The following is a 411783-nucleotide window of genomic DNA, read 5'->3' as shown; positions in this document are numbered from 1 at the left end:
CACCGCCCCTTAAACTTCTGGACAAGTTTCGCGGCGGCGCCCGGGCGCCCAACCGAGCCGGGACCTGCCGGCGGTGACCGCGGAGCGGTGCGCGGCTGCCTTCCCCTGTCAGACACCCCGGGTGCCGGGCTGCTCCCGGCCCTTACGTCATGCTGCGGGCCGGTGCGGGGCTGATGCTCTGCTTCTGATGCCGTCGGGCCCGGGGTGGGGAGGGGGTGGGAGGGAGTGCTGACAAGGGCCCCGCTCTCCCTTTCCAGCCCCGCCGCTCCGCTCATCGCCCCCCTCCCCAGCTCCGCGCCCCCCGCCACTGTCCTCTCTTACAGGGGTCTCTCTCTCCCCAGCGAAGTTTTCAGGACGCTAAGAGCTTCTGGAGTGTAAGGGGAATACTTGCTAAACTCTGCCTCCTCTATTATTTATGTCCAAGCATGGTGAGTGATCCTTCATCTCCAGGGCTTAATATAAGCTTTACAGTCGGAAAGAGAGAGGTCGTTCAAAGATGGGGGTAGGAATAAAGGAAAATGAAATGTCCATATGGTTTGATTTTATTTATTTATTTATTTAAATCCAGAACGATATTAAGAGTATCTTAAGCAGCAAGATTAGAAGATTTCCATATATTACCAGTAAGAAACAGCGCTTAGCTGGATGAAATTAAAGCTTGAGCGGAAGCGTAATAATTGCCGCGCAGCACCTTGCTTGGGCTTTCCTTGAGACCGTGCAGTTTGCAGAGCGGTACCCGCTGCCTGCCACCAGCCTTTCCGTGTCTGTCCGCCTGGACAAGCAGCAGTGCATCAGGGAACAGTGGTGCAGGAAAACTTTCTTTCAAGAAAACTGTCATGCAGAAATAATCCAGAAACTGGAGTGAAAGAAAATTGAGGGGTGGAAGGTGACAGCCAAATGCAAAAATGTAGCGTAAATGGGGTGTGAGTGTGTGTGTGTGTGTGTGATGATTTTGCTGAAGGAGCTACACTTTCGGAAGGGGATGGTTTATTCTCAGTGTACGATGTTGGAAGTCCCCGCTAGGTATTTTGTAACTTTCATGTGGTGAATGAGGTTGTCGGTATCAAAAGCTTGAAATTCTTTATAAAAAATGGCTAAAATCCTTATTTGTGACTCCTTAATCCTAATGGGAGCTGTACAGGTCGCAAAGCACTAGGGAAAAGTGTGATTAATGATCAGTGATTAGTGATAAGTGATTAGTGGTTTTATTCAAACTGTTACCTCTGACCAGAAGCACACATCAGAGGATTAACAGGCTCTTTAGATAAATGCTCATTAGTGGAAGGGGGAAAGCAAAGATAATAGGCATGCACACAGGGACAACTTTCTAGGAAAATCATTCCTGTCTCTGGCATAATAAGCTCTATTAGCAGAAAGGCTCTTTAATTTAAAAGTTGCTTTTATCTTGTAAATCAAAGATAGATGCAGAACTTCGCTGCGCTATTATAACCTAAATTTTCCCATATCCACTAGATGTGGATTATCTCAGTAGTGATATTTTATTGAGAAAAACCCAATTGAATCTTTAAGAAACGGAACATTCCCAAGTGCTAAAGCCCTGCATCCCGAGGCATCCGCTCCCAACAGGCAGAGCAGAGCCCGCTGGCAGCGAACTAGATGGCGCAGTCCTGTTCTTTGTGAGTATATAGTCCTGGGTTATGAACTTAGCAAGTAGCAGCTTGCTAGGTGTCCTTCAACACTTACAACAAAGTTGATTCTGTGCTGGGTTGGAGGCTAGACAGTGCTATGAGTTTGTAGTCACATTTTCCACGTCAGTTCATCTACTGAGTTAAGGGCTACTGGAAAAAGGAGTCTCATTTGCTGAAAGAAACGGTGAGGGAGAGAAAGGAGGAGAGAATGAGATTGGGGCAAATAGCTACAACCTGGGATGAAACTCTTGATTGAACTGTTTTATACTGCTTTAATGAAGTGCAGTTCTGACAGCCTTAATTACTGAAGCCTAAAAGCTCTCGGGAGTTTTTCCCCCAGCGATCACTGGCAAGTGAGGTGCAGGGTTTTTTTGTTCGGTGGTTTGGGGTTTTTTTAATAATTTTTTTTAAAAGTCACTAAAAAGAAAGAACAGTTGTCGTGCTGGTTGAGCAAAACAAGGTGAACCTGACTGTCCTCTACAGAAAATGGTAAGGAGTCTTTTTTTTTTTATGATAACCGACCAAGGATTTCTTATTACTCTTTATTGTGAAGAACTGCTAGCTACTGCTGTCCATAGACTCTGTGATGTTTCTGCTGTCCTGTTAGCTTACATGAGATTTTTGTTTGTTTTTATCTGTGGAGATCACCAAAGTTTCAAAACTTTACATTAAAAACTTTGGTGAAACAGGAAATAGAAATCATGAACTTAATGCACGAAAAAGAAACTGCTGCCGTCTCCTATTGTTGCATCTCTAATTGGAGACTGCTAGGAGTAGTCAGGCTAACGCTTACAATCAAGAAGTTTTCTAACAGCATATGAAGCAGGCAATAAGCTCTGGCTGCCACTCTTGAATATTGGATGGCACTCTTCCAGGACTTAAAACTGCAGTATTAAAAAAAAAAAAAAGCTTTACACTTTTAGAACAATCAGAACCCTTTACCCCCTCACCAAAATGCCCAGCAATAGCTTAGCTTCAATTTATCAAACTCTACCTCTGCTAATTTACCCCCAGGGAATGTATATAGATGACAAGAACAGACAGAAGTGAGATTGTACCTGTCGTTTTATTTACATCGCCAGTTATCAGAATGACATTCACATATGAAGTGTAATAGGTACTTCTTAATTTGATGTTCACTTCCTCACTCTGAGAATCTCTAAGCACGCTGCCGTGGCTTACATCTATCCCATGTGCTGCAGAGGAGTCTCCTGTAACAGACTGTTTCGGTGAGAGCTGGAGTTCACTCTGCTGTTGATAAGAGAGAGGCTGTCTCAGGGTGCCTTCAGAAGGCAGCTTTAACGTACTAAACCTTTCAGCTTCGTGTGGGCAGAACCTCTTGCGAGCTCAGCAAGTCTTGCAGAGTGATTTGAAACTTGGTTATTAACTTGTCTGCTTTGTGGTCCCCTTTAAAAACCTATCTCTGTGCCCCTGATCAAGGCACGGGGATCTTAAATACTAGAAGAGTTCTTGCGAGGCTGTTGTTGCTTTTAAAACAATTTATTCAGTCAAAGAAATCTCCTATTATCCTTGTCATCCCGTGTCTCTAATTCCTGCCATCAGATAACTTTCTGGATTTTGCACAAACCTGTTGCTTTGAGGACTTATAACTATGTTCATGTATTCGTAGCAGTCTTTGAAAGCTTAATTTTAATTCCAGTGACCATCTTTCCTCTAAGTGCTTTATTATGAGAAAAATATTTCTGAGCAAGATATTGTGATAAAAAGGAGAGCAAAACTGTTTTTTCTTAAAGTGTTTTTTTTAATTATTAAGGATCATGTGATTTATTATTGGAACAAACCAGTGATTTTTCTCAAGGCCCTCAAATACTGATTTTTCTGGTAACTCATTACAGGAAAACTCTGCTCAGTAGACGCAGTTGCTGGAACCACAGAGACGTGCGTAAAGCAACAGGTCTCTCGGTTCTCCTTCATTATAGGTCCAGGTGATTCTGGCTTTGATTTGGTTTATGGTTATCTCATGCTAACTAAATTAATAGGTAGACATACATAATTAAGATAGCTTATTTGGCTTAATCTTTCCTGCATAAACTCTCGGTGCAAGGAGTGCGTGAGTCCCAGTGGACATACTTAAAATGCTTTGGGATTCTGTCAGTCCTGAGTCCTAATGGCAGGGCCGACCAGACAGCTTGGTAGGTCGCTGCCACTCCGCAGTATCTCAAAACAGTTCCTGTTGATTTGTCCTCTCCTTTTCTCCTTGCTGCATGCTATCTAACCCCTGAAAAAAAAAAACAAAACACCTTATTTCTGAGTAAATGATATCATGCTGCTCTGCAAATTCGAATGCTCTAGGGCTTCCAGGGCTCTAGCCCTGGAATAGTACTTTTAGGACTTCTGTGTTTTTTGTGTCTTGAGAAATGATCAAAGTTGATTGCGAATTTAAAGCAACAGTTTGGAGTAAGAGCTGTGAAAGCACTTTTTCCTCTTACCAAAGCGCATATTACTGTTCTGATTTACAGTTTTTAAGGTGTAGTATTCTCTGACACAGACAAAACAGTATCAGATAGTATCTTACCGTGCTGTGTTTGAACACCAGCCATATGACAGCAGCAAGTACCAAAATAAGCCGTTCTGGACTTGACATTGAAACCCAAAATGCTGCTATGGAATTTTTTTTTTTTGTTGTTGTTGTTGTTGTTGTTTGTTTTTTATTTGTTATACATATAGCCAAAGAGATTATTTAAGTTGCCTCAGGTGTGCATAGCAAGCACAACATAACACATATAAAGCAATTACTTTGGTGAACGTGGTGAAAAGACTTATTGAAGCTGATAAGCTGTTGTGTGTCTTCTTATATCCAAGGAGCTGTTCTCTTGGTTTGTGCACTAATTGTTTGCTCCCATTATGGCTCAGGTTAAAGGGGCAACCCGGACACTTTAAAATAATAGTATGTCTACTATTTTTCACTGAGGTGTTATTTTACTCTGTAATTAAAAATGTTGAGTGTCAGCTTTTTTTACTAGCCATCACATGGGAAATGCAGCTCTTATTTGCCCTTGGAGAGTTTAGAAAGAGTTGGTTGCCCTGGTTCATAGGTTTCTAGATGGTGATATCGAATGCTATTTTATAAACACAAAGAGATTTTCCAAGGATTTTGCTGAAGGCTGTAGGATTTTCGAAGTAAAACATTGAAAGCTTACGACAATTTCCTTAGCTTAAAAGATGTTTTGCTTTTGGTTCTTGTTACCATCTTAGATTTTTTTTGAGAATTTGTTCAAGAAGTCAGTCCCTCACACGACTTCACAGTAAACGTCTCGAAACGTTGTCGCCAGCAGTGCTTGTCTGGGTGTCCGGTTTTAATTATCTCAGCCTTTGAGACAGATCATGACACTACCGCGACTCCCTTCCGTATAGGGCGATGTGAAGGTGTGTGTTGCAGCCCTGCTTGGCCAAGGAGCTTCGCTCAGTCGGTGATAAAAACGACAATGTCTTTCAAGAAGCCAGGAGGAATGAGATTTGAATTTAATTGGGGGAAAATACTACAAATCCTCTATTACCTTTGCCAGCACCAGGAGCCAATTCTGCTTTTCTTTGGCTCTGACTGTTTTCATCACTATTACTAGGGTACTGAGACCTCTGTTAGCAGAGGAACTGGGCATGGTTTGATCTCACCCTCAACTCTCTACCCCACGCAAACTCTGTTACAAACAGTTTTTATCACCTTTTTGTCCTCTGCAGTATTTTCTCAAACGGCTGGCTTTGCTCTCCTTGCAGTTTCCTTCCTTGCTGAGGGCCTTGCTGTTGGGTGCCACCACGCAGTGAACATTTCGATGCTGTTGAAGTTCTTGGTCCCAATCTCAGCATATTTGTGTGTTTTGAAGTTTTTTCTGTCTGGGGATGTACTGAGCTTAAGCTGGTTATCCTTGAACACACTGCCTAAATTTAGTAGAGAAATTTATTTAATTAGGCTGATCTTCTAATTTAGAGGAAGAAGTGGCCTTTTTACCTGTTTACTTTGTGGGCTTGTGCCTTCACTTGCTCTTTCATTGCATGTAAGGCAGCGTTGTTCATAGCCAGTTGTTTTTTGGTTTGTTTTTTTTTTTTTTGAGCTGTTTGCAAGTACTCAGAAATTAATTTGGCTCATGTGAGAAATTAACCTGGACCACTGCTTCCTAGATTTAAAGTCTGAGGTTTTTTTCTTCTGGCCAAATGTGAGTAATGCCAGTTAATATGTAATGCTCAACACAGGGGGCTCTGTAGCACAATAAACAGTCTGAGATTGGGTTTAGGATGTGCTTGCATGGAGCAGCTACAACAGTAAGCACTAAATTGAGATGTTACTGTATTTCCCTCTATTTTTTTCCCCTTTATTGTGCTTTAAATCTTTCAGTTCTGGAGTGCTGAGTTGGTATGGTAATTACCTGTAAAGTAGTATTCTGGCTAAGTAAGCAGCAGAGCGTTCTAAGATGTGGATGATGATAATAGTAGGTCACTCTGTTGTGCACTGATGCTGCAAACCAACTGCCAGTAATTCAGTCATGTGTGAACTAGTTTACCATTATTCCCAGTCCAAGTATACCTCTCACTTAAATTTTTAGAAAAACCCTTATATTCAACAGCAACAGTCAGTCCCTAGGTGCAGAGCTTCAAAACATGAATAGTAAATCATAGCTCCATAGGTACTATCTGAATTAATTTTAGCTGGTTGGTTAAATATGGACCAGCTTTTGGCTCTGGTTAGGTCAGTGAATGAGTTTGTCACTAAATATTTTTAGGAGCCCAGCAGGAACTCCAAAGGTGACCTGAGTGTGTGATGGCAAAGAGCCTGGAATTGGGCTTGTCCAGAAATGAGCGCTGTCTGTCTTAGAAATCTGGGCATGCCAATAGCACACTTATAGAACCTTCCCTTCTTGGAATGGCAGTAAAAGGCAACCTAAAGAAACTAAAAGATGAGCAATGAAATAATAATAAAAAAAAAGATATTTTGTTGTTTTTTACTACCTACTGTTCAACTTCATTCCTGGGTGAATGTTTTAGGAAGAAGAAATAGTTGTTAAGGGTCTGAGAGGATTCAAACCACCACACCGACTTCCATGTATGTGACTTTAAAACCCAAAACTGTTCCTTTTGCTGGTGATGGGAGAGGGAGGGGACATACACACATTTGCACATTTTTGTTAAGGTGGAAGAGATCAGGATAAGCATCTGTAGAGACTTCCATGATTTCCCAGTGTGTACACAAAATAAAGGAAAAGAAGAGATTTTGTAGTTAAAAACAAGGAGTTTTCCTTCTTTCCTCATTTCCATGTTTTTAAGTGTGTATGTGTAGCACTTAAAGGTTGTCTTGTGCCAGTTACTTAATAAGGTAAGTGTATACTTCTTTTACTGGATATGCAATGGACAAGTATTTTAAAAAGAGAATGGGGGGGGGGGGGGGAGGAGAATGAACGATGTAAAAACTAAACCACTTTCTACCATTCCTGAACCGCTCTTTCATTCTCCAGCACTAATAAAGCAGCGCATGGACCCAAGCATGAAAATAGATTAAATTTGAGTAATTGCTGGTTTGTCACAAAAAAGTAAGAGAAAGCAGTAATTTAACTATTTTCATGTGAATCTTTAAAAGACAAGTTTCTCTAAGTAACTTGCTCTAACTAACTTGCTCTGGAAGTAGAAAGGATCAAAAGAGCTGTGGGTTTTATGACTGGGTAAGGAGAATTACATTCCTGTGGATTTAAAAAATATCATAGTAGAGCCTAATTCTCCACTCACCCTGATACAAATCTGGAGCAACTCTATTGAAATCTGTGGAGGTACCGACTGCAATAACACTCATTGAGAAGAAAATTAGATTCATGGGGTCTATTCTGAACGTAGCCTATCAGTTGTGTGCTGTGCAAATCCCATTATTAAAGTAATAGCCTGACATGTCACGTTAAGGACGGCTGTTTCCCCAAGATGAACATGTTTGTAGCTCTCCTCATCTTGTGACTACTTTTTAAGGGGGCAGGGGGATATTGAGAATACTTATTTTGTGCTCAATTAATATTCCTTCCGTGCACTCTCCTTCCTCTCACGCGCTTTATGTGTGGGTGCGCAGTCTGCACTCTCCATCATCTATCTGTCTGTGTCTCTTTGGCTGTGACAGTCACCACTCTGGCCTCAGGCTTGCACAACAGAAACGAAAAGCCCAACCAAGATTTTCAGTTAAACGTGGCAGGATATAATTCTGCTCCTAAATGTGATGTGCACTTTCACTCTTGACGACGCTGTTGTGAATTGGGAGTAACACCTTAGACTTCTGTTACGTTTTGGTTTTAAAGGCTTGGGGTAGGGTTTTTTTAAAATTATTATTAGAAAAAAAAAATGAGAGAGAGATGGAGGGGGAAAGAAGTGGGAAGGTGGTGTAGCCCTGCAGTTTTAACAAACTGAAGTATTTGTTTGCAGCCCTGGAAAGCCAGGCCCAAGCCTCTCAAGCATCCTGCACGGTTCCCAGGCTGACCTGCAAGTGAGAGCAGACAAAGTCTTTCAGAAATTGGGAAAAATCCCTTTGCTGCCTGAGCTATTCTGATTTTTTTTTTTAAACAGCAATCAACAGGGAATTTTGAATAAGAAAAACATTGTAAAGAGTGATAAATAGACAGCGTCCAGTGTAAAGCTCCCCCCACCCCTGCCACCTCCCCCAGCCCTATTCATGTACCCTCGCTTCCAATTCTCTTCATTTGATCCAGGATACATGCAGTCAGCTCTGTAACTTTTTGGTTTAACTCCACTGACTTCTCTGAAATCGTGTGGTGTATGGCCCATGGCTGTTTATGAACGGCACATGATAGGCAACTTCTCCATAAAATCTTTTGTGGGAAGAATGAATGAAAAGTTTTAGGCTTTATAACTGACCCCGGTGTGTAAAGGTTCTCCACATCCTTAACAATCCAGAGGTTAGTTTCTAAAAGAAAAATACACCCCCCCCCAACTATTATTTCATTGCCAAACATTTTTAAAAAGCACTATTTATGTAGGCCCTATATAAGCACACATTGTCTTATGTTCCTTCTGCTGGCTTTGCGTTTGACTGAACCATTATTCTCGGAGCACTGCTGTGCTGAGATCATCACTGATGATGGTGTGAAAACAAACAAGTTTTAGCACGAGAAGTCACTATATAATTTGACAGGGAGGTTGTCAGCACCAAAACATCCACATTAATTTCATCTCTGGTCTAAACAAAATAAAAATCAGGTGGCGAGTGGGAAAAATATGTTCTTAGGAGGAGGGGAAGGGGATTGGATCCAATTCTTCAAGGTGCTGTGTCAACTAAAAGGAGGACCTGTTGCAATCCCCATTGAAGTCAATGGGTGTTGAGGGCACTCGGGGACTGGTGGCATTGTGTCCTTTTTCCCAAAGTTTAGTAAAACTGCTGAGATGAAACTTAATTCCTCATTAATTCAAACTCCTAGCAAGTTCTCAGGAGAAAAGCTCTCTTTGTTAAAGATTGAGATACCCCCCCCCCCCCATCTCTTCAATAGAGAGCTAAAAAAAGTACATGTTCCAATTCGGTAGCCTTCAAGGCATCCTTCAACATGAAGAGTGACAATAAGAACCAATACTCTGCACATACCTTAAAGGTACAAAAGTTCTGCTTCGGAGGAGAGCGTTTCTGGCCCTGTCACTTTAAACAAAATAAGGACACAAAATGCTTTCTCTTTTATTCTGTTGAAAGGGATCTTTAATGTTATCAAGTATTATTTTATTTTCCCCAGCGTTAAATTAAAAACTTTTTGGACTAATGGACTACGTGTAGTCAAATACATGTTGTGAAAAACAATTTATCAAGTGATGTGCGTGCCACCTCCCCCTTCTTGTTTCTCATTCCCCGGTGCAAAATTACGACGGGCTTCTTTAACATAAACAGTTCAAGTCAATGAATCCCAGATGAGTCAATCAACTTAATAATATCCTAAAATGCAGGGGTTCCAGATAGTTTGTTTTACTGCTGTGCCGTGGCCTTACGCTTGAATCTCTTACCGGATTATCTAAATTGAGTGGAGTTTGCAGGATACACAAGGAAACACTTCGAAAACATTGCTCCCTCTGTAGCAGTTAGGATGCTACATCTTGTATTTTCTCTCTCGTGCTGACTGATTCTATACAATTTTTCTTGCCAAAAAGCTAGTATTCCAAAATATTAGGACAGCCTATTTCTAGACTGTCAGTCTTCCAGTTTTCATTTCAGAGTTTTTAGTCAGTGCACTGTCAGCCAAGTGCTTTTCAGCAGACTGAAAGTTTTTATGGACAGGGTAAGCTTAGGAAAAATAAATTTTGCGTGTTGTAATTAATGCTTAATTAATTTCTAATGAGGACAACAAGAGATACGATGATGACTGTCTTATCAATCTAGTTATGGTAATAGTTGACTTTTTTTTATTTTTAATTTGAATTTGCTATGTTGACTTCAGATAGCTTAAGTGTACTGAAGATGCCTTGAGCAAAGCATCAGTTTGGAGTGCTGTGGATGATGAGGTCCTTCCTGTATCTCTCCTTCCGAGGGAACATCCTTCTGTGAACAGGGGAAGATAGGGCATTGGGAGTGCTGCCACGCTGCGTGGCCACATCGCGCGGTGTGGGAGCATGCACTGCATGGTGGGTGTGAATGCGGCTGCAAAAGCCTTTCCCCACCAATAAAATTGCCAGCCGCTGGGGTTAAAGTGCCTTCAGAAACCTCAAGAAGAATTCCAAGCAAGAATAGGCTTAGCAAATACTGATCTATGAGAGGAAAATGCCTATGTCTATGTCTACAGAAGTTTTAGTGCTACGTAGCACCTGAAACGGGCAGGTATCACATGCAGAATGCATTTTGTGAAATACTGGTTGTTTGTAGCTCTGGCATTGCAGAATTTTAAGAACAAAACCAAGGATGGAGAGACTAAATGATAACATGGCAACAAGCTGTCCAGCTTATGCTGGGTGGAGAAAAAGGCAAAAGCAAGTGCTCCGTGCTATGGAAAAAACAGGTCTTTGTTAAGGGCTGGTTGTGAAAGAGTGAAACGAAAATGAAAAGCTGGTACTTTTTTAGCCTTTCATAATTCTGCAGATAGCACTTTCCTCATGTGCCCAGTGCCTCCCTAATAGCCATCTTCAAAATCTATGCTAAAACAGCATCACCCTATTGGAGCCCACACTAAAATGCCGGTTATTTCTCTGTCTAATGACCAACTCAGCTTAGTGCCATCTGTGTGCTTAAGTATGATGCATGTGAGATAGCCTCTAAAGTGGCAAGGGCCTGACCGAGCCTCTTCTCTCTTGCCAAGCCCCATATTTAGTACAGAGGGGATTTCCTTGCCGTTGTGCAGAGAAGACAGTTGGGCCACAGGGTTTCTCTACAGCCCCATCTGATCCTGAGTTAAATCAGGTAGCAGTTGCCAGGGGTAAGGTGGGCATCATTTAAGCAGCAGCAGCTTTGCAGGGGAGTTGTTCTGTCCTGTGTGGCCAGGCTGGTGATTTCTTTTTGAGGGGAAAAAAATATTCTCCCAAGACTTTCACATGAAGAAATTCACTGAAAGACATGGAGGCCTGAAAGTTACAGATCAGATTTTGTGACTAGCTTCAGCCAAAATGAAAGGGGAGGAAAATATGTGAAGAAGTCAAAATACTCAATTTCAACATTTTTTCTAAATGAGATACACCTCCTTTGACAATTGACTTATATTAAGACAGACACAAGGCACTAAATCATTCAGAGATAGTTTGGGTTGTTTTTTTTTTTGGTGCTCAATAAAGCCTTTCAGGTTGATGCAAACATTTTAACGTTTCTCTGTCTCTTCTTAGCATAGGGGACTGGAGTTTCTTTACCTTTCTTGTCTGCACAATGTAATGTTGTGCACATAAGATGGGATGAGCTGCTGGAAAACTTTGTTGGTGGAGAACTTCTAACAGCTGTGTAGAGGCCTTTTGTTGGCAGAAGTGCCAAATCTCCCAAACATTTCCTTAAGATTTGATCTAATTTGGTTTTGACAGAGAAGGTAACTGCCTTCCCTGGAGGGCTGTGCAGAACTGTCTTCATCAACTTACAGGGTGAGGAAAAGTTTGCTACAAGAAATCAAGTCTTTGTGCAACTTCACTGAGAGGAAATTCAGCTGAGGCTGTCCACTAAGAGCACTGTCAGAAATATCTTGGAATTTTTTTCAATGAAATCATTGCATAATTGTGAAATTCATGAACTGGAATAAATGGAGAAATAGTCTTTCTTTTAGGGTCTTTTAAATTTATTTCTTCTTTAGGGGAAATGGGGATGTCTTAAATTGAAACCTATTATTAGGAATTATCTGGTCAAAGTTCTGATAAAATGGTAGGTTAATTTGAATATTCAGAAATGGACTACGGGCAAGGGAGCTAAGGAACGAGTTCAGGTTTACAGTGACAGATTTTTTTGTTTGTTTGTTTGCCTTTGAGCATATCAGTTATGCTGTCTTTATCATGAGACATGATGGTTTTTGAGGGGGACAGAAATTCTTATTCTAGTTAAGTGCAGAACTGCATTTCTTGCAGGTTTGCTTAAATTGTGGGGAGTCTTTTAATCTCCACGTGATGGCTCTTTAACTTGTCTTTTCAAGTGTGTTTTTTGGTGGCTTGATGGTATGTAGAACATTTCCTTCCTGTACTTCAGCATTTCTAACCAAAATCTGGGTATGTTTGAAACCTTAGCTTATTCACACTTCCTAATCATAATCCCCTTGGTTTCCTTGTCAGCACCTTTTTGTGGTATTTCTCTGGACACCTCTATCTAATATCTCCAGAGGTTATTCTACAGAGTAACCTTTGACAAGATCTATTACTTACTACTTGCTGCTTTTAACAAGGTGAAAAGAGGTCAGGCTCTGTAAAAGGCAGGCATTATTAGAAGACTGCCGTAGAGTCTCTTGGTGGCTTGTCCATCTCTTCTGACAGCACCGTCTGTGAATTGGTTCAGAAGCCTCCTCTACAGCCCAAGAAAATACATTTATGACTTGATATGATCATAGGTAGACAACGTACGTGCTTGGGAAAGGGATTACTGTGTACATGATAAAGCTCCAGGCTGTTCCTCTGTCAAGGTCGTAGCCTACCGACGCACCCACTGGAATCTGTGGGATTTTTGCTGTCAGCTTCAAGCATACACGATTTTGGGCTGTCAGTTTTTGTACGATTCATTTAATCGACCTTTGCGACCAACCCTAATGACTTCTGCTGCTGCAAGAACCCAACCAGTAATTTGCTTACCCCTCCTGTCGCAGATTGGGATCTTCTAAATGAGACTTGGTGTCATCTATTTCTTTAACCAAATTAAGATGCGAAAGTCACCTCTTTCTGATGTGAGGAAACAGATTGCAAAATCTCACTTTGTCAAAAGACTAGCAGCAAAAGCCTTCTGGTTCACATGCAGTGTCTTAGAAATTAGACAAAGCATATTTTCTCCCAAATTAATTAAAAAGCTGAGAAATCGTACAGGAGATTTTAGACAGATCCCAGAGGTATCTAAAATGCAATTGAAAAAAAGAAGTCTAGTCACGTTGTCTGCATGCATCCTCTAAAAATGAATGAAAAGTCTTTCTAAGGAGCTTTGAAATACCTCAGTCTGGGGTTTTGTCAATGAAGGACGATGATTTTTTTTTAGTCTGGTTCTATCAGTGACTTGCCCCAGCTTGCTCCTTCATGATTTCTGTAAATGTAGAGCCTGCTGCTGGTATGCCTTTCAGATGTGAATAGCTATAGCACGGGGTAAAACAACCCCACGCTATCTGAGGCTTAACAGTAAATCCTGAGGATTTTCCCTCTCATCCCCAAACACTGAAAATCAGACCAACCTGTTGCTAACATAGCTTTCACTTTCTGTCCGGAGACTTTCAACTAACCAACACGTAGCCAGTAACTGAAGTGCTCCATCTTGGGATAGAAATTTAACTTGATTTACCTAATGGGAACCGACTGCCACATGACTACTGTATTTTGCACGGCATGGGCAGCCTGGGCTGAGCCCTTTGCAGAAATTAGGCATGCTGAGTGTCTTGAGAATATCTAAAGGTATATAGGGAGAGCAGGGTGTAAATGTGAAATGTATATTACTTATTTTTGCTTCAAAAAAAGAAAATAAAAAGTGAAATATTCTTTTTTTCCAGTACAATCAAAATAGAGGTTAAAATATATACTGCTAGGGCAAGGCAACTTTCCGCAAGAAAGCCAACAAGCGAGGTGAAATCTGCTTCTCTCTCAAAGCCTTTGGGGTTTGTGGAGGCTCTAAAAAAGCCTCTGCAGGTGAAGGCCATTCCTGCTAGAAACTGTTGACCTTTTACAGTAAACCTAGGTCTTGATACAAGCTTAGTATGATGATCCGAACATCAGGATCTGTGCATTTCAAATTCCAGCCACAAAAGTGAGGTGCTATCAGAACAGAAATGAATTACTTTCCTCTCCCTACCCTGTTTTGACTATGATACCATAACCCACAGTTGATGAATAACATCTGATTTACATTCTGTCAGAGATGCTTGTACATGCGCTTCTTTGTTTGTGTTATTTTTCCCCCAAACCAGCCGCAAAAGCCCTACTGCTCATTGGTGTAAAACTCTGACTTAAAGGGGAATTCCGCCTACAACTGAAAAAAAAAGAAAAAAGAAAAAAAGATGCAGAGCCTGTAGTGTGGGAGAAAAAAGGGTGTTTGCATCAAGGGGAGTAGAAACCCGGGAGCTGAGGCTCTTCATTAAGAGTTGGGGCTGCGTTAGCTCTTGCCGCTCGTTTGTCTTCTGCCCAGGGGGATGTGTCTGTGTTCCCTTTGCAGGTACCTGCTGGATAGGGGGAAGGCAGGTCCCCTGCCCTGCCTTTTCCTGTCGTGCTCTCAGTAAGTGGTCTGCCTGTGGGCTCCTGCGTGAGCGCAAGCTGGGGCACGTATATCAGGGAATTCCCCCAAATCTAGGGTCGACAAAATTATGTCTAAACATAGTGTGCTACGGTGTTTCTAACAGGAAGCACCGGATTACCAGAGCAGAAGGGGTGTTTGCAGGTTTCCGGAGGTATTCAGTGGTTAAGAGCTGTGGTAGCTGCGTGAACGTTCCTTCCCTGTGAGCTGGACCCAGTTGGGAAGATGGGATTTTCCTTTCTGGCAGGCCACGCTCAAAGGGGGAGAAAAGCTCTCTGCTCCTAGAGCTGTATCTCGTAGTGGGCTACCCTACTCTGACTCTTAAGGCTGCTGAAAGAAATTCGAAAGCAGCAGCCCCAGGTGAATTGGAAGAGGGGTGAAAGTGCGGAAATGTGGTATTTCCCAATCTGCGGTGAACTCAGCCCTTCCCACATCTCCAGGATAAAGTTCATTTGCCATAAGGTAGTGTAGGTTTTCTTATCGTGAGCAGAATACTCCAGAATAACATTGGCTTTCATTTCAAAGCAAAGGGGAAATGCTAGTTCAGAGGAACCTGTAAGTCAGTGAAAGTCTTTTGTGTCAAAAGACAAGTTCTCTTCTGGATGTAAACATTGTTACACTATTTACAGTATAATACTGTTGTTTATGCTTTAACTCTTCGCCTATTAGAACAAATTTTCTTTCAAGATGATTAAATGCTTTTCATTTTTTTAAACATTCTTTTTACCAGGCTGTGTAGTGATTATGACATTCTGTGATTTAGGTTAGGTGATTCTTCTGTGCCAGCTGGATAAAAAAAACCCCAAACCACCTCAAAACCCTTGCAGTAAGTTGGTATGGTATTAAATCAGATCGCTGCTGATCCTGTGGGTGTGCTGGGACTCTGCTCCTAGGTGCTTGTAACTTGTGCGCTTCCAGAGGCTTGGAAAAAAGTGCTCTCATGAAAAACTGAACATCGTGGGTAATGAAGGCTGAAATTGTTTATGCTAATCACATCAATTGGAAAATGATCTTCACTCAGCAACTCTTTTAGCAGCAAATTAAGACAGCAAGTGAGTATGTTGGTGTTAGGGATTGGGTTTACTTTCTAGCAACTTCTGGTGGGTTCTAGCACTATTTTCTGCCCCAAACCAGTACAAGTGCATCTTCCCGTCCTCTGTGTGAGGCAGGAAGTAAGCCTATGCTGTAATTCGTTGCAGTCTATCCAGTGAAAGTCCGGGGTTGCCTTTGCTACGCAGGCTTTTCAGGAGCAGCTGCAGGCTACGTGCATCGGCTCTCCCTTCAGCGGTGCCTCCACGCCACTGGCCAGCGGTTTCGGCTGCCTTGTGCAGGTTCCTTGGGATGAAAACCGCGGCTCTTCCAGGCAAAGCATTGCTCCTCGCCCCCGAGAGCGCGCGTTCCCCGGCGCTTAATGCTGGACAAACCCCTCTCTCCGCACCCTCCGACGTGCAGATGCTCCCTTACGGTTCGCGTAGCCGGGCTCCGGCGTGAAGTACGGGCAGGGCTGCGGGTGCAAGCGCAACCCTCGCCGCCGGGCCCAGCCGCACCGCGCCATCTCCCTGCGCGCACTCACCGCCAGAGGCTGCTGCCAGCCCGCGCCTGCCGGCGGGGCGGGGCGGGGCGGTGCCGGGGCCGCCTCACGATGCCGCTTGGCCCAGCGCGGCCCGGCCGGGGGCAGCGGTCGTGGCACCGCGGGTGGGGGGGGGGGTGACTTCCCCCGTCTCTGGGAGCGGGGAAAGGCTTCCCCCCACGGTGCCTGCGAGAGCCCGGGCCGCGCACTGGGAGGGTTTTTCTCCGATGTCGTTTTTACACCCGCCCCGTCTTCCTGCTTTTCCGCAGCGGTATTTGGTCTACAGCGAAGCCTTTCGCCTGTCAGCTGTCTGTGTGCCAGCCCAGAGTAACCCAGGGACTCAGAGTCAGACGCATATGAACCTGCGGCAGGGGGTCTGGAACTCTGTGATCCTTGGGGTCCCTTCCAACCCAGCCCATTCTGCGATTCTCTCCGAAGAGCCGCGGAGCTTCCCGGGGGAGTGGGTGTTCGCGAGGTCAGGAGGAGAAGGAGATGAATTAATGTGGTTCTGCCGCGGGGCGTTGAAACGCTGCGTGCGCTCACAGGCTTCCTCATGTTTCCGTGATAGCCTGTTACTCTCTAAAAGCCTCAGAAAGTCCTAGGTGTCGCCGATTAGTTTGTATAGGCAAACAAGAGGGTTGCTTTTTTCCCCCAGGAGTGTGTGGAGTTTAATCAGCAAGCCCGGGCTTGTTCGCTCGGTATAGTAGTAAATCAGTCCTAAATCTTAAGGAGATGCTCCACAAATTCTGTTGACTATCAGTAGAAGGTTTCGCATCCAACACCACTGATTTATTTAAGTATAGGCCATACACCATCTGCTTAAATCGTGTTTACTGTGTGGAAGGAGACAGCGTTTTACTGATGAATTACAGAAGAATGATAGCCTGACTTACTCTTCCAGTGACACCTGTTTAGGAATAATTTGTTAATTGCTGCTTTGAGGCTGATTCTTGTGTTCTTCAAATGAATAGGTTTAGCTAATATCACGTACTAATTTACTGAATAGCTACTCACTCTAATGCAACAATAATGACGTGTAATTACCTGCCACAGTTACTCCGGTCTGCTTGCGGGGCTCAGCTCAGGATGAGAGGGAGAAATACGTGGGAGAGAGGGGAGGTTGTATTCTTCACTGGTGTACAGTCACAGTGTTAATTCACGTCTAGAGATTGTAGTTTGTAAATCTGCCACCCACTTGCTCAGTGTTGGAAGCCTCTCTGTCGAAGGAGCTCTGGCTAGGTACGATCCCAGCTCTCTGCGGAGGGGCTCACTGCAGTGCTGGCGTTTGCGTAGCTGCCATTCTGAAGCATCTAACACCTAGATTTTACTCTAAATACAGCCCTAACAGCCAGCCCATGCTGAAAATCATTGAAAATTTTTATTAGTGAGACAGGAGGAGTTTAGCTGTTTTGGTAAAGTGGTTCTGTGTATTTTATTACTGTCCCCAGACCGAACACAAAATATCTATCTGACTTTCTAGCGGACTACGTATATGTGTGTATGTACTTTTGCTAATGTTATTTACTCGGTATAGGTGGAAATGAGTCAGCTCTGAATGTGAGACTTCAAAGTGAAGCCAGCCACATGAGTGAAAATAAAGGTACTCTGTTGGGCGTACTCACTCTCTGGTCACCGGGTGACTCACCCAGCGACTCTGGTCACTGAGCTCCATCTGTGAAAGGAGTTTGCTTCAGACTTATGCACTACTGCTGTAGGCCAGACCTTTGTCTCTGAGGAACTTTGTGCCATTTGCAGTGAGGGCTTTTACCTGTGGATATTTAGTGGCTCTGCACGGTGTGTACTACCATATACACCAGTAACACCAGGGACTGCTTAGTCCTTAGTGCCGGACCCTTAAATTAACACATATCAGAAGCTTTATACTCCAGCAATGCACAAGAAAAGGTATAGTTAGTCACTTTACAATAGGAAAGAGATTTGTGTACATATAGAAGTATGTCAACAAATGTATGCCAACAAGTACACAGAGTACAATACATACAGGAGAAGAATGATTGCAAGTATTTGTCATTCATTTCCCAGTTGCTTGTAAGTCGCATTTGGCTACAAGAAGGGTGAGTGTGAGAGAAAACATTTTGGTTTATAGCTCTCACCTTCTACACAAAATGTACTACTGGGAAACAGGAAAGAGACTCCTGCTGTGAAGGGGCCATGACAGAGCATCTGGGTTTTTCATGTAACAGCATTCTGGGTATTAACATGAGTGGGCACCATGTTGCTTTAAGTGAGATAACTATTTACAGGAGTACTGCAGCTCTGGTTATCACTGAATCCAGGTACCCATAAACTGCACGAGCTGTAGTCACTTGGGTAATCTCACAAGTGGGTTTGGAGTTTTTTTATTGTTTGTTTATCTGGGGGGGGGGGGTGTTTGTTGCTCTCTTATGACTGATGACCAGGTGACTGTTCACAGTTTGTGAGGGAACTGCTGGGATTGCTCTAGTCCGTCTTAGCCTCTAGATCCTTCTCAATTTTACATACTCTTTAAAAAAAATATGTTATTTATTTATTTTAAATGTGACTGCTAGGCATTACTAACTGAAGTCTGTGGGTGGTTAGCTTTGTTCTCGGGCTTCCCTGTTCATGTTTTCACTCTGGCTGCTCCTCATGCTTGTAGTGCCTTAGAGCTGGCATGTCACAGCCGCCTTTGCCTGTTTTCACTATCTGGGCTTCCAGGCTCCCCGCCACCCCCTGTGCATTGTTGGGTATTAACTGAGTACAAGCATCACATCGCTGATGCATATCAAATCTGGAACGATGGTCAAACACTCTACCCACTTGTGTCTGGGTGTTTCTTGGAGGTTTTGGATTTCTTAGGATTTAGCGCTGAGTCCCCATGTCCAAAGCAGGAAGTCATATTGCTTTTCCATTTCAGCTTACTGGTTTTCAGCCTCCGACTCCACTTGTGTTTAGGAATAACTGAAAGCAGTTCTTAACAGTCCTGAAATGCCTTTTCTTTAACATCTTCTTATATAATGCTAAGACATGAGTCTCTTCTCATGTCTGTTCCAGTTTACAGTAGGCCAGGCTGGTGCCCTTGGTGTTTATATTTGGTACAGACGTGGCAATGCGCCAGACCTACTTTTATCACCATAAACAAAGATGCTCTGGATATATCTTGGTAATATTGCCTCAGCTGGTGCTAATGGGTTTTGACCTTTTTGCTGTGCCTTTTTTCCTCAGCATTTTAAGTTTCATTTTAACCCTCTGATTACTTTTTTCCTCTTTTTTTTTTTTGCTAAGGTGGCTGATCAAGTCTTACTGGTTTCTACAGGTACAGTGCCTTTTTGCAGGGTTGCCAGAATCAGCAGCTCTCCTCTGCATTTTAACTTGCTTTTGCTTGGCTTTACATTGTTTTCTAGGTGTTCTTCTCTTTGAAACTTAACCTGTGTGTTCAGCCAGAGCACCCACAGTGACTATTCATCCTCAGCGTATTAGATGAAGGAGTCGTGGTGTTCTGTTGCATTCAAATCAGTGTCTTGCTCTGCCCTGTTGCCCAGCGGTGGGTGGTACTCCTGTGAGTCATCTACTATAAATGCCAAATGATGGCATCTTCTGCTTCATGATGTTCTTATTGGCAGTGTCGTGCACCGCCAGCAACTCGATCACATTTCTCCTGTCTAATATTGCTGCTCATCACAATTGCCGTGATCACGTTGCAGCTGGCTGCACAGCCAGGCTGGGATCTAGCTGGTTGTTTGATCCAGTGGCATGGTTGCAGATAGAGCTGATAGGTTTCTTGTATAGTATCTGTACACAGACTTTGCTTAAGTCACATGTCATATATTCTCTTCTTCCAGAGAATTTTTGTGTCCTCAATCACTGCCCGTACGACTATATGAACTACTCGCCCCCCTCCCCAGGATTACTGCAGCATTAGTATATAAAGCAGTTCTGTTTCCCACAGTTGTCCATAGTCTGTGCATTTTTTTCCTTTCAGCCTTTCCTGATGCTTTCCAGATCCTGTGCACAGGATCAGGGTGCCAGCAGTCTCAGCTAGTCTGTCTTTGTTCTGCCCTCTGAATTCTTCAAATGTGTCTCCATGTACTTAATCTTCACTAGGATTTATCATGGTAATTCAGCTGCCTATGTTGTTTGCAGATATTTACCTTGGGTTAAATTTGTTTCCTTCTATTGATTTTTTTTTTCTCTCAGAACTTCAAGTGGGTGGCTGCATTCTTAGTTCCCAAAGGCAAGTGTTTACTCCTTAAAGTCTCATGCCATTAGGTTGAATATTTTTTTTCCTATGGTATCATTTAATTTGAGGTCATAGAACTCGCTGCACACAGTTTATGATTGTTTCCAATGCTTCCAGCATTTTAAACATAATCTTCTCATTCACTTTTTGTCTATTTCGTCCCTATACTCTTTACCATTAGGCTGGGGGAATGATGGGAGAACAAAGTAATAAAGCTTTTAAAAATTTGTACAAATTCAGGTCCTGCTCCTATTACTGTGCAATGCATTTTGTTGGAAAATCTTAACATTTTTGATAGTCTGAACCACTTCATGCTGTCAGGGCTTTCTAAAAGCTACCTACATGTGTCCTTATTTTTAGCTCTCTCCCTTGCAACTGTCCCTCTAGGCTGGTTGCTGCTGTGTTTTTAGTATGCTGGGTGCTGGTTATTGATGCTAGAGGGTTCTGTGAAACTTTAAAAAGAAATAAAATAGCCTGCTACTTTTGTCAATGCAAAATGCTACATGATACCTCTTTAACTTTCTGAATTTGTTTGCAGTTTTAGTAAAAGTCAGTGGGAATCAACCATTCTTCATCTCCTGGCCTACAGGTACATAGAATTATAGAATCATTCTGGTTGGAAAAGACCCTTAAGGTCATCCGGTCCAACTGTTAACCCAGCACTGCCAAGTCCACCACTAAACCATGTCCCTAAGTGCCACATCTACAGGTCTTTTAAATGCCTCCAGGAATGGTGACTCCACCACTTCCCTGGGCAGCCTCTTCAGTGCTTGGCAACCCTTCTGGTGAAGGAAGTTTTCCTAATATCCAATGTAAACCTCCCCTGGCACAACTTGAGACCATTTCCTCTTGTCCCATCACTTGCTACTCGGGAGAAGAGACCGACCCCCACCTGGTTACAACCACCTTTCAGGTAGTTGTAGAGCATGATAAGGTCTCCCCTCAGCCTCCTTTTCTCCAGGTTAAACAACCCCAGTTCCTTCAGCTGCTCCTTATAAGACTTGTGCTCTAGACCCATACCCATGCAAGTGTTGGATGCAAAGGATGGCGTGTTGGCCCTGCATGCACTCACAGGCCTCAATGTCCCTGACCAGCCCAAGCTCCTTGCACTCAGCTTTGCTCTGGCTGTTCAGTCCCTGCCTGGGCTATGCTGTACCTATTTCCAGCTCAGCCACAGCCATACCTCTGCCTGGCCATGGATCCTGCTGGTCCTGACTCACCAGTTGACTTCCTGACTTGACCTTGGACTTTCTCCATTGTCACAAACACGTCTCATGATCTGCACTCTTGCTGGAGCTGGGATGCCATCTGTGGGGCAAGGGAACAGGGCCCTGGCTGCACGGGGGTGTCCTACATGCTGGGTATGCCCTGGATGGCCTGTGTATGGGTGCTACGGTGATTTAGTGCAGGGCAGTCCAGGTCAGCATGACCCATGGTGAACCATGCTGATGGAGATGTGGCTGTGACAGAGCTACTTGGGTGTCTCTGGGCTATGTTTCCTGGTGTTCTGAATCCTATGGGCATAAAGTGGATATGGTGCAAACCAGTCTGCATTGGCCTCATGATAACAGCTCAAGCAGGAGGGTGGTGTTTGAACCACAGTCTGACCTCAGAGCCTTGCCAGGGCTCCAAGTAGCATCAGGTACAGTGTTTCCCTCTCTGTATCATAGTTAATTCACTGAATCTGGTTAAACCACCCATGGATAATTGAGAATTGAAAGTGTTTGTGTGTGCTGAAACTTAAGCATGCAATTGAGTGCTTTGATGAATCTGGGCGCCAATGATTACCCATGGTGTAAACCAGTGGGGAACTGGAACTGGGATTCCTGGGACTTCAGTGGGAACGTGGAGAAAACAAAGCAAGTAACCAGCTTTAAAGCTGATTTACAGAAGCAGGTGTGCTAATCCTGCAACCCACTTACTTGTGTGGTTAGCTTGGGAAGACCAAAAATACTGATACTACTCCTGTCTTTTCTGCATACTTGTTCCTCCTTAAATTTTTAGCTTTGAAGTCTATCTCATTTTTATCTGATCTGAACCCACGACTTCATGACCCATCATCTCTTGTAATTTGTTCTGATGCTGATGCCATCTCATCTCTGAAATTCCTTTGCTCATGTGCCTCCATAGCTTCAGGTATTGAAAGTTTATTTATGTTAAGCTCTTTGTAACTGAAAAGTCATTATTATTATTGATTACTGCATTATTTTTCTGTGCATCTCCTAAAAGTTTTTAAGTTTTCCAAATTATTTCCAAACTTGCATTTCTCCTGCATTTGCCAAATCTTGAGATTCATTCCAGATTCAGAGCCAGTAACATTATCGCTGTTAGTCAGAACTTGCTTGGAAAGGGGATTTCTTCCATATTGGCTTAAGCTCCTTCATGGCACTGAACACTTGGAAGGTCTTGGCCCCTTTTCTGAGAAGTGGTTCAAACACATTCATGCCAAAGGAGGAAAAATAATTGGCTAAAAACAAGCGATCATAGTATCTTTCTTAAAAGTCATTATGTTAATTTTCCTTGAGGGACTTCTCTCTGGATTGTTCTGTAACTTAATTTAAAAAAAAAAAAAAGGTAATCTTGGTTCAGAAGCTCTCTTGCTGGTTATGGAGGGGTTGGTACTTCACTTATCATGTATTTATCTTTTTTTTTTTTTCCTTTTCTTTTCTTTTCTTTTTTGTGCACCGGAAGGCAATCAGTACTTTTATAAATTAAAGACAAATGAGGAAAATGCAAATATTCCCCTGTGCTGGAGGGATATATTTCCGGGGAGAAACCAAGCCAGGAGTGGCTTTCAAACTTCTAAATCTGTTTTATGTGGTGTATAAGAGATTGCTGTCATCACCCAGATGCAGGAAATACCAGTGCTGGGCTTAAGGGGGACAAAGTAAACTCGACAATGGACTGAAAAGAAAAATAAACAATCGACCAACCATTTTTATAGCTTGTTTTTTCTCTTGCTTTAAGAGTAACATTCACCTTCATTTACCAGAGTTCTGTGAAACATCTGTATCAAGCCTTAAACTTGCTTGACCTTAGTTTAGGTTCAAGGTTCAATATATTCCATGTGCACGGATGATTTTACAAATCCACGAGAGCTCTGACTCTACACAAACCTTTTTCCTTGTCCCAGATTTGGCCTCCTTCTCGCTAAATAAATCCAAGGACAACTTTCTCTCTCTGTCTTTCTTTCTCTGAAGATTGCTGCAGGGGTGCCCTTGGGGCTTGCAGGGTGTTACAAGGCTTAGGAATAAAGAGTGAAAGTTGCCTTAGAGGATGAAGTCAACCTACCATAACAACTGCCCTGGAAGGAGTCTTTTTTAACTTGAAGAATTTAATTTAAAGGCTTCATTTTGCTAAATCTTCTAAAACAAATGGTTCAGCGTTTGTATAATTTTGAAATCTGTACTTCCTATCTCATTTGTAAAATTGTGAGAGATCTCTAAGTGGCTCTGAGCAAAACTCTGAACTGAATAATTTCTCTCCTCCAGCTGCCTGGCTATATTTCTTCCCAGGGCTCCTGTGGGTAACTTTAAAACTACGTAACAAACAGTTGTATATATAGGGTACAAAATTTGGGTTTTAAAGAACCTGGTGGCAGTCAGACCATGAGCTTTGAAACAGAAATGAAATGTCAGGAATTAGTTACAGCTCCCCAACACAAGTCATAGTGATGCCATTATCATTTAAACCTATTTAAAAGTAACTTATGTGGACAATACTGTACAAGCTCAATTGATATCTAAAGTGATATCTAAATTAATATCTTTTACAGCTAATATCCGATGGAGTTTGGGGAAAGAAGGATGAGAAAACCTACTAATCTCTGTTTCCTTCCATGGATGGAAGTGCAGAGATTGGAGCCAGTTTTCTGCACTGGTGGCAGCAAAACATGATCTGGCTGCAAAAAAAAGTGACCTATTTTGGACCCTTTCTTAACCAATCACTTTCTAATCTGTGCTTTATGAATAGGAATAGCAATGCTGTCACACATTTTTTTTCTCAGTGCACAGGTTTAAAGGCAGCCAGCATTATCCTAGCTCAGACAGGTACAGCCGCTTAGCTCAAGAGCAATGTCATGGGCTGTTGTGGTTTAAGCCCCACACAGCTGCTCACTCAGTCCCTCTGTGGTGTGATGGAAGAGAAAATTGGAAGAGTTAAGATGAAAAAACTCGTGCATTGAGATAAAGACAGTTTAATAGGTAAAGCAAAAGCCACACGTGGAAGCAAAACAAACCAGGGAATTCATTCCCCACTTCTCCTGGGCGGGCAGGTGTTCAACCATCCCCAGGAAAGCAGGGCTCCTTCATGTCTAATGGTGACTTGAAAAGACAAGCGCCCTTACTTGGAATGTGCTCCCCCTCCTTCCTCTTCCCCCAGCTCTATATGCTGAGCACAACTTAATATGGTGTGGAGTATCTCTTTGGTCAGTTGGGGTCAGCTGTCCCGGCTGTGTCTCCTCCCAACAACTTGTGCACTCCCAGCCTACTTGCCGGTGGGGTGGTGTGAGAGGCAGAGAAGTCCTTGATGCTGTGTCAGTGCTGCTCAGCAGTAACAGAAACTATATTGTCAACACTGTTTTCAGCACAAATCCAAAACTCAGCCTCACACTAGCTATGAAGAAAATTAACTCTACCCCAGCCCAAACCAGCATGTGTGCTGATATTGCCTCCACAGTGTGGGTAGTACCTCTGCCCAGGTCTGCATCACGCTGTGCAAACAGGCATGTTCCCTCAGAAGCAGCTCAGACGTTTTGTGTGGCACAGCAGAGCTGTGTCATTAGCCCAGGCATAACCTTCTGAGACAACAGACTTATAAGTTAGTTTGTGATTTTACACACCTATAGGCATGTTGTTAACTTGAAGGTGTTTTGTTGAAAAAGCATGTAAGGCACGTTTGTGTTCTTGCCCCTGAATGGAAAATGCCTTCTTGCAGTCTGGCAGGAGACAGTTCTCCTTCTGTAATGATTTTGGTGTCATGAGATGCAGGCCCTATTTACCAACACACCTCTGGGAAGCTATAGATCCTTCCCTCCCTTTCATCCCCCCACAATCAGTTCCATTTTTGCCTTGAAGTAAATAAACTTTTAAAACAACTTGGGTTTATGGAAGAGAGTTCATGGAGCTGTGATAAAGCACTTCAGGCTGTAACTTACACTTGCTTCCGAGGCTTCATTTTTATTGCTTAAAAAAATTCTCATATGATCTCACTTTTGAATTGGGTACTTCAAAGGTTGTTCAGTCCATGTTCCTTCGAGGCTGCCTATGCAACCCTATAATATTTTTCCCATGTTCTGTTCTCTTCCTTCCCCCCTCCCCCCTTTCATCCTTATTAACTGGAAAACACCAAAGGGATTTTCACACACCAGAATGAGTAGTCTTGCAATATTCTAGCCACGCTTCTTTAAAAGTTACTCTGAAATCAGAATCCATGGTAGATACATGTTTTCAAGCTCTATCAGCCAGGGACAGAACTAGTTTTGGTACCCAGGCTCGGTCACTTACAGTAGATCTGCAGGCAGAACTGTTCTGGTAAAACCCTCCCAAAAGGGTTTGATTTAAATTAGAAATAATTGTTTTATGATTTATCACACAATTAAAGTCTTTTATCAAAAAGCACAAGCTATACAGGCTTTGTGAAAAGGAACGAAGGAAAGAAGGGATCTTTGCCAGCACATATGTAGTCTGATTTTCTTTATTTCCTCCTCCCTGCCCCCCTGGATATGAAGTCATATTCACTAGTTACATGGGCTTGACCTCTCTTGGAATTGGGACCTTCACCACTGTGAGGTTTGACTGCTTGAGTTGTATGCTCTCTGTCTGGAAGTTGTGATGATCTAACTGACAATGCCCTAACAACTCCTGCAAATTTGGTCTCTTTATCAGTTGCATCATATATGTGAACAGAAGAGATGGAATTGTAAAGTTCCCTAGAGGAGTTTTGCCTGCATTGAGGTTGAAGCCCAAATCATTCCATAACTCTCTCCTGAAGTCTTCACACAAACATCCTCCCCCAAGTATTTTTTCTGCTGTGATTTCAGTTTATTTTCCCTTTTTCACTTGGAAAGTAGGAGAAGGTGAACAAGGTTGCCAGAGAAAGCCATTAAGAAAAAAAGCTGAGAGAACTTTCTTGAGTTTCTTGGTAGTACAAGATGAGAACACATTCCTTGAGTTGCTTGGTAAAGGACTGCAATGACTTTTTTTTTTCCCCTTAAATTTTCCTTTCTCTTACACTTACCTACCATAATGATTCATTTCCTCTCATGTACACCTGAGATTGAAATCTATAAAAAAAAAATGTGGAGTCTACTTAAAGAGCTAAGTGCTGGTGCTAGAAGCAAGACAACCTGTGAAGACTTCTCTCAAACAATTAATTGAAATGAAACAAGCTTTCAGTGTATCGATCTTTGCTCTTTCATGTTTATTACAGCCTAGGTAATGCTCAGTAAAATTTTTCAAGGTTTACTTCAAACAGAAGATGCAGCCTGAATCTCCACATATGTGTTTTGTTATTCATGAAGTGACATCAGGAGAGATCCTTGTATTTTAGATCTGTTAGTTAGCCCAGATGTCCTTTCATGAGCAGGGATATTTTGCTGCTTCTTTTCTTGCCATTGCTTATATAAAGGAGCTCCCTTCCTAGGTCTACAGCCCAGCTCAGACAGTATCAAAGGTGTTGGTGTAGTATCAAGAGTGCCTTAGAGAAGTACCTCATTTTTTTTTTTTTTTACTGCCATAACAAAACATTCATAGCACATTGTGTACCACAGCCACACACATGCTATGTAGTAATAAAAAAAAACCATAAAATAAATTGTTAGGTATGTAAATGCAGAATGAAGGGCCCAAGATCAGAGACTTTTTCCTGTGGGACCAAGGCAGCACATGAGAAAGGAGAACGTGAGGGGAGGAGGAGGGAAGTGTAGCGTAGGAGTCTACCAGAGGAGATGGATGGTAGCCCTTGGAAGAAGACTCATGATAGTCCCATTTGTTCTCTGTGCTCTCCAATCATTTTTGGTCCTGCAGAACTATGCAAAGAATCACATTATTTGGATGATCCAACCAAAGAAGGTGTTAAGCATTTTCTTTGCCTGACACATGAGAAGATAACAGAACCTATTTGTAATTGCTGCTAACTGTCCTGAAAGAAATTCTAGTGGTATTAACATGCAAAAAGCTTTTTGTGGCATTGATGTATGCAAAAGCATTAGTCAGTATCTGAAACTGTTCATGTAAATGGCTCTCTCTGTGAAGAAAACCTATAGAAATATGGGATGGTATGTCATGCAAAATTATGACTGCTAGAGTACACAGACCTAATGGCCTTCATGCTGCTGATATAGACTTGGAAAGGGGTATTCTGCAGTAGTACGGCTTTCTGAGAAGAACTCCAGACCCTCCTCAGGTGCCTGATCGGAGGCAGACGGGGAGCTGAGACGATGCCAAGTGCTTAGAATGAAAATCTTTCAAAAAGCTGCCTGCAGTCCCAGACACTGAAGCCCACCCACACTTGTAACCCCTTTGTTGGATGCAGTAACTGATACTACTAACCTGCAAAATTGGCTTTTGCAGCAATTCTGCCACCTCAGCTCCGCTTTTATTTTGTGGTTATGTTACCTCTATAGCATAGGTACTGGGAAGCGTAGGCAGATCTGGTCAGGTCATACAAATTATCTGTAACATTTTTGTTCTCTAGGCCTATGGATAGCAATAAGGTTCTGTATGCAAAGATAAAGGCTTTTTGGTCTGGTTTTTTTTTTTGTGAGTGGGTTATAGTATCCATCTTATGTGAGTTTTTTGTGTAATGGCTTATAGTATCTACATTGTTATGGAATGTTAATGCTTACATTCTGATTACTTTCAAAATGAGGGTATTTTTTTCAATGTCCTGGTACAGATCTCAGTGATCTGTTCCTGCAAGGGGCAAAGGACCTATGTATTCATATGCTTGCTAGACCATCAAAACACCTTATATATTAAATCCTCTTTTTAGAGACTGAGGCAATTATATGTTGAGATAGCTTTTTAGGTTTTTTTTTTTTTAAATTCTATTTTAAGTTCTCATACAAAGAATTCGTTATTCATAACTCTCTGCACCCTAGTTCAAAATGAGATAAATTATATTAATTAAAAATGCAAAGAGCCAGATCAGTCTATGCAGTTCAGTCCCAAAATAATGATCGCGTAGTTAAGCAGTACACCATCTCTATAAATATATATGTATTTATTTCCTGACTTTGCCACCAACTTTGCATGACTTGGGATCGATCTCGTAAGGTACATTTTTTCAGATAAAACTACAGATATGAGATACTTAAAGCTCCTTGCAGTTAATTATGATTTGGGGTATCTTTAAGCTGTGTTAACAACACCCCCACCTCTCACACCCCAAAATCAGTCTTTAAATGTGTGTTCTTTAGCCTCTTGTCAATAATTTTGGCACAGTAGAACATCTTCATGTCAGAGAGAATACTGAGAGAAGAATGAAGAAAATAACGTGCATGTGTGTGTCTGACCTTTCCTTATTTGCTTGCTTTTACAGACAAATATTCCCTAAAGGGATATGATTGGAAGAGGGTGTGTGCAGCATGAGTTGAAAATTGAAGCCTTTTAAAGTATTTCTGATTGGACACCTCCGTATCACCACTCGCTCCTGAAAATCTCAGCCAAGTTTTGTTCTGTTTTTCCCAGAAGAGCGATGTCTGGGGTGGCTGAGGCTGGAGAGCCGTGTGTTTGCATAAGCACAAGTTAGGGCTCTGTGGTTTTTAGCCACGTTTGAATTTCACCGCTTTGCACTCACTCGCAGCATGTTGGAAGCTGCCGTGAGTTGTTCGCAGACTGTGCATGTACAGCCTAGGGAGAATTGCTCCTTACTTTGCCTCCCTTCTTTTAAGGAAAAGTAATATTTTTTCCATGTGTGGTGGTTTCTAATGTTCTTGTTTGTAGTAGTGGATTGGTCACTGCCAGAAGCGTGTGGCTAGTGACTGGCTGGGAGTTGTTTCATTTTTGATGTACTGCCTCCTCAGCAGAGACAATATCCATCAGCCAGAAAGGCTTCTTTACCGCAGCATAGCAGTCCTCAGAGAAGAATTCTGGGGAGCTTTGTATTGCTCAGGCATACTTGCAGCCCTTCAGGAGGGAAAGGAGCGTCCCTTTGCACGCTTCCACCTACCCTACAGATTTGTATGCATGTGCAGGCACAGACACACGCAGCGCAGAGCTCTACTCCTCCCCCCTACCTGCCGAGCAGATCTCTGCTCTGTGTGTGTGCTCCTGGGAGGGTTTCCCATGATTTGCATGTGCAGCTGCATTAGGAGCGAGCGGAGTGGCAACCCATGTCAGATGTGCCCTGCATGTCAAGTGGCAGTGGAGCAATGACTGTGTCTATGTCCCTGTACCTCTGCATCAAGTCACCATCTCTGGAGATACTCAAGACCTGTCTGGATGCCTATCTGTGCAATATGAGCTAGGTTGCTGCTTTGGCAGGGGGGTTGGACCCAATGATCTCTTGAGGTCCCTTCCAACCCCTATGATTCCGTGATTCTGTGATTCTGTGATCTCAGATTCCTTGAGGTAGGACTTGAGGTTTGTCTAGGCAGAAGCACTCAAGCCATACCTTTTTGGGTTTGCTGCAGAGTCCTGTGTCCAACCCTAGACTGTCATGGCTTGGAAATGCTCCCAAGGGGCCAGCAGCTCCCCACAAGTGCCTCAGACTTTCCACCCACACAGCCCTCTCCACTGGAAAAAGCTGGGGGGAGCTCCTTGGAGGTGTCAGGGCAGGACCCATCCCACTGCCCTGGCCAGGGCGCCCCAGACATCAGCACATCCCTGCCCACTCTGGGACTCCTCTGAGACAATGTTGTTTTAACTGGTGTTCCCAATCATTAGTGCTGGGGACTGGAGGGGCACCTCTGGCCCTCACAGATACCTCTGGGACACTCTCGCTTTCGCCAGAGTTGTGGGGAAGGCAGGGGTCACTGCTTTTGTGCTCAAAGCATGCACATATTTGCAAAAAAGTCTTTGAAGACCTGTGTTGGATTCTCATCAAAGTTAGCAACTCTCTTGGGTTCAGTCCTTTAATGGTGGAGAAGCCTGACCCCAAGGGTTGTACACGCATCCGGGGTGGAGGCTTGGGGGGAGCAGCACAAAATGGTTTGGGTTTTTTTGTTTTGTTTTAGATGTCTGCCAAGCAGATTGTGGGCTGTCTTGTGCTCTTTCTGAGTCAGATACCTGGATTGCCAGGGCAGACAGTCCTCAGCCTTTGCTCTGGTGCTAGCTGGAAGGAGACCTTTGGTGTTGCAGGGAACTCTGTATCACTGGGCTGTGTAATGGGGGGAGAAGAGGGGGCTTTGGTGCTGAGCCTGCCTGTTCTATGCATTACTCACCTCTCCTGGTGTTTTTGGCTTCAGTCCTTGTAGTTGTTCCTGATTTCAGAGCCCTGGGGAGGTCTCTGCTGGCTGCAGAGCATCACTTGTTGATGATACCTGCACTGGACAGGCTCTGTGTTTACTGATGTTGCTTCAGATACTCCAGGAAACTGAGGCTAAAATATCTGCACCCCCAAACCCCTCAAAAAAAAAAAAAAAAAAGACAAAAAAAAAAAAGACTTTAATTGACTGTTGTGAATTGTTCTTCTGGTCCATAGTTTTTAACTGTTCTGATAAGATGAAAGCCTCCAGTCTGACAAAAAAAAACCCTCCAGCTGGTTGGAACGTGTGAGTGAGCCACCAAAATACAGAAACTCTTGTTTTAATATCTGCAGCTTGTCTGAGTGAATCTCATTTTCTGTGTTACTGGTTGGTTCAAGCAAACCCTTGCTTACTGCTTTACGTGCTCCCTGCCCTTTTAAAGTCCATTCGCACTGTGCTATATTCAACACAAAGAGCAAGGATTTAACCTGCTTCCAAAACTCAAACCCTCTTATTTTAATGAAGCTATTTTAACAGTATACATCTTTGTATTCCTAAGAATGTATGGATAAGCTGAAATCCAAATGAAACTTAGCCAAAATAGGTTGTTGTGCTGCTGTTAGTAAAGCTTGGCATAGTACAGTGAGATGTATGTATTGGACTGCTGGTAGCTTTGTAGGTATGAAGTTTAGTGCTGCAGATCAGCCTGCCCTTGATTTGTTAGGGCGGAAAAGAATAGCTCTTAGTTTGTAATGTCTAAGACTCTCTAGTGCTGAGCACTGCCTGAGGGGACATGCAAGCTGCCAGTGTTCTCAGCAGAGATTTGTTACCCCAGAGGATTTTATCTTATACTAAGAACAGTGAATGTGGAAGGTTTGATTCGGGAGTTTTTGGGTCATTTCTAAGAGAGATAAGTTTCCAATAATAATAATTAAAAAAAATTAAAAAATGTAATTAAAAATTGGTGAAAGTTAATAATTAATGGCTTGTAGCTGGTTTATTAATGGCCTCATTTTTCTATGCAATGAAAGTCTTAAGCTGTGTTCTATGTTAAATATAAAGCAGGGGGAAAAAAGTAAAAAGCAAGATTGGCCTTAATTTATAATTATTTTAAATATATAGAATTGCAGAGTTTAATCCATAAAATATATAAAATTGGTTTGCAGAGTTCTGGTGTAGGGTTTATTTTATATAATAAACCAGAAGGAAAATTTGGGCTGGCAGAATTTTCAAAGCTTGTGTTAAAGCCCCTAACTGCTTCTGGTATGAAAGTCAGCTAAGCAGCCTTGTGTTGTTGTTTCCCCCAGGATATCTTTTATGCTTTCTTTCTTTTTTTTTTTTTCCTTCCTTCCCTTTGGAAACCCAAGTGTTTATTTGCATGCAAGGTAGGTGAATTCTTTTATCTATTTGTGTATCATAAACCAAAACAATTAGCATACTGCAGTTACAGTACACTTAAAAACAAAACAACCCTTCAAAACCTTCAGTCAATATTATTCCTGGCGGGAAAACTCCTAATTAAATTGTATGCAAACTACAACAATAGGCAAAGTTGTTTGGTGTTTAATAATAACTGTCGGGGGCGGGGGCAGAATGAAAAAAGTAAGTGGAGCAGAGAGCTTTGCATGCCATTAACCCAAGGATAGCAATGAGGTCAGCCTTTGAAGGGACGGACAACATGCTTATCTGCCAACATTGGAAAGTCCCAAAAGATTAGCTTATTTGCCAGATGTTACTGGGAGTTCATCATTGGCACCCTCTGCTTCATGGGCTTCGACTCTCACCACAGTTGCAGTTGCCTTTTCTGCCCTTTGCAGGCATCCTGGAGATCTCCTCCAGCATGTAACGCTTGATTTTTTTCCTTGAAGTAGGTTGTTGTTCTGTTGGGGTTTTTTTCTCTTTTCTGTTTCACAGCAATAGGCACGATGAACCATCTTAACTTGTGAAGATGATCTGAAGGCTCTTTGTTTTTCTTTCATACACCCACGACAATGCTCTTGGCATGGGAACCACTGACATGAAGCAATGAAGCATAGCGACTTCCACTGCTCCGGGAATGGGGCTGTGTTTGCGAAGGGGTTTACAGGAGGCAGAGGACCCACCTTACTTAGTACTATTAACCTTTGGGAGATGAGAGAAAATTGGGGCAGACAGGCTAAGCATCTTCTGTTCTTTTTTATCCCTTTGCCTGGAAAATAACTGTAGATATAATTTTAAGCAGACCGTTATCGTGTTACTAGCAACTTGGTAGGGCATCAAATATTAGACTGTAGTGCTGTTAAATGTAGTGCTAGGTGTTAAAAATTAGTAGTGGGGGAGTGTGGGTGCTATCAGATCCATGTTAATAATGACTGTAAGAACCTGGAATGGCATTCTCCGCATGTATCTTCTCCTTTAAATCTTTCAAGAGTTTGGTAGTAAATATTGATTTCAGCTAATGGTGGTTTTAACTTCTGTGTGTGCATTCTGTGCCCCAAGGGACTGTGTCCCAAGCAGGGAGAAGCCAAGACTTGCTCATAAAGAACAGAGAAAATATGTTTTTCCTTTAACATGCTGTTAGTGGTTGTTTCTTGAAGCAAGATTCCTGTCGTTTGTGTTACTGCAGTTGTTTTGCAGTTCCTCCACCTCCCTTTGTGCAGAACAACTTGTAGATGGACAGTGACTTAAGGGCAGATATTCTCCCCTCATACATGCATACGATCAAAGAAATCTGAGTGTTGAAGCTTTTTGAGATAGTTTGTGGAGAGTCCTTTTGACAGCAGACAATTTAAAGCACTTGTTTGGATCCTGCTTTGGCATAGTCCTGCCCTCCTTTCCCTTCCTTTGCTGGCTTGCTTTTCCTCCCTGCCAAGACCCTCAAGTCTTGCTTAGCTTTCTAACATGAGCACTTAGGCCGAAGGCCCAATGATACAGAGCAAGGACAGTGTTCATTCCTGTTGAGATAAATGTGAAATTCGGATGCTGGTTGGCTCCCCACAGACACTCAACGTTCTCCCCAACATTTGGCAGGTCAAGTCCACTGACCCAGACACTGGCTTTACCTCGGTAGCTCTGGGGTAGCTGTTGAATTTCCAGCACTGAAAAGCTAGCGGAAAAATTGCGTGTAGGGAAAAGGGAGCAGTGATACAGGTGTCGTTTCTGTCTGTCGGGTTGCGAAACGCGTGTTGTTGAGTGGTGCCACTTCCCTGCCTTGCTGGGCTCTGCGGTTGTGTTGCTGCAGCTGCTGTGGCTGCGTGTTCTGTTAGGCAAACCGCCGCGCTGCCGGCAAGGTTACAGCCTGGTCTCCCGTGTCACTTCAGGCTTGGAACTAGGGAGAGCAGGTATTAGGGTTGTTCTGCAAATGCCATCAGTGAGGGACACTTGCAGAGCTACAAACCTGGGACGCTTCCAGGTCAGGCCAGCCCTGTTTGGCCAATTGCAGAGTGCAAAATAACCACATTATTCCTCAAAGTGTTTTTCCAGAGTTGAAGTAATAGCCATCTTTCCCTATAAAGATCTGATTTCTCCTATAGAATATTTCTGTGCTGAGATAACTTTCATGAACTGTTTTCAAAAGTGCTGGGGTTTGAGGGTTTTTTGTTTGTTTTTAGTTTAAATTCACTTTTCACCTCTATTTTGTTTCTTTTTTTTTGTCTTCTGTTGCCTGTGCTTAATAACCCCATGGCCATTTCTATAAAACAGCAAATCCTGTAGCCATGTGCCATGTAAATCCACGAGGGCTTTCCATTTCAGGAAAGCCCATGAAGCAATCATTTAGACTTCTGCTTTTTCACTAGTCTTGAGATACAGCTTGTCCAGTGTAGAGGACAAATTGTGCCCTCTACCAAATACTCTATCTTGCTGGGATGATAAGCAGTGTCGGGCTCTCATGCTGCTGTTACGTGGGAAGGCAGTAGGTCATCTGCTTTCTATTTTGAGTTTCTTTTTCAGAGGTATCCTTTTACTCCCTCTTCCTCAGATCAGTCCTCAGTGGTTTACAGTCCTCACTTCCATTTTCTTATCCATTTCCACTGGTGGCTCCTTGCCCCCAGCCCCTTTGGGCTTCTTCCTTCCCCTATTTCTATGCCACACACTTGCCCCCTTTAAATCCAGCGTTTTTACAAAGTTCATTCATGTTCCTTTTTGAAATTTACTCTCTCCCTTATTTTTTTTTTAGTTATCCCCAGTTCAGCTTTGTTGAGAAGAAAGCAGAAGCAGAAGAAATGCAGGTGGCAGTTATTTGGTTTCCCAGAAACACTGTTTTTTGGCAGCCAAGTGCTGAGCTGGGGAGCAAAACACCCTTCTCCTTCCACTAATTTGGAGGCTAATAGGTTATACCTGGAAGAGAGAGATGGGACAAAACCTTCACAGCACTGGGCTTTGTTCAGGCAGGTAGTAAGCAAACCGAGGGGCCATTTAAAAAGAGCCAGCATGTTTGGCAGCATGAAACAAGAATCTTTTTGCTGCTCTGTTTGCAAATGATCCTGAAGCATGACAGTGGCCAGCGACTTTACAGGTGATAAAGGGCTAACTGATGGTGTGGCACCCCACCATGCCACACAGAAGGTGGTTGCTGCTGGGTGGCAGCGCTGCCTGCCATGGGGAAAGGACCAAAGGCTGCTTGCTGTTGAGGCAATTCACACATCAACCGCTTTTTGGGAACACTCGGCTCTGCCTAAAGATTTATGGGGCTCTCTTCTTTTAAAACAAACGAATAAAGGCCCAAGCTGAGTGTTTTTCCACATATAAATGTCAAAAACGCAATCACAGAAACTTCGCTGGGGTACCAGTGAGGGCTCGAGCCCCAGCTCCAATGTGCATCACATTAAAGGCCTTCTTGGGGACTCCAGACACAAATTGCTTTCCAGCATCCAGAACCATTTGGAAATGCTTTAATCCTGAAACAGGGGGGGTTTCTAATGGGAATGCTGACAGACCCTTCGTTGTAGCAGCAGAAGCGGGCAGGGCCGTGATAATGAGCCCTGTATGTGTGCATGTGGAAAGCGTGATGCTGGTTTCAGAAAACAAGCACTTCCACCGAACAGTCCACGCCGATGAAAAACACCACGCTGCCTTTCAGCACAATCATACTTAAAATTGGCTTTGCTTATGCAAGGACATATTGGGAACAACCGTAGGCATTAACCCTGCGTGTGCTACACTTCCAAAACCAACAAGTCCTAATAGCGCTTGTAATAACACCGTAATTATCCGTAAACAGCACTGTACCGACTAGCCACCAGTTTAAAATGCTGCCTAGGCCAATGGCGTTCTTCAACATCCACAAGCACACCATAACCACGTCTCCTCTCACTTCTTTATACATTGCGGCCGTGACCCTGAAAACCAGGCGATGCTTCATTTATTGCTCAAGTCTCCGCATACCTCTGCTAACCCCAGTGACTGTGTGTTTTGTATTTGGAGACCTTGGCCACACCAGGCTGAAGAAACCTGTCTCGCAAGCATGTGCCCAGGTGATTAATTTCAGCAAGCAGGTTGCTTATAAGAGTGTAATTACTTGATTGTGCAAATGGCGGGATGGTTGTGCTGACCTGTATTAAGACACGTTGTAGGATACACATCCCCATCGGTTCTTTTTTCACTGTTAATCAGAGGACTGAAAACCTTGCAACATTTAGACAGCTTGAGGTTGAAGGCTGAAATGTCACTTTTAAAAGAGGGTTAAAAAGGTCACGCAGCTGCAAATAATAATAGCCCAATGAAAATCAGATTCGTACTGCAGCCCACTTCAAGAATAACATTGAAACAGGAAACAAGCCTGCTTGATGTTTTTACCAGTAAGGCAATAAGATTACTGCTGAGTTTAAAAAAGGGGAGAGGGGGAGAGAAAGTGAGACAGAAAAGAGCATGCTTTCTTGGTGTTAGTTATTAGAGCTATTTTTCTGATTCAGAAAGGATGACTGTGGGGCTCTGCAAAATCTCCTGGAGGAGCCTGAGGACATGGGGTACTTCCCTCTGGATGCTGCTGAGAGGGGATGTAGTTTGTCGCTGAGTCCTGAGGATGGGTTTGCTTCTTTTGTTTGCTTTTTAGTTCTTTGTTATGTTCTTGCATTCCTCACCATGGGCTTCAGTTTTATTAATTATAATAAAAAATGTTTAGGAGTATCTTATGGAGAAGTTAAGGACTGGAAGAAAATCTTGGCTTGCTGCAGAACTTGTTTCTCTTCCATGTGACATGGCTTGGAGAAGTCTTTCTATGTTTCTTCTCTATTTTTTTTATTTATTTTTCTAATTAGAATACCTCAACTCCTCCCAAGCAGAGTGATATTTCAGGAGAATGGCAGGCTACAACAGCATAGCAGATTTCCTCGCTCATGTATTCTGCCAATAAGGCTCTTTACATGGTCACAATAGGGCAATAAATGCTGACAGATGTTGTTAACATGTCTATTAAAATTCAGCCCCCTTTTCTGCTGCATAACGCACTCATGCCTATTGTTAATAATATCAGAACTAATCCTGACATTTCAATATTAGTGCTCGCTTATATTTATAATCCTTGTTTATTTCTTTGAAGAGGTCAGAAAGTTGCAATAAATTAATCTATTGAAGTAAAAAAAAATCAGGCCTGAGTGATTTTTAAACCTTCAGTCATCGTAGATTTGCCTGATATTCTTCATGCCCATTAATCGTGGCAGTCACACGGAGTGCTCTGAGAGGTGCATGAGTGTAACCTGAATTTTTAAGATCCCAGAGGTTAATAAGCGCCTTATTTTAGATGGAAAGGTTGCTGTGATTTATTTTTATTAGGTGAAGTCGAAGTGTGGCCATTGGTTGCGTGATTTCCTTCATGTGTGCTGAACCACCTGCACACACTGTGGAAAAAAAGGAGATGTGAGTTGTGTGGCCCAGTGACACACGTGAGCTGCGTGAAGCGAGCTGTGTGCCAGGGGTTGTGTAAGGATGGGGGATGCACACCTGCATCTTGAGAAAGATGCCATGCAAACTGTTCCACGTGCAACCAAAAAACCCTCTGTGGTTGAGAACCCCCATCCTGCTGCAAAGCTGGGGTGAGATCCTGCGCTGCTTGTGCATCCGCAGCTCTTGTGGAGCTCAGTGGGAATGGGGGACGCAGGAAGGTCATGCTCACAGCCCAGGTTTTTTGGCTGCTTGTTTCTGGTCCACATTTGAGCATAAAGATTGAATTGCTGCTGTGATAGCCGAGCACCAGGCACCCTCTGAAAAACCTTAGGCAGCAGGCAGCTTCTTTCACTCATTTACTCTTGTAGCATGGTGCACAGTGCTACCGGCTGAGCTGGCGGTGATAGCATCGCATGTAAACATGGATCCTGCATGGTGCAGTTTGTCTTGAGGGCATTGTATTGTATCTGGGAACACGTTTCATGGGTCATGTTGTGCCAGGCAGTATCCCAGAGGGCATGAATGATACAACTATTCTGAATTATTACTTTTCTTTTTTCTTTCTTTTTAAGTTTGGTGTTGGCAAATAGTCCAGAAAGAGTGATTCTCCTGGGAGTCAGCAGTTGCTTGTACATTTGTGGCAAACGACTGGAGGTTGAATCTGACACCTTTTGAAAGTACTGAGAATAAAACCCGAGTCTGTGTTTTCCTGCAGTCAGTCCCCACACGCAAGATTCTGGTCCTCGTTGAGGATATTGTTTTGGTGTTTACTCCATGCTTATCCATCTAGTCACCTTGAGAATCATTTAATTGTATCAGAGCATGTACTGGTGGATTTAGGGACTAAAGCTTAAGCTCAGGGCAAGGAGGTCGGTTTTAGACTTGCAATACTTAATAAGAAAACAAACTCCGAATAATTCCTGGTAATGTTTTGAAATTCACTTGGACGCTTGGGACCAGAATTGTTACTCTCTTGTTTTCTTTAACTTAGTCTCATCCGTTGTTCTGCTATTGAAAATGCAGTTGTCACTCTCCCCCGAGGAGGGGAGAAAGGGGTAACAGAAACCTTTGGCAGTGCTTCAGTTGCGGGAGTAATTGAGATATCAGATAAAGCCTTTCATTATCCACACGTATCTCTTTTTTTTCCCTTCTTATTTTCCTTTTCTTTCTGTGAAAAGGTCTTTAGGAAAGGCAACATCCTGGGGTCACATCCCATAAATAGAGGTGGATTTAAAAATCAAACTTAGCTGGAGGTTTTGCATTTATTTTTGCGGGGGTTTGTTTGTTTAGCCAGTTATCTCTCTGCTGCTTGTTTCTTTCAGACAGGATAGCGTATTTCAGAGCATTTTTATTGCTTCACCTCCGAAGAGCTTGTCTACGCAGAGTCTGGAACTGAAATAACTGAAATTAGAAGTAATTTAACACCTTTAGTTATTTTAGTAGAAGCCTTTATGTGAACATACTCTTTCATTTCTGATTATGAGTATACTATTTCAGTTTAACATGGCTGTAAGTTAAATCAAAACAGGATATGAATAATCTTAAAGGAGTAAATTAGGTACAATTTTACTTATTTCAGTTCTAGCCGTGCGTGGATAGATAGGTAAGTCCTGAGTTCAGGTCTTTCTTGACACCTGATTGTATTTGGTGCAATAAATCACTTGTCTCAGGCCAGATGTTGGTAGGGATGTCCACATCAAGAAAATCAGTTAATGCTAATTATCACCTTTAGGGGGTAGTATCCTTGTGTGGGTTAAAGGGCAAATAAAAATTTAAATTTTTCACTTCTGGATGCTGCTTTCGGGAGACAGAGGAGTCAAGTAAAGGGTGCTCTGATGCCTTTTTAATTTTTTTTTTTCAGGTCATAAGTAGGAAAATATCCTGTCACGCTAATGAGTCCAGTAGGATGAGTTTTAATTAAAAAGTTATAATCCAAAAATTTGAGGATTTTCTTGAAAACTTAGGGCACTAAAAACAATTGCTGTAAGTACAAGCCAGGCTGATGTTCAGGTTAACAGTGTATTTATTGTTTGCAGGGGATGGTAACAGCTCTTCCGAAAATAAAGCTTTCCAAACAATGAGTGTTAAGGGTTGTAAAGATACTCTTGATAATAGGAAGCAATGATTTGTAAGTAGCTTAAAAGAAGACAACAGCCCTGAGTAATTTTAGCACTTGTCCTTCTGCGGATTTTTTGAGTTTTAAAATCACATTCTACTTCTCCACCAAGACATTTCTCTCTGTTTTATGAAAAAAATCACACAACCACAGCTCAGGTATTTGTCTAAGTGGGGCTCTGGCGAGGCTGAATTTTAAGGGAATTGAGACATGATGTGAGCAGAAGTCACATGCTGGGCTTTAAAGCGGGTCAGCTGCTAATGCCAGTTATACCAACAGGCTCAAAACATCTCTGAAAGAGGTGATTTCTTAATTTTACATCCTATAATGTTACTAAAAAATTGGTTTCGGTGATGCTGGTCAGGGACACTGCCATAATACTGACTCAAATTCAGCTGCGTTACAGCATTCTGAAGGCGAATGTTTCCTTCTCCCTCAGTTTTATCTGAGTCACAGGAGCTCTCCCCCACATTTCAGTTCAAGGTGACAGGACTGGAGTTGCTGTGGGGCAGCCGCAGTTTTAGGCAAAACTTCATTTCTCAGGCTCCTGAGGACCTCATTGACCTTTTAAAGGATGGGGACGCCCAATTATCTTGTGTGTATAGAGAGCGTGTATGTAATGTATTTAAAGTTATTAATATCGAACAGTATGGATGAAGAACTTCAAAAAGTGGGTTCCTTTCTCAGAAGTAACCTAGACGTCTGGTTTTAATGTTGTTCAGCAGGAACTGAAGAAGGAAAGGTAAAACCCCTTAATTCAAGATATTTCTGAGCAGACACGGTCTTATCTAATAACAACACCGAACATATGCTTTTTTCTGAGGCAGATTTCTGCTGTGAAAGCTTAATGTGGTTTTTCTTTTTTCTTTTCTTTTTTTTTTTTTTTCCTTCCTTCAAAGTAAATATGTGCTCAGGAAGGAGCAATAAGGACTTAGACTACAGGGAGCCTGCTGAATATTAGCAAATTTAGTGCTCTGAGGATGAAATCTTTGTTCTGGTCCGTTTTGGGAGCTTGAAATAAAAGCGCGAACCATGATGACTGTATGTTGCATGTATGTGTGAAGTTTAGACCATATATATTCATAGGTTCCCTTTCTTTCCCCCTCCCCCTTTTAACATGTAGATTTATGAGGAATCAAAGATGAACTTGGAGCAGGAGAGGCCTTTTGTCTGCAGTGCCCCAGGCTGCTCACAGGTGAGTGGAGTCAGCGGTGATATTAATTGAGTCCTCAGCACTAGCTCTGGCTTGTATAATGCCTCCTGATATATTAACACATGTCTAATAATAATAATGTGTGGGTTTTGGGGTTTTTTTAAAGCCCTCCCCCCCTCATTTCCCTCCTTACCCCACTAGAAACTATTACAAAATATTTAAAGCAAATATATCATCCAGTCAAAACTGAGATGGTAAAAGTGCTTCTCAAGCTGCTTCTGTGCCCCCTCTCATCTCCAAGCCTTATGTTTCAAGCCAGGTATTGCAAATTCTTTTATAGAGAAGACACGCTAGGCAGGACACATTTGTCTGTTTTGCTTAGAAGTACGATGTATTATATAATATATTGTGTTTCCTATTGGATGTGGTAACCCTCCTTGTTATTATTATTTTTAATACTTAAATACAATCATATTGTTAATTTTTTTAGAAAATCTTTGAGGTATCTTCCTGCTAAATATTCTCTATAGAAAGTGCAGCCTGTAGATAAATTCTGTCCGAGGATGTATGTTTGGGATTCCTGTTCACTGGCGATCTGCCATGTGTCTCTAAAGGTATAACCTGACCTGTAACATTAGATGTTTAATGTTCTTAAAAAACCCTGAAGTGACAAGGATTTTGAATTGGGATTTATGTGTTTTTTCAATGATTTTGCTGCGGTGAGGGAAGTTCCCCCTGCAGCAATGAGGGAAGCTCCGTGTGTGATGCTTCCAACCCTAATTTTGTTTAGTGACAAGAGTTTGTAAAATCTTCAGGCAAGGGCATCTTTTGGGCTTTGGCTGGAGGCCTCCTGTATGCATCTGTTTTAAGTGATTTAGCTTGCCCCTTTCCCAGAGCCCTCCTCTCCTAATGAGGGTAATATTTCCCTGCTTTAACTGTTGGGAGTTTGCAGCTGGCCAGTATTTTTACAACCCTTTAGGTCCTTCTGGTGGAATGATAGGTGACCCTTACTGGAGTGTAGGTGTTGATTTCGCCAAGATCTGGTATAAGGAAAGGGAGAAGTCTCTGATTAACAACTGGCTGAGTAGTTTTGCTGTTTCACTAGGTAGAAGCCTTTCTGTGGGTGTCAGAATGCATCTTTTGGATTGTCCCTTGGATCAAGAACTTGTCCCTTCAGCTCTCCACATGCAAACTTACATTTTCACCATTCTGTCACAGAGGTAGAATAAAAGAATCTGAGTTTTACAGTCAAGTTTTATTTACCTTTTTGTTGGGTCCTAAAACTAACTTCCACTCACATCAGTGGACTTGAGTGTTTTTATGTCAGCTATCCATTAATTTCCTCAGTGGAGGTGAAGCTGATCCAAGCAAGCTCATTTAGGTGTCCAGAGAGACGGTTTGGCTGTATGCTGTTGCAGTTTGGAAAGATGAGCAGTGCAGGTCTGACTTCATCTTAAAAACCATTTAACTTCCCATTTCAAAACATGACCTCTGTTTATTGTAAATGAGGACTTGAGAGGAGCAGAGCGCGCAGCGCTGCTATCCAGCTAAGCTGTCTGGGGAGTGGCTTCTCCGTCAGCTGGTGTGATGTGTATTGAGGGCTCAGGGAGTTGACCTTCTGTGCAAGGAAGAAAGTAGCCTTACAAAAAAGACAGAGAAGTCTGGGCTGGAGGAATAGCTTCTCCTCAGTTGTCCCATGCCCTCTGTATGATGGCTGGTTTCACCCTGAAGACAGAGTGTGGTGTCCGTAAAGGAAAATTAATTTTCACGAGAACAAAACATGGATTCCCCACCCCAATTTCATTAAGCAAGGTCTTTCACATATTTCCTTTGTTCTTAACATAAATTTCTAGCGCTGCATTTCTTCCAGATGAGTAAGCAATGAACCAGGATTTCACAGTGAGGAAAACGTCTTTGGGATTTTTTTTTTCCAGAGAATTCATTCCGGTTATTTATGCTGCTTTGTCTATGGGCTTAGAGAGGTTCTCAGAAGGTGTAACATACTGCAACTATTTATACTATAGCCACAAGCAAAGTCACTTAGCCAGGAATACACTGTGTTGAAAGCATTAAGTCACTTTAACTCTGTTATTGCCAGTTTTTCACAGTCTCCTATATTGCTTGAAAAAGCTGCTTTTAAAATTATTTTTTTATTCCTCAAGCCCTGGTGATACAACTTTTGGCCTTTGCTAGTCCTGAACTAACTCTGTTAAAACTATTACAGTAGGTTGTTGCAAAGGGCTGTGTATGTACCTTCTCATGAAGGAAACCGAACAGAACCAGTCTGCCCTTGGAGCCCAAGTGTGCAAGTGCTTGAACATTTTATTCAAGCTTGTCTCTTCTTTGTCTTGTTCAAAACAAGCTATTTGTTGCAGAAGTCTGTTACCAGACTGTAAAACGGCTGGTTAGTTTCTTACAAAGCACACCTCTCCACCTTCTCTGCTTGACAAGGCATTTAATTTGGTATCACAGAGGGTCATAAATAGTTACGCAGTGAGCACCGTTGCATCGCCACTTGGAATCCAGTCAAAGTATCAGAGGTTTCCAAAATTAAAGATGCATTTTGCCTGAATACTTTCAAATAAGCCTGGCTTATTTGATTATTTTTGATGCTGCTCAGCAGATACAGGTTGCAGAAAGATAGGAAAGCAGAAAAATGCAGTGAAGTGATTTAAGATATGCCATATTGCTTTGCGTTTGCTGCGGGCTAAGAACATACGCAACACAGTGGTTATTGCAGATCCTCAGGCACGTGGTGACTTGTGAGGCTGTGGTAGCTGGAGTGGGTGCCTGAGACCCTTAGAATCCAAAACTTGGTCTGCAACTTTTTCAAGCAAACTGCATGACACCTTGCGGTTTGCAACCCCAGTGAGCACTGCAGCGAATACATTTCTAAGCAGAGCACAGCTATTTGTTACTCATACTCGCATTTTCAAATATTCTGTTTGCTGTGCCATTTGGACGCATTTCTAGCTGGATACATTTCTTTCTCTCTCTCATTTTTTAAGTTCTGTCCAATGCCAAAAGTTTATTAGAGAATTAAATTCTTCTTTTTTTTTTTTCCCTCTCTTCCTCTCTCTCTCTCTCTCTCTCTCTCTCTCTCTCTGTTTGCCTGACAGCGTTTTCCAACAGAGGATCATCTGATGATTCACAGGCACAAACATGAAATGACTTTGAAGTTTCCTTCAATAAAAACAGATAATATGTTATCAGGTAAGAAGACACGAATTCAAGAGTCAAGATAACTATTCAGATGATGTTGAAAGCATGACTCCTACTGGAAAGCTATTGGCAAAATACCTCCAAGATTGGTTTTAAAAGGCTCATCTCCAATTAAATAACAAGTAGAGATGGAATAAACTAGAATGCATATCTTTGAACTGAAAGACAGCTGCCATTCTTATGCCTTCCCACAGGTTTGGCATGAGAGGGAGAGAAATTGTTGAACCTCAGCCATGCTGGCAGCTCTATCACTGACTCCCGTGTCAACATGCCGGTGAAATACAGGCACTTAAGCGCATGTCACCTGGGAGCCCAGCAGTGAGCGTGTTAATGAAGTGCATTTGTACTGCTTCTGTAAGACTCACTATTTTACATTTGACAGGCTCACTTCAGCAACTGTAACAGACCACGTGATATAAGCCACTTTTATGGTGGCTCAAGACCTGCCCACTGTAAATAACTGTAACCAGAAAGGTACAACAGTGGGTAATGTCAAGTAGTCTATCCTCCGAAAGGTAACCATCTCTTCTCTCTGCACTTGCCCCATCATACATAGAGTTTACCCGGTATTATGTGCAATTACATCCTTTAGTTTCTTAGGTAGCTTTTTTCTTACATAGATTTTTTGTACTCCTGTACACATTGGCTTCTTGCTGGCATTCAGTGAGTGCTGGGTAAGGTCACGCTAGACTTAATCTTACCCTTCTCTCCTCTCCTATTCCCTTTTGTAGTGTATATTCCTCGGGCAATGGTAATGGATTATTAATAATAATAATATCACTAGGATTTTTCAGGTTTTAAAGAACTGTAGAAAAAAGCTAAGATGCAGATGTGTGTGTGTGTATTAGCCACTGCTTGATATTTATCTTTTGAAATGGGCTTCTTCAAGGTAAACTGTGCTATTTTCGGTGCAAATACATCATGATTAAAGGGTCTCAAGCAAACTCTTTATAGATAAACTTTTTCCATTTTTATGAAAATCATAACTGTGTAGCAATTGTTTGCAAATATTTGATTTAGGCTTTGTGTGTGTGTGTGTACTTTAGGCACCGATGAGAAATCAGACAGACCTTGTCCCAGATAGAGTTTATTTTCCTCTTACACTTGAAAATACCTAAGTGGACTAAGTTTAGAAAGGAACAGCACACAGCACATTGAAGAGTAGGGCTTGTAAAGTGCCTGAATGTCAACCGTGCCTGAAAAATCCTGTGTTTGAGAGTGAGAAAACGCTGGTCTTACACTTGGCCGTGGGCTCGGGCAGTGTAAGTGCTCCAAGTCCTCTGTGCTCTGGGCACATCCACCCCGTGAAAGCACTGGCTTTTGTTACTACTTTCTGTTTGGCAAGACTTTTGCTCGAGGGCAGTTCCTAAGGAGGGTATTCTGCCATCAGGAGTCCTCTAAGCCGAATCATGGAGTCATAGAATGTGTTAGGTTGGAAGGGACCTTTAAAGGTCACCTAATTCAACCCCCCCTGCAGTAAGCAGAGATACCTTTAACTAGATCAGATTGCTCAGACCTTCATCAAGCCTGACCTTGAAAGTCTCCACGGATGGGGCCTCCACCACCTCCCCGGGCAGCCGGTTCCAGTGATCTACCACCCTCATCATGAAGAATTTCTTCCTAATGTCTAATCTAAACCTACCCATCTCTAGTTTTTAAAAAGTGCCCCTTGAGTAGCTCTATTTATGTTTGGTAACGGATTTAGTTGCCCTGCTCCTTCCACTGAGTTCCTTTCCCAGGCAAAAAGCTTTGATGGGTTCCGCCACTACCACAAGTAGTGGGACACTTAGACCTGCAGTAAGCCAACTAGGTATATAGAAACGCAGAATTTTGTGGCCAGAAAAGTTCCAAGATTGCTGCTGAGGGATGTATCCTTTGTGCTTCGTGTGTGATGATCCTCTGTAGTAATGAAGGAGTAAAAAGCTGCATGTGTTAGCGAAGACTGTTGCAAATGCACCTGACTGAAATGGCCTGGCGGCTTGGTGCTGCTGTGTTATTTTTCTTTTTGTGTTCCTGTAGTGGATTTGTTTGGCATTTTTCAGTCCTTAAGTTTGGAAGCATCATAGATCATCTACTCTCTGCAGAGAGACATTGAAATATAGTTGTTTCATTACCCACCTAAACCCCGGGGAAATCTAAATACCTTAAACTTTAAGATGTTTTATTCTTAGATTTCATAATGAAAAATTAATGATATATGGGGAAAAGAGACAGACTTTTCTCTTAGACATTTGTCTTCAGGTCTTCCTTAATTTTTTTTTTTTTTTTAATTCTTGCTTATTTAACTGTTTGGGGTTTTCTTGAAAAAACAGTTTCTGTCACCAGTAGGTTCAAAGAATTGCAGCAGCAACTGCCCTTTAACAAGCCAGATGCAGCGTTAGAGGATGGTGGGTTTTCTTCCCTTTTTATTACGTTGCCTTGAAGTCAGACTTCTTCCTTTTTCCCAGTGTATTTTATACTACCTTTTAATATGTTGTTTTTGAATCAGTGTTTAATAAACAAGGTGCCATAACCAGATTGAAACTATCAGAGCTATCCTGGTTTACTGGGTATGTCTAGCCAAGGGCTTCCTTGTCATCAACTAGCTCAACTATATTTCATGCTGACTGAAAAAGATCAAATTTTATTCAATCCGGTGACCCTTGAACTAATTCAGAAACTCCAGGCACATACATACACTAAATACCTTTGTGTTCTCTGACTGTATAGATGGAAGGGAAGTTTACAAGTGATTCTTTTGTTTGATATTTTGACATTACAATCCTTTTTCTATCTCTAACTTAATGCTGTTTGTTCCTTTTTGTGTAAGTATTTTAGTTTTGTTAATGAGAAAGTTTTGCTATGCGTATGGATAGAGAGTCATCGACAGTTTTAATTTCCATAATTCTCAGCCAAAACAGAGCTGTTTGAGATCACACAGAATATCTTGTCTAAGTTGTGTATGCTAGTCATCATTGCAGGAAGCTTTGTAGTTAGGTTGACTGAAATAGATGTCATCTCTGCTGTTGTGCTAACTAAATATTGCATTACTTTGAAATGCTGTAGTTTTGTGTGTCAAAGCTTTTGTTTAAACACCAAAATATTAACGTCCGTGGGACAGAGTGTTCCTTCCAGGTAAGTACTAAAAGCTGTGTGGAACGGAACTTTGGGGACACTGAGATTCCTTTTGCATCAACTTTTGAAAGACAAGAAGTGGCACCTTACCATCAGTATAGGGGAAGGAAGTCCTTTCAGAAGTGCTGCTGGCACAGGCAGGAGAGGCCTATACAGAATAGTAGAATGATTTTGGTTGGAAAGGACTTTTAAGATCATCAAGGCCAAACACAAACCCAGCACTGCCAAGTCCACCATTAAACTGTGTCCCAGAAAGCCACATCTAGTTGTCTATTAAATACCTCCAGGGATTGTGACTCTATTATTTCCTCAGGCAGCCTGTTCCAGTGCTTGATAACCCTTCTGGTAAATATTTTTTTCTGAATATCTGCTCTAAATCTCACCTGATGCAACTTGAGGAGTATTCCTTTTGTCCTGTTGTTATTTGGGAGAGGAGACTGACCTGACCACAGCCTCCTTTCAGGTAGTTGTAGAGAGTAATAAGGTCTCTACTCAGCCTCTTCTCCCAGTTCCTTCATCTGTTCCTCATAAGACTTGTGGTCTAGCCCCTTCACCAGCTTTATTGTTCTTTCTTCAAGGAAGAAAACATATTTCTTCCTGATTCCATTACTGAAATCCAATCTTCTAGATTTTTAGTGGTAAAGCCTACTGTAGAGACAGAAAGAGTCTTCTCCAGATGAAAAAGGCTATGTGCTATAAGCAGTGCAAGTGTATTACTTTTCCCAGGTAATGTCTGTGTCAGTGAGGTAACCTATGGCATCCTTGGTTAGCTTATTTTTTTTCTGCTTATGTTTCTGTTGTAATCCATATTTATCCAGGGAATTTTATCTAGGCATGACTTTTGTTGAGTGCAAAATTATTAGATATAAACAAAAATGATTTTGTTTGATTTCTTGTTTGCTTCTGTGTCCCTTGCTTTACCAAGCAATAAAATGAAAAGTCTTCTAAAATTCATCTGGTCAGGTTCTGAGAGTTTAAAGCTGTGCTGTACCCAGTATGTGTGCCCCCACAGAAAATCAAACCAGTGCTTTAAACAGGGTGTCTTTAAGCAGTAAAGTTCTTGGGATCCCTCAGCTGTGAGCCCCCAGGTGAGAGCAGTTCTACCAGGTACAGCTGGGTTTATCTCTTCCTACTCTTCTCTTCCATCATTTGCTTGCGGTGTTCTGACCTTGAATTTCTTGGTGCACTTGGGAAGTAACCTGCCAAATCAAGGAAGGAACCTTCTTGAATTGCTCAGGACAACATTCCTCTTTCCTTGTGGCTGCTTGATGGGCAGCCCTTCAGTGCTAGCCTCAGTACTTTGATTTTGTTATCATTGTGTGAAAGTATAACATGGGTAAGTATATAACCTCAACAGAGCCTGCAGCTGAACAAGCCAAATGCCTGTTATTACTGCACATCAGACTAAACATTTCTTTTTCTCCTTTTTCTTTTTTTAAAGAAGATGAAGGATCAAGTTACAGACTTTGGAGTTGTGCTGATAGTTATCTCTTACTGCATCTGATATTTCTCCCCCTCCCCCCATAAAAAGAAAGCTTGTTCCACATAACTGTCCTTTGGTTTTCCAGTTTTTTCTTAACCAGTATCCTGCTTGAAAGTTTTCTATTAGTTCTTTGAGAGATGAAGCTCTAGGATCCAAGATAGTTTTACAAAGTGTATTAAAATAAACTCTCTATACAGCAAGCTAATGTGATATTTCCTGGGCTGTTGTTTTGAGAGCTATATATTGAGACTGAGTGTCCTCTCTTAGACTGTTATTTCAGTAGTTACAAACACCCCCAAGTAAAACAAAACCAACAAAACTTGTGTAGTCAAACATAACGTATATGCAGTAGGATCTCTTTACTGAAGATTTCAGATTTCCTGTTACCTTATAGCATATATTTTTCAATTAGTCTGGAGAATCAAGCATCACTTCAGATGCTGAGGACAGGTATTCAAAACGGTCAGCAGCAAAAATACGTTCAGTATATCAAGTTCTGGTCAGAACCTGATTGCTGAGTGCTTATGAAATCCTCTCCTGTAAGATGCAGTAGGCTGACTTGGGATCTGCACATGTGAGACCATTTGATCTTGCTCTGGGGCCTTTATGTTGTCCACTTATATTTTTGAGGTTTATTTAAACTTAATGTTTCTTGCAGCCTTTCTGGCTATGGCTGTGTCATCAGAGAGGCTGATTATTCACCAGAGTAATAGGCTAAATGAAATATTCATTACCTGGTTTGAAGCTTGACATGTTCTGCATTCAACCTGGTGGTAAAGGTGAGAGAAATAACTTCCTAAGTATTTGTCAGGATGACACAAGTTCACCTGTGAAGTGACAGGTGTCTAGAGGTAGATGCCTCAAACCGTAGTAAACTAGTTCTGGCAGCAGTTAGGGATGGACAGATTTTTACATGCTGAACAACGTTTACTGGGTTGGGATGGCTGGTCAGTGTTAATAGGCAGATACCTCAGGTTAACCCAGACAGACCTCTGTCCCAAGCTGCCCAGTTCAAAACTCAGCTTGGGACATTAAAAGCTTGGGCTGAGTGGTGAACAGCATGTCTGCAGGACAGCTTCCTACAGTAGCGTGTGTCCTCAGGAAGAATGCCGAGAGTGGTGGTAGCTCTGTCTGAGTTTTGGTCCAAATGGGTCTGGCACATCCAGTTGCTGAAGTACAACAAATCAGAGCCCTGTTCTCAGTGAGCCTGCAATAGCTGTGGGCGCTGGTGATAGCAACAAAAGGTTTGTTTGTACCAACAAGGTCAGGCACAAGCTGTTGGAACTATTAACACATTTTTAAGTGCTGAGAATTAGGAATATTTTATTAATTCTCTGAGACCTGAATGTATAACTTACGCTAGGGTCTCTTCTGGGATATTGTTCCCAATTAAAACACAAAGGCTTGCCTAATCTAGGTAAAAGAATTGTTGTGGTGTTAAGAGGGAGAACTGGCATTTTGCAGAGGCAAAACTGTTGCCTCAGGAGCAAAGAAAGTGTACTGGACTTGATAGCCCTCAAGTCCTGAAACCAGTGAGTGCAGTGTATTTGCAATGTAACTACTGTACTATATGAAGTCTCAACATTTTAAAGTCTAGATCTTTATCAGATCTACTCTCATACAAACACAGAGATTTTGTGGACTTCTGGTTTCTGTGAATGTTGAAGGATGAAGTATTATAATGTAGAAAGGCAGCCCTCGATTTATATCTGGCTGGCTGGGTGGTTGGTAGTGTTCCTTCCCTGACTGGGAGGAAAGAGGGGCTGTCTGTTTTAACAAAATCTCATTGTGAATGAGTCTGATTTCTGGATCACAGAAACTACAGTAACCATATGGGCAGACTAAGGTAGTCATTTAAGATCACCTTGTCATTACATAGGTGGGGTAAATAGTGTCATTAAGCTATCAGTTTTGATGCTTTTAGATAACATGGTACTCAACTGGAAAGATAACTGTAGGCAACATACTTGATATCTCAGATCAGTTGTGGTGCAGGTTTCTGCACCACAACACTACACAGCCTGTGTAGAGAAACACCAATGAGACTTTTGCACATTTGAAGTCACATTTTTGCTCAGGGTTGCTTGTTTTCACTGTTAGAATGGATTTACTTCACTGAGATAACTTTTTGTGTGTATGTGTTGTGGGTGTGTCTAACATTCATGGAATAGATGCTGTTTGTGCGTGATCACCACCTTGTTGCCCATTAAGTTGCCTCTGACCTAATGTAGCCTGTTGTAGTAATGCCTGATTTCTGGATCAGCTGCATACCTTGATGGAAAATAACAAGACCTTATCTACATTAGTGTAGTGTCTTCTGCCCTGCCCCCAAATTTTGGACTCAAGATATTCTAAAAAAAATATAAATCTTTAAAGTTTCTGATTTTAGTGAAAGTGGTGCCATCAACTTCTGTAAGCAACCCTAATTTCTCACCTTGGTCAAGAAATTGATACTGTGTTTATTTGATACGGATATATCACTTTTGAAAATGAAGTGTTTCCTATATTTGCCTCACATTCAAATATTCACACGCCCTTTATGTCCATGAAGCCTTGGCAATTGTTATCTTGGTTTTTCTACAGAGCAATCATGTTGTTCACTAAGTACTAAATCCTTTTTGGAAATAAAATCTATTTCTCCCGCTTTTAAGTGCGCTTCATTTTCACTGCAAACTTCGGTCCAAGGGCCAAAGACAACTCTGGTGTAAATCTACTGAGCTCAGTGAGGTTATCCTAGAGATTAGTTTGGCACGACTTATTTAGGATATGGACCTGTAAAGTGCTGACTGTCCTCAGCTCCCATCAATGTCAGCACCTCATTGGCTCAGCTCCTTACCCTGAGTTCTTGCAAGATTCTTGGAAAGTCTTATGTTTCTGGCTCTGATAGTATGGTAGTTAGCTGTGAAAAGTAATAGATAAATATGAGTGCATTCCCAAACACTTGAGATTTTTTTCCTTTAAGCTCACAAGTAGAATGTTCGAGCCAAAACAATTAAAGCAGAATTTTAACATTAAGGGCTTACTTTTTATGTTGTATCAATATGTTCCATCAGCAAGCAAGTGTGTTTGCCCTTGGATTACTTGAGAAGGTCAAACCTGTAGGACCACACCTGATACAGGTGGAAATTGGCTTTGGCTGGCTTTACAATGGAGGTGGCTGATCATGCCAATCAGTTTCCAAGTGAAAACTGCATTTCCTTTTATACACATTGCTTCTGTGCTGCTGTACATTAAGGGATTGCTGTGTGTTTCTACGCTGACCGTGTAAAAGTCCACTGTGTCTGGTAACTGTTCCTTGTAAGGGGAAAATTGACCTATCTTAGCTAGGTGCAAGAAACCAAATGTTTCTTCCAGAACTCTGTGCTAAGTGGGAAGCTTCTTTCTGAGGTCAGAATTGGCCCAACATGGGCAACTGGGATTAGTATGACAGAGTTTTTATTCTTTAAAGAATGAATTGCAAACAATAGAGTGGTTGTCAATGACTATGCAGAAGATTATTTTTCAAGAGAATGAGTCCAGTCTTTCCACAGAATTAGGTACAAAGCAGCCTGAACTGGAATAGGGGCTTGGGAAGAAGAAACTAACATTCAAATGAGGATTTATTATTTTTTAAAATTTTTTAATGTGTGTAAAGCTGATAGGAGCATACAGGCTCTTCCACGCATTTGCTAATACAGTTCTGTATTGTAATTTTCAGGGGGAGATGGGGAAGCTGAGATGGAACAGTTAAGATCTCACTCCAGGGTGATTTTAGGTACCTTCGAGCTGACCCTTGCAGAGTCCTTGGTTCCAAGCTTCAGCTTGATTTTTTTTCAGTTCCTGAAGAAAGACAGCTGAGGACATCACTGAAAGTACAGCCCACAGCACATCTTAGCTTGTGTCTTGCAGGTTTTTGAAAAGTTTGAAAACTTTGTACCTTCTTGATGCCCTCCTGCCTTTGGCATTAAAGAGAATTCTGTCCTTCCCTTTACCATTTCTGAGAAGGCAAAAAATTCTTAGAGATGAAGGCATGTATTAAAAAACTTCTGAGTCTGAATCTCATGCTTTACATGCATTATCAACACTTTTAGGTATAAAACACACAAGGATGCTTCTTTGTGGTCAAAATATAACATTTCATACCTTTTCTAAATGTCGTTTTGCTCCTTCTTTAAAAATTGTGTTAGAAACAAAAATTGTGTTAGAAACAGAACTTCTTGTCACTGTGGTGAACCTTCTGTGTTTTCCAAAGTATGTGTATGTTTGAGGCGGTTTTCAAGCACTTGAAGGCATTAACTGGTGTGTGTCTGCAGCAGTTACCTGCATGCTGTAGTGTAAATGTGTGTTATGATGTGCACTGTGCATTGGTTTGCACGCACCTGCTGCAGGAGGTTTATTAGCAGTTATGATGACCATTTGCACGTCTTCAGGGAATGCACTTGTGTTATGTGCCCCATAAAACCTCTGGGCAACTGTCTTTCTGGTTGAATGATAACTGTTGCCTGTTTTTGGACACTGTTGGCCAGCACTGCCTGCCTGCGGTCCATAGTGCCAAAATTCAGTGCTGTATGGTTTGTTTTTAATGATGTAGGGGTGGGAAGGCATGGAGAAGTTAGCTAGAACTTCTCTTTTCCTGAAAGACTACTTCACTGCCTCCCTCTCCTTTTAATACTAAATATTAGTGATCGTTTCTTGTCGTATTCTCAGATCAGACTCCGACACCAACACGCTTTCTGAAGAACTGTGAGGAAGTGGGCCTCTTCAACGACATTGATTGCTCCCTAGAGCACGAATTTAGGAAGGCACAAGAAGAAGAGAACAACAAAAGGGTGAGTGTGAGCACCTCTAAGCCTTCCTGCCCCACTCTGGTTCCTTGAAACATTAAAGGACACTGTGTGATAGCAGACAGTACCTGGTAGTAACCTTTTGGTTAGAAACTAGATGGCACTCTAAGTTGTGACATGCTTTTTAAAGCATTGAAACAGCTGGCAAAAAAACCCCCAACCAAACCCAACCCCAAACCAACAAAAAAACAGAACTGAATTTTCAAAAGTGTGTAACTGTGTTTGCCAGCGTTTGATTCCAAGTCTCTGCTTCTAAGTAAACTATAATATAAACCACACACCTCTTGAGGGAGAGGCTTGGGAAAAGTATATCATCTTTGAAGTAAGGCTTGCTAACTCGCTCAGATACATTGCAGGGAAAACTGGATATGAGGAGACATTTACTTTACATGCACAAAAAAAAACCCCAAACCTACAACTGCCCTCCCCCATTTTGTTCTTTTCTCTGCAACACGTTGGGCCCCTGGATTTATTTGTCATCATTACCAGCTTTATCGTGTTTCTGTATTTCTCATAAAGTATTCATGTTGAAGAGGGAAACTTTAACTCATAATACCCAGTAGATAACATATCGTATTTCCAATTAGTATTCTTTTAGTCTCAGTATTTGAAGGTTTGGGTTGATTTATATAGGCCATATTGTATAGGGTTAAATGTACTTCTGATTGTTATGTCCAAAGATTGTTAGAGTGTTTTGAGGGATCCTAAAGAGCTGTTAAAATTTGCAAGAAATTTTAAAAGCACTTAATGTGCTACAGAGGCCAGCAAGAGGTAATGTGTGAAATGTTAACTTTTCAAATAAGCATCCGAAAGTTCTGGCTGTGTTTGAAAACTAAAACTCATGAGTAATGTGGGGCTTCCTATAGGAACATATTGCTCCCTGCAGCCCTCTAACAACCCGCCCAGTGCCTCCCCTTCATAATGTTCCCCTTTGTGCCTTTGGTTTCCCCTCTCCCATTTCTGCAGCTCTTGGACTTCGTAGGTAATGTGTCCCTTGCCAGAGGAGTTCCCCAGTTATTGAACACTCTGTTATTTGGCTTAGTTCTCATGGTAATCTCTGTGTGTCTGGTTTGAACATTCAACCGGCACCACAGACCAAAAGTAGGAAAAGGCAGCCAGGAAGGATCTGTGGTGCTAAAGCCAGAGGGCACTTCTCCTTAGCTTGCCTCACTGTTATTTTGCCTTTTGCAGTGTCTGTGCCTCCAAATGCAAGGGCTTCCTCTCTAGGCACTGTTTCTTAGAGCTGCTGTATTGTGTCATGTGCTTTGCCTGTTGGTGATCACTGCTCTGCTGAAAATTCGTACGTGCGAGGTCTGTGTGTTGCCTCTGGGTCTCGTGAAATCTGGGGGTATCAGCATTTAGGGATCTTGAGGTCTGCAAAGTAAAGAGCCAAGTGGGCTTATTGGAAAAAAGAGGTAAAGCTGACTGCTGAGGTGCAGAATGGGAGGCGAGGCATGTAGCACAAGTCCAGGAGTGGTTTGGGTTTGGCTTAAAGGAAAGGGAGTCTAGTGCTGGTTTATTTGCGGCTCGTAAGGAACAAGACTGCGACAAATAGAGAAGAGGAGAGAGGCTGTGGCATGGTATACTGAGCAAGGAAAAAGGATTTCCAAATGTGAGAGAGTCCAAGTTTTCACCAAGGATTGGGAAAATAGCCTAGACTGACCCCCCTCTGCCCCCCCAGCTTTGTGTGCAGGATGAATGCTAGGAAACAGCGACGTAATAAGATAAATGTGTCTAATTTTAGATTTAACTTGGTAGTACTTTTTCTTGTGTGCTGCAGAGGGAAGACTTGGCCAAAATCAAGGAGAACATTTCTGTACATTCCTACTTCTTTGCGAATTGGAGGATTCCTAAGTGGTTCTTTCTGCGTGGTGTTTGTTTTGCAGCAGTATTAGATGAGGAGAAATCTACTGATGTGGACTTCTGTGCAGTTACCCCACAGATTGCAACACTTGATGTTGCAGAGTCCATTTCAGCTCACAAGGGGTAGTCGCACAATCTGATTAAAACCTAGACAAGGGCATCAGGTTACCTGATAATACCATTTTTTGTAATGGCCTCTGGATGTCTTATTCTGCCCTCCTCCTCTCAAGCCCTGCAGCTGCCGTTGGTGATCTCCAGGGAGCAGTGATGGGGTGGGGGGGTGGGGGGTGGAGGGAGGAGGAAATAATTAAAAAAAAAGGGGGGGGGGGGAAGAAAAAGAAGGCAACAGTCCTGCTAGCTAGCTAACCTGTAACATTTGCTCTGTGTTTCCAATTAGTCTGCTGTATGTTCGTTCTTACATTACCGACTGACTGTCAGATAGGAATCTGAAGTGGGCCCCAGTAGGGCTTTACGCAAATGCAGGAGACAAAGGCCATGACAGAAAGGGACTTCTCTGGCTGCAGCTATCGCTAACGAAATGCTTCTAACAGCCTGCCCATGGAATATGAGCCCAATGTAGTGTTGTCCTAACAGACCTACCAACACTTAGAGGCTAAGACTAGCTGCATGGAAATCTTACTCACGGCTCAGAAAAGTCTTCCAAAAATTATTTTTGGTTGTGTTAATTTCTCTGGACTCTGAAAGAAATAGTTTTGTTTATTTTAGTATATTGCTGTGGCTTAGCACACAGCTTGACACTGAAATATTGTAAGAGAAAACCAGTTTTTAGGTTGTTTTTTTTTTTTCTTCTTCCCCTCCTTGAGAGTCATAGTTTGAAAACTCAAATAATAAAGTCCACTTATCTGCAGGGGTTTTTTTTTCTTCTTTCTTTTTCTTTCCCCCCCACCCCCTTTTCTGACCGGGAGTCCATGGATAATCCATGGGAATTTGTTGTGATTAAGCTGGTTATGTGGAATGGTAACATTCCAAATTATCTGTGAAGCACTAAATACATGGTTTCAGGAACACTGTGTGCACCCTTTTTGGAAAGATAGTATTGAGGTAAAGCACTTGCATTACTATCCTAGCAACAAATCTCTTACTATCTATCTGCCATAGTTGCCCGTGTGTAAAATGGGAGTAGTGTAACTTTTTGCTTTCCATGCTTGATAAATCTTATCCAGGACCGTCTCCTACAGTATACTTGGGCTAGCCTCTGTGTGGGCTCAAATAATGATGATGATGATGACTTCCAGAACCTGAACTAAGAAAAATTATAAATGGAAGTGAGATTGTCAGTTTATCTTGTTTTCTCTGCTGCTTATACCATCAAATAGTAGCTGCAAGTCTCTGCTTGAGAAAGTCCTACTCCTTAAATGTAGAGGATGCTCTAGATCAGCAATAAACAGGTTGATCAGCATATGAGAAAGATGGTCTCTGCATCCTCTTAATCGCACTTTTCCTGACACAAGCATCTTACCTTCCAAATTCATCAAGAAAATATGTGTAGGTAAAAGTGACCTGTATTGTATATCCACATGCAAAAGTGTAAATATTGAAGTTTTTAGGAGCTTGAGGCAGGCAGCAATTGACAGCTCTGCTCCAGACAAAATTTGCAACCCAATTCAGGAAGGCAGGCAGAGCTGGCAGATCAGATGGCCATCTTAGCCTACTAGCTGCAGGTTTTAGGTTTACACTGCTCAAAGCATTAGGTATCCAAAGCATTTGTAATGGGTTATGCTTGCAAACAGATTTATTCTCCCACTCAAATTGTGTATCTTATATGATGGGTATGTTATAGCAGCTGGAAAATAATACTAGGAATGTTTTCTACTATTTCTACTACAGGCCTGTCAGTCTGATCTCAATGCCAGGGAAGATCATGGAATGGGTCATCTTGAGTTCTATCACACAGCACATGCACAACAACCGTGTGATCAGGCCCAGTCAACATGGGTTTATTAAAGGCAGGCCCTTCCAAACTGACCTGATCGCCTTCTATGACAAGGTGACTTGCTTAATGGACGAGGGGAAGGCTGTGAATGTAGTATATCTTCACTCCAGCAAAGCCTTTGGCACCATTTCTCATAGCATTTTGCTAGAGAAACTGGCTGCCACTGGCCTGGACAGGCATACCCTCTGCTGGGTAAAAAACTGGCTGTGTGGCAGGGCCCAAAGAGTTGTGGTAAATGGAGCTAAATCCAGCGGGAAGCTGGTCACAAGTGGTGTTCCTCAGGCCTCAGTCCTGGGTCCAGTCCTGTTCAATACCTTTCAATACCTTTATCAATGGCCTGGATGGAGGGACTGAATGTTCCCTCAGTAAATTTGCGGATGACACTAAGTTGGGGGGAAGTGTTGATCTGCCTGAGGGTAGGGAGGCTCTTCAGAGGGATCTGGACAGGCTGGACCGATGGGCTGAGACCAAAAGGATGAGGTTCAACAAGGCCAAGTGTGGAGTCCTGCACTTGGGACATAACAACCCCGTGCAGCGCTACGGACTTGGGGAAGGGTGGCTAGAAAGCTGCCTGGCAGAGAAGGACCTGGGAGTGTTGGTTGATTGCAGGCTGAATAGGAGCCAGCAGTGTGCCCAGGTGGCCAAGAAGGCCAATGGCATCTTGGTATGTATCAGAATCAGCGTGGCCAGCAGGTCCAGGGAAGTGATTGTGCCCCTGTACTCAGCTTTGGTGAGGCTGCACCTTGAGTGCTGTGTTCAGTTTTGGGCCCCTTGCTACAAGGACATTGAGGTCCTTGAGCGAGTCCAGAGAAGGGCAACCAGGCTGGTGAAGGGGTTGGAAAGCAAACCTTACGAGGAGTGGCTGAGGGAACTGGGGTTGTTTAGCCTGGAGAAGAGGAGGCTGAGGGGAGACCTTATTGCTGCCTACAATTACCTGAAAAGTGGTTGTAGAGAGGTAAGTGTTGGTCTCTTCACCCAAGCCACAGGTGATAAGATGAAGGGGAATGGCCTCAATCTGTGCCAGGGCAGGTTCAGATTAAACATTAGAAAAAAATTCTTCACCAAAAGGGTTATTGGGCATTGGAACAAGCTGCCCAGGGAGGTGGCTGAGTCACCTTCCCTGGATGTGTTTAAAAAAAAGGGTAGATGAGGTACTTAGGGATATGATTTAGCATGGGATGGGAATGGCATGACTCAATGACCTCAAAGGTCTTTTCAAACCTACTGATTCTGTGATTTATGTTACTTTAGTGCTTAAGGGCCAAGGTATGATTGCAGGTATCATAATAACATCAAGCTGTGACTTTATCAGTCACTTAAGCTGTTGTCAAGGTGATAGTTCAGTAAGTTCAGACTTAAAAATATCACCCTACATTAAAATATAGTTCCTTTACTATAAAGAATAATAAACAAATGTGGGACGATGTGAGCATCTTCAGACCATAACATTTCTTCTGGATGACGTATTGAGGTACTGTAAAGTTGTATGATAACTTTGTATCAGAATTTTTCCAGCACATCATTCTGAGTTTTCAATTGTGTGAATTGCATCAGGTCACTGACCTGCTTTATTGTCTCACTCTTAGTTTATAAACCCTCCTTTTTCATAATAATTAACTTTTGCAGCATTCCTATGGAGAAGGAAAATGCTTTGTCTCTTTTTTTCTAAGGAAAACCAGGTTCCAGAGGATGTTGTTTTCCAAAACTCCTTTGTAGTGAGACACCAAGTACTTGTAGGAATTGCAAACAAGGAATAGGAATTGCAGGGAAGATGGGTCCTCTCTACCATTCTGCCAAGCAAGCGGCTTTCTGTCTCCTTTGGTTCCTAAATATCTTCAGCAGTGTGGCCCCAAAAGATTGACAGACATCTTCAAAGGCATTTTGGTGCCTTCCTCTCACTGAAATAAAGCAGGAGCAAATCAGTGAGCTACCATAAAGGATCTGGGCTCAAGTGATGTGCTAAAAATTGCACAGGAAGTCTGTGGCAGAGCCTCGGATTGATTCCATATCTCCTCGGTCTCAGCATAGGGCATCCCACAAACCATGTGTGTTAAAGATTTATCAGCTGTTGTTCAGTGTTGCTAAAGACAGGAAGAATGCTCTCCTCCTCTCTCCAGATGGGTAGGCTTGCTAGGTTTTAACCAGTTTTCTTAACTTGCAGAGCCTTCATGGTAGACATGGGGTTGTACATTATATTTTATGGGGCAATTCTGCAGTTGGCTCTTTAGTGCCCTTGACTTCGTGAGTCCTGTTTTGAGAATGTATCTATGTCCAAGTATTTATTCCAGGCACTTAGTTACCACACTGAACTATGTTACAAAAGGGACGCTTTCTGCAGAATGGTGCAGAAAAACTGTCAAGACATCAGAGTTCATAACATGACATTGCAAAAATATTCAGAGGAATGGGATTTAACTTGGGCTTGTTGCTGTGGGTACTTCTTATCTTCTGTCAGGCGGGTCTGTCTTACCTTCTGCTGTTGCAATGGACTCTATTTGAATGGATTTATGGATTTAGATCCCTCACACTCTCAGAGAAGACATGAATGTTTTTCCAGCAGTAAATGCCTATATAGTACAGAAAAGCAAATCTTGAGGGCATACGTTTTTGATAGAGCTAAACCTCCCTTACCATAATCCTTCCATGTTCTCCAGAATTCCAGCTGATGAATCATCCTGCAGAGCTCAGTCAGGACAGACCATTTTCCTTCTGCTTCTTATTGTCTCAGTCCCAAAGAAGTTGAGTCACCCTCTTGTAATGTTTGGGTTTTTGTTGTGTTTTGTATATTTTGGCTACCCCCAAAAAAGGAGGCCTGATTTCATTCTGACATTTATTTCACAACAACGTGGCACAGTTGTCCATTTTGCCTTGGTCTTCCTATGAATGCTTTTAAGGGCACAGTTTGCTTTTTACCAGTTTGGTTTTCTGCAGTATGGACTGATGGCACATGATGAAGGGATAAAGCTTCCCTGAAGTGGCATTTTTATAAGTCTATCTCCTAGGTAAAGCCCCTAAATCTTGGCAATCTCTTTAGAGCATATGCTCCACTATTAAACACGAGCTCTTTGCTCCCCAGAGTGGACTGCAGCCTATATGGTTGGGTAGGTAATAAGATACTGCTGATATATTTCAGAGCAAGGTGCACTTTTACTTTATTTATGAAGATAGACATGCTGGTCAAGGGCTTAATCACAGCTGATAAATCATTTTAAGAAAACCTATTAGAAACATATGCTGATGCTTTGTATTAATACAGTGTCTGTTTCTAGTCTAATAAGGCAGGGTCTCTTCCCCCTCTCCCTTTCCCCTGCCTGGCGTGCGAACTATTTATCTATTCAAGTGATATCGCTTGCCTGGGGGCATTACAGCGGGATCGTTAATAAAGCAAGGTGACCAGAGGAGAGAGGGATTCTCACTCTCCAGAGCGAGCGGAGCTGCACGTTTTCGGTCACCTTTGTTGAGATGGCATTGCAGAGCAAAGGTCCGAAAGCTGGGATGAGGTAACCTATCAGTTCAGGACTGGAGAACCACAGCGCAGCCTTCACAGCAGCATACGGTTGTCATTTTGGCCCAGGTGGTTACAATCCTGGAGCCTGAGAGCTGCGAGGGGGTGGGTACGCTGACATTTTGGTTACCTCACCTTTCCCTCACTCCGAGAGGGCTGCTGCGGGAACAGGTTCCACGGCCATCTAATGAGATCCACATTGGTGAAGTTATTCCGTGCCAAGCCCTATTTATCATTAATTGGTGGGTTCGCTTGCAGATCTTTCCTATTATTTGCTGATTATACCCCTACACGTTTTATTATCTTGCCAAAATTTGAATGCTAATAATTTCTTGATTTATTGTTTGTTTATAAATCTGTCTACTGCCTAAATGGATGTAGTTAGAAGATTTCAAAACAGCAACAGCTCTTATGCTGACTGGGTTTCTTTCACGTTCTTGCACATGGCAGTCGTCTATTTATAAATCTCCATAGGGACTCCTAAACCTTTACAGTTGGGTTCCTCCCACCACTTCAGCCCCTTTTCTCCCTTGCTCCCCCAAGGCAAGTCTTGGTTTTTTGGCATAAGGACAATGATGGTGATTGTTACGTGGAGAAAATATCCACAAGCCATGAACCGTGGGTAAGGATTTTTAATTTGTACCTCAAACAAAATAAATTGGAAATTAGAGACATCCAGGAGAATAAGACTATTTTCACCATAAGGTAGAAGATCCTGATCTGAGTTGCTGGTTTTCTTTAGTCTTACAAAACATGAAACTGAAAAACTGAAAACCAGTTGTGCGCACTCTGCAGCATGACCCATTTCCAGTAGTGTACAAAATTACTGTATTTGTAAAAGCCCCCTAACTTGACTGCTAAATCTGAAATACTTCAGAGAAACAAAAGGAATAGTGAAGGAAGGAAAGAAGCCAGAACAACTGAGCACATGCCGTGGCAGTTAATGAGTGCTACAGTTGGATGTATAGCCTCATACATCTCTGGGGTGGTTCCACTGACTTTAATGGAATTTAAATTTTTAGCCTATTACAACTAGGGAAAGATCTGAGGGGAGAAAAGCCTTTGCTCGGGGAATAAAAGATCCCCACAACTGTGGTCGTGAAGCGATGTGAAATATCTGGGTACTTGCTGATGTCTAATAATATGTAAAAATAGGGAGTTTTAAAAATTATAATAGGGGTCACCACCATGTACATTTTAATGGTTTCCTCCTCCTAGTTTCTCTCTCACATGCTTCTTTGCAGAAGTTGCCAAGTCCACTCTTATCAAATAAATACCAGCTTGCTTTCTTCCTTGAAATGTGAGTAAACTGTGTGTGGCTCGGTCTGATCCCTGGGAAGGGAACAGACATCGGTTCGCCATGTGAATGTACATGTCAAAGTGCAGCTCTGCCAGCCAGTCTGGGGCTGGGTGGGGAGAGACACGGGGAGAATGAACTCAGTGTTACAAACCGTCTCTTTTGAATTTCTACAACCTATTAGTCACAGCAAGCTGCCCTTATTGATTTTGGTAAGAGAGGTCACTTTTAATCCTCTAAAGTGGAGAGAGCTGCATGCACTCTCCATAGCATGACATTAAAATTGACACAGCTCTGCATCAGTTCTATGAAAATGCCCTAAACCTAGATGGATTATTGCCTTCCCTTTCAATGGATACAAGCTGCTAACCAGCACATGCTAACCTAGATTAGGTGTAAAAGCTTCAAAATACTTGATAAAGAAAGCGCAGCCCAAAAAAGGCTAGAAAATGAACTAGGTGAGCACACTAAAACAGCTGCCCTTGCAGAAGAAGGCTATTAGTCTTAAGAAACTTTATTTTCTCCTTTAGAGTAAAAAAAAATCAGAACAGAGGACTTGAGATTATCATATAAAAGAGCAAACAAAAGCTGACCATACTCTATGATTATGAGGAAAGCTTTACTCTGGCTGGTGGCCCTTGCTAGTTTTGTTTATGTTCTTTAGAAAACTAAATCTTTGAATACAATTAGAATAGTCTGACTCGAATCTGAAGTGTGCCTCAAAATAAACAGCAGAGGTGAACTCTCAGCAGTTTTCTTTTCATCTTTGTTATCCCTGCCCTGACCCGTTTTTCCTGCCTAATGATCATTTGTGGCGTAGTATTTTTAAGAGATGGAAAAATGTGCTTAATGGGGACAGGAAAATTGTTGTGAACCTGGAGAAGTTTGGTGGTTTTTTTTTTCCTTTGGAATTCCAGAAAATGACTACTTCCTATTTTGATTTTATGCTAGATTTTTATCTGGAAATTCAGTAAAAATGTGCAATGTAACATTCAGGGAAATTTATTGGCTCGTCACCTAAGCCTTGTGTTCTCCCTTTTCATTAGCTGTAGCTTGTTCCAGTATGTCTTATTAAAGGTTAGAAATCCCCTTTCTAAATAAAACATCTGCAAAAGGAACTGCAGTAAAAGAAGTATTAAGGCACAATGTTAAACTTGAAGCTGTGAAGCCTGTAAGTGCGATGCATGTGATGATGGAGGTGCTTGACTTTCATGCCACAGCGCCTTTCAGTAAGCTCCCAAGTACTCTACAGTTGTCAGTGGAGTAGACCTCACCTTCTTCTTCCTCAACAAGGATTAAAGTATGCGTGCCTGTGTGGGCAGCGTGGCATCTGCTTCCAGGTTAAGAGAGATTTGCTCTTCCTCGTCTTCCTCCCTCACCTGTTTGTGGATTTAGCAAGACACAGGGAAATTCAATAGGCACGCAAGGGGAGCTGGCTTTTAGCTTCGCCTCTCTCAGTAAGAAATGGTGCAGTAGTGGCACCTGGAAGAAAGGCTAAAAGATACCCCATCTGTGGATTGAGCGTGCTTCTACCTGGCTGTTTATTTTTGCCCTGGTACTACTTTTTTCTTTCCCTATCAAGGAAGAAAGCAAAATAAAATACGTTGCCAATCTCTCCTTTGTGTTGGAGGAGTCCTCCCTGATGTACGTGTACTGTATGAGATAGAGGGGAGACAAAGAGGACGATAGGAAAGTTATGGGCTGGTGAAGAGAAGACAGGAATGAAAGGAAGAAAAGTTCTTTTCACTTTTATCTCTCTAAAGAATTTGTCTATCCCAGGTCAGACTTGGTGGAGGAAATTGAAAGGGAACGTTCACATGGAAGAAGAGGAAAAACAGTGTTAATCAGACATGGAGAAAGCTGAAGGGTGCCATGAGGCTGTACAAGGGAAGGAGGAAGTCAGGCATGCAGGCAGGAAGGCATGAGGGAAGGAAGACAGCAAGGAAGGCAGGAAGGAAGGAAGGAAGGAAAGGAGAGAAACTCATATGAGGCAGATGTTAAAAATGCAGTTGTTTTCTGCCCATTAAAATGTTCTTGCAATGTTCTACTTAGCAGAATTGGATGAACAGAGATGCAGGAGTGTGAAACGTATAATTTTCTTTTGTCTCCTCCTACCGCCTCCAGAAAAAAACCCCAAAACCAAAACAAAACTTTGCTTCAAAGAAATTGAGTTCATTTCTCCACTTAATTTTGAACTGAGGTGTCAAAGGATGTGGCTGTACAAGAGAAGAAGAGAGATAGAGATGTTCACTTGATGTTTTGTATTAGAATAGTTTTTTCCTGGAAAAAAAGGAAGGGAGAGTTAGCCTGGATGCTGTTGTTTCTGCTTTCAGTAGTCTTTATAAAATATCCTTTCTTTCATCACACTCCCGTCTTATCCCTGAGATCTATGTGTATGTTCCTTGGGATGTATAGATCTATGTAAGGCCTGTTTCTTTAATGACAAGTAGTTACCATAGTTCTCTCCCATCTATGCTATTTTTTTCTTTTCCCCAATACAGTAAACTCGAGCAAGTGTAAATGCCAACATACATGTTTCAGAAAAAAACAGGAAAGCCATTAAGCATATTACACCTCGGCACATAAGTTCTTATTTTGGGGATTATTGTTTGGTTGGAATCTTTTTCAGGTACAGTTCTCTTATCCCAAGTTCTTTTCTTTGCTTCATCCATCTCAGCCAGTTATATGTCTATATAACTGATTTTTCTGAAATGGGGCCAAAGTCCATGTACTTCAATAGCTCTTAAACATGTGGTTAACTTCAAGCATGTGTGTAGGGGTTTGCTGAATAGAGATAGTTTGCTGAATCAGGACTTCCCAACACTAAGATTTTAAATTGCAAACAATCCTCCATTTTTAATGTATTTTAACTACTGCCTCCCATGGACTATAGGTAACTGTTGTTACTTGAGTCCTGCAGGTACAGAAAGTTGTAGTTGGTTGAACAGCAATTTAGGGGTAAAAACAATCTTCCTGATACCCTGCTGTGACAACTGTTTTTTCCTGCTCCTAATAAATAACTTAATTATACTACATGAAAGGGAATGATCATTGAAATTTCATGTTATGATTAAAAACTTTTTTTTTTTAGGAATAAAAAGACCTTCTACTTTAAAAAAAAGTTAATTTGCTATAGCTTTTTTTCATTTCCTTCTCCCAGGATTTCTGTACTTTCTAACAAAAAGTGGTACTGAGGTAATAGTGTATGTATGCCATTATGGACCAAATAAACATGAGACTCCTTTCCAGTCTTCTGGTTACATAAATTTGTGTGACTTGAGAAAGCACTTTAAAAGAACTATAAATGTGGAAGAAAAATAAGAACCCAAACAAGCAAAAAAAACCCCCCAAACACACCCCCCCCCCCCCCCATTCATACTCCTTCCCCCCAAAAAAGCCCAAACACAACCAACCCTCCATCCACAAACAAACAAAACCTCAAACCAAACCAATCCAGTTGCTTTTCTTGTTCAGTTGCATCGTTCTTTGTGCAGGGATAAATGGGGTAGGGTTGCCTGCCCCACGTTGTCTTGGTTTCCTCGATCCTGGATCACAGGTAGGCTGGAGTGGACAGCAGGTTCCACAGAGCAAATGCATCTGTTGGAAGGTGCAGGCAAAGGGAAAGTGGCAGTGAGGGAAATGTGCCTTTCAAAATACTACTTAATGTGCTATTAGTGATGGAGTGCTCAAATTGCCTTCTTGATGACAGTTGGGGACGAAAACCCCCGTATTACTATTGTAGTTGATACACTTAATACAGTGTTTCAAAACAAAGTGCTCTTCCCTTCTTTTTCTGTAAAGGTGGAAAGACTTAAAAATATAATTGGGCTTTCCCCTTCTTTTCTTACTACTTTTCAATATTCGCTTCCTCACATTCCATCTTCAGACCAGCTAATCTGTGTCCCCTTCGTCTTGAATTGCATTATCCTGACAACACAGCAGTGAAAAGAGCCGAGACTGCAGGACTTCTAACAATGCCGGAGGGCCCCAGGAATAGGAATGCCCTGAAAAAAATGTGCTCCCATCCAGCTGCCCTTCATATTGTTGTCTCCCTATCCAATTTACCAGAGAATTTCCCACTGGCTCTTGGCTCATTCCCAAATGAGAATGTAATCTTTTAAAGATTACACTGCATAATGGAGGGACAAGGAGCTCTTTATTAACTGGGATGGGGAGTCACTTGCTATTAGGCAAGGGAGAGGGATGGGCTGTAGTAGTGTTTTGTGAGCTCTGCTTTCTGCCCCTTCTTGTCTCCTCAGCGATAGGACGGCAGGTTGGGAGTGGGGAACCAGTGCAGCTGCACTGTAGCAAAAGAAATAATTGAATGTAGGTTATGATTATGGCAATTACTTTTATAACGTGAGGGATTATACCATAACTATTACATTGCCAACAAGATTAAATTACTAACCTAATACCACAGCGTGTTTTTCAAGAAAGTAAAAATAATGTCTGCTTGTTCCAGAGTTGATGCATTCAAAGACTTAACAGTGTGAAAGAGCTGAGAGGCTAAGGAACCTAACCTGCTGTCCATACAGATACTGTCTGGATCAGGTCCCTGTCGCTTTGACTTCCATGGGCTGTGCCAGCTAGGCACTCTCACCCCTTTTGGGATGTCAAGCAATGTGTCTCTGGAAATTCAAAATTCTTCTCTATCCTGGCAAGCAGATAAGCTCCTGCCAGTAATAGTTAATAAAGGCATAGCCAGGAGTTGTACTGGCAATGGAGAAATTTAAAAAACTTCGCAAAGGGACTCTCCTTTTATTGCATCTTTTGAAACTGTTGCATAATACAGCAGATGTATGGATGCAAAATGAGGTTATCGTAGGTAGCTTCTAGTATGAGGTGAGTTTTGCTGCAGTTGCTGGGAGTCTGCAGTATGATTTTATATTTTTTTTTTGTCTGCATGCATAGCAAGATCATAGATGAGACTTTGTCATATAGATAGTACAGATATAGCCTTGTATAGACTGTTCATGATAGGACTATAAGTTAATTATGCAGGAAGAGCAGTTTCCTTTTGTTCATCAGCTGGAAAATGAGTAGAAAATTAAATTTTGGAGACTTCAGAAATATATCATGTGTTGATCGTTACCAGCAAATTAACTAGCTTCATGGAAGAGCCAGTGTTCTGATTCTAAAGAGAAATATAAATGAACATATATAAATATTTTTATTATTTTCAATGTGCTATGTGCTCTATGATATCTTAAGCAGTTGATTTAATTTTTGTTGTATGTACATTTAAGTCTCACTCTGTTATGCCCTATGAAGATACATGTTATCACATGAAGCTATTTGATACATTTGGAAAGACTGGACAAGTATTTGTAAATCATGCTCTTCTTTCTCCTTTTCTAGGGAAGAACTGGAGTAATGGATAACAAATTGAAGTCAAATGAATATACTGTTGTTTTTGGCAGGATATGAAACCTGTGAATAGCAGGCTGTACCTTATTGTATTCTTCCCCTTCCCTTCCCTCAAAAGGAAGCAATTCTGAGTTTGTTGTGATCTTTTGCTGAATCTTGCAGCTCTGACCAGTGCCACATATGAACTCTTTGCCTCCGTGGCACAGACTCTTTGCTTTTTGGCCTCGCTATTCCTTTGAGCTTGAAAGAGTCTCCCCAGACAAAAGGTGTTCTCAGTTACCTTTTGGGATTGAGAACACTGAGTGCTGTTAAGGAGTTGGTTTCATAATTTTCTTGTGGTGTTTAACTAGGCGAACGAGGTTATACCTCTTTTTGCTAACTGCAAAGTGGGTGTTTTTTGTCCAGTAAGGGTATCTTTCCATTCCCTCCCTCAGCTTATATCACTTTCAGATGCAGTTTCTACATTCCAAGCAAAACATCCTGTATTAATCTCCTCTGAGGGCTTTTAAGGTTTGTCCCTAGTGCATTAGACCCGCAAGGAATCAACTTGTTTTCTTACAACTTCTATACCCAGATCATCTTTTTAAGTCTTTGGTTGCTAACTGCTTTTAAAAAGAATGTTGGTGGGGGTCTATTGCACATCTGCCAGTAAGCTGCCAAATGCTAGATCCTCATTGCAATGTATGTGGCCACCAGGCAAGTGTTACCTTTCACAGACTGCATGGAGGGAATCATAATCCATGGAAAAGGGCTAACCAGGTGCCGGAGGGCCAGACCTCAAGCAGTCACAGGAGTTTCACCAGTTCTTGCTGTTTGTTGGCTTTCCTGACCTCTGTGCATCATGTGCTTAAGCACCGTCTTAAAAGTCAGACTTTTAAGAAGGCTCAGAACATTAACTGCAGGCAGTAGCACAACATGATCTGCTGGAAATTGTCAAGTCAGTGATACAGATTTGTCTGGTGTGTGCCCTCCCAGTGTTAATAGGTAATAAACCACTAACATTTCAGTGTGACAGGGGGGTGAGAGTCGGGGGTGCGGGGCTCTGTGTGTGTGTGTGTGTGTGTTTGGTGTGACCCTGTGTTTAACTGCCATAAAGACACAGGTGTAAAATTTTTGAAGTTATACAAGAAGTACTGGAATACCACCTAGAGATGCTGCCATGTTCAGAACGTTTTGCAGTAAAGTTTGGGTGATTTTCTGGGTGATGTTGCTGCTAGAGCATAAAGTGGGTTGAATAATTTTTTCTTTCTTTTTTACAAACATCCCAGTGGAATTATTTTTAGAGCCAATAGGAAATTTCTGTAAGACCTTCTCATAAGCCACGCTTTTGCGGTTTTCTTGTTTTCCCGCTGACCTGTAACTTCCCTAGCTGTCTTTTTAACACTTTGGAAACTTTCTGCACTTTTATGTCAGCTTCTATGTCAGCTGATGTTGAAATCTGTTTTAAAACCACAGCTGGAACTTTTGTTTACCAAAATATTTAGCTTTCAGTTTAGCCTGGCCCTGGCCCTGGGACACAGCTGAATTAAAGTAGCCCAACAAATTAACTTCTTTTTTATCTCCTCTGACATGTGACTGGCCATGCGAATACTCTTAGCTTGCCCTAAATATTATGGAGGGAGGGGGAGAAGGATGCAAAGGTCATTACTGTGGCTTACTTGATGGACAGTAGTTTATTATAAACTGCTGTGACTCAACTGTTTTTGATACCCTGTTTATCATATCTTGACTGTAAGATGTTAGGGAAGCTTCTGATCTTTCCAGCAGTTAGAAGAGACACATCTCATGATGGGTTTTTTTCATGATACAGTACGGACTGTAAACTGCTTGCATGAAGCATGCTGTTTGCTACATGTCTGTAGAAGACTGATGTTTTGATCCCATCTTTAAGTAATATTGTAGTACATATTTCAGCTGGATGATTTTTGTTGCTTTAAAGCAATAGGTATTTTTGTAATACAGAAATATAACATAGAAAACGTATTGCAGCTCCTTTCGATGATTTTGTTGCTTGATATAGTGACATGGCACTAATGTCTAGCAAGCAAATGCATTCCTGTGGTGCTTTCAAAAGCATATGAGAAACCATATGTTTTCATAGGAAAACAGCTGTTACCAAGCATATGCTTTCTTAGATAGAGTGACAGTTATTAAAAGACCAAGGTAGGACCACGGCTCCTCTTTTAAGTTGAATAAAGCTGGTGGTAACTGTCTGTCTGAACGTGCAGTGGCGCTGCATGTAGATATTGCCACGTAGAGTTGTAACTGGAAAGAGGGAGAGAGAGAGATTAACGTCCATAGTCTGCAGCTTGGAAGAGACAATATAAATCTCTGTCCTGCTTTGAGCTGTGAATGCCTCTGTAGGAGTTATAGTAACAGACAAATTAGCATAATGTAATTGGCTGGCAAGGTCAGCCCCTCTCCAGGAGCATTAGCAATGTTTACTGTAAGAAGAGACAGACCAAGTATTGTAGGGTAGTACGTTGTCTGTCCTTTTCGAAGGAAGAATAATCATTTTGGACTCCCTACATTACAGACCCTTTACCGTATCTTATTAAAACTGAGACTATCGTATTTCTGCCTTAAAGCAAACCATCTAAAAGAACAACAAAGAATATTCTCTACTGTCACACAAATCTTTATTCATTGTTTGTGTTTTGCTTTGGTTTTTATTTTGCTTTGAACCTCACTGCGTTTCTTTCTTTCTTTTCTTTCTTTCTTTCTTTCTTTCTTTCTTTCTTTCTTTCTTTCTTTCTTTCTTTCTTTCTTTCCTTCTTTCCTTCTTTCCTTCTTTCCTTCTTTCCTTCTTTCCTTCTTTCCTTCTTTCCTTCTTTCCTTCTTTCCTTCTTTCCTTCTTTCCTTCTTTCTCTATCTCTCTCGCTTTCTCTCTCTCGCTTTCTCTGTTTCTCTCTTTCTTATCAGTTTGTGTCTTATGAAAGTGTAAAACTTTGAGCAAAATTCTGAGCCAGCTCTAGCAATCCAGACTCTGTGCATTCAGCTTTGCAAACACTTTTACAGCTGTACATCAGCAACATGAGGTGACACCCCACGTTTTGAAGGGGATCTTGTGCTGAGTCACAAACAGCACTGGCTTTTTACCCTTTGATCTCAAATCTGACAATTTGTGCCATGTATTTGAAATTCGTTCAAGCATTCAGTTACAAGATGTTTGGGAAATGGCTTTCAGAATTTCATATGGGGGTTGGATTGTCTTTTCTTATATAGTAATCACCAGGAATGCTGAAGGTTATGATATTTAGCAGCTGTCTTCAGTTTACATCTTTAAAATACTGTCTGTGACCAGGAGCTGCTAGTGTAATTTTCCTAGAGAACTGGCAGATGGGCTAAAACATGCCCAGAATCACCTTGAGAGCAGTATCTTACTGGAAAACCTAGTTCCTTGTGCTTAGACAGCATGTTCCAATGGATTTCCAAAGCACAGTCTTTTCCGTGGTCTGCTGATTATAAAAAACAGACAGCAATTGCTGGACTGTATTTTGAGTCTTGTGTAGTAATAACTTCCAACCTATAGGTGGGTTTAAAATGAGCAGTGTGGCAATTGTGTTCAAGGGTGATATGTTCTTCTTTAATGCCAATACTCTGTTAGCTGTTCGCTGTTGAGAATGGGATCGTGGTGCTATTTGTCCCAGTGCAGCGTTCCCAACCTTCTCCTCTGTCCCATACCTTTCAGGTATCAGGTTGCTTTGGTTGTAAACATCCCACCGACATCCACTTTGTAGGAAAAGCTGCTGAGTGGAGAAAGGGACTCAGTGAGAATGACAGTTCTCCATGTGCAGCTAGGCTGTTCCTCAAGCACACACTCCTGTCCTGGTTCATTCATGGCTTAGCTGAAAATGTTGCTTTCCACTGCCTGAATTATGTCTTGCCTCCTTGTATGAAGTTGTCTGTCTGTCTGGATCACACCATTCCAGCTCATTACTTAGGGAAATGTGTGTTGTGGTTGCTCAGGTGGAGCGAGGCCTCACCAAGGCATTTCAGAGCACGTGGTGCTGTAAAGGAACAGTATGTCATTTCCTCAGGATGGCTCCACACCGCATTTAATTAGTGCGACTGGAAGCGTGTACATCTGGATGATTGTCTGGTAGCATTATCAAATATACTGCAGCTTGTTTGTTCTCTCCATTTACTCCAGTCAGAAAAGAAGCTGAGCCAAATGTGTCCTGCTTTTACAATTGCGAATTCACCCCTGCCACCACCACCACTGCCATGTAACCTCAGTAACGTTTTTAGCCTGACTTTTCTAAAACGGCTCGTGATTTTTCATGCCCAGATATGGATGCACAGCTGAGAATGCTTTGATTGTATCCAATTTTCTGCAAATGATAAGCTCCCCTTCTCTGAAGAACAGATCCTGCAATGCTACCTGGACTTGAACATGCTATCATGTTTTGCTTTTGCTGATTTACATGTCCTTTTCAGCTCTCATGTTTCCAGTCACCACAGAACTGTTCTTTCATCTTGCTGTTCTTCTAATGGTATTAATAACTCATTCCTGTATTTGTTGGACTGTCTTGATGATGATCTCTTGTCATTTCTGTGGGGTTGGAGTTCAAATGCATGCTACTCTAAAGGCCTGTGGAGTTGTTCTCTTACCAAAGAGCACTGTCTTACCCTCCTGCTCCACTATTGCTACATTATATTGCTTTCTTAGGTATACTGTGCTGTCTCTAAAAGCTATTCACTTCCTGTTGCTTCCAAAACACTCAGTTTGAGTTGTTGAAGACTCATCGTATTTTAGATGTAAGGCAGAAGAATCTGAAGGAAGTTGCTCAAAGTCATGCAGTAAACCCGTAGCAGAGTGAGGAAAAAGAGGGCAATGCTGTTCTGGGTGTACTTGACCTCCAGAACCACTTTGGAGTTATTCTGTCCTAGTCCTGGGAAAGCTCTACGTCCCAACTCCATGCCAGCTTGTTTACCTAGTTTATTTCCTGTTAACTGTAGCTCTTCTTTCGCTGATCCCTGAGCAACCTGTGCTTTCAGATCAAAGCCACATGCTTTCATTAATGGATGGTCAACTGTTTACTAGCAGGAGGCCCACTACCAATTTCTCTTTGTTCTCCTAGTCTCATTAGTGGTTTTTTTCCTGCCTGTCCACCTCTGCTGAAGGTAACTGTTGAAACCAAGGCAGAGATGGACAAAGGCAGCGTGTCACTCCTTAACCAGACCGCAGAATGTCAGAAACATCTTTGGGATTCAGAGAACGCTTTCTTGTAATACCTGCTTGTCTGTAGCCCTTGCTGTACTCACAGGAAGCAAACCTTTCTGAGCTAGGAGAGCTTTTTGCCTTCTATATACACAGTCTGCTTGCCTTCCTAAACACTTGCATTTTAAACTTTGCTGACTACAAAGGTCACTAATTTTGTCTGAATGCTTCCAACTGATGAACGTAATTCTCTATGTTCTTTCAGTCCAAGATCTAGACTAAACTAGCTCTCCTCTCCCAGAACATCCACCTAAAGTTGAAACAATTGTGGATGCTGCAAGACTGCATGCTTGCCTTTGTGAATACTTCCCAGGAGGTCTGGTGAATTAACGTCATCCCAGCTTGATGTGTTGGTGTACCCTGTATGATTTTTCACTCTACGGGTCAGACCTGTGATGCCCTGTATGTAGAAAATGGTTTGTCTGGGTGCTTTTTGAGACCACCTTGGACTCCTGGACTTTTCCCAGCATTTTGTTTTAGCCCCCATGCAGTACTGGCCAGCCTGGCCCAACATAGCTGCTGCAGTGGATTAGGGCTAAAAGAATATTTAGGAGATGTGTTTTATTACCAGGGTAGCAGCATTTCCACTTGACTTCTTAGCAGAAAAGTTAAGCCTGCTGGTTTTCTGCTTGAAACTGCCTGAATGGAAAATCACTGGCTGTTTTGTTGCTACCATCCTTGCTCTCCTTTACCAACTGCTCCATCTAAAAAAAAGTTCTGGTCACTGAATGCAGTCAAGCAGCCATTGCTGTAACTCATGCATGATGCCAATAACTTATGCCAGTGAAATCAATGATGAGAATTTCAAAGAAGCTTTAAATAAAATATAACAAATTTAAATGCCAAAGTGCTGTCTCTGTGAATTTGCTATTAACAGATTATAAATGGTTTGCATAATGTTGAAAAGCCCAGTGCCTTCAGTTAGCGGTATCAAAGGCTTGTTTAAAGCAATTCCTGGAGGATTGCCGCCCTCCCCCCCCCCACACCCCCCCAGCTTTCTGTTTCACGATGGATAAAAACAAAACTCCTTACAATAAAGAAAGGAAAGCCAGGTTTTCAACTACCCTCTGACTGGCCTCCAGATCTGGCAGCTGCTTTTGGATGTCTAATTGCTTGTCCTGCAAAAGTTGACGTGCACCTACTTTGAGAAGGTTCTTTGAGTACCCACTTTGCACATGTATTCTGTCTGATTTTCAGAAATGGATTGATAGTGCTGGAAAAAACTCAGAGTAGAACTTACAATACTATTTTTTGTGGTTTGGATTTGGTTTTGGGGTTGGGGTTTTTTTTTGGGTTTTTAAAAAATTTTATTTATTGGAAGTTTCTTGGTTTTCTGAATTCATTAGACACAGAGAAACAGTGCCAAATAGTGGATAAGACACTGGACTTGGAGAATGGACCCCTTCTGCGGAGTCCTGATTTTTGACTACAGGAATCACTTTTTCTTTTAATTCATTCCCCTTTCCTTGCTTTGGCTCTCACCACTAAGGCTTGTAGGCAAGTGTAGTCTGTCTATACAGATTTTAGCACAATAAGGACTTGATTTCAACTGAGGCCTCTAGGAATTACACCTAGTAAGCGTACTGGCAAATCTCCTTTCTTCCTTTTCAAGTTTCTTTCTAGCCCTTCTCCATTTGAAATTCATGGCAAGCTCACTTGTTTACAGCAATCTAATGGGACCATAATCGGGTCCCCAAGATAGCATTTCAGAAGATATAAGCCAGTTTTTCCTTAGACAAAGTTCTATGGAGAATGTATTTTCTTATAAACATGCTTTTTATAAAAAGGTTTGTTGTTTTGTGTTTATTGGTGTTCCATCTGCTCTAGAGAATACATTTGAGAAAAACTAGCTCCAGCATGGCATATAATGTTTCATTAGCAGGCATAACCTTGTTTATTTGCTTTTTAAAATTGTATTTAGAAAAGGAAATCAGTTTGCACCATTGACATGCTGCCAGGTTCCTGTTTATAAATGTCACAATAGGCAACTTGGAAGAAACGAAATAGTCAGTTTATGGCTTTTGAATAAAGTATGACAGAACTGGGTAGAGCTGGGCAGCCAGTGGTGCTCCCCCTGTTTTGCAGCCTCCCAATTAGCAGGACTTGGTGTGGCGTTAGCAGTGCAAAATACCCTGAGTGACCCGAGCTGGGCTATGCACACTTGGTGTTACTGGCATTTGTTTGAACAGAAGCTGCTTTTTGTGCTATGTTGCTTAAATGGCTATCTTGGGCAAGTAATTGTGTATGAAACAAGCAACCCTGAGGAAAATGGGAGATATCTGTAGGAAACTTCAAGACATAAGCATGCAATCTGATGTCATCTTTTCCCATAGAGAAGCTATTTCCTTTCAAACTCTGGTGAGACCAGTTTTTCAAAATTTCCTTCTTCTTTAGAATAAGTTCATTGCATTTCCCTTATATAACTTTTCTTTTTTTCCTTTCCCCTAGTAAATGGTTTATCGTGCATACATCTGGTAAGCACCATATATTACTTGCTGTGTATGTAAAGAAGTCTTCATATGTCAAAAGCATAGTCTGGACAGACATGCTGAAAAGGGCATGAGGAGGGTAGTGGGGGAAGAGGGGAGGGAATCGTGGAAGACAAGGGTCATCTTTCAGTATTCATTTCTACTGGTAATTAGAGGGCACCACTGAATGTCTGTAATTAGATCATGTCACAAAAATTAAGATAAAAGACCAAAAATCCTAAATCTCCTGCATTTTGTTCATAATATCACAGGAGTCAGAGCATTTGCTTAAACCAGCAGCCGAAGTGGAGGGCGGGCAGGGAGGCTTAACGTGCCCGTGGAAGGAGTTTGCGTGCGTTCTCCCCGGAAGGTGGGAGGCAGGGACCCGAGGAGGTGACCGTGCACTCTGCATACCCACGGGGCACAGGCCAAGTGCAGCCATGTCAAAGGTTGGCCCACAGCATGAGCTGCACTGCAGAGATTTTGTGCAGGGCTCTCACCCTTCAGGCGGCAGCCTTAAGAGGATTATGAGCGCTTACACGGGCCCTTCGGACTTCAAGTTATGGTGGTGACTGCTGCAGCCCTGAGATGGCTTATGCCTGGCTTAGCACTTCCATGCCTGTCTTGTGTCTTGTGCCATGCTTCTTAACAGCACCATGTAGCTTCCTGGAGATTAGCAGACTGGAGGTTTCATTTGCATCACTCACTGTATTTCAAAGTCTTTCTGATAACATAGTAACAGCTATTGAAAGAAAACTGGATAAAAAAAGAAAAAAAGTTACTATTTACAAACTTTTTTTTCCTCTTTTTTTTTTTTTTAGTTGTGCCTCTTTAGTAGCACCCAGCACATCTATATTTAAGAATAATTCATCTTATCTTGAAACAAAAAGGAAATTTCCCTGCATGTTCCAACGTAGGTATTTAGGATAAAATTTTGCAAAGTTCCTGCCAGCTTCGGTACAGGAATCTGATGTAATAATTAACAGTAATTGTCCACTAAAACTCCAAAAGACTGAAGAAAGTTAAAAGAAAATAAAAAGGAACTTGGACTAGTAATGTCCATAGGTGCCTTTAGAAATGGTATCTTAATCGTCAAGAAATTCTAGTCACAGTGCTCAGAAACAGTATTTGGGCAGTGGTTAAACTCTGGTCTGTGAACTGCTGGTGGTCGCAAAGCTGTGGTAAGTCATCTGCAGCTGGTCTGTGGAACCATCTTGCCTTAATTACACAATTTATGATAAGAGCACAGAGTGCTCTGTGAGAAATTCAGAGGGTTGACAGAGGTCTGTGATCCAAAAAATTGGAAACCAGTGGCCGAGACTGATAAGTACAGATTCAAAGCTTTATGATTTCAGTGAGAGCAATGTTTCCCTTCTCCCCCCATCTGCCTATCATTACTTGTCATTTTTGAGTAAGTAGTTTAATTTTTCTTTGCATTTTTACCCCTAAGGAGATCAGGTTGATAATATTTGACTTCAATGAATATTTGAGCGTCGGTGCCTGGGGTTCAAGAAGTCAGGTATACTCATATTTAAGCCTCCAGCATCATGAGGATAACTAGCTGTGCCCAGTTCAGGGGTAGATGTTGGACAGAACCTGGAGGCAGGGAAGAGTCCTTCTGCATTCTGGGATATATCAGGCCTGCTGGGATATATCAGGGTTTTTTTTTTTAAGTGTCATTTTTATCAGGTAGCTGTTAAATCAGCTTTTGCTGTTCTTTGAGATGTTTTGAGGAATAGATCCTTTGGCATCAGTTCTGTGTTTTTATGTGTCAGCCTCCTTCAGTGACTTCATACCTCTCTCTAAGTAAGGGAGTTAAATGGATTTTAGCAGTCTGCAATAAGATCTTCCCAATGCTTTGTCCCTGTGCTTAATGTTACTACACATCATTTTCCAGCAGTTCTTTTCAGTGCCCTTTTTTTTTCTGCTTTAGTGCTTTTTCTCATTCAATCTGTACAGATGTTACAATTTTAAAACAAGAAAGAGTATTGCATTTCAGTCTCCAGCAAGTTTACACTCTCCCATCTCCTGCATAATGGGACGACATCTCTCTTTTCAAAAATGCAAATCTTCATAATAGACTTTTTTTTTTTTCTGTAATCCTGCAACTACATTAGTAATTGGATTTATTTTTTATGTCTCTTTTCTTCCCTAGTTCCTCTGCTGTTTGCTGGCCTTGGGAGGACACAAGCCTAGTGCTGTGCTTATGGCAGTGTAGACATTGCACACGTGCCAGATGAAATAGTTGTGACGGGCTGGTGTGAGGGTGTTTTCCTTGCACATTGATCTGAATAATGAGAAAATAAACGGATCAGTGCTGTTTCTGGGGAGATTCGGTAGCTTTGATTTTGAGATCATCTTTCTGTTAGGAGATAACTCATAGGTCAGTAGTTTTGATGGAGATTGTGTATGATTAACATGATTGTGCAGTGTGCCATTATTTGCCACATTTAGTCCATAATTTTCTTTACAAAAATGTCTTCCAAGTCTCTAAGTTGGTTGCTTTTTTTAGGGGGGGGAGATGTGTGTGTGGAGGGGAGGAGGATGGGCAGCATGTGCAATGAACGAACGTGTCACAGGTAGCTTCCACTCACGTGTGTATTGTATGTATTGTGGGATCATGATCTCCATAGTCAGGCAAGATGCTCCTGTACGCTCCTTGAAATTGCACACGGAGATGCCACTTAAATGTGTATCTTGGTTGGTCCAAATGCTGTGTGTCTACAGAGCCTTCTAGAAGACTTTAGGTTACAAATACACTTTTTCTTTCCCCATAAAATGTAAAATCCCTGAAAGTGAGACAGCTTAGAATATTTCTCCTTGTTATAATTAATTCAATTTCTCTTTGTTAAAATTAATTGAGAAGCCAAGCCATATAAACTCTAAAATATTACTGTGTATTTAATTTAATTTTTTTTTAAGTTGATGCTTTTTCTCTTGAATTATTTGAAAAATATTTCAAGTTGCTGTTTGGGACAATGCAAGTAAGTGATTTTTGCATAAAAAAACCCCAGGACACAAATACTAAAAAGCTGATTTTGTCTTTGTTTAGCCAAACTGGATTTTTGTCTCTTTTTTTTCGTGGCAAATACCTGCAGAATATGTACAATTGGTTGTAGGTGACAGCTCTATTGATCAAAAAAGCTTTCCTGGAACAACCCCAAATGAAACTTCAGTTTGTATAAAACAGGTATTTGCATTTTTCACTAAACCTCACAGTTACAAAATAACTAGAAAAATATAAGCTGGCTTTGGTTCAGAAACCAGCTCCAATAGTTCAAAACCGCAAATAAAAATTTTACTGAAATTCAGAATATTACAATGGATAGTGAATGATGGATCCATCTTCTTCATCCTTTGCCTTCAGTAGATGTATGATACAGGGGGTCCCGTGTGACATGGGTGGGTGTTTCTCTGGAAGAACTGGAGTTTAGTGGAAATGGTGACCGCCTGGAGTCATGGGGTGTATTTCACCCGTGTCTGCGAAGCTGTCATTTCTCTGCTGTGCTTGCCAACAGGGTGTGTGTTCTTGTGGAGTGATGTGTAATCGTCTCCACTAGAACATGGAAGCATGACTTCAAGAAGTTTTTAGCCTTTAGAAAAAAGAAGCGTGTTGCCTATCCAAAGTTAAATAGTTGCATGTGGGAGAAAAATGCTCAAAATTTTTCTTGAAAGTCTGAAGCTAAAATGGGGAATACAGATTAACTGGGGAGAAGTCAAGCTGATCTATTCCCTTTTCTTTCTTGCAGCTGGAAAGGTTGAGAGGAGCACATTGATTTAAAAGTGGTTTGTGGATATGCCTTGTTGGGTTTTTTCTTTTTATATATTTGAACATTAGATACTGATTGAGAATACAATATGAGCACATGGGTGAGGGGAGCATTTCTGTAGAAGTTTCACAGTGTTATAATCCTAGTTTCTGTGTCAGTGGGAATGACTGGGAACTTTGGTGAGGGTGAAACTTAATCCCAGTGGAAATAAAGTTATCTTAATTTATCGGATCTTTATTAAGGTCCATTAAATGATTCTTAAGGGCAGGGCCTGTCTTTCATGTCTTTGTAACTCCTGGCATGCGAGGGGCCTGTTCCCTGTGGGGGCATTAAGGTTCAATTTAATAAAATTAATAATACTAATAATAAGCTCATACACTGTATTCTAATGCTGAAAGACAGTTGTGAACATCTCTGAAAAGCTCTGTGTGTGTGTGTGTCTTACTCTGAGAGCATATGGGAGGGTCTTGGGAGCGTTAAAAGCAGAGGGAGAGCTCTGTCCATGTCATGACTCCTGTCAACTCCTTCTCAGAGCTGGTGTGCTGGGAGCTCCCAGCACATAGTAGCAATTGATTTTAACCATTGGCTTAAGAGCTGGAGGAGAATGAAAAGAGGAGTCAAAATGAGATGTTCTTCATGGATCCCTTGTGGGAGAACATGCAGAACTGCTTAAAATTAGAGCTGGAAGCAGCTCAGCTAAATAACAGTTCAGTGATGAAGTGGAGGTCTCAATTTCAGCCAACGTTGCTAAATTTGTCCTGTTTCTACGAGGGCCCAAAGTTGAGTCTTCAAGGAGCTCATTAATATCCTACCCACACCCACTCAGAATCAGGTGTGGAGCTCAACATAGCCAGGCCATGTTGGGAGTTCTGAAGACTGTCAACATCACACATGCAACAAGCCTAGTCTTGAGGTGGTGGTGATACAGAGTCATTCTGCGTGTCATGATGCATATGACTAGATCAGATAGGCTTAGTGTCAGATCTATTGTGCGTTGCTTTCCTGCCATCTTTCAAAGCATAGGCATTGTCATTTAAGCATGAGCTTGCTTGAACTTCTCTCTGTAAATTCACAAGTATCTCATGTAAATTATTCTGATGTTGCCAAATCCTTTTCTTATGAATGTGAGAGTCATGCTGAGCTTGACATATTTTTGGAAAATCTTAGCCTTTCTCTTGGCAGTGTAGTATAAAGGTACAGTTCCCGCCCAACAACAGCGGGAACATTTCTGAGCAGAACAGACATCTAGATGCATTGACAGGCTTTCGTTTTGTTTTTCCTTTCCATGCAGCACATATTCAGCCTACTCTCTGAAAAGATAGTTTATTGGGAATGGTTAAAATTTTGAAGCAGCATTACAAGTTTATGCATGTAAGCTAGCACGTGATGTGCGCAAACAGTTTTTCTCATACCACTTGTACCTTACAGAGGTCTTGAATTACAGGATAAAAAAGGAAAAGTAGGTGGCAATACTGAATCGAGGAGCACAGGAACCTGACACCAAATCTTTTAAGTCCTGCCCTGCCATGTTACAACAAAATCCAGTCAAAATTTGGGCAAGTGCTGGGGTGCCACTTGTCTAAAGCTCATGAGGGACTTCCATCCTGTCCCTTCCTGGGCCTCATGGACTCATGGCACCATCCGTGTTTACTTTAAAGATCTTTCCATGTAGCAGATCAGTGTTCTGTGGCTCTTGGAAAGCTGTGGTCTGGAGTCTGTAATCTAGAGAAAGGCTTTCTGAATCCTGGATAGCTTCATGACAATGCTCTGACTTGGTGCAGACAGCCTGCCCTCTTGGGAAGCAAGGCATGCATGTGCAGGCACAAGATCTGCGCTGGCAATGGCAGGCAGGAGGCAGTTGTGCAGCACAGCAGAGTAAACTCATTGTGGGTAACTGATGCTTTCCTTCTTTGTTGCTCCCCTATGTACACAAAGGTGCAAGTAGTGTATACTTCTCTTACATTTAACATTCACCCTGAAAAACATACTACTGAAAGCAAACAGACAAACCAGAAATAGCCAGAAGGATTCAGATTCTGTAGAGGCAGTGTAAAGGAGAAATTAAATGAGGGTGAACTTTGGAACATTCAATATCACATATTGATAGGTTTTACTTGCAAAACACACATTTAATAAAAAGGGAAAGCTGTAGGAAGTGATAGTGCTTAAAGATCTGCTTGCCGAAGAGTAGATTATTAGACCTGGTTTTTCAAAATCTTGTAGTGATCAAAAAGTCAGTCTGGTTTTGAATTCTGAACTAGATTTGGACACTCACACGCACATATATATAAAAATATTTTTTAAACAGAACATTTTTTCATCAGAAAACACTAATCTATTGAAGAAATGACATGTTTATAGGAATGTGGTAGGAGAGGGAGAACTTCTTTTGGAAAAGACTCCATATATCTAAAGTTACTTTCTCTTTTTGCCTGATGGTCATGCCATACTACTGGACTATGAAATATTACTGCTAAAGTCCTAGGTCTGGTTTCTTCTTGCAATCCAAGCTTTTAATGGCTGTTCTGATGCCAGCCCTGTTTCATACCGTATGAATTACTTACCAGAACAGGAACTCACAGCTGGGTCTTTACACTAGTGAATGGTCTAACCACTATTTCTGTAGGCAGGACCCCTGTCTCTTTGTATCTTTACAAAGACTACAGAAAATCCTGTAAAAGAAACAGAGAGATCCCTATGTCCACAAAAGCCTGGGAAATCACCTGAAATATTTAAGAATTGGGAGACAGGGGAATGACAGCTAAGGCCTTTAGTGTGGGCTCCTTTTCCATGAAGAATGTCATCTAAATGGCGTATTCTTGTTTTGGTTCAGAATGCAATCTTTCTTCTAGGTCTGGGATTCAATATGTTGTCTGCCTCTCTGTCCTCCACATTTGAGCAGAGCTCTAGTTTCCCTTCTTACCAGCTTTATCTGACATTATCTTGTGGGTTTTATGTGTTTCCTAGACAAATTGGCTCATATATTTGAATTCTGAATGAAATTTAACTTTAGGTTTAAACCCTGAGTATTGTAATAGTTGGAAAGATACTTTGCATGAGTCCTGGTGAGAGTGTGTGTGTAAAGGTGGGTTTTTTTCTCTGTTTTCCTGGGGGACAGGAATGGTGACAATGGAAAGTTTCTTTTTCTCTCACTGCTAACAGTCCACACATTGATGCCTGATAGGAAAATTAATGCTTTCAAGGTTACCATGTTTTCATATGTATATACACTGTGGGTTATCTCTGGCTTGAGAGTTTTGTTTGTTTTTAAATGTGGGCCAAGTCAAACGCTGCGGTTTAGCAGCAGTGTGTATTGTGTGTGTAGGGATAATAAGAGAGCAGTTTTATTCCAGGGTTCCTTCTGCAGTAGTAACCTGGTCTCATGGCTTTTTTTTCTGTGGGTATGAGTTATCTGTGAACTTTTTTTTTTTAAAAAGAACTTTTTAAGGGCTTCAAGTTACCTGAAGCAGAGGTTATATATGTGCAAATACAGTGCTATTATTCTAGGCCTCTGGGATATTATTGCTCTACAAAATATATGGAGGCTAATAGAAATGGCTGTTTCGTGATGTACCATGTACTGTTTGCTACTCTGGGACTATAAAACTTGATTTGCTTGTCAGTCTAAGCAGACCTAGTACACCGTAAACAACCCATGTAGTAAATCAAGGTGCCATGCATTCACCACAGAAGTAATTTTCAAACAAAATCTATCTTACCGTCAGTTAGGAGAATATGTGCTAAATATCCCCATTATAAATCACGAGTCAGGATCACAGAAGAGTGATTAGTCAACTTGTGGGTATTCTTCCATTTATATTGCCCTGTAAAAGTAAATAGTTATTTTTCATTTCTTTATCGTTGTTGTTTACAACAAGATCTATTGGCTTGGGATTTACCAGGAGCCAGTAACTTTTCATGTTGTTGATACTTTCAGATTGCTAATTGTATTCCTATAGAACGCAAAACCAAGATAAGACATTTGTTTCTTTTCCATTTTCCTCCACCATCCCCCATTTCCTTTCTTTTCACAGAATATCTCCATGCATAACACAGTTGGAGGAGCGATGGCAGGACCTGGATCTCACCAGCTGACGAATACGAGGATGCCAAACCACGATACCAGCGTCGTGATTCAACAAGCCATGCCGTCTCCACAGTCCAGTTCGGTCATTACTCAAGCACCTTCCACAAATCGACAGATTGGGTAAATCCATTTCCATTTTCTCATTTCTCCAGTTTTCTGGCTCCAGCAGCTGTGTGTAGCACCAGATGTTGCCCTCATGGTTCTTGAGGTTCAACTGTATGCAGGACCAGATGTTGTCCTTGTGGTTCTTGAGGTTTTGGAGCTCACACTTGATCCTACCAGCATGTGGCAAGGACCCCTACAACATGCATTGTAGGCTGTGGATGAAATGGCCAGGATGCTACAACTACTCCAGATCTGGCACTTGGTTCAAAAGGGGCAGAGTGCTGTATTTGCAGGGAAGTCCTGCTTTCTCCTTCCTTTTTTTTTTTTTTTTTTGTTCATGTTGTTTCTGTAACTGTTCTGGGAAGAAAGGAAGAGCATTTCTGAAGCTGATCCTTTAACTTCCTTCAACAGGAATTCTGTGTGCTCAGTGGGATTAGGCTATTTCCTAGGTACTCTGTTTAATTGCAGAATGATAGAAGACAAAATAAAAAGACCATCAAGATAAATGGAGTTTGGCACAGCTACCTCTGTGAGCAGTTGCTCAATTTGTGATGATGGATCGATATTTATTCTCATAGATTGACAATATGGATGCTTATTGTATTGGTTTCAATGCCAATTGTGTGCTCATGTTTGCAGAACTACATGTACAAACGCATAAGTGTACACTTAGTTACTTCCAGCAGACATAAGGACCTTCTAAATCACAGTAACTTCTTTTAGCTATACAGAAACCTCCCAGATGGCTTGAGGGATATAAGGGTTTTTTTTGTCAGAACTTTGAAAATTTGATGGGGGGGTTATGCATGAAAACATGTGGATAAAAAGATAAATCAGTGGACTGAGAATGAAGCAGCAGTCTAGATTCATTATTGGTCATTTATAATTTGGTCACATTCATTATATGATAAGTGCGAAAGCAGCCTCTGTCCCCAGTCAATGTCTAAATAATTGATGAGCAAATTGCAGCCTCTTCAGAGTAAAACAAAAAAGTGAAATCCTGGCATTGAAAACTCAAAATCCAGTTATTCTTGAGTTTCATTTCAATAATCCTGATGGCAGAATATAGACCACAAGCTTGCCACCTCCTAGTGCCATGGTAATGTACTGTAATGGTTCCCCAGCCATGCACAGGACATGGGCTCCATCCACTGCCCAAGTTTTGTGCTCCTGGCAAAGCTCCTTCAATTTCCTTTTTACCAGTACTTCAGGATTTGGTTCTTAATGTAGAAATCTGATAATATGGGTAAGGTAAAAACGTTTGATAGATGTGCCTTTGTGTATGCTACCTGTGGACAAAACAGAGTGTTCACTGAGATTTCATGTGCAATACCATTTGCCTGTAAATCCAAGAAAGTTGTTGTCTTATATATGTCCATTCTATTCAAAGATGGGGGCTGGGAGGGAGGGAGGGAGGAAGGAACAGTTTCTTTTTCAGTTTTAAAAAGAAAAACAGCTAATGCCATTATTTGGGTTAAGGATGATTAAGCTCCAGTTTAAATTGTGACTTAAAAGGTCTGGTGGTAATTATGATTCTAATTAAAAACAACAAAAAAAATCCAAACAACTTTTAATACTCAGTGGTGAGGTGTTTTATATGGGACTGTACGTGGCTTCCAAACAATTGTTTCTATATAATGAGAAAAAAACTGCATGTGGTTTTGCAAGACCCTGTCAGTCAGGTTTTAGGTTTGTGTTGGTTCAGGGCCATGGTGATTAGAATCTCCAAAGTTGGAGGGGTTGAGGATAAAGAGGCCTGTTTCCTAGTCAGTGGTGAGTGTCTCGTTTGGGAAACTTTGTCATGACATATCTTAATTCTCCCCTGTGACTGAATCACACAAATGTTTCCTAAGTCTGGGTCTAAAGCTGCTCTATTGGGAGGCAATTGTCAGCATTTTAGTCTCTGTGTGAGTTGGTATGTGAATGAGACTTATGGTGTGACCTCCAGCATACTCTGTTCCCCATTCTTCCCTCTTCCTAGGAGGTTTTGTTTTTTGTTCATGGTGTGTCCTAGGAGATAATTGCTGCATTTTGGACTTCATCTACTTGCCAAAGCGTTGAGCATCCTTGTTTGTCTTCTTTTCCTTCAGTCTTTTCCCTGTGGTGCCTGTTTTATTTATTCAAAGAACATATCTTGTCATTTCCATTTATCTTCATCTTATCCTTCTCAACGTGCAAAGAATTATATCCAAGACTCATTCACGAGGAACAGAGACTGGACAAGCGTTTCAGTATTAGCCAACTGAAGAAAAATCTAGAGGGATTCAGAGAATGTTTGAGTTCTGCAACGTTTGGTGGTTTTGGTTTGGCCTTAGAAAGATGGGATGGTTCAGCTTTTTAACAAGCCCACATTCTGTGCTGCTCAAATCAGTGGTTTTGGGTTAGATTCTCCCTTTTTAAAAAAAAAACAAACATCTGAAGCTGTCCCAAAGGGTGGATGAGTCCTTACCATGGAGAATTATGCCAGGGAATATGTCTTGTAATGAACAATAAAATCCGTGAAGAGCAACTGGTTAAAATTCTCATGGAGCTAGTTCTGTAAGAGCAGGATCAAGCCCTAAAGGTTATATAGAACCATCTTGTAGCAATATTCTGATTTTTATCACAACCACAAATATTTTAGTGTCAGACTATGGCCAAGCCACCTGCAAATGTTTGTGATGGCCTTACTCCAATGAAAACAGAGAACAGCAATGAAAGTCTTCATTTAGACCCTGTTCATAGGCTGTGCTCCAGTAACACAGAATGGGACCCACCTGTGCCCGCACACAGCTCATTTCATGGCGGGGAGAGGGTGAGTTCGCAGCAGCTGATGTTCCCAAGGGATGTAATTTTTCCCTACTTTCTTCTCTCCTTCTCTTTTCCCTCCCTCTCCCTCCCTTCCCCTCCCCCCCCCTTTTCCTGCCCCCTCCTCTGGCTCTGGGGGGTTGCACATAAAATGAGACATTGACTCAAGGCATGGGAAAACATGACAGAATGAGTGTTGTTGGGCAAGCCGAACTGGCACGGCGTGTGTACGTACATTGTTTCAGGTAATAAGCTTAGCTACTACTGAACAGGCATCCAGCCAGATTAATCAGAAAAAGGGAAGAGCAAGAAGGTTAATAACTTAAAAAATAAGACAGGGTGCAGCCCCTCTTTCCTCCCACCATGTACCTGGTTGGGAACAAACAGCAACATTATCGCTGCAGCAAGCTGGCGGGTTGGTATAAAGGTCCCAGATAGTATTTATGTGGTGAGGCAGTCTCTAACCTCCTTGCCGTCCCTCTTTCCTCCCCCACAAGCCTTTAGCATGTGGGAGGAATGCTGTAACTAGTAACTACTTGTGCTGATGAAAAATCAGTTGAGGAACACTTAGTAGTGAAGGGTGTCTTTGGCTGATTAATAGCACATCGTTTGGAGATAAGATACATGGAGGAAAAGCAGTAAGGCATATAGAGGAAGGGGAGAAAAAATTATATAAGACATACATTTGTCAAAGCTATAGAAAAGCAGATAAGCTGAATCAGCTCAAGATATGGGACTTTGAGCTAGGCTGTACAATAGCAGTGTTTGTCTTCTTTTTTTTTTTAATAACTCTCTTTTTTCAGTGACTGACTATTCAGCCACGTATGTGAAAATCATGGTCAGACAAATTGGTAATGACACAGTACACTGGTTGCTTTATCTGGGCATATCTTTCAGGTCTGAAAAAGACATCTTACCTATCAAAAGACTCTAGGTGGCTGCTGCCTAACAGCTCCACTTTCCTGCAGAATGTAACCCGCTGCTGTTTTTCAAGCTAGTAGCAGACGTGGCTAATAATTATTCCAGCTTGAAACTCACTGGTACAGCTCTATATCTGACAGGGAACACACGGGGATTCAGGGTTGTCACAGATCCAGCAAGTTGTTAACACTGTACTAAATGGAGAGGGAGATGTGAGTCCCATTTCAGTGAACTTGGTCTCTAAAGTGGACATAGAGCACTAACCATGTGATGTAGATTATCTGTTTTCAAAGTCTTGTAGAGCATTTTAATCAAGATAAGATGGTCTTCTGGCACAGCATCAGAAGGGAAAAATTGCAACCACATTTGATGAAATGCAAGCAGGTAGGAGAAGGCAACAGGGCTTTGGAAGATGCCTCTTGTGCTGAAGAATCATGGTACCAGTGGGAGGACAGCCTTTCAGTCCCCACGTGGAGCCTTCACTTTAACACCTATGTGATTCCTTCCTGTTTCCCTCTCTTCCCTCATATGATGCCATATGTCTCTCTCTGTTTGCAGTTTATCATCTTTTCATAGGGTTGAATGTTTTCCAAGCAGAGGGGCATGGGAAATGGAGTGGTCATGAAAATTGCATGTAATTGGACTAACTGAGGTTCAGTGACACAATGAAGAGCACACTCATTATGCCTTGGAGATTTGGAAAATGAAAAAACTTCTTAGCTGTAGTCTTAATCTGAGGGGCTTGGGGATGGCAGAAAGCTAAGGTTCCTCTCTGATAAATACAGGAGTTTTACTACAGCAGTGAGTTTTCTGAGACTGCAGCTGCTGGTCGAGTTCTCAGAGTATCCTGCTATCATCCTTTATAGCTTGAGGAAACAAAGACTCCTGTAAGAGACATTCATGGGCAGAAACCCTTCCATAATGCAACTAGTTCTGGAAGGTACTTGGAATAGTCTGGTAACTTAGACGGGTTTTTGAACATGCCAGAAGAAGTCTCTCTTTAAGCTCCTAGTAAGTTGGAGGAGTCGTGGCATCAAAGGGGCCATGGGATGATGTGCTTTGATTAAATTCAAAGACCAGCTCCCTTTCCAGGAAACCTGGGACAAAAGCCTCTGTTCCAACTGTATTTGAACTGAAGCACCACAGTATGTTGTGAGATGAGAAGAAATATGCAGTGAGAGATGAAGTATCAAACAATCTCTCAGTGACTTGATCAGGGCCATTCTGTAGCCTTGGTAGTGAAGGATGTAAGAACATCAGTTGCATCACTGGCAGAGGAGGAAAAGTGAGAGGTGGGAAGAAACAGCATCTGACAGTGTTGCTCTGTCCAAATACTATTTTTTTTTGTCTTTGCTCTCAAAGTTGAGCTTTATTCCGTGTTTAATGATCCTGCTTCTTGTTCACTTTACACTAAGACATATTTTCTGTAGTCCCTTCTACTACACTGACCTTGGCCCATCTTAACATGGAATCCCATCAAATCACATCTGAGCAGCAGCCACGAGTCTCTGGGAAGCTCAGGCGAATTACTTAGAAAATTGTTACAAGAAAGTTATTACAATTATTCACAGAAACAAGTTGTTTCATAGCTTAGGGCTAATAGACAGGGTGGTGTGGAAGAAAATGGAGTCTGATGGATCTCCTCAAGCTGTTTCATCCCTCTTCGCTAACTATCTGCTGTCCAGGTCCACACATTGACTTGCAGACCAAACTGTGATGCTTTGTGTGCAATGTTTGGAAGCTCTGCTCCCAGCCTCCCCTCTTGTCCTTTGCAGCGGCATGTTCAGGAGCTGCTGACTCAGTCTCTCCTGACACTGCTGAGTCAGGAAGAAAATGAGCAAACAGCATTGGTCTGCATGTGAGACACAGCACAGAGGGGGTGATTGTTCATGACATCTCTCTTCTGTCCCCAACCACATAATCCCAATCCCGTGCCTTCCCAAAACCCCGTTTTTATTTGCTGTAAGGCCTAGAGAGGGATTGGAAAGTACTGACATATATCAAGATGACTTTCAGGGGACTGAAAGGAGGATCATGAGCCAGGTAATAAATAGCCTGTCAAACAGGAATGAAGACGGTTTAGTGTGTTTCTTATCTGACTCAAAGTCAACTGTTATCCTGAAAGTTTCATGCTTGTTATGCAGTTAAATTTATTAAGGAAGGCAGTATCTTATGCCTATTACTTCATAAAAGTCCTGAGTTTAATACAAATGATGCTTGTTCACACTAACACACCAGAAAAAAAAGAAAAAAAAGGCATCAGGGACAATGTGTGGCTTGCTGGCCACTGACTCTTATTAGAATTGATGTCTTTTATTATGGAGAAAAAACAGCCTTCTGCCTCTCCCAATGGTTGTTTCAGATAGGCAGTGAAACCACACTCAAGCCAGTTCTTATATAAGTACTTTCTAAGAAACGGATCATGATGTTTCCATTCTGGAAAGCTCATCCCGCCCAAGAACTATAGGAAAGCAAGGTCAGAGTAGTGTACTGCACTCACAACTGTATTGTAACAGAAATAGCAAGCATTCATGACCATAGGTTGGCTCTCACATCTGAGTAAGTCACAAATAGGATTTAAATATGATATACAGAACTTGGAGAATACAGCACTGATTGCTTAATTTTAGTGGTTGGTATCTCTTATGTGCCTCTCATATATATATGTGTGTATATAATACACACTGTATAAATCTTCTTTAAAGGTGTCATCAAAATTTATAGTCAGAGCTTCTGATTTATATGACTCTCTGAACTAAAACAGATGTAAAATCATTTTTGGATGGAATTGGATCTCAGAGCTGCAGCAGGTTTGATTTGACAGTTCAAGCTTTCCTAGCCTAGAAGTGAGCAGTAGAGCTCTGCACAGCTGAATCACATAGCTCTGCTCTTCATCACAGGTTTGCACTTAACGTGCCCTGATGCGTGATTCCAGTGTGTGTTTTATCCAAGTGTCAGCCTGTTTGACAGGTAACTAAGCCGCAGTAAAACACTAACTCAAACAATATAGACTTTGTTTGGTGTAAGGCTTTTCTATTATTGCTATTTATTTCTTTTCTTTTTGCTTAAGAGAGCAATTTGTAGGTTTCAGAGAAGGAGCAAGCTTTGAGATGCTGCCTCACACCATGTCAGTTCAAAGAAGGGCTTTAAATGTTTGCTGGGGGTAGCACCACGGCTACAGTGATGGAGTAGGAAGGGAAGAGCTTTATGTACAAAGAACTCTTACAAAAATTCAGTTGCTCGCTGAGAAGTTATGTTTGTATCTGTTTCAATAAGGGAATTGTCATTGATGTGGTGAACAGAAACCATCTTGATTTTACATGGTTTGTCTTGCCAGTGTGTTTTTGAACACTTTCCAAGGGAGATAAAACAATACCGTAAGTTACTAAACTACTATAAGTTCTTAAAGTGTTAATTTAAAAAAAAAAAATAATAATCTGGTACCTGGCTGAAAACCAATGACAATAATTAAGAAAAAAAGTGCCAGGGGCAAAACACAGAAATTATAGTCTATGCATAAAGTGGGTGGATCCTATTTTATCACCTGTAAAAGTAGGCCTTCCTATTAGAATTGAGTTTTAGAAATCAGTCCTACAGTATGGTCCCACATAAGGCTTATTCATGGTTTTGTTTATACTTATGGACAGGCCAAATACGCATTTGTAAAAAACCAAACCCCACACCAAAATCCCAATGTAACTTAAATCAAAAGCATAGATAAATCTAAGATGACAACACCACCAAACTGACTTCTTTTAAACAAATGAAATTATGCTTGATTTAGAGGGAAAAAATATTTTAAATAAATCTGTCATTTTGGAAACCATCTGGCAAAGTTCCACATGGTAAATCATAATTTTAAATTGTCTTAGCAATGTTTAGTTACAAATTGCAAGGAGCTGGTGACTAGACAGAACCTGTAGGTAGATTAATAAGCGTTTAGTTGGATGAGTGCAGGAAGAGTATTCTTTGGAAGAAGGAACAAACTAGAGAGTGTGTTTTAGTAACGTTTACTGCTATGAGCATCTATATACTGCCAACAGAGACCTTTACTCTGAGCTCACATAAACGAAGTGGAATTTTGCCAGTAAAAGAAGGGGTTGTGTTGCTCCAGTTGTAGGATCCAGGTCCTAATTGGTTTATGAAATGAAGGGGGCAATCTTGGAGCTATTACCAGCTTCCTCTGCTGCAAGTGAAGTGAATCACAGCTGTTCTGATAGGGTCCATAAAAACTTGGAGAGGTAATAAAATGTTTTCAGTGGACAATTCTCCAAATGAGTGAAATCCAAATTCCTAGCTTATTTGACAGCCTTTAGAGAATTGTATATACTTCCTGGGGAATTCTGATTTAGATTATGTTACTTTTTATCTAATTCTTTAACTTTAGCATGCAGGCTGACTGATGCTGTAAATGGCTCAAAGTAACATTCCTAATTCTTTTTAACCCTACAAATTGAAATATATTGTGTACATATCAAACATTTGATATAAGAAAAAAGTTGTGCCTCTTGTTCATTTTCTACCTTTTCTTGCCTGTATCTCCAGACTTTTCCATGTCCCCCATCTCTTGCTGTTTTTTTGTGAGCTTAAAAAAAATAAATAACAGTTGGTGACAAATAACCCTAGACAAAATATTTTTTCCCGTGCTTTTTTTGATGAAAATGGTAGCTTTTGATCTTCATAAGTTTTCCTCAAGCAACTTAAAATTTTCTAGACCTGGTCAGAAGTAAGGATACATTAATCCTGCCTTCTTGGTAGAGCAGTTGTTCTGAACCATTTGTTCATTGGTTCATGGCGGTTCTGAGACTGACTGTGTCCATCTGATAGTCCCTATGGATCGTTGGCATGGGTTCAAGTAAACCTGACATTTTTGGTATCATTGTATATGTTGAGGAATTCACAACTTTCCATGAAGACCATTCAGTGTTTGGTTAGTATTATGTTGTTCTCAGCATTCCCAGTATTAAGCATTTTATTTAGGACATGGATGTCTTTCAACGTTCCCTCCCAAAATGTCTGTGACTTCCCAGGTAAAGGCAGAATGACCTCACCTTTGAAAGTAAGATGATCTAAAAAAAATAACACACATAGAGAACATAAACATAAAGTTTCTTAATGAATTGTGTTTCCAGTTGGTTAAATCTCAGCTGGTTGGGCTTGAAGCTCACACCACCATGCAAATCCATTTTCACACCTGTAGCCAAGCATTTATACCATGTGTCATTGAAGCTTATCCCTTTATATCACTCCTGTATGGCAGGTGTTGCTTGTCCTGTCTTAGACTGCTGCCTCTTGTGTCTAAAGAACAACCATCCCAACACACTTCATCTGTGGTGCTGTGTAGACAGCCTCTGGTCTGAAAGGAGTGTGACTGGGAAGCAAGTGCTACTAGCTACAGCTGAGTACCTGGCTTCCTTTTCTTGGCAGGTGGTTTCTCATGCTGCATGTCCCTGGCTTGTAACATGCGGTAGGGTTGTCCCGTGTATTGCATAGGATGACGTTTGAGATATGCACAGACCTGAATGGTGATGCTCTCCAGGAGCATCTGGGCAGAGCTGCACAGAGGAAAAAGCTTTCTTGGCATGCTAATGGGTAAACCTTGTCTTCTCAGCTAGTGTTTTTGCACTGTTACTGAAAACTGCTCCTGGAGAGATGAACTGCTGAATTAACGTGCCTGAAGGCATCTCCCTTTGGATATGCTGGACTTTCATTCATTCATTCATTCATTCATTCATTCATTCATTCATTCATTCATTCATTCTTGCTGTGAGTTGTTGATGTAACTTTTTTGGGCGGCATGTGTAAATGAGCATTATGAAAGTGGATAAAAGGCAGCAGTAGTTTTTAGATATTAGGTCAAACAAGAAGGTCTGTTAAACTCAACAGGCTGTTATGGATGTCTGATCCTGGCTGAAGCACTGATGCAACATTTGAAGACATGAACTGGACCTAGTATACACAGGAGGCCAAATTTGAATCAATTTCCTATTATTTCTCTCAATTTATGCTTGTTTTTAGTACTTTCATTTGCCTGAGGTTACGTGGTTTTAAACTAAGTCCATATTGAAGATACATGGTCAGTAGATTATAAAACCAGAGCTAGTTAATATGTACAAGTGGAAGACTCATGTGGAAAACTTCTTTACAATTAATTTCCTTTTTAGCCTGTCTTAACTTTTTTCCCCAGCAGTCCATTCCAGGCCCACAGAGGAAAGAGACCTAGAATGTCTTTGAATTGTTTCTGATCTGTGGGGAAATAAAATAGGAAGCAGAATAAGATTTCTACTGTAAAGTAGCAAAGAAAGCTAGAAGAAAGCAGTTAGTGAGTTCCTTTTGTGCCATCCTAAATGGATGTGAAGAAAGATATGGATTCTGGGCTGCACAACAGGGAAGAAAATCCATACTTGCTTCCAAATTTTCCTCTGGCTTCTATATAGTTCTATTGTTCCAATAAGAAGTTTGTGACTCAAAGGATTTATTCAAAATCTATATAAAACATAATAGGCAAAGTTCATTCCAGAAGCCATCAAGGGAAACTGTATTTCTCTGTAGGGAACGCTGGGGTCCCTTCCAGTCTGGTCTTTTTCTGTACACAGCCTAGTAGCATGAAGCTTTTTGTTGCAGATTAATGCAACATCAAGGGTTGTGGGGCCCTAACTCCTATAAAGCAAATGCTAGAAACAATATTGGACCCGAGAAGAATCCATAAATACAGAGGGAAGCAAAAAGCCCTGTATAAAAGAAAACAGGGGTTGAGTATAAAAGAAAAAAAGCCACATTTCAGAGCTCAAAGGAAAAAAAAAAAAAGTCTTTTTTTTTTTGAGAAAGGTCTTTGGAAATGTTCAATTTTCCTTATGACCAGGTTGGGAAGCTGTAAGATGTGTCCTTGAAGGCGGTGTAAATGACTCCAAGCCAAAAAAACCTTCTCCGTGTTGACAGTAAAAACCCACCACTGATGTATACATTTCCTTCTTACTCCTTCTGCTTGCCCATTACATGATCAGGAAAAGAGAGACACCCCTGCCATGTTTACAGGCCCCAACTTGTTATTTGTATGATGGACAGAGAGCTAAAAGCTGTATTGCCAACACTGCTTATTGGAAAAACCTGGAACTAATTAAGGGACCTCATTTGTTAGTGCTTGTATGTTCACCGGTGGAAATTATTTAGGAGAACAGTTCTCCCAATACAGAACAGTGCTCTGCAATAGAAATGTAGAAAAAAGACAAAGGCAACAACAGCTTTGGGGGGATAGAATGAAAAATACTGATCTAAAAAATTGGACTACATTGGCTTTGAAAGTAAATTTTTTTGTTTTCCAGTGGGGAAAAGAGAAAAGTAATTTGCCTGAAGTAGATGATGACTTGTAAAATTTTTACTTGTTAATGATTAACTTACTTGAATGAAACATAGGAATTGCAGTGGGAGATTCAATTGAGTAATTTTAAGCATTGGGTTATAATTTTATTACTGGGTCTGCTGAGTGTTCCTGTGTAGGTATCTTCTTCCAAGAGCCATGAGCACTGTGAATCTTTTTCAGGCTACTTTTTCAAAATCCAGGCTGTGCATTCCAAAACAAAGAAAACAAGCTACTAAAGCAAAGGGACTTCCAATATTTCAGTTGGGTCACAGGATACAAGGTGAGCATACCTGTTGTGGAGTGCCTTCCTTCTTGTTGCTGAGATCTGAGTACTTTTCTGGATGGGAAACATCAGTACTGTTGTTTCACTCCAGAAAGGCATATGGCACAACATGGTGCAACAGAGATGAGAGCTGATGAGTAAATGAGTCATTGTCAGTAAGGCAACACAATGTATTGTCAAAAGAAAAAAAAACATCCCAAACCAAACAACAATCTGAAATCAGTTGAAAATCAATCTGAAGATTTCAGGCTTTGTTGTAATTTCTGTTTGCAGTCGCTTCTGTGTTGTCTGTTGTGCACTGGATGCATTCTCTGTTTTGACATTTGCTGTGACAGTGCAAGGCATAAACATGTACATACTCTCCTGCCAATTTTTTAGGATACCTCATCACTTATGGTTGCACCTAGATGCTCTCTTTCCTTCTGGTTCTCTAGTTTTGTGAGTTGCAAGGGGGCACGATCTTACTACAAGTTGTGAGATTTCCACTCCCAGCTCAATGGTGGCTCCAGGGTTCAAACTTGCAGCCTAAAAATGAACCAGGCTGAAGGGTCATTACTGTCAAGAATAAAGCCATGTACTGTAACTGAGTGTAATCAGTTTGGATCACATTTGCAGATTCTTTGTATTAGCTTTATCAGGTCGGGCCATCAGAGAGCAGATAGACAGGTAAGACTGAAAGACCTCTGAACCCAATTAAAGTTGTACCACAAAGAAATCAAATTCATGTGGTTTACATTTCAGAAAGTTACATTTGGTGGGCTGTACTTACTTTTATTCTGTAACCTAATGCAGACCATGTGAACATTTGAAACGCTTTTAACAGTTAAACCAGCTCAAATAACACAGAACCAGAGCAGCAATAAAGAATGAATTAAGACTGATTGCAACTACAGCCAATTTTTTTCCTCTTAAAGAAATATAAATAAGTGATATATTTTTAAATGACCATGTATATATATATTAATTTCATCTTCACCTTTTAACACAACAATAGCCATTCTTTTATAATTTAAAATAAGTGTTTGATTTAAAAAGCAATCCTAAATGTACAGTCTTCTATTTACTGTGTTTTGGTGAGTTTGGATGTGCTGTGGAACCACTGATATTCCCATTGATGTGCATAGTTTGAGGATTGGTCATAAAGCTCTGAGAGAATTCTGAGGAGCTGACATTTAAAATACTTGGCACAGTAACAGCACGAGTGTGTGAGGATAAGAAAATAGGTGGCTTATTTGCAGTCCCTTTTCTTAAAACCAATAGATGTGTGTGCAGCCTTCTGTTCACAGATGCTCCTTGCTTGCTGACATTAGATAGGCCTTACATGTGGAGCAAACAGAGGTCCAACTGATGCAGGCTGGTATGTATTCAGTTTCTCTATTTGGTAAAAAAAGAGACTGAATGGAAGTCCCAAAGCCTCCAGAAGACCTGGCTGGAGGTGGACAGTACCAAAGATGTCTAATATATTGCATCTGTCTTAAGGAAGGTGATGCAGTTTGCATCCAAAGGGAACAAGATCACTGGCTTGCTTAGCACCAGGATCGTTCAGTGGATCAGTTTCCACATTTTTGCTCTGTAACAATGACTTTCTGGGAATTTGGGAGGTCTTTCTGGCATTGGGGAAGGAGATCAGGCCCGCAGCTCTTGTCTGTGTTACATTCTTTCCTGAAGGAAGAACTTCCCAGGGCCCCAAGCCTTTCCTTGTATCTCCCAGGCACCGAAATGCAAACCTCATGCCATTCTGCTTTTTGGCACAGGGCCACCCGGCTATCAGTGACTGAGCCCAGCTTCCTGGCTCTGGAGCACGACTGCTAGCCTGAGTGGATATAGCTCGTTTCCCCCAACATCTGTCCTGATGTGTCTGTGTGTGTAACAGCTTTCCTCACTGCTCCTTCTGCAGACCTGACCGCTCTCTTGTCTTTGACCACCCTCTTCCCTGTAAGCGTCTGGGGCAGAAAGCATGTTCAGGCCCAGGCCTCTCAAATTCGACCTGACTGAAACCTAGAGCTTGTATCACTGAGATTTTTAAATTTATTTATTTATTGTGACTGCTGTTCTTTCCACAGACAGCAGTTCTGAATCTCTCCTCCTTTCCCTTCTTCAGCTTGAAGATCTGCTCTTGTGCTTATTTTTCAGAAGCAGACAATTAGAGAGGAAAGATGTGTGTTGATTTTTTTGTTTTGTTTTAAATCTTAGTTAAAAACATGGCAAAACACTTGTTTTGTGTAAAGGAATGTCCTTTGTATTATACCTTTCCGGAGCACTGACTCATGAAATGCAAGCTGTTTCAAAGTGTTAATGCAGGGAGCTGAAGCTGCTGTTGTTAAGTCTCAGAGGTGGTGGGATGGGAAGAAAATGTCCATGTGCATCAATGCACAGAGACTTTTCTACTGTGTGGGGACAAGAACTGGTGGAGCGGGAGGTGACACACTCCCTCTTCTCTCTTGCTTTTGTTATGCTGGGCTTGGCAAGGTAGTTGAAGATGCTCGTATGGAACTAGGAAAAGAGGGGCATATCCCAGGAAGGTTAAAATGGGAAAATGGCTACTTCCAACGCTGCCTGCTATCACTCAGCAATGAAGAGAAACAGAAGGCTTTGTCAAGTTCTTTAGAGAGCAGACACTGTAAACAGAGAAAAAACTCAAGTTCTGTTTGTAAGAACAACAGAAAATCCATCAAAGAATAGATTGGATCAGCTGGATGCTGGATGTTGGACAGAAAGCAGTGTCAGAAATCATTAAAGTGCTAGCCTGCACCTAGGAAAGTTCACTTTGGTTTCTTTTTCACTACTGATTTCTTTATGATCTTTGAAAAATTTCTTGGCCTCTCTCAGCCCCAGTTCACCAACTGTAAAATATGGAAAGAAATACTCCCTTACTGTACCGGAATGTCAAAAGGAATTTAAGTATTGCAGAAGTGGAAAGTAAATAGGTTCCTCTGATGAAATGTCTTGAACATTTGATGTAATTAAACATCAGGGATTTTTCTGAATATATAGTTATTTGCAACAGAAATAGAGAAGAATGATTATGATTATGTAATCATGTCTATAATAATGTACTATTAATTTCCTGGAAGCTAAAATATACTGCAGAAGGTGCTTCAAACAGAGTGAGACAGATGAGAATGCTTATATTAGACTTTCTGCAGACATCATGACAAACTAGTCCCCCCCACCCATGGCAGAGGAGTTTGACTAGATGATCTTTAAATGTTTCTGGTCTATGATTTCCAGAAAATAAATTGGAATGGGAATTAATTTTATCAGACATATTTTGTCTGATAGGCAATAGAGTGCTAATACACACAAGGAATAGAACTAAAAGTAATTTCCTTTAGTTTTTCAAAGTCAAGATAAACCAAAAGCTAAGAAACGTTAAGATTTGTTTCAAAGGACCTCAACATTTTCAAGTGTAGGAGGACTTTAATTTTCTTTCTCTTTTTTCTTTCTCTATTATAATAATTTTTTTAATGTCCTGTTGAATCAGGCATTCACAAATCCTGCAAACACTAATTTTTCTTTTGTGAAGCACTATGCTTCAGTTATATTTTCTTTTCTCATTCTGGATAATTAATTCCATTATAGTAGCCCCCAAAGACTCTAAAACAGACTCCATTCTTTGCAAAATACTCAAAAAATTAATTTTATGTCGAGAGAAGTACAGGCCTACAATCCTCTCCCTTGTCTTCAGCCTCTCTATTACATTCTTTCTCCTATCACTTTAGAAGGTATCCATTCATTCATCATCTTTTGTGTATGTTTTCCTTGTTTTCCCTAGACTGGGCTACGCAAACTTAGCGGCAGACAGACTCTGAGGAAGCTTTCTATCCTAATTCCTTTCCATTCATGAAAGTTATGAAGCCCTGGTAGCGTGCATGCTGCCAGTAAGACAGAAGTAGCATGGAAGCAATACACTTCCCTAGCCCCCCTCCTGCCACGGGGTGAATTGGACACGCAACAGATAAAAGTGACACTGTGAGTCGGAGGCATATCCATGCGGATTGTTTTAATCAGATGAAGCATTTGAGAAAGGAAGAGAATTAAGTTTCCTGCGTGGCCTTCAGTGGATGGCCTGCACGGCCTCACAGGGCAGCGAGGAAGGTGACTAGAGGCTGTAGAAAAGTGCTGCCTGTGCTCTCAGACCAGCAAGCCTGAGCTCTTCATTCAGGTATGAGAATACCAAGTTTAGGAGAGGAAATCCACTGTGCCGGATGGGGGAAATATCCAGCTTCTATGAGCAGGGACACACCAAACACAAACACTAGATTGAAGAGCAGCCCTTCAAAGTGAAAACCTTTTAAAAATAACTTCCACCTGGTGTGCTTTCTAGGCTATTGGAACAGGCTACTGCAAGAATGCTTCATGCCTTCTTTTTTTTTTTTTTTCTCTCCTAACAAGCTACTAACAGCAAATGAAGAATAACACCCTCCAAACAATGCAGCCTGGGGCCTAACCAGAAAAATCATCATTTCCAAAAATTCCTATTGACAGAACTGCTGCAGCAACCTTTCAGAGCTGCACCCACATCCGACGACAACAACAATAAAACGCTGTGCTATTTTTCTTACCTCGTAAAGTTGTCATCTCAGCATAGCTAAACATCTTAGTTGCCACCCAGCCTGTAAACATCCTTCTGTGGAGAAGGTTATCAAATAGGTCATTGAGAAGCAGCTCTCACATTATCTAGAGTATTATCTAGAGCCCTCAGATTTCCTGGAGCCCTTTCAATCTGGTTTAAGACATGGTTATGTTACAAAGACACAGCTATTTCTTGGCCATTGCTAGTCTCCTTGATTTATTAGCTTCTGCTAATGGATAAAGACTAAGTGCTCAATCTAATCTGACCTTTCAGACATGCTGGCTGTCAGAGTGCCTTTGCTGGTCACCCTGTCTATTTTACTGATGTCCCTCTAGGAAAGTGTAGCGATCTAAGAAAGAGAGTACATTCCCTTCGGGTTACCAGCTTTAATTCTGTACCCTTCACAACTTCTAATATTAAATGTGAAATACCAGGCTGCTCCTTCTGGGAACAGGACCAAGCGCTCCACTGTCCTAATCCCCTTCTAGCAGGCACACGCTTAAAGATGTCCCCGTTCAGGCGGTCTGCACAGCATATGCACCGGTTTGAGAACCCTTTTTAGTACCTATTTGCTATGCCAGCCTCTAGCCTGTCACTCCCTTCCCTTTCTTCAAGACTATTAAAAGAAGGAGAATGCACTGTCCTCATCTGCAGATTCACTTTTAGATGTTCTGTAATCAAGTTTTGCTGACATGAAAATTGAGACTACATAAAATATGGATGCCTTGAAGTATTAAAGTATGAAGAAGCAAGGGAAACTATCTCTAAGGATCAGCTTTCCCCATTTAAAAGCAGTGTATTCCCAGATTCTGGTTTGCTTAAAGACTTCTCTCTCTGCACAGCCAAGCGCCTGCACCTCATCAGCAAACAATGGCAAAGAATCACGTAGCAGGATCCTGCCCAGTTCACATTTATTTAACCCTTTGCCACCAGTATATTCTTTTCGCCAGGCATCTCCTTTCTGACTAAAACAGATGCTTGGATTGCTGGTGCCAGAGAGTTAATCTTATTAATAGTTTCTCTGTTTATTGTCAGAGGGACTTGGTTGTACTCTCCTCTCTGGGCCAGTAGGTCAAGGGGTTCAAGTTCCCTACTGAGGCTTGGAGCAAATCTTGGTGCTGACTGTGCATGGATGGGGGGACATGTTGTACTGGTACAGACCCTGACTTTCCAGTAAGATGTTAAAGTGAGGTCTCTCCTGTCTTTTTCAAAGACACTCCAGGTAGAAATTACTGAACCCCTTCCTCATTTGTGTATTTGGGTGCTTTATTTTCTACCACAGGACCCCGTTCCCCATGCAGCCCTCCCTTCACACAGGATGCTAAACATATCTGCCTGGCTCTGAATGCTGCACGTATTATGACAGTGTAAGAGATTGTAGTGATGCTGTCTAGCACCTTGCTTTGTTAAGCACACTTTTTTATTTAAAATTTGGTGAAAGGAAAATGAAAAAACCCAAAAAAACCCCTTAAGAAAAAAGCAGAAAGAAAAGTTAAGTGAACACGTTACATGACAGCTTTGTTTGGACTCCGTGAACTTGTAACCTCTGTAGCAAGATGAATGTATTGGGTATAAAAGGCAAATGTTGGCAGCTGCACTTCAGTCCTTTCAAACAACGTCAAGATCTGAGTTTGTGTGCCCCACACTGAGTACCGGCTCTGGAGAAGGGAGGCAGAAGGGCTAACTCACCATGCTGCCACCCAGCAGCAAGTGCCCTCTTCTCTTACCCTTAGGAGGGATGGTGGGGAGGCAGAGTTTTAAGCGTCAGGGAGGTGAGCCCGTGCACTTGAGGTGCAGGGGAGTGATATGCTCACTTCAGACTAGCAGTAAGTAAACGGATTTATGTTGGAATCTGGAAAGAACAATGTGTCCAAACTCCTTTTCATAGGATGGAGTAATGACTGAGTTCACAACAGGGAAAGGAGAGGAAGGGGGGAAAAAAAGCTCAGAAAGGTGTTTTCTTTGGGCTTTCCCTGGAACTGTCCCTTTGTCTTCACTAAGTGGAATCTTCAGGAGTTCATCTCAGCCTTTCACCCAGGGACTCCTCTGCATGGAGAGAAAGCAGCAGAGGGGGTAAGAACGGAAAAGTGCTCGTGCTCAAGTGTTTCCAAATGTTTCACAGCCATACACATTTTTCAGTTCTCACCCTCCACCCTATCACCACTCCCTCCACATAAAATCAGAGACGGAGCTCAGGCATCTAGGCAAGAAGGAACCCTCCTTCCCCTTTCATAGAAACCTGTGTGTCCCTGTGCAATGCTTATAACACACTAGGACTCAGCTAGGACAGCTTGCCAAAAGGCAATGTCAGAGAGGTGCTGAAAGAAATGCTGCTCAAAGATTTCCTGGAGCGTCAGGTCATCCAGTGTGGGAAGCAGGCAATAGTCCTTTCTGGGATCATGGATACAGGGAGCTTCAGCTAGACTGCAATGAAGGATTAGCAAAACTATTCTCCCAGCGTAACCCCTGCCTTCGATAGGAAAACAGCAGTTACTTTCCACTCCACTCTGTGCGCAAAACAAGGCTGAAATATGATATTTAAATTATTCCCAAGGACGCATCTGCTGAAAAGGAAGGCACGAGCCAGATCCTCCCTTGTGCTTGCTCTTTGTCACAGTCTTGAATTTTGGATCATTATAAGGAGGGGGAGAACACACACTAATTCCTAACACTGCTAGTGTTTCAATGAGCACTGCTATCAATCATGTAGGTCCTCGCTCTTCCTTATTATATTTGGATAAGTAAAATTGCCAATAGTGCAACAAAATCAGCCAAAGTCAGCCCACAGGAAAACAACCCAACCCAACAATAGGATTGAATGTGGTCCATTGTCTATTTCTGTACGGTACAGAAATAGTAAAACCAGCATGAGCGTGTGAGATGAGCCCGTGGTTAGATGGAGCCATGGGACAATGGATGTGGAGCTGACAACCACAGGCTGCAGTACCACAGTACTGCGTTGCTGCTGGCTACGTGAACGGCTGGTTGTGTCACCTGGTCATTTAGATGCTCTGGGGCTGAATCCAGCCTCACTGCTGCAGTTCTGCCTGCTCTGTACGGACACTGCGAAGGGCTGTTTGTTTATATATCGATGAAAGCATAAAACAGACGTTGGAAACTTTCACTCGTGTCATTATTTTCAGAAAGAAAATGACTGCTGCAAACTGCTTGATAAAACATACATTTTCTTCTGTAAAAGTAAGCCTGCTGCTGTTCATCATATTACCAATAATGGGATCAATATCAGGATAGCCATTACATTTTATGCCGGATCTTCTTCTACATTTCTGCACCTGTAGAAGATGTTTATTTCTGATTTCTAAGACATTTCAAATCCTTACAATTGGAGACAGACCTTAAAAAACAACCCAACAATTCTCTAAGAGCAAAAAAGGTTTGCTTGGTTTTCATCTTTCTGGGTGATAAAAAGTAGTTGTTTCTTTTGTGTGGCATCTGCTTTTTCATCCTGGGTGGGGGTATGTTGAGATGTGCTTTCAAGTCACACTATCAAGGTTTTTGCTGTGTCCATAAGGGCTAGTAATGTAAACTTTCTTTTTAAATGGAGCATTACAGTCTTCCAGAGTCAGTGTTTGAAGAAAAGACAGACACGGTGAGGCTCACGGTAACAATGCTAAAGTTTGAACTGAAGAGATAGTAATGGAAGGCCAGAAAGGGTCTTTTATCATCTTGGCAGTACTCAGTTACCTCTGTCTCCTTGCTGTGGCTACTTCCCAGCTCTACTTGTGTAGCTTTTCACATCTTTTTTTGCAAGTGGCAGAACCAAATGAACTGTTATGGATGAATGATGGAAAAAAGTATATTGAATGGTTTGACCTAATTCTGAAATTTTGTGAGGCCACTCTACAGGTTTGGTGTGGATCTTCCAGTTAAGTTCACTTTGTATTGCCATCTCCACTACATGAGCTGTGCCTGGACAAAGGGCTGCTGCCTGGATGACTGTTTTCACCCACAATTACTTACGTATGGAGAAAATGATGGAGGCTTTTGTTTGTGTACGGATGTTGGTGCCTCAACTTCTGATATTTCTCTAAGTGCAGGGAGTGTATATATTTTCTTTGCATTTAACAGTGGTAAATTACAGTTGTGGGAAGGGGGACCTGTAAATGTTGTTAGCTCCTGTCAAGGTCTTTGGCACCCTCCTGGCAGTCTCTCCGCTGGCTGTCCGCATCATCATGAACGGTAGATTGCATTGAAACTGGCTGCTTGCTTTTTGTTGTTACTCTTTCCAACCCCAGTTAAGGAGCTTTCCACCCACAGGGGATGACAAAATGGAAAAGATGGTGACCCTGCTTTAATATGTTCTCTTTCAAAGAAAAAAGCAAAATAAAAGCTGGTAAATAATCCTTGCCTTGGCGCAGGGATGGATGGAGTGCTGCCACTGAGCACAGCCTGCCCCTTTGGGCAGGGAGGGACACAGTCTGGCTGACACGCTGGCACTGGCAAGCTGCTGAAGGACCTGTGTCCAGCCTCCCTTGGCTAGAGGGGAATTGACTGGGAGAGTCATCAGGTCTTTGGGGATGGGTGGGAGAGAGGAATAGCCTGCTAGCAAACACATGGTAAAAGGCTTCCACCTCTCAGCTTTGGAAAAGTCTTGGAAAGCCAAGTCCCATGTGTGTGGTGTTTGCATACTAATGCACTAAAAAAGTAAAAGTTTGGCTGGTGTATATATACATTTTATTTTTTTAAATGAACGTATGTGTTAATAAAACTCTTGTGGAGAGTTTGGAGGATAACTAATGTAGATCTAATAAATGTCTCAGTGTTTCATTGAAGAAATTATTTGGAAGTCAACTTTTTCAGCTGGTTCTTAGTCCCAGTGAAGCTATTGGCAAAACTTTTATTGGTTTCAGCATAGCTATGACTTCTCTGTTACACACTACATCACTACATCCTTTTTTGTGGAGCAAGTTGCCGTAATCAAATTTACCAAGACTATCCAGTTTTGTGAGAGCTGAGCACTGCCATCTGCATTTTAAAAGGCAGTGCACCTAGAAAGAATATTTTGTGCTGAATAAACAAATTTTTGTCCAGCAGCTTGGCTTAACAGAATTACCCCAACATTTTATTTTTTTCTGAACCTGTCTTTTTCTTCAGGATGTGCTCTGTGAAACACAAAATAGCACAGGACATGGGATTTTCTGGGCGGTTGAGAGAATTGTTTATCAGTTCTGACATAGGGGCGTAGATATTTTCTTATATTTCTTCATCTTGTCCCAGGCAGATTTCCCTGAACCCCCTCTGCTTTTCTTCTCCATTCATGCCTGCCCTTCCTCGCTAGCTGGAATCAGGATGTGGATTTCTTCCAGGTGCCTTTAAATGTGCTTTATTCCCTTTGTTTTCCTCTTGTTGTTTCTTAAAAGGTTGATAAGGCTGAAAGAAGAGATGAAAATATGGGAATTAAACCGTGTTATCTTGAGAAGAATGAAGCTAAATTGTTGGTTTAAATTTTGTAAAATGGAAGAGGAATTCTGGAAAACTTATTACATGGTGGCTTTGACAAATGCTGACTGATTTGGGAACAAAATCAGAATGTGTTTTAAAGAACCAAAGTTTGCCGCAGCTGACTTCTTCCTCTCAAATCAGACAGACCTACTCTTTCCCTTCCCCAAAGCCCAAGTCAAGCACTAGCACATATGGTGCTTATTGTAGCATCAGGACTTATGTCTGAAGATCGAGATGAAGCCGGTACAGCACTTTCCCTGTTCTCCACCACTACCCATTTAACACCTTTTCTCTAACCTTAACCCTGCCTACTGCTTTGCCTTGAAATCTTTAACTGAACACACTGGTTTTGGCTTGTGTCTTGTTCATCAAAAGTTTGGTGAAGGCTTTGAAAAAATTTTGTCACGGGCTGAACCTTGTCAGAAAAATGGGAGCAAGTGCAAAATGGTGTAAGATTTAAGTCAGAACTATTTTTGAGGCTGTAGCAAATTTATGTTTCACAGGGGCTTTCTCTCTCCAGACTTTCCAAGAGCTAGGTCCATGTCCAGGTTCGATACAGCTGGAATCAGCTGTTTCCAGTTTCAGGACATCCCATCAGGACACTGTAAATACTTTGGGATGTATTCAAACTTCACATGTTATGCTGACTTTGCAACACTACTTACCTACTTGCAGTGAAGTCCAAGCCGAAATAACTTACCGCCTCAGAGCTGTGTCTTACTGTTTTGCAAGAACTTAAGATGTACAAACTCACTTGTGAGTAGTCTCACTGCCTGAGGCTTTTCAGAGCACCAAATTGAAGGATATTCTTGAGACGTTTGATGATGCTTTAAAGGAGGTTTTTTTATTTCACAGAAAACTAATTTATTATATTCCTAAATAATTTCTGAAAATGAATTTACTTATGTCTGCTAAGCCATAACCCTAATCCTGCATTTACCTAATTTGAGGTTCATGTAGTCACTTCTATTTCCACCTGAACAAACTTAATGCAGTTGAAATCTCTGCCACTAGAGAACTGAATTTAACTCAGCCAGCTGCTTAACTACCATCCGTAAGCAGGGCTTTTGCAATAGAGATGAAGAAAGCAAAATCTTCTGCCTCCTGTTGCAAGGGAACTCCCTCTGACATGTCAGTGGGATTGGTATTTAAGCGTCCACGATGACAGCCAGCTGCTGCAGAGCACATCGCCTTGCGCCGGCAGTGCCTTCCTCCCTTTCTACTGTCCTTGCTTTCGTGATAGCTAAGCCAGGCTATCACTGTGCAGCATACCTTATCTTGCTCTATCCGTGCCAGCTCCATAGTGCTCTCTGACCTTTTCCAGTCCTGATGTTTCTGAGCTGACGGCAGCTTAGGTCTAGCTTGTGCCAAGCTGGTTTTTTTTGGTTTGTTCTGTGATGATGGACGAAACATGATGTAGCTCAGCCTCGTGTTGTGCTCCTCTGATCTGCACAGTGAATGACACTGGACTTGTCAGAGGCCTAAAAGTGTTGAATTGATTTGTAAATACTGGGAACAGTTACTAATAGCAATTGAATGCTTTATTTCCTGCAGTTCTGTCATTCTTCCCCCTCCCCCACTTTTTTTCTATGCTCAAAGGCTGAAACTAATAAACAAGTACAACTGCAGGTTTCTGCGACATGACTTGGGTCAAATTAAAATCCAGTGCCTGAATTTAACTGTCTTTAAGGGCTTGGTTGCCACTTGAGATATTTCAGTTACAATGTCTGCTGAATTTATTTAAACAGAACCTGTCTTAAAATGAGACTTTTCTCTGCTCACGCTGCCCTCTGCCAGGAGCCCGACTGCAGAGCATCGGTGGTGGTGTTTGGTCTCCCACGGGCAGCTATTACTGTTGCACTGTACTCTACCACGCACAGAGTCCCCAGCCTGCAGCCTGTTGTCAGGGAGTTAAATCTCATGGGGAGGGATAGGGGTGCCAGGTGGGGTGCCGGTGGGTGGTGGCTGTAGGCAGAGAGGAGCAGACCAGTGGGAGGACGCTGCTGCCAGTTGCAGAAGAGCTCCGTCATACAGCAGGAATCTCTGCCCTGGGTGACGGACAACGGTGATTAGAAAAAGGGTAAATGTCAACATTGTTCTGGATTGGTAATTGGAAATTTTCCAAGAGCATTTTAGACACAAGACTTTGGAGGGTTTCTCCTCCCAGCTTGCTTTCCCTCCTCCTCCTCCTCCTTCTCCTTCCCCCGCTAACTGCTGTAACTCATTCTGTCAAGTACTGAGTGCTGTCCCTTCAGACCTTCAGATAAATCCTGTACAGCAACAATTTTAAAAGCTGCCGTAGCGTCTCTTTCTGTCTGTCTGTCTTTCCATCTTGCCTTCCTCCTTCCTAATTTATATGGTGGTGAGGGGAAAGTGGCCATGCGTGGAAGGTGGGGGTGGCGCAGAGCAGAGGGATGAAAGCCGTGTTTTGACACATGTGGCTTTCCATTTTTGTAGAGGTCGTTAGCACTCTGCTTAGTGACCACGAGTTGATTACTAGCACCGTGCAGCAGTGATGCTTTGCCAAAACGCTTGGAGAGGAGACCCATGTTTTCACTCCCCTTGTCCGATTCATTTTAAAATATATTGTTACCATCAAGATTTAAAGAAAAATTTATTGCTTGCAAAGAGGGAACCAAATCCCCAGGGCAGAATAAATAAAATAAAAACACGAGAAGTGCATTTATAGTCCTCCTGAAAGTAAGAGTGCAGTCTTAAAAAGGTTTCCTTAAAATGAAAAATGGATGACTTAGTCGCCAACTGCTACTAATCTAAAAGTTAGTGCTTTTGATAGTGATGGCTGTGCTGCTAACTCTTCGTTAGCAAGGGTATTTAGTTGTAGGATAAGAGGGCTTTATAGAACATTTGCTCCCCTGTGGTTTAGAAATTAGCCTGTATATGGAATAAGTGAGCAAAGATGGAACATATTTTCCATTGCCCTAGTTATTCCTGTGCATATGTGTATGTCTTGGTGTGCTTTTTGCATGTGTGTGTGTGTGTGCACGTGCTAACAGCTTTGCGGTGATGATGGAGATGATCAAGATGATACAGAATGGAAATACTGTGTGATTTTCTGTAGTCAGCCTTTTAGGGCTCCCTTTAATTGTGAAAGGCAATGATTTCTGGAAAGCAGGTTTGCCAGCAGGCTACAGTTAAGATCCTCAGATGGTATTTACTACAGAAATGTACATTACTGTGATGTGTTTGAGTCTGGAAATACTTTTTCCCAGAAGGGAGAAAACACCTTGTGATAAAATGCATTGCATTTTACTTGTTTATTCCATGTTATGTCTTTCTAATGAATTGTGGATCTAGTCTTGCTTGCATTTAAGTTAGTGGAAGATTTTAACTTGAAATCAGCCTCGTAAAATCAACCGTATCTTGCTCTGATGCCCAGTGTGGGATTTGTCTTACAAAGCTCATACTAGCATTTCTGAGAGTCAGGAGCTGCAGCTGTTCCTCAGGCCATCAGCAATGACACGAGTCACAGCAGCAACCATCCAAAACTCCTTTTCCTATGTTAGTTGCTGCTTTTTCAGCCAGTGTCATACTTTGCCTGAAGACTATATCCACTCTCCAGTGGTCTCAGGGCAGCACGAACAGAGGCACTGGGGTAGGACTACACCAGAGTTTTCCTCCAAGTCTTGCAGAGAAGCACCTCTCACCAGTGGGGACAAGAACAGGGAGAACTACATGGTCTGGCCTTCCACTTCAGCTGCCAGATTTGCATTTCAAGAGTAGCCAGCAATGGGGAAATGAGGTGTTCAAACTGATGAGAGTCTTGCCTGTACTCCAGAAAATGGGACTATTTTCTTCTAAATATGCTCTGTTGAAGGTGGCATTGCTTTCTGCTCTTTCCTGGGAGAAGATACAGGAAAAAATTCCCCTTTTTCCAAATTGCTGGTTGAGTTGTCCTCTGCAGAAATCCTTCCCTGTGCCACTGTATGTCTAACTCGCCTCACTATCTTTTTGTCAATTGGTTACGGAGCGTTAAACCGATGAATGACTTGTGCCCTGGGGCTATTTCTTAATACTACTAATAATAATCCTTTATGCAAAATTTATATTTTTAATATTGAAAGTGCTGATAGTAATTAAGCAAACCTGTGATTAGGAACTGCAGTGGTGCAAAGCTTCGGGACCAACAGGAGAGACTGTACATACAGTATCGTGCCAACACCATTTGCTGATTTCAGTTATTTCGTCTCAGTAACGCTGGACATCCTTGGCAGAGTGACAACACAAGCCTGATTCGTTGAAACCCTTCCCAGCACCGCGGCCACGAGAACACCCCAAGTATTTTAAGTTAGCTACGTGGGTCCTATTCTTAACTTTTCATCTCATCAGATGCTTTTCTTATTAGAACTTGAGAGCCTTCCCTCTAAGGTAATGATGATGTACATTAAACCTCCGTGATCAAGTCCTAGCTTGTGTGTTCCTAATGTGTTATGACTGTGATCTGTGCAACGGCTCAGCTCGAGCCTTGCTGGGCCATGTGACATAATGGCGTTTTTAATTTCCTCCTCCCAGTCCCATCGTCTGTTCACATGTAGGAAATTACTTTGTTTTTCATGTTAATTGATAGCACGACCTGTTCCAGCAATTCACCATCTCAAAGGTATGCCTGAGATCTCCGAATGACTCACTGACATAAATGCAGATGAGCTAAAGTCACTTGCGTTACAGAAGGGCTGAAAGCCAAAGCAGAGGATCTTGATATCCGAGATAGCCTTTTAGCCTGTAGGACCGCCAGCCCGTGGCCCGCTTTGTTAATGACCGCATCGAAGTCTAGTGGCAAATGGTAGGTTGTAGGAGGCAGCCTGCAGGAATAGTCATGTTAAATTCATGGCCCCTAGCTCACTTGATCAATTGCAAGCTGGTAGACGTTTATTTAAAATTTATACCACATGAATGTCTGAGGTAATAGGTGAATACTGTAAAGGGTTTATTTAAAAAAAATATTTGACCAGTAGGGTCTTTAGAGATCAAATGTTTTATTTTCAAGGGTGTCCTGAGTATTCAAAGAGGAGGGGAGTAGGGGGGAAGTAAAGAGGGATTTGGATAATGCGAAATACCACAGAAAGCGAGATTTTCCAAGGAAAACACGAGGAAGCTTGGTATGAGCATTTAATGTATGCTGGAGTTTTTAAAAGGAAACATTAATGGTGAAACATGCCCTCAAAGGACAAGCCAGCAATAAATTTTGTGTCACAAAATTACCTGTCAGTGAGATTATGTTTAAATAACGTAGAATTGTTCCTGCTTCTTGAGGGGTTGGGAGAAACTTCACGGGCGAGTGTTCAAAGTATTCAGAATTATGTGCACAAATCCCATTAACAATAATGGGATTTGTGTGTTCAACCCTGCTCAAATGGCATTGAAAAATGTGGCTGTTGGTTGTTCTTCCCCAAAGCATAGACACAGCAAGGGAGCAATGAAATCCAAAATATTTTCTCTCAAGATTTTTTTTTTTTTTTAAATATTTTATTACCTTCCAGACACAGAGTATCTCACTAGCGGCCTGTGTGTGCTGCTTCATGATTGGCAGCACTCCTGTTCCCTTGCGCAGGGGTGGGGTGGGAAAAAACAGCCACCACAAAAAGAAAATCCCACCGAACGGATTTAACGTGGCAGCGTTTCCATTATCTGTGACAATAGGGAACATTATTGCTTGAAAATTCAGCAGGAGAGTGACCATCTTGAACGAGTGGAGGCCAGCAAAAGGGTTTTGGTGTGATGGTGGGGTTTTTTTCCCTTATGTCCTTGCATAAAAACAAAAATCTTGAGGTCTTGTGTTTTGACATAGTTTAGGGCAGAGAATGCTCTAAAGGTGGAAGGCAGAGGAAGAAAGAGGAAAAACATACAATTAAGACTTAAATATGACTGAACATGTTGCCATGGGATTTGATCTTATCCTATTTACAAGAGAAAACTTATGACTCATGGGTGCTAAATGATCGAGCCATTACTCATTTATGGAGTAAAGAAAAAAATGGATACCTTTTATGGGATTTTTGTAAATAATGATTACTTCCCCATATTTGTGAATACTGAGCAGAGACATGCTGTAGTCACAAGGTTCGCTGCATGCTCGGCTTCTGTGCAGACTTTTTGAGAAGCATTTAGTGTTAACGGATTGTTTCTTTCTTCAGAGTTTCATTCTCCCTGGTGTTCTGCTCATTGCCTGTGCTGACTGTAACCTTTATTATTTATTTTTTTCCCCCACAAAATCGCAGAGGGAAAGCAGGGTAGGTTTAGCCAAAATCCAGATAGATGACACACAAAGATCCCATAGTACAATTCAGGATGGACATGTAAAAGGTATTTTTAAAACTATTATTATGTTCTCATCTAAGTATGGGAGGGCTCTGCAGGATTCCAGCACTGACGGTTGCCTTTATGGTGGTAGTGATGCTGCTCTCCCTGTGAGCATGAGTTTTCCCTAGGGAAAACTTTCCAGCTATACCTACAGAGTTTAAAAGACATTATCCTGGCCTTGCAACCTTTCGGGACACTCTTTGGCTTGTGGGTTATCACCTGTGACTATCTGGTCCAGCCTTGGTACCGTTTCTTCTCCTGGTCAGTGTTCTGTAGTTAACACTTTCTTTTATCACTACCACTGCCCTCACTCACAGGCTGATTAAAGGGTAAACACTATAATCTGTTTTTGAACTCTGGCTTTTTACACTAGGAGGAGTCCATGCTTTTATCATGGTGTATGTACAGTGTTAACCTTTTGTAGTGTGAACCTTCCTACGTGGGTTTGAAGAAGTGCATGAAACCATTAATAGGAAAGAGATATCTGCATATCAAATTAGAATCTGATTCAGTGAGAGAGAAATCTGTCTAAGAGCTTGGATAACATAGACAGTCTGAGAAAAGCTAATCTTTTTAGGAGTTGTTTTGTGTGGCAGCTGGGCAGACATATTAGGAAGATTATGGATTTTTTGAGAGGAACAATTGTATTTTTGAATTTTATTGTTTGATGCAAAGGGCATGCAGTAACATTTCTCCTTGGGTGGGTAGTAATTTTATGATAGTCCACAACTGGCTTCTGACTGAGTTCAAGATCAAGAGATCTTACAGCTCATGCCAAATTATAAACTTTGCATTTGAAAGTTACGCATGTTTTCGTGGGGGAGCGTGTGTGAAGAGAAGAGGATGTGGGAGCAGTGAATGCTACATTCAAATCTTGGGTTACGGTCTACCTATAATGTCTTTCCAGTTGTGTTTGCTTATCCATTTACTTCATATCCATGAAAGTATTTCTAGCCTTGAAAACTGTACAGAAGCTCTACAAAGAATTCATGGATGTGCATTCTTGAAGCAGCTGGCCATAGTATGGAAATATGTTTCCAAGGCTTTACTTTATTCTCTGGAGAAAAGAAACAATTGGAAGAGATGTATAAAATTGGTATGCTTATACAACAAAGACATCATGTAGACATGAGAAAACCCTTGATCACATTAATTCCCACCACCCATCTGATTATACAAAGACACACAGGGTGTATTTTTAGGTAAATTGAAACTGGATGCCAGAACAAAGCGGCCTCTACTTTGTTGTTAATTCTGTTTCTGTGCCAAACTGCATATTTGTGGGAGATTATGACTTTTAACGTACTGGGCAATAAAACCTAGTATTTGACTTGGTATGATTCTAGCTGGCCTATGACATCCTAAGTGTTACAATAACATTCACACATTTTAGTGGTTGCTCCAAGTCCTACAACCAATCAAGGAGAGCTACATGATGCCCTTGACACAGTGAAACCGTCCCAGATAAAACTGAGATTTGGACAGTTATATTTTCCTCCCTTTTCTGTATATATACCTGTATCATTGAATTGAAAGCCACAGGAAATACTTTGATGTAAATGGAAATGACTACTTGCAGCAAACAATGTACAAAAAAAAGAAGGGAGTACTTGCAGGCATTCTTGAATGGCAGACATACAAAAGTCATGCAGATTTTGCTGTGGTTTTACTCTCAAAAGCTTGTCATAGGACATATTTATTACCAGCTCTGTGAGTTCTGCTGTGCTCAGTCAGAAAATGGCCACACTTCGCACTTGTAGCACTTACACAGTGCACTGTCCTTACACAATGCTCATGCTAAGCATTCCCTCTCAGAGGTGTCATCTTCTTCTGTCATCGTGATGGGTCTGACCCATTTATCTTACGGGCACCAGGCTTGGGCACGTCGCCTTTCTGAACACAGGAGTCCACCTAGGAGAGCTGTGTTAGCAGTTAGGTGACAGGGTTGTGTGGGATGGTTTTAAGGACAAATGTGAGAATCGGGAGCTGAGAGGGTCAGGCCTTTGCATGGAGGAGCTTTACATTGTGCAAGCTGTAGGATGTCTCCAGTAGTGTGATTTGGAGATGACATCCAGAATCTGTATGAGGTTTTATCAGGACAGAATATATTGAGGGAGGCCCTTGTTTGTTGTTGCCAGAACGTCACTATAACCATGTCATCTGTGAATGAGAAAGGATGAGAAATTATTCCTTGGAAAATGCTTTTTAGTTCCTGTCTTCTTTTATTGGCACCACCCCACACTCAAAGAGCCTTTTTGTAAGGAAAAGCCGCATTAAAACTTCACACATGCTTTGACTTGAGGATGTGGAGGAAGTTCTGGATGGCTGCATTGTTCCTGTGAGCAAAGCCAATAAACTATTACCCAAACCCTTCTTATGCTTTGGTGTCATACAAGGAAATAAGCCAAACTCTTGGACTTACCTGGCCTGTATTGGGTGTCAGATATGAACAAAATTTTGATGCCAGCTACCAGAACCATATCTCGAATCTGCTCTCAACAAGTCAGATCAAGAAAGCTGTTGTTTGGTTGGTTTGGAGTTTTTTTCTTTAATCATTCTGCTCTGTGCAAGTGAACTAATGTTAATTGCATTCTGGATGGCTGCTGGATGTCACAGCTGTAACAACAAAAAGTAAGATTTTCTTTTTAACATCATACTTCAAAAGTTAAATTAAAAATTCTCTTGAAAAAATAAGTCTGTAATAAATAGAGTGTGCATCAATAAATGTACTAAGGAAGGGCAGTCTGCACCTGATATAATAAAAGTATTTCTCACTAAACCTCAAGAAGTGTGTCATTTAATAGTGATTGGTGACTTTTCTACAGAATTTTTAAATTCACCATTGGGATGGAATTTCTGTTACATTAATATCCCATTTGCACCATTTTGGCTTATAAATATATATATATGAAGATCTGGCCTGTAGAATATTTTGTATTCTGAGCAGGACTCTTTATTAAATTTTACAGGTTACCATAGTTTTCAGGTCCCTTTCTGTAGAACTTAGAAGTTTTAGTAATCGTTATTGTTAATATGATAGGTACTTGTTGCCTTAATTTGCAATGAAGAATTCAGCACTTCCTATTGTATAATTATGCTTAAGTTTATGCTTAATTTATGCTTAGAACAGCACAGAAAGGTGCTGAATTGTCCTGGAAACATGACACAATTTGAAATTATATTAAGCCAAAATCCTGATGGTCTCTGCGACAGGTGATTCTTCTGGAAAACTTCTTTTGGGTTGTAAATACAGTAAAATCATTAACTACCTGATTGAGAATTGTACTTGAGCTAAAGGTATCTGACCTTGCACCAGGTTGGTGCTTTTTCCCCCCCGTTCCGCTCCTCCTTTCCCCCCCCCCCCCACCTTGTGCTTTTCTAAATACTTCAACTACATACAGTAATTTTCCAGTTTATAGCCTGAAAAACATTATGGATTTTAACTTACAGGTCATGTATGTGAACAAGTGGCTATTCTGTATGAAGTTTCCAATACCATAATTTATTGAGAAATGAGGGGTTTTTTCCTTGTACGTGAACACATTCAGTTATATTAAGATGCTAATATATTAGCTACTGTGCCACAGCCTGCTGTGAACAAGCTGCTGGTGTTCCTGTTATGTGATCTGAACAATGTCTTTCTGGAGTTAATGGGGTGTTTTGGATTTTGAAACGACACATGATTCTTCAAAATGAACACAAATGATCTAGCAGCTTCTAATCTAGAGTCACAGAGTAGTCAAATGTGATAATCACCCTTTTCTGATATTTTTCGGTAATAAATACCGTATCATGATAAGGATACAGTTTTGATGTGTTGTAGAAATGCCTTGATAACAGAAATGATTTATCAAGTGTCATGAGATTTGGTTTCTGTTTGTTAACCTAATATGCTGAAGAACGATTGCCTCACTACTGGTATTGCCTGTGTAAGTGCTAAAAATGGAAAAATGCCTGGGTTTTGCTCCTGTACCATAACCATTTCTCCAAGAAAGATGTAAAAAGGTTTGAGGTTCTTCAAGTGTGAACCAGGTTATGAATCTTCTGCTAACCTCTTCCTGTGTTTGGAATCTTGCTTACACACATTGCTGCCCATTTTGAACAGGGATTATTTAAGATGGTAGAGGAAAATCTTTCCTAGTCTCACAGCCAAGAAATGAAAGAAAGGATAATGAGGAGCCATAGGATAGCATAAAAACTAGGGAGATTGCCTGTCCTGTGTCTCCCATGATTCCTGCCTTACACATGTACCTCTATGCTTGTTATGTCCTGGCTCCTGCCACAGTATCCCTTCTTTTAATCCCTGTACCTTCAACTCTAACTGAATGTAAAGAACTTTTGATTTATTCATTGTTATGTTTATTTATCTTTATTGCTGTATTTTTCTCCTACATTTCTACTGCATTTTCATCACAGAAGAGCAAGACATCACTCAGAGATGCTGTTTTTCCTGCCCTCACTTAAGGATTTCTCTGTCCTTCCTCACTTCTCCTCTGTGCCCCCAAATTATTACACGGAGAAAGCTTGTCTCTTCTGTCTACAGAGATAGCCTTTAATTCAGGCTAAGGTTTACTTCATAGCCTAAAAATGGCTCTTACTCCTTGATCTGACTCATTGCCTTACAGTGCAGTCACTTATGGATCAATTTATTTTTAGAATCTCAAAGTAACTGATTCTATGGGGAGCATTTGTTTCTTATCAAGAGATGGCTCCAAACCGAAATATGCTGCTGGCGGGAATATCCTTTCAACTTGACCCTTAATATAAGGACCCTCTGGCAATTGTTTCGTGCCTTTTGAATGTCTGCTGCACCCTTCTGCAGACTTTTTGTGATCACTTTAAGCAAAAAAATGGGCAAACGTAGACACTCTCATGTCCTATGAGGCATGTGGTGTTTTGTTTGCTGCTTTTCTTCCTAAATACAAGGTAATTTCATTGAGGGTGGAAGATTTTGCTCCTATCTGTTCTCTGAACTTTCTTTTTCTAAGAGGAGAGATGGAGGGCGGGGGGGAAGAATATGGGCCAAAACCCACATTGTCATAGAGTCATCAGTCAGTGTTTAGAAGATGGCTTGCTTTGTTTTTCCACTCAGAAGTGGAAGGGTTGGGAGCACCACGGTGCACTTGGTCCTACCTGACAAAAGTGGTTAATTAAAGCTTTTCTGTCGGTTACCTGATGTTTCTTGTCTTTCGGAAGGACAGTAAATACTGCAGAGCGTTTGCATTGATGTGTCGTCACTAACTGGCATGTTAGCTTTATATTCCCCTTAATTTTATTTGTTTTCCTTTAATTTTTGTCTTTTGTATTATAAAAAGTTATTAATTAGAAGGTATTAGCATTCATGATAAAGTAACAGTAGGATGTTATTGTCAAAGAGAAGGGAGTCTCTAGGACTACTGCAGACCTCTGAATTTCAGCCAAACCCCATCCAGATGCTGATATGTGATGAGATGTTTCTGTCTGCTGAATCCCAAACAGGCAATGAAACTACAGTGCTGTGCTGCAGATCCATGGGGGAGAAAAGACATGTACAAGTCTGTTAGAAAAACCCTGAGCACATTCTCTTTTAGCAGAGGGTTTTGTGCTGTTAAACGCTGTGGGGAGTGCTGTAACAGTATTTTGCACTGTTGTTCTGGAAGGGCATCTATTGTTTGCTGTAGGTGAAGCTGTTGTTACCCTAGGCTGTAGTCACCACAATGAAAGTTACTGCAAAAGTAAAATGCAAGGATAACTTCTGGTATTCTGGTGGCATATCTAATTATTCTCAGAAGTTAATGTTAGATTTAAAAAGTTACTCCTGATATGCTAAGAGGATAACAGCAAGACAATCTAATTTTACCTCTTCTTGTGGAAACTCTTATTTTAGCCTGGACCTGTGAACACTTTTTTAATATCAGGAAGACAACACTCAAGGATTGACAGCCTGAGTTTGCTGTAACTGGTAGAGTTTTATTAATTTTTTTTTAAAGGAATGAAAAATTACAGCAGTTTGTCTTTTCTTTTTTGACAAAAGAGATAGAAAGGGAAGGAAAAGAAGGAAACAAAACCAGCCATGCGTTTTCCTCATGAGCAGAAGTACAGAGACACATTTGTCTGATAAATTTGACTTTTGAAAGCAATTATTTCCTTAGAAACGAAAGTGAAGAAAACGCTTACAAAGGGTTTTCTTACAGATTTTCCTTTAAGGATGTCAAGGAGAGCACATACGGATTTGCATTCTCATATACTTGCCTTTTGCAATCTCTCTGGCTCTTGCAGGAACTATTCCCATCCAGTTGTCCTGGCATTACATTTGGATTGAGGACCATGCTGGGGGCTGCTACATGCTGACAAGCAGTTGGTGAGGTTAGAATCAAGCACTTGGGCATCATGTAACACATGCTCCACAGATAACCCAGGAGGAATTTGGGCTGAGTTAGGGTTGTCCATAGGCTATCCCTATCACTTACTCCCTATGCTCTTTTCAGCTAATTGTAAGAGATAATGCTCTCACCAAGCTTCTTAGTCTTCTTGTGTATCCCCACAAGAGAATCTAATTAACGCCTATTATAGCATTGTCTCTGTGAGGTCATTTAAATGAGCCTATCAATCTGCTGTCCAGCTGTTACTGATCCAAACTGAATTTGAACAACAAATCTTGATAGGAACTGTTTATCTCTTTACCAGTTTCTGATACACTGCTTTAAAAGTGTGAGTGGGGATACCTAGGGTTCCCAAATCTGTATTTAGGGACTTCCAAAGGAAGGGAACACCTGCAGGTTTCATTGAGTTGTGTTGAAACTGCAGATGATGCCTGTGCAGATCAGGTCTGCTGGAATTCTTGAAATGGGATTTCAGATGCGTGCTCTGTAGGTAATTACATCCAGGGATCCTTGACCACCATGGCCTCTCACATACCCCAGCAGGCCTACCATAACCACCTCCTTCCCTCCACAAAATAAAAAATGAGAACTGATATCCCACAACAAGCAATTTGGCTTCCCCTGCAGATGACTAAACCCTCCTTGATGCAATGGTCGCCACTCCTAGAGTAGTGTGACCACCTTCCTTCTTGCCTGCACTTCATTGAGGCTTCCTATCATATACTATGCTCATTTTTGAGTTACAAGGAAAATCATAGAGGTTTAAGGAGGTCAGGGCTGTAAGTCAGCAACTATAGTACATTAAAGTCTTAAGTGCAATGGAAAGGAGATCCTCTTGGATGTGGAAATAACTGAACAGGGCAAAGCTCTTTGAGGTTTGAAAGAAGTTAATGTATATAAAGTTTGAAAGAAGTTAATGTATACACAAGGTTGCCTCTGTTTTGCGCTCTAGGCAGAGATGGAGGAGAGAGGAGTGTAGAAAGCTCATAAATTTTTAAAATAAGATTTTATTCTTTCTTGGACTGTGATATTTTTCAGTAGTCGAAATTTGGTTACCATTATTCATCCTTTTAACACCACCATTTATCCTTGTCTTTTGCCATGATCCATTTGATAATATTTGAGATCCCTTTTTGTCTGTGATGATCTTCTAGAGTATTGCTAATAAGCTTTGGGACTCACGTATCTTCAATCTATGGGCAGCTTTTAAGGTGGTGGTGGCAGTAGTTGAGTTTTGTTACTCCAGCTGTGATTGAAAGCCTGTCGAAGTGAATGTGTGTTTTTCCACTTCCTTCGGTAGGCTTTAGATCTGTATCCCTCCTTGTAAGTTGAGCTAAGTCTAAACCACTGAATATTTGGAAGAAGACAGCAACACAGCTTACATTTCCTGGCTCTGGAGTTTCCTTTATGTTGTCCTCAGGTCAGAACTTGTCTTCAAATTCTGTCTCTGAAATGTTTATTCCCACAAAAGGAGATAAAGGTCTTTGTTCTTCTAGAAGTCCCTAGATGACTAGATTGAACAAACACAGCAGTAATGTTCTCACTGTTTTCCATCACCTACTAAAGAGCAGAACCTTCTCCCTCCCCCAGCGTTTCCATTTCCTCTACTTCCTGTCTTTGCAGATTGGGTAACAAATGCTGAATATTTCCTGAAGTTGACTAATGACAGGACATTGATGCCTGCAGCTGAGCAGTCTGGCTAGTACTGGGTTGAATTCTTGACTGAAAGGAGGTTCTACAGCTGTGTTTATGGAGCTCCTCCACTCCCCGCCACCCCCCAGTATGCTTCCGTCTTCTTTTTAAATACTTTTAGGGTATTGTGTCAGCCTAGTCTAAGCACCCTTTGACAAGCACACTTCAAATGACTTTTAATTTATTGCAGTATTATTGTTGTCTTAACAAAAAGAAGATTATCATAGGCCAAGATGAGATACAGTGCTGTGATTATATGTCCTTTTTCATATGTTCTGCTCAACAAAGGCCATTAACAATTGGGAAAATCCGTTTTGGAAATGAATGGCCTGTCAAAATAAGAGGAAAAGAGGGTAAGATCTTCCACAGGTGGAAATTAGTTTGCATTTGGTTTACACAAAGTTACATTATGCAACCCCAAAATTAAGAATGTTTATAACTGGGTTTCTTGGGTCTCCCAGCTATCTTTTACACTGAGAATATAACTGCCATGAGGGAATGTGATGAATTTTATTTTATAGCTTAGGCTTTTTCTCTGAAATAGATAGACTGGCTGGGGGATTTCTTTCTCATTATGTCATTAAAACTTCATTTGTTCCATTCCTTTTGTGTTGACTGAGATGCATAGATCTGTGTTTCTGTACATATCAGATTATAGTTATGTTCTTTGACAAAAAAGTCAAATAACCATGTATCCTCCCTATTCATCCCTTGGCCTTGATTAGTAACGGTATTGATACCAGCAGAGTCCAGTAGCAAAGAAAAACAAGCTCACAGATTATTTCCTTAGCTGACATGCGATGGCTGTTGATTTCAGTGTCCCATATAATGCTTGCTTTGGAGCTAGAAGCACTCTTCAGAGTTGGACACAGATCAGCAACCGAAACAATGGGCAACAGATAAAATTAAGCTTCTAAACAAGGAAGGTGGAAAGATGGGACAGAAATGAGTTGTGGAGCAATAACAAGTCACTCTCATGTGGCAGCAGTGCTGCATGGATTTTGATCTAGAATCAGGTTATTCCTTTGTGTGTGAATCTGACATAATACACACCTACCCGGAGTACTTCATCCAGTTCTGGGGTCCCCAGTAGAGGAAAGACATAGACCTGTTGGAACAAGTCCAGAGGCGGGCCACAAAGATGATCAGTGGGCTGAAGCACCTCTGCTATGAAAACAGACTGAGAGAGTTGGGCTTGTTCAGTCTGGAGAAGGGGAGACTCTGGGTACACCTAGATATGGCCTAGTTAGGAAGAAATTCTTTACTCTGGGGTTGGTGAGGCACTGGAACAGGTTTCCCAGAGAGTTTGTGGAGGCCCCATCCTTGGAAGTGTTTAGGGCCAGGTTGGATGGGGATTTGGGCAACCTGGTCTAGTGGAGGGTGTCCCTGTCCATAGGAGGGGGCGTTGGAACTAGATGGTCCTTGAGGTCCCTTCCAACCCAAACCATTCTGTGATTCTATGATTCTAAATACCTGCTGGGAAATGCACATGTGGAAAAAAAAAATCTTAAAATAAGTGAACTGAACTCCTGAGATACTACAAAAAGCTATTTTGCTTACTTTGATGGCATTGGCTTGTTCTTGACTTTAGGATTTTAGCCTTGTTTGGTGAATTAAAGACGACTTCTGAGTTTTTTATATAAATAGTGAAAGATTAAAGCCCTCTATGTTTGAAATACACATAGAACCTTTATGACTACTTATGGGGCATGTTTTTGCTTGCAAAAACCACCCATTCTTTTAAAAATTGAATAATATCTCTGCTTTTTAAGAAATCAAATTTCTGTATGTTGCATATTGCAAAACTAGGAGAAATTAGCAGTTCAGTAAAAATACCACACACCACAAAGTCCACAATCCTTTTCCTCCTTTTCTCCATCTCTTTCATGACTTTCATTGTTTCTTTGGTTTTATTCTTTCACTGTGTTCTCATTCTCCAGCGTGGAGACTTTCAAATGAAAGTTAACAGATGCTGTTCCACACAGTCTGACTGCTCCTGAGGGGAGCTTGTTCCCACCAGACGTTTTACAACATCTGTTTGAAGCTGACTTCGCGCTCCTTCTGTTCCATCTCAAATTGGAAGTCTCGATGAGAAGAGATGAGAAGGTACATGTACCGAGGCAGGGCTTTGATCCGCGATGCCACACACTGACATTTCCACTTACATTGAAACATGCTGCTCTCAGATATATGGTAATAAACAGGACTGTTCAGCTGGCTAACAGAGATGCTCTTGAGACAGCGGGGGGAAAAAAAATCACCTTTGTTAGTAGAAAAGTATTTTTTTTTAAAATCTAAAACTCAGAAATATATCACATTGTTTATGCAGTCTGTTTAATCTTGTGTATTTTATTCACCTACAGAATGAAACTTTGTGATTTTACTGGTATGGCAGTATGCTTTTCCTGTTAGGCTTACTGGAGTTCCTCAGCAGAACTCCCTATACCCAATTTTATCGCTTCAAATTTATGCTGCTGTAGTGTGCAAATATGTTTTTTTTTCTTCATCAGAGAAATGCAAACCTTTCTGTTCATATTAATCTTTGTCATCCCAACAACTCTGTCTTTCTGTTCTTAATTAAAATCTCTTGCCTTTGAAATGATAGCATTGAATGCTGTCTCTTTAAAAAAAAAGAGGGAAACAAAGATACGCATTTTTCAGAGGGGGAGGATATTGCAAAATTGTTTTCACAATTGTTCAATACATCTAAAAATATAAGACTGCAGAAACAAAGAAATTATTTCATTTCAGTGTCATGCTACTAGCAGAACTGACAACTTTATCTGCTAATACTGATGAAGAAAGTTCTCTAGAGCTCTCTTTCTCTCTAATGTATTAACATTTGAATGCTGATATGGCAGAATAAAGACATTTTATTCAGCATTTAAAGAACTTTGATAAGATGTAAACTATTTTCCTTGTTTTTAAAAGTGTATGTTTTGTTACTGTAATCTATAAGGCATAGAAAAATGGTGAAAAGAAATTTATTCTAGGCATTTTAAGTAAAGGTGCTCTATTTTAAATTGTATCCCAAAAGGTCTGAACACATCCTCAAGGATTTCCAGTTGCTTATATACTACATTGCATGCATCATGGAACAGCGACTGACTATCTACTTGAAGATCATCACTTGTTCTCACTGTGATGGACACTGAGGGATGTGGGAAATCCAGTGAACTCTCTTACTTTATCCACAAACTAAATAGATTGACACAGCAGTATCTCACACAATCAGTAGCACCAAATCAGTGAGCCAGGCAGGGGAGATTGCTCCCAGTTGTGAGAACTTGGTGCAAGAATTTCTAAAATTTTAAGCTATTTACATGTGCTTTCCATCTCTTGGGAAAGAGTCTGATAACACCAAACACCTTAGTGGAAGTATCTGGTAGGATGTGGCCCAAGTGAATTTTCCTATCTTCTTCCAGACCTTTTGTGAATTACTGCTAGAAAGTGTGGTATTATTTTGACCATAAGATCCAGTCTCCAAATCCACAACTTCTTCCCTTCCTAGATGGTTGACTCCAAGAAAGACTGGAGGTTTAGACAGTCTGGTCACATCATTTCATGGTGGTAGGTCTAGCGTCAGTGACATGGATGAATGACTTCAATAAAGAAGCACAGTGGAATAGCATCTTCCACAAACCTATTTGTACCATATGTTATGCCCCAAAATGCTGCTTTAGTACAACCCCCAACCTTGGGGCCTTCTGTTTGTTATTAGTAACATTTGCTTTCAGTTCCTCACCATTTTTTTGCAGGGGGTGGTGGTGGGGAACATGGAATATCTGAAAACAATAACTCTTGTTCATTGACATAAACCGGCTGTCAGTTCCTTGTGGGACCTGGGCTGATAAAAAACAGGGAAAAACTATTTTATTTGCAATGTAAGGAATTTTAGCCTGTGGAGATTTTTAGTTCAATAGCAGTAAAGGTAGGGACAACAACCAGTGAGGCTGTTAAAGGTTACCTTCTCTCCCGCCCTCTCTTTTTCCCAGTCCCTTGAGTCATAATTAAAGCTCCAGAAAGTGAGAAGCTGTTGCTAATGCTAACTTACAGTTTGGCACAACAGAATCATGCATTTACTGACTTGTGGTTTTTATTTAATTTCAATTTTTATAGGCCAAGCTGAAATTTTACTTTACTATTTGGTTTACAAAGGGCTTTTTCTGAATCTGAAACTTCTAATTTGATTTGAGTTTCCCAGGTATAACAATTATGGAAACAAACACCTTGTTCAGCTGCCTGACAATAATTATCTCCTAATAGAACAATTAGGCATTTTAATCAGATACGACTTTAGTGCTCTCAAGTTGAAAATGCTGGAGATGGTCTCTTGTGCTTTGCACTTCTTAGGATTTCTCCCAACAGATTAGCTGGACACAGAGATGAGCTAATTACCCTTCACATCTTTTTGAGAGCTGTCCAGATTTGAAGGAGCAGTTACATAATAATGATATTTATATACCATCTTTCCTAGGACTGAAACACTATATAGGGTTACTTAGGAGACCCCTACTCAGACAAGACAGTGAATTTGGTGGATAAAGACTGAGAACGAGTTTAGGATTTTGTAATATGGCTCTCAGCCATTTCCTTAATGCTTAGAAATGTTTTGAGATTCATTTGAAAGAAAGACTATCAACAGACGACTTCTTTGAGTGCCTCTTCGGAGGTTTATTTAGAAGTCTTTATATCCAGTCATGTCTTAACTACTTGCAGGTCTTAGAAAGCCATTCCTCAGCAAAAGGTGATTATGCTTCTAAGACAGAGCTGGAAGGGTGTTGCTCAGCCCTGAGACTCTAGTGTCTGAGATTACACTTCCCATGTACAAATACCAGCCAGGCAATTTAAACTGGTCAGTGAGTTCCTTGGAAAATCTCTCAGGGAAGAAGAAAGAATTATTGGCACCTGTTGGATCACCATTGCCATTTCTTAAAATACATAGTCCCTTTTAAGGTCATCTGTTAAACTACTGGCCACCCCTGACCTTGTAGTCTGATGTGATTTCAGCCCAAGGTAATATGAACTGGTAGATAAAAAAAAAAAGTCTCCCTCCTGCTGCGGATACATTTCAGTCTTTAATAGCTATTTGTGTTGTCTTTTTTTTCCCTTTTCTTGCGGGGCAAGAGTTTTCTTGTGCTTACTGCAAGAGCCCTTACCTGTGCAAGAACCCAGACGTGTAAGTTAAAAAGAACAGCATCTCTTGAAATGCAGGTACTTGGACAGTTCTTCTTTACCTGCCAGTATTTCTTGATGCTGCTGTCTCTCCAGTATGACACCAGAAATGTAAATTGTGAAGAAAGCTTGCCTTGTTTTTGTGCAACGGATGGCACGCAAGGGCTTTTCCATAAATTGCAAGTAACCAAATATGAAGCTGCTTGTGGAGAACAAGATGTTGCAAATTGTGAAATCAAAGAGTACTTCCCCTCTGGTTGTCTACATAACACGCCAAAGTGTATCTGTTGCCATATTTAACAAGGTAGAACTGATATTTTGCATTCAATTATTAGACAGAAGCCTAAATATAAGTGCTTTTTGTAAGCTTAGCTGCTAAGACTGGAAAGGAGAATAGAATTACTTAAGAAATTTACCTGTGCTGTTGCTCCTTCAAATACTATCTTCTCATGCTTATTTTCTACAAACATCCACTCATCCATTTTTAATAAGAGTGAAACTCAAACCAGGATACCAACATCCAGATGCATTTTTGCTAACCTAGGAAATGTTTATTTTCATTTTGAAACAAAGTGAACTTTACTATCACATAATATTTTAAATTCAAACAAAAAATCTCAAATGGTGTATTGACACAGTGCACTTGTTTCTAAAACCTCAGAAGAAGCCAAATAAGTATCCATACTGACTAAACAGATTATTTACTTTTAAAGTATTTTTAGCTTCTGGTACTGCTCCCAGTTTGATCTCTGGTTTTTTGATTATTGAATCCTGGGGGTAGGGTCAGAGAGCCAGATGTTCTCTCTCCTGCTTTAGGTCAGGAGTTGAGAATACTTCTTTCATGTCTTCATGGTTTGTGACCTGTAGACACCACTGTAATATAAGTAATAATAAACACACTGATGTGCGCCTGGTGGATCTCCTCTGAAGCCAATGTTATATTTATGTTAGTATAAGGTAAAAATTAGGCTGATTATTTGCCTTAGAGGCATCCTACACTTCTGTATATCTGTAAAAACTATTAAAAATATTGAAAATTACAATCCGCGTAGTATTCCCAGCTATGGTACAGCTATGGTCCTATGGTGCAGTTGCATGAGCTTTTTCTGATGGTTTTCATCTTTGTCTGTGTCAAAATGATATTTAATGTATGCTGTCATGGAGGAGTGTCATGTCATAAGAAGGTGCTCGCTAATATTGCTCAGCACCTTCTTATTCTGTAATGCAGGAGTGTTACAGACGGCAGTCTCTGGTGCGATTTACAGTAGTGCAGCCCAAGCTCCCAGGGCTGTTCATCTACATGCCATGACAGGAGATGGTGCTTGGATTGACGTTCCAACACCTTTATTGCCCATACAGCGAAGCTCCAGTGTTACCAGCTGACACTTTCTTCACGCACTGGAATTTAGTAGTTATAGCTCAGTCTGTTTGCATGTCTCAGCTTCTATTTTTAAGCACCGTTAATCCTCAGTTAAGGGCCAGCCCTCCATCTGTCCTTACAAGGGTGCATGGTGGTGAGGGAGGCATAAGGAGCCTTCCCAGACTTTGTGCAGTCCTCCCGGGAGCCAGACGCAATTGCTACCTTAAAAGAGGGGCCAGGCAAGATGCTCTTGCCCTGTCTCCTCCTTGAATGCAAAGACAGCAGGCCAGAGGAGCTATGCTCCACCATGTCCCACATGCACTAGAGAGTAGAATGTTTCCTCTCTGAAGGACACTCCTCACATGGCAATGTGAATGTATCGCTCTCTTGTGTCTCAAGCATTCTCTGAAGCATGCAGCTGGATTTTGGGGTGGTGGGACACATTTTTTTAAAACCATGAAGGGTCCTCATTTTGCATGCTTTCCCTCCGGTCAACAGTTGTCAGTTCACTCAAGGAAGTCAGGGCTGTAGTCCATGCAGACCAAGCCTGGCATTTGTTGTGTGTTTCCCTGAACAACAGGAAAGTAGAGATAAGAGAGTGGAAGTTGTGGTGCAAGCTGAGCATGTGGCCTGCATACTCTGAAATGGGTAAGGAAATAGTCTGTTGTCTGTGAGAGGTACATAGTTTCTGCTGTAAAATTCCATCAGGAAAAAGCCAGGGCACCAAGATAGGGCACTTAAGCAGAGAATTGTTGGTTTGAGAAGACCCTACTCTTGTTCTTCTTCTGTTTGGTTTTGCAACCCGCTCCTCCACTGGCTCAGTTTGGACATGGAGTCTCTTCCCTCCACAGACTCCAAGGCTGCCCAGCTGCTGCATCCAAATAGACCGTGGAGACCGGAGGGCTGGTTTTATAGGCTTTTTAAATAGCTGCCTTATTGAAGCAAGGCAGGATCAAGCCTGCTTTCTGGTTGCTCCTGGGAACACTGAGCCCCGACAGATAGGGAATTATCTTACACTTACCAAAGAGAAAGAAGGTTACTACTTGCCATTGCTTCCTGATGAAGACTCTTGTTTGTTAAGCGAACAGCAGAAATCTAACTGCCATAGCTTGGAGAAGACATGATTTCAGCGTGCTTCTACAGTCAAAGTAGCTGAGAATGGTATAATCCTTTGGGAGTTTAATTCACCTTCTGTTTACTTCATATCCTTTAGTCAGGTGTTGAAATCTGTCTGCTGTTAGATCTTAAGCAGTACGTCTCAGTCTGGAGCAGCATTAGTTTAGCAGGGCAAAGCTTTGGCTAATGGCAGTTGCAATAAGGATGGTGCTTTTGAAGACGTGCACAAAGAAGTTCTAATCACTAGTGATACCAAAGGATGTTAGCCCAGCCAGTTTTGTAGGATGTATAGTGGTTGTAAGACATCTTGCTTCCTGCTCTGAAGAGGCCCAGACAGTTCCCATGCTGTTAGGTTTAAAAGCCTCTATCCATTAACACTAGGCTTTTGTGCCAACATAAAACACATTCAGTAAACTTTTTCTTTCAAGTTGGGATTCACAATTAAATGTTTTTTCATCTCTCTCTCTCCATTTGTATATATTAGGGCCCACTTTCCATCTTGTGCCTGGATCCCCAGTATCGTTTAAAACCAGCTGGGGAAATCTGCCACAATGCAAACTCATCTGCCACGTGTAATATGCAAAGCCTAAGAAAGAGGGGCAGTATGTCCCGTGCAAGTTAAATAAGTTTATTTTCCAGTAAGTATCTTTCCACATGCGCCAAGCAAATATCCTGAGAGACTCCAATTTTTCCATTACTCACTTGCACTGATACTTAGCAGAATGGTAGAGGTTGTGGTACTTGTGCACTTGTGTTGATGTTGTTTTGCTTTATTCGCTGATGTGTTATGGTATTGCTGTGATTTTTATTAATCATGTATGAAATTATCCAAGTTTGGGACTGAATGAAACATGCTCATTAGTATCTGCATGAAAACACATTTAGTGGTGAGTACTGTACAGTGTTCTGAAAGCACCAAGTAGCCTAACTTCATTTTTTAATTTTAATCATAGAAATGAGAAAAGGAAATAATTGGGACTCTGTGTATGAAGAGGCTATTAACATTTTTTGGTTGTTTATTATTTTACTTTATTATTAGAGAAACAAAATATACTATACATTTTGTTTTGCATGAAATTATATAGGCAGTAAAAGTTTGTGAACAAAGAAACACATTTTGCACTAATTCCACAGGACTTCTATTTCATTTTATGATATATTTTTATTTCACTTCTGAGAGTACTTGTACTAAATTCAGGGAACAGTAGGAAACCCACCCACTGGCTAATTTAACCTGTAAAAATTGTCTTTCTACATGTGAAAAAAAAAAAAGAAGGAGTCTGCTGGCTATTATATATAACTCATTCTGTTTCCAAGATTATTCATCCATATCCTGTTGAACTTTCTTTTTTGGGGAGGAGGGCTTTTTATTTCTCCATTAATTTTGTAATGTATTTCTGCTACTACTCTAATATAGGAAAAAAGAAAGCAATTTCTATGCATCGAAAATCAATCAACACATTTGAAAAAAAAAAAAGATAAAGCTATATCTGTAGATGTGGAATCTGATTTTAAAAATTAAGGAAAAGGGCCACTTTTTATATTAGTCAAACGAAATCTACAAAAGCAGACTGGGGAGAGATTCTGTAAAACAAAACTTTCTAAACTAAAGGCATACAGTCATTTAACCCTATTTTTGTATGGTTTGTCTCAAGGTTTATATAGCAAGCCTTTATGACGTGATTGCTTATCTAGGTAAGACATCTTTATGTGGCTTAATTGCCCTTTTGCCAGTTGTCTTTTAAACTCCCACGTGACAAATTTTTGATCTTCCTTTATAATCCTGCTTGATGCTTATCTGAAAGCATTTCTTCTTCTCATTAAGAAAGCCTAATTGGAAGGTGACCGCAATCTCGTATTGTACTTCACAAAGATTTTACTCAAATGTTTGGGTTACTTCTTCAGAGTGGAGTTTTGTTGTAGCTGTTTGCTTCATTCAGTCACTGGAGATTATGATAATCAGATAATCACAGCTATGGAGTTACAGAACAATGGGGTATTTTATTTGAATCCAGGAAAGAATAAGGATTTGAGTTTTGTATTTTGTTGATATCTTTATACATCCCTTTTCTATTACTGTACGTTAGACTGTGATTCCAATTAATTTATCACAAGGAAAAAAGAAAAACCCTCCCTTGTTCTGGTCCTCTTACAGACACATGCATTTATAAGACTTTGAGCCATCATGTCCCTTCACATTATTTATGACCTGAAGAAAACATGCTAATTTACAAAGTTATGCAACAAGCTGTTCAGTATCCAAAAATTAAGCTGTGGAGACAAAACTATTTTATTTAAGAAAGAACATATTTGACAGGATATTTCACTGAATTCCTGAAAAATTCTCATTGTGGAACTGAGCTAAAAATCACAGGTAAAATAATCTTTGTGAGAGCGCAGAAGTAATTTACATACACAGTTATCTCACCGCTGCCTGCGGGGCTCTATCTGTGCGCTCACTGAATCGGGAAATTCGCGAGCCCGCGTGTCTTGGTGCATGTGCAACAGGTGGAGGTTTCACCCAGTCAGTGACACATGTGATATTAATACAAGTTGGGCTGTGCACTGACCTCCTTACAGGACTAAGAGATTTATACTTCTGACAAAGATGTATTTCAGGGTGAGTTATGGCATGGTTCCCGCCTAGGTTTTATTCCTTGCTTTTATCGTGTGTCAGGCTCCGTCCTTTTGCACTCCAGGACAGCCGTGTAGCTGGCCCTGCTACTTTGTTCCTTTTTTCAAGACAACAGGTAAAAGTTGATGTTTTGGGATTGTTTGACAGTCTGACCTGGGGCATAAGGCAGAAAGGAATGGTATATTTAAGAGGGGATCTTATTAATGTTTATAAATATCTCAAGTGTGGGACACAAGGGGAAATGGCCAGCCTCTTTTCAGTTGTCTGTGGAGACAGGACAAGGGGCAATGGCCTCAAGTTGGAGCACAGGAAGTTCCACAACAATATATGAAGAACTTTTTCACGGTGAGGGTGACAGAGCACTGGGACAGGCTGCCCAGGGAGGTGATGGAGTCTCCATCTCTGGAGATATTCAAGAACCGTCTGGGATACCTACCTGTGTGATCTGCTTTGGAGGTCCCTTCCAATCCCTACAATTCTGTGATTCTGTGATCTCCTTTTTTCTCAGTACCCTGCCCTGGGTTTTTGTCAAGGTAAGCTTAGGGAAACAGCCAAGAAGGGTTGCAGAGAAGCAGTCTGCCACTCTGGTGTTCAGACACCAGAAAGCAGTGGGAGGCTTTTGCCTGTCTACTTCATCTGATATGCGGAACTTATCTGGTTCCCTACCTCTCACCTTCAGTCCTTCCAACCCTATACAGAGCAAGCCTATGTGTGACTACTCTGTGGCACAGCAGATCGCAGGCCACTCAAAATCAGCAGTTTAAAATCTGTGATAAAGTGCAATGTTGTGTCTGATTTATTTACAGAAGAGTTGTGTGAAGAGGAAAAGTTACCTAAACTGGTACTTACCATTGAGAATAAAGAGCTAATCATTAGTCTTATGAAAAATGATGGGGGAAGAGTGTAATTGCCACTCTAAGTGGTGTGGACTTCAAATGTAATCTTTCAGAGCTCTGCCAAAGAGCTCCTAATACCGATACAAGGATTTGACTTGTAGTCAATTGACATTCAGCCAGTTTTGACTCAGAGGGTAGAGTGCTACTGACTGAATTGTTAACACTGAGCAGTTGGGTTTTCCTAGGAGGCCACTAAGCCAAAAATGTGATCTTGCACAGCGATGCAGTACCTAATGAAACATGATGAAATAATAATTTCATATGCTGTGACTTCCTTGAGGCTGATAACTTTTAGGATTTAGTTGGCTATCAGATCAGGATTAATTAAGTAGACTTTCTAGGCTACAAATTGTGATAACTGCAAGATTTGCTTTTCCACTATTTGCAGCTGTTGTCCAACTATGACTTATCTGCAGGCCAGGAACATCCATTCTGCGGTTCATGTTACTTTCAACAGCCTGGCTGAGCTCCTGTCATCTCTGCAGGCTGTGCCACATGGAGGTTGAGCGAGTAGTCCATACTAACCTCTCTACTGTCATGACTGAATTGCTTACAGAGCCTGACCTACATAGCATTAAACCGACTCAGTGTACTCTGACAGCTACAGTCAGTGCAGTAGAAACTTAATCCAAGACTACGGTGAGAGCTGCTTGGATCAATCCCAGTCTCAAAATAATCCAAGTCTGGCATCAGCATAGCTTTTTACCTTGAAATATTTACTTTTAAACCTGAGCTTTTTGCCCTAAGATATTTCTCTACTGTCATTTCATGACAGCTATCAGTGAGTGTGAACCTCATGTTTGTGTTTTGTGTACTGACATATTCAATACCTCTTTCTTTATAAGGATTCCCCATCATTGCAGTGCAACCTGTTTGGCATCTTAGGCTTTTTTCCATATTCTGCAGAATAAATGACAAGTGGGAAGGATCAGCAGAATGCTGATCTTCAAATACAGCTTGCCAGATTAATAAGCAAATGAACTAAAGTAGAGGCTCAGTTCTTACCTCCTGTTTTACCCTTTGCACCTGGAGGTCTGGTTTGGACTGTGTGTCTGTCTCATGTTATGGTGATGGTGGGATAGTTTGTTTGAGGCTTTGATTTTTAGCTTGAATAATTCATTTTGCAAAATTCTATCTGGTCAGTCTCCTGTGTAATAGAGTGGAACCAATCAGCCATCTTAACCCGGCTGGTTAGATACATGCTGGCATAGCTGTTAAAGTCATCACACGCTCCTTCACTGTAATATTCTGTGAGATGCTTTTATGGCTTTATTATGTTTGTAAATCTCTTTGTTTGCGCACACTGAACCCCGGTTTAGCAGAATGATCAACTGCTAGTTATAATTTCCAGGCTGTTTACTGAGCAAGTATAATAGCCTGGCTTATGACTCTCTCGTGCTTTTAAATCAGCTACTGCTGACATCGTTCGCTCTGCACCTATCACCTCTCTAATGAGCAGGTACAACATAAGGTACGTGGACAGGAGTGTGCCATGTGCAGCTTGAGCCCTGCCAGTAGTTACTGCTAATGAAATAATACAGCTCAACGCCAATTTTCTGGTTCGCCACCATCTCTGTAGGCGCTTGTCCAACAGCATCCTTCCCTGTACTGAGATGTATTGATTATCTCATGAGCTAGGAGTCCAAAAGTAAGCCCGGTTTCAAAGACTGCATCAGACCATTTTGCAGCCGTGGATAACGGTGGCTGCCAATTTCTATACAGAACATTTCCAGAAATACTTCTCAAACGTGCCCCTTTGTCATCCCTGGCCCTGACAGCTTTTTGCTCTGCACTTAGTCTGTGTGCACGAGCCTGTAGCTTTTCGTGAATCTTTTCCATTTTACCCGCTCTGTATCTTCTTTATAAAAGGTCGTGCAGATCTCACAGCTGTGCTGGGGGGTTCTGGCACACACCAAAAAGAGCACGTCTGCACTGATTCACACAGAAATGTAGAAGACGGTATCAGATAGACGGCTAGATGAGGTCTAGCCCGCTGGCCCACAAGCAGCTCATAGTGCTCCCAGGAGGATGTAGGCTGGGTTTCTCAGGCTCCAAGCTGATTAAAACAAGAGGTAACGTTAAGGCCATATCAAGTCTCTATTCTGGGGCTTGGGGAAGAAGTTGACAGCTGTCCTGCAACTGGAGGTAAAAGGGGCACAGATAGCAGTCACAAGTCTGGGAAAGTCAACTTTAGGGAGAGATAGGAAAGAGCAACTTAAATTCTAGCACGGCTGTGTTTCTTTCATGTGTATATTCACAAAATAGCCATTAAATTTCTGAGTAGACTTAGTAGGTCAAAATTAAGCACAAGAGTGCTGAGCTTACCGTCTCTTAAAACCAAGCAGTTGCAGTAAGAGAATATTATGTATAAATGATATCAATGTACTGAACACCGTGAACGCTTGGTGTTGTAGATGACACGTGGTATAGGCAGCCCTTGTCCTAAAGACCCCGTAACAAACCAGACAGAACTCACTGGGAATAACTAGGATACATAGGTACATGTGGTGGTGTTTGTGGACTTTATAGTTGTGACTAGGATCATCACAGGAGATTATCTTGGGAAAAAAGTAATCTGTATGGATCACAGGGTGATTCCTGGGGTGTCATGTAAACATATCCCTTCCTTCTGAGGGGTATGGGCAAGAAAAAAGTACTGGTTTGGGAAACTAGAGACATGGTCATGGGGAAAGTAGGCTTAGATATGGGTGCTTTTGGCATATCATAAAAATAAAGATAACTACCATTGTAGAAACACAGACACATCACCTTACAATAAAATCTAGACCTCATCTCTTAATTCATTAATAAAATTAATATATGAGATTTGTTGATGTCTTTTTGCCTTAAAAACATAGAGGTGCTAGAAAAGTCAGATCTGAACATTTATTGTGTTGTGGGGTTTCTGTAATCCCATTTCTTCCCTACAGCTCTTCACCTAAAATGTCATTGTTACTCTGCAAAGTGCCTTACAGCAGTTACCAAAGCTTTGGACAGAATTTTAAAGCAAGTACTGAGGCCTGTTGAAAATGTATGAATGGAATTTTATGCTCAGTTTAGCTCACGTCAAGTCCTGTAAGGTGAGAGTCTTCTTGAGAATTTTTAATGTTGAATCTGAGAAATGTATGAAGTTCAGAGGACTTTCAGAAAGGATTTTGATTCCATAATGCCAAAGACATGAAGCTACCAAATCCTTTTTGTCAAATTTTGTAATTACATACTTTCTGAAAGTCTCACCATTGACTTCAGTCAATAGTACTTACACAGAAAGTTAAGCATCTCTAAATTTGATTCCTCATGTTTTGGTGGGTTTTTTTCTTGCTTTTGTTTTTGCTTTTAAAAGTTGGTGCCTTACTTTCTTCTGCTGGATATTATGATATAGCTCCCCAAAAGTACAATAAATTAACTCTAGCGATGGATGGCTTGCCAAAGACTCACTCATTTTCTGAAAGCATTTCTTCCTAACTGATTTGCTATTGTCCTTTAATTTTTCTGCTCTGAAGATTGCTTTTGTAGGCAAATTCAACATTGTGTGGCTTCAGTGATTATCGTACAGTTTATACTTAAGGATGGACCGAAGTCACTTGGGCTGTAGTCCTGGGCTTTATATATAGTCCATATAGTGCAGGTTTAACTGCTAGCAAATTAAGCAATTCATTGCATACCGTATCATATCCTTAATTATCTTACCTGATCCTTTAGCTGACTACATAATGGAAAAGAGGAAGAATATTGACAGCCACCTCTTGCCACTAACCTCTTGCTCCTTGGCTACTCACTCTTTATAAAATGAAGTGCCTTGAACTGCAGAAAATGAACACAACAGCTTGAATGTCTTTTCTAGCAGGCAGATCAGTAGTTGCTTTGTCAGGTAACAGGGACTTAGAAAGGTCCATGTAACACTTATTTTTCTATTCTATAGTTCACTGACATCATAGTGAAACCTAGAATCATTGCACTAGTAATTTAAGCAAGCTTCATGCCACCTTTTTAAAAAATACATGTTTTTTTTTAAAAATATGTCCACAAACATTGGCTCTGTGTGATTTAGTCTAGGTGATCCTGCTCTAGCAGGGGTATTGGGCTAGATGATCTTTTGAGGTCCCTTCCAATACCTAACGTTCTGTGATTCTGTGATGATTAGTTGCCAGTGTAATGGATTTAATGGTTTATTGATATTAAAAGAAAAAAACATATTATTTTGGCTGGTTTGAGTGCAAATTTCTGCTGTACTTTCCATGTACTTCTGTTAGGTAGTTCAGTTTCCAAAACACTTTTTGATCTGCAGCTGAGCTTTGTATGCTTAATTTAAGAACCCTTTGACATTGAAATATGAGTAATTTGGTGCTGCAAACCCTGTAATAGGGTCACTATTAGCATCACAAATGTTCCAAACTAGCACACACAACAGGTAATAGGTATCCAGGTAATAACTATTAGAAATTTTAGGAGAACTGTGGTATTAACTAGCCTGTCTCAGCAGAGTGGTATAGCCATGGGGTCTATTTCTATGAAAAGTTATTTTTTCTCAGGAATAAAATAAAGCCAAAAATTTCAGTGGGGAATATCTGACTTTTCATCCAACACCCACCAGCACTGCAGTGTCAATTTTCTGCTGGTCTGGGGAAATAAATCAGTACATTTCTGTGGAAAGCAAACTTTCTGAGAAAATCAGAAACTACAGAAGTTCTGGTTTTTCAAAGGTTCCTCCCTATCTCCAAATTTAGTAAAATAGTTTAAATGATGCCACACCCACACTGTTATTAATATTGGCGTGGGTTATTTAGAGATCGGAGACAGACTCTGTGGTGTCTATTGGATAATGCAGATAAAATGTGCTTTTTTTCTGGCTTAATACCTTTTCTGATAACTTAGTGTTTTTCCTGATACTTTCCTGTGCTCTGAAAGCACAACAAATGTTTTTGCCTAGTCTATGCATGTATAAGGCTGATTCATGTGGCTGGGATTTCTCTGAGAAGCAGATGTGAGGAATGGGAAACACTGCTGATGAGAACTGTTGCCCGCAGGGATGGGATGTACATATTCTGGGGATAAAGGAGTGGCTACGCTGCTTCCTTAAAAGGGAAAATGTATCCTAAAGTGATTTTCACAAGCTGTCACCCTGAAAGGAGTCATGCCTCATTTAGGAAATAGATCTTTAAAACCGAGGAAAGTGGGGGAAAGAATATACCTTGGGCTTTACAGAGCACTAAAGAAGCTGGAACACGGCTGAGAGACTGAATGTTGCTTTGAAGAGCCTGGGGCTGTTTGTCACCGGTGGAACTTTTCTGGAGGCTGAAACAAATCTTTCTCCCAGGAAAATGTACTGCTACAAATGTGGTGCTATTTAGTTAGCAAAGCTTTGAGAATTGGGAAGACCTTTCTCTTTTCCAAGTTGCACATTGACGTGGTGCGTGTTTGAGAGACAGTTAATTGCACTCGCGTCATGCTCTGGGTGTAGCTTCTCTGCAGAGTGCAGTGGGAAAGGGTGGTACCTGTTTCTTGAAAAACCAACAAGCTTAAGAACATTGGGATTTAAAAAAAAAATAGATGCTTCTTTTGACTGAGACGTATGTTGAAATGTGGAAGCCTAGTCATGGATTGGACATTATATAGTTGGTCTTGTACATCCATGGGAGGCATTTTGTATGTTAGGAGAATTTTAGCCATGCTGGCCCACTTGCTATTGCAGAAGGAGCAGGCAGTGGTGTTCCCATACATGGACTCCATCACTGCCTGCACAACACCACAGAAGCACCAGGGGCATGCACGCTTACCTGACTGCTTTGGTGTCTTTAAAAATATGTCCACAGAGGACTTAGTCTGACTTTCCACAAGGTGTTTTCCAAAGTGCAGGTTCTGATATTCTTGGTGCTTATTTTCCAGAACAATCCCTCCCCCCCTTTGCCCTCCCCCCCCCACTAGAAGGGTAAAGCTATTCTGCAGGACAAATTGCATACATGTTGGGAGGGAGATAATACATTCAAGGGCTTATAAACAACACAGTATTACTGAGGTGAGTGCTTTCCACCTTTCTGGTTTGGGTTTTTTTGGTTTTGTTTTTATTTTTAATATTAACAAGCAACTAGTTGATTTATATTCCAAATCACAATTTATCCTGCCTGGACTTTATTTTCTGTCTAACATGGCAGCGTGGGTCATGTTTTTCAGTTGCTGCCCATTTTGTGTTATGAGCTTTCCAAAGCACACTGTAAGATAAGCCATTTATATTAAAACCAAAGCAAGAATCCCACGTGCCTACACGTGCTTATAAAATACACCAAAAAAAGGAAAGTTGTGAGCAAATGATAGTTGCCCCTGAAACAACAGGCAAACCAGCCAGCTGTGAAGGAAACTAACATGATGTACTAAAGCAGAAACACAATATAATGGGGAAATGCGGTTCTTTGTTCAGATCCGTTTCCTATTAACACTTATAATGTTATGCTTGTGCATGCCATCCCCTGAGGACCACTTGGTCAGCCTTAAATGAATAACAGTGGAATATGTAAAAACTGCTAGATGCATAAAACTTCTGTACCCCCCTCATCTGTTGTGTGTATGTGTTCCTTTTAAAGGAAATCTGAGCTATTTATTGCATGGAAGTTTGAGTTAAAATGCTGTTGTGTTGCCAGGGGCCAACCACTAACAGTGGTTTTAAAAGGTGAGAGCAGAGTGAGATTAGGGCAATTTGAGCATGATACTTAAGGTCTCTCTGGCTTTTAGTGAAGGAGAAAACTTTTTAGTATCAAAGGAAGAGAAACAGGCTTCGTAATGCCACTTGGCTGGGCTGACAGCAGTCAGCAGTTTCTGTGAGGGGCTGCAAATTTGATGCCCTATTGAAGTCATCTGTTTCTTTGCTCTGTAGTGTACCGAAGCAGATGCTGGTCAGGTGTGTGATGGAAGTTCACAGGGAAGGTTGCTGTGGAGCACTCTTTCCTGCTGATTCAAAGCTGAGGTGGAAGATTTAAAATAACAGTCCATATGTCAGATCTTATATCTTTTGCCTAATTTGGCTATAGTTGTTAAAACCAGAGGAGCAAACATTTCTTGTTTACGAAAATATGTTCAGTTTAGGGAGTGTGGGCATGCACACAGAAACGAGATAATGTGGATCAATACAGGAAGAGTTGTTCCAGTGACTACTTTAGGCACAGAACTTCCCCCATCACCAATGCTGCTTGATCCAGAACAGTGGTCTTCCCTGAAGGGCTCTCTGATGAGCACAAGAGGATATAATATAGAATCATAGAAGCATACAATGTGTTAGGTTGGAAGGGACCTTTAGACGTCATCTGGTCCAACCACCCTGCAGTAAGCAGGGATATCTTCACAAGATCAGGTTGCTCAGAGTCCCATTAAGCCTGACCTTAAATGTCTACAGGGATGAGGCCTCCACTATGTCTCTGGGCAACCTATTACAGTGATCCACCATCCTCATATTGAGGAACATTTTACCAATATCCATTCTAAATCTCCCCTTTTCGAGTTTAAAACCATTACCCCTTGTCCTACTGCTACATGCCCTCATGAACAGTTCTTCCCCAGCCTCATGGCCTGGATGTAAATTGTTATTAAAAAGAGAGGATTAATCTGTGTTGGACAGCTGCATGGCTTACTTAAAACAATAATTGCTGGCCTTCCTCCTAGGGAAGAAATGAATTCATAATATATTCAAATAATAAAATCTAATTTTGCTGTTCAGTCCTATCCTAATGAGGGAGGGAGTTGGGAGAGGAAGCCAGGTATTAAAACTACAAACCCTTTTAAGTGTAACAAAATGGGGATCTCAGAGTCTATAAGGGCAAAAGAAATGCATTTTGTGTCTCGGCTTGTTAGCCACCTTATTTATATCCCTCCCAAAAGCACAGCTTCAATATGGCTGTAATTAAGCAGAACTACTCCCCTAAAACTCTCTCACCACAAGACAGTCTCTCAATGTCTCCCTGTGCAATATTTCTGAACACTCATCATGTCCATTTCTCCACCCTGAGGTCTGACTAGTTGAGACTGATGAAGTCTGAACACAGACTTCGAGGGATTTCTAATGGGATAATCAGGAGGTGGGTGTTGAGCTTCAGAACATAAGTCATTTCCAGGCTTCAGTGTTTGTTTTAAATCCTAAAGGGCACCTTAGGATTCCTAAAAGATTAGCGAACAGGGCCTCCCAAATCTGCGCTAATGCTCTTTTTTTGACAAAATTGACAGCACAGTCAAGAACCTGTCAGGTAAGGGAGATAAATACAACGAAGAGCAAACAGTGGGAGAAAAGAGAACTTGTGTGATAACATATTCTCCCTGGATGTCATAGACCATGTGCAAATAATGAGCACACTGAAAGAAAGGCAGAACCTGGTTAAGTATTGTGTCAGGAGAGCCTGTGATCTCAGGCTATTAAATACTACAGCACTCTTTCAGAGCATCATAATTCAAAAGGAAGGTGACAGTGTGGTAACCGTGAGCTGCCACCTAGCATCGGGCTGGATGGGGGTGGTGGTGGTGTGCAAGATCAGAGCCGGCTTTGGGATGAAAGGAGGTTATCTTATTTTCATAAGGAAGATCGCTCAAATACCTGCTTTGACCTCTTGCGTCGGAGCATGAATTTCAATGAAGGGATAAATGGTGACATCTCACCCGTTAGCTAGTTTTTGAGGATCGGGTTGTGTTATATTAAATCATGCTTGGAAATCTCTGGTTAATACATTTAGAGAAACAGCTCTCAGGAACATCTACCTCCCTTCCTTCCTCCTTAAAACAGTAATGAATCCAAATTGCTAATAAAACATAAGAGCTCAAAGATGTTGTACACAGACCATGTTTCTGGGCTGGGTATTTTTTTAATGTCAATTTTCCCACAGCTGTTAAAATGTTACAGTCATTAAGGTATCAAATCTGTCTAGCCAAGAAGAGGGGAGACTTTTCTTTCTTTAGGCTCTTGAATTGTTTGAATATTTTGCTTAGAAGGGCTCCATTCTTTGTTTCTTTCTGTGGAGAAAGTAAAGCTTGTAATCTGTCTGTACTGTAAATCTCAGTTAAGAGCCATTCATTGAAGAATAAACTATGCCTTCTCCTGTGAGGCTATTTTTCTAACAAATCTGATTACGTGCCTGCAAACTAACAAAGGCAATTAGCAAATACATGTTGGCCTATCTACATTTTGAAACTGTTTTCCTAAATCATAGGAAAAACCCATCCTAGGTTTTATAAGAAATTGAATTTACTGACATTCAGGGTTTTTTTTTTCTGTTTTGACACAGGTTGCCAAGCAAAACCAGAGGGGCTGTATTGTAGTTCTGAATTAGAAAAGGAATTGTGGAAGGGATCAGGAATATTTTGCAGTATATATATTTACTGCAGGAAATGAGGGCCGTTCCTCCCGAGCGTGGGGAGCAATCAAAGGACCAAGGGCGGTTTCCCCTCTGCAGCCCCAGACCCCTGTACTCGACATCACAACTCAAAAGCATGTTTTTTCTCAGGGCCACGTGCCAGCACTGCTCAGGCTGTGTTAAACCTTTCTCCTTCTTATATTTGTATTTTGCCTCTTCATCTCTCTCCAGCCTGACAGTGATCTACCCACACAGCCTTCCCCAAAAAATAGCTTGGCAACAACCTCTTCCACCAGGCCATCCAAATTACTGAGCACTTTGTAATTCTTTGGTTTTTTTCTCAAAAGAGAGAGAAAAAAAAAGAGAAGGAAGCTTTCGAGGATATATGAGCTGGACTTTAGCAGTGTGTTCTATGTGACTGTGTTCATCCTTAGATTTTTTAATGCAGGGTGGAAGAGGGACTATCAGCCAAAAGGGTTATCAGTTAATACCAGCACTGTAACTTTTGCCCCAGGGGGGGAAGACCTAAACAGCCCTGAACTCAGTGGCTAAACAGGTACCCAACTGATGATGAAGCCTTCGGGAAAAATTGGTGTGTTTGTTGAGATCATACTTACGCTTCAGGGAATGTCTTCCTTTTTCCCTTTTTCCCTATTTTCCCCCCTTTCTTCTTTAAGTAAAAAATGATCTGACACTTCTACAGGCTTTAGTAGATTCTTCATCGTTCATGGCATTTCTTGTTGACTCAGATGTGAAACTCAGCTCTTCCCTGTGACTTTTCAAGGAAAGAATGGCAGAAAGCTCTGGTTATGTCTATATAAAAGAATAACAAGAACACAAGACTCATATTGCATTAAAGTTAAGAATGTAATTTTTGCTGTCATCCCCCTAATATCATGGCACGGTTTTAAAGCTACCAAATGTGATGTGTTTGGGGATTTTTTTTTTTTGATGGGGTGGAAGTATTATTATTTTAAACTTAATATAAATAGGAAGAAATCTGTAATGCCAAAGCTATAAATCTTTTGCTTTCATAAAAATTATGGAATCATTGAGCTATATGGCTGGAGGGGACTTCAAATGTTCATCCAATCCTCTGCCCAAAGTAGGATTAAGTAACATCTACATCATTTCTGACAGAAATATCTCTAATGTGTTTTTGACAACCTCCAGAAATGCAGAGCACACATCCTATTGCTGTGCTTAACCATATTCACTTTGAGACAAGTTTTCCTTTCAGTCTAACTTGAACCCACCTTGATGCAAATTTAAGTTCGTTTTCTTTTTTGTTCTACTCAGTTTCAATAGGGAGAAAGACATTATTTCTTCTTTCTTTCTGTCTTCAGCAGCCTCTTGTGTATTTGAAAATGTATTATGTCCACCCTCTGTCTTGTCTCTTGTAGGCTAACTAACTTTCTCAATCTGTGCTTAGTCCTCTTCTAGACTTCAAAGTGTTTCTTTAGCTGTCCAAATGTTTCTCTCTGACTGGGCCACCTTCAGCTAGGGATACTACCTAACACGGATTTGGTACTTTGGATGGGATCTAGGAAGGGGAAGGATTTGCACACCTAACTGTGTAAGCATCATGTTTAAAAAATTTGCTTGGTGTTGGTGAGGACCGAGACGACCAGCAGCGCTTACAGATGGCTCTTATTTGAAACAAAATGTTTGCAACTGAAAAAGCTAGAAATAAATTCTTTCAACTTCTCCAAACTAAAAGAGCTCTGCAGAGAGAGAACTGCTCAGCAGCAATGACTTCTTTGTTTTTAATTGCAGAATCCATAGCTTCACTAATAAATCATGACAGTGTGACAAATGACCAGTCTCAGCTGGGGGATCCTGCCTGAAATCCCATTTGGTTAATTGTGTTGCACCTACCAACGTTTCCCTTGGAGTGGTTGGTTCAGTGCTGACTCCAGGGGAAGTGTGCCACCTACTGAATCACCAGCTCTGTTTCCTGAAGCACCCTGGGATTTCCTTGGAGAGCTCCCAAATGCATTTGGCCAAGACCAACCCTGTTTAGCTTATGAGAGCAGACCAGATCACAGCCTGAGGCTGTTATGGCTGCTAGCCATATTACTCATTGGGGATGTTTAGTCATGTATCTCTATGAAGGGAGACCATATTGCATTAAATGTCTCAAGTTAGCTCTGCGTATATTCTTTGTAAATTGCTTTGTGACCCTTTCTGAGTGGAAAGAGCTGCATATGTATAAAATATTAAGACTTAATGGGGTGTATATAACACGTATGGATACTTTCAGGTAATTTTTATAATAATCTTTCATGTTATAGGCATATGATTGAAAATGTAATAAAACAGACCAGGAAGACAGCCTGTTTTAAGTACTGCTGGTTTAGTACTGATTTCACTGTTGAAAGTCTACCTTTGATATTTAAATATTGGTAAATCTTCACCAACGCGGTGGTTTAAATCTAATAATAGTGAGTACTAAGATCAACACTATCCAGCTAACATTAACTGGAATACAATTGCACTTGACTGCAATAAGTCCTTATTGATATTTTATTGTTAATAAATTTACAAATGGTAGGTGCTTTTGCATAACATGCCTCATATTCTCATTCTAGGTAAGACCTACCTCCAGTAGGTAGCTTACAGTGGTATTGTGTAAGTCTCCCAATATTAGGAGGGGTTATAATCTGAAGAGAGCGGTTGCTGGATACTGTATAATGTATTCACTCACTCTCTCTAATTTTTGTAGTGGATAAGATCTAGGCAAAACAGAAGTTGTTAGCTGAGTATCCTTACTGTAGGCTGGACTAATATAGTTGGTCTGCTTTCAAAAGTACAAATAAACCCTAAACTACCACAGACTGACATATTTTTAACCTCCATACAAATTACTAAAACTGATCATCATCTTTTTCTCTTTTTTTTTCTTTTTTTTTTCTTTTCTTTTGAAGGTAATAGTATATGCCTGGGACCTCGTCTTTCTAAATGGTCTCTGATCCTGGCATTAATACCCGTTATGACTTCCCGGTCTGAAGTCTTTGCCTCATTGTACCCGTGGTTTGAGTGTATACAGCAGGAATTGAAAATAAAAAAGCATTAAAGAACTGCTGGCACCTTGTGGTAAATGTTTGAAAAAACATTTTTAGCAACCGTTTAGGCTGTAAAACATGAATTCTGAATTTTCCCAGTCATTAAGACTATTCTGATGCAAAAAGTTTCTTTACCATTTTATTCTATTTATATCCCTTCTATCAGACTTTATTCTATCAGTCCATTTTATACCTGTTGCCTACAATGTTACCTGGCAAATACTAAAAATATGTTTTTTAAAGCAGTTTATAAAGCTACAGTGTTTCCAAAATTTTTTTTGCAAGACTACTGAACAAGAGACAAGGCTACTGAGCAAGAGCAAATTCGTATGAAGCTCAATGAAAATATGATAACTCACATGGTCCCCTTTGCTGGTTTTCCTGCTTGCTAAATCCATGCAGGCTTAGGAGTGTAATGGTATAGATTTCTACATCTGAGGCAGATGTGCAGGAGGTGACTGGTGTTGGATTAGAAAAAAGAAGAGTAGTGGTTTGGTGAACAGAGTTGGTAGGTTTTGCTCTGGAAAATGAGGAATGAGACTTCAAGGGGCTGGTATTTTTATTGCAAGAGAAGAGATGGGGTTTAAGGGAACAGAAAGACTAGGGAGGTCACAGATGTATCCTGGAGTAGGCTGAGTAAGTGAGAACAGGAAGAATAAAATTGGTATCATAGACTAGAAGAGCCAACAGATTAGATCAAATGTATGTGTGAAGAAGACAAAACAGAAAGCTCTTACATGAAAACATTTCTTGTGAACGAGCTGAGCTGAGGTGCAGACGGTGTATCAGGCTGTCTCTCATCTGTGCCTCTTTCTAAATTCACTAGCACTCTGCACTTTACAGACCTTTTTCTTAGCCCCTATTCATTATTTTATGAAAGCCAGGTTAGCGTAAATGAAAAATAGAGTTGTTTTTCCTAGGTGCATGATCTAATGCTTAGCAAGATAACTTATGGAAAATATAATTGGCGTAAACAAAAGAAAACTCTCAAGCAAAATCTAATTTTTAACAATGCACTCTAAGGCTTTTTTTTTTTTTTTTTTGGTGGACTGTTTTCATGGCAAAGTTCAACTCTCAGTTCCCAGGGTTTTTGACTCAACGACTCTTTACACTTTTCGCTGTCCTTATAAAAGACAGACAAAATGGTTTAAGGAAATATTTTTTCAAATATTCATTATCTGGCAAAGACCCGGCCTGCAGTATTTCAGCCTAAAAAGGGAAAGTTTTGGAAAGTTTTAAAAGTATCTAAAAAAGGGAGATAGAATGAAAATGAAGATACAACTGTAAATATGTTTTTATGTCATTCATCCTGCAATACTCCTTTACATCAGCTTTGTCTTTTTACATAGTCACATTAAAAAATATATATAATGTTTTCTACACAATAATATCTTTTATCTAGGTGTGTGAGTGATATATGTCCCTATATATGTGTATTATGAGCACAGCAGTGAGGCAGGTGAAATCACATCAGTCACAGCCCAGAATTACTTCTGCGTTTGCTTTGTGTTTTCCTGATTAGCTCCTGTTAGACTAAATATCTTTAAGATTAGTTGCAAGTATTTGGAGAATCACAGAATCACTAAGGTTGGAAAAGATCTCTAAGATCACCAAGTCCAACCCATTGCCACGGTGCCCAGTAAACCATGTCCTGACGTGCCGTGTCTACACATTTTTTGAACACCTTCAGGGCTGGTGACTCCATTTCCCTAGGCAGCCTAGTTCCAATGCTTGACAACTCTTTCAGTAAAGAAATGTTTTGTAATATGCAGTCTATTTAATCTCTTTTTTATTTGGGCATGCTGAAAATTCTGACCAACTGAGGAATCAGATACAACTGAATATAGAGAGTTCATGAACTGTCCTCCAAAATATAGAGGAACAAGAATTGTATAAGCTGGTTAAGATTTAGATGATGACTGTGATGGCTGTCCATCCTCATGTCTCCTTAAGCTGGAGGCACAGGGACAACCAAAGTGAAATTAAAACATAGCAAAGTGAAAACATACTAAGCAACCAATAAAAATAATAACATTCATGATAATCAGGCAACCCTACTGTAGCTTGTGCTCTGAACCTTGCCAAATTTGGGGCTGCTGGCAGGCCACCAAGAATAGCAAATACAACAGACAAGGGCCCCTCATCTGAAAAAGCCTTGCTGCAGTCCCCGGAGAGCTTTGCCCTATGAACTGACGGCAAGAGCATCCCAGCCAGTCTGAACAGACAGCGTGGAAGTACACCATGAGGTTGCTGTGAAGGGAGATTAAGCCAAATCTGTGTTTTGTGTGAATTGAGATTAAATGAAGGGACTCAGTTGTTATTTAGTAAAAACAGTTTCCTAGGTTACCTTGGAGTAATTTTTACTGTGTTGGTATGATGTAATTGGCTGGTTAAACATTTAGAGCTAGTAAAACTTGTGTATAATTTTTTTTTAAAAGGATGTGCCTAATCACTTTCATTTTGCACTCACTTAGCTCAATATTAATAGTTTGCATTGGCTGAGGATTTACAAACAGGCTTAGGAGTGTAATGGTCTAGATTTCTACATCTGATGGCCTGAAAGTTAGGAGGAGTGAGGAGTTTTGTCAGACTCCTAGATCTTTCCTCCCACACATGCTGGCCACCAGATAAATCATGTGTATGAGTTTAGAGTGGAGTCGGTGCTGGATGTTAAGCAACACCCAGAAGTGAAGTTCTTGAAATAATTTCCTGTGAAAGCAACAGTAGACAGATTTGTAATCATAGATCACGGCATTAATCAAGTAAACAAACCATCCATTTTTTTCCTGTGGCATTCCTGAAATCCCTTTTAGGAACACTGAAAATTCTACATAATGACACTGCCTAATAACGAGCGCAATCAGAGCAGAACGGCACGCAGCGACACAGGGGGCTTCTCATGCCTGTGGGCCACAGATGCAAAATTCCTCTGATAAAATTGCTGAGTGTCAGCAGACCTCTGAAATATTGCTTAAATATTTCAGTAGCATTAATACTACTTACCCCCCCTCCCTTGTAATTAAAACATTCCCCTCTCTGAAATTGTCCAAAAGGTTGCTTATCCCAATATTTCAGGCAGGGTGAATCTGTAAATAGGGGGAAACTTTGTCCTGCACTCCCACTCATGCTGTCAAATTCCCACTCAGCAAAAGCTGCTGACAGCTGCAGGCTGCTCAACAGCTACAGTTAATGTGGGGGAATCTGCTCAAGGAAATAGGGCAGGTAGGTTTCATTCAGCACGCTTAAAACTGGGGTTTTCTGGAGGGAAAAGAACTGGGTGGTATTTGAAAAGGAAGGTGTCAGGTTCTGAGGAGGCTGCTGGTGGAGCTACACAATGTTCAGTACAGTCCCGACTGTGTTCAGCATTTTCATCAATGACAGTAATGCTAGTGTAACAAGTACTGCTGGTGACGCAGGGTTTGGAGACGTTGGCAATACAGAGAAGGGCCTGGATGTCATACAAAAAATAAATGAAAAAGAAAAACCAACGCAAAAAAAAGCCCTGGATGAGCTTTGAGTATTGAAGTAATGACAATGGAATGAAATTCAATATTAAAAAATGCAATGCTGTGCCCGGGGGGACTAATAAAAATTTCTAGAAGAAGAAGCTGGGAACTCATCATCTGGTAACTGCTGTGTAGGAGGAGGGCTCATGGATAGTGGTAAGTGGTCATGGAGTGGCAGGAAGTTTCTGTGGTGCTCTGCTCATTTCCTAGGTACCTCTTAAATAAGGATGCATCAGGAAGATGGCTTTCCAGAGGCACTGGGAACTATTAGACTGGCACAGTGGACTGATCTGGGGCTAACATGCTAGGGAGGGCGAGGGGGGAGGCTGGTTTCAAAGGGTCTTGAAAATGAAAGTAACTTCAGGAGGAAAGGGATTAAGGGACACACAGAGGGGGTTGGCATGTTCAATGCAAAGGGTTGGGAAAAAGCCTTTGCAGTAGAAGTCTGGACAGATATGAAAGAGGTAAAATTGCATTGGTAAAAGCCAGAGAAAACGATGTCGCAACTATTGACGTGCAGAGTGGCGAGACATATGTTCCAGTTATGAAGCAATTACAAGAATATATAAGCCCTGAAGTGGTTTCAAGCTGAATTCAGATTGGCATCTCCATGCAGTACAATTAACGCACAAAAGCTTGAACACCAGGGTCAAACACAGTAGAAGAGAAATTAAATTCACACTGCTTGGAAGGAGAAAACAAAGGGAAAGTTTTGGAGACACAAGAGAGAATCAGTAAAGACTCAGGGTTTGGGAGATTAAAAACCAAAGGGGCACATCCCAGTTAAGCAGAGAAACTGATCCAGGTGCTGCTGCTTTTGTATCAAAACTCCTCAACTATATTCACAAGTGTCTACTGACGTTAGAGAGACTTGGGCTGTACGTGAATTCCGCAGGTTCTCCGATGAGTTAGTCATCATTGTTTTAATTTGTTTATCCTGTTTCCATAATAATTTTTTTCATTTAAACAACTTAACAGCCTAGTTTGTTGGGGTTTTTAAAATTGAGCTGACTGTGGTTCATTTTTCAACAGAAAATTAATCTTCTGTCCTTATGTGAAAGTCACCAGGGATGCCAGAATGCCAGTGAGATTTTTCCAATGCAGAATTCACAGAAGTGCCTCACTGACATGGACTGTGGTCACTATGGACAAACAAAACCATTTGGGTTTTCACAGGGGCAGGAACAGACTAGTGTGAGAGGGTATCCAAGCAGACGACTGTTTCATGTATAAATCTGGTAGGCACAGTTTGTGTGGAGTATGTACTTACCCACTGGGTATACTGATGTACATGCATGTTTTCTAGCTGGATTTTTTTTTTTAATTTTGGGTTTGTTCTTTTGGTTTGTGTGTTGGGTTTTCTTTTTTCTTTTCTTTTTAATGCAATACTAGAAAAACTCCATGATTCATTAAAACCAGTGTTAAAAGTAAAGCAGCATCCTGCCCCAGAGAATGTGGAAGTTAAGAGAGAATTTCTCTTTCATTTATCATTACAGCAAAACTGGTGGTGTGACTCTGATGTCAGTAAAATGCAGATGCTTTCCTTTCAGAGTCCTGAAAGGATTTGTGTGAGTGTCTGTGAGAGATCTGTTTGTTTTTAATATGTTTAGAGATAATAGATAGCCATACTTTTCCAGAAGAAAAGTATTGGAGGACTAAACATAGTATGTAAATCCTAAAAATGTAAGTAAGTGGGTACAGATGGACCTCGCTTGATTTCAGATATGAGTCTGTGACTGGAGAAGTTACTATGAAAGAAACTGAACTAGGATTTCCTGTTTAACTCCCATTACAAAAAAAAAAAAAAAAAAAAAAAAGAAAAATTCAATAGTTTTCCCTTTTAAAATAAGATTCCTAATCGTGTAACAGCTTTATGTCATCAACAATAGAGTTTTAATTCTTATGGCTGACTTGTTATGCTGAAAACTTTGTATTACCTTCTGTTTCAATGGGAGTTACTGCAAATTAGAGAATTGCAGGCTGGCCCTTAGCTGCGTCTGCATTTCAGTCTCTCTGATGGAGACTCTTTGGTTTTAAGAAACCTTACTGAAAAATTCTAATCTGTACTTAAAGAGGCTGGCACTTAGACGTCGAGGTGCTGTAACTTTAAGGTGATATCAGTATAATTCAGATCCTTGGATACAGCCAAGTTAAAAATGGTACCCCTTAGATAATGAATTCTCGTCATCCTAGTAGTGATTGAACCTTGTTAATGATTGAATGGTGTAAACTCTGTGCCTGAGGATGAGCCTGGACCAGCAGAATAACCTGGCTACCCATAATTCAGGGGTAAACTCAAGTGAATTTGTGCAGCAAGAGTCCAGCAAACATTTCCTAGTGGTCAGTGTCAGTTACAGCTGTTTGTTTTCATGGAGGAAATGTATTATCAACTGGATTACTAGCCAAGGAAGACATAGCTTTAAAAACAAGTGATGGTTATGTTTTTATCAGGTAGCACTGTAAACCTATGCTGCTGTAATGAGGGTGATCTGAGTCCCAGTGTTCTTTTCCAACTGGAACCGAGTCCCAGAGTTCTGCCTATTTTTTTAAGCTTCATTAGAATATTAATTAATGCTGAAAAATAAAGATGAGGGCTAACAAAAATGTATGAAGAAGACCGTTTAGGAGAAGACTAAAATTTGTTTCAGTGCTAATTCATACTATTGAGTGCTTACCATACTGTGCTCTGCAGCACATATGTAATTACAGCATATGAGTGTGCTCTTTTAACACAGATTTTGTAATCACATCTTACTTTTCTGTCTGTTAGAAACACAATGGGGAAAGAACATAAAAACCAGATCCTTTTCCCTGTTATAAGAGTTATGATGTATGTGATACAAGTTTTCAGCTATAAACAGATAAAGCCTGCAGAGTTTCACCTTAAAGATTAAGATTTCTGAGATTTGGGGTCAATATGTTTAGGGTACAGATGGCAAAGCTTCTTCAAGCAACTCTAAAAAAAAAGCAGTGGCTCCACTTTTCAACCGACACATGCTAATTATCCATTAGAGGAATTAGAATCACACTGGAGGAAAGGAACCTCCTGTTCATTATGCATGAACATTAAAGATTACATGACATTTTTTTAAGTAATTGCAGCTATTTACTTCTGTCCTTAGTCAACATCTCCCCTCTGCACTCCTGTACCGCTTGCTGGCTGGCTGCCATCTCCCGTATCAAGGGTAATTGCACTGCAGGACTTTTTATGGCTGGCCTGCAAGGTGCTTTGGGATCTTTCAGGGTGAAAGGTTCTGCAGAAATGTAAAGCATTATTTATTATTTTGCATGAATTGCTGCATTATTTGTCTTAGGTATTTGTGGTTTACAGCTGTAATAAAATAGCTGGCTACTCGGACCGGATGACTCAGTGATATGTAATTGGATACAGAGCTCTTCACTTCCAGGTCAGCCGCTCATCACTGGCCCTCAGCTATTTGGCGAGTGTATAATCAGCAGGCAATTCCATTTCCTAGCAGTTGAGTGTCCCCAGCACAAAAACATGATCCCAAGTGTCATTAATGTGCTTAGGACTGTCACCAGGGAAGGGTTTCTTATCTTGAGATCGTTCTTGAAGATTTGTCTTAAGGTTCATTGCCAAAATGTTGTGGGGATGTCTCCTGGTGCACGTTGCACGTCTGTGTGGATTGCCACAGGACACCTGTCTCCAGAGCTGTTGAACCCAAACTCTTGCTAGTTCTTTTTCCTTAGATATTTCCAGTGGTGTGTTTCCAACTTAGCAGCATGTTTGTACATATGACTGTGAGAGGGAAATCTTTGTTCCAGGATTCATTTCAATGTAGTCCAATCCAGTTTCTTAGAGTACTTATGTACAAGAAATCCGGGGCAGTTCTCATGAAGGATTTTTCCTGATATTCTATTTCATAACAATTTGGAGAGCTCATAGAAAAAACCACCTCTACCTCTGATGCAGCACAATGCTGAGCTCTTTGACCCGAGTCTCTCTTACAGGACAACGTTTTTTTATCCCAAAGCATCCAAGTGACTTGGGAACATGAGTCCCTTTATCTCACAAGCAACTTGAAAAATCCACACGTGACTCTGCCTCACTTTAGTTCTGCTGGGATTGGTGGACCTATACATTCTTATGTCCTCGCTAGTGACAGCTGGTCTGCTCAGGCCTCACAGTCTCCCTGTGCAGGCACTTGTGCAGACAGTCCCTCTGTCCACTACAAAAACACGGGACACCCAAGTTGAACTGAACACTGAGTAACACCACATGGGTTTGCAGTGGTCTGTAACTGAAAAGGTTCACTGGAAGCAATTTGCAAAGAAATCCTTAGGAAACCACCTGGATGGTTATTTTAAATTAAAAAAGGAAGAGATGCCACTTTAAAAAAATAATTTTTAATACTGGGTTTAAGGTTCCATACATGTGATAGTCATTAAAGCTTATTTAACCCTGAAATTATCTGGCCTCTTTAATTCCACAGGGACCGTAAGGCTCTTGGGTTAGAAATGAAAAATAATGTCAGAATGAAAATGAGAATTTCCTGAGTATAGGACCATTATTACAGAATATTTTCTTAATCAAGCCTCTTTAAGGGCCAAGTAGCAGATTAAAAAATAATCAGGCTATACTGCTTTTATCCACAGATAGGGTCTTAGCTGATGCTTTGGGCCACTGATCGAAACAGGCACAAGTCAGCCTCAAAGGCCGTATGTGATACACTCACCTAAAATGCATGTAGCACTGATGATCTGTCCATTCACAATCCCAACTGCAGTACACCCAGTTCCTTGGTACAATGCGCTTTTGAGATAATCCCAGCAGCCTCTGACGTTTGGGCTCTCGAAATTCAGAGCTTTCTGGTCGTTCAGACTGGAAACTTTCAGCGGGAGCAGTGATTTTTGTCAAGTTTCTGTTACACTGAACATCTGTGGTGTGCCCCACCACCCTTTCCCCAAGGATGAAACATGCTGCAGGGAGGGTGTTGCAAGCATTCCTGAGCTAGACAGCTAAGCTGGAGTCATAACTGTGCTAGCCAGGGCGCTACTTTGAAAAAGGCTCCCATTAGAATTAAAACATCCCACAACTCTCATCACAACAGCCCTATTCTTGAGCGTGGCTGAACTTAGAAATTGAAGGATGGGGGTGGAGTGGGGGGAGAAAGAAAAGACAGACAAGTAAACAGATAAAGAGGGAGCTCTTGCATGCAAGTGGAATTTCCTCTGAGCACAGGACATTCTTTATCATTAACTGGTCTGTCACAGGAAGGAAAACGGGAAAACAGTGTTTCCTGTTAGGGGGAAGAAAAAATCAATAGGCCTTGCAAATACCTGCCTGGAAAGAAGCTTTTGTATTCTCACCAGCAAGTACAAATGCGTTTTTAACTCATTTGGAGCATGAGCTCTGTTTTAAAGCAGTTTGCTTCTGGAAATGAGACTTCAGTGTAAACACATCATGTAAAAATGATTGGCAGTTCAGGCTTCTTGGACCCTTCTTGTTTCTTTTCAGAAAATGCTCCAGCTCCTGTAAATATCTTCTATAAGACTGTTTTCAAGGCACACAAATTTTTCTGAGTTTGTGTCTATGAAGCTAATAATAATTAAAAGGGCCATTTGCCATACAAATGCAGTCACTGCCTGTAGTATTTTGATTAAGATGCTCACAGATGGACAATGGGTCTGCTTTTGAGGCTGCTTTTGCTTCTAGTAACCAAAGTTTTCTTCTGGAAAGAACAGAGTTGACGGGCAAGCACTTGAAGCCTTGGGAGAACAGTGAACTACGCTGCAGCACTTGCATTATCTTTTTTGATGCATTTTGCTCTGAATACAGCAGGGTGGTGGAAGCCTGGGTGTTTCATAGGAGAGAGAAGAGGGCAGTTCACTGAATGGCTGCGGGAATGGATGCACCAGCACAAGAAGCCTCAGGGTAACCTGGGTCCTTCAATGTAACCGTTTTCCTCTTTGGTGGCAAGTTCATTCCTTCCAGAGGTGGACTTGTGATTTTAGTTTGTGCCTCGATTGTGGCACCATTCCCCATCAGTTTGAAGCTGTTCTGAGCCGGGGATCTGTTGTTAGCCCATGGCAATGTTCATAGCAATGCCATTGGCATAACTAGATGAGCAGAAACGATGTAATCCAGCAGTGTAAATGTAAGAAAGCAAAATAAAAAGGAGAGAGGGAAGATGACCTCTTAGACATGCATGGAAAAGGGGTTGGAAGTCACTTTTTTTTCTTTAAATGTAGAGGGAGAAGTGGGTTGAGCTTAAAATGAAACTATCAGCAAGGCTGGAATTAAAAGAAAGGTTTAGGAATGATCTAACTTTTATTTTATTACATTACAGAAGACAAAAAATCAATAGCTGGTAATTCAGACATAAATGAGTTATACAGGCCATTGACACAATGGACCAAACTTTATAACAGCCACATCTGATGCTGTCAAGCCACTGGCTTCAGTGGCGCCAGTAATAATTATGGCCGATCACCTCTAATTCAGAGCTGCCTGGCTTGATAAAGGTGTCACTCTGAGTGGCTGCAGCATCAATATCAATTGAGGATGTCATCCAACAGGTCAGCCTGTTACAGAGAACTGTGTTTTTTTAATTGAATAGGGTAAACCCTTGGTTTTTCTCCTCTTCTTATTCTGTCTGTAAAAATCATGTCTACATTAAAGAAACATCCTTTCAATTCATGGCTGAAACTACTTGAATCCAAGACTGAACCACAACTGAGGCTAATGGTGTTGATGCATAGAAATATATTCAAAGGATAATTTACAGCCACAAGAGCATCCTCAGGAGGAGACTGGTACTTTACAGTAATCTCTGTTGCATTGTTACTTTGATCAAGTAATGAATCCATCTCCTCTCCCCCCCAACAAACCCTTTTGGTAAAATGCTCCTTGGCAATAGAAATTGTTTTTCCATAAACTCACATCATCATAAGGAATCAAACACATTGGCTTTGATGCTTTCCCATTGTTTTCTGAATTTGGGGGGATAGGTACTGTCTGAGTGTCAGAAAACTGAATTTCACTCTGAGAGATGGGGTGATGTGACTTTATAAAATACGCCAAAGTTCATCTACAGAGAAAGGAGTTCAGTGTTTCAGGTGTTTATGTCTCTGCAGTTTGACATTGAAACTGTTAGTCTGTGGATTGCCGAGGGATGATATGCGTGCTTAGACATTATTTGTTGTTATTGTTGTTGTTATTGTTATTGTTAGTGTTACTAATTAGGCTTTGCATTCTTTTGTGGAGCAACTGCTTTGTACCGTGTTTACTACACTTAATTTTGAGTGATGAAAAGTGAAAACAACTTCTGTGTGGGAGGACACGGGAGGCATTTCATCCACGGTTCCTGCAGGCATTTATTTAACATCAGGGGGACCTAAGAGGCTGCAACAGGATGCAGCCGAGAGCTTCGCACCACCATCGCTTGTGGCTGCGCACGCGAAAAATTATTGCAAGGTCCTCTTGGAAACACTCTCTGGCCTTAAAAAAAATTAAATAAAATAAAGAGCGAATGTCTGCCTTGGGAGGTAAGCGCCAGAAGGGCACTGCTTTACAGGCAGGGTGGGTGTAGCAGCAGCACCGCAGCTATCGAGCCGGCTCCTGAGCTGGCAGCGCTGTCCGGCTCGGGGCTTTTCGGGCACTTTTCGGTTCGCGGAGAAAGCAAGCGCCTCGCACCTGTACGTTTGCAGGCGTGCCGTGGAACCAGCCCCCTGTTTATCGCTCACAACCGCGGGGCTCGACTCCAGCCCCGCGGCGCTGAGGCGGAGAAACCCCGCTCCAGCGGTACGAGCGGCGAAAGCGGGCGCTCTTCATCCTCCCGCGCCCGCTCCTCGGCTCCCCCCGCTGCCCTCCTCGTCCCCGTCTCGATCTTCTTTCCCAGCAGCCCGGGCCGTGCTTTTGTGTAACGCCTTCTGTGATCAGCCCAGTCAATCATGTCAGCCCGGTGGCTGGGCTTTCCTGCGATCCGGCGGGCAGCTGCGCAGGCCCTTCAGAGGCGGCACTGTTTCTCTCTCTGTTTACTCGTTTCCAATGGCAATTGCACCACCGAGTCTCAGTACGTCTGGAACTTGGCCTGGGGCTGTTTTGGTTACATTGAAGTTTTTGCTTCAGCTCTGCCAGATTTAAATGGTGACTTCACCAGCACTGAGCTAAAAAGGAGAAAAGGGGAGGAGGGAGGTAGTGTAGGGAGCGGAGCAGAGTGAGCGAGGGAGAGGGCCAGAGCATTACATCATCATTTGGACGGGAATCAAATGGGAAGGATATGACTCACTCGGGCTAGTTAAGCTTTGGCTCAAGTTCTACATACACTCATTCCAGGGCTCTCATGTTCTGCACCTCAGCAGGGAATTCAGGCTCAGTGATGTCCATGAGGTTTGTTTTTAATTTTCTTTTCCTTTTCTGATTTCTCTATACTTTTTTCTCCCCCCTCGCCTTCCTCCTCCTCTCCTCCTCCCCTCCCTAGTCCCCCTTTCCCACTCTCTCTTCCACTTCGACAGAGTTTGTTTTCTGGTGCGCGTAACCTCGACTCTCAGCAGCAGAAGCGGGTTTCCGACCAAACCAAACCCAAACAAAGAGCACAGCAAACTTGACAGAAGTTTGGTGGTTTGTTGTGTTTTGGTTTTTTTTTTCTTTCCTCCCCCCATCATTGTGTTGCTCCTAATCGGAGGAGACAGGGAGAGAGTTAAAACGCAGGAACCAATCGCTTGGACGGTGATGTAATGCTGGAACTGCAGGGTTGTTAAGTAATGTGAGAGGAAGGGGGTCAGGGTTGCAAAGCATTTACCTGCTGTCAAGGGGCTTTAAGTTTATTATCAATTGCAGTGACTGTAACTGGCTTCAGACTGCACTCTCTAATTATTCACAGACTCCCCTTTTTTATCTTTTATTATTAAAAGTAAAACTATATTATGGTATTTAAAAAAATGTGATATTATCACAGCTGCAAATTATTTTCCACTGGGGTTTTTTTGATATTTTTTAAATGGTTTGAAACTGGGTGTCTCTTTCACAAAGAGCCTGGCAAAAGCAAAAAGAAAAGAGAAAGGCAAAAGCAAAAAGGGGTGGTTCAAGTGTAGCTGGTGAATTTGAAACTGTACGAAGAGAGTGGCTCAGCCTCTGCCTAGCAGAGTGAGTAAAAGCTCCTACTGTTGGGAATTCGCTGTAGAAAATAAAGTATTTAAGGGAGCCAGTGTGCAGCGCTCATCCTGCGGAGCCTTGGCGTTTCGTCCCTAACACTTGTCAGAAGCGTTTGGAGCCTTAGATTGCCCTGGGCTCGTTGCTTGTTTGATGGGCTGCTCTCTCACTGTCGCTGGGACCACTGAGGTCCTGACCCCGCATGGCAGATCCCTTCTTGTCATGGCTCAGGTTGGGAGTTGGAGCATCTGCCCACGTGGGTTTCCTTTGCAGGACAGAGTACTGTGCTTGTCTTACTAAATCCATCTGTCTCCTCACGGAACTTTTAGTCTTTTTTTTCCACCCACCTGACAGCCTCTAAATCGGGAGGGAGGGAAAAAGGTACCTTTTCCCCAAATTCGCTATTAGTACATTACTCTCAGGGTGGACCATGCGGAGTTTAACACTGACTGAGCCCCTGCTCAGATGCTGCTTGTGTTTAGATGTTGGATGAATGTGAGTTACCAGGTGTGTGTTGGTGTCCTCAGGATACCCATTCTTCTCAGGGGAGTTCTGCATCAGGTTTCTGTGTCAAGAACTGTCTGCTGTTACGATACTGGTTTTGGAAGTGCCCCATCCAGGGAATTTTTCTCTCAGAAGGAAGCACTGGTGTCCACTGTATCAGCAGTGGACCAAAAATTTGCTTGGCTAACTAAAGACAGACTTAAACACACTCTTGAGGCTTTGGTCATTTTTTTTTACAGCCTGCATGGGGGCTTGACTGAGCAAAATACCTAACAGCATTGTTTGGTGGTGGTGGCAAAACCTCCCTATCTCAGACTGAACAAAGCGAGTCTCTGACCAGCCACTGCCTTTCCTTCCCTCAGGTAGGGACGGAAAGCCATCTTGTGTCCAGCTGTTATGTCCCTGTACTTTACTCATAGGTTTTCCTAAATGCCCTGATTTCCAGGCTCCTCAGACGACTGCTCAAGCACAAACAATTGCTCATGTGCCAAACTTTTATCATTTGAGAGCCTAACGTAAGGCCGCACCCGGCTCTGGCCCACGTTGCAGTGCAGATATACCATATGGATTAGATTGCGCAGTGCTCTGTTGAGGATGTGTGGGTTGTGGAGGGAGCTGTGCTGCTGCAGGAGTTCCCGTAGGATTTCTGACTCATATTTTCTCCTAGAAATGTTGGGAAGTGCAGCTCCACGGACCATCACAGTAAGGCAGAATAGATTCTTCCTTTGCCTGCCTGCTTCAGATGCTGGGGTAGACTTGTCTTCACTCTTTCCCTTCCGGCCTTTTCTGGCTGGAGACTTTCTGTGGGAAAAGACTGTCAGTGTTGTCCTAGGATGGTGTCTAGCCATGTTGGCAAGATACTGGGCAGAGGATAACAGACTGTCACACTCCGTCTTTGCCTATGTAGAAATGCATCCTTGATGCTTCTCTTATAAAAACACATCCAAAATACGCTGTGCAGTGTGGCCTGGAGGTCTTTGGACATCGTGTTGCGTTCCACAGGGGATTAGAGTCTCCCCTGTCTGGTACTAGCTATTAACATTTCACCTGGCTGGGAGGGCAGCAAAAGAGAATATCACAGTGCTTTAGTCATTCCGGACTGACTGTTGACCCTGCCTTCTGCTCGTGACTTTCACAAAGCAACTACTTCTCCACCCTGTTGATCTGTGCTTGGTGAAGTTAGGTAGAGGGTGTAAAGATGTAAATCCTTCTTCATATCCAGAAGTGCGTTATAACTCTAAGATACAATGTACTTATGCTGCTTAAATTTATTTCAATGCAGCACCACTGAAAAAAATCTGCAACAGTTTTAAAGGCTTCTTTCACAAAGTTGCAATTTTAAATGCCTTATGTGTACGTATGTGTGTGTATGTATATCTCCTATTGAGGCAATAAAGCAAACAATTAATAAGGTATAACTGTCCTGATGAGAGCCAGTCAGCTCTGTTTATGCTTGTCAGGTGCTTTTGAAAATATACATTCATCTTGGATGACAAAAAACATGCAAGTAGCTGCCCATTTTGGATTCTTCCAGTGCTAGCTGTTCATCTTGCACCACCTTGGAGCCACTGTGCAGGTATGCCTGTGGACTTACAGTTCCATGGTCAGAGGTCAACAGCTCTGACAGTCGACTTCAACACATTTGAAGCCGGGCCTTCTGGCAAGAGGATTTTCGTACTAAAGGATGATATCTGTGGGGACCTAATTTTTAAACAGCAGCCAAGAGAAATGTTTAACAGCACTCTGAAAATGAGCATCAGAAGATATATTCAGAAGCACATGTAACCTGTCAAACAAACCAGAGGCCAAACACACCAGAGCTGGGAAGTGATGTTTGCACTGGAAAGCCGGCTGCGCGCAGTCGGCCTGTGAAGAGAAGCAAGCTGCCTAGAGCAGAGCCAGGCTGGAAGTGTCCCAGTAAATTTTCCCCACCAAGATCCCAAGTAACATTTCCGCCCGCATCATTGAATGTGTGCGTTGGCAGAATATCTGCTCTATAAGCTGTGTGATTTTAAGCCGTAATTTGGTGCTCCTTAGCTCGTCTCTGCATGCACAAAAGAATTGGCTCTGCAACTGTGGTATAAACGCAAGAGGTAAAAATCAAAGAGGTTATTTTTATTTCACTGAATGTGACCCCTCTGCCCCTAGATTCCTCAGTTTTTCTAGCTCTGTGGTGAAACTATTTTCCTTTAGCACTTCTGGAAGACTTGTCTGAATTTTGTGAAGCCTGATTAAGTATTCTGAGTTGGGGTGGAGAGTGCTGAGGTCAGAGCAGGCCAGTTGTTGGGCAGAGATGGTGACAGGACTGGCTTCGCAATACCTTTTGAACATGAAGGATATGAAGTTGTTTCCTACACTTGGGTGAGGGTATTGGTGCAGGAGCATGCCTCCTCTGCCCTTCCCTGTCTCTGCTCACCTTCCCACCCTTTTGCTCGCCCTGCACATGCCTGGGCCATGTTCAGCCCAAAATGTTGAGATCAGCTTTGTCGAAAATTATGCTTCAGATGAAAATGTGAGTTAGGTTCCTCCAGTGTGAAGTAAATGCTGGGTCTTTCTCTGCAGCTATAGATAAACCAGATATGAAGGTAATTACATCTCATTCCTATCTGACTCTCTTATTTGCCATAATCTCTTTTAATCCCTTTGATACTCATCATAATAATGTTAATCTTAATGAACTCATTTGGTATTAATGCGGATGTGATTTGTAAGTTCAGAGCGGGCTTGCCATCCTTGTTTAGCGTTCATTAATATCCACTTAACTGTGTTTATGCTCTCCTTCTCCTGTAAATGGACTTGCATATCTCCATCTTCCACCTAGATGATGTGGCAATTCCTGTAGTGGAGCTCTCTCTTTCCATGCTCCTGTTTGTATTTCCTTTCTATTGCCCTTCCTACTTATGTGATCCCAGAGAAAGGAGCTGATGGAAACACTGCATCCATCTGCTAGTGGCTTTCTGTACCCCATCGCTTACTCGTTTCTTCCATTTTCAATGGGAAAATTGAAGGAACCCTATATCCTCTTGCTCCTCGTTCCTGTGGCAATCCTCCTTTGATTGCCTCAGAGATACTACCTTACTGTAACCTTAATTTTATTGTCTCAGAGGGTGAACATGTAGGAGACACAACCCCTAATCTTCTCAAAGAGACAAACTATTTGTTTCTTACTAGTATGCTCTCCCTGAGTGTTCTGTTTATGGGTGGGGTACCTTGCCCAGTTTCCAACGTTACCAGCCAATTCTAGTGAGGGAGGACTACGTCTGGATGTTGAACCTGGTCCAAAGCTGTTACAGTGAATGTGAGTGCTGCCTTCACAGGCTCTGGATAAAGTCCGTAAATCTATCCTCTTTTCATTCCTTTGAGCACCCATGTATTTTTCAACATCTCTAGCTTTAGGATGTGCCCACCCCCGAAAAACTATTCAGCCACAGTAAACCCAGAGACTGATGAACCTTGGATATTTATTAACGGGTGGTTTCCTCTCTACGTGAGTGCTTCTGTTTGTTTTTAAACGTGGCATGGAATTTCTGTGTTGGGGTGCTTGCCATCTTCCATCTCCACTTCCTCCAAACATAATTTTAAAGCCTTGATTGTCAAATGGCATGAATTATTTTCAGCCCCAGTAACACACATTTTGCTTTTCAGGCCTTTTGTATCCTCACGGAGCCAGGAAAGTATCATTTGCTTAATAGAACACTGTTTCTTCCATCCCCACTGCCATTCTTCATTTCATGTCCTGATGTTTCCTTCTAGCATCAGCATTCTATGTTAAAATGAATAACTGTACTGAAAACATCTAACCTTAATTTACAGAAAGATTTCTGCACATTGTCATAAAGCCAACTATTGCTTTGCTAAAAACTACTAGTTGAGAGTGAGAATTGTAGTGTCTCAGATCCGCATGAGCTGTATTTTTGTGGTTGTCTTTATTTTAACATGATATCTTCCACTTGAGAGAATCACAGGATGTTTTGCAAATTGCAGCCACTAGTCAAACATATTAAAGCTCTTTATTAGTATGAATACAAGATGTATTCATATAAATAACAAGGTGGAGGGTTTTACTGCAGATCTCTACAGCTCTTGTGCTGCTCCATGACCATAAAGAATATGGGCAATGTGTTTCAGATGGGCACTGTTTTCTGGAGATCAATAAATCTGTGCCCATTAGCAGCAGCAAAAATAATAATAAAAGTTTGTTTTCTTTTCTGTAAAGGCCAACTAGTTATCACAAGCCCTGTCACAAATAACAGCAGCAGAATGTTTTACCATGCTGGAAAAGCCCATCAGCACCAGTAATTTTATATATCAGCTTTAACATGAGCTATTTTTTTTCCAAAGTGAGTCTTAAAAACAAGAACAGAAAAAAAAACTTACTAGACCAGATCCTCCCTTGACCTCAGTTTGAAGGCACTCAGTATCACGTAAAAACTTTCCAGTACTGTGTTCTTTGTTGTCATTTGGTTTACAGATCGAAGAGAACTTTTCTTTCACTGCAGCTAAGGACGTGAGCTGTGTTTCTCTTGCCCTGTCACTTACAGGACTGCAGGAATTCTCATTGCTCTGAGTATTTTTTACTTTTCTGACATACTTTGAATAAGTGAGTTGCTTTTGTATATCCATGTAGAAATAAGATTGCCTGAAAAATCAAAATAAAGACTAAATTAGGTTCAGTTTATGGATTGCCTGAACCAGCAGATTCCTTGCCATTAGAATCCAGTGTTGACAAGTACCTCTTGTAGCCATTCTCTTACATGTGTGTGTGTGTGTATATAGTGTATGCATGTGTGTGTCCCAGTATATTTGAGAATTTATCACATCAATGAGATCCCAAGTTGCATGACTTAGGGCAGTGATGTAGGTATACACATTTGAATGACAGTGTCTTTGAAATGGAGATTGTCATAGCACCCCTCAGCTCAACTTCAGATTTCACATTTTTTCAGAATGAGAAATAAAGTCCTGGGCAAAAAAATTTAAACAAGAGTTAAAAGGGGAATATTGTTCTACATCAATGAGTGTTTGGGTTGTTTTTTTTACTTGCTCATCTTGCGCAGTATGGAACTTTTTCCATTCAGAGCAAAACTTGATGAATCTACTACAGTTCAGTTGATATCTTAATGTGTTGAATAAACAAACAATATGGAACGTATTCCCTTTTAGTAATTCATTTTTAGTTTAAACTGTTTTGACAAGAATTTGTAGTTCCCTATGAAAGAGCTGCAGCATACTTCAGGAAAAGTACAAAACCTTACCAGCAACATTTATAAAAATATGGTGAGAAAATAAATCCATGTTACACACAAAAAAATTTACTATAGAGTTGGAAAATCATGGATTTATAAAGATCTGTTTAGAAAAGTGAAATGTGGCTGATTGAAAAGTTCCCAGCAAGGTTCAATAATGAGCTTTTGACAGGTAACAATTGTTTAGAGGGAAATTGGGAGTTGTTTCAAGAGAAAATGCTTTCCTTTCTAGATTGGTAATTGTTTTTTTTTATTGAGAAGTATTCTTGTTCTTGTTTTAAAAAGGTCTTGAAAAACAGTTTCTCACTTGCTGTACACTGAAAGATTAAGCTTTGTATATTTTATTTCCTGTGTGAGTGCCAGTGTCTCTTCTAAATAGTTCTATTTTCTGTGGGAAAATGCCCGGAAAGTGTGAAGAGTAGCAAACGATAAAGCAGGCAGCAACACTCTGGCAATTGCATATGTTACATTCCAGAGTTTTAAACTTTGGTCTCACCTGGTGCTGAGGGGTTTTTTCCTTTCTTTTTTTTTTTTTTTTTTCTTCATAAAAGATAGTTCTTCATCTCAGGGAGACTTCTTTTAAAGACGCGATGCTCCAATAAGAAAACTTTTTAGAGTGCAGATCAGATTGAACTGGATGTAGGAAAGGTATGAGTCCATGGCTTCCCCATGCAGCGCTGAGCACAAGGGCGCTGGGTTTTGGTGGCTTATCTGCATTGGCATGTGTCTCTTGCGCTCAGTAATTATCAAATAGGACAAACATTAGATATAATAATTAACTGATTGGCTCACGGTCACATATTTGGGTTCGCCCAAAAAATCCCCAGGGGACTTAGAAAGATCATCTCTGTTGTGGGGAGAATAAAAAAGTCTCTGCACCCAGCCAGAATTGTTGGCAGTCTAGGAAGAAATCTCTTTAGGCTATTGAATAGCTCCAAGCAAATGGGCACCCCAAAACTGCACGCATGTTCCTGGGTGAGCCTGCAAAAACTTATGGCACTGCAGCAGAAGGTAGGTGAGTTCCATGGAGGACAGATGTCATCACTGCTATCTTCCCTAGGACGAAGGGAGAGAGTATCAAGAGAAGCAGAGAACAGGAGAACTCAGTTTACTTAGCCTGGGAAGTGATGTCTAAGGGGGGAGATTCTAATTGCAGCCTTCTGCTACTTATAGGGTAGTTACAGGCAGCATCTGCCCACCTTTGCAGCACAAAGACATCAGTCACAAGTTTCAGTGAGAGAAATTCCTATGGGACCTAAAGAAAGAAAGGCTGCCGCAAGAGGAGCAAGGCACAGCATAGCAACAGGTTGCAGAGACGTGGTGCGGTCTGCATAGCTGGAGATTTTCACCCTCTGTCTAGAGAAGGCCCCCAGAAGCCTGCTCTGATATTGCATTTAGCCCTGCTTGGAGCAGGAGGTTGGACATGGTGACCTTCAGGAGTGCTTCTGACTGACACTGCTCTCTGGTCCCGCACCGGGTAGAGATGGCAGTGCCGGCTATCTGTACAGGCTAGGGAAGCAGGAAGAATTTTGATGAGGAAAAAGCAATAAGAAAAGCAAACGGTGAGATAAGAACATAATGTCATCTCAAGTATATCCTGTGCCTGCAAGTGTCCACCTTGTTTTCAGAACTAAAGAATGTATGCACTTCATGTAGGAGGTATTACTGCGGATTTTGAATTGCTGCTGCTGGGGAGTGCATGAATTACACTTCAAGGTGCTTTGTTTCCTATCTTTCCCACCATGCTGTCAGCCATGGTCACCTAAGTTTTAGGAAATGCCTGATAAACATGCAAAGATAGAATAAGAATCCTGGCAACCAGCCGGTTTTGGCTGAAATGTGAGGCAAAGCGAAGCCAAATATCTTCTCAGTTTATAAACAGCTGAATGAAGTCTTACTCCCTCCTCAACTAAGTATCTGTGTTCTCTGCTTATAGTCAAGAATTGCAAGACAATTCTAAAATGCAATTAGAAAATCAATCTCTGAGATATTTCCAGCCCAGTCAGCTGTTTAAAGCACCACTTTCTTTCTTCCCCTTTTTCTTTTACTAAAATAGGGGAAATAAACCAGAACAAACAAAACTTTTGGTCTTCGGTGGTAATTTTCAGCATGTTTTGCAAAACTAGTGGACAAATCTTGTGAGGGATCCATTTGCTAATATCCCTGTAAGCTCAAAGGTATGTTTTACAGGAACTTAGCTAGCAAAAGCTGTTCCCACTATAAAAGTAATGGCACATTAATGCCTTTTTGCAATGAACTCTCTGTATACCTTATCCTGCTTTCATATTTGTCCATTAACTAATGACTATCCAGTATGCTTTCACTAATAACACATGGAAAACCATGCTTTGCCCTTCTGCATGTTCAGTTATTTTATTATTGGAAAATAATAATAATATATTATTTAAAGACTGAGGAACAGTCACTGACTGTGGCTTCTCACTGACAAAAGCCTGTGCAGTGATGCCGACTCAATCTTCTATTTGTCTGGAGCTAAAAGGCTTAGAGCAGGATATTGTTCATGTTTATGAAGTTTCAAGAAGCTCAGTCCTAGACCATACAGCCTGGCTCTCGCTACGCCGCTGGCACATTCTTTACTGTCATGCATTCACCTTGTGTGCATCCTCTTTTCTTGTGATCAAGACAAGCTTTGCCCTTTTAAAGTGCTGTGCCTGACGCTTCGGTAAATGTCAAAGATGATTTTGTACCACTGTCGGACCGGGAGCAAATCACTGCATCTGGACATGTGGTAAAAACTTCCTGGCTGGAAGAGCTAATCCCCTTGGAAAACAAAGCGAAAAGACCAATACTTTCCTGAAGAATATGCTGTTTTCCCTTTGCCTTGAAAACAGCATTCCTACCCAGTTAATTTCTTAACGAATCTAATCAGTCTTGAAGTAAGATAGTTTTGAAAATAATCAGTGTTCATTCTGTTTTTCATTAATACATGGACATTGATGTTCAGTTTCCTAACTAGCTGTTAAAATCAGTTAGGAAAAATCTAGGAGAGAAAACATAGTCCTGGATTCGAAGAGGAGAGAGTTGGAGCATTGGGTCATTTTTAATAGAGCAGGAAATGAAGAAAGACTGACAGATTTAAGGTTTCTTTTGTGTCATTGGTGTATTTGTGGGAAATGAGAGATAACTAACTGATTGTGTGTCAGAGACAAAGCTGTTGACTTGGTGACTGAAATAAAGAATAGTAATTTAGGTAAACTCAGTATCACTTATTTTTTTCATTACTCTGCAAATGAAAAGAATTCAGATTTACAAAAGAATTAACTTTTTAAAATGAGCTAGGTAAATTTCCAAATTAGTATGACATTTCCAACTGGAACATTTAGAAATGCTAAAAACTCTACTTTTCTAAATGTCTGTTCTTCTCCACTTACAAGATTTATTAAATGTAACTTATTAGCAAAGTTAATAACTTCGGTAAACCTGGAAGTGCTGCTTCTGGTAAATTTTCTATTTGACTGGGGAAAAATAAATCCAGCTCTAGCTTTTGAGCCTGACTGCAGTTTTCTGCATAAATCATGACTGTTACGATGCAAGTGAATTCACTGTGATATGGGGTACACTTAATTTGAACATACTCTATAGATAATTGAAGTCTCTATCATACAACTTTGGAGTCTGAGTGATATCAGGAGACTCCAGAAAATGCTTTTCATCATTTTTCACATGAGCACAGCACCATTCATGCTATGAAAAGTAAGGGGCTTAGTGCAAAAAAGGCTTTTGCACCTTCATTTTTTCCCTAGTGTATCTTTGTCCTCTCCCAGTGAGCTCTGGAGGGCCGGCAGTGCCCTGTGCTATACCTTGGTTAACTCTGCCACTGGTCAAACTAGCTGAGTTACAGTGGCTGAAGAAATCTTGTCAGGTTTGTAAGGCTCACGAATATTAAAGGAGGGCATGTAAATTCATGTAGCGGGATGCTTGCAGGATCGGAGACTAGATGTCCATAGAAGAGGATTGAAAAAACCCTTGTTTTCTTGCCAGTGACAAGTTAAAAATAACTCTCTGCTTTAAGCTGCCTGTAACACCGCTTCTAGTCTTGCAAGACCTCTGGGAAAGGGCTTCTTTTCATTTCAGTGGAACCTTGTGTGTAGTGACCTAAAGAGTTAAATCTTCAGGTTGGTGCCTGCTTTCCCTGGGGTTTCAGTGACTTACTATTTTATCTGCCTGTTTTTTTGATGATTTGAACTACAAGAGGGAGCTGGAAGGATTTTCATTGTCACATAGTCCTGAGGACTGGTGGTCAGCAGGGCAGGTATGATTGGATGCCAAAAATGTTCACTGCATTTGAAAATCATGTTTCTGCTCTGATGGGAAAGTCCTCAATTTTTTTTTTCTTCTATTTTGTTCGGGGAAGAGTCTGAAGTTAATGAGGAAGCCTATAAAACTCCATTTTAAGGTTGCATTCTTTAAGCCATAAAATGAAGGTCCTTTGGTGTGTGTTAAATATTAAACACATCAATCAGGATGTCTTTTCTTTTTTTTTTAAATGAACATTATCCTCTGAAAATAACACAAATGGAAAATATGTAATCCTAAGTCTAAGAGGAAGCCTGTCAAAACCTGTCAAATTTGCAGGGCTTTTGTATTTGGTGAGTAGCAAGGTTCATTCTGGCTGTGATACACTTCCAGTTGGTATCATTTCTATCCAGTAATGTGGGGTTCTCGTTTGGTTATTTCTCTTTGTGCTGATCCTTGGTATCTTGCTTTAAAAAAAAACAACAAAAAAGTTTGGGCAGTTGAACCAAATGTTTGTATCATAGCTCCTAATGTCAGATTTTTAATTGATTTTTCCATATTCAGGGTTAGGAGGGGGCTGTATCGTATTCCACAACGTCATAAAAACAAAAATATTTAAAATATGTTTCAAATAAAATCAGGAGGGAGAAGAAAAAATGCTTAACTTAGAAAAGATGTGGGATTCATTAACAAAGGAAAATACTGGCCACGGACCAATGGCAAGCCAAATGTTTTGCCAGGAGTTTGCAGTTCACAGTCATCATTGCATGTCACTCTGCCTCCTGCACCAGCCCCTCCAACCATATAGGCCTTCCTTTTAAAGAGAAACCTGTCTGGTTTGAGTTGAATAAATTAATTTGGGTTTACTTAGTTTAAAAACAAAAATATAGAGGGCCCAATTTTATTTCATTATGCCCGTGGGTAAAGCAGTCCAAGGTAATTACAACCGCAGTGCTGGTTGCTCTATCTTAATTAAAGAGGGGGTTTTTTTGCACATAGGTTTTTGCACAACATAATAAAATAGTTTGTGGTCTGGCTAGCCTCAGTGTCACAAGAGTGTACTCACTTGAGAAATTGTCCAGCTTTTCCAAAAGCTGAGGCCCTTCCATGCAAGGGGAAGCGTGGTGCTGCTCGGCAGAGCACAGGTAGTTTACAGTCCTTCCTATGTAGCATAAGGGCACCATCGTAAATCACACAGCACACAGCCTTTCATACAGCCTCGTACCCTAAGTGGCACACTTGTCAGCAGCAATGAATGTGGGCTTCAGTAAGTCTTTAAAGCGATAATGTGCTCTAGAAATGTGCAATGTTGGTTACACACCTGTGAGCAAGCCTCTTATTTTTGCAAACTTTGCCAGTAATGATTGGGGTTGTTTGGCTTTTTGGGGGCATTTTTTTTTTCTCTTCTTTGAAAATAAATATGATTTATTGCTTAACAAATTCTTTTAAAGAAAAGGCATCAAAGACATTTAAATAATGCACATGGGATGATGATTAAAAACCACCAAACTCAAATCCCAACAAGCATGGCTAAGATGGCCTGTTATTAGAAAAGTCAAAGGAGGCATGTTTGCTAGTTGAATAAATCAAATAGCGTTGTAAAAACACTGTCTCAGGGATGATTAAGGGTAAGTGATTTTCATTACTACATTAAGTTCTCCTTTCTGTTGTGGTGCTTTTTATATCACATCAAGCTTAGCTATTTACTTACTCTGCTTTAAAAAGCCCCAGTGCCTCAATTACTTAAATCATGACCCGGTGCATTGATTCAGAAAGACAGCAACTCAAGCTAGCTTTACTTAATGCTCAGGAACCTGACACAGGTCCTTTCTGTGGGTGCTCTATCTCACGCAGGTGGTAAAGCTGACTGGATTCAGTTTTGCAAATACCGGTGGACCAGACCCCTGGGTGACTGAAGCTAGTAAAATTTCACTGCCTCCAAGAAGTTCCCCTCCCTGCCTGGTGCAGATGCTTTCCCTTAAGTCGCACAACTTTCCTTTTTCTTAGATTCAGTTTCTTAGAATTTTTAGGGGTACCAAACGTCCTCAGACTAGATCATGGTTGTGCAAGGGGAAGGTTCATAACTATTTCTGAACCTTGCAAGAAAGGTCTCAAGGTTGGAATGAGGAACACCCAAAGAGCCCTAGACGCTTTGCTCAGTGACTGGCAGTGGATTTTATTTCTTTCTTTTGAGGACATGGATTCTCCTCTGGAAGAGCAACCCAGTTTAGCTTCAGCTGCTTGAACTTACACAGTTTCACCTGAGCTTGCATTTATAAAGGAGAAAGTGCCAGTGGGCTGTGCGTTGTGCTCCGAGCCAGGACTCCAGCCAAGGGGAGGGCAGCCCTCAGCTGCATTTGGGCTGCTCTGAAGCTCTGCTAGCAGTGGCTGCCTGCGGGATGAGGGGAGCTGGAACAGGAGGTGTTTGACACAGCTGAAGTCTCTTCCAGCTGCTGTAGGCATGGCCCAGGTCCTTGGCAGCGTTGGCTGTGTAGGGTTGGGAGCGTGATTATAGACATCTGGGCTTCCTAGGGGTCTTCATGACTAGAATTAGTCATGTGTAAATGGGGAGACTTAGCCTAGAGGTGGACCAGAGACACTTCCACCCCCCACGCTGAAGTTGGGAACATGAAAATACTGATTTACATCCCACTCTGCATGGTGATACTGAAGCAACCAGCTGCCAAAGAGACATTTCACAACGTACACAGAGGGGTATCCCTGTGGCAGCATCAGCTGAGGTGCTAATGGTTTCATAACCTGTTCTTTTATTATGCAAGCTATAAAACCTGCTGAGACTGTTTGGCACAGGGGTGCCAGCATGCAAGGCAGGAGCCAGGGCACAATGGTGGACCAATAATGGTTTTCAATGTGGAACAGATCTGTACTGGGTGTTTTACATACATGGCTTCAAAACGACAAGAAAACAGCCACTTTCTATTTCCATTTGCGTTAGAGACTTCTCATGAATATCTGAAATAGACATTTATTGTGACCATAACCCTACCACAAATTAAAATCAGATCCCAAGTCCCCTGTGAAAAAGTAGCTCATTATAATGTATGGAGATGTCAGAAATGATACTAAATGACACTTAACTTTAAACCCCAAACACTATGCTTATCTGTGGCTTAGGGTTAAATCTACAGTGGAAATAAGACCAGGAGCTAAGCGAGGTTTCCAGGGGTGGGGGATGTCCCAGTAGATGTATAGCCACAAGCTAAAGAACAAACAGCTGGTTGTATGTGTCTGCCAAATACAAAGTGTCTTGTGTATCTGCTGCTGCATTTTCCCTCTTAAGCCACAGATTACCTTTGTTACATATCCTACGTGGACTGAGCCAGATTTATATGAGGTGTAATGATGTTGATTCAGATGGTTTGTTGCTATAGTGAAAGAGATAAAGACAGATTTCCGTGTTGGTCTAAAAGGTGCACATCTGAATCATTATTCCTAAACACTCAGTTTCTCATCATATTTTATGTACAAGCCATTTGAAGGACTTGTTATCTGGTAGGCTAATACCAGGGCTAAATCTGTGCTTTGCAAAATAGGGACCAGGGGGGAAAAACCCCAAAACTATGCTGACCTGCAACCTGACTTTGCCACTATTCTTTACATTCATCATATTTGCCTTTCCTGTTAAAAAAAAAGGAACAGAACGACAACAGAGAACATGGAGCAGGGTGAGTAAGCCATGGCTTCCGACCCCTGGAAATCGGCCATACACACTGCTGTGCAAATTCCTGCTGCTCTCTGAGCTGAGATCATACTGCTGGAGATGGCAAGTGTATAGAGCACAGATCTGTATCTTTCTTCCATTGCTAACCATTAATGGTGTAAAATAAATGCAGGTGATGCAACAGGCTTTGACTGGGCCTATTTATGTGTCTGTTGAGGTATTTTAAACAGACCAGTCAAATGTCTGTCTGGCTCCCCATGGGCCAAATCAAATAGATCTGATATTGGTGTAAAGTGAGTGGAGCTGCCACTTTGCTGTTTAGGTAAAGTTAACATTTTTTACACATTTACCAGCACTGTATCGGCATCTCCTAAGTGTATGTGTGAGAAGCACTTTGCTTGTTTTATAGGAGACATCAAGAAAAGGGCACATCTTCTCTCCATTCTCCCTCTTCTGCCTCTTCCCCTTCCTAAGCTGACAGTCCCTTTTTTCCACCCTCCCAACAGCTCCAAGCAAACAGTTAAAAAAAAAAATAAAAAAAAAGAAAAAGAAAAGAAAAAAAACCCCACCAACTAATGTTTCTTGAATGTCAGCGTGCTCTGACTTTGTCAGGCCAGCAGGAGAAACAAATTACATTCTCAGACGCCTTCCACTGACAACTCCAGGGTACCCGTTCCCACAGTTTAAATCTGGTACTTCTTAACGCCAGTGCCGCAGTCGGTCGCAGTGGCTTTAGTGGCACTTCACTGAAGGGTGGTACTCTGGAGTTGGGTTTCGCAGCATCGGGCAGTCAGTGCAAGGTGGAACGACGCTCGTGTTCCTGGAAGGGTTGTTTTCAGACCTGCATGTCTACGGGAGACTTGGGCCATGCCTAGGTAAGTGGCATTGCTACAACCGCACAGATGCAGCTAGAGAGGTCCTTCTAGCCCAGTCAGCCTGGTCTTTTTAAACTATTTTATGCAAAGATGATTCTTTCTTGCCAAATTGCAGTACTGAAAACTGTGAAGTGCAAAACCTTAGAAGTTATCCAGTACCCTCAGAGTTTCAAAATTCACCTGAATCAGTTTTTGACTCTGCCGATCATAATGCCGCTGTGTCACTTCTCCTGGCACTGCAGCTCTCTAGCTAAAGCACTGTTTCAGTGCTGGTCCTCATAGGGGAATTGAGAAGAAAGAAACAGTGCAAACCAAAACTGTTACTGGAGTAGGTATGAACACTTATGGTTTGTGTTAAAGACATGAAATAAATGATCAGATTTTTTTTAAAAAAAAAAATAACAGTATGTTGGTTCATTCTGCAAATGCCTGGAAGTTGACAGGATAAGCTGATCTTTTGTGTGACTGCCTACTGACCATTGAGCCTTCTACTCTAAATTGGTGCTGTGGATCCTGTCTTAATCTTCAACACAAAGTTCTGGTTTGGTAAAATGTTTCCTCTTTAAGACAATCTGCCTCTCAAGGCAAAAATAAAAGAAACCAAGCAGCTGTGAAATGCTAAACCAGAAATATCAGTAGAAATTAGAAGGTAAAGATGTAAAAGAAACTTCTTTTCTTAGTAGGACTAACCCACCTTAAGTCAGCATTTCAGGGTATAATTTAAGAAAATATCTTCATAGGTGTCATACATTTTTATGAGCCTGATTCTGGTCTAAATGACTGCATCAGCAGCAGTCCTGTGAACTTCAGAGGCAAGAACACCATGCCCTAAAGAACACCTACCACAGTAGGATGAACCTCTCCTCGTCTTTCTCAACCACACTGCATACGCTGCACAAGACAAATGGGATGAATGCAAAGAATAGTGGAAAGCTGGATTGTGGATCAGCACACTGCCTTCACCCACAGCATGGAGAAGAGCAGCAAGGGTAGAATTTGGCCCGCAGGAGGAATGCAGTGAATGTTAAGGTGATCCTCCTGGTTCACTCCATAAGCCAATCACCACCAGGGGTCAGGAGAAATTGCTCCCCAGTAGTCCCCAGATGTCAAGGTGTAAGGTGGGGATTTCTGTTTTCTTTTGAAGCATGAGACATAGATCACTGTCAAAGCTTGTTTTACAGCTAGAAGTAACGCATGCTGCGCACTGTGTGTTTATGGAGTGTGCGTGCATGTGTGCGTATGAGTGAGATTCCCAGTGGGTTTGAATCCATTGTCTTTGGCAAAGCTGCGCGCTGTGCACCATTGAGAATTGGCTCTATTGCTGTTGATACATCCATGCTTTTCTTATTGTTTTCTCAAATTATTGTGTTAACTGGGTTGCAGCTCGTGAGGTCTCTTTATTTGTCAAGTTTGTATTTCCTCAGTAATATGTTCCTCATAAACAAGTGCGTTTTGAAGGTCACCAGGTAGGCTAATGTGCAAAGCTCTTTAGGAGAAAAGTTCTGAATATGCTTCTGATTCTCTCATTCCAAAGAAAAATTCAAAGAAGGACAGCAAATTCCCAGGTAGAGATAGTTGCCCCTTGATAGTTTATCCCATTTCTACTTACTTACATTTAAAATATTTTTTTAATACTAAGTATCCTTTTTCTTTTAACCTGGGGAGCCTAAAAAAGATAAGCTTGGTGTCTGACATTACTGACCACTTAGACTTGCTGCTTTTTATTATAAGTATTGACTGGATATGCATATTTTTAAAACTAAATTTTAAGATTTACATGTTGTGTGGAATTTGGTCTGTGGCTTGAAAGGCTACTGTAGCCACAATCGGAATGAAAATAACCCTGAACTGTTGAAAATTCAAATCAGAGCACCCAAAGTGGTAACGACTGCAATACTAGTTTTGTCGATATTTATAAATCAATGCAAACCAGAAACTGGATGTTTTAATTTGCTACAGTTTCAATGTAACTGATACCCTCGAGTTTAGAGCTTTAAGCTTTGTGAAGTGCAATGTTATTGCAGGGCATGCATCCAATTTTTAAAACATTATATAGATTGGAGACAGATGAGCTTTTCAGAATTATTTTAGGCCTATTTTGATTGAATGCCTGAGATGCATTTTCCAGTGGAAATTAATTGCATTGATGTGAAAACAAATGAACTCCAACCTCAAAATTAGCTGCAGGTTCGTGCTAGAACCAGTACTTAAAAGGGAGGGAGTGGGCAGAGATACGGACTGGAAATTACTATAACAATATATACTTTGTTGCAAGAATAAAACAACCTTTTTTTCAGCGCCTGCTCTTTTTTGCTGTCCCTCTTGGTGTGCATGCGTGCATAGGAGGAGAAATTTTCCCATGTACCTGTGGCTGCACATGAGCAATGGCTTTTGCTAGCCATCACCTCTTCCCCTTGCACGCTGCTGGAAACCTATGCTGGCCTGTGTTGGCATCTGAGTGTCAGTGAAATCTCCAGCAGCCGCTACCTGTAGCGCTTCTGTCCTTGCCCTGGGGCACTCCTGGGGCAGGCTGTTTGGTAATGTACCCTGTTCTTGGGGACTCTATTAGCAAACGGCAGCTAACATGATTTCCACCCTCCAGTGAAATTTCCCTTAGCTATGTGAAAAATGCTGTGGATGAGTTTGGGTTTCCTGTTTGCTCGACTGATGCTCTCGATCAGTGGTAATTCCCATTGAGAAGCAGGCAGAGAAGGCAACGTGAGCTCTTTAAATAACGAGAGCAGACAGCGCTGGCTCGGAGCTGCTCTCTGTTGAAGTACAGCTGCAGCAGTCCCCCACAACTCTGTTCTTTCTGCCTTGAGATTCACCTCTTCCCTGTACTTCTCATCATTTGCACTAATACAGCTGTCAGTTGGGATTTTTGGCATGTTTAAGAGATGAAGCGTGTGCAAAGGTTCCTCCCAGGAAATGGCATATATTCATTTTGATCTTTATGAAAGTTTGAAATGAATCAGTGAAGTGGGTTGGGGGTTGGAAGAGGGTCACTGAAGATATATAGCTATTTGGCAGCTCTAAGATATTTTTACACCTGGAGGTGACTTGCTAAACAGATAATTGAGACTACACCCTTATGTATATACTCCTCTCTCTCCTCCCCCACTGCCACCCACTGAAACAACCAGCAGCTTTGAGAGTCTGGTTGCAGTTGGGGCTGTGACCATGGTTGGCCATGCACAAGTACTAACTTTTCTCTGGGCTGCAGAGAGAGCTTGGCACTGCAGGAGTATTTGCTGATGGCAGAAGTGCTAGGGAAGCAATGAGCGTTAAAAAGTACAGAGTATCTCTATGGTATTCTTGTTAAAGGATGGGATTTAGAGCCGGATTTTTATCTGCCGCTGATGTCATAAGTCATCTGAGGCTTTTTGAAGCTTCTGTTTTTCTGTTTTACTCATTTGCTATTTTGTTTAAGAATTCATGTTTGTATTTTCTTATATTATGCCCTTCTTAAAGATTTCTATGGAATGTGTTACTTTTATAGTACTTTTGGTGTTGAGGACAGAATTTAAATCTCAGTAAATAAATCATCTCACATTTATATACCTACTTTTTTTCCTCACTAGTGACTGTGGGCAAACTCTGCTTTCCATAGTGTGTACAGCACAGTTGTGTCTTCTTAGCGTTAGACAGATTTAATCTGCCAGGGGCAAATGCTGGAGTGTTTTTTCTCTCACTGAAACTGTTTTAATTAGTCAGTCTTTTTCTAGCAATATTGTGACCAAATCAATGCTCTGGGTCTATGAGTTGTATCTCCACTTGGTCTCAAGACCCAGCAGCATTTGGAGCAACTGTCTTTGGCGTTGTACAATGAATGAGAAACGGATGGAAAAAGTTTTCTTCACTTTCACAGATATGGAGATAAAGAAACGTGAAGATTCAGGTTCCTTCTGTTGACTACCCACAGCAACTGTGTTTCTGTGGGGACCTAAGTTTGGTGCCTGAAGCGAACTGGCCATGATCAGTAACTAGCCTGTCCCCAAAGCATCAGTTTGGTGTTTTAATTCAGGACCCTTTTCCCAGCATCTTTGGATACCTTCCCACTCTGACTTTTACAACATCGGATGAGTGGGCACATGGGGGGAGGTTGAGGAAGAAAAGGTCAAGATATGTTAAGCCATCCAAAGTGTAAGGTCTCCACAGCAGTCCTGCCTGCCTGCAGGCATATGAGAAGATCAGCAAGTACATCTTTCTTAGACACCCAGGCAGGCAAACATCTCTGAAACACAGGGGCGTGAAACTGCTGCCGCGGCATCCATCATCCTGTGGAGGACAGTAAAAACATGTGCTGTCATCTTTGACATTTTAATTGAAAAGAAAGCTTACACAGATTTCGACCTTAAGCAGTGTGTTTATACAAGTGTATACAGAGAAATAATCTGTCAGTTCAGAGCAGGCTCACTGCTATAGGAGTTGGTTTAGTAACTGAACAATCCAACATTAGCTCACACACCTTGCCTTGTTCCATGCCTCAATAATTTTTAGTAGAAATACTTTGCCTAGAGGCATGCAGTTATTAAAAAAGAGGCTCAGCTTGCTTAAAGTCTGGAATTATTAGCTCATGGTAACAAGCCTGCACTGGAGAAACTGTTGGTTCTTTGTTTTCATGACTTTGCTGTAATTCACCGTCTTATTTTCAGAGACAAACTTCTGCTTTGTTTGGGAAGTTAAAAAAAAAAAGAACAAAAAAAAAAGGAAAAATAAATCACTTCAAAAAGATTTTTTTTTCTTTTTTATTATAAAGCAGGGTTTATAAAGCTCTTTTATCTTAGCATTTCTATTAAATTGCACTGGTCCAAATAATAAGACTAAATAGAAGGAGAATTTTCAGAAATTTGTTTTACCCCATTTCCAGTTTAGGGATCTGTTGATACTGAGTACTCAGGGAGAGCTCTCCAAATACTCTCTCAGCCTTTTAAGAGTAAAAGGAGCAAATTTTTCTCCATCCTTTTTGCACCTACTATTCTTTTCAGATGCAAAGTTATGAAGGTCAAATAAAAGCCATTTGCAGTGCTGTAATGTGTTTGCAAATGGGATCACTTGCCCACATGAAGGCTCCAGGACCTTTAGGTAGGACAAACCTGGTGGAAGAGTTACATGTTGTTTGGTGGTCACTTTTGTCTGCATGCTGGGGTTAGGTTTCTTTCCATCTGTTTAACCTGTTGACATTTTCCGCAAAGAGTCTTAAATTTTCAAGTTTTCTTGAATTTGCTTGCCAGGCTGGAGTCTTAATCCCCACCCTTAAAAAAAAACTGACATGCTAGAAAGTGTTTGTGCAAGCTTTATTGCTGTTATTATTATTCCTGGTTTTAAGTCAGCTGCCATTTGGTATGTTTGTGTATTATCACTACCTTTTTTCTTCAGTGAAAACCAATACAAACCCATTTGTTTTCCTGAAGAATTAGGCTTGGTCCTGTCTGAGCTGGGAGACCGTGACAACAGTGGAATCAGTTTGACATCGTTGCTTGCTTTTATGATCAAATCACGTTTATGCTGCAGTTTTTTGGTTTTATCCCACTTTTTCGTTTTATTACAAGAATGTGTTTTTATATGAGCTAGTTCTTTATAATCCCTTGAACCTGCCTTTTGCAGTGTTTCCTTGTTTTACTTTAACTATGCCATTATCCTCCACGTATCATTTGTGAGTTCCAGCTGTGTGCATAACACTGTGCAGAACATAAACTTCTCCGAGGAGGTTATAGTCTAAGAAACCATTCTAGCTTTTCTTATTTTTCTTGTAATGGGTCAGGCAGTAAGACCCAGTGAAATATTTAGAGGGAAGGGAAGATTGAAACCAGCAGTTTCTAAGACCTGTAAGAGCCAAAAGGCAAATGTTAATGGGTTCTGTGAGGCTTCCAAGGACCTGCTGGTCCTTGTACTTATGCTGAATTTGCAGAGGTTCCTTGAACATGTGTTCAGGAAATATAGGTGGCATTAGCACAATTGGAGTTTCTAAAGGCAAGATATATCATTGACTTAATCTTTGAACAGAGTTTGGCCCACTAAATACATTACAGCAGTGGGGCTGCTGATTTGTGGGGCTTTTCTCCTACAAGCTCGGGTGAAAAGCAAAGAATTCTTAACAAATTTTGGAGGCATTTTCTCACAGGTTTCTTGTATTTTATGGAACATGTATCAATTCCCTATATTACCTTTATTTTTTCTTTTTTCTTAGTCTTTCCCTTTAGTTGGACATTAGAATGTATTTCTGATGGTGTTGCTTTGTTCTCACTGAACAGCTTCTCACCTGACATCAAGGGCTATGTGAACTGAGAAGTAACATCTCTTTGCTTGCTTTTGACTTTGTCCGTATCATTTCATATCAGTATGCTGCATCTTGCTCCTTCCGTGATGCTTGTTGATTAATTCCTTCTACCTCTGCACCAAAGTATGCTTTTTATCTTAATTGTGTCAGCTCTCCTTAAACACTTAGATGGGCTTTCCCTTCACTTCTGAGTCAAGCTACTTGTCTTTAAGACTCTTCACAGCTTAGCCTTATCTTATCACAGTCCTCCAGTTTCTCATTACAGTGTCAAGCATCACTTTCACTTTGCCAGTGTCTTTACCATCAGCTAGTTTCTCTTTCCCAGGCTGAAATACTGTCTTGTCCAACACTGGGAAAATACCTTAATGTAACACATATATGTGAAAATATATGCATGCTCTGTTTAAAATTCTCCACAGAAAGCATAGCTTTGTCTGGATGCTTCCCAAATCCTCCAAGTTATGAGCCACAGTTTTCTCTCTCTAGAGTATTGCCCTTCCTGTGTCTCAATCTTAGTTACTCCCTTCCTCTTCCAAACTTCCTCGGTCCTCTAATTTTTGAGCATGTGAGTTAAATAAAAAAACATATAAGGAACGAAAAAGCAACTGGAGGAGTGCCCCTAAACTGTCTCCAGTTCTTTAGTATATTTATTTGCTTGTGTGTTCTATCTCCCTCTTCTACTTTTCATCTGTTTTGTGTCTCTAGATTGTAAACACACTGTGTAAGAATTGTCTCTTATCTGTGTTTGTACAGTGCCAGGCTCAATGGGGTCCCGGTCCCGACTGGGACCTTTGGGCACCACCACAGTATAAATGTCTGCTACTGATAATAATAATCTACCCACATCATGCAGATGTCTGAATTGTCTGAGAAATACAAACAAGGATCTTTACTAGGTTGGCAGGGAGCCATTTATTTTAGGTGCCAGTTTTCTTTTCCCCTTAATATGGTTTGGCTCCCTGAAAAACCTGGTGACACAAACCTCCCACTTCTTGGAAAGCTTGACTCTCTGGTGATGCTGTGATTAAAACATCATTAACCGTGGGGTACGGCAGGTCAGGTGAGGTCCCTGCAACTATGTGAAGTATTCCAAGTACTTGTCTGATGCTTTGTTGTTGCTTTCCTTTGTGTTTATTTTTTCTTTCCTCCTTTGAATGATAAATGAATAAATTGAAACTAGACAGAACTGCCCTACTTGTGTGGGGGAGGGAACACCTCAAATAATGGGCCACAAACAAGAAAAGCTATGGTCGGATTTATAGGCTTAAATAATGGCACTGTAGATCAAACAACAGCAGAGCAGCAGTAAGTGAGGCAACCCCTCCAGACACACTTTACTCAGGTTAAAACACCCCTCCTATGTCTTTGCCTCTGACTAATTTTTTCAAATATTGAAGACCAAGTACGGCACTTGGGCCGGATACTCTGGTCTCACTAGCTGCTGTGGAAGTGGTTTGCTGCTCATCTGTAGAACCATGTGCTCTACTGAACTTACTTTTTAGCAATGAAAAGATTAATTGCAACAATACCTGGTTGTCCATGAGACTTTCAGAGGGTAGACCATAGCCAACTGTGCTTGTTCACAGCTTGGTAGGCCACTCAGGTACCTCAGTCTGAAAGCCAACCAAACCATATGCACCCACTGAAGTACCTTGAAAAGGTCCAGGCTGCTGGTAGGAAGAGTTCTCACCTCATTGCATTGATCATAATGGCGTCATTGCTACCTGTGTCTCCTTATTGCTTCCATGTGCTCTCCCTCATTTTAACCTTCATCTAAAAGCTTTTAGGGGCAGGACCTCGCCCGCAGTTTTTAAACCAAGGCTTCTAGGCATTGTTGTAATAAATATATGTATGTACATATGCATATACACACACACATACAAGTATATAAAAATGATGAAAGTCTGGGCAAATCTGTGTTGTGTAACAGGAGTGTGGTGCAGAAATCCCTGGGGCAATGCTGACCCAATGCAGCAAATTGCCGCAGCACGACCAGCCACCTCTGGGCTGCTCCTGTGTGAGCTGGCCGGGTCCTGAGGCTGTAGAAAGTCAAGAGATGAGTTCTTTTGCTCCAGTGCAACTCCATATATGTAACAGCTTTACTTTTTCCACAGCGGAGCTAACTAAAGTAGGACAAACTGGGTTGTGGTGGTGTAGGTATTCTTGCTGACTTTGCATGAATCCTACATTCAGGAGAGTAGGAAGCAGGAGAGAGGTCATGGTAAGACCCACGGAGCCAGAGTACTTTACTGTAATAGAAAACATACTGCAGTGATACTTTAAATAGCATCAGTCCTTCTGCACGTAGCCCCGAATGGCCTAGGTCAGAACTTAATCTCATGAGGCTGTAGCTGCAAATTTTCATCTGCAGAGACTGACCTTGAAGACTACAAGTTAAGGAAAGCCCAGTCTTTTCATAGATGAATGCAGTGTTTAGTTGTCGGACGATCTAGAAAACTGGGTCAGATAGGTGTTGCATCATAGCAGACAGAATATGTGGTATTAATCAAGAAGGCACATAGCAAAGTATATATCATAGCTATTTGATTACATTGCTGGAGTTATCTTTAATTGTTGGGTAGAGTCTTGTGATGGAACATGATCGAGTCACCATGGCTTAGCGGGGTACCGCCCATCTGTTTAAATGTTAGTAGGGATGACTCACGGTGTTAGCACAACGGTGCAGAGGGAGGGGAGCCAACATGGTCAGTTACAGCAGCTTGGCTAACACGTGGTATTTTACTAAGCCACCGTAACGCTATCCATCCAGGCCGTGTACACCCAAAAAGATAGTGTGCAAATGCTGACTGAGACTCCATTGTATCCAACAGCAGGCTCCTGCTGGAATACAAAGAAAATTCTTAAATTTGGGAAAAACCCCAGAGATGGCCAGATTTTCGTTGAGATTGAGCACTTGCCAGTTCTCTCTCTTATCTGTCCTTTATTTGTTGGCTGTTTGCCCAACAACCCTATTTACTCAGTGACACAGGTGCCAAGGAATTAAAATCCTTCGGTCAGCAATATTGACAGGCTGCAGGCAGCACCTCCTCAGCATTTACAAAGAGAGTAGCAGAGTCAACGTGTCCAACATTAAAAATAACAATTATAAACTCTCACTGACTTTCTTTGCTGCAGGATAGAAAGCAACAACAAAAAAAAGGCTGTGTTGTCCTTGGAAAGAGAAGAAATGTCTTAGGCAAACCGAGCATCTCAGCCTGCATAGTTCCGTGCCATACACGTTCCCGGAGCTCTGCACGAGTCAGCGCGCACGAGCAGGTCCTAATCAATGACCTGTGTTCAATGTGGAAGCAATATGAGCATCGCCCAGCACTGGCCAATGTCAGCTCCCCCGATGGGGAGCAGAATCTGGTGTGCATTACGTAGCACTTTTATTGGTGGCAGGAGTGGTGCAGACTTCTCGAAAGAGGGTCAGCCTTGAAGCACAAGGTTTCTCTGGCTGCTCTGCACCTCCTTGCAAAAGCACACTTGGGAACAGACTAGCCAGAGTGTAACAACAAAAATACACCTGAAGTGCTGAGGACTTCTCTTTCCTCTAGCTGAGTGTAGCTTATGCAGACCCCCAAAGTGAAGCAGGATTAAAGGTGAAACTGGGGACAACGAGGAAGCTTCTTTGCCATTTTAATAAATACCAGTAATTCCCTTTTGCCCAAGTCCCATATTCCCAAACTCATTAAAGCAATTTTGGAAATTTTTTTGGCTCTGGAACATATAAGCAAAACTCAAACCATGCAATCCCTTGAGAATCACTTGCAGAAATTGCCTAGGTCAGGCCAAAATAAGTTTCTGTCAAACAGCCTAACACCTAAGCTTATTATGAAACTGGTGAATTGGACAAAGGGTCTGTATGTGGGACAGTCTCAGAATGAATAAGGGGAGTGGGGCTGTTGTCATGGTACTTGTTTTACTTTGGTCCCACTGAAAACTCAAGTGATCCTTTTATTGAATCTGTTGCTCCTGATACCCAGTGCAGTTCCTGTAGGCTGCATCTAAGCTGGTGGACCCGAGGGGCTCCAGAGCTCCATCAGACAGGTGGATACACACCTCGTTGTCATCCCAGAACAGGTGTGAGTGTGCACCAGCGCCTTCTCCTTTCCTGCCCATTCTTCCCTGCTTGCTCTCCTGGAAGGAAACACAGGGTGCATTCCTGACAGAGGCTCCAGCACCCTCTGTTCTGCTCCTTGTCCCCCGCAGTGTTGGGGTCTCAACCCTTCTGTCTGGTGTTGTTGCCTGGACTTTTAGTATGAGATAGAGAAGACCTGTTTGAGCCTGTTGTCTGCTGCTCTGCAGGGCTGTCATTGTGGTGAGGCTGGGCTGGTGGGAAGTGGATTCTGTCTGTGGGGGTCACCACAGCCTTTGGAAACCAAACTGAGATCATTCTCCTCCTCATATTCAGCCTGGTAGCTCCTCACATTTTTGTTCAAAGGATCGCTGAATCTCTTTTCGTTCCATTTTGACCTCGCCCTCATGATTTGTCAGTCCTCTTGTGTGAACAAGTGCTGGTACATGCAGCAGCTGTGTTTTAAGTGGAGAGTAGGATGGGTCAGGGGCTGTGTACTTCAAGTAGATTTTCTGAGTTCATTTTTCTTGCACTACATCCATTCCACTTACACCACCTGCACAGCTCCCCAGGCTTAGCCTTGTGCTGATCTGACTCTGGTCCCCTATCCCAGAAACTGTTTCATGCTCCCTCACAGCACTTCTTGCAGCCTCTCAGGGGGTTACACCATATTTTGGAAACATTTTCTTCTTTGCTTGGGGGAGTATGAAGATATAAAGTAGATCATATTCCTGCATTAGCATAGGAAGAGCTTCTTGTCTGTATCTGAGCTGCATTTGTTGTTGGTTTGCTTTTTTTTTTTTCCCCTTCCTGAATAAGTACTGTATGTGTCTGGGAGGATTTTTAAGACATCTTTCAAAACACAGGCTTTTTCTCTCCATGGAGAATCAAGACAAAAGGATGGGTTCAGTCGTGCAGCTGCTGAAGAGAGGGCAGCTGAGGGCAGACAGAAGGGAAGAGCAGGGGTGTCTGGGTACAAGGGAGTGGACAGGGCAAGGCCTTGGAGGTGGCATTTGTTGGGACTGAAATGCATTTTTTGGGGGGGCTGGGCTTAAGGAGGGGAGGGTTGAAGGACTCACACTGGTGAGTTTTAGGGAAGAAGGGACAAGGCAGTCTGAGCTCTGGACAGAAGAAGATGGTGTTGCCATGAGACCGAGAGCTTCGCTTCGGGAGCCTGGATGTGGTGCCCCTCCATGTGGGAGGTCTGTGAATCCCATTGCTCCCAGCCTGTCACCTCTTTGCTTGTGACAAAAAAAAAAACAAACAAAAAAAAACAAACAAAAAAAAACAACAAAAGTTGTCACTTTCTTTGGAAGTGACTGCTGCTGACTGCTGAAGTTAGCCCCATCTTTTGGTGTGACACAGTTCAGACCAAGTTGGAGAAACAACTGTCTCCTCCCCTGCTGCTCTGAGGTTATGACTCTGCTTCCCTGACCAGCCCAGCCTGATTTTGAGGCTTTCATGGCTGGCTGTGGATTTGTCACTGAAGCAAAGAATGCTTCTGCCAAGGCTGAAAGGTTTAGACGCTCCAAATGTCTTTAGACTCTTTCCATGCTTCCCCTTGCAGAGGCTCTTCAAGCTCCTGGACTATGCCCCCTCCTCTCCAGTCCTTCTCAAACTGGTATCTCTTCTGTCCAATACACAGTTTACACCACAAACTATAGTGCTCTGTGAGAGTTTAACACGGTCACTGCACGAGGCACTGTATGTGAAAGCTTTCTTGTTTTCACACTTTCTGAGCTGTAACAAGTTATGTTTACCCGAAACTTGGAGCAACTCAGACCTACTCTGAAACTTAAAAAAAAAAAAAAAAAAAACCTGATTAATTTAACTAACTCCCAAGACCACATTCTTAAAAGCTATTTTCAAAGAGTAGTCCCAGCTTTGTTTAATCCACTGATTTTATGATTCTTCTTCTTTGTGAGTGGGCCTGCTTTCCCACACGCTCTCTTTTCCCTGTGCTGTACTTAGAAAAATCCTTCTAAATCTTTTGAACTCCTTTTGCCAAAATAACTCACTCCACGTTTTTATGGTCCATACTTTCTGCCTTTACAAGCTACTTAATCTGAATGTAATTTTGCTAATTTTCTTTCTTTTTCCTCCCCCCCCCCCTCCTTTTTCTGTACCCTGGTGACCTGCTAATGGGTAAAACCAGGAACCTTGCTTTGGACAGTTGGTAGCTTCACAAGACAGGAAAACCAAGAGCAAGATGAAAGTTTAAGAGTGTTTATTTTTCTGTCACAGACTGAAAAACTATCATCCAGGTACTTTTGTTTCCTGAGGGCTGAATTTGCACCAGTGCACTGAGGAAATTTTCCAGCTTTGACTGTTGAATACCTTTGGCTGGCCACCACCATAATATGCAGAGGTGCATCAACTGAGACTAGCTGTTGTCCTATCAGATGAACTGTACTGGTGCTTTAACTGATAAATAGTAGAGGGAAGGTGATTCATCTGTTTCTTGAAAACTTTCTGTTCTACTGAATTCTGCAGGAGAGGACAAACGCTGGATCGCCTTACCTGCGCCTACGTGTCTAGAGTTGCCTGTGCCTAGCAATCAATGGCTGGCAGGGTACGGCTTGTTTTGGTCTCTGAAGCCCATGACAGCTTTCTTTCCTTTTCTCCTAGGCCTGTCCCAGGTTCTCTGTCTTCACTACTGCACCTACACAACCGACAAAGACAGCCTATGCCTGCCTCTATGCCTGGCACCCTGCCCAACCCTACCATGCCCGGATCTTCTGCTGTACTCATGCCTGTAAGTTTTTTGGTTTGGGTTTTATTTTGGGGGGGGGGGGGGTGGGGTGGGGTGGGGTGGAAGGTTGGGTTTTCGCTTGATTCAGCCTGTGCAATTGAAAGTCTGCTGGGTTTTCTAAAAAATCAATGCGCACTGAGTTAAAGAAGCTGGAGGTTTTTCACTGCTTCATCTTACACAAGTGTATTTCTGGTGCAGTTAATGGCCTGTTAATTAGTGTGAGAGTGATTTGAAATGGTTTATATGAGACTACAATTTCTGGTTCTCACACTTGGTCATGTAGGTGAGATCAGTATGTCTGTGCTGGAACAAAGACTTTTCTGAAGCCAGACAAGACCAGAACAGCCATGTACATAAGTTAGGCCAATGAATTCTAAGTAATCCTCTCGTTTGTGGGAGATAACCAGTTAACCAGAAAGAAATGTGGCTTACTTTTCCAGCCTGGTAACTTGCACTTAATTAGAATTTGGTCATGATAGCTGCTCATTCCTGCAGAGATGGGAATATTTCCCATCTTCTGCGAGACAAAGGGATGCTTTGCAATTGTACCTTCAAATTAATAAATGATTTTAACAACCCTTTCAGTATGAGACATTTTGGCAGATTAGGGGTGGAAATGAGTAAGGATGGCATGGGGAAGAGGAAATTATTAAAGGCGAAGTTTCTGTGTGATTCCATGACGCTTAGTTGGGAAGACAACCTGAGAGTGATCGATCGTGGGAGGGAGGAAAGCACTGATTGTTCTGGCTTTGCTGGAGCAAGGGGGACATTCCACAGGACTACAGAAATTCAGGTCTGGCTGCTATTTGAGCATTCATTAATAAGTTATTAATTAGTAACTTGCCAATAATATCGACCAGGAAGTTCAAAAAACAAAATAAGATTGTGGGCAGTTTTTTCTGGCATGATTCCTATGGAACCTGAAGCAGAGCAAACATCCTGATGAGTGTAAGCGCAGGGCATCGCGGTGCTGCTGGGGAGCCTTTTGCACAGCTCTGCTTGCAGACTAGCAGGTGTGCTGGCTGATGTGAGCACAGAGATGTGAACATGGAAGCAAGACAGACCTTATCAGCACTGTCTTCCCCGGCTGCAGCTCCTGCCCCACAGCCCTCCTGGAAGGGCTGCAGAGAAGATGGCAATGGGAGCTGTTCCTGCCCTGTGAAGACAATGGGGGGCCCTGGCAGAAGCAGATTCTCCCCACCAGTGGGGCTACTGCCCTCTCCCTCAGGTCCAGAACCCATTCTTGCTAGGATCATGGTGGGTGGGAGTCAACAGCAGTTCCCTTGCTCAGGAGGCTCTTGTATGAGCCAAAGATTCAGAGGACTGGCCCAAAGCAAGGCAGGGTGCTCAGCTCCGGTTGAAAGCAGCACTGTAACCCTACTTATCACCCCTACCAATGGCTAGCAGTGTAACAGGGCTTGCCTCTTTTCTGGAATGACACTACAGGAAATTATTTTATCCAGGCCTTAGTGCCGTAAGGTTTTGTTTGAAAATAATAGCCCTCCATCCCAGCCTAGGGAGATTAGTTCACAGAAAGGGCTTTGAGTAGCCCTTCTGCTTTGTTTTTCGCTATCTCAGCAGTACATAAAATCTTCTCTCACAAGACATGTGGAAAACTCTTCTCAGCTGAGCAGGATGGGTGAAGAAAAAAAGAGCCAACTCATTTTCCGTATACTCAAGATTGTAGATTTTTATTTATGTTTTTAACAAGCTAAGTTGGGCTGCACTGACAGGGGAAGCCACAACTTTATACAGTGATGCTTTTAAAACCACTTAACTCCGAGTGTTGTTATACTGAAAGGGAGAAAATCATTACAAAAAAAGTGCAAATCTGGGTGGCTGCTAAGTTTGTTTAGTAAAGAACCCTTTTCTTTATAATTGGCTGTGAGTTTGCAGGGCTGATTCTGATGAAACACACGCCTGCGCTCATACACACATGCAATTCACAACACAGATTGTTATTTTTCCAGCCATGACTTGAAGAAATAAAGCTCAGTCCATTTAAATAGAAACCAAGCATAAATTCTTGCAAATGTCTCCAGACGTTTTCAAACCTTTTTTTTTTCTCCTCTTTCTCCTTTCTTTTCCTTTTAAAAGATGGAGCGACAAATGTCAATGAACTCCAACATCATGGGGATGCAGGGACCGAACCTCAATAATCCGTGTGCTTCACCTCAAGTCCCCCCAATGCATTCAGAAGCCAAAATGGTAAAAAGATTAAACATCAAAAAAATTATTTTCTTTTCTTATATTGTTCTTGTATACTGGTTACCCAGACAGTGGGGGATGTAGCCAGACACTGCTTACTTCATTCTTAGTCATACGTTATACTCTTTTTTAATACACTACAGTAAACTGCCTTTGGGTCTATGAACTTTCAAGATGTTCCTAGTCCTATCTGAACTCAGAGGGAACTGATGTTAAGGGTGGGTTATCTGGTCCCTACTGTGTTCAGTAGGATTTTAAGTGCAGATTAGTATAATTTAAGCAAATGATCTGGCTGGTTCCTTGAGGGTGTCAGAGCTCCATGACTTAAAGGAAAATGTCAGTTAATAAAGCGTGAATTAAAAAGTGTCTGATGTGGAGGGAGTGTACATAGTCTTTGTTTTTTCCGGCCAGGTGCATGGTGTGTCAGAGTAGTGTCAGTGTTAGAAAACCAGACTGAACAATGTATATAAAACTGGGATGTTTTCTTTTGCGTGAGTGCAACAAAGGAGTTGCCGTCAAAAAGAGGAGTCAGAATTTGGACAAAAATAGTTGATATCTAGGAGTCAAATGTCATAGTGTTTTTTAAAGCGGTTGTATGCCTCACAAGGTCAAGGCTGCTCAGGCATATGTAATGGTATAGGATTAATGTAGGTAAACTAAACTACAAGTGGGCATTTGTAAGTTTTTCCCCGCTTTATATGCACTCTCATAGAGGTACTCGGCACTAATATCCCTGGAACTGAGTTCATTAGTGTGGAAACACTTAGCCTTTTTCAGTTTCAGAACTGCCATTTGCTGGCTAGTGGAAATATGAGGACAGAAGTTTGCAGTTTAACTGTGTAAGGCTTTTATCCTCTCTCATCATAGTGGAAAACAGGAGTAACTTCACTGAACTTCTTTCAGTGGCGTTTTGCCAAGGTAAAATTGTCGTAAGTGAGAGAATGAAATCAAGCCGACAAAGATTCAGCAACCACATGTTTGTGTATATTTCTGCTTTGCATGACTGGTACGGCCTTTAAAGTTGTTGTCATCTATCCTGAGGCAAAGAAAAATACCTTCTTGTCTATAAATACGGTGCATGGAAGAGACTCTGGCTTAAGAGCAACAACGTATACGGGCTTATTTGCCCTCTGTTTTCTTAGATTGGACAGGTCATGCCTTCTCCTCACTGTTGGTCTGGCTTAGGCTGTTAACCCAACCTCTGTTAACACCCCGTCTAAAACCACACTCGGTAAACATGCAGCCAGTTGGCCAGAAGAAGAGCGATAGCCAAAAATCCTGGCTCCCCCAGCCAAGGAAAACCTGTGGTCAAGAGTTCTCTCTCTGCTGTACCACACAGTGACACTGACATGCCAAATGGCAACAGCATCTGTAGCAAAGCTTGTTAAAAACTTTTTGGACTAGGCAAGTGTTTTTTCAATGCAAGCATAGCTGAGCCAAGCTAAATACTCCTTGGTTGAATAAATCTAAAACTGGCATCTGTTTTGGGGACTAAAGGGTCTGTAGTTTACTCTCTCCCCACACCCACTGCCTTTTTTTATTTATTTATTTTTTTAACTGGAAATAGGTGGCTACTTAAGAAAAAAGATTAAATTATTGGTGCATGTGGTGAGAATTCTGTGCTTTAATAGCTGAAACTGCACGTTAATACAAATTACTTTTTAATCTGGTTAAGCAGGTTTTTGTCCCTAAACAAAACGTATGAATGTACGGTTCCTTCAGGCAGAAATTGCTATCGGTTCCAAAACACCATACAGGGAACCAGGAGTGCCTTTGCTTCTCAGGGGCTTTCTGCTGCTCTTCCAGAGGTGGAGAAAAATTGACACATGTTAACTCTTGAGAGTAAAAGGAGTAAAATTCAGAGCTCCGGGACCTTTCTTCTTTTCAAATGCGGGGTTTTAAAAAGATATTCTGCATCCTAGTTTTAGACTTCATTTCTGTTTGAGCGCACATGTAACGTAAAAAGCCTCTTTGTTTCACCACCACTTTGAGGAACATGAACCTATTAACACCAAGTGGGAAAAGTGTAGGAAATATTCAGAGCAAAATTATTTCTTACATGTAAGTTCATGAATTGCAAATCTGAATCATCTGTTAATTATTCTTATTAATTATTGCACTTTGATTTTTGCTGAAAGCATGAGACTTTGCATACTCTAGTGACTTTTTTTTTTTTAAGTCAAAACCGAGGGTGCTTAGTACCTTACTGGATTGCATCCTGTATTAGGAAGGAATTTCAGATTTCCCTTGATTCTGCTAATGCTATTACTGCTGGTGCATCCAGCGCTGCTGATGTTCTCTTTGGCTGGCCTCACTCAGCAACGAATATGTGTGTTGAAAACTAGGCAGAGTCATCTAAGCTGCTTGCAGCTGATGACTGCAGTAACTGGAGAAGTTTGGGGGACTTTGACTCTGATTCATCAGCTGCCCAAATCTATGGCAGATGGATCAGCATTTTTTTTGTAACTACATGAGAGAATGCAGGACAAGCTCCTCTAGATGATGTGAGACCAAATCCTTCTGGCCTCGTGAAAATATCTACCTGGGCAATGCAAGCGTGATTTGGTGTACAGCAGCCATAGAACTATTTGGTGATTTGTGTAGTTTGGTTTACTTTGGTTAAAATAAATATGAATAAATATTATCACTGTGGATGCTGTGTGATGCCAGGCTGTTTTTTTTAGAGGAAGCATATAGATGGCAATAGATTCACGCTCTTGATTGGTTGTGATCAGTTTGCAGTGGCATGTGGAAACCACTCTGAGAAATATGTACATTACCTGATATACAATATATGCATTGCATTAATGTTTTGTTTCTATAGTAAGCAAATTATTTATCAATATGTATTTTAATTATCTTGTACTACCTGGCAATTACAGAAAGCCACACTCTGCCACCCAAGATGCTCGTTTCCTGGTTCAATTTTTTAAGGAGACTGTTTCTTCAAAATATTGAAGTATTGTAAATGACATCCCAGAACTGATTTAATTTATCACAACAATCTCAGTTTCCCTCACAGTGTGCCTCTCAATTAGGTTATCACCTAATGCTTTAAAACTGTCCTAGTAAATGAACGAGTGAACATCTAAATCAATACTGCTTTCTTCTTAGATTCAGAGCTGAGTGGGTAAAACCTTTATGCTGCCCACCAAAAACACACATTGATTTTGTATTAAAATATATTTCATTGGAAAGAGAAGGAAACACATAGCTCAAAGTGTACACGGCAAAAATATGCAGAATAGCACGTGTGGCATATTAACATGTGGTTCACTAGGCTGAGAATATTATGAACGTAGAATTGTTGGTGGTGCCTTTGCCTTAATATATTGCTTACATACACTTTGCTTTGCAGTTTCAGAGTATTCAAGGTTTTATAACTCGGAAGTGCAATACCATGTGGATTACTGGAGTGAAAGACAAATAGTGTGCACTGAACCGCTGGAAGTCTGTGTGACAGCAGGTCTTTTTGGTGGAGCTGATGCCTCTCTATCTGAATTTTGCAAGGCATTGATCTTTACATGTAGAGATTTATGAGCTCTGAAAGGAGATATAAAAAGCAGGCTGGCGATAAAAATAATTGAACTTAAAAATACAGTTTTCAATTGAACCTGTTAATTTTTTCTTTTACCCTCTCTGCCTCTTGCTGGATACATAGTTTTATAAAATTTAAATTAAATGTAATATATGTGGCTTGGCTGTGTCTGTCAAGGAATCTGTATGGTTCTTTAAAATCGAAAGGAAATTATTTGCATATCAGAAGTCTGTTGGGTTGTGGGTTGTGCCTTGTACATATTACTAGGTTGAACAGTAATAACAAGAAAGTTAATTTCAGATGTAAGAGTGAAAACATAACCTGAAAAGTGATAAACCAGTAATGAGCACATTCCTAATTATAATGGTAAAATATCTGTATTAACTGAGTCTCATCATTTACCCATGAAAGCTACACAGCTTTGGCAGAGGAGGAGGACAGGTGAAAGAAATTGTGGTTAGCCAGTTGTCATAAGCACTAATTTTTGTTTGACTTAATGAGAGTTAAGGGTCTAGATCCTACTGGTGGCTGTGAAAATCCCAGTCCAAGCATCTCTCAGCTCTCCATCCCAGCAGAAAGGCAGGACTGGGTGTGTTTTGTATGGCTGTCAGATAGGCATTGCTCGTTTTCCCCAGAAACACGCCAGCCAAGCAGGAAAGGCTCAGCCCCAAAGGTGGCCAGCAGCTTGGAGTCTGCCTTTGAATGTAGTCTTCTGCTGCTTCTTGTTTTGCAAACAAGACGCATTTCTGTCCCTGTGAGTTGTGATGGTGCAACTGGTGCAAAGAGATGAACAGCTGGAGTAAGGCCTTACCCCCAGCCCCAGGTCAGTACTTGGCTCAGCCACTGCGGCAGCCACTGGATGCAGAAACAAGAGCACTGCCCTAACAGCAGCTGCATCCCGGGACAGCTGGTGGCCTTGTGGAGGACATCCCACTGGGAACCAGCCCTGGGCCCCGGGCTGAGAGGTTTCCATACTGCTTTCAGGCAGGATCAGCGCCACTGAAGCTCTAGGTTTAGCTACTCAACATTTCATGACTGAAAATACTTAGTTAAATATAATAAATGAGCTGAAGTCTATGCTTTCCTATCAAGATGGCCGGGAAAGGAGTCGCTTTAGTAGAGCAACACACTTTGCTTCAGGGCCAGGCGGCTTCTCTCTGTGCAGACTTTGGGCTACTGAGCAGAAAGAAAAATGTCACATCTCCGCAGAGCTTTCAACAGCAATTGCTCATCTTGTCCTCCACAATAAAGCAGTGAAAGCAGCGAAATAGAAAAAAAAAAAAGTGCAAAGTGAAGCCTTCCAATTTTAAAAAAAGAGTTATGACAAAATTTCCTGTATCAGTAAATGAGAAATGTTTTCAAGGAAGGGACTGTTAAATAGTTAAAAACACGGTGCTTCTGCAACTGTTGACAAAACTCCGTGTTCTGAAATTGTATCTCCTGTTACGTTTGCACTTTATGTTTTAAAGTTCCCCAAGCCAGCCTTTCAGTGTGCTCCTGCTCTACGTTTTAAAAGTCCTCCCCGGGCAATAGCTTTGCCCACAGACAATATGCCTGGCTGTGGATTAAGGTATTATCGTGATGGGTGAAGCTAATCATATTTTGTTTTGTTTACTGAAACAGGACCTTGTACCCGTCATGCCTAAATGCTGGATTATGAAGTAGACTGGGTAGGAACTAATTCTTCTTAAGCTGTCAGTGGCTCAGTAAGTGCATTAGAGAAGCAAGGCAGTTCGGTTACTCATAGCTGCTGCTGCGTGTACGTGTTGAGTATTTGATCTCCCTTCTCCCGAGTGCACACAAACTGCGTGGATTGTTGCAGACACAAGTTGTAACAATTCCTTGCATTTTTCTTTCTTTGTGTCACTTTACCCTGCAGTGATCTTATCAGCACTGTTTCCCTAGAAGAACTTGGATTTTTATTATTTTGTTTGCCTTTATTCAGCTGGGTGTTAAAGTGACCTCGCTTTCTCCCCCACCCATCAGCCCTGACCCTTTCTCTTTCCCTCTGTTTCTCCACCACCCTCTTTTTCCTCAGAGAGTTTACTGTCTTTCTAGATTTGTTTCTCTCTCTCCTTCTCACTCCAGTGTCCACCCTGATTTTGTAACCATAGTGATAATTGAAATAGTCTTAATATTTGCTCGCTGTAGCTATCATCTAGCCCAAGGCACGAACCGCTGGCTTTTGGGTGTTGGAAGGTTTTGAAACCTAAGTCAGATGCATCTGTGTATGTGAGGGCGACTTGTTTGCTGCTGAACTGTCCCTTCCAGAAAAGGTTTTGTTTGTGTAGACTTGTGTGTCAGTGGGAGCTGATGCAAGTAAAAGCAAGTGCTTTTGGTAGCAAAGCCAGGGAAAAGGGGAATTATAAAAATAAAAACAAGGTTGCTCTGCAGGGAAGTTCTTCTTTGCATAGATATATTTCAGTCTTTCGCTTGGAATATGTACAGCTTTCACTTTCCAAGATTTCTGCAAGAGCCATGAATAATGGAAGTTGTCTTACACTTCAGACCGTCTCACATTAAGCCTGGCATTTGCTTGGGATGTACGAGTGCATCTTGTGACAAGCGATGGGCTTTGGGGGCGGAGGGGATGGAGTTACACACTTTACCAGCTCCATATTTTAACCACCGAGGACACAAGAGCTGGAAGCAAAATTCTCATGGTGATAAATCTCTTCTTTATGGACAGGCTTAAAAAGCATTTTTAAAAAGCTATACAGTAGCTAATGAATCAGTTTATTAATTATGATAGCACTCCTGTGAGATAAATAATTTTAGATTGTTGGACTGAGAGAGAAAAGTGAAGTGACTCACAAGAGGCCACACAGTGTGTCAGTGGAAGAGGTGAACAAGCACAGAAGAATTTCTGGCTGCCAGCTCCAGAAAACACAACTTCTGTCTGAGTATAGTTTATGTATATGCATTTTCTTCAAGTTAATATTAATTATTAATATTGGTAATATCAACATAACTGTTGAAGTCCAGTGTTTTTTCAGGACTAGTGAAAGAACGGGGAGACTGAACTCCTCAAGCTTACAGGGGGTGCAGTTCAAATTTAGCATTCAAACGAAGGTGACGGTTTTTGTTTGGATTTAATGCCCCTGAAATTTCCTGAACTTTTCTGATGAGATTTTGGCTCAGAATGACAGAAATTAACTGATCTTCTGAGACTTCTGTCATCTGAGATGATGGAAGCCTTGTGAGATCAGCTTCCCTGGCATCGTGGCTTTCACTGAAATCTCAGGAGAGCACTTACTTTTCGCATAATGTCAACCATATCCAAACCAGGACTAACGAATACCCCTGTAGAGCTCCTTCTAAGATCACAGGCATGTTTGAAATACTGCTACAAGCTGTGTTCAGGCTGAGGAAAGGCTCACAGCATTTGTTGTTTCTTCTGTCAGATATGGCCGGCGACACTTTTCAGCGGTGGGAGGTTTATATACTGTCTTCCAGATGTTCATTAGTGCAACTTCTCATATTTATGTCCGGAGAGTTATCAAAGAGGTAATTTAAAAACTGGGACAGGCTGGGTCTCCCACCCTGGAAACACACACACAGCAAACTTTGCTCCGCTTGCAGTTTTTTATTTGCAAATTGCTGGCCAGTAGTGTTTGTCAGAGATTTTACTGTACAAAATGCTATGAATAATCTTCCCAGATGTGCTCTGTAGTCAGACTGCATGGGATGTAGTGTAGTCGGCCGTGTGCTCTGTGTCCTGCTTGCACCACAATGTCTGTGTAACCCACTGTACTGGACCCCTCCTAGGAGACCAGAGCAGTTTTCACTCACAGCTTGTTGTTCATATGCTGAGGACTGATTGCAATTTCTCTGACAGTGTGGGCACCTCCAAGTTGCTCTTTAGTAGTAGCAGTAGATAGTTTACCCCATTTTAAGTGACTTATGTTACAAAAAAGATGGCAAAGTACTTAATATAGCTGGAATCATTTCCCATTAGTATTGCAGAGGCAGGGGGAGCATGGACTTTGACCAGCTAAAGATGAACTTTAAAGAATTTACTAAAAGACTGTCAGTCTTTTAGGGACAGTATTTCATTTACACAAAACCTCCCTCTACTATTCATGGATGTGCTATTTTTAATCCTGTTTAATATATTAAAGTCACACTGAAACCAACTCATAACCATTTTGAAAAATGTTCTAAAAATCTTTTTAAAGATAGTACCGAATTTGTCATTTAGTAATAATATCAGTGTGGAAGTACTTTAATTTAGGATTGTTGTCTTTGTTATATTGCATTTTCATTCATTAAAGCTTGGTCAACAATTATGTTGTAAAAAAAAAAGGAAAACTTTTGTAAAATAGAAAAACAGCAGCCAGGGTTCCTGTAGCTTTGTTTTTCAGTCTGCTAGAAATTATTTAAACCAAAATAGCCACCTTTTCACTGCAGTTCCTCTTCTTTTCTCTTCTCTACATTTTAATTTTCCAAAATAAGTGTTCAGAAAGGAAAGAAGCCTCATAAGCAGCTTAAAAGAGAATTTCATACTCCTTTAGCTTTAAAAAATCAGAGGCAACATTTTTCTTATAGTCAAATATTACTTTTAAAATTTAACCCTGATCCTGAGCTGCTGTAAACTTGTATAAATTTATTGACTTCAAAGGAACTGTGTGGTTTTTGCATCAACTGAGGATCTAGTTTATACTTCTGAATCTCAGAATTTTCCTTTAGTCAAGCTCTGGCCCTTCTAGAGTTTGATACTGCCAGGTAAGCACTTTGCTGGGTTTGGCTTTTGGTTTTAATTCTTTTATTTAAAATACAGTACATATTCGCCTCTTAGCTTTGCACACTGGTGTTTTGCCAACTCTTCCAGCATCTTATATGGGCTTTTTCTGACAATTTTTAAACTCTGCTTCCTATGGGTGTTCATTACATTATATTTAAAGATAATTTGTTTTCTCTGAGCCCCAAAATAATATCAGGAGATTTTTATAATTGGTTCATCACACCAAGAAATCACTGTGGGTTTTTGACTCTCCTATATCAGTCAGTGACAGGTATTGGTACCTGTCCCTAATGAAAATTTCATAATGAAAATTTGCCAGATATTTCTTTGAAACTGATGGATGATTCACGTTCTTATATTTAGGCCACATTATTCTGGAATGTTTAAATTAGAATAAAACCCACCTCTCTGAATATATATGTGCAAACATAGAGTACATTTTTAGTTTCCCATCTGGAAATACGTATAAAGTCCAGGGCTGTTTTCAAGTTGCAAGAAATATTGTTATATTTTATTATGGTATTTCAGTTCACACTCATACTAATATGAAAGCTTTAGTAATGTCATATCCTCAATACTGCCCTCAAATGCCAAGGTTACGCACGAAGCCCAGTGGGATCTAGCAAATGTTTAAACTTTTATTAAAGCCCAAAGCCCAAAATAGACTTTACTAGACCTGTACAAATTATTTTAAATTATGTAAATATTTTTAATATGTCTGGCTTCTGACAGAACACCACTATACACCAAAGTATGACATTTGCCTTACTGTGCCAACATTTTGCTGCTTTTTTTTTTTTTTTGGATTCCCAAAATACCTAGCATCATTACTGGTTTTGACTAGAGTCTGCTTTATGTGCTGCTTGTGGTTCAGGAGAAATATATGTAAAGAGGATGGACTGTGTTCTCTGACTGTTAACAGAAGCTCTTTAGCATGAGGTTAAGCGTGAACTTTGTTTTGCCTGCCAACATAACAGGCAGGAGATACCCAGGATAAGGGTGGATGAAGTCCTGATCTGCTTTCCATCTGATGGACACATACAGATGCTTTGAAGGCTGGTGTTGGGGTGTAGTGTGTGTGTGTGTGTATATGTCACTAAGAATTATATATTTGGGGTTTTGTAACAGATATCGCTCTAACTTCATCTTCTAGGAATGCTCTTAAATTAAAAAATCCTGCCAAAGCATTAATATGTTTCTAAATGTGTACTAAATCTGGACTGTACTTCATTTAAACCAGAGGCAGTGACAGGCAATAGTAACAGCAAACAATCTGAAGAGCCCCAGCTTTGTTGGTCAAATGTCTGCAGGTGTATGAGTTTGCCCACATGTGCACGTGTGTCATTTTCTTACTCTTTTCTGTAGTTTTGGTGGTGAGTTTCTTCTTCATTCCATGCAATTTTACTGTACAAGCATAATCTTATTTCTGCATATTTAGCTAACTTTGTCCATCTATTTCTTTGTCCTTATCTTTTGTTAAGAAACCGCTTTTCCTAAAATACTCTAGAACGTGGAAGAACAACAAATAACTGAAAATCTGCCTGTGCTATCAAAAAATCACTTACTGGCATTTAGGGTGACTACCATTTGCATGAAGAATGGGAAATTTTTTCCACTACATCAATTTGTAGAGTTGTCAGTTTTCTAAATAATGTTAGCAGTGGATTAGTTTGATTGGGAACTTGATCCAAACAATGTTTGAATTAGTTGAATAAAGAGTTCCCAGAGGTAGTCTAGGGTTTATGCAAAAATTGGTATATAGATGCCTCACTGCTGAGAATTAAAATAGGAATCAACTTCCCTTGGTGAAATTTGAGGTTACTGAGATTGTCCGAGGATACCCAAATGCTTCACTTCAGAAAGCAAGGCAGTTTGATGCCACTTTAAAGATTTTAGAAAGTACAACTTCCCTGTCTTCTAAACTTAAAATTCAAGATGTGTTTCTGCTAGTCTTAGTAAAACTGGTGGTTACGAGTCTAGTTTAATACTGCCCACAAAAACCTAAATAACATAGTTGTGACTTGTAGCACCCATCCAGCATGTGTTTTCACCCTAGAGGAGGGGCTAGGTTGGCTCTAGGGCTCCTGGCCACCACAACCTGGGCAATGACCAGCCAGATGAAGTAGCTCTCAAGTTCCTCGATTTACAAGTTCCCGTCTTTGATCTGACCATGGATGTGCATTTCTCTGCTGCATGTAAGATCTTTCTGTAGTGGTTTTTAAGGTTCCAAGCAGAAGTGAAGCTCTCTTGAGTTGCACGTGTGAAGGAGATGATAAGCAGCCAGGATTAAGTCCCTTTAACCAGGGATGCTGTAGGTCATGCTGATAGCTACAGTTCCCAAAGCACCTGTCTTTCAGAAACACACTGCCAGCCTCCTAGCTGTTACAGGACAGGAAGGGTCATGATGTGCATGCGGTTGGGAAACAGCATTTTCCTGAAGTCATGGGCTAACGGTGGGTTGATCTCCAGCCTTTGTTTCTTGTGGGATGCTAGCATTATGAGTGATGGACCGATATCTATGCAAGGCTAACGGAGACAGCACGTATGCCAGGAGCCTTCCTGCAGGAGCCTTGGCAGAAGGAGAGGAACCCAGCTGGCTCCATCCAGGCTCCGAGCACTTCCAATGTTGATATGGGGCAGCCATGTCCAGTGAGAAGAGAGGGTCTGCAGTCCCAGTGCTTCTGAAGTGAAGGAGCGTTTGTACCTGTCTCTAAAGTAAAGTAAAACACCATAAGAACCCATACATTTCCTGGACTTTCCCAGACCTTGGTGAGGGGTAGGCACTAGCATTGGGCTGTGTAGGAAAGCTGGAAGTGCATCTGTGCCTCTGTGGTTGCTCTTCTTTTAAGGAAAAAACCACGAGACACACCCCCAAGCCCCTCTCCTCTTCATTTGCACCACTAGTAGGTAATGTTAGCATGATATCAGTGAACACTGTACCTGTCTGCTTGAATCTCCACGTGGCATTTGATGTATTTCCTGTAATAAATTATGTACTTCAAGGAGCCATAACAATAGCCGAGATTCTTGAGACGAGAGGAGTCACGTTACCAGAAGTACCAAAAAGGCTGATTAAAATTAAATCGTAGCAGACAACAGTTGTGTTACAAAGGAAGGCTCGATTACAGCCAAGTCACTTTCTTTGCTAACCTCTGACTTATTTATTTCTCCTGCATGCTGCAGTCTGCATACTCTTTCTGGTTGTAATGAGCATTAATTGATTAGCTGGATCTATGAAGAGCTTGAGCACTCGTAAGTACTATCCCAGTGGGTACACAACTAAATAGTTTATGAGGTAATTAGTATTTTAATGCCTTTTCTAATGAGCCTTTTCAGTAATGAAATCTCATGAGAACATTATTGGTTCATATATATTTCTTCAGACACAACAGAAGGTAAGCTAATGCTATTAAGAGATTTTAAAGCTAGTTTATAAAATGGTTTTTAGTAACTTATTTTTGAACACTCGCCTTTGTTCATTTGACTTTATTAAAAAAAAAAGCCATCTTAATTTTTCCCACTGCTCTGTCTCTTGCACTCCTCTCTCCTGACAGAGTTCTTACACTACGCTGCAATTTCAAATAATTGGGATAATTTCTGAGGCTGCTACTCGATCTCCCAAGCTCAGCTGTAAGTAAATAATACCATACTGTCTGAGCGTGTTGTTTCAGATGTGTTCTCATCCTGGAAAAAAAAACAACTCTGTGCCTGGCTGCACAGTGCCTTGAATTTATGACCGTGTCAACTTTGAGAGAATGACCAACCTCTACAAAGCTTTTCAATGTCAAGCTGAGCTCTATTCTGGAGGCTGGAAAGCAGCGCAGAGCTTGCAACCATACAGGCAGTCTTACTTCATCTCCTCCCTCAGGTTCAATGGATGTACCCCAGTTTAACCCACAGTGGGAAGGACAAGTCCTGTGCCTTGCAGTTATTTCTCTGGCACCTAAAAGAAGACATCTTTGGATAGCTTTTTTTTCTGGTGCGTGAATGGCTTGTTTTATTGTTGGGCATGGGGACAATACTTGCTTTTTGTTCCCTGGAGATTGCAAGGTATGTTCTCATCTCTTAGGGCTCACTTCTTCCAGCTGCAAAATGCGGTCTTGTCTTGAGAGGGACTTGGACTGCAATTTAACAGCAGATAGCGACAGCTGGCCCAAACTCCAAAGCATGTATGTTTTGGAAACCTGCTTCGTAAATGGGTTTTACGTAGTCTAGGTGATGTATGCCTTCAGATACTTCGGAAACTACATTTTAAGTTAGGGATGTACAAATCCTATTTAACAGTAGAAGCTGTAGCAATAAAACTGTAAGAAATTCCCCTATACAGATCTCATTATGTAATGTAAGATGTAATGAGTCTAATTCATCCTTGGGGTGTCTTTAATGGTGTCAGCACAGTTTCACGAAGGATGGATTTGGCCTAGGGACACCACCGCTATAAAAACTTACTGTCTTCCACTGGTATTTCTGTCTCCAAAGCTTTTCTGAGACATGTCACTGTGATATATTAATAGCCTAGTACTTTTGGATGACCTAGTTAGTAGTAGTATGTATATTGTTTTCTTCAAATGAGTATGAAAAGCCACATTTTCAGTTAGGGTAACTGTAAAAGCCCCCTCCAAAACATATAGAAACAGTGTCCTTTGACTTCACATATTTGGCCATCCTTGTAATACCATGCATTAGCAATGCTTAGGGATGAAGAACGCCCAGTGCTGACCACTGCTTTCCACACTGCCTGCCATCTCCACACCCTTTTGCAACGTGAGACCCAACCGCCCAGGAGATGCTGAAGCCTCCCATGTCAGCTCTGAGCAGCACCCGCAGAGTCTTGAGTTTTGAGCGCTCAGCTGCGTGGCCTGGTGGAGCCCTCTTGTTAAGGCACAGTTAAGATGCTCTTAGGTTGGAGGCTGAGCAGTCTAACCTGTTCTCTCAACTGAGATGAGGTGGTCTCTTGCATCCATTTAAAATGTGAAATAAATCAGATTTGGCTGAGTTGTCTTCAGAGGTGAGCCAGCCATCCCAGCTGCTGATACCCTCTGCAGGGTCCGTATCCTGAGGGGCTGCGCCCATGCCAGTACCCAGAGAAGAAAGCTCAAGTGAGAAGATGCACATCAGGTTACTAGCCCAAGAGTAGAGTAAAAGTATCCTCAGAGGAATATTTTTGGTTTCATTCTGGAAATTTTGTTGAGGGTGTTTCTGCTCTATATTCAGAAGCTTCTTCAGGGGAGGAATGATCCGTGAGCTGTCTGAGGGTAGGAGCTTTGAACCATCTGGCTTTGGTGGGCTTTGAACTTTGCTAAAGCCATCTCTGAACTCTAATGGACCACAGTCAGAGTAAAACTGGGGAGGTGGGGACACTAGCTCCCAGGCATTGCTTTTGATTTTGGTAACATTAATTCTAAACTTTTGCTTACGTTTTTCAGACTCTCTATTTTTGTTTGTGCACCCCGAGTCATCACCTGTCTTTGCCAAGACTTTATTATATCTAACAAAAGGTATATCACTGATGCACTGTGGCATGCACAATGCCTTTCTATGAACTTCACTGGGCTTGTGGTCCTTCCAGATCCATTCTGACCCTGTTCCTGCTCACACGCTGATCTGTGCTCTGTGTTCTGCTCTGACTGTGTGTAAATGCTGAGCAGGCTTTGACACCTCATTGGCTTAAAAGCTCAGCTTTCTTGACTTCTGATGCATTTAGATCTCCTCTTACCTTTCATTTTACAATAACATGTATGCTATAGCATGTACATCTAGTCTCTTTGGTGATTGCTAAAAGAAAAGTGGAGAAATAGGCACTGAAGAACTGTCCTTAGAAACAACTTGGAAAGTGCAAAAGGCACTTAAAAGATAAGTTTGGCACCTTGTGTTTCTTCTTGTGTGTACCATGAGGTCATGATTAATGGCTTTGGTGATGTTTGGAGGGCAGAAATCACTTGCATGTTCAATTCAGGAAGACCTCTGAATCGGCAGGGCCCAGGGGAACCGCCAGCTCTGGGTCTGGAAGGACCCATGATGTCATTTCATGTGGCCACAGGGGATGCAGCTATTACTTTTTTAGGCATTATTCTTGGATAGCACTAAGGTGTGTGGGTTTTCTTTTTTTGGCCTCCAAACCACATTAATTCTACCCTGAGCAATGGAAAGATTCCCCACCCTTGGGGAAGGCTGTTTAGGATGGGGGGAGTTTAATATGCAGGGGCAGGGTGTTGTGGGGGGTGTGCATGGACAACCAGAGAGGAGACGAGACTTTACAGATACACTTCTAGGGATGCAAATGGAATTCAAAGGAATGGGAACGTGTAAATGAAGTTTACTTGAAGTAAAGCTACTATGAGATAGAGAAACACACAGTAGAGAAATAGGATATTTTGACATTTATTCATGGCTTTCCTGGGGTGTCTTGGTGTTGTGTTAGTGAAACTCTAGATTCCCTGTGGCCGTAGCTGTGACTGGAATTTAACTTCTTTTGCTTTGAAGATAAGAAGAGAAAAAGTAATTTTATTACACTTGCGTAGCTCCTGTCAGTTCCACACATAAAGGGATGGTGAACAAACACATAACTTCAGAAATTATGGACAAACTCGTAATTTCCCGGCAACTTCCTTCCAAGTGATTAGCCTTTTGAAAAAATAGATTTTCTCTGTAGAAGGAGGCGTGGAGTTGAATGCCCTCTTTTTCTTCTGTCCTTTTGTTTCAGTAAAAGAAGATGCTATTGAAGACATGCTGAGTAGTCTGTCTGGTGTCATAGATGAGCCCTACAAGAGATACGCTATCTCTGTTTTGCTTTTAAGCTAAATGAATGCATTTAAAATGCATGGGTATTTCAAGCATCGTATTCTCAGGGTATCTTATTTTCTTGCAATCTCCTAAACTTTAATTCAGAGTAATTGTGCGTTGTATTTACAGTTTAATTTAGATAATGTTTACTTATGTTTGCATATTGTGCCTGGCTAATAGATGGCAGATATAGAGTGAAATTAAAACATAGAGAAGCCAGACAATAAACATCCCAGTTCCCAGTTAGACTATGAGCCTTTGTGCTTCTTCATAGTGTGATTTCAGCATCTAATTAAGCAGATGTTCAAGTAGTTTGGGGAATCAAGCCTTAAATTGCTCAATTAAATTACTTTTCCCTATCAGCATGAGCTTCAGTGTAAAAAAAATAAATTTGCAATCAGGAACAAATATTCGGAATGAAAAGTATTGCATAAATTAAACCAGCTCAGAAAGGCAGAAGTAAAACGTTAGCTAGCAACACAAAGTACAAACTGGAAATGTAGGAAAGTACAGTACGTCTTGCTGCAGGGGTGCCTATTTTAAATAAGACAGAGCAAAGAATACGTCTGAATTTCATCAGTTCTCAATTGTTTTCTTGGAATATGCTGCTATTTTGCATTTAGCTGTTATTCTCGTTACTAAGTTGGAACACTTCCTTTCCCACCCCTGTCACTCACATAGCAATGAAAAATTGGTCCAAGTGAATTTTTGGGGACAGGGGAAAGCTAGGGGCATAGAATTTGAGCTAAGTAGGATGCATATCCTAGTTTATGTGTAAATAATGTAAGAATCAGGGATGTCTGACATGGTTAAGTTTCTTTTCGAGTACCACCGCTTTAATTCACTAGCAGTTTTACTCCTGAGCAAAGTAAAAAAAAAGATTTCTGGATTTGTAGATGAAGCTGAAACGATGGGGTTCGCGCTATGAGGGCCACCCCGAGTACAATGTCCGCATTAATCTTTGCTCCTTGCACAGGAGGCTGGAGCTGCCTGCCAGAGCTAATGAATGGGTTCTGACTCCGCCACGTTAGGCTATTACCAAACACAAAGGCTGGTCACAAATTATAGTTTGTGTGATGGCATCAGATATAAACATTAGAAAATCATTTGCTTAGCAGTAATAATTAGTCAGTGATAGAGGCAAGTTTTACGGATTGCTGTTGCTTTGGAGCACTGAGGCAAATGTGGCTTTCTGTGGGAAAAAGCCTGTTGCCTGCCTAGTGATTCATCGAAAGAAAAAAAAGAAGAGAAAAGAAAAAAAAAAGTGCTTTGCTTACATCTCTTCTAAAGGTGAGACCAAACCACAGCGTTTCTACAAACCCCAAGTAACCTCAGTCTTTACTGCAAACACTGTAGTGTTTCAGGAACACTCCTTTTCCTCAATTAAAACAACAATAACAAAAAAACCTTACTGGAGAGTTGTTCCTAGGTTGGATTAGGATCGTGCTTACACAGATACAGCGCTTAACTGAGCGGCTTATTTTTAGCTTAAACCTCAACAGTTAAATTAGAAGAAAACTCACAACTGGCGCAGAGGAGCTCAGCAAATCACCAGGCAGCCTGGGCTGCTGAGATGCTTTCGTTCTTTAGCAATGAACTCATACCTTGGGCTTTTGTATTCTCGGGGAGAAGAATCCATAGTTCAGAGAACTGCTAGAAACAGGATGGTTAAATGAAGCCCAACAGTAAGCAATTCGTGTTACTGAAGCATGTCATTGAAACTTGGCACATGTGCTAGTGCTGGGCTTGTGCTGTGGAATGGTTTTAAGTGCTTGTCATCCCATAGATACCGCTGCAAATGTTCTGTAGTGTCTCTCCTTTCCTGCGCTGTCTGGGAGAGTGAGTACAAGAATTAGTCCGTGATTTTTCATTTGTTTGACTTTGAGTTTTCTGTGCTTCGGTTTCAGTAGCGTGGCTATCAGATGAATGGGGTTGTATCCGTGCCAGGAGAGATGCAAAACAGCCCATTACTTCATTGTGTGGTTGGTTTGCTTGTTTGTTTTAAAAGTTTGCATGTACTAGTGAATGCAAGGGGATGATAGCATCTAATAATTGTAGTGCTGGCAGGAGCAATGCAAGCTCACCCATGCAGCCTGCCAAGGTACCTCTAGTCTGGCTTGCAACACCTTTTTTTTTTCTTCTCCAGCGGTTGTCCTGCTGCCGCAGCGTAGAACCAGAGAGCAGCTTTAAAGTGCTCACAACTGGCGCGTGCAGGGAGACCACCAAATTAATTTTCCTTTTTGATGTGATTAGGTTTTGACTGCTACATTGGCATCTCTTGTGCCAAGGTATTTAACGGAGGGGGGGGGGGTGTCCTGCTGTGAAAGTCCTCCTTTCCATTTTTACGCTGGTGTAACTAAAGGGATATTACTCCCTTCCCAACCTCGTCATTCTGTGGAAGATTTTGAGAGGCATCTGCCAAGAGCAGAAAGTATGAATAGATGACAAACACTGGTAATCGCTGCGTTGCGGGTAGATGGGCTTGATTGCTCGGTGCTTGCAGGCTGGAGTCAATAGTGCAGAGAAATGTAAGAATATCCTACAAAGCCGGTAATACTTTCAGTGCAGATAGTCTGCTTCAGTCACTGACGTTCTGCAGCTCCAAGTATTAATTAAAGGTGTCGTGATGAGGGCTTCATCCGGCGCCCACATCCTCTTGGCATGGACTCAGGCATGGTAAGGGCTTCGGTGGGGCAGCCTGCCACTGTGACTTCTGTGATCTGGAGCAGCAGAGGGTGGTTGGTCGTTAAACAATCAATCTGTTTTAAGGACATCTTTACCAATGCTAATTAAAATACCTGTAATAACTACATTATCTCATCAGCTAAGGTGAACCCCCAGATTATTTTCAGTTTACTGGGTTTCTGGGGGTACCTAGTACATCAGTATGTGTAGAAGTGTTCGATGAGATTGCCAAATATTTTGAAAGATAAATAGTTTTACATGCTTCAGAAGTAGACTCCAATTGGCTAAGGAATTGGCCAAGGACTAGAAATGTGACATCATTCTTGGCAAGTGATAAAGATATATTTTTGTTAACAGACACTATATAAAAAGTGCACTATGCTGCTTCTAAGCAAAAATCTGCATCTAAGAATAATGAAATGGCTTTTAGTCGAGAATCTTTTTGAAAGAAATGCAATTTACTAGCCAGTCTTGTGCATGAGTCTGCTTCATGCAGTGTACTTGCTCTTCCATAACCTTTTAATTTTTAAAAATACAGTTAATATCTACAACATACGAATACTTTTAAATCAATACCATTATTTAGCAGCTAAATATTACTGCCTATTAATTCTTCCATCAAAGCCATGTTTGTGTAATAGACATATTGTAATTGTCTTATTGAGTCCAATCACATATTTCAACTTTCAGCAATTATGCTTTAACTTAATTCAAATGACTGATTAAAACCATGTGTATTCAGGTTTAGATAGATGTGCTTACTATGGAATTGTTAAACCTGCAGAAAATATGTTTTTAATAATCCATTAGTATTTAATTAGCATGCAATAACTGTCTTATTAAATCTAAATTAAAACCTTATTTGAGGCATGTAATTGAAAGTGCCACTGGGTAAAATCTAATCTGTCAGGGATGAATTTACATGGCATAACAATGCCAAATTTTTCTTTTCTGCAGTTTTCAGGGTCTTCCCAAATATTCACTTAATCATCACAATGGAATCTCTCAACAATCATTTTTCTGCAAGTGCAGCATTTGAAATGCTTTTTGGGTCAGAGTTGTCCTCTTCTGAGAGTTCATCTCGATTTGAAAGATGATTTTCTGGGTGGAAGAGGAGGAATTCTTAAACCTTTACCAGATGCCAAAATGTGTGTAGGGACACAGTGAATGTTTCCCACTAGCCAGTGAAGAGGGAGAGCTGGTTCACAACACACCCCACAGGTTAGGTGTTCCCCAGCGCCTCAGCGTGCACTGACACACCTGAAAGGAAGAGGGGGTTTTGTGAGTCTACCGCTTTATAATAGAAGAGTTATTAGCACGTGATGCTCTATGTACGAGCAGCGGTCACACACCACAGCTGGAGGGAGCAAATGGCAGCAAAATGGGACTAGTTACAGAAATTGTGGCACTTCTCACTGCTCCGGAATCAGAGTGATTCAGAATCCATCCAGAAATGTGACTTTATAAATGCTGCTGGTGGATACGCTTCGGCAAGACAGCTGAAGAGGTCTGTGTAAATTATCAGACCAAATTGCTTGTAAAATTCTAAACATCATTGGTGTGAGATTAATAGCTACTTGGATCCCAGTAAAGATGTGTTTAATTAACTGGCTAGCAAATTTATAGCAAATTTTTTCTCTTGGATCTATCTGCTTTGTAGAGTTCAACTCTACTGTTCCCCTTTCTCATCATACTCCCATCCCTCCTTGACAGTAAGTGGGAAAACTGCAAACATGGGAAGTGCAAGATGTAAGTGCTGTAATTTCCCAGGTGAATCACAGGAGATATTTTTCCCAGGATATTATATATTGGTGCTTAGCCATTGTCAGCTTCAGTCTGCTTTGGGTGCTAGTATCCATGGACAGCAAGGTCCCATTGGGAGCTAACCATTATCTGGGTTGTACTATTATTCTTATCTTATTATGGGCAATGTTCTCATGAACCTGAGGGGGTTCAGCAGATTGGAATTTGACTGCGAAGGATGGGGTAGCTTCCAGATGTTGATGTGGCTGTCTAGAAATACAAGATTGTGGTTAGGAAGGGAGTAAAAGATTACCATGGATGGAGGAGTGTCAAAATGTTTTGCTGACTCCCTAAGCAGTACTGGCCAGCAACATCTACAGTGTTGATAGCCCTCAGTTCCTAAGTTGTGGTGGACAGTTCTGCTGTGGACAGAACTGCTCACAGGGCAGAAATTCAACTCATTCCTCTGTTTCTATCAACAAGATGGGCAAAATGGAGGTAAAAGACCATCAAAGAAGGATGTAAACCAAAGAAACTTTCAAAGGGAACTTTCAAAAGGGAAGGAAGAAACCTGAGAGGAATCGCAGCTATGGGCAGAAATGTAACCTTTGAAGGAGGGTGGGAGTTTGCACACATGTACAGTGCAACAAGGTGAGGTGACCTCAGGAAGGCATCGGGTCTAACTTGAAGAGGCCCAAAGGAAATTATCTATCAGTGATGAGAACAACCCTTAGGACTACACAGGTCAAATTAAATGGTCCTGTTCCTTGTAATATGTTTGTGATGAGGCCACACATAAATGGAAATGCCATGGTGAATGCACTATGTGTGTAAATTGTGATCTGTTTGAACTTAGACTCTTAAGTGCTACTGGACACACATGAAAAACTGGAGTTCTCTTACTGTGGGGCAGCTAAAAGTGTCACAGTTTCTGTAGACAGTCCTATTTTGCTGCCATTTAGTCCCACCAGCTGTGGTGTGTGATTGCTTATACAGAGCAACAGATGATTGATAGAAACTTTTCTTACAAAGAGATAACATCAAAACCCCTGGGCAGCTGAGTTGAGCAAGACCACCTAAGCCCTTTATATGAAACACAGTCACCACAAATGACTACACCCCGTGGAGCTGTTCAGAACTGACACTGAGATGCTGATGTGGCAAGGAGGTAGCTAAGCCTGAGAACTGCTGAGCAGAGAACACAGGATGCAAAATTGTTTAATTGCTTCTTGAAATTGGTGGAGTGTCATGTCTATCTATGGAAACTATCCGGGGCTTATTTTCATAGCCCAGTTTGAGACACCTGTCTAAATCAGAAGTCAAGGGTCCTAATAGAGTTAATGGAGCATTTAGGTTAAGAGCTAATTACAGCCTAACTGTGAGGTTCTCTGAATGGTTCTCTGGTGGTGTCATGGGACCGAGGGCAGCCAGGGCTCCCCGGCCAGGTGACTGATAGCAAGTGGCAGGAGTAAGCAGTCATCCCCAGAGCTCCAGAAGGTTCAACTGTGGAATATTCAGTGCTTATCATTATGCATGGTTAAAAACACCACAAGTCACAGAAAGGGACACAGTAACTGCTGAGTGAAGTAGCACATACATTACTAGGGGTTAGAGCTTCAGCAAGGAATAAATCCAGTATCTGTGGAGCTACACTGACTTCAGCAACACTGGTTGACACTTGCTGAGAATCAGAATCAGGGCTGGCTTTTTTAACCACTCTTTCATCTTCTCCTGGTGCATGTTTGCAGATGCTCTCTTTCCCTCTCTTGTTAATATTTTTAAGCAAAAGAGGCTGCTGTGGGATCACTGAGGACAAGGCTATCAACACAGTTATCAGAGAAATTATTACATGTGGTTCGTTATATTGCTTTCGAATGCCACCCTATAAAATTGGGATTACTAAAAAATAATTAAAAAAAGTCTCTCCCAGATTGCAAAGAGCAGAAGCATTTGGCTTTCATTTCTAATCAAACAGGCTAAATATTCATGTTTATGTGCCTAAATGAAACTTTTGTATGCAGTCTTCCACCCCATCTGCATGAATAGTAGCATTGTAACAGGATGAGGTCACTGCAGAAGGGAAAGTGAGGTAAGAACACAGCTGAATCTACAGCCTCTCTGCTACATGGTGCACCAGCTTGTGCTTAAAGGAATACAGTGCTTTTGCCCAAGCCACAGTCACCGAAGGCACTGCCTGCAGAGCTGAATGCCTCTCACAGGGCTCTAGATGCATTCCTGGCTGTACTGTATGGTCTGATGCACAGTATACTGTTTCCTCTGCTTTTACAAACTGCTCTTCAGAGACCTCTTTACACATCTAATATAAGTGAAAATCCATATGGTTTATTTTAAAGCCTACATTTAAAAAAAAAAATAAACAGTTATCAGGCCTCATTCTGTTCTGACTTATGTGGCATAAACCCCGAGCAGCCCCTTTGTAACACTCGCCGATGTTCAGGATTTATGCCAGAGCCAGGGGGAGCAGCGTTCGGCTCATCAAAGGGCTTTTCCCCCCCTCATTCTTCTAAAAAAGAAACGACTTGACTTTTGTAAAGACTGTACTTCCTATTGGCCTTTGTACCCAGTGAGAACTCTTACAAACACAGAGTAAGGCCTACCCCGGTGCGCACGTCCGAGAGCTGGGCAGTGGAAGGGTGACATAGCCAAGCGGCGTTTGAAGCAGCGTGAGATTTGCTAAGTCCGCGTGTCAGTTCATATTTTACCTATTCCTTGTGTTAACTTTAAAGGCCGTATAAACAGGTTGCCAAGGGTACACTGGCAAATCGCCTCTCCTCACCCACCATCATAATTAGAGCTCTGAGAACTTGGAAAAAACCTGCCTAGTGAGCAAGCCCTTCTCGCCCTTTTTCCACAAGGCTCTCCAAGCTCACAAACCTGGGTAGACTTGGAGCAGCTTCTATTTCAAACAAGACTGTCCATCCCCGCCTCACCACCCAGCGCGGGAGCCAAAGGGGCTCTGTTTTCATCCCACGCCACCTCTTGCTGCTTCGGCTTTGCAGTGTGGCTCCATGAGTTCCCAACAAATTTGTCTGAAATAGAAAGACCTTCTTATTCATGACTGCCTTTGCCACGGCATTGAGCCCACCAGTCTTCCTCACCCAGACATAGCTGAGTAGCCTGTTTCCATCTCACAAATCAAACCCTTCCCCTCAGGCAGCCGCTGATAACATTGAGGCCAAGACCAATATACTGTCTGATGTTCCTGGAAGCAGGATACTCAGTGCTGTCTTCCTGCTTCAGAAGGCTTCTGATCAAGGCAACACCATGGATTATTCACCCATTTTGACTTTTTTAATCCTCTCCTTTCCCTCCCCCCCTTTTTTTCCCCTGTCACCTCACAGGCAGTGGGTTGAGCAACAAGTGTTATCAAAGTAAAATCATAAAAGCTTTGGACTCCGAGGCTCATTTGGCACCGGAAAACCAGACAGAAGCTGGTGAGGCAGAGAGAGAAATTCGGAGAGGGAAAACTAGACATTTTTGGTCACCTGAACCAAGACATTCACCCTGGATTGCCAGGCAGGGCAGCATGTGTGTCTTCCCTTTGACCCAGGAGCTCAGAAGCTCTTTAATCTCTCCTCAACTTATCCCCCAAACACCAAAATAATTTCTGATTTTCTTACCCCCGCAACATCTGACATAAGCGTTGGAGCGGGAAATGGCAGGCTGAGAGCTGCTGCTGGCCTGCCCTGTCCTGGCCATACTAACATCTGCACTTCTCCTTGCCAGAGTCTGGGACTGTGGCAGCACGAGGAGAGAGGGAGAGAAATGAGCCTGTGTGATAGAGAGTGTGATGGTGGGATGAAAAATGACATAGAAGTCAGGGAATGAATGAAGCAGAAACTAGAAAAGAAAAAAAGCATAATTGTATGAAAAGCCTGCAAATGGAAAAGGGTGCCTGGAGAAATGTGGGTTAAAAAAACCCTATCCAAGTAGCACTTTGAAGAGCTATATTCAGTCTCTGGTAGATGGACATGCTGCACGAGTTGCTTTAATTGTGAGAACACAATAAATGAGACACGAAAAAGTGAATGCTGCTTCTTTCCAGTTCTGTCCTTTGGTGTAACTTGCATCTGACTCTATTCTAGGAAAGGAAAGGTTATGGGGCAGGAGCAAGAGGAAACTTGCAGGGCTGCCGGATGGAGCGGGTGCTCTGCTTCCCCTCCCTCTCCTTCCTCCTCCTCCTCCTGCCCTTGGCCACCTGTCAGCATCCCCTTGCCTCCCCCATCATCCTCACTCCTGCCAAAACCTCTCTTTGTCTTAATGTGCGTTTTAAAGCCCAGTCTTGTTATGCTTTAATGATATTTTCTGGTAGCTATTGCTTCTTTCCCAAATGCCTGCGTCCTGTTTTTGTCTGACTTTGGAAAGGCCGAGAGTCGGGAAGGGGAAGGGGAGGAATTTGGGCTTTTGCAGCCTGAGTATAAATGAAGCTTTTGCTTCCAGGTCACTAGTTCAAATTCAGCCCACAGAAGTTGAGCTGGAGAGTGATAGCTGCTTTGGAACCTGTGTGTAAAGCATTAGTTGGTGGTCTCATGTGGGTTTGGAGCAGACAGGTGTCCAAATTGCTGCTGGCCCTAATTGGCATCTTTGCTGGCAGCTTCAGAAGTGGGGCCAAATACTGCGTGGGCACTGAGCCTGCGATACCCTCGCCTGGGTGGTCTGCCTAAGTCAGCGTTGAAGCAAGCTGGCAAGGTAGCCAGGGAGGGCTCAGACTGCTGTTGTCTGTGTTGTACCCACTCTGTAAATAAACAGGGATATTCAGCCCTGAGTGCTGTTCCTGCAGCTTTGATTTCACTTTTAAAGAAGGTTCTTTTTCTCCTCTTTGCATTGGTAATTTTTTTTACCCTTACAGTAATTAAACTTTGAAGAAATTAATGGAATAGGAATCTAGGACTAAATTCATAAGGAGGCAGTTCAGGGAGGGAACTCATTTTAGAGGTGGACTGGTAGAGATGGATACTGGTGTTACTGGGAATAGCCACTTGTCCAGGGCAATTTAAATTATTTTTATCTACCCACCTGTTCTGTGTAATCACCCTTGTGCTAGCACAGGGTCAGTGAATGCAATTTGGAGGAGGATTATGTCTTGGTCTGTGATGTTTCTGCACCATCTATCTGTTTCTACCTGCATGATAGCAGCTTCCAAAAAAATAAAGCTCTGTAAGATTTTTACATGCATCTCTGGAAGCCTCAAGGAGTTTTATATTAAATAGGTGTACTTGCATCCTTTGGCTCCCCTCTTTTAATTTGCTTTTGTACCTATGCAGACCCTGGAAGTTGGGTGCACAAGGCTGTGTTACGCTGCCTGTGATGAGAGTGGGCATGTGGGTGTGGAGTTGTGTGACAGCATGCGCCAAGGTCAGCTGCTGCTGAGGAATAGGGTTGGTTTTAGTGGTGCTTGGTTGTTGTGTAACATTCCTGTCCCTCTCCTGCTCCGACACGGTGCATGATCAGCAGCTCGGGTAGCTGCTGCAGGTGAGATTTCAGAGGGTGAGGGATGCGGTGGTGCTGGATGAAATTCCCTGAGATCCTGTTCCCCCCCCCACTGTGGAGCAGGAGCTGAGGCCAAAAGATTTGAGGCACATGGGAACTGGTGTCAGTGCTCACAGAGCTCCATTGCCTATCCCACCTCCAGGTGATCAGGAATCCCAGAGAACTCCTCATACCCGGCTTGTCTCAGGGGTGCTTGGAGAGCTGTCACCTTGTTCCTCCCGTGTGTCCGGGAAAAGCTGTGTGTGAGTGCTGCAGAAACGGGGAGCACTCAGAAACATCGCGCTTGATACACTCAACATCTTCAGTTGCTCTTGCAAATAATACTGGTTTTATATTCCCATGGCAAATGTAAACTGCCTCTGTTCGGTTGACTTCAGCGCGCGTTCGTCCACTCACTCCAGGTGCAGTTCTGCCCCATAATCTTCAAAACAGTAAAACCAAAAAATGTTCCCCCCACCTTTGCTTTATTTTTGTGGAGCTGCTAATCCAAATTCTGTCTGGGCCTCACTGGCTCCGGCTGCCGCTTTTGGATTATTTAACTCTTTCAGCGGTGCTGTCATTGCAGTGTAGGGTAAGATTTTCTTTTTGCCTTAGTCCAGGTTATTGTTGCTAATTGTATGTTTTCATCTACAAGTGCCAAGCGCCTGCTTTAAAAAAAAATAGCCCGATCTCCCCCCCCACCCCATATGCTAAATTCCTAGCTGTGTAGTAAAGATTGATTACATGTGTTTATGTGTAATTTAAAAACGGTTCATTCAGGAAGTGTATGGCCTCTTAAAGGCGAATTTTAAACCCTTCAGTTTTACATAAGTTTATTTATATTAAGAAAAAGGGCCTGGAATACTAAGCAAGACCCCAAGATATATAACGTTCAGCCTGAGAATTCTCAGAACTATTTTATATATTTTTGTTCTCTCAATATGCTCTTTCACAGCTACTAATTAGTTCTGTTAGTTGACTTACAGAAAAGCGTATATAGAATGAGGAGTAAATGACTCCCCAGCACTAACAGTATTAATGAAAAGCACAAAGTCTGGAGGCAATTGTAAAAACACCAGTTCAACCAAAAAGTAATTCTCATTTGAATTAGCATGATTAATTACATAGTTTTTCCTTGTCACAGCACACTGAAATTGAAGCAGTCAGGATGTTTTAAAGCTTTCAGTATATAATTCTAATATACACTAAAAAAAACCCCCACCCAGTAGATAGGCACCGTGTACTTGTGCATAAAAGAAAGCTATAAATAAGACTCCGGGTAAACTTCAGCTCTACTTTTAGCTGATTTTGTTACTTAAAAGGCCGTTTCATTTAATTGCACAGGAAAGCAAATGTGACTGTAAATTGGTGTTGGTTGCCTCTGTGTTGTGCAGGTCGGGGGGGGCGGTGGGGGGGTGGCATTCGGATGCTGCAGCAGCTTTTGCACTCCGTGCCTAATTGGTTTACACGCTGTACGCGCTCATGCGGCGTGAGCTATTTCGCCTGGAGGGGTGAAAGAGGAATCACCCTGTTTGTTTCTTTTGCTAACTATAGTATTTGCTTACTAAATACGCTGACTCTATAAATGTCAGGGTGGCTGCCGTTGCAGAACGTGGGCTGAAGCGCTTGCCGGTGCGTACAGAGGGTGTCATTGCTCCCGGCCTGTGCACGTGCGGCCGCGGAGGGTGAGTCGCTCGGCTCTCAAATACCTCGCATCCTCGCCGTGTTCCTGAGGTGCCCAGGTTCCCGTAGGCCTGCGGGATGCCATGCCTGTTTGTGATGTGGAAAAAAAGGGAGTCCTGCCAATCCACATCACTAATGCAAGTTTGTCAAATGACATCAGCAGCAGAAGAGAATTTAATTCCTGACCACATGCAAATAGGTCCCAGACTGTTGGTTATGCTGTGATGTCAGCTCTGATTTCTCATCCATTATTTGATGGCTTTCAATGCGTAAATGCTAGATATGCTCCCCCGCCCTTTTCCTCCCCTCCCACGCAGAACTTCTGGGTTTGTTTTGATTTTATGTGTGGAAAATGTGTTTTGAACAACAAACACACCTCCTCGGGAGAAGTTTATTTCAAGGGTGATTTCCTACGAAAGCCTTCCTAGTCTTTGTTATCATTTTGCATTATGCTGAGCTCTTAATTACTAAAACAGTTCAGATATTTTCCCAAGGGATTCAGCTAAGTATGGGTAATAGCTCCAACGTTCTTTGTCATGAATTGGCATTAACTTTGCTAATAAAAGCTACCGTATCGTTTTGGCAGTGTGAGGCATTAAGGCACGTCAGCCTGCAGGTATGTTGAGGCACAGCAGCAAATCAGTTCATGCCATGCCACCTAATGTCAGGTTTGGTTTTACTTCACCTGTGTCTGCTTAAAATGTCATGGACCCCAGACTGTGCAGTTTGGGGTACTGGGACATGGAACTTGTCGCTGGCGGGTCTACAGGCTGAAGCCAGCTGTGCAATGAAAAGTGTACCTCGTGTCACTTGGCATGAGCCATCTCGTTCAGCCTGGACCAAACTCCTCCTGTAATCACTTCCAGGGGGTAATCCATGCCAGAGACATGGGGTAGATCTCCCTGTGCAGAAATAACCTAGGTATGTGTTTTAGACTACTGACCCTAATTTTAGATTAATTCTGATCTCCGTGAGCAGAACACCTAACTGGTGCCATTTAAAAATCATTTAATTCCATTTTCCTTTTTGCCAGAGTCTCTCCCAGAGGCATGAGGGTGGCACTGTCACCTTCTGAGTGTGGGCTGCATCCCTCTGCCTGCCTCTGCACTGGCTTTTACCATAAGAGAGCACTGCATCAGTTGCTCTTCCAGTGTAGAGACCGAGACTTGCACTTGGGAGTTGTTCCTGATTGAGCCTAGGTCCGGCTTTTTCAGAGGAGAGCTTAGACAAGGTGGGAAGCAGAAATTTACGCAGATGTTGCCAGCAGTTGAGTATGTTTTTCAACCAGAGTTCTCTGGGTCTCTTTAACTTCACACAGTTCTGCATCCATCAGTTTCAACTCTTTCCTTATAAAGGCATTCTGTAAATAGTATTTTCAACACAAGGGAGTTTCAGTCTATTTGCAAAACTACTGAATAAATGTAAAATACCAGTGTAGAAGTCAAACTATGGAGGGTAATGTCTTTCTAATGATGCTTAGTTTAAGTAACAGAGGTATTACCGGCAAGCGAGAGATTCCCCCCCCAATCACACAGATGTAATTAATTAATGTCTACATTGCCAAAAAAAGGAAAGTATTTTGACAACAGTTATTTGGAACAATTATGAATTGTTCTTCTCACAGCCCCAAAAGGCAAAAGCAGGAATGTAACTGCAATACACTGCCCTTCTTTCCTCCTATTTTTTCTTCCTGATCAAGTTGTAGAGCTCACATATGGAGTAACTGGGAGAAAAGCCAAAACCATTCCCTTTACAAGTGACTTTAAACTATGCATGAGGTGTGGGTTTTTTTTCCTTTTGTTACATGGAAACATCTCTGTTGTTGGCAAAATGTTTAAGCTAGAAAAGTTGGTCTATAACTCATGTTGCCAAGGTTTCAAGACCAGGCCTAGATGGTCCATAAAACGATTTCCTCTTAAGCAAGAGTTCTGCCGTATTAAAAACACAGACCGTGGTCATCCCTTGCTTTTCCATGATTGCTGACTCTCCCTTTGGGGGATGCACAGGTGGTAAGAAGTTTGGCAGCCCCACGTCTGTCCCTTCCCTTCGCTGGAGCTCTGGGATGACTGCAAGGTTTGTGCTGGACACTGGTTTGAGGGCAGCAGTGGGGTGGTGTAGAGGTAGAGAGGGGTGTTTCTGTCCCTAAGACACCACTAGTGTTTTGGGGATACTTAGGGAGGCCTTGAAGCAGTGAGCGTCTCCTGTGTCTGCTGTTGTGTCGTCATGATGGGGATCATGCCAAGAGCAGCATGCCTTTTGGGGAGGGAGCTGCTAAAAGAGCCGATGGGGGCAAATCTATTGTGGCCGTTCCCTTCAAATCTGCTTGGGCAGAAGCATTCGTACCTAAAGCTGAAGCATCTCTCACTCCCCACCGCCTGACAGATGGTAGTGCCCCATCTCACAGCCACCTCACAGGCAACCAGCACCCACCTCATTACCTCTGCGCAGCTCGACAGAGGTATGAGTTTATGAAATCATGGTAAAGCTGCTTGGGTTGAGCCATCCCTCAGCAGAACAGTCAGTGCTGCCTAACCCAAGTCCCTACCAGGGGCTAGACCTCTGCTCTCCTTTACAATCTCAAATCTCCTTTTGAATGGAGAGAAGAACCCTGATATCTGTTTACATACTCAACCTCCCCTTTCTTTTCCTCTTCCCCAAACTTCTTTGCAAATTGATGAGTAATTGCCAGAGCTCAATAAACCTCTGCAGAGTATTGGTTTGACTAATTAAACCTAAACAATCCTCGTGATTAAATGAAGAGGTCTTTGTTTATGTAAGAGCCAGAATGGTAAATAGGGGGTTGGATGTTTGTTTCGCAAACTTTGTGTGATATAGATACAGATTGCTGGAGGCTAATCCAGGAGAATGCAATTAACCCAGGAAAGGAATTCAATTTAAGAATTACTCCCGTGTCTGTTTCAAAACTACCTGGAAGAGCTTGTTGGGCACTTTCATTGAAAGCAACTTTCTCATGGGTGTTTATCCTCATCTTGACAGATTGACTCGGTGGCACACAGGATGTAGGTTGAGGTTGTTGAGCGCATCTGTGAGACAGCTGTGCCTTGTGCTTTAACTCCTCAGGTATACAGAAGATGATTATGCCCCCGTTTGGTTCCACAGAGGCAAAACGTGGTCTCACTCGGGTTTTACATGCTGGCAGCTTTGTTGCAGTTCTTCTGGATTTGTTCTACCATACATAAAATTCAGATCATATCTGTGATCTGAACTGAGATGAAAATATCACTGCTTGCTTTATTTTTAGGGGGAGGAGGGGAGAGGCTGATGAGTATCAGGCTTGATACAGACTGAAGCCCAGTGATGTCATTCCTCTATAATTTGTACAAAAGAAATACAGACCCCATGTAAATTACCATCTTTTTATTGAGGAAAAAAAAAAAGAGACACATTTCCATTTTCTTTTAATTTGTCAACTTCAGGAGAACTTTTGATCCTTAAAAGAGTAGACAAAATCAATCAGGCCAGACAACAGCGTAGAGGACTGTACGAACTCGCATGCTCACAAGTGCAGGCAAATTACCACTGACCAAAGTATTGGCCAGTTCTTCCTACTTTGTCCTCTCTTTGCTGCAGAGCTGGGCACACCTTGTGACTTTCTGCATGTCAAGTAGAGATGTCACAAGCATGATGGGATGAAAGAAGTGTCAGAAATAGGTGGGATTAATCACTCTTGGGAAGTGCCTGTCCTTTGCATATCCTATGAAGGATGCTTAGGTGACAGGTTTGGACAAATTCTCTCATTGTGGAAGTCAAGGAAGATAAATCCTATTTTTATGGGACTGCTGCTGAATAAAACACGCCAAACTTTTCACATGACATTTTACATCTGTGCAGCTTGATGGTTCATATGGAAGATGTCTGTGCAGATGATTCCTGCCTGAGTGTGTTTTAGGGATACAGTGTGAGTGCACATGAATTTTCTTTGAAGTTCTGGGTGTTTTATCTGTCCCTTGTGTTTTCAGAGAGTGAATACTGTATGTTTATATTGAAATGTTTACCTGTTGGGGCTTTTTTTGTTGTCTCCACATACAGATGCATGCAGGAGCATATGTATCTTTATGAACCACTGTCACTATTAAGAGCCTTAGCACTAATTCTGCTGTTACTTACCAGCACCTCAGAAATGCAGTGTTAAAAAACAGTTGGTAAATATATATTTAGAGTAATTTGTTTTGTGTGTTGTTTTACTTAGTCCATTCCCATGAAGGCTCGGAGCAAAATTCCAGCTGATGTCAGTGGAAACAGTCAAGTTTATTATGTAGAGTTCAGACCCAGATTTCACTTTCTGTTAATATGAAAAGTAGCTCAGAGCAGTAGATTATAAAGACTTTATCTACCATATTACTCACTATTTTCTCTGATGCTTTGGTCATTTAATAAAAGAATCTTTCGTACTTTACCTAGAGTAATTGGAGACTGGAGATCTATAATGCTTCTGCTATTTCCACATTTCACTTGTCACCTAGAAATTTATATCTATACTTAGGATAATGAGATTTAGTGGGGTCATTTACACTTAGTGGGCATTATATAAATCACCATTACCCATTTCTGTATCATATGGCTTTTACCTTTTCTTTCATAGATAAATATTTTATACAGTATGTTGCCATCCATATTCTCTTTATAAAATTCAGCATATACTATTCATTTAGACAATGGCAACAACATGAGATAATGTCAGGTTTGGGCTATTCCAGTATTACTCACAGGAGTGCTTTTTGGGGTTGTTAAATAAAAAAGAGCTGAAAGCACAAGTTGCCTTCCAGTGCTCTATTTATTGTTTTCAGATGTCTGAAGGGCTCACGCTGTAATACAAGCAATGGTTATAAGCACTTGCTATCATTAGAGACAGATAAAGCAGTTGTATTGCCAAAATTAAATTTTAAAAATCAAACCACTATACTAAGTTACAGCACAATCATTCCCTCTGTGTCTTTGTTAAATTTCCATTGCAATACACTTGATCATGTTCTTCCTTTTTGTCCTGGTTTTGGCTGGGATAGAGTTAAATTTTCTTTCTAGTGCTGCATTTGGGATTTAAGGTGAGAGCAATGTTGGTAGTACATGGATGTTTCAGTTGTTGCCAAGCAGTCAGGGACTTTCAGTATCTCATATGGGCCTGCCAATGAGAAGGCCAGGAGTGCTGAAGTAGCTGGGAGGGGACACAGTCAGGGCAGCTGACCCAACTGGCCAAAGGGATGGTCCATACTATATGATGTCAAGTTCTGCATATAACTGGGGGGTTGGGTGGGATATGACTCTGCTTGGGAACTAGCTCAACATCAGCCCTGTGTGGTGAGCAACTGTGCTGTGCATCACTTGTTTTGTATAGTCTATTATTATTATTATCACCATCATCATGATCACTATCATCTTCTGTTCTTTTAAACTATCTTTATCTCAACCCATGAGTTTTACCTTTTCCTTTTTGATCCTCTCCCCCATCCTGCTGAGGGGGTGAAGGGGTGGGGTATGAGCAAATGGATGTGTGGTTGTTTTAGCTGCTTGCTGGGTTAAACCACAACACTTTTTTATTTCTCTTTTTTCCTTCAAGTGTAAGTGATAAAAAAACTCTCTTTACCTAACTTTTGCAATATACATAGATTAATTCAAAAAGTCCCTTTTAAACCCTTTATCTGTTCTTTTATAGCTCTGATCCTAGTAAAGCAAATATGTAAACACACCGGTTTCCATTTTATGCATTTGTCTTTGGCCTGGAAAACTTATGGATGAGCTGTGCTTCAGTACAGACACTGTACTGAAATTTTCCCCAGACACTATGGCAGAAATTTTGGTTGGGGTGATGTAGACACACGCACACGAAAAGACAGTTACTAGCAGGAGAGATGACAAAGCACCACCTCTTCACCCCGGTTCTGCAGTCTTCCCAGATTTGAGAGAAATTTGTCACTCTCTGCGTGTTCCCAACATGAGACTGAAGGGTTGACTTTGGAGGACCAGGCTGCACCAGGGGCAGCGGGGGGAAGCAGATGCACAAAGTACTGGCCAGCGTGGTAGCATCTGACCACAACACCTTGGTCTGACTTTCTGTCCTGGCCCTGTTCAAGCCCCCTGCTTTTCCCTTCCTACCCACCCTCCCCCCACCTCCCACCTACCCCCAAGGACCTGCAAAACCCAGCCTGGGATAAGGACCATTGCCCTTAACTCTGTGTGTTTGGTCACACGGTCTTTAGTTCTTGCTCTTACTTTGCCATCTGGTTTGCAGCAATAAATAGAGCAAATGGGGCAAACAGACATGCACTGACAGACATTCAAGGGATCCGAAACTCCTGCCTGCATTGTAATTTGACAATAGTCCTATTAAAGGTGAATCATTCTGTGAGTTACTCTTATTAGTCATTCACCTCATCTAGCAGGCTTGGTCCAAGCACTGCTGAAGTCTTCCCACTGACTCTACTGGGAGTGGGATCAGATCCTCAGCGCCACGTTAGCTGGGTGCTTTCATGGCCAGTTGCAAAGCTGTTGTTCCACACAAACTGGAACAAAAATACTGAAAACTCATCTCTTAATACTAGCTAAGTTCTTTTTACCTTCTTTAGCTTTGCTCTTTTGACCAATGGAGATACATTAATCTTACTAACAACAAAGAAATGCATCCTTATAATGATTTAATTGTTTTAAGTATTGTAAAGTACAAAAATAATGACCTTCAGAAGGGAAATGGGTACTTTGGATCTTTACCATGTCCTGCTTTGACCTTTCTAGCCAAAAATCAAAAAGGCTCTGGGTGAACTCTCTCACACTTTGAAAATGCTCTAAGTCTATTGGAATTACCTATTCAGAAATACTAGAAACTAGTCATTAAGTTGAAATGGTGCAAGTCTCTGCCCAGCAGAGTTAATACATTCAAGAACTAAACCATATAAACGAAAATTGATGTACACTTCAGCAGTATCTCTCTGAGACATCTCTGCATGTAATATCCTTCCCTGAATATGTGTCTTTCTTTTTGCAAAATAGGGCCAACGAATTGTACCCATTAAATGCTAAATTTACTAGCTGGTGTTTGCTGAATCTGGCCCTTATTAAATGTCCAGACAAACTTGTTGTAGTTTATTTTGTAGGACGTCTGGTTAGAACATTAAATACAACAAGGAAAAATAAACTTAGTAAAATAGTTCAACCCTTGCCCTACTGGGAATTTTTTTCCTTGATTGGATGAAAGCAGAAACAGGTCACTGTTTCCAGATGAATTAGCCCAAATTTAAAAATTGAATCAAATAATTTTTGCAAGGGTAAATCTTATGAAGAAATACTAGATTTTTCTTTTTTTTTGGTGGTTGGGATACAGGTAGAGTGATTAGATTAACTTACTACCTCCAATTTTATCCTTACTTTCTTCAGAAGGGAAGATTTTGCTATGACCAACAATATTTCCCAGCAAAAAGATTTTTTTAAAATAACCTTGCAGTATCACACAGTAAAACTTTTGTTTCTATGCATTTTTGCATGTTGTGACCAATGTTCCCCCCCCACTCCACCACCCCCAACTCCCACCTCCAACTGGGATTCAAACTATTCTAGTTCTTTTTAAAAGATCAAGTGAAAATTGTAGCCTTTAAAAGACGATATTGCATTTGAGAGTGTGCCAGCCCATGACAGGCTGGGCATGTGCCACTGAAACAAAACATTCTTTAATTATTTTTTTCCCCTCATTTTCTCATGGTCTGATGTCCTCAGCAAATTTTTAACTTATCATCAGAGTCAGCAGTGTTAGCAAGCAGCTTCTTTATTTCCTAAGCTGTCTAGCAGAAATTTCCACATTCATTTTAATTACTCACAGATTTTTAACAATCTGAGATCACTGAAAGTCAGTATTTTCCCGTTACTACACAGCAACAGTGATAATATCACTATAATTCCCAAGCTTAGTATCGTTCTCTATGGCGACCAGGGTGTCTTAGGTGCCCTGGCATATTAAATAAGTAGTTTATTGATGACAGGTCTGTAATACAAACAAGCCCAGCAGTCAAATTTTTTGAGAATTCCTCAGGAATATGGAGTTATAAACTTCATGTGTACTAGTATGCTCAGCAAGCTGTGATGTTTTCAATAACGAGGCTCTGGTACATTGTGTGCTAAGATTTGCTATATCCCAAAGCAAAAGCTGTCAGAGCAGTTGCAGGGAGGGGTTGCCTGCTCTGTCACCCCCTCCCCGTCCCAGTTTGGATTCTGATCCTCGGGACATGTTTGGTTTTGGTTGTTTTGAAGTGGCAGGTTTTGTTAACTTACTGCTCCATCCAGTCCTAATAAACATCAGCTGTCAGCCACCATCCTGCCAGGCTGTTCCCATCTTCCCCTTGCTAATCTTCATATTTTTAATGCTTTGCTTACAGTTGCAAACACTTTCACATGACGTTGAGCAAATTGGGTGAAATGTAGCTGTTCCATGGTTTTGATTAGACAAAAACAAAGTTTCTATGAAGAAATGAGCTTCTGGGTCACACTCTACTGAAAATGAAACATTTCCCGCTTCGATGGAAATGCATATGTATGTGGTGGTAACAGAATCACAGAATCACAGAATCACAAGGTTGGAAAAGACCTTTAAGATCATCAAGTCCAACACTTCCCATCCTAAGCTAAACCATATCCCTAAGTACCTCATCTAACCTTTTTTTAAACACATCCAGGGAAGGTGACTCAACCACCTCCCTGGGCAGCCTGTTCCAGGCCCTGACAACTCTTTCAGTAAAAATTTTTTTCCTAACACGTAATCTGAACCTGCCCTTGGCACAGTTTCATGACATTTCCCCTTGTCCTATCACCTGTCACCTGGCTGAAGAGACCATCACCCACCCCTTTACAACCTCCCTTCAGGTAGTTGTAGGCGGTGATAAGGTCTCCCCTCAGCCTCCTCTTCTCCAGGCTAAACATCCCCAGCTCCCTCAGCCACTCCTCATAGGATTTGCCCTCCAGCCCTTTCACCAGCCTGGTTGCCCTTCTCTGGACTCATTGAAGGACCTCAACGTCCTTCTTATGGCGAGGAGCCCAGAACTTGACACAGCACTCGAGGTGTGGCCTCACCAATGCCGAGTACAGGGGCACAATCATTTCACTAGACCTACTGGCCACACTATTTTTGATGCAAACCAGGATGCCATTGGCCTTCCTGGCTGCCTGGGCACACTGCTGACTCCTATTCAGCCTGCAGTGAACCAACACCCCCAGGTCTTTCTCTGCCCCACAGCTCTCCAGCCAGTGTCCCCCAAGCCTGTAGCTTGTGCTGGGCTTCTCCATACACGCACACTACCAGGACCAAAGGAGCATCCTCAGTTTGTCACAGCGCAGCTCTCTTAGTAACGCTCAATTTCGTTGCTGCCCCAGCTCATGCACTGCTGGAGGAAGCAGGGTTGGGTATGCAAATGGGTATTAATGTAATTGCTATGTATCAGTATTGTCATAGTGCCTGAAGAGCCCAATATATTTTTCAGAGAACCTGTGGGCGGGTGCTGAAGTAATAGGAAATTACAGCGGCTGTGGGTGGCAGAACAGAAACCTAGAGGTGCGAATCCCATCAAACAGGTGATATTCATACCAGCAGGATGAACCAGGAGCACAAACCTTTACTGAAGCATCCCCCAGTGGTGGCAGCGGTGTGATAGATGAGATATGCAGCATTTGTTGTAAAATAAATATTATTTTGAGAAATTATAATTTTGCTGCTCTAGTTATGGACACTAGTGCAAATTGGGCATTGAGTCCTAGCTAGAGCCTGCCTATGGACACTGACCTCCCAGCTGCACAGGAACATGAGTATGTGTTTCCAGGCACTTCAAGGACCACCTCCCGATGACCACAAGTTGAGTAACACTGCTCCAGGACATACTGGGTCTCATTCTACAGACATCTGGCATTGACTTTCTACACTTAATTGAAATGCAGTCTTCATTGCTCAGATGGTGGGGTGTTGCATGTTACATGGGTCCAAATGACTACATGAGATGCAAACGGAATGTGTGCTTCATGCCACAGCCTTCAGTGAGCTTGAATGGCTTTTTATCCTAAACCTCTTTGAGGTGAAATTTTGTAGCTGTTTATAGAAATCCACTCATTATCTTAAAATGAGAAAGGGATTGGTTTGGATTTGCAGCTAATTTTAAGGAGGTAGAATGCAAATCAGGTTAGATTTTCACCTGGATATCTCTTTTCATGTGACTGTTCTAGGTGAATTCTTACGGTCCTTCAGCGATTGTAAATTACCCAGGCATTAGTTTGAAAGAAGAAAGGAAAAAGTGCTTTCTGCCACCAAATTCCTGCCCTTTGCCCACCACGCAATGCTGGGTGACTGTTTTTTTGCTAAAAAAGAAAGCAGCACGCCAGCTGGATACCTTCCTGTGGTAGCTAGGTTTTCCTTGGAGGTTTCCCATCTCTATACTAACTAGGCTTGACTATGCTTGGCTTATGAGTTTTTGCAAACGCTCCTGCCAAGGTGGGATGACTTTAGGCAAAATGAGTGCAGCAGGGAGACAGAGGCAAATAAGTAGGAGTGATCAAAGTCTAAAGATTTGCTGGCAGACGCACCTCCTTCCTACGCTCTACAGCCAGTGGGTCCAGTGCTTTCCCTTTCTCCTACGTATGAATCAACACATCCAAGCAAGCGGTGCCAAAGCAGGGGGTGGGTAGGAGACAGCCTTAGCACTGTACAACAGCTGTTGTTTTGCCAATATATTCAGTAAGAAATTCAGAACGAAACTCGCCTTTTGGACCATGCATCTCATTAAAGTTCACCGATGGCAATGGAAAAGAGAAGACTTAGGTCTGCTAGGGTGGTTGGTTTGGGTTTTTTTTTAAACGCAGTTACAATAGAAGACACTCTGTAGGTGTTAGAAAAGGCTGGCTTTAAGGTTTGGTGAAGTTGTCTGCCGCCAGTCCTAGTGAGACGCTAGAGGTGGTAAAAAAGTGAATTTGCCAGCAAGAGACACTTATTACTGCATGACAGAATGTGCTTCCTGCTGGAATGACAGATTAGCAGAGGCACTGAACCTAATTCTCTTTGGATTCTTCACTGGGGTTTTACAGGATGGTAGTGGTGGGAGCTGATAGATGGTGGGGTAGTGTTGCTGCTTTCTTAGAGTTTCTTTATTCTTGTTCTCCTCTTATACACTCAGCTTTTCTTTTGTGGCAAAGCCCTTAAAAAATAAAGTTAACCCAAAACATGTAAGGAAGCCTTTAGCTGGCACTGCATGTAACGTTATAGTGCCAGCTGCCAATTTGCTGGGCGGTTAGTGTTTGATTTATAGCTTAACATATGTGTTTGAGTGGGTGGGTCACAGCTTTTTGGTGCCTTATTTCCCTCATTTTGTAACTCTGGCTAATCATTTCACTCGCCGCAGTCACTGTGTCCAACAGCAATGTCCGACCCTTGATGGGCGGCATGTTTGTAGCTCCTCAAGCGCTGAGCTCCTCCGCAGTGGTAGGTCCCCACCTTCTTTCCCCCGTTCCTGTAATGTCTTTTCCTTGCTAGGCTGGAGGAGGAGGAGATCCTGTGCCAACTCTTTGAGCTCTCACTCAGCTGCTGCCTTCACAACAACTATAAACGTTACCAAGCGCCCCCGTAGTTTTCATACTCCATCCGTATCCTCTATACTCGCTTGGAAGTGAACCTTATGGAAATTTCGGGCTTGTGAAGAACCTCGCAGATATTTCCACTTGAACTGCCATGATCTCAATAACACACTGTTCTTTCAGCCTGCAGTCCACCTAGTGACCTTGAACTGCTTCGCAGTGGCTGCAGAGCGAGATGCTGAGATGGTGGGGACCCTACCCCAGGACCTGCGAGGGGCTGAATGGGAGGGTTTTACAGGTGGGCAGGTCAGAGGGGGTACAGCAAGTAAGGCTCACACACATGGGTCTGTGCGCAGATGTACAAGCTTGAACCCAGTGAATAAAAGCATGAAGGGAAAGGTGGAAGAAGAGACTCCGTTCAACTGCAGTCAGACATATGGGGCAATTCACCTCTGTAACCCACGCAGGACACTGACAACACAAATCACCCCTTCTCCTTCCCTGTCCTAAATGCTGTGATCATCCTTTGCAATCTGATACTGTATCTCGCTGCCCTTCCAACACTAATGCACAACCACATCGGAGCAATGCCCAAGGTGACCCGTGTATAAACTCTGCATCACACCATTAATATGAACAGTTGAATTTCTGGGATGTTTTCAGGCCCTTTGGGCTGAACTTGGGCTTGCATCTGTATTGCTATCTGTATTAGAGAACCATAACCTAGCAAAAAAATTTGGGTTTGGTGGGAATGATACACACAGAGGCACACATACTTCTGTACAGTTTGCCGCACCTCTTGCATACCGTCAGTACAACGCAGTGTGACATACACCAACATAGCTCTTGTGAAATAAGCACAATCATGCTGGAATTCTGTGAACTACATAAAGCCTATTACCCAGATAGTTCATGTTATCTAGTTCATTCCTGTTTCTTGGTCCAGGATACTGCTTTACCACAGTATTTTGAGGAAGGGATTGAAAGAAGATAAAAGGTGTTCTGTGGTTTCTTTTTAATTGGAGACTGGAGGCAAAGTGCCTCCAGATAATTTCTCAAAGAAAAGTCATTGTCTTCTCCCACTCTTGTCATTAATCTCTAAAATTATTGCACAATTTCTGTTTAATGTGTTAAGATTTCTTAATATGTTAAGACAATGTGGAAAGACAAATTTGAACAGGAGGGAGCATGTTTCTTTGAATGCATAATTTTTAAATCTTTGTCTGAAGTCTTCATTCATCTTGCCAGGCCTTTTGCAGTGAAAAACTTAATCAAGCTCAGTATGATTAAAAATACGTATTTTTATAAGGGTAATTCATCAAAAAGAGTGGAAATTGTTACAAATATTGGGCGTGATGGTCATTCAGATTTTGCTGAAGCTCAGATTCCTTATGCTGTAGCTCAGTTAACCAACACTGAAATCGGGGATTCCCAACAGATGGCTCACATGGTATTTGCAGTTCCCTGTTTTTTTGTTACAAAGGACTTGATAATTCACAGTCACAAATGTCAACATATTGTAGTGCAACATGTGCTTAAATGTAATACCATGCCTAAATGTATTACAGCGCACGGATGTTTCGCTGCATCACACAATAACCATCATGGTGTTTACACAAACAAAAGTTTGGATTCCTCTGGTCTAAATTTCTGATGCTATAATTTAGTGCAATGTTACATTAGGGAAGCCTTTTTTCATCAAGCAGAGTCAACAGACCTACATATGATGTATGATGCGAATCTGTGGAGTCCTTGTGCAAGCTTTTTTTCTTGGTTTGATTAATGAAGCTTAAAAGGAAGAACAGAAATTAAACTGAAGGATAAAAAGACTACAAAGCTATCACTTTAATTTGGAAAATTACTCAGGCCACTCTTTGATAATTTCCAGGTATTTCTTTTGTACTTACACCCACTCCAGATTATTTCCATTGGCAGACTGACCTGTGTAACGGAGTTTCCTCCTCTCCTAGTGAAGGCTTTGGTCAGCTTTTTCTGTGCTCTGTGCACTACAGTCACCAGGCAGAGCTGCTGATAACTGATTTCTGGCCACATTTTGACCCTCATGTTAACGTGGAATAACTCACTCGGGTTAAGTCTCAGTGAGGGACTCTCAAATTTCCAGGAAAAGGGTCACCAGAAAGCTGTTATTTTCCATTCCAGTTCTGGTGTCACAGCCCAAGCAGTCTTCTGTTTTTTGTCAGCACATCACTTTGAAGTTTAGTAAGCCTGCACAGGTATCCACATAAGAAACTTGGGCTATTTGAACGTCACAATGGCATTATTCACAAAAGCAGATTTTTCCCCTCAGATCACTCTCTCATTCCCCAGATTGTTCTACGTCCAGCTCAGAAAGACATATTTATAAGACTTGTTATTCTGACTCACTTAGTCGAACAGTATTACACAACTATTTTTCTGTCAGTCATGGGATAATGTTGCCAAAACCTCTCTGTATCTTTTCCTATGCCTTTGCTGGTTTTGGTGAATACCCTACTAATCAGCAAGGTGGGATACATACTGAATATGTATCAAAAAACAGCCCCTGCTGCTGTGCAGGGTTATTCAAGCAACACTCTATAATTTAGATGTTCAGTAATCAACTCGGGGCATTGCGACAGTTTGAGTTGTTTTTGTTAATAGAGATGAAATTATGGGTGTAACTAGCTGGCAGTCTTCAAACAGACTTTTGCAAGCTGTTTACTCAGCTGTCTCAGGGCAACAACAGCATACGTGAAGAGAATTCTTCCAGTATCTCTACTATGGTATTTTTAATTTAGCCCATTTTGCCACAGTATAAGAGAAACAAATTTTGAAGAAAATGGGATTCATGTCAGTTCCTCCACTGCAAATAGGCTGTGACATTAGCTGCATAGTATGGCATCATGGATGAAGGTTTTGTTACTTCAAAGTATATTCTTATTTTCCAGTAATTTAAACCTCCAGAATCAAAAGGAAGAAAAGACACACACACACACACACACACACACACACACAAACAAATCACACTGTGTCTAGTATACAGACCAAGGTGAGTTTCATTTGTAAATCAACATGGCTAATAATGCTTTCTGGAAGCAGCTTCTGCAAGTAGTCTAAATCCAGTTTAAACTAGTATATGCCTAGTTTAAGGGGATGTAACTGGGGAGCTGGTACCAGTTTCCAAACATTTTTTTTTTTAAAATCATCATTATTCCTTTTGTAGGCAGATCCTGGCAGGTGGTGTTGCTCTTGATAACATTACCTCTTGCTTATTTATATTATAGTGGTTTTAAGGTCAAGAAGATGCATTCATCTGTCTCTTGGTGATTTTTAGTCAAAGGAAATAATGGGAAAAATAGCCTCTTGGAAGTGTGGACTTTGAAGCCTAATGAAGGGAATTGGGCCCTCCTTTAAAAAAAATGAAGATGATGCTGAACAACTGAGTGAGGTTTTCCCCAAATCTTATGAAAATATTACAGAATGCTACAGTAACATGAAAAATATGATGATAAAATTAGCAGGAAAGAATTATGGAAAATTTCAAACAACTCGCAGACAATTTTAGCTGCCTCTGAATCCTGTTACCTTTTCCCCTCTACCTCGAATGTAATCTGAAATAAAATAGCAATGCAGTTCATCAACCACCTGCAACAGAGGAGGACTTAAGATAGGGAATAATATTACGGCCTGATTCAGAGCTCTGTAGGGCAAAACTGGTTGTAGTACTCAAATACAGAGCAAAGACGAAGCCCTGCTTGCTGTCCTGTGAAGCTCCTCACTAAAACTGTGTATGTGACTTGATGGATGCTGTGACCTGAGCCATTTCTGGAGTGGGGAGGGAGGAGGGGAGTGGGAGCCAGGGGAAGGTTCTAAGGGGGGAGCCCAATCGATCACTCCTATCAGCTGCACAGAAAATTAACGGCTTTACAATTCACTGGTGTGTATAATATGACATATTCCTCAGCTCCAGAATAAAAAGGTGTAGCACTGCCACAGTCAGGGCCGAGACTAGCGTACTGTCTGGCTCATGACCAAGTTCATTTGAACACGTGGAGCTGTTTTTTTGAATTTAAAAAAAAAAAAAAAATCAGAAAAGTTTTAGTGGGCTGCTTTCAAAGTTGTTTTTTAAAAGTTGGTAATGTCTAGACTGATTTCTTACATTGCAAAACACATGGAGTGTCCTTCTCGCTGCAAAATGCTCCTTGTGATTCATAGGTCCCGGCCACCCCTTCCCCTTAAGAACTGAAGCAGTTGAGCTATAGATTTTCACTGTCATAAAGGTGATAAAATGTATTAACCTAAACAAAAAATGTCTCTGGCTGGCTTCTGAGAACTGAAACACAACCAGATGTGGTGCAAAACCAGCAGCGCTGGCATGGACTGGGATGGACGGGTCCAGGTTCTCAGCTGACATATGTGAGCAGAGCTCCCCTGCGGCTGGCCAGGCCACTGGGCCAGCCACCATCCAGCTGGGAGGGGAGGGCAGGGCAGGGCAGGGGGGCTGCCTGCCTGCCACAGTCCGTCTGCCAGCACTGGCTCTAGAGAAAAAAACAAATAAGCAGAAAATGAGATGGGTTCTGCGCTTAGCTTTACTGGTTTTTTTTTTTGAACAATTTATGAATTGCTTTTTGCCTGCTGAACAGTTATTTATAAATCAGAGAGGGAAGAGAGACAAACAAAATGAGAAGAGGAGGGGAAAAAAAAATCCAAATAGCCAACCTCTCAAATCCAGAAGAATTCTGTCCTGCCAGGTGATGTGAGGGTTGCTTCAGACTTTCTCTTTGAAGGTGTGTAGCTAGCTGTACTGGCCAGTGAAGGAGTGAATTTATTAGCTGCTGAGAACATAGGGGTACATCAGCTAGAAAAGATAAGTTGGCAATAAGAGGGAAAAGTTATGAGAAAAATCTTCTCTGTCCCAAAAAATAAACTCTGTATCAGGTCCATCTCTGCCAGAGGTTTGGGTTAAGCATGACTTACGAGCTAAGAAGGAAAAGATAGCAGAGATGGGAAATTCCTTCTTGAATTGTAGAGTGAAGCATATCCCTACATATAGCCCCACAGCCCTATCTACATGATCTACTTACCTGAGTAATATTTTTAGGTCTACAGTGGTTTTGTGGGAAGAATTATACATTCATGGATTTGTTTGATGAGTTGTATCATTAAATATTCATTTGCATGTCATTAACTGTCCAAACTAACCACATTGTTAAAATATATATTTAGTTTTTCTTTTGTCTGTTCATAGGAGTAAGTAGATTTATTGCCTCTGATAAGGCGTTCTGGAGACCTGCAACACTATTGTCAGGGAAGAGTTGAAGGGAATGGGGCCGTTCCCTGTTTGTAAGCAAGTCAGCTCTTGGACTGTGTTTCGGGCTCTGCCAGTGAGGGTTTCTATGATATTGGGGCAATCTCAGAGTTTCAGTTCACTGATCTGCAAACTGGATCTCCCTCCACATTTACTGACACTGGGTTTAAAACAATGTGTGTTAATGACAGCACGGACCCACACAGAGAGGCCAGGCCACTTCCACGGTCGGGCCCGATGTTTACAAAATGCTTTGGGATTCCTGGAAAGCGTGAAGGCTTGTTGTTTGCTCACAGCTGATTGTGTCACCGATTCCCAGGCCAGTTTCCTCATAGACCTGAATTAACCAACCGAGCACTCGGAATATAAAATATTTGAAGTCGTGTGAAATTGTGCCTGTGATTGAGGAAAGCTGATAAACCTTCCAGCTGAGCCAGGCTCTGCCGACTCCTGTCTGAAGATTGCCACCACCACCTCCCTCACCTAAGTAAGGTCTTTGCTAGGTGGGTCTTGGTGACTGCCTGATGTGTGAGTGAGCAATACGCGTGAGTGTCCTGAAAACTTAGGCTGCTGCTGGGCTAAATAAAATGATGGCAGGCCCAGAATTATCCACGGCAGCTTTGCATTTCAGTTTAATAGTTTAATTTCACATGATGCTGTCACACACAGTAGGTTTCCTGCGACGTGATTGTAAATGCTGGTTTCTCCTCTTTTTCTGCAATACCTGTTTGTAAACTTACAGTTTCTCCTTTGTGGGGGTTGCTTACATTTATGATGGTGAGGAGTAAAACATACTGAAACAGTCATGGTTACAATATTTATAGATTCTGAATGCATATTAAATTAGAAACAAAGGAGAAGCGGAATTACATTTGTTTTGTAACACTGTATGGTTAAGACCAGAGCCATTCCTGCCAACGCATCTGCAAATGTTTTAGCTCGTAGCTGAGAATGAGAGCAACATTGCTAAACATGGGTGGATGGTGTGGTACAGCCCAAGTGTCACCCATGGAACGAAGAACCCCACAGAGAATCTCACTGGAGTAATTAATGAATCCATTTGGAAAAGTCAGTGCCCTTCAATTAGCCTGAATGTAGCGAAGCAGATGGGATCCCATCCTCCAGGGAAAAAATTGAGAAACATCCTAAGAAATACGGCATTGGACTGATTTATCTGGGTAATTATGAGCCTCATTTGCACAAAACTGTTCAATATGGCTGCAGTGAGAAAATTAAGAATTTATAAAATGTTGATATGTGGCCTAAACTATCGGTGGTAGCGGAATCATCTGTCAAGCAGGATCTTGGTTCAGAATATTAAACTAATCATCAGCCAGGAGAGGCTGAAAGGGAAACTTGGCCATGGAGCTGGGGGGTGGAGGGGATGCATTTCTAGCGAACCTTTTAAAGGCTTTTAAAGGCTCCTGTGAGCTCATCTGCAATGGAAACATTTGCTGCTATCCTAATTTGATATGGTGTCCTGCCTTCAAACATCCTTCAAGATTTCAGAAAGCAAAAGAATGCCTCTAAGGAAACTTTAAAAAAAATTAAAAGCGCAAATTTTCTTTAAACATCTTCCAGTGGAGGAACAAAATGAGAAGAGTAACTATAGCAGCTTTTGAAATCATGTGTGTCCTAGCCTTATCCCAAGGAGACCCTTCTACCCCTGTTAACAGTCTCATTTTTAAGTCAAAGCATCACAGGACTTTCTTCTATGAATGGGAAGGCACACAGTGTCTTTTAAGGGCAAAACTGGAAGCCAGTACATCCATATTGTAGCTGTGTTTATGTGTGATAGAAAAGGAAGCCAGACAGTTTATAGAAGGAGCAAGAGAAAAATAAACACTGTTTATGAAAGTATTGAATTCATGTAGAAATTGTGCTCTGCACAATTGGGCTGAGGGGCTTTTTTCTGTCTATAGGGAAATTGCACTCCAGCATCATGGACTTTCCACGTATTTTGTGTTTTTAGAAACACCTCAGCTCAGATATCTCCAAGCAGGCTTTTTGCACATTTTCTGAGTTTGGAGCTTCAGGTCTCAGAATTCTTGGACTTTTTTAGCAAATGGGAAAGAAATGTAGCAGCCCTGGATGGGCAGAGCAAAGAAGTAGGCCTCACTACTCTTTCAGCTCTCTGAATTGTTTTCCTAGTTCAGGGTATTTCTCTGTCATTCCAAGGCCAGCCTTTCTTCTGCTCTCCTCCTCCCCCCCCCCCCCCCCCCCCCCTTGCTTTTCTTCCTCCCCCTTTGCAAATGTCCACTTTTCAAAGATGACAAATGTTGGTGGGTACCTGGGCAGCACCTTCTTTGCCTTCTCTTACCACCTCCAGCACCAGAGTGCTGTATTGATATGTTGGTTTGAACACTATCCCCATTGAACTCAAAATGCAAAGTGCATTCATCTGTTTTAATGAATTAAAAAACCCACAGTTCGAGTAGAATGTCAGGCACAAACTTTAGGGTACTGAATGGGTGGCAGCGAAGCTTGCAGCTCCGGCTGTAAGCCTGCCTAGCACGTTCTCTGGTGTGCCTAATGCATGCTGTTAAATTTTGTATTTTATTTTTTTCTTTTCTTACCTCAGAAGGCATGAGATGATGTGATGATGAGTGCACCGGCCAGAGCAGCCGGGCCGGGATGTTCCCACTCCCAGTTGTCCTCTCAGCCCGACAGCAGGCTGTCTGGGACTGGCAGAGTTTTGCCCATGGCTGCACCTTCTTGCCCTCTGCTGATAAATAAGCAGCCTAATTGAATTAATAAACAGATAGCTCTTTTCCCTGCCAGCTGGAGCACCATCAAGATGTGTGATAAATTATCTGTCAGTGCTTTAACTGCAAGGAAAAAAAAAATTAAAATTAGCTGCCTCAACCTTTCCTCTCCAACTCTTCTCCCCCCTTTCCATTTCCCCTGTCCACCCGAGCTCCCAATTTAGTTTGCCTCCACCCTCCTTGCCCCGTGTCTTTTCTCCTTTGGCAGATCCCCAGAGAGAAGTAGCTGTGACAGAGTAACTCATTTGGCCAGGCCGCTAATGGGTTATTAAGGCTGTAAGCGGCCTACGACGCTGATGCTCCCGTGGCTCGCTGGGAAAGAGGGGTGAAGGCTGCGGGGACACAGGGCACGTGTTTGGGGCGATGCTGCTGCCTGTGCCTCAGATGCCAGCACTCCGCGATCTCTTAACTGCCTTTAAACTGTGAGCTCTGTGACCAAGACAGAAGCTGCGTACGAGGGGCAATGCAGGCTGCAACCAAACAGGAGGGACAAGGTGTCAGGAAGCCTTATGCTGACTCATGGCGTGCCAGCCAAAAGGGGGAACTACATCATATCCCTTAGTCCTGAACACCACAGAGGTGCTTGAGGCCTTTTTTGTTTCAAAAGAGAGGAAAATGATGAGGCAGAAGGGCTCAGTGATTTCTTTAACATAGAATATCCCTGCCATCACACCTCAGAGCACTGTTCCCTTTCAGAAATCGCACACATCTGTGTAGAATCTCTCAACAGCCCTAAGTAACAGGACATAAGAAACATTTTGCTGCTTTACACTCTCCGTTGGAGGTGAATAGCTGAAGTTTCTACAGCATTACCTTGATTTCCAACATAATTGTGTAAGTGCTTGTGTGCCTTCACCAACTTGGTTTCCCTCACCGCATCTCCTCTATAAGCTTTCCAGTGAGCAAGCTGGAAAAGCTTCCCAGTTCCTCTCTTCCTAAAGCAGCAAGAAATAGGAGGTGCTGTGGAGTCGCTGAGGAGTCTGAGATGGGAATGAGATCACAGCATTATGATCTTGTTCAGAACATGACATTTTTTTCTGGTGCATATGTCAAATGAATCAGACAATGGTGGTGTCAGGAAGATGGATAACGCTGTCGGCAAGGCTGGGAGAGGAGACAGGAAAATGTGTTAAGCACCAAAACAAGACGGTATTTATGCCTTCTCCCACAGTCAGTAGAAGTATACAAGAAATATTAAAAAAAGGAAGGTATAGCAGGAGCAGCCAGATCCCTGATGTGCTTTTTGAAAGACTCACCCATGCTGTGAAGGACAGTAATCAGCATGGACAACTGCTGCGCAGGAATTGCCTATTCCTGTGATCCTGGCAGCTGCCTCTGGTTCATGGGAAGGTGTCTAGGTCTAGCATCGCCACATCCCCGTGGAGGATGGTCACCCGACACACAGCCCATTCTGCCTCCCTCAAAGTGCGGGGTGCTGTGGGGACCCTCTGCCTGCCTGTCTCCGAGCAGGGCTCCTCTGCCAGGAATTTGCCCTGCAGCGGTTATTTCTGCCCTCTTCCCTTGTGCAGGAGGGACCAGGAAGACTCCACTATCAAGCGAGGCAGGATACTTTGTACCTGTCACTCAGTGCCGGAAAGGAAATCCTGCTCCTGTGACAGTCACAACAGCTGTGGGTCTAGCCAGGCCCCTGACCCATACAAATTTGTTCTGTATCCTGTGGTACGTGCTGTAGGAAAGCCAAATCCAGCTGTCCAGAAATGGCAGGATGAGTCAATGGTTTGCCAAGCAGGCAGCATCCTTCCCTTCCCTGGGGAAGGTTGTTTTTTTGGTTTGCTGACACGTTGCTCTGAAAAGCAGTATTGCCAAAGAGCGAGCATACCATGTGCAAGCTAGTGAGCTTGAGATATATTATTGCATTTTAGTAAGTCACTGCTTGTCAGCTGAGCCATGGGAACTGTGGGGGAACACATGCCTAGCTTCTTCAAACACAAAGTAAAGCCTATTAATGTAAATCAGTCATGCGTTTTTCCACTGAAAAACCCCACACATTTTGGGGTTTGATTCTTCTTATGTCTGGTTTCAGACTGTAGCTATCTTCAAGTACATTAAAAAACTTTGTGGCACTGGTAGTTAGCTGGTATCTGGTAGAGGGTTGAGATGTTGCTGTTCCTGGTGCCTTGAGTGGCTTTGAAATTCAATGCGTCTGACCCAAGATGCTGCTGTTTAAAAGCAGCTGATATAGACACAGGGTGGTGAAAAACAAAGCAGCAACTTGAGCTGTGTACAGAGGGGATGGCGTTGCAGGTGAAGAACAAAGGGGACACGGTGGAGGGCAGCAGCCTGATGAAATGCTGGATGAAGTCAGGGGAGAATATGGGGAAAAGTGGGAGGGTGTAAGAGACCTTGCATGAGAGTGTAAAAGGACAGTACACATCAACATTAATATGTTGAATGCTGAATATTCATTATATCCGTGGAAATAACTCTCAGCATAAATTATATTTATTTTATAACAGTGAAACTGACACAACATGAACCTGCTCACACTCTTTACGGTGTGTACCTATGTAGTACATGCCATACATGGATGCACGTATTTGAGAAGTCAGTGGTCACTAGATTTTCACAGACAGGTAATTGAAAGCTGTCTGCTGAATTTAAATACTATTTTCATTGGGGGGGGAGGGGGCGAGGGGGGGAGTGTCAAATGTTGAAATTCAGCTTTAAGAAAATGTAAAATAACCTGTAAGAACATTCTCCTTTTATACAACCCTGTACTGTACTTTAAATTCTAGTAATTTCTTCAGGGAAAAAAAAAATAAATCCATGAATGCTTTAAAAATTATTAAGGAACCCCTTAACTTTAGAAACGAAGGAGAAAAATAACTTCACCTGAAACTATGTGGTAATGAGACAACGTCTAATTACCTGCTTTGAATTCTCCAGTCGGGCCAATAGGCTAATGAACATCAATACTCTCTGTGAAAGAGCCCAGGGATCCCTAATGGCCCTAAGTGGTCAGGGCTTGGGTTTTACGTTTCACAGTCTGGTTGGTACAATCTTGAAACCAAATCTACAGATCAGATCGTATCCTCTAGGCAGTCAGAGCGTGTGTGTGTGTGTGTGTGTGCGTGCGTGTGTGTGTGCACGCACGCGCGCATGTGTGTACGCCCTTGAGCACCACACATCTGGGCTGAAATCAAAGCACTTTTAAGTGCACATGTATCCCATTTCTGGCTTGCTAGTAGCCCTTTACATGTGCTGGGTCTAATCCAGGAAAAACGAGTATTCAAAAGTCACACCAGAGAAGGAAAAAAAAAACCCACCCAATTTTTATATACTTGGATGACATTTTTTCTTTGAATATGAATGACTTAATCATAATCGGCCTTAGTGAGAGGTGGGCGATGAAAGTTCAGAAATCTTATGAAAGAAGAAGACTTTGAACCTGCCTTTCTCATGTCCTTGGTGTGTATGTTATGCTTGTGAGAGGGAAAAGGAAAGCAAGGAACTCGCATCCTCGTCAAGAAACTGAAGTCACTCCTTAAGGGGTTTCGAGGCTTCAGGGCGTATTCTGCTGGGAGAGATTTTTGCGGTGTTAATCCCATCTGATCTCTAAACACAGATTAAAACACCCAAACCCACAGTGTTCTTTCCAGTGTTGGAGTGCTCTGATTTGAGGATTTGCTCGGTATCTGGCTTGTCAAGGAAATTTCCCAAATTTCCTCTGAAGTCAATTCCCACTTTTCTCATATAATATATTCATAAATGTTCATTCTGTTGTCAGGCAAGATATATATATATGTACATGTAGCAATGCAAGCCCTGTACAAGCACTTCCCTCTTGCATTGTACTAGAAGATGGGAACATGATTTCAGAAACCTAGTTAGAGCATTCGCTTGCAGAAGTGAGGAAGACCTTGGGCTCCAGCACCTTTGCCAGTGGCTTTGCCAAAGAGTTTTATGTCCAGTGTGAGGAAGGAGCCCATGGTCTCTTGGCTTGGGAGTGAGCTGTAATATGGACATTAGAGAATAAATCTTGAAGATGGGCAGTACACACTCAGCCCAAGTTTTCCCACTGTATTGCAGGGTGCTATTAACACTGAATAATTGTATTGTCACCTCCATTTTCCGTGTTTGCCACAGGTGACAACCTAGCATGCGTGGGAATATCCCGTAGATTAATCTGGCAGAGTAACTAAGCAAAAAACTGTCTATTTGGAGAATTAGGATGGTGATTAGGTATGTGCCTGCCTACTGATAGCAGGCACTAATCCCCAAAGTGTCAGGCCTTTTGCTGTCAGAAACCTGCCTCTCCAGGGGTAGGTAGCAGCTAAGTAGCGGCTTTGCTTTTGGACTCTGGCACAAAGAGGGGAAATCAGACAGAAGTTGGTTGTGTTTTTTGGATCCTTCCATTGGTATTGTATGTTGAAATTATGTGACACTGTTTGCCAGTAATAAATCACTTTGCTGTCTGTTGTGTGATTACATAATTAAATATCCCTTGTCATGGGTACACATGCAGGGATTGACTTAGACTTGGTGGGAATTAGGGGGCTGATTTTTTGAACTTTACATTTCCTGACTCCTGTGCAAATCAAATCCAGTTGTTTAACACCGCATTGAGAAATGATTCATGCAAGAAGGAGTATATAGTGAGAAGTACAAACCGCACTTTCAGTGTGTTTTCTGTCTTGATTATCGTCTACTTGCTCATTAAAAAATACATGCAAAATAGGAAAGGAGAGTTTAATATTTTTCTATTGCTAATCCGTAAAAACGTTGTGTACCACCCAGGGATAATGATGCTTATCCCCTTTCCAAGGTGTTTTCAGATGACCAGAAGGAAATCGCAGGGTGGAGATAAGATACAAACTCACTCATGTTTTCTGCTGTCCCTGAAGCCATGGCTGCTCTCAGTGAAGTGCCCATCACCAGAAGATGGCAGTTCTGGCAAAGTACCCTTGGGCCACCCTGGCTGTGACCGGCACTGTATTACTTAAAACTGGCAGTCTTCCAGAGAGGTGTCACTGGGGCGGGCATTACCGGGCAGCATGGCTGCCTGGAGCTCCTCTGTACCCCCCATCCAGGGACACTGTAGCAGCTCTTGCAGCTGACCCATCCTTGAGCAGCATGATGTCTATTAGTTTTATTGCCTCTTCGATTGTTTACAGTTGGTTCTCGCTGTTTTCTGCTGAAGTTCAATTCAGTTTGCATTTGGAAGGACAAGGGAGCAAATTTGTTGTTTTTATTAGAGGCTAAACTGCACTGAAGGCTGGATGACGATCCATTGTTCGCGTTGTTACAAAATCCCACTAAGCAGGGAAGAAAGCACAAAGGAAGGGAAAAGTATAATTCAGATTTGCCAAACAGCCTGAGAATAATTAGAAGATTAGCAGTTTGGCGCTGTTTACTGGCGGGTTGTGAATTAAATGCATCCCCCTTTTCGCTTTACATTAGTGTAATGTGTCACTTCGGTTCTGGATTTCACGTCCTTCACACACCTCTCACTTCTTCTTCGGTCCCCATGCAGGACAGTATTCCCCTGCACAAGAAATGCAGGGGCAAGCATTTAATGTGGCGTCAGGGGCTTTGTAATCACCAGCCTCTGAAACGGGTTCGTTAAGCCTCTGCAGTTCACTTACTGGGTGGAGATGAATTGCCTCCAATTTGCTTTTATGAATGTGAGCGGAACATTTGCAAAAGAGTGGTTTCTGTTATTTACACTGTGAAACGCTTGTAAGCAGCCAACCATGAACGACCTGAGTGACATTTATGCTTAAGCTCTCGCATCGCAGTCATAGCTGGAAGAAAGGGTAAAATTCAGTGTGATTCTCTGAAACACGCCGGGCGAAGTTCTAACTGCAGCTTTAACTGCCACCGGCTAAACTGCACGTATTCATCTGGAGTAAAATACTTAAAGGAGTGGGAGTGAAAAAAGAGAACGTCATTGGAGATGAGAAAACAATATTAGTGCCACTGAAGTCAACGGTATGCTTGCCATGAAGTTTGCCTAATCGAGATTTTTACCCTGAGGTCACTAACTTTGTGTGGGGGTGCTTGGTGTCTGTATTTTTTTTCTGATTTCCCACCCCTTTCTAGTCTCCTCTATCCCCTGTGGGGAACTTCTTACACCCCTGCATAATAGGGACTAGGATCACAGTCACTAGTGCAAGAAAATATCTTTGAGATCACATTCCATCTGCCTGCAGGGATCTGATATAATCTCCTGATAAGAATATACCAGACATTAAACTGATACTACAGCTGGTCTTGTCTCCTCTCTAATTTAGTGGGATTTGGGCATGCAGACCAGAGGGAAAGAGAGGGTTTTTCCAAGTGCAGCAATGCATACTTATTCAGAACAATTCAATTCTCTTCAAAAACAACACTCCCTGTCTGTCCTGACCTAAAATTCAGCTGGATGATATAATAGCTTACTGTTTGATGCAAGCACAGGCTACTCAGGTAACAACATCTGTAAAATTGGGGGAGATTTTTGTCATTTCTCCACTAAGGAATAAGTGGGAGAAAGTTGTAGCTTATTGCCACATACGGATTATGGTATATAATATAAGATTTATAGCCTGTTGCACTGTTACAGGCTATGAATATTATAAATATTTATATGCATATGAAAAAGCCCATGTTATTTGAATTTTCAGTTGTCCGAAAAGCAACCTCCAAATTCACAGTTTTATTTATCTTTTTTCTTCTTCTTCTTCTAACAAACTGAAAAAAATGCTGCCTGTTTTTCACTGGAAATTTTGGAGAATGAGGAGTGGGGCAAACCCCAAGGTAGTCTTGAAGTACATGTAATGATAGAGAAAGACTAGAAAGCACCAAGATCCTGAACTACAGAAGTGTTAGGGAAGCTGATACCATTTTTCATTCACGTTCTCAAATGTTTGCAGCCCATTTTTGGCAGACTTGGGGTTTGCCCAAAGATGTTGTACGAGTAAATTCTGACCTATGTTGATAAAAGGAAACATCAAGCAATGCACCGCACCATGATGTCAGGCTTTACATGGAGGAAGCACTGTGAAAACTGTCTGTTTCCAAAGACAACAGCTCCAATGAGAAGCTCTTTGAGGTGTTAACTTCATATGACATTCAGTGGGGTGTCAATCAGGGCCATTACCATGAGCCATAGCACAGGGAACACAACTGTATCTAATATCTGCTGTTTCTGTTTCCTCCTAAGCATCGAAGGCGAGAGTTTATGTGCTTCTGGCTTCCTGTAGGATCAAAAGGGAATTTTCTTTATTCACGTGGCTGGAGACAAAGCAGGCTGTTCTCTGTGAAAGATTTCTCATGTCGCCTGTGTCACTGACAGCCACTAATGGATGTGTCATGATTGAGTGGAAATCGGCTCTAACTGATGTTGGTCGTTATGTCACTTTGATGAAATAATAAAAGTAATCAGTAAGGTCCAGAAGCCAGGTACGAGGAGCACCTGCATTTCCCCCTGGCTTGGGGTTGATGAGATTCTTTTTGAGAATTGTGCTATAGAAGGGAGAGAAGAGGGACTGTGCCCTGAAAAGCACTGCCGCTGAGGTTAGCACAAATTTTGGGTTTTAGTGAGGGCCCATGTGAGTAGCGAGTCCTCTGCTTCAGGCCCAATTTGTGATCTGCCAGGAACCCGCAGCCTTTCACACAGGTCCCGAAAAACCAAACATCCGTAGGATCAGGTCTGGGTTATCATTTCGTTCTAGTGGGGATTTGCTAATGTAGCCGGTCCAGTGAGCTTGAGGCTTGATGCCATCGCGTTTTGTCTGACACGAAACTAAGCCAGTTGTTTGGAATTCGCACACATAAAAAAAGAAGGATAACAAAAATGCAGCCTGCCCTTCCGGCTCCACGCGTCCTCGGTGCAAAGGGTCCACCGAGCTCCGCTGATTTGCTCTCCCTGTGCTCTAACTAAAACATCCAAAAACAATTCATCTCGTTCAAGACCAAATGAAAAAAAAAAACCAAAACATTAAAATAAAAAATGTTCATCGTTCCCCAAATGTTTGTGATGGGCGGCAGCGGTCGGTTAATGGAAGACAAACCCTGCCCCGGGTGCCTGCGCCTGCGGGCAGGGCTCTCGCTGCTGCTGAGCTGTCTAAGCACCGAGTTAAAGGGAGGCGAGGGCCAGGCGATGGCTGTTGCTGCGCTGGGACAGGATGAGGTAGAGAGCTGGTTTCTTACCAGGACTGGGATCCAGGGCAGCTGGCCCACCCTCCCATTGGGAACAGTGAACAAGGAGCTTGTAAAATACACAGACCAAATGGAAATGACCCCTATTGACTGAAACCAGCTGCATGTCAGACCTCTCACTGTCTCTCTTGATTTGCTATCTCAAATAAATGGATGTGGTAGAAGGGGCTGTGGAAAGAAAACAAAATAATTTATTCTCCTTGAAGTCGTGCCACACTAATAAGCCACAGTTTTTACAGCTGAAAAGAAAATGTTTATTCGTAGATTAAGTTTTTCCCACCTTTTTTTTTATTTTATTTTTTTTAATTTGAAAGTCTGCAGTTTGTAATAAGACATGCTGTAGTTCGGTTTCATAGGTCTTTGTCAAATATAACGTTCATGGATTTTGTTAGGTATTCATTGCATTAAACTTCTGGCTAACGAGACCTTGGGGTTTTTGCATTCTGATTCAGAAAACAAAGTTACAACAGCTTTTGTTGGTGCTTTGGCTCAGATCTGCGTGGTGGCTCAGCCCCATGAAAAAGGTCCTAGTGAGTTTTGAAGAAGAATGATGTGCAGAATGGCTTGACTTATTCATATATTGTTTTCCATATTTTTCCTAATACACTCCTCGATAACACCAGTTATTCTGAGCATTGTGAAGAGGTAGCACTTCAATTTGGAAACGTTTAGGATGACAGCTGCTCAAATCCTCCATTTTATGTTCTGGATGGGTTACTGCTGTTGCTGTTAGATTGAGCTCCTTTCTAACTTTAGAGGTAGGGAAGAAGGTATTTAACCTTGATGCCATAGTTGCCTCAATCTCTTTTTGAGAAGATTGTCAGCTCTACACATGCTGTAGTGCAGTCACGGTTTGGTTGGCTTTCCTAAACTTCTTTTAAGTCATCAGTCTAACTTCCCTTCATGCAGGCTGAGGCACTGATGCATTTTGCAGTATGCCTTTTTTTTAAGCTTTTTTCAGCCAATTGATTGTTAGTGAAATAAGGCACCAAATTTGGAATAGTTAGATCTATTAGCATGTCTCAGTGGAATGACCTTCATGGAGTCTACAAAAACATCTGGGATGCAAAACATTGAGGATGATACTTTGAATTGACCCTCTTACTTCTTTCTGCCTTCCACAATCCCCTTTTTTTTCTCTAATATTTTGGGGTTTTTTTCTCCTTGAGAACTTGTTTCCTCCTCACTCCTAGGTGTCTAAGGCAGTAGCTCTGAACATAGGAGCCTTTACCTATGGCTTTTCAGCGGAATTGTACAGACAGATGTTATTTCAATACAAAGCAGATTGAATTTCCCGTCTATAGGTTCTGAGTGTTCTGGCAGTCACTCTCTTTGCTTTAAAAAAAAAAAACAATATGCAATTCATTCTGGTCATTGCGCCCCACTGGCAGATTTTAGCCACACTGGCTTGCAGGATCATCTAACTGTCATCTGTGACCCATAGATACTGCTATGGGGAAAGGCACACCTCTGTGTCTCCTACCATTGCTGTTTCTTGTCCTATAGGTGGCATCTCTTATGGATAAGCTGCTTCCTATTCATTATGTTCTCTGGCTGGATCATGAATTGTGAGCTGGTCATTCAAATCATGCTAGGCTGGCATCAAGTAATACCATGGACCTCCTTCCTTCCACTTTTATCTTAGCATTTTCTGCTGACTAAGTACTTGCACTAGTGAGAGTAAACCAAGCTTATGTTGACTTCTTCAAAACTGTGAGGGGATAAAGCAGTCTTGGGTGGCTGCCCATGAAGAATGCTCTACACATGCAGAACCATGGATGTGAGGGAGGTTTCTATGGGTTTGGAAGGAGCCTTTCTCCTAGCTGACCTCTGTCAGGCTGTCTTTGGTATGCTTTTCTAGGACACTGGCGATTTCAGTAGTCCAAGGGTAGGGTGATGCCAGCGAGGTCTCTGTATGCTGGTAGAGCTCATGGCTTTGGAATAAGCCTGTAATTGCACTGAACCCTTATTTCTCTGTATTTCAGCTATAGCTGTAGTACTCAAGGGTTCTGTCCTGCAGTCCAAGACATGGCAGCCCCTCCCATTGCCCTTCGGTGGTGTTCAGGCAACAGTGAATGAATCCCATGGATATTCAGGAGAATTTTGCCCTGGTCAGGACTCCAGACCCCAATCCAGTGTGTGCAAAACATGAGGAGTGCAAGACAGAAAGAGGGATTAGCAAGTGATAACAACACAGCAGATGCCTGAACTTCCCAGCACAAAAGAGGATCAGGTTGAGGCCACCCTCATTATTTTCCTGTCTTTCTGATGAAAGAACAGGTTAGGTGCTGGTATGTTATTTAGAATATATTTGAGCCTCTGTTGGAAAAACACATCAGTACAATATATTTATCAATGAGCCTTTAGACAATATACGTAGTAAAAATGAGAGAGGCACTTTGTTCCACCTTTATTTTAATCTGACTTTCCTTTTTAAAAAGTTGCAAAAGTACAAGTTTGATGAAGCTAGTGCTGCTAAGCTGGCCAAAAATGATGAGCGCCAGTTATTTTTCCTCAGCAGCACAGTAGGAAATGTGTAACTGTTACATTTCAGTTCAGATGTTTATATCTTTACATATTTACAGTGGAAAACTAGATTAGAGCCCAAGAATATGTTCTTTCTCAAACTGAAATAAGATGCTTTTTATCAAGGGAACAGCAAGCGAAAACCTAAATAAATCCCAAAACACAGGACAAAGCACCGCTTCTACAACAGCAGAAATTGTATTCTGATTGCTGAGATCATCATGCATGAATGTTGAATTTTCTGCCTTGTTCTGTTCCAGAGACTGAAGGCAGCGCTGACTCATCATCCTGCTGCCATGTCCAACGGGAATATGAACACCATGGGCCACATGATGGAAATGATGAGCTCGCGGCAGGACCAGACGCCACACCACCATATGCACTCACATCCTCATCAGCACCAGACACTGCCACCTCATCACTCATACCCGCATCAGCACCAGCATCCGGCGCACCATCCTCATCCTCAGCCTCATCACCAGCAGAATCATCCCCACCACCACTCCCACTCGCACCTTCACGCACACCCGGCACATCACCAGACCTCGCCGCACCCCCCGCTACACTCAGGCGGACAAGCACAGGTAGGGCTTCATGCCATGTTGCATCCCTGAGTTTTGCTGTTACGCAGAGTTAAAGCTTGATCCCTGTCTTAGTTCTTCTTGCAGGCACCTCTGGTTAGATACCAGCCCCTCGGGCTACTCATAAACATCTGCTACCAGTGGTGAGGAAACAGAAATTTTACTCAGAAAGCAGAGTGAAGTAACAAATTGTTTTGCTGTTTAATTTGCTAGGCATTTGTGATATCTTACTTTATAAGGAGCTCCAAGGTTTTTCAGTCATGTGAGCCCACATACCCTTTTATGGGTGAAGTTCATAACAGAGATTTACATTTGCATATGTTTCTTACCATGCTCAAACCTAAACTTCCCCGGCTGCAATATAAGATTTGTCTGTGTTCTACCTACAGGAATACATAGAGCAATCTGTAGCGAAGTAAAATCGCACTTCATGTGCATACTTGAAGCAAGATGTGTGTGTGTAAACAAGTAACTTCACCGAACCTAACGAGCTATTAATTTCCTGTCAACACTGGAGATAGTAGAGGCAGTTTTAAATAAGATGGACTGGCTTACAGGAAAAGAAAAAGGATCCAGGCACTGTGAAGTGGATAGCACCCCCACCTGTGGTGTTTGAGAGAAAGTCAAGATTATCTGAGGGTAGAGGCAATAGCTGGTAGGTGTGGTGTCAGGAGAAAAAAATGGTGACTCCTGTCCATGGGGAGAGATTTAAACCAGGAAGGTAATTTTAAATTGGATTCAGGTGGTGAGAACTCAGTGAAGGTCTCCATTGAATGAGGTGGAGGTCTCAATTTTTGGACCAGGTACATTTGCTTCAGGAATCTGGATAATTCAGTGTCTGAATGGAATGTTTCATGTACTAATGAACTAGTGAGGATGGACTTAAACAGTCATTTTTAAGAGGAATTCTATTAAAGTTTTAAGGTGATAAGTTTCTGCATCAGGATTGCACAAGAAAAATAAAGCTCTGGGGGCAGTGAATGTGACATGTCAAGGCTGGGGGACAAATTTAAGGAGGACAAGTGGGCAGACCTTAAATGAGGACAAAGAGGAGTGCCAGCCATAAGAAGTTCAATCTGTGAAGTATTGTGTTGCTTGCAAATACCTTTCAGATAAGCTCTTAGAAAACATTAAAGAAAATGAGAGGATTTGGCTAACATCCCAGTGCCCCACAACATTAACTATTTACTAACATCTAGTTTTATTATTGCAGAGGCTGCAAGCACACGGGATTTCCCTAAAGCATTTGCTAATGTAAAATGAATTGTCAGCTTTAGAGAAACAGTCTAAATAAGAGAGCAGCAGACTCCCCTGTGAGAAGATGTCCAGAGCTTTCCTAAGTTTAGTTCAGTTTTTACTTTGTGAATTCAATTATTTTCCCATCTGCTAATGAGTAATTTTCCTTGGAGTTGTTTAAAAACTCCAATAAAAAAAAGACATTCTCTCTACAATAGAGAAGCCAAAATGAACCTGATGGCTGTCTTGGAGATCCATGAAAGAGTAAGGATAAAGTTGGGCTTAACAGATTGAGAGCTCCATGGATGAGATGGAGGGTGTCAGTTAATCTCTCTGAGGTTTTTAAAACAAGGGTAATAATACTGACACCTCACCGAGGGGTTGGGAGGATAAACATCTTAATGCAGGTGAGGGTGTTGGATATCATGGTATGGAGCACTGCTGCAAAACGTCCATACTACCACTCCTAACAGGCGAAGAGAAAACAGGTACCAGAGGAAACTGAGAGCAGGGAGCCAGTGGGCCTCCTCTGGACCTGCTCAAACAGGTCTATGCCTCCTTCCGGCCATTCCAGTTCGGACACCTGAGACTTGTTCTGCTTTATGTTCCCTATTAGCTAGCCACCCCAAAAGACTCACAGGCACCAGTGTAGGTGGGCTGACTGATGCCCACAAAGCTACGTCCCATTCACCCTCTGTCTCAGCACCACACAGTCTCTGGAGCTGGGCCTGTGTAGTCAGAGGAGCTTTGCCATGCACAGCAGCACTGGAGGCAGTGGGCCCTATCAGGAATCACGGAGGTCTTCACTTTGTCCCCATGTCCATAGGTGTGTCACCAAGAGGATAGTAACAGCGGGTAATGGAGTAGAAGCCCAGCGTCAGCAGCTTCCCAGGGCAGCAGACCTCTCGCTGCATGTCTGGTCCCTTGGTGCAAAGGCAGTAATGATTTTTGAAGAGATGCATTAGTGGGGAGAAGAGAAAGGTTTGCTGAGTAATAGCCACACGGTTATTGCTTTCTGAGCTTATCCACAGTCCCTATAGTAATGGCCTCTTTGGGGGTCAGGTTGTTTCAGCAGACGTTAATTTTACGGCGCATTTTGCTAATTATCAACCTCCTTGTTTTTCTGAGCCAGATTCTTCCATTCCAAACCACCTGCCAAATGACAGCATGGTCCACGCTGCTGTAAGCTGTGTGCTCCCATGCCGGGACTGTGGTTATTCTACACCACACCCTTCTGTGATGGCAGAATTCATTTCATGCTTCTCAGCTACCATTTTGGTACGCGGGGGCCCAATGAATTACGCTTTCGTAGAACGAGTAAGCGGGTATTAGTTCTGCGGTAAGTTGCAAAGAACAGAGAGAAATATTGGGTCAAGCATAAAAGTAGAAATCACCTTCTGAGGGGTATCTTTCTGAGAAGGTGAGATATTTTATCAAGTTGTAGCTGTCAACTACTACAAAAAGGATACTGTTGTTCTTGTGTTGCCCCCACGAAGATTCCTTCATACCAAACTTGCCAGAGTAGGGGTTTGGATGTTGTTTCAGTCTCTTGCTGTCCTACATTTGTTTTCATTCTGGATATGTGATTAGCATCCTCTAAATAGATATATATATCTATTAACCTCCGTTTTAATATATGTTCATTTTCTTTCTTAATAGATCATGTATGTCCTAGCCAGTGCAGGAAAATCCTGCTAGAGAATGATGCTTAGACAGTTACTAAGAGAGATTCTAACAGATTTCAGGGTTAAGAGGTATCTAGTGAGAGTCAGTTAATTATCCCACATGACATAATTAGTGACGTAATGGCAACCTTTATAATTAATATCTGCCAGAGAGGGAGAGAAGATTTTGTTGTTCTGAAAATGCACTCTGATAGCCCAGAGACTGACCAGTACACTCAGAAAACAAAACGAATCACTAGTTATTCAGGAGAAAAAGACCATATGTGGGGGAAAAAAAAAAAAGGAATTGTATAGTAACACTTTTCTGCTTGAGGAACAGACCCCAATGAGAGAGTTAAGAAACAATTTTTAAAGCTGAATGAAAAAGGAGAGGAATAGGGTAAGAAAACATTAATAACAGATCTCTGAAGCCTGGAAAGATGCTGTATGTGATAAATTTAAATGTCTCTGATGAGATGCTGACATTAAAAGGGATCTCTGAGGCCTCTGCACTCAGACATATTGCTAAAAAGGCAGCGTGCCCGGCCGGGGTGGACGGGGAGCAGCTGGCACCCCTTGGCAGCGATCTCCCAGAAGCAGCCTAGAGATGCTGGCAGAGATGGGGGCTGTGGCCAGCAGTCCTGCGCAGCACTGGCTGGCCATTCTGCCCAATGTGTGTGGCTGCAGCTGCTGCTGTAGCCCTGGGGCTCCAACCTCCGGCGTGGACAGAGGGTTGTAGATGTTACCAGCCAACATAAGGACGTAACAGGAGCTGAAAATTTAGAAACTAGTCTTAAAAAACCCAGCCAGGCATGTTTCTTTTTAGGAGGTTACTTTTTAAAAACACTTTTCTGCGGCAAGAGAGAGAGATTCCCTGACTGTGCAACACAAAGCTGGGAATAAATTCAGCTTTGTACAAAAAGTGCTATCAGATACACAGAATAATTACATATAATATTGCCACTTTAATTGACAGAAGTCAGCTGGGAGAGGGAGCAAACTCTTCTTCACAGTTTGTGGCGAAATTCTAGACAGAAAAGCTGCCTCCTCGCAAGACACAGGATGATGGTATCGTTTTAATTGAAACAGACAGAGGTGTTAGGCAAACACATGTTAATTGCGGCAATTGAAATGCAGGACTCAGTCTGACAAAGTGCTGAGTAAGTCCACTCCCTGGAGTCAAAAGGAAGCACCTTGGAGGTTTGGGCCTTCGCCAGAACATGAGGGTTAATTTTGAGTCAACAATTTGGGTTTCCAGACTGTTCCAGACTGTGCCAGAGCGACGGCAGCGTGAGCAGCAGCAGCAACACACGCAGCAGCTTCTGCCACACACAAACCGCTTGGGACCCGTGGGTCAGAGTCCCAAATGTGGTGGCCTGGGAACCAGAGAGAGGTTTGAAAGCAGTCCAAAAGCTGGCTATTCCTAGGCAGATGAACATTAAGTCTGATGCTGGTTCCTGACGGGCACATGGGCGTATGTGTCATCTGCCCAGGAATCAGAGCAGAGACTGCGTGGGGCTGCCCCCACCATGTGCCTTTCCTGGAGTGACATCGGCCAGTTACTCTCAGGAGTGGGATCAATACCCTCCTGCACTTGATAAAGTATAAATTCATATTTCTCCATAGTTTCTTAGCAGCGGGGCTGGATGTAGTGTGCCTCTACTGTCAAAGGTGGGCTGCTGAATAGAAAGGAGTATATGACATCCACAGGGGTAAAATGGAAATGCCTGATAAGGGGAATATCCCTTTCTACAAAACGCAAGGATGTCGCACGTTTGAGTTCAGGTCCATCCTTTTGCCCTCAGCTGAGGGCCATGGCAGTCTGTTGGCCTTGGGTGATCACAGCCTGCAGCATCCCAGCTCCACTCAGGTGCAAAGTCTCTGGAGGTGGTAAAGCCAAAGATGGAGATGGGGGAGCCTGTGAAATAGAAGTGTCATAAAATTTTGGAGGCAATTGGGAAGAGACTCCTCTGCTCTGATTAAAACAGCTGCTGAGAAAAACTTGACATTTCAGGTTTGAAATAAGTGGTGGCAAAGAAAGTAACTAAGTGAAATGTTTTTAATGACTAACTGTAAGGGGAAAAAATTTTTCCCTACTAATATTCAGATGATTGCTTAAAAAAAAAGTCTCCCCTTTGACCACGGCAAGGATTTGCCAGCAGCTCATTTCAGTGGCATCTGGTGCAGCCTTTCAACTGGATGAGATTTCCCTTCCCCTTTCAACATCCCCCTGCATAACTTTTCCCCCTCACCAACCACTGCCAAACCTCTTCTTCCCCACCAAGGTTTCGCCAGCAGCCCAGCAGATGCAGCCCACGCAGACGATACAGCCACCGCAGCCGACCGGAGGTCGCCGGAGGAGGGTGGTGGACGAAGACCCGGATGAGAGGAGGCGGAAATTTCTGGAAAGGAACCGAGCCGCCGCCACGCGCTGCAGACAGAAGAGGAAGGTCTGGGTGATGTCACTGGAAAAGAAAGCAGAAGAGCTCACCCAGACAAACATGCAGCTTCAGGTGCGAGCCACTGTCTGCACCCCCGAAGGCACAGAGGGGCTCTTTGTGCTCTGAGGGGCTGGCCGGGCACTCACCACCTTTGGGCTGCCCAGCACAGCCACCTCCTAGCAGGAGCACAGGCATAATCAAAGTCGATTAATCAAGATGTGTGTGCTTGAATTAAAGAAATAATTGCATTTTAGTGGGATAAGCCAGGAAAAAGCTGTCTTGGGACTTAGAAGCCTTTGCTAGACGGGGTTGTATTTATTTTCTTTTCTTGTCGACGCTTTTTGTGGGGATTTTTTTTTTTTTTTTGGGAGTGCCATTAATTTGTCTGTAAAAGACTTCTTCAGAGAAGAGCATGTAGCTAGCTTATTCAAAGCCAGCGAGATAAGAGCCTAAATAGACCAGACCACCAGTAAGGAAAAGAATGAAATGCATGGATATATATGGATATGCATATTTATGGATATATATATGTATTAACCCAAACTAATATAAAAAAGCCCTCCTTATGGTGGTGCTCTTCTTACAGTGGGCACAGCACCTCTGTCCCATCCAGACGTGTGCCCATGCGCTGCGAAGGGCAAAGAGATCATGTAATGGCACTTCCCTGAAACACAGAGGTGTGAGTAGCACTCAGGTGCCGGCCATAGCAGAGCTGTAGGTAACACGTCATAGGTGACAGCACCCCTGACACCATGTCCCTGAGTGCAGCAGACTGACATTTACCCCCACGGGTCTGGCCCCCCATCCCTATGCAGGGACACGGAGTATTTCCGGAGTGGATGAACACACTGCCTGAAGTATCGTTGGTGCTGTGAAGAGTTGCTTTGCTTGTCAGTTTGTCTTCAAATCCAGAAGCCAAATTGCCTTCAGAATAAGTTTTAAAATAACCTCAGGCACAAATGTTAATGAAAACCCAGCACACAAGCACTGAGTGCCGTTTCTGCTCAGTTCTTCCGAAGCTGTGGAGCAGCGTCTGTGTTCTTGGCTGTAAACTTTGCAGAAAAGCCTGGTTTAAGCTTTGTGGCAAATCAAACACTCTCTTTTTCTTTTCTAGAACGAGGTTTCCATGCTGAAAAATGAGGTAGCACAGCTGAAACAGTTATTGTTAACACATAAAGACTGTCCGATAACAGCTATGCAGAAAGAATCGCAAGGATATCTAAGTAAGTAGCTGGTATGTTTGCACTGCCCACACGCTCCTCACAGGAAAGCAAAGTTCCTAATTCTTCCTTCCAGAGCCCCTTCTTGGTCATATTCTCATTTGAACCTCTCTTCTCAAACACCAACCGAGCCATCCAATCTCCTGCCCTTATTTATCCAGCCCTGCTCAAACCTAAAAAAAACCAAAAAAGGCCCTGCTTCACATCCCACCCAGCAGAGCTGGACTTCCCCACCCCTCCCTTCGGCAAGCTGATGCACACGGATGGACGCTCGCTCCCCTGTGGAGGATCCCACTTGAAATCACAGCTCCAAACCTGCAAGAGTCCTCCCGGGCACAGCGCTGCCAGCACCTTAAAATAACTCTCAAAAGGAAAAGTTAAAAAGGAAAACATTGCAGTCCCCTCCAGCGAAAATGGTACTGTGCTCTGACAGTGGCACAGACCAGGAGTGGTGCAGGTTTTCAAGGTTTGTTAACTCTTTTTCTAACTCTTACCTTTTTTTTTTTTTTTTTGGTCTTTTAAGTCTCAGCTGATAGAGGTGGTGATTCTGCCTAGTTACTGCATTTTGCCAGTATGGGAACTTAGGGACAAATTCTTTGCTTGGCTCTAGGACGGCTCAGAAGAGATTCAGGGTTAATATTTGCTAAATTGTGGCATTCTCTTAAAATAGAGCCCAATTCTGTCTCCTCTGCATCACTATGCATCTGGCTCTTTAACAGTGCTCAAAGAGAAATACATAATTGCATTACATGCCTATCAACCGTTGTTTCAATTAGATTTTCTGTGCTGCAGTGCACTGCACTCTGATTTTGATTCTTGCTGGAGCAAATAAAGCATTTAAGCATCCCAACTGCTTTTACAGACCTTAAGATACTGGAGTTTTTTATCCTGATTGCTTTCACAATCACTAAGGTCTTGGACTTCTTTTTCAAGGTCCCAACTCCTGAAGTCAGGTTGAACTCAGAGAAACTGGCTTTAAAAAAAATGACCAAAAATCTGCAAAACATGCAGAAGATGAGAAGGCAGAGAGCGTCGACTAACTGCATTTTGAAATCCTGGGACTTGTGCATGCCTCTGGTTGCTAGCACTGCTGATGCTGTAGTGCATCCCTTTTCCAGGAGTGTCACCCAGCCTGGGCTTGTCACTCTGATGGATAATTGAATGTGCGTTGTTGTCTCTGTGCCCTCACCCCCTTCCCAGGTCCCGAGAGCAGCCCTCCCGCGAGCCCGGTCCCAGCTTGCTCCCAGCAGCAGGTCATCCAGCACAACACCATCACGACCTCCTCCTCCGTCAGCGACGTCGTGGGAAGCTCCACTCTCACCCAGCTCGCCAGCCACAGAACAGACATCAACCCCATCCTTTAAAAGTGGTTGATTAGAAACTGCTAAGGGGGTGTGGTAGCGTATCAAAGCGTCCTCTGTGCTAAGGACTTTTGCAACCTTAACTCAAGCCTGGAAGATTCCTCAGTTCTTGAAAGACTCTGGCTTTCATTTTTATAGATATTAAAATGTCTTTTATACTTAGTTACATAAAAGGGAGTTATGCAATTATTATGCTATCAGCTTGAGAAATGCTTTGGTGCTTTCTCCAGTTTTTTTGGTACCAGTTACTTGTTTATAAACCTAACTGTTTCTGTACATAGTCACGTTTCCTTCTCACCAATCTAGCCTGAAGCCTCAGAAATACAGAGTTGTGTTAAACTGCAGCTTGTTAGCCAACGTGAGGCATGAAAAGTATTAAACAGAGTCATACGTAGGTAACTAGGTGTAATTAGGCTATAAATATAGAGAGAGGGCATCTGCTGACAGCATAATAAAAAATGAGTTAGCGTTGTGCTATCAGCAGACCCCGTCTTGCATTCAGAGCCTTTTTCAAAGCAGTTATATAGGATGTGGCTATCAAGACAAAATCAAGCCCAAGTAACGTGCTCTTTTGTCTAGCCCCTCTGCCCTTCTCCTCTCTCCCCTACCCTGCCCTTTTTTCTCCTCCAGTTATTCTTACACCTTCCTTTTCAATTCCCAAACCCTTTTCATCCCTCAGAGGGGTTTTTTTCCCTTCTTTTTTTTTTTTTATTCTTTCCCTTCATTCCAAGGCGTTCTCACTTCCCTCTCTTTTTCTTCAAGAGTGGTGATGAACAAGCAAAAACTTCAAGCCCACCTCAAAACCTGTCGGCACGGCTGCTGCTTTCACTAGCTCTTCACCCGCAGCTGGGCTGCACCAAGCATTTGGGTTGTTTTTTTTTTTTTAAATAGAAATGCTCCTGATTTAGTGTTTTTAATAAACAGGGAAAGGGGTGCAGCCCCAGGTGAGGAGGGACTGAGAGCCAGCTGTGCTGGTGCAAGCAGCCCTGTAAGCTTCTGTGGCATGGCACAGGCATAGTGAACAACACCAGAGAATCACAGCGATTCTTTTGCACTGCCAGACATTAACACAGAAAGAAAACCCCAAAGCCATGTAGTACATAGTAATTCAGAAAAGTTCTGTTCCCTAACCTGGTTACGTTGTTCCAGCACCAAAAGCTGACAGCCTCAGGTTTCACAGGCTATAAATGAGAAATAAATGAGCATAACGGTTCTGACTGGTTGGAAAAATGCCATTTTTAATTCCCAGGGAAAGACCTGCTCTCTGCAGGCATTCCTTCAAGTGTCCACAGACCCATCCTGAGCTGGCAGACAAGAGCATAGCTTCACTGACTGCAATGGCACTTAACGCCTGTTTACCCTGAGTAAGGAACTGTCTCATTAGGACGCTAAATAATTTTGAGAAGGCATATGCAGCAGCTAAAAAGTGCTGCAAGAATGGCAAATCCCAAGGCGCTTGGGATAAAATTCCACCCTGCAAAGACCAGCCTGGAAAAGAGCCTTATGCCACAATTAAGGTTTTTGTTTGGACTCTGGGCCTGCCCCTCGGCACGACTGATTTGCATCCCTGAGTGGTACCATTGATTGATGGGGAAAATCAGACGGAGATGATGCCAGTTAATTACGCTGCCTTGTCATATACTGGGACCTGATTTTGCTCTCAAATCTGTCAGCAACAAAACCTCCCGCCGCTTACCCGGGGTGCGGGCTCTGAGCTGGTGATACATCTTCAAACATTTTGAGCTCCATCTTTAATAGCAAAAGGTAATTTCACATTATCCCCAGCAAATCCACTAGCCCTGAACTGATTTTGTTCTGCAGCAAAACTCTCCTCCTCAAAGGCCACGTCTTTGGTTTCTAGAGGAGTTGTGAAGTTTAAAGGGGCGGCTCTTCTCCGCGTGGCAGGGAGAGTGAGACAACAGAAGGGTGAGGCACAGTAAGGAGCAGGGCCTACCTGAAAGGGAATGCGAAAGTCTGGGGATCATTAATTTCCAAATTAGTCCTTATCTTGGTAACTAACTTCTTATCAGTATTCTTTAACAGCTCGCTTTCCATTTATGCAAATGCATTCAAAAAAGAAGATTTTTAATGTACAGTGTAAATCTTGACTTGATTATATAGTCTAAGAACCAAAAAAAAATTACGAAAAATACAAATGTAAAGGATTTTCTATTATATTTTAGACAAACATATACTTTTAAAGTGTTTTAAATACTGAATCTATAATTTTTTTTAACCTCCAGTTGTAATAGCTAAATGGTTTTGCTTCATCACGGCTCCCAAGGGAACTTTTTTCAAATATGCAGTCAAGCAAAATGTTCCAGCTGAGTATCCACTATGTAAAACAAAAAAAACCCAAATAAGCATTTCCTCTGTGTCTGAATTTCATCATTCACCATGAAAAAGAAAATGCCATCACAGGGTTAATTTAAAAATCTTTCCCTCCGTATGGGTAGCGTTTAAATACATGAAAAAAATTAAAATCAAAGTTGTTGGTAATATTAAATACCCAGTTGAGCTACACTGCACTAGAATTACAGTTTAGCTTCATTTTATTCAGTCTTCTCAATTAAAATATTTAGCTGTTAAACTGAAAGCCTCTACATTAAAAAGAAAAAAAAAGCAAAAAAAAAATACAAAAACCTTGCCTAAGTTTTGTTAAATTCAGCAACTTGACAGTTTGACTGATGTGTATTATATATAGCTCAATTATTTCTTTTTTTAATGCTAACTAGGCAAGCCAACCACACATGTTGGCCTAAATGTGTAATTACAATGAAACGTCTCCTCTCTATACTATTGGCCTTTAGGTATAATCCTTGCTAGTGATGTGGAAATAAGTAAAGGATGAAAAGCTATTTGCTATCGCTTCTTGTAACTCTGTCGCAGGTCCACAGGCCAAGACAACACGCAGCATATTTATATCAGCTATATCATCAGCAAAAGGACCAACTGTATCAGGCACCTTATATTATTCATCAGATTCGCTTCCACGTTAAAATGTTCTTGTTTTCCAGGGGGGACGATCCTGCAGCCTTTCCTCAGGCTGCTGGTCCAGCCGTGCACTGGAGGCTGCCTGAGCAAGGGCTGCGGGAGAAGCCCCTGCCCCCCGCCCCATTCCGGGGATGTCCCTCAAGCTGCGCAGTCGGTGGCAGCGGCCTCTTCCTAGGCATGTCACTCTAAACACACTTCCCAGGCTCTTTCTGTCGAGGAGAAATCCTGCTTTTCCATCAGTTGCTACTGGAGACTGCTCTACTTTCCTCCAGTCCTGCAAATCCAGCCGCTCGCCAGGCTTCATGCCCCATCCCGCTGCCAGCAGACGACTGGGACTGCTTCCCTCACCCAATCTCTGCTGGAGAGCCTCGGCCAGCACCTCGCTCAGGAGGAGACCTTTCTGTGAACGACATCTCTCATGGTGTGACATCAGAAGCACGTTGGAAATCTCAGCCAAGGACAACTGCAATACTTTGATCGGAAAGAAACGATGCTGTGATCCGGTTCCTTCATCCCCAGCCCCCCGCCCCCCCCCGCCCCATCCCCAAGTCAATTTACGCAAGCCATATTCATAACGCTGCCTGTGGGAGACAAGTAGTTTGTGTGCTATCATGGTGTGTTTTATAAGGACAACGACGATGATGATGATGATGATTTATGGAGAATTTCACGCTGTTGGGAGTTAACTCCTGCTATGAAGCTAAATGTCTGCTGCCCATCTTCTGAATAGTGGAAAGTCAATGGCTCAGTGCCTCGGTGCGTGTGGATTTAGGGTGTTAACTGACTCTGTCCTGTTAACTAACAAGCCAGCTATAACTGTTGTTAAATGCCCAACTTTTGAGGATTCATATTTTTTTAAGCAACAATATTTAGTGCTGAAAACTAGCCTTTTAGTTTAGGCAAAATGTGCTTTTTAGCAGCTAATACCTTTTTTAAAAAAAAAGCGTATAGAGTGAATTTATGAAAATTCATGAGGACCAAAGCAATTTTAAAACAGGAATCTATTAATTTAGTATTCACATAGAATTTTATAAAGTATTTATTAATAAATGTTATTTTAACACATTCCATTTGAACAGTATTCTTGTACAGAATCTGTTTGTTTGTTTTTTTAAAGTTACAATATTAGTTTTGCAATAAACTACTCTAGGTGTGTGTGGATCTTAATCTTTCAGGGTCTCAAGCAGAAGTCATCCATCAAAGATGGAAAAGCTTGCTGAGGTCAGTTGTACAGAAATTCCTAGAATTAAATGTTTTCCTTAAATGTTTTCCTTAAAGCAGCATCTGCTTTTTTTTAATTTCCCTTTTTTCTTGGTAACAACAAAACAAATTATGAACCTTCAGTTGTTTCCTTTTTATTGGAAAATGTGCTCTCTCGTTTTTGAAAGCACAGATCAACGTATAACTGGAAAGCCTGTCTTCCTTTCTTTCTCTTTTTTCTTTTTTTTAAGGTGGATTTTATATATCACCACGGAAGATCTAACCCCATCCTTCTTCTTTTCTAGTATCACCCAGTGAGTTGCACTATACTGCCTTATCATTGCCTCTTCTGTCCTCTAACTAAACAGTGTTCCTTAGATCGAGACCATTGAAACTCCATTATACATCAGAGAAAATTACTGGAGGGGGAAGAAGAGAAAAAGATTGATCTGTAGACATAAAAACTAAACTGTGCCTATAAAACAAAACCAGTTACGACTAATTAGTATCTTATTTCTACGTTTCAATTATTTATATTATTTTTTTAAATTGCACTTTAGCTCTCACTCTCTTTCTTGCTCTCCCTTGTTGAATCATTTATAAATACTCTTGTAAAACGTTTGCACCAGACACATTTATATGCTTTCACTGGTGGCATATCTACAACTTGTCTCTCACACCTGCCCGAACGGAGAAGCTGAGAACAGCCAGTCTGCAGTCTGACTTCGACTTTACACCCTCTTCATGACAGCATATAAATGTTTTATTATGCAAAGTGTGTGAGGCAGCATCTAAGCTACGTTTGTAATCTCTCATCCCGAGAACCAAAGTGTCCTGTATATCGTAAGGTCAGGAGACTGGCTCTGTTGTGCACTGTCGTGCACTTTGACTGTTGTCCGACCCACGGTAGCTGTGAAGCTGCAGTGATAACAGTGGCCATACTATGTATTAGAGTTCTGAATCAATAAAATATGTTGCCTTATAACTTGACTAGGGACAGCACCTTTAAAAAAAAAATAAGAAAAGAGACTAAAAACTTTAAGGACAAACATAAGCAATAAAATCTCAAGTGATTTGAACACCAAAATAAAAATTGTTCCATATTTCACCGTCTGAAATAATCATCTTACTGCAAAGACAAAAGAGACTGTTTACATCCATAACCTCTTTTTTTTTTCTTTTTCCCAGAGCTTACAGTTATCTCAGCTTTATCAGTGGCTTTACAGTTAAGAGCTAAATTGCTTACCATTATTGGCTTTCCATAGCTTTATAGCAAATCCTAAACTGCATGAGGCCAAAAATGCCAGTGCTCACACACACTCACGGACAAGACTGATTCTCTAAGTGGAAATCTGATCCTTTCCCAGGCTGTCCTTGGACTGGAATCAATAATTGCAACTTGCTATATTTAGACCAGTGTGTAATACCTGGGGTTCAGGATCTCTGGTTCTGTATTTATGCAAATTGAATGTTGGTGATGTTGAGGCCCACAGATGTGGAAGTGTTCCCAAAGCCCACAGTAAGGGTACACCATCTGATGCTGAGAGACTCTTAGACCCAAATCTCTTTCTTGACTAGGGATCTGCGTGACAGCCTTCTGAATGGAGACTGAGAGCTCCTCCTGGCCTTGCAGAAACTGCGGCAGTCTGGAAGCGAGGGAAGGGGGAAGGCTGATAGGGCATTTCAAGGGAAATGTTCTCCTTGTTGGAATTTAGGAAATTCCAGAGAATTTTTTTATTCCTTACCCCTCAGAGCTGAGACTGCAAAGGTACCCCTGTCAGACACCAGACGTGCTTCCACCAGACAAACTCTTGTGCACGTAAGACGCGCTTGCTCTTCCGAATCAACGTAATTGCCACTGAGAGTTTTGCCAAGGATGTTTTTATTGGGACCCAAGTGTTTCCTGGCCCATGGCCCTGTGCCCCTCTCTGTAACAGCTCCGTTCAAACACTGGGTAGCACTCATTGCTGAACGTTGCTTCTTTGAACTATTGCCATTGTCCTGGTTTTAAGGAACTTTTTAGCACTGCTTGGAGTAAGCCTAAACTATCGAAGTTTATATATAAATATATATATATTATATTAAAAAAAGGTGCTGTCACAGTAAGTTTTGGGCTTGAGGTTGTTTGTATTGTATGCAAAGGTTTTGTGTTTGTTTGTCTGTTTGTTTTAATCTGTAAAGCAACCACCTTCCTTACTGGAGGGAGATAATTTTTTTTTAATTTTTTTTTTTTTTTGGTACATAAATGTAAATACTTGCTGCAGCATTTAATATGTTTAATTTTATGTTAAGCTTTTTGTTGCATTGTGAACCCATTATTGTTACAAATGGACAATGAGTTCATTATTGAGACTGTTCAACTAGGTCAGATTTTTACATCTCTTTCTAGCTAGAAGAGACAGGAATTTTGTGCATTTGTACAAATGTTAATAATATCACCGCAATTCCAATATAATAAAGCACTCAAATACAAATAAGTCCAGTAGTCTGGCTGTGTCTGTACCCCTGACATTTTTCGGTATGAGTATCTCCTGCAATTAAACCGAGCTGCTCTTCAGTGATTTCTATACCGAGCTGCATCCCTCATCTCTCCCAGTACTGGAGGAGGACTGCGGTGCTGGGCACCCTCCTGCCTGGCCTTAGGAGTGAGGGGGTGTGCAGACCTTACAGCCCACCTCTGCCCTCCAACAGCTGAGGTGACCTTGCAAGAACCACTTCTCTGAACCTCTTCCAAGCAGGGAGGCTGCAGAGCCTCCAACGAAAAGCCTTACGTAGCCGAGCCTGACGTGAGGCCTCTGCATAAGGATGAGACAAGCTGTTATTTTACTTTTTCTTGCAGCTGGAGTGTGCTTATATCAAAATACACTCTATGCTTGTTATCCCGCCAACTTCGCCTCTTGCCAAAAGCTGCCTGGAAATGGATTTCCTGCTGGGCTAATTAGCTCTAATTGTGATGCCCCTGTTATCTTGCCAACCTCATTTCTCACTATAAATTGGTCCAATACAGACCTTGGCACAATAATGTGTAAACTGTAATCTAAAGTTAGTCAGGATGAACCCATCTCTCCGGTGGGAAAGCCAACTTTAGTTTAAGGCAACTTGATGACCTGACCGGCCGTCCTGGAGCAATGGCCTGACCCGATGTGGTCTGAGACCTGAGAGGTGCAGCCTCAGCTACGGCGACCAGCCCATCCACAAGTGCTCAGCCCTGGTGTCACAATGCAGGGGACGGGCCCTGTGCAGCATGACCATATTTCTCCCTTGGAGGCCCTGGCATGGGCACAGCTTTTGCTGCTCTCCCTCTGGTTTTCAAAAGGCTATATCTGGCCAAGAGCATTCACCCTCCTAAAATGGGTAGGAAAAAGGCAGAGCCATGCCCCTGTTCCCATCCTCCCTTTCTAAAAGCTGGAAGATAGGGCAGTGGGGGCACACAGCTCCCGCTTTAAGGGGGTACAGCAGATATTTTTCCCCAAATATGAAGGCATGGCATTAGCTGGAGCCGTTTCTGTGGCTATGTACTTCTGCATCACCTTTAAAGCAAGGCTGCCATGCCACAACTTAACCTGTGTTTATATGACAGGGCTCTTCCTCTGGGACCAAATACTGAAAGAGTATCATCATATCTGTAAAAATAGATGCCTCTCATGGAGGCGTATCACAGGACTATTTTATTGTTCACACAGTTATATTTGCACCTGACAGTATGAGCTAAGCAAGATGTACTCAAGCTGAGGTAACACTGCCCTTTACAGCTGATTCATGGTTTCCCAAACCTGATCACAATATTTGTTCCCCGTCCAAGCTGTCCTCTGTTACTATTGCTCTCTCCAGGCTGTTCCATACATCATAACAAAGTTATTATTAGAGAAAAAAAAATGAATCGGTGTGAGCACATGCTCCTTCCTCTCCTTTGCAGGGATGAAGCCATTACTGGACTGAGCTGAGGATGCTCTTCCTCAGCAAGAGGGTTGCTCCAGCTTACATCAACTGGAGCAGTGCTGTGGAGAGACTCCTTGCCCCGGCTAAAGCAGGCGCTCATGCTTTGACTGGACCTGCTCTGCATCTCAACCTACCCACTGCCTTCTCCCAAAGCCAGGCTGCAGCCTCAGCTACCTGCTGTAAGGGCACTCAAAACTAATGGCAGTGTAGCACAGAGTTTGGGGAGGGGTGGTAAGGTAGAACAGAAGGCACCGTAGGTACCCAAGGGCATTGGCACAAGGCCGGTAGCATAACAGATCAGCAACAATCATTTGGAGAAAGCAGATACCTCACAAAAAAGGGGTGTGGGGCTGGGGGGGGGGGGGGGGGAGGGGGGGCAACCCAAAGGAACCCAGATGTAAATGAAGGCAAGAGCTGAGGAATTGGAAGTGACCTGATGGTAAACAAACCTTTCAGCAGTGGGGTGGAGCAGCATGCACACGTAACTGCTTTTTTATTAGCTCTGGAGTGGTTTTTGAAGAAGTGCTGGGATAGAGGGAATACTGAACATGCAAGGATGCAAAGATCTCCGAGATCACACTGACTCTCAGCATAAAAGAGCCAAAGACAGTCTGACCCCCTCCAGGGGAATCATGGCGCGGCTGGTTGTGACCCACCATCAACAACCACTGCCAGCCACAGCTCTTGCAAAGACTTGCACTACAGACCTACCCCTCAGCTCTCCGGTCCCTTCCAAGGCTGGCACTGCCTGGGCAGGCAATCAGTTTCCCTCTCCACAATAGCTTCTGGATGGGGAGGACCCACTAGGGGAGACTCCAGTTCTGGGACTACCCCCAGAGTTGCCCTGTTGCACACCCTTTCTCCACAGAAAGGTTTTACTCACAGCTGTTTACTCACAGCTGTTTACTCACAGCATGGCCCACAGGGAACAAGCAAAGATTAAGCACAAAAGTTTTGTGAGAATGAGTTTCAAGGGAGTAAAAAAAATAATCAAGGGTCAAAAAGGAGGGATCAAAGTTACACCAGGACTGCCACCACATTTCAGATCAGAGCCAGCAACTGAGGGTTTGGGGGCATCCGCTCAGTTCTTTAGCCTGCTTTGTTTCTGCAACTGCCCTAACTTCTTTTCCACCCTCTGATCTGCCCTGCCTCAAAAGGGACGTTTGTTTTAGCAGCTTGAAGCAGGACATTAGTGCTTGCCCTTTGCTTAAAGTCATCTTTCTTGCAGCACTCTTGAGCACCTTTTCCTCCAGCCTGCTCATTTCTTCACTGCAACACAATGCCGTGGTATGAGAATGACCCCGCCAAGCTGATAAAATATTTAAGACGCGTGTTCTGATTGTGTTAGGTAAGCAAATACCACGAGAGCCCGACTATTAGTGAACCTGATCAGCCCATTCCTCTGGGCTTTGCCAGCAGAGCAAGTCAGGGCAGCCTGAACTAGAAGCCATGGGGCAGCTGCCTTTCCCAAAAGAGAGAGGAGCTGGAGGCGCATTTTGCAGAGGCTCGGGGAATTTGTTACCTGCATTCCCAACTCTAAAAGTAAATGATACAGATGTAGATATAGATTGTATAGATACATACATATAGATATATAGGTAGGCAGATCTAGACACATAGATGCAGATGGTATTGACGAATGTATGCATATGTGTGTATTCAGCAGGTCAGCAGGTGTTTTCACAGGGCATTGCCTTCAGCCGACAGCAAGTTGAGTTAAAAGAAAGAAAAATACTTGACATAACCGGACAGTTCATGTAGGAAATTGAGTCAAGAAAAAATAAATAAAGGCAGAAACATATCAGTTTAAACCTGAGGCACTCTGGATTATAATAGATCACATAGGAATAGGGGAGGCTTTGTATGGAAGGACCCTATATCCTCCTCGCGCTTTTTCTTTTGTTTTGCTAATCATTTTCATTCTGCATTTATAAGGCGGCCAAGCCAATTCCAGCTTAGTAAAAGTTTTTCTTAGCTTCAAGAAGCTGTGCTGCAAAGACAACACGTAGCTGTGTATGAGAAAAAGGACCAGGCCGCAGCAGGACACAGCCACGGACTCCAGTTACACAGGACTGTGTTTGGTATCACAACACTGGCCCTTGTTTTGGCTTGGGTTTTTTGTTGTCGGCGTTTTGCTGTAGCTGTTCCCTGCACTTTGATCTAGAAGATAAACTGTCAGAATTAAAGTTAAAGCCAGGCAGTTTTCACGAGCTGAAAGGGGAGGGTGAGGGAGCAGGAGCTTTGCTTTTGTCACACTACAGTGGTGGCTTGCATTTAGAGGCGAAGTTTTTATCGTTCAGCTGGAGCAGGCGCAAGCTGCATTGACTGACTGCCCCTATGCCCCTAATTCTGGCAATCCTCTTATGCCCATCCCCTAAAATAGCTGAGGAACATTAGCCCTCTGCAAAAGCATTCCAGCTAGCTCTGCAGGGTGAGGCAGAAGGCATGCAGGGACACCCACAGCCCCCCATTTTCACACTAATATAACACCGTAACAAAGCATCCTGGCCATGGTGGCAGCGAGGTTTGCAGGGTTCCTGCTAGGCTGACCCCCTCTCAGCCCCAGCACTGCAGGTGACTCCTACCACCACACCACAAGGGCTGAACTAAAGCAAGGTTGGCTGGTTGGCTGACTGACTAAAACCAGGGGGGAAAACGCAGCAGAAAGTATTGGTCGCACTGCCGGCTTTGTAAGCTGGTGTGGCCAACCAAAAGGAGCCCCAGAAGAGCAAAGCAGGAGCTGTGGGTGGGTGAGCAGGAAGCGAGAAGGATGTGGGAAGGAGAGAGTGCTGGAGATGGCCAAGAAGTTTGGGAGCTGCTGCGTGCTGAATCCATACCCCCAGGCTGTGTCCATTGCACCAGATGGAAACTCAAGTGAGATGGTGTCTACAGCTTGTGCCATCAGTGCCAGTGGTGCCACCCAGCTATCCCCACAGCGTTTACCCAACTGAGTGCACTGGCAGTGCTGACCCACCAGCAAGGCTTCATCCAGAGCTGCACTGAAACTCCAAACCCCACGAAGCCAAAAGTAACTTTAAAACACAATCTCCTCTCTGCCTTCAAAGAGCCGGCAAGCCTCACAAGGCTGCTGGTTTAAACTCTGTACTTTTTTCTTCTCTATACAGTTGCTTCCCAGAGCAGAACCTCCATTTTGTATTGCTTAGGACAAGCTTCAGAAGTATCTTCATGAGGCCAATCTCCTCTGCCATGTTACACTGTATGCCACACAAGGACAATTGCACAAAGCCCAAAACCAAGTACCATTTTGATGCCTCTCACAAAAAAGAGGCTTCTCCTTCCCTTGTGAGCCCCCACCGATTGCAGGAAGCACCCGGAGCTGAGTCCTGCTGAGGGATGGTGCCACAGGAGGCAGCGTGACGCCCAACAGGGCCCTGGCACTCACAGCTCTTTTCTGGGGTGGGATGAGAAAAAGGCCCGTTTTTACCAATTGGAAATTAAACCTCCTCAGCTTGGCAAAGCCACGCAAGACGTCAGGAGCAAGCCAGTCCCTTTTCCAGGAAACCTCTGCTCCTAACGTGGTGTGAGAGCAGTAGGATCCCACCAGTGCCGCAAAGCGGAGCTCCGGCAGCCGCTGCTGGGCTGATCGGAGCCAGCAGCTGGGAGAGAAAGCCAAGGACAGCTTTTAAATGCACGCGGTGGGGAGAGGAATGAAAAATATTAATTTTAAATGGATCGGCGCTGGCCTTGGAACTAGGCAGGCAAACATCCAAGCCTGTCAGGAGGGAGTAATGAGGGCTTTTAAATTAGATGTGATCACCTATCTGTGGCTGTACAGAGTATTTGCTTGTGTATCCCCCGTACCTCAGGGAGAAACCCAGACACGTAAGGTTACCAGCGTGCTGTCCGTGTACGGGCTCTTTCATCAGAGAGTTTCAAGTGCTTCTCAGGCTTTAATTTACTGCCTTAATTACCCAGGGATTTAGGTAAACACAGTTGCCTTCATTTTTCCCAGCAGCACGCAGAGACAAATAGACTGACAGAGAAACCAGAAAACGTGAGCACAGCCTCCACTTCCCTACCCCCCTTTCCTGCTCTTGCCAACAGCCTGTACGCACATCAGGGCCCTTCCAGGAGACTTCAGGCAGGCGAAGCTCTACCTGCTGAAAGGCATACACACACAGTCCTCTCTAGAAATCGTCATCCCTGCCCTCAAGGAGAAATGAGGTGCTTTGTTTTCCATTTGTCTTCTTCAAAGCTCTGGCCAAGCTCGTCCTCATTAGGAGGCCATTAAAACACCGATGTTCTTCACATTACGATTTCCTCCTGGATTACATGGGAAGATTTTTATATGCTGTAAAAAGATTCTCCGGTTCTGACATCTCTTTTATTCGCTCAGACCAAAAGCTTGCGAGGAACAGGAATGGGAAACCGTATCGGCATTCAAATAAAATGCCACAATCATCCAGAGAGGCGAGGGGAAAGCCCTGCAGTCTCATTAGCCAAACTTGCACATGGTTGTAATCAAATGGGTGGGAGGGAGACATTCCCTTGGCCACGGATACCACCGATTTTTTCCTCAGGTTCCAATTCTGTAACTCTTATTCATCCGAAGATAAACGGGCTTTTCAGGCGGGGAAGGAGGACTTTGGGACCGGGCTCTAAGGCTTTTCATGTATTCAGTTGTCACTTGCCTTTTACATTCAAATTCTGATGGGTCAGACTTAGAGATGGTGTCTTTCAACACCTAATAACTCACGCTGCAAGCTCCAGTGCTAATACAGATGCCTTCTTATCAAGCTTGAAACAGGGTTTTTTTTTTGGGGGGGGGGAGATTATTTTAAAGACAGTTTTTGGTGCTCTCTCCCTCTACGTTTATACTGAGTCCTTCACAAGGATTATTTATGTGGCATTTCTTTCCCATTACACAGTTGAAAACATCACCTGTTTTAGCCAGAGATTTCTGGGGTGAGCGCAGAAATATTTTGAGGAATTTGGTCATCGCCATTTGCTAATGGAAAATCTAGTAACCAAAGTGGTGGTTGTTTTTTTAAAAAAAACCCACAATAAATTTTATATTTGTTACTGCTGGATTCCCATTAAATACATTAATTACAGGAATGTTTAATGAAGAAAAAAAAAAAGCCATTATGTGTAGAGCACTGTGAAAAACAAGGTATTCAGCAGAGCGTGCTCTTATATACTTTTAATAAAAGACCTTACCTTAAGGTAAAAACCCAATAAAATATGCCATAATGTGCTATGGGACCCACCGTTGATTTACAATGCATTACTCCTTTAGCAGTAAGCAACTTTTGCACAATACACAGCAAGCTTTTATATATTTATATATGAGACCTTTTTTCTTCTAACAAAGATTTATTGAATTTCCCCAGAGCATATTCATTTTCTAAAAAAGTTCTTTGTTTTGCTTTACTATATTACTTGTAATGAAGGCAACAACCTCCTTCCTGATTGACACTTGTGATATTAAAATTACAAAAAATATGGGAGTCAGTATCACTACACTTTATATAGAAATATTACTCTATACGTTCTGCAAGGCTAAATGCAAACAGAGCTTTGTTAATATCTGCTGTTCCACAAAACCATAGCACATTGGGCGAGGTCTAGAAATACATGGTGAAATTATCGTAAAGTCCCAGTTTCTAATTCCTCTGGGGGACTATAAATGAGTAACTTTTAAATAAGTTCCTACACCTTCTGTTCCCCCAAATTTAAATGACGAATACGTAAAACCCATACCAGCAAGTTCAAGCTAACCACCGAGAAAGTTAAATTATGCATAACATGATGAACATGGGTTGAAGCCCTCGAAGAAATAAAGGAGGATTCCCTGAAAGGTATTTGCCAGTCCTTCACATGTCATCAAAGACTGTTTTTTCAAGCACGATGTAATGTCTCATGATATAATGGAAGAGTTCTCAGTGTTCCTTATTAGTCACACTGATTATTATACTTGGCACAGGGTCCTCTCCACGTTCGTTCTTCAGAAGTACGTTTGCTCTTCGATTCCCGTTCACTCCACTATAAAATCCCCAGGTTTTAAAAGGTCCCACTTCTCCCTCGGCTTCACCTATTGTAACAAGAGGGGAACATGTGAGGCCCTCATCCTGCAAACATGGAGTCCACAGAGGTTTAGATTAGATATTAGGGGGAAGTTTTTTACAGAAAGAGTGGTGAGGTGCTGGAACAGGCTGCCCAGAGAGGTAGTGGATTCCCCATCCATGGAGATGTTCAACGCCAGGTTGGATGGGGCCCTGGGCAGCCTTGTGTAGATCCAGGCCTGGAGGTTGGTGTCCCTGCCTGTGGCAGGGGGGTTGGAGCTCTATGATCCTTGGGGTCCCTTCCAACCCAGACCATTCCATGATTCTATGATTCTATGGTTTACCTCCCTGTGCGCATATTCATATGGAACTGTGGCCTACAAGTAGAATAAGTGCAAGAGATTTTTGAGGGAAAAAAAATTGCCCCTCTGTGCAGACAGCATGCATTTCCTGTGTTCATGCCTCTTTGGGGCAGCTGTGTGGGAAGAAGACACCTCTTTTGCCTGCAGAGCCCCAGAACAGGTACCGCACTGGGGGACGTGTGTGCAAGGGGACGGTGCAGGCACGGCAGCGTGCAAGAAAACTGCGTCACCACCCGCACTGTAGCGTGGAAAGTCTGTATTTCAGTTACTGCTGGTGCTTTCTGGAGTGTGAAAAGGCAACCGCTCCTCCTGGGAAGGGAAAGCTTCAGGCTGACTGCAAGTGTCATCCCGAAAAGGCGCCCCTCGCTTACTCCCTCATCTGCCGCCATCCACACCGCCGGAGGGCACAAGGCCCGCTCCCAGCCGGGCCCAACAGGTGCCTGAGGATAAACCCCTGGTCACCCCGGAGTTTGCAAGGTCTCCGGCGTATGCCTCGGTTCGGCCAGACAAGCTGGGCACCGCCGAACCTGCCAGCGCCGGGGTGCGCGTCTCTGGGCAGAGCGGGATGCGATGGCGGTGCCGCAGGATAGGGTTCGGTTCGGGTCGGCTCGGCTTGGCAAGTCCCGTCCCGGTCCGAGATAAGCCTGGCCGCCCAGGCTCGGCTCAACCCGGCCCGGGACGGACCACGTCTTGGCTCGGCACCGAACGGCCTGGATCAGCTCGGCACGGCCAGCCCCGACCACGGCTCGGCTCGGCTCGGCTGGGCTCAGGACGGCGCTTGTCTCGCCTTGCTCGGCTCGGCGCGGCGCGTTCCCGGTGCGGCCATGCCCCCCTGTGGCGCCCCCGGGAAGCTCAGGCGGCCGCCCCACGTTGCCCTGAGCAGCGCGGCCGTGGCGCTGGCTCTGGGCTGGGGCCCGTCTTCCAGGGCGCGACAGTTTAGGGTCAGCCTGGGGTGGCGGCTGGTGTTCCGTGCGGGCCGCAGTCAAACGCGGCGGAGCTGTTTGTCCTTCCTGCCCTCACCCAGGTGGGTACAGGGCACACTGCCCCTGAGAGCTGCTCACATTGACAATGAACTCCTCAGTCCCCAGCAGAAGGTCTGGCGTTGTTTCCTGCCCGGGCAGCCAGCGCCGTGGCTGCGCTGTCACCGGGTGTCCCCCAAGGTAGGAGCAGCGGTTCTGCAGGAGCCGGGAAGGGCGTTTGCCAGTTGGGTGGCAGCCCCACAGCGCACCAGGCTCGCAGCAACGCCGACACGCCGCCCTGAGTCACATCACGGCTGAGCTTTCCCTGGGTCGCTCTTTAACCTGGGAGAGGGCACTGAAAAACACCTTGGGCTGGGTGGGCTGGCGCCCCCCTCTTCCCACCCAAAGCAAAGGGAAGGGAATTCAACTGGTGGCTTCTCCCCTCTCCTATTTCAGAGCTGCCAGTTTTTACTGCTCTCTCCTGTACCTTTCTATGCACCTGAAATTGCCACCTACTTCTACTTTTCAGCAAGAAACACACTATGAAGATACAGATGTAGGAATGTGAACTAAGAATTCCAGCCAAAGAATGAAAACAAGGGAATTAGGAGTTGTCGGTCATCAGTAGCATCTTTAGTCTTTATATATATATATATATATATATATATATATATATATATATATATATATATACAGACAACTTTCTCTGTGGACTGAGCTACTTCTGTTACCAACCTCAGCTGTTGAACTGCTGCAGAAATTACAAATTGAAAATCTGACAAGAAAAGGCTCAGTTGGAGTAAAGCTCCAGAGCCTGTAAAGAGCATCACCAGGCATGTGCTGAGTGTAATGCATCACTCTCTTCTGTACAGCAAGGGCAGGTTTCAGCTTTCTCAAGCCTTTCCTGTTAAAATGCTAATTCTAAAAGAAATTAAACAATCAGCATGGAGCTCACTATTAGGGGGGATAGCCCAGTCTGCAGAGGGACCCTGTGCATTGGGCAGAAATGGTTTGGTAGCAGGGAATGACCATTGTGGAAGAAAGCCATGAAGAGTCAATTACCAAGCCCAGCCATCTCTGAAATGTATGAAAGCACCCTGTTACCTACCAAAAACTTCTGCCCATCTGAGGAGCATGTGGTGCCCTGGTGTGGTTTTGCATGGTAGGGTTCTGGTGGAAAAGGGGGAAGCTGTAGTGGTGGCTTCTGCAAGAAGCAGCCAGAAGCTTTACCTAGGCCTGACAGAGTAAACACCAGCTGCACTCAAGGCTGGACCCGCTGCTGACCGCTGAATCATAGAATCATGGAATGCTTTGGGTGGGAAGGGACCTCAAAGATCATCTAGTTCCAACCCCCCTGCCATGGGTGAGGACACCCTGCACTAGACCAGGTTGCCCAAAGCCCCATCCAACCTGGCCTTAAACACCTCCAGGGATGGGGCTTCTGCAACCTCTCTGGGAAGCCTCTTCTTCCAGTGCCTCACCATCCTCATAGTAAAGAATTTCTTCCTAACGTCTAATCTAAACCAACCTCTTTCAGCTTGAAGCCATTGCCCCTTGTCCTATCACTGTATTCCCTGGTGAACAGGCCCTCTCTCACTTTCCTGTAGGACCCCTTTAAGTATTGGTATGCCACAATTAGGTCACCCCGGAGCCTTCTCCAGGCTGAACAAACCCAACTCTTTAAAGGGGGGTTCTCTGAAGGACCCCCACCCTCCCACTAAGACAGAAAACAACTTGTGAGGAACTGACCAAAACCCCCATCCCTGTCTTACCCTGTAACACCTGGGGGGAGGGAAGGAAAAGATCTCAGTAAAGTTGAGTCCACAAAGAAGGGAGGGGTAGGGGGAGGTGTTTTAAGATTTGGGTTTATTTCTAATCCTCTGTTTTCACTGTGTGTGCAATAAATTAGATTTATTTTTTTAATTCCATGTTGAGTCAGTTTTGCCCATGACTCTAATTGTGGAATGATCTCTCCCTGTCCTTATCTCAACTCCTAAGCCTCTCCATATATATTTTATCCCCTGTTCAGCTGAAAGGGGGAGTGATAGAGTGAATTTGGTGGGCATCTATCCTCCAGTCAGGGTCAAACCACAACACTTGACTCAGGCCTGTTTAAGAAAGCAAGTGTCAACCTTCAGGGGCAAATGCTCTTGGAAATGTAAGGCTGCAGATGCTGTGGAGGAGGTAAACGGAGAGAGAGGCGCTCTTGGCTGGAGGTGCTCCCTGCCATAGAGAGGGACAACCCTGAGGGACTGCAGCCAAAGGTGACCTAAGTCAGAGGCAAAGAGCAACAGAGGGAAACCAGCAAAAAGCATGCAGAAGCTGAAAGAAATCAATACACCCAGCATGGCAAGCAGAAACCAATTGCCTCACCAAAGGGGTTGGGACAGACCAAGTGTAACCTGTGAGGGAAATCAGAGAAGCTGCAGTGAGACCAGGCTAGGAGAGGTGTGTTTGACCTAAGCTGAGCACTGGGACAGGGGAAGAAATCTTCTTACTTCAGTTGTTGGCACTTTGTTTTTCTCAGCACCCTAATGAGTAATCAGAAATTTATGTTATATGGCAATAACTAATAAAGTAAAAATTCCCCAAATTGCGACTATTTTACCCATGACAACCTGAGCACATTGTACTGGCTGACATGAATAAGGAGGCCATAACCCCTTATTACCCATTCACACTGTAAATCTACCCCGGTACAAAACACTCTGCACTCACCATCCTGAATACTACATTATTCATCACGAAAGTTACTCATGCACGTCCAGTGATATAATTCATCTTCGGACCTGTATCTTACGGGAATCTGGCAAGTTATGCTTTAGGTTATTGACACTTCAGGTGTCAATGGGAAGAGCAGGAACCGAGAAGAAATCCAAACCTTTTGGTCCCATGGGACTTCTCAAAGCCGCCAGATAGGTTTTGTATAAAAATAGTCGTTTCAGGCCATGTGCAAAGATTTCAGTCCAAAGGGGTGCTGATGCAATTTAGTTAAAACAAGTGTTTTAAAATACAAGAGAAATCCCAAATATCTGAACAGAATTCTGAGTCACACACATCTTAGAGTTAAAACATTATAAGTAAATAGGAGAGAAAAAAAACCTGTTATTATTTACCAGTAAATTGATTTTCTCTGTTTTGCTGTGTGTTCCAGCAACTGCCTTTTTTTAAAGGGATCCCCAACAACAGGCACAGACATCCTTAATGCCGATGTTTAGAATGAATGCCTGAAGCAGACAACCCAAACAAACAAAGCAGCCCTTTGAAGCATGCTACTGAAAGTAGGTTTTGCTGGAAACTACTTCTAAAAAAAACAGCCATTAGGTTAAAAGCAAAGCTGAAACCCTCCTCCTTCATACTGATGCTCCAATACGTTACAAAAACTACCTGTGCATGTGCTGATTTTTATGCCTGTGCCTATGTTTTAGGACCCTGGGACTATTTGTGGTAGTGCAGATAAGCACAAGTGTCAGTGTTTGCAGGAACCGAGCTTATCTCCAGCCCATATTAGCAGGATTCAGGGTACTTGAGCAGAGGCACACTGCTTTCTCTCAGGAGCCACAGGGTGAGTAGCCTCCAAGTTTCAGATCTCCTTTTCCACTCTGAAGTTAAAACTTCAAAAGTCTGCAGTAAGAACCTTCGGGGATTAATGTAATTCATTCTTTCCTGTCCAAGTTTTACATTGTGAGGTTATTACGCTGCTCACCACAACTGCGAGCTCTTGGCCAGAGACAACTGTTTCAGTTTATTTTAACAGGGTGTTTACCTTATTAAAGTAATAACAAAGAAGGATGATTGCATTAATTACTACATCAAACTAGCTGCCACGGCACTCCCTCGCCAACCCTCAAATCAATTAGTTGTATCTGTAAGTCGAGTGATTGAAGAGTTTTTCATTAATATTCTTTCCCCCCTATTCTTATTTTAAATCCATTTTGCCATTAATAGTGTCTCTCTGAGTGAAAGCTATTGTGCTTCACTGTGAGGATGGGAAGATTTACATGGTCTCCTAACATGTGGTAAGAGGTTCGAGGCTTGATTCATGATTACTTAGAACCTCTGAAGTGATATATACCCTACAAAGTGATTTTAAAATGCTACTGTTTTCGACTGATAGCAGTTTAAACTCATTTTCCCCTGGTGTAATTTGTTAAGGGGTGTAAAAAGAAGGTAGAGCTTTGGGGCTGTCATATCTCTATGAACAATTGGCATCACTGGTGTCACAGAAATGTAAATCCAGTATTAAGAACACCACCAAAGTTAGCTATATTTACTGGTTTTATTTTTAAATCTATTTTTCTGAGGAAAGTAGGTTATGCACTGTGTGCAGGGGAGCAAGTGTACATCTTTATGTCCCTTCTCATAACTTCAGAAACCATCAATTTCAAAAAGTCAGATGGGCAGCAGTCACAAAGCTCCAACATGGTTCAGGAAAGGAAAGGGCTGGATAAAGGAGAGAGAGAAGTCTTGCACCATCATGGAAGGAGAAGGCAAAGATGTGAGCACAGTCCTTCCCATCCACATGTGAGACACAAATCCACAGTTCCACCACTACCTGGGCAACATGGACTTGAACGTGTTAGTCTGGTGGGTTTGGAGACACACCCTCTTTGCTTTCCCCCAAACCCAACCACTGGAGAAGAGCACTCAGGGTGTTTCTTTGTCCCCGAGTCTCTGAAGGAACATGTGCAATCAGGATTTTTTAGTAGCAGGAGTTAGTTTTTTACACCAGAGAGGGAGGGAGCACCTCTTTATTGGAAGCTGCCCATGGAGGCAACAGCAGGCACAGCACAGGCTCCTGCATCTCTGGCAGGGATAAGCAGCAAATCCCAGGGCATTTTTAGCAGTACCCTACAGCTGCCAGTTGCAGCCATAAGGTAGAAGGATGACAATGGAGCTGGCTGCTGCTTCTAAGTTCTAATTTTATCTAAACCAGATCATGAGCAGCTAAAAAAAATAAAAAAAAAAAAGCCTCGGGGCTGTTTTAAGCAAAACCAGCTGTTTATCAAGAGCTCAAAAGGGCAGGGGACAGCAATACTATTCCTGTCATCTCCTGTCTTCAGCGTTCTGCCTGCCACTAGCTGCAGAAGCCACTGGGGCTAAAGATTTCTCAGCAACAGAATGAACTGCACGGTGGGAAGATCCATCTTGTTCTGCTCCTATTGTTCTAACTGAACAAAATGTCTCAGTGCAGCAGAGGATCTGGCTTTTCGCATCTCTCCCAGCTTCTAATAGGTTTCAGCAAGAAAATGTGTTGCTTGTCCCATTTTCTCGAGAGTACATAATCACAGTCAGACACATTCAAATGGATTTTTTGGGGGAGGAAAAAATGTTGCACATTGGACATGTCAACATAGATTAATTGAGGTGGGAGTAGGGGGACATACAGTGGAGACCTCTGCCTGTGCCACAGGGAACATTTCACAGCAAAATTACCAAGGTGGGGATCATCACTTTTTGGTCTAAGTAACAACCAACCTCAGCATCATCACTGCAGTCAATTAACAGGACTAGGAATCTCTCTGGTATCTCTGGGTCAAATTCTGGTAGTGGATGCTCCATTTGGCTTCCATTACCTTCAGCTGGGCCTCACGTATGCATCTAAGAGCAGCATTTGGCCCAGAAAGGAGAATCGGCACTTCTGTTGTAAGCAGAAGCATTTGGTATCCCTCACGTGGGATTTCATTCCTGGGTGGAAAAGTCTGGGGAGATCAACAGGGTTCCTCTGTTGCCCAGTGATTTAAGGTGTGTTGATTTGCATGACTTCATCTTCCACCTTCCAACACCCATGAGGCTTTACTGAATTAACTGAAAGGAAAGAGAGGCAGCAGAGGAGTGGGAGCATGGGACCATCCCACATGGATTGTTCATGTGTGCTGGTACTTACAACATTAGAGAGTTCCTGTGTTTAGCAAAAAAAAGAGCCCACCCACCATTGCTGCAGCCTGGTGCTGATGGTATTGAGCCATGCAAGTAACAGAGGGGGGGGTTGTATTTAAAAGAGTGTTTCAAAGCCAAATGTGGTAAAGAAAATACCTAGTGTGACAATAAATCACTTACGACGTTTGAAATCTTACAGAACAGGGATTGTTGAGAATTTTCATGTTTTGCTCCACATTTTCTTTCAAAGGGATGGGAGAAGAGAAAGTTTTCAATCTGTCTTGCAGACATGCAATTTTGATGTTTGCTACCTGTTTAATTATGTCATTGAGAAGTGTTCGGTGGAATTTGCTTCCATTACAATACCTTCTGAAATGAACTGTATTCCATGCTAGTTGTAATGATAGGACAATTTTCATCTTCACAAGAAGAAACATGTTTATGGCCGAGGCATTTAACTGGGACTCGGGGCTCATAATGAACAACACAGGTGCCAAAGCACAGGTGCTTAATGCAGTAGATGCAAATTAGCCTTTGATGCCTCAGGACACCTGCTTGATGCTGAAAAATGTGATGTAAGGATCTACATCACATCTGCAACCTCTGGAAAGGCAGGTGAAGGACAGGCAGGGTGTCTAAAATGGCACTGGTTACCAGTGCTTAGGCACTGGAATTGCTATGCACTATTACCATAGATTCCTGCATAGGTTTGAAATTCTTCTGATTCTGGATTCAATGGAAAGCACAAGAGAGCCTGAGTTCCTGTCTTACTATATCCTGCTCTGTCCCTTACCCTAAAGTAAGTTCTGGTATAGACTGGGATCTCTTCTGTAATACCAATACCAAGAAGTAACTATTGTAGCAATACTATTCTCAGTATTTCATCACTAATCCAAAGATTACATCTTTCAATTTAGGCAGGTAGTTTTATACCACGTCACATAATATTCACCTACACTGATGTTTTTCCCCCAGTACTGCTTGGTACATAACACTGTACCACACAGTGGTACCAACCAACACAGTGACCAACGTGTTTATTCAAAGGCAGAAAGAGCATCAGCCTTTGAGTGTATGGATGAACAGCAGATTGATCAAAGCAAAGGCTGAAATCCAGCTGGGATGTATTTGATGACATTAACATACACTCTGAGAAAATGAATGTACTGAAGAGGTTATGAAAAACTATTAAGTCATAGAAAGAGGCAACAGAAGCTGCTGGTGAGACAGACGTTAAGAGTAGTGGTGGTTGGAGAGAATGCAAGTTGATGTAAACTAGGCGAGGAGATAGCATCTCTGTGAAGAAGTAGATAGCAAGTAGCCTGGATAGAATATGTTTATCTTGTAGTGACTCTAGAGTACAGATACACAGAAATGATGCCATAGAGATTATTTGACTTCTATCTTACTGACAAGATGAAGATCCACCAGGAGTTCACTGCATGTGTGAAATGCAGATCAAAGCCAGGGAAGTAAAGGATGCTTTAAGGCATAAAGGGTAAATTCAGGAGCATTGGCTTCATCTAAGTTACCTTATGAAGCCGTGTCCTGGTTTCAGTCAGGATGGAATGCTGTGTTTGAGAGTTAAAATGAAAGCAGTGCTGATAACACCCTGATGTTTTTAGTTGTGGTCAAGCAGTCAAGGACTTTCTCAGCTCTTCATATTTCTCTATTAATGAGAAAGGAGGGGCGAAGCCAGGACAGGTGACCCAAACTGGCCAAAGAGAGTACTCTATGCCAATTACGTCCTGCCCAGGATATCGGGGGGCTGATGGGAGGAGGAGCAGGGCGGCTCCAGGACGCACAGTTTTTGGGGGACAGTCGGGTTCTGGGACGGCTCTGGGTGGCACAGCCTGAGTTGTGTGGGTCGGTGAGAAACTGCCTTGTGTATCAACAGTTTCAGAGATTTTGTGCTCTAAAGTCCTGTTAGCATTGTTATATTGTATCTTTCTGCTGTTTTAGTAAACTATCCTTATCCCAACCCACGGGCTTTTGGTTTCTTGGTTTTGGGGTTGTTATTTGCCCCTTCCTTTTCCCTTCCCTTGCCTCACACCCCTTCCCCCCTCCCCCCCCTCCCCCCCCTTCTCTTTTAAAGAGCAGGCAGCTGTGTGGATCTCAGCTCTCAGCTCGGGTAAAACCACGACAAGCTGGTATGTTCTACTGACAGGAGTTGTTCACCTTCACTGTGATCTGAGGCAAAAAAAGGCCGATGCCTCCACCCAGAGGGAGCTGCTGAAGGGAGAGGCTGCAGTGCAGACCTCAGGCTGAAGGAGCACCCAGACTTTTCTCTGGAGGTGGGGACCGTTGGCAGATCTGCCTGTAAAAGGTGGAGGACCTCCTGCAGCAGGTGACTGAGCTGCAGGAAGTGGTGAGAAGGCTGCAGGAGGCTGAGGAGGAGTTAGATAGCTGGTTCCAAGTGCAGTCTTCAGCGGACCCATGGCCAAACAATGAAAAACTCCCCACCAAAACACATGGAAGGGTGTGGGGCTAATGGTGCAGAAGCAGCTTGCAAAACACTGACCAGGAGGAGGAAGAGACTTCCCCTGAAGCCTGAGGTGCCCCTGCAGAACAGCTTTACCGCTCTGTAGACTGAAGGGGAAAGACCCACCACATCAGGAGACATGCTGGGTCTGCTACATGCCACTTGACCAGGAAGAGCAAGTGGATGAGGCCTCTATAAACAGATAGGAAAAGCTTCACATTCACACGTCCTGGTTCTCATGGGGATCTTCACGACTCTGATATCTGTTGGAGGGACAACACAGCAGAGCATAAGCAATCCAGGAGGTTCATGGAATGTTTTGATGATAACTTCTTTCTCCAAGTGATAGAGGAGCTAACGAGAGAGGTGCCTTGCTGGATCTTGTTCTCACCAAAAAGGAGGGACTCATGGGGAATGTGAAGTTCAAGGACAGCCTTGGCTGCAGTGACCACGAAATGGTGAAATTTGAGATCCTTAGGACAGCAAGGAGGGTGCCTGGCAAGCTCACTACCCTAGACTTCAGGAGAGCAAACTCTGGCCTCTTCAGTGCCCTGCTTGGTAGAGTGCCATGGGACAAAGCCCTGGAGGTAAGAGGATCATAAGATAGCTGGCTAATATTCAAGCATCACCTCCTTCAAGCTCAGGAGTGATGCATCACAGCAAAGAAGATGTCAGGGAAAACACCAGGAGGCCTGCATGGATGAACAAAGAGCTCCTGAGCAAACCCAAACACAAAAAGGAAGCCTACAGAGGGTAGAAGCAAGGCCAGATAGCCTGTAAGGAATACAGAAAAACTGTCTGAGTATCCAGGGATCAGGCTAGGAAAGCTAAAGCCCTGACAGAATTAAATCTGGCCATGGTCATCAAGGGCAAGAAGAAAAGTTTCTGTAGGTACATCAGCGATGAAAGGAAGACTAAAGAAAATGTGAGACCTCTCTGGAAGGAAAAAGAAGACCTGGTTAACAAGGATATAGTGAAGGCTGAGGTGCTCAATAACTCTTTTCCCTCAGTCTTCACCAGCAAGTATTCTAGCCACACTGCCCAAGTCACAGAAGGCAAAGGCAGGGGACTGGGAGAATGAAGAACTGTCCCCTGTAGGAGATCAGCTTCAAAAACATCTAAGGAACCTGGAGGTGCACAAGTCCATGGGACCTGATGAGGTGCATCCACCGGTCCTGAGAGAACAGGCAGATGAAGTTGCTAAGCCATTCTCCATCATATTTGAGAAGCCGTGGCAGTCCTGTGAAGTTCCCACTGACTGGAAAGGAGGAAACAAAATCCCATCTTTAAAAAGGGAAGAAAGGAAGACGTGGGAAACTGCAGGCCAGTTAGTCTCATTTGTGTGCCCAGCAAGATCATGGAGCAGATCTTCCTGGAAACTATGCTCAGGCATACAGAAAATAAGGAAGTCATTAGTGGTGGCTTCACCAGAGACAAATTGTGCCTGACAAATTTGGTGGCCAGCCAACTGTATCCTGGATAGAAGCATGACCAGAAGGTTGGGAGAGGTGATTCTCCCCCTCTATTCTGCTCTTGTAAGACCCCACCTGGAGTACTGCCTCCAGATCTGAGATCCCCAGTACAAGAAAGACCTGTTGGAGCAAGCTCAGAGGAGGGCCAACGAGAGGCTGGAGTACCTCTCCTACAAAAGCAGGCTGAGAGAGTTTGGATTGTTCACCTTGTAGGAGAGAAAGCTCTGGGGACACCTTATAGCTGCCTCCCAGTACCTAAAGAGGGTCTACAAGAAAGCTGTGGAGGAACATTTACAAGGGCATGTAGGACAAGGGGTAAGGGTTTTACACTGAAGGATGGTAAATTTAGATTAGGCGTTATAAAGAAATTCTTTATTATGAGAGTGGTGAGGGTCTGAAACAGATTGCCCAGTGTAGTTGTGGACAACCCCTCCCTGGCAGTGTTCAAGGCCAGATTAGATGGTGTTTGGAGCAGCTTGATCTAGTGGAGGGTGTCCCTGCCTGTGGCAAGGCAGTTGGAACTAGATGGTCTTTAAGGTCCTTTCCAACCCAAACCATTCTGTGATTCTATGATTTGATTAATCAAGCCTATGGCCTTGGAAAGAAAATAAAAAGAACTTTAAGCAAAATTTGTTGGGGTAGTGCCTCAAAGGTTTCCCTCAAGTGCTTTGTTTTTGGCCTAGAACTTATATTTCAACTAGAGCTTTACTGCTTCTGGAAGGCTGCAAAGGAGAGTACTCAGTTTTACAAAATTGTGGAAATTAGAGCTCCTTTGGCAGCCCAATGTGGTACTGTTCCCCATGGTCTCTTTTGGAGGAAAACTGCCCAAAGGCCAAACTGTACCCGTGAGTGGGAGCACATACACTTCTCACTATGTCAATAGAGATTCCATACACAGACCTAGCTAGTAAATTGTGCTGCACACTTACTGTAAAAATTGGTGGTAAGGAGAAACATAGGAGACACTGCAGGAGCTTGTGCTTTGTGAGAATGATTGATACCATCATGCATAAAGTATTGAATATTTAAATGGGCTGGGGAATCTCATCTGCTGATTACTTGATGTTAAAATATGTCATTTCAGAACTCAGAATACCCTTTCAAAGAATTTTCTAACTTTCTCACCCTCTCTGGAGTCATTAATTATACGGTTTTGAGAATCAGTCAAGGGACATAGGTTTTTTTTTCCCTCCAATAGGCAGAAAAATCCAGTTCAAAGTATTCTACCTAGTCTCTCAGCAAATTAATAGACTGGCATACGTGCTTCCTTGGCTAACACTTTTCACCTGTCACAACTGCAGGTAATTATTTTGCCCAAGTGAAACTGATTCTGGGCATTCTCAATGAGAAAACCTTTCTTTTCAGGTTCAATAAAATTTGGTATACGTTTCACCCTTGGAACTTAGATCTTTCATTAAAAAGTTGTATGGCGGTACGAGCTGACTCTTTGCATTTGAATATTGGTCTCCAAAGAGACAGCAATAGTGGGAGCAAGAGTGCCAATGTTATTCTTTAAAGATGAGGTAAGTTACATCCTGTCCAAACTTAAGAGAGAAATGAGTTTGTGACAGCTACTTTCATTATGGCAGGCCTGCTTGCAATGGTTGAAAAAAAGCAACTGCATCAAGAGATACTTTTTTTAGGATAAAAGTTGGTTAAAAATTGTGCAATCCTCCTATGTCAGGTAAAACAAATTGACAATGACATCTAAAGGCCAACAGAGCTTTGGCAAAACCCACTATTTAAAAACTACTGTTTGTTGCCCAAATGTTAACAGAAATCCTATCAGGGTCAAACAAAATGCCATGTTTTTCAGGTTAGACATTTATAGAAATGTGTTCTGCTTTGCAAACAGGCTGAAAAAAACAACTAAGAAAAAGCCACAGCCTTCCAGCATCACTCTTCTCAGACCCCGCCATGTGTGTTGCTGTACCCAATACTAATCCATGATTTTCCTCTTTGGTTTCAGTTATGCTTTCTGAGCTGTATGGCCATCTCAGCATCCTGCTGTAGACCAGTTCATGTATGCTCAAAGAAATATTAGAGCTGGTGCAAAGGAGCACAGAAACAATTACTTCACTCAGATTTTGGCATGTCTTAAGCTATTAACCTTGCTTATTCACTTCAATCATCTGAGAAGAAATAAACAGTACACTAAGGAGACAGCATAGAAAAACTAGTGCAACCTTGGTATTCTCCAACTTATAAAGCACTTTCAAATATTAATATGAATGATGGTGGAGGTTGTGTTATTGCTAGTAAAAATCCAAATAACTTATTGAAGTATTCATGAGGTGAATGCAAGAGTTACATCATTAGTCTTCTTAAAACTTTTCACAATTGAATTCTACAAATCAGCAAACAATGAAATGAGTCCATTGGTTATTGGGTGCGGTAATATTTACTTCACCACTACAAGTTGCTTTTATTGGGCATTGTTGTATCAGCTAATCGTTAGCAGGTCTGCCCTTAGGAAATTTTGTTTAGCAAACCAAAAATATATCTCTTTTTAATGTGAAACAGTTGACATGAAGGATTATGGATATTAGATGAGGGTTTGGACTTTGAAAGGGGGAGCTGGAATGGGAAAGGCCCCAGAGCACGTATATTCCTGAGCCATCTGTTGTGCCAGCTACACAAAAGCCAAAGAGAGCCAGGAACTGCTTAAGCTGGGGAGTGCTGACATGAATACCAAGGGTAGAAGGACCCATAGACAGCACCCTAACAGCCACAGACTTTTGGGCAGGAAGGAAAAAGGAGCATCTCAAGCAAAATGACCATCTCAACTGCATCTAAACTTTGCTTTTCAGACTCCAGCAGGCCCACAACCCACTTGCTAGAAACAACTGCAGGCTTTAGAGCAATTAATAGTTCAGAAACATTCTGGGGTAGAGTTGTAATTTGGATTGCATGGAGTGCTCAATAAATTCATTTGCCCTATCTCTTGAACAGCCTCTCCACCCTGGAAAAAAAAATCTAATAGTGAAGACTCAGAAGTAATTTAAAAAACATGAAATAGAAAAAAGCTCCAACCCTTCATCTCAGGTAGAGAAGAAATCAATCCACTTCACATAACTTTGTAAGAAACACTAGAGTTGTTCCTTTTCTTTTTTAGATAACTACTGGTTTGGTTTTTTCTCAGTTGTTTTAAAACTCTTTAAAAGCTGAATTTCATCATAAGCTTTTGAAAAGCAAGTATTAACTTCTTGAAAGGTCAAGAATTCTACATGGTCAATTGAGGATTGAAATGTAGCAAAGTAGATATGCAAAACAAGTTTAAAAGCATAGAAGAAGTTGATGAAAACTTCTGCTACAGCAGAAGTATATCGTATTCACACCCCAATAAGTGGAAACATATAGATGGTTACTTCAAAACCCATGTTTTCCCCCACAAGAAGTAAGTAGACATTCATACACAATTTTCAGGATGGGAGTCCCTGTGTCAGAAACTTCTCAGACATGGACTCAGCCCTTTACCACATGCAGGAAGACTGCATGCAGTATTATTGAAAAACACTGGTGCAAACTCTGCTTACCAAGTGCATGTGTGTTTGGTTTTGTTTTGTTTTTTTTATAAAGGAAAACCCCAGAAATGTAATAAATTTGTATGACCACCCTGGAATCGGAAATTTGTTATCCCTATGGGAATTTCTCTCTAGAAAATAGTAGGAAGAGACTGTCCAACCAAAGTCCCCTGAGCAATGCTGACGCCTCTGTCCATTTCTACTCTGAGCCATTCCTACCATCACCAGGGGATAGTTCACATTATAACAGGCTGCAAGCAAGATGAAGAGTGCAACACAGCTCACCTGTGTCTATTTCACAGAGTTGTAGAAGACCAAGTAAGATAGCGAGTAAATATGATTCTTTCAGTCCAGTAAGCAAAAAAGACCTGTTGAGCCTTCCTACACAACACACAGCAGCTCTCTACAAGTCCATGGGAAGATATGTGCTGAGGTGATGGTCTTCTGGGATGCAAACATCATTCAGAATAGAAGAAAGATCACTAAATTGTTTAAGCCACTCAAAAGAGGTGTCAATTTTCAATCATTCCTTAACTGAGATTTACTCTTGAATCTTATTTGGAGGAAAAACATACATCTTTCTCAGCCATTCTGTGACTGACTTGAAGCTTCTGAATTTCCAGGCTGGCATGTATATCTTTGAAGAGGAGCTTCTCACTGGTCTTGTCACCTTTAACTGACCCAAAAGCCAAGAAAATTAAATACACAGTGGCAGGGAGCCATGGGTTACCAACATTGAACATTATCTACATGCTCTCCATATAGTAGAGAGGAAAAAATACAGAGTTCTACCATTTTAAGTTTGGGTGAGTTTATTTCTTACTTCAGTGGAGGGTCATTATTTATTTATCAAAACCCCGTTTGTTTTTTGATGTGCATTTACCATCACATCACTAATGCCTGCCTTTCTTTCATGCTCATGCCACCATAACTCCTCTCCATTACCAGCACCATATTCCAGATTTACTCCCCAGAACAGCATGTGGTTGCAGCTTAGCGGGGCACCCAGACTTTCCAGGGTTGTTATTTTGATACAGATGGCTTACAGAAGACGTAACCTTGGAGATGGACAAGGTGGATTCAAAAGGCAGTGTTTTTCCCTTCCCTGTATTGTTAAGGAGGCAGCACTTGGCTGTTACTGACAGCTGGGATATAGTTCATCTACCCACATGGAAATCAGTAGATAAAACCACAGAAAAAAAGGCAGCTTGGCTTTCATGGTGTCCACTGCAGCACTGTCATTGACTTCAGGGTGGCTACGAGGTCACCTCATACCTTTTACGTGAGCTAAATACAGTGTATGATACCTCTGCTCCCTATGGGCAGTTTGTTGTGCATGTTTCAAACCGTTGGAAGAGGACTTGATTTTCTTTAATTTGGCAAGCAAAGGAGGTGGGATTTTCAAAAGACATTCCCCATGGCAATTAAATAACAAAAATCAAAAAAGGAAAAAAAAAAAAACAACCAACCAAACTGTACAGCAGACTCCTATTAGGAGAGTAAGAGGAGTAAGATCTAATGGGTTTCCATGATTTTATTTATAGCTAAGTCAGTGTTTAGAGAAATTAGATAAGGTGCCTTGATAAGATAATGCTCCATCTGGCATCACAGAGATTCCACTGTAAACGTCTTCAGTTTTACTGAACCACACTTTATTTAACCTCATTTGTATAAATAACACAAACGATTTAATTGCTTTCCATCAAGCAAAAGTTAGATAAATATTACTGAAACACAACCTGACTTTTGGAGCTTTTATTTACCCTGCCTTGACAGCAATGCACTCTTATAAACCAGTGTTCTTCAGCACAGAGGCTGGATGGCTGAAGATGTGTTTGATCATGAAGCTTCAAAGGCAACACAGGGAACAGAAATGCACATTTAAAGAAACCATTGAATATGCTCAAATAACTCTGGTTGCATCAAACCCTGACCAGATGCTTACCAGACTATACCTGTGGTTCGGGATTAAGGGGCTGTCTGCCACTTCACTGTAAGAAATGCCCACGAAATCTCAAGACAAGACACCTTTTATCCCAGTGGTACATTTATAAGCAACCCAGAACCATTGTAAGAATTTAGTGCCCGTAAGGGTATCATGTATCTGAAGAGCAGATTTTTAATCTGTCAAATATATACAAGGTTGGTAGATATGAAATATCCCACTGAGCTTTTTGAAAGGATATAAACCATGTTAATCCTAACGTGAAGCCGGATTCTAATTGGAGCAATTATTTCCTATTTCCATGAAGAGTAACAATGGGATACAATCAAAAATAACAGCAAATGATAACAACTCCCCTCCCCTAGGGTCCATCCAACCCATGTCACAGTTCCTGCTTGTGACTGCTGTCATAGAATTCATGAAGTTTTCTACATTTAAAAGAGCAGTCACAAATAAGTTTTAGTTACCTACATTCTGGTGTATTGCATCTGTGAAACTCACATTGCAAAATCATACATTCCAAACTGAAACACTGTCACACTTGAAGAGTTAAAACAAAAAGCTTTATTTGGTGGCCCAAGCTTTGAAGTGGCTCCTGTGAAAAGAAGGATTTTGGAGAGTCTGCTAAAGAATGTAAACTTATTTATCAGAAAGGGCAAAATTAGATTTTTATGCTGCTTTAGTAAATACTTGCACTATTCCTCAGCTCACTGTCCCTCAGCAGGGGGTCTGTGTCATAAGAATATTCTATTGGCCTCACTGAGTTTTTAAGGAAAGTTGAAGGATAAATTTACTGGGAGACCATGGTTAAAATAAGAGCTTTGTTTAGTAAATAGAAACAGGCTTTTCAAAGAGGCTTCTGATTCTGGGTGCACCACGCTGGCCTACTTTTCAAAAGTGCTCAGCACCTGCGGTTCCCCCTGCAAAGAAGGCTGGAGAATGAGACATTCCACACCTCAATTAGTGTGTGGAAGGCACAAAAGCTTTAATTAACATGAAATCCAATGCAGCCATTTATGCAGATTAACCTTATTTACAAAGTTGAGCTTTAACAGGTGTTTTGCTGTCCTCCCTCCAAATTTAACAGTGTTTTAATTTTTCGTTTAAGCAATCAACCACAAACAGAAACTAAGTTAAATAAATACATGGCTCTGCTTTTGCCATTCTCGCTTCACACAGATCATTAAATAACAGGAGACTGGACATCATCGTAACAAGAAAGAATGCTTTATGACAAAGGAGAAAAGAATTATGAACAATCCTGAATCTGTAAGAGTGCCTTTCCAGGAGACACTGAACACTGAGTGAATCCTTGTGGTAAAGCTTCATGTATTCTACCCTCACTCTTGGACTGTCAGCATTATGCCTTGCCAATCCATAATTAACATCTGCTGTAGCCAAAGAACCCAATGCCAGTTGTGAACTGCTAATGTTATTTTAAATTGTTGCATCACAAGTGCAAAGACTGATTTTCCAGTGAGAGGAAGAGAGGTTCAGGACATGCTCTATGGAATGATTCACTTAGAAGTCATGCATGGTATTATTTATCTGTGTTCTTTCTGTAGTTATCTGAAAAGTCAGCTGGTGACAAGATGCCAGATGCTGTGTTACCTCAGTGGCCTGGCCTTGAGCCTTCATCTTCACCCGGCACCTTTAATCAGAAAGGTTGCTTTGCCTGTGTCTTACCCAGAGGAAAGGCTTCAAGTCCATTTGGTCTGTTTGACCATTGAGGAAGGATTTTGTTAGGATCACCTGCAGACCTTTTTAGATGGTGACACATAAAGCCAAGAAACAGATGTAAGAAAATAACCTGGAGAGCTCCAGTCAAAAATATCATCAGATCCAGTAAATAAGGGAGGTGAATTTAAGGGTGACAAGAACCAGAGCCTCCTCCAAAATTAAAATTCACTGTGGTATCAGCAAGCAAAGCTGTGTGTGTGCATACAAAATTAACACTGTCTGTGAAAATAAATAGCCTTGGCAGCAACACTCCAGAGCTAGAGCATAATTGGCCTGCATTTTACTCCCTTCTTTTTCCTTGTAATTTCTTTGTGCTGTGTTTCTTTGTGTAAAGAAACCCTCATTCAAGGGATTTATAGCCTTTCAGAGAGGAAATTAAAGATTCAGTGTCTTTCCATCACTCACAGAGAGAGAGATTTGATTTTTAAAATAAATTACTGTTGTTATTTGCAAACGCAGTTTATCTGCATATCTTTGGACAAGTCTAGCTGTTCTTGCATGAGAGTTTGAAATGCATCAACTACTGAGTGTGACGGGGTGGGGGTTAAAATAGGAAGCCTTTTTCTTTTCCCTCCAAGGCATATTCAGAGCATAGGGCTCATCTGAACAACGAGGAGACAGCCCATATTTGTACCTTCCCCCTCACACTTGTGTGGGTCAGCCTGATGAAGGGACCAGATTTAGGTTCATAGCATTCCTTCCCCAACTCCTCCCAACACTTGATAAAAATAAAACTCAGGCCACCGATTATGGATTTCCACCTCCCCCCTCCAGACATTATATTAAACTTCAGAAAAAGTGTATTCTAAAGGGGGCCTTAAAGAGCAGGATGAGAGGTTATTCATTACCTCCCGCAAACTGGACTGTGTTAAGTGCCCAGTCCTCAAATAGATCTGATCCTGCAAGAGGAGGATGGCCTAGGTCCCACAATGGGCTCAGTGTGGCAGCCCCCCTCTCCCACACAGAATCCCATTGATGGCACTCAAACAATCTCATCCGCTGACAGACGTTTAGAAGTCTACACTGGCCGTGCCACAAGGTTTTTTTCCAAGAATAGCTATGGTTATTCATCCTAAATGGCCCAGAAAGTCTGCAGACAGCTCACATATTTTTGCTGAACATTATGCGCGTGGACTTGAACTCCAAAGAGCTCGCTGCAGGCTCCAGGAGGGAGAGACCTTAAGTGCCTAAGTTTGTTCTACCCGTTTCGACCCGTTTTCTTGGAAAAAGTGTGAGAATTAGTCTGGCGATCTATAACCGTAGCTTCTCCTCTGAAGATTGCAGCAAGTGGAAACAATGAGAAGTGCTAAAGCTAAATCCGACCCCTGGGTAAATGACATAATCCTCCCCAGTGCCAAAACATTGTCTGAGGAATTCCTTGGTCTTACACTAACCTGCTGTAATTCTTTTAGATGTCCCTTAGCTCTCATACCCATCCCACAGGCACGTGAAACATGGCTGTTTCACTGGCCTCAAGTGTTGGGACTGCATGGACAGCAAAAAATTTCATAGGGAAACGGAGCAGGCATGTTATGAAACCAAACCATGACAATTTTTCAATATAAATAGCTTAAAGGATGTCACTGCCTCTTTGTTGTACAAGACTCATGCAGAATGAAATAGCTGCTCTTCTGACCTTGTTGACCATGGCCAAATTTCACTCCCAGTTAATTTTGCCTTATTATTCTGGGACAGCCATCCAGTATTTCACCAATGGGCCTTTATCTTTTCATTCAGAAAAATTTAATTAGCAGAAAAAGCTTTCTTTGGTTTAAATTCAACTATAAACTGATCTGCTTAGAACTGCCTTATAGTTTCAAACTAATATGCCTCGTTAGGCATATATATCTGCTTCATATAGCAATGTTCCAAGTGCTACAATAACAAGGAATTCTAGTAATAGGACACTTAATGGGTTGAATCCAAAGACAGTTTTCCTGGAGACCTGAAGAAGACCTGAGCAAAACTCTGAAGTACAGAATAATGCCCTGGCCAAGAGAGGAAGGAAACTCATCGCTTCTCCTAAAGGAGAAACCTGACTCTCCCTGCTAACAGCTGTACAAAGTAGGTCTATGACACATTCCAAAAAGTGTCAGTTTTGTGGCTTGGAGAAGTATGCAAAAGGCTTCAGTGGCAGATGCAATGAAATTATGTGTAAGGAGTATTATGATCAACTGAATAATTCCACAGAGAATAGGGATGAAAAGTCTCTGATATTAATATATTAGTCTATTAAACAAACCAGCCAGCCCATGGTCAAGGAAGGTAAAGTTGATTGCCTGAACTTCCAAAAGATGTTAGACAATGTCTCTCACCAAAGACTAGAGAAGAAGCTAAACTGCCACAGTGCAAGAGAGAAGGTCTCTCTCCAAAGAACAGGGAAAAAATACTCAGGTTTCTCAATAGAAGATAACCATAAAATAATCTGATAAGAGTTTGGTGCAGAGAGCCATGCTGTTCAACAAATTCCTAAAAACACAGAAAGAGGGATGGGTAGTGAGGCAATAAAATTGTTGTGCATTGTAAGAATAAAGGACAGCTATGAAGAACTGCAGCAACTTCAGAAGGTACTGAGTGAAGAAAAAGACAAGATAAAATTCAAGTGGAATATGACCAGGAGAAACGGGCATCACTTGTATATTATGTACATGGTGGAGTCTTCTGAACAATTCATGACTACTCAACAAAGAGATTTTGAAGTTAAAGTAGGTGTATGAAAATACACCAGTTAAGAAAAACAGATAATATTGCATAAAATAGTAGGAAAGAGAGAAATAAGACACTCTGTGCTGCACCTAGAAAATTGATACAATTTTGCAGTTCTGATTCTGCCCCACCTGAGAAGATAAAGAAGACCTAGAAAAGGTACGGAAAAGACAACAAAAGGTATCGATTGGGGAGGCTGATTCTCCAGACCTTACTGCAGGGTGATGAAATCATTAGTGCTGAGAATAAGGTAAATAGGGAAAGAAAGTCTGTTCATTATCTTCTGATCAAAGAACTGAAAGACATCTAAAGATAGAAGCAAGCAGCAGGTTCAGATAAACAAAAGGAAATATGTTTTCACTCAATGTGTTCGTAAGCCACAGGACTGTGCCAAAGGTCATTTAGGAGTACAAACTTATGGAGAACAATCTAAAGGTAACATCTCAGGTCCAGGCAACCCCTGAGTAGGAACAGCTGCAGGGAAGCATCACTACCTGTTTTCCTCTCTTGAAACTGACCCCCAGGCAACTGCTATTGACCATTAGAAAAAAAAAAAAAGCCTCTTGCTCTAGAGCTGCAGAACTGTTGGGATTTAATGCTGTGAGGGAGCATCTTAGAAGGAAAAAAAAAAACAAACCAACAGAGACACTGGAACTGTATATGAAATAAAGTGTTATTCATGAAACAGAGGCCAAAGAGAAGTTCCTAATCTCTTTCATAATGTGAACTCAAGGAGGCATTCAGTCAAAGTTAAGTGTTGACAAAACTCTCAGCTGGCTGAAGAAAACACCTTTCCGCATGACGTGCAAACAGGCTTCAGCATTCACCGCAATGGGAAACTCTCAGGGCCGCGAACTTAGCAAGAGTCAAAAACGAACCAAATATTCGTGTGGATAAATCATCCTTAATGATGATAACTTTGGATGGGACATTAAAATTCACACTTCTGAGGTTAAGCCTATCCTTGGAGGCTAGCTCTAATGAGGGAGGTAAGTTACCCAGCGCCTGCTGATGCAGGATTCTCACACCTTCCCCTCTCATCAGTCAGGACACAGGCATACATAGTCCCTCAGAACAAATCACAATCTCTACAGTGGAAACAGGTTTGTATCTTTGTATATTTTGCACCAGTTCTAGTTTCAAAACTGATTTATTATGTGCTTCTTCCTCCTTTCAGTAAGAATTATTAAGGATATCCTATGATGTCTTTACGTCCTTTCTGTTCTCTGGGGAAACTGAGAATGGGAGAGGCATGGAATGTCCAAATGTGCTGTCTGTGACCATTCGCCTTGCCCAGGAACCTGATTTATTGGCCATGTTACCACATCCTTGGTAATGACCAACCTGTGAGAAAGGGATAGAAATGCACAGCCATAAAAAAAGGGGGAAACACTCTAAAAACAGGTTGAAGTGCTAAAGTATGGAGCTGTTACCCAGCTTCTACAAAGCAAGAACAGTTATGGTACTCATAGTATGGACGGTAGCAGTAACAGAAAACAGCACCAAGTGAATCCATCCAATTAACAAAGATCACACTAAAAAAATTAAAAAGACAACATAATTAGTGTGTCACTTAAGCACAAGCCTGGATTATGATTCCTGGGCAAGCAATCAACTCCCCAAGGAAGTTTGACCAGACGGGGAATAGTGAGAATTTTTTTAAAGGAAGACTAACAGGTTAAACCATTTATTTTCATAAAACTGAAGCCAGTCTAAACCCATAGCCCACAGAAATGTTTCCAAGTTTGAAACGAAACCAAAATCCCTCTCTCCAGAAAGCAGTGCATGAAAAGACTTTTGTGTCCCAGCAACACTGTATCATTCTGTGAGATGAACTGGAAAAAAAAATTAAAATAAATTAGATTAATGAGTTTGTGTGTGTAAAAAATGTAAAAACAGAATACAGTAAAACTAAGTGATGAAAAATGCTTTCATATTTTAAGATGTTTTAGCAACCACTGTTATTGATAACAACAGGCATAATTCACAGCATTTTTTCCCTCCACATGTGAAATACAACTACTAATTTAGACAACAGCATGTTCTATTGACCCAAAGTTGTCATATTCCTTTATTCACAAATTTAAGACAATTTGATTCCATGGCAGGAGACACTCGCATCACCACCACCAGCCAGTCTGAAGGGCAAGGCTGGGAGAGTGAGCAGGGAGATGTGGGAGGACAAGGACATGGGTAAACCAGTTAGGACACGATGAAAACAAGGAGAAGGCTTCCTAGGAAAGAAGTTTCTGGAATAATCAGTCCCGGTCCTCGTTCCCCACCCTTTCCTAAGTTATCACACCCATTAACTTCATAAAGGTGGCAGGAGGCTTCACTAACATCTGTGAAGTGCCTTAAAATTATGTCATGTTATTAAATGTGTTGTACATGCCAAAAGGGCTCAAATCCTGCAGCTCTGGCTTGCCCAAATGGTTCAGCTAAAGCCAATGGGAATAATAATATCTGGGTGAGCAGGAAAAAATTCTCACAGATCAAACCCCAGGGCATTTATTGTAAGAAGGGAAACTGCATATTTTATTCATTTTATGACAACTATTGCACAAAGCTGCCCTTGCTTGCTTACCCCAAGGGGTTACACCCTTTCCAGGGATAGTGGTCCTTGCCATTTGCATCAGCCATTTTAGTCCCAAACTCAGTTCTCATCCAAGTTAAAAGATATTTCACAAGGGCCTCCCACGGCAGCCTCCCTAGCTTGGCCATCATTGTTAGCACATAGAGCAAGCAATCTTATTTCCACCACTGAAGCGAGGAACTAGGTAATCTCCTGTGCACATAGTTACCAAAGTAAGGTTTTATAAATGAATGTACAAAAGATGCATTTAAAAGAGGCACAAAGAGGACTTGAGAGGGTACTGGACTTTATGACTCCAGCACACAAAGTGGATGGGCAAAGGGGTGGGGGGAGGAACACAAGAGAGTTAAAAGAATAAAGTTTGACAATTTTTTTGTGTGTGTGGAGATTAACATGAAAAGGAAACCCAAAAGATTTTTTTTTTTTTTGATTAAAACCTGTCCTGTGTATGTGGCAAGGCAGTGATTCAGTATTTGCCTTAGTCCATTCTGCTGCAGAAAGATGTTTCCCTCCTTCCCTCTTCATGCTGCTTGCATTCAGCACCTCATTCATGCCAATGTGGCACTGTGGAAATGATCCAGCTGAAAGCAACCCCACACAATTTTTTCTCAATTTATTCATCCACCAGCTCCGTTTCCAGATCTGGCTTCCTCCACTGATACTGGTGGCACTAGTGATATTGGTGGCACAAGGTGGTACAGGAAAGGAAGGAGCAAAACCACAAATAAACAACAAAGGGGTAGAAAAGGAGGACTAATCTACAGTAGCAGGTGAACTGTTTTACTAGGAATTGCAAGAAAGATCCATTCCCACTAAGAAAACAAACAAAAAAAAATTTTAAAAAATATCCAGTTGTGGATTATTGTGAGCTGGCAATCTCAAAGGATCCCCAAACAGTAAAATTATTAAATTTCACCACCTTTCTAACTTATTGGCCTTGATATCAATTTGTTACACAGCTTGCAAACATACCCACTGCTCCACAAAGATCAAGCATACAACACATGTAGAGACTCCCATACTCCCACATTCCTTCTTACCACCTGTTCAAAGGCTGAACAGGATAACTCCACCTGGATTTATAATTGTGGTGTTTTGGCCCTGGCTGGAGGCTAGACACCCACCAAAGCCGTTCTAGCACTCCCCTTTTCAGCTGGACAGGGGAGTCGAGATAAGGGCAGGGAGAGATCATTCTGCAATTAGTGTCACAGGCAAAAAAAACTCAACACAGAATAAAGGAAAGAAAACTCTCTAATTTATTACACTACACACAGAGTAAAACCAGAGTCAGATAATGAGAAGTGTGACCAGATCTTAAAGTACCTTTGCCCCACCACTCCCTTCTTAGCAGACTTCACTTTGGTCATGAGTTTGCTCCCTTCTTCCTCCCCCACTTTGGCATGAGTTTTCCTTCTTAGCTGGGGGTGAATGGGGTGGGTGGGATTCCTCACACCCTTCCCCTGCTCCAGCGTGGGGTCCCACCCATACGAGACAGTCCTCCATGGCCTTCTCCAAAGTGAGTCCTTTCCCACGGGGCTTCAGCTCTTCCCCAGCTGCCCCAGTGTGGGTCACTTCTATGGGATGCAGTCATAGAACCATAGAATGTCTCTCAGGCTCTCAGGCCCAGACTGCTCCAGCCTGGTCCTCCACAGGGTCACAAGTTCCCTCAGCAAACCTGGTCCAGTGTGGATCTCTCTCTCCCCTCCGATCTCTCCCTCTCTGTTTCTCTGTCTCTCTTTATCATCTCTGTGTCTCTGTCTCTCCCCACAGGCTGCAAGTGCTGGCAGATGCTTGCTCCAATGTAGGTTACAGCGCCTTCTGTATGTCTCCACCTGCTCCAGCATGGGGCCTCTCCATGAGCTGCAGGAGCATCTTTCTCTCTGGGACCTGGAGCGCCTCCTCCACTCCCCCTTCACTGACCTTGGTGCCTGCACAGTTTCTTACATCTTCTCACTCCCTTCTCTCGCAGCAAAAAGTGGCTGCTTGCAGGGGTTTTTTCTCCTAAATATGATTCCCAGAGACACTGTGACCATCGCTGATGCGCTCGGCCTTGGTCAACACTGACTCTGGCCTTGAGCTGGCTTGTGTTTGCTCTCTGGGGCCTGCAGAGAGCTTCTAGCTGCTTCTTGTAGAAGCCTCCCCTACAGCCCCTCCTTCTCCATCAGAACCCAGACATGCAAAACTACAACAATACTACAGTAGTAGGTCAAAGCAACCTACAAGGGTAACATGAAAGTAGGTTTTAAGCAAGTCTCTGACTGTTTAGCGTAGGTTCTCCTGGGAATATGAGGCCTTTGTGAAGTGCTGTGTTCAGCACTGGTGGAAGTCCCCTGTAAAGCTTTGATGTCCTCTGTGCTCAGCTGCTGAAATATCAGTCCAAGCTCTGAAATGAACATCTCTTAATTAGTGCACAAAAGCAGGAATGCATCAGTAAAACCGTAGGAGACTAATGCTATTCTTAAGGGATCAATAGCTTTTGGTACATTGAAAGGAACAGGCTGATGTTGATTGCATACTTAAAATAAACATAAAATATTACCTACAGCACATAATAATTTCAGCTCAACAATTCTAGATTAAAAAAAAAAAAGGTTTACAGGTATCTTCTGTCCTGATGTAATGGATGAACTTCTCCTTCTCTTTGTTTATTTTGTTTGGTTGGGTTTTTTTTCCTTGTTTGTTTTTAATTTGCCAGACTGGAAAGTTAAAGTATAGCACTACAGATCATGCTAAATATATTTCAGGACCAGGCCTGGTATTGAAATTTGGACTAAAAGCCTAATGAAAAGCACAGTGTCCTACCTGTCTGCACACAACCCTCATGACAGGTGGGGGTATGAATAAGTTCTGCTATTTAAAAAAATAATAAATAAAATCATAAAGCTGCTGAAAGTTATGGATGGAAAAAACCTATTAGATCATCTAAACCACCTCCTCGGGGCTGACAAAGATCTCAAGCGCGTTCTCCAGCGCCCTCCAGACTCTATATCTTATTTCAAATCTGAAATGGCTTAGACTGCAGTGAAGTAGATTGTGATGAAGTATTGCTGAAATAAAATAATTTCAATTGACTGGTTTTGTATGTGACTAGGAAGACTTTATGCTCTGCAAAATGAAGATATAAAAGGGGAAAAAAGCCACTATGATAAGTGTTTTTCACTGTCTGTGGTACATTTTCTTATTATGTTGTTTGTGGTTTCATTTCACAGTTCATCCGCACTAACTAATCACACAGTGAATACACTAGGCCAAAGGGGGAGGGGTGTCATCATTTTTGCTGCCAGGTTTTGGTTTTTTTCTGAGTTTCATGAAAACCACTTGTAGAAGGTTTTATTTTCACAACCTATATAGAAATTGAATACTTACACTTCTAAAACATGGGGTTTGTGCTGGCATATTTTTAAAAAGCATGAAAGAGATTCATACTTAAAGGCTTCCTGTAAACAGAATACAAAATTGAGCTCTGTGACTCTAGTATCGTCAGAGTAATGAAGTTAATGATATGGCAGCTACCATATATGATCAGTTAAATCCTTTTTCATTCTTGCCATTTTTAACAATAATTTTCTGCAGTTTTTGTAACTCCATGGGGGAAAATATTAAGCAGATTTTATAGCACTTGAACAATCTTTGAAACCTTGTTACAGCCTTCCATACGTTAAATAATGTTTTCATTTCCCATTTACAGAGAAGCTGTGATCGCTGAGAGCGTTACAACTTTTTTTTGAAGCCGTGTAAAGTCTGTGGGTACCCAAACACTTGCACCTTGCCCATTAGCATACACACACCTTGTTTAGCAGAAGTATTGGCAGCACCAGAGTAAAACAACTTGGACCGCATCGAACCCAAGTGATCTGTTTGCATCTGAAGGAGGAAATTCCACATCATTTTGTGACCACCGACTGCTTTCTAGGTCCCGGCCCCGGGAAGGACGTTTCACAACAGCAAATTCGGACCGATTCTGTATTGACTTAACGAAATACGAACCGAAGAAAACCCAGAACCCAACCCCCTGTAATAATCCCCAGCACCACTGGGTGGTACTAGCTGTCCGGGTGAGAAGCCGAGCTGAGCCGGCAGCAGCCGGCGGGGTTGCGCTCCCTCGGCGACCGGCAGCGCTTCGCACCCTGGAGAAACCACACGGACTTTACAGAACCCGCAGCCGACTGCAGTGGCAGCGACTTTAAAGGGCTGTAGAGATGTTGCAGATGATCTCTTGCCACCCGCATAAGCGTGGTACCTGTGCTTTCGTGCTTGTGTGGTGGTTTCAGCACAGCTGAGAAATCCTCTTGAGTTTAAAAAGAAGGCTTTGCTAGACACAAATTCCACCTGGAATCCCACAAACTATGATGTTCTTGTATGGTAGACATGGTGAAATATGCAGCAATGTGGACAGGTATGCTTTTATTCACAATTTCACAGCCTCAGGAACTTCACATATATAATCGGCATTGCTCTTCTGTCCCCAAACCCCCTCTTTTTCAGCAAGTACATCTCTTCTCAAGCAGACAAGAAATATCTCCATTACTTTATCCACTACCGAGTCTGGGCAGACAGCTCAGCAGCCCTTTAAGCAGACGGTGTCAACGTTCACAAGCAGAAATACTGAGTAAACTGTGCTTGGCCCCAGCAGTGTCAGCAGGGCTCCAGAGGTATCTTTCAGCTTGCCGAAATCTTGCTACTAGAGATCGGTGAGCTGGAAAAGCACAGTTTCTGTCTCAAACTCAGCTAGGGCTTGGGACTTGAAGTTCAAAAGGCATATTTCTACTTCTAAACTGAAGAGATAGTTACAGAGTTGTTGGAGAAAGCTAAACATAAAAGTAATACACATCCTCTCAAACCCTCTAAAAAAGGCCAATATGTCTTCCTATGGCTTATAAAGATGTGCTGAGTGTGATTAGTTCTTAAGAAAGTAAGGGACTTGAGTACCTTAACAGACTGAAGCCATTTGCCTCAAAATCACATATAGTTCTTTCACACCATTAGATTGGTAAGTTTGACCACATTGTAGCTCAAGTGAGGGTCATTTTTTTCAGCCAGAAGCAACACACTGTGGGGGAAAAGGTGAGTTTAGCAACAAGGATTAGCTGGATTAGCAGCTAGTGAACTGTTGTGATGATCCATCGCAGCAGCAGTTCGGTGGCCTCACTACCTTGATCCATTAATTGCACCAAATTTTCAGCATCCTCTCTAGCATAGGTCAGTTAGCTGACACTTAAAGCACCATCTGATCGTGCTGTGCAGGATTCAGCTTCAGGGCTGAAATTCAGCGTTACAGCTGAAGATAACACATTCAGGCTTTAGACGTCTGTGTGGTTTTGTTCTGTGCTGAAGAATGCATTTGTTTGACTGTAAATCAAGCCAGAAGCACAGAAACCCTGTGAGCATCTCACTGATTTTGGCTTTCCCTTCATCTCTGGACACTGAGACTGTGAGCTGCACTTGAGGAAAGCTGACCATCTGAAAGCCAAATTGTCTCATACAGCCTGGGCCTGCAGTTCAAGCTTGGTCCAAAGATAGTCTGCTCTCCCTCCCTGAAGCACCAAGGGTCAGCAGCAGGACTTTCCCTCTTGAGCTGCTATCAGAGCTGGTGTTGGTGGCGTTCCAGCATATGTACTTAAATCGCAGTTGTGTGATTTGGCTTCTGTGCAATTCCCCCCCTCTACACATGCACTCTCTGCAAAATGGGCTGTAATTAATGGTACTCAGTGTACTGTGGATATCTTTATTTAATTAGCGTTGTTAAATTACATGGCAAAAAGCAGTTCCTCCTCTTCTTTCATGTGCACAAAGGGTCCCACAGACGGCAAAACAAGTATCTTCCTGGGAAGCAAACTTTTATGACATGAGACAGGAATGGTACATTCCTTAACATACCACAGACGGTCTCTACAGACCCTGTGTGTGACTGGAGACAGAAGCAAGAGCCTGAAGACCATTAAACTGCAGTTGCTCTAAGAGCAAGGTCTCGTATGCTGTTGATTTCTTTCAGCCCTGTTGCTGGATGACTACTGTCTTGAACAAGGATTACTTTTTGCCCTATTTCTTTCCTCTTTAAATTCATTTCCAAATCTTAAGTTTGGACAACATGCAGTGTCTAATTAGCACAACAACAGGAGTCCTGTCATTGTAAATGATGAAGTAATATCTTTTTGGGCAAATTTTAAGATTCTGTGATCTTAAAACATGATCTCACAAACACATCCCCCTTTCCAGGAATGCAGAATTCAGTACAGCATCAATATTACCGCTTTGGTTGGTACCTGAATGAAATAACAAGCATTTAACTACTGAAGCTGGATGCTGGATGCTTTACTACTTTTGTTTCCTTTATATCAAAGTGATCTTCTCTAAGAGCTGTATGTCTCTCCCTGGTTGAAAAGTACTGGTTCTACTCCAGCACGTCAAGTCATTTGATTCTGTAACACAACTGTACAGTGCAAGGAAATAGGGGCGGGGGGGGACGGGGGGGGGGGGGGCCTTCGCCGTCTGCCAGATGATCTTCAGAAGTGGAAAAGAAGATGTGCAGGCTTATGCTATTAAACTTTTTGAGTTCAAATGGAATCCAGCTGTATGGGATCCACAACATTCTTGCAGTTGAACTGCTCACAGTATGTATACTTTCAATCCCTTTATTTTTGTTTTCTTTAATTGTTGGGGCCTGAGATCATAAACGCCCCAGTCTTTCAAATGTGAAGCGCAGCTCTTGGTAATTTGTTCTAATCAACTGCAGTAAGAAATGTCTGCTCTGTAACCTTGAATGCTTTTTCTCTCCCCTGACAACAGAATAGACTTCTTGCAAAAAATAAACATCTGGTTTGAATTGAACATCAAATTGCAGTTCCTTTAAGTGCCAACTATTAAATTACCTCAAATGTTTTATGTTTGAACATGATTTTTCAAGACAGCTAAATTTTTTAACTGTAGCACAAATGTACATGTAAAATTACTTTAGAAGGTTAATTCCCTTGAACACACTTCTTTTTAATCATGTGTAGCTTGGTCACTTTATTTGCTTTCTGTTTACAAAAACTGGTATTCACAAAGGCTTTTATGTAACTAAATATGCTTCATCAGATGTTATGAGGAAGCAAAGCTCTATCTAGAACTCAAGAGACTTGAATCTGAACTCTACAACATGAGGAAGGATTGTAAAGACTGCCTAGAACCCATTAAATCAAGCCAGACTATCACATGGACCAAGACTGCAGTCTGCATTTTGATCAGGAAACTAAAATATCAAAATTCATATCTCAAACTTCCCTCATCTGAAAAATGAACCCCCTTTCTCTGTCTAGCACTGTTTTCTGGTGGGGAGTCTTACCTTCTTTTTTTTCTTTATTTTAAGTATGTTTCCAGCCCTCTCAGTCACAGACAAATTTTTAAGATAGAAAACAGTACTATTTGAACTCTTGAAAGCAAATTAAAATGAACCCCAAAACCACTCTTTGGCTAATGCTTGCAATTTCCGTATGACTGACATTGACAGTGTTGCTGAGGCTTCTTTATGCTGCTCAGGGGAGGGGAAAAAAAGTGAGTATTTTATTCATTGCAAGAGGGCTCTAAAAGGGCATGGGGAAAGTGTAAATGAAAACCATTTTTGTATTCCCCTCAGTATTTCTGCAAAACCCTCCTCCAAAGCAAAACAGAGTAACTCCAAGTGCAGACCAATATTATCATTGCTTACTTCTTCCCAGGCACTGATCAAAGTGAAACTACAGGAAGAACTCATGACACACAAAAAAAAAAAAAAAAAGCACAGATGACTGCAGCTGGGCAAATTGCTGGCAATTACTCTGGTGACTTCTAAATTGGACATGACCCAGTGTCAGTGGTTGTCTATGCTTGTATTTTCACCAAAGGTGATTGTAATTGTTGTGATGATATGATTACTCCAAGGAGGAAGCAGTAATTACAAAGGTGGGGCCACCTGATCAGAAGTTTCCATGTTATTTAGGTGACTGTTTATAAGGCTGACTGGGGATTTAGCTGTAATGACTTAATAGCAAAACACAGATCAATCCTCAAATTCACTGAGAAACAAGATGAAAGCTTGATGATAACACAAACTGACTGAATTGTTTCAGGTACATCATGGGAAAACCACTGACTGTTTACGGACGGTGCATATTTAAGAAGAATTACTTCATTTACCATATGCTGAAAGGGATATAGACAGGCTTAAGGGTCACAAAGCTGAAATCAGTCAGATTATGAAGAGGACATATTCAATCTGAGTGGAAAAGAAACCCCACCAAAACACCCTGACAAACCAATCCCACTGTTGCTAGATGTTCAAAGTGTCTGTAAAATGAACACATTTGATTTTCACCTAGTGAACTTCAACACCACATGTACTTCAGTGTATGATATTAGGGGAAAACACCTATGTCTTCAACTAGCAGTTCTGCCGGTACCTTGGGTGAAAATAGCTTCAGCTGCTACTTAAATAATGTCAATGGGTATGGGTGAAAGTTAAGACACAGAATCACAAGTGAAAAGGTGAGATTGGAAGAGATCTCAGAGGACATCTGGCCCAACCCCTTTCTCAAGGAGGGCTCCTTAGAGCCAGTTGCCCAGGATCATGTTGAGACAGTTACTAGTCATGTCTAGATGGTTCTTGGAGTCAACTCCTCACTAATTCTATTCTTTGACTTCGTTATTTTGATGAAGTCATTTCAATTTATGCTGGTTACTAACAAAATTTTTGCTGATGGAAAACATGGTGAAAACTATTTGGTTTCTTTAGTACTTTGAAAGAGGTCATGCTGTTATTTATGCTCTAGAGGAAAACTGGATCAGGAAGTAACATGAAAATTGCTGCCACAGAAACAATACAACTGCAAGGAAAATATTAAAGAGGTAAGTACTGGAGGCAGTGTCCCTTCCCATCAGGAGAGACATAGGTCTTTCAGCCTGAGCTAAAAGCTGAAGAAGTGTTCTGGGATCAGATGTGGTGACTAGCATGCAGGTACTCAGACACTCAGTCAATACTGTCTGCACCTGTGTATCCTAGCAGGAAGGAAAATGTATTCCCAAATACGTATTTGACTATCTCAGCCAGTTTAAAAACAGTATTAATTACTTTCCCTCCACTTTTCCTCCAAAATTAATTTGCCTGGTTAATAATGTTAACAGCAAAAAAACCCCAGAACAAACAACTTTAAATTCCTAGTTTTTAGATCAGATGTGTTACTATTTACTGAAAGCTTTGCTGGAGTAAGCCCCAGGTTCCAAGGAAGCCTCTCTACTTCAGCTTCCTCAAGCAGTTTCCTCTCAACATAACCCATGAGGGTAGGCAAGCCCTAAGGATCTGAGGCATGTTAACATGTTAAAATGTTTTCCTGTTGAAATACTCTGTGGAAATCTATTCCAGTTGAAGTTGTGACATGATTACAGAATAGCATTCGATATCTGAGCAGGATTATTTCATGACTTTGCCACACAGGCATCTACAGTCAGTCTTTAAACCAAGTATCATCTACTGAACTGGATATGCCTCGAGCAGCAGGGAGGTTGAAACCTAATAAAGCAACTTTTTTTCTATGTCTATGAAAGTGGTGGGAGACTGCAAATTACTAATTTCTGAATAAATATACTTGCAGTTTTATGAAGGAGACATATAAACTCATTGACCAAGTCAAACAAGGATGTTTGGACAAGGAAGAGAAAGAGATAAGTGCGCTTCATACTGGGAAAGAGGATCCAAGTAAAACAGGGAGAAAAGGGTCAAAGAAAACTAGCTGGCCTAGAAATGCTCCACCGTTTTCAGGCGGAACCATGAACAGCGAGAAAAGGCCTGGGGGCATGGGTGCTGCAGACTGTTGGGGCAACTAAGGCAGAGAATACATGTGGTGAGGTTTTATGTGTCATCCAGCTTATACATTCTCAAACTAATGACTAGCTTTTTTCTGTTCCTAATGTATCAGCTCTGTCACTCTGTGCAACAACATCAAAATTCTGAGGAGGTAAATTGTGCATCCTCAAGAATTAACTTGTGAGGAAACATGCTTGGACCAAGATTGTTTTAAAGAGTTTAAATGAGTTGATTTGTAAGCTTTGTGGGTTTTATGAAGGAAGAAACAGAGAAGCTGTGCGCAGGAAATAGGTCAAAGTTACCATGAGAAAATCTGCCAGCAGAGATGCTGGGAATCTTCAAAATATAATTAATCTGGGGTTTTTTTTCTGCAATACAACATAAAAGGTTAATGAATACTCAGAGGGAACACTATGAGGCCTCTAACAGACGTGTGGGAACAATGTCAGTGCAAGGAGGTAGAGAAAAAGTAGAAGGAAAATACAGAAAGATGGGTAAACATAAAAAGTAGAGGAAAAAACCAAAATGATAGAAGGACAAAAATAGCATAAGGGCTGCAGTTTAAGAAATGTATATATGTACATTTGTGCTCCATTCTTTCTATCCCTAGTTCCAAAAATTCAGCTACTATTTTGGACATCCAGTACAGCTTTCTCTTTCAGTTGGCTTCTCTGGCCTTACGGAGTCTATAGGGGCTCTTACTGATCTTGGACTCTGAATAAAAAAGATGGAAGGGTACACGCAACAGTCTCTGCAGTGCCTGCAGCGAGTAGCCTGACTCTTTAAATGGGTGCTTAAATAACCCTGTGCCTTGAACTCTTCTGAGAGCTGAGCCAGGTTGTCCTGGGGTACACACCACCAACAACTGAACTCTCAGTCTAGGAAGCATCTTATCCAGAGACCAGATCTTCCCCTAAGAGCTTTTCAACCCATCTGGGCAGCTAATTGCTCCACACCTCTGCACACCCTGCATGGGTCCTCCGGTGGGAGAAGAGGAAGATGATCCCATTCACGCTGGAAAAGCACCTACAGGACTCAGTTACTTTCCTGTTTTGTGGCTGAAATGAGAACTGAGTTTAACCCTGTGAACCTGCCCACATATCACCATCTCTCTTATAAGCAGAAGAACAAGTCCATGCAAAGTCCACCTGCATTTGTTAAATTCTCCTTGCAACATCCAGCCAACATCACCGTTAGCCTGATGGGAGCTTACACATACACCTCATTCAGCTGTGCAAGTTTCCCGTAACTTTCAGCAGTTTTTAAAGAAATTGCTTTTATTTCCAAGACATGTGAGATTTGCCATTACTTCCAGGAGCCCGGCAGAGGAAATGAAGTGTATTGAAACCAAGAAGCAACAATGCTGCTGGGCAAAGGTGGAACTTGGCTGTGGGGGCCACTCCTTCCAGCTGCCCCAGAGCCAGGAAGAGCCTGTGATCATATTTTAAGTGCTTCTAGACCTGCTTACTGCTAAGCAATGGGACTTCACTGCTAGAGGGAGCAGCCTACAGTGTGGATGGGCTCTTTTTTCCAACAAAAATTCTGTCACCAGTGATCTCTGACTACTCAGGGCATAGACAAGCAAGGAGGGCTGTGGAGTGGGGAGAATACTGAAACACCTGTCTTCCTTTCTTCTAAAAAATTACTTAAACAAACAGGGATTTATATCTCCTGGCTGCTAGACAGGGAAGTAAGAGTGGAACAGTTCAGTAAAACAACCCTCTGAGTACTTCTGTTTTCATTAAGTTTTCATAACCTGGTCAAAGGTTTTGCATGCTCCAACCTTTTCTCCTCATCAAGTCCTTGTTTAGCCATCACCCTTGTCACTGCAGTTTTGTCACAGCAAAGTCTCCCTCCCAACATTTTTTTTTCGCCCACCCCTGCCTACTGGCTACATATGTGGTCTTGAAGCTCCAGTTTGTCCTCTGGGTTTCTTGCCCACACATGGCTGTGGTAGAAACCTCGGTGTCCTCTCCCACTCTCCTTGCAGCTGCTTCCCTCCAGAAGGCAGAGAGGCAGCTTGTCCTTTGTATCCCATCCAGTCAGGAGAAGCCTGCAGGAGGTGAGCGCTGGCACACAAGGAAGGACTCCAGGATCTGAGCATGAGGAACCGCTGTGGGTGGAAAGCAGCAGCAGCAGCAAGGAACAATGCTGCAACAGTTTGAGAATCACCTGTGATACTGAACAACCAGTTTGGGTGAAGCAAACCACCCTTAGTGTACTGAAGGGCTAAAATTCAACCTCCTGAGGGAGGTCTCTGCATAATAATCCCCATCATAACAATTAAGTATTTGCATTTGTCCTCCCTTCCCTGTTGGCTGCTTTATCTATTCACCTTTTAAAGTGAGATGTCGCTTGATCACAGATCTATTGTTTGCTTCCTAGAGCTGACTGTCCTTGTTATTCGGCATTGTCATTCACAGATGCAAATAAAAAATCCGATGGTCTTGCCAATGTACAGCAAGGAGTAGCAATACCTACTACCAGTAGTGCCAGTACCCAGCACATGCTGGGTGGACAGATGGAAGGGATGAGCATCCAGCAAACAGGACAATTTTTTTAAACAGTTTTCTGGTTGTGTTAGCTTAAGCTCACCAGGAAACTACAGATTGTTTTCCTCCTCCAGCTTTGCTCAGCACACCAAAAAAGCAAGTGAGTCACAGATTTACAGAAGCACAGGGAACCTTGAAATCCACACTGTTTAAAAAAAAAGATGTGAAAAAACATCCAAAGCCAGAATGCGCTAACATGCAACAGGAACACTACAGTCCTGGCAATATTTTCTTCCTAAGAAATAGCTTTTGAAAGCAAACCATTTCCCACAAAATGTTTTTTAGTCATTTGTTTTTCTTTATCCTCTCCCATTTCATTGCTGCTTCAGATAGCCCTTGTCAAGAGAATCTAGCCGAACTTCAAGAGGTGCCAAATTACAGAGACCTCAGGTTTTTCACAGTTAGTTGTTCTTTTCACTGCTGGATTCTTCTAAAGCAAATAAGATTGAATTAATATGTTTTTACAGTATCCGTTCCTCTGCTCTGCTGTTTCCCATGGCCTAGCAGAGGAAGTATGATTGCCAAGTGTTTTCTCATTTTGTTTAATCTGATACAAAAGGTCACCTCAAGTATCCTTTTGGTATTTGCTCTAGAGCCGAGTATAATAGGTGGCAGTCCCAAGAAGAATGCATGTTGCTAAACTTCAGAAATGCTTGGGCTTGGAGATACAAACAGATGTTTCCTTTTGGTAGCTTCATTTTCCGTGTGATATTCCAAGCAGCATAACGAGTGTAGCTGAATCACAGATGAATGTTTTCCAGGCATTAATTAGTTTCACACACTGTCTCGCAAATTATGAGGATGTAACTTCAGAGCTACATGGAAGAGATCAGGAACTGATTTTTAAAATCAGGCTCCTGTTTAAATAGACCACCGATTCCTGTTGATATCCACAGCTAACTTCTGCGGCAGAAAGACTGGCTCGTGTTCAGTCTGATGTTACTCCACTGAAACTGGCAAAAATTTGGCTGCCTTGGGATCCATTGTGCTGCATCGGTTTGGCGTGATGTATTTACACCAATACAACAAAAATAACTCCAGGAGTAACAATTTAATCTGGATGGTTAATCAACAACTGTGTGCTGTAATCCTGCAGCCTAAAATTATTAGTAATATATAATAAATATAGTTTTAGTTACATCCCTGCTGGTCTCCAAAACTTTTGCAAAGTGATATTTAACTTTCTGTAATTTGGAATGGATGGTTAATAAAGTCTTCCTGGATACACTGAGAGGGCTTCTGTCCCCTCAGGAAAATACATGCCATTCTGACCTTTTCAGATGCGAAGTATTTGCTCTTTGGAAGTTTATATTTATGGGTCAGGCACAGTGATTTACAAGGAAAAAATGAGTCACAAAACCCCCACTTACTTTTTTAGAAGAGTAAATTGAGAATCTGAGGACACAAAAAGAGAAGAGGAATTATGGAACAGAGATTAAGATGTTTCAGCATTGCAAAGCACTGATTCTCACTGCTGACTTCAAAACACGCCAAGATCGTTACATCAATTCAGCAGCTCTGCTGTAAAGGCCCAGCTGCTGGAATCCTGATGTTTATAAGCCTAATAAGACAAAGAAAGAGGGGACATGGATAGGGCCCATTATACAGCAGGGAACAAACAAAAGAAGTTAAAAACCTCCCAAGAAATGCAGGCTAATTCCAGCAGCGGGTGAGGGGTGGCACAGGAGAGAGGGACTCCCTTCTGCAGGGTAGCTCCCTTGGGGGCCAGAAAGAGAAGGCTGCCTAAAATGAGATTAATGCCTTTGAGAAGAATTATGCCATATTTGGAATTCCACTGCGTAATATATAAATTACTCTTGGTTTGAATATTCAGATTCATGAGTAAAAATTTGTTTTCTGACTGCACCCGTTTGATTTCCATTGCTCTAGGTCCAAAGGGCACTTGTCTAAAAACCAGGCAGCTACACAAACTCTTTGATGTGAAAGCATACACAGGTGATAAAAGCTCTACTACTGGCCCGGAGGTCAGGATTTTCCCTCCTTCTGTAAAGAAACTTAGGAACCTTGTTTCAACCAAACCGGAAAGATCATAAGCGCAGAATGGGAGAAGTCTGACAGCTTTTCCCCTCTCAGGAGAGAGGCAGCAGTCTTTCTGAAGAATCAGACCAAATTATAGATCACTGGGGCTGTCTGCCTGGATTATCGTCAGATGAATAGTAAAGCTTTAGGCAAGAAATTCATTTTCTAAATCCATAATCCTTTTACTTTTGTACATCGTTGATGCTACATGAAAACAATAGGCAGTACATGTACTGGCTGCTTTGGAGAGAAATGCAATCTGAGTGGCTACAGTAGTCAGGACATGGTAAAAACCCAATGTAAGAGGTACAAAATTTGACACCTCATTACAGAGCAGAAGGAGAACAAAAAGGCAAGCCATGATAACGGCTTAAACAGGGGTGGTAATACATTCATTTGGACACCTATCTGTGTAATGACCACAATGTTGAACTTGACTGCCTCTTGAAGTCTGTATTTTGCATATTTTCTAAGCACCTGGAGCTTCTCAGACACATTGGATGCTCAGCATCCTCAAACACATACACCAGTCACTCTTGCTATATTAACTGGAGATGTAACAGAGAAGGAAAATAGAACAGGGAAGAAAAAAAAAAAAGACCATTTTAGGGAAAAAAAACCACAATAAAATAGCTGGTAAGACATAAAGATATAAAAGCAGTACTAGTGATATTTTGCACATACCCAAATTTTTGTAGAGTTCCTAATCTGAAGAGCCACCTATTCCAGTGCATAAATGTTTGGGTCCTGTCACTACTGTCATTACTCATAGATTTTGGCAACTGCAGTATATTTGCAAAGCTTGAATCCATCAGTTATTTACCACAGGAAAAAACCCAAAAAACAATCCAACAAAACAACCCAAACCTGTTCTGGTTGTTAGAGTTCGGCTGGTTTTGGAAGCCTGGGAAAACTGTCCATTCTCCTGTTTCATAAGCAATTGTGTATCTCAAGGCCTAGGAGCTTGTGGTTTCAGATGATTTTCTAAAATGGTATAAGTCAAAATGCTAAAAGTACAAAGCTCCAAGTGAGAATGGCAGCAATTTTCCAGGTATAGTTGTGCTAATTGGAGCAGTAGGTGACTTTAGCAGGTTGGATACAAATATACTGTCAAGCTGAATTTCAGAAACACCTACAAGTGCAAATATAAACAACAAATTAACCCAATATCTACATAGGCTGGTATTAGTACAAGCTAAAAATTTGGAATTCATGACTATTTTCTGCCTAGGACATTTTCTGAATTTCTCTAAAATACAGAAGTATTTTAATCTAATAAAGTGTACACATTTGTGTATTACAGACACCTCAGAGTGCTGTGAACACCTTCAGCAAACTGTCAAGTTTCTTCAGCCTGTGCTGACTTCAGTTTTACAGAGGAAAAGTAAGGAGGTTTTGTCTCCAAAAATGCTGGGGTTTTGATGCTGTCTTTACTATGGTTTATAGACTAAACACAATTCTTAGTCATTCCAGTGAAAAAGATGCTAACCCTGAATCTTTTTTCCATTTGAGCTACAGAAGTGGATGGAAGGGATGTCTTTAGCTCCCACTGGACCTCTGCAGTCTCAGGTTCTTAGGGATGCATCCTGGCAGGCACACCAGAAGCCTCTGCACTTTCCTTTGTGCCAGCAGAATATTACCAGTGGCATCCTGGTGAATCATTGCAATCACAAATCTTTACTGAATAAAACAACTTCTGTTTAAGCAGGTTTTATTTTAAATTCATGTCCTTGTGTTCCTTCTCATTTCTAAGAGCAGGCTCTATTTTGAGTGGCTGTTATCTCTTATTTCAAACAAAATAAATTAAGCCCAAACAAACCTCCATTATACAGCATTTAAAAAATGAGATAAGAAAAAAACAAATAGCTGGATGGATACCAGGCTGAACAGAATGTCCCTAATCTGTTGAAGACCCTGTGCCAATGAGTAAAATGCTAGAAGCCAGTGCTCCACCAGTAGGAACAGACAGGTGGAAGGCACAAGTAGCACAAGGATCCCAGCACCTGCACCAGGATTATGGGAACTAGATTGTTCCAGATTTGTTGTCACATTTGCTACTTTATGCATTTTCATAATGAACTCAGTGAGTACAGTTAGCTCTGAGTTACTCCTGCCACTCTCATATTACAACAGGTTGTACGGTTTTATACTGTCAATATGTAATGCAGAAGTGCTGCTGGGAGAAAACTGAAAAAATGAAGGTTTTGATGAATTATTTTAAAAGGTAAGTAGATATTTTTAGGCAACAAGAGAAAGTGAAGAAGTTTAGTTTGGGAGAAAATGTGTTAATTGTGTCCTTATGGTAATGCCATCAACAATGAAACTGTTGTGGTTTGGCATCTTTAGGATACAGAGTTAACAACTTACTACACTGACTGTGAAAGACATTTCCACGCCAGTTGACACCCAGGTTCATCTCTCTGACCTCAGCAGATCTGAGAAGTAAATATTTTTTCTTCCTTAAGGTGAGCACTGAATCTTAGAGCACAGTTCTGCAATACAATTAATTCCACTGCCACAAACCTGTTATCGATGGGCACCTACATTAAGAGTCTTGAAAATGTTTTCAGTCTTATGGAACAAAACCAGAAGGAGAATCAAGCTGCTGCTGAAAAAACAATGTCATGCTACAATATCTGCTACACATACTGAGAAACACTCCAAATTGTCTCCTAAGACTAACATACGAGCCTTGTCTAGTCATTCAAGATTTAGATCATGACACAGTAATGGCAAATAAACCACGTTACCCTTCAGTTATAAACAAAGCAAACTTTTTTTTTTTTTTTTTTCCCAAAAGCAAGCCTTTCCTGAGTGTGTTCCTCTAGAGTAAAACTATTTCTAACCTTTCATCTGATAGGTATGACCGATGGGTATTCCCTCCCTTATTTCGGATTGTTTTACAGCAGTCAGATAGGGGCTGCTGCTGTGCTAGCTAACTTGAGTATTTAAACTAAACTTTAATGTTTAAACATTAAGCAAGATAGAAGTAAAATAAATATCAATAGTACAATGATAGATGTATCAGTGGTAAAGTGACAAATGAAGTTAATGACCATACTAAAACCCAGATTAGGCCATAGCAATTTTTCACTGTCAGGATGAACTACAGCAGTGTAACAGTGTATCTCTTAGCTTAAAAGTGATAGCAAAGACAGTTTCAGCGAACTTTTCTGGATCCAGAGGAGATATACACACATCCCTTTGTAACATAGCTCATTAACATGACACCAATCTTCTCTCTTATTGTCAAGGAATTAAATAATAAAGTCATGTAATTATTTACAACCTTCCTACTTTCTTCATATTCCAAGGAAAGATAATTCCTTTCTTGACTTATGCTAAGGTTTAGCCCCAGGTGGCAGCTGAGCACGACACGGCTGCTCACTCACCTCTCCTCTCCCCAGTGGGATGGGGAGGAGAATCAGAAGAAAAGGGTAAAACACGTGGGTTGGGATACGGACAGTTTAGCGGGACAGCAAAGGGAGAGGAAAATAACAATCCCTACACAAGAATATACAAAGTGGATGATACACAATGCAATTTGCTCACCGCACAGAACCTGATGCACATCACTAGCTCATGCCCTAGCACTGACTCCTCCCTGGCCAGGTTACCCCTTTAAATGCTGAGCATGATGTCATATGGAACAGGATAGGTTTTTGGCTAGTTTGGGTCAGATGTCCTAGCTCTATCCCCTCCCAGCTTCTGGAGAAAACTGACTCCATTCTAGCGGAAAACCAGGACAATCTACAACTGGCATTCAGGTTTATTTTAACAACAACATTCCTGAAATATTTGTCCCTTATGAGATAAAGCAGTCTCTCAGTGAGAAAATTTGTCTTGTTTTCTTTCTGTGTGTGACTTGACTTTACTGAACATATCCAGGCCTTCAAAGGACTGCTAAACATTTACTACAACTAAGCAAACATACACTAAACTAATGACAATGAAAGAAACCGCACGTGTGAGAAGCTAATTAAATGAACCAGGCAAAAGTCTGGCTAACAGGATTTTTGCCAAGGACTTCACAAAACCCTTATCTCTCCACTCTATGCCCCTGAGATTCAGGTCTCATAACCAAGTTGTCATTCTAGTCTCACATTTCAAAATGAAATTAATTAGACTAGACTGTGCTGATGCATAAGGTGCTATATACTATGGTAATACATTTGCTGTGGCTAGGGGGCACAGCTATGGCCCCATGTGAATGTTTTGTTGGTTGGTTGTTCTCACAAGATTATAAACAATGACCCACTCAGTTCACAACCTCTGAACAGTTGCAGCATTAGGAAGTAGTAAACATGTTGACTGACAGGTCGCTCTATTGTTTGCCCAGGTTCTCTCTTGGTCAGGTTCCACGTGGATGGATCTCCGAAGAGCAGTGAAGTATTTTGAAATCCTGGATATGCAAAAAATGTAAATACTTTGAAAAAAAATTAACATGATTTGAGAATATGTTCTTCAGAACATTAAAAAAAACTTTGGTAAGTAAGGAATGTGATTACACATCTCTATCTGAAGTCAAGGGTCACAATTTAGTGTGTTAGCTAAGAACTGCTGTGCCTGGCAGCAACTTCAAATGAGTTTTGCCATGAAAAAAACAGGTAATACTTTAGTAAGAGTTAATACTTTTAACAGTACCCCAATTTTCTTTGTAGCACTCGATAGCTTTTAAAATTTGTGTATGTGGGGACCACCCCAATCCCTGGACCAATAGCTTATTCCTATGGCATCCATTTATTACACATAGATTATGGAATTTAAAATAAATATACCTTTAAAAATCTAACAACAAATGAGATATGCATCACATACTCAAATACACACGTCACATACGTCATATACCCACAAATACTCATAAATTCTCTTTAAAGTGTCAGATTCTTTATTATTAAATATCTCTGTTATGTTTTCAGGCAGTTTTCTTCCAGTTATTTATTCATACTGTACTATTCACTTTAATTCTTACAGCTTTGTTTGCAAAAACAAATGAGATATAGATTTATTTTAAAAAACCATATCCCGGAGCATCAATATCAATAAATTCATGCACAAAGATATTAATATAAATATTTGTGTTTATTATGGAGAAAAACACAACAACAGTATTTGAACAGGCTGCCAAAACTATGCTATATTTAGCGTGGTGCAAAAAGAACAAATCCAGCGTCCACCACACACCATTTCCTGACATTTATTCCCCCTTTCTACTTAACAATTATCAGATTATAGATCAACATTTCTATAGCAACTCCTCTCAGAAGAGTTGCCCTGGAGAAAAAATCAAGTACATCACTGTATACACACAGTTTGTCTGATTTGATGTTAAAAATACATTTTTAAAGCTCTGCTTCACTTGTGGAAGTCACACAACATACGTATGCACTCAGAGGCCAGAGAAATGTGAATTAGTGTGAACAGCCAGGTTGGAAATGAAGTAGTATTTCTCCTGGTCACGGAAGGAGTTTTCTGCAAATACATATACTGTCATGAAAACAAATGACTTTCTGTGAACTCATATACTACAGTCTAAATGTAGGTTTACTAGTTAAATAAATATCCTGATAGAACTGGAGCAGATTCTTCTTTTTTTTTTTTCTTTTTTCTCCCTCATTTTCCAAGTCTCTCCCAGGAAAGAGCAGAAAGGAAGAGGTACAAGAGACATCTATTGAATTCACCAGGACCCTTCTTGTAAGGGCAGCAACATGGTCTAAATGATAATGATCTTTTAAAATGTGGCATTTGCAGTGCATTGTGAAAACTAAAACTAGCACTGCATAAAGGAATCAGTATTTTTATAAATCCAACTGTGCTAACGCAGCCTCGGACAGTCAAGCAGAGCACTTTGCAGCACAGGTTTTTCACACACATGTAAACCTTCACTGACACCTTTATTGCCCTGCTCTCTTCAAATTACTTCTCTCTAGCCCTGTGCTGTAACGTCAATGTTTCTAGAATCCTGTAAAATTTTAAGTGTTTTCAGTTTTGCAAATCATTAATGATTTGCCAGTAAAGGCAAATCTAGCCTACACAGGGTTTTTCATCTGATGTGAGTAGTCTAGCTTTTCTCAGACCGTGGTCACGCTGAGTGTCAAGACTACTTGAGACTTTTGATGCCGCTCCCCGTCTTTCACTGTCCCCGTCTTTCACTGCTTCCTCCTGCCTCCGCACTGCACCACCACATTTTGCAGCTTCCAATACTTGTGCGCGTTGAACTGAATCGAAGAGATTGAGCTGGAGGAAAAACAGGGGAGAGGGGAGGTCCTAGGAAAGGGTCTTTTCCAGGAGGATCAGTTTTGCAGTTCACCTTCCAGCTGCACAAACAACAGTGCAGCTGACTGTAGCGAAGGGTCAGGGACTTGGGTGGGGGGGAGCAGGAGGTGGGCAGAGGCTGCCGAACCCTGGTATGGTACCTTTTGCAAACACCTGAGAAGTCATCCACTTAATTTGAAGGGACAATATTTAAGGGATTTTCAATCTTCGATGAGTAACATGCTCGGTAATTACTTAGTAGGACAATAGCACCCAGTTCAGCCTTCCCCTAGTAATGTGGATTCCGGGAGGGAACAGGGCATTGAAACTCTATTTCTGCTAGAAAGAGAAGCATTTTGAGCACAAATGAATGGCAGGTTAAACAGTTTAGAAAGGGCTGTTTTTACAGTCCTTCTTTAGAAATGACCTTACTTTAAGAAGGACACAAATATGTATAAATACTACTGGTAAAAATGGACCCACATAATATTCACATCATTCAGTTGCTAAATGTCACTGACATTTCTTTCCTTGTCCACTTCCTCCCCAAAAAACTCCCCGAAAGCCATATCTGTACAGAAAGCCTAAGGAATCATACAGTTACAGTACGTGTGACTTTTCAGCTGTCACCAACTTCATTCTGTCACCCATCTTTTTTTGTAGTGGTTGCGTTCATCTCTGTGTTTACTCCTCCTGGCCTGGAGCAAAGAGCCATTTCATTCAAGCAACTTTTCAGGGGCTTGCAAAAGTTAAACAAGCAGCAGTGCATTCTTAATTAGAACACCACACATATGGTCAGTCTAAGAACATATTTGAATCGTTAGTCTGATAATACTAAAACCCCTTCAGACCTGCAATTTGCAATGAGTATTAAAAATTTGTATTACCCCAAAAAATCATTTCTTACCCAGCTGTGGAAGGATCATTAGTTTGCTGGTGTAACAGGACCTTATTACTCTATGTGGGAACAGTCCCGAGCATTTCTTTTACTGTTTGCACTACCCAAACATACCACAACCAAACCAAAACCTAATGTGTGGTGAAAAGACACGAGAGAACGTGTGACAAGGCACTCTGCAGTCCCAAGAAACAGCAGTGCTAGCACTGGAAGAAGCTACAGCCAGTCTATGATTGAAGAGCAACGCATTACGAGATACAATCTAAGACGCCGATTTTCTTTCAGCAAATGGATTTATTGACATTATTGATTATAACCACGTACAGCATCTATGCATCTCCCATTGGAAGAATATCCAGTGATAGAGCTAACGTTAGTGTGATACACAGCTTTACTCCGTAGTTCCCACTGCATTTCTAACAACAGTGGTGTATTCCACAGTCAGGCATAAGTGGCCAAAAGCACCTGGAGGTCCAAAAGAACAGAAATTTAAGATGCTTAACAAAAAACAAAACCAAAACCCAAACCCCGATCCTGGATTCCTTCAGTTTTAATTCCATCCAACATTCAATAAAAGTTATGAATTTTAATCTATACGCTGAAAATTGAGTTTGGACCCTGATATTCATGAAAACCGCTGCCTGTCAAAATGAAATCCCAAAGATCTTTTTGCTACTGACTCAAGAACCAAGACTTAAATCATTTTTTCCTCCTCCATTTAAAAGGCAAAGATTAAGATAAACGATCCCTACACTCTCTCCTTTCCTCCCATTTGATTTTAAAGATCAAACAAAAATCCCTCAGAACATTAAGTCTCGTTCTCTCCATTCAGTTGAAGGTACCAGTCACTACAGTGCCTTTTGTAAACACTTGTTCATCTGGAAAAAAATTTTTTAAAAAAAGAAAAAAAAGAGGAATAACCCCAAATTTCTGACTTGCAATTATGGCAATAAACAACTTGCAGTCAAGAAAACCTCAGGTCAGCAATGAATGCATGATGTTGAGGCAAACGCTCCACAGTCCACTACCAGTTCCTTCAAGCCATTCAGTTCCCTACAAGTTCATCTGAGGTTGCACATTAAATTCAAAGGAGCAGAAATAGTATCAATGGTCTCACCAATTCACCAAACTCCACCTAAAACATTTGTATTTAAAGGGTAACCACAGTTTGGACCTTTTTAATTAGCTCATTTCTAGACCACACAGAGAGTTATTAATGTAAACTAAACGCATTTCATAGTAACAGAACCACATTCTATAAATATTTAGGAAAGTAAAAGTCTGAGAAAGTAGAGAGCAACTGATCATAAAGTGATCCAAAACCAAAAGCAAAACTCAAATTAAAGCGAAACAAAACAAACCAACTCAAACATCATATACTACTGCGTAAGGCTTTAACTTCAACATTACTCACTCAGCTACACAAAACGCGGAATCTCGATTAATACACAAAACCGTTTTATTTCACAGTGAGGTACATAAAGCTTCTAACTTTAGTAGGCTAAGGCTAAGAGCGAATTGCCTGTTAGGATAAAGACTGCTTCACATTCCCAAAATACTCTCCCCTATTACTGTTTCTGAAGAAAGGCACTGGAATTATTTATCCATCGACAGTTCATCTCTGCACCCACCCACTCAGAAACAGGTTACGTGAGGGGTCAGTGGCCTACTGACCATCACAGGTGCGGACGACAACAGCCCACGTCAACGTGTACAAGTACCAAGCAGAATTTATTCAAAAACCCATTTAAAAATAGCTCATGTGTAAACATGTTACAAAACTCTTTGTTAGTTTTTCCCTAGTGGTGTCAGCAACGTATTCCTGGAAAACTAGCCAGCTGCATTACTGTGTCCCCTTTTTTTACAGAGAGCAGGAGAACACAGGGGCAGCGCACACTGCATCGCCTCACAGTCGGTCCGAGTCCAGATGGCACAGCCTTCGAGCCGCCCGGCACAGCACGTACCAAGGCGACTCACAGTTCATCGGTAACACTGGAAGACGACCCTCAGTCCAAATTTTTGCTGGGAAAGGCCGGTGCCGTGAAAAGGCCGGTTCGGAGCATCCCTTGGGCGATGCTGGGTCGCTCGCCGTTACCGCTGCTCCCGAGGGCTATCCGAGAAAACCACCTGTGACACAGCCACGCTTTAAGTGATGGCTCCGCTGGCCTAAGGGAAGCACCACGGCCGCTCGCAGCGGCTCACGCCGTTCTGCTTTCCTCGAGGAAAGGCATGGCCTTCCCCGCTGTCTGTGCTCCGCCACAGCTCTCCCCGCCTCTCGGAGGCCGCGACCCGCCGGGGCCCACGCCACCTCCTCCCAGTCCAAGGGCCGCCTCCCCTCACCGCACTGACTACAGCTCCCAGCGGGCCTCGCCGCACGGCGCCGCCCGCCACCGCCGGCATGCCGCGCGGGGCCTGCCGGGAGCCGTAGTTCGGCGGGCTCAGTCGGCGAACCGCGCCAACAGGTGGTCGTCGCCGTGACGGGCGCCGCCGCTGTCCATGAAGCGCTCACAGGGGAACTCGATGAGGTCGGCCTCGCTGAGGGCGCAAGCGGCACCGCGGGGCGGCCGGTGGGACTGGAAGCCCGAAAAGTCGGCGGAGACGCCGGTGCCCATGGAGCGGAGGGGCCGGCGGGTGGAGTAGAGCTGCCGGACGTGGACGGGGGCCGCCTTGCGCCGCCGTCGCCCCAGCACCTTCTTTCGCAGCAGGCGGGAGGCCCAGGCCGCCAGAGCCGCGAAGAGCAGCAGCGCGTTCACCGCCAGCAGAACCAGGGTCAGGAGCTGCTGGTCGGGGCCGCGGGGCCCGCCCGCGGCCGCCGCCGCGCCACCCTCGGGCAGGGTGACCAGCCCGGCGCAGTGATCCCGCGGCGCCACCGGGCACACGCGGCCGCCGAGGACGCCCTCGACGCAGACGAGGTAGGGGGTGTCCGGGCGGAGCTCTCGCAAGGTGGCCATCGGCTCCCCGCGCTCTGGCAGGTAGATGAAGCGCTGGAACTTGACGGCGGCGCCGAAGCGGTCGAAGAGGAGACGGAACCGCGCCGGACCCAGCAGGCGGGGGCTGCGGTGTGGCCGCACGGCCCAGCGCACCGTCACCGAGCTGGAGCCCACCGCCTCAACCGACAGGTTGCAGAGGAACAGCTTGTTGAAGTCGCACGGGTCGGACACCAGCGGCGGGATCCCGGCGGCCGGCGCCGAGCGCGGCTTCCCGGCCCTCCGGGGCCACGCCGCACTGGGCGGCGCCGGCCCAGAGGCCGCCGGCCGGGCGGGCAGCGGCGGCGTGGGGCTGGCCGCCTCCGCCGCGGCCCTCGGAGCCGCCGCGCCTTCGGGCGCCCCCAGCAGGCGGGCGGTGGAGGCGGACGGCGGCGGCCCCGGCGGTCCGTGGGGCAGCCCTGCGCCGCTGCTGTTGCTGCCGAGCCCCTCGGCGGACGGCGGCGGCCAGCGCTGCTCCTCCGCTGCCGGTTGGGGGGACGCGGAGGGGGGAGAGGCGCCGTCGTGGCAGGGGCCGCCGTCTTGCGGCGGCGGCAGCTGGGCGTCCTGCAGGTAGTCGAGGTACTTGCCGGCCAGGGTGGGCGGCAGGCGGCACTGCACGAAGACAGTGAGCAGGCGGCCCTGGGAGTGCCAGGCCCCCAGCCAGTGCTTGAGGCCGCGGAGGCGACAGTCGCAGCTCCAGGCGTTCCCCTCCAGCTCCAGGCGGTAGAGAGCCGGGCTGGAGGCAAAGAGCTCACCGGGGAGGGTTGCCAGTGCGTTATCTCGAAGGCTGAGCTCCCGCAGGCGGCCGAGGTAGCCGAAGGTGGCAGGGTGCAGGGCGGTCAGCGTGTTGCGGCTCAGATCCAGCGCCTCCAGGCTGCTCAGTGGCTCCAGAAGGGCAGCAGGCAGGTGGCTCAGCAGGTTCCCCTCTAGGCGCAGTTCCTTCAGCGAGCTCAGCCCCATGAAGGCATCTGGGGCCAGGTAAGCCAGGCGGTTTCCACTCAGCGAGAGCTTTGCCAGGTTGGGCAGGTGCTGGAAGAGCCCCCCTGTCAGCTGTTGCAGGCTGTTGCTGGCCAGCAGCAAGGTGTGAAGGGAGTGCAGCGGCCCAAAGATGTCCGGGTGGCGAAGGGAGCTCTGCTGGTTCCCCGAGAGGTCGAGGAAGCGCAGCTTAGCCAGGCCAGTGAAAGCACCGCGGCTCAGCCATCGGATGCGGTTCGACTCCAGGTGCAGGTAGAGTAAGTTTGGCAGCCCTGAGAAAGTGGAGTCACCCAGTGAGCCCAGTTCGTTACCGTCCAGCCGCAGCTTGACAAGGCTGTCGAGGCCAGAGAATGAGGCAGCGCTGAGGCGGACGATCTCGTTGGCATTGACATAGAGGATGCGCAGCTTGGCCAGGGCACTGAGGGTGCCAGGGGCCAGTGCCGGCAGCAGGTTGTTGCCCAGGTAGAGTTCCTCCAGCCGACCCAGGCGCTCAAAGGCCTTGGGATGTAGTGAGCGGATCCGGTTGTACTGCAGGTCCAGGCGCTGGAGCCCTGCCAGGCGGTGAAAGTCAAAGGCAGAGATGTTGGCAATGAAGTTGCCTCCAAGGCTGTAGGTGAGGATATCCTGGGGCTCGGTAGCCTTGGGCACTGAGCGCAGGCCCCGGTTGGTGCAGAGGAGGTGCTGGTGCTGCTGGCAGTCGCATGGCTCGGGGCAGATGGGCTCGGCCGCGGGCAACAGCAGGAGAAAAAGGGGGACGGAGCCCCAGAGTACCCGCGGCAGCACCATCAGGCGGACCCGGCGCGGTGCCCCCATCCCGGGACGAGCCTTAGGCTGCTTCCCCCGTCGGCTTTGTGTCTCTTCGGCATCCCCCCCACCTACTCCGCGGCTGCTAATCGGCGCCTCCTCTGCTCCGCGCCGGGCTGAGCTCCGCGCCGGGCAGGCAGGCGCGGCGGCGGCGGCTGCAACAGCAGGTCGTAGTGCCCGGCACCATGGGCTCGCCCGAGCCGGCCGGGGGCGCGGAGCGGTCGGGAGGGCTGCAGGCTGCCGCCGGCAGGGCTCTGCCGCCCTTCGTGGCCCGCAGGCTGCGGTTCGGCGGTCGTGGGGCCGGTGCTGCCGCGGGGGGCGGGCGGGGGTGCCGGGCGGGCTGCGGAGCGGCGCTGCTGCCCGCTGCTCCGCCGGTTCTCCCAGAGGCGGAGGGGGCGGGGGGAGCGGGGAGGGGGGTTGCGGCGGGCGGAGCGGGGAGCAGGAGAAAGACGAGCTCCGAAACTTGCCGAGAGAACTCAACGGAAATTCGTACTTCCCACACTGTGCCCTGGGGGACCGGAGGATCGGATGGAGCGGGGGAGAGGGAGGACGGCGCGGCGGGGGGGTGGGGGGAGGAAGCCCGCGGCCGGTCCTGGCTCGACTCAGCCCCGGCAGCGAGCAGGGGCGCAAAGTGGGAAAGTAGGAATTGGAACCGGCTGTGGCTGCCTCCCAGCCACATGGGCTGCAGATAGAGCTGCGCATCGGGGAGGGGGAAGGGAACAGAAATAATCCAGTCGTTGCCCCCCCCCCTTTTTTTTTTCCTTTGCTTGTGTTTAGAAACCTGCCAAAAGCAATAGTTACGGTTTACCACGGATTAAGGACTTTGTTTTGTTTTAAGCAAACTGCAATCAGAGGACTAAGCCACCTATAGTACATGGAAGAATTAATTTTCATTCTCTGCACCGTCCTGCCCAATAGGCTCCTGATAGGAACAGAAGGTAGTAGTTGTTCCTGACAGGAACATAGGAGAGGAGTTGAAGATAGCTCTGCCTCCACGATGGGATCATCAGAGTGATTAAGAAAAATAATTCTCATTTTAAAGAATCTTCTCTCTCACCAGCATACAAATTCAGACTGAAAGAATGGTGTTGGAGAGCATGCTGAAACCAAAATAGACTGTGTACCCATCCATTCAGTTACTTGCCTTTCTTTCCTGTTGGTGTTTTTTGTTTTCCTAAAACGTTGCCAATGGGATAAATAAGTGTCTAAGGGCATCAAACAAGCATATTATTAGATTAACGTGTCTTAAACTATTGCTGTGTTGTTTTCTGAGGGTGGAAAGAAGTTCATCTGCTTCTTGAACAAAGTAGGAAGTTTCTGTTTTGATCATTTGTAAACGGTGTATTTCAAGCAGCATGTGCTTGATCAGTGAGGTTGTTTTTTTTCCTGGAATAAATCGGAGTAAATTTTACAGGAGGAACTTTTTGCTAGTCTTTTTTCTTTTCCCAGGTTACAAAAGAAGCCCATCTAGCATTTGTTCACGTTTTGAATGCCCGTGGGTTAAGAATCCAGATCTTTTAGCTCAAGTCTCTTCCTTATGGAATATGTTTCCACATGCCAGCGTTTTCTTCTCAGTATCTATCACATCATGTCTAATATTCAGGACAAAGTAGAGGGATTCTTTTCACCCTACAAAGACTGTGTGTTCTTTCCTCATTCTCAAAGCCACTACAGTGCAAAGGAAGACATCCTGGCTCTCAAAGTTTTCTTAATTCCGAGTAAAGCATAATCAACCAGTGACTTTTTTCCCCAACAGATTTGCTTCACTGTGGTGTACTTTAAATAGTGAAATTTTAGAAAACCATTCTGTGTAATGGTATGCTTATTTTCTGTTCCTTTGGGATTTTCTTTTCAAACGTGCTCAAGCTTATAGGGGGAATTTATGAACTGTCCTTCCTGTAGAAGCACCGTAGATCTTTTTCTAGTCATGTATCATTGCAAATACTAAAGGTTTAAGTCAAATTATGTCTAATGTATTGCTTTTGATTTACGCTTTCTGACACTTAGCCAACACTATTGTTTTCATTGGGTTTGGGGAATTACAAGTGACAGGAATTTAACAAAATTTTTTTACGAGTGACTCTTAAGAAGAAACTTCATCACGTGCTTTTTTTTTTTCCCACCCTGGAAATATCTTATACCAGCAACAAAATAAAGAAATATAATGAGGGCTTTGTTGGTTACTTTTATTCTAATTGAACTAGGAAGTTATTCTTCAAAATATATTAGGAAGTCATCTGTTCTGATAAAAGATGCCACATTTGTTTTCCTACTTTGGAATAGGAACTCTCCAGCTGCAATAGTTCTTGTTTCCTTACGCAACCACAGGACACAATTTTTAATGCATGGCTGAGAAATAGTAAACCTCTTTAATCTAAACTAAGGAAGCATAAATCTGATTATGGAGCGGAGGGGGGGATTAAAAAGTACCCTGTTTTTAAAATCTTTAAGGGTTATCTTAAAATACACCTTCATGATTAAGATTTGAAGTATGAGGACTTTTAAAGACTAAGAACAAACAGTAAAACCAGAAATACCGTCTTTCCACTGATACGTATCTGTTCCTATGATGATTACAAGAGAGCTGACCTTAAATCAGGTTTTGTTTCATGGCTAAATAGTATCCATATGTTGGTTATACCTAGGACCAAATACCTCTTTGATATTTATTTTTGAGATGTTATCTAGGCAACGATCACAGGACTGGTGGTTGAAAGTGGTGAACACATATTTGTAGGCAGAATGCAGAATGGAGTGAAAGAAGCAGCATGCCCAGCATAGCCTATCCTTGTGGCAATATCCCCATGAGAAACTTCCATTATGCAAAATTCCTCTTTCTTGATTCCAGAATAAAAGACCTGGTGCTGATCTGGTAAGTTTAAAGGCTGATACCTCATAGTTTCATGCAGTTACCGGGAATGGTAGCTAGTTACGTGGAACTGGAGATTTTAAAAAGAGGAATTTTTCATTGGTCTGTAAAATTCTTCTGTCCGCTGCACATCACAGGTGTTTTCATCTGAATTTGTACAAAATGTTTCTAGACTTACTAACTTTAAATTTACTTATGAGCCAGCTAGCTTCATAGAAACTTCAAACTGTGCAACTTTAGTGCCACAATTCCCATTTAAAGCAAGAAAAAACGCTTTTGTAAGTTGATACATCAGTGTATTTGGTTGGTTACAATATAAAAACTTAACTTGGAGTTATTTGACTTACACTGTTGCCGAAGTTGTGGTATACATCATTACTCCATGAGTCATTCTAAGTTTCCCCTGGGTAAACATAAAGAAAACCAGAAAGGTACTACACCATTGCTGTTTTCTATCTGATAACATATCACCGTAAAAATTAATACTTTTGTAGGTATCTTTGCTTTCTAAAGAGATAACAATATTTTGGGGAAGTGCAGAGTATTAACAAAACAGTTTGTATGCCATCAGTGTCTTTGTTAGCAGGTCTTGCAGCTCAGGGATTAAAGCATCTTTTAAACAGTCACCAGTTCTGGTGCTGTTCTAGATGTCAGTGCCAGTAATGCAAATACCATAGTGTAGGAAAATAGGAGAATTCCAGTGTCAAATGTGCTAAAATGTTTTCCTTTGAAATTGCACAGACAGGCTGTGTTGTATAGTGCATGTTGGTTGCACTTACTCTAGTAATTCACATTGAAATAAAACTTTTTTCATGATACAATGATTTGTATTAATTTGTAATGGAATGCTGCTTGCCACATCCAATTCTTCAGAAATAAAGCACGATTCCCTGGCCAGCAGTTAATATTACATGCCTCTTCTGCTTCACAGAACAAAAGCAACCAGATGTTTAATAGATATCTGGTCCCATCATCCAAAGACATCTGTGGCCTACAAGGCTCTGTGATTGCCTGTGTCTTTAAATCTTTTCAGAATTAAAGATCTGAGTAAAATATTTGTGGTTTTTTGACATACGATGCTAGTCTAGACATGCTCTTACCATTGTGTGCGTGGTCTGTCAAGCTATCAGACCCCACTGAATTTCACATAGTGGAGGATGTGCCTCCAACTTCCTCTGGGCAGGTGGTTCTGGGACTCCACGTTGATTCCAGCAATTGATTCCTTTGTGCATCTTTACTGCCCAGGCAATTTCAAACCTGGGGGTTTTTTTTGGTTTCCCTGTGTAGGCCCTGTGAAACAAATTGTAGTTGTATCTACAGGTAATGCTGTATTCGCACGTACTGTCTGTGAGTGAAAATATCTGTACAATTAAATGCCATCAAGTAATGGATGTTGCTATAATCAATGTAACGATCAATGGAGAGCTCGGGTATCCAAGTTCTTCTGCGTAGTGATCTCTGCGAGTATGTATCACTTACAGACGAGCTTTTGTCAGTTAGATGGGCTGAATCATACTTACAAAAGTCTAATAGATTATTTAGCTGATATATTTCGCTTTATCCAACACATTTCCCGAGGGAGTAACTCTAACCAAACTATATACTTCTTGTGTAGTTCAAGGTCTGTGAAGGTAAGAAAGGAGAGGACTCTACTTGAGTCAGGATGAGAATGGTGCGATTTAGGTAAAACAAATGCCCGTGTAGCTTCTGCAGGGCCAATTACTGTTGCAGTGCCTGCAGTTCTTTCATGATTATCTGTTTATATACGGAATCTTTGGAGTATTGTTAGACCACTTTTTCCATAATGGGGTAACAAATCAGGCAAGTCCTCTTGCAAACATTTTCTTCTTCTCTTTCTCCATAAAAGGCTATGTGTACTTAACGACAATCTCTTTCATAATGGGTAATACTCTCTTGCCATGTTTTTAGTGTGATAGATGCTTTTTTCTATGCCTATCATCCTGTAATTTGGAGAGTCTGTAGCAGAAAAACCCTAAAACAAAATACCACTTGGGCCAGGACTTCTATTGCTAATTGGTAAAACGTGTTCTTAGGGATACACAGTAAAATAGAAAACACTCACTCTTTGACACAATTGACCTAAATCGGGTTAGAAGGAATCACACAGTTTATCTGCTTACTTAGCCTGTGTCTCCCCATTTTTCTATAGTGATGTTACAGGGTGCTGTTGAAGGCTGTGCTAAAGTCAAAGTAAACATTGTCTTTTGCTCGCCCTTTGTCCACTCAGCCAGTCATGTTATCGCCAAAGGTATTTAGGTTGGTGAGACACAGTTTTTTCTTGATGATTCAGTCACCTTTTTGCCCTTTATGTACTTAGAAATCACAACCTGGAGGATTTGCTCCATAATGCTCCTCAGATTAGAGGGACGGCTGAGTGGCCTGAAGTGGTCTGGATTGCTTTGCTCGAAGATGGCCTTTTCCCAATCTTTGGGGGCCTCCTACAATTCCCATGATCTTTTGAAGGCAGAAGGGAGCAGCCTTGCAATGAAATTGGCCAACTTAGTCTATCTGGGCCCATGAACTTACATATGTTTAATAAACTTTGTGGTTCCCGATTTGATCATCATTTGTTGTGGGCAATGCGTCCCAGACTCTGATACTAAGATGGAGTCGGGACACCTCAGAGAAAACCCTGACCAGTAAAAACAGAGGCACAAAGGCATTTAACACCTCAGACTTTTCCCTTTATCACTAGTTCCCCTGCCCTGTTAAGCACCAGTAACACCTCTTTTTGCTGCTTTTATTGAAGCCTTCCTCATTTTTGCTTTTTACATTTCTAGCTAGGTTTGGCTTCAACTGAGCTTTGGCTCGATTGTCTACATCCCTGTATGCTCAGGCATCAAGCGTTGTCTCCCTTTCACCAAGTAGTCTGTTTCTGTATCCATCATCTACAGTCTTCTGCCATACTTGTTTTGTTTTGTGAGTGTCAGAAAAGACTGTTCTTGTGCTTTGATAAGGCTGTCCTTGAAAATCAGCCAGCTCTTCTCGGCCCTGTTGTCCTTCATGGCAGTATTCCCTGGGTCCTGCCAAGCAGATCCCTCAACATGGCAAGATATGCTTTCCTCAAGGCCAGATTGTAATTGTTATCATTTTTATTGCTTGCTTGACTTGATTTTAAATTCCATGATGATATGGTCATTGCAACTAAAGTTTAAGACCCGAACTAGTTCTTGATTGTTCACGGAACCAGGTCCAACAGAGTACCTATACAGCTTGTTAAGTCACCTCTATCAAACAAATTGTGACCAACACGCTGCAACATGTGCTCCCCATTTCTGTCCCATAATTAGTATACATGAATCTCAAACAGTTGAAATGTGCTAGACCCTCAACTGGAACGACTCAGCATAAGTTTGGCATTAATAGAGCCATATGCGCTTGTCTGCTTTCACCCAAAGATCTGGCCTCAAGTCTTGGATGGTCTTTAAGAAACTGTTTAAGCACATGACTAAGTTTTGATTAGAAAGAATGACTGGATCATCAGGTTTAGTCATCTGCACTCAAAGAATGTCATGTGAGTCCATTCACGTCCTCCTGAGAAGTTATTTCAGAGGTTTTTTTTCTCATTTTGCTGGTGCTGGAAGCATCTTTGAGAACATTCTGGCTGTAGTTGTCAGCCTTCTAATTTCTGACATAACTGCTTTCTGTATAGTATGCATTTCTTCTTGGGGGTCGAAATCATCCTTTAATGTAAAAAAACTCTACTTATTTTTTGACATTTTGTGTTCTGATATTTACAGAGAGCCCAGTGTTATGCCTTCAGGCTCTGCTGCTGTGATAAACAATCCAGCCTGGTTTAAGCTGCTATAGACAGATAGACTCTTGATTCCCCTGTAGATGCCACGCCACTGTGTCTCGTCTTCATTTTAATTACTTTTTCTTGGATATGAGTAATAGAAATCTACACCCAACTCCAGATAAAGTCTTTTTAGTGCCTGAAGAGTGTTTCATATGCTTAAAATGATGATTGGTTTGAAATCACTTAAAGCCATTTCATTCAACCCTCCTCACTAACTTGTATACATTTCTGGTCATATGTCAACAGTGACACCTCTAGATTTAATTGAAACATCTGTAAAATTTTGTTGTTGCTTCTTAATACAACATTTTTGCTATATATGGTGATACGGGGTACTAAGAGTCCTAATTTTTAGTAAAGTATGGGAAGTAAGGCGGCATTATATAATCCTTCCATCTTAAGCATCGAGCATGTCTATATAAACTGACCTGTGCCTATCTGTGTATTTAGAGGGTCAGAGATAAACATTCTCTCTTCTAACACTGCAGACAGTGATTCTTTGAAGCGGTATAATACATATTTTTAATCTTGTATTGGTAATTGCTGTGGGCAGCCACTTCATTTGTATAAGTACCTTGATAAAGTGTTTGTAGAGTTTTTCAAAACATTTACTAATTAAAATGAGAGGACCTAGAAAAATGAAGTAGAAGCAAAAGCATTGTAGGCATTGCATTTTTTTATGTTTATAAATATTTGCATTTTGATTATACCATACTTAATACCACATGATGAAATGTGATGTTGGATCAAAGCTCTTGCTCATACTGTAGCTGTGACTTGTTTAAAATGGCTGATATTCTGGTAGTATTCCATTACATGTCATAGTATTGGGTTACAAATTACTTCATCTGAGTATGTTCCTGTTAGCTCCAAAGAAGAGTAGGTGATGCTGCCTGGGATTGTGGACTAAAGAGAGACTTGCTGAGACACGCAGAATAATGTGCAAAGCTGGTGGGGAAAGAGCTGTGAGAACTCCTAACATAGATAACAAGTCCCTCTTATATTCTCTAAGAACACCAAGGCTAGATAACAATAGTGTGAAGTGGGGGTAAAAATGTCTGGAAAACTTGTGCCTGACCTGCATTGTTAACTACTCCAAAACTTGTCAGGTTTATCAGCTTTGGTTCTGTGAGGATTTATCCTACGTCTGCTGTGCATTACTATCTGTCACTAAAGATATGGAGGGTGGAATACAATATGCTTGTTTGTTTGCTGGCAGTGCTGCACAGAAGAGGAGCTGCAGATCTTGGAGGTTAAGCTCAGAGCTCATGATTAACTTGGCAATTAAATGGTATGAGGAAAAAAGTAATTCATGATGCCAAAAAGGATGTGGGGAAGGGGAGAATGTAGGTGGGGAGGGCAGCACGGATGATGAGTGTTATAGTAGTAGGAGAGGGTATATAGATTGGTATAATGTGCATGTCTGTGATTTTCACCACTGTAAATAAGGAGTCTTATCTTAAAAACATGCTGGTGAAACAAGGAAATACTACTTTTATTTTTGAGGTGGTTAACTGAGGAACAGAGCTCAATAGTTTCTAAGCATCTAATTTGAGGGGCTCATCACCTGGTTTATAGTCATTAAAATTTATGTAGTATTTAAATATTTAGTATATAGCTTCTGCTAACTGAACTTGTACCTTTAATTTAGAGGTCACTTCTTTTGAAAATCAGACTTCCCAGATGTTTCAAATTACGGAGCCATGAAATAAAGGAGTCCAAAGTTGTGGGGGTTGTGGGTTGATCTATGATAGAGGCAAAGATAGAATCTACTTCTCCATGGCGGCATTTAAGTATTTGGACTGAAAAAATGCTTTTTCTTCTTAACCCTTCCAGTTCTCGTCTCCTGTACAATTTCACTCTAGTGTCCTGCTGGTTGCAACCTCCTCATGCCTTTGAGTTTCCATGCCACCTCCCCAGGATTCCTGTTCATTCATGAAGACTTATGCAATACTTAATATCAGAGTGTATGTTAATATATATGTGCATAAATGCTGACAAGGTTTGATGGCAACCTAAAGTTGGGGATATCTTAATACATCAATGTTTAACTTTTAGAATCATAATATATTTTAATGTAGTTTTAATGTAGTTTTAATGTATTTTTAACTTTTTAACATTTGAACTATTCTGGTACTCCTGCGAACTATGGTGGTGCTCTGTTTTTCTTCATGTATTATAAAAGAGAGTATCTAAATGCTAACTATTTTTCTTTTCCATACCAGATTGTGAAGAACAATCCTCACCTGCTCCCAGATAACACCGTGAATAACTGGTGGGAAGTTACTTGGGCAGCGGATGCTGAGTTATGTTCTAAACTTAGTGCTTTCTTTGATTAAGAACTCTTATTACATATTTCTCATGTAGCACACTGGATTTAGAATATAAATTTCTACAGTCATGTACAATACAGTTCTTATTTCTGTGGCCCTGTATAGTATGAGTAGAATAACAAGTAGTAGAGTCTTGAGAGGGCTTGTTCCTGGTCTTGTTCAACCATCACTGTAAAATCAAGTGTCAGAAAGAAACTATTTCATAGTGATGCTGGATATTTAGATGACTACATCAGTATTGTTCTGCCAGTGCTGTTTTAACTCTTATTTTTTTCCCCTCTCCACGTCTGTTTGTTTAACATGATGGGTAGTGCTTTTGCACAAAATTAGGAAAATAAGCCTGTACTAAAATTAACATCCTGAAAGTAATAAAACTTAATAGAAGCCACATTTGTGATGGACTGCTTGTTAACAGCAATCTGTAGGATCAGTGCAAACATATCATGTTACAGATACCTCATTCTTAATCAACGTAGGTTCAGAAGGTTGGTTTCAGAGGCAGAGGAGGAGAGGGGCAGAAGGGAGAACTACAGACGGGAAGAATCGTGTTGATTTATATATTTATGGTATTTTCAGGTTACTTATTGAGGACTTCAGTCATTCTGATCTGCTCTCTGTTACCATAAATGGCTTATTTGATTGTTTTTATTCTTTCATAAATAATTTTATATTGCAGGGACTAGTTATAGCTGAGCTACTGTTCATTATAGAGTCCCATGTGAGAAAATGGGGGGCCTTAGGTACCTGCTCAGCTTTCGTTATTATATCTGTACAAGCTAAACTCTGTTTTCTTGAATTTATTACTAAGTAATGAAAAAACTATAAATAATGCAAATAATAATAATATTGTAAAGACTAATGCCACCAGAATACTTGCTTAACACAAACCAGTGCTATCCAGATGGAAAGTGTGGAGACCAGTCATGTAAAAAATACTGTTTTAGCAGGAATCTCTAATGAAGCAATACACTTGTGTCTGCAGTATAACACACATACACTTTTCTTTAGGGAAAGTGTAGTAAGCACAGAATGTTTGTTATTGATTTCTCTGCCTCAGTGGCTCCTCTGTTAAGATGAATATTGCTGCATTTTGGGCCAGATCTTCAGCTGCTATTGTTTGTTACAGAATTACAGGCTTTTCCCTAACCTAGTTAAAAGTGCTGGTCCATCAGCATTCTACATTTTTACTCAGTCCTTTCTGTAAACATTTTAAAATATTCTATAACCTGGAAAGACTGAGTTATGCATAAGTCCAAATCACCATAAAAATGAAAAGTGTCCAACGAAGTATTTTTTTTCTTTTGTCCCCTCTGATAAGATTACAGTGTTCAAAAGTTGAAATACAGTAGGAAAGGTGCAGAAAGGATAGCTGTAACCTTTTGGTTATAACACCCATCTTGTCCATGCAGTAGGACAAAAGTGGATCTGAAGCAGGTCATTCATTAAGACTTACCGAGGACTTCACCTTGTATAATAACCATGATGCAAAGGGTTTAACATTCAGAATGAATTATAGTGATGTCATATGTATGCACCATATATAGTAATAGAATTGTTTAAGCACATTATTAGATGTTTCCAGCAAAAGATTAAGCAGTGTTAAAACTTTGTGAGGTAAAACCCCTTTTTTTCTGATTACATCCTGGCTTCAAAATTGAAAGGAGAGAACCTCCTCCTCTCTTCTCCAGTGATGTCTCTGTTAAAACAGTTTGTGTTTCAGGCTTGTTCTCTCCATCTTTACTTGAAATAGGCAAAACCTTCCTCCATGGGCAAGCACGCAGGCTTGCTGTTTTCATACTTGAAATTTCATCACGTATAATTTGCATGTTAAAGAACTGTAACATATTTGGGAGATGATCCTTCTGTTCCTGCTAGTAACAAACACTGCAATTTTATATTATGTCATAAATGATTGTAAATACAGTAGGTGTAGGAACTTGCAAGTTAAAATTAGTAACCTCAAATATTAGTTCTCAAAAGAATCATTCTATTAATAGGCCAGGAAATAAATATCTGAAACAGAAGGAATGGAGGAATTCCCATGGCTTGCCGCTTGGGCGTAAAGGCTGTAACCCTTTTTGTCTTGATTAAGAGTTATCCATAAAAAAGTCAAATGCTCTTATATTTAATAGTCTTCTTAATTCTTTCCTTTGATTTAGAGATAAATATCTGTTTTCCAGAAAATAAACTTGCTTCCACGGTAAAAGAAAATTAATAAGCTCTTTATGTATTGCTAGTTGTAGTTCACTGTAGAACTGTTCTTGTGGAGCCTGATCAGCTATTTCTGTTGGCAGACAACAGGGCTGGAGTTTTGCCTAGAGTAGCACAATCTTTTTATTTGCTGGAGAAACAGCTAGTCACCACCTCAGCTATATGATACTGTGCCTACTGCTATGCAGGGACATAGTTGCTCACTGATTGTGCTAGCGCCTACACCTCTAAATCTCTGATGTCCACACTTTATCATTTCTTTTCCTAGCACTTCTCTGGATTCCTGGTTTTTATGCTTCTGTTGGTTTCTTTTGGCTCCTTCCTCTCAGTCAGTGCCTGACTTGACTACTGGCTTACAGTTGTCATGCCAACTCCAAGCCTGGAAACTCAAGTAGAGGGAGGATTTATCTTTTTTTTTTCTACCCCCTTTTTTTTTTGTCAAGTACTCACTTCACAGCTACCAAGCTGCATGCACTGAATGCATAAGCATGGCAAACAGCTCTGTGACTTTGGTCTGACACTTAAATTTCTAAATACCCGTTTCTGCTTCATGAAGACTTTTTTCATCCCTTCCTTAATCCTTGCTGCTTCTCTGAAAATTAGTAAGAGATCAATCAAGTGGGGAAGGGATTTTATAGACTAGTTGTTACATTTTTCTTATTTAAACAGACCTGCAAATGTATTTCAAATGCCCTACATAGACTTTTTAAAAAAAAATCCATGATTCTGCTCAGTCTTTCTGAAAGTTAGATTTTACTAAATTTGTTTCACTTTTTGTGCCAAGTCTTTCACTATTTATGTGTATCAGCTTTCCAAATAACCAAGTGAAAAACAGAAGAGAGGTACAGGAAATTAAAAATGCAAACTCTTAACTTTTTATTCCAAGGTAGCATGTAATCATCACGCCTTGTTAGTAATGTATGTAACAAAGATGTAGCTCCGTGAAATAACTCCTATCCAAAATAAATAGTAGGTTTAAGAGGTTTACAGTAATTGACAGTTACATTCACAGGTGAATTGCTTTGGAAAACACTACAGTTTTAAGGGGAATTGGTTTAAAGAGGAAGAAACATGGAAATTTCATCTCGGACAATACTGCTCTTTGGAGATTCCTATAGGTTTGTTGTAGGTTTCACAGGAGCCACCTGTATGACTCATGTAATGTTGCATCTAACGTGTATCTTACTATTCTCAAGTTCAAAAATTTCTGATTTTCCATTGAAGATATTTGAGTTAGAAATACTTACAGTAATTCATTACAGTCCTTATTTGAAACTGAGCTTTCCTGGCTGCAAACTTTTATTGAGAACATGCATCTATTTTGCATGAAGGACTTTAGAGAATCAAATAAACTGGCTCAGCCTTTTCACAGTTGGTTAATAGTAATTTCCTTTTCTTCTACTGTATCTGACAAGTATGTTTGCTTTAACTGAGCCCATTCTGAAGTGGAAAGCTTTTATATCTCATTGAAAAAGGCAAGAAACCTCAGATGCCTAAAGAGGCTTTAATCTAGGAGGCAGCTGTTGTGGATCAGGGTTCCAGAACTATATTACACATTATTCTACACTTGGGCCACCTCCTAATAATCTGGGGTAGTTTTACTCCAAGTACTGGAGACTCTGTAGTTTATATAGAGCGCTGCCTTTTTCTTCCAGCTGCAGCCCTCTGAAAGAATAGTATAGGGACTTACATTGGCCCTTTGTAAGGACAGAGGAGTAGAGGTAATCGCTTCTTGTTGCAAATGGATCTGCAACAAGACCAGATCTTAGTGATAGTAGATAAACTCTGCAATAGATACTTAATGTAAAAGGATTTAGAGACCATCTGTAACTCTTAATCACCACATGCTCTACAAAAGCCTGTTAAAAAAGGCCAGAAGTTAAAAGCTGCAATGCTTCATCTTTCTTCTTAGAATAAACACCTTGGGAACCTGTGGTAAGACAACCTTTGATTGGTAGTTTCTGCATGATCTTCAGAAGTGTGTGTATATATACATATATGTATATGTAGTGTATATATATACATGCTACAGTCAAAGCATGTGCAATGTGAGCAAGGTGAAGCAGGCTGTCCCAAAGAGCTTTTAATACTTTAAAGAGCACCAGCACAGCCAGACTTGTTTATTGCTTCTTCTGCTTGCCATCGTGATACTTGCTAATGATGAGACAGGATGTAAACCACATAAAATCAGATGATCAAGCTGCAAATGACCAAGAAAGATTGTTTACATTCTACATCTGCCAAGAGGAAATAAACTTTTGGTATAATATGCTAGGAATGTAGCTTGAAAAGCAGTGTTACTTTCACATCATCTTCCTGGTACTTCTTCAGTACTGCATTTTGTGCAACTTTTTCTAACTAGGTTTATTGTGAGAAGACCCTGGGATGGGAGGAGACAGAGCCAATTAGAAGAGCTAATCAGCTGGAATGCTGAGAACTGTTGCTTTGGAGGCCTCCCATCTGCACAGCACCATCAAATGCACTTTGCTGGGGAAAGGACAACTTGTTTGTTTTGGCCATGCCTCATGTGAGCAAAGATAGTGAAAAGCCAGGGAATCCAACTGGATAAAGAACATCTGCAAATGATGTTCTGTTAATACGTATTATATCCAAAGAAGCCTCGATGCTTGGTCTCCGCTCTGGTCTTGGCCACACATGTTGCTTTGTCAGGTCCATTCAGAATCAGCTTTTGTTTCATGTAAATAAGAGGGGGTGCAGAGTCTCTTTCATGCTATTCCACAATCACAGTGTAAATTGTTTACAAAACAAAACAAAACAAAAAAAATCAAAGTTGGGTACATGGAAATGCCTTGTTGAATGAACTTGAAAAACTAACTGTGGATTTAGAAGCTTAGACAAAGCTTCAGTTGTTTCAATCTTGCCCATATTTCTCTATTTTCTTTTACTTTTGTAACCAAAGAAGATGGACTGATTTTGCAGTCCATCAATAGGAGGCCATGAGAAATAAGTTGCCTGATGATCCACGGGATATAGAGGCCAAAAAGTTAAAATATATAGTTTTGAAGAATATGCTAGGTATCTTTAGAGAGGAAATCAGGACATATTACTGCAGGCAAGGCTGCTTAATACACTTTGTAAACTATGATTTTGTTCTTGACAGTTTGGAGGACTGATTTAGGTTGGACCTTTGACAAGACCCGTTTCTGTGGATTCTTGGTGGGTAAAGACACCTAATTCAGTATTTATTACCAATTATTTTAAGTAAGTTACATTCTAGGACACAGTACCTGTTCCTTCAGTTTGATAATCTTTTTTCTGAAGCAGAAACATCTCTTGAATTATTCACTTTCATGGTTGCAAGGTATTCATTGTGGCACGTAACTGGCTATTACAGAAGAGTGAGTTCTTCATTTAGCATGAGTGTTCATCCTGTTCAGTTTATTTCCAGCAAGGTGAGATGAGCACAGTCTTGAAGTTGCTTCCAGAGAGAAAAATATATACAATTTTTAGAACATACAATTGGAGAAAATTTACACTTCGAATGAAACTACATGTAGTTCAGTTGCTTGAAACCACAGGCTCAATTTCATGTCCTGCACAGATGCTTTGCATGGACTCACTGGAATTGATTAGATGATGTCCAAGGATACATTGTTGCAATATCTTTATGAATCTTCTGTCTCAAGGATTCAAACCTTGAATTAGGTTCTCTCCTTCTTTCTCTAGTGAAGAGGAAAAAAAATTTTCATCATGCAGTGACCTATGACACTTCATTTTTATAGTGTAGTGCCAACCAGGTAAACCATTAGGTTGATAGTCAGGATTTCACTAACAACTGCAAACATTTCTATCTGCAGTGTCCCCTTATAGGAAATTGGATTGTTTGATGAATTAAGATAATATTAAATTAATATCCATTATTCTTAAATCTATTTAACATTTATACAATTGTTTCAGACTTAATTTTACAAAGAAAGATAGTTTTAATATTTTAATAGTATTACTTGCACAATAAACCATAATAACCATAATAAACCAATCGATTAAGCTCTCTTATTTGACTTTCTGAACTGACTACTGTTGGGATAATGCAAACATTTCATCTCTTCATTTTGATTGCTTGTATGTTCTGTGTAATGGATCTCTGTGACTTGGCTGACAGTGTTTCTTGGCTCTGTTTTGTCTCATCGGAGGTTCTTTGATCCTCTACTTTTATTAAACTGATGCTGCTAAACTGGTAGGGAAAGAACACACATGCTCTCTCTTGGCATGCAGCTGCTGATAAATAAACCATGGTGCCATGTTTCTAGTTTATGAAGAATGTATAAGAAGATGGTGAGACATCCAGTCTCTTCTCATCTTTCTGTGTAATTCTTGTTTTCCCTCCTGCTCTTTCAATATTAACATTATATTTAAATAAATACAAGGTCTTCTTTTTTCTTCATGACTATAGGGTACCAGACCAACTTGGCAGCTGCTTGGACACTTTGGGGAAAAAAAAAAGCTTAAAATTTAAGAGATCTATCTCTTTATACATACATCACTACTCTTAATCTGTGAAAACTTCAATTTATAACACCACAATTCTAGACCAGCCTGTCAAAATTGTCAAATATCCTAAGGAGTAGCTGAATGGGGACCAAGTGCCCTGGCTTTCTGTCAGATGGGAGCTCCAGTTGATCTAGGAAGCACTTCAGTGGACTACACCTGGCTGCTTTCCACTTGAGAAACACAAAGAATCTGGAAGGCAGTGCAGAACCGACCTCACTGCACAAGGAGAGACCAAATCAAACAGCTTCTGGTGAGATAGGCTGCTGCGCTGCCTGTCCCCACATCACGTGCATCACTTCAGCCTGTGAGGGTCCCGGGGAGTTTGTCAGTTCACTCAGGAACTTTGCCAGTCTAACTAAGGACACATAAATGATAACCTGCGTATTTGCTGCTATGTGGACAGAATAAGAAAGTATTTTTGGAGCATTTATATGAATGTATTAAACTGACTTGTTATGATTCACTATTTATTACAAACTTAAGTTTACAGACTCAGACTAAGAGCCAGAGTCCTCACTCTAGAACTACCTGTGCTGCCTTCAGAAATTATCCATGCTTGATACCATACAACTGCAGTAATTGGAGCTCCTGTGCATGTATGTAATGCTAAGTAGTTTTTGTAAACTATTTTGTATCTTTTGATAGATTCACTTTTCTTCAGATGTAAGCATTTTCATCACAGACACCTTCTGGAAGTGAGATGCAGTCATTGTTCTCCCTGGCATTTTATCAAAGTATAATTTTCAACAAAGAATAAACAAAGAAAAAAAATAATGCTTCCATCCCCTTAACTACTGTCACTCTCAGTTTAATGGTATTTCCACATAACAGTGTTCTCTCTAAAGTTCAGTTATAATTTCTCTGAAAAGCTTGGAAGGGCAACTGATTAATACTACGATCTTTTTAATCAGCATTGCACTGTCTTACTCCAGGCTGAATCTGTCCATCTCAACCAGTGTTCTTTCAGGCTGGTTGGGGTAATGCATGTCTTGAGTAAGTACCTTTGAAACGATGGGGGATGGATTAACACTAATTCTTTAGCATCAAAAGGTACCTTTTCAAGGTTAATTACCAGTTTTAAGAATACAATTTTTCAATAATTTTATGATTTGATGCTAAACAGTGACTCACAGCCAATAATGTGCAAACACACCCAGTTTTATCACGGCTGTGGTATGCTACACCCAGTATCATTAGGATCATAAAATGAAAGAAAAGACTGCAACTGATAGTCTTTGAGGCATCACAGTGAGGACAAAGGGTGAGGCTTCAGGTTAGGTTACTACGTCAGGCTGGGGAAGGTTGTGATGTTGTCATTAACCTTGTGTTTGAAAAGAGTTTTTTGAGCTAGAGCTGGACCTGTTGCCAGTTGTCTTCTGATAGATAGCATTTTCATTTCAGCTGGGCAGATGCAGTTTAAAGTGTGAAATACTTTTAAGGGCTGGAAGCCAAGCTGACGCAGTGCTAAGAGTCCATAACACTGTGGGATTTAAAAGGGGATGTTGGGATGTTTTAAATGTGTTTAAACAGGGGCTAGTAAACCATACTTGGCTTTTGGTGTGGCAGGTGTTGCTGGTGAAGGAGTAGGTGAATCACCAAGTCATTGCTGCTGCCCAGATCCAGGTGTGTGTTTTAACATCAACAGCAACAGAAGCCACCCAGCTGTGGTTGGTTCAGAGTTTCACAGGGGTTGCTAATCTAGGTGGAGCTTTAATTTCAGGATTGGTGTTAATGTTAGGGTTCAGGCTGGCACGAGCAGGAAAGATTCTGGTCCAGTCAGGTTGGTGGGGTTGCTTTGGATGGTAAAAACTAACACTGGCCCTAAATGTAACAACAAAAGGCCCTTTCCTTAGACTGAGCCCAGGAACAAACCCAAGGGCCTGTTTCACCTGAGGGCAGCTCACTGACAGGACCCAATAGGAGACCCCTGCCACATGAAGATGTAAACGGGGAGAATTGTTCCTGATTACAAATGGGTGTACAAAGGATTTGTTGCTGCACGTAACAGCTAGCCCTTGTATTAACCTTCCAGGCTGCAGCTCAGGAAGAGACTGCTGCTTCTCTCAAGCCTCCTAGCTGAAGCATGGTTAAGTGATTTCTAACACTCTTGAAGTAATCTCAAAGAAGTTCCCATGCTCAACGTTCCTGTTAGGATTTCAGTTCACATACAAAAGTAGTGCTGACCCCAATCCTAAAATAAAAGCAACGACTCCAGCCCAGATGTACTTAGAGCTACATTGCCCTGGTCCTCAGCAGCTTTGTGTAGACTCAGCAAGAAATCGAGTTTCTCAGGCAACCATGATCCTTTCATTAAACCTTAAGTCTTCCTAGAACTCTGCCATATTCAGAGGACAGTGGATTAGTGTCAGTGTATATTATACTAGGCAGAGCTTGACAACTTTTCCAGGATCTGCAGCAGCTCGAGTTCGCAAGCCAGTGTCCCCTGCCAGCCCAGGACTACAGACAGCAACTGTCCACCCACTCCAAAGTAAGCTGCCTCTCTCCAGCTGCAGGGATTGCAGCTCGCCAGTTTTTATCAGCCCAAATTATAGTGCTACACCCTCTCTGCAATTTATTTTTATAATTTATGTATATTCTCTTACAAATGACAAAAGTGCAATCAGCTGGCTGTAGCAAATCCTTGTTGGCCACATCTTCAGTAACCCAAACTCTCCCATCCATCCTGGTCTGAAGCCCAGTCCTCTCCTACAACCCTTTTGCTCAGGAGAGTAGTCACAAGCCTTTCACTGTGCCTGGGAGGTTTTGGTAATTCAGTGCCTCCTCAAATCATGCAGAGACACTCCTCCAGTGTTAATCAGGGGCAGAATAGTTCTGATTCAATAGGTAATTCTTCCTGCTGAGCTGCTTTTTAATGCCTAGAACTGAATATGTCTTTTGCAACCTTCTGAAGAATGGAGCAAATTTTGCTTGCCACCAAAACACCATACAGCACAGAAAGGGTGTGGGTTGAAGTTCATGAATTCCTTTGATTGACTAGTAGAGGATTTTGAAGTGGCAATTATGGAGAATGCTTTCAAATGCCCTTAACTGATATAAAGTCTGATACTATTTTTTTTTTGATGAGTGATTTGTGCTATGCATCCAGCTTGCTTTTAAGAATAGACTATTAGCAGCTTTTGAAAATTTCTCCTCATATTAAGATACATTTTTTTTAAACCCCTACACTTTAGCAAATAGACATTTGCAAGTTAATTATTCCTATAGCATTTTTTCTGCTACAAAAAGTTTGAATGGATTAATCATGTGAAAAAATGAGTACAGTTAACTCAGTACATAGTAGATTGCATACAGCTTCAGCACAGCTAGACCATCCGGTATCAAATGATGCCTGAGTGACTCTCCCAGCTATGTATAAACATGAGCAAGGAGCTCTGTTAGTTAATCTGTATTGTTTAAAAAAAAGTAAAGCCCACTGAAGTAAAATAAGAGAAAATCTGACTTATGTTGCAGAGTGGCATCTTTTTTTAACCTCTTTCCTAAGTTTTTGTCCAATAGCATGCATGTTAAACCCCATATCAATTATGAGGTTTTTTGTATTTTGGCACAAAAGACTATAACCCAGAGTAATCCTTTCAAGTTATACTATTCAAGTTTATAAAAACCTGAACTTCTATCCAACTCATTTTACCTGTCTTAATTCTGAGAAGAAAATTTCTGTATCTGACTTTTTAAAGTATGATATTCTCTTTTCTGGAGATGTGTTTAAAATGTAGAATTATTCCCATGGGAAGGTCAGTAGATTTATTAAAAAATCTCCAGGTTACAGGATTTATGACATTCACACCAAACGAGAAGAAAATGCAGGAGGAGAAACACAACTGTGTTACTCCATCTCCTCACCTTGTCACCAAATAGGGAAACATGGACTTGAAAGGGTGAGAGAGAGTTCAGGCTTCATGCTAAATCAGTTTTGGGCCTCGCTCCCAGCATTTGCCAGCTATGCCGATTTTTTTAGGACATAGGCTGTAAGATAATGGAAAAAAAAACCCACAGCCACCACACTCATTTTCCTTTGGCTGGGGGATCAATTTAAATCCCCAGAGCGACCAGTGCTGTATCCTTCCAGACATCCCTCTCTTCCCCTAATCCAATCACCACCATGACCAGAAGCTGCTAACTGTGCTGTGGATTTCCAGATTTCTGCCTTAATTGCTGGCCTGCAGGAACTCAAGGCACGAGACGATAGCTGGCTCAGTCAGACGGGTAAACATCTGCAGACCCCCTCCACCCCCAACCCCCCCCAGGCTCTGCTGCAAAGAACTGCTGGGAGAGGGTCCCCCAGCAGAGCCCACATGCTTTAGCACCCTCATGAGAAATGAGGGTAGCAGTGGGGTGTGGTGTGCCCTGCTTATGTTGTGTGTGACTGTGGTGGTTTGGCCCCAGCCTTGGTGTCTGCACAGCTCCTTTGTATCTTCTCACTCCCTCATCTGGTGGCAAATTGCACCTGCCTGCGTTCTTTTTCTCCTAAATCTGATTCTCAGAAGCGCTGTGACCATCGCCGATGGGCTCAGCCTTGGTCAGCAGCATGTCTGGCCTTGAATCGGCTGACGTTTACTCTCTGGGGCCTGCAGAGAGTTTCTGGTTGCTTCTTGCTGCAGCCACCTCTGCAGCCCCCCCTTCTATACCAGCACTTTGCTACACCAAACTGCGACAGTGACCCAAGCTTCCCCTTTCACTCTGTGCTGCTGGTGGGAAGGGCACTGGCTGTAGGATGCAGTTTCCCTGTGTGACTGGAGACAGTCGGGAATTTCATTGGATGATCCTTGGGGGTCCCTTCCAGCTCAGTACATTCTGTGATTCTGACATCGTGTTGGTTCAATGCCATGGCTGTGGTGTGTCTCAGTACACTGCTGATTTAAAATAATCCTAAAATAGCCTTTGCTCTCTTTTTTTGCTTTTATTACCACTTGCAGGAGAGATTTCATGTTCCCTTACCCACAGCAATCCATATGTACCCCGGGCAGAGCGAACTGCAGAAAGAAAGCGAGGCCTTCACCACAGGTGTCAGGTTCACTGTGTGTGAGGACAGACAGCGGTTATAATGTTGTGGGCCTCTCTACAAAGGAAGGTACAGCAGCTGACTGTCCTGGTGCCGTGGCGGATCCCACACGCCAGTGACATGCTGTGGAATGTTTTCTCTTTTAAAAATAATATAGTTTAAAAGGAAACAGACTTTGTTTTTGTTGTTTTGCTGTAACCTGCCTTTTCCTGTAGCTGTAGTAAGTGCCTCCAACTATCTTTTTCATATCAATTTCTCTAGCCCACCCTTCCCCCCAATACTTTTTTGACAACTATTCTCTCCTGGCTGAACTTTTCCAATAGTTGTGATCAACACTGCTCTCCTGCAGAGTGGTCAGGTCTCCACAACATACATCCTGCGGAGAAGTCAAGACCATTATGGACATAAATACTATAGCTACTGTGCTCAGCTATGGACTATATCCTAACAAATACCTCTGGTGGCTCGCTGTCAGGCCAAAAAAGTCACCAGGGTACTTCTGCAGTACTGCACATCGGAGAGCTGTAGGGAGAGTGTTTCTCCATACTGGACTTTTCCAACACAAAACAGCATTGTCCCATATTTTAGATGAGCCACAAAGTCTATGTCCTGCAAGTGATGACCAGAAGTTCTAATGTTTAACCTGATTGGTTAAATGGGTAAACCTATTGTTTAAAATGCCTACTAAGCCATCAGTGGGAGTCACCAGCCTCCTTAAAGGATATTATTAGAGAACTTATGGATTATTAAAGGGGTAGCATGTTTGTCCTGGGTCTCACAAAAAACAAACTCTCACTGATGTCCTTCCTTTTCTCCAAAAAAGGTCATTGCTAAGGACAAGTCAGAGATCTGCAGTGAAGGTTGCAGATTTTTTAAAGTGAAAAAGCCCAACAACTTGTGTGTGCAATTAGCAACATCCGCAAAGAGAGGATTTCTATTATATTTACTTATGTGATGCAGAAATAAAGATGATTTTACATTTATTTTTGTTAAAATGCTGGTATTTCTTTGTCTGTCTTTCCTCCTTTCTTCATTAGCTGACTTTATACAAGTGGTTCCTTGTGGTTTGTCTGGGATATCGGTAAGCATGTACAATTAAGCCAGCGAGAGGAGTACTGTGAAACAGATGTGGACACAGACCCCGGCATAATTGGGCGGGTGAACTGCTGGAAGCACTGAGCAGAGGAGGCCGAGTGTGTTCTTGCTTTCTGATCTCTGGCAGGGGAATGGAGTTGGCTGATAGTGGGTGTTTTGAACAGCCCTGTGGCTTTGTGGTAACACAGTGCAAAATCATTTGGGAGACCAGCTGGATTCCTGATGTGGAATTATTGTTCCCTGGCTGGGATGTGCTGTAGAAGCAGTGAGCTCCGCTCCAAAACTCATAGGACAACCTGCCTTGTGTAGGGAAAACTGGAGAGCAAGCGCTTGATAAGAGGCTGATTCACTCCGTGCACAGATGGTTGGCAACTGTGAGAAACGGAAAGGCTCCATGCAAAGTGAAGGACGACCAAGAGCTCTGGGGTGGATGGAGATCCAGCAGCCTCAGGGAGATTTGGGAAGAATTCTGAATGAATAGAACGGGTGCCTTGGCTTACAGTCTCATCTGTGGTTCCCAGTAGCTATACAAAACCAAACTGGAGAACCGAAATAATAAATACCAACATCGCGTAATTCGTATGTTAAGGTTTCACAAGCAGGTTTTGTGCAGATCTTAAAACGTTATTTGCATACTGGAACTATGACAACTTCATAGCTTTAGATAAAGCTGTAAGAAAGATTTCAGACGCGTGTTCAAGTTTTCTTCAATTTAAACTTTAAATTAGGTATAACTGCAGCAATTAGTTATTGAACATTCTACAATGGCTTCACAGTAATAGACAGAATTTATTGTGAACTGACTCGCTTCCCCAACAGGAAAAGATTCAACAGCCTTCTGAACAGTCAAACATCATTGTAAAATCTGAACCAATTGTACAGTTTAAAGTAGCAAACCCAGTTTTTTATGGCACATGTTTCCTTTGTTGGGCATCTATGTCAGCACTGGAAAGGGACCATTTATTGTCCTTTGCTCCTTTACTTTTTGCAAGAGTCAATAGACTAAAGGAGCATACAAGACAGATTCACCTCCTCTCTACACAGCGTACCCCAGAGACATCACTACTGACCTGTAATCAATGCTTGCAGAGGCAATATCTACTTTCTGTCAGCTGTGAACGCTAGACAATATAAAGACCCTTTTTATTTACTGGTACTTATTTCTATGAAAAAGAAAGTTGTGCTATTAAAAGCCCCTTTTTTTCTCCACTAGCACAAATGAACGTGTCTTTTCAGCTATTTTCCATACACCAGTGGCTTGTGCCTGTCTAGTTCGACCCTCCCCAGCTGAAATGACTGTAGCAGTTCTTTATTCTGCACATACTAATGGCAGAGTGTGCCATGTTTTGAACGTGCCCCTCAAGCTGCCGTTGTGGCTGCCCTTGCGTTGTATGTAGCAGTTGTGTCTGCCACGGCACTCGCAGTCTTGTTCCAAGAAAGAGGAATCTCTGGTGATTCAGCAACTAAGCAGGAAAATTTCAAGCTTCAAAATAAAGCTAAGGTCACCAAGAACTTACTTCAAGTTAGCTAAACCCATCAACCTTAAATAAATGCAGCGAATGTCTTGGAGGACGAGGTGAGAGGAGGTGTTGCTGGCTTGATCTGTGAAGAAGACCCCATCCGTGAACTAGACGGGAGTCAACCCTACTTTTTCATGTGAACATCATTCAGAACTGGATCAGTTCATCATAAAATATTATTTTACAGCAGTGCCTATGAAGGCTCCAGTCAAGACTGCAGTTTTCTTGTGCTACAGATCTACGGGTGTAGGTATTTATTTGGAGTCCGAGGCATGTCCTTGGACTTAATTTGCAGTCTAATTGTCCTGGTTCTGACCAGGCCAGTCAATCTCCCCAAGCAGCCATCACAGGTGAGCTGAGTTAGCACAGGTGAGCTGAGTTAGCCCAGGCTATTTTCCACACCACCTGGCACCACTTCCCCATAAAAGGGGCTGGTTGGGGAGGGGCTTGGTGCCTCCATAATAGTCTGGGTGATGCTCGGTCGGTCGGTCGGTCCGTCCGTCCGTCCTTGCTTGCTGTTGGGTAGCACTCTGTAATCATTGGGTTGTTAAGGTACTCTGTATTATCACTGGCTGTGAGTGTAGCTGGCTGTTATTGTTCTACATTCAGGGTGCTTTTGTCAATAAACTGTCCTTATCCCAACCCATGGGGCTCTGTCTGTTTCTCCTCCAGGAGTGAGTGAGCGGTGTGTGGTTGGGGCTGAACCACCACACCAATATAAATGACTCCTGGAAGGTCACTTCCATGTAGTATCACAATGTGGTGGGAGTATAATTAATCTTGTCTCTTTTCAGGGTATTTTCAACACTTGCTACATGTTTACTTGTGTGCTTGCTTCAACCAGAAGCAGCAAAGGAAGGACTATGCTATTTTTCTCAGTACACCTGAGTAACCTGATTGATCAACTTGCATCCCTGTCAGTAGCTGAAATGCGATGTTCACGTCTACTTTCATGGGGTGACAGAAGGGAGAAATGAATGGCAAAACAATGGTAGGTTTTATATTTTCATTCTATAGGGGTTAAACTACTAATTTGCACTTTAAAGTGTCAACCATGCATGCCTTTGTGTTACTCGGGCTGCTCTCAGAAGCCTCAGCTGCTGCTGCTGTAGAAGTCCTGGAAGCACAGCAGGCAATCCAAGACAAGGCTCAGTTACCGTGTGTGGGCCTGCGGGTGTATAATCTCCATTCCACAAGCAACAGTTCAGGTGGAAAGCTACAAATCATTCAGGATGTTAGGTTTTTTCAGTGGCTGGAGGAGTAGTGTTTGTTTAACACATTAGGATGACAAAGGCTGTGAAAATAAGCAGGGTCACAATAAAAAGTAAAACACAGATTTTGACAGAATGGACAACCACCAAAATCTAAATCCAAAAAGTGATACTGTCAGCAATGATAATCTACTGTTCTGACACTCCCTATATTGTGGAATTGTTTTCTATTTAAAATCACTGCTATCTTGGGAGTGTAGAAAATGGGTTGATTTCTATTGTATTTGACTACCCAAACAAAATCCTAGTGTAGTTAAGCTTCCCTGAACTCAGCCTGTGGTGCACGTGATTAAGTTATTGGTAGAGGAGTTGCAAAAGGGACAAATGATGAGGATTATATTTAGGGGGAAAAAAGAGACTTTAATGATGACAAACATGTACCCGTCCCATCTACTGAGACTCGTGCTGCCTTTGTGTTGTACCCAAACTGCCTGCAAAGTTTTCTTTCCAAAGAGCCCTACCTAAACAGCAAATGTGAATCCAGTTCCGTGCTTTGCAGAGCAGGCATCTGCATTTGTAATTTAGCAATGACCACAATAAAAATCAAGGTTTTCTTCCTGAGAAAGAGCTGTTCCAGCAAGAATTATCCCAAATCTATTTAGCAGTTTGCAGATTGACTAATAGCATGTAATGTAATGGGGAAAAGCAGGAATATTTGATTAGCATTTGTCAGTTTGCTACCTGTATATTTTGTTAAAAAATCTTGCTTAGAAAGTTACTAAGCATTTGCTTGTATTTGTTCGTTTGCTTTGGCTAAAATCTGCACTACCTCCACTGAGGTCATTACATACAGTAACATTTAGCCTTTTAGAAGTATGTTGCAGATACTGAGGCTTGATGAATATCACATTTGCTTCCCTGAAATTAAACTAAGCTCTGTAGGCAAAGGGATTTCTTTGGGGGATTTGGGGTTTTGTTTTGCTGCCAGAGCAATATATCTAGACCTGTTCTAGTTTGGTTTAGTAAACTAGCACTTGGAATATTAATCAAAATACCATTTTCAATGTACAAGTGTAGCACCCCATTACTAAAATATGCTGTAATGTGACTACTGCAAATGCTCTGACATTCCAGTATGTCCATATTTGCAATGTGAAATCAGTCTTTGTGGGTTTTTTCTTATTCTACCAAGATATCAGCAAGTAACATCTTCTCAACTATTTTCCATCTCTGTTGTGTGTTCCCACAAAGGTTGAATATTTTATGAGGTCATCTTTCTACCCCTCCTCTCCTGCTCCCTTCTCCACTTGAAAGGGTTCAAGTAAAACTGGTGCAGAGAAGGGCAGGAGGACCAGGTGAGGAATGGCTAAGCAAACCAGGTCTCCTCAGTCTGAAAGAGGACAGTTGAAATAAGATATGCATGTAGTCAATCATGAGAGCGGGTAACAACTGGTTGTTCACCATCCTCAATGCAAGCACAATAGACTATTTAATAATGCTAATACTAGGCAAAATTTTTAAAAAAGAGGAGGTTCTTAATCTTACTCATAGCCAGGCTATGAATATTTTGTTATGGTGCTGCAATTGCTGGAAAACGGTAAGAAGTCAAAGGGAGACTATACAGGGTTTGCATAGACATCACGCTTGGTTCAGACTGTGGCGCTCAGGGACACGGTTTAGTGATGGACTTGGCAGTGGTAGGTTTACAGTTGGACTCAATGATCTTAAAAGTCTTTTCCAACCTGACCAATTCTATGACTCAAACACATTAGATGTGCAAAGACTCCTATGACTGTCAGTACTAGCATCTTAAGGTTGTAGCATGTCCTTAAATCTTCATCTATACAAGAAGATTGTACCAGGTAAAACATATTGTAAAGCAAGCCAAGCAATTATGCAAACTCCAAAGCTATATCTACACTTAACTGTGTTAAACTTCCCTCAATCCATCTTCAGTTGGTAACATGGTAGATTGGTTCATTTGATTAAGGAGCTTGCATTGTGGTGAAGATCAAATCTTACCTGTACCCAGTTACTTCAACTCAAGTTTCTTTGCTCATAATTTTATGGCTTTTTTTTTTAAGATAACGTTTTCTCCCTTCTCTTAACACACTGAGCATAGACAGTAAGCATCTATTATACTGCAGTTTGTTTTAAGATTAGAATCATAGAATTATAGAATGTTATGAGTTGGAAGGGACCCCAAGGATCATAGAGCTCCAACTCCCCTGCCACAGGCAGGGCCGCCAACCTCCAAGCATGGATCTACACAAGGTTGCCCAGGGCCCCATCCAACCTGGCCTTGAACACCTCCAGGGACAGGGCATCCACTACTTCTCTGGGCAGCCTGTTCCAGCCCCTCACCACTCTCTCTGTAAAAAAACTTCCCCCTAATATCTAATCTAAACCTTCCCTCCTTCAGCTTTAATCTATTCCCCCTTGTCCTGCCATTGTCTACCCTTTGAAAAAGGTGAATCCCCTCCTGTTTGTATGTTCCCTTCAGGTACTGGAAGGCTGCAATGAGGTCCCCCTGCAGCCTTCTCTTCTCCAGGCTGAACAAGCCCAGCTCCCTCAGCCTACCTTCGTAGGGCAGGTGCTCCAGCCCTCTAATCATCTTCATGGCCTCCTCTGAACCCTTTCCAACAGTTCTACATTTTTCTTGTATTGGGGGCCCCAGATCTGGACACAGTACTCCAGGTGGGGCCTCACGAGGGCAGAGTAGAGAGGGACAATCACCTCCCTGCCCCTGCTGGCCACCCCTCTTCTGATGGAGCCCAGGATACCATTGGCCCTACGAGCTGCAAGAGCACACTGCTGGCTCATGTTAAGTTTCTCATCCACCAGAATCCCCAGGTCCTTCTCAGCAGGGCTACTCCCAAGGACCTCTTCTCCCAAAATTAAGATCCAAAGGGTTTGGCAGAAGACGATTTTGTTTTGGTCAATTCAAGCATGTGCTTCTGTTTTATGTAACTAAAGCTAAAATGAAAGTCTACAGCAGTTACAGCCCATTTTCCCATTACAACACACTTACCATTTGTAAAGTTTCATGGAGAATGCTTTTTTGTTACTGCTCACAATCAAATCTGATTTTTATATAGGTGATCAAATATGATTGTTGAGCAGTGGCAAGTCAGGATCTCTGCCAAAACTTTTTAATCACCTATATAAAAATGCAAAGGCCTGGATACAGAATTAAACACAGTCTTTCTCCCCCTTTCTGCATGTTATGAATTGTTAGAATATATGAATAGAGGCAGCCTGGTCTGTTGGATAAATCACAAGGTTTGTACTTCTACTACACTTGACTTTGTGACGGGCACCAGGGAAAATCCTATCACACCTTTCTGGACAAGCTTTTCACCAGAAATATGTAATGATGATAGAACCAGCTAGATGGTACTATAATTGTTTATGGTTATGTGCTTTATTTTATGGGAAGAATTAATTGTGTGCTGTAATTTGCCAGTAGCTTCTGATAAGGCTTTCAGTAAACTAATGTTGCTTGTCTTTTCACCTACCTGCAATTGATGACTCTGGTTTAAATCGGACCCACCTTCCAGGCTGCTGAGTAGTTCAGGAACACCAGTTGTCACAAAATCAGGCAGAAGTGTGAGAGGGCACACACAGAAAGGAAATACAGGAGAACACCTGAATGATTCCTAAGACCTTGTTTTCAAAAGAGGAGCTTATTGTGCCGAGCATTTTTGTTCTACCTTCTGTATATGTCCAGGCACAAACCAGGAAAAAAAAACAAACCAGAAAACCAACTTTAAAATACTTGGTTTACACTTACTGCACTAAGCTCCAGGAAGCCATAGTGATTGATGTTCCACTCCAAGGAACGCAGGAATTGGGGACATTCAGGCAACAAATAGTTCAACTAATCCTTCAGCTACTAATACACAGTAAATCCTTGGCCCTACGAAGAATCACTGGTTTGACCATGGAGACCCTTAGGGCCAGCAGTAATAGAGGTACAGAGAACCTTGCAGGCTGCCCTGGGGTAATTCAGAGCAGGAGGGTAGAGGAGCTTGAACCACAGCAGAACATGGATGTTTCTGTGTGCTGGTTGCTCCTCTCCACCACTGTGGCCTGATGCTCTCCTAGGGCAGGAGCCCCGGACAAGGAGTGATGGCATCTGGTAATGCAGGGCAGCTGCTCAACATGCTCTGTGCAATGAGATGCTTAACACATCTTTCCTGACAGACAGGGTCTGTCATCAAACAAAATATTCTGAAGGTATTTCTGTGACTTCTCAGAGGCAAGAAACTGAATGGCCTTCAGCCAAGAGCTGCTCTTTCTCTGGGTGTCAAACTAAGTAAGCAAAGAAAGACATGTGGGTGGGTGGATGGCAAAGGGGGCAAAAGAGGGAGCAGAGACACAGGGGAAGCCCTCAAGAGCAGGGCAGCACAGGAAGTTATGGACCTCTTCTCAAAAGAGATTACTTCAATTTGCACAATAAAAAAAAGTAGATACAGACTAAATTCAACCCAAAGCACTTACAAATCCATAGGATGTCTGTGGTCTCCAGGGGCACCATATTTTTGCCTGAATTGGATCCTGGAGGTTGCAGACAAAATTATTCTTGGCTTTAGCTATAGGATCAGTGTTTGCTCTGGCTCTTTTCTTCTTAACCATTTTGTGTGTAAGTGGAACGGAGCCAAATCGACTTTCTTTTTTAACACATTTTAATTTTTTCATTATAATGAAGAAGCAACTACAGACAATTTAAAGCATATTGTAGGAAGATGAAGTTCTGGGAGAATATTCAGAAGAAAAAGAACTACTTTGACGTGCTGTTTAAGAAAATATGTGTGTTTTCTTCCACTCTGACAAACTTGAACTCATCCCTATCATATCCCTATATATATATTGGTGGTTTTAGAACAAGTCACTAAACAGATCAAAGAAGATAGCAGTTGTGATATAAATCTCCATCTGTTGCCAGCCCCCTTCAAGAGGTTGTCTTTCATATTTAAGGACATTTAGTGGAGCATTTTGCCAGCTGCTTAGTATGACCATAAGAGGCCTCAGGCTCTCAGCTTTCATAGCTCTATTCCAAAATTAGAGTCCTCATGGACTGGCAAGTTTCCAGTTTCTTAAACAAAGTATGGCAAAATCCAGCACTGCAAGTTATTAGCACTTGTCCCCAACATCCAATCTCTAAGCACCTCTACTGGTGTTGTCCAGTGTTTTGGGTTTGTGTGGCAAGGTTTTGGTAGTGGGGGGTGGGAGGCGGGTATGCTGCCGAGGTGGCTTCTGCAAGAAGCTGCTAGAAGCTCTCTGCAGGCCCCAGAGAGCAAACACCAGCCAGCTCAAGGCCGGACCCACCACTGACCAAGGCTGAGCCTATCAGCGACGGTCACAGCAACTCTGTGAATCACATTTACTACACAAGCAGCTGCTTTTTGCTGCCAGAGAAGGTAGTGAGATGTAAGAAACTGTGCAGACACCAACGCCAGGGAAGAAGGGGGGCAGGAGGCTCTTGCAGGCACTGGAGAGAAAGAATCCCCTGCAGCCTGTGGAGGAGACCATGGTGAAGCAGGCTGTCCCCCTGCAGCCCCTGGAAAATGATGGGGAGTAGAGACTGTGCTAAACCCATATTGCCATCAGAAAGACCTAAAAATACAGACATTGTAAGGTGTGTTTGACTCCATAATTCTTCATAGATCCCTAACAACCTCCAGAGACTGAATAAAGCATCACTTTCTGAGAAGTTTTAGTGGCAGCATTTTATCTGGCTGTTCATTTTCCCATATAATGTACATGCATTTTGTATTTCAATGACAAAGGAGGAATTCACAAAGGTTCACTTCAATGGGGACGTGAGTCAACAGTAGGGAGTTTCGGGGGGTGATTTAGAGCAGGAGTTTAACTTCAGACACTCTAAATCGTACCTCTCAAGGAGCCCCTTTCTTTCCAGTGCCTGTAGAGGAAGTGCAGAGAGATTAGCCTCCATCAACACTCCTCCAAATGTCAACGCAAAAGATTGCCTATGACGGCAGTTAGGAAATCAGATAGTTTAATGCTGCCATTAATTAAACGAAAACATTAAGGCAGTCTCACCATACATTTTCATAACTGTAACTGAACTAGAATTTCAGTGCTTGAAAAGATTTTTATAATTAGTTGCATCTGTAGAAGCAACAAAACACTAATGGTGTCTGAAAAATTACCTCTTGATGCCCTTCGCATGTTGAAATGAGAAAAAAGGTACCCTGTCTTTTCATAAGTGCACTTCTGGTCCAGAAAGAAATGATTTGACTAAATGTCATTCAGAATGTGGTATATAACTGTCGCAACATATAAATAAAGTGAGGTGAAAACTCTGTTAAAGTATTTACACATACTGTAAGATTTAATGTTTCCTCAAAAACACCATTTACAGAAGTGGCTGATATAGTAAAAAAAGCACTTAACCCTTGGACTGTGTTTCTGAGCATTTCCTGGTAAAGGGTCGTGGTGGCAGCATGAGGAACCATAAATCCATGGAAGACACCATCAGACGTTCTTGGACTCCATCATGGGTGGACTCCATCAAATTAGGGCGAAGGAGACTTCTGCTTTTTGTTCTGTGTTGGCCAGAGAGCAGGAGTTAAAAACAACCTGTACCCATATGCTGAAAGCACACATCACTTTTGAGGAAACATACTACCCATAGCCAAAAAACCCAATACATCAGGTAATATTCCTTTCTAAATTCCAGGCTGGAGTAGTATTTACATTTTGTATCAATCAGGAGCCAGAAGCAATTTGGTGGGATTTAAATCAAGATAAGAATCTTTTTGTGTGTAGTATATGAAGATCTTTTCTATATGGGCTACTAAAAATGCCAAGACAGGCACGAAGGTGTTGTTTTTTTTTTTTTTTAAAGGCTCATCCTGACCAGATGCGTGAATACCTGCAATGTTTGTAGATGTAAGTGATGCTGAGACATCTGGATTCCTCATAACTTCAAGAGACTTTTCTGCAGTTGATCTGTATACCAGCAGAGACACTATTATATCCGTGTTATACACCACAATGTAGGTAAGAACACAGAAAATTACTACAAACCCAAGTTATGTATTTTAACTGTGATATCATTCTATAAAGTGTTCTTTTGAAATGTTAACAAGCACTGAGATTGCATCCCTCATTAGCATTAATGTCTTCTATCATTCCTTACTGCTAAATGTTTTTATTACAGTGTATGTAGCTTCATCTCCATAGAGAATGCAACAAGAAGTATTCCAGTGTAATACAAATATGGGCCTACAATACAATTCAGCCAGAAACTGTAGCCTCCTTCCATCATTTTCTCCATCAGTAATTGTTGCAAGAAGAGCTTATTTGACACAGAAGAATGAATTGCTACTGTAATGGTTTTTACTGAAAAGAACAAGACCTCTAACGTGCAGGAAAACTCAGCAGGTACATATGCATTAAGCCGATTATTAAAAGAATACAGTATGAGAAGATGAGCTGGACCATTCCAGTGCATGTAAGACATCTTCTCATTAATTCCATTTTATTCAGAGACAGTCAGACACTTATTAAACATATTATCAGTCAACTAGAATTTCCTTTTCATTTCAGTTGGTATAATTTCTCTCTCACTAGCTTCCTGAGGCTCTAGGATCACTCGTTGGTGATTATTAATATAATATCTGTATTTTGGCCCCTATTAGATATGCAGGTACTGAGCCATGAAAACACCATTAATTTTCAGATGAGGAATTCGGGGGACATATTCACAGCAGCTGAATTATGGCAGGTTTGGTATTACAGCTGGGCTCCGAGCCAGCCCTATGAACCTTCCCATATTACCAGCTATTGAGGGCACACAGTCGCTGGTGGGGAGGTCGGCTTGAGGGCTGTATTAGAAAGCTGAGACCCCAGGAAAGGCAACCATATGAAAGGCAGGTCTGAGGCAGCTTGGCAGCAAGTCAGCTTCTAAGTAGTAATGCTTGTATTGAAGATATTCTGCCTTCCACGCTTAATAGTAATAAAGTTTGATTGAAGACATGTTCAAATTGCACTCTGGCTGATGCCAGGTATTTAATATTAAGCAGTTTGGGGAATTTTGCTATCTGAAGCAAAATGGATTTAGATTTATTCCAGACTTTCACAGTAGAAACTTGCTCTATGTCCTGGAGCAGCTGAGCCAGAGGGAAAATAAAATGCTACTGGAGGTCCTATCATCTTCCTTTTGGCAGAAGAACTCATGATTCTTTGCACACTTTTCAAAATTCTTCCACCATTGGAGGAGTTACCCATTGCTGCAGCACCAGGAAATCCCCATTTTGCCTTGAAATTGCTTCAGGGCCCAACATGATGATGATGATGATATTTTTTTCTGAAAGCGTGGAGCTCAGCATCGCTGTGATGATGAACTCCCTCCTTCCCTCTCTCCCTCCCTCCCAGAGACGCTTTCCAGACAATGTGTTTGCAAAGTTATGTTTGCTGCAAACAGGAGGCTCAAAAACTGGAGAAGCAAATTAAAAGAGGCACAAGTTACCTACTGGCTTTTTGGTTTTGTTATTTAGAAAACCTTCTGATCCTGTGGCAATTCAATTATGTTTGAAGCCTGGCTGATGATTTCTGAATGCTCGATGGCACATCAGATATCCTTGGGGATCCACAGCAGGCTACGACTGTTCCATAAAACCTGTATTAGGTTAATACACCGTTCTCCATTTAGTTGACAGATAGAGGGGCAGCCTTGCCAGTACAAATTCTTCATTTACTTTTAGGTGATGGGAAATACAGTGCCCGTATCTGAAGCTCTGATTAAAGAATTTATTAGCTCAACATTTCATATCACTAGCTAACAGCACACATGCAAATACGTGCTGTATTCACTTGGATTTGCATTTGCATGGCTGGCTTTACCTATAACACAGCCATACACTTTTAGAGGATAAGAATTGTCAATAAAGGAATCGGTATATGGAAGGAGATAAAGCCCTACCTGGAGCATAAACAAAGAATTTAAAACTGATGACCGTTGGTGTAAAGGGTTTTGAAATGTGTCTACAGGATAAGTGTCCTTTTGAAGCTAAGTGCAGGTAGGAAGAGAAAATTAGGCGACATCCTTCCACACTGAGCCATGGCCTGGGAGAGCAGGTGACAGGCCAAAGTGTGCAAACAAGCCACATCTTCCTGAACACCCTTAGGTACACTCTTATGGTAACAGCTGGAGTTTGTTTCAGGCTCTCTGCTTGGTGCAGAGAACATTTTACGCTTCCGTCTCAACACCTTTTGAGTTTTTATCCTACCTTCACTCTTAGATCTTGGCCTTTTTCTAGGAGAGGATGTTTCACAGGCAAACCTGTGTGCCTTTCCTAATCACCCAGTGACCTTAATCTCTATTTTTTTTTTTCTGGTTTCCTGTGTGGGGAAGCACCGGAGCAGCAACCTCAGCTCTTCCAGCAGATTGATCCCAGCTGACTGCAACGCATCTGCGTTTTGACCGCTCTTCTATTTGCTGACTGTAACAAGCCAATAGCCAGGATGACAATGAAACATCTGCAAGGAAGAGCACGTATTTCTTCCTTCTCCTGCTGGAGATTCCAGGATAATTTTTGGAATGCTTTCAGCTACAGCGACGTGGTGGTTTCAGCTTTGTGCTGCTGCGTGTCCCCTGTGTTTTTCCCTTGCTGCAGTGGAGGGAGGGAGGAGAGGAGAAGGGGTTTCCCTGGTGCAATTGTTTGTGTCAGGTAAACTCTCTATAAATCTCTTCTTGAGGAATTCAGTTCATTAAAGCTCAATTAGACACCGATGGCTTGACTTACCTCATTAAGGCTAATTTAAAGTAGCAGAAACAGCAAAGTGCCATTAGGGATTTATAGCTAGAGTTTTAGTGGGCTGTGAACTGACAAAAAACAAGGCAAAGACAGTTGCTTTTACTGTACTTTTCACTCACTCATATTTTTGAGCATAAATGCATATTAAAAGAACATTTACTAAACCTGGTGTCAAACTCTGAACATGTCACAAGGAAGACATTGCCCAATACAGTAATTTACCTCCAATTCTTTTTTTTTTTTTTTTTTTGGTTGGTTAAAGCATAATTATATTTTACTTTGAGCTATACAGCATCCTGGCCTGTATTAAGAATAGTGTGGTGAGTAGGGCTAGGGAAGTGGTTGTACCCCTGTACTCAGTGCTGGTGAGGCCCCACCATGAGTACTTCATTCAGTCTTGGGCCCATCACTACAGAAAAGACATTGAGGTGCTGGAGTGTGTCCAGAGAAGGGCAATGAGGCTGGTGAGGGGGATGGAGAATAAACGTTACGAGGAGCAGCTGAGGGAACTGGGGCTGTTTAGCCTGGAGAAAAGGAGGTTGAGGGGACATCTAATTGCTCACTACAGCTACCTGAAAGGAGGTTGTGGAGAGGTGGGGGCTGATCTTTTCTCCCTAGTGGCAGATGAAATGGCATCAAATTATGCCAGGGGAGGTTTAGATTGGATATTAGGGAAGAGTTCTTCACAGAGAGGGTTGTTAGGCATTGGAAAGGGCTGCCTAGGGATGTGGTGGAGTCTCCATCCCTGGAGGTATTTAAAAGACTGTTAGATGAGGTGCTGAGTGGCATGGTTTAGTAGTGGATGGCAGGCTAGGGTGATGGTTGGACTTGATGATCTAAAGGGTCCCTTCCAACCAAGACAATTCTATGATTCTTTGATATTAGGTGAAAAGACTAAGAAAAAAAGTCTGAGTAAAGTATTTCCTTTCCCAAATACTCTTAATCAAAGAAAAGAAAGTTTCTACAGAATTAATATTTGCTTGCATTGCATCTACCAGCATAGCAAGAACAGGTTTATTTAGCTTCTGAAGCAATTACATTTGCAAGAGTCTGTGCATGCCTGAAGGAGAAGGGTATGGACATTATGAAATACTCACAATTTCAAGAACTTTTCTGGGTAAAAATAACTCTGATAGCATACTCAGCACTTTTGGAGGCCCAGGTCTCCATGAATGTAAACCAGTTCTTTTCCTTGCCAAGCTGAAAACCTTATCTGATGCTTCAGACTGCAGTGTCCCAGAAATGGCTGCATGAGTACAGCAGGAGAGCACCTACACCTATTTATGTGGATCTACAACTCCATTTGGATTAATAAACTCAACTTGTGGTCCCAGTGGTCTAAAAGTAATCAAGAAGTTTGGTGTTTAATCTGTAATGCTTAGCCAGGCTCCTTCTAATGTTAACAGAGGTGCAAGAAGACTTTTATAGGTCCTCTACAAGATCTCTATAGCGTTTGTCTTGCCTTTATTGCCAGGTTGCATGCTGTACCACTGGGTTTGCTGAGGTATGTTACTTTAAGATGGTAGAAGTTAGGTAAGGTTCCAAGTTGTCATTTTTCCCCCCAATTCTCAATCAATCCTAGTATCAAGCAATATTTTGGAGGGTTTGAAAGAGGCAAAATTTAAAGATTTTGAGTAGTCAGAGCAGTTTTTTCTGGTCAGCCACCAGACTCTAAAAGCTGCACTAAACTACAGTATGCATATAAATATGTGTGTGTGTCTGTGTGTGTATACACACATTTATGACGCTCCATTTGACAGGCAAAGGATGGCATATCACATTCTCTGATTTATGCAGAATGGTCTTCCCAAAGATGAGACCACCTCAGGAATTATTTCAACCCAAAATTTATATTCACCTGTCAAAGTTTAAGTATACTTTCAATAAAAGTATTCAGATACACTGCTGCCATCAGCTAGTGCTTTTTTAGCCAAAGACTCTTAGAAGTGGAATGACAGGTCATATAACTCAAGTGCTTGAGCATTTGAGTTTAAAGTTTAGCACTGAAATTCATACTAAAGCTGTACCGCAAAAAATGTCAAGTTTTAATCGCATTTTTCTCTTGTGCTAGAGATATTGCAAAGATGTGCTCCATCAAGAACAGTTTCAGCTTAAAATAACTGTTCTTTTCAGTTAAACCCTCAGACAAGCTGCAGCCCAGGAGTTCACCAAAGCCATCTGAGCCGTGTCAGACGAGTCAAAAAAGACAGGTATGCCTTCAGCCATCACAAATGAATGCAAACATCAAAATAGAAATACTTATCCATCCCAAATGGAAAGTTATTTGTGTTACTCTGAAAAGAAACCAAAACATTAAGGGAAGATAAAACATAACCACAACCTCAAGGTCACGGAAATGTCTGTTGAAGACTATAATCGTGTCTCTTAGTAACAGAGATAAATCATAACCTTTGACTTTTGGAAATTCATCTTCAAAATATCCACAGTTGCCATAGCTCTCTGTTCCCATCGGTTTCTCTGACCCCTCTCAGAGAGCTTGACACTGAAATGGGATGCTGAGACAAGGAAATCTCTCGGATCTGGAAGATTCTCTGCATTTTTTAACCTTCCTTCTCTGATTTCCCTAACAGTCACTGCTAAAAAATGTCCATCTCTTCTGTGCTACAGCTCAGTATCATTTGAAAGCAATGTTAAAATCTACTTGTTAAGATGCACCGCATCTAGAAAAGTTTTTTCTGGTGAAGTTCATGGGAGAAATTTGGACATCATTGTACAGAGAACACCTAAAACTTGTCTTAGTAATTCAGGTGACTTGAAGCCAGTTCTCTCAATTAAGCTGAATGCTCACTTTCCCCACAGAAAATTTAATATCTGAAAATTTGCACACGCCAGCTAAGGGGAATTTTTAAAAGGAGACATGCAGAACAGCCTTCCTGCAGCAGTGCCTGGACTGTGAGTCGGTCTGCATTTACCCCAAAGTTAAAATCAACAGTTAAACTCTGAAAAACTCCTAACACTGTGGTCTGGTGAGCAGCTGAGCTGGTCTAAGAGTCTGCTGTTGCTAGAAGGAAACGCCATCACTCCACTGTCTCTCTCTCCTCCTCCTCCCGCAGCCCTAGCATCTCACCCGCAGGCTCATCCCCTCTGCGATGCCGCAGCCCCCCCACCCATGCAAAGGAGCCACAGTCTGAATGAGAAGGGCCAGCAGAGGTCGGGAAGCTGGATGGCTGCCTCCAGATCGCTCTGTAAGTCAGCAGAAAAGAGCAGATCAAAATTCTGATTTTGTTTTTCAATGCCAGGCCCTGCCAGGGGTCTGTGCTGCGCCTTATCTGAACAGCCACAGGTAGGGAAAGCAGGAAGAGGTAAAATAAGCAGAGGGGGTTTATCCTCCCTCTGTTCGGGGAGGAAAAAGTCATCAAATCAAAGGAGCTGATTTTCTGCTTGTGTTCAGAGGAAGGCATTGATACATAGATCACGTCTCAGTTTGACAAGTAATACCAAATACTACCCGGTTGTGCAAGTCACAGCGGAGTGCAGGAGTCTTTCAGTCTGATTTCTGAAGGATCCTGCAGCTGTGGTGGTCACCTGGCTCTCAGCGCCTCACCCAATCACTTCTAAACCCACTGGCCAACTGCAACCCGACATTCTTGAAAAGCCATGTCTAAACAGAGGAGGAGGAGACCTGAAATGATACTGTAAGGAAAGCAAGACTGCAATCTGGGGTCATTCAGGAGGAAGAGGGTCATGGTACTGTAGGAGAACTTGGGAGACACAGAGATAATTTGATGATATTGCAGCAAGAAGTAATGGAGAGTAGCTGGGGGTATGGCTGTAAATGGTCATAGGGATCATCACCATAGGAATCTAGGCTTGTTAATTTTACCCTTTCTTTCATGGATGAAAAAATATCTTTGTAGAGTTTTTTAAAAAGCATCAGGTGTTTGAATCTATTTTTTTTCCAAATTTTCTTGGTGATCATCTGCTTTCAAAGAGGCAGGGAAAGCTTATATGTTTGAGTCGTTAGTAGAGGAAGGTGCTATACAGAAAATAAGCAATCAATGCATTTTGAATCTTACATGTCCAGTTTCCCAGAATACAAGTGTGGGTTCAAGTCTGCAGCAATGTCTGTATTTAATTTGTCCTTTTCAAAGTGAAGTTCTTTGGGGTTTTTTAGCAGTATGTTCCTAATTGCTAAAGTAAATGCAAAACTAGATCCAAAATTTTAAATGAGACAGTGCAGTGACTGACATAATTAGGAAAGGAGACATTTCTGCTAATTGTTTTCCAGTGACTTGGAGACAATGCAATAACACTCCTGAGCAGTGGGATGAGTTCAGAATAAAGTGTATGGTCACAGGCAGTTGAACATCATGGATTTTGTCCTTTGGAAATTAATGAGCAAGGTAACCATGAAACAGACTTAACATTTTCGAGTTCATTCAGAAATAATGATGACAAATTTTCCTGCATGATTCAAGTCTAAGTAAACGTTAGTGTGTTCCAACGCTGTCACTTCTCTTAAAATTACTGGAGATTGTGAGTGGCATGCACAGCTTGGGTAAGAAGGTTGGGGAAGGACTCTTTGTAGGGGCATGTTGCGATAGGACAAAGGGCAATGGTTTTAAACTAAAGGAGGGTAGATTTAGATTGGACATTGTAAAATTCTTCACTATGAGGGTGGTGGGACACTGGAACAGGTTGTCCAGAGATGTGGTGGAGGCCCCACCCCTGGGGGCATTCAAGATCAGGCTTGATGAAGCTCTGAGCAACCTGATCTATTTAAAGGTGTCCCTGCTTACTGCAGGGGGGTTGCACTAGATGAGCTTTAAAGGTTCCTTCCAACCTAACACATTCTATGACTCCCCCAAGGCTTTTCCAAGCCCTGGAGGACCAGCATGTTGAGTAGCGCTGCTTCCATCTGCAGAGGGTTTCACAACGCAAATTGTGATGCCCTCAGTTTGCCACCACAGTTAGTGAGTCTTCAGGAATGAAACAAGCCTGTCCATAGAAGAACCACCACCTTCAAATTCTCCATGTTGTCTCTCACCTGCAGCATGTGTAACAAAAAGAGGCGTTTCAGCAAGATGAAGCTTTATCAGCCTTGAAAACAGTAATAGGATAGGGATGCTTCAGTATATAAAATAGACCACAAGAAGACTATCCTGCCCCGAGTACCCCACTGTCGTGTCCCCTTTGTACAAGCCAACAACAACAACAAAAAAGTCTGAGGGAAGATTTTTGGCCTCCAGCACTTGATAAATTAATGCAAATTAATAACTGATCTGTGATGAACTGTAAAATCAGGGCTGAACATTTGTATTGGGGTGTGGAGGTATGCAGGGACAGAGTGCCTCAGCATCAATCAACAGAGGAAGGGGAAAAGACTCCAAGACAGCTATCGAACAAACAGCCAGGCAAAGCCCGTGCAGGCTTTCCCGGGGAGCTTGGAACACTGCCTCATTTATTCCAGATGTAACCTACAAGAGTCATTTGTTCTGATGATGGCTAGATAGCAATATTTCATATATGGGTCTCAAATGGTAAGTGACTAGCGGTTAAAAATAGCCGTCACACAAGCGCTGTTCACATCGGCAAGTAGAAGATCTGGGATCACACTTTACAAGACCATCTTTTGTTCTGGGTCCATTAAGGCTGAGAATGTGACACCGAGAGTGGCACGAGATGACTCTGCTTGGTCACTATATGAGCTTTAGCAAGAGCTCCTCAACATTTTACTCCATAATTTGCTAACTTCTCAGGCTCTTGGGTTTTTTTCGATTTATAAAATGAAGAGATTCCATACAACAGTCAAGTTCTCCAAGACCTAATGTGTTAGTATTTATAAACTTACTCTGCTATGGAAAATGTACATCTCATGGGAAAGTATCAGGGTTCCAGAGTTCCTTAATAGAAACAATTGTGCTGAGATCATCTTGCAATGAGAAATTAGTATTACCCAGGCACCAGTATTCAGCATCAGAAGATTCATGGGCAGTCTTGCAGAACTGCATCACAACTTTCTACACATAAAAGGGTAGATTTGTAAAACTTAAATGCTTGTTGCATTACAGCCTAGAGAAGTTTTCACGTTTGGTAGATTTTTAGCTTAACTACAGTATTTATTTTTTTTTTTTAATTTATGAGTTTTCTCCCTTTTGGGATTGATCTTTGTTACTTTCAAAAATACGGTGTGTGAAAAGACAGCCCATAGGTAAGTGCAATATAATTGACAGAATCGATCTAGGTTAACAAGTATATCAAAACCCAGTAAAACCAGCAGCAATAGCTATTGTGTTAGGATGCTTTTTCACAATTTCAGCTGCTCATAGAAAATCACACAGTGAGAACATATCTCGAACAGCAGGTATAACTGCAAATTTAATTTCTTTACCAAAGGGGTTCATTTTACGAGACACTTTGAATCTTGCATATCAAGGGGGAAGAAAGATGATGAAAGTGTTAAAAAAGCAGAAGTATTTATTCAAAAAGACAAAGAAGTTTTAATTTATTAAAGTAATCTAAATGTGAATTATAATGGAAGTATTCCCATTGCTATTTAAAATCTTCGACTTGCATAGTAAATGATAGATAGATAGATAGATAGATAGATAGATAGATAGATAGATAGATAGATAGATAGATAGATAAATAGTACTTACGGGTCTTTAAAAAAACCCAAAAAGAACAACTCAAACCAAAACAGAAAACCCTTCTGTCTATTGAAATGGGCAGTTTTAGGAGAATAAGAAAAAGGTTATATTTTCCTCATTATAATATATGTATGACAGAAAGCAATTGGTTTCTTTAATCCCAGAATAAAAGTCAGTTGTTCAAACAAGCAGAATACTAAGCTTGGTGCATGTTATGTCCATCTTGAGAAGCCTGTTCTGGAGAACAAAGCACTGTCACCAGCTCTGGGCCTTGGATCATTCCTGAGGTAAACTCATGTGAAATTCTCAATGATTCTAAGCTCCAACTGTTGCTTTAATTTGACATAATAGAAAATACTGGGTTTCGTTGAAAGCATCTCAGAGTTCGATGCTATTTATATTTCAAGTACAAGATATGATGTATTCCAGCATGCTTTTTAAGTTGGACATTGGCAGCAGAAGTTTTTGGATGTGAAAATATACTTTGAATGTTCTTAGGAAATGTAATGGTTGTGTTATTTATAGCAAATAACCACTTAATTTTTTTTTCTTGTGATTTTGCTTATGAAGTATTTTTTTTGGTTGTCAAAGAGACAGGACTCTTCCCAGCAAATCATATGATGACAAAAATGTGATAGATAATTTATAGATAATTCTTCAGAGAGCTACTCATGGGAAGGAACAGAAGGAGCGAGAGAAAGACAGTGAAAAAGAAACGAGAAGGAAAGAACTTTCAGGCACAAACTGGAGTACCTTGCACTAAAAAAATATAATTTCCTCTGCATTTCCAGCCACTTTTGGGAATAAGCATTTATCTCCCAAACAGCTGAACTAAAGGACTGAGCAACTGGGGTGCAATTTTTACTTTTCTGAACAAGTACAACCTCTGCATTCCATTTTCTTTCTGTATAAGAAGTGACTAAAAGAAGGAAAATCAGTTGGATTTTAACATTTCAGTGTGCTAATTAGGCACAAAAACATTAGGACCTGGATATTAGGGTGAAGCTGCAATTAGCTGAGATTTAATGAGCTGTGTAATGATAAGTGACAGGGCTATGTAACTTTACAGCCGTAATTTCCTGACTAGATGAACTCTTAAACACTGCAATGCTACATCCTACCCCAAGGCACGTTGACCTTTCTAGCTGCCCAGAGGAGAAAAAACTGCCTGCAAAGTTTTTAGGACCTACACAATATTGTAGCAACAGGAAATTCCTATAGTTTCAGGGCAATTTCTCACTCTGATCAGAGTAAGCATCATTTTCCATGCTAGTCTAAACATTTTTTTTCTGCTCCTTATAATCTAGTTTATGTGGCTGGAAGGGTTTGTCTGATGACAAGAGGATCCTCTGAAGTAGCCTTAGTCAGATAGGATGTCAAGGGCATCCAATATCCGCAGCCACATCAAATATAGTTTGGGTGACGGAGAGGATGCGCAAAGACAGCCTATAATAAAACACCTCATAAAAGAGGGCCAGAAATGCAATTCCAAAAAGGAAGCAAACCCCAACATTAGAAAAACTCTACTTGTAACAGTCAAAAACATCAAGGAGAAAGTCTGCTAGATGAAGCCTGAGAATCGAGTGATCTACAGCCATTAATTACTTCTGGCTTTCCGTGACTCTTGACAAGTCAAATTCTCACTGCAAGTCTTAACATTGGGCATGTTACAGATGAAAAAAGAGAGATCTGAAACAGGTAATAATGTTATTTGAAGATTATGAAGTCCTCAAATTCCCTATGGGAGACATTAACATATTGCTAATGCTTTCAAAACCCAGTAAAAGGAATACGTTCTTTTGAATCTTAATCTTTCCAGGATAGCTAGACTGTAAGAGGTACCACACCTGTGTGATCAGCTACAATTCTTTCCCCTTCATTCACTTGCCCCTTTTAGCACAGAGCACACATTTGCTGTGACCTGTAAGCACATTGCGGAGCGGGACCTGAATTTTACCCCTAATCTTTCTTTTACTCCTAATCTAAAAAGTTCTATGTAACAGAATTTCTACTGAATGAGACCAAGATCTAATGCAGTGAAGGAACACCTGGAAAGCTCCAAAATACCTAGATTCTGCTTATGCTGAGATTTTGGCAGAATTTAACAATCTAAGCACCTGAGACCTCGATGGCACCCAACACTGACTGTCTGTACATGCAGCAAGAGGCTGGGCTAACAGTGAGCTCCTACTCATGTTTGAGCATGGTCCGGGTTTTCCATGTAGGTCATGGGGATTTCAGACACCCAGGATTTTGGCAGAAAGCCCATCAGCCAGGTTACATCCATGGAAAATGTACACGAACCCTATGTATACACAGTGCATGGGACTTCGAAACTGAAAACAACTTCTGAAAGTGGGTGGCAAGGGAGGAAGTGATGGAGAAAACAGATTAAACATGGCATTCTCCAAATACCATGTCTGTTATCTCTACTTTTATATATGTGCATAAAGTTATAGGTGCATGCAGTTAGTGATACGATGCTAACTGGATGCTTATCATAAGTCCCAAGGTGGTCTGACACGTAGCTCAGAAACTCTGAGGCTGTGAAACACAGGGTGACATGGAAATCCTCAGCAGTGTTACCAGGCCATGATACCCCGCAGCCTTTCTCCTCCGCCTGACAGTCTCCAGCATTCAGGTTGTTTAGGGGATTTTGAGGTGGGGTTTTGGGGTTTTTTGGTGTTAAGTGTGTTTGTTTGTGGTTTGTTGTTTTGGGCTTTATTGGGGGTGATCAAAAGCAAAATAGACATTTTTACCTTGCTGTTTTTTCTTATGCTATGGCCCGTCCAGTGCCCAGCCTGGCTGACAAGCAGTCACACTCACACAGCAGAGAAGGAACGGTGGATATGACAAGAGAGGAGGAGTGCATCAAGTCAATTTTGCTACATGAAGGGTAACGAGTAATGAGGTTGTGTGAGAACCGAGGCCTTATCTAGCTGTGTAAGGAGTGAAATACAATTGCAACTCAGTTAGCAACCTTAGGAGTTAGTTACCAATTACTGTTCATACCAACAAGCTGGCCTAACCCCAGAAGAATAAATACTACCAATGCTTCATTTCCACTATCACCAACACCCACAGCTATTCAAAACTGCCACATGGTGTCCACTATTTAATTAACGAGGCAAGGAAAAACATGATCATGTAAGACAGATCTCTGCATTTAAAGGCTGCAAGTGCTTTGCTGTGGAATTCTATCATCAACTTTTGTTTTATCCTATGGATGGGACAGAAAGCCATGAAGCTGTAGGCAGGGCTCCAGGACACAGATCCCTTGTGCCAACCTTATTCCTGGGGGCATGCGTCTCACTATCTTTTTTTAACCTAAAATGGGCAAACTCAAGTAGCAGGAGTGGAGAAGGAAGTGGATTTTGTTGCAGTCTTGGGAACTACGCTGCACAATGGTGTGTTGTACCTGGAAGTATCATAGGAAGAAAAGCAGAGCCATGATCTATCTATCTGCCTCTGGAGAAATTCAACTCAGGACAGGCTTTGCAAAGAGGAATCCCCTTCCCAGCAATGCTGTGTGGTTGTGCTCTGTGGGAGGGGAAGAGTGAGAAAAGGCCTGAGACATCTGGTTGCTGCTACCTTTGACCCTGACATGTCTATCTGTCTGCTCTTAATGCAACTTCGTGGGGAAGCTGCATCTTCACAAAAAACAGAGTTAATGGACTGCTGATAGGCCTTGTTTTTCTTTATTTCCTCACTTATCTTTCAGGCCACTCGCTTGTGCACTTCTCAGACTCTGCAAAATGGCTTTCAGAGGTGGGTGGATGACATCCAACTATGACAAAAGCTTTCAACAGTCATCTAATGTCCCCACTGAATAACTCAATCTGGAACACAAAGACCACAGAATGAAGTGCCAATAATGATTATATCCAACCTTTCCCAACTAACTGCCACAACATGCACCCTTATCCCTTGCCAACTAACCCAGGAGCGAAAAGTGGTGGTGCCACCAGTCTGTGGGACTTGGGCAGAAGAGTCACACAATTTATGCTTGCAGGCCACACAGTACCTGAACTTTGCAACATTCTCATACATAGGTGGCATAGCACAACTGTGGGCATGTGAGTAACAAGAGAGTTTGCTATGTTACCATTGTTTTAATGAAGCCCCTTTCTCAGCTAGTCACAGGGATTTGGAAAGTTCCTCCTTTTTTTTTTTCAATTAAAATAACAGCAGCCAAACACTTAATGCGAGAAGATTAAATGTATGTGAATTAATTCCTGAGGTCTTTTTCTGATTTCAGCATGAACAATACAGCCAAAGTTGTGGGAGAGCCTTGAAAGATCGCCAGTTTGCTCATATGCCATATTTTAATCACTGCCTAAACCTGTTGGTGTAATGTTTCCTTGAAAGTGGCAGTATAAAACATCTTCTGGAAAAGCTGGATAAAAATCTGTAAACAATGCGATGAAATTCTTCAACAGCTGCAGGAGAGAAAGGTACTAAATTCTTCCTGCTTTAAAGGCAGCTTGATACAATCATACATTCAAGTAACGGAGGAAAAACACAGCCTTACCTCCAAACCATAGCACGGAAAAATAGCCCAAGGGAAAAAAATAAATCCCTGTTCTATGTGCATGCAGTGAGAATGTTTTCCTAAGATTCTACACACTTTATCTTCAGTGCAATAACACGAATTAATTAAACCCCTTTCTGAAACATGCTGGATTCTAAGGTGATTTGGGAGGAAGAAGCAGCATGGAGTTCACCAGGTTTCTGATCCCTCCAGAGGACCGAGTCTGATTTAGTCATCTGTTTTGCAAGTGTTTTCAGCCAAACGTCCTCCTCATGCAGCAGCTCCCTCATAACTATAATTTATCAAATATATAAACTGATGGAAATTACCTCTCCCTGCCCCCTGTTCCAGTGTTAGCAGTGCATGATGAAGAGTAAGTGCTCATTTGGAAATAAATTAACCTTCTCCCTGTTCCCTTCAGTTTCTCCCAGCAATTCCAGTAGTCCTCTTAAAATAAGATTGATAGCCAAAAAAGGGGGTTTCGCAGAAACAATTTAGCTCAGTAACGCTATCACGTTCTTACATAGTAAAGAGTTCCATACACTGATAATCCTCCACCAACAAGACCTCTTGCATCTTCAGAACCAGCTCGTTCCCACTAGCCACAAAAGCACCTTTCATGGGGATTCCACCTGGTTTTCCTGCCACGCAGTGAGTACTGTGCTATGAGCAGCCCAACGCGGAGCCTGAACCCTGACCAGCATGTTGAAAGGACTGAACGTGGGGGTTTTTTGCCCATGTGCTCCAAGGCAGTGCAGAAGTTGTTCAGCTATGTAGTTCTGTATCTGTTTCACCTTCCTTGAAGTTTAATCTTAGTTTGAATTTCCTGAGGATGTAATGTTTATCCTTGTGATAATTATCTTAAATGACTGATTTATACACAAGCTCAACTGCAGTTTAAATAAAGATTTTCCTTTCAAATAAAGGTCTTCCTTGTGTTTTTAAGATGATTTGTAATGGTTTATACCTATAATCTAAATTTTAAAAATAAAAGTATTTTTTTTGTACAATAGTTCTTTGAAGATATGTACCATGAGAAAACATTTTCGAAGTGGTGAGATGGTTTTTCTAGCTGTTGCTGCTCTTTGATGCTTTAGAGCAGCATGAAGTACCCAGCCACTGGGGCTATTGGTAATTTCTAGTATCACCTGGCCAGGCAGGGGGAAAGGGGTAAGCACTGAGGCTCACAGACCTTGGAAATGGTGAGGGCAACAAAACTTCAGAAGCTGCAGGAGCCTTCGTGGTGAATTTTGGGCAGGCAGATGGCTAGGAAACTGCCCACAGTTGTAGCAATTCCTTTCCTTCCTTCCTTCCTTCCTTCCTTCCTTCCTTCCTTCCTTCCTTCCTTCCTTCCTTCCTTCCTTCCTTCCTTCCTTCCTTCCTTCCTTCCTTCCTTCCTTCCTTCCTTCCTTCCTTCCTTCCTTCCTTCCTTCCTTCCTTCCTTCCTTCCTTCCTTCCTTCCTTCCTTCCTTCCTTCCTTCCTTCCTTCCTTCCTTCCTTCCTTCCTTCCTTCCTTCCTTCCTTCCTTCCTTCCTTCCTTCCTTCCTTCCTTCCTTCCTTCCTTCCTTCCTTCCTTCCTTCCTTCCTTCCTTCCTTCCTTCCTTCCTTCCTTCCTTCCTTCCTTCCTTCCTTCCTTCCTTCCTTCCTTCCTTCCTTCCTTCCTTCCTTCCTTCCTTCCTTCCTTCCTTCCTTCCTTCCTTCCTTCTTTTCAATCACTCTATCCCTGTTAAGAACTAAGGGCAAGGCATGATTTCTGCTTACCTTCATCCTTCTCAGCACTTCCCAGGACGGTGGTTTAGGGGCAGCCACCCAGTTCTGGGAAGGAAGAAAGAATAGGTATAGTGCTGTTACACGGTAATAGAAGCTGGGATGCTTTGCCACAGGGATATTGAATAGCCTCTGGCCTCTTTAGTTTCTGTAATTCAGTGGTGCCAATGCTAGCTGTTGAGTCTAAGAAGTGTGTAAAGAGGCAATTTTACATGGGATTAAGAAATAAAGTCTGCTGCATGGGAAGTGAAGTCTGTGAAAGGGTAGCTTCGTCTCTGTGAGAAATGGGAAAACTCAGCCATTATACATTCCCTAGAGGAAGGTAATGCATGAGATTTCACTGATTTTTAACTAAATGAGATGTTTAAAGGTCTATTTGTTATTCAGGTCAAAGCTGGTTTTAGTAAATAAGATTACACTTCATTAAAGAGATTAATCTCTTCTTATTTAATTTTTTTACCCCAAATAACTAATAAATGCAGCCATATTCTGAAGTTTTCTCTGTAAGTTTGTAGAAGTATGTGGTGTCGTTTGTGTTTAAGGAAATGCTTGAAAACAAAATTTGGTTCATAAATGAGGAAGACGAGAGAGAAGTGGCTGAATTATTTCTTGGTGAATAATTTGCTCGGAGAGAAACTCACATGCAGCAGCTGGAAAGCACAACTACAGCTGAAAATTAATTCAGACATGGAAAATAAAGGATATTGCAGGGGCTTAAGCTAATTGTAATCACTAAGTTAAAACCCCTTCTGGCTTTTGGACTAGCCTGGACCAGTTGCTTTGCTTTGTATTTGCATTCTGCACAGATAAGCTGAAAGACACCTGCCTCAGCAAGTATTCAGTCAGGATTTGTGTGCTCGGTTCAGGCCCCCACTTCCAGCTTGTGGCATGCAAGTTATATTCTACAACAAAGATTATGCTCCATTTTGGAGGACAAAACATATATCACTCATCAGCACAGAAGCTGTGCAGCTAAGAAGCTTTGTAATTAAGAACCCTCACAATTGCTTTCCATAATTTATTCATAGTATCAATTACAGAATTCCTGGTAGAGGAAGTCAAACTAATTATATTTTTTAAAATTTAAATTAGTTTCTTCTGTTCAATTAAGAGAAGGCAGAAACTCTTCAGGGTACCCACACTGCCAATGGCAAACTCTAATAGCTATGCAGAGAGACGGTCAGCTGGAGAAACTGCTGGAAGAACACTCTGCAAAACAAAAACTCCAGTAACGCTGCATTAGCCAGTCTTGGAGAGTGACTGCTTAGCCTGCAGGTTGCATAAATACTACTGGTTTTATCTACAACTGCCTTTCTACAACTTTGAAAGCTGGAAACAACCACCACTATGTCCAAGGGGCACGGTCTGCCTTTCAAGATGATGGATACAATGATCTCTCAACCCAGACGCCGGTGGTTGCTTGAGAGGTGTGTGTTAGGGGCATGCTCATCCTAGACCCAAATCACCCTCAGGGGTGAGCCTGGTCCAAATGAGGAGCGGAGGACAACTCCTTCCTAAGACAGGCGCTGCGGGGCGTGAGCTGAGGAGATCGGTTTCCCGCAGTCCCAGAGCAAAGCTGAGCTGTGATTATGCTGCCCTAGTGCGATGTGGGTCCTGCTGCTGCACCTCCACACTGGCTCTGATGGTCAGGGGGTTGAATTCAGCAGAGCTCCCCCTTGCACCCTGGGCTGCATCACTGCCTCCTCCATGCCCTCATTTCACCGGGCCAGGGACATCACTGGGGCTTTTGGGGGGGATTAGAGGGAGGGGGAAAAGCTTGAACTTTCACCCAGAAAAACCCGGCTTTATTTATAATAGAACCTGTGAAGTCAAACACCATCGCTCTCAAGGAGAGGGGTGCAACAAGCAATGTTTCTGGCACAGAATGCTCTGGGCATTTTCTGATGTAATTTCAAGAACTAAATAAAAAAGCACTGGGCTTGTACTTCATCCATAACTGCTTATGCCCTGATAAAAGAGCAGAGGGCCCCAGGACCCATCTCGGCAGTTATTACAGGACATTCCTTCACATATCCCACACAGTGAGTTACAACGAGCTGTATTATAAATCCAGCTGTATTTTTAGGTGCATTAGTGGTCGCTTGACTACAACTGAGTCTGGTCAGAGTTCATATGTTTGGTGGAGGCTTCTTTTTTTAAACTCCTCCCCCTGCCCCACCACCCTTTCCTCCAAAGAACTATAAACTCATTTTCCAGATATTTGACCCGAAAAGCTCAGGGATACAACTTCAATCTACTGATCTGGGGGGTGTGTGTGGGTGTGTGTAGTGGTATTGTTTCTTTCAGGAGAATTTCCAGAAGGATTAATATGCTACCAAGTAGTTTACTGTATTTCCTAATTAGGAAGAGAACAGGCTACCAGATCAAGCAAAAACAACACCTTATCTTTGAACCATTCCTCGCGATACACCAGTAACTTTTGGTAGAAACTTCCAGTGTCTGGGTCAATGATTTGTGGATTGCCAGGAGATGGGATATGAGCAGCATATAAGCAGTGGGGAAACTTATTTCTGCACAGAAACAAGACCAGAGGCGAAGTGGTTAAAAGCTCTTGTATGTATTAATGCAGCTAACAAGGCTTTATTGTCTTCATCATATTTTCAGTTAAAAACTATGCAACTACAGCCCCATTGTGGAAATTGTGGTTTCTCACATGGGTGAATTTATGCAATTCTGGGAGGAATAGAAAGTTTTGCAAAATCACTCCAGTCTTCAGGCTCCTCTTGCAAAGGGAAATTTGCTGGGAAAGTTGATGTAAACAGAATAAAGAGTGCTTGAAACAACGCAGTCAGCACCTATTTCCAGTCTCAGGATGCAGAGGTTCAATGGCATATTATGAAAATTACCACATAAATAAAGAAAAGCCTCTCCTGATTTTTGAGATCCCTCTTTGGCATTTCCAAGTCCTAAATCATTTGACACGTTTCATCATATTGTATCAGGAGAAGGGGGAAAAAACCCAAACCAAACAACCCAGCAAAGTTACCCAAACACCTCCTGTGATCCCGAGGATCATCTCAGAAGAGAAAGGGGGAGAAGATTTTCTTTGCGAGGCAGTCAAGTCATGCTCCAGATGCCCCGGCTGCAATCCCACTTTCTCCCCAAGAGAAAATGCTGCAGGGAAGCAAAGGTGTCACACACAGTCTGTCTTCACTCCCCCCTCTGTGAGAAAGGGAGTGAGTAGCTACTTAAATTTATATTTTATGCATGCCAGGCAATGAATTGCAGCTAATTGTACCAAACCCACTCCCAGCAGTATTTTAGCATATTCTTGGTCATTTGAACTCCACGCTCACGAGGTCAGATACCAGCCTTTGCTTCTGGACTGTGTGATGTGATGCAAAAGTGTGTTTTATATAGAACAGCTGAAACACTTGAGCCTTAAATTAACATTTTAGTCACTTAAATATCTCATTGCAGCAAAACATACAGAGTTGGAGGTGAGTTTGTATCTTCAATCAGCTATTTATGTTAAAACCGGCTATCAGCCATGTCAAATATCTGATCTCCCCAGTGCAGCACGTACAGCTAAGACTTTTTTAAGAGTTTGTTTTCCCCTTTTTAAGTAATTCCACAGAGAATATAAACATCTTCTGACAGACTTAAATACAGCAGTAATCAACTAGTGATACCTGTAATATCAGTGTCAAGAGAAGAAGTCTCTTAAAAGAGCATTTACACGAGGCTCAAACATCCAGTTACGACATACTCTTAATCAAATATTTTGGCTCGCTATTGTGAGAATTCAGAAAGATCCTGTCTCTACAAGGGATTACACCGGTTATGGGGAATGTAATCAGATACATCATTTCAGCTTTTAATTTCTTATCCAAATGCCAAAAAAGCTGAGCATCAATTTTCAACGGTTTGACTTCAGGCACCAAGTTCAGACCATCATCCCTATCATTTAAGTTTGTTCACAGCATTTGTGAGTGAGTCCACTGCAATCCTCAAATAACCCCCACCTTAAGGGGAAATGCCTTGGCAAAAACTGAAGTGGAGGAGAGGTGAGACCACGACCATGCAATTAAGCTGATCTGTTTCTGAATTGCATGGAAAGGAATTCCTCTCCAGCTAGAGACAAAGGTCTAGCATAAAACATGATTGGGCTGGAATACAAGAGCTATCCTGAAGCTCAATAATGTTTCAAAATGCCTTACTGTAGGTGTCCTACTGTCTAAGCTTTAGCCTGACTGAGTGCATAAGATACATGTTATGTGTATGAGTAGTCTCTTTGAAATCAGTGGAGCTGCTACAACACTTGGATCAACATGCAGTGAATGAAGGCTGAGAATGTAGTGTACTTGGACTTCACCAAAGCCTTTGACATGTTTTCTTTGACAGTTTTCCACTGGCCTGGACAGGCTTACTCTCTGCTAGGTTAAAAATTGGCTGGATAGCCCAAAGAGTGGTGGTAAATGGAACAAAAGCCAGCTGGAGGCTGGTCAGAAGTGCTGTTCCCCAGGGCTCAGTCCTGGGTCCAGTCCTGTTCAATATCTTTATCAATGACCTAGATGAAGGGATTGAATGCTCCCTCAGTAAATTTGTGGATGGCACTAATCTGGGAGGAAGTGTTAATCTGTCTGAGCGTAGGGAGGATCTTCAGAGGGATCTGGACAGGCTGGACCGATGGGCTGAGACCAAAAGGATGAGGTTCAACAAGGCCAAGTGCAGAGTGGCTAGAAAGCTGCCTGGCAGAGAAGGACCTGTGGGTGTTGGTTGATTGCAGGCTGAATATGAGCCAGCAGTGTGCCCAGGTGGCCAAGAAGGCCAATGGCATCTTGGTACGTATCAGAATCAGCATGGCCAGCAGGTCCAGGGAAGTGATTGTGCCCCTGTACTCAGCTTTGGTGAGGCTGCACCTCGAGTGCTGTGCTCAGTTTTGGGCCCCTCGCTACAAGAAGGACATTGAGGTGCTGGAGTGTGTTCAAAAAAGGGCAACCAGGCTGATGAAGGGGCTGAATAGCAAACCTTACGAGACACGGCTGAGGGAACTGGGGATGTTTAGCCTGGAGGAGAGGAGGATGAGGGGAGACCTTGTTGCCACCTACAATTACCTGAAAAGAGGTTGCAGAGAGATGGGTGTTGGTCTCTTTGCCCAAGTGACACGTGATAGGATGAGGGGGAATGGCCTCAAGCTGCACCAGGGCAGGTTCAGATTAGACATTAGGAAAAAGTTCTTCACCAAAAGGGTTATTGGGCATTGGAACAGACTGCCCAGGGAGGTGGTTGTGTCACCAACCCTGGATGTATTTAAAGGACAGGTAGTTGAGGTGCTTAGTGATATGATTTAGTAGAGGGCAGGTACAGTTCGACTCGATAATCTCAAAGGTCTTTTCCAACCAAGGGATTCTGTGATTCTGATTCTGTGGAATGCATGAGTAGATGATAAATATAAACTAAATTTTACACTAGTTGCATTTAGGCTATTTCCTAGTGCTGGTATAAGACATTTATTTACATCAAACTGTGGGGTTTTGCTTGTACACCATCTGGATGGTCTTTTGTTTGCATTATACTGACACCTTGCTTGGCAATAAAAGAAATTATATAAGTTAATATATCCTGTAACATTCTTAGTGAGGTAAGGAAGATGGCTTGTATTATTATATAGCCAACCTGATAATATCTGGAGAAACAATCATTTTATACCACTATGGATTCCTGTATTTAAAACACAAAGACGATAATAAAATTTTTCTGCTGCTTAATATCTTTTCTAGGTCATTTTCTGATGAAGTTTAAATTTGAATCTCATTCCAGGCATTAATATTAAATGACTGTTTACATTTCTTATACAGAACTCACTGTGAGAGAGGAGAATGCTTTCATACAGCTGCACAAAGTGCTTCCTCACACCTGGGAGGAATTGTATTACTTTTTAATTTAAGCAGCTTCAAATTTACAGCCTAGGTCTAGTATAGAAAGGAGTCAAAGGTTATCTATTCTCTGTGGAAGCTAATTTAGGACTATTTGTGCAGTGTAGGACAGGTTTGTTAATATTCGTAACTATTTGCATTTACTCACTGTCATTAAACACCCCTTTTTGTCTTTCTGGAGGAGAGAGAGGCCTGTGCTAGACCACAGGAACTCTGCCTGAACTGAAATATGCTGCTCTCCCTTGAATAACAGTGTTTCACTTTCCTTTTTCCCCTTAACACCAGATTCTGTTTAGTTTCTGGGTACAATTCAATCTAAAATATTTAGATCTCTAGGACTTCATGACATTTTTTTAGCCTCCATTCAATAACCCTTGAGTTCATGCCCAGCTCAAGGTGTTCTCAGAGAAGCTTTCCAGTTTGGATTTTCGTTCTAAAGACTTGAGGCCTAATAATTTTCAAAGGGATCTCTGGTTTGTTTCCACCCCTAAAAAGAGGGCTAAGCAAAGGCTTATACTTGCATATGAATAACATCCTTACCTGTGTTATCATTGCAGTTAAAAAAACCCATTATGAGATAGATCCCATCATGCCATGCACAGTGCAAGTAGAGAGCAAAAATGCTGCTTTTTCAACTACTTCACAGGTTGAAAAATAGATTTATAGGTAGTTTCAGCTATTATTTTATAAATCCCTATGGTAGCTATGTGTTACACTGTAAGGAAAGTTTGACTACACTGGGTGTTGGCTAATTATCCCCAACCTTGTCTCTCATTCAAAGTAACTGTAATGCAATTTATTTTCTTCAACGGCAACCAGTAGTGCTGAATTATCACTTGCCCCAAGGTCCTACCATAAAAACGAAGCAATCCTTACGTTTGAACTTGTCTTAAAAAAATGGCCTGGCTTGTACTTCTATGAAGTCTTCCACCTTGTCTAAATTTAGTCTTTGTGATTATCTCAAATTTAAACTGAGTGATAGTGCAATTCATTCCACTGTTTTAACAGAGGTCTTATCAGATTCAGATTAGTATCTTTCTTTTAAAATTGTTCAGTTTTTCACCATGGCTCCCAGGCCTAGATTTCTAAACACCAAAGCTTGTGGTCATATGAGAAGGCACCGAGTTTGCTTTAGAGCTGGTCTGGAGCATCCTGTATTGTTCTGTGACATTTCTGTCACAAGTTAGTTCATTTAAGATGGCAGCCAGCAACAGTAGGCCTGGAAAAATTAGATTGTTGCCTTCACAGCCACTGAACTTCCAGCCTGAACAAATACCACTTTTCTAACATATTGCAATAGCTTTTATTACAAACACTGGTGTCATATGTGAAAGAATATCTTGAGTATACCAAAACAGAGACAAAAATTCTGACATACATTTCAGGGTTCACACATCACTTAATTTTTACTGAGACAAAGGTTAAGGGAACAGATAGTATAAATCAGCTTTGTAGTCCAATATTTTTTTTTATTGTGAGGTTATGAAAGCCCCCTTCAAGCATTTGTTTTCTTTCTACTTGACACCTTGTTATTCAAAATATTTATTTTTCATGTGTGTCATGACAAGCTAAAGCAAGGGCAGCCCTGCAGAAAGGGATCAGGGGGTCAGCAGCAGCTCAACATGAGCCAGCAGCATGCCCTGGCAGCCAAGAGGGCAAACCACATCCTGGGGTGCACCAACTATGGCATACCAGCCCTTCAAAAAAGGGAATTATCCCGCTGTATTCAGTGTTGGTGCAGCCTTGCCTTCTGGGCCCCACCATATAAGAATGATATGAAGATCCTTGAATGTTTCTGGAGGAGGGCAACAGAGCTGGTGAAGAGGCTGGAAGGCATGTCCTGTGAAGAGTGGCTGAGGACAGTGGGTTTGGCTGGTTTGGAGAGAAGGAGGCTGAGGGGCGACCTGATTGCTCTTTGCAGCTTCCTAAGGAGGGGAAGTGGGGACGGAGATGCTGACCATCTCTCCCTGGGATCCAGTGATAGGACACAGCTGCATCAGGGTAGGTTTGGACAGGACATTAGGAAGTATTTCTTTACTGTGAGGGTGGTCAAGCACTGGAACAGGCTTTCAAGATTCTGTCAGTGTTCAAGAGGCATTTGGACAACTCCCTTAATAACTTGCTTTAAATTTTGGTCAGCCTTGAAGGGGTCAGGCAGGACTAGAAGGATCATTGTATGTCCCTTCCAACTGAAATCTTTCCCTTCCCTTCCCTTCCCTTCCCTTCCCTTCCCTTCCCTTCCCTTCCCTTCCCTTCCCTTCCCTTCCCTTCCCTTCCCTTCCCTTCCCTTCCCTTCCCTTCCCTTCCCTTCCCTTCCCTTCCCTTCCCTTCCCTTCCCTTCCCTTCCCTTCCCTTCCCTTCCCTTCCCTTCCCTTCCCTTCCCTTCCCTTCCCTTCCCTTCCCTTCCCTTCCCTTCCCTTCCCTTCCCTTCCCTTCCCTTCCCTTCCCTTCCTTTCCCTTCCCTTCCCTTCCCTTCCCTTCCCTTCATCTTAGTCCCATAACATTTTTTTACAACCCAACAGGACCAGATCTGTCCAGTCATATCACAAAATACTGATCTCCTTTAAATCTCTACCACCTTTCAGGATTTTACCCCAAGATCCTTATCTACCCTGTTTTGGTAAATAAATTGTTGGGCTGGAAAATAAATACAGATTTTGGTGTTACTGGGGCGTCTTCTAGTTTCGGATTTTTTCTTTGTTTGGATTCAAACACTATCCTGTGATGGAACACATCACATAGATTACATTTTAGAGATTTGAGAACAATATCAGGCCCAACACAAGCAAGCATTTGTGTGAGTTTTGTCACATTGCTTTGCTTTCCTTGGCCTTAAATTTACTGATCAAAATTCAATCCAAACTCTGGAATATTCTGAGTGACAATATGGCAACTTTCCAACAGTGCTAGTTTGAAGCAAAGAAAAGATAAATTTGTTGGGAAAGTTAAAATCCCCTATTGGGAAAGTTTGGAATTGGCTTCCTGTAAGTAAAGATACAAAGCGAGCTGTGGGCCTTTGGAGAATGCCCCCATCATACTTTCAGAATTAGATATCCCGAAGTTGATACTCCAAACAGGAGCCAAACTTTGTCTTCAGCCAAAAAAAACCCTTATCTCCCAAGGTGAACAAGTGGCAGGCATCATCTCTGGAAATATGACAAGTTACCTAAATGTAGAGGTACAGGTATAGATGTATAGGTATTTTCCTGACCTTGTTCCTGCATTGTTTGGATACTGTGCTGTCTTTAAAGAATTTGTCTTTGCAGCAGTCTTATCAGAGGAAACACACAGCTTTGCCAGCGTACAGTGGGGACACTTGTACGTGGGGCCCTGTGGCCTCATTGCAAACTTTTAAAGGCATTGAGGTGATTAGAAACAGCCAGCACTGGGACTGAGAGGGAATTTAGGTCAGGTAAATCTACACCTTGCCTGAGAGACTTCACAGGTTTTGAAACATGGGAACATAACAGCAGCAGAGTATTTGTGCAGATGCTGCTGTATCAGCAAAAGATGTGTTATACAAGTGATCCCCCCAAAGCTGTAAAAGACAGTGATGAAAGCTGTCAGAAACCTCTAGCCCATATGCATTATCGCTAGGCTGTTTTCTTCACCTCCTAACTGAGCAGCAGAGTTATATCAACATCTCATTGTCCCAGGGACAGGTGTCCCAGTGTTATGGACAGGCTGCTGGCTGTGCGGTGGGAGGACGTGATGCCCTGGCTGCTGAGACAGCAGCCAGTGGGCCACTGGGCCAGGAGAAGGTACTTATGGTAGCAAGCAGCTGGTTTTCTCAAGCCTTACTCTGAGCAGAGCATGTTTTGGCCCAGATCAAACATGAAGTTTTGAAGAACCTGGAGGTAGGTGTCCAGCTCTTGGCGCACATGCTAATCAAAACTTCACCATGCTGGATATGTTTTAGGCTCCAGCTTTATCACACTATCTAGGTATTCCTCTCCAAAAGGAGTACTGTACTGCCAGACTTCTTGGAAGACTTCTAAAAGTGTTGCTCATTAGTTTTGTGTTTTTTTAAACTATAACATTTGTCTTAGTTTATTGCTTTTTACCCAGATGTAACGAGGGACATATTTCTGAATATTAAACATGCAGTAGCCCAGCTACAAGGGATGGACAATACTTAAACACATGGTGTGCCAACGCTTACTGAAAAGCAAAATTACACATTAGACATACAAATCAGATTATTAAAGCAGAACTTGCTGTAGTTTATTGGGAGTGTATTACTTTGGAGATAGAAAATTTCAGTGCCATATCCCTCTTGGCAGGCACGACCTCGTATCCCTCAAAGAGCGCAATGATTCCTTGCAGCCCCCGCTCAGCTCTGCCTTAAAACTGAGCCACTACTTCTGAACGTGAAACTCATAAAGCGTGCAGTTGACTCCACAAGAGCTCTCTAGACTGCATTTCTTCCGATTTCCATGGGATAAGTCAAACCTTCAGGGCTCACAGACCCTTAGTTAAAGAAATTAAAACAGCTCATGAAAGACAGGATTGTATAAACAGAGTCTGAAGGCGCTCTGTTTGAAATTAGGCCAAAGTAAACGCTGCAGCCAGCTCTTCCTTTCCCTTCCGTTGCCTCTCCACCTCGGCGCCACGGCGAGGGACACCTTTGCCAGACAGCCCCTGACCTGCCCTATGCTCCTTTCTGACCCCCAGCCACTCAGCTGGTTTTCATTGCAGAAGGCTGACGTGAGGTTCTTCAGCACGGACTTTGGTGGCACCTCTCCGTTTCTTCTGCTGGATATACTTAAGGGCTTGCTGTGTGTGCCCCTCCACCTCTTGCCCCATGAGCCCATTGGGGAGGGGAATCCGCAGCTATCGTCTGTCGGATGGGCATGCAAGATCTGAAATGGTTCCTGGGGAAAGGATGTTTTACTTCTCCAAGAAATGTTTGTTTGCTTTTGGTAACTCTAACAAAAAAACCCTGGTTGTGTTAGAACCCATTTTATATTAGATGACAAAACAGATAACGAGTTTGGTGACATCTGAATTTTTCCTGGCAGCTTCCAGAGATTTGAATCTATTAGAAAATCATTTGCAAAATGGCTTTTATCAAAGCAGGATAAGCGAGTCTACTTAATTGCAAGGAAGAGAATAGAGAAACAACGAAAAGGTAAAGCTCAAGCCACCCACCTCCATAAGTAATTCCATGTAAGCTGGTCATAACCAGGGAGCTAGGGATATAGGTGTGAACATAGAACCTGACAGTAGATGCAGATTTCCCATCCTAAAATCTGAGGGTGATTGAGGCAATGGGATTTAAAATGAGATTATGTGGTCTGTTGTATGTCAAGGATGGAGGATTTCTCTGTGAGACAGCCTAGCAATATTTTAAAATTCAGCTTTCATATGGTGACTATAGATTTCTGGTCTTTTTATTTTCTATTTCTGTGCAGCCTTCACCTAATCAATTCCTAATGAGCAAAAATTATACTTAATAGCATAACCAAAGGGATTCAAGATTCTGTGGGCAAAACTGTTGAATCATCTGGAGGATTTGAATAACAAGATTTCATTACTTATAATGGAAATTGAGCAGTCCAACCACATAGAAATCCGATCCTTTAAAAGTACTTTTTGCTGAATGATTTTATGTCATTACCCAGGAACACAGAGGCATGACATACCAGCTTTGTTTTCGAGCTCCTAGTTCACCGCTCACAATATTAGATTTATTTAACCAGCATGCATAAGGGTTACGGCTGCGAAGAAAAAGGCCAATGTCTGAGCAGAATAACAGGTGCAGAACACCTGGAACAGTAGCTCTAGGACCAGTGAACTGCCTTATTCATCCCAGTGAGCTTAAGGTGTAGTTTTACGATACAAGTGAGCCATTCTATGTGCAATCTGCTCGCAAACTGGACTTGCCCTCCTCCTCCACCATTTCCTTTGAGTCTGCACCTCCCTGAGCATGAAGTAAGGCATGAAGATCAGGGAAATGTCACAGAAGAAAACTTGCCATCCAACTTGTCTCTACCCTCTAAAAGATAGAAAGAAGAAAAAAATTACTCTTTTCCGTGAACTGAGAGGATGAAGAGAAAAAGCTTTGAAATCTGTAGTTTGCAAATGTAGGAATCTGGCATGTTATTCCTCTCCTTATGTGAGGCTCAGTATGTAATTAAATACTGGCTACCTTGTTAAAGACCCCTGAGCATTTTGCTGCCCCCATCCCCAAGAGCCTGCCTCCAGAGAGCAGCCGTGGATGGAAGGGGAGAGGGATGCAGCCACCCAGAGGGCCATGCTGACATGGGATTTGGAGTCAGCAACGACTCTGGCCTTGAGCCGGCTGGTGTTTGCTCTCTTGGGCCTGCAGAAAGATTCTAGCTGCTTCTTGCAGAAGTCACCCCTGCAGCCCCCCCACCAGAACCAGCCATGCAAAGCTACAACAGCCTGTGATGTTCTCCTCCCCAGTCAAGGGTGCCCACTGCTTTCCTGGGGTAATAGTCATGCTCATTCCAGTAGTCACCTCTCCCTGCATAAATATGCACACAGCTGCCCAGGAAGGAGGTGCATAAGCTGATAGAAAGGATGGGGATAACTCTTTTCAGCACCCATAGTCTGCCTTAACCACACTTGAGAGATTTCTCATGTGTGCAGTTGTGTGTTCATTGTGTAAACTGAGTGATGTTTTCTAGACTGGACTGGCCTATTTACTGACAATCAGCTTCCAATGTGATGTCCTATGTTGCTGTCATTTAGGAGATTGATTGTTCCTGTTCACTTAAGAGTCAAGGCCAACAGACCAACAGAACACCTGGACCAGAATCCTGTGAGAGCAAAGTCTTACATGGGCAAAATACAGGAGGGTCCACCTACTTCCCTTCCCCTCAACTTACCCATTGCATTATCTGATGGGAGAGGTTTGCTGTTAAGCTCAGCTATAATCCAAATCAGTGACCCACAAAATAATAGAGTGAGACTTACTTGTCTCTATTAAAAACTTTCCTACTTCATCTAGTGACTCCACCAGAGCATCTTCAGGAAATCAAACACTGAACGAGAAGCATGGGGCACCAGCTGAATCTGGCAGGAATGCAGTGATACTGGTCAGACTGAGAAAGATAAGTATGTGGTACATAAACGTTATCTTCCCTTGCCTCTATCTCTGCTCATGTCAGCACACGGATCCTAAATCATGCTAATCCCATCATCAAATTTAGAAAATCATTAGGGCATCAGCAAAATATGCCTTTGACTTTCCTTGCAAGCAAAGATCTGATCTGAACCTGTTTCTTCGTTCTTGATGCTAGAAAAGTGAGGGCAGTAGTGCAGAGTCTTATTCTGGCAGAAACATGCATCCTACCTGAGCTGGCAGCTGTAGACATCTCTGCTGTTCAGCCATCCCTTCCTCTTCTAAACAATGGTGGTCAAATTTCAAAATTTAATCTTCACATTCCACCATCACCTTGATATCCACCTATCTCATTTCCCAGACTAATTATACAAGACCTACAGAAAGTACTTTTCTTATCAAAAGGAGTTTCGTTCTCACAAGCAGAGACTGCAGAGTAAAGTTTTAGTAGTTAAAACAGAATTAATCCACTCCTAAAACTTTCCCTGTCGTTTCCTTTTGGACAAAGATTTTCTCCTTCAATATTATGTGCATATTTTCATTACCAGAACTCCACTTTTGCCCAAGGCAGGAGTAGAAGAAATTTCCTGAAGCGCAAACAAAAAAGTAAGTTCAAGCATGATTCCCTTAAGGGAAAGTGAAAGAACAGTACACTGGGGCTTATTTGCTCTCATAAATCTGAAGAAAGCTATATGAGTTCCATACAATAAAAATCCAGGTATCCTATAATATTTCCTATGAACAAAAATATGAAAATGTCGTATTTTGATCTGGAGGTGGATGGTGCTTTACAGCAACTTCTCTGTTTCAGGAGACCAATTTTACACTAAGTCAATACAAAATGATGGGCTATGGTGGTAGATAAGCAGAACGACAGCAGACCTTAGTTTCCTTATAAAAAGTAAAGTGTGCGTTTTACTTCTTTTTAAAAAAAAGAAAGCATTACTAGTTTATATGTCATTTTTTGGCCTGTGCTGTATGAATTAAACAATGCCAGTGAAAACAGGCCAACCCATTTTCCAGAAATGCAAAGCACAATGAAAAGAACCCGTCCCAGGTGTCAGTGTGAGAGGCTGTCTAACCCACGCTAACATTTTTAAACCAAAACAGCCATTGTCGGGTTCTTCCCTGCTTTTCCTGTTCTTCATTACTACTGAGGCAGCGGCTTTCCTAATGAAGAAATCAAACTGGAATCTGACACTTCGGAGTCAGAGTAGCTGCAGAGAGCAAAACTATAATGAAAACAATACTCTTCGACCAGTTGCACATGTGTTAGCGGTTACTGTCTCTGCCTTTTTCGGTACTGCCTGTCTACATAATCGCGGCCTGCAGAGCGAGTTCAAAGGGCCTTCCTGCTGCAGGGGCAGCACAGCACACCCTCGCGCGGATGCCCGGCGGTTTAAAGCTGAAGAGAAGCCCTCGGCTTGCTTCTGTCATAGGGAAAAGCAAAACCTGGTTTGATACACACAGAAAGATGGGTTTAGCCCCTAATTTTTTTTTGTCAAATCAGTATTGAATACTAATTCTAGAATTCTTTGGGCCCCAGATGACTTGTCCTGCTGCTGTTTTCTTTCGCAGGTGTTGCTATTCCTCTGCTGCCACAGGCAGGATCTGATATGGTACAACTACTCGTACTTTCACTTCTTGTTACAACTCTCTGTTTAGACCAGGAATGAAGATTTTACTCTAATCCCATAAATTATACTTTGGCATTAACTTCAGGTAGTCCAGGATTTGCCCTCAGACCTTTAAAATCATACAGTGCTGACTGGGAGTAAGTTACAATTAAAAAAAAAAAAAAATATATATATATATATATATAAGTATTTATATATATATATATATTTCCTAGACAAGAACCTTAAATAAAGGAGCAGATCAGCCCTATCCTTTTCAAATCACCACTGTCAAATCAATTGTGACCCAAACTGTCCCGCATGAAAGAAGTCTCTCAGATGTTTCACAGGGAAGTTAAGTGAAGCAGACATAATAACTACCATACTGTTTCTTCTACAAGTCCCCTAAAATCCATTGTGCCGTTGCTGAAAAGCTGATGCCTTGTGCTCCCTCAGCTGGTTAATTCATGAACATTTCCCAGAGCCACATGATTACTGATGGCTGAATTTTGTGCAGCTCCCTAATATGCTTTACACGTGCAAAGAGCTTTGTCTCTACAAAAAAAGTTACACTAGTGATAACAGTATGCTGCAAAGAAGCAAAAAGACTGACTCATAGGGCCCTGCATATTATCTTGACAGTAGTACCTGAAAGATAACAAATGAAAGCAAACATTGACTCTTTCTTCTTGTCGTCACACACTTATTTAGACTTCACCCCCCAAAAAAGCCCCTATGTTTAAATAAACAACATGAACCTATAATTCTGTGCACTCATATACCACTTCATTTTAAATAATTCAGGAAAATAGCGTTTTCTACTACGGAATTCCCTAAGGTGCTTTTATTTCTGTTATTGTCATTGGATTTTTATTATTTAAGCATTGTCCTCTCAGTGAAAAGCAGGCAGGACTGACCACAGGCTCTCAAACAGGCAGCCTGTGGAATCCACTCACTGCAGTAACCCAACATAGGCTTCAATAGACAAGCAGAGAGCTTCTCATCCAGCTGGCTGTGGTTCGTTTGAGGTTTTGCTTGGAATAGAGGAAATTTAGTTTTGTCTCTGTATCATTTTTTTTTCTTTTACCAAGGAAAATTATTTGCTATTATCTTTTATTCAATTACATCCTATACTTATTACTCTCTCTCCTTTGCCTTCCTTCTTGGGGAAATCTAATTGAAATGCGGCGGGCCTACTTACTCTTATTAAGTTACTGTGAAAATAAAATGCAGCTTCAGTATGTTTAGTGAAAATATGTAATGAAGTGTCAGCAAAGGAAATTTAATAATTCTTTTTAATTTACACTTTTTGAGTAGATTAAAGCGTTATATGCTTTCAATGTAAGTGGAGGCTTCCTTTAGATGCCAAGAAGAAAAAGAAGAAAAAATAAAGTTTCTAGGAACAAAATTTCTCCAGTGACCAATTCTTCCATTATTTGTCTTTCTTTATATATAGCCAGATATATTACAGCACAATTACAGGCTGGGCAGAGAATGGATTGAGAATAGCCCAGAGAAGAAGGACTTGGGGTGCTGATTGGTGACAAGCTCAACATGAGCCAGCAGTGTACAGCTCAGAAGGCCAACCATCTACAGCAGCATGGTCAGCAGGTCAAGGGAGGTGATTATGCCCCTCTACTCTCCTCTCATGAGACCCCACCTGGAGTACTGCATCCAGCTCTGGGGTCCCCAGTACAGGAAAGACAAAGAGCTGTTGGAGCAAGTGCAGGGGATGGCCACAAAGATGATTAGTGGGCTGGAGCACCTCTGCTACGAAGACAGGCTGTGAGACTTGGGCTTGTTCAATCTGGAGAAGAGAAGGCTCTGAGGTGACATAGTTGTAGCCTACCAATACTTAAAGGGGTCCTACAGGAAAGTGAGAGGGGAACTGTTCACCAGGGAGTGTAGTGATAGGACAAGGGGCAATGGCTTCAAGCTGAAAGAGGGCAGGTTTAGATTAGATATTAGGAAGAAATTCTAGGTTGTGGAAGCCCCATCCCCAGAAATGTTTAAGGACAGATGGGATGAGGATTTGGGATCTAGTGAAGGGTGTCCCTGCCCCATGGTAGGGGGGTTGGAACTAGGTGATCTTTGAGGTCTCTTCCAACCCAAAGCATTCTTTGATTCTATAAAACTGAAACTGAAAAGTGCTTCTACAAGAGCAGCTTGCTCATATATGACCAATCTGGAGGAGGTAAGCATCTTTTTTTTTTTTTTTCCCATATAAGAGATACATGTAACACTCCACAGAAACAACCCAATTTTTTGCTTGTAAGCAGTTTGGTACAGGACTTGGAAATTCACAATTAGAAATTACTAAAACTTCACAGGTGCAGTTGAATTGAGAGGAATGCAGCCATCTGCCAGAGATGGAGACTGATTCCTGACTCTACTTAATTCCAAATCTAAGTTGGTAAATTAATGAATAAAGAATTGAAAAATCTTCAGAAAGGACTCAGAGTCTTTTCAGAGTTTTCCACAATGCCTCGAATTGAGGATAGGGACAGTTTGGTGCAGGAGAATAATACAATATCAAAGTCAATTGAGTGCAACTTGATAAAGTAGACAAAGTTCAAGTAGACAGTTCAAAGTAGACAGTTCACCTGCCAGCAGCCCTGGCAGGTGAAGAATGTGCTTTTCCCTGGGTCTGTTGAGGTTGTGGTAATACCAAACCACGGATGGATGTGCCTCAGCTCTCATCGAGGAGCTTCAGTTGGATACATTATCTTCCAGCCAGTCCTGAACCATGAGCCAAGGTGATGCTCAGGCAAAAAGTGGTGGTTCATGGGGTGAAGGCCATGAAATGGTTAGCCTTCAGCTTTTCACATACATTTCTGTCAACCTTTTTAAAGTTGAGCAGCTAGATACAATAAGCCACCCTTGTATACACATCATAGTATTTCTCTAATCAGAAGAAAGAAGACCAGCAGAAGAAGTCTTAAAGGATACACCTCCCCTGTGGAGTGAATGATGGAGAATAAAAACTTTTCAACTGGTAGGAATAATTTTTTGAAGGAAATTACTTCCCTAGATAACATCTAGCATCACCTTCTAGCAAGATTCAAGATGAACTCCAGCACTTGGTTACAGGGTTATTTACAAATTTCCAAATCGTCTGGAAGGCCAGCTTTAGAAATCCAAGTTTCCGAATCCAAACGTGTCTTGTTCTGTGAAAATAGGAACCTGATGAAAATCTGATACTATTGTAAAAGCTCCAGTGACAGTTTCATGGACTTACTGTAATAAAGCATCCCACAAAGGAGCTAAACTGAAAAAAAATCTATTCCAGGCAGGTCTCTAATCTTAAAGTATAAATCCAGTCAGTAACGAAAGAGTAAAGCAAAGCTTTATCTAAAATTTATCTGTAATAAGTTTTGGGAAGTTGGTTAATGATTTATCTCATAGACTTTAAAAGTAACAGTAGCATTCACTGATAGACTGCTTCTCTGAAGTAGTTTTCTGAAGGAGCTGGGGAGGAATGTGTATCAATAAGAAAGATGAGTGCAGCTGCTCTCCCTGTGAGGTATACAGAGAATTTACATCCACCTTTTTGTCAGGTGATCTTTTGCTAATCCAGTAACAAAACTGAAATATGCCAATAGAAATCTTAAAGAGCAGGCTCTGCTGCAGAGAGTTACCTTGTATTTCAAAGGTTTTGTATTCACCTAAGAGAAGGAATACAGGATTTACAGCAGAAAATTGTTCCTACCCCTCTTTACCATAGGAAGACCCTAAATCTTCCCTTTCATCATTCTGCTCACTGGTCTCTGTCACTGGGTGTAAGGCAATGAAGATTTATTTCTCAAGTTCCCAAGTAATTATAAAGTAAGATAGTTTCCAGTGACTGGGGGCAGTCTTATCCAAAGTCATTTCTCCAGTAACACAGAAATCATTTTTCTGGTAGCATAAAAATCACTGGAAAACTGGGTAAGTGTACAGGGCTATAAATAAAAATATAAATCAGGTTCATACAGGAAATGTTCACCCAATTCAAGCAGCACATTTTAAAGTACATTTACTTGAAATACACAGCAAGATTCCATAAAGACTTTGCAAGACATGATTGTTTGGATTGTTAGTCTTATGATTAAAAAACTCATTTTGCTAGGCTTATGGCACTTTAAAAGATACAACTGTCTCTTTCCTTGGTGTTGAATTTATTACTCCAGCCTGAACAGTCATCTCATCCAGAATTCACATAGTTTCTGGGAAATGCATCCAATACTAAAGGACATCACAGGTCACAACATTTCTAAATTGACCTTTGGAGACGGCAATTTTTTTTTGCAGGGAGATGATATTTAGAATTTCCTGGCTCATTTGAAGGAAATTTGCATGGTGTCTATGCAAGCATTAAAGCTGAACTAAGTTCTGTTTTCTTAATCCCATACCTAGCCAATAGATATCACTCAGTCTCAGTGGAAATGGGATATGACAGTTTTCATCTGGTGAAGCTATAAACAGTATTGTTGAAGGAAACAGATCTCTTCTTTCAAGAAGACAAAGAGGGGGAAGCGTAGCTCACTTTGGCTTCAGCTCTGGCCATAAAGGGGGTTCTTTTCTCTCTGAAGTGCTATATGTATATACCTCCCTAGTTACAAGTAGGCAGTAAACATGTTTAAGGATGGAATGGCCAGTTCTGGGCTTAGGAGTGAGGAAAGTTTGTAGGTCCTGGAGGCAACTGTCAGCAACAACTGAGTATTTAAGTGAAGGAATGGAGGGCATAAAGGGGAAAACAGTCCACTAGCCCTTAATTTCCTGTAGCTGTAGACATGCCTTTCTGCAAATTTTAGACTTACTTTTGCTTTCCTCTTGTTTCTGGGGAAGGGGATTGTATTAGGGAGGGGGGGAAGATGCCTGAAAAAAATGTGAAACCTATAAAGAGACAGCTGAAATCAGTTTTCTGCACTAGCCTTTGATTAGCTGTTCTCCAGCTCTAAACCCCTGAAGCTAAAAGAGCTGAAAAAACTCAGCCATAAACAATGAACGCTTTGAATTAGCTTCTCTTCATATGTCATGCAAGAGGAGAGGAGTGACGTGCCTACAGTGAATAGCCACGCAGAAGGTCAGCCAGAATCGGCAGCAAAATCCAAGGGTGGAAACTAATAGCTAAAAACATCTTTGGGACTTTCAAGAAAAGATGCATTAAAATCAAGGCAACTGTTAATTTAGCAAGTAAAACACTCGTTAACCAAGGAGAAGAGCTACAGTGTAAACCTACCCGAGCTTTTGGTGGGGCTGGGGACTCCAAACTCTGTCCCCAAGCAGCCCAATGCTTCTGACCTACTTCCTGCAGCAGTCAGCCTCCCCTACCATCATGTCTTGCTGCTCAGGGATGAAAAGACACAACGGATCCAGAGGAGGGTAAATATATCTAATACAGGAAATTCAATCCATCCACTAGAAGGTTTTGTTCCTCAAAACACCAGTGAAGCCTCAAAACAAGAGGTGACTATCTGCTTCAATTAGTAATTTTGAAAAAAATAAAAGATCTCTCTAGTTGATAGGAGACTATTCTGAAGAAACCATTAAACCATTAAACTAGGCCTATTCTGAAAACTGTTCAAACAGGCCTGTGAAGATCCAGGCTTTAGGTCCATGAAAGGACTTTTCATACACTGTTTATTTAAAAGATGAAGGCGGATGCTTGCAAGCAAGCAAGTGGAGAATTTTTATTAAGAAAAAAGGAAGCATTTACACCAAGATGGCTGAAGAAGAGCTTAAAGACACAAACTAGGCAAACCTTAAGAATTTATTTTTTATTTATTAGAGATAACCACTTCAAAGTCTTTTTTGTGGGAATCGGGTATTATGAAGATGAATGCGAAAAAAATTGGGGTTTTTTTAACAATTTTGAATCATTATTTAACTATCCACCATTATTTTTCCCTTAAGTTTTCTATTTCTGATTTTCTTGCAGTTAATAATTTATATTACCGGTATTACAGACAATTTGGTGCCCCAGAGAGATTTCTTAACACCAGCAATTATCACTAAAAGCAGTAACTTCTTCGTAGCCCCTTTTTACATAAATTTCTTTAAAGTGTAAAGGAGAAAAATATGAACTGTGAAGATTTTAGAAGTTGCCCAGGAGATGTTAGCAGTACCAACTTCTGGGACCCCAAAGGGTGAGTGTTTAAAAAAGAGAGAAATAATATAACCGAAGAGGTAGCATCTACCTGTACAAAATCCTTCCCCCATCATCTTCATTCAGTACACATCCTGCTGCATTAGCATAACTAAAGCTAATCTGAGCCTAACTAAAAGAAAATCTAGTGGACATGACAATTAAAAGCCTGCTCCTAGCTCTTCATCACTAATGCTACCTGCAGGGTTTGGCCCTATTTTATCACCTAGGAAAAAAAAAATCATGTTGCTTCTTGAAATTAAAATAAATAAATTACACTCAGAGCCACTACATTTTATAGATCCAAGATACACTTGTGGTTTTTCTCATTTTGTAGTATACACAAGCCTGAGAAGAAGGGAATACATATTTCATTTTATCAACTCCTTTTTAAAAAACATTAAAAAAAACCCCAAACCAGCCCCAAACTATTTTGAGTCACCGGTGAATTTCTGTCTGCTTCTCAGCCGTTACATTCCCTGCTCTGGGAATGAAGAGTCTTCAGAGGCTGCAGGCTTGAATACCTCAAGATGGTCTTTTTTTTTAATCTTTTTTTACATCATTTCCTCTAGTGAAAAAGAAAGTGTATGTTAAAGTGAAGTTGCTCGTTTAGAAGACAAAGAGTTGCTCAAAAAAAACCCAAAGTTGAGATGGTTATAAATAAATGTTTACTTTCACAGATGAAAAAGCATGTGCAGCTGCCATTTTCCCCATGCATGCACATGGTTCAGAAAGCTCTCTGTCTTCAAAGGTTTCTTTGTGTCTTAAGAGCCTATTGATAAAAGGTAGTTGGCAAGTATAGACCATTTGCTTTCAGGTATGAAGGAGGAAATACGTATTCAGAGTTTGCACTTATGAGATTATTAATGGAAAGTGTGGAAAACCTGGGTGTACAAGGAAGTTTGTATATGCACTGTTAACAGATTGGTTTTGGGTTGGGTTTTTTTGGTCAGTCTTGACTCTTTTAAAGGCATTTTTCTATCAGAATATTACTATAGAACAATACAGTAGATGTTTCCTGCCATCCCCAAAAGCTAGATGTTTCCCTATTTTCCCTTACATGTGCCACTAATTCCAGCGGCGCATGTTAGAAATATCTGTAATACCAGTGTTATAAAATGAATATGGCCATGGAAAATGTGCACAAGAGACACAGCAGCTACTGTATTTTCCCAGCATGTTCTGCATTATAAATGCTGGACCCTTTCCATTATAAGACCTGTTTCCAGTTGCCCAATTTCAGCTATGTTAAGTTGAAATTTTCCATGCCAGGGTTCTCACCCAAGACAATTTAGGGGTGAACATTTTCAGGTCTACTTGTTTGATCATTTCCAAAAGTCATCTCAAAGCATAACAGTAGTTTCATCTTTAACTAGGTCCTATGTTTGTGGACTTTGAAGCAAGTACGTTAGCAGCATGGTTAACTCTGTCCACAGGAGGTGAAGCCGATGTGGATGTGAGGAGTGAGGATGGGAGAAGATAGGACGGGGGATGGGGAAGGGAAAAAGAGAATACATGTGGTTGGGATGGGGATGGTTGAGGCAGTCCTTCTCCCTGCTAAGGCTGGAAATGACAGTCTTGGGACAGAACACTACAACTGGAGGAGAAACTGCAGAAGGGAAAGCTTGGGAAGGAGGTAGTAGGTGGGAAGGGGAAGAGACCAGGCAAGGAATGATGCTCTGGGGGAAGGTGGAGGTGTGAATGAAGTGTGTGAAAGCAATTGAGAAGCCCAGAGCATGCTGATGTGACACTGGGAACACTAGGGGAGAAATTTCAGATGGCAGGTCTGGAAGGATTGGCTAGGTAAAAAAAAATATACTGGAAGCTGGAAACATAGGGAGAAAAATACAAAGCCAGGAAATAGATGTGTCTGGCACAGAAACAGATGGGAGGAGAAAGATCGAGCAAAAGGTCAGACATGAGGATGGAAAGAAGTGTCAGAAGAACCTCACTGCCTTTTAAAAGGTTGCTTTTGTCAAGTGAAGTGCTCCAAAGCTAGAAAGTTTCATATTAAGGCTGCCTGAGTAACCCTAGCTCAGTCTTCTTTAGGGTATTTTTATCACAGCTCTCACTCAGATTAGGCACTGTTTGCTTTCATGACACCTTATCATTTCAAGGTAATCAAAAAGAGGTTGAACAAGCCACAATATATTTTGCTAGAAGAACATCCAGACAAAATAAGATGTCTGGACTTCTTTCAGCTTTAGTTAGTCTCCTCTACGATGTCACTTGTTCCACAACACACCCAATGCCAGCTGTGTCAGAAGATAAATGGTAATTTTCAAAAGAGCTCAACAAGGGATATGAAACATTATCATTACCCTTGTGCAGCAAAGAAAACACAAGGAGGACATAATGTTGGTGAAAACAAGTGTAAAAGTAGTGGATAAAGGCATGAGAGAGCTTATCACAAAGAAAATGCTACAGTAAACTCTAGGTAAGTGTAAGTCAATGATAACATCATTGTTTCCTGAAAATTATATAGGAGGAAACAACCTGTATCAAACAACAAATAAGCAAGCAGCACACTGGAAGACAGGCAGAAGCATGTTGCAGGGGCATCTATTTGAGAGCAAAACATAACTCTGATTTTTATTGGAGGTAGGCAAAAAAATAGGTATTGCAGAGCTAGGAAAATTTAACAGGCTACAGAGAAGTGGAGAGAAAATATTGAAACGTGTGATGAGTATTTAAGATTTGCATTGATAGCCTATATATTAAGTTCATCAGGAATCGGGGCCACTGTACAATCAGAACAAAAAAGTCCAGTCAGGAAATCCCCATCTAAAACAGTGAGGCCAAAAGTTACAGGGAGCATGGGGCAGTACTAACAGTGCAGGTTAAGAAGGCAGTGTAGGGTAACTTTTCTTCAACTGTTCCTGGTCAAATTCACCACACTTGCCCTCTCAGCACAGCAGATAAATGTGGATGCTACCAACAGTGCTGTTTGCTCCCACATAAATGCAACATAACTCTTCAGCTAGGATTTCTCTCGGAGAATAATGTTCCTTAATACTTGAGGGCAGCCAATTTAATATAAAGAAAACAGAGGAACTGCTAAAATAGTCAGCCTTGTTTCCCAGAAACGTTTAAAACCTCCTAAACCCCATCATCAATTGTGCCTGAAGTATTTAGGAGTTCCCTTTCCCATGGCCTTCTCCTGAAGTCTCTTCTGATAGCAAGGCTTTGGAGGATGGATGTGCTTTAAAACCCACTCCTTCTTTAACGAGCAGCCAGGAGCAGCGGGAAAGATGGAGCGAAACGTCATCCCCTCTCCTAAGGAAGTGCATTCTGCAGCGCTTTTAATTTGATGGTAAAACCCCGTCCTTTCGGGGGGCTGCAGCCGGGGAGCTGCTGGGAGGGAGCTGCAGCCGGGTTGCTGCTGGGAGGGAGCTGCTGGGAGGGAGCTGCTAGGAGGGAGCTGCAGCCGGGGAGCTGCTGGGAGGGAGCTGCAGGCCGGGGAGCTGCTGGGAGGGAGCTGCAGCCTGGGAGCTGCTGAGAGGGAGCTGCAGCCTGGGAGCTGCTGGGAGGGAGCTGCAGCCTGGGAGCTGCAGGCCGGGGAGCTGCTGAGAGGGAGCTGCAGCCTGGGAGCTGCTGGGAGGGAGCTGCAGCCAGGGAGCCGCAGCCGGGGAACGGCGTTGGCCGAGCTCCGCTGATGCCCCCTGCGGGCCGCGCTGCGCGGAGGAGCCCGCGGGTGTCCCCCGGCTGCCGGTGGCGGTGCGAGCCGGAGCTGCTCCCCTCTCAGCCCATCTCACCAACCCGCTGATACGCGGCGCCCATCCTGTCCCAACACGCACAGCCGAGATGCAAAGCGGCTCTAGATTCCTTCTGGCTGACCTAATTAGGCAGGGTAACCACGGCCGATGGAGCAACGCTGCGCGGAGATGCGCAATGCCAAATATGGGGGTAAAATTGGGTGCTCTTGCAGTACGTGGGGACTCGGAGGAGCCTGTTCCAGCCCTGTGGGGACACGCGGCTCTGCTGTTCTCTAACCTAACCATGCCAGCTCGTTGTCAAACCCTTTCTTCTCTGTGTGATAGTGACTCATACAGACGAGCGAACTTCTGAAATGAGTCAACCGTAGGGCTAGCATGCCTTTGAGAAGCTGAGGGCTTCTCGCTGTGGTGACTTCTCACTACTAAATGCTCCCCCCACCCCCCCCACTCCTCCACGACTTTATAGCACCTGCCTGAGAGTCAGTCATTGCTGGGCTCTCTTTTCCAACTTGGTGCAGAGTATCAGGATCCTGGGGGACGGATGTGATAAAACGGCACTGGCTGGTTGTTCTTCATTAGTTTCCTTTTTAGCCTTGGAGACTGCACACATTATGCATTTCTCATAAGGGATCTATTTTGCTAGCAAAATGCTGGCTTTCTGAGATGAAATACTTCAGTTCTCAGGAGGAGGGAAAAACAGTAATCACACATCATTAAATGAATCACCCCGCTACCCCAGCAAGAACGTAACAGGATACAGTGTGCTGCAAAAACCTGCTTTGGAAAGTTAAAACAGCACTTTCTAAAAAAAACAGGATCAATCACCTGTCATTTTTTGGAGAAAAGATACCTAAGACCTGGAAAGCATGAGGTGAGTATGGTGGGATAATTACCAGCTAAAGAATATTAAGGGGATGGATGAAAGGAGAAATAGAAGACATAAATTTCTAAAGGATGTTTGTGAGATGAGTTGCAGGGAAGAGAATAGCACTGAGAATAGATAATCAGCAGTGGGAAATTAGTACAAAGGAATGTAAGGTTCTCATAACCTTTTTGTTCCCGCTGTCATCTGTTTTTTAGAAGAAAAGGAAGCCCTCTGAGACAGGTCGTCGAAGTTTGATGGACACACACAAGCTGATCTGGGATCATTCTGGACCTCTTACATCAACCTGCAGCAGTCTGGAGCCAACATGCAGCCAGGGAGATTATGGTGTGTAGGAGAGAAAGGGCACAAGGAGCAAGTGAGCCTCTCCAGAGGAATCGTTGCTATTATCTGGTCTGCGTTACACAGATGTTAACTCCAGCTATTTTGTGTGCTTGTTTGATAGCTGGTGTCTAAGGTATAGTGCTTTTCTTCTGAAATGTCATCTTTCTGTTCTGAACAGTGAAAGAACTGCTACACTGAGGGTTTGGGGTGGCTTGGCCTTTATCATAGGGTTTGCCTCTGCCAGCCTCTCCCATGATAACTCTGCCTTGGCAGAGAGGAATCAGAAGAAGAGACTGCTGTTTCAAGTCTTGCTCAGTTTAAAGAATCTAGAATAACTTTTCACATTTATTCCTTGGAGGGGACACACCAAACTTAATTTCCTTCCTAAAGAGAGAGAGGAAATGAAAACAAGTGTTTAAAAGGAGTGGAGGATATGCTCAAAACATTGGTGAGAAAGTCAGTTTTAGTTAGTACACGTGCACACATATGCACTATTTGGATAAAGCTTCTGAGGCATCATCTGGGTTACTCATACACTGAAAAACCAATATATTTACAATTCAAAGCACTCTGTACACAGCATTTCTCACCTCAAGACTTGTTCGAACTTATTCTGCTGACTGAGGTGACAGTGCTGATTCAGACTTTTTCACACCACAAAAAAGTGCCTGGGTGAGGAGAAGCCTTGGTTTCAGCAGATGGCTGTTTGGCCAATGGACAGGCACAAGTCATTCAGTTTACTGTGCCTGTCTCTGCAAGGCATAAACTGATGGACAGAGATTGCTTAACCATGATAAACAGGTAGGAACACCCCAAGCTGGGGATTGTGGATTTGAGTCCCATCTGGTTTTCCTTCATCCAAGAGACAGGTGACAGGATGAGGGGGAATGGACTCAAGCTGTGCCAGGGCAGGTTCAGATTAGACATTAAGAAAAGTTCCTCACCGAAAGGGTTATTGGGCACTGGAACAGGCTGCCCAGGGAGGGGGTTGAGTCACCAACCCTGTATGTATTTAGAAGACGGGTAGATGAGGTGTTTAGAGATATGGTTTAGTAGAGGACAGGTACGGTTGGACTCGATGACCTCAAAGGTCTTTTCCAATCTAGTGATTCTGTGATTCTGTGAAACTCTGTTTCCCAAGCAGATATTCCCCATTTCAGCACCTGCATTTAAAGAACCTGATCCTTTCCTATAAATAAATGGGGAACAGGGGAAAATCCACATCATCAGCATCTTAAGTTAGGGTAAGTGCCAAAAGACTTTGGTTCCTGTCCCAGCCTGTGGGATGCCCAGCCCAGAGTGCAGCACAAGAATTGCACAGTTACTCCTTGGGATTCTGCCAAAATGTCTCCCAGGGAAAATGTGATCCAAGCTCTGTCCCGTTCCTCAAGCACATCACTGGGCCACTGGAGTTATCCTCCTTCCCTGTGCCAGCTCTGACTGAGCACACAGTAGTTGAGGGCCAGAAGAGGAAAATAAGCGATTGTGCCTTAAAACAGAATGTGTACAATGGGCTGGAGTAAAGGGGGAAGGTAATTTAGGGTTATTTAGCTTAGTAACTATTTTATTACTTCTGGCGTGTTGCATTTCACTTGAAGTGGTTTTATAGGATCCTAGGTTTTGCTAGATATTTGGTAGTAACTGGAAAAATGTAAGCACCTTTTAACTTGTTATGAGAGAGGATGAAAACAAAACCCTCTTTGCTTAACACAAACTGTAACTCTCACAATTTTGTTTTCCCAATTTTCAAAAAGTTTTCAGAGAAGAGGTCTCACGCTTCTAAGAATTCATTGTAAAATGCATTGCTTAGCAGCGCGTTCAGTAATATTTCAAGCACCAGCACAGTTAATGAACTCTGCTGCTGCCATATGAGCAGCACATTAGACTATGTCATTGCAATCTCATTTAATCTCTTGCTTTGATTCGTAGGTCTTGCAGCTTCAGAACTTGGCAGTGACAGGGGTCTCCAGATCCCCGGCGAAGTCTAGGCAAGGAGGCTATACAGTTGTTTCCACTGTGTCACCATTTTTAAAAGAAGGGGTGAGCAAGAGCAGCTGCCCTGGATCTCCTCTGGATGGCTTGCAATCCTTGATCTCTTTGAACATAGACCGCTGCTGACTTCTGAGGTCCCACGCCAGCTCAGCAAAGCCAGCAGAGCCGTTGCTTTAGACACTGCTGTTTAATCATCCGAGGCAGGGAAATGTATCACAGATCTGAGATAGGGAGGAATTTGCTGCTGTGCTCACTTTGCTTTGCTTAATGGTCTATCATGTCATGCCATTTTATCCCCATCTTAACATGGCATGAAGAATCTTCCAGGCACCCTTTATCTAATATCTCCTGCAGAACAAATTGCTTTCGCTTCTTTAAGTTGTTCTCACTTTCACAGGAATATGACAGAGGAAAAGAAAGTTCCTGATGACTTAGGGCAGGAAGCAGATAACGTGCCCTCCTGGCATGGCTGGAGGAGAAGCGGAAAGTATTCACAAACACCCTTCTGAGAGGAGAGATCAGAACCAGTACACTGCGACTCCAGAAAGGCCCAAGCTACAGAGGTTGCATTCACATCCTGAACCTCTCGCACTTTGGGACTGTGCAGCTCTCAGATACAGATCTAAGGCTGCTTTTCCATGAGACTACAAGCTCATTCTGGATTTTAAAAACAGTCCTTGCTAAAAGGTTTTATGTGTTGATGTCACAATTGGTTCCCAAACAATAGGAAATGAGAGTAAAATTTTTAAAAGCCTGCAAAGACTAGGAAGGCTTCAAGCTATTCAGGTCAGAGGTCTTTTTCTTATGTGTATGCAATGCCCTACAAACCTCTGCCCAGGACCTCCAGGCTGTGGGAAGAATATGTTTCAGCTAGAAAGAAATCTGCCAGAGAAAGTCCCATGGACTTGGTAACACCAAAACATTTTTCAAATAAATATTGGTTTCAAATAAATATCCATCTAGGACAGCAAAATGAGCTTCATAATTTTGACATTCTCGAAGTAAAGGGGGAAAAAAAAAGTCTAAACACAGTTTCATATAAAACCAAAACAATTTTTCTGATGGTTCAAGAACTTCCAGCAAAAGAAACAAAACACGTATTTTGTGGAGCCTGGCTTCAAATGTTATTCCAATAAAGAATAGATAGTAAATCTCCCCCAAGGACTTCTGACACTAGGTTTTGCAGAGGAAAAGAAGGAAGAATTTTTCCTAAGTTCATTTTTTTTTTTATAAGGCCTTAAATAGTACAGTGCTGCAATAGGACTCCAGGCCCTGTAGAAGGTCCAACTTTCTCACAGCTCAGGGCTCAGGAAAAGGTAGTCAACAGCTGGATGTAGTTCCACTACAACACCCCATGCACAAATCTGGGAATAAAAACTAAAACCTGCTGTTCATTTGAAGACAGAATCTGTAGCCAGGTACAGCTGTTTGTGCGAGCTAAAACATGACAAAATAAACCAGCTAGCCAACATCACAAGTTTGAACCCACATCCGCACATACCCATTCAAGGCTTTAATTGCATTTATAGCATAGACCAAAAAATATGCCACAGGAGGGCTGAAACAAAGACCAGCTTCTGTGACTAAGAGAAAACAGACATACATGTGCTAATTCAAAGGACCAAGAAAACTGTGTGAGGTTGGAGAGGATGGGAAAGAAGGTGGCAATGGCCTGAAAATAGTATTAATATGGCTCAGTGAATAACTGATAACTTTCTGGAGATGCCTAAGTCCTGAGGGAAAAAAAAAGAAAAGGAAATGATATTTGTTGTTGCTGAAATGAAAATCTGAAAGAACTACTCGGTGAGCAAGGTCACTGTGTAGCTTTGGACACAGTACAGTCAATCCAGCCTCAACCCTTTTGCATCTGAATGAAGAGAAGCAATCTAAAGGAAGGGTTGGACTGACACAGTTGCTAGTGTTGTTTAAATGACTCATTAGTTAAAACTCCAAGCCAGCAGAAAAGAGTGACAGATTTTATGGAGTCTCCCACTTTCAGAGGCTGAAACCAGTATCGCTTGCTCCCCAGGAGAGATCCATTCTGATTTTCCTGCCCATGCAAAAGGGCTACAACAGGCAGCATTGAATGCTCTGTGCTCTAAAATAATTTGCAAACAAGTATTTAAGTGAGAAAAAATAATTCAAGGTTTCCTCTCTCAATGCCACGGAGCAAAGAGATGTCCCAGGGAAAACAAAGAAATAGAAGAACTTCTTCATCCATCTACAACACCCCATTACTAAAAATCTTCACAGGTTTAGGAAATATTACAGATGGAGCCTCATTCATACAGAGGCTGAACTGTATTGCAAGAGAAGTTGTTTCTTTCATGCTCTTCTTCATATATTATGCTATAGGCCTAGACAGGTTAGGCAGAGACTTTGGTTAATCTGTGGATTAATTTGGGTTCGGCAGTTATGTTGGAACAGAGCTGGTTTCATAACCTATTGCACTATTCATCTGAACTGTAAAGGATGTAGAAGACGTAAACTGGTGGTTACACCTAAAGGTATTTCTCAACCATAAGGAGAGGATGAGCTTAAATGTTGCCTTGATCCACCTTTCCATTTCTAACCTTAACAAAAAGCAGTGCAGGAAAAAACAGTTGAATTACAACATTTCTAAAATCTGAGGAAAAGCTGCAGTTTGCTCCTGTGTCTGGATTGGTGGAAGAGATTCATCTGAAGATGATATCAGCTGTTCAATAAGCATTGTTCACTGCCTGACTTCTTTACAAGGCAGAAATCAATGCAGAGTACTCCATTCACCAAGGACAAGTCATTACAATTTAACTTGTGAGCACATTCTGATTTCCCAACATGACCATTGCACAGCCTGCTCTGAAAAATACTTTGTGCAAGTCAGCCTTGTCCTTCACCATTGGCTTAGTCCTAATTGCACTGCACAGACCACGGGAAGAAGATGCTCAAGGAGCAAATCCTGCTAGGACTTCTTGCTGCACAGTGGCAAGAAAGTAAGGCTGGGAATCTGCCTCCTGGGATTTCAGTCACACATGGAAGCTTAAAGAAGCATCTGCTTTCTGATTCTTGCAGTGCTCAGGCTGATTTTGCTGACCCACTGCTTCCACGGAAGCCTGCTTTTGAAAATTAATGCCCATTGGATAATTAACTGATATTAAAGGAATTTGAAAGCAAAAGCGACCTGTTGGGTTCCTCTTGACCAAAGTCCGAGCTGTTGCTCGCAAGTGATATGGATGAATGCTACCAGTTAATATCCATTATTAGGATCTCATAACCAAATCATACATGGCAGAGTGGGGGGAGTGTTGAAGCAAATCACTTGCATATCATCATAAAAAGATAATAATGTTACGTGTGAAGGTAAAGTTAAAGTCACTTTGCTCCCCCTCCCCCCCCCCCCAAAAATGCTGCTCTAATTCTTGATAAATTAATATATTCTCAGATGCTCAAGAAAGTTCAAGTGTGCTTTTTGTTCTGACAAATCCATCTAAAAATACCCTGAATGTGATGAAGTTGAGTATTTAGTACTGTAGGCCAGATTCTTCAAATCAGAGCAGCTGCTTGCTACCCTGCTGCCAGTGTAATCTATTGGGCAGCCTTAATCTGACAAATAAAGGACAACAGCATTGTATCAGTGGTCTTCCTATCTGCTTATCCAGCCTGCAAAGGGGCTCTGAGGACTGCCACTCTCATCACACCCCAGAGGCAGCCACACGGCCCTCCCTCCCTGAGCTCATTGCAGCTGGGTATGAAGGACGGGAGGAGATGATCCAGCAAAGCTGCGCTGCCCCTCAGCTCAAGCACACAGTGAGAGCAGGTGCTTCACTGCTTGGCTGCACATCAGGACCTGGCTGTTGCTTTGATTTCTCTCTCAGAAAGACCAAAATGGAAACATGGATTTCCTACACTGGCAATGCTAGAATTCATTTATCTCGCTGATTTCAATCAGGGTGTTAGTCACTCTACCAGGACAGCTGCCAATCCTCACTCACTCCTCCTGTATGAGCTTCCCAAAGGCTGACTGTCAGACCTGGCCTATGCGGGTCCAGTGCTTATTCTTCTCCCTCGAAGCATTTCTTTAAATTCCTCCCCAGTTCAGCACGGTGACACCTGATGAACAGCAGGTTAGCAGAAGGCTGTCTAAATGCCCCCCACCCAGCCACGCAGCAAGACCATGCTGCTTGCAATCTTCTGCAAGTAAAGGCGATGGGAAAGAAAGTAACTCTGAACTTGGCTTTTGCAACCCCGTGAGAAGCACAGTAGTTCCACTCACACAAAGCCTTCAGCGACTTGAATGCCTGTCACTGGGAGTTTTTTAATGGATTTAAAGGAGGAGACAGAAGGAAGACTCAGTCTTAAAAACACAGATGAGTGACGAGACAAGCAGGTCGGCCCAGGGCCACTTCCGATATAAAGTGCCAGTGAGTCACTTCTTCAATATTCTCTATTTAATCTTGTGTGTGGCAATACAGTCGCCTTGTGGGATTTTGGTCATCGTTCTGCTTTGTCCTGGGCACGCCGCACTGAAAAATGCCTGGGATGGTTTTGTTTCATGGCCTTTGCTGTTGCCGGGACTGAGGTGGCTGGGAAGGTCACGGGGGGAACTTTCACATCCACAGCTGTGAAAGGACTGGCTGAAAACACAGGAGCACAGTGGGGAGTGAACGAACACACCAAAACAGAAATCAGGTGTGACACCTTGTTGGATCAACACAAGTTACAGAGCTCCTTCCTTTTAATCCATTTGGCACTGCTGCAGCCTTTAGAATTAGGAAAAAAAAGATGCAGCAAGATGTTTCTACTGAAGAGGTTAACTTTTCAAAAAGTTAATTTGCTGGTGCAAAGTTAGGGAAACAAGCAGAATCCACACTAAAATGGAAGCCTTCAGTTCAGCAGCCTGCCTAAAGACAAGCTTTCTGACATGGGTAAAATGTGTCTAATATGTCAGCTAGATATTTTGACAGCATGGTGTTTGCGTGTTGCTTGTGTTTTAACCATCTGGTAAGCACATTAATTCCTCTGGAGAAGGGAGAGGCAGCGACAAGCACAGCAGAGATTTATGCAGTTTACATTACAGCTTTACACCCGACCGTGAGGTTGCAGCACTGCACCCCTGGAGCAGAGTCTGGCAGCAAACACCGCCGTATCAGAGAGGACCAGGCACCACCCTTGCACTCACAGGGACTGCATTTCTTCTTCTCTCGGCAGCTGACACAGATTTGTGAGAAGCACAGCTATGAGGAAAATAACCCTGAGCAGACCATCTGTGGGAGGTGCCATCAAGGCTCTTGGAAGTGCTACCACAGCACACCACCATGTGCCAGCCTGGTTTAGTCACTGTTTCCACAACATAACAGGATTAAGTCACAGGAAATTGTGTGAAAGGAGTAACAGCATGGAGAGGACACCAAAATCAAACCTAACACGAGTTAGGGGAAACCAACACAAATAAAAGCTGGCAGGCTGTAACCACTAGGGTAGAAGATCTGCTTTCAGAAAACAGGCAGGAAAGGTGTGAGGGAACACAGCTTCCTTTCGTAATTGTTGGTTCTCCTACCTTGGCACAGAAAGAAAGCATGTAGATTTTATGCTCTGACTGGCTCCAGGTCACTGGAACAAAACACTTCCTTTAATTTTAAACACAACTGCTAAACAAAACTCTGCTACTCCTACAAGAGGTGCTGTAGGTAAGCTTCCCCCTTGTCAGCTCTGAGAAGCTCACAGTGCAATGCATCAGTTAGCGTGGCTGGGAATGACACATTTTCAACCTCTTTTTTGGCAATGAATGTTTCTGGCATAGAATCATAGAATCACCTGGGTTGGAAGAGACCCCTTAGATCATCAAGTCGTCCCCTATTAACCTCATTGACCCTTTTGCATGAGGCAGAAGGGTCAATCTCCTAAATAATGACATCCCCATCTCCCCATTCTCTTCCACTGTTGCAGCCTAGAGTTGTTTATGGCATCAGACAGGTTCAGGTGGAAAGGAAGGTGTGTCTAAAATCCTTCACTATGGTTTGACATTGCATCCAGTTAAGGCAATTTTTGGTTTCCCCAGTGTCACTTTAAGTCATTGGAAATTTCACTCCATTTTGGCAAAAGCAGACAAGTTTTTTGGTAAGGAGCACCGTGATGACAAAACTGTTGATATTTGGGATTGCAGGTGCCAGATCAGTATTGTAGAAAGATCAATTAAGCTACCCCTGGCAAAAAATGTTTGGGTATTTCCTATTGCCTAAAGTGAAATGTAAATGCTCTGAACTTTTGGTGGGCCCAAGCCACAGGTTAGAAAACACAATGAAATTGTTCTAGCGTAGGTCTTTTGGATGACTGTGAACCAAAATACTGTCAAGATAGTAGGTAACAGGCACTGGGTATAATCTGTCCATAAGTGACCACACAAGCCTTTGTATTCCCAAAGATTTACACTCAAAGACAGTTATTTTCACCAGTATATTTTTAATATGATGATGGAAAGAAAGCCCTGAGACACGTCTCACAAGCACTTTGGTGAAAGTGAAGAGGGTAAGAATATGGCATCCAAAACTGTTATAACTTTATGGCATATCTCAAGATAAGTGCAACCCAAGACACTTCTTACTTATGTCAGAGTTATTTCTCAGGAAATAACTAAAAGCAGAGGTCTTGCAAGAAGCTGGTTTAAGGAGCTTTAGATTTCCTGTATCTTTCACCTACAAATAATAAGCTCAGAGAATTCCCTGATATTCTATGTGAATGACAAACTATTAACTTTTTAAATGAATCTTCTGCTCAGAATGGATGTGGCACAGTGAAAAATGGGTAGGCATGCTGCACTGCCATCAGCTTACAGCTTGGACATAAATTGGAGTCCATTCACTTCCATTCACAGTCCTAAATAATACAAAGAATCCAGCTCACAGAAAATAAATTTGTGTCTAGTTAAATCCATAGCCATGGAGTTTGATATGGCACTCAAACCCAATTTTTATCCTTTGGGAAAAAGGCCAGTATGAAATTTCATCATACATGTTTGTCCCTGAAAAAGTAGTCCTATAATTAAGGAAGGATCTTGTGGTTAAGACATGTGACTAAAAGGCAGAAGTGATAAGGGCTGTTTACAGCTGTGCTACAGCTTATAGCAGTTCTGGTTTGAGTCTGCAGAAGGAGGATAATTTAGCCATAACATAAAGTAGGCAAGATAACGTGTATTAAAACCCATCTGCAGAAATAATTCATAACTGTGCATTTTACTGTGCAAACACAGAGAAAGAAGTAGTATTTTATTTTAATGAAAATACATTTTAGACATTTAGTGACTACTAAAAGTATCGAGAAGTTCGAGGCACTGCACTGGCACTTGATTTGAAAACTTTCTTCTAATATTGGGAATATTTGATTTAGAAAGTGTTTCGTTCTGGTATAAGCTAGAAACACTCGGAGTACTGGTGATAGTAATTAATACATTTAGTTTATGGAAACCTCATGCTTCAATGTATGCTCAATAATGAGAAGGCAAATATCATCTCTGAACATGTTTCAACTTCCCTTCCAATAATTCATTGGGTTTTAGGAGAACAAAGTTCAAATTCAAGATTTGGTTATAAATCCAAATGTAGCCAGTCTAGACTAACCTCAATTCAAGGGGAAAAAAAAAAAAAAAATGCTAATTCTCTCCTGTATGATATATTGGGGTGGTAGGCCTATCATTTGAATGGTTGTAACCAGAGGAATTCCATATTTCTCATGTGTATATCAACTGTAGGTAACCAAGAGTTACAAAGTAGAATTTTATTAGCCATAACAACGTTAAGAAAGTAGTCTTTCAGCGTTACCATCATTTGCCTTTCCATTTTATCTGACAGTGGCTCTCGATCCCTTCAGGAAAGACTGAAATAGTTCACTCTTAGTGGCCACTATCAACACATGTGGCCAATTGACCTTTTGGACTCAGGATGTCGCAGTTTCCAATCATTCATAAACACTACTGCACAGCTTTGTGTCCTCAGAACAGACCTTAAGCAATGAAATTATTGCGTATTTATGCAGCAAAATCTCCTGAATAGTTTTGAACCAAGTTCACGCCTTGAGGAACTGATGATATTTGTTCTTACCTGTTAGTCTGTCTGAAAAAAAAATTCTGCATTTAAAGGCGCAGAGAAGTAGACAGACTGTTGCTTACAGGAGCTGGAGCTACAGGTGTGGCGTTCGTTATCAGCCTGCAAAACATATCTGATATAATGGTGAGAGTTCCAGAGAAAATAGCTAAGCAATGACTAAACCAAGTGTCAGCAAGATGCCAATATATTTTTTACTCCCTAGAGCGTTGAACAGGCTTTGAGGCCTGTGCAAAGCTCTCACTCTCTACCCTGAGCTTGTACACACTTTCCTTTACTTAAGAAATCATCCTGGACAGTAGAGACTCTTTAAAAGGGAAGGGCTTACCAGCCAGTTGGTTATTGTAAAACTGCCCACTTTCTACAAAGCGACGGGATTTTTTTCTGACAGGTGTCCCCAGTCAGTGACATTAATGGACAGGCTCAGTTCCAGCACCAGCTTAACCAGTGAGCTGGCTTCTAGACTTGTTCCAACGTATCTTTAGGGTAAACTCCTTTGCAGGCTGTTTTTAATCAGGAGAGACTGTGAGACAACACTCTCCCGTTAAACTTGTGATAGATTTGTGTTCTGGGGTTTATTTGCAAAGCCAATTCCACCATAACATTGGTTGAAAAGATTAATTTGGCTTCTGTTTTGTTTTGAAAGCTAAAAATGCTAGGAATATTTTATTTCAAGGAAAGCTTAAGATTCATTAGTTCATTCGTTCAGTTACAATGGTAGGAACAAAGTGACAGTGAGCTGAGACCTCTGTGAATCTAAAACTGTCAGAGGGCAATTACCTGAAAGAAAATACAGGATTAGTAAAGACAATAGATTGGCCTAGTAACCCAAATCCCCCACTCTAAACTTTGTAAACCAAGTTGACAAAAAGCAGTAAACCAGATCTTATGTCTCTGGGCTAAAAAACCTGGAGTTTAATAAAATGGAAAGTTTAGAAGAACATCCAAGATTTTGGAAACTTTGGGTAGGACTCAGTTCTTGTTGGGGTTCAGTTTCAGCAGAGCAGCATCAGCCTCTCTCTAAAATAGATAGCCATTACCTGGATGGATCTTTAAGATCTATTGATGATATTTACAAAATTTTGATTGACTATAATGGGAACTAAGTCCCTAAAGCACCTATGTGCCTAAATGTAGGTGTCCTGATATTTTGGATCCTGTCCACCATAGGTGACTTGAATGGCAAGTCTTCTCAGTCTGAATCTCTCAGAGCACCCACGGACACAGAAGGTAAATCAAAGCCCAGTTAAGCCTGAAAGTCATTCAGAAGTCTAATAAAGGAACAAAAGTAAATATCACTACTCTTTATAACTGTTTAGCCACAAACTATTGTTTGAGATATACTACTGCAATTAGAAAGAAAATCTGGAAAGTAGAACTAGGTATCAAAAAGATAATCCCACGTTTCAAGGTCATGAAGACATTCTGAGGTGTATTGAGTTTAGAACAAAACCCAAATTCCTTTATTTTAGGACAGGTAAATATGGTTTTGAGGGAAAAAATATAATCATAAATAGTTTATGAATTGCCATGGAAAAATGCTATTCATGTTACTGAACGCTAAAAAATGCAACTGCAAAAAAAATGCTGATTCTGGATCCTTGTAATTCTATTTCTTATTATGCCATTTCTTCTCTGATAATTTGATTATCAGGTTTTCTCTTATAATTGGCTTGTAACTTCACTGACTCCCATTTCTTGTCTCCACCCATGGGATAGGTACAAGTTCTTAAGGTTCCTTCACTTTTCTTAGCTTAAAGTTGAGTTCACACACGTTTTGTTCAATAGCCTTCTGTCAAATTATTTTCCAAGAGTGCATCTACAGTTAGATATTTCTACTGCTACAGAATCCCCCAGTCTCTCACGCTGTGGACATTCACCCATCTGGCAGCACCTCTGGGACTGGCAGGCAGACCTTGCCGACGCACTAATCCTCTGCCGTTTGCAGAGGCAGCTGCATCTCCAGTGCTGTCCCAGGAAGTTATAATGCATAATCATCCCCTGCTACTGAGCGATCCATAGAGGATGCAGTTCCTAAGAAGATGGTCCGATTTGTTTGATGTCATCATCCCTCAGGGAAGTGCGTTTACGACTGAGTTGAATGTTAATGTTCAGCATTCCATATTCTAAAAATGTCAAAAGGTCTACAGAATAATCTCTCTAGCTATTCCTTTGATTCAATGTCAAGGATAAATATTAATAGGTCTGCTATAAATATAAGCATTTGCCCTACAAAAAACACTTCAAAGAGTATAAAATCCATCCCAGCATCTGACATATAGCAAATTGTGACTATAATGATTCCCTGTATAATAGCTGTATTAAATTGCAACTCAAATTCCTGTCAGTAAAAATTCATTTAGTATTTTTCACTTAAAGGCATCAGAGGAAAATGAGTAAAGACAGTCCTGATACAAGCTGTGACAGAAACATTTGTCTTCTAATGCTTGTAAATATGAAAAAAAAAAATTAAAAATAATTGATTGATAAAAATTTGACTGGTTAAGAGTTTAGCCATTTATTAGTGTGAAGAACCTGCTACTTCTAGATCTAGTATGTATAATCCTCCATACTGGGAGAAAAGGTTTTTCACCAGCCTAAGGATGAAATCAATAGTCACAAAACCATACCAAAATCAAGCTGTCCACTCAAGTTCTGACTGTAGCTTTTGACAACTAGTTTCTGATTCCAGAAGGAGGATAAGGTCTTTTATTAGGAAGCAAAGTCATTTAAGATTCATTTAGTGAGTAATGTTCTCTATTTCCAATGCCATGAGAACAACAGTATGTGAGCTAATTTTAACACGTGGAAAGAACATTTAATTTTATCAAAAGGAAACAATGAAAAATCTAATTTATTCTCCAAATGTGTGCATAACCCCCATTGATATTAATAAGAGTTAAGCAGCCTATGGAGAGGAAAATAGGCCCCCAGATGTGGCAAAATGTTTTAAGAACATTATCTGCAGCTTTCTAATGACCACAGAAATTATTTCTTTTTCTGTACCAGTGGAGAGAGAAAAAGGGCTTCATACCCAGCCAGTCATTAAATGTTCCTGGCTTTCCCAAGGCTATATGTATGTGACACACACACACTCACAGATGTGTACATGGCTGATGCCTCACAGACTCACACAAACACACACTTCTCAGTCATTGCTTCTTTCCAACCAGGCTGTTCCATAGCACAGGACTGTCTGGAATTCTGCTGCTCTTCCCACTGGCTGTTCTTCCTAGCAGGATGAAAGAAGATGAATTGTGCTTAATTCATGTGTCTTTTTTTTTAATCTGAGTGTTTAATGTGCTGTCAGAGGTAACTGACAGGACCGAGAAAGGCTGATGAACAACCTTATTTGCCCTCTGCAACATTTTGCCTTAATTCTACCAACTTTGGTGAGTGTGGAGGGTTAATAATCTTGGTTAGTCAGCAGCAAGTTTTCTCAGCTGCCTCCTGGCTCTCCTGCAGAGGGATGTTCTTTGACTTCATCCTCAACATCTGTACCAGTAATTTCCATTTTCTTTTCAGGATGAACTTTGACATAAGGTGTTAGTCATTAGCAAGTCATTCCACCTAATTCTTCATTCTTTTGAGGTATTTCCTTCTGAAGGCATACAAATACTTTGCTGTTTCTATGGTGGAGCTCTTTCCCTTCATTTCCTAAACTTTTTGAGAGCATGATGCTCCTAATGCTCTTGGGCAAAACCACGATTGCTAAATGGGACCTCTGCCAAGCCTGTAAAGGTCATCTCTTCATTGGTGTTCACAGCAGTCATTTAACTGAATGACATCCAACTTTCTTTTCACAGCTGTCCCTGGGGAACTGCCCAGGCCTTAAAATCCTGAGCTGTACTTTCCCTGTAGGCAAAAAACTTGCCATCTTGAACCAAATCATCCTCAATAGATTTACAGCCCTCATTCTGTCCAGCAAAACTCATGATGTATTAATGCTATTTACACACAGATACTTATTTATGGCTCTTTAATGTAACTTTCACCCAACTCTATCTTTAGTTATATGTGCAGTTTTAGAATTGTATCATTTGAGGCACTTGCCTCTGATAAAATGTGCTATAATTTGCATTTCACTCAGTGTTTTTGCATGTTTCAAAATGTCAGCATAATAATGAGAGCAGGACTTCTGAGGTTTCGCTTTCTTTTTTATATCTGTGGAATGAAAGGCAGGTTGGGCATGGGCACCTCTGTTTACTTTCCTTTTGAGTCATAGACAATAGGACCTTCAGTCACTGATGAAAGCTCATTTGTACTCTGAATGTTTTCCTGCCCACTTAAGCTGATTTTATATAACATCCAAAATGAGTATTCAATATTCAGTTAATTATGCACCAAAAGGAGTAAGCCAAAGAATTAACTTAATCAAGCATTCTTTTTTCCTTAAAAGCCCCCAACAAACAACCAAACCAAACCAACCAGAAACAAACCAGAGAAGAGCTATGACAGGTATTACAGATAAGCTCCTGGCTTGACTTTCAGGAGACATTGGTTCCCTTCCAGGAACTGTTGTTTACTTTTGATGCTGATTTTAAAGTGAAGACCTCACTTTGCTTTGGTATTCTTTGTCAGCTTTTTCCATTGTCAGTCTCAGTTACTTAGCAAGGTTCTGCTTATTATATAGATCATATGCACATATATATTTATAGCCAACCTTCTAAGGTACAGACATATTCTTTATTACCTTTATTAACTGATGTCATCTACCTGGACTTGTGCAAGGCCTTTGACACAGTCTCCCATCACATCCTTACCTCTAAATTGGAGAGATGTGGATTTGATGGGTGGACCATCCAGTGGATAAGAAACTGGTTGACAGACCATAGCCAAAGGGTGGTGGTCAATGGGTCTATGTCCAGGTGGAGGCCAGTAACAAGCGGGGTCCCCCAAGGGTCTGTCTTGGGACCGGTTCTCTTTAACATCCTTATCATTGACATGGATGATGGAATTGAGTGCACCCACAGCAAGTTTGCAGATGACACCAAGCTGAGTGGTGTGGTCAACACCCTAGAAGGAAAGGAAGCCATCCAGAGGGATCTTGACAGGCTGGAAAGGTGGGACTGGGTGAACCTAATGAGGTTCAACACTGCGAAGTGTAAGGTGTTGCACTTGGGATGGAAGAATCGCAGACATAGATACAGACTGGGAGAAGAGCTTCTTGAGAGTATCTGTGCTGAGAAGGACTTGGGAATTCTGGTGGATGAGAAACTTAACATGAGCCAGCAGTGTGCTCTTGCAGCTGGCAAGGCCAATGGTATCCTGGGCTCCATCAGAAGAGGGGTGGTCAGCAGGGACAGGGAGGTGATTGTCCCTCTCTACTCTGCCCTCGTGAGGCCCCATCTGGAGTACTGTGTCCAGATCTGGGGCCCCCAATACAAGAAAGATGTGGAACTGTTGGAGAGGGTTCAGAGGAGGGCCACGAAGATGATTAGAGGGCTGGAGCACCTGTCCTACAAAGAGATGCTGAGGGAGCTGGGCTTGTTGAGCCTGGAGAAGAGAAGGCTGCAGGGGACCTCATTGCAGCCTTCCGGTACCTGAAAGGAACATACAAACAGGAGGGGATTCAACTTTTTCAAAGGGTAGACAATGGCAGGACAAGGGGGAATGGATTAAAACTGAAGGAGGGAAGGTTTAGATTAGATATTAGGGGGAAGTTTTTTACAGAGAGAGTGGTGAGGTGCTGGAACAGGCTGCCCAGAGAGGTGGTGGATGCCCCGTCCCTGGAAGTGTTCAAGGCCAGGTTAGATGGGGCCCTGGGCAACCTTGTGTAGATCCAGGCCTGAGGTTGGTGGCCTTGCCTGTGGCAGGGGGGTTGGAGCTCTATGATCCTTGGGGTGCCTTCCAACCCATGCCATTCTATGATTCTATGATTCTATGATTCTTTCCATTAAAATGATCTCTCGGTTATGCTTTTATCTTTGTGGGCCAAATATGCCCCCCCAAAATCACAAATAATGAGTTTACACATTCAGATTTCATCAAAACATTACTGTGAGTTTCACAGGAGGAGGTTTTGTTGGTAGTGAATTTGGTGATGGTTTGCTTTTAACTGCACTGGGCCCAAGACCTGGCCTTCCCTTCAGCATCAGGTCTGTCCCATATTTAAGAAAGACCCAACGCAGAAAATCAAGAGAGGCCAACAGCCCAAACTGTAAGAGTTCCTGTCCCTGTTGTTTGATGTCTCTACACATCTGTCCTCTTTGCTTCCTGCATACAAGACAACTTTATCCAGTTCTGAATGTGAGATAAAGCTTTTCTTTTTTTCTTTTTTGTCCTGAGAATTTAGACAAGAATTGGTTGTGTGATATGGGAACTTTTATTTTTAATCTTTTGGCAGAACTCTGTCATATCATCCTTTATATAACGACAAAGGATCTCAGGCAGAAGACACATGCTTGGAAAAACTGAACTGAAGAATCACAGAATCTCAAGGTTGGAAAAGACCTAGTCCAGCTGTACTAAAGAAGCAAGGTAATTCATGATGCCATATCTTAGGATAAAGTTGGACTTATTAAAATCCAGAATTCCACAGAATTATGCTTCAATGCCTAAGACATACAGAACATCTTTGATACTGGCCCTTTCTCACAAACCCATTAGCGCTCAAAATCCCATTGTTAATCTTCTCTGTGACCGAGAAATTATAAGGATGGTTTTGCTGGCAAACCTTTGCTTATCTGACAGCTGTCCTTGGTGGAATTGTATTACACAGGTGTATGGGGGTCTTATTGCTTGAAAGGATGTATTTTCATTTATAAATGCAACAAAAACTCTGAGCTTTGTGAGCAGGAACATTTGTTTCTCCTGGTTTATTTCCTCCTCCCAACACTACATAAAAATATATATTGACATTGCCTCGTGGCATTACAATTTTTACTGTGGTGCATTAGAGTTTCCAAAGCACATCACTTGTTATGATACATGGTAGCTTAAAGGGAAAAGCAGTATCCAGCAGGGAAATGAAGGGTGAAACACTCGCCTCTTTGAAGTCAGTGGTAAAAACTATTACTGCCTTCAGCAGAGGCAACGCTTCAGTCCAGGCATTAAGGGACAAATGTGGACCCATATATTGATTTTATCTCTTAGGTAAAACCGTAGATAAGAGAAATGCCTTCATCTGGAATCCAAGATGCTTAATATCAGTAGGCCTTTAGGAAATTGCATTACATAGCTGAATGGTATGTTGGTCCAATGAAACATCCAAAATCTCTGTATTTGACCTCTTATTCTGCAAATGAAGAAAAAAGGATCCAACTGAAAACCATTATAGCCTGTAAGATTTCTGTTTACATACATAATACAGAGCATCTGTACCTGAACATATTTAAGAATAAAGCAGCCAACCTTGAGGCTGTGCCAGCCTATACCAGCAAATTGCAAAGTACACAAAATTACATTTATACAGGATTTTATAAAGGGCCAGAAAACATTTATAAATAAAAAACACATTAAGATGGGAATTCTCCTCTAGTAGCTGCCCCTCTATCATTTAAAATATTTGTAGCTAATTAAGGGACTCTGGTATCACAGTTAAAGAGGGAAAATATTGAGATAAATAATTCATAAAAACTTGAAGTAAATAACTCCCCAACAGACATGGGTTTTTCTAATTTACTTTTGATAAATAAATGAGCAAAGCTTTGTTACTGCAAGAGCCTGATGAATGTAATTTTCAGTTATGAAATAAAATTTTTTTTGAACAATAGTCAATTTAGTTTCCAAATGCTCTTAACACATTACTTAGGTCACAAATCACTGCTATTTGTGAATTTTGAGTGTCTGGCACAATTTTTGCATTGAAAAGTTGTCAAACAAATACACAAAGAGAAAATTTGTCAGTACCAAGAAATGCAGTGAGGATGCTGGACTAGGAAATTAATTAATCAATTATATCTTCGTAGGTTTGTGTAAAATTCAGATACAAGGAAAAAATGACAGAAGAGTTACAGCAGCTCTGCTCTGAGCCCTGCTTTTTTCTACCATCTTAATGAAAGAGTAAAGCTGAGGCTTTGATATCTCTGTATTGTCATGGTAATTGGGAAGCTGTGAATTCAACATTAGCACTACTGTAGGTTAAAGAAAGAGGAAATGTTGAACTTTGGGAAAAGAATTCAATCGAATGTCAGCCCAGATAAAAGGCCAAAGGTTAATAAAAAGTATGCCTTGTATGTCATGGAGTTTCATTTTTACATATAGTCTACTTGGAACAATTCTATAAGAAACTCTCAGTTTAGTACCAGTAGGCAAATATTTCATGTTGAGTTTGTTAGTACGTTGTAACATGAGAATCAGAATACACAGAAAAAGAGACTGATTGTTGTTAAACTCTTCAAAATTGTTTCTCTGTTTTTTCCACCTCTTCACCTACATCAAATTATGTAGTAGTGCTACTATTTCCAACAATTATAGAAGAGCAGTTGAAAGCAGCTTATATACAAACACAACCTTTACGCTAAAATTGGATCCATCCTATTTAAAGAAAGGCAGTACAGAAACATGGAGAAAGTGTCTCTTTTCCCATATATGCTGCACTTGTCTCATACTTGTTGCCTAGGCCAACAAAAGGCTTCACTGTCCAAAATTATGAGGGTTTATGTTTCAGTAAAAAATTAAATATCTGCTTAAATATTTACAATAGAATAGAATAGAATAGAATAGAATAGAATAGAATAGAATAGAATAGAATAGAATAGAATAGAATAGAATAGAATAGAATAGAATAGGACTGAGTTAGAGGGGACCCATAAGGATCATCAAGTCCAACTCCTGGCTCCACACAGGACCAGCCAGGTCAGAGCACATGACTGATTGAATCATCCAAATGCTTCTTGAGCTCAGTCAAGCTCTCCCCACTTCTCTAGAGAGCCTGTTCCTCTGTCCGACCACCTTCTCAGTAAAGAACCCCTTCCCAATATCCAACATAAACCTTCCTTGTCACAGCTTCATACTATTCCCTCAAGTTCTATCCCTGGTCACTAAAGATTCAGTAGCCTTGTGTTCCATCCCTGGAAAAAAAAATGTTTAAAATGCTGTCATGTTCCAAAGTAAGAGCTTGATCACAGCATCAAGGAGAACTATGCTGCAAGTAGGTTGGACTTTTAAATTCTGTTCTCTAAGACAAAGAATGTGAAAGTTGCTGATTACTATTAAGAAAGGGAAAACACACTAAAGTTCAATTTCACCAGATATTTTTCTGCAAAATACTTTTTATTTTAATCTGGTCTAATGGCAGTTACATAGTTGACTTCAGTAGTTTCAAAATCTTTTTTGGCTTTCAATTACAGATTAGAGCTCCACTGTATTAAAAAAATAAAGCCACAAAACTTTGAAAACAACATACTGAGGAAATTCTCTGCCCCAGTGAACTCTCAATCCAAGATTTAATTAAAATAGGATGGATGAGACAGGAAGAAAGATGAAAGGACAAATAGGATGAACGTTCATAAATTAGTCATAGCAGCAGGTTTAGCACCCGCAAGTGACAACCAGCCTGTTTGCTCTATGTTTTTTGCAGAGCTAATAAAATTCAATAGATACCTCTGGTTTGTTCACCAATTAAAGGTGCAGAGCTAAAAACTGCACCAGTTCTTCCAGGCTTCAAACCTTCCTCTTCGGAATAGGAAGAAAAAAGTGAGAAATCACAGAGAGTCTTGAACCACACCACCACCTGCTGTTGCATCCATTATGACTCACATAATTTATTCATACCCAAATACAGCCTGCATCTGCTATTTATTGATATTTTGGTTTATTTTCCTTATTAAGGCTCGTGCTTGTATTGAGCAAAATTTCGAAGTACTGTGGAGAGTATATAAATATGGATTATATATTGCTTATAAAGGCCTTTCCCTTTCATAACATCAAAGAATGAATAATGCATTTCCTCCCTTTCCAGCTAAGCAATATAAACATCAAAGGAAGGATTAGCATTTTAGGTCTTTGACAACACTAAATCTTTGTGTCATATGTCTTGCTGCCTTGTGCAGAACATTTATATTTCTATACCTATTACATAATCAAAGCAACGGGCCAAACAGCCTTACTTTCCTCTAATTTGCATAATTAATAAATACCTAAAATTTTTGCCAAGCTATCTACAATCACACTGAAGTAATAGATGCTGATTTCTGTCCTGAAATAAATCCGTTAACTGGGTTTGAAACTCCTGTCCTCCCTGCTAGGTTTGTGGTGCAGGGTAAGCCACTGCCACTCAGCTGTATTAACCCAGCAGTCACAGATAGCGGATTACGGCAGATGCCATTAACATAATCTGGGATGTTGTGACTGCAAAACCAGAAGAGCCTGAAGGATGGTGCTGAAGCCACCTACAGAGGCTTTGCAGCTGGGAGTCACCACGAAGCTGGGTTGTAGTGTTGGGTGGGGAGGGCTTGCGGAGACACAAGTCACATTGATTTTAGGCCAGGCCCACAGTGGCCAGAATCTTTTGGGAGGGCTCCTATGAAACGGATGCTGCATAATGGAGACTTCGACAGGTAGAAGATAGCAATATAAAATATTGTCTTGGATTAATATCTCTCAGGCTGAGTCAGCAGAGATTCATGATGCTACAAGCCCCATTTAGTGACCTACCTTTTTTATTTTCCATCTGTACTTGTGTTTCAGACCTGTCATTCTGCAGCAGGAAGCATTCTGCTGAGTCATGAACATGAAAAAAGCTCTAAGCGGAGGGAGGTCTTTGCCTCCACAGTGAAAGTGCCTACTGTGTCTAAAGTTGAATGAGAGGAAACCGGGTTGTTAAATATGTGTGTGGATACTTAGACACGCAATAAGCAAGAGGGAAAATCCTGGATTCTTCAAGGAAAGCAGCACAGTTCTGCCCACGTTCCTTTATTTGTTATTTCTAGGTTTTCATCCTGCTATCCAGGAGAAGGGTGGCTTTCTGCTTGCTTTTATCACATGGGAACAACAACAACAACAACAAAATCAGCTAGGATTTGCCTTGCCTTCACAAAGCCCGTATGAGTTAGCTATGATACTAATGACTGCGCAATAGTCAAGGGAACTGTCTTTTGTTTTGAATTAAGGACACAAGCCAGCACATACTTGTTGGCTGGGAAACCAAGGCCATGCCAGAAGTCATTCTATGGCACAAAAGTGGCATAGACATGTCCTCCGATGTCAAAGTCACTGTGGTTTGCACCGATGGCTCTCCACAGGCAGGTCCTCATCCTGCTCGTGCCTACAATTGTACCAAAATATGACATTCCACCAGAAGTCATCTGAGAATCAAATTGTGCATCACCTGAACAGGTTGAAAGCCACACTGTGAAACAGAGTAACTTCCAAATGTTAACTTCACTTAGTTTTCTGTTGGGTTCAATAGCTTTGGGGCTCTAAGACTTATTATTTCCTGTAATTTCCTGGGTTTTATTAATTTTTGGTTATTGGAGAACAAAATGTATGTAGCTCTAGCTTGAATAGGAATCCTGCCACACAGAAGTATGAGTGTGAGTAATTAGAGTACAGGAATAACTTAACATATTGAAAGTTTGGAGAAACTTTTAAGATATTTTCATTGATTTCTTTGCAAACAAGAAGGAAAGCTTTTGGGTTCCTTTAATCTTCCAACTATGTTACTTTGGGCTTCCCATATCTTTTAGCTTTTGGAATTCATTGGCCTCTTCCACAGTGAGTTTAATATTATTTCAAATACTGTGTTGCTAGCTGGGCTTTACCATGAGGCAAGCAGGGAGGCACTTCTTTGGAATTTAGGTGCAGACAGAAGACTGGTGTGTTAAATATTTGTTCTTTGACAAACTCCCATAATTCTTCATTAAAAAAAAAAAGAAGAAAAAGAATGCCCAAAAAACCAAAAACCCCACCCCAAACCCAAACACTGAAATACTGTTGGTAAAAACTGCATTGAACCAATCTAGAAGTAAGGAAATCTTCAAGGAATCTTCCCCAGGAATGAAAATCAAGGACGCTTTCCTGACTTTCTCGTGCATAATACAAAGCATACAGTTTGGTGTTCTGCCTTTTCTGAGTTCTTCAAAACCTCTGAAAGCTGGGAGTTCTCATAAAAGGGCAGATACCATGTAAGGAGGCACTACATTTGGTTCCATCAGAAGTGTGAAGTGGAAGATATTTTATGAGGGTTATATGAAGCACATGCATGTGGAAAGTCCTGGAATAGTCTACATCAAAGAGAGTATCTAGTTTACAATTTACAGTTTATTCTTATTATCTGAGTATTTTTGCTCTTCACAGTGGATAAAGTTGGGCTCTGCACAAATTAGACTAGGACAGAATCTGGTCATCATTTCTATAAAATAGAACTGAGATTTAATTGCATTGTCTTCATCTTGCACTTCTTACACATAACAAGGATTGGTTTGTTTCTTTTAAATTTGCTTCCCCTTTGATCTGGTAATTTCCCCTCTAATTTCATGGCTTTTATGTTCTCTGCTACGAACAAGGAAAAGGCCATCTTGTCTTGAAATGTGAAAGTGTTTCTTTCAATCTACTGGACACTTACACTTAACTTTATTAATTTACCTTTCAGTGTTGTGGAAATTGACGTTACACAACCTCATACCTGCTATCCTCACAAAGATTATCAACCGCTGCCTGTCCTTTAAAGATACACTTGTCCATAGCCAAACATGTCCAGACTCACTGACTTTGGACAGAAAATACTTCATTTGCAGTTACTGGACTACCTGGAGTAGTCGTTCTTTGAAGAAATTCCTCTCTTGCTTTATCCACATTTATGGCTGGAAAGATAACTTCATTCATTATGGAAGTTACTTTCTGCCTGTACTCAGCAGAGCGCAGGGGGTTCCTCTCTTTGAGGTCGTTTAGCTCCTTCCGTGCAGATTCTGCCAGTGCTGTAACACCACCGTATTTCAGTGGTCACACAAGACGGGTTTCTGACAGTTGCTCGAGAGACACGTGGGCAAGACAGTGCAGGATTAGGGATGGGGAAATGAAGACATCTAACACTACATAAAGAAAAATATCAGAAAGAAAGATATTGAAGGAAGAGCAGAAAAAACAAATGCATAGGAGACATACCAAACCCCACCTTGAAACAGCACATACTCTGTGAGTGGACAACTTACTATTACTATATCGCCGTTTACCACATTACTACAGCATGTTCCTACATCCCAGGTACCAGCCTGGGTTTATGATGTAATCCATAAGACAGGAGAACTTTCTGCCTCTCTCATTTTGTCCTCAGCATTCCACCTTGAAAATGCGTGACACGGGCTATTTGGCCAAAGGCCAAACAGCAGCGAGTGACGCACCTGCCCTGGTTTTATGCCCGTCGTGTGGCAATCTGCAGATTTAACGCGAGCTAGCGCCAAAGCTTGGTTTATAGCTCCTTCCTTCTCGTATGGAGCAAGCTGTCGTTACAAAATAAAACCTGGAAAAGCCAAGAGTCCCTAAAGCTCCTGGCAGGAATCCCGCGGGGGATGCGGGACCGGCGGCCGCACTGGCCGCGGCTGCGGGGCCCGCTGCTGCCGGTGTCTCTGCCGCTAGAGGGGGTCTCGGTACCTGTTTTCCCGAGGAAAAAGCCTAAAAAAATGGGAACCGGCTGCAAGGTCCAGGGAGCCCGGGTATTATTTTGGCTCTGGGAGAAAGGGAAGCGGCCGGGTGCGGGTTACAGAGAGGGCAGGCAGTTTGCACGCTCGTTTGGGGCTCTGGGTAGGTGGTGGGAAAGGTTTAGCTTGCCAAAGGAACTTCAGCGCGCTTCCTCGCTCATCCCAAAGTAACTTTGTGTTACAGGCAGCCTGTTATGAAACACGGAAGGCTTTCATAAATCATCATCAAGGAAAACGGGTTGTAGGCTCCTTACAGATCCTGCGCCAGTAAGGCTTTGCCGTGCCACTCGGCTTTTGACAACTGCGTGGCAGCTGACCGCCCCCCTGCCGCCTTCTCACCCTCACTGTGTAACACGAGATGGAAGCTCTGCCTGCCAGTAAAGCACTGCGAGGGAAGGGCGAAGGGGCAGTCAACAGGAGGAAGCCTCCAAGTGATGCCTTCTCGGCTCATCCTCTTTCCCACTTGCCCTTTAAGACACAGGGCAGCGGCCCAGGCTGGTGTGCCGCAGACCCGCCGTGCCCCTTAGCAGCCGGCCTAGCGGGTGTCCCCCTGTTTCCCCTAGAGCCGCCGGGTCCGGGAGCGATGTGGACGGACCGGGGTCCCGGAGCGGCCACGGCCACCGCTGCGCACCTGGCAGGGAGAGCCCGGTGAAG

General features: G+C 42.1%; 2 protein-coding genes across 3 annotated transcripts; one reads left to right on the top strand and one right to left on the bottom strand.

Moving 5' to 3' along the window:
* Positions 1 to 418: 418 nt before the first annotated feature.
* On the top strand, positions 419 to 250414 carry CREB5 (cAMP responsive element binding protein 5; the record flags this gene model as incomplete). Of its 2 annotated transcripts, XM_084280315.1 has the most annotated exons (11): positions 419 to 428; positions 40797 to 40868; positions 43946 to 44039; positions 53332 to 53453; positions 82954 to 83126; positions 182618 to 182744; positions 184839 to 184949; positions 242167 to 242490; positions 247673 to 247900; positions 248943 to 249051; positions 250249 to 250414. In XM_084280315.1, the coding sequence occupies 11 exons, from the start codon at positions 426 to 428 to the stop codon at positions 250410 to 250412; spliced, it is 1527 nt and encodes a 508-aa protein (XP_084136441.1). In that variant the 3' UTR covers positions 250413 to 250414. The 2 variants fall into 2 exon arrangements, with proteins under 2 accessions (XP_084136441.1, XP_084136442.1); XM_084280316.1 differs by lacking the exons at positions 419 to 428; positions 40797 to 40868; positions 43946 to 44039; positions 53332 to 53453; positions 82954 to 83126 and adding an exon at positions 154259 to 154305.
* A 60816-nt stretch (positions 250415 to 311230) lies between these two features.
* TRIL (TLR4 interactor with leucine rich repeats) lies at positions 311231 to 314547 on the bottom strand (the record flags this gene model as incomplete). Its single annotated transcript, XM_084260227.1, has 1 exon — positions 311231 to 314547. One exon carries the CDS (start codon positions 314545 to 314547, stop codon positions 312232 to 312234), a length of 2316 nt encoding a protein of 771 aa, XP_084116353.1. The 3' UTR covers positions 311231 to 312231.
* Between the last annotated feature and the right edge of the window lie 97236 nt (positions 314548 to 411783).

Source organism: Gallinula chloropus (assembly GCF_964237585.1).
Source record: "Gallinula chloropus genome assembly, chromosome: 2".
Lineage (NCBI taxonomy): Eukaryota > Metazoa > Chordata > Aves > Gruiformes > Rallidae > Gallinula > Gallinula chloropus.
This window is presented reverse-complemented; position numbering and strand designations above follow the sequence as displayed.